At 42.1% G+C, this 507,228-nt stretch overlaps 12 protein-coding genes across 41 annotated transcripts; 6 read left to right on the plus strand and 6 right to left on the minus strand.

The window, feature by feature from the left end:
* Positions 1–4,525: 4,525 nt before the first annotated feature.
* On the minus strand, positions 4,526–34,061 carry LOC308073853 (activin receptor type-1-like). The gene is made up of 12 exons (XM_080413039.1): positions 33,740–34,061; positions 17,850–17,927; positions 16,850–17,107; positions 16,190–16,465; positions 14,810–15,076; positions 12,551–12,756; positions 10,305–10,404; positions 9,024–9,170; positions 8,630–8,905; positions 7,407–7,604; positions 6,350–6,480; positions 4,526–5,690 (listed from the first exon to the last, which is right to left on the minus strand). Exons 2-12 carry the CDS (start codon positions 17,902–17,904, stop codon positions 5,556–5,558), a joined length of 2,049 nt encoding a protein of 682 aa, XP_080269165.1. The 5' UTR covers positions 17,905–17,927; positions 33,740–34,061; the 3' UTR covers positions 4,526–5,555.
* A 5,906-nt stretch (positions 34,062–39,967) lies between these two features.
* LOC308073858 (uncharacterized protein C7orf57-like) lies at positions 39,968–44,331 on the plus strand. 5 transcript variants are annotated; one of them, XM_080413048.1, is made up of 9 exons: positions 39,968–40,068; positions 40,274–40,329; positions 40,663–40,812; positions 40,914–41,001; positions 41,430–41,550; positions 42,027–42,041; positions 42,072–42,130; positions 42,911–43,020; positions 43,322–44,331. In XM_080413048.1, exons 2-9 carry the CDS (start codon positions 40,287–40,289, stop codon positions 43,345–43,347), a joined length of 612 nt encoding a protein of 203 aa, XP_080269174.1. In that variant the 5' UTR covers positions 39,968–40,068; positions 40,274–40,286; the 3' UTR covers positions 43,348–44,331. The 5 variants fall into 5 exon arrangements, with proteins under 5 accessions (XP_080269174.1, XP_080269171.1, XP_080269172.1 ...); XM_080413045.1 differs by having other exon boundaries at positions 42,027–42,130; XM_080413046.1 differs by having other exon boundaries at positions 42,027–42,130; positions 43,325–44,331.
* Positions 44,332–44,701: 370 nt separating this feature from the next.
* upp2 (uridine phosphorylase 2) lies at positions 44,702–48,137 on the plus strand. The gene is made up of 7 exons (XM_080413044.1): positions 44,702–44,827; positions 45,254–45,368; positions 45,453–45,611; positions 45,819–45,933; positions 46,679–46,888; positions 47,100–47,246; positions 47,671–48,137. Exons 1-7 carry the CDS (start codon positions 44,772–44,774, stop codon positions 47,811–47,813), a joined length of 945 nt encoding a protein of 314 aa, XP_080269170.1. The 5' UTR covers positions 44,702–44,771; the 3' UTR covers positions 47,814–48,137.
* Positions 48,138–50,781: 2,644 nt separating this feature from the next.
* Positions 50,782–82,689, minus strand: LOC308073337 (coiled-coil domain-containing protein 148-like; the record flags this gene model as incomplete). The annotated part of the gene is made up of 14 exons (XM_080412212.1): positions 82,629–82,689; positions 82,141–82,261; positions 79,440–79,543; positions 78,528–78,619; positions 78,253–78,404; positions 71,779–71,874; positions 71,495–71,676; positions 68,284–68,422; positions 64,575–64,781; positions 55,066–55,206; positions 53,249–53,367; positions 52,620–52,737; positions 52,306–52,443; positions 50,782–50,928 (listed from the first exon to the last, which is right to left on the minus strand). The coding sequence occupies exons 2-14, from the start codon at positions 82,240–82,242 to the stop codon at positions 50,782–50,784; spliced, it is 1,737 nt and encodes a 578-aa protein (XP_080268338.1). The 5' UTR covers positions 82,243–82,261; positions 82,629–82,689.
* A 3,570-nt stretch (positions 82,690–86,259) lies between these two features.
* On the plus strand, positions 86,260–184,588 carry LOC308073850 (plakophilin-4-like). 2 transcript variants are annotated; one of them, XM_080413034.1, is made up of 22 exons: positions 86,260–86,413; positions 107,879–108,012; positions 129,125–129,246; positions 134,783–134,817; positions 137,632–137,763; positions 138,193–138,386; positions 139,853–140,435; positions 150,717–150,887; positions 154,107–154,317; positions 156,071–156,203; positions 163,002–163,215; positions 169,400–169,583; positions 170,887–171,004; positions 172,080–172,271; positions 173,336–173,509; positions 174,021–174,171; positions 177,875–178,067; positions 178,586–178,670; positions 181,083–181,200; positions 181,510–181,641; positions 182,471–182,544; positions 183,460–184,588. In XM_080413034.1, the coding sequence occupies exons 2-22, from the start codon at positions 107,884–107,886 to the stop codon at positions 183,700–183,702; spliced, it is 3,588 nt and encodes a 1,195-aa protein (XP_080269160.1). In that variant the 5' UTR covers positions 86,260–86,413; positions 107,879–107,883; the 3' UTR covers positions 183,703–184,588. The 2 variants fall into 2 exon arrangements, with proteins under 2 accessions (XP_080269160.1, XP_080269161.1); XM_080413035.1 differs by having other exon boundaries at positions 137,632–137,757.
* Positions 184,589–186,821: 2,233 nt separating this feature from the next.
* dap1b (death associated protein 1b) lies at positions 186,822–192,403 on the plus strand. The gene is made up of 4 exons (XM_080457006.1): positions 186,822–186,971; positions 187,926–188,022; positions 190,958–191,021; positions 191,833–192,403. Exons 1-4 carry the CDS (start codon positions 186,905–186,907, stop codon positions 191,950–191,952), a joined length of 348 nt encoding a protein of 115 aa, XP_080313132.1. The 5' UTR covers positions 186,822–186,904; the 3' UTR covers positions 191,953–192,403.
* A 5,866-nt stretch (positions 192,404–198,269) lies between these two features.
* tanc1b (tetratricopeptide repeat, ankyrin repeat and coiled-coil containing 1b) lies at positions 198,270–331,612 on the plus strand (the record flags this gene model as incomplete). Of its 8 annotated transcripts, none has more annotated exons than XM_080456950.1 (26): positions 198,270–198,377; positions 213,309–213,402; positions 235,084–235,293; positions 248,556–248,660; positions 265,809–266,098; positions 267,928–268,117; positions 270,488–270,823; positions 282,673–282,795; positions 286,119–286,400; positions 287,284–287,441; positions 298,723–298,954; positions 301,241–301,407; positions 303,558–304,165; positions 308,706–308,814; positions 309,283–309,405; positions 310,619–310,855; positions 311,849–312,034; positions 313,670–313,748; positions 320,133–320,266; positions 320,465–320,588; positions 320,710–320,885; positions 323,526–323,658; positions 324,676–324,767; positions 325,995–326,141; positions 327,833–327,933; positions 329,157–331,612. In XM_080456950.1, the coding sequence occupies exons 2-26, from the start codon at positions 213,342–213,344 to the stop codon at positions 330,700–330,702; spliced, it is 5,949 nt and encodes a 1,982-aa protein (XP_080313076.1). In that variant the 5' UTR covers positions 198,270–198,377; positions 213,309–213,341. The 8 variants fall into 8 exon arrangements, 5 of the variants coding, with proteins under 5 accessions (XP_080313076.1, XP_080313078.1, XP_080313077.1 ...); XM_080456952.1 differs by having other exon boundaries at positions 265,965–266,098; XM_080456951.1 differs by having other exon boundaries at positions 235,087–235,293.
* LOC308105975 (WD repeat, SAM and U-box domain-containing protein 1) lies at positions 330,877–350,445 on the minus strand (the record flags this gene model as incomplete). The annotated part of the gene is made up of 12 exons (XM_080456955.1): positions 330,877–332,537; positions 334,022–334,156; positions 340,292–340,471; positions 343,824–343,856; positions 344,313–344,419; positions 345,078–345,118; positions 345,215–345,248; positions 345,627–345,720; positions 347,677–347,763; positions 348,259–348,446; positions 349,326–349,467; positions 350,187–350,445. The coding sequence occupies 12 exons, from the start codon at positions 350,443–350,445 to the stop codon at positions 332,386–332,388; spliced, it is 1,452 nt and encodes a 483-aa protein (XP_080313081.1). The 3' UTR covers positions 330,877–332,385.
* A 1,225-nt stretch (positions 350,446–351,670) lies between these two features.
* On the minus strand, positions 351,671–415,449 carry baz2bb (bromodomain adjacent to zinc finger domain, 2Bb). Of its 9 annotated transcripts, none has more exons than XM_080412908.1 (38): positions 415,223–415,449; positions 407,085–407,127; positions 382,143–382,316; positions 377,837–378,004; positions 376,793–376,951; positions 376,266–376,438; positions 375,097–375,294; positions 373,654–374,382; positions 372,185–372,806; positions 371,684–371,956; positions 370,715–370,775; positions 369,541–369,649; positions 369,236–369,337; positions 368,661–368,871; positions 368,471–368,563; positions 368,318–368,379; positions 367,946–368,011; positions 366,919–366,984; positions 366,334–366,378; positions 365,994–366,020; positions 364,931–364,996; positions 363,453–363,593; positions 362,487–362,741; positions 361,680–361,903; positions 360,941–361,015; positions 360,491–360,719; positions 360,336–360,398; positions 360,063–360,207; positions 358,620–359,308; positions 358,077–358,374; positions 357,780–357,935; positions 357,238–357,398; positions 356,295–356,605; positions 355,602–355,737; positions 355,291–355,437; positions 354,771–355,090; positions 353,293–353,436; positions 351,671–353,092 (listed from the first exon to the last, which is right to left on the minus strand). In XM_080412908.1, the coding sequence occupies exons 3-38, from the start codon at positions 382,312–382,314 to the stop codon at positions 352,936–352,938; spliced, it is 7,053 nt and encodes a 2,350-aa protein (XP_080269034.1). In that variant the 5' UTR covers positions 382,315–382,316; positions 407,085–407,127; positions 415,223–415,449; the 3' UTR covers positions 351,671–352,935. The 9 variants fall into 9 exon arrangements, with proteins under 9 accessions (XP_080269034.1, XP_080269035.1, XP_080269039.1 ...); XM_080412909.1 differs by having other exon boundaries at positions 368,679–368,871; positions 377,825–378,004; XM_080412913.1 differs by having other exon boundaries at positions 356,400–356,605; positions 377,825–378,004.
* Positions 415,450–419,105: 3,656 nt separating this feature from the next.
* Positions 419,106–425,640, minus strand: cd302 (CD302 molecule). Its single transcript, XM_080456796.1, has 6 exons — positions 425,497–425,640; positions 424,022–424,147; positions 423,618–423,728; positions 422,864–423,046; positions 422,669–422,692; positions 419,106–422,562 (listed from the first exon to the last, which is right to left on the minus strand). The coding sequence occupies exons 1-6, from the start codon at positions 425,582–425,584 to the stop codon at positions 422,363–422,365; spliced, it is 732 nt and encodes a 243-aa protein (XP_080312922.1). The 5' UTR covers positions 425,585–425,640; the 3' UTR covers positions 419,106–422,362.
* Positions 425,641–430,122: 4,482 nt separating this feature from the next.
* rbms1b (RNA binding motif, single stranded interacting protein 1b) lies at positions 430,123–470,844 on the minus strand. Of its 9 annotated transcripts, none has more exons than XM_080456607.1 (13): positions 470,712–470,844; positions 457,614–457,795; positions 448,115–448,173; positions 444,853–444,944; positions 438,786–438,943; positions 437,047–437,126; positions 436,237–436,352; positions 435,759–435,808; positions 435,571–435,679; positions 435,085–435,135; positions 433,085–433,150; positions 432,875–432,955; positions 430,123–432,760 (listed from the first exon to the last, which is right to left on the minus strand). In XM_080456607.1, exons 1-13 carry the CDS (start codon positions 470,781–470,783, stop codon positions 432,689–432,691), a joined length of 1,188 nt encoding a protein of 395 aa, XP_080312733.1. In that variant the 5' UTR covers positions 470,784–470,844; the 3' UTR covers positions 430,123–432,688. The 9 variants fall into 9 exon arrangements, with proteins under 9 accessions (XP_080312733.1, XP_080312731.1, XP_080312727.1 ...); XM_080456605.1 differs by having other exon boundaries at positions 433,067–433,150; XM_080456601.1 differs by having other exon boundaries at positions 433,085–433,195.
* Positions 470,845–480,150: 9,306 nt separating this feature from the next.
* On the plus strand, positions 480,151–489,973 carry tank (TRAF family member-associated NFKB activator). 2 transcript variants are annotated; one of them, XM_080456987.1, is made up of 9 exons: positions 480,151–480,314; positions 482,823–482,964; positions 483,408–483,519; positions 484,261–484,367; positions 485,960–486,024; positions 486,120–486,238; positions 487,066–487,110; positions 488,349–488,752; positions 489,476–489,973. In XM_080456987.1, exons 2-9 carry the CDS (start codon positions 482,866–482,868, stop codon positions 489,656–489,658), a joined length of 1,134 nt encoding a protein of 377 aa, XP_080313113.1. In that variant the 5' UTR covers positions 480,151–480,314; positions 482,823–482,865; the 3' UTR covers positions 489,659–489,973. The 2 variants fall into 2 exon arrangements, with proteins under 2 accessions (XP_080313113.1, XP_080313114.1); XM_080456988.1 differs by lacking the exon at positions 487,066–487,110.
* The last annotated feature ends 17,255 nt before the right edge of the window (positions 489,974–507,228 follow it).

The following is a 507,228-nucleotide window of genomic DNA, read 5'->3' on the forward strand; positions in this document are numbered from 1 at the left end:
CCCTGCTTAGCACAAGGGATGGTGATGAGCTGCAGGTGTAGCTACTTAAACTAATTGCTGAATCTGAGAGTCATTATTGTGGGATTTTCTCTGTCATCTGAGGCAGAATAATAGCTACTTGTACAATTTGTAACAAAGGACTGTAGCAATTTAGCCATCTCTTAGAAATTTTCAAAGCAGAATAGATTTTTGTTATGTTATAGAAAAGACGTTTTTCCCCTTTGCTCCAAGATCCAATGTAAATGTTAAAAGTAGGCTAATTGAGCCAAAATAAATATTTCATATTCATTTATATCAGTATATTCTGACAGCTGTTGTAATTATGTCAAACCAGTAGCATATGCAACGCCAATATCATTCGAAATTGTGCACTAAGGAATAATGAACTAGGCAGTGACTCATTAGCTCTCTGTCTCTAGTTACTCACTCCGTAATAAATTCAATACTACAAATCAGTAGCACACTTGATAATTCAAGTACACAAACAAAATTAGGGAATGATGAGAGTCTGAAATCGGTGACAAATCACATCTTTGGTCATGGAGGGCATAAAAAGCTAGCTGTTCATTCATGATGGGGGTGGGGGGGGCAGTCCTGTCAACCAGATAAGACAGTGGTTCTCAACCTTTTCAGGTCGTGACCCCCAAAAGAATCATATAAAATAAAAAAATATATAAAACTAGAAAAAGTGCTCCTCGGAGCACAGGTCTCCGCCAGGTCAGGTAGGTTATTGTGGCCTCCTGGTGGCGCTATAATAGGCCAATGTGAAAAGGGTGGCATTTCTTCCTCGGCCTAGTGGGAATGTGCATGCATTCATGATTTGAGGCATTTTGTTCCAAAAATGTGTTTTGCTAAAGTAGACCTGCTGGTGGCGCTATAACAGGGCAATGTGAAAAGGGTGGCATTTTTTCCACGGCCTAGTGAGAATGTGCGTGCACATTTTCAGGGAAATCGCACGCCGCGTTCATGATTTGAGACATTTTGTTCAAAACGGACCAATCCTGCAAACTTTGGAAGCCAACCTTAGCCAATCAGGATGGAATATGAAATATCGGACAGATGCGTCTTGATCACATGACTATAGAGATACTGTGTACCGATTTGCGTGATGTTTGGATAAAATCTGAAGGATTATTATCCAAAAATGTATTTGACATAAGTCGGCCTCCTGGTGGCGCTGTAAAAAGCAGATGTGAAAAATGCAGTGCAGATGTTTTTCCTTGGCTTCTAGGGAGTGTGCGTGCAAAGTTTCACGCAGATCGGTGCTCACGCAGATTATAGTAAAAAATGCAAATCGGCCTGTTATAGCGCCACCATGAGGCTGATTTGAAAAGTTTTAAGTGGCATTTCTTCCTCTGCCTAGTGGGAATGTGCGTGTGCAATTTTATGGAAATGGCAAGCTGCGTTCATGATTTGAGGCAGTTTGTTCAAAACTCACCAATCCTGCAAACTTTGGAAGCCAACCTTAGCCAATGAGGATGGAATATGGGAAATTGAACAGATCCGGGTTGATCACATGACTATAGAGATACTGTGTACCGATTTGCAAGACGTTTAGTTAAAAGCTGTAGGAGTAATAGGAAAAAATGGGTTTTGCACACATCGGCCTCCAGGTGGCGCTATAACAGGCCCATGTGAAAAATGTGGGGCAGAGGTTCTGAATTGGCATCCAGGGAGTGGGTGTGCACAGTTTCGCAGCGACCGGGCCAACTGTGCCGGAGATTAGCTGCTAACACACAGACAGGACGGACGGACACACACACACGGACGGACGGACAGGGGGCAAAACATACTCTCTCGCCATGCCTTTCGGCCTGGCGGAGACAATAAATAATACAAATAAAATCATGTGGGGACTCCCCTGGGGGTCCCAACCCACAGGTTGAGAACCACTGAGATAAGAGACATACTGTACATAGCTGTTGTTTTGTCACATGGTCACAGGTCTATGTCATCTCTTGCATATTATTAATCAGCCTGGGAAGACTCATGACACGCAAAACATTTAGTTTCACACCTGCCAAGAGCTCCATTATTCAATTCAATTCATGTGGTGCCTTAAGCCTAATTTATTTAGTGACTTTTTTGACTTAGTGACTTTGAAAAATGTGAGTGAGCAACAAAATATATTACGATTATTTGTGTGATGTGCAAAATCCCCCCCCAAAAGATTAAAAGTGTTTTTTTTTGTTCTGCAAGGCTGCAGCAGTCAAAGCTACTGTATGGCTATGCCCAGTTGGGTTAGGCAGGTAGCCTACACACTGCAGGACCTTAAAGTGGTCGGGGGGTCATCTGATCGTTAAGCATTACACACTGCAGGAGTTTATTTCTTGAAATCGGCTGTCATATATCCTTGTGGTTTTCACACTATAGATTGATCCCCGACCAGGGATTACACACTGTAGGATAGTTCACTAGGATGCTATCTCCAGAGTCAGACCTAGCTCCATAAAGAACCTCTCACTCCGCTATACAGCTCCGAGATGAGGTTCTATGTCGTTGTCATCCAGAATCGGTGGAACGTCCACCAAGGCTCCGCTGTTTACCCTTTTGTATACATCGTATCCCAAAACTAATGGTAGATTCCAAACCGCACGGATGTTTAAGGTTTGGTTCGGAGCAAAATATTTTAGGTCCGGAGCTAAACTACCCGTTTAAATCGCTTATTTAGTCAGCCTGAGGCCATGTTTCCCATTGTAGCCAAACCGGGAGCAGTACTGGCAACGGACGTAGGGGGTTTTTCCGGGTTGAATGGGAAACATGGCCACAGGCTGACTAAATAAGCGATTTAAACGGGTAGTTTAGCTCCGGACCTAAAATATTTTGCTTATTTCTCTCGCAAAATCTGGCAACACTCACAGACAACTTCTCTCTCTCGCTCTCGCGCTCTCCAATAGTCTCAAATAAACAGCCCCCCTTCGAGCACGCTCGCTCACTCTCATTCTGTTTTATAATAACTAGATGTGAGGGCCGAGGCCCGATCCGTCCAGACAGCACTGGCCTAGTCACTCTGCACACACGTCATGCGAAGTCCGGCCCCTCTAGCCTCGCCTCGCCTCGCCTCTCCTCTCCTCTCCTCTCCTCCCTCCCCGCTTTGCTTTGCGGCCCTAACCTCTAGTCCCAACCTCCCAACCTCGGTCATGTGATAGAGGTCAGACTTCCTGTATCTGGTTGCTATGGCAACCTGCCAGATCAGGCTGAGGGTCTGAAAGGCAAATCAGAGAATCAATCAAGCCGAGAGTCTGATCACTGATCGAGGTGGGGTAAGATGCCTAAAACATAGCCATAGCTCTTATCAACAGTCTGTGGCGGGTCTTGGAGGCATGTGGAGTGATCCTGTGCTTGCGAATCCCGCACGAACTTTCGGAGCTTTTGTCAATTATATAGTAGTAAGATAAGATAGTAAGATAGTAAGATAAGATGTTTAACTTAATACAGGACTGGACGGTAACTATGCGGGGGATCTGTTTGTTGTGGTCAGGTCCACCGACCTTCCATAGCCGCGGTGGCTGTAATGTGCTCTCATTGGCTGTAGCGTTCATCTCCTCGCAAGGTGGTCGCAGCTCCTTTCATACTGTATGATATTGTCTGCCGTCCTGTCTGGGACAGAGCTGACTATCTAACAGGGTAGTTATCTGAAAACGGTCGGAAAGCCATCACAGAGCGGATGATCGTGGCCAGGTCGTCTCGCGGAGCCTTTCACACACGGCGAGCATTAGCTCGCCGATCAAAGGCCGATCTGCATCAGATCGGGAGGCAGGGCCGGACTGGGGGGGGGGTTTCACTGTTTCAGCCCAGCCCTGCACATGAACTCTAATAATTGGGCCTAAAACGGGAGCGAAAATGGCCCACTGGCCTAGCGGCTCACCGGGCATTTGCCCGGTACGCCAAATGGCCAGTCCGCCGCATTTCGGGAGGTTTTGTCGGCGAGCGCCCAAAAAAGTCGGCGACAGCAATATCGGACCTAATATCCTGCAGTGTGTACCTGCCCTAGGATTGCATCTAAACCATGGAGAGCCATGGCTCTGCTTTAGTGCTTTTTGGTATCCCACCTCCAGTCATTCATATTCATAGCCAGTATCAGACTGGCTATATACATTAAGTACCATGTCTGATATTTTTTATATTCATGTTTGATATTATCCCAAAAAAAAAAAATAAAAAATTGTTAACCACATAAACCTGACGTCCATAATTCATCAAATATTCTAACTTTTGCTAAATATTTCAAAAAGTTTAATATTTAAATAAAAAATGTTTTAATTAAGTATTGAAAATGGCAGATGTTTTCACCATTTGTTGTACAATGAAGTATATAGGATTTAAGTGATTAAGAAAAAAACACATTCAACTCAAGTTGAATTTAAACCTGGACTGTAACACTGTGTTACTTGCCCAGAAATATGATCAAATACACCATTACTCACATCCAACATAAATGGATCAACATAAATGTCCACTGAGCAGAAAGTCAAAATACAGCAGTAGAAGAAAGTGGATATAGCAACAACAAAAATGAGACGGATAGAAAGGTTTTTTTTCTATTTAATTAATAGAAATCACTAATTGATATAAAATATTAAAGAAATAAAAAAAGGCTGAAGTTTGACTTCAATTACTTTGACAATGCACGCATTAAGACAACAATGCACGCGTTTCGCGTTAAGACAGTATAGCTTTACAGGCTTACTTTGTGGACGAATAGAGTTCAATGTCATCTAGCAGATAGTTTATTTGATCTTTTAGCATTTTGTCTCTGTAAAGCTGAAGAAAGAAAACGGAACAGATACATAATGCTGTGTAAAAATGCACTGTGATATACAAAATGTTTGCAACAAGTTACGTTTAGTTAGACAACATCTCTGGAAAAGAAGACCAGTAATAACTGCAGTTGTACGACTAACTAAGGTATACAGCATAAATGGAATCCAAAGGTTGTTCTGACAATATTGTAAACAGTGGTGCGTGAGATGCAGTCAAAGTAAAACATAACACTTGTTTCCTTGCTCTGATCATGGTTTAAGAATTGTAAGACATGGAAGAAGTTGGTGAGTTGGATTGGCGAGTTTAACTCTTTCCCAAATGCATCCACCACAACGCAAACAACAAATGCAGCAACTACTAGTGCAATGAAAGAGATAGTGATGTCGCTAAATGAAATATGTTCAGACATTTTTCAAACTAAAAACAAGTCAAAAGAAATTTGCATCTCTAAACAAAAGCAAGGCAAGCATACTCAAAATGCCCGGGTAACAGTTTTTTTTCTTTTCTTCCTTGAGGAACATTGCTAGTAGTACTTCCGTTCCTATGTCTCAAGATGAATCGATAGAATCTCCTAATATCCAAGACTACTGGCAGTCTCAGAAATGCCCTGTAAGCCATCTTTGGATGCCAAAACATGTCCCACCAAGTGTTTTAAAATAAATACAATGTGCCACTATAAGGGCACTGAGCGCATCCAGTCTCTCATCTTCCATGATTTCTCCAGATGGTCCCCCCCCCCCCACCGAAAGGACGTCTTTAAAATGTCTGCCTCATTTCTCTGTGAGGAAGACTCAAATGTCTGTTTTAATTTTGTCCCGAGAGTTGTCAATCTTTGTCAGAGTCTTTTTGATGCGTAGAGCTGTTAACCTGGCTGATGGATTCTGATACCAGCACTCCTTCATAAGTTTAGCCATGGAGGTTAAAGTCTGGAGAAAGATGATGAGAAAAAGAAAAATAATCACTTTGATTATATTTGTTATAAATGTATATAGTCTAGAAAAATATGAGAAGTAAAAAAATAAAGAAAAGAAAAGAAAAACAAAAAATAAACATTATTAACCACTTAACTCATTCACTGCCTAGAACGACTAAAACGACTTTTGTCCCATAAGCCCTGTCTGCCTAGAACGACTAAATCGAATCGAAGGAGATATGATTTTTCGAAGATCTAGCCTCCCATCCACTTCCTTGTTAACTTAAAACTTAAAAATGTTGTATCTCGGCTCCGGAGTACTTTTTTTTTTCAATTAAAAATCTCTGGCAGTGGGCAAACGCGGCCAGAAATAATTCAGGCAGTGAATGAGTTAAACCAATATATCCTTCATTGACCAGGGTCCCTTGGCGGTCTATCCTTTCCCCTATTCCCACCAAATGTCTTCAGTAAATTTAGCTGATCTACAAGTTCACAACGTGTAGATCCGCTATTTTCCCAAATATTCTCCCGTTACGATATGCCCAGAATAGAGACGCTAGGTGTTAAAGTGGTTAATATTATGTGATTTTGAAAGACCGTTACAATTGTTGCAATGCAATCAAGTATGAAAACATTCTAGCATTTAGGCCCTACATTTTAGGGGGTACTCACTGGGTCTGAGAACCATCTGTTTGGGATGTTGGGCCTTTGCTGGTCCACGCATACAGTCTTCTTCATATCCTCAAAGCTGGGGTCACTGGGGACAACATCATGGAAAGGAGGCTTGTAGTCTTCCACAATGCCTACATGAAGAGAATGCAAGAAATTATTATACTTCTGCTGGACACATCACCAATGTGTGGATTATGGGCATGTTATCATAGGTTAACATTCTACAAAAATAGGCTATCATTTGGCAAAAATAGCATCTTTGCAACATGTTGTGAGATTGTAGATCAGCTAGTTTCGCGATTTGAAATACAACAAAGTATAAAGGGTTTAAGTGGTTGAGCAAATCGCTTTACAGCTTATACTGAATAATCAGTAACTGAGAATAGATAAATAAAATTTGTATTGTGGCAAGGCCATTTTTGTCATAACTTGCTCCAAGACGCCATGTGGAAGAGAGAAGGGAATGTGAGGTTTCTGTGTCCAGCGTTAGCCAATATCTTAAGTGTCGCCGCCAGCCCAGTTTCCACTATAAATAGCGATAAAGCCATTTAACTGTGAGAGCAGAAAGCAGGATCCATTTCAGATAAGACGCCAGTGGGCTTCCCCGCAGACCACAGATGCTGGGTGTGGGATGCGTCACTCACAACCAAGTCATTTCATCAATGGCAGACAGGCTTTCACTAAGTTTAAGTCCAGTTAAGTGATTAGTTGGGCAAATATAATGCTTTATAGCCATAATAACAAGGTTGTATTATTTTAACAGGATAGGTAGGTCATAAATCCACTGCATACATATCTGATGTTTGCAGGGGGGTTCTAAGTGAATTTCACCAGGGCTGAAAGGTTTCTAGGAGAATTCTATTTGCCAGCCTCTAGAGTAGTTCAGTCTGGAATGGTGGTCTTCTGTGCTGAGTCTTCCAACATTCCCATAATCACATAAAACCAGAACAAAAACGTTTACTATGATATGTGTTTAGTAGATCAAGCTAAATGCAGACAAGATAGAGAGCGATCCGACTCAGTGGAGACTAACAAAACAATGTGAACATGTACTGACCATTGCTTACAGTCCTTCTGGCTATCTCCCATAGGACCAGGCCCAGGGCCCAGATGTCCACTCTCTTGTAGGACTCAAAGCAGTCCATCTGGATGGAGTCATCCAGTACCTCAGGGGCCATGTAGCGTTTTGTCCCCACTTTAGGGTTGTTGCCCACATCTAACTCGTTGGTGTCTTGGAAATGCATCACAGCCAAACCTAGAATGGAAACACGTTACTTTTATTTGAACATATTAACCACATGAACCTTGCATCCATATTTTTGGCATGACATGATAGGCAAACGTATGCCAACATTTGGCAAAAATGTGAATATTCAACAGAAATGGCAGATCTAGAATCTCTAGAATCTCTAGAATCTCTAGAATGTGTTGTGTTGCAACACTTGAGTTTGTAGATCGCCTATTTTTGCCAAAAAGATTTGGACAGTTTGTGTTATTTTCTAGGAAAACATTGGATTCCATCATTGGATTCCATTCATTTCAGTACAGTATGAAAATCAACATGCAGAGACTTGAAAACTGCGAGATTCCATGTTGCTATCATTGTGTTTAAATGCATTTTAAAGTGGAGATTGATTTGAAAAGTCTATTCAAAGATAGTCCCTGGAGAAAATATTGATTTAAACCACACAATGTATTCTAGCCAGTATTTAACAGTGTGAAAGTAAAAAATACAAACTTTGTGTCAAAAAAAGCAGAATAGGTTTATGTTATACCCTCTATTTCCCAAAGCAGATGTAGTGCTTTATTATCACTCTGCGGACACATGGAACTATGCCTGTGGTTTTCAGGACATCAGCACAAGGAGAAGCACCAAACATCCACTAATAAACACATACCCAGGTTAGAACCAGTATCTGAAATGTTTTTTCTTTTTCATTAGTGCAAAGAACATTGCCAGTTTGAGACGGAGAGGTCTGAGTGCTTCTTAATGTGTTTTTGTTTAAAAGGTTGAGAGCCCGCTAGACTGCTAGCTATTCACGCTCTAATGTTCAACAAATAGATGAGAGGGACAGGGCTAGAGCGGTAGAATGTATTGCAGATGCATTTTTCATGCAACAAACAAACTAATATCATAATGTGCATAACAGTACGTATGAAAACCCTGAAGGGAGAACAGGACGCTGAACCCCATTACATTAGAAAGACAACGGAAATGTGCAATAACAGATAAAGGCTTCCAACTGAATTGGCTTTGTCCTGATTTATCAGCATCCTCACCCAGGTCAGCGATGCAGCACTGTCCGTTCTTGTTAACAAGTATATTTTTGCTCTTGAGGTCTCGATGGGCAATGGCTGGCTTGCCCTGGGTGCCGAAGATCTCCACGTGGAGGTGTGCCAAGCCACTGGAAATGGAGAGCGCCATACGCAGGCAGCTGGGAGCGTCTACGGTGCTGAGCTGAAGGTAGTCATACAGTGACCCCATCTCATGGTAGTGGGTGATCAGCCATAACTGGGTGCTCGAGTTCCGGGAGGTCATGTCGGAAGCTATGAAGCCTGAGGTGAGAGAGCGTACAGAAGCTTGAATGAGTGCTTCTTTAGAAAAAAGTGCTACAAGTCCATCCACAGTGCCCGGCATAATGTATTCATACAGCACGTTACACAGGCTACATACCAAGAATGTTCTCGTGCCTTAGCAGTACTGTGTTGTAGATCTCAGTCTCTCTGAACCAGGACTTTTCATCTCTGGAGGAGAAGATCTTCACAGCAACACTTTCTCCCTGCCACTGGCCCCTCCACACCTCTCCGTAACGGCCCTTACCTGGCAGAGGAGAAAGCAGTACGGTTAACTCAATTTACACATTGGTCAACATTTTCCCAGATTAAAAAAAATTATAATCATATTATTGAACCTTTTTTTTCATTGGTATGGTAAAGTTTGGCCTTTCGTTTACAATGCAGACATAGTTCACAATGCTTATTCACTTCTTTTTACAAAAGATGTTTGGCCGATGGCTTGGCCTTTCACATTAATGACTCAAAGCCAATAAGACATTGCAGCTGAATATTTGTTATTGAGAAAACACGTTTGCTGATATTTTTTCTGGCTCTGAAGATTACAAATCAAATGTGTGCAATGTTGGATTTAGGGACTTGATTGCGCAAGCATCCTGGCAGGCCTTCCGAGCACTCCCACAGCACACTGGCTCGTTTTGTAACCCAAATACCTATTCTAAATGTACTGCACTTATGGTTGAGTGCTTGACCAGTGCTTGCAATGGGAAGCGCTCAAAATAGAGCTGGACTATGACTCAATTAGTGTCACAAATAAAAACGCCATGACATAGAACAGTGATGCTCTCTTAGTGAAATCCGTTAACAATGTTTCATCTTCCTGGCTTTGAGAATCCATCAAGGAAGCATATATCGACTGTGTTTTGTTTCGTTTTCTCTCATGTATCAAGCAAGTGGGCCTCGAGTTTGAGGGCAGTAGATTGGTATACTCTACCCCTAGCTACCCAGCAGTATTTTCTCTGAGTTACATGCAGAGTGCTGATGGAAGATTGTCTTAGCTCCCTGCATGGAACCCTGAGAAAACACAGTGATGGGAATTATTACAAACAAAATCGTCTGTGCATGTGGCAGCAATATTCCACTAACAATGTACCGGTAATGTAAGTTTTACAGAAGACAGCCATATCTAAGATATACAGATATTTATATCCCACTTCCCCTTTATTTATTTGTAGAACAGACTGGATAGGGATAGGGAACAAATGCAATAGCAATGAGTGTTCTTGTGGTGGGTTGTCCCGTTTCATTATCTTTTTAATACATCAGCGGCAGCTGTACTGGTTCAGTCGGACTAGCATCAATTGCACTGCCGATAGACATGAACGTTAACTGCCCACAATTTGTGTTGTGTGTGCAATGCATGCCATCTCCTTGTACTTACCCACACACTCGTTGAGTGTGATCTGTCGAGCCACTGTTCTTTGAACAAGAAACGGGAGTCCTGAACCACTTCCTGAAGTACAGGAATGATCCAGCAGGTCCTGTTTAAGAGACAATTGGAAATACAAAGTTGTCAACAATAGAAGGCCATGCAAAAGGAATCAAATGCCACATCCTTTAGATCAGTGGTTCTCAAAGTGGGGCCTGGGGACCCCCAGGGGCCTTTGAGGGCGTTCCAGGGGGTCCCCAGCAAAATGAGGAAACATTAAACATTTAAATACTTTAAAGCCCTATTTTATATTTTGGCTATTTGAAAATAGTGAGCTTGTAGATCGGCTACTTTAAAAAATCCCAGATTTAGATGACAAAGCATCTGGGACTCAGATGGAGCTTAATGTAAGCAGGATGCCTTTGATGTGGCACCCACCGGTGGTGGAAGGGTGCAAGCTGCATGAGATGTTCAGACAGCAAGGGTGTGCATGTGTGTGTGTATATGTATATGTATATGTATATGTATGTATGTGTGTGTGTGTGTGTGTGTGTGTGTGTGTACTCTCGTTTAGCTGAGTGCCCCCTGCTGAGTAAACAACAGCAGCGGCACCCACTCCCTGCTTGTTTGTTTGGGGGCTGGAGATACTATCTAATCCCATTGCCAGACTCCAAACAGGCTGGATGGCGCTACGCCATTTATTTTTATCTCCACTTGGACACCGCACTGCCCCCTTGTTGACACAAGGGGGCAGTGTACAGCAGCCCTCTGTCAGATGGTCTTACTGCTTACAAAAACAAACTGCCAAACTGGGAGGGCAGGAGGAAGATGGAACATCAGAAAAAAAAGAAAAGAAGTCTCAGATAAACAAATGCATAATAAAACAGCCGAGAGACTCTTTGGAACAGCAACACAGGAATGTGAGTAGAGGCCATAAAATAAATGGATTTTGCCAGGTGGTTAAATAGCCCGGTTTGGTGAGAGGGTACATCTGGGCCAGGCCATTCTGCACCAGAATCCAAGCAGACATTAGAATGTAATTATAATCAGAGGTGAATTCTGGACCCTGGGCTACACATGGACAACAAGCACGTGTTTCAGTCCAATTTGCTTTTTACAGCATCACCACTGTTTCTAATAACCTTTCTCATGGTGCTGCCAGTGCCAAGCACTTTTTAATTATTCTGCAACAAACATTCCGTGGCTGCGTATTTGGACTATTGGTTGCCAACTAAGTGCCCTAATGGATTTTGAAAATAGCTTGAAATAGATCCAAGCAACCCCTCACACTATGGCTGGGCAATTAACCAAAAATATATCGATCGGTATTTAGAACCGATAACCGATACAAAGAAATGTAATAAATGTTTTATAATCAACTAAATGTATTAGTCTGATTAACCACTTAACATTGGGTTGACAAGACCCAGTGGCCGGCCTAAGAAGACCTGGCAGACAACCGTGTTGGCTGACATGAAAGCACTCTGCATCGACCATGAGGTGACCATGGACTTTTCCCGGTGGAAGAAAACCATAGCGAGAATCCAGTCCAACCCAGTGGTGCCTGGAAACAAGCGGACTTTAAACCGATGATGATGATGAACCACTTAACCTTATATTATATGTGCCACCACAATAAACATTGTCCTCCATGCCTTTATGTTTAATCATTAAAGATGAATGGGATTGTCTGGGATTTCAGTTGCTAAGCCTGGAACAAGGTGTAGAGAAATTGATACTTCAGTACAAGAGTACAGTATGTCCTCAAAGACTCTTTGTAGCCGTAGCACAAAGCAACATGGGAATCACAAATGTTTATACGCTGCAGAAGTACAAACAATGGCTCTCAAATTCAAGTGGAATCTTTTCTACATGTATATTATTCCATGATTTAAAGGCTCATGAAACAGACTGTGAAGTGACGCAAGCATACATTTTTGAGGGCACGCACCAGATTGCACGTTGTTTTTGCTCAACTTGATTACATAGTGCGTCAGCCAATGACTGTGCTTGGTTGTCGTTCAGGCTCAACGCTAACCACAGGACTCCACCCAACCACTGGACCAGTAAGAAGACCTCAAAACATAAACCACTCTGGATGAAACCCACATGTTGGGGGTTGAACTGCAGAACAAGACTTATACTGACACATAATGATATTTCTTTAGTTTGCTAGAAAAATCACTCATACAAAACACATTTATTTATTTGCAAGGATGATCTGCAGAGCAAGAACTGTCGACCAAACCCCTACTCACTGCCAGGGTGCTCTCTCCCACGTTGGAGGCTATGAGACCATCAATCGTTCCGTATTCAGCGTCTCGCGCCGTTAACCTCTCCATCTGGTTGTGGTGAATGCGTCTGAAGACCAGGATAGCGATGGCGGACAGCACAATGAGGACGATGATAGGAGCCACGATGACAATGGCCAGGGTTGTCACACTGTAGTTGGGCAGTTCATCAGCTGTGGAGAGGGAAACCTTTGTTGAGTAAAGTGTTCACACTTTTATCAAGTTCGCTATCTCAAGTGTTCACACTTTTATCAAGTTCGCTATCTCAAGAGTTACATTATCACCAACAGATCAAAATCATGGATTTTACACTCATACTATGTAAATAAAGATGTGTTTTAAGACAGGATTTTAAAACAGGCAAACAGAGTTTGAGCAAAGGTGTCATCTATTTTGGGCATGTCATTATAGTCCAATGTTTAAAATGTTTTAAAAGAATAGCTGATCTTATCTACAGACTCACATTGCTACTGCTTGTAGATTGGCTAGTTTTTACATTTTATTTAATAGGGCTTTAGTGGTTAAATAAAATAAAGTTCAAGACTATCCCATGGCCAAACACACACAAACAAACACAAAAAGCAGTAGCAGTGTCTTCAATGTGCTGGTCGATGACACAGACCACGTCACACTAGTCAGGTGAGTCAGTGCCTGAGGTCAACCACAGCCTCCAGAGGCCTGGGCTGAGTCATAAAGACAGGTGATGATAATTACGGATGCTGAAGCAAACACTCCCTCACTGTAGCTCATACAGTGCTACTCCCCCCCAATAGGACCACACACACTCACAGTCTGAGACCAGCACACAGCCCTGCAGCAATATGGCCATCACAGGTCTACAGCAGACGGACAAAACCACGGAAGGGTGGAGGTCCATAGAACACACAGGCAAACACGCACATGCATGCACAAAATTGCACGCACACACACACAAGTTCTGAGGAGAACATTACTCTCACTCACACACACCCACAGATGGAGCTCATCCAGGCAGCGGAGCCCAGCCTCGGGAAGTGACCACCGCGCACACACACTCCAAACATTCCAGGGGAAAGACTGTACAGCGTCCAGCACAGACAATGCTCCCCTTTTCTCCCACCATATACTGAACTCTTTCTCCCTCATACAGAGACGTAGCAACACATTCAAGTCTGGAGCTACGCTACCCAGACTTGAACCAAACGCATATAAGCCAGAGGGGATGTATTTGAGTCACACATCCCATAGCAGATCTGGGTCAAATCGCATTTACAGATAACTTCTGTTGTTGCTGCTTGGAATGTCTGATGGGTGTGCTTAGCCAAATAATACAACACAGTTGAGTGATGGACACTTTTGTATAGAGTTTTAAGTAGAATTTTCTATGACTAACAATTTATGGGATACTTATCTGAATTGTCCACATGTCATAAACCGCACACATAATGGTGTTCCGTACCGGTTTATTTTGTGTGTATGTTTTGGAAATAGGGAACATGTATATCTTTATCCTGTGCTTCACAATAAAAATATTTGAAACATAATGGTGTTCCAAGAACCTTAAAACAAGATACTGTTTCCTAATACTGATGCAGGTCTGCTCCAAAAATGTACACAAAAAGATTGCATTCAGCTATTAAATATATTCCAATGCGATATCCTGGCTTTTTGAGCCAGGCCATCTGTTTGTTTGTTAACTGGTGGTAGAGGTGAGGGAGGGCGACAAAGACTTTACATATGGTGGCCCATCTCTTGTCTCTCCCCTCCCCAAGGACTTCACCCTCTGGTCTTATGTCAGCCAGCCATGACAGCCACAGAGGGGACAGGATGAGTGGACCATGACTAAACAATATATTCACAGGCTCCCTTTTCATTGCCATTTCCCCTACTGTCCCTTCCATTTTTTCTGTTTCCTCTGTGGTTCCCATGGGATTGCGACCGTACATACCCAAAAGACCGTCTAATGCGAGCTGGCGAGGATGAACGTGGAAAAGACAATTTCACGGCCGAGGGCTTGTTGGCTTGTTGGCTCCTTTAGTGGAGAGGATGGAATGTGCATCCCTTTGACTTAAACATGGGCAGAACTAACCCTCATTGGCATTCCTAATTGGAATGGAGGCGAAATCTAAAAAAGCCCCTTGGATGCACTAGGCTGATAAACACCAGGCATAATGGAGCAGTGTTGCACAAATGGCATGGAAAAAAAAGACAGATGGTGCATGTAATGCATTCTGGGTAGTGCAGTACCTTGGACTGGCAGCTCCACCGTGCTGTTCAAATTACACAGGTGCCCGTGGCAGCACTCGACTATCTGGTCCCTGGAGGGCGGGGTCTTGCAGGTCATCCTGCTCTGCTCGTAGACCTTGAAGCAGCCTTTCTGGTACACCAGGGAGCCTGCGTTCATCGTCAGTGATGAGAAACATTGATGGCCCATGCAGCGTCCCCCCGTCACACACGAGCTGCCCTCACACACGCATTCATGCTCCTCCTTGGCTAGGGGCCTGGCTTCCTCCTCTGAAACATGAAAGAGGACAGAGTTAAGACCATGAGTCGAACCTTGAGTCAGTGCTGATAAAGCCAGTCCTGTACTCTTATCAATGTAAACATTCACTTTCTGTGGGGGTTTTGAAAAGTAAAAAGTAAACGTAAAAAGCAATAACTCATCGATTGAAGCGTTACGCTTGAAACCCACCAGGCGTGCAAGCATAAGCGCACGGACGCTGCTTTTCTTTTGCTCCATGTTAATGAATGCAGCCGTTCTTACTGGCCGCGCACGGACACTCTCGAGAAAAAAAAATTCGGCTCTGGGCGGGGAAATACGTTTGTCCGCACGCATTCTCATAGAAATGCATTGAGCACCAGACATCCCACTGTAGCCAGGTTTGGCGAGAACAGTCGCGCACAAGCCTGTGCTGGGGCTTATTTGGTGGGTTTGAAGCGTTAAAGGAGGAGTTCACCCAAAAAATGACTTATTTTCTATCAATTGCACACCCTATGAATTCTTTTTTGTTTTTGTCACATTCCTAAGCTAATAATTTGATTCCCGTCTCCTACCGGCTAATGTATCCGGTAGGAGACACAAAGTAGATTATTTGTGTCTCCTACCGGAAATACACACAGTCATCAAATTATTGTCTTAGGAATGCCAGAAAAACAAAAATCAATCCATGAAATCAAGGCTTCATGGGGTGTGTAATTGATAGAAAATAAGTAATTTTTTGGGTGAACTCCTCCTTTAAGCAAAAAATATTTTATGTGTTTTAATTTATATACCTATAATTGAATAACTAATGTAATGATAAGTAATACATAATAAGAATAACAAATGTACTATTCTATCTCAAGCTTGAAAAGATTGGATTTTCACTCAAAAGCAAACATGGATGCCTTTTGTGGACTATGTAAAGACCTTGACAGTTGCTCCAGAGGAGAGTGATATTTGAATTAGGGAATGGTGAATACATGTGCTTATACATTGTATGTATATTGTCGGTGGGGATAAAGTTTGACGAAGAGTTGAGCCTTTCTCTGTTGTGTTTACAAACAGACAGACTGCTACTCAAATTAAAGTGACACTGGAAAAGGTCTCTATGAAATGACATCCAAGATGACTGAAGGATAAATCACCTTTCCCTGTGCCTGTTTGCACAGTGACGTTCATGTTACATAGGTGGCCCTGGCAACACTTGACAACATGGGCTGATGAGGGTGGAGTGGCACATGTGCCTCTGCCTTCCTCGTCATCCCTGAGGCAGCCCTTCTGGTGGACGGCAGCCCCATCAGTCATCGTCACCGAGGAGAAACACTGCTGACCGAGGCAGCGGTCGCCTTGCTCACATGCACGCCCCTCGCACACACACTCCTGGTCTCTGAGGACCGGTCTACCGGAAGACACTTCCACATCTGATAAAAGGAATCGGACAGATATGAGGAAATCCATTAGAGCAACATAATTATCGTCCCAATAAATTGAATGGCGTTTAGTGAGATGGAAAAAACACAGAAGATGAAAGTGTATTATTGTAGTGAAGAGGTCCATTCCTCGATGGGATTTGCAATAGTGGAAACAACATGATTGAAAGCTCACTCAACAAACGCTAGTTTTCAAAGGATTTAAAAGGGCATCGGAAAGTATCACTTCCCCCAGCTTGTTGTCGATATATTTAACTAAGAATGATATGACAAACTTCATATAGAATTTTCTTTTCCCCTACATGGATACGTCATTTTGAAAATTATTTTTTCATATGCTAGCATGTGGTATTGACTGTCCAATTAACAGCTCACCTCTTCCTAGTGGCTGCACAGTGATGTTTATGTTACACAGGTCGCCATGGCAGCACTCAACCACCAGCTCAGGGGCTGGGGTGCCTCCGCAGCTCACAGAGTCCTCTCCTCCGTTACCCACAATGCAGCCCTTCTGCTGAACCTGTGTGCCGTTCAGGATGGCGAGGGCAGAGAAGCACTGCTGGCCGGAACATCGTTCCCCGTTGCCGCAAGTTGCCTTGTCACATATGCAGTCGTAGCTCCCTGCACCTCCCTTATCTAAAAGAAAACAAACAAAGATAAACACAATTGGAGGAAGCAGTCAGAATATACACTTCACAGAAGGATCATCATTGAAACACTTTATTCTCACACATGGCCCATCATAATATATGGAACGAATATGATTATACAGTACACCTCAAAGTTATCTAAATGTTTAGTGCTGCCCTGTCAGGGAAAAAACAACAAGACCATATGCAGAATATGGTATGCACACAGCTGGGTTAAAGTGTGTCCAGTCAGCTCCATTAAACAATGTGAAAACTTAACTTCTTGACATTTTCTGAATGTGCGTGCCACTGCAGTTATAAAAAAAACTAGAGACACTGTGAGACAGCAGAAGAGATGGAGTTAGACTGAAGAGGGAGGGGGTGAGAGGAGAGAAAGTGTTTATGTCAGAGATATGGGGTGGGCAGAGACAGTCAAAGAGCGAGAGAGCGAAAGAGAGAGAATGCAACACTGACAAGAAACTGACATCTATGATGATGCACATTTTTTTCAGCCATGTACTTGATGCCCCTTCCTGGTGACAGGTGACCCACAGTGATTTCATTCATATACACATACAGTAGCTGGGCTGATGGCTCTGCAGTGCATGTGTATGTGTATGCACATGCAGTGCATGTGTATTGCACATGCTAGAATCTGCCAAACAGTCAAAATGTCCACATCTCGAGGGACACGAAAATCACCATTGTGGCCAAGCTGGAATAAATAAAACCTGTGAAGAGCAGCTTACCATCTGCGCTGGTGTAAGGCAGGAAGACCAGGGTGATGAAGACCAGAAGAAACATGTCCCTGTCTCTTTATTGCAGACCTGGAAGAGAGGCACATCATTGACATTACTACTGTGATGAAAACTGTTGCACACAAAATAATGGTAAACGAGGGGAAGAGAATGTTCTCTCTACCGTACATGAGCTAGCATAAGTAGTACCCTAATGGTTACATCTGAACCAACATTTAGCAGCAACTTCTACAGTAAACACAAGATGCATGCCTTTACTACAACTGCAGCATTCTTTGGGACGGAGTAAAGTATAGAGACAGACAGATTCATCACGGGAGATAGAGAGGACATCAGCTGGGTTTACTGTCGATCTATGAGCATTAGACAGAGCAATTTTACAGAGATAGACCGTTCCTTGTTTCCCGAAAAAAAGAGTCGACACTAAGTTTAAAATGCTCAAGCAAAGTGGGTCTCATGCCTTCCTGTTGTCCTGGCAACAAGGCATTGAGTGGCAAGCAATGGGGCGACTGCCGCTCTCCTATTGGCTGCCTGCATTCCTCTGTGTCTCTGTGTGTGTGTGTGTGTGTGTGTGTGTGTGTGTGTGTGTGTGTGTGTGTGTGTGTGTGTGTGTGTGTGTGTGTGTGTGTGTGTGTGTGTGTGTGTGTGTGTTAGAGAAAGAGGGACAGGCTGCTTGGCAGTGAGGGGAGTGGAGCAGACAGACACGAGAGATGAGAAGGAGGCGGAGGCAGAGACGAAAGAAGAAGGGGAGCGCAGCAGGGTGGGCGCCCAAATGCTATCGTTTAGAGACCAGGAGTCTGATCTGTCAATATTTAATGCTTCTGCAGGCATGTCCTCCTGAAACCTCTTTGTTTGTTGTTTGTCAACGTGACTGATTTTGGGCAGACCGCTAGGTTCAATGAACACACAAGAACTCACATTGGACAAAAAAAAGAAAAAGATAATCCAACCAAAATTAAGACGGCGTGTGATTTCTGTGGAGGCTTAATCACCCCCAACATGCCCCTGTTTATGCCATACTAAGCACTGGCTGTTATCTTAGCTGTGTGTGTGTGTGTGTGTGTGTGGGGGTGTGTGTGGGGGGGGGTGTGTGTGTGTGTGTGTGTGTACAGGCGCGCCACAGATAAATATCCCAATGCTGTTTTTTTTCTTCCCCTGAGCCTTTGTGCCCGTCTCCCAGACATAAATGATTAAGCACGTAATGGTAGCATTAGCCCGACGGCGGCGTCTGTACGGGTCGCTCACACACAGACCACATGCTGCTCCTTTAATCAGAGCACAAAACAGAGGCTGCCACACAGAGATAATCAGGAGGGGGGGGGGGGGGTGTCTTTGGGGGGGGGGGGCTGGAGTGAGGACACGGGTAGCACTGAAGGGACAGTCGAAGGTAGAGCCAGGGGGCAAACGGAGGGCAGCGGGGCAGAGATAATGGGACCAGTGTGGAGGGAATGTGGGCACAGACATGGGTGGTGAGCTAAAGTAGGAACAGAGTAGTGGGACATGAGGGTGTCCGCTATCACTCTGTGTGCCCATTGAGTGAGGGGGGTGGGGGGGGTTGGCACTGCTGTGCATTGACAGGACCGCCTGGCTGGGTCAGGGTAGGGTGCAGCCAGAGGGCAGATGAAATTGGGACAGAGGGAAGGCGGACAATGGGATTGTGTCGGACTTGGCGTCGTCTTCATCAACCTTGATTTGAACCTCGCGGATGTGATGCACACAGTGGATGAACTAGTGGAGGAATTACAAGGTGTGTAATAATCCTCCATCTCTGTTTGTTGAGCGACCCATAACTCACCTTAGTTAACAAACCACAGCACATCACAAGGCTCCACTTAAAAAGGGATATTTCGGTTTTTCAGGGATTTTTACTATTTTTTCCTGACTTATCCTAAGTTGGGACAAACGCTTACTTTTGAAAGGAGATCCAATTGATCATATAGACTTGCAATTAAACTATATTAAGCTCACCATTCAACAGACTGCAGAAAAAAAGGGGGGGAAACTTTTTTTCTATAATTTATGAGTTGAATGTAAGGACTATTTGTGTTTGTAAAACAGTTACGGTGAATGAAGAATCAAATAATGAAGAAAATAGTAGATGAATGACCAAGACTGATTAACAGCAGCAAAAGTATATCAAAAATCAGGTTATGAACTCAGTGTGATCCCAAATGTCTTCTATTCACTATATTGTATGTATTCACATCCGGTTCAAACCGTGACATGGACGAGTGAAAAACGCCAAGGCGAGCCCGTGGGGTTCAACAGGAGCTCACACACACCCAGACTTGTGCGTCGTTCGCACATGAGACGATTAAGCCCGGGAAGTAGTTTAAAAGGTAAAACATTTTTTATATATTTTGGAAAGGTAAACATTGCGAGACGAAACGAGAGACTTTGGATTACGCCGTGAGCGTTGTTTTGGAGTTCACGATTAGATTTCTGATATAGGATTGCTGCTGTTAATCTTGGCCTCAATTTACTTAATACTTAATTAATCAAGTATTGGATTCTTCATTCACCGTAAAGGAGACTTATACAAATGAAAATTCTACTTATTTACTCATCACGGGGTGAGTAATAATAGGAATAATACTTTGGGGTGAACTACTCCTTTAAACATCAACGGGGCACTCTATCCCCCCTCCGTCTCATTTCCACTCTCCCTCGCCTTCATTAAATTGCAAGTTATCAGATGCACTTATCCACCTATTAAGAGACCAATTTGAGGCCGCTTAGACGCATGACCTAGGATTTTGCATTGAAGCCTGAACTACTAAAAGATTATTTGGCTCTTTTTGACTACAAAAGGGTGATTGTTTACATTTTCATGATAGCCAAAACCAACCATGAATGGGGAAGTATGTCATAAGTATGTTCTGCAATGTTGAAGTAAATATTTCACCAGAAACATATCCACGCAATCGGTACATTTGTTCTGTTCGATTTAGCGGTGTATTGTTTTCGCAGGTGTTTGTACTTTTAAAATGGCAGTGTTGTGTTGCTTGAAATTCCAGAGCAACAGCACTGCTTGCTCCTCCCATGGATTGCCAGAACTTACGTTCTGAGGACCTTATCTGAAACCAAGCTATGGCAATTCCAGAAGCTGTGAAATACAGCATGTTACATGGAATGGCACGAGTTGCTTAGAATTCTAAAAAAAAGCATCTATTGAGAAGGTGCCAGACTGCCAGCCAGGTGCGGGTCTGACACGTTTGCTTGGGGGGGATACATAGTCAGCTAGTCCTAATGTAAGAAACTTCTAATAGAATCCTGGTGAAAGAGGGAGCGACTAAGACCGAGAGAGAGAGAGAGGCGGGGGGGGGAAATGATTGGGCCAGCATCTGCAGAACCGATTGAGATCTGAGCAGACAACTTTTTGGTGCTCTCCGTCTGCACGCCTGTTTGCGCACGCGTGTGCGTGTGTGTGTGTGTATGCTGCAGCCCTCTATCCCAGCAGATTGAATTCTCTGGCAGGGTTCACAGAACTGACATCCAGCCACGGGTGTGGTCTCAAGACCCTCATCCCCCTCAAACCCCAGAGTCCCTCCTCTTGCCTCATGCTATCCAGATATGCAACGTTAGGTAAACTATGAACTCCACATCACTACACAGCTAAAGTATCATTCATAGTCGGACGTAAGGATACGTAACTAGCGCCAGCGCTCCTTGCGTCGTCGTTTTTGTCTCCCCCTCCGTCACTTACAGCTCCAGGATTTCCGTCCGTGCAGTCAACATTCACCGTCAGGCCGACGTACGTTCGTTTGTACGTTGGCTGTAGTACCAGTGGAACCCGTTGGCAGTATAAGGAAAAAAAGTTTTCCTCGGGCCCTCTTTCTCCAAAAAAAAGACCCACGTTGGTTGGTGGAAGTACTTGAGTAAATGTACTTAAGTATAGACCCGTCGATCCACGGTCTGTGACAATATATAGCATATATAGCACAGTGCAGTAGGGGTCGAAACTCACGTTTTGTAGACAACCATTGTTTTTGTCTAGTTTGTGGACTAGTTTGTGTCTTTTATTGCGTTGTTTTGGCTAGATGCTACAATGGTAGCTTCATGTTGTTAGCTGCGCTGATGCCAGCAGCTGGCTGTGTTGCCAGGTTTTGTGAGAGAAATAAGCAACCAGGTCTATGAAAACAAGCCCAAAAGAATCGACTAGGATTTAGCAGATCTACAATATATGTTTGAGATAAATGAGATAAATGTTTTAAATAATAATTGGCCCAAATAAGCAACTACACTTTAGAAACAAGCCCAAATAAAACCGCAACCACCAATACAAAATTGCTTGTTTGTTTACAAGCAACTTTACAGAAAAATAAGCCCAAAGTCGCTTATAATAAGTAGACATGGCAACATTATGGGTACGGCGGTACATACTAGTGGCCATCTAGTGGATGATAGGTGTATTACGCCTGTACACTTTAAAATAAATAAAATAACCCCTAAATAACGTGAGCGACTATGCATGCATCCGTAAAGAACGGACGGAATCCCTCACCCCCTGACGCACGTTTTAGACCCATCTAGGGACTATGAACAGGCCTTAACCTAACGCAAAACTATGTTTTCTGCATGGCTTTGGAGTTGACATCCCTTTCTTCACAATATCCTATTTTCGTGTAACTTGCATTGTATACGTTTTTAATAAAATGCAGACTATGACTAAGATCTGTGCTAACTTCGACCGCCATCACAACCCTAGATATGATGGAGGGCAGCACTGGCTCAGGAGGTACAGCAGCCGCTTGGGAAATCAGAAGGTTCCCGGTTCAATCCCCAGCTCAGCTCCTCCTGGCTTAATGTCGAAGTGTCCTTGAGTAAGACACTTAACCCCTTGCGTCCTCTGCCATCGGTGAAAATGTGTGTCAATTGGTGAATGCAAACTGTGAAGTGTTTTGGATAGAAGGTCCTATAAATGCACCATTTACAATTTACTTACATTTGTATCCATGTCCTCCCTTGTTTCCTCCCCCATTCCCATTCACCCATTTCCGGTTGCCATCCTCCATCTCTCTCTACCTCAAGGAGGTCAGGCGGTTCATGTTGATTGCCATTTTCTGAGCATGTAGAGCCAATATTTTGTATCATGGCAACATTGTAGGAGGGGATGAAGCAGAGAAAAGAGCAAAAAAAATACAGATCGCACTCCTCAGTGCATAAGAAGAGAACTGAGAGAGGTGGAGTTTGGCAGAGACAAGGCTCTGCTGAGACTTTGGTCTTGGAAATGAGATGATAACCACATTGAGCCAAACTAAGAACTAGCCAAACACATGAAGACTCAAGAGAAAGAGTGGAAATAAACCTGGCCACATGTACAGTATATCATGGTGCAAGTCTCTTGAGCCAGAAATCAGTATCGCTTTGAAAGTTAAAGGGATATTTCACTTTCAAATAAAATAAACAAAAGAAATATGAAAATAAATGAAAAAAGTAATGGAAAGATCTCGGCCCCCTCACGCATTAGAATGTCCTAATGCGTGAGGGGCCGTGATTTTTCCATTACTTTTTGCATTCATTTTTAAAAATGTTTTAATGTTTATTTTATTTGAAAATTAAATATCCCATTAACCTATATCCCTATATACTTTGTCGTCCAACAAATAGCGAATATATCTACCAGCTGTGTTGTAGATCGATCGGCTATGCAGCTATGTGACTTTATATGAGATGTGATCCCACATCAGTGCCCTTTGTGAAGCTATAGCCTATTTCTACTGACCCTGCTCAGTAAAGTCCTTACTGAGTGTTAACGGACTTTCATAGTCAATTAAAGTAGTAAGTTGTAAGTAAATTAACACTCAGAATTCTGCTGCGCGTTTCCAGTGATCCCATTCCAGAGGGCGATCTTGATACGGACCTCTTTAAGAAGTTGAAAAGTGCTGCTTAGATGGGAATGACTACTCCACTCAATACCCTGATTACAATGTTTGCACCTGAAGTCACTATTTAGTCTCCGATTAGATGAAATGACTCAAAACGCGTGTCTACTGTCGATCAGCATTTCCACCAGCAATACTGAGCTACATCTTCAGACGCCACATTACGTTTTATATTCACGGAGACCACAAGTGGAGGTAAATGCAATTTCCCATAGAAAGGAGGTGTCATTCACTGCCGACATTTTTCCCTTTTCTCCTTCGTACATAATAGTGTTTTGTATTTGTTGATGACATGTATTATTGTGTTGTTTTTTAATGCTATGTTGATGAATTGAATTCATAGGACCACAATGAAAACAAGTCCCCAGGACGTTTTTGCGTTATTCTTTTAGCCTTAATGTCTGACTGTACCTTGTGCCGTTTACATTTCTCACTAATAAAGTATTCAATCAATCAAAAAACGGTCGAGGTGGATTGCTTTAAAGGTCAATTGACGCTCTATCATTTTGGGTTGTTTCTGTATTCAGGTCAGGAAGGAAGAGAGTGACAAACCACTATTTTGTCTGGTGGGAGGGAGGGAGGAGGAGGCTGGAAGCCCTGCAGGAGCTGCTGAGTCATCATCATGCTGGCAAGGAGGCAGACGAGAGGTGGAATCTGTGTCTGAGCTGGCAGGCTGGCACAGTTACCATGGCACAAATAGCCTGTGTGCATCAAGGAGAACTGCGACGACTCTGCGGGAGGGCAGGGTAAGAAACGGGGCAGAGACCGGGGGCGATGCCAAGCCGAGCACTCGTGTCCCCGTCTCAGACCCAGACAGCCAAAGTGCTAGTGCGCCATCAGGGACACGCAGATGGTTCGCTCCTACGTGGATGTGGGTGTTAATACAGAGCTGAGGGCAAAAACTTGTCCTCACTGCAGCAAGGCAACCCACACTGTTCACACTGACTGCATCTCAGCAGATGAACACGTGTTCCCCTACATGTAAAAAAAAAAAAAAAAAGGCTTCTCTGCCCACAGTCAAACACAAAACACAAGAGGGTGAGAAAAATAAATCCATGTTTTTGTAAGTAGGGTTATAATAGAACAATGTGAGTCCCTGTGATCTTATTGAAGACAAAGGTTTCTGCGATTCAAACACAGAGTTGGGAGTTTAATGGCAGGACACAGCCTTTATGGAGAAAAAAAATCATCTGCATTCTGAAAAGGAAAAGTTTTTTTTTGTATGAGAGAGAGAGAGAGACAGAGAGAGAGAGAGTGAGAGAGACGTGGATCTGGAATGACTTGTGAATTATGTTTTGTAATAATGATTGATAATAAGCATATCTGAAACCCTAAAAGGGAAAGGGGTCGTCTTCACATCAAGTACAAGTTCACCCAGTGCTGTTGCACTCAATTCTGTGCTTGATCTGTGCTTTGGCTCTTTTTTTTTACTGCGGTTAATTTGCATATTCATACAGATGTACTGCTATTTAGGGACATTACACTTTACATGTGTCATCGTGCAAACACATAAGTGGGGAAAGAAACCTTTAGGGAGGATCTATGGGGAGAGGGTCAGCTCAGTGATGCTTAAAGAGTTGAAAGAATCCAGGCTTGAGACCTCTGCTATTAATCAAGGCATGCCAGGCAGCTAGCTAACTAACAGCTGGGAGAGCTGCCATAATTGCACCAACCGACTCTATGCGTTTGGAAGAAACGCTCATTTAACTGATGGAAACCCTCCTCCCTGGCCAAGGGCCTCATCAAACAGGAGATTAAGGAGATGGAGTGAAAAGCCCCCCCGCACAGTCCTGTGGCCCCCCTAGCAGACCCTGTGGAATCTACAGCCCCATCAGGTCTAGCCAAGTCCCCATCTCACAGCCCTTTCATTCAGCAGCCGCCTCCCCTCACAATGTGAGGAATGTAATCAGATGCAAATGCCTCCATCTTCATGTAAACGCTCACTCATACGTGTTTGTGCACGTGCCCCCCCCCCCCTCTCTCTCTCTCACACAGACACACTTTCTACAAGGATCCAGCATGGAAGGTTTTGTTCCAGATACAGTGCAACTCAGGGTCATTTATTTTACAGTACACACATATGCATGCACATACAAACACTGATCAAATGTAATGAGACAATATATGGCTTATTATCAGCCGAGATCCCATCCCCACCTCCTCTCCTCCGACCCCTACACCAGTACCACCCTGGTATACACTGGATCGCTGCCAGGTCCCTTTGCAAAATGGACATGCATTCTTGAGCAAACTTTTAGTTTTTCTTCATTTTTCTTCATATCCCATAAAGCTGTGTAAAGTTTGATTTCCTTTTAGGACAACATACAACACCCTCTGGCAATATTGCATGACAATATAGGCAGGCACTATTTGAAGAGAGACACAAGCATGGACTCTGAGAGCCCAGCACACATTGCAGAAAATTAGCTAGACTGGGTGATGAAGTTTGATTACATTTAGGGGTGTAACAGTTAATCAAAGTGATCGATTTGGTAGATTTTAAAAAATCACTGATTTTAATAAATATAGATTTATTCTGCGTTGAAAGATCGATTATTCAATTAATCAATAGAATAATTGCTAAGAAAATAATTTGCAGCATTTCCAAATTTCCATTTTAGGGCTCAGAGAAAAGATGCAAGTATGACTTCATTCGTGTGTATATGCGTACCTCAAATATCTCATAAGACAACCCAGCAACAGAAGCTACAGCAAGGGAAAGTGAGAGAAGTTGAGGGTTTTACACTTACAGCATTCATTGTGAAGACGGCTGGTGGGTGTTGTAAACAACTGGTTTGGGGTCCTTTGAGGGGGTTCCAGGGGGTCCCCAGCAAATTGAACAGTTTAAACACTTAAGCTAATTAACCTATTATTATATTTTTCGGACATTCGAAAATAGCTGATTTACAAGCTCACAATGTGCCGTGATGCGTTGTGTGAGCTTATATATCTGCCATTTTGGAAAAGTTTGACAAATCTTCAGGGAGTCCCTGTCCCTAGGCACTATTATTTTCAAATGGGGGTCTAAATACTTATCAATTTGGGCATCCTGACTTGATAAAAATGTTTAAGAACCACCGTTATAAACTACATCCCCATTGGTCACCATGGGGACTCAGACATTCATTGTCGGACTGCTCTCAAAATACTTGAAACCACCAATTCAAACACCGTCTTTGTGACCTTAAGCCATGTTTGCAGACAGAGGAATGCACAAACACTGCTCCTCCAAAACGACCCTCTCGCAAAGTTCACCGTGCTGGAACGACACAGTTCTCTAAAGAGCACCTTGATTTGTATCACAGTAGATCCCTTTTACCACATTTTTTACCCCCTCCTGTGTGGATTAGTCAAGCAGACAGGTTGGTCCAAGAGACGGGGGATTTTGGGTTTTAGGCATTTGCCTAATTGAGAGTTACGGGGACTGTAGACAGCTGCAATTTGCAAGCAAGGAATCAAACCAATAACCCTCACAGCTGTGTTAATGTCCAATTGGTTTTGTACTTTGTCTGACAGAAAGGTGAACAGGGTCACTCTCCCTGGTAGGACTGGCTTGGTTGACATTTGGGGGCCCCCAAATGTCAACCAAGCCAGTCCTACCACCAATGTCTTAACCACATGAACCTGTGCGTACCAATTCTGGACAATGGACATGTTATAATAGGTGAACATTCTGCTTTTTCGTGTTTTCGCTCAGATCATGCGTCGCCTAATCTGAAATAAATAAAATACCATGCATTGCCAAAATATGGTCCTTACACACAGGAAATATTTATTTTGCGCGATTCATTCGCATTAATTTAAACTGCTATTTGTGCCATGGGTACATACACACAGAATGCAAATATATGGCGCAATGTAGTAATGTTTGGAAACAAGGTTGATTTTTCACCACAAATAAATGAATCCAACTGTATGAATAATGCATGATAAAATTAATAGTTTGACACATTTTCAGATTGTTTATTCATCACGTTACCGGTGTGTAAGGACCTTAAAGTCAGAGCATTTTCTTCGTCTTCCTGACAGAAAATTCCTCTGTGGTTCTGAATATAGGATATAGGTGGACATAATCATAAAAATACAGATAAAATAATGCCTATCAAATTATAGATATTTAGTGAGGTAATAAACCTTATTCCGGCTGAAATATGTCTGTTTCTGTGAGTTTTGTTTTACATTTAAACCTATACAGTACATACTAGTGTAAGTGGATAAGATATCATATGATTGATTATCAGGATTATCAAATTGAGTATTCTTAAACAAGGTCAAAATGTGTAATATTAAAGAACATTTAAGGCTCATTTTTTGCGAACGCGGAAGGAGGCGCGCCTCCGCCCAAGTGGAGCTTACTATGAAACCGTGCTCGGGTTGTGTGTGTGTGTGTGTGTGTGTGTGGCTCTGTGGCTCTGTGTGCACTGCCTGTGTGCAGCCGCGCCCCCATGTGACTCACGCTCTCATTGGCTGCTGACAGATCTCAGAGTGGAGCTTACTATGAAACCAACCCAATCGCCCCCCCAAACACGGTGAAATAGCACGGATTGACAAACGGCAATTCCGTGCATAGATGACTAGGAACTCCGAAACTCCGTGCATAGGAGAACCATATCCCCTCAATTAACTTCAATACGAGGCAGAGTCAGTCACGTGACTTTCTCTCTACGCTCTCCCCATCACGGTGAAATAACACGGATTACAAGTCCGTAAATACACAACATAACAATTTTAAAAAGACACAAAAAAATAGGGCTGCGTTCGCTTCCCGCGTTCGCGCGTCTTACTTGTTATGTACTACCCAATAGCCCCAATAGGACATTTTGTTGCTCTGTCATCATAAGTTAAGTGTAAGCATGGCCATGGGACAAAAACACAAGGCAATCTAGGACTACCTTAAACATCACATACATGCGACTCCTCAGAAGTGGTCAACATCTCAAACGTATCTCAATTTACAACCCACAACACACAGGAGATAAAAGAGTGGTCATTGTTTACTTTGTAGACAAAGTGGTCACAGCGAAACGAGAGCCCAGCCCCGGGAAGGAAGGCAGCGACTGAAACAAAGCCATAACTTTCCCCTTAACAGCTGAGCGATAAGGCAAGGCCACTGAACCGAGTGAAGTGCTCATAAAATGTGTATTGCAGACTGTCTCCAGTGTAGTCTGGGGTTAGCAGGGGGAGAGAGGAGACGAGCCTGGAGCGGTGCAGATCTGATTTTTACTTGGTTGCATGCTGTGTTGTACACCAAAGATAGCAGGTCTACAAGATCACAATGTGTCACAGCGAGATGCCTTGCGAGCTTGTAGATCGTCTATTTTCAGTGTGCGACACCCACGCGCAACTAAGTATGACTCAGGCTTATAAGTGTGTACGCGTGTCTGTGCAGACACCAGACTCTAGACTCCTCTCTCGCATTCCTCACTTGCTTTACCTCCAGATTTGAACCCAGAACAGCAGAAATCAATAACCCCAAAGAGATGAAGTGGGGGAGCTGAAGGACTATAGCAGTTGCTGAAATAGGACCAAAGTGTAGCACACACACAAAACTCAGCCTTTTCTCCTTTCCCTCCCTCCAAGTTCCTGTCTCCTGCTGAGAATACAGTGCCCGCCAGTCCCAGACGGCTCCTCTCATCGTGATATGTTTGGGCTACATACGGCTTATGATTATTAAAGGCTCAAGGAAGACCCCCTCCCCCTCTAAAAATAACATTGCCAACAGTTCTGGAATGGAACAATGAGCAGAAACAGGCAAATTCATCCCACATGGCATGCGTTCCTCCCCAGCCTGCTCCCTCGTCTGATGCCAGCTTCATGGCTAATACTGCGTTGCACGACCGCATCGACACCCACGTAAAAAAGGGATGATCAACAGAATAAGAGTAAAAGCCCTGCTAGTGGGCCCTAGTACTGCGCCTCCTTACACCCAAACAAACCAAAGTGGTTTTACATTCATCTTGCAATCTGCCTAACAGCTATCTATCTGAGGCCAAAATGGCAAAATGGACATTTTGGCCTCAGGGTGGCACGTTAAGGTTCATCCTCCAGGGAGCACGAATGGTGCTCACTGCTCAACGAGTTTCATGGCAATCCACCCATCAGATTTTGAGATATCTTGTTTGGGACCATAGTGTTTGGGTGGACGGACAAGGATGGCAATGTAGATGGCTCGCGTTTTTTTGTTGTTGTAGAAAATCGGTTATTTCATTGAGCTATGAGGCAGTGGGATGAAGTATAAATTAAGCTTCACTGCTAATCCAAACAGAACTAAACCTGTCAGCATGCCATGCACGCACGCACACACATTCAGACACATATACACATAGATAGCCCAGACCACTACGCACTAGGCTCACAGCTGACAGATCTTTAGAGACTGCTACTCTGTCGCTCAAGTCTCAGTCAAGCATTGACCCCCTTTTCTAAATGCCCCTCTATCTCCCTCCCTCCTTCCGTCTCTCTCTCTCTCACTCACACACACACACACACACACACACACACACACGTCATATACAGTGACATACAGTATCTCTTCCCTCTGCCCCCTCCCCCAACCCAAGAGCCACCTACACGGTAGTGCAGTGCACTGCTCCTCAGACTCTTGCTCAGACTTGAAGCCGTCGATCTCCGTCTCAGTCTGGGAGCAAGGCGCAGTCTGTTGTTAATGACAGAGTGTGTAACCTGATCCCCCCCCCCCTTGGAGCTAACGCTTCCCTCTCTCTCTTAGCTCTCACATTGTTCCAAACCATACAGCCAGCTGCTACTGACAGCCAAATTACTGTGCAGAGAAATGATTGCTGTCGGAGGACTATTCAGAATCGGAAGACTATTCCCCCCTTCCCTCTCGCTCGCCCCCTGCGTTCTGAAATGTGCGGGGCTCTGTGGGCAAATTATACACTTTGTGGCTCTTACAAAGAGCAGCTGCGGAAGAGATCTGATGAGCAGAGGCCAACTTATATCTGCTCCAAAAGTACTAATGACTTGGATGAGGCCTCTGGTATGGAGGTTAATTAACAGCCCCTCAGATTCATCTCAAAGGACTGTTCTGCAGTTTGCTGAGCATATTATATAATCATATATTATTCAAATGTTTTGCTTTACGACTCACTTGAACAATGTTAAGTGTTTTAATAACACATTCACAAGTTACCTAACTTTACATTTCTATTCAGAAAGGGAAAAATCAAACCACATCAAAACATTTGTAAAGCATTTTTTGCTAACAAATGATGACCTAGACATAGTCTTGGCCAAATCCGGCTTTTTAAAAAAAGGGCACAGACAGCCAGCCACTATCCCACAGTAGGGAATGTATTAAGAGGCCAGATAAACTCTTAGCTCTGAGGGACTAGGTTACCACAGATAGCCCAGATTGAAACAGAGCCACTGACCCAAGGAAAAACATTGACAAGGCCAGCCATAAGAGACAGGTTGAAGGAGAGAGGGCTAATCAGAGAAGGTTCTGGGTGACTGGCTATCATCAAGCTAGTGGCCTTCACCTCAGAACGGGAGACCAGAGAAGAACCCCTGGTGTCTGACCCACGTCCCAGCACAGACTGACTGACGTCCCACTATCTGACCACTATCAGCCAGCCTCTGGGAAGCAAGCCACGGAGCACACCAGGCGCCCACAAAAAGCAATCTGGACTCAAAAGGCAGGGGACGGAATCAGATACAGGGCGCCGCAGAGCACTTCCAGATCACCAGCCAACCACACAAACACAGCACCACAAAAGACCACATTGTTCGTGGACCAAAATGCCCCGTAACCAAGCTGTGATTTTTTAAATTTAAACTAGCAATATTTTCTCCATTTCCCTATTCTGTTTGTTTGGTAAATCGTTTCATCCATGGCAATTAAATCATAATTGAAATAATCGATATTCCCAAGTGTGTGTATTCCTACTATAGTCTAGTTCACGGCGGCAGACTCAATCTCACCACCACAATTCAACAACGGTGTGTCAACATTGAGGTAATCGGCATTAACCCCCACCCCAATTTATAAATGAAAGGTGTGAGACTTGCCATGGCATCTCAACATCATAGACATAATTAGTCAAGCCACACAACTAAACCTTAAATAAAATAAAAAAGGATTTGTGTAAGACTTGGTTGGCACTGCGATAAACATTCAAAAGGCTTAAAGAGCAGAGGTTCAAATTGACCCAATGATGCCATGAGGCTGCTCCTTCAGGTGCCTAGATGGCATAGTGCCAGTTAACTAGTATGTCCTCTGGTGTCCCTACTCCCTATGCGTGAAGCACTTTTAAAGGCACTCGCTGTAAGTCAGTGGTTCTCAAACCTTTTCATGTCAAGGACCCCCAAATTGACACTTACTTAGCCCAAATAACCCTCATTTGAAAAGATATGCCAGGAACCCCCAAGAGAAGATTTTTACGTCTCTAGCAGTGATTCTCAACCATTTTAATCTCAAGGACCTCCAGTTTGACATGCATTAGGCTACGGACCCCAATTTAATGGCATTTCTATCTCTGGGACCCAAATTTCGATTGTAAAATCTATGTTAATTTAACTCTGAAAGTGTCCAAATTGGACCCGTTAGGGTCCATTTGTAGACTCTCTGAGTTACAGACCCATAAGGGCCCATTTGGTTCCTATTCCTAACCATTTATCATTTAGCTGGGGACCCCCTGGAACCCCCTCAAGGACCCCACTTTGAGAACCACTGGTGTAAGTACCTAGGTCTGGGTCAGGGAACAGCATTACTGAGGTGTTGACCAACCCATGGAAGAACTGTTCTTGTTAACACACTGACAAGTCAGCCTCCAATTGAACTCATGATTTAAACCTAATAATTGAATTTTATTTGTATTGTGTGACTCATGTCTCTTACTACATGGACCCTGGAGAGTCTCAAATAATGATTGAATTGAAAGTGGTATGTTTTATTATTTTTTACTGTATGTGCTTAGTTAAACTTGATCTACTACCCCCCTGCTTAGTATACACTAGATCTACCCCCCCCCCCACACACACACACAATCAGGACAATCACCTCTGAATGCCTTCAGTTTAGCATTACCACCTTTCCTAATGAAGTTTGCACCCCCTCACCAGGCAGTGGTAGCGTCACCTTTAGGTTTGCCCTGCAATCTTAACACATTACTAGACCCATTTCCTGTCTGCTGCACTGTTCTAGGGGCCCACGAATCCCTCAGTTTGAGTCCTGTCCCCAAATAATTTTAGATAATGGCACTATGCTGAGTTTATGGTGTACTCTGGGCAGAGCTCAGCCTACATAATATATATTCATGGCACCAGCTTTCCCTTTAAACCAAGGCGAGATTTAACTGATTACTCCACATGCAGACTAATCAATGTGTTCACCAATGTCGTTAAATATTCATAGGGTTCTCCCCCTCCATGGTGCAGGAGCCATTGTGATGCTTAGTTCCCTGCGTGGGATGGAGACACGATCAACGACCCTCCCAATAGTGTTGGCATGACAAAGAACTACAAAAGTGACAACTAGCTGCAATGTTGTGTCCCCCCCCCCCATCCCATTAAACGTGAAAACCACATAAGACAAAAAAAAGTAACCATGAAAATAAGACAATCCCACGCCGGGGTCAGTTTATTCGACGCATACATTTTTCTATCACCCAGAACTCTTATTATAGGCTATTAATTTGAGCATGAGCTACACCCCACGTTTAGTCTCAATAGACGATCCTTTCTCTTGTTTTTTTTAGCCTAGGTTCTAATGTATTAGAAGGGATCATCAAAAACTAGAAACCAAAGTATGTAAGTAAAATATAGGCTACCTACCATACGATTGGAAAAGGATTTGAAGGGAGAGGTTGAATTCCTTGAAGGCTACTTTAAGGCAATGACACTTCAAAGACTATAAAACAAAACTTCACAAAATGCTGATTTAATGTTCCGAGAACCCAAATCAGAGAACCCGGTGTGGCACAAACACTTGTGCTTTGGAATTCCCACTTTAAGCAGAACAAAATGCCCCAAACTTACCTCGCATTCAATACTTCAGTTCGTAGAAGTCGAACTACTCTGCCATCTCCCGAGAATTCACCGACAATAATAATACCCGATTTGTTTTGATGTGTAAAAAGCACCGCCGGCGTACAGAAAACATTGTCCTTCGTTCAATTACTCGACACGACGGGGAGATAGTTACGCTACGTTCATAATCCAAAGTTGATCCAAAGTTGCAATAATATAATGTTACTTCTTCGCCCGTGTTCCATTGGAGATCGCAAAAGTTCTTCTTGGAATAATAGCACACGGAGCGGTGGCGAACTGCCTGCGTCTGCTGCTGCCTGCCCTGGCTGCGCTGCGCTGCGACGGCCGAGCGGCTGGATTGGAGGCAGCGTTGCCAGATTCTGTGAGAGAAATAAGCAACCGGTGTCTAGGAAAACATTAACAAGCCCAAAATAAGCGACTGGGCCAGTGGTCTTCAACAGGGGGTCCGGGGCCCCTAGAGGGTCCTCAGAGTTACTACAGGGGGGCCGCCAAATCTTTGTGTGATAGGATCTTTTTTTTCCTTCACATTAACCACTTCAACCCTAGCATGATGTAGTAGGCTAACATGCATTTTCTGAGGAGAACTTTAGCCAAAAAATAGCATATCTACATAAGCGAGGCAAAGAGGTTTGGTATAGGAAAAAAAGAGTACAGAGTGAAAGGTCAAGTTTACTGAGTACTGAGGGTAAAGTGGTTAAATGTTAAATGTCACATTAACATGAATTCAACATGATAGTGCTACCCAACAAGTCTATATGAAGCTATCTATGAACAAGTCTAATTTGCAACACAATTTTATACAATATATAGTGGGGGTCCCTGCTTCATCTCTCTCTCAGCTAAGGGGTCATTCAACAAAGAAAAATGGTGGAAAATCTTGGGGAGGAAAAAGGATTTTTTTTTGCCATTAAAATGTTTGAGAACCAACATTAGGAAATAAGGAGCCCAAATACCGGCAAAGCAACTACACTTTAGAAACAAGCCGCAACTATATGATCTTTTATATTATGTTTTTCATAGTAGTTTATATTTGTCTGTCATTAAATGTTTCGATGAATTGAATACAAAGGACCTCAATGGAAACATGGGTTTAAAATCCTCTTAGCAGACCTTATATTTAACTGTACTTAACTGTACTTTCCTGTGTATTTTTTTTGCAAACTGCTAATAAAGTATTTAGTATTCAATCAATCAATCAATCAACTACCAATATTTACAAGCAACTTTACAGAAAAACAAGCATAGTCGCTTGTAATAAGCGGACATGGCAACACTGATTGGAGGAGGAAGTTGCCTTGCAACTCACTGTAATTAGAGGACCATTACCACATCATTTCCTCTGCGCATGATCCACACTCAGCCGCTAGGGGCAGCGGTTTTCAAAGTGTGGTCCGAGGGGACCACCACTGGGTCCTTGAGGGAGTTCCATGGGGTCCACCACCGCAAAATGAGGAGTGGTTTCATTTAAAGTCATAATGTGTACATTTTTCACAATAACTATTCCACGTGTGTTTTTTTGACAACTTCTCTAACACTATTTTTAGTGTTTTCGAGCTGCTGTCCAACCAAAATGATGCAGGCATCGGAATATACCAAACAATTATTTATTTATGTACTTTGAAGTTAAAACTTGGTTTACCCTGGTTTAAAACAATCATTTTGGAGGCATGTTTTTAGCTGAATCCTAGGAATTGCAGTTACAACACGGTGTCACCAAAAAGACTACTAAAATAGATTACACATTAGGTCTTTTATGGTCTTTACTGAATAATTAAATTCATTTGAAAGTATTAAAATGCAAAAAGAATGTAAACTTATTGCATTTAGATCATTTCATTTAACCAATATCTTCTATCAAGCATATGTGTATCTCATGTAGGCCTATCTCATATCTCATCTCATTAAGCCCATGGCTCAGTGAATGAAAGGGGGTCTGTGTCATAAAAAGGTTTTTATTGCACATGTAAATAATGGGCGTTTAATAATGAAGCAGTGTTTTTGAAATGTTATGGTATGAACTTGGAAAGTATATAAAAAGAAAAAAGAAAGAAATGGACACAAGTCACAAGATTAAACTAGCATGGGGAGAATGTGACTTGTTCGTCATTAAATAAAATATCCAAACATGATCATATAATAACAATGACATGTCTTGTAATGGTAACCGGAACACTCGCCCCAAAACACACTCACCCCCATTTCATTCGCTGAACGCTCTCATCCCCAGAGGCAGAATACTCGCCCCACTTGGCGTGGAACGCTCGCCCCCAGCGAGAACAGACTACAGCCCCTAATATTAAGTTAGTAACTTAATACAACGAATGAGGTACGCCATCTGAAGCGGACTTGAGCCACGAGAGACACCACCAAGCGAGCCGGTAGGCGAGCGTTGTGAAGTCCGCTTCAGCCGACTCAGCGCGGTTCGAGTTACATCCCAACAGGGACAGAATCACCCCCCCCCCCCCGCCCCCATAGTCTTGGTACCCCTATGACATCAAATGTGGCTGAGTAGGTTCTGGTGGCCAGAAATACCTGGTGGGTCCGACCGTCCGACCATTCCGAGGTTGCCGGATTGGACTGGGCCGAGTGGACTTTGGTGGCCAGAAATAAGTGGGTCCGACCGTTCCGAGGTCGTCGGATTTGACCCGGGGCAAGTGTGTTTTGGGGTGAGTGTTCTTGCATTCCTTGTAATTTTTTATTTTTTTACTTGCAGGTTTTCAAATGTCACACCTGCACATTGATAATTTAATATATTTTGGTCAAATACTCTTTATTTATGATGTTGGTCATACCTTGAATTTGAACTATTAAAAAGTTAAAGCTCTAGAGTTCGAGAGTTTGTTCAGTAACAGTCTCTCCAGCTCTTTAATAAACAGAAAATACATTTTCAGATGCGTTATAGGGCCATTTAGCTTCAAATATATATTTTTTCAAAACAAATTGTGTCTGGTCTATTTTTAATCACTTCCAATTTCACTCTTATATCCTGATACTCATGTACCAGTACCAGACTAGGCCTACTTCAATAACACAGGCACAACACCAGAGGGAGCCCCCTGATATCACTCAACCCTGATTCGGCACAAACATGGGGTCAAATTCGTTCTACTGCTATGCCACCAAAATGTGGAATGCCCTTCCAACAAACATCAAAAAGTGTAACTCCTTACCCTCCTTCAAAACCACCATAAAAGAGCACCTGTCTGCAATTTGTAAATGGTCCCAGAAAAGCCCTCTATAAGCTTACCAGAAATACCCCCCCTATTTACTGTACTATAGCCTAGTGTTGATCATGTCTAGTTTATTTTTGTATATTGTATGTGTTTAAATGTCTTAATGAATTGAATACACAGGACCACAATGGAAACATGCCCATAGGGCTTTTGTGTTATCATTTTAACAATCATTATAAATCGTACCTCTGTACTAATTGCAAACTGTAAAAGTATTAAATCAATCTGTATGAGTTTGTTCTCCTGATTGGATGAAATTGGTATATCCGCCCTGAAAATGTATTTTATGTTTAGCCTGGAGCTGGAGAGATTAGTGTCAGATTTCAGAATATAGCTTTTTAATACTTACTTACACTTACTTACGTACTTACTTACGTACTTACTGCCTTTTACTGCCTTTACACGCACGCACGCACGCACGCACGCACGCACGCACGCACGCACGCACGCACGCACGCACGCACGCACGCACGCACGCACGCACGCACACACACACACACACACACACACACACACACACACACACACACACACACACACACTATGACTATGCATGCACCTCATGGTACCATAGCACCACAAAGGCCTTAAAAACAAACTGGTAAGACCTGCTCACTTTGCTAGGGTGGGATGGCTCAGGGTAGAGGACAGAGTACAGCAACTTGCAATGGGCCTGGTCTACAAGCTACACTACACCACAAAGTCACCCATGTATGTTCACAAACGTCAATGAAGTCCACAATCACAACACCAGAGGGAGCTCCACTAATCACGTTCAACCCAGATTTGGTTCTATTATGCCACAAAAATGTGGAACATCAACAGTCGTAAAGGAGTGTAAATCCCTACCCTCCTTCACAACCACTCTAAAGGAGCACTTACTGTTTACTGTACATATTTTTGTTTTTGTTTTTTTCAAACTGTTTATTTGATGTTTTGCATAGTAGTGTATATTTGTCTGTCATGTTTCGATGAATTGAGTACAAAGGACCTCAATGGAAACTAGAAAAAGTGCTCCTCGGAGCACAGGTCTCCGCCAGGTCAGGTAGTTTATTGTGGGCCAGCAATGTTCGGAATTCACCAATCTGGATGGAATATGAAAAAATGATCAATTGATCACTTGACTATAGAGATCATGTGTACCGATTTGCGTGAAATTTGGATAACATCTTTAGGCTTAATATTGAAAAATGTGTTTTACATAAGTCTGCCTCCTGGTGGCGCTATAAAAGGCAAATGTGAAAAATGATTTTCCTGCCTCTAGAGAGTGTGCATACAGAGTTGCACACAGATCGGTGCAGTTATAGGTAAAAACATGAATCGGCCTGTTATAGCGCCACCATGAGGCTATTTTGAAAAAAATAATTTCAAGTGGCATTTCTTCCTCGGCCTAATGGGAATGTGTGTGCACAATTCCACGGAAATTGCATGCTGTGTTCATGATTTGAGGCATTTTGTTCAAAACGGAGCACTCCTGCAAACTTTGGAAGCCAATTTTAGCCAATCAGGATGGAATGTGAAAAATTTGAAAGACCTGTTTCGTTTAATGACTATAGAGTCACTGTGTACCGTTTTGTGGGATTTTGGGACAAAATCTGTAGAAGTACTGTAAAAAAATGTGTTTCGCACAAATCTGCCTCCTGGTGGTGCTATAAAAGGCCCATGTGAAAACTTTGGGGCAGAGGTTCTGAAATGGCATCCAGGGAGTGTGTGTGCACAGTTTCGCTGCGATCAAGCCAACGGTGCCGGAGATTAGCTGTACACAGACAGAATGACGGACGGACACACGGACACACACACGGACGGACGGACGGACAGGGGGCAAAACATACTCTCTCGCCATGCCTTTCGGCCTGGCGGAGACAACAAGCCATAGGCTTTCTTGGGTTTAAAATCCTCTTAGCTGACCTTGTATGTTCAATACACACACACACACACACACACACACACACACACACACACACACACACACACACACACACACACACACACACACACACACACACACACACACACACACACACTTTTATTTTTATATTGTAGGCCTACTTGTTGACAACAAGTACAGTTAACAAGTTGTTGTAGCCTACTATTAAAAGTTACACACCTTTAACTGAGCCATCTGCACCCATGGGCTGCATGGCTGGCCGTGTTTGAATAATGTATGAACCATTCATAGTAGCCAGGCTACTAGCCTAAAATAGGCCTACAGGCATAAGTGTAGGCTGTCATCGAAATAGATAGGCTACAATTGTTTTTGGTTGATTGTTGAAGTCTCCACTATCATGTCTGCACAATATTCTAATGAAGCTGGTTCTATCTGTGGTGGAAAAAGTACTCACATTTTGTACTCAGGTAAACGTACCAATACCACAATGTAGAAATACTCTGTTACAAATAAAAGTCCTGTATTAAAATTGTATGTATTTGAGTAAAAGTACAAAAGTATTCCCATTAAAATGAAAGTACCAAAAGTAAAAGTACTCAATGTGCAGAATGTCCCATTTCACAAGTTTCCAAATGTGTAAAAATGCTTCGAAAATAGCAGATCTACAAGCTCACAACGCAACACGTTGTGAGCTTGTATAGATAGGCTATTTTCAAATTGCCTAAGTATACATATACAGGGCTGTTGTGACTAATGTTTTGTAATAATAATCTAAATCTTCAAAGTAACTAGTAACTAAAGTCTTCAAATAATTGTAGTGGAGTAAAAGTACAATATAGCCTACCTCTGAGATGTAGAGTAGAAAAAGTACTGAAAATTGGAAACACTCCAGTAAAGTCAAAATTCCTTCAAAAGTGCACTTAAGTACAGTACTTGAGTAAATGTACTCAGTTACTTTACACCACTGATTATTTTGAGTTCTACCCATTCCAGTTCTATGTCCAACAAGTCACAGACCATGCCGTTCTACCCATTCTAGTTCTATTATGCAAGTTCCCACACATACCGTTTCTACGGCAACACACACAACCTAGCAGTAAACTCAAACTGAACTCAAGTCAAACAGAGCTCTCTAGTCTCAACGATTGGGTTAGTTAGTTAGCATCTTCCCGGTCGTAGATCAAACTTAACTCCGGGTATGTAAAAGACGAACGAAGTAGCTATAAAGTAATTGTGTGTATACTTTGTAACGTAGACTAGAAACTAACCCCAGGGGGCTGTATACTTTCATGTGAAGGCATAACGCTTTTACTATCGATAAATGCTTGGTAGCTCAATGCTAGCAAATGAAAGTTAGCAAGATTAACAATCTGGTGGGTTTCTTTTTCCATTTTCCAACAGAAAACAAACATCAATGGACATGAATTCGGATTCGGAACTTCCACCGGCAACATATGGCAAGTACAACTAATAAAGCGTCATTCATTCAGCTTTGGGTCATGTTGCTGCTGCAGGGGGGGGAGGGACCTATAAAGTTACCGTGGGCTATGGGGTGAAATGTAGATTGACATAAAGATTAAACAAAACAAAAAAATAGCAGATCTACAAGCTCATAGCGCGGGGCACCGAGAGTGATCTGTAAATAGATCTGCTATTTTTGAATAGCCAAACTATGAAATAATGGTTAAAGTGGTTCAAATCTAAAATGACACAGATGCTTTCCCGGGTTTAATGGGTTATGGGTAAAAAGTACGAAGAAAGTAACTATTTTTATCTCTTGAAAACAACAGGGTCTCATGGCACCGTGGGCCAGACATCTCACATCCCTGGATTATCACAAGGTGACAGTGGTCCTGATGAGAAGGGCCGTGGCCGCAGGGTCGGAGTCCTTGAGACAGACTCTCCATATGTCAAACTTGCAAAACAAGGGGGCCTGAGAGGTAGCTATGATCCTCTGCTTTTGCAATGTTTTTAGTTGTTCCTTTTTAAGCTACTGTCTGTATATGGTTTAAAGTTATTATTTCTCCCCACGATATAACAGATCTTTTATGGCAGGAAGAGGAGGAAATGGTTGATTCAAAATCCAACTCCTACAGACCTCCAACATGGTTCTCAGATCATAAGCCAAGGTATAGCTGTGACTTTTATCATGTTATTCTCCACATTGTCCAGTTGCATGATGAAGGTGAAATAATACTAAATAATAATAACAATAATAAAATACAATCTAAAATATAATGGATGTATGTGTTTTGTTTCAGCTTGTTTCAAACAGCTGAACAAGCAAGAGTTAACAAGCAAATTAAGCAATCACAAAATATGTAATTGCTTGTTCACTACAAACTTCAGTGTGATCAGTCTAATAAAATGATATCTTCTATACTAGGCACCCTCCTGTTTCTGCTAAATACTACTACTATTTACACAGAAAATAGCCGATCTAAAAGCTCACAATGCACCGTGAGTTTGTAGATGGGCTATTTTCACTGAAGATTTGCACCAGAATAGGGATGATAGGCTTGAAGTGGCTAAAGTGAAGGCTTTATTGGTTTTCCAGCCTAATTAACAATGAAGAGAAGAGAGACCCTGGAGCCGTTCAACAGCTACATGCCCCCTTTGCCCCCTTTGGGGGAGACAACAAGTCAGTTTGGGAGCGGAACAGTGATGGCAAGGAGAAGGTAAACAGAAACATGTGTTTGAATGTCATAGTCCCATGAGCTGTCATTACAGCTATCTCATTTCTTAAAGCCTTAGTTTGCCAAACCTCATTGCTTACGGAAATGCCTATAGAAATAACAGTTAATGGTTGATCACTTGGTGCTATACTGTTAAGCTACCCATATTCACTTCATTTAATAGTTCAGTCATGGGCCTTGTTTGTCTCAAATTATTACATTATGGCCAGTTTTCTTGTTCACAAATTGATTGCCAGAATGAAAGTCTTAGGTATAATAAATATTCTTCAGGACAAAATTTACCGGATTATGCAATAAATAAAGGAATATCCAAATTATGAACGGTTGCATACCATGGAGTCTTGAAGAAACTTAAAACTTAGCCAAAGATTTACAAGCATTTGGCTGATCGATAGTGTTATGTTTATATTATGTAAACACCAGATAATGGTTTTGTTGTTGCTGGCTTTCTCCAACAGCAGGACAATGATCCTAACAGCCAGACGGAGAAGCTATCCACTCACAACAGCCAGACGGAGAAGCTATCCACTCACAGTCATGAGACCAGCAAATTCAGGAAGACGTAAGTTTCTGTCACAAGATGGCGCTGTTGGCTTTGTTTGACAAGGTATCTAAATAATTCTTCTCAACTTGCTTATCCATGAATCAGACATTTTTTTTCTTTTAAGATAGATTTAAATGTACTGGCCCATGCTCAATTAATGTTGTATCCATCATTTATTTGAAGAGATGTTTGTAAGGACAAAAGGCCTATATCATAATTATAATAATAGTAATTTCTGACCCACTCATTGGGGTGTTTGTCAACTGTATGTTTGCACATACGAGAAATTTGTCCTCTGCATTTTACCCATCCTATATATCATACACATAGATTGACTGCAGATCTGGGTCAACATGATTCTGATTCTGGCATAATTATTTTTACCTTTATTTTACCAGGAATAGTCCCATTGAGATTCAGTATCACTTTTATGAAAATGAAACCACACAAAGCACTCTGGCTTCTAAACATCGGCAGAAGAAGATTATGTGCAGCAGGAGTGTTTGAGTTGGCTCTTCATTGCTCTGTGCAAACGTCATTATAATTTCGTAAAATGTCAATGACCTGTTCAAATTCAGCATAATCTATCTAATTCAACTAGAATTTGATGGTATCAGGGGATGGAGGTACATGTGACACGGTCAATTGTAAATGTGTAATCAGAATAGATCAATGTTAAATAATGTGGCTAGAGGTTGTCAAAACAAGGTTGTCCTCAAATGTTGTACTAAATATCCTTAATTTTTGCTTGTCCTGTTTATTTGATTCTGTCAAACTGCCTTTAAAATGTTCTCCTAGATCCTACAACAAGAAACCAGTCCCTTACAACATGGCAAAGCTCTTGAGCTTTGGTTATGTAGAGGAGGATGAACCCACCAGAACAAACAGTAATATTACTGTTATGCCTAGTAAGTATAGCTTCATGATGGTGATTTGAGGTCTAATTTTAGATAAATACAATTAAAGTAATGTAGCTTATATGTACGGTTCTACATACTTGAAACTAAGATCATGAAAATAAAAGCATGAAATTATAATGCAACTACCGTTAAGATGAACTAATGGTGATATGTACCTGGACAATTCATTTTTAGAGAAGATAGAATTCCTGACTTGCATTGTCAGAGATTTTGAGCAGCCAGCTATTTGAGTGGTTGAGTCACTCTGTGTCTGTGTGTGTGTCTGTGTGTCTCTACGTGTCTCTGCCAGCAGAAGATTTGAAGACTGGTGTATGAAGATGATAGCCACCCCGTCCACCCGAGTACAATTGTCATCATAACATGCTTTGCTGTCAGTATTCAACAAATATATCCATCTTCCAGTAACAATCATTCACATGAAATATTTTATCTCGGATATGATCCACCTCTTTCTGTGCACTTACTTAGATCAACAGATATAGGACATTGGCCTGACCAGTGCTCCAAGTGACCTAGATTCTCTCTCCTGGCTAGGTAAAAGTTAAAGGGTAACTGTTTGATTTCATTTTATCCGAGTCAGCGTCCTATCATTAAGCAACAGACCCATGTTTTCTCTTGCCTTCCATTGTATCTGATGCTGTTTTGTGTTTTTTTTTGTATTGTGTGTTTTTAGGGCTTTTAGTTTCTTTCCCTATATTAAAATGTGTTTTCATGCATTGTGTTTGATTGGGTGCATGTTTTACTATTTGTCTTACTGCTGTAGGCATCATTATCCTTTTGTTATTAAGCTCTTTTGAAACGTACAGTAGTTAAAAAAGGTGCTTTATAAATACATTTTGCTTACACTGCGTGCAGTTGCATTTCCAAGTATTTTATTTGTGGTTAATTCATCTATCAATGACCTAACATAGTGTCTCCAAACAGAAAATAGTTAATCAGGAAGAAATGAAATACAGATGTTTAAAGAAAATAGGGAATTTTAGTTTTAGTTTTCGTTGTAAAGGGATGATCCACATCGCTTAATAGCTATGAGTTACTGTTTTATTATTTTATTGTCCCTGGTTGTGATGTTATTTCTTGTTGCATATCTTTGCCACATGGCAGTGTGTTGCATTACCAATGCTAATGTTATGTAATGTTATTCCTCAATGATGCAAACTCAAACGTTCTTTGAAACAGTTGTTATGAAAGGTGACATGCAGCACTGTATACTGTATAACAATTTCTGCAATGTTGCTATCTGCTGTATTATGTATGGTATGTGTATGTGTATGTGATGATAAACACTTTGAACCTTGAACATAACATCCCTGACTGGCATCGAAGTACTGTACATAAATATGTTGGCTGATATGTTATCAAGACATTACACAATGGAAATCCCAGCATTGGGTTGTTTTGAAGCCTGCAGACATGGTTTGCTGTTTAAACAAACATACACCACCAAGGCTTATCTTTGAAACTGGGCCGATTGTTTACCTTACCGGTTGTTTATCTTGTTTAGACCTCATGCTGCCATTTGTTTGTTTGTTTGAGACATGAATGATTTTAACTGGCTAAGGACAGGCAGTACTCCTCCCTCTGCAGCCAATCAGTCCAAAGAGAGGACTGGCGGTCATAGTTATATCAGCTCTACAGCAAGCCACAACTTTTTTACAATCACCAGCTACAGACAGAGTGTCAGCGGGCAGCTTACTTTTGAAGACATTTTAATACATTGCTATCTTTCTGAACATCCTATGATGGCACCAATTCTATTAAACTGCATGGGGACGGATCCCAAGGAATATATCAAGTGAGTATCCATACTCCGAATTAGATTTTTCTTAGCCTATTATTTGTCACTTCCCTTCAAAAAGTAGTCTATTTTTTTTTTGGTTTTCTTTTTACCATTTGAACCTCAGCATCCATATTTTAGAGGGAACTTTAGCCAAAAATCTACACCCTCACAATGTGTAGCATTGCGACACGTGAGTTTGTAGATATGTTGTTTTGGGAAAATAGATTTGGCGTAGATGGAAAAAAGTATAGAGCCAACTCAGATCCGCTTTACTGCAAGAGCCTGTCTGGATTCCCAATGCCAAGTTTCCAATGTGACATTCTCTTTAGATGTACACACTACAGAAACATCTGGAGAGTTCATATAACTTTAGTGTAAAATGGACTTGTATTTTGCTGTGCTTTGACATATTCTGACATATTCTACTATGCTGTGTCAAAGACAACAGGTCCAGGTACAAAATCCCCATTTGATTACAATGGAAGAGGATATTCTCTACCACTTCAGCCTGAGCACCAAGACCCACAATTTTCCTGAGATGTTTGGAGATATCAAGGTTTGTGAGAGAGAGTGCGAAAACATGAAATATGTTTCAAAGTATCTCCAGCAGAAATCCTAGAAATCTCTCTGTCTCTCATAGTTTGTGTGTGTTGGTGGAAGTGCAAATCGGATGAAAGCCTTTGCCCAGTTCATGCACCAAGAGTTGGGTCTGCCGGGCAACAGGGACGAAATTAGTGATATCTGTGAGGGAACAGATCGCTACTCGATGTACAAAGTAGGACCAGTGCTCTCTATCAGCGTAAGTATTGCAATGCAGTTTTTCCACATAATAGTGACATCCATTGCTCGGACATACTTGCATGCTCATGTTCAAATCAGTGGTCATTTCAACAGGATTATGTTGTGAAATGATCAATCGTGTGACTCCTGTTATAAACAGTCAATGTAAAGTTGTGTGATTTGCTATGTGTTGGATTTTAACATAATTGCTGTTTCTTCTTTCCAGCATGGCATGGGTGTCCCATCCATTTCCATCATGCTCCATGAGATGCTCAAACTGCTGCACCATGCCCGTTGTTATGATGTGGTCCTCTTTCGCCTCGGAACATCTGGCGGAGTTGGTAAGAACATTGCTTCATCTGTTTCAGTCTTGGGGGTAACTAACTGGGGGGTGGGATACACATTATATACAATATTTCTAATTATACAAATTAGAAATAACCAATTACTTTCAGAAACCTAAACTGCAGTTTGTCTACCATTCACTATTTATTTGATTAAAATAATAAAATAAAAAATATATATACCCTAGTATATACCCTGCACAAACAGAGTAGCTGAGTGGTTAGTGAACCCGCCTAGGGAGCCAGAGGCCCTGGTTGCCCCAGGTACGATTCCAGGTCAGGCCAGCAAATGTGTCGATGATATGAAATTTGTCCCTGAGCAAGACTCTTAACCCCTAATTGCTCACAGGCCCTCATTGGAAACAAGACCGCAAGGACTTTCATGAACGGACCTGTTAAAGGAAGACTGCCAAAAAGCATTTTATATCAATAGTTGTGACCTTATTCTCCATTACTCTCTTCTATTTAGTAAACTATCTTGTCATTATGTGGAGTGAAAGTAATGTTAAATATGCTAGTATAATGCATTAGTTTGCAATGGAAGTCACTGAAAGTAATATAGCTCATTGTTACTTTTTAATTAAAGCAATACCTAATATATTAGTAGTTTGCATGCCTTTTTCCAAGTAAACTTGAGTAGAAAAAGGTATTCTGAATCCCACTGGGTCTGGATACCGTACAGATACAAGCACTGTGGACACAACACCATGTCAATTATCTTCTTGATGTTCTCCCCTCTTAGGTCTGGCTCCAGGGACAGTAGTGATCACAGACAAAGCGGTGGACTACGCCTTCAGGGCTCAGTTTGAGCAGGTGGTTCTGGGTAAGGTGATCACCCGGAACACTCAGCTGGACGATGGTGTTGCCAAAGAGCTTATACAGTGCTCCTCAGAGCTCCAAGACATTCCAACAGTGATAGGGAACACCTTGTGCACCCATGACTTCTATGAAGGTAAACAGCACCTCCTCTCTCTCTCACACACTCACACGCACGCACGCACGCGCACACACACACACAATCCATTTGTAAAATTACACAACATGGAGAGCTAATTTAACACTCAGAGTTCAATAATTAACACTCCAGACTTTACCATGCATAGAGTGATCCACTTGCCTCTCTGGTGGATAACATATTGACCTAACCTCTGCTGTGTCTCCAGGACAAGGCCGACTTGACGGGGCACTCTGTTCCTTCTCACTTGAAGAGAAACTAGAGTACCTGAGGAAAGCCCACGAGGCCGGAGTGAGGAACATTGAAATGGAGTCCACAGTGTTCGCTTCAATGTGTGCAGTCTGTGACCTCAAAGGTATTTTCTTCACATTGCTACTTAATCACTTGAACCCTAAGCGTCTCTATTCTTGGCATGACATAATAGGTGAACATTTGGCAAGAAATGCAGATCTACAAGCTCACAACGTGTCGCTACGCAACATATTGTGAGCTTGTAGAAATTTGGTGTAGATGGAAAAAAAGAGGGTACCTAGTGTAGACCCCTGGGGGAAGTATATAGGGTTTAAGTAGTTAACCACGCAGAGGCATCACCACTACTGACAGGACAACCTGTTTACAAATAGAATCAAATGGATAAGGATCCAAGGTTCCAATTGTACATTCTATGATTTGAATAAACACTGAGGATTTCACTGTGTAAGACAACAACATCTGGCCTGTTTAACAGTATCATGTTATTGGTTCAAGTTACTGACATCTTGTTTTTCTTGATTCCTCAGCGGCCGTCATCTGCGTGACGTTGTTAAACCGCTTAGATGGAGACCAGATCACCACACCTCATGATGTTCTGGTCGAGTACCAGAAGAGACCTCAGGTCCTGGTGTCCCACTTCATCAAGAAACGCCTAGGACACATTATCTAAGTTCCCCACCCTTAACTCTAACCACCTCCCCCAGCCTTAACTCGACATGTATCTCCCCAGCAATGGGGTGAATTCAAGAGACGTTGTCATTATAGTGCTGTAAGAAACAACAACAGAATGTATATAGCAATGACTGACGAATATGTAGATAATATGTAGATATATGTAGATAGTTAATATGTTCATATGTGCATTACTTAGTTCTGTACATGGTTACTGTAAGAAGAATGTTTGTGACTTATTTGAAGCTCAAATAATGTATGCTACTGTACTTACCTGTTATATATTGTATGTATATACATATATATTGTAATATATTTAATATTTTGCCTCTTATGTATGGAGCTATGAATGTCATATCATTAAAAGTAAATAAAATGTGTTCTATACATACAATATTAACTCCTGGTCTCTGATTTGATCAGAAATACTTGGGAATTACCTAGATGCATGCAGATGTTGCAGATAAAGTGGATCTTCCCACACTGTATTGAGCTGAAATTGCTTGAAGTACAAACGCATCAGCTGATAAATTACAGAATTAGCATTAACTTTCCAAATTTTACATCAGGTGATCAAGTGTACTTATGATTGAGTTTGTTAGATATAGCTTCTACTTGCGTTTGCTACATTAGGTTAATTGTATGGAATAATTGTAGTAAATCAGACATGGCTCCGGTGCACCCTAGCATTTAACATCAAAATAGTTCTGCCATCCACTACAGCTGACATGTACATATATGCTGTAGAAAATAAAATAATAATTCTGATTAATTCTAAATTGTAAGATTTATTTCCTCCTTCAAATATGTAGAAAAATTACAAGATACCCTAAAAAAGTGTAGAACATTCAATGGCAAATACAAAGATGAAGGTACATAATAGCACGGCCGGTTATTACATTTAGTTTAGGGGGGGCTAGTGAAAGTGAAAGCGAACTTTCGGAGCTGGCTATATATTTTGTTGTTAATAACGAGGCTACACTTGGTTGGTAAAGTCCAGATGACAAGAATATGACTAGGTTAGTGGAATTTATATTTAAGCAGTATTCCCTTTTTTTAAATGTTTCTTTTAATAAATAAAGCACTTTTAAACTGAAGATGATGGCCAATGTTGATGATAATTGAAAAAAATCAATTTATAATAATATCGTATCGATATCGTGAGTCCAATATCGTGTATCATATCGTGAAATTCGTGTATCATGACACCCCTATAACAAACCCTCACAGACAAAATTATCCCTAACAATTCATGACAGATAATCTGGCATCACATCTGTCAAAAGTATCCTTTGTTTTAATGTGTTTAAAAACCTTTCACCTTAAAAAAAATAAATCCTAATATTACGGCATTTTTATAAATTAATTTTGTTTATTCATATTTAGACTACTAGCCTTTGTGTGGATGTATGCAAATGGATTGAGCCTCCAGGTCCAATATTCCTACAATTGCTCCAAATTGCTACAAAACCTGTATTTCCAGTCATTTTGTGGCATAAACAAGAAGTTAAAGGATACAATGAAGTCTGATAATGATGTACCGTGCATGTTCACATCATGTATACTTTACATTACTTAAGACCATTTTTCAAATATTTAATTTTTTAACATTGTGGACAAAATAGCCAATTTTACATCAGGGTGCCCAGATGTCCCTCGTGCCAAACTATTCTGTATCCAATTTGAACATGCTTGTAGAACATATTTAAGGCCTAATTTCAACAATTGCTATTAAACCTGTGGATGTCATTATGGCAAAAAACAATAAGTTGAAGGGTACATTTTAGAGTTTCCAATCATGTATAGCCTACTTAACATTATTTCATACCATTTTCCAAAGCATACTTTCCTTATTAACTTTTTCACATTTTGCAAACAACTGTCAATCTGCAAAACATACACACAATACATATCTGGTGTATGGCTGAAGCGTTGCATTTCATTTCTTTGTGATTATGGTATGAATAGAACTTGTTACAACCATGTTACAGTAAGTGTGATGCAGTAGCCTAATGCAGGTGTAAGAACTGTTGTGTTTGTATAGACCGCCGAAGTCTGACGTCATTTACACATCCTTTGTTTGTCTACCTGGTTCGCAGTTTTCCACCCCCGTTCTGAATCCCATAGACGTATTTAATATCGCGTCAAATAAGAACTGTGTTCCAAAAATAAACAAATGACCACGGCGGGTTGACTCTTATGGATATGAAGCATCAACTGACGGTGAGAAAACGCTAATGTTACTTCCGCCAAATTAGTTACATTTTCGCCAGAAACAGACTGTATCAAATATAAGTGACTGACTATCATAAACTATACAGAACCTCCTCCCTGACAATAACGCCGACACGCGGTGTTTATTTTTGGACCACAATTCTTATATGAGACGATTCTAAGATGACCCAATGTTATTCTCCATAGAGAAATTACTTCCGCAAACCTGGGGATGAACGAGTGACGTCAGGACTTCGGTGCTCTATTGTGTTATAGGTATAACTGTGCCAAAATGCATAGCTTTCTATGCATTTCTGGGGTTTTGGGGGATTTGACCCCCCAACATTTTTTCCCTAGCTGTCCCTTATTTCAATTTCTGGGAGTTGACAACCCTAAGATAGATATAGATAATATATATATAGATATATAAACTGATATGATACTAGACAGACAGACAGACAGACAGACAGACAGACAGACAGACAGACAGACAGACAGACAGACAGACAGATCTATATCCAATATATACATTGTTCTCAATGATGACAGAGATTGTAGGGTTTTATCATGATACAAAAACAATATAATTTAACATTGCTACTAAGCAGCAGTAGAAAACAATTACATTATACTGTGCTGTCCAGTGAATACATCCAAACTGACACATTGCATTTTCACACACCTGTGAAGGTAAAATGTTACCAAATGCCATGTGCTACAAAAGATGAAGAAGCTTCTTAGCAAGAGTTGGATTAAGAATTCATGAATTCTGACTTAGTGTCCCGTCGCGGCGGTTTCGTGGGTTTGATACCAGACAAAACCTCTTTGGCATACTGGGTGTGGTGGAGGCCTGCTTCCCGAAGAGCCTGTTCCACCCGCACTCTTGGGTCAGACACAATCTAGAAAACAGATCAAGACATCATATAAGCCAATTCCTATATGCACAGACACAGTATGCAGTAAAAATGTAAAAAACTGACTCAGGCAATTTACCTTCATTCTGTCCATACTGCATTATTTCGCCTCTTATTACTATGGCCTATTTTTGTGTTTTTCTACAAATTCTACAGTAGAAGTTCATGGTCAAGGTAAACTTTATTGTCGACCACAAGAGAAATTTGGCTTTGGCTTCCACCCCTGCTGCAGCCCCACAAACGTACAAAAAACAGCAGCAGGAGCAGCAAGGGTTGCAACAGTGCAGCGCCACCGGAAGTGACCGTTTAGTGAGTTAGTGTTTGTTAGTGATTAATCTTTGGGGTTAGGTATTGGTTTGAGAGAAAGGTTTACCAAAGTCAAACATTGTTGTGATCAGCCTTACATAAGTGACTTGCATAATTTCACCCCAGTGTGTGATATGTCAGTCTCGCAGAAGAAGCCAAACGATATCCAGCGCTGCACACATCACTCCGTGTTCTTGTTGTTTGCACTTATGCACCTACAGGTATAGTACCAATGTCTATGTGCACATCTGTATCATAACCAATGAGCAATGCCACACAACATTTCAATGTACCTGTATGAGTGAGTGACAAATAAATCCTCTTGATTCTTGATTCAATACTATTGCTATGTATAACTGTCTGTGCAATAGATCAGTGGTTCTCAAACGTTTTCATGTCAAGGACCCCCAAAATTATATGTATTTGTGCCTGGACCACTGGCGTAGCGGTCCAGGCACCTAGGCTCAGTGTAGCCTGACAGCGTGTCGCGGGTTCGAGTCCCAATCCCGACAGCCTAAACTACATGTCACTCCCCATCTCTCTCTCCCCATTTCCTGTCAGCCTACTGGCATAAAAGCCCCCAAAAAAATATATATAAAAAAAAATAGCAGGTGTACAAGTGTCTGTGCAATAGATCAGTGGTTCTCAAACTTTTTCATGTCAAGGACCCCCAAAATTATATGTATTTGGCTGCGGACCACCATCTCAAAAAATATTTTGTGCCAGGGATTTTTCAAAAATAGCAGATCTACAAGCTCATAGCAGATATGTTCACAGTGCTCATACTGCTCACACCTGGTCCTACATTATTTATGTTTATACTTCCATTAACATTTATATTATAGTTTATACTTTTCCCCCTCCCATCTGCTGTATATGTTCTTTTTTAAATTCTATATAAAAGTAATGCATCAAGTCAAATTCCTACTTAGCTAGGTAGCTTGCAGACATACTGTGGGGGAAACGGCCACCAGATTGCAGATTGCGGCATGATTGGTGATGTGAAGTCATGAGAACACAAGGTAAAGGTTGATTCTAGGCCTCGCAATAGCTCACTTGGGTGTCTGTGTACGTGTTGATGCTATACAGAGGTTTGTGCAGCACAAACTCCTCCTGCTCGAGACGCTGTCGGCACCTCCAGGCCTCAGTGTGTCCCATCATCCTCCCTGGGTCTGCCTCTGCCACCACCGCCACCTGAAATGAATAAGAAAGCGTTCAATATTGTGACATTATCGTTGATACCACACTGTCTTCTCACTTTCCGCCAAAAGGTGGCAGTGGCACCCCAATTCAGCCTGGAAGAGTCTCTCAGTGTGGCAAGTGAACTGAATCAGTGCAGGTGAAAAGGTTAAGGGTTTATAATGGCCCACCTGATTCCTGAGAGCCTCCAGACGATGCTGCCTCTGCTCCTCTTCTTTGAGGCAGTCCAGCTGTCGAGCCTCCCTCTCCTCCTTGCGACGCTGCAGCATCCCCTCCCGAAACTGCACCCTAAGGGGCCGCAGAGAAGAAGAGGACATGAGACCTACATCGGCCCTTCTGCGTCCTTCCACCACTCGCCATCACCAACTATCTCTCCTGACACATCATGCCCCCCAGGCTGTGGAGGCATTTATGAATTTGCCAGACTACAGCTCCTCTCCCATTGACCATCCTCATCTCGCTCTTGGCCCATTTTCACCGGCCTGAGCTGCCGGTCTCATCGTCATAATCTATCATGTTGGTGGAGAAAATGGATTTGACTCTACGGAAGGGATGAACTGTACAGAGTCAGAAACACCTTTCTTATTTCCACAAGCAAGGTCCATCTAAGGCAGCTAACCATCCTGGCTAGAGATTTCTTTATTTTAAATCAATACACCCACAAGTCAAAGGCTAAATAAATTAATGTTTCATGCGCTATGAAGGAGGTTGCCGTAGTACTGCCTGGGTTCTCCTTTAGCAACCTTGACGCAGTATAAGCTGCAACTGAAGCGGCAGGTCCCGGTGGTGCAACGCTCACCTCTCCTTATCTTGCAGAGCCTGCTCTTCCATGACGGCCCTCAGCTGGGCGAGTCTCTCCTGGTCCCTCTTCTCCAGTTCCTCCCTCCTCCTCTGCTGCTTTAAATAAAAGTGCCTAACCTGAGGAGAAGACAAACATTCGCAAAGATTGACAACGAAAGGTTAACGACAACAATAACAGCGGCGGCGCTCCCTGTGTGGAGTCGGCTCTGGAGGAACTTAAAGATCTTCACGTCCTATTGATTCTGACAGCACCGAAATCAGATAGGAGTAAATAGAGAGAATGAGATGATATTTCATTGTCTGCCAGGCCCATTGTGCCAAATTATATGGAATCCAATGCCGCCTAAATGCTCTCATTAATCAGAGAGCATCTCAGGTTGCACATGCTCTCCTGCCAGAACCCCTGAGGACGGAGTTAATTAAATGGACACAGAAGCACTCCAGTTGCCTACACACTCCAGCACAAAGAAACATTAACAGATTAACACATTTAAATTTTTAAAATAGGATACCAAAGATACCATAAAACTTTAAAAAGTTTATTACAATCTGTGGGGTTGTTTAAAATGTTTAAAAGAGACCACCAAGTCCTCTAAAGTCTAAACATTGTAAATAAACCACACATAAGTTATGTAAGCAAGTTTACATGGTAGCTCACTAATTAAATATTTGAATACTTCAAATGACAGCTGTTAGTCTTGCAAGCCACACGCTGAGAACTAAGGCTAAAAGGTGGAATTTCATTTTAGAAACAGCTTTGGATTAGTGGCTATTGCTGTGTTTTTGATGTACTTTGTAAATGTATCCATGCCCGGCTGGATGGTTTGTGAATGGAGGTTGAGAGATGTTACATGAAACAGCATAACATTCCAGGGAAGAAAACCCCCATCCCATAACGCTGATGACAACCCCCAAATGCACATCCTTACACACCATCAATCAATACAATAATAGTCATTGACATGACATGTGTTCACACATTCACTTGGCAGGTAATCCATTTGTCTCTGACAACACAGAGCAGCATAGGAATCCAGTGAATCATCACATTAAAACGAGTTTACGATTTACAATTATACCACAAAGAAGTGGATTGTTCCGCCAGGAACAACAAAGAATATGGTTGCTATTTTGAACACACATCATCCAAGGGTGTATGTAACAAAAGCAGTAAGGGGGATTAAATAAACTAGAGAGGCAATGCAAGTCGGGAACGATGCAAGTTGGAAATGCATGCCCCACCCAGTTATGCAACACCCACTGCCACAACTTACAGAGTACCCGTTGTACCTGTCGGTCTGTCTGTGCCCCTTTTATGCCCATATGGAGATTTCTGTATCTGTCTGTCTGTGGCCCTTTTATGCCCATATATGGAGTTCAAATATGGAGTCCAGGCCAGTCTATGATGTCATGTTGATGACATCAGAGTACTCCATATATGGGTATTTGAGGATCTATCTATGTTGTTTTTGGCCGATCCGATCGACTTCCCACTTTGAGCATCACTCCCTCGGGTCCTCGGCGATACACACACAAAGTTCAGTCGGGTGGTTCTCGAGATACGCTGGTGTGACACTCACACGCAGAGATATCGTGAATTTAAAGTAGTATGTGGGTGTGTATTGTGAGAATTGTTCATTCTGAACCCTAATTTGTGGGCTTCATGGTAATAATAATAATACATAGTCAGATTTATATAGTTATTTTCTATCTACTCAAAGTCTTTTTACATGGGAAATATGTCTTAAAGTAAAAACAGTAGAAACAGGGTGGGGGTCTTAAGAGGTGGGTTTTGAGGGCAGTTAATGGGTTTACTTTGTCCTTCTGCTGTGACCTGAAGGCTGCTTCTCTCTCCTGTTCCCTCATCATCCTCTCCTCCTCTTCCTCCCGTCGTCTTTCCGCCACCGCCGCCTCCAGCCTTGCCACTTCCTCCTGCTGGGCACGCCACTGCTGCAGCTACACATGTGAACACACAGGGTTTCACAGATGTAAATGGTAACAGATGACTAATTACGTGCAAGTTAATTGTAATCAGTAACCTAAGAAGTAATGCAATCTAATTACCGTGGGTACTTTGAATTACCCCAAAATCAATAGAATACGCTGTAGATTCAAGTAGTCCAAAGGTTACTGAAAGTAATCACACACACACACAGACACACACACACACAAACAAAACAGGTTATTGTCCATCAGTGGCACAGGAAGGCATCCAGCTGAGTTTCAGTGCCATTGTGCCATTGTGCCGTTGTGCCACTGTGCCACAGTGCGGTGTGAGCGTTTGATGGAGCCGTTAAAACAGCCTCTCAAACACCTTGCTTGAACGGCAGCAGAGGCTGTTCCCCGTGGTCCACCAACCCTTCAACAAACAACACTTCCTTGTCAAGAAACACTGTCACACATGGGAGTATTAGTCTATGCACAAATACACTTACACACAGTACAGACTTATATAATAGGTTGGTCAGTTCAGTAAAGATTCTTATTTAATAGGATGACGAAATCCAATCTAGAAATGTTTCAATGGGTACCTGAGGCCGATTCTACAAATGCCTTCGAAATCAGTAGCTCTCAAACCTTCAATATCAATTTTTTTTCCAAGAATAGCAAGTGTGCCTGGACCACTGGCGTGGCGGTCCAGGCACCTAGGCTCAGTGTAGCCTGACAGCGTGTCGCGGGTTCGAGTCCCAATCCCGACGGCCTTTGCTACATGTCACTCCCCATCTCTCTCTCCCCATTTCCTGTCAGCCTACTGTCCTGTCAATAAAGGCATAAAAGCCCCAAAAATATATATATAAAAAAATAAAAGAATAGCAGGTGTACAAGCTCGCAGCGCGGCACAAATCTGAGCTTGTATATCTGCTATTTTTGAATAGCCAATGCAAAGATCGAAAATGACAGACGCTTTCCCGGTTTTAATGGTGAACATTTTTTTAAATGTTCAAACATTTTCATTAAAAAAAAATATATATATATATAAAAATAGCAGTTCTACATTCTTTTGGGAATGCAATGCAATTTATTGTTGTAACACACACACACACACACACACACACACACACACACACACACACACACACACACACACACACACACACACACACGCACACACACGTATGAACAATCAACCAGTTGTTTGGAGGCGTGAGTGACAGTTATGCAGCGGGGTCCCTGCGGCATGGTGTGTATTGAAGTGTTGCATTTCAACCAGCCAGGCACATTCACAGATCTATCAGCGGAAAGCTTTAGCAGCCCCACAGGACAGAGCTGCGCATTAACATGGCCTAGCACACATTAGCACCGTCCAGCAGCGTCATCAAATCAATCATGCATGGTGCCTAGCTGACAACTAGCTTCCCTGTTGTTTAACCACTTAAACTCTATATACTTAGTTGTATTGTCAAATAGCAAAAATAGCTGATCTACATGTTGACAACACGTAGCTTGTACATCGGCTATTTTGCTGATTGTCGGCCTTTCCATGCCCAGAATAGGAACACTAGTGTCCTGTGTTATGTGATTAAAAGGGGTCAATCCTTCAATGAGTGCTGGCGATGGGTAATGTTTACTTCAGATAGTTGAATAGTTTACCCATGTCAGGGTACAGTTGTGAATATAGAGATAGTTAATTTGTGTATACATAGCAGTTTGCATAGATTACAGTCTTTCAGAGCTTTGTCTTCCTCTGTGTCCCTGTGCTACAGAGTACATGTAAGGTCATCAATGTTGGCTCTTGCACGGCATACAAGACTGAAATTAGGGTTGAGTGAAATCTCCGAAACAAGTCTCTTGAGTCATCCGGCTTAAATCATTGCATTGACATGCAAGTCTATGTCTATGTCTAGACTATAGTCCAAAGTCACTAAAAAAAGTTCTAAAATAAGTCTAAAATCCACAACTGTGTTGTGTGAGTAGAATGGTGCATCTGTGTTTGTTGTGATTTAGTCCCTGCGCCAACATTAAAATGTAAAAGTTTTCAATAAAGGATTTCTTATGTTTTTGCATGATTTAACATCATTAAACTATGAGCTGCAGGATCAAAACATAGCCATAACACTATGAGACATGATTTCCATCGACTATGGTGACGCTCCGAATACAGTACAGTATGTTAATATAATGAATTAATGTTGCATGGTTAGCCCGCAGTGCATCATGCTGATTTCAGCATGTGAATTCTATGACTCATTTATTCTGCCATGGTCACAAGAGCCATATGCATACTGTACATCTGAATGGGATATTATAGGATATGTATTTGGGGGAGGGGGAAAAAACACGTCTTAGAAAAATCCATTATGGTAAGTTCTGCTTCTCCAACTTAAAAATAAAATAAAAAAACTTAATTGAGTGTGATATAGTATCAGGTTCGTAAATTCAATTGTCTTTATGCTATGATGCACTGCAGTGTGGTAATGTGTTTTCATTAAACAACAGATTGTGTTAAATGACAAAAGAATAAGGATTTAAGAAACATTACCATATGAGCCACACAGTGCAATGTGGTTTCCCTAACTTGAGTTTGAAATTAAGCATTTGCAATATATAAGCAAGTAAAAACAGCAAGCATAGGATTGTATTCATGGTACAGTATGTCATGTTCAGTATACAAAATATAAAAGATTATTGATACTTAAACAATTATCAAGAGAAAACAGTGTGTATAAAATCAATACCAAATGTATTTGACACCACTTCTTAAATGGTTTTCATGGATGGATTCTTTGTTGCTCAATCAGAAGAAGGTTAGAAATCATAGCAGAGAATGTCTGTTGATTTTTCTCCCACCAATAAACCCTGGATAACTAGCCCTAAAATTACACCATCAATCAAGTTCTGCCTTGGCCCAGATAAGATAGCTTCATGTTTCATGCTGGAAACCTAAAGAGATGGGGTATATAAACAACCTATGTGTGTGCGTGTGCGTGTGTGTGCGTGTGTGCGTGCGTGTGTTTGTATTGCACACACAATACTTTAGCTTTGCATTTGAGGCTGGAAATGTAAGAGGTGGTATATGGCCTATATGGTCACGTGCACAGTTTGTGCCCCTCACTTTGAGCACAGAGCACATTAAATGATATTTTCTTAAGTTTTCCTTAATTTTTATGCAGTGAGCGAGTCTTTTTCAGCCAGTTTTCCTCCAGTTTGTGCATGCAAACACACGGTGGGGAGGCGCACAAAATATTTTTTGGGGGATATAGAAATTGGTGTGAGAGAGGTAGCATGTGAAGTTTTATACTTTATACATTATACAAACTTCACATCTGTCTCTTTCTTTTTAATTCCCATGTACACAATAAGCCATTTTGTGAACACGTTTTTGGGCCGCCTCAGGGCATGTAGTAATCTGAAACTGAATTTAAAACTGAAGTATTGAAGAAGAAACTGAAGTATCGTCAGATGGCAAGCTCAGTGTCGTGTAGCCATGCCCTCGTCTCTGGTCCCACATGGAAGAGGCCGGCTTCTGAAGGTGGTCTGTATAGGGGGAAAGTGAAATTATATGTTTGTCAGTCTGCTGAGACTTGCCGCACTCGCATGCTGTGCTGTCTTCCAAGCCACACTTCTTCATAGATGATTTGAAGCGGCCGACCCCTGTACGTAGGCAATTCAGCAGGGTCCATTGCCGGCATCTCCCAGGTCCCAGATGTAGTGTTGACCCGGCCATCTCCCACTCTTGTTTCCAAGATGCCATGCGTTTATAGACAGATCCTCAGGGATAGAATGGATCTCTTGTGCCTCCTTATTGTGGGGATGGTGGGACTTGAGTCTGCTTGGAGCTGCTGCTATCGTTGTGGTGTCATGCAGGATGTGCCAGTCATGTTTTTGGGACGCGATGGTGTCACCGGGCACCTGGAGTTGGTTGCCGGTCTGCCACGCCTTGTGACTATACTGGAGTGGGTGTAGTCGATGAACTCAACGACCCAAGTCCACCTGGCCCTGCAGGTGACGTCCAGCCTCTGGAGTAGTGCTGCTGCAGTCGTGTCCACTTTGTCTCTGGAGCCAGCCCGCTGGTGGTCACGCAGGGGCGGCTGCACTCCTGTTCCCAGCCCGGGATGTAGCTCTTGTTATAGCCATGCGGCATAGTTTTCTTTGCTGCACCTTGGAGGGTCTTACAGTAGGCTACGTACGCAGCTTCCACATCAGCAGCTGCTGCATCTGGGAGAGGCTGTTCTTTCTGTCCCTGACTGCCAGTCGTTTGCTGTGAATGTGAAGTCATCTATACAAGAAGTCTGATGGATTAATTTTATGTCAGAGATGAGAGAGCACAAAGAGAATAAAACACTCATTATGTAGCCTACAGTCTACAGCATTTTGTCATCATAATCTCATTTTCTGTGAAATCTTTGACAACAGAAAATGGGCGCCTATTCTTTTTCATGGCAGCACAGAAAAAAAACACCCACTGTGTAAATGTCACAATGACGAAAGAATCGTATCCTTTTCTTTCTCAAAGGCTTTGTTAATGTATTTGTAAAGTAACTGTGATGTCTTCTGTCACTGAGGGTTGGACATTTTCCATTCCTGGTCATTTAGTGACAAATGAGTGACCACATCATACATAATCTCACTCAAAAATATTTCGCTTTAACAATTCTTGAGTGTTGCACTGTTACAGCTTGTGAAGTTAGTACTGTAAACACTAACACTAACAAGGGGGAGAGGACCTATTTCACCCACGCAATAACCTGGCCAATGCTGGGTACCGGAACTTGAACATGTTGCAGGCAAGCCAGGCAATGCTGAGCTTCGTATCAGGTTTTCTGCTTGTATCAGATCAAATTCAGTAAGGTAAGGGGCATAACTCAGGATTTTACAGTGTGCAGGTGGCATCAGGGGCGCTTCGGCAACTTCAGCAGCTGCCTCGGGCGCCACCTGCAGGGTGGGCACCGACCTCCCAAATAGTCCCTCCCAAGTGAGCATACTGCCGGTCTGTACCAATGAAAAAGGTCAAAGTCATCGGGGGCAGTTTTTAAAGAAGAGGCCATAGAGGAAGCAATGAGACAAAAGTACAGAGGTGGCCTCAGTGATATCAATACTAATAATACAACTTTATTGTGAAAGCAATTTTATCTCCCTCTTTAAAAACACAGCATGTGTTCTCCATTGTGCCTATACAGGGTGCCAGAACGTCCAGAAACGCCACATAGCATCCCACACAGCACCACTCAGCACCTGGGGAGGTGTTGCTTTCACCTAGTAGAGACTGTGATTACGTCAGGGAGAACATGTGGATCAGATACTGCATTGTACCTTAGCACACGTTAATATGTAACAGAGCTGTTGATACCACAAAGTCCTCCGGGGGAAACAGGCACGGAGAAAACAAACTTTTGTAATGGATGACAGATCATTTTCTTGTACGGAGGCTTTTTCTTTTTTAACTATATCTCACTTCATTTCTCGTTGCCGTCACTGTACTGGCCAACTCAGCCTCTTCCCACCTGAGTGCATCGCTACAAAGTGTCATAAACAAAATGCTTCATTCGGCGATGTGAAATGTACAATAGCTCATCAAACATGTCTGAGAGAGTGAGACATCTGTGGGAGGCTAAATAAATACCACTGCGGAGGATTTGGGTTTTTTCAGAGTAACCATGGTAATTTCTTCACAATGGCTAGAATTAAAAGCCTAGAACAAAGATAGCCAATTACAATACCTACGATTTACCACCAATAATTACGGTTTCTTTCGCAGATATGATCCTGACAGTGGAGGAAGAGACTGTATGATTTTAGAAATTCAGTAATCTTCTCCTCCATTTTACTTCTTTACGATTACACACAGTCATTTGAATCTATCTTCTCTTTGTATAACCTTTCACTAAAAGCCCCCATAAAGTTCAATAGCAACAGCTGTGTGAGGATACATCTGTGTCCATATTATAGATGGATCCATGCACAGCAGCTACAGCCATCTGTGCAGGTCCCAAAGGTTATCGGTCAGAGCTCAAGTCTTGGCCTGTGGGACAGACTTGCCCTTCAAAGCAGAGAGGTTCAAACTGGCTCTGGCACACCATTTAAACTGGGGTTCCTAACACGGCATATAATGTGCCCTAGAAGGGGAACAGTTAGCATCGCACAGTCCTGTTCCTGATGAGGTCAGTCTGAGGTCAGCTTGCACAAAAACGAATTTCACCCACTGTTTTACACCTGTAAACCTGTGATGTGACAATAAAGATGATTCTGATTCTGATTCTGTCCAAACTAGGCCCTCACCTCCACGATAACCTCCTCTCTGGCCCCAGCTTGGCAGACAGGAGGTGAGATGAGGAGGGAGGCTGGACATCAGCATGTATCTCTGGAACAGAAACTTTCATGTGTGTTGGCACATTGTGGCAACATTTCAAGAACATTGTAACCTGGCGCGCACAATAATCACAGCGTCACACTTCTGCCCTCCATGTCCTCCTGGATCTCCACTATCTCCTCCATTTAAAGCAAACATTTGAAAGGATAGTGCAAGGGAAAAAACTAAAAACATAAACACTATGAGGCACATTTGACTGCTGTCACTGGTCAGGTGAACCTATTCATAGTTAACTGTTACTGTACTTACTGATGTTGTATGAATCATATCATGGTCAAGTCTATCTGGCAATGCTGCACCATGGTAAAACCAATGTTTGCTATAGTCACAGTTATATTAATTTGTCATTTCACACTAAAATTGTATTTATCTGTCAAGCTGCACTGTGCATATAGAGTTATGACAGCATTTTGACAGAGTTCTAAATGAAATGAAAGGACTTTTCTTCTTCTGGAGGACAGTGACTTGCCAACAGCAGCACCATCCACTGCCAAAATCATACAGTTCACATAATGCAATCAGAATGCAATAAAAGCATGGTTGATGTGAGAGGTGGTCAATAAATCATGATCAACTCTGGGATGCTACAGGAGACAGAGGCAGCAGCTGCAAAAACAAAACATTAGCAGAGAGGCAGATTGAATGGAAGGAGAATCCATCTTATCCTCTGGACGCGTCACTGTGCTGCCATGATAAAGGCACTGAAACGAAAGATTGGCTGGAAACAGACTTCCATCTGGGACCCTATATACACACACACACACACACACACACCCCCCCACACACACACCCCCCACACACACACACACACACACACACACACACACACACACACACACACACACACACACACACACACACACACACACACACACACACACACACACACACACACACAAATATGCATGCATGTGTGCACTTCCTTTATCTATATATACCTATATCTCTCTCACACACGTGTGTGAAGGTTGAAAGTTTGGTGTCTTGGGGCTGAAACATGGTTCACTTCAGACAATTAAAGAAGTGAATTTATATTTTACAGATCAGGTGTTCTCCAAATGACACAAATTCAGCTCTGATTGACTACAGTGCATGGATACACATTGAGGCCAAGTGGTTGTCAATTCAGCTGAATGCCGTCTCATGTTCCAAGCATTCCTGTTTGCATTGCATAAAGTGTATAAAACTGTACATCCGTATACTTTTATATTTATATTGACAGTGTCTCTTGCGCTGCACTAGGCAAGATGATTGTATAGGGTGTATGCGTCTGTATACTTTATTTATATTTGTTGAAGGTGTATTTATTGTGATGATGTGATGTTATTCTTCTGTACCTATTGTACTTCTTGTCCTTATCTGTAACTCGTATTGCTGTGTTGGCTCTGGCGCCTGAATTTCCCCCGCGGGATCAATAAAGGTATCTATCTATCTATTGGGGAGGGCTAACAAAATGTCCTGGCAACAACCCTGCTATTGCATTTCCTAACATTGTCGCTGTTGAACAGAAACCTTGTCCCTCCATTTTTTACCTGTTTATACTTATTTTTCTCATAAATTAATGGCCTATTTTATACTTCATCGTATGACAGTGTTGTGCAGAAGTAGCGAAAATAGCTGACCTCTAAGCTCACAGCGTGTAGCAATGCAACACGTGAGATGGTAGATCTGCCTATTTCTTTTACATTTTAGAAAAACTGAAAATGTTCGCCTGTAACGACATGCCCAAAGGTTCAACAAAGTTGAAAATGCTTATGTCTGTCTGAGGGTTTTATAAATATTTAACCAATGATAAGTATTAACAAGAGCTTTTGAGTAAATAATAAATATTTTGGATCCATTGGTACGCAGGGTTCTTTTTCTCATTTCCTGGACAGTAACGGTTTTGGACTGTACAAGGTTTCTGCCTGACAGCTACGATGTGTGATGATGTGTCCGTACAGTAACTGCCTTCCAAACGCTATAGGTGTGATCAATACTCTAAATACATACACATTTACCAAACTATGACCTGGTTTCTCAAACTATAAAATAGGATAAGATAAGCCATTTTTGATCCATGTGTGGGAATTCAATGTAAGGACATAACTTAGTTGATAGGCTGGTGATCACCTGATGACAAGAGTCGTAATTAAATATTTTTCAAGCGGATTGTTTGGTTCAAAAAGTTCTTAAACTATACCTAAACCATTTGACTTCCTGTCTCTGTTGGTGGACGTGACCCATGGCCCCAGGTCAGAATGTCTTCTTATCGGCTATAGTGGCACTGAAAGGCCATTCAACAAGCCTGGTCCAAACTACAGATTGCAAACATGACTTATGTAAACAGATGAGCTGATTTCTTACAGCAAATAATAAAAAATGGGATGTTCTGTCCATGAGTTACTTGTTTGTTGTGCAAAACCAAACACAGAACACCCTGGAGACAGCTACAGCATGCTAGCAAGACAAGGCCTTCCTTATTAGCTTGTTTGCATTCACAGCCCATCCCAAGTGGCATCTAAAGTGTGAGCCACTGGCAGGCTGGCTGGTGTAATAAGCAGCCTAGTCAGTGTGTCTATACTACATGTCTGTCTGTATGCCCAACCAAGTAATTCTCAGAACAAGTAACACCTCCGCACTCGAGGCAACATGAACTTTTGAGGTAAGTATAGGGCAAAATGAATGTCACAGAAACCAGCGCAATGTCCCCTAATCTAGCAAATGTGAATGATTCTACCATACAAAGAAATAGGGCAGAAAGGCAGACTGCAGAGACTCTGTATTGGCTGCAGAACACTGAGCAGGCATATTGCAGTTATAGATTCTACTCATGAAGGAATTGATGCTCTGTAGGCATTGTACTGTGGCGTAACTGCCAGCAATAATGCATGATACATGGTACATAAGTACTTCTCTGAGCCATAATGTCGCTGGGCACAAACCCAGAAGCCGTTGGAGGGGATTTTCAGCTACTGCATATATTCTAAGAGACACCGCTTGGTGAAATAGTCTCTACAATATAATATCCACTAACTTTGCCCCTGAGGCGGGAGCAGATGTGCTGCTGGTGTCGGCGATCTCTATGGAGCTCCAGCTCCTCCTGGTGGGCGAGCCTGGCCTCCTCCAGTGTCAACAGGGCCCTGGTCAGGAGGGCATCTCGGTCCCGTTGCCAGCTCTGGCCTATCACACTCAGCTGGGCCTGGCTGAAGCGCTGCCAATCCCAGGTTCGCTCGTGCTCCGTCTGGAACGTAACAAGATTGATGGGGGAGGTCAGTCATTGATGGGGAGGTCCGGCAAGTGGCGTGACACTCACGTTATTACTGAGTCTGTTTCATTCATTTCATTGTTGAACAGAACATGTCATTTCGTCCTATAGGTTCATTCATATTCTGTAGAACAATTCATACTTTGCTCGTCAGACATTCCATGTCATGTAACGTATTATCACATAACCCCACAGCATTGTTTTATACATTTATATATGTTTATATATAGCCTACAGATAAGGGCAGCGTGATCAATGCAGAAACTCTGTTGTTTTCACAGCTCTGGCTGTGTTGGGGTCTAAGCATGCACCTTCTCCCCTCTCTCTGTGTGAAATGTCCGGAAGGGAAATGGTTCTGTTGTGTGAGTGTGAGAGCTGCCTGTAGGTATTCATCATTGTGTCAGCACTCATACAGAGGCAGCACCACATGGCTGCTTCATTGGAACAGAGGGAATGATATTCATCTATGGGCTAATGGCGGCTAACTGACAGTGGGAAGGCATTAGACGGCTGACTGGTTTTATTGAAAACGAGTAAGCTGACAAGTGCCAGGAACAGAAGCGCCAGGGGCAGTCAAGCAAAAACCTGTTTATTTATGCACATCTTCAGAACTTAAAGGAAGATCCGTCCCCTCTTCGTCTCTCAGTTTTCAACCTTTCCTTAGCCGCCGTCCTCACTTTTGTTCTGCAATTATTTGGTGAGCCCGGAGCCCTGGACAAAGGTACATACCACATCAGTAAATATGTGATCTGATGGGCCTCATCACAATGTGTACAGTATGTATGTAATTTTGCCTTGCAGTATGCAAGCGCTGATGTGTGCTTTTGTGTAAAATCTCTGTGCATAACATAATGTGTATATTGTACCTATGCGCCAATGTGAACCGCAGTGCATGTGCTGTGTAAGGACGGTGCTCTTAAAGTGGCATTGCACTAGTTTAACTCCTGCTCTGACAGTCCCCTGCAGGGTGATACCTAGATTACCTACATATGGAGTGATCCTTCCTGGAATGAAGAAATAAAGACTCCTCCCTGGAGCATCTACAAACATTCCAGGGAACGTTATGAGGACATGTCCTGTCAAATCTTTGTGGCATGCGTTTGGCATCCCACTTACTTGTAATGATGAGCTCATCATCAAAACTGTAGCAGGCAGTAGCAAGCTACTTCCACCAGGGGGCATAATATACTCTGATAGATTAGACTTGGGACAACAGAGAACACAACACTTTCTGTCAGGAACACAGATCAAAATCTAAATGATCAGCTGGGAAAAAGAAACTCTGAAGCAATCACACCCACACATTGGGAACAACTATCTACTTTTTTCTTTTTTTCTTTTTACATTCTGCATGATTTGAATAGCTAGAGTCGGAAACAATCACAAGATCTCATTCTCAATGTTTGCAGATCAAGGAAGAAACAAAAACTGTCTTCATAATCCAATCAAAGCCAAATCCCTTTGCTATTTTAAAAGAACAGAGAGGAGAAGAACGACAATACATCACAAAAGTGGCTCATGGACAACGTTAAACCGCTGCAATGGCACTTTGAGTCTCCACGATCAAAGCACAAAGGCAGCATTTTCAACACTCCTGTGTCTTTATTCTCCAGTTGAAGTAGATACAGGGACACAGAGGGTTTGAGCTGTACCAATCTCATTAACCATCCTGCAATAGTGTTGTTATGTCTCTTTCCTGCATGGTAATCTGAGAGGAAGACTGACAACATCAGCAGAAAACTACATCATCTCTCAGAAAGTATTGAATGCAGATGAAATTGGACTGTAGAGTTGTAAAGAAAACTAAATCTAATGATTTAAAAGTGAGCAAAATGTTTAAGAGTTAAGCCTAATTGACTCCATAGAAAGCATTATTGGTCACATGACTTCTATAATCCCCTTACTAACTATATAAGGATTGACACTGGACCTGCTTATCTGTCTGACAGAGCCCAGGGAAGTTCTTTTTTTTTAAAGATATTTTTTAGGGCTTTTCTGCCTTTATTTATAGGTATAGTGGAGATGGACAGAAACAGGGAGAGAGAGATGGGGAGAGACATGCAGTAAAGATCGACAGGAACGGGACCCGCAATGCACTGTCAGGCTATATTGGAGCCTAGGTACCCGGACCGCTGGCCCGGAAGTTTGTTTTAAACAGAACACATACGAGGGAAAGCCCATGGCTGCCAAATAGACAGAATTGACAGGATTCATTTTGTGTCTAATGGAGCAGATGGGAATTTTCACACAGAAACAGAGCTCACCCTTAATGTGCACTATGGTTTTAAGAAAGTATTGCAATAATCTATATCTCATTTAGATAATTCTGGAAGAAAATTGCCATGGGCAAAGACCTCATATTAAAAGACACACATAATGTACCTACCTATTAGTGATGTGCGGGTCGGGTTTTTTCATGACCCGCCCCGCCCCGCCCCGCGACGGAACCCAACCCGCCTCAACCCGCCCCGCGAACCCATATATAAATCTATGGCTCAACCCGCCCCGCGACCCGCGATCATCATAATAGCTCAGATTTATATAGCGCTCTTTTAAGTACCCAAAGTCTCTTTAAATGTCTACAGTAGCACAACATTGTCATGGGCTAAATAAACAAGCATGTTGTTCAAATGTTTTTTTTTTTTTTTTTTTTTTTTTTGCCATAGCGGCTGACCCGCTCACCCGCAGCCCGCATAATTGCCTCTGAAATCCTGACTTGACCACCCGCGCCGCGGGTTGACCCGCGGGACCCGCGGGTTACGGGTCGGCCCGCTCATCACTACTACCTATGCCCCCAAAAATGTAAGATGAATACTTCTTAGTTCTTCCACATACAATCTTTGGAGTCATGTTTGTGCACATTATAAACAAGGCTTCAGCTATTTCCGTTTACAATTTGGGCTGATTACCTGTGGTAACTGGTAAGTGAGCAGGCCTAATTGTGACTAATAGCTGAATTAGTTGGGAGTCAGCACTCCATTGACTCTGTATCTATTTGTGGAAAAGTAAGAAAAGTGTCGTGGGACGAGAGCCGGGAAACACAGCTCTCCGCCTCACCAGCCTGCAGAGGCTGAACGATCAGGTCTCTAAATGTAGCACCCAGCCGGAACGGATAGGAGGACAGGTCTAAGGGTGTCAAGGCAGGGGGGGACTGGCGGTTGTCATGGTGATATGTGGAGCAGCAGTAGTGGCGTGAGGGAGTTGTCCACGGAGGGTGACATGGCACATCCTGCAGCCTGCTGAGCAGATCATTGTGTGGTTGTATCTGTCCGTGTGTGTGTGTGTGTGCGCGCGCGTGTGTGTGTGTGCGTGTGTGAGAGAGAGTGGACAGACTGCACACCTGCAGTTGTACATGCCTGTTTTGCATCCATCTGCATGCAAGAACATTTAAGAGTCTATGTTTTATGCATGGAAACCAAATTCTTTTCTTCAGAGTACTCTTACACACACTGCATCTAACTTTGGCAAAAGGACTCACCAGCTGCTCTCTGGTTCTCTGGGGGAAGAGCCTTTGTAGCATGTCTATGTACAGTGCTCTGTGGTTCGGCATGTCATGAGGGTAATGGCTCACTGTCAGTTGGAATCGTTGATGGTCCTCTGCAGGCCAGCCACAGAACCTGAAGCAAATTAGATAGAGGTCCATTTTTAGAGACTGTCTGAACATCACTATATTACATCATTTTGTGTGACTCATTTCTAGGATGTACAGATAGATAGATACTTTATTAATCCCCGAAGGGAAATTCTGGTATCCCATAGCTCATACGGGCATACAGTAAGGTTAGTTAAAATCACAGCACAACAAGAGGGGTCACAGGTTAAAACTGAGAGAAGACAAACGTAAAATTATTATTATTATCTATATTACAATTGGCAAACTTGCTGTACCTGGGAAAAAAACGGGGAAAAAAAAAAAAACTGCGCACTGCGCATGCGTATTCACCGCTGTTGCCAGATCGTGCGCGAGCAACAAGCAACCAGCTTCATGAAAAAACACAAAGCTGCGCACTGCGCATGCGTCGACGCACTTTCTCTAACCAATTTACACCCACTACAACACCTGGACATGGCAACCCAACCTCACTCTCCGAGCCTATCAGCATCGTCGCTCATCGTTCTGTGATTGACAGCAAAAGTTGGCCAATCAGGTGGCGAGTTCGAGTGAGCCCGAATGGCTCCGAGTGCAGCCGACAAAAGACGAACGGCAGCCATTGTTGTTTGTGCGAGTGCCTTCCTATGGTGCCTTCACTTCTTACTTTCGGCTATAAAACGCTCTCAAACTTCTTCTTTGAGGCACGGAATTTACTTATAAGATATCGTTTGGATAGAATTTAGTTGTTTCACTTCATATGTGTGGTCAATTAATCATGACAGAGCCTATTTAAAAATAAAAATTCAGAGAACCGGCAGGGGCGGGCAGTCACACGCATGTATCCGAATAAGGCAACCTATTTTGGGCATGGCCATCTCAAAAGTCCCGTTGCGTCACATTAGTCGCGGAAACGCGCCAGAGACGGGGAGAGAGTGACACCACGCACGTCTCTGTGTGTGTGTGGTGGGGGTGGGGCGGGGGGGACAGCCATGCGTGCACACAGGGAGAGAGGGGGAGAGAGAGGGAGGGTGGGAGAGAGAGAATAGTGAGCCAAACACAGCGAGAGAATTTTCGCTGACGGACAGAGAGAGACAGAGAGACAGAGAGGGAGAGAGAGAGAGAGGAAGAGAGGGAGGGAGGGAAAGAGAGAGAGAGGGAGGGAGGGAGGGAGAGAGAGGAAGACAGGGAGAGAGAGAGGGCCAGAGGGGAGAGAGAGACAAGGAGATGGAGAGAGAGGGAGGACGGCAGGACGCGATGCGTTGTTAAAAATTTAAAAACTTTTTTGGGGGAAATTTTTATCCCACGATTTTTGAACCCCAAAATAAGCGAGCCCTCGCTTATTTTTGCGCGGACGTAATTTGTTTGTCATTGTGGTGAATGTTGTGTGTGCTGCTGATGTTTGTTGTGTGAAGCTTAATGTCAGAGTGTTTGTGTTGGAGCGCCTCAGTGCGGCTGCAGAGTTCATGTGCAACATCTTGCATGCGTGGCTGTGTGTTACGGCCCTAGCCGTATGGTTATGTTATGTGTGGTTATATTTTGGGTATATTTTTGTGCTATGTGTGGCTTGTATTATATTGTTGTGTTTCTGTGTTCCATATAAGGTCATGAGTGGTGGTGGAAGCTGTGAGTCTGGGTGTGGTGCTGGTATGAGTGAGTGAGTGATTGACTTCCAGCTGTCCAGCTTGACAGGTCCAGCCTCTGGCCCTGTTCCCCTGCTCCCATTCGTCGTCCCTTTGTCTCCGCCCAAGCCAGGGTTGGCTGTTCTCTGAAGCTCACCTACAAAAGCTCATTCTGCCCTGATTGTCATGGGGACTGGTTGCTCTCATTTGAAAGAGCTAGCAGAGATTCAATCCCTCTGTCTCCCCGAACCCATGTAGCCTGTTTTGTTCTGTTTTTGCTTTGGTCTGTTTGTTCACTTGTCCTTCAGTGACTTTTGATACGATCAGTTATTTTTTGCCCTTCAGTTGACTTATTTCAGTTTATTATTTTGAGTTAAGAGTTTCTGTATATATTTGTCATTTCTATTAAGTATTGTATTTATCTGTTCACTCGCCTTGTAGGGGTGTTTGGTCTTTTTGTTTGGTTCAACCACTTCTCTACTTGTTTTTGTATATTCTTTAGTTAGGTGAGTTTAGTAAATGTATATTTTTCTTTGGTTAGGTTTAGCTAGCCTTTTTACAAATGTAAACCGGCACCCTGAAGTTTCTGGCACTGGTGAAAAAAAGACAAAAAGAGTTTGAGATCTCTGCATAAAAAAAGGAAAATAAAATCAATTCATTTTTGAAAGCGACTTTGTCCTCCATTATTATGTCACCTCCCCTACCCTAGACAGGGGGTCGTAACACTGTGGCTTTACAGTTTTCCTTCGCCGTGTCTGTAGGTCACGGCCTGGAGACCCCAGGGTCCCCCCCGGGGGGGCCGACCCTCTGGGTATTTTTTTTATTTATTTTTTATCCCATGATTTTGTACCCCCAAACGATATTTTCTTTGGGGGGGGTACTAGACGTTTTGTACCCCCAAACGATATTTTCTTTGGGGGGGTACTAGACGTTCTGCCCGCTACGCGGGCAGAACTTCTAGTATTACCACAACTCCAAAGCACTAAATGTGTGAAAGGGTGCCATGGTGGCTCAGCCAGTTAGTGCACAGACCAATGTTCTCCTAGTGAGCAAAGACCTGGGTTCAAATCCGGCCCCCTGTCTTGTCTCACATGTCTCTCCTCTCTCTTTTCATTTGTTTCCTGTCTCTCTACCCTGGCTTATATAAAATAAAGCATACAATTCCCCCCATGACACTTTTATAAAATAAGCCTGACCTATTCAACAGCTTGCTTGCTTCAAAGGGGAGAAATTATTCTGCAGCAATGCTGATAGTCTGCTGCGTTTTTTGTCTTTAGTTCTTTCTTTAACAAGATGCGCGCATGACTACAACTCTGTTTTGATTGAGAATGATCTAACTGAGAGAGTGCAGTGATTGTCATTATATTGTTTCATAACAGCTGGGGAAATCGGTGCATCTGTTCCATGTGAGGAGTAATCAGGAGGGTAAGAGAGAGACTGTGATCTGCGAAGGAAGTGCAATAGTCGTCCAATCTAACCTGCCCATTTGTTGGAGGCTGTCATGGAGACCCTGGAGTCTGCTCTGATACTTTTCGGTCAGGGAGCAGAAGGCCTGGAGCAGTGACTCTTTCAATTCAGGGTAGGGGCAGTCTGCTTCCAACACCTCCTCTGGAACTTGGTCCATGTCCAGCAGATTCTCTTCGGTACTACTAACATGGTCCTAGACAGGATAGAGTGGTTTGTACTTGTAATACCAAAAAGACTGGATAGGTTTAAACCCAAAGCATGTCTATGCATGGAATCAAGCCAAAGGATCTCTCACCTCCAGACCTAGAGCAGCAATTTCTTCCTCCAAGGCCAGACTCTCTGCAATAAGTTTCACACTGATGCCCGCTTGCTGGTCTTTCACAAAGTTTACCTAGCAGTCAATGAAGAGATGGAACCATAGTTAAAATTGGGCCACACCCTAATAAACCTCCTACAATGGCATGTGTATGGTTTGAACCCCAGTAAACCTCCCAGCATGGTATGGTTATGGTATGACCTAGTGGAGGAGGGAAAGAAATATGCCATAAACAAATATCCTTCATATTGTCCAGTCAATCATCACATGGACCAAAACATTCTCTACAAACCCAACTTCACACCAGCTTTCATGTCATTATATTTCCCCCACTGACTCTGTATCACTGAGAATTTACAAACATACAGTTTCCCTGAATTTCCCTCAAGGGATCAATAAAGGTATATCTATTTATCTATCTATTTATCTATCTATTTATCTATCTATTTATCTATCTATCTATCTATCTAAGTATCTACCCTAACAACATTTTGTGTCCTCCTGCAATGCTCTATAAATTAACTTATTGGTTCAAGTCAGATCTCTCTATTTGTGTTGTGTTTGTTTTTTGACAAGCAACAAGAAACATTCATAAATCAGATGTATTTGCCAATAGTGAGTTATCAGTAATTGTATCCACATTATTTTCTCTGTCATTCAGGAGAAAAATCTGCTTGTTATGAAGGAAGAGACTGATACTGAGACAACCCACATACATCTCCTTGCGGACGTAATATAGATAGAAGTAAGCATTGATGTCAGATGCTGTTCTTATCAAAATATAGAACTCAAAACCGTTCCAAACAGATGCTAAGATTTGATAACAATAGTGTACAGGTGCTACTGGGTCTTTGTGGTTGTCACATACAGGTGATATTTGGATACTTCAGGTGTTTACTGCGAGGGTTTGATTTGCTTGGGGGGTCAGACTGAATTTAGAAATTCCCCCTCTGGTCATACATTTTTATTGCTGGTGTGAATATGTTTTATCCCTGAGGCTGCTTCTGGTCAGACCAAATTAAATAATTCATTTTGGGGAAATATACTGTAGACTGTCTGATATGTTTGATCATTTCACTATTGAACAATTTAATAAAAAATATATCATTCACATGAAATTGAAATTAATCAAATTAAAAGCATTGCCCACAGAGGTATTCTCCAGGATCATTGTTAACAGTAGCTTACAAACATTGTTATTTTTCAGAATTTAATGGTGGATCATAATCCAACGTGTATAGGTAGATAGCAACCACCACCTACAGAAAAGAAAAACAAGATCTAATGATCTAATCCTTAAGGAAAATAAAGAGGGCCTTGTAGCATTCCATTCATCTGAAATGTGCCATTAAATAAAGAGTTGAATTTAATCCAGCATGTCCAAATCTTAATCTTGAAAAAACACAAGTTCCTTACTGCCCTTCTTATTAATGATTTGGCCATTCATTATTTCAAAGCTCTCTTTGCAATCCCCTCTGCTTTCTCATTAGCCTTCACACCAACTAAATTGTACATGAATTCTTTGTATTCTCAACATTATCGCAAATATTTCCATCAATAATCTCTTATTGTTTGTTTTGAATTCAAACTATTAAGAGCATTCAAGTTTCAAGATGAATTTACCGTATTTATTTGTCATATTTCTTGTGTACTTGTATACATTAAGAAAACAAAATGCTGTTCTCCATTAACTACTTGCAGTGCAACATGAAAAGACATCAACAAACATCTAGAAAATCCATAAAAATCCAGGTCTAAAGAAAAGTAAATTAAAACAAAGTAGGATGCAGCATGTAGTGCTTTTTAAAAAGTTAGCAGTGCAGTATGTTAAAGTGCTGTAGTGCTTTTTTAATATATATTATTAAAGTATAGGAGCACATGTGAAAGTGCTGTTGAGCATTTTAGAAAGTGCAGTCCAGTTCACTTCAGTTTGAGGGGGGCATTGGCAGGGGGCACACTCCATTTGTGATCCTCATTCCTCACTGCCTTCGGGAATAATCTGTTCGGCATCCTGCAGCATCTGGCTCCGATGCTGCTGTAGCTCTTTCCCGACAGCAGGAGGGAAAACAGGCCATTGGAAGGGTAGTGGTGGTGCCTTAAAGTCGCAGTTCACATGTCCTATGTGTGGTTTAAATGCTCAGAATAATCCATCTCCGATCAATATATGTTCATATCAATTATCTTTCTCACCCAAAAGACGGCCATGAAGGACGTTTTATAGTAACTCAAACTTGGGCCTCATTTTCCATTCCAGCACCTATTCATAATGCCACGCCTGTAGAATCAAGCCAATATGACCCCTAGAATCAACATGCCAAAATCTCGATGCCCTTGCGAGAATGTCTCCAGAGGAGGATCCTCTAGTCTACACTGATTTCCAATCACATCTTCAACTGTGGGGCTGCCGATGGCCTAGTGGTTAAAGCGCATACCACATATAGGCTCTAATGCAGCCTGACAACGAGTCGCGGGTTCGATGAGCCTGACGGGCTTTGCTGTGTGTCACTCCCTGTCTCCTGTCATTCTTCACTATACTATAAAGGCAGAAAAGCCCCCCAAAAAAAACATCTACAACTGTGGTTTTATTTGTTATCGCGTCAGGCCGGAACAGCCGAAGGCGAGTCATTATGTTTTCGCTCCTGTGAGTCCGTCTGTCTGTCTGTGAACAGCTAATCTCAGGCAGCGCTGGACCGATCGGCGTGAAACTTTGCACACACACTCCCGGGGGGCCAAGAAGAACCTCCAACAAACAAATTGTTCACATAGGCCTGTTATAGTGCCACCATGAGGCCGATTTTCCCATAAACCCCAACCACCATACGCCCCAAATGCCACCCCACCCCCCATACCCCCAAACCTGACCCAACCCCATACCTTCATACCCCCCCCCACCCACACTTCATCGTGGCCCATGAGTTACAGAGTTACAGTTAAGGTCACATGAGTTGTCATGTGACCTTAAAATCAGGACACACCCACTTTATTTAATTGGTTTTATATTGTTTAAATACCATTAAGAAAATAAATAAGACTATTTGCAAAAGGGAAATGTGTTATTAAATTATTTTTGATACGTGAATACATTATTTGTTCAAGTTTAAACTTGAAAATGTAAAATATCATAATGGGTAAATTTACCCCTTGACTAGGATCAACTTACCCCTTACCTGGGGCAAGTTGAACCATGTGACCACTTTTTTTTGGGCTTTTTTTAGAACCCATATTTTTACAACCCTTTGTCATAGATGCACACTCATTATTTCAATTGATAGAAGACATCTTGAAGTTTTCGTAGATGTTTAGATTTGACTTCCATCTCATTTTTCCTTGCCTAGAGGTCAACATAAGTAAAAAGTGGTTCATCTTACCCCGTTCTCCCCTACCCCATCTTCCAAGCAGTTCCTCCTACATAAAAGCCCCCCCCATCCGACCGACTCGATGCCGTGCACGGAACTCCCTCGGGTCGGCGGCAACGCGCATGCCGAGTTTGAGGCCGGTCGGTAGGACGGTTCTCGAGATACGTGGATTACAGACGTACGTATATACAGAGACTCCTTACTTTTCAAGCCGTGTCTCTCTCTTTGTTATGGTCAATAAAGCGCCAAAAATAATAACTTCCTTTAGATGCTACAGAGAACAAATATTCTTGAAGGAAAGGTAATTAGGTAGAATTGTATTTGTCCCCACGGGGCAAATAAAACTATTGACACAAATCAAAGTCAAAATTAAAGTTATACTTTAAAAAAATATATATAATCCAAGGTTAAGCCTTCCCTCCCAGACATGGTTGGGTGGTTGAGCTAATGCTGTCTTTTCCCGTTAGCACTCAGTAGTACAATGGCTGAGGGTATTAAAAAGTATTTCATGTAATTTGAAGAACATGCAGTACTTGAATTTCAAATATATTTGAATAAAACTAATAAAAGCCTGAAAATATCTTTGGAATACAAAAAGGATGTGAAAAATCACAAAAACAGATGGAGGGAATTTACATGCTACTATCCATGGAAAAGCCACTGATGAAATACAATCTTATAATTTCCTTTCACAGAGGCTTTACGGACATTCCATCAGCCAGTTCCAACGATTAGTATGTGGCACATACTGTACATAGGAAGAGTTTGACGACAAGACTACAGGCATGGCGAACTGAGGACTGAACGAGGACACAAAATACATACAGTGGATAAATCACTTCAAAGTGCCATGGTCACTAAATAAGAAACATTATTAAACACAATTGGAGCATTCTTCAGAGCAATATATTTTTTCAACCACTTTTCAGAGAACTATCTGTATTCTCATTCAGACGTGCACTGACCTGGAGAGACAACGTGCTATGTAGTTATCTTCCTCTTCCCACATGAACAAGCTGGCTACAAAAGCCAGGTTGTACTTCAGAGTACTCGTAACCGTTATCAAAGTACCCAGTGCTGTACTCATTACCATGGTACGTAGAGGCTAGTCTATGACAGTAGTACTATGATGTCATAATGATGACATCAGAGATCACCATATACTGTATATGCTATATTATATCCTATATTAGAATTGGCTAAATGGGTGAGCAGGCAGGCGGACTAGCTGGCGGACCACGGCCCGTCACTTTGACTCAGACAATCATAAACAAACCTGATACGCCCATATATAGAACGTGCACACCATTCAAAGTAATAGGGCGACAGAAAATAACATGGCGTCTATTGAGTTCAAGTGGTCTACTCTAAATGTATTGAATTGCATGGTTCAATACATCAGCGGTGCGAAGTAGGTGTGAGGGCCGCACAGCACACCTCTAGTAAAGGTAAATGTACCCCAGTCATGAAACTCACCAGGCCATTCCTGTTTTTTTTTAAGAAAGGAAGTGCCCGACAAATTTAACAAAGTATGGAGCTGTGAATAACCACTTAGACCCTATGCGCGATGCGAGAGTGCGGTCTAGCCAACACTAGACTGCCCTAGCGTGTCTGATATCTGGCATAGAGGGGCGGGTTTAACATCTCCGGAGAGAGAATGCGTGTGATCCCATTGGTTCACCGATCTGTCCGTCAGCCCCCGCCCCGTCAACGCAACATTTGGAGCGACGCCCACTGCACTCTGGTTGGTTGGGGAAATGAAACACTTCCTATGCCCGGAACACCGACTCGCCGGTCCAGGCTTTTATTTTTGAGCAAAACTAAAAAATAAAAGCTTGGAGATCGAGGCTAAGCCAACACCAACTCGGGACTCCTGGATCGCTGCCCTTCACACTCTCCTATCTAGCATCAGGGTCTTGAGCTCTAAAGTGTTGTTAGCTAAGCAGTCACGCCGCAGTGTGTCTACGTAGGTGGTGCGCTTCTTTCCTGGCTTTGCCCCCACAGTGTCAGTTTGCCTGCCACTAGTTCCGGCAGGCAAATAAACAGACAACTTGAAGAGAACATGGGAAGAAGAGGCAGTGTGGAGCGGGGTGGGGTGTGGAGTGGGGTGGGGGGCTACTCTATTGTGGCTATGCACTCAGGTGGGCATGGGCTCAGTGGGCCAGCAAGGCTGGGATATAAAAGAGAAGTGGGGGCACCATGGGATTAAAAGCAAGCCAAGTGACACACATAGCAGATAAAATGTCTGGTAGACAACACATCCCCCCTATAAGGTCTGCTTTTCAAAGACACCCCTCCTGCCTTCTCCTTAATCTCACCATTCATTTTCACATCATGAAAAGAAAAGCAAAAGCCTTTACGGGAATCAATGGCAGAGATTTAACTTAAAAGTGGAGAGAGACTTAAGGACTGGGGACACTAACAAACAACAGATTCATGAGGAGTGAATATGGCACTGTGACTGTGTGCAAGCTGAGACCTTCTGTGTGAGCAAGCAGGAGTTTGATTTATTTCAACTCTCTGCAGAGTAGACACCATTATTTTGGAACCTGTAGAGAGGTAAAAAGATTCATTGTGGAAAGTTTTATGTACATTGAAAGGATAAAACACTGCCAAACTGTTAACAAACAGCCAAGGACATAAGCTGTTGAGCACGTTGCGAGCTGTGTATTCCTGATAAATTCAGACTCAAATGCTATCAAGAGTTGTAGTGTGTCACTTTTCAATCCAGAAGCTATAGAGCTATATTTCTGTCTATATTATTGCTAACACTGTGTGTTGAAGTGGTCTCGTGATTCTAATTGAAATCCTGACACCAACAGTTAAAGCCGTCGGGCCGTCTTTAAGACAATGGGCGATATCTTGCACCCGGCACAAATTGAGGCAAAATGCAGCGCAATTTTGCTAGTTTAGCAAACCTTTACACCTTGTGCCTCACTTTGTGCATAGGTACTCGTTTAACTACCACATTTGGATCTGAACACACCCGCATTTGCACCCTGTGCTTTAGACCATGCCCCACCTTGCACCATGTGTCTACAAGCAGTGGTATAGAGATACGTTCTCCTGGTTTTACTTCAGGTCTGCAGATAGATACCTGTTGCAGTACTTGCTCCCAATCTGATGAACGGGGAATGAGCTGCTGATGTTGTACATCGCTGAGTCTGAACTGCAGGTCGTCCCTAAGCTGAGAAACAGGCTCCACGGTGGCAATCCTGAATGCTTCTCTCTCCCTCTCCAGGAACGGCCCTAATGGCAAGCATAGAAGAACACAAACGCATACAGTGACACATACTATTGTGCATATTAACTATGTACTGAAGTGGTATATTGCATAGTTACTATCTGAAAACAGAGTGTACTGCTGCCTACCATAATCTTGAAGGGTGAAGATAGCTGTATCTGTCCTACTGCATGGCTTGATGTGTTGCAGGAATTCATGTAGGTCACTTTCAGCCTTCTCCCTGTTGTAGGAAGGACAGAAAATGGCATAATATTATGTACACATCTTGGTGTGGCTTGGTTTTCTTTTTTTACAATTAAAACTAGAAAAGGTAAATAAACAGTTATTATAGAAACTTGCTTCTCTCACCACACTGCACAGTGGCTAATGAATCGTAAGGTGTGTTTATTTGGCTATATGTTTAAAGTATTGGCAGCAGTAGCGCATCTTTATGACTCGGCTCATTACTGAAACCCAAGCTTGTGTACACCATTAACCTTGTGTGGCTCAGACACAGTCATTAGTCCGCAAACACGCTGCACCCCAGAGCTAGCACTGCCCTTCTCACTTCACCATGCATGACACCGTTGGGGCCCGAAGTCCCATGCTTGTGTCTCTCTGCATCGGCGTGCAGGGGAAAAAGTGTTACACTTCCTTCACTCGGTGAAGCGAACACTCCCATTTCAACCCAAGTGTGCCCCTTTACAGCTTAAGAGTTGTTTCCCTATCCTCTCCCTCTTCTGCTGTTTCGAGTTATCAGATCCATGCTAAATCACCCATCGAAACATTTTACAGGGGGCCTATTTCCTCCTGGATTCATCTCTCTCCCCCTGGTTTAATTCTGCCTATTTTCTCTGCACTCTTTTTTCATTCAGATACACAATCAAATTCTCAGTGTTGATTTAACTCTGAAGAGGATATCTGTCCGACTGCAGGACCCATTGGGAGATACAGTTTCTTGCCTTGGATGAATGGAACATAAAAAAGGTGGCTGTGTGTGGCATAATATGGATTCAGAAAACTGCTGAGGATAATAGGTGGAAATAATAGGGGTCTCTTACTCAGCCTTAGCAAGCCTGCAGTACTCCCCGGCCCACACCTGTCTGTGCTGCCGCAGAGCCGAGCTCTCCTTGGTCGCCTTGGCTGCAGACAGAGTCCTCTGAACCTACGAGAGAAGGATTAGATTAGAACATGACAAATAAGAGTTCCCTGGAAGTGGAATTTGCCATGAAAACCAGAGAAAAACTATTTCCATGTCATTTGGTACTTCATGTGTTTGCTCCCCTTTTGCTATGTATTATTGTTGTTTGATGTTAGCTGTGAGAAAATATTCCCCTTGGGTACGCAGAGTTTATCTCTCGACTAATCTAAATCTGAGATAGGGTAATAAGCCCATTAACATGGCCATTATCATTGCCATTGTTGGGTCTTGAAATCATAAGGATCCTGTGTGGAAGGAAGTGTTCCTGTGCAAGACATTTAACCCCTAAATTGCTCTCAGGTTGGTGCCTTACATGGTTGTCTCTCTCTGCCATCGGTGTGTGAATGTGTGTGTGATTGGGTGAATGTACTGTAATGCACATTGTAAAGCGCTTTGGAGAAAAAGCATCATTTTACTATTTCACTTTGTGAATATGACAAATAGAAGTCATAGCAGGGGTTAAATATATTGAGGCAATAAGCAGGTCATATCCTTATCTTATAGTCAAGGGTGAAATGCTCTCTCACTGTCTGCATGCCAAGGGAGAAGTTTATTCAGGCATTTGGTTATTCCGACAGTATGTATGGCTCTGTCATTGAAATACTGACTTTGTGAGGCTCACGTCCCACAGGAATGAAAGTATAACAATATCAATGTTAAGAGACATGAAATTAGAATAGGACAGTTGCAAATTGAAATGATCAAGTGGAACACGCAAAGCATGCATGAGCCATCTTTCTAAAGGCGCAGGGGTGGGGGTCTTAATCTACAATCATTTTACGTGCATTTTCTTGTCATGGGGAGACAGGAGGGGAGGGGTGCATTCTGCACAATGCAGCGCTTCATTGTCCTCTATCAGTGTTTTTTGCACAGGTCACTGGCTCAGATAATTGTACAATGGAAATCTCACCTAAGCAGCAATTATACATCGATGAATCACCCAGGATGATACAGACTTCAAACAAATGTCAGCTTTAGAATAGGCTATGGAGGTTTACGTGTATGACATGGAGTGGTTTACTGACTCTCATCCATAGGTGAGAGTCATTGAACAACATGCACACACGTCTTCTCTTTACAGTGCTCTTGACCCAGGTATTTTATCAGGTGTCCTGCAAAGGCTTAAGGCTCTAGTATTTACAGTAGGAAACATTGCCACATTTCTTCCTGGTGTGCAAATCTGATACAATCCCCTGCAGCGACTCAGTCGTTTATTTACCCTCTATCACCATAGGGAGATGCTCAAAAAGCCTGCCTTTCAGCATGGCAGCTGAATGTGAACATAGCCAATCTTATCTAGTCTATGCAGAGAGACGGATTGGAACGAGCCACGGGCAACTGTAATGAGATACAAAAAATCTCCTGCCACAGTTTACCAATTAAAACACTGCAGGTCTGAGAGCCTAATCTCCAATGCCCCACGGGTTAAGTTCTCTGCTCTGCTCATATGCTGAGAGGCAGGAGACTATGAACTTCAAACAGTTTTATGGTTGAAATCTCAGGCAGCCTTGTGAATATTCAAAGGACCATTTTTTATGATGATATTCCAATTCTGCTTGATATTTTTAGGCAACTTATGAGTGCGCAATTAACGCTGTTTATGTGAAATAGACGTGTGTGTGTGTGTGTGAGAGCGAGTGTGAGTGAGTGAGAGTGTGTGAGAGAGAGAGAGAGAGAGAGAGAGAGAGAGAGAGAGAGAGAGAGAGAGAGAGAGAGAGAGAGAGAGAGAGAGAGAGAGAGGCATTTTGGTGTTATGTAATTAGTATGGCGTACAGTAAGAGCAACATGGCAGCTGTGTGAACCTATCTACCGGTATCTATGTAATAAATTCAAGGTATCTCTTTAGTGTCCGCCCTGAGACTGGGAGGTTGGGATTCGATCCCCGGCTGGGTCATACCAAAGACTCTAAAAATGGGACCCAATGCCTCCGCTTGACACTCAGCATCAAGGGTTGGATTTGGTGTAAATCCCTGCGACATACTAGCGTCATGTCACTCACTCTCAGGGGGTGTACTTGCACATCAAGCTGCCTCACGCTACAGAAACAGGAGATAGGCTCCTGTCCTATGGGCCTCATGGCTCGGCAAGGCCTACTTACTTATCTCTGCGTGTCTGTCTCTGCTTTTTGCCCAAATATGGAGATGCTGGACACCACAGTACTGATGCCATAGACTGGCCTCGAAGTACTTTGACAATGGTTACTGCACTAGAGTGACCAACATCATAGACTGGCCTCCAAGTACTCTGATAACACGTAAAACACTGGTATGGTGAAGAGAGAGACACTGCTCAGAGACACTGCTCAACCATAAGAGGTGTTCACACCTTCCATATCAGGTGTCATTATCAGTTCAAGTATTTCCCAATGAGAAAAGTGTGTAATAGTGTGTAATGAAGACTGTTTGCTCCCTGTAAAAACAATACTAATACAATATAATGGCATTGCTGATGAGTAAGTTTTGTGTCCTGCTTTCATCCGATGCTGAATTATCTTGAATACAATAGCTAATATACTATACTGTAATAATGATACACAATAACTGTATTATGACTGAATCTACCTTTTGTCCAATGAGTTCAGATTCTTGACGCTTGGCTGCAACGATGGCTTGTAGTCTTGCATAGTCAGCAGGTTTGTATTTTGAGCTCAGACTGTGTTGCATTGCATCCACGTCTGTTTTTCTATAAGAATGAAAACAAAGATATGCCTGAATTGGGACACTCATGGAAAATCCTGTGACTGTTTATGTTGTAGACATACAACAATAATAATAGCCCACATTCAACTCTAATGAAAAGCATGGGCCAGTCAGTAGGCGAATTTCAGCATAGGGGAGTTCAGAAAGGCGCAAGATGCTGACTAGCCAGACAGCAATTCAGCTGTATATCATTGAAACAATAAACACAACCAATTCTGTCTCTGACAACAGCCTCAAAGCCTTGTCAGTTGTTTGTAAAAATTCAGTGTGTAATAACAAAGGGGTTTCAGGTCAAATCTTCTCAAAAGAGCAGCAGGCCACGGGGCCAGATCCAATCACAACTGACTTACTCGCGTCCTCGGCTCTGTAGTTTGTGATGAGGGCGTTCAGGTCCATTCCACTCCTCACAGCACAGCTATAGACATAATGAATGTGATTAAATAATGTCTGAGTTTTGTACTGCACAAGCTAAAATATATGAAGGCTATTCAGTGCATAATCTGCATATGCAAAAGAGAAATACCCTAGAAAGTTTGGAAAGGTCATAATTTCAGTTGTTTTACTTTTACATATTAATTTAAACATTCTAAACTACTAGAAACAGCATATTCTTCATGCATATACAATATTCTTTCAATGAACCATAACAACCAAATTGCTGTTGCCATCAGTCCATGCACATGTGGTAACTTCAGTGGAATTATTTATTTATTTACCTGTTCACTACAATACATCACCATCACCATCTACAGTGTACTTATTGTACAAAAATTGGCAAAAATAATGAATGCAGCATCCAATCTACCCCAAAATATTTCCCCCACTAAATTAGGTACAAATTATCTTGTGAGTCATGTGACAATGACTTGTCAAGAGGGTTTTGATATTCCTCCATACTGTTTGCCTGTAATTGGTTTCATAAGTTAGTGGAAGGTGATTTCTTTCTGGCGTGTGCAGATGTTTTTTTAACTAGGGTGGCCCAAGTGAGCCACTTATGCAGGTGTGGAATACAGTATGAATGCACGCACACGCACACACAGGCGCATGTATTCACATGCGTGTGCGGACTGTGCCCCTCCCACATGTCGGAATAGCATTAATTACCATTTTTGTCTACACTACTCTTATATCTAGTTTAATAACTAACATTACAGTGTCTTACTGTGTTTAACGTTACATTTAAAAGATGAATACACCTACTAATGGCAACAAAATAGAGTGGCACCATACAAATGTAATATTTGGGTGCATTCGTAAATAATTATGCTTTGAGAACCTGCTCTAATTTCAATGCGCTCTGGTGTTGACATCAAAGATAAAGCATAATTTATTTACGAACAGTCATTTTACATTTTTGTATTTTGAAATGCATTAAAATTAAAGTTATGATTAACCTGTTTTGTTACACGTAGATGTGTGTTTAATACTTTAATATAATATAGAGTAGGCTACCAAAGAAGCCACAACTATCACATTTAGCAATGAAACTTCATCCAAGTTAAAACTCTGAATTTCTTAAAGGCCAGAGAGAGCATTCCCGGGTGCACTCCAGTGCTCTCAGAGCGTATTTCCGAATGGCCACAGTATTTGCCCGAGTCCACCTCACTTTTGATGTAGTCGGTCAAATAGAGTAGGCAGGTGTCAGTGGAATGAGATGTTCTGAAGCCAGATTGGAATTCGTAAGTTAGTTTTCTTTCTGCAAGATATTTACCTCTCTATAAGCTTCGAGATGGAACATAGAATAGAAACAGGGCGGTGGTTGCCGGGGTCTAATTTACTTCCTTTTTTATACAGAGGGGTTACTCTCGCTAGTTTGAAATCCTATAGGACGTGACCCTGGCTGATGGAGAGGTTTGTTATGTGGGCAATGATTGGAGCAATAGAGGTGGCTGCGTCTCTGAGAAATCTGGAGGGGATATTGTTGTGGCCGGTGGCCTTGTTTGGTTGTAGGGCAATCATCAGTTGTCACCATGGTGAATTTAAAATCATCTTTACGTACGCCTAGATTTTCGTAGAATACTTGGATGTATTCTACACCATATAGGGCATAGCATTGGTGGCCATTTTGTGGTGCCACAGATAGAAACCCCATTCATTTTTCCCATAGAGATTTAAAAAAAAATGTATATACATTATTTTAAGCATGGAACCAAGCCATCCAGGCTACTGGTGAATCATGACCACAAAACATTTGAAAACTGCAAAAAAATGGTATTGGTGGGAAGGTGGGGGCCACATGAGGCCCCCACCTTCACTTAATGCGGCCCACAGCCCCATGTTGCACAACATGCAAACATGACCCGCTTTAATTAATTCAGCCTATATTGTTAGTTTAATGACTTTTTTGATGTCCAATGTATTTGTATTTAAGTTCATAAAGTTCATAAGTAGGCCTACAACTAAATGCATTTGAAATTAAATAAACATTTAGCTTTTCAGGATTCCAATTCAAAAATTGCAAAAAAGAATTCCGAATTCCAATTCCAAAGTAATAAAAATAGATGATTTTTGTTACTATTGTGTGACTCATCAGCTATTTTTGCTACTTTTGTGTGACATATTAGAATGACAAAGTACGGAATTAATTTACAAAAAAAGTTTAAATATGGAGATAAGAGGTTTCTGCAACAAACCAATATGCAATGTGGCCCCCTGGAGTGAGTGTGGAAATATAGTGGCCCTCTCCATCATCAAAGTTGCCCACCCCTGCCCTATAGCCCAGAATGGGAGGGCAGTATGTTAACCAGTGTGGTGGCTATAGTTGTTGTAAAGAAGTTGTTAAAGCGATTAGCCACATCCAGCTTTTCTGTAATGAGCGTGCCATCCGAATTAATGTTGATGTAGAAACCTATTTCCCCCCACATCTTCCTCGAGACAACACAGGTTGATATAATTTAGTATAAACTAAAGCTTAGTTTAGCTTCATAGACTTGTTAGACAGCACTGTCATCAGTGTATGTTGGATTCATGTTAATGTGTATTTTCAGACATTTAACCAAACCGTCAGTAAACTTGACTTTTCACTCTGTATTTAGCCTGCTCTTTTCCCCCTCCACAACACCAAACCTCGCGCTGCGAGGCGTTGTGAGCTTGTAAGTTCTCCTCAGAATAGGGATGCTAGGGTTCAAGTGGTTTAATGGCAAACATTTGGTGGCCCCCCTGTAGTAACTCTGAGGACCCCCTAGGGGTCCCAGACCCCCTGTTGAAGACCCCTGGGCTACAAAATTTAAATAAAGTGCGTGTTGTCAGGGAAGTGGATATTTTATTTGCTCAGTATATTATTCCTTCCTACCTTGTTGTATCCAGATCCACCCCGAGTCTCCGACTGCATGGGTTGACAAAACTTGTAACCAAGGAAACTGTCACCCCCCGCTGCCATTGGCCGATTCAACAATGCAAGACTCCGCGAAACGCCCCCTTCTCTAAACCCGAGCCAATCAGGAGTGCGCACTGCAAAGCCACGGTGTGGTGACGTCATGCACGCAAGGTTGCCATGTCCGCTTATTATAAGCGGCATTGGGCTTGTTTTTCTGTACAGTTGCTTGAAAATATCGTTAGTTCTGGGTTGCGGTTTTGTGGGCTTGTTTCCAAAGTGTACTTATTTTGGGCTTTCTGTGTAATGTTGTTTAAACCAGTGGTTCTCAAATATTTTCAAGCCAACGACCTCCCAAATTAATATGTACCGGTATTTGTCTGCAGAACCCCCCCCATCTGAAAATATTTTATGCCAGGGACCCCCATACAAGATTTGAGTTGTTAAAATGTTACAAAAATATTTTTTCTTCTAGTTTATTTTTTTTTAAATAGCAGATCTGCAAGAGCTTGTAGATCGGCTATTTTCAAATAGGTTTAAAGGGCTCATGTAGCATAGTCGCTTACTCTGGGCTTGTTTTCATAGACCTGGTTGCTTATTTCTCTCACAAGATCTGGCAACACTGCATGCACGCTCGTATTCCTTCGAAGTGGAAGCAGGGAGCGACGAAGAGGGTCTCTTCTTCTTGTTCCCGAGATCATGGAGGCGAGTTGCGCTATTATTCCACACGCATGGGACTAAAAAGACGGGACTTTATAGCAGAGACGGTGAAGTTACATGTCCTACCAACGCTGGCCAGCGCAATAGCAGTCCTCCTTTAAGGTACTGAACATTTTATTTTTTATTGCTATCCAAAATGACTGTAAAGAAGAAGAAGAAGAAAAACTGGGGTAAAATGAAAGCATCTGTGCGCCGGAGGAGGGTCTCTGGACAACCAAATATATGCACACAAAAAAAGTCCCGAATACTATGTTTTTAAAAGAGCTGCTCGTCATTTTTAGTGCTGTGTAGCTTTCGTCATAGGACAGGAGGACAGTTTGTAGACGAGAAGAATTTAACGCGTACTAATCTTTCTCTTGTGACTGATTAATCGCCACGCACACCTTTGTGAGGAGGGACCTTCAAATGTAGTCTTTTAGTGTCGAGTGTTCGGTTCCCTCCAGTGAAAACTTATAAAGGGTGTGTGTGTGTGTGTGTGGGGTGGTTTGTGTTCAGCGCCGTTCAGTGCTCCAGTCCAAGGTGCAGTTTTCCCAAAACAAAAAGAAATGTTACTACTAGTACTTTGTGTGTGTCACTGATGTCGTCCTTGAAAGCACACAGAGCCCTTGTTGTGGAGAGAGAGAGAGAAGGCAGGTAGAGTGTGTGGGGGAATCTTTGGAATGCGAGGAGGGCGGAGATTCAAGCGGTCTACTACTTCAGGGAGATTTGCTCACTTTTTTAAAATTGCGTTCACTTCATAGTTTCATTAAACAGTCACAAAATAATTGTGATCAAACGACAGTAGTTTATATTTTTTATTTTTTAAGTTTTATTGTGAAAGTATCAATACTGCAATGTAGAAAAACTGAATTCCGGACTGTAGAAAGTCCGGAATTCAAAATGTACTTGAGTAAAAGTACAAAAGGGTCCGGGTTCTCAAAAGTATTGGTATCAAAATGTACTTAAAGTACAAAGAGTAGAAAGTACTCATTTTGCAGAATTTCCAATTTCACTAGTTTTCAAATGTAAAAAACATCTTTTGAAAATAGCAGATCTACAAGCTCACAATGGGTCGGGATGTGAGCTTGTAAATCGGCTATTTTCAAATGGCTGAAATTAAGTGGTTACTGTGTTTTGTAATGATAATCAAAATCTACAAAGTAATTAGAAACTAAAGTTTTCATATAATTGCAGTGGAGTACAATATTTTCCTCTGAGATGTAGTGGAGTAGAAGTAAAAGTAAAGTATTGAAATTTGTAAATACCGAAGAAAGTAAAAGTACGGTACTTGCGTAAATGTAGGCTACTTAGTTACTTTACACCACTGCACTTCATACATTAAACAGTCACAAAATAAAACAAACAAACGACGCCAATAAAGATAAAGACACGTTTTTTTTTGTAATCTGTTACCTTCTCTGCTATGTGAAAATGTAACCATAACCCTTCTGGTCCCTGGGGGTTATTGATCTGATCTGCATAGGTTAAATACATGACGTGTAAGTTGGTCTGTCACTGTTGTATTATTGATCCATGCATTATGTGCTAATGTATTTATTTTTTATTTAGGGGAATTTGACCACATTGCTGCGCCAAAGTGCATTATGATAGGCATTATAATAAACCTCTTATGCTTATAGTCTTATCTCATATAAAACCATAACTTTGTTTTGTTTTACTTTGCACTCCACCTTTCCATTAACCAGTGGAAAGGTGGCAGTGCCACATATTAATCCTAGTGTAAATATGTTGACACAGGTATTTAGACTTTGTGGTCACATTTTATATTTTGTTGATTTGAGGCTTAAAAATCAGCCAGAATGAAATGTAAACATTGAATGTTATGGAAAGGTGATTAGTAAATTATACGATAACAATGTATATGATCAAAATAGCTAATTAATACTGTGACTAAGGCTATGTACTAACAAGTGTTGTGCACTGCAGATGTGGCATAGTTATCTGTCTGTATTTATATACTGGTTAATTTGATTTTAAGACAGTCAACTATAATTGGGTGTAGTGCATAACGATTTGGGTCTGGACATGAATTGTCTCTCTCTCTCAAACACAGTTAACACACACACACACACACACACACACACACACACACACACACACACACACACACACACACACACACACTCTTGATTAACCTTTTAGGTTGCTCAGGACACTCCTCGTGATTCGCATTACTACACAAGACACACACTCCCACCCAGCTGACATCTTATTGAAGGGGTTCACTGTTAAAAATCCAGAGGAATAGGAATAATGGATAAACAGTCTCCAGGCTCAACTTCTCGCTCTGTTTTAATGTTTCTTGGATATTGATCATAGCAACATGCATAAAAGAATAAAGGTTTTTAGTAATTAGGAATGCTGCAGAAAAATCACGTGTTTCATCCTGAAGGCTTGTTCGTGTTTTTCATTTGTGTTTGAGTTAGATGAGATCAAGTGGTACACTGTACATTAGCCAACCAGATCAAGGAAGCATTGTTTGTCTGTAGACCAGCTTGCTTCTTTCACATTTCAGAAGGAGAAAAAAACGAATAAAAAAACTAAATCCGTGGTTACAAAAGACCTTGTGACCAGTATGTTGGTTTGATTGTTCAAGTCTGTGTTCTTGGCAGATTGTTCTTAACAGGAACTGACTGATCAGTTGAATAGTTCAGCGGGTCTTTGAGGGCCCCTAATTCTTTTAAATTGTATTTCCTTTTCTGCAATTCTGTCGCAGCAGTGGCACATCAAGGCTTAAGACTCGACCCTGTGTTTTACGGCTCCCCCCACATCCCCTTGGTATAAATCTGCTTGATAAAGACTCTGCATTTTCACTCTCTTCTTTGGTGCATAACAATTGTCTTCGTCTTTCCTTAGCCTCTGCCTCTGGAAAGAAAGTCGGCATCCCCTGTGTCCCACTTCATATAGTTAACTATCAGTCAACTCAACTGTCATTACATTTGGCACTTTTACTGGTGGCTATTTTTGTGTTTTATTTACTTTAAGTTTGCTGCCTCCCACTTATCTTGTAATTTATCATATTTTTGTCTTCCCAGTTTTTCATTTTTCTACCAATTTAGTTATGCCAATTCCTCCTGTCAATGCTGTCACCATCATCTTTGTATATATAGTATATTCAATCACAAGTTAGCCTGAATTCAGAATTAATATAGCACAACTAAATAAAGTTTATCCACAATAACAACTCTATGGAGGTGATATATTGTGAATTAAGTTTGGTGATAAACAGTTTTAATGAGTGGAAATCTTGTAGGCAGGGACTATCCCTAAATTAAATGACACAAATTGTCTCAATTTTACAATAAATGTTAATGGTGATTTGAATAATTTTCCATGATGTAACAAGCCTGTGAGAGTCACTGATTTATGTGGGGTCTTGTTTCTGGACTCTGCGCCACTGTGGTGTGGCCTCCTTGGGGAATAATAACTCATAGCAATACGCATCAGAGAGTAAGGAGTTTTATTTATACTTTCCTTTAGCTTGAATATGCTTCTCTTTCCATTCACTGCACTTAGGTTCTTTCCATGCATGTTGTGGCCCCAAAGAGAGTTGTTGGGCTTCTTAAGGACAAACCACTAGTGGCGCAGGGAAATTCCGCTCTGAATTAGTAATTCAGTAATATCTATCTTTGTGTCTCCACTTTAGAGGCTTTTGTAAGATGAAAGTATATAAGTACTCCATTTGCTGTACTATTCATTGATAGCATTCATAACTGAAGAGATCAACAAATGTTAAACATTCAATAGGATTCACAGTTTATCATTAATAATTTGCACTGAGTCAGCTCAATGTAGGCTAGTTCCATACTAGATATAATATAATTTCCGTCCTTATCGTATGTAAAAGTCAATCTAATTACAGAATCGTACTCTGTGTGTAGAGTGCAGTCAGCCCTGCAATGGCTCTGGTCGTTACTACTTGGCTTGTGTGCCTGCTGTTCACTGCTGATCTAACTGGATATGTAGATAAATTCCTGAAAGAGGTCCAGATTTCATGCTTGGGTTGTATCCTGGACTGCTGAAGATAATAAAGAACACAAAGCATGTCAGCGCTTTCAGAGATTAGGCACACAATAGATTTTTGTCTGGTGAAATAGCCCTCCATAGTCCTGACATGCTGAGTCTGAAAGACAGCCCCTCTCCAGTGTCTGCTGTGTGGATTGTGTCAGTGAATAGGGATGGGCTTCTGTACAGTGAGATGGCCCAGATGTGGGCTTACTACTACTGCCTTCTTCCCTGCTCGTTACCCACCTAATCTTTCTATCCAAACTTAGCCACCTTCAGTCTCATCTCAACGGGGTACATGGTGGTACTACTACCTTGTTGAATATTTCAAAGTGCTTGTTAGTTGTTACCTTATCAGCCCAGGCAAAATGTTCTCCAGTTACTCGTGGTCAAAAAAGAAGAAAAAGAAGAGTGGTAGGCAACTATATTTTGGTGGATTATATTATATATATGGACTATCAACTAAATAGTCTTACCGTTGGATGACGTGACCTCAAATAACACTTTGTGACAGTTGTTGTCTCCGCCGAAGGTGGAGAATATGTTTTCGCTTTGTTGTCTCCGCCGAAGGTGGAGAATATGTTTTCGCTTTGTGTGAGCAAACATTGTTAGCCAAGCTAACATTGGGCAAGCTCCACGTGACACGTGTCAATTTGTTGACACCAATGCCTCTGATTGGCTAGAGGGACGCGTGACGAAATAAAATTCTATAAATAGGTGTGTCACTTCAAAAAGCCTCTACTTTTTGAAGTGAGGTAAAACAGGATCAATCAGACTTGATTGGAACAGTACCTTCAGTAAGTCCAAGTCACCCGTCTGTGCGTGTGTGTTTCCCTCTGAGAACACCTAACATTGGTCAAGCAAAGGCGCAGAAGGCCAAAGCTAAGAAAGCATACTCATCTACAATTGTAACGTAGAAGAGGACTAGAGTTGAAATGATCCCACAACAAAGCCGAACTCTTAATACGTGTCAATATGTTGACATCAATGTCTCTGATTGGCTAGAGGGACGCATGACGAAATACAATCCTATAATAAAAAGGTGTGTCACTTCAAAAAGCCGTTTACGTTTTTGAAGCGAGGTAAGACAGGATCAATCAGTCTTGATTGGAACAGTATCTTCTAGTCCAAATCACCCGTCCGTGCGTGTGTGTGTCCCTTTGAGAACACCTGACATTGGTCAAGCAAAGGCGCAGAAGGCCAAAGCTAAGAAAGCATACTCATCTACAACAGTAACACAGAAGAGGACTAGAGTTGAATTGATCCCACAACAAGACCGAAATCTTAATACGTATTAATATGTTGACACCAATGCCTTTGATTGGCTAGAGGAATGCATGACGAAATACAATTCTATAAATAGGTGTGTCACTTCAAAAAACCGTTTACGTTTTTGAAGCGAGGTAAGACAGGATCAATCAGTCTTGATTGGAACAGTATCTTCTAGTCCAAATCACCCGTCCGTGCGTGTGTGTGTCCCTCTGAGAACACCTAACATTGGTCAAACAAAGGCCTTTGATTGGCTAGAGGAATGCATGACGAAATACAATTCTATAAATAGGTGTGTCACTTCAAAAAACCGTTTACGTTTTTGAAGCGAGGTAAGACAGGATCAATCAGTCTTGATTGGAACAGTATCTTCTAGTCCAAATCACCCGTCCGTGCGTGTGTGTGTCCCTCTGAGAACACCTAACATTGGTCAAACAAAGGCGCAGAAGGCCAAAGCTGATCAAACACACCAATCAACTGCTGAAACTGTTCAAGACAATGAAGATGAAGAAGACAGACAAGTATTTGAACAAACCAGTCAATTATGACGACTCCCATATGATAGATTGCTTCAATGTAAACAGAGCATTGCTTCAATTAAACAGAGCTAAGAATCATACGATCATACGACGCGGATTCTATGATACAAAGAAGAGACAAAGATCTGTCTGCATTCAAAGACATATTTCAGAAGTTAACGTCTACAACACACATTTTTTATAATAAAGTCGGACCGAACAATTACAATAATGAAACAACATTACAGACGACTGTTATTAAGATATTACCAGAAAACCATTCAGAAGATGCGTCATAGTATATATATATTTTTGTAATATAGTAATACATTTCTGACAATTAATATTATTGTCTGTTCTATTTTAAGGAATACGTAAATATTACGTAAATATATTAATCTTTTTTTAATCTCTTTTTTCATCTTATTTTATTTTTAACATTGGAAGACAAGTATTAGAACTTTTTGTTTAACTAAAAGATATATATTTTACCCTACTGTATCTCATTAGTTATTGCTATTATAATATAATTGATATATATCAGATGCGTCATAGTATATACATTTTTGTAAGAAATACATAAATAAAAAAAATTTTGGATCTCTTTTTTTCATCCTATCTTTTTTTAAACATTTTTTTAAACATATTTTTAAACATATTTTTAAACATTAGAAGACAAAATATGATTTTTAAATCATTTTTTTTTAAATAAATATTTCTTTAACATACACCTTTTTATTTAACTACAGTATATATCTTTTACTCTACTGTATCTCATTAGTTATTGCTATGATAATATAATTGCTATAGTCTGCTGGCGGAGACTTGTGCTCCGAGGAGCACATTTTCTAGTTAAATCTGATGTTGTGCTGCTGCAAGAAAATGGCTACTGTGGTGAAGTACTTAGAATGTTAACACCACATTTTTCATATGTGCCTTTTTAAGATGCCGAGTCCTTCACAGGAAGCTGTCCTTCAAAATGAGTGCTCTACAACTGATGGAGTCATATAAATCACAGGCACATTCTCATGCTGTGGGCTCTTGGTTTAGATTCTGTCAGGCTCTAATATCATACTTGTGGGATCGTGTGTCATCCCAAAAGTGGTGTTTGAGTGTACGCTTGGCTGCTGGATTTAGTCAAAGGTGAAGGCATCTCCCCTATGTCAACCCCCTTTCTTCTACTGACTATGCAGGCTGATGTCAGGGGGTTACGCCTGTTCCCAGACTACATATGAAACTTGAGGCGACCTGCAGAATTTCTGCACCTCACCGGCTTCCATAAAAGTCTGCAGAGGAGCAGCAGATTCACTCCTTAAATGTCAAGATAATTTAAAAGTCTGTTATGATGTAAAATTCCCTTTGGTACATGGCATTTTAAAGAAGCATTTTCTATGACCTCCTGTTTGGATTGGGTATTTTAATGCATTTCAAAAGCGCTGACTAATTTGAAAAGTCAAGACCAAAGCAGTCCGTGGAGAAAAAATTGTTGATAACTTTACAATCTTTGACTTTGCCCACTGAGCCATAGTCGTCTATTAGACCTCCGTCTAAAACTGGGTTATAATTGGTCTAACAGTGAAAGTTTTTTAGCGGTCTAGGCTTAGCCTAGACGTTGATTAGCTGTTTTTTAAGCGTCTATATATAGACGTCTATATTATAGACGTCATTTCAACGTCTATAATATAGACGGTCTATAAATAGACGCTTAAAAAACAGCTAATCAACGTCTAGGCTAAGCCTAGACCGCTAAAAAACTTTCACTGTTAGACCAATTATAACCCCGTTTTAGCCTAGCCCTTAGACGTATTTTAGACGTCTAATAGCCCGAAAAATGCTCAGTGGGTGCATAAATAGGCTACGTTTGGCCAACATTGAATTGTTCAGGTAATCTAGTGATGGAGCACTGACGTCACTGCCGCTAGAGGGCGCTGTTCCGCTGGTTCGTGGCTTTATTTTTTGTGTTAAAATCCCCATTGGGGAATCTTAAATCGCCTCATATAAGAACTGTGTTAAAAAATTAAACGCACCACACCGGCGATTTTACTCATATGGATATGAAGCATCGACTGAAGGTGGAAATGTACACATTTACCAAAAGAGTAACACAATAAACACTAGAAACTAGTCAAAAGACCCAGAGACTACATTTCCCATGAACGCGGCTGCTGTAGGGACAGTGATTTTCAGACCCGGAAGTGTAGACTTTTTAGGCAGAATTTATTAAATTTTTGCCAGAAACGGGCTGTATCAAATTGAATGAATATCATAAACGATGCAGAGCCACCCCCCTGACAAAAACGCTGGGGTGGTGTGTTTATGTTTGGAACACAGTTCTGATGTGATCTAAGATTCTCCAATGGGGATTTCAACACAAAAAATAAAGCCACGAACCAGCGGAACAGCGCCCTCTAGTGGCAGTGACGTCAGACTTCGGTGCTCTATTTAACACATTGAATGCCAAAAACGGTCCGGACCGTTTTTGAGGGTCCAAACGAGAAGTGCCGAAAACGGTCCGGACCGTTTTTGACCCAATTCTATTTTTATACATGTGGGCCACGTGGGGCGCTAAAACGAAACTTTGACATCACCCAAGGAGTTTCTGAGAAGAAGAGGCTGGATCTGGCTCCATGTAAAAAATCCTTCCGGTCGGCGTTTTCAATGTTATCTCCTTGATTAAAAGCTTAATATCTCCATTTCTTTTTAATGTGGTGGAAACGAGCCGTTTTCGATCGGCGATCACGCTGCAATGGAGGGTCGCGTTGGAAATATTATTGTTCCAGGCGTTAGTCGGGACCCTCCGCCGTCTCGCACGCACGCTTTGTTTACATGCACTTCCTCGTCGGGGCTTCTCACAGCACGAAATGTATAACGCAAGTGGATGGAAGAAATGCTGGCACTCAACGTATAATATTTTAATAAACCTCTGGCACCCAATGTGTTAATAGCTTTGGGTAACAAAAGTTAAATTTAAAAGTTAAAGTTAAACGAGAAAATGGTATATGTACGATATATGGCCGAATACTAGACAATGACAAGTTTGACAATGAAATGACAAGTTTTTTTTCCCCACTGCAATCCCAGTCAAAGTTTAGTTGGTTAGCATGGAACCCATGGAGCAGAAAAAATATCCCAGAATAACCAGCAATTACTCCCTCTCTGTGTTAAGTCTGAAGTCTGTGGACTTGACATTTGGCAAGTCTGTAACTCAGCTATGACCGCTCTGCTAACAGCTAATATAATATCAAGCCCAGCCAGACCGTTAAAGGGTCCATTTTCTCCCACCTTTCTGAAATGGACTGCGTTTTCTGGCAGCAGAAGTTCCTCTCTTGCATGTAGCCTTGCATGGTCGGTGCCAGACACTTTTCTATTGGATGGAGATTCACTCCCAGCCAGGTGTTGTTCACATGTCTTTAAGAGTTACCGATGTACCGTAGCTGAAATCAACTCGTGAGATTCTGCAAAAATATTGCTTGCACTTGACACATGAACAATACAAGTCCACTCAGTTTCTCTCAAGTGGTTTATTGAATAAGAAGTCCCATTTTTGTCAGGACATGACTGGAATATAAGAAAAGACACCTGAAAGCATCTGGATCTAGTGTGATGAACGCGATGGCACCCTACACTTTGTGGTCTGTAGCGCCTTAAGGCCATAAATCTCTAGCGAGTGCCTCAAATGAAACCCATTCATAGCACTGCAGCTCGGTAAAGCCATGCATGCCCTCCATGAATCATATTACAGACTACCACTAAGGGGAAATTTATTTTACTAACCTGTTGGCTGTGATTTATTTTTTCAATTAAAGCTCCTTTTGATAGATCTCCCATAGCTTCCAACAACAGCCCAACATTGGCTTTGCTGTGGAAAGGAAATGGTCTTTTCATAAGTCTGTCAACCTGAGATCCTGAGCCAGCGGTTTCCTGCAGTGCAGGTTTTCTCTTAAACTATGCTAATTAATGAATGAACCTTTGGATATCCAGTACAATCTATTCTGACCTCACCTAAAGCATTGTTTCAAAAGGCCAGCCGGAGCTGCTTGAATAGTTTGACATTTTGTTCAGGAACTAATTTCCCTCTGCCTTTCTGCATCATGGCTTTTGTATGTTAATGCCCTGTTTGTCGAAGCACAGCAATTTTCATTTAAATGTTTCATTTACTAGGCCTATAATCCCCCAATTATGGTCAAATGAGGTCTCATATTTTGCGTTGTTATCCACTTAAACCCTATATATTCCGCTTGCCCGGAGTTCCCCAGGGCTTTATCCATGGCCCTCTCCTTTTTTAACTCTACACCATCTCTTTGCCGAAAATAGATCTACAAGCTCACAACGTGTCACAACTTGAAGATGTGCTATTTTCGCCGAAGGTTCACCCCAGAATAGAGACGTTATAAGTGATTATAGTTATTTTGATCTGAAGGTGTTAGCTTAAGGCCCATACATAGTGTCCGTAAGACCTGTGGGCAGACAACAGGAGCGTAGGGGGAGAATTCTTTTTTCGCGTTTGCTGCCTAATCGACCCGCATTTACAACAGTAACATAGTAAATGCATAGTTGGTTCAGGGTCTCTCCCCTTAAAGAGAGTGGCGTAGTCACTTTGATTTATCCAAAAGTATTAATAGTGTCCATTTGTGTATATGTTTGATTTAAACATTAGAAAACGTATCTGACTATACTAGGAGGAAAAAAGAACGTACAGTGTTCCTCACCCCCTACATATATGTGAAAACCTGTCTACTGACACCTTGTATGGGCCTTTAGTTCCCTCTCTGTTATATGGGCTACTAGTACTAAATATGCATCAGTTTTAGAATTAATTTAGTTGTCATTGTCAACAGTCCAATGGTAAAATGGTCTCTCCCATATGACAAACCCAGACCCTGGCAAGGGAGAGCTTGGACTGAGAGATTGTATTGATTGTATATTGGTAACCACTTTCAAAATAAAATGCCTAATTTCTGTGCAGTGATAGAGTAGGTGAAACATTGGAAAATTATTAAATTACTGTTTCACTGTGATTTGTTTACAAGATCCATATATATCAGATATATCAATATCAACAGCTGTTGTTTTGCTGCTCACTTTGTTGAGAGTACAGAAGTCAGCTTTGTTGAGCTAATAAGCCAACTGTGTGGATGTTTACTTCAACATAACCAGGCCTTGATGATGGTCTGGCTTGGACCACCATTTAATTCCAGAAGGAATTTGCTTCATGCACAGCACCGTGGCTCTTGTTAAAAGGCTTTTAATGCAGTTATCAGCAGCAGTCCCCATCACATCATCATCACATCAGACATATCAGTAGGCGGAGGTATAGGATTGTCTGGCTATGTGAGCCTAGTACAAGCAAGTCTCAGCCAGGTGTGACTTTGTAGCAATGGCAATGGTTTACATGGCTCACGGGTTAGATAGGAGAATGTTGCGTCGGGTCCCATGGAGGTCAGGACTTTGCAAATGAGCCGCCTGGAAAGATGTGGCCCGGCATGTGTTTATCCATCTCCCTCTTATGCCAGCTAATCCACAATTCTTCACTGCAGCAGTTTTCTTCATCTCGTTTGAGTAATGCTCTTTTATTTACCCAAGGTCACTTCAGCTCAAAGGTAAATAACTGGATTTAAGAGCTCTCAAACAAGTTATTCTCATGGTCAGGGAACAGTCCATTGTTCTTTATGAATAACTGTCCCCCAGAGCTAGAAACTAGACATCCAAAACTAACTTGCAATGCTATACCAATGTGTGGTTGGGAGCTTCTCAGTGAGTCTCAAAGCATAATGCATCATCAAAGAATCCTAGTCACTGTCACACCATTTTAAATTCATTTTCTGTTTCACTGTGCATTTCACAAATTAGGAGAGGGGACAACCTCTGCATGTTTCTGGCTATGCAAGACAATAGTAATTAACAATCACAGTTGATATTTACACTCAAAGGAAAAGTCAATCTGGTCCCTATTTTCCTAGTTTCATTATACCTATTGTTTAAGATAAAAAATTGGTGTTCATACTAGCATTCACTGAAAACAGGTTTGATGCAGGGCACGCAACTTTGACTATAGAGCTATATATTATCTGGAGTGTGCACTGAAAATCCCTGCTCATTCATTTCAATGAAAGTTGCTCACCCAGCATATTCCCCTCCTACTCCCCTTCTTTCGGGTTTGGGCCAATGGGTTAGAGGTTACATCATTGGCCACTTGGACACTCTTCAAAAAGCCCTCCCAGTCCTTCTAGTGCAGTGGATAAGCTCTCATCATATTATAGCAATTTGTGCACCCTATGAAAGAAAAAAAAAGCATGAAACTTCTAGCATAGTTAATAGATACCATAATGTTTATTTTCAGATGTGGAGGAAGGTCAGAGGTGAAATCTGACTTGGAGAAAAATAATTGACATGTACATTTATTGAACAGATTATTTTTCGAGGATTTAAATGTGGAGATTGTGGACAGAGACTATTGGGTTGTCAGTGACTTTACTTTCTAAGGATCTTCTACGTTGATGGACCCTTGCTAAAGGAAAATGATTATGATAATAATATAACCACATGAGAACATTTATTATGAGAGTATCCTGACAGGAACATTATAGAAAGCGCTCCTGAGGCTCCCACTGTCAGTACTGCGATAACACTACATGAATTTCTCATGGTTTGGAGCGGAGGAACCATAACTGATGGGCACAACCGGTTGCCTACCCAATACCCATGTCTCTTGGCCAGCCTGTCAATATGAATGACAGAATGCAATTAGACATGAACAAGATTGATGGAGCAGTGAGGTGATCATATTAATAATCTCTCACAACCACACATGACATTGTAAACCTCTGCACATTCACTCAAACTTGAGGCACATGAATATCTACAAGAGAGAGGTGTACATACATAAATGCTCAGTTGAAACTGTCACCCCCTTCCAGTTCACCTCAATGAACCTACAATAATGCCCTATTGATGAGTCAGTTGTCAGCTAAACTAAGCTAATTCCGTTCTTGGCTACATGATAGATCATTCATTGGGGGGCAGTTAATCTGCAGCTTTAATCAGTCCCAAGACGAGGAAGCAGACGCTGAGTGCGCTCAGTTATTCACTCCTCAAGACACCTCACATTGTAGGAGCAAGAGCACTATGCCGATAGCAGGCCAATTGTTATGCAAATCGGCCTCTTAACATCATTTGATTTCCCCCATTCCGATCATCACAGTGCTTCTTCTTTGCAGGTTTGGAGTGCAGTGCTTCCTACAATTTGTGTACTGTAATGCAATAACCACTAGATATGGAGAGAAATGAAAGCCGGCTCTTGCAGCGCATATGACAGAATAGAGGTCAGCATTTATTAAATTGAATTCATAACGCCTCAGGTTTGAAAAAAGAACTTTCCAAAGCGATGATGACATTTATTTTCTAACCATACTTTTATTCAGTCAACTCAATACGCAGGGGTGGTGTGTGGACTCTAAAGTGTGGTGTATCTCTGTTGAGTTTTATGAGTTGTGCTGCAAAGAGTGAGCTAGTTGGATTCACTTTCCCGGAGATAATTGGAGTTGAATTGTATGTAGAGTCGAGTTGTATGTAGAGAGGCATTATCCTGTGATTCCAAAGTTCCGATTCCATCTGACATGATGAAGCACGTTTCCCTACCACCAGCTCTGACTAGATTGGGAGGGAGTTAGGATTTAACACTCAGGCCTTTTGACCATATTCACAGACGCCGGTCATTTTTGCTCTTGCGTCATTCCCCACCCTACCCTGTAGTCTTGTGGTGAATGATGATGATGAGGGTGTGTGATTACCACCACAGGAAGTTGTTCACGGAATCTGTCAGTCATCTTCTTTGTGTCCTTGGAGAATAAATATCTCCACTAAGGCAAAGTACAATAATTTGAGCGTGCTTAAGGTGTGTGTGTGTGTGTATTGCACAGGCTGTTCCATAGTGTTATAAATGCGTTTCCTGCCTTTCCTTAGGGCCAAGCCCTTCCCTGTGTGTGCACACATGCTCAGATCAGCCCTGACGTTTTGCAACAGTTTTCTGGGATACTGTTCAAGGTGTGCAGTAGGCATGGGGGCAACGCTGGGGAATTCCTTCACATGCCCTGTTCCGTTTCTATAAATTCTTGTTGAATTAGGAGTGGACTCTTAGAGTATTGTCTCCAGATCTATACCAAACTATCTTTCACACACTGTGATCCACTGTCATCAAAACAAGAGGTATTTTGTCCTTTTTGTTTATTTTGTGTGTGTTTATGTGTGCACGTGCATGCCATTCCAAATCTGTCTAGGAGACATTCCTTAGCTGTTGTGTTGGTCAGTCTTGAGTGAGGGATTTTCAGCTGTCTGGAGTAGCAGAAAGTCAAACATTTACGGATCTAATAATAGCCTGTTGTGTTTCTGTTAGCAAATCCATCATGTTAGAGACAACCACACACACACATGTAGTAGTACAGGATTGTGTTGGGGGCAGAGTCTTGAAGAAATAAATATTATGCGGCTGTCATGAATACTTCGAGTTCAGTTGATGCACAGCTAGGCCTAATTCTCTCTCTATCTTTTTCAATGGTTTGTTAACTTTGTTTATTGGGCTGCAATATGGTATTGATTATGCCTTGTGAAGTCTGAAAAAGCACACCAGACCACAAATATCACTTTTATTCGACAAAGTCAATATGCTCTTTGAAAGAGGCAATTAAGCATTGTGGGTCTTGTGGCACTTTGCTGCAGTGGCTAGAAGCTCGGTAATGGAACACTGCTCCCCCTCACAACGCCTTCATATAGTATATGAACTTTCCCAGGTCATTGTAGATAGATATCCATTGGACATTGATCAGTTGGCTTAAGCGGGACTCACACTACAGGATTTTTAACATCGTAAAGTAACGATTTGGAAATCTGCTAGCATCACACAATACAGGAGAATCCTGTAGTGTCCATGTTTAAGATTATCTTAAACATGCACACAGACTACAAGATTTTAAAACAATGAGGCATCACACTACAGGATTCTATTACGATTATCGGCCAGATATCTGTTTATGTGACTTGGAGTAACATTATATATGTATTTATGTTAATTTAACTTTTGATGATGACAATGGTGGGGGAGGGTTTGTTCATGGGGGAAAATGTCTTTGACTGTGACTAGTATATTACTAATAATTAAAAACTGAAAAAAGATATTTAACAAAACAAAAATAAATAGATTACACTACACAGCATCATCTCACGTCATCTCATGTCACGTGATCACATGCAAAATGATTAGACCTTCTGTACAGTATAGCTCACATGCTGTACCTTCACCTTATGGAAGGTGTGTGACATGCTGTCGTATGATGTTATACTCCAAATGTGGAGCTTCAAAACTACCTTTTGAATTTACGTGAATAATTAGCAACACCTCCCTAATATAGTCACCAGAGTGAGGGGAAGCTGATGACACATTTTACTAGTATGTGTGGTATTGGTTATTTCTCAAGGCATAGAGGGAGTGCTTGCTGAAAGCAGCTCTTGATTTTGCTTGTGCTGTAGATTTCATAGTCATTGAGGAGTCTGTGCAGCTGTGAGACTCCCCTGCCTCTTAAATTCAGGGAACTGTAATTATTTCCCTGCTCATGTTTTTTTTTCCTTTTCTTCTATGCCCCCATTTGTCTGTGTTGAATGTCAATGACCTGGTTCATTTAGGTGACATGAAGGGTTTTCCCCTCATGATCCTCCCTGCTGCTGACGGACAGACAGTGGCCCTCATTTATCATGGGAGTGTAGAATCAGCGTAGAAACATTTCACGACGGTGCTGATTTATCAAGCAGTCATATCCTGTCAATCACAACGTAAGAATGGATGTGGCGGCACTGCTGATTGAATAACACGCCCTTGTTTCAGAGGCCTTGCCCCGCGAATTTGGTCGAGAAAGTATGGGAAGCCAATGAGAAAGAACAAATTCTCCAATGGAAAGTTACTCCTCCAATCATCAGTGGCCTCACAGCTCGCACACACAGGTCTATTTGTATATAGAGCCCATACTGGGCACATAGCACAGACATACACCTGTGACCTGACACAAATATAATGATGATCTCAGTCGTAACAGCACAAGTCCAATCGAACACACCAAAAAGTGTCAGTCAGACTCGGAACAATGCGGCGTGGAAGAAAATCACTGATGCGGATATACAGTAGTAATTATACATCATTCACTTCCATCAGCCATCATTGGCATTAAATATATATATCCTAAAAAATATATATCCTGAAACATAACATACATTGTATATCCTGAAACATGCATTACATCGTGTGTTGCCAAACTTAACTTCAGAAACGTTGAATCTCAGTCGTACAGTAACAAGTCTGGGTGGGGACTGTCATAGTTCCCAGTTGGGGCTGTTGTGATGTCTATGGCTGTCTCTGGGTTGCATCGGAATATCCGATGACACCCCGTTAATTCAATAATATTATCGCGATATTGTGCATAACCGTACCCGGATTGGCATGTACAGTAGAGTTGACTGCCGCGTTTCGCTGTGGCCCGGACCACGGTGCTTATGGCACAGTGGAATCTGCACTCTTGTTTGTGAGTGGAATTATCAGGTAGCCTATTCCGTGAGGTAATAATCTTCAGTAGCCTATCACACTAGTGTATGTAATGACTGAAATAAGTTTTGAATATTAATGTCACCCAGCACTGATATGACATGAGTTTATAAAAGAAAATCCACTCGCACAAGTGCTTATAGGCCAACTGTAGGTATTAATGATAATAATATGATGTATTTTATTTGTATTCAGGAATCCCAGAGTGCTACATAGTCAAAAACATAAAATCAATCAATCACTGAAAGTTTAATATAGTCAGATGTCGAGATATCTGACTGTTAAAGCTCCCGTTTAAATGGGTGACTGATTAAGCATCTAACCTGATATGATGGATTGTTAATACCCTGATTGTCACCTGTCAACCCTGTGTGCAACTACCTATTTATGTTAGGGATTATTAGGGTTATATAATGTTAGATATTAGATGTTCGGTTACATAATTTTAAGTGAATAAGTTGCTGCTACACGTTAAGATGCCTGTCAGATTGTCATTAAATGCTGTACTGCATGTCTACTATGAAAATTATTTGCGTACACCACCGAGACCTGGCGTCAGATTTGAGCGTTGGGTATGCTCACGTCAAAGTGACAATAAAATGATGAATGCCGAAAATTGCCGTGAGATCTGTGTACGGCCATTTTTTGGTCTGTGCAAGCTTGATGAATGAGGGCCAATGGCTCTTGAGTCTTTTGACCTGCTTTTATACAGGATGTAGTCGAATGACTGTGGTTTTCAGTATCATTTGTAGTATGGGATAAGAAATGAATGAGTATGTGAATTGTGAACCTATTTACCATTAAATTATACGCGTCCATGAGATTGCCGGTGCTTGAGGTCCTTCTCCCTCTTCCTGGGGATGGTGACATGATGCCCGAGTGATTGTCGGAGCGATTGGATGAATTAATGTGTCTGTAAAGGAGATTCAAGCAGCTATCCGGGACAGTAAAGGTGTCTAGGCCCTGATGTCTCAACTGACATGCTGCAGGAAAACACCACCAGTCCTCCTCAGACTTAATAGTATGTCAGCAAACGGGCTGATCAAATATTTTAAAAGATTACCACATTCGATTATTTTGCTTCTAACTGAATTCTGTTGGAAGGGAGGAGAGAATAAAGGAATATCCTTGTAGGAGTCATCCCTGTGGAGTTGCGCAAGAGGCTTTAAGGTGCGGCCATCTTCCAGGTTAGTAGACCAGATCATGTGACCCACTAAAGTCAGGATGGGGCAGACTGAGCTGTTTCTTGGCAGACCTTGAGGATTTGAATGATTTAAAAGGGGGATTTTGCTTTGACTTTCGGCAAATTGGTTTGGGCTGAGATTAAGATATAGTAGTTGACTGATAAGATGCTCATTGTTTTTTTAATGTGTTTTTTTGTCTGTTACCTCAAGGTTAAGGAATTAGATAACCCTGCTGTCATGAGCAGGTCATTGAATTATCAAAGCACAGAGGGAGGTATGTTTTGTACTAGGTTTTGACTTGGATAAATGCATGCTGACAATATTAAGCTATATACTCGGGAGACCAATGTCATATGGATTTGTATGTAAATGTTTTCTGCTTAGTCTGGGAAAAGATGGCCATAATTGCCATAATGACAAGTGTCTATCTCTTTGTTTAGACTAGAGTGATCTCATTGTGGGTCGTCCTGTGAACCACCTAGCATTGGCCTGAGGCATTATCCTTAATGATACCCTTTAAAGCAGTGCTGATTGCACTTGCCTGTTTTGCATCTCACGTGGCTGTCAGCCCTCAAATGGTTTTGAACATATACTTCAGTTCAACTTCAAACCAGCATGAGGCTTGATACTTTTAACTGTCGGAGAGGTGAATGAATGGATATTTTCTTCTCAAGGTTTGGAAGGAAAACGGGAGGAGCAATCTTGAAGAACCAGATAGGTTGGTGGTGTGTGCCTGTAGGCCAGTCACTGGATTGTGGTAGTTGGCTAGTAGCAATATTCCCTTGACTCCTATCTTAGAGCTGCTTCGAACCCCAAGCCTGTCAGAGTTAAGTCATTCCTGCCCAGATAGGATGGGAAATTTCAGAGGTAAGCTTGGATACAAATCACAATTTTCCTTTCCTTAAGGGATGGTGGGGGTATGGGGCTCAGACGATGGTGGGGGTATGGGGCTTTCTTTCCATATATTGGTTTTTCAGTGGTTGTACTTCATATGGTCTGAACAACGTGCAGTTTCCTATAGGCTGCAGCAGAACGTTTCATGACCCGGAAAGATTATATCTCTTACATAGTTGCTGGTCGCAGTGTGGAAGGCATTCTAAATAACTTTTTGATGTAGTCATTATTTGCGTGATGAGCAGAGACGAGAGGAAGCAGTATTTGTGAATGCTGTGTTCCATCCTATCACGTAAATGGTAACATTTAAGCAGGGATTAAAAGAACATTCATGCATGAACAAAGGCCATTTCATTCTTCATTTATGGTGATTAGGAGCAGAATTAGGGTGACAGCGTTAAGCTTATTGAACATTTCCTTCTGTTCTAGTAGAATATGAGTAGAAGGGATGTGTCTGTCCACCCTGACTGGGCTGGCAACTTGTCAATCTGGTCTGTGTTGTTTTCTTTTGTGTTTGTATTGTCTTAAGATTTAGCACATGGGGAGGAGGTGCAGCTCAGTCAATGCTCTGATCTGTTGGAAAATAATGTGCTGTTTCCATCGAAGCAAACTGCACTTGAAAAAAACGTTATCCTCATTGATTGAGACATGGAATTGTGTAGATCACGATGTGACGCTGTGAAGGAGGTAAAAGATGCCTCAAGTATGAGCCCTGTGACCAGCCCACTTGTAATAAAGCCTATGTCTCTCTGCCACAACGACACCCCTGGCTCTCACATGATCGGCTCAGACAACTTGAAATGCTCATGCTGCCGCGGTGACAGCGTCCCAGAATACTTTAGGGTCACATTTCGGGCCCGCGTCTGGGGGACCTCCCACAATCTCCATGGCTTGGCTCATCTTCCCCTCAGACTACATTGGCCTGGGCCTTTTATGTCTATCCTCACTGTAAACAAACAAGCTAGCTCCCAAACTTACTGTCAGCCAGAGCTAAATGGCTTATCGTGTGTGTGTGTGTGTGTGTGTGTGTGTGTGTGTGTGTGTGTGTGTGTGTGTGTGTGTGTGTGTGTGTGTGTGTGTGTGTGTGTGTGTGTGTGTGTGTGTGTGTGTGTGTGTGTGTGTGTGTGTGTGTGTGTGTGTGTTTGATGGCTGTCTTTTAGAGCGTGTATCTTCGTGTGTCAATATGTGTGAGTATGTGCATGGCGACATGCCATTCTATATGTTTTCTCCACTCCTCTGCCAAGATTGCTCCGCCGCAATCAGCGCAGTTATGTAGACTCCTCCAGTCAGCTGCAAGCTGCCATAATGAATTGGAGATGTTAAAATGGACAGAGTCATGAAAGCAATGTTGAGTTATAATGCCAGCAGCAGGCAAGGCTATTTTGTTAAATTAGCGTATGGTTATTTAATGGCACTTTTAGCGGCTCATATTCCAGCCCATTTCCACGGAACGCTGAGGCTACCCTTTCACCCCATTCCCCCAGATAGCAACACGCTGGCCCTCTATACTCTAGGTCTTTACAAGATATACAGTATGTGCAGAAATTGAGCTGTGGCATGTATCTCTGTGTGCTTGGCTTTTAAATGACAGCAGCAGTGGATTCTGAAGGCAGTAAAAGTTGTGGCGTTTCCCTTAAGTCAAATGGCTGTTGTGTCTTGAGCTGCAGCCCTGCGCACCGCAAGGCACCCATAGGAGCTTTCAGCTGCCCTATCTGCCTGAGCACGCTCCTTCTAGTAAATATGGATCCGCCTTCAGCCGCTTCCCCTCTACGCTCTTCCTGACAACAGATATAATGAGGCTGTAACTATTTGTCCTCTCCCTTTTTCATTTCAATCCTGTCGTCCAGGAACCAGAGAGAGAGAGAGCGAGGGAGCACCTTATCTCCTCCGTCGGCCTGCTGACATGTGTTTTCCTCTGAGGCCTGCTCTGTCTCGCTTGCTGAACCCCTCTCTCCCTTCTCTCTCTCTTCCTCACTGTCTCATTTTCTCTCTCTTTCTCTGTGTCTTATAATTTCTTTCGCTCCCAGCTCTCTCATACCTAAAGCATTTGTGCGTGTATTGATTCTCATTCTCTCTCTCTCACTCACTCACTCACTCACTCACTCACACACACACACACACACACACACACACACACACACACACACACACACACACACACACACACACACACACACACACACACACACACACACACAAATTATGCACACATATGCCTGGCACGGGGGCACAGATTCAGCATTCCTGGAATTGGGATTTCTAAGCATTTTGGACGTCAGACAGAGGAAGTTCAAATGGGGTCCTGGTTGTGTGTGTTGTGTTCCTTGTGAAATTTCCATCAATACACAAATTAATCACTCATTTGTCACTTGGAGGCCATATGGAATTAACCTACGGCATCGCAGACATAAAATATTCATGCAAGACAACTTGAATTGGCCATATGGCATGTGTGGGTGTGTTTATGTGCTGTTGGTGGCATGCAACCACAACTCCATTCTCAGTATCGCTTGGCTGTGTATGTATTATGGAGGGGAGGGGGGGACTCGAGTGCATGTTTATTTGTAGAGTGTGTTTGCACATGCATGCGCACACACTACGCACTGTGCGTGTGTGGTCGTGGGTGTGTTGTTTTTTGTGTGTTTCTAGGCCTGTCACAATTATTACTATAATCGCCTAATCGCAATTATTTGAGATTATGCATAATCGTCATAATAGTTTCCACGTTGAAAAATGTATTTGAAAAAAATAAAGCAGATCTACAAGCTCACAACTCATTGCGATGCGACGCGTTGCGAGCTTGTAGTTATAAAATATGTCACTAATTTCTTTAAATATTTAGGTTATTTGTCATATCTACCCTGTGCAACTTCAAAGCCTTAAAAGCCCAACAGCAATGTAATTTTTATTCATATGTCCCAGTGTCTGGCTGACGACAAAAACACAATTAACTCGTTAAATGCAATAATTTGTGTGACAATTAATCGTCATGTAAAATTTCATAATCGTGACAGCCCTATTTCACAGCAGAGTGCCTGTACCGACCAGATTGTGCTTTGTTGGTGTGTGTGTGTGTGTGTGTGTGTGTGTGTGTGTGTGTATGGCCGTGCAGGAGGAATGCCAGCTCCTGAGCCAAGCCCAGTGACGGAGGAGGGGCTTCTGCTGACCATCCGAGAGGGATCCACAGGCCGCAGTATGGAGGCAGACAACACCGCCAACAACATCCTGGCCTCCGTCAAAGAACAGGTGGGCAGCGCTCCTGCTCGGTCACACCACCTAGTCTGTGCACGGCGGCATTGATCGGTGCATTACGTCCCTCCATATTACGACTCTGATTTATTAAAACCACCAAGCGTGCGATGAATCATGCATGTGTTCTATTGTTATTGACAAGTGGGAATTATTGACAAGTGGGAATTTCTCATTCTCTTGTCAAATGTCTTTTTCGCTGAACAAATGTAGAAGGCATACTGCAATTTATGACTGCTGCCGTGGGTGTGTGTGTTTGCCTGTGTGCAACTGTGCATGCATGCGTGTGTGCCTGTCATAAGCGTCTTTCCCTCAGGGAATCCATAACTTTGCTGGATAAAAAATAGCCGGCATTACGCACGCACGCACACGCACGCACGCACGCACACAGGCACACACACAGAATCAAAAGTTTCAACATACCATTTACATTTGCTGACCCACAGCCAACAGGAAACAGGAAGTTCTATTAAGGCTATGCATGGGTTGATAAGCTTGTGTGTCCATATACCAAGTCGTCTCTGCTTTGTTTTCACTATTCAATGTGGTAAAAAGGGTTGGATTGTGCTTAAGCTGCTGATTGCTGCGGCTCGCTGTCATGGCCAGTCTCACATTGATTCACAATCAGAGGGGGCATCTAGAGTAAACAGAGTATTGAGCCTGTATAGGGACATGCTCTCTGACTCATTCCTTCTCTCTCTCTCTCTCTTTCTATCTCTCTCTCTCTCTGTTTTCTCACTCTCTGTCTCTCTCTTTGCGTTTCACCCCCCCCCCCCCCCCCCCACCCCCCCCCCCCCCCCCACATATACACGCACGCACGCACGCACGCACGCACGCACGCACGCACGCACGCACGCACGCACGCACGCACGCACGCACGCACGCACGCACGCACGCACGCACGCACGCACGCACGCACGCACGCACGCACGCACGCACGCACGCACGCACGCACGCACGCACGCACACACACACACACACACACACACACACACACACACACACACACACACACACACACACACACACACACACACACACACACACACACACACACACACACACACACACACACACACACACACACACACACACACACACACACTACGGTTGCCTTTCTTGCTGGCTCCAGTGTTCATATAGCCTGGTTTGGTTTCCACTTCAGGGCCAAATGCGGCCAGTCAGGCCTTACTCAAATATTACAGATTTTGCCCCAAAGCAAAATGTCTGTCTCTTTATTGTTGTACATAATGAACAAGGAGAGGATTTGACAGTTGAAAAAAGACTTCAGGAATTTTGGTTAGCCCTACATATTCCTTCTACGGGTGTGTTCCCATTGTTTAGACAATTCAATAGGAAGGAAGGAGCACCTGTCGATGTCACTTCCTTCCCTGGCGTGCTGCTCAGCCATTCGTCCAAGACTCGCTGATAGGAAGGCAGTGCCGATATCCTGAGCTTTGCACTTAGAACGACTGGCTGGAGATGTATGCCTCGGGGGCGAATTCCTGTTGGAGAACCGAGAGATGACTGTAAGTTAATCGTTCTCGGTCTTTAAGGGAGTTGGGAGAGACCAGAGGGAGCGCGAGTGAGAGGGAAGGAGGTTTATGGAGGTCATAGACTAGGCACGCGCGTGTGTGTGTGAGTGAGAGAGAGAGTGAGCGTGGGCTTCGTTCCCTCTGGTCTTTTTGCGAGAGGCTTTCCTGTGATTGTGGAGAGGCCGACCTTCGAGGGATCCTGCTGCTGGCATAAACATGCTAGCCCACCGTGCTGGAGCTGTGGTTTGGGGCTACTAGGGCTGCAGCTCAGGATGAGTGGCTGTGTGGTGGTGAGTAGTACTCTATGCTCCCTCACAGTCTCCCACATTTTTGGTACTTTATCTGCCCATCCATCTGCAAATTCCTCTCGCTTTCAGTTGTCTATCCGCCGGTATTTATTTTATTTTTTCCAAACTTGTCTCTACTGTGACTTTTACTGTGGTCGGTCAGGCTTTGCCTAGATGCCCAAACAAGGACGTACTTGCCAGCAGCACTGCTTTTTGATTGCGTTCTCCCTGTGTGTTCATTTGGACCGAAGCCCCCCCCCCCATCCTCTCCCGCCTACTAACAGGGCTCTGTGTTGTCTGCTGCTAATGTGAGAATTTGGCTCTGTCACTCTGCAGTTCCTGGTTATTAGAGTCCTGTCTTTGCGCCGCCGCTTTTTAGTGCATTGACCCACCATCTGTGTAACACATCCATAATGGCTTATGATAGACCCAATTTCTGCATACTAATGCCAATGTTTTTTCTCTCTGCACTTTCCTGCTCCTTTTGGGCTGTTGGACAGCAGTTTTCATGTTGGTTCAGAATCAACATGACACTCTCCCTCTCCAATATTCATAATCTTCTTGTTACAAATTACAGCCAAAGGGGGCGATTCATGGATTATCTACCCTTATCTATTTTTTCTTTTTCAATCTGTTTCATCAGAAGTCTAATTGTAGAAGTAGAAAGCTGCAGGAATGGCACTCTGCCAGTCGGTATGCCTGCAGTCCTGTGGATTCAGCGATAATGAAGTGTGCAATTACTATTACTTCTAAGTTGATCCTCAGAATACATGTTGAGAACTATTTCGCTGAAACGTGTCCATGAGATAAGAGAGCCTTGGCATAAACTGTTTGTAAGGTATATGTTACTCTTTATCAGCATATCATTTTTATATTATTCATTCCTCCTCCTGAACGCAAAAGAAATCTGATGGATAACAGTGCAAAGAGAAAGAAGTCATGTTTTTGACTTCCTTTCCTCAGACCTTGTTTTCCATCTCCTGCTCTTTCAGCTGGAAAGAGGGGGGGGGGGGCAGAAGGAGGGGAGGGGAGGCAGCCGGCTGTGTCAGTGAAGCAGAAACGTCAGACGTTCTGTGAACCTCCACCGGGAAAATATCGAACACGGCTGAGAAAGAGAATATGCTCCAGAATAATGTAAAGGAGGAAGTGACAGAGTGTGTGTGTGTGTGTGTGTGTGTGTGTGAGTGTGAGTGTGAGACTGCCCTGCCTTGGAGGGTTGGCCACTTTACGGTTTTATAACTCTTGCCTTGCCGTGGCCTCGTCTGGCCTTGGCCTGGTTAAGGAGGAACAGGGTGGATCCAATAGAGTCAACAACAGCTGAGGAATTGTTCAAGCTGTGTAACATAGTATTTTTCTACTGGCTGGAATGATTGTTTGGGTGTCCAGACTCTGGACCAACCAAACACTGATTGGGGCAGTCTCTGGAGGCTTCTGGAGTATTTTCAAATCAATACTCTATTCAGTCCAGATAGTTACTGGCCTACAAGGGAGATTTGATTGGCAGACAGGTTTGATCGTATCTGGTAAATAACAACACATGGAGTACATAACATTTCTAGGGCTGCACATTGTATTGAAAGAAACTGAAAATCGTGACTTGTGTTTCACAATTATGAAATCATGAAACTTTAGGTAGCAGTTAAATTAGACATCTTTATTTGGCCAATTGTTGCACCATGTCCTCGTCTCCACCATTAGACATAATGTAAATACCCAGAACATTGTACAGCCCATCTCCTCCTCCACCAGGCTCACAATAACATTGCATTACAATACATAGCGTTTGGCCAAATATATGGCACCTCTAAGCACCTTGAGCAACAATTAAGTAATTAAGAAAATTATTAAAACATCCACCTATTTTTCCACCTAAATTCATTATTATGAATAATTGTGATGAATGATCATGATAACAAAAATAAGCAACATAATCAGGATGATATTTTTTGCCATAATCAGCCATAATGAGTTTAATTATACAATATCAATGGGGTGGATCGAAAAATGAGTGATGATGAGAAGAGATTGCATGTTAATAAACTACGGTAGAAAAGTGCTGAAACGTTTTGTCGGAAGTGCGTTAGCCCACGTTGTCTCATATTAATCTTGCAAACTGATCTCCAAGTTATTTGTTTAGCCAGGGTCTGAGAGTTTTGTCGCTCAGTTGCATTGAGATTTGTAACTTCACCAGACTGTATGTCTGCTTGGTTACATCATCATAATAACGTGGTGTTTAAGGGCCCCAGGCAGAATTTATTCAGTGCTGTTGTATTATTCCAGACAGGGAGCCGGAGAAGCTGACTGAGCAAGCATCAATGAATACGAGGTCAGGTCTTCTATAAAGTCCCATTGATCAGCCTGCTCTCCTGTTTGCTTCCTGCCTCTAATCCCAAAAGAAGAAGAAGGTGTTGCGACGCCTCTCGTCTCATTTCATCTTCCCTGAGCACGGCCTAAAGTATAGACACATCTTCAGTGGTCCCTCTGCATGGCTATTTTTAGTTATGTTTGTAGAACGCCATCAGTGGTTCTAGGAGGTTCCAAGAGCAAACTGTTCTGTATTATTATGGCCTCCCCAGGGTCCTACAGGAAAACTAACCTATGGTCCATATTCACATGGAGGCCATTTTGCTCTTATGTCATACCTGGAGGAAGGAAGGTGTTTAGTATCTTAGAGAAAAAAAACTCCAGTTTTCTATTGAAGCTGTAGTGCTAAATGTTGATTCCAGAGGCACCATAGAGCAATTTTTGATAAATAAGTGCATTTTAGGTGCAAAGTTCAACATTGTAAGCTCATCATGAAGTGCCTAAATATGGTATACGATTATCCCAAAATTGAGGCTCCACTGTTTTGAAGGGGTGGAGAGTAAACTGTCATCTCAGAAGTATACTGTTAGATGTTGCTGTGCTCATTTTCAATTTCACCTTACATGAAGCTTTAAAATAATTCTCGAGTGCAATCAATTATATATTTATTTTAATAAAACAAAATTTGAGCTAACACCAATCTAGAAATATTATGTTACCGTGCAGGAAGATCATGTTCCCTAGTTCCATAAGGTCAGTGAGTGTGTAAACTACTAACCAATCCCCTGCCCTGTTCTCAGCCAATTTGGAACTGGGCTTATGCTGTATGTATGCTACTAGAAGTTCTGCCCGCTACGCGGGCAGAATTCTAGTACCCCCCCCCCCTACCCCCCCCAAAGAAAATGTCGTTTGGGGGTACAAAATCATGGGATAAAAATAAATTTAAAAAAAACCCAGAGGGTCACACCCCCCCCCCCCACCCCCCCCCCCCCCCCTTAGGGGTCCCTGGAGACCCTGGGGTCTCCAGGCCGTGACCTACAGACACTGCGAAGGAAAACTGTGAAGCCACAGCCACGCATGCAAGATGTTGCACATGAATTCTGCAGCCGCACTGAGGCGCTCCAACACAAACACTCTGACATTAAGCTTCACACAACAAACATCAGCAGCACACACAAACATTCACCACAATGACAAACAAATTACGTCCGCGCAAAAATAAGCAAGGGCTCGCTTATTTTGGGGTTCAAAAATCGTGGGATAAAAATTTCCCCCAAAAAAGTTTTTAAATTTTTAACAGCGCATCGCCTCCTGCCGTCCTTCCTCTCTCTCCATCTCCGTGTCTCTCTCTCTCTCTCCCCTCTGGCCCTCTCTCTCTCCCTGTCTCTCTCTCTCTCTCTCTCTCTCTCTCTCCCTCCCTCCCCTCTGGCCCTCTCTCTCTCTCTCTCTCCCTCCCCTCTGGCCCTCTCTCTCTCTCTCTCTCTCTCCCTCCCTCCCCTCTGGCCCTCTCTCTCTCCCTCCCTCCCCTCTGGCCCTCTCTCTCTCCCTCCCTCCCCTCTGGCCCTCTCTCTCTCTCTCTCTCTCTCTCTCTCTCTCTCTCTCTCTCTCTCTCTCTCTCTCTCTCTCTCTCTCTCTCTCTCTCTCTCTCTCTCTCTCTCTCTCTCTCTCTGTCAGCGAAAATTCTGTCGCCGGTTCTCTGAATTTTTATTTTTAAATAGGCTCTGTCATGAATAATTGAGCACACATATGAAGTGAAACAACTAAATTCTATCCAAACGATATGTTATAAGTAAATTCCGTGCCTCAGAGAAGAAGTTTGAGAGCGTTTTATAAGCTAAAGTAAGAAATGAAGGCACTCGCACCCTGACTCGCACAAAACAATGGCTGGCGTTCGTCTTTTGTCGGCTGCACTCGGAGCCATTCGGGCTCACTCGAACTCGCCACCTGATTGGCCAGCTTTTGCTGTCAATCACAGAACGATGAGCGACGTTGCCATGTCCAGGTTTTGTAAGCGTGAAGTGGGTGTAAATTGGTTAGAGAAAGTGCGTCGACGCATGCGCAGTGGGCAGCTTTGTGTGTTAGGTTGCTTGTTGCTCACTTAGGTTGCTTGTTGCTCGCGCACGATCTGGCAACAGCGGGTTTTTTGGTCGGGTTTTTTGGTGGGTTTTTTGGTCGTTGCTTTCTTCAGCCACAATCGGGATTGTAGGTTAGATTAAGGAATGCAGGCAAGACCCCCCTCACTCCAGGTTCAGTGGCACTGTTCTCCAGGGAAACTGGATGTGTTTATAGCGGACGAATAAGTGTTTATTCTCCCTTCAAATTGTGTGGTTCACTTCTTCCCTGTGATATAAAAGTCCTGAGCAGATAATTTCTCGAAGTCCCGCAGCCAGCCACTTTACGTGAGTGTGTTCTCAGACCGTGAAAATGGTGCTGGTGTGGCCGGGGCTGATTTTGTGTGTTCTCATCTCTCCTTAGTCCTTAGTCATGAGGCTGTGCCCCCTTAGAGAATAGTGCTGTAAAATAGTGCTGTAATTAACTGTGCCTAGGCATGCCTATCTACACCACAGAGTATGGCAAAAAGGGCCTCTCAGGCATGCCACACCATGCGGTTTCAAAAGTCATCGACTCCTAGAAAACTCTACAGTGGAAATTCCCCCACTTTTTTGGAGTCCATTACACAAGAAGAACCCTTGTGCCTCTTGCTTTTTCTTCTGATCAATTGAAGTACACCCTCTGTGACCCTGCTTTTGTCTGGATCAACCACCACGTGCGTACACACTGTACACAAACCAATTTTAAGGTTCCTTTACGAGCTCATGGGTTGACCTTGCTTTGAGTACTACAACTTCAGCACCCTCTTCAAGCACTGATGAGCTTGCTGAAATATTACCCACTCCAGACTCCGCCGTGCAGTCCTTTCCCCTGTCTGATTTTTAATGAGGCCAAAGTGATCTTTTTTGTATAAGTGACCCAGCTCGAGGTGATGATAGCAGCGGACACGGTTACGTTTTTAGGCAGTGATAGTTTTGCTGTTCTGGATTTAGTTTTTTTGCGCTATAAGTCGACACGCACTGACATTTTGCACCTTAATCCCATGTACAATGCACTGACTTTTGTCTTTTTTATTGTTTTTTTTCTAGGACCTTAACTGACATCCATAAGTATATCATGCACAGTATACATCTGCTGCAATGCTCAAGCACCTTTATATCTTATCTCAGGTGCCATGTGTAAATATGTAGATAACTTGTTTGTTTTTTTGTTCTGGAAATAACGATACGATGGAACTATGCACGATAACGAATTTCACCCACTTTTTTACTTCTGTAAACCAGTGATGTGACAATAAAGCTGATTCTGATTCTGAAGTGCAGGAGAAAGGTTGAGTTTGCTCCGCCGGGCGATAGTGTCCGTTCTGTCTCCATAGGCAAAATAAGGCCTCTAATTACAATCGACTGGTGAATTTCTCCATTTCCTCAGGGTCTTATCTGCTTTCCTCTACCCCCACTGCCACGGCTGTGACACAGACAAGGAGAAATCTGGAGGCATAAGCATTCTGGCCTCGATTATAGTAATAAAAATGGAATCCTGGCTCTGAGCAGTTACCCTATGGGGGGAGGGGGATATAAAAGGAGGAGAGAGATACAGGTGAAGGAGGGATGGAGCTTTTTCAGAACTGCACAGGAAAGAGAGAGAGACATGCGGGGAGGGATAAAAGGACAAAATTGAAAGATTGATGGAATGAGAGGCAGAGCCTGAGATGCTGTCAACTGTGAGATCTCTGACGTTCTGTATCACTGTGGCAGAGGCAAACATTTTGTGCGTGTGTGTGTGTGTGTGTGTGTGGGGGGGGGTAATAATCTGCTCCCAAAGAGACGTGATGTCAAAGGACCAGTGCATTGGAGCCCAGGCACAGCGCTGTCGGTTTGAACCTAGCCCTGGGATGCCTCGCTCCACCTGTCCTGTTAATCCTCATCACCATCAATGTCATTATCATCATCATCAGTATGGTTGTCATCAGGCCACACAGCAGCCTCACTCATCAAGGGAGTTGCATGCCCAGGACGGTGGAGGCATGGTGAGCCGCTTTTGGGCCGTCCTTGGAACGGCACATCCAAGGAGGAAGTTGGGGGTAGTGCACTCGGGTTGCCTGGAGGGTTTGAAAATTAGGTTTTGAGACTCTTTAGGAATGCCTCCCCCCTTCCCTCTCCCTTTTCTCTCTCTCAGATCAAGGGCACTGGCTCTCCATGGGGGCCAGGCCTAAGGTATCCTTTCCAGCATCATTGCCCGTATATCGTTGTTCACTACAATAACTCCCAGATTGACAGTCGCTTGATTGCTGCTTCTCGTCTTCGAGACCCTAGAGCGGATTTTCTTTTTGTGTTGACACAAAGCTATTGGTCTCCCAGTGGAAGTGTCCCTTCACAGGTCTATGAATTGTACTGGGTATGTGATTGCACCAATGTGGCTCTCTGGCTTTTTTGTTCCAATCCAGGTGACACTGATTGCCTTTGTGTTACTTTCATTTACTAGTAATAAGCCTCAGCGTTGACATCAACAACAGCAGCCTCATATGGTAACTTTTTGGGCGTGAAACTGCCTGTAACCAACCAGGCAAAACAATAGTACTGCTGTGAGACTCCAGTGGATCAAGATACCCAGTGGAGGATGGAGTGTTCAAATCTTCTTGATTCTCTAAAAGGTGAACCGATAAGATCCTGCTGTGAGTAGAGCTATGGTAGACTGGGATCAATTTGCTTTGCAGGTTGCTGTCTGGGTTTAGAGCAGATCCGGAAATTGTGCATGCATATGTGTGTGTGTGTGTGTGTGTGCAAATTACCGGATACAGTAGGCAGGCTCTAGACCGGATCAGAACACTTAGCAGTAAATAGAAACCAGGCTTTCAGGTATGGTGGAAAGCCTGGTGACACGAGGTTAGAGCTATGGTCCTGAGAGAGACTTGTCCAAAATGACAAACCAAACTCTTCATAATGACACACAACATGCATTTGAAGCCAAGTTGAACTTAGACGTCTTCTTATGTGTCTTAACTTATATTTCTCTGCAATGCCATTTAATTCTACATGTTCACAGTTGTCACAGTCAGCTGTTTGCAGTTGTAAAACAGGAAACCATGTTGGCAAATTCACAGTGTACAAACTAATGCGAAACTGTGTCAGGGTAGCTACTAGCTAGCATAATGTAAACAAGCACTCAATAAAGGCAACATAACTCTGGTTGCAGCATTAACATGGACAACTAGGTTATCCCCGTTCTGTTGCTCTTCCAAAACAATTGTTTCATTGTCTTGCTTTTCAGTCTGGGGCAATATGTTGCGCGCCACTTTGTCTCCCTCCATTATGTGCTACCATTATGTGACTGAAATTCCCCTGCGGGATCAATAAAGGTATCAATCTATGTATCATACATACTGTAGAAAATAACAGTAACCCTTTGATGAGAATACACGGTTCTTATTGTTCCAATCCCCCATACTCTGTCCCCTGCGCCTCCACAAGCTGATCCTCCGACCTCCTCCATGTGTTGTTTACATTCTTGTAGAGGCACTCGTGTCGGTTAGTCAGAGGCATCAGCTAAAATGAGAATCCAGGGAACTCTGTGGTGACCTCTGATTCTACATAGCTGTGGTTTTTCATATATGTACACATGGCACATGACAACAGGCTCAAGTCACACAAAACGGAAGGGAAAATCATCCCTGAAGAAGAAAGAAGAAAACACATTCTAGAAAATGGGAATCATTGGGCTGAAATTGTAGGGCCTTTTGACAGAATTCTATCGCCCCTCTCCACTCCATTCTATACAGTGTTTCCCTTCACTTATTTCTTGTTGCCTACCTTTTGGCTGCCATAGCCCCTAACACAGTTCACAGCTCCTTTAATTACATTTTAATGATGGGTGGGGGATAGGGGTGGCAAAGGCTCATGGGGTTCATATGTGCCAAAGGAATGTTTATCTGTAATGTAGCATCTCAGATTTGTCAGACCACATGAGACTATCCTACAAGGAAAAGAACATTTAAACTAGTGTAAACACAAGTCTATATTCATTATCTCATACTAAAATTAGAAAAGGGTCCATTTTTTTTGTCCGCCGTGCCACTCCTCTGACCACAACAGTTGTCCAATTGCCTCCAAACTTGGCACAAATATTGGTCATAGGGTCTGCCCTAATACTTTTTCATATTCAGTTTTCTCAGAAAGTATACATTTATATTCATATTTCATTTGTGGCCCATATTTTGGCCACTAAGACACCGGCCACTAGGGCACCTGGAGCCATTCAGATGAAAGAGTTGTGCCATCGCTGTTCACTCCATTGACCCACAAATGTAGCGTTTCTCATTGGGGTCAACCCTTCTATCGCAATGGCTCTGGAATTGTAAATATGGCTGCTGTTTATTTTCATCAATAATCTCTGATGTGCTGTCACATAATGTTCTCAGACATTTTGTCATATATTTTTGGGGGCTTTTTCTGCCTTTATTGATAGGAAAGTAGGCTGACAGGAAATGGGGAGAGAGATGGGGGGGGGGGTGACACACAGCAAAGGTCGTCGGGATCGGGAGTCGAACCCGCGACACGCTGTCAAGCTGGATTACCAACGTATGTGATATGTGCCTGGACCCCAGACATTTTGTCATTTCTGGTGACAGACAGTGAACAAAGTGTGTGCAATTTGTCTCCATTAATCGGTTGTGTTTGTTGTAGCCTAATTGACTAATAATGACCAGAAATCACAATTTGGTGTCTCTGTATAATGCATTCAAATGGCCCACCAGGATCCTATGCTGTAACTAGGTAACTGACAGTAGCACTACAGTGCTGCAGTACCATTAAGGGAAAAATCTATTTTGTATTTATGTAGGCATTTTAATTTTATTTAGAATAAACACAACCTAACATGAGACTGTTAGAACATTGTCCTCCCTGTAAAGAAAATGATTGGACATAGTTGCCAATACATCACAGCTTTTTCTAAACAGCCAATGCAATATTTTAGACTCCCTATCTCTCCTAAAGGATTACCTGTCTTTGACCTTCTTTTCCATTTGTGTCTTCGACTACAGTATGTCACTTTGCCTTCTAATCCTTTTTTTCTGACATAAGGGAAGAATTTTAAAGTCATTTTCACAAGTCTGTAAGCTTCATCCTGTAAATGCCTGTAAATCCACATTAGAAATCTGCAGAAGCCCAGGCAGAAATGATGCCGCATTGTAAACTTGCTATTCCATTATCTGTGTGTGAATGATTTTTCATATTTCTGTTTATGGCTGGTTGTCACTTATCAGCTTGAATAAAGCTGTATTGCAGCTCTGGGTGCCGAAGCAATTCTTTTCTTTCCCATTCTCTAATAGCCCTGACTGCTGCAGAATGTGCTCCATCACTTTATTTCACCCTACAATTTGAAACAGCCTTCTCTGTCTCCATCATCTTTATTAGCATTATGTTGCACTAGCATGACGTTGCAGTCGCTTTCCTAAAGCCTGGGTATTTTAGCAAGGTGACATTGTTGCTGTTCCAGTGAGTAATTACGCTGTGTGGTTCCTCCAGGTCTGGTCACGCAGCTCGTCCAAGAGGCCCCCGTCCCTCAGCCTATGTCCCAGCACGCAGTTTGCTGCTCGGACCCTGTTCCTCTTCCCCTGTCCCTGCTGCTGTAGTCACTCACCTCCTCTTAACCTTTGCTGTCACTCTCCCACAGTGTGCCAGGGCTCAAACTGCTCACCAGAATACGTCTGCCACACACTGCAGCGAGAGTCCACAACGGTCAAGCATCATTGCCACTTAATGAACAAACATATTTCCAGTCGATTTTTGTCCTCGGCAAAGGGGAAACTCCATCTGCCCCAGTTACGCAAAATGTTCCTGAGCATCGCTGTTATCGCTAATGAACATTGCAGTACTTTGCTTCCAAGCCAGGAGCCAAACCAGACTGCTACAAAAAAGGGCTTCTTGCCCTGTGCACTTTACAACAGACTCACATGGGCAGCACCGGAGGTAATGAGAAATGATGTAATGCCAGATAAGATCTGTAGCCTTAATTAATGTTGGGATTTGGACATGGACTGGCCAGGATGAGCCAGAGATTACGGTGATGTATACCTCTGTTACTGTCTGCTCATGTGGAAGAGGAGAGGTGCTGAGTCGACAAGAGAAAAGTGAGGATCACAGTGTCCACCAGCACTACATCATGCCTACATCAAGCCATTGTATTGGCTGATGCTGTGGTGTTCATGTTCAAGTTCCATGTTGTTTCAGGCCTCCTTAGGTTAGGTAGAAAATGAAACTATTTAGGTTAAAAATATAGTATTGTTAGCAGTGTAAAGTTATTCTCAGTAACTTTTCTTATTGATTTCCTAGTTTTGTAAAGTTGAAATGTTTGAGCTAAGCTGTTTTTCTAACCTAATGTGTTATGCACAAGATTCTCTTGTTTCATTTGAGCTACAGCATATCAATGATGTGATGGAGTCCATTGCAATGTAATTTTATTATGGCTGTGCCGTTACATCAATGTTTCAAGCCCCATATTATTATCCATACAGTATTTCCCCATTAGATAGAATAGATTAGCCATTATACCATCAATCTCTGTGTTTGTGTCAGATTGACTAGGTGTCGGGTATGGCATTACTCCACGATGCCCGTACAGGATTGGATTGAGGAGTAAGTCTATCCTGTTGACAGTTTAATGTTTTGTGTTGGCTACAACAACCCTTTTTAATTTCATTAGAAAGAAAAGGGCTCTGTGCTGTGGCAGATAGTTTTAGTTTACTGCTGCCAACAGGATGATGAATGCACATGGCTGTTTGCTTAACCATCTGTTTGTCTGCATCTCCCAAACCGCTCTTCCATGAAGATAATGAGCCAAATTACATGGTTTAACATCGTAGGTTTTTGTTTTCACCATCATCTTCTTAATTGTGCAGTAGCGTTACATCTTGAATTGGACAGGAAAGAGTACATTCACCATCACAAGATTCACATTTTGCCAAAAGAGTGGCAGGGAGGGAGAGACTTTTTCTTTTCTCAGTCTTCACTATCATACAGCCAGACTGGACTAACCAAGCATTACATATTTAATGTGAGTAATGTTTTTAAGCGCCTTCCTAAAATTAGAGGGAACACATGCCAGACCAAGGTGCCGAGACGTGGCATCACTACCTCTGGTTGTCTGTGAAGGGTGTGTCCTGGCTTTGACTATTTATATCCGTTTAAACCCTGAGTCATGAATAGCAAAATGAAAGTCTCAGTCACTTTCATTTTGAAGGTTTGCTGCCTTTGATCATACTTATTTTGTCTAACATCACTTTTATTAGATTTTTTACATATTATGGAACAAATCTAATCTAATTCTTAAAGGCCCTTTGCCCTCTTTGTTTTCGATGTGTTACTTTAACACTGTTTTTTCATCCGATGTGGTCTTGTGGGCATGAAATCACATGCCTGCCTCTGGCTCAGGTGTGTCGTTTGACCAATTATTTTTTAGAAAGATGCCTGTGTGTCATGTACCAAATGCAAGGTTTTCATCACATAAACAGTCTGAAGATACGCTTTGTTTGATGGATGCCTGATGCTTTTTGAAGAGCCAGCATCCTCTCTATGGCAGATCATATCTACATATGAAGAATTTAGTTCCTGCTCTTACAAAAGGGACTGAGAGCAGAAAATGTACTTAAAATTCTACATAATTACATTTCCTGGTTAATGGATCCTGTTTTTACAGATAATGAATGATGAACTGCAGACAATTGTTCTCTAAATTGAATATATGACATTCTGGAAATAAATGTAATATTTTAACACCTCTTGTCTTGGTGTGCTCAAAGAAGCACACTTTTCCAGTTTAATGTGTCACTTGCTTACAAATTATCTAGCAGTCTTTACGCAATAGGCCCTGTGGATAACTGTTGTCCCAGGTTTCCAGAAAGTACCTGTTGCGGTTCAGTTTACTCTAGCTTCATTTGACTGGTTCAGCAGCAGATTTGAACTGGAAACGCATGTGAAGGCCTCGTATGTGTTTCTGGGTCAAACCTGATGCAGAGCCAAACCTGATGCGTAGCCAATCAAACGAAGAACAGGAAGGTTATGCCACCTTCCGGAAACCCGGGGCTACAGTTACTGTATGCACAGAGTCTATTGTGATCTCTGGTCCCAGGCAGTCCAGCTAGTAGTTAGAAGAATGTTTTAGTCACAGTACACCGTACCTTCCATCTGAGTGGAGGTGATGAATGGCTGGTACATCATACCAATGAACACTGTTTAGCAGGCATACAGTATTGATGTACACTGTACACTACCCCAGGGCAAAACACTGCCCACACTCGTGTCACTGAAATAATGTAACGGCTGTTAAATGGCTTGTTGTAGCATTAAATAAAAATCATAGCATTTTTACCTACCGGTAAGTTGGATTTGAAATAGGTTGTGTATTATTCATTCTTTGGGTCATAGTGGTTGTGGTATTTATTTACTGTGTAAATGCAATATGTTAAAATACAAACTTGTTATCTTTTTCCTCCGGGTCTAATTTCTTTACCTGGTAGGGTGGACATGGTTGAGCGACACGGGTATCTGTTGTCTGAGCGTTGCAACTTCTAAGCCTGCACGGATTACCTTTTAAGCCTGATTTATACTTGATTGTGTGCCGGTGTCGTGGACTGAAAACATCAGATCTACAAGCTCAAAACGTGGCGCATTGCGATGCGTTGTGAGCTTATAGATGCGCGACCAAATATAAGTCAGGCATTATCTGTCACCGGCAATTTTGACAATCTAGAAACTGCAGCTCCTGTTGCACAACATTGACTTCAATCTGGATGAGAGAATCAGTATAATACCTACAGTAAAATGTAAATGTCCCAAATGAACGCCCATGCCGGATCTGTTTGAGCCTGCGCAATGAAGTGCAGGTTTAGGCCATTTTGGTCCATGCTGCTGAAGCAGCACAGCCGGCGACAGCGAGGCCAAGGGGCCTTTCAGGCGAGTCTTGTATTGTCAGCATCCATTAGGATGGGGTGGGGTGTGGGTTTTCAGTGCCGCGTGTCATCTGTTTGTTCTGGACCCGGCTAGGGAAGCGAGGCGACAGGATGTGATTCAGCTCTGCGACTCTGGGCTTGTTGGTTCTGACAGGCGCACACAAACTGATGCTCATTGTGCCGGTGAACAATGAAGCTAGTGGCCTTGTTGGTATAGGACAGTCGGCCACTCATTGTCCCCTGCCTCCTTCCACGCTAAGCCTGGCACTGCTGGGCCCGCATGGGCTAAATAAGCATAGGCCTTGTTTAATGGTCATTACTGCTGCGCTCGGCCTGACGCAACAGATCATTAAGCTGAATAGATGTGTCCTATTCTTTGTCAGGGCCAAGGGCTGAGAACACAATGAATTATGCGGAGCAGTGGGTACAGAACAAATCTCTCTCCAGGGCGATATATAAATCCCACTTAACCACTTAAGTTCTATATACTTTGTTGTACAACACATAGAGAAAGTAGCCAATCTTGTAGATTTTTTTTTTTGACAATTTTTTAAATGTATTCGCCTATAATGACCTTCCCAAAATAAGGCTGAAAGTTGTTAAGGGGTGTGTACCTTGCCCATGTTTCACCAGAGTAGATCCCTTTTTTGTTCCACGAGTATGAAGCTGTAGCATCTTTATGTCGCGCGGCCCAACATTTTTTTTGCCCTCAAAATTAAATTGTCTGAGATTGAATGCCTCCAGGTAAAACACTCTGCGTAGGGGCAATACGGAGGCTTCTATCTTTTTAATGCAAGATCATTATGGATCTTTCAAAGGTTAATATCACAGATGTTTCCTTTGCACTTTCCAATCAAATGATTATGTTTGATGTAACGATAAGCTTAATTTATACTCTGCCCGGACCGCTGGCCTTGCGGTCTGGGCACCTTGGCTCTGATAGCCTGACAGCATGTCGCGGGTTCAATCAGCGGGATGGCTCGTGGCTGTTATATTGAAACCTGTGACCCATACAAAAGTGTTACTCCTTGGACGAGCCGTCTCACAGGAGACCATTCAGAATAAAGCCCAGTTCATACTTTGTCGCACGACAGTATCACGCGCCGAAAATATCAGACCTACAAGCTCACGACGCGCCGCATACAATGATAATTTATATAAAATTCAGCTGCGGCGCTGATAAATCCTGCAGCGGGTGGCGTGCTGCTGTTAAATGCATATACAGTAGGGGAAACGCTGCTGTGCGTGTTATACAAGCTAATTACAGATGTATATCGTATCCATATTCATAGTGGGCTTTGTTGCAGTTGTAATGTGTCATGCAGGGAGAGCGAATGTTTGTTGGTGTACAAGGGAGAGGCGATCATAAAAAGTGCGTTTGTTACTGGTCCTGGCTGTTAACTCATTCAGTCAATTAAATAAAAAAAATATTGCGTACTGTGCCAGCGATTTTCTTACCTTTTTCAAGTAGTCACATATGCATCTCCAAAATGATCGATCGCCTGATGGTTGCTTATCACTGAGGGTTGCACTATGTAGTTTCACAAATGTCAACGAGGTCATCGCGACCTCGTTGACATTAATTGTCTGCCTTTGAAAATAGCATGTCTTGACCAAAAATACATTGTAAAAAAAAGAAGTACACATGAGCAGAGATACAGCCTTTTTAAATGATAAGTTAACCAAGAAGTGAATGGAGCAGCAAATCTTCAAATCACGATATCTTTGGTTCTGAACGTTTTTTTTTTTTACGTTTTAGACGTCCATGGCGCTCTGGGCTTATGATAATTTGGACGTCTTTGGCATCAATGGCACTGAATGAGTTAAAAGTCTGGGGACACTGGTGTGAAAGAGGCATGGCAATAGTCCTGGCTGTACACTCAGGGGGGGGGGGGGAGATGAGCTATCATAATGTACAATATCTGGCTGTAGTGGCAGAGGTGAGGTTACCTGATTATCTCTCCCTGTTCCTCTAATTATCTCTCCATCTCTACAACTGCTACGCAACCTTGTGGACAGCAATGGTGATTCCAATCAATCAGCTTTCATTCATATTTATAAAAAAAAGGGAAAAAAACATAACCACTGTTGTTTTTACACTCCCAATTGGAGCAACCCTAATCAGCAGAGCCAATATACTGCTTAATTCCTTGCTGCCAATGTCGTGATTTTCGTTGTCATTTCACTGTGGTGATTATTGAACATCGTAGTTGAGAATGGCATTATCAACAGGAAAGCCTGACTCAGAGACCTCCATATGGGAAACTATTTTGTACCCTCCTCCATACTGGCCCATGGCAAGCATGAGGTTCCTCCATCTCAGGAAGGATGATGCTCTCTGGTGCCGTGCACGCAGTCATGGTGCTTCCCTGGCGTCAGGTTGGAGGGGCTCCAACCGTTGGTAGTGGCGGAGACCTCTATGCCTTATGGCTGCAGCAGATGTCTCTTCCCACTCCGTTTCATCAAGATCACAGTCTTATCTAGCTGATCAGTGGGATGGAAATTGTGTGTGTGTGTGTGTGTGTGTGTGTGTGTGTGTAGGCTCTTTAGCAAAGGCATGGCTGTTTACACAGGGCCGCAGCGCAAATTTGCTAGCAGAGCTGTCATAGCTCACGGTTCTGCCCCTTCAGACGTCCATGCGAAGACAAACAAGACAATTGGATTAGGAGCTTAAAAGGAAGGAAGGCAGAGAGACACCGTGGGCTGAGAATAGCGCCAGCTCCAAAAATAGGCCATCTCCGTTGTCAATGAGATAGAAAACAAAAGGGGATGTGATATAAATATCTCACCTTACATGTTGTGTTTCTGATGTGCATGCATACGTGCTGTGTATTCATGCGTGACTTGCACAACTCAAAGTCCTTAAACATGTTGTTAGTGCTGCGACTCGTGCTTGTTTGTGTGTAAGCAAGCAGGCATGCATGTGCGTACGTTTGTGTTTGGGGAAACCCTTGTCGTGCTCTTGGATCGAGCTCCTCCCTCATATCAGTTTCAAATCAGATAGTAATGCTTCCTGGTCCTCCTGGCTATTGGTAATGACACACACACACACACACACACACACACACACACACACACACACACACACACACACACACACACACACACACACACACACACACACACACACACACACCCACCCACCCCCGCTTTTGTCTACTCCTGTCACCATCACCTAATGTTCTCTTTGTCAGAGGCACAGCATTAACTCTAGATCCCTCTGTCCTAGTTTTCTCTATAGTGTCAACTGATTACCACAGCTCTGTGTACCTTCACTGTAGTCCTGTAGGGCTGTGTATCTCTGTATCGGTGTGGATGAATGTGTAGTAAATGGTGTCATAACGTTTGTCTGTCTCTAGTCAGCACTGTTTCTCCCACTCACAACAATGATCTGTGATCAATATCCCAGTATTTTTTTTACCAAATACCTGTATGTACTGTATATTGTGACAATAATATTATGGGGATGACTCAAAATATTACTTTGATGACTAATAATCAGTAATGCCTATTGTAAGGTTGGCCGATGGCTAAGGCTCCAAAGAAATAGAAAATGTCCACGAATGCCATCTTTGGTGTTTTATTTACCTCTAAAAATCATTAATTTCTAGTAAGTAACAAAAATAAGACTGGCAAAAACAAGTAAATACTTTAAAGGCAAAAAAATAAAAAACCCAGGGCCCAGGGCACTTCCACGAAGGGCCCTGGCAGCTCTCCCCCTCGCTGTTCTCTGTAGCCTGCCCAAAGCAAACTAAAACTCCCACTCAACACCTCCAGCCTCCTCTTTATAGCAGGTAGTACGATGATACTACTCGTTTGTCCGGGTAGCCCAGTCGGTAGAGCACTCGCCTTTGCACGGTCATGGGTTTGATCCTGGGCACCGACAACTCAGCGTATGAGTAGTGTGGCCAGGGTGCAGCAAGTACTGGGATCTGATGGTAGGTGTTGCGCTCCACCTCAGCAATCCATCTCCCAGGGGTCTTGCGCGTTCAAACGGGTATAGACTCCTGCATCTGATACTGACAATAAGCTTCTCTACTGCAATGATGGAGCTTGTGCGACAGGTTTTACACCTGTAAACCTGTGATGTGCCAATAAAGTTGAGTCAAGTCAGAAAGTTCACTTTTATCTCATATTACGTTATTGATATAATATCTATCTATTGCCCAGCCCTATCTGATTTTGTTTTAGTTTTTAATGCTGGGACACACAGAGACCACAGTTAATATCAGTTCTGATCTAGAACCTTTGCTCAGTCTCCTACGGGGGATGGGGCTCAATCTGTGCAATGCTCAGAGGTGTGTGTGTGCTGTGTGCGTAATTGTGTCTAATTAGAGCTTTGTGGAGTTTCATTCACGTTAGTAACTTGTTGATGAATATGTACATATCCTCTGGACATGTTCTCTGCTCCATAAAGCACATTTAATCTTGAGATCTTGCAAGCTCAGCTGGCAATTTGATACAGGAAAGTAATGTGAATAGCAGAACAACACTGGAATCCCCCGAATCCACACACCCTCACAGTACATTCAGAGTTGTATTTTACATTATGAGCTTTGAGCATCTGTACAGTGACAAATCTGTCTCTTAAAAAGGGAATTGGAATGGACGATTTTGTCGGAAACAGACAAAGGATGATAGCTAATTTCCTGTGAGTATATCAATATTGTGTCGTGGTCACTTTATCTCTGTCATGTTTGCAGCGCTACATCCGGTGTGTCTGTCTGTGTGTGTGCGTGCATGCGCACATGCACTTGTCTGTGTGTGCCTGCATATGCACTGGTATCAGAGTGGAGCGCTTGTCGGGATGTTCCCTGTCACTTCCTGAGGAAGCTGCAGCGCAGCACTGGCTGATCTCGAGGAAACGAGGACTGGGCAGTTTTTCCCTCCTCTGCAAGCTCGCTCTCTCTCTCTCTTACACACACTGCAGTCAAAGTCCACATGACTACTACTGAATCAAGCCAGAGGAGAGGAGTGGGTCTACTCAGGGGGAGGGGTGAGAAAAGCGATGGGGGAGAGGAGGGGTGCCACCATTCTGCCAAGCCTTCAGTGTGGAGAGAGAGAGCACCTTCAGAGGTTAAAAAGAGGAGTGTTGGAGGGTAGGCGTGAAAAGTAGGCTGTCCCAGACTTCGGAGCTCGGCCGAACTTCCAGAGCGGGCACAGAACGGAACAGATTGAAGGAGCCTGAACTTGCGCTTGGGTATGTGTGTGCTCATTGTGTGTTTGCATGCATCTGTGCCTCTGTCAAATGACGGTGTTAATGTAAATGCCACGGGACGGACAACAAGGCTAGGATATCGCCTCGATACAGTTGCTCGGTGAGTGTGTGTGGGGTGGAGGTGGGCAGGTTGGGGTACAAGAAAGTAGGGGAGAGACAGAGTTTGTATGGGGAGGGGGGGAGTGAGCACAGAGTGCGTGCGTGAGGCATGTGCATGCAAAATTAATGTTGGAGTGTGTGTGTGTGTGTTCTGCTGTCCCTATGTGTAAGAGACTGTGACACGCTGCAGTGTGTGCAGCTAGAGAGCTGTGCGACTCACAGCAGCAGCAGTCCTGCTCAGGCTAGATAATTAGAGTAGTCAGATGCTGATTTCTGCACGGCTCCCATAGGAACGCTGCCGCCAGGGCTGAATATCACAGTTTCTGCACCCACTGAAGTGGTGCTTATCGCTCTGTGTGGGCTGGCTGAAATGTCAATACCATGAACTACTGTGCGTTTCTGAACGTGTGTGTTAGTGCGTGTGCATCAACGTGTACTTGTAAGCTATATAAGCTTGTCGGAGCATCCTCTGTGAACCCTTGGCTTATTGTCCGATACCCCAAGGGTGTGTTTTGAGGGGTCATTAACCCGCGAGGCAGTGACGAGGTGTAATGGCGTCCAACCGAGCTGTCAAGCTGTCATGCTCTCCCCTTCATATTGAGTTCACGTTTGTCGCATCTGTCAATGGAAATAACTTAAGTTCTTCTCTTGTGTGTGTTTGCCCGTGTAGGAGCTCCAGTTTGAACGGCTAACCAGGGAACTGGAAGTGGAGAGACAGATTGTGGCCAATCAGCTGGAACGATGCAGACTCGGGGCCGAGTCGCCAGGCTCGCCAGGCGCTGCTAGCAGCAGGTAATGAGAAGACACACATGCCCACGCAGTATCTCTCTCTCTCACATGCACACACACTGTGCTCATGGTCACCGCACTGCCACAGTTCAACACATGGCTTTTTCATCCTTCTCAGCGGTAGTCATATTCCATAGTGTAACCGTATGTCATAGTAGCTCAATTATGATTGGACTGGAAAGCAGGAAGTATGTTTTTTTCCCCCCACCGACCTGCCGTAATTTGTAAAGGACAGATCAGTTTGTATCCTCTGAAGAATCCCCTGTGCATTTGTTTGATTACTCCAATCAGTTCACCTCACGGCTGAGCTGCAGTTACTCTGAAGTATAATCATGTATGTAGGTGAAATTCTGGGAACATTGTATGTGTGTGTGTGTGTGAAGGCAAGTGGTGGATTGTAGCAGTGAAGTACTGGCAGTAGTAGGAAGTGGCTTCCACGTTCTAGTCCTTCTCATCAGCTAGAGGTTGAGATTTTTCCAATGTGCTTATTCAAGGCGTTTCAATGTCACATGCACAACAATACAGCAGGTAACAAAATATTATTATTGTACCTGTTAGCTCAGTCATGATTTGATCACCTTAGTTTAGTCACGTGACTGGCTGCACTCATAAGTTGGAAACGAGTAAGTCAGACATGGGGAAGCATTTAGGTCTTGGTAAAATGTCCTTAATTCCTTATAGCGACATGGGAAATTAGAGTGGAGGTTAATGGACTGTGACATCTTAAGAAATTGCTTAATGGGCACATGCTAATGGTGGCTATTAATATGAAGGGCCTCTGTTGATTTTTCAGGTTTCTGCTTTGTCTGAGGCTACCAGTTATGAGATCTGGGGTGGAGGGATTTGCTGTCTCACTCATCTGTATTTTACTATTTATCATGTACAGAACCTTTTTTTTCTCCATTACACTAGGGTGACATTTTTGCCTAATGTGTTCTGGGCCGGTTTTATACTCTGTATATTTTATTTAAGAGGAAGGGTTATGATTACACAATCACATAACTGTATATTCTGAAGTGAAGTGAGGCCAGATAAACACTTTGTGGTGCCCGCCTGCCCGGGGCTACGACCCGGTTCGTGCCACCTGGGACCATTTTGTCAGCGGGTGGGGGGGTTGGTTCTGCTCACCCCGCTGGTTAGGGGAACCAACCCTGTGCTGTCGACGCTTTTCAGCAACGTTTCAGCGCTACTTCAGCAGCCCCCGGACACAATTTCAGCGTTGTTACTTGCAATAATGCACTGTTTGTTTTTTGTTTTTCTTTTGTTTTTGGCCAAGCATTTGGTGTCTGGCCCTAGAGCATTAAAGGAGAATTCCGGACAAATTAAGTGTTATCTTTGATGTCTCGTTACTCACCTACCGATGTGAAAAGTAGCGTTCTTTTTTTTCATATATTCCCCTGTCGTCATTTTTTAAACCCCCTCCGTTGTCATAATGGGAGCGCGTGGCTAAGGGAAATTCGTCTATTATAACCGACGCAAAGTTGTTTTTTTCACTACTAGTATTCATAGTAGAGTCTCATGATAGTCAAACATGCGTTGAAACTATCTGCGAGGCTGCCGTCAATGGCGAACGATTTAACACTGGTTGCTTGTTTCCAGATTCTGGCAACACGAGTTGCCAGGTTCTGGAAGAAACAAGCAACCAGTGTTACACACATAATTCTGAGGTTATAATAGACGAATTTCCCTTAGCCACGCGCTCCCATTATGACAACGGAGGGGGTTTAAAAAATGACGACAGGGGAATATATGAAAAAAAAGAACGCTACTTTTCACATCGGTAGGTGAGTAACGAGACATCAAAGATAACACTTAATTTGTCCGGAATTCTCCTTTAAGCCGGGTCTGATAATGGCCCTTTTGTGTGTGTGTGTGTGTGTGTGTGTGTGTGTGTGTGTGTGTGTGTGTGTGTGCGCGCGCGCATGTGTGTGTGTGTGTGTTTCCTGGCTGTATGAAAATAAACCCCAGGCTCTCATATGAAGCACCTCTGCACCTCCAGCTCGCTTACCCGTAAATAACACCCTCCTACTGGTAGCAGCACACCCAGCCAGTACGCAGCAGTGGGAGTGTCCATTAGCCCAGAGAGGTGCGGGCAAAGTGCAGCCCCACAGCTGCCAGGCCACAATGGAGTCCAAGCACAAAATATACACCACAACCACACTGCAATTTTCTGCTATTTCCTCCCCAAGAGGCCATTCAGACCTCGGTGTAAGTGGATCAGGCCACGATATTGATCACATTTGGAGATGTGAGATCACAGCGTTAACTACAATTTGTGCCTCCATTGGTCGCACCATACTCACCGCTCATGAAAGAAATGCATCAAAACGGTGAGCATCCTGCCTGGAGTCCTCTCTGGACTCGACTTCCACTGTGACTGCTAATTTTGGTCATTTATAGCACATAGACTTTGTGACAAATAAAAGTGATTTGGTGGCCATTGGCCTCTATCTGCTTTTGGAAGGTCAGTTTTAACACATGGGATGCTGAGATTCGTGTTTTGTCTCTCCACAAGCAGGTACTGGACTGTTGTGTAGACTGGAGTGCTATCTGTCGACAGTTTTACTCAACGTGAAGCACTGGGACCGCAGGCAGACTTATTGACCAGTAGGGAATCAATAACACCACCCTGTATCACCCCAACAACACTAAAGAAAACATGCAGCCCCTTTTTCACACCTTTTATAAGGGTTTAAGGGCCAAAGAATAGAAAAACAAGCTAGGTATCCCCCCGGGCATTTGTGTGTGAATGGAGACGATTATCCCTGGGAGTCATCATGCTGCTTTTTGCTCAATAGCACATAGGGACAACAATAGAGGTGACGGCACACCGGTGGGCTCTGATGGGGGGGGGGTTATTCATTACATTTCATGGCACCTCAGAATGGACCGGCCCCTTTTTATGCCTACAAGACAGGGGTGGTCGTCAAACTTGACCTCGGGCAAAACTCCAAGAAAAGATCAGACCTCCCACTTTGCCAGTGAAAAGATCGCCCTCCACCACCGCCAAAGGGAATGCTGTGAAATAAAATATGTCCTGTCAGGGTTGGGCTTCTTGATTGTGAGCAATAGCTGTTTTAACAGCTTCTTTTTACGGCACGGCTCTGTACAAGGCTAACCGTCTATCAGTCTGTGTGTATGTTTGTCCAGAGCTAATCTTGCAAACCACCGGAGAGATGAGCTGAAGATTTCTTGTGTTTACTGCCAGTAGGTTAACTTGGTACCCCTGTGCATTTTTTTCACATATTTTCTGAAATATTTAACTTTAGATATTATAATAGAAGTCAATGGGGCTCGGATCAGGCTGAAACCGTGCCCAAAAATGGAAACAGCAGAAATAAATTCTAAAAGCTAGCAGATACAGAAAGAAGACATGCATGATAGAAGCACCAGAAGCTGCAGACCTCCGCAGACCACCTTCATCAACAGTATGATGATGGGAGCCGTGCCGTTATTGGACCCTGTCCAGATGTTTTTTCACTCTCTCCACCCACACTAGCCAGCCAGACAGCCAGCCGGCCAGACACTTACATTGCAGAGGGATGGCACAGTGTATCATAGTGATAGGAGCCATTCCTCTGTTCAACCATTGCCATGGTTCAATGGAGCACACGGCGCCAAACTTCCCTGCCTGTTTTTTTGTTTGGTTTTTAATTGCCTGCACGCTCATTAAAATTCAGAGGATCCTGCCCAGCTTAAGCTCATTGAGCATCATTTTAAGTGGAAAGATAGGAAACGGGTGGCAATGACAGGTGCTTGGCAATAAACACAGGCTTTTTTTTAAGAGGGAGGAGGAAGGGGGAGATGTTCCAAGGTTCACTGCATGGGCAATCTCCTTCAAAATGATAATCCTTTGAAATTTAACTCTAAATTGCATTCACTTTGTTGGAAAAAGGGGGTGTTTAGACCTTACATAAGTTGAATTTGTTCAGGTGGCTTTTAAAAACGACTGTGTGCTCAGGCTAATATGCCTTAGAGCTGCACTTACCTTTCTGTGCAACCCCTATAATCAGTGTGGAGTGCTGTATGCTCTGAGACAGCTTACTCAGCCCGCTACTATGACCTCCCTCTCTCTCTCTCTCTCTCTCTCTCTCTCTTTCTTTCTTTCTTTCTTTCTCTCTCTCGCTCACTTTCACTCTTTCAATCTCTCGTGCATTGTATTTTGCTCCCTCATTTTCAATCTCATCGTTTGCTCCTCTGTTGCTGCTGCTGCCTCACTTCATTTCCTCTCTCTCTCTCTCTCTCTCTCTCTCTCTCTCTCTCTCTCTCTCTCTCTCATATATTTCTCTCTCTCTCTCTCATATTTCTCTCTCTCATATTTCTCTCTCTCTGTTTGCGTGTGAAAGAATGGGACAGAATCCCTATTCCCCCTGCAGTGTGCTTTCTGGTTAGAGTGGGCTTAGTTTCAGTGGGAATGGGCCTCATCAGTAAAACTGTAGCTACCTCTCTCCACCTCATCCCAGAACATTCCCTCTGCTAGGAACGGATACCTTGCAGCCTGCTGGCCCTGGGTCTGCCCATCAGTTTGAGCTATCTTCCTGTCTATTACTAGCCCGCGCTCCTCCACCACTGATCCAGGACCAGCCACTCTTGACCCCACCATCAATCACGGAGGCTCTATACATATAGATCCTCTCTGTCAGAACATCACTAGGTAATGCTCCGTGTTTGGCTGCACTGGTCATGTTGAAATTTAAACACTCCTTGTCCGGCCTGGATTTATGCCTCATTATTCCCTCAGAGGACAGAGGACCTGCTGTCCCGTTGACACCTGCAGGGATATGTACAGTATGTGCATTTTTGGTTTATAAGCACAAGCTTGCACGTCGTCTCACGTTGCACATTTCTTGGAGTGTTTTATGACCTTTGTGGAGCTGTGGCATTTCTCTCACGAAGATCAATTGGTTTTATATTCATTCTCACCAGCAGGCCTTGCTTGGTTGTGCTCAGTTTGAACTCTCATCACGAAGTATTGCATTGCATCCCGTGGTCCTTTTTTTTCTTTCATTGTTTTTCATTTATTGGCCAAGTGTGGTCATCAAGGAGCTCTGCAGATGAGTAAAAACAGACTCAGGTCTGTCTCTCTGCTCTGTGGTTTATCCTGCAGGATACCTTCAAACATCATCTGTCACCAAGGGCATCTTTAGATCTTAACAAGTGTACAAACACTAACTTGCAATGGAGTTTAATTATTGTCATCAGATCTGAGTGCAGGCATACAGCATGTCACATTGCTGACTGTTTTTATTTCAGTCACTGTGATTGCCACTGTTTCCGTGCAAAAGGCCCATGTCACAGAAATATGTAGTGTCTCCCAGTTTTTTCCCACTGATTATAGAATAGAATTGACATTTTTTTATTGATTGGCATCAATAAAAAACAACAGCAATAAACACACCAATGTGGATCAAATTGCAAAAAAGCTGAAGCCTATTTGCAATGTGGTCTATGTGGATATTCACTGATCGTGATTGCTATGATTTCTCTGTGTTTGTGGTTTACTGTACATTAATATTTTTGCACTTTTTGCCTATTTCAGTTCATCTGAGAAGTCCCTCCCTTGGAGATCTGCAGGTATGTCTATTGTCTATCTCCTATATGTTACCCTTTGTAGTCTCGAGATCAGTTCAGTTGAGCAAACAGCTGTTCATCAATATACAGAAACAGCTTTCCATCTCAACCTCCTTACAAAAAATCCACTTCCTGCAATGACATTAACTCAAATCCTGTATGAAAGACATTGTTCTGTCATTTCACGTCAGTCATTCATTAATGTACAGCCTTTAAGAGTACATTCTGAGTTCAGTGTCATCTGTTCTCAGTTTGTTTTAGTTTAGTTTTTTGCATAGGAGGTAGAGACTGCAATTACTGCATCATAGCAGGATTACCATTTTAGTATCACAACAACAAAACACTCCTGACACATACAACATGACATCAATAGCACATAAATGTCAAGCAGTTTTGTTTTGAATCATTGAGGACCAGCCGGGTGAACTCAGCATGTGGCCGCTGGCTCTGTGTCAGCGTGCATGCATGCATGTATGATGTGCACTTCTAGCATGTTTTACATATCCCCAGTAATCATAACTAACAGGAACCTTTAAAACTGAGTCTTCCAATGACGGATTGCCTCAGGCATATTCTTTGTTATATTCATACAATACTGTCTCCACACTCAGACTCAAGCCTGTCAATGATGAAGGGGACCCCCTCCCAAATCCCTCCCTGGGTCTCTGTTTTTCTTTTGTCCACATCCTTGAAGCATCTTCAGAAGGGAACAGATAATGAACTGCATTTACCAGTGTATTTCATGCCTTATTACTTGTATAATGGAACTTTGTGTATTTATGCAATGGCCATTAATCTTTTATTGTCGATCCTGTCAGAGTAGCCTATGGGGGGTTATGATTGTACATATGCCATGGGAATATTAATATGTTTTTTTCTCATTTGATCGCGGCATTTCCTTGCAGAATGCATTTGATTAGCTCTCGAACAGAGTCGGGAAATAATCAGAAGTACTAGTTTGATTCCCATCGATTTCTCATTGTACTGTAGATGATGGATGGAGGACAGGTACTTTAATGTACTTTTCTCTCAACTAAATTAATTCCAATCTAGATCTGTTTATTGACAATGCCTCGTTTCTTTTTTTTTTCTTTTTCGGAAGTGCTGTCAGTGTTGAGATATAGGATGCTGTTGAGTTGTAATGCCTCACGGTAATAGACTATCATTATTGGAGTATATTATTGAGTTATCCATCCTCAAAGCCTCTCCGGTCCTCGTTATGTTGTAGTCCTGAGTAACATTGTATAATCAACAAGGAACAGGATTGTTGCCTGGAAGAAAGAATTGAACTCTTATGCACTGTACCCGTACACAAGATGTAACAATAAAGAAACCCTGAACTTTGAGGAACCGGTGTTGGAAGGGGAATGCCTTTTTTCTTTTTTAAAGGGTAATGGGCCAGGTCTGACTTAAAAGAGTCTTATTGGCTACAAGGGCCACCATATCCCTCGCCCGCCTGAGAGTTTAGGGAGGAAGTGTTACTGTGGAAACAGGCTTTTTTAACTTGGGGGAGGACGACAATGCAGTCACACACACCTCAGACACATTCTGTCTGTCTGTCTGTCTGTCTCTTTCTAACCCACTCTTACCCTCTCTCTCTGGCTATTTGGCATCTAATTTATCAAACACAGGATCAAGGGTCAGTTCATGAGCTCCGTGGTCTGAAATGACATGCTGTGGGGCAGAAATGCTCACTGTCTGTAATGGAAAGTTACCAATAGAGACAAAACACTCCATTGCTGTCCATGCCTACAGAAGGGCACATGAATGCTGTTTGGTTACAAGTGTCGCCATCGTGGAGATGTGTTACTGCCGTAATATAAATATTGTTTCTTAACGAGGCCTGAGAACCCTATGAATTTTACATAATGTATTCAAACACAGACACCAACTCATTCTCAGTGAACACAGCAGTCCTATCCTCTAGGTTTAACTGTCCTCGGCTCGCTGCAGTCATGCCCATAATTCCACATTAGGCTATAATAATTGCAAGAAGAGAATATATTCTGATGGGGATGCAGACCCCCCCCCCCCCCCCATAAGCCCGCACACACATTTTGTAAAGCTAGAGGAGTGGGCCTGGGCAGGCAAATACTGTAGATGAAGCTTTCTTGGCAGGAAGGCAGGTTGTGCTGAAACGGTCAGGAGTGGGCGTGCCAGCCACCGGAGCTGTCAAACACACTCGGCCTCAGTGTCAACAGATCAACACAAACGGCCAAGGCAGGGGAACAAGGGGCACTTCTCCACGCAATTAAACCCTCAGCGATACACCGGCCAACCCGCTATCCAGCACCCCCTCCTGTGAGATGCAGACTGCCAATGCTTTCAACCCCCCCCCCCCCACCCCCCCAAACCCCCATCCATTCCCCATCGCCCATTGTTATAGTGATTGTAAAAGGACCCATTGACAGAGGTCACGCTTAACGAGATTGTGATTGCCGGGCAACGCTCTGCAGCAGTTAACCGGCGACATTACGGGGCTAATTCTAACTGCCATTCACCACATTGGTGACTGTCGTGCATGAAGAGACAGGGTGGGCATCAGAGAAGAGAGCGGTGTGTATCAGGGGACAGTCCCTGGCATGGTGTTGTGCCACCCTGCCTAATTCCTCTTGCTTAATTTAGTGGGACAATAAAACGTAATGACTTCAAATGTACATGAGCATGAAATTAATGTTGCAGATATGCAATTTCTTTGTCCTCTGACCCCAAAAAGGTGAAGTCATGTATCTGCAAGTTTTCTTGAACATTAGAATTATTCTTTTTTTCTTTCTTGTGGTCTGACTCTCCACTCTGCTCCGGTTCTGCTCTATCCAGATGCCTCCACCTCAGGCGATGGCAAGTCTCGGGTGACGGACAGCTCCCAGTCGCCCGGTTACCGCATCAGGACCGAGTCGGAGCAGGTGTCCCTGTACTCTCCTGAGCAGACATCTCTCCATGAAAGTGAGGGTCTGTTACTATTACTCGCTCTATCTACCTTTCTCTTTTTCAACACACCTGTCTTGTCTGTCACTTCTTTTCCTCGTTTATAGGAATCAGATTTTCTTTTTTGTGGCTTTTCTCCTTTCCACTTACATTAAATGTTTCTCGATCATATTGTGGATCATAAAACTCACCCTCTCGTCACAGCTTATGCATTGCTGGCTGACACTTAAGCCGTACGGAAGTAGAACTTGCCCGCCCCAACCCCCACCCGCACTGGTCCTCTTGTCGTTACCGATGTGGTCTGGGTAAAGGTCACGTCTATGATGAAAACCACTTATGATTTTCTCTCTCCCTCTCTCCTTCTCCTCTCCCTCTACCACCCACCCTGCCCTCATCTCCATCTTCCCTCTCTCTCCCCCTTGCACTAATCCTCCCCTCTGTCCCACCCTCAAGGGTCCGCAGGGAATTCGCGTAGCTCAACTCAGATGAACTCGTACTCGGACAGTGGCTACCAGGATGCCGGCTACTATAGCAGCCAGAACCTGGGCAAGAACGAGCTGAGGATGCAGCACTCCTTCCCCGGCACAGGCCCTGGCGTAAGCACTCTGATGAGGAACGCTAGGGCTGAGGGCCAGGCTTCAGCCCAGGTACTGCCAGGAATATACTGTATAGGCCACATATAGAATAATTGTCCTCTTTTTAGTTATTGGGGTATGTGCCAAGTACTTTTGCACATGTACGTGGAAGGAATACTCAGTAGTCCTATTAGTAGTACTAATAGGAGCAGTGGGTAACATTTTTGTAACTGCACCCAGGGAGCAGTTGGGGTTCACTGTCTTACTCAAGGACACTTCAACACTAATCCAGGAAGAGCTGGGGTTTGAACCAGGAACCATCTGGTTCCCAAGCGGGCTACCTCCTTAGCCGCTGCTGCCCTATTACAGTTTCCATTGTTGTTTGGTAAAACCTGACCAAAATCTGTTTCCGGTGCCCCAGGTCATGACATCCAGTTGATAGTTGATAAATCTTACAAACCCTCTTTTACTTAAGTTGGATGCCTGAAAAAACATTTTGAGATGTGCACAGTGAGAGAAGCTCATAGAGTCTCTAATGGTGCAAGATTTTTTTTTTGCGCTCATAGATGAAGAGTCTCTGAACTCTTTTTAAATGACTTGTGGGATGCGAGTTGGATCAATTGCATATTCAAAGCGGCTTGCAGGGTTTTTGTTAAACATGCACTCTATCACCTCCTCATGGGAACCGAGATTCAAGGTGCTTTATTTTCAGATGCACATTCTGAATATTACAACTATTGCTTGGATGGAATGGATTTTTTCTCACCATGGTGAAAAAGCAATGTGTCCCAGTGATTAACTGCACCACACGGGAATCATCATGGTGGATCTGAGATTATGAACTCACAAAATGTGAAAAAACACACAAAAAGAACCAAGAATGGCTCTAATAACTGCGTGGATTCCAAATGGATCTTGGACGTCATGTGGCCTGTCTATGATGTCAGTCATCTCCATGGCTTTGGACTTTGGGTGATGTTATGGGTGCATATCAGCACCCAAAGCCTGTGCTGTTGACAAACTCCTTAACTTGTTAGCTTCTATTTGGCACCCTACATTTACAAGCTAGGTCACAATATTTAGAGAATATGAAAACCAAGACTTTGTTTTATTGCCATCTGCTGAAACCCTAAAATCAAAGGTTATGACATGAAATCTTGTTTTTCTATTAAATTACTTTGTGACATCCAACTGATTTTGGTAAAGCATCTCAAACTGAAGTTGTGATTTGAAGCGTGAAGGCACAGAGAGGGCACACAGCAGAGCAGAGCATTGCATTAGAATGCTGTCTGCACACAGTGACCACCAAGAGACCATATGGCACTCCTGCCCACCATAGAGGAAAATGTAACAGACCCTAGAGCGCGTCTCATTCTACATTTAATATACTTATGTAATGATCTACTATAAACCATTTCACTTTCATTGCCTATGATTCATTCTCTTGCAAAGTGTATAACATCTGCATAGAGTTTTTTATGGCATCCATTAGTGTTGCAGTTTGCAGTCTCATGAAGCCGACTCTTTCCTCTTCGCAGGCTCCGGCGGTGACCAGTGCTGTGCCGGGCCGTGCCATGCGCAGGGTGAGCTCGGTGCCCTCCCGCACCCAGTCGCCGGCCTACGCGAGCAGCGTGTCACCCTCCCGTTGCTCCCTGCGCACCTCCACGGGAAGCGCCTACGGCTCGCCCATCGTCACGGAACCCAAGCCCCTCTCCAGCATCTTCTCCACCACTCTGCCAGCTGCCCAGCGCGCCACTGCTGCAGTTGCCGGTGGTGGCTCACCGTACGCCACCCAGAAGAACTCCCCGGCCACCCTGCGCCGCGTGGGCTCCGCCAACTCGCGCTCGGGCAACGCCAGCCGCACCACCTCGCCGTATCACACGTCCGCAGGTTCGGCATCGGGGCACATGGGCTCACCTCTCATCATGGCAGATGGCGCGAACCTGCCGCTCACCAAGCAGCCCTCGCAGTCATCGTCATCGCCAGTCAGAGCCAGTATGACGGCGGTGCCCCAGCACTACAGCTCCACTCTGCCACGCTCCCTCCTCCACGACCCTGACCCCTACGGAGCACAGAGTTATGACATTTACGAGAGGATGACGCGTCCGGACTGCCTCACAGGTACACAAAAGCACACACACACACACATAGCTATGTATTCAGGGTGTGCGCTCGATGGCTGCTTCCCTCTGGAGACCTATCAGACCCTCTCAGATCAGAACGAGTTGTACTGTTTGCTGTCAGTGGAGTTCCACTACAGTGTGTTAAGCCAGCCAATCGTAAAACTGCACATTTTAAGTCAACGCTGGCTGACAGTACCAAAAAAAAGAAAGAAAGGAAATCCCCTTTGGAGTCTGAGAGGAGATGTGTGCACTGTGCAGCATGGTGCTTTCTTCTTTCTTTAGCCCTGCCGCCCTGTCTTTTCCACTGGCGTGCATTTGTGTGAGTCACTGTGTGGGTTCAAGGCCAGCCCATTTCAAACAGGCTCACATTCTGGCAGCACATCCGTATGATTAGGCTGTATCAGGGGTTCCCAAACCTTTTGCGCTCCAGACCCAAAAGAAATTTGGTGTGTCCCCCGGACCCAAACTTACAAAATACATTATGAATTAATCACTTAAGCCCTATTAAAACAATTGTGAAAATAGACGATCTACAAGCTCACAACCCGTCATGTCACATCGACGCATTGTGAACTTGTAAAAAAAAGGAAAAAAAACATTTTTACAGTGATATTGTTATTAATATATATATTTTTTTTTTTGTAGGAAAGGTAAAACTTTTTTTTTTACTCATGATCCATAAAACCAGGTCTGTGACCCAGATCTTATGTTTGGTAGACACTGGGCTACTGTTTGTCATAAGCACACCCCTCCTCACAATTTGATACACCCTCTTCTCCTCTAAGGATTTTTCTCAATGGGGAGTGCCTTTACATTAGAGTTGTAGGAAAACTGTCAAGGTTATATTGGGTTAACATTATTTATTTGAAGTGTGTAGGTAAATTTATGAGTCTATGACAGCCCTTTAGAAGTATGCCCATAAGACAGTGGAGCAGTTATACGTTTTTGTTCCCCTGCAAGTCATTTTCTTGTCTAGGTCTGCACAGAAAAATCCTCAGTGAGGCATTGGGCCCATTTGTAAACTCTTGGAGTTAAATGAACACTGAGGATTTTACTGTGTAATGTACAATAGAGCCCATTCTGTGCGTTAGTAGCTGACAGGTCCTCTCGAGTAATTCACATGTCCTGCAGTTGATTGATGGATCTGTTGTGGTTTCTCTGCGTAGCGCTTGACATTTTCAAACTCGTAAATACGAGGCGGTTGTCCTCTTTGCTCTTTGTCTTCCCACTCACTGCCTCCGAAATTAAGTCTCCATCTTAATGCTTCTCCAGTTATCTTTCATTTTCTGCTGGATTTTGTTACAATAGTGCCTGTGGCTCTAAGCAGTTATGAAATTAAGGTCTTCAAATATCTCCTAATGCCTAAATCCCATCTTAACACAAGTAGGATATGAGTGAATTTCTGGCTTTGAGCACAGAGTGTTTTCACTCACAATTATATGGTGGTGAGTGTCAACAAGCCCAACATCCAAGCTTTCGATGTGTCCCAGTAGGTGGAAATGTATATTGATTGCTATAGTAAGTGGCTGATTAAGACGTGCGTGATACAGATAATCCCTCATTAGTCGGCATACACTGGGCCTGGCAACACATAAAATAAAAGTCTTTCTGTGGTGGCAGGCAATGAAATAATGCAACAAACCTGGTGTACATTGAAGTGTGTTTGACCACCAAAAAGTGTTATGGGGGGGTGTCCACAGAAAGCGTTGTTGTTATGGTTGAGTGCGTCGGATTGGATATCAAACATTGCGTATCCAAAAAGGATGGAGCGCTTATAAAAAAAAAAAAAAGATAACCTACCTAGCCTGAATAGCCAACTTGTCGTCACGCGACCGGGATGGTTTACCAGGCTAGGTAGGAGTGGGTTGGTTCACAGTTGCAATCAGCATCTGTTTGTTGATCTGCCCTGCTTCTTCCTCGATTTTGATTGGCCAGTCAAAAAAAATGGCATTGATGCGTGGTATTCTTCTCTAAATGTTTAACTATTTTCTACGTCCGATGAGAGTGAGGCGAGATGACGCGAGGCGCTGCACTGGAGAGAGGGGCACTCCTAGCACATCTTTATCATAGAAATACATGGCAGAAAGGTGCTGGCAGCTCAAAAAATGCTTTTTATGGACACAGCCCCTTATGCTGCTAGGCATAAATAATCTTTATGTCTCTCACTCCAGACTTAAATGGAACACTAAAAACCAGCAGCAGTCTTCATTTTGTGCCATTGCTGCTGGTACAGTACCATTGGGACATATGCCAATAACAAACATATACTACTGTTATTATCAGCATACTGACATCCAGTATGCACTGTCGGGCCCTAATTTAAAGGCAGGCATTTATCACCATGGTGTAACAGGGTGGGATCAGGCTGCGCTCTTTGCTTCTCAGCCTGTCTGCCACGAAGCTAATTACCGGCTCTTTAAAAAAACTTTTAAGTATCTACCATAGATAAGAATATAGCTCAGGTAGAGGAAGAAAATCATTGCTATTGCACACCAAGCAGATTACAAAAATGACACAATTGTTCCCATTTCTATAATAGGCAGGTTTTGTAGTGGGAACAGTTAAGCTGGAGTAGTTATTTTAAAGTTTGCGTGCATTAAGGGCTCCACCCTTAAACAAGCGGAATCTAATTTCTTTCTCCCCTCCACACGTTGTGAGCCATCAGCACTTATTCATCAGGTTACCATAAGGTTAATTGAGTGCTTGTGCTTAACTTAAATGCTGCCTTGGGATGCCTTCAGATGCCCTGGTAGACGACGACCCTCAAGGTGAACCTTTTATTCTATTAACACCATCATTCTCTCCATATCGTCGCTGTTGGGTGGAAACCTTGTATGTCCAAAACCGTTACTATTCAGAAAATGGAAAGAATAACCTGTGTTCCAATGGATCCAATGTAGTTATTATTTAGTCACAATCTCTTGTTAATACTTTACATTGGTTCAATATTTATAAAACCAGATAGACAGACTTAACCCCTTTCACTTAGCAGATCTACAAGCTTATAGATTGGGTATTCTTACCACCTTTGCTTGACACTGTCATACAACGTACTGTAGTAGGGCATTATAAAGAAGAAAAAAACGTAAAAAGTTGAAATATGGAGATACAAGTTTCTGCCTGCCAGCGACGTTATGCTGTGTTTTGTCTGTGTTTTGTCTGTGTTATTGCATCAGTGCATGTACTTTGATGTGGCATTTTGTTGGTAGCTAGATCAATTTGAGCTGATTTTTTCCTTCTATTTTGTGACTCACATTAAACCCATCCAATTCACTCTTAAAGGGCCACAGGGAAATGCCTTGTACTAAATGTGCATCAGCGTGTCGTTATGTAGTATTACCCCGGAGACAAAATGCAACTGCTGCCTGCGTTTTAACTATTTCTCTGCTGTCTCCATCGTTTGCTGAAGTCAGTTAGGAATAATCATCTCATGAATCCCATTACTCCACTGTCTGGTGTCGGCTCATCATGACATGCACTCAAATGCACGCATGCGTGCGCACACACACTCTCACACACACACACACACACACACACACACACACACAGCGAAAATATGACTGATGATATCATCTGCAGTCACAAATGGGCTTTCAGTCGTCTTTCATGCAGCAGGCAGAGATGCTGAGCAGTTCTAACCCAGCCAAGCCAGATGTGCACTGCTCAGCCTCTCTGCATAGTCACCTGTCTGTACGCCTGGCTGCTGTGTTACGCCTCATTTATACCCCGCCGATATACAAGCTTGCGATGCGTTGCGGATGCGACACATTGTGAGCTTGTATATCGGTTATTATCGACACGCAGTACCGTGCGAGAAAGTATAAATCAGACTTTACTCTCCCTATGTCCCTCCCACTGTTCTCTCTCTGACACACACACACACACACACACACACACACACACACACACACACACACACACACACACACACACACACACACACACACACTTTCTTCCTTGCTTTATCCTTGCCTCTGACATAGAAGCAGTTTTCGGCCCTGGTGCTTGACGAGGCATGCTGGAAGTATCCGGAAGGGTCACATGGCCAGCCTCATTAGCATCATAGCATGCTGTTTACGAATGCCACCCAAAATGGCCAAGCCCATTTCTCCTTCTCTCTCCCTTAAAAATATAAAAACTCCTCTCCCCTCTTCCCTGATCTCCCTCCAGTCTTTCCTTACCCGTTCCCTCATCACCTCCATCCTACCTCTCTCTGCAGTCTGCACAGTCACCGGCAGGGAAAAGCCTACCTTCCCCTCTGTCACTTAACACAAGAAGATGAAGACAAATTGTCCCTGTGATTTGGTCATTATGCCTCGTGTCCATTTCAGTGCACAGCAGAGTAGAAAAAGAGTGGGTCTGAATGGCGTAGCACTTAAAAGTTCATTTTGACACTCTCTTGAGTTAAATTATCACTCCAGATTTTCCTGTAATGGCCACAAAGCCTGTGTGTAAAAACGTACAACACCGGCCTTTGTTTTTGCAGGTTCAAAACCTTTTCTTCACTATATTTTGATAATCATTTTCCACAGCACGTAGCCAACCCCCACACTCAGACTGTTTGTTCTTAGAGAGCTCTTTTTTTTTCTTTTCAACATTATTTTCGTTGAGGAATGCAGTCAGCTGCATCCATTTAAATGTTTGTTTCTTCAGAGCAGGAGTGGGCGCGCGCACGCCAAGCCGCCACCGCCCTTCCCTTTCGCCTAGCCTCTGCCAAGTGCAATCTGTTAAAGTCACAGCGAGAGGGAGAGAGAGCCGAGGGCAAGAATTAAACGACTATAACGCACGAGGAATGCAGGGCCATTCACCCGCTGTAAGACGGTCTTATATTATTTCCCCGTGACAATTTGCAGATTTTCCTCTTAGAAGTGACTGCCGCATTTTCTACTAAAGGGAGGAGAATAAAGGAGGAGGGGATGTGTGTGGGGGATTTGTCTCTTTTGAGGTTGTTTTTAATGTGCCGCTTGAAGGGAGGCTGGGGCTCCTGCTGAGAGGGGAGAGCCGCATGGAGGTCTCCCTGCAGCTGGGGCACGACGGCGTTGAGAGGCCTGATGGTGTCACCAGGGTTTACACGGGAAGAGGTGCCTCTGATGTGGCCTCAGTCTGTTCATTCTCTCTCTCTCTCTCCCTCTCTCTCTCTCTCCACTTGCTCTATTAGCCCCTCCACCCCCTAAAAAGAAGAAAAAGCTTTGAACAAGAGAAGCTGATTTCCTGCCAAGCTGCTGCTATTGGTTATTGTGTGCTCTGTCTTTAGATTGAAAGGCTGCCACAGACATTGAATGAGCCACCACACAGCACACGGCAGCAGACCCTGTCTAGTGGCGAGAATTGCTTCCCCTCAATTTCTGCTCCATGTTCCTGTCAGGATGCATGCCCACCTCTTTCTCAATGTCAGCTTTGGTGAATATTTCACTGAAACGAGAAATATTCTTCTTTTAAATTCTTGTATAATATATTTTATTCCATTTAGATCCAGTCCATAAAGCATCCTGTCACTTGATATTTGAACCCATTATATCACAGCTGAGCTGACATCATGATTCCTTAACCTGTTGAGTTGTTTAATACTGTATTCTGTCTCAGCTAGCTCACCGTTAGCATGCATGTCACAGATGGCGGTTTACAGGGCTTGCCCTGGCCTCACCTGTCCACTGTGCATGGATGGGTATGGGGCACAGGTCTCTTGTGGTCAGTATCCCAGGCTGTGCCTTAACCCATTAAGACCTGAGGAGGCCGACTCTGAAAATGCCTTCTGAGTCAGTTCTCACACTTTTAAAAAAAATTCAAAAATGTTCAAAAAGCTTGCAACATCTGCTATTTTTGAATAGCCAGCACAAAAATCTAAAATGAAAAAATCTCACTCATCCCACTGCCCAAGAGGCTCTCAGATCTCTCTCTCAGGGCAAACATGTTCATTTATTCCTTTCCTCTGTGTTGAAGTGTGATAAGAATCCCTCATTTAGTTGCTGATGGGGTATTTGCCATGGTACTATGTTTGCACATACCTGAAATTCTTCCTCTGCAGCCATTTACCCATCCTAACTATTAGGAGCAGTGGTCACTATTAATACGGCGCCCGGGGAGCAGTTAGGGGGTTAAGTGTCTTGCTTGGGGACGCTGGGGGGGGGGGGGACCCAGATTCCCAGACGGCCTCTCTAACCACTAGCCTGTTAAGCCTCGGTGTTGAGCAGCTGTCTGTGCCTGGATCCGTGTAGCTGGACAGGAGCCTAGGGCTTTGTTCAGACTGCAGCGAATCCGATTTGTTTCTCGAATAGGATCTTTAGAACTGACTGTTCACACTGTTATTTGCAAGTGATCAGATCAGATTTGTGTATTGAAATGGTCAACCATTGGTTGCTGTGGTAATGACATACTTACATAGGCGTGAGCTTAACCTTTACTCTGTTGTATGATGGTGTCGCTCGCCAAAAATAGCAGATCTACAACCTGTGAGTTTGTAGATCGGCTGTTGTCGGTGAGCGACACTGTTGTATGATTAAGTATAATTTAAAGCGTCAGTGTCTTGAGTGTCCAGATTGAGACACGCCTATGGAAATCAGATTTGAATCGTGTTCCAAACCGTCCTTACAAGTAAAACTCTATAGTTTTCTGGTTTACTTCAGCTTTGATGTGATCACTGTCCACGTTCCATTTACACTTCCATCTGTCCTCAGAAATGTGTCAATTTACAGTGAGTATGGTTGCCACTATTTGTGGTTCATGTAAAAAGAGCTTATTAAAGCAAGATATGCACATTGGAATTGTCCTTGAGCTTGCTATAATCACAAGCTATGTCTAGATTAGTGTAATCAGAGGCTGTTTTTAAACACTAGCCTATAAATTAATTTGAGAGAAAACATTTCAGCCCATCATCCATCCATCCTACAAATACGGAAAACGAATGTGATGGTAAAAAAAAAAATGTCTTGAAAGAGGGCACTATGTATTTCATGTTCTTGTATCTGTAAATACTATCGCCTAGTGGACTCTGCAAATAGACAGTATGGTTACCGAAGAGCAAAGAATCTGAAGTAAACCAAATTCAACATTCACAACATCGCAAAATAAAATTGTTCACAAGCACAGAATTAACATGAACCATAGCGTCCTTATTCTGGGATGATCATTCTGTGAAAATAGATCGATGATCTTGTAGATTGGCTATTTTCAGTGAAGATACAGTATTTGGTGTAGAGGGAAAAAAGGAGGGAGCCAGTATAGACTCCTGGGGGACACTGTTATTGTACAGTATGTGCAAAAAATACTATCCAACTTCTCTAAATGGCTAAAACAGACCTTAACAACTTAGAATATACACACACACACACACACACACACACACACACACACACACACACACACACACACACACACACACACACACACACACACACACACACACACACACACACACACACACACACACACACACACATATACACACACACACACACACACACACACAAAAGCAATATGCATGTCTGGCAGAATCATATTTCCAGGGTGAGGTTATATCAGGGGGTTTATCATGGTCTTGAGAGCTCTAGCCTCTGAGCTCTGGGGCCGTGTGCATGGTAATAACCTCCTAACAGATTTATGTTGCCATACACACAGCAGCAGATGTTGCCGTCGACTCGGGTCGCAGGCCTGTTATTGTTTCACATCTGGACCGCCGGGTCCTGAGTCAGACAGACTCGCCACCACGGCATGTCGTCATAGTGTGACCCGTTTGGCAGCGAGGTTTAATTGAAGGAGTCACCTCTCTTGGGTTTCCCACCCCTGGCAGGTGGACATGTGGTTCACAACAGAAGCCCAGGCTGTTCACCGTACTGCACTTTGCCTTGACATCTGCTCTTCCTCATCCCATTTGTCCCTGCCCTTGTCTATCTTATGGTGTAATGGGGATATAAACCTATCAGAGCTGAGAGGTGTGAGCTTTTTCCTCAACCCAGTAAGACCTGAGGAGGCCGATTCTACAAATGCCTTCCAAATCAGTAGTTCTCAAACATTTTCATGTTTGACCCCCCCAAAATGTTTTTGGGGGCTGCCGACCCCCATCTGAAAATCAAAAATCAAAAACACTTTCAATATTGTTTTAAATGTTGAAACAAAACATTGCAGTGCTGTGAGCTTGTAGATCTGCTTGAATAGCCAACGTATAAGATATGGAGAACCTCTGTTCTAAATCCTAACAGTTTTCTGAAAAACTTAAGTTGCTATAGCTAAAATCTAAAATGACACGGATGCTTTCTCGGTTTTAATGGGTTAAAGATGCAGTGCCATGATTTGTGTACTGCATTTTATTTTCAGTAAAGAGTAGGGATGTTCGATATTGGGTTAGGGTTAGGGTATCTGATATTCCGATGTTGTCGAACTCCTAATTTCCGATACCGATATCAACGGATACTGTATATGCGTGCTTTTTCACCAAAAGTCAACTAATTGTCAGGTAACAACATCACATATCTAATAAAATAAAATAGCTATAATATCTGATATCAATATAATATCTAATAAAATACAATGATGTTGTTAGGTTTTCAATGAAGTGTGACTCACTGGTGAGAAGCATAATTCCCTTGATGCCTATAACATTAACAAGTTTCACCGAGCGTCAGCTGGACACAGACACACACACACCTGCCTTCAGCAGTGCTCCAATTTGAAAGTGACTGGAGTCTGTCTCATTTCTCTGCAAAAGCCCTTGAATATGATGGAACTGAATATGATTAAGGATTACTGTGATTGTGGTAAACTCACATTTTATATCACATACACCATACAGTAAAAGAAAAGTTCCAATCACACAAAGATTTGGAGGTCCCCCTGTAGAAGACCTGTGCTCTAGACCACCTGATGTGGTTAAAGTGTGTGAGGATGTATTGTCTGTGTACTTTCGCTCCCCCATGATAAGCTGCAAGCTTCTCTGGCAAACAGGAGAATAGGAACAGACTGGACATATCAGTACCATCAACTTCCCATCACATTAACTTGATATCGAGTTGAGTCGCTCAAAAAAGAATTGTTGTGCTCGATGTGAATGCACCTCAACAACCGGCAAATGTATAATCAGGAGAATGTGGAACTTCTTGATAATCTATGTAATCCACCATCTGGGTGGGTAGGGGATGGGTAGGGAGAGCAGTGCTTTGGTGAGACTAAAATTGGTCAGTGACAAAGTCAAATCCAGTATGTTAAATGAGCTATTGGATGTGTCCACAGAAATATAGTCTTTGGAGAAAAAAAAGAGAATAATGCTGATATCTAAACAGTAAAGGTCCTTACACACCGGGGTGATTTTTTTCATGCGAATAATACGTTTTTTTAAAAAACCTTATAAAGTCAATGCAAGCTTCCACACCAGTTTCGCGGAGCGAAAAAAGCGTCATTTAATTATTCGAAACGAGTCCAAATTTTGCGTATATTCGCCGGTGTGTAACCGCCTTAATACCTAATGATCTTTATTTAGGGTGAAATAGGCCGGTGGCATTCCTACTTTAAACAGTTGAATAAAGCTGCTTTGTCACCCTAAAGTCAAAACTGTGCAGCATTCCTTTTCTGTATGCAAGAGATGCAAATGAGCAATTTGCCTGAGTTATATTTCCTGGGGAAAGCTGAAATATAACCGTCTGCTTATTGGAAGAGGATCATTAAGGTAGGGAAAGAAGGAGTGAGAGAAGATAAGGAGAGCTTTGGGGAGTGGGTAACTATAAACTGCCTCTTTAGCTTGGCGTAGAATTACAAATTACCTCTAAATATATTTCAATTAAGTCTTTAGTTGCAGTTGATCCGTCAAGTTAAAACAGTGATATCGCAAGCTGTGCTGTGTTGTTGTCATTACACTTCACATTCCACTGCGTTCTTGTGTATGTGATGACTCACGGCTGTGTGTCTTTGGCACGAGTGTCGCAACCCTAGTCTCCATTGCAAATGTCCCACTGAGAAATCCTTCTGTGGATAGCTGTTGCAATTTTCTAACCACCATATGTCTTACGATTCTTTCCTTTCTCTCCCGTTTTCATTGTCATTGATCTCACCCCACCTACTTGTTCAGACTATACAGTACATGCATCTATATTTTGGGTTATTCAGTTGGCACTCCTAACCAGAGTGATTTACTGTCAAGTGAGTGAGTGTATATTGCCTGTATAAAGAAAATGTAACAGTCGAAAAACTCAATGAAAACCTTCATTACAAACAAGAGACACTCACCAGTTGTTCGGTTGGGGCTTGCATTTCGCTAACTCTGCCCGCCGTCTTATCGTCTTCCCATCTCCAGGACTGCGGAGCTCCTATGCCAGTCAACACAGCCCGCTGGGTCAGGACCTGAGGTCGGCCATGTCACCTGAACGCCACATCACGCCCATCTATGAGGACCGCACGTACCACGGCCCACTGTATCGCAGCCCCAACCATGGCCAACAGGGCACCCTCTATCGGAGTGCTTCAGGTTGGTCTTGCTTTTACTATGTTATACACCTGCAGTGCTGAGGCATTTTTCTGTACGTAATCATGAACCTATAGCTCCATACAGGCTTAATCAGTACTGCTTTAATTGAAGTGTTGAGTCTGGAGAGAGCTTCGAACGGCAGAAAGGTCCGCTAATGAACAGAAACAACTCGCCCAATTGACCCTCACACAGCGTCCCCCACCTCTAGTATGACTCACAGCAAAATGGCTCACAGTCAATGGAACACACCGTTGGGACTTGTAAGTGTGGTTCCTTTGTTTTTGTGGAATATACCACCCACTTAAGGCTTATATACTTCATCATACAAGGAATTGCAAATAGCTGATCAATGCAAATAGCTGATCAATGCAAGAGCTCATAGCGCATGTAGATCTTATTTGTTTCTCTTGCTATTTAAAATAATAATTATAATCGGTACATCTTGGAACCTATATTTGTGCCCAAAATGGTGACCCCAGGTTGAAAGGGGTTAAGCTATTGAATCAAGCATATAGCTGACGTGTGACTCAACACATTCTTGGCTTCCTAACTGTTTATTAGTTCACAATCCATACAAACAAAATTTAAGATGCATTTCTTTTTTTTTTACTAGGGCCCATCAAAAACCAACAAAAACAGACAAGTATCATTCTTTGAATAAAACAATATTTATTAGCCTATGAAATGAATGCCTTTAAGAGCCGACTGCACTATGCCTTATGCCCAGACAGTGCAACCTTACGCTCTCTCCCTCTCTGCCGATGGAAGAGGCAGTCCGAGTTGTCTGACATTGATTGCCATGGAATAAAATATTTTTTATCACTCACACATTTCTGGTTATAGAGAACTTAAAATTACAGCAATCCTTGTGTTCTGGATTAATTCATCTGAATCTGGTGTGGCTATAGCAAACGCAGATCAACATTTTATTTGTCTTTGATACGCTGGCAAAAACTTTTTTTTTTCAAGGAATTAACAGTCACACTTTTGTGGATTACAGTAAAATTGTAATGACAATCGCATTCATAATCACTTAATTCAGACGTGCCGCTGTTTAGCTCTGCCTCTGCAGCCGCACTGAGGCGCTCCAATGTGTAATGTCGGACATTACCCGACGCTTGCATCATGCGCTCTAACCTGCCTTTCAACAAAACCATATTTGATAGACACAATGGATAAAGAAAAAATATTTTTTTTTAAATAAAATTGGCCAATCCTACAAGTGGCGTGGCTACGGTCTCACTTTCTGTTTCACAGCAGAGCACATGGAAAGATATTGGAAAGACGTGGAGAGGTAGACGATGGCTGACACGGGACAGCCATGAGGTCTTAAGTGGCCTCTCTTTTAGAGGAGCACTTCATGGTTAATACAAGACTTCATGTATCTTGAGAGTGTTGTACCGCTTGGGTGTTTGCTTTCTGTCGGGATCCAAGGCTGCTGGTGTCATCGCCACTGACATGCATACATAATATATACAGTAATGCGGGCACGGACATTGCACACACACACACACACACACACACACACACACACACACACACACATACACACACACACACACACTCTTTTCATTTAGCCTCTCCTTTGGGACACTAGTAGTGCCTCACATGATAAGTCCAGTAATAAGTGCTATTGATGTGGTGATGAAGCCCCACCGACCCCACGGTGTGTTTACTCTGTATTGATGGGGTGGGCTGCATGGATGCAGTGTGGGGTCTTTGTAAAAAACACCTCATAAAAAAAAGAAAATCCAATTTGATCCCAGAACATTCTTTGTTATGGTTTAAAATGAAAGAGCTATTTTCCCTCGCTTGGGATCCATACATTCTTTATCTTCCTCTGGAAGCTTGAGCTGTACTTTTTTCCTCTCCTAATGTGAGTGGGAGTGCAATTTTTATGTTAAATGGAAATATTGATCCTCGGCCCACAACGATGAGTGTCTGGAATGCAAAGAGCACAATGTACTATATATCTTGTGACTCTGCCGACCACCTCTCCCCACCATGGGTGAAGGAGTTGAAAATGTTTGATCAAATCAAATTTTATATCTTTAGGAATTGGCCTGGTGTTGCTTGGGAAATTGCAAGCACTGTTATTAAACTGCAGACGTAAGCACATAACGTTGGCAAAAATGAACGACACATAATATTTTATTTAGTATCACTCTGCGTAGGATTACTGCCATTTACGAGATCATTAAAATTCCACACCACATTTTGAGACACAAAATTACCCTACCCTCCTATCACAGGGCAGTGCCATTCAGTGCCAAGCACAGAAGGGCACTGATGACTGCTCTTTTTGGAGCAGGGCCGCTTGTTGACGTCTTGGTTTCTAATAGGGGGTGAGCCTTCATACGCACATGCCCAGTCTCTGCTTGATGGTAGATAGCGATCTGACCAGAGCAGCAGTCACACTGCCTCACAATCACGTGGCTTCTAGGGAGCAGGGGAGTTACGCCAGCTTGTGTGTGTGTGTATGTGTGTATGTATGTGTGCACGAAAGCGATGCTAGGTCACATTATCTCTTGGAGGAGAGGAATAAGAAAATAGAAGACATTGGAGGATGGCAGACGGGAGATGCTCTCAGATAGGATGTTTGACCGTGTGCGGAAAGATATCCTGCGTGTTTGTTTTGGGGATGGCTTCCTTCCACCTGTGGGGAGTCACTGTGTCTCTGTCTGCATTTTAGACCGGTTTCTGTTTACTGTTGCTGCACTGCCGTACAGGACAAAGTTGGCCTGAGCCTACAACAGTGAGTGGAAAGCACTTAGAGAGGCGTGAGTTTGAGGGATAAGGAAGGGATTTTGTGCATCATCTTGCTGGTTGAGGCCACCAGCCCCCTTCTGTATACCTGCAGGATCCCACTGGCAAAGCTGTACCTTGTAAAACAAACAACAATGCAAATGGGCCTTTGAAGACGGGAGACTAGTGCACCGTGGCATCATGGGAGCTGCGTTTTATCCTCATCATTAATTGGTTCCAGACGGGGAGAATTTGCTTCGCCTCTCAGAACAGGCGTGAGTGTGTGCATTTTCCAAGCAGGCGCACTACTTGTGTTGCTCGGTGTTGAGTTTAGCTGAAAAGGTCTGAGTGGCAACACAAAACCTCCCTGGTTGGTCAGTGTCGTTTGCGTGTGTCCTTACTTCTGCCTTAAGTTTCACAGTGGAGGTTTTATTTGGGTGTTTTTTCCTGTCTTTTCTTCTCTTCCGGGACTAGGTGTGGGCAGCCTCCAGAGGACCTCCAGCCAGCGCAGTGCCATGACCTACCAAAGAAGCAACTATGCTCTCAACGCCGCGGCCACTTACGCCGATCCCTACCGCTCGGCGCAGTACCGGCCGTCCGACCCCGGCTACACCCGCCAGGCCATCGTCATGGACGACGGCGCCACCCGCTCGCCCTCCATAGACAGCATACAGAAAGACCCGAGGTAAGGAAAACAATTAAAATGTTGGTGTGTCTAAGCAGGCAGGGGATTTTAGTCAATGATCAGCAGCCAGTGCGGTGTGGTGTAGCGTGAATCAGCCATCCACGAGCGCTACTTATGCTTACAAGGCGTCTCTATTCTGCTGGGTCAACACTGGTGTCCTCTTACTATTCAAACAGTGAGCCATCCACAGCCTTAGCCATTAAGCTGCCCACACTACGTCTGGACACTTTACAATGGATTCTCACATGCACTGAAGTGCTGCGTCTGTTCCTGTCACATAGCCATGTGTGAGTGTAGAGAGAGAAGGCAGCGTTGACTTAAGCGGTAAACTCCTGACCTTGCACATCAGGAGCTCTGTTCACAGTCTTGTATGTTAGTGTAGAGTGGTAACACCAGTCCAGGGGAGGACAGTGCGGGGGGGTACTGGTGTCCTATACACAGTAAAATCCTGAGTGTTCATTTAACTCAGAGAGTGTACAAATGAATCCAAATGGACCAATGAGGTCTAAACATTCAGGATTTTATAGTGTAATGCTGTGTCTGAAAACATTGACTCATTCACTACTCCCTACTCACTATCTAGGGAGTTCTCTGTTGATGACCGTACTGTAGTAAACTCTGTGTACTGTAGTAAACTCTGTGTACTGTAGTAAACTCTGTGTACTGTAGTAAACTCATCTGAAAAATGAAAAACATTCAGACACTACTTGGGTTGCCGTTAATTTTGTCACTGCTGCCACACAGTTAAAACATACCAAATCAATGTCAGGTTACGATAAGCTCTCTCTCCTCTGCCATTTTTCTTTCAGCGCAATACATAATGGTAGATAGTGCTTGGTTAGTTGGTTGTACACTGCTTTTCACAGTGAGTTGTGCAATAAGATGATTCCACTACATAGGGTATAATAATTCTCACTATACATTTGGACAGCCCTACAAACTGTTGAACTCACTACATAGTGGACTACAGTACAGTAGTGAGTGATTTCTGACACAGCCCCAATGCTGGCATTTGAGGAAGCATGTCAGACTAAAAGGTCCCTAAAAACATGTTGTTTCATGTTGTTTCAACAAGATTCCTATGAGGAGAAATACAGCAGTGTAAAACTGGGTGTTTGTGCCCAAAGGTGGTTTGGATTTAGTTTTTGTTGAAGGAGCTGATCTGATTGGACTAGGCTCATGCTCCAGACATTACACGCTGACAAAGGGCAATAGAATATCTGCCCACGCGTTAAACGTCAATACATCCATTTCTGTTGGTTTTCCTGGGATATGTTGATGCTACTCTCTCTCTCGCTCCCTCTTCAGACATCAGCATTTCCCCCATTATCAAACCATGGGACCAAATACAGAAACTTACACAGTTCACATTCCAGTAGATATGCAGCACTCCTTCCATGTGGACAGCTTTTGTCGGTAAGACAGCGTTCTCCTACAGTTCATGACAAATAACTGTCCAGCCTGAGCATTCCTCTGAAGTAAAATTCCCTCCCCTTTTTTCCAATAACCTGTGTGGAGGAACAGCAATAATTCAACTGTAACGCATGTGGGATGTAATATATATCAGGATACAAATTTAATTTCCTGGGATATACATGCATGGGTCGGCCCCGCAGAGCTGAACTTTTAAGGTGGTGGTCGGTAGAGGTTGGGACGGGTGCACGGCTTGCCAACGCGGGGGTCGGTGCGGGGAGGGAATTTGTTGTTTTGTCTCTGCTGTCTTGCTGATAACCTCTGGCTTTTTGTCTCGCAGGGAGTTTGCATGGCGAGACCCAGAGCTGCCTGAGGTGATCCACATGTTACAGCACCAGTTTCCCTCGGTGCAGGCCAATGCAGCCGCCTACCTGCAGCACCTGTGCTTCGGCGATAACCGAGTCAAGGTTGAGGTGGGTACCCGCGCCACCGCTCACCATGTTCTCTGACTGTGCACCTCTCTCATCAGTGCACGCATCAGTAACCACCTAACCTTTCCCCAACACCTCAACCCCTCCCCTGCACTCCCCGCTATGCTCTACTTATACTGAGCGCACTGATCAATACCCATTATTTTGTGCTTGAGGGTCCTTTCCACAACCACCTCCCCTCCTCCCCTTAAAACTCTATTCATCAGTAGCCAGCATGTGGAGGTCCATTTGTATGACCTATCCTTGGGGGCTGCGTGCACATGCACGAGTGTGTCCAAATGTGCACTGAAGACTGTAAACCTTACCATGGCCACTCAGTCCCCTCCGCAGGCTCCCTCTGGAATTTTATAGTTCAGCAGGGAACTGGTACTGCCTCCGGAGTGGTCTGCTAGAATGAAGAAGACGAAGCGGGGTTTGATCTCGAGTAGAGTCACCGGGGTCCTCACAGCATTCGTAGAATACTGAGAATATGGCTGCAAACGCAAACAAACTGACACACAGATAATGATATGCACATACAGACAACACACAAAATAGGCTGCTCAGTAAATGCAACAGCCCCCCCCCCACAAAAAAAACCTGCAACAAAAGACACAACTAAGGCACAAATGCACAAATGCACAGATGCACGTACACACAAATGCACACACACACGCTCAAACTCACATCGTTACAGTGTTGTTCTTAAATGTAGACAAGTACCTTTATGCACCATACAGTTATGTAGACAGTTTTAATGCCTTTCCAAGAAAAGAATATTGGATTTTGATAAGGTCAGTTCAAATGTCTGTTTTGTAGATATAAGGAATGTGGTTCTCATTCTCGAGTTGGCAAATGTCAACATACTGAAATCTATTCATATCACACATTTTGATAGAAATTTGTTTTGATTCATTTTTTTTTTTGTTCAAGGTTTTTTTATTTTATATTTTCACATACAGGTCTATAATAATGAGTATACAAAAAACAGTGAATGTATGTTAACCCTCCCACCCCCCCAAAGTTCCCGCTCCGAAAGAGCCACAACCCTGGTTTCTCCTTGTACCATTAAAACAAAAGACAATACAGAAAAATAAGACACAATTGCAATGAAAAATGAAAACAAGTCAGAAAATAAATAAAATAAAAATAAAGTGTACACAGTAGAATATATATATTATTAAAGAAGGATTTTAAATGAAGTAAAAAAAGAAATATATATATATACACAAAAAATATAATACAAAAACAAATTCAGTGGGGTCAATTTATGGGTCATTAATGTCAGCAGCTTTCAGTCTCTCTATATATGTTAAAAAAGGTTGCCAGATGGTGTAAAATTTCAGAGCACACCCCCTTGTGGAGTAGCGAATTTTCTCCAAAGTCAAATGATGCATAACATCATTAACCCATGATTTGAAAGTTGGTGGGAGTTTTTCTTTCCATTTAAGCAGTATCAGACGCCTAGCCAAAAGGGATGCAAAGGCTATCATATTTCTTTCTTGGTGACTAAGTTGTACATCATCTCTTTCTTGTGGAACAACTCCAAACACTGCAATAGAAGCAGAAGGTTCTATGGGCACTTCTAACACTTCTGAGAAGGTTTTAAATATTAATTGCCAGAATGTGAATAACTTTGGACAAAACCAGAATGCATGTGCAAGGGTGGCTTGATCATGTCTGCAACGATCACATATTGGATCCATGTCAGGCACAAATTTAGCTAGTTTTACTTTGGACCAGTGGAGGCGATGCAGAACCTTAAACTGGATGATAGTATGTCTTAAACAAATTGAAGAGGAGTGTATTCTATCCAAGGCCTCCCTCCAAACATCATTAGAGATCTCTGTCCCCAAGTCTCCCTCCCATTGATTTTTTAATAAGGTTAGTGGTTCCAAATTAAATGAGTTTAATAAAGAGTAAACTGACCCAATCACCCCTTTGGAACACGGGTCAAGTTTTAAAATAGAGTCTAAAAGGGAATCTGGTGGTTGTGATGGGAAATTTGGAACAGATGACGTTACAAAATTACGAAGCTGCAGAAATCTAAAAAAGTGAGAGCGGGGTATATCAAATTTCAGCCGTAATTGATCAAAAGACATAAAAACGCCTTCAGAGAAAAGATCACTGATTGAGGTGATCCCATTTCTAGTCCAAATGTTAAATGCTCCATCTATAATTGAAGGTTTGAAACTATGATTTCTTGCTATAGGGGCAGAAATTGAAAAGTCAGTAAGCGAGAAGGAGCGTCTGAACTGTGTCCAGATCTTAACGGAGTGCTTAATAATTAGATTTGAGGTGTATTTGGACACAGGTTCAACTAACGGAAGCTTGGAGCAAAGCAGGGCATGTAGGGAGGTGGGGCCACATGACAGGTCTTCTAATTGCAACCATTTGGGGAGAGTGTCTTGGGACGACAGCTCCTTCCAACACAACATTACCTTTATGTTGGCAGCCCAATAATAATATAGAAAATTAGGGAGAGATAGGCCGCCGTCTTGGCGGTGCCGCTGTAGCATACTCTTACGTATTCTAGGATTCTTCTTATTCCATATAAACTCCGAAATCAACTTATCAATAGAAGAAAAGAAGGATTTGGATAAGAAAACAGGGATACATTGAAACAAATATAGAAATTTGGGCATAACGTTCATTTTGATCGTGTTTATTCTACCTCCCAATGACAATGGCAATAAGTTCCAACGCTCCAGATCTTGTTTCAAACGAAGAATCAGTGGGGGGAAATTTTCTTTGAAAAGGTTTTTAAAATCATGCGTAACCCAAATTCCTAAGTGTTTAAATTTACGTGTAGTTACCTTAAGGGAGAATGAGTCAAGCGCAATTGATTTAGCAGCATCATTCACTGGCATTATCTCACTCTTCTGTATATTAACTTTATATCCTGATATTTTACCGAAGTCTTTTAGCAAATCAAGGGTTTTAGGCAAGCTAACTAAAGGGTCAGATATATATAGGAGCATGTCGTCAGCATAAAGGGATACCTTATGCACCGAACCATGTCTTCGGATCCCTTTAATACCATTTTCACCGCGTAACGCAATTGCTAGCGGCTCGACAGCGACGGCAAATAAAAGGGGCGATAAAGGGCAACCTTGGCGATTTCCTCGATTAAGAGGGAAGTAGGAGGAAAGGTTGTTATTCGTTCTAACTGCCGCCACCGGGGAGGAGTAAAGTACCTTGACCCATGAAACAAACCTCGGACCGAAGCCAAATTTTTTTAGAGCGTGAAAAAGGTAGTCCCACTCCACCCGATCGAATGCTTTCTCCGCGTCGAGCGATATCAATACTTCGGGAATGTCGGGTGGAGTTGGGTCATAAAGGATATTGAATAAACGCCTGATATTAAAAAAGGAATGACGTTTTCTTATAAAGCCTGTTTGATCGTCTGATATAATTGAAGGTAAAACAGTTTCCAGCCGGCTAGCTAGAATCTTAGATAGAATTTTACTGTCTACGTTTAAGAGCGAAATAGGACGAAATGAGCCACATTCCAGCAAGTTCTTATCTTTCTTAGGAATCAGAGATATAACCGCTTGTCTCATGGTTGGAGGGAGGGAGCCAGCATTGAAGGACTCTTTATAGACAGAAAGCAAAATGGGAGCTACCTGGCCAGTAAATTTCTTAAAAAATTCACTTGGGAACCCATCGGGGCCAGGGGATTTCCCACTTTGCATGGAGTTGATTGCTATTATAAGCTCCCCGATCGTAAATGTTTCCTCAAGGCCTGCTGCAACCCTTTCATTAATTGTGGGAATGTTTAATTTTCCAAAAAACGAGTCAAACAAGGAGTCGTTTCGAAGAGACTCTGAAGTATACAATTTCGAGTAGAAATTCTTGAAACACAAATTAATCTCTGAATGATCAAGGTGCTTGTCGCCCAATTCATCCTTTATTTCAACTATAGTTCGATTAGCCGTTTTTTGATGGAGCTGATGCGCCAAGATCTTTCCAGTCTTTTCCCCAAATTCGTATGTCCTGCTCTGTGTTTTATTAATTAAGTTTTCGGTTTGTCTAGTCGATAAAAGGTTGAACTCAGTTTGAAGAACCATTCGTTTTTTAAATAAATCATCAGATGGGGCAAGTGCGAGTCTTGCGTCTAGATTTAGAATGTCGTTCGTCAATTTTTCAATTCTTTCATTAAGCAATTTTCGGATTCGAGCACTATATGATATGATTTGTCCTCTAAGATATGCTTTCATCGATTCCCACACTATTGAGGAGGACATACCTGGGGTCTGGTTCCGTTCAAGAAAGGAAGTTATTTCAGTTGAAATAAGTTCAACGAAGGTTTTATCGGAGAGCAATAAAGAATTGAAACGCCAGGGACGATAGTTGGTGTGAGAAGTTGGTATGCGTAGAGTCATTGATAATGGGGCATGGTCGGAAATAACTATTGCTTGATATTCACACTTACTGACTAGCGGAAGAAGCTTCTTATCTAAGAAAAAGTAATCAATGCGTGAATATGTTCCATGAACGGGTGAAAAAAAGGAGTAGCATTTCGTTGTAGGATTCCGGAAGCGCCAGGCATCAGATATTCCATTTGTGTTAAGAAATAATCTGATTGCATGAGCTGTTTTAGACATGGTTGTGGTCCTGGGAGAACTACGGTCCATAGAGGGCGATAGAGCACAATTCATATCGCCACCAAGGATAAGATGATGTGTGTTCATATTAGGGAGCAAGGGGAAGAAATTTGAAAAGAAGGAGCTGTCGTCCCAGTGTGGCGCGTAGACATTGGCCAATATAACTGGAGTGTTATATAGTCTACCGATTACAATTATATATCGACCTGAAGAATCTGTTTCGACCTTTGACATGACAAATGGTATGTTCTTGTTTATAAGAATCGCAGCCCCCCTGGATTTAGAATGAAAATTTGAGTGATAGGATTGGCCTATCCATCTGCCCCTAATTCTAAAATGATCTAAAGTCCGCAAATGTGTCTCCTGTAGGTAGGCTATACCAACATTAAGCTTTTCTAGGTGAGATAATACTTTTTTCCTTTTAACAAAATGGTTTAAAGATTTGACATTCCAGCTTATAAAGGTCACATCGCAGCCAGCTGGCCCGCCTAAAACATTCAAATTGGCCATGGTATCATGTATTGGAAGAGAGAGTGAACAGCATACTGACAATCAACAGGCTTGAATTTTCTGAAATGGTTAAGGGACCCCACAAAAACACATGAAAAACAAACAAACATGAAAAAAGAAATTAAATCTGGTACAAGTTCCCAACCCGTGTCACCACTCAAAGGGTGATCACAAAACCCCTCGTAAAGAAATCCACACATTTAAGTGTTTGTGGCGGAGTGCACTAAACCCAGCATACAGGGCTCCGCCAAAATCACAATTCGAAATAAGGCACATTAGTTAACACATTATAGCTAAACTCAAGTATTTTCAACCCAAAACATATCCCCTATAGTAAAAAAAAAATTGTGGGAAAACCACAAGTGAAAGTAAAGATGTAAGACATTCAGAAAAGTTAACAAAGAAAATAATTTGTAAGGTAATGTAGTTATAATTAGGTTAAATGTTTCTTGTTAACTCCCAAATGTTCCTAAGTACAATATGAAAAAGATGAAATAATAATCAATGTAATACCATCCATACTGTATCATTAATAGATCCTTCGGTTGAATATATACATGCATGTATACCAGCTAAAAAGCGTATGTATTTGTGAGTTAGTATTTTCCATGATCTAATAATGGTGCGCGCGCACACACACACACACACACACACACACACACACACACACACACACACACACACACACACACACACACACACACACACACACACACACACACACACACACACACACACACACACACACACACACTTAACGTGTAGTCAGACCAAGTCCTCACTAGTATAGAAAAAACACCTGCACACTCCACATGGCTGGTGTGTGCAGTCGGCTCAAGTCCTCACCAGAATAGGAAAACAAGTTCAAACACACACAAATTCACACAAGGTTGGTGTGCAGTCATATCAAAGTCCCCACTAGTATAGTAAAACATGTGATTGTGCACCCCCACTCACTCTGACTCTCTCTCTTACACACACATACGCACACGCACACACACACACACAGCCACCCACACTCATATATAGCATACATATATATACAGGCCAACCTTAAACCAAGATTTCCTTTTGAAAAAATAATAAAACAATTGGGGATACATTCAAGGTCAAGACTAGATCTCCATAAAAAAAACCATAAACCATACTATCACAATTTCAATACAGCCAATAGAAAGAACATGAAAAGAAAAGAGGGAAACAAAATATATTCACGCAAAGTCCGGAGGGAGAGACAGCGAGAGGCGGCCGCCCGTGCCCCCCCCACCCAGGTCTAAAGACCAGAGTAGTAGACACACGGGACCGCCGCCCTGTTTTGATTCATTTTTAATGGCAGCATCTGCTTCACTGCTTGCTTGCATTACATTTTCCAAATAACTTGAATGCTGTCTGAATAGATTCCTCTGTGTGTGTGAGTGTGTTTGTGAATTCTCACAAGAATAAAGGCTTTTCTCGTTATTGGGGGAACCATACATTATTTTTTTATATTCCCACTTAATATATGCCAAATTTTGTATGTGAGATTACAGTATTGATTCTGAATTACCGTCCAAACCTTTATCTCCTGGCTTTCAACTCACTGCGGTGTCTGGACGGCCAAACCGCTGTGTTGGCAGTCTGGGTTCTGTTCCCTGCATCGATACCAGTATGTGAACTCATGGCTCTCATTTAACCCCATCCCCAGGTGTGTCGTTTGGGGGGCATCAAACACCTTGTGGACTTGCTGGACCATAAGGTCCTGGAGGTCCAGAGGAACTCGTGCGGAGCGCTGAGGAACCTGGTCTACGGCAAGGCTATGGACGAAAACAAGATCGCCGTAAAGAACGCAGGCGGCATCCCTGCCCTGCTCCGCCTGCTGAGGAAGACTGTGGATGCAGAAGTGCGGGAACTTGTCACAGGTAAGAATGCCTGCATGTGACATGTGTAAGAGCCGATTGTACGTGTACACCAGTGTGTGCGAGTGCGCGCCCATGTCCCCGTGTGTGCACGAAACATGCATGTGTGTCTTTTATTTTTATTTTTTTACTTAAAAAGAAAAAAAGATGTATTTTGGGCTTTTTATGCCATTATTGAAAGTACAGTAGGTAGACAGGAAATGGGGAGAGAGAGATGGGGAGTGACACGCAGCAAAGGCCGTCGGGATCGGGACTCGAACCCGCGACACGCTGTCAAGCTACATTAAGCCTAGGCCAGCGGTCCGGACCATGCATGTGTATCTGTTAAGCATGCACACTGAACTCTCTCCGAGTGTCACTGTGCCCTCTCCTCCTCTTTGAATATGAATAAGTGCGTACAGTGTTCACATTGTTTCACAAACCCATGTGGAACCTCTGTACTGTGTCACCACTCTGTATAGTATCATCCCTTTCCATCTGGCGCTGGGAAGTGAAGTGAGGTCGCATTCCAGCGCACAGCTATCCAGCACCATCTCACTGTTGCATTATTCAGAGGCCTGTGCCCACATCCTACTCGAGAGTTCCGCCCGCGGGGCGCTTCAGGAGGACGGGTGCGTTATGCAACCTGGGCAGGGGATGACTGAATTATTAACCTTGAAGAAGTGAAAGTATTAGGGGGGCTGCCAGCAGGTTAGGGGGAGGACGGAGCCATCACGCTTTAGCGAGAGGGTCATGAATCCTGATTCTCATATCCATCTCATATCTCGGTGCGGTTCTCTGAGTTTGTCATGGTTAGCTGTAATGTATATTGTCTGGACTAAATCTTATGCGGTACCTGGGTGTTAATGTGGTATTATTGGAGTGCATTTAAGAATAAGAGCTCCATGGTTAAGTAATAATAACCAATGGCTCATATTTTATTTTCTATGCTATACGTTTTTATATACTACTGTCTTTCTTATTGCTCATATATTATTTAAAGTAATTGACTTATGGAGCTTGCTGCAAACAAATGAAACTGGTTCTCCAAAGCAGATGTATTGTTCTCATTTTGTGAAATGCACCGAGAATCCGCGGTCACTCTGCCTGAAGAAAAAACTAACAACACTGTCCTTGACGGCCCATTCCTCTTTCCCGCTCCCTCCCAACGCGCCGTGCATTGCAGTTCTGTTGTGTTTGTGTGTTGTCTGAGCTCTGCAAACAGCGTGTAAATCCGAGTTGTTTAGGATTGGGGTGGAGCGTTACAGAAAATAAGCCAAGCCAAGACGCTTGGCTCCCAGGTGCCTGAGTCAGCACTTCACATTTGGCTCCAGCCTCCCTCGCTCTAACATGGTCTCAGATTACAGCCCAACAATCCCCGCAGGCACACACAATACAGCGGGAGTACGAGCACAGGGCAAAAGGCACAACGCTGTTGTTTGTTGTGCTAGTGTAGCATCGCAATCCCCCCCCCCCATGTCTCCTGTTTCAATTAAGTTTCTGTTTGCTTCAGCTTAATGCATGCCAGAGGAAAAAATTATCGACTGCCATTTCCAGTGAACACATGCTCGCCGAAGTTTATGCAATGTTTTGAAAGAGGAATGTCATCGCCTTATTAATGAGAGTTCAGCACAGTCGATTGATTATCGCTCATCTTTTCCCCCAAAATCAGCCATATAGTCTTTTAAGGCAGCGATTTAAAGACGGAAACGCTTCACGTTGTAAGCCGATGACGGCAGATTCTTCTCTCCTTCAAAGGCCACTTGAACAGAGGGATGTGTTTAGTAGACAGAGTCAACAGCCCCCCGACCCCCCCCCCAGTCAGTAGCCAAACTGTGGCTAATTGGTAGTTTGAGACCCCGCGATTGTGAACAATTAGGAAAAAGGTCAGTGCCGCCACATCACCTCTGGATAATCGCAGGCGATGAGAACAATTCACATGAAGAGCTTTCAGCTGGCTGATGAGGGGTGTCCACTATTAGAGTGCCAATTAAAACGGACAGAAATCACTCCCCAATGCCCCGCCATTGTCTCTCCCGTTGTAAAATGCTTGTTTGGGCCGTTGTTGTCTTTGAAAATGAGACATGCCTTCAGGCAGCAATCGGTGTTGTGCAAGCCTGACTGAGACACTGTCTGTCGTTCCTGCATCAATAGCCCTTTTCTCAACTGCCCCGGGTTCCCGAGTTCCACAGAGCATTCGCTACAGGGGCAGTCTGTGCCTGTCATTGCTCCAGGTCAGGGGTTCATGTTGTGGGGACTTGTGACACACTCTCAGGCCCTGCCCCTTTCAGCTGCTGCTGCTGTTGTTGTTGTTATTGCGCTGTCCTTACAAGCACCCCCACCCACTCCCCCACCCGAGATCAAAAGTTCACATCACCCTGCGCTGTCATCAGCTGTTATGCACGGTACACCTGGCCAGTACAGAGGGCCATATTTGTCACCGGAGGGCCTGTGTGTGAGACCCTCCAGCCAAGCATGTATTCTTACACACACACACACACACACACACACACACACACACACACACCCACACACACACACACACACACACGCGATATCTCTTTCAACATGTAGTGGAAGCCGTTGTCCAAATTAACTCAGCTCTTATCATGGCTTCACTCTCAACAAACATAACCACCCACCTAATCAAGGCGAGATTACATTTAGCTTATTATGAGAACCTGTTTGACTGTGTGACATTTCTGCAGTGTGAGTAGTTTTCTGCTCTTACTTTGCTTTATAGTCCTTGGCCGCAGTTAGAAGTGGCATGTTTTGGCAATTAGCCAAAGGACAAACCTTGTTTTGTGTGTATTTGTGGATGGCCTGTAGGGAAATAAACCCCACCGAGCTAGGCTCGCTGTTTGGAACAGAGTGCAGGTCCTGAAGCGAGACGCGCTACAGCCTCTGCAAAGCCTCATTTCATTCTTTGCCATACAGAACAGCTTGCTGATTGTCATCTAGCCTCTCTCTGCAGTCACCATCCAAATACACCAATGGACACACAGTAGAGCCAGACCGATCTATTGGCCAATAATTGACTTTTTTGATCTGCAATTATGCAGCCGATGTGTCCCCATTTTGAACCCCTTTCAACCTAGCATCCATATTTTGGGCAATACATTTGTTGAATAGGGCCTTTACCTATCAGAAAGGTATTTGTGTTTATTTTTATTTACTAGTTTGCTTATAAATTAAATGTTCTCATGTAGAAACTTTAATCAAATGTATGTTTTTCAAATTGTTTGTAAAATGTAAAAATGTTTGTGCGCTAAAGTAGGAAAGAAACTGTTAAGTCTGCACATGCTCCATTGGCACTACTGCTGAACTAATTAATCATGACCCATGACTTCTAGCCTTTCACATGCCTGGAGACACTTCCTTTAGCCAATCAATGCCCTTGAAGTGGCCTGACTTCAGCCACCTCAAGCTGAAAAGTAATAGAAATCTTGGCTTTTCCACTTCATTCCATCAGACAGTGGCTGCATAACAAGCTGTCTGAAATTTTCATTATGTACCTAGAATAGAGTTATTTTTCCGGATGAGTGCCTCTGTGGCACCAAATATATTTCTAACTTTCTAACTCTCTCCTGGACCCCTCTGCCTAAAGGTTAGATTGGGGCAGGCTATTGCTTCTAGTGTCACAGCAATGTTTACCTTGGGCCCTAAGTACCATTGTACAACATACAGCTGCACAGAGATCAAGGCTCAAAGCACATGAGAGCATGTGCACACACACGCACGCACGCACGCACGCACGCACGCACGCACGCACGCACGCACGCACGCACGCACGCACGCACGCACGCACGCACGCACGCACACGCACACAAACACAAACACAAACACACAAACACTTGTACACACCTTAATCCATCTGAATGTCAAATGTGACCTCTGGCTACTGCTGGTGTACCCCTTTTTCTCCCCTACTGCTGGTGTAGCACTGCAGACAAGTTGTCAGTCACACACTTCAACGAGTTTGCCTGCCGATTTGTCTCCCGCATACGACAGCCTCCGCCAGCTGCAGGAGGACAGTTTGTTTGTCCCAAGTTGAGTTTTTTTTTCTTTTTCTAAATTTAGAGTAGCCAATAATTTTTTTACCCTATTTTTCTCCCCAATTTAGTCATTATGCCGATTGATTCCTCCCCAACACACATTTGTGTGTTGTCACTGCTGTCGTATCCTACTGACGCCAGTGAGGAGCCCCTACCAGGAGGACGTAGAGCCTTCGTCCTACTCCTCCCGCCCCACACTCCCCGCCGACAGGTGCCGCCACAGCCCCTAGTAGTACGTGCAATGACCATTATCACCCTCCCCACACGGCTTCCCTCCCCCGAACAGGGGTCAATTGTGTTCGTGTAGACGCCCGACAAAGCCGGATGCACCACGGTGGATTCGAACCCACAACCTCCGTGGTGGTGGGCAATGACTTTACCACTGCGCCACCCGAGCGCCCCCCAAGTTGAGTTTTGAAAAGGTGGTATGGACTGGAAGATCTTTTAAAGGAGTAATAGATAACAGCTGGGAAAATAGGCCAGTTTGCCTGAGCATTTTTGCACGGAGGCTTTTGTGTTGTTATCACTGCATTAGCAGCTCTGTTTTAGGGCAGCCTTCCTAAAGCCCCCCCGTGTGTGAGAAAAGTAAACACAGGGGACCGTACACAGTCGACGGCCAGAGTCATGGCCAAGGCTCCATCACATCTGAAAGGTTTGATTGAAATGAATCCCACAGCCTGAGTAGAGACGTTAGGCTGTGCTGATGTTAGTGTCTCGGCATGCAGCCCTATACACACACTTACACACACACACACACACACACACACACACACACACACACACACACACACACACACACACACACCACTGTTAGGCAGAGATAAGAGGCACGTGCTGCATGTTAACTGAAGAGAGCCAAGTGGCATTCCTTTTTGTTTTGATATTCTCGTCAAAATGAAGACTAGGAATCGGAAGCTTTTTGCCCTCATTTAAGGGATTTTATTTCTCTTGGTTTTTAAAGCACTTTGATGAAGTGCAAATAGGCATAATGGCGACTGAAATTACCGTCGATAGATTAAATGTCTGGAAGAGGCACTGCCTGGCCCACAGATATCCGTCTGTCTCTGGCATCTTGTTGGCACTGGTTCTGAATGGGGCCCCTGAGCCACATTAGGGACTCTTATCATCTCTATTGGTTTAATTAGAGAGAGTGGAGAGGAAATAAACGCTGAGGTTGAAAGAGGACAGTTCAGGGAGGCTACCCTTCCTTTAGGATCTCTCTAACGGACACGTACACAACCACACACAAAGTGAAATACAATCATTTGCCTCCACCCATGGGTCATGCTATACTTTCTGTATTCACAAGACCAGGTCGGCAATTGCAATGGAACGAAAAATCCGAGATCTGTTTCTCTCTCCCATCTTCCAAAACCACACGCGGGTGTGTGGAGAGAACATTGTGTCATTCTTTCATTTTGCTGTGGCAGCACTCTTGATTAGCTCTGTAGCCATGCCTGTGTACCACACATCTGAGCTCCAGCAGCATTAGCACCTTCCAAGGTTACTGGTGCCCGGCAGGAAGCTGCCTGCCTGAGCCTCGCTATCAGCCGAGAAGCCAGTGCCATCTAATTAGAAGAACATGCTACATGCCGGCTAATCCTCCACAGATGCAGCATCAAAGGCTTCCGGGATTGTATGCAACTGTCAGGCAGCGGTTAAATGCATTGGACAATGAATGAAATTATGACATGTTATTGGGGAGACCTTGCATTTTTCATATTTCATTTAAAATGTCTGAGCCAACACCATATGGAACGATTCCCCCCTTTTCTCTTTTTTTTTCATTTCAAGCGAATAATATTTGCCTGGGGGATATTCTGCTAAGATGCTATTTGATGCAGATGCCTGGACGCATGCATGCTGCAAGACTGGTTTCATTTGGAGGAGTATTATTTTCCCCAGAGAGTTTGTGTGTGTGCAGTATGTGCTTGTACACGCGCGCACACACGCACACAGCTGTAAAAGGACCCACTCGTTGGCATCTCTATTGAGCTATCCTAAATGCTGATGGGTTTGTGATCCCAACTCTCAATGTGTTTATGTGTGCGCTTATGGTGTGAATGTGATGGTGTGCCCCCACGTGCCTACCTGCATCTTAATGTGTCTGTCTGTCTATCTGTCTCTGTCTGTCTGTCTGTCTGTCTTTCCAGGGGTGCTGTGGAACCTGTCGTCATGTGACTCTGTCAAGATGACAATCATTCGTGACGCCTTAACGACCATGACCAACACTGTGATTATCCCTCATTCTGGGTGGAGTAGCTCAACCTTCGATGATGACCACAAGCTCAAGTTCCACTCCTCCCTGGTGCTCAGGAACACCTCCGGCTGTCTGAGGTACAGCCACCTGTACACTGGCTACTAGCACCCCACTGTGGACAGTTGTAGTAGTTGCATCTTTTGCAACCATGTATGTGTATCTTTGAGACGTCTTTGAGACACACATACAGGTTTTTCGCGGCGTGGCCACAGCTATCTATCGCCATTGGGATTGCTTACTTCGCCGGGTCAAACAGCACAGCTATCAATCACCATTGGGATTGCATGACGGAACGTATTCATTGTTAAATTTCAGGTTTTCTTTTTTTGTCCTAGCACAAAACTATGATTAAGTATTGTTGTCTAGGAACTGAACCATGAAAACCATGAGAAATGGAAGACGGGACCCCCAAATATTCGAAAATGTCCGCCTATAATATAACCCACCTGGAGCCCGCAAATGTAGTTAGCTGACATAAAAAAAGGCATGTAAATCAAGTAACACGTAACGTCACTGTAGTCAGAAGAATATTTAAGAATGTTTTTAAAAAAAATTGTGACATTTTCCTTTGAATTAAACAAAAAAAAACATTACCTATGAATGTCCAAAATAGGGACACCGGATTGAAAGTGGTTAATGCTCTCTGTAAAGGAAGAACTAAATGGTGTTATAATCTTTGAAAAGAAAGACATACCTTTTAAAACCACATTAAATGTGACCATTCCTGGACAGCATCCAACCTCACCTGCTTGTCTAGTCAAGGTAGTTTGTAGTATACTGGACATCATACATTATGACATCAAATTACATTGGACCTATATTGCGAAAAGATGACGCATACACCAGATCTTGTTAATCAGATGACTAGTATTGATGACTGGTGTCCTATTTTAAAGCCATCATTTCTCAGAGAGTAACAATCTAGTCATAGTGCAGGAGCCATGCTAAGGACATTGCATTATGCCAGCCAGCCAGTCAGTCTCCTGGGGCTTGTTCCTTTGAAGACATTGTGCTCAATATGGAGCTCAGCCTCTAATTGATAACAGTCAATTGAGCTTTGTGTGTGCGTGCGTGTGTGTGTGTGTGTGTGTGTGAGGGAGAGGGAGAGGATATGAGCACGCTCAGTTAGTTTCTCATTTACTCAGCAAAGCGCTTATAATGACTTCAGTTCGACCACACACACCTCATGTATTATGGATGGAGCATTTGGATAGTAAAACCCACAGCACACACTCCAGCGCTGGGTTAGGGGAAACACACACACACTCACATGCACACAAGGTCTGTTCTCAATTTGTGTATTTGTTTATGTACATCTATTGACTAACACTGAATTGTGTGTGTATGTGCGTGTGTGTGTGTGTGTGTGTGGTTTTAAAGGAACCTAAGCTCGGCTGGTGAGGAGGCCAGGAAACAGATGCGTACTTGCGAGGGTCTCGTGGACTCACTACTCTACGTCATCAAAGCCTGTGTCAACACCTCCGATTTCGACAGCAAGGTACGCACGCAACACACACACACAGCAAGGTACACATACAACACATGCACAGCAAGGTACACACACAATGCATGCCCAGCAAGGTCCAAATAGCGCACGCTCTCAGCAAGGTACAATAACATAAGGCACGCTCACAAGGTACACACAGCGCATGCACACTAAGCTAACAGGAAAACATGTTTCCACATGATGAAAGGCTTTGGGGAAACATCCTGCCCAGCCAGTTTGAATCATTGTTACCGCTGGCTAATGTGCCCTCCTAGCAGCCAGCAGCACCAGCTATTTGATGTCTTTTGTCACCAAACTCACAACCCATAGACACAGTGGTAAACATTCAGATTCCAGGTAGCTCATTGCCTTCGTAGTATGTGTCCCTGGGCTGGAGGTTGAAATTGAAATCTCCCAGACATGCACCCGTGCACAGTAAAATGACAAAGGAAAGAAGAAAAAAAAACGTATCTGTAATATAGAGGAAAGCGACCATATGGGAATTGGCCCTCATAAGTTTGTCATGCCTCTATGCTCCTAGACGTCTTGTGAGGCATACAAAATTCAAACAGCGTGGAATTAAATCCATTTGTCAGGGTCCAGATCCCTTTTCTAAGTGGAGACCCTTCGGTTCCCTGCCTGCTTCATTTATACCACAGCAAAATCTTGGCCCTGCGTGCCCGCCAATTGGCTGTACATGCTGCTGTGTATTGGGCTGCATTCATAGCTTTAACCCCCTTAAACCCTCTATACTAATTAAAACTAGTTGAATGGAGTCGGCTCTGCACTTGTAGCTTGGAGATCTGCCATTTTTGGCTAATGCCAAAATAGGGATGCTAGGGTGGGTTCAAGTGGTTAAACCTGTTTTTATCTTAATGTGTCTTTTATTGTTTTGTCTCTGTCTTGTGTTATCTTATTCTGTGTTATTGCCACCTGGCTGCAAACCCTCCCATTCTATGTTCTTCTATTCTAAGGACCACAATGGAAACAAGCTTCCAGGCTTTATTGTATTGTGTGTATTGAATTGTATGTATATTCAATACAATTTTCAATCAATCAATCGATTAATCCACATCCCTGCCCTCAGATTGTGGAGAACTGTATATGCACTCTGAGGAACCTGTCGTACCGTCTGGAGCTGGAGATGCCCCCGTCTCGACTGACAGGGGGCCAAGAGCTGGACGGTCTGCTGGGCAACGAGTTACCCAGCAAGGAGTTGGACTCCAGCTGCTGGGGTAGGAAAAAGAAGAAGAAGAAAAAGAGTGTCACAGAAGACACGGTGAGTGAGCCTACCGTGGTATAGTTTAGGGGTGAGCGAGCCTACCGTGGTGTAGTTTAGAGATGAGTGAGCCTACCATGGTGTAGTTTAGAGATGAGCAAGCCTAACCGTGGTGTAGTTTAGAGATGAGTGGGTGTAGTTTAGAGATGAGCGAGCCTAACCGTGGTGTAGTTTAGAGATGAGCGAGCCTAACCGTGGTGTAGTTTAGAGATGAGCGAGCCTAACCGTGGTGTAGTTTAGAGATGAGCGAGCCTAACCGCGGTGTAGTTTAGAGATGAGTGGGTGTAGTTTAGAGATGAGCGAGCCTAACCGTGGTGTAGTTTAGAGATGAGCGAGCCTAACCGTAGTGTAGTTTAGAGATGAGCGGGCCTAACCGTGGTGTAGTTTAGAGATGAGCGAGCCTAACCGTGGTGTAGTTTAGAGATGAGCGAGCCTAACCGTGGTGTAGTTTAGAGATGAGCGAGCCTAACCGTGGTGTAGTTTAGAGATGAGCGAGCTTAATCGTGGTGTAGTTTAGAGATGAGCGGATGAAGTTTAGAGATGACCGAGCCTAACCGTAGTGTAGTTTAGAGATGAGCGAGCCTAACCGTGGTGTAGTTTAGAGAGAGCGAGCCTAACCGTGGTGTAGTTTAGAGATGAACCGTGGTGTAGTTTAGAGATGAGCGAGCCTAACCGTGGTTTAGTTTAGAGATGAGCGAGCCTAACTGTGGTGTAGTTTAGAGATGAGCGAGCCTAACCATGTAGTTTAGAGATGAGCGTTCTAATTGTGGTGTAGTTTAGAGATGAGTGGGTGTAGTTTAGAGATGAGCGGGCCTAACCGTGGTGTAGTTTAGAGATGAGCGAGCGTAACCGTGGTGTAGTTTAGGGGTGAGCGAGTGGATGGTGGCTTTTGTTTATGATCTGTGCTATGCAAGTAAATTTGTCTTGCCGGTATGAGGCTGCTTAGTCCATTTAAAATGTCAGCTTTAACTTGTGTAAAATACACAAATGCAATGAACCCACAGTCCTGAAAAGCTCTACAGCAACCACCAGATTAAAGAAATAAAATGTTTTGTGTCATCCAGTGGGATGGCGTAGGACCAATTCCTGGCTTCTCCAAGTCTCCCAAGGGGGCAGAGATGCTGTGGCACCCGGCGGTGGTCAAACCCTATCTGACTCTGCTGGCTGAGAGTTCCAACCCAGCCACTCTGGAAGGCTCTGCTGGGTCACTGCAAAACCTGTCAGCTGGCCACTGGAAGGTAAGCATGCCCGTTATGGATGGGCGTTTGGCCATTTCTTTTGGTAAACGTGTACATATGGAGTGCTCCGCAATGACTTTTTTTTTCTTCGTTGAGCAGAGGCTTTCATTAAGCTATTACACTTTTCAAAGTTATATTTGACGTCTAGAGTCAAAGCAAATGGTTTGAAAGACTTTGTAAAGGACCATAAATGACTCCAGAACCTCATTTCATGACAAGCACCAAGTATTTTGTTCTACAGTATGTTTAGAATCTCTGTTGTCTGATGTTCACACTGACTTAATTGTCTCGTTAACCTGGGCACTGCCATAGCATTGAGGCTATAATGACATGCCCAAAATAGCGACGCCAGGTTGAAAGTGGTTAAACATGCACTCCTAATATCCATTCTCAGCAACGTGTGTGTCCCACATGGCCAGTGGAAGTTTTAATGCCCTCTGTGCGTGTTCTTGTGTGGATAAATATGTGCGGCAATGTGCATTTATTTTCCGGTTTGTGTGTGCGAATGCAGTTTGCAGCATATATCCGAGCAGCGGTGCGTAAGGAGAAGGGACTGCCAATCCTGGTGGAGCTGCTTAGGATGGATAACGACCGCGTGGTGTGTTCTGTCGCCACTGCCTTGAGGAACATGGCGCTGGATGTCAGGAACAAGGAGCTCATAGGTTAGTGCTGCTGTAGGCCTACTGGTTCAGTTAATTTGAGCTGAGTCACATGATTTGCCAACACACTGATACATATTACATTACTGACATGAGCTGTACTTGCCTGACAATGATAATTGCCGCTTTCATTACATTATTTTACCTTGTAGGTACTTTTGTTTCTCTTTTGTTTCCTCCCAATTTTGTCATTCTGTCAATTCCCCCTGTACTGTAGTTGCTTGTCACTGCTGACCCCTACTGGTTGGTTCGTTAGTGAGGGTGTAGACGAACGCGTCACTTCTGATACATGTGAAGTCGCCAGCCATTTCTTTTCACATAACCGTGAGTAGTTTCACTGCGAGTATGTAACACGTGAAAGAACTTGCTATTCTTCTCAGTTCAGCTCCCCTAGTGCAGTGGATAAGCATTCATGTTATGACAAGTGCATTTTATTGATCAGACAGTGACACAAACACATCAAACCCAATAAACAAAGCCATAAAGTAATCAAATTCACTAGACAACCCATCAAACACATAAGGACAACAATCTAAACACACTGGAAGTGTTGAAGTATCTGCTGTCAAATAGTTTCCTCTGGTTTCAGGTCAGTGCTGCTGACCTGCAATATTCATTTGAAGACCAGGCATCAAGCACACTAGGCTATACAACTATAAATGAACACTGTAGGCTAGTCATATAGCATATTTTATTATAAGTACTTGCGCGTGCTTTTCTTGAAGGCGACCTTTATAGTCGGTAAAACTGATGCAACAAGTAATATTAAATTCAACGTTAACTTTGATGTCCATCGTAAATTACTTGTGTAACAACAGAGTATGAGGCTAGGACTAGTTCACCCACAAAATAACTCATTTTCTATCAATTACACACCCCATGAAGCCTTGAATTCATGGAGATTTTTTTGCTTTTGTCGCATTTCTAAGTCAATAATTTGATGACCTTAGACTCAAAAAGCCTCCATTGGGTCTCCTATTGAACGATGATCCGGTCGTCAAATTATAGGCTCAGGAATGTCTCAAAAACAAGAAAATCTCCATGAATTCAAGGCATATGTTTGTTGTACGATGGTGCCGTTGCTTGCCAGAAAGAACGTATCTACAAGCTATCAACGGCAGCTATTTTTGGCAAGCGACACCCTCGTACACTGCGGTGAATTAAACTTCAGATGGTTCAGTCTGTTCTCATGCATTGATGTCTTGGACATCTTTTTCTGACAATTCCCAGCTTGGAAAATGATCTCTTCACACCGGCGTTTGAAATGGGGGAGAGAGATATTTTCTGAGTTCGCAGAATCCGACGAGACGTCTCGTCGGTGGCAGGCAAAGAGTTAACACCAAACAGGATGTAAAGTACCAGTAGTATGATATTGTGAAGGAATTGAAATCAATGTATGGCAAGTACAAAAATGCATTGGAATTTATTTTTCCTCTCGATTAAATTCCTGCCGCAGCCCATTGGGTTAATGTGGCTCTTGGTGACATGGATGCATAGATACGCTGATAAAGAGTTTAACATTTACCTACTGATGAACAGTACAACAGGGACACTGACATATTGCATGATAATATACATACTCTATAAAGTACATTGTGTATTCAATTAATACATCTCCATACAGCACTTGTTAAAAGGGACAAGGTGAAACAAAAAGACTTGTGTTTTTAAATGTGTGGAAACAGTCTTACTTGAAACAGTCTTATCAGTTGTTTTCAGCTGCAGTTCTTTTTCATGAAATGAGCTAATTTCAGGGAAAAGACAAACAGGTTTTTATGTGCTCGCCTTGTGGAAGTAATGAGGAGTTAACGCTCCAGCAAGGCAGGGGTACCGCCTGTAGGCAGAGAGAACAGAGGTTATAATTGTGTGTGTGTGTGTGTGTGTGTGTGTGTGTGTGTGTTCGTGCGTGTGTAACGGGGTCCTTCAGAGGTACAGCTCTGCTGGAGGAGAGATAGGGCAGACGTTTCGTTTTTTTTCCTTTTTTTTACAGGGATATGTGGATTTTTTTTTACCCTTGAGACAATAACGCAATGTCACTTTTAAAAGCAGCTGCTTCACTGCAGCCCCAAGCCGAATAAATATATAATTCACAGTATAGAACCGATCCCTACAGTATGTATTCTCGGTTGCCCTAGCAGACATCCACTAATCCATTATGTTACATGTATAACGAAATGCATTGAAGATCTCTCACACTGTACATCGTGCATGTCCAAATAGTCTGCTTCCCCTCTACTTTGCATGTGCAAGCCTCCACTCGTTTAACGTGGTTAAAACTGTATGCCAATATGGGCCGCAACAGTGGATGAATGGATAGTGTGCCGACCATGTGGTTGCAACTTCTCCGGTACGATACCAGCGGGAGCAATGAGTTTCACTTCTTTCCCTCTCTATACCCTCAGCTTCCTGTCTGTCTATGCTATGCTCTCATTCTAAGAATGAATAAAGTGAGCGGTGCTATTTATGAGTTATTAATTTCATCATGCATCTCGGTAGCCAATCACAGCACGTCCTGCGAAGTGACGTGCTTAAATTTTTTACATTATTATTAATTTCATCATGCGTCTCGCTAGCCAATCACAGCGTGTCTGCGAAGTTTGAAGTTAATTTCATCATGTGTCTCGCTAGCCAATCACAGCACGTCCTGCAGAGCTTAGCCTATGGGCGTGTTTTCCACAGCATGGCGTCACAGCGAAAGACAATTCTTCGTGACGGAAAGAAAAACTTTCACCACGGATGGGTCCTAAACCCACTTATAGGAGCGGTTGCACCGCTCAAAAATAATAATAGTGCACATTTTGGAAGTCAGTCATAGCCAATGGGAATGGAATATGAATAACCGATATGGGCATATACTGATGACGTCAGGGAACTCCATACATGAGCATGAGCATGGCAGACAGAGAGACACATACAGAGATCTCCATATACGGGCATAAAATGGACACAGACAGACGGGTACAAAACAATATTGATAGACCCGCAACTCTCCATGTATGGAGTACCCTAATCTCTCAAGACAGATTCTGATAACAGCAGAAGCTGTCAGCACCACTGCCCTAAACATGCAGTGTTGCTGTTAGTAGGAAAAACACAAAATCATCCAGGAGGAAGTGGACTAGGAAACAAAAAGTATTTTTTTCCTTTTTCTTTTTTTACTGAATGGGTTCCCAGATTGGGAGTACCCTGATGTCATCAATATGAGATATTGGGGAGAAAAGGGGCTAAAAAGAACAAAAAAAGAAGATACTATGACATCATAGTACAGCCGTCAAAGACTGGCCTGGACTCCATATGTGGGCATGCCTGACTTAAAATCCCATATATGGGCATAAAAGGGACACCGACAGACAGACTGGTACAACAGGTACTCTGACAACGGGTACAACAGGTATTGCATAACTGGGTGGAGCATGCATTTCCATCATTCTCAAGTTGACCGGTGACCGGTCTAGTTATTCAAATTAAAGTTATAATTTCAAAAAATGTGAAAGAAAATGTATTTAGTGCTGATTTGTCATCAGGTTGCGGGATTAGCCCTGGACTTAAAGACACACAAGTCGAAAACATAATCCTTTGCCTTCCGCCTGGCGGAGATAATAAAGCAATAATTACAAAAACTAAACTGTATGCCATTATAATTAACGTTCGACTGGCTTTCTATATTTGTATCACTCAACTCTCTCTCTCACTGTCCCTCCCTCAGGGAAGTATGCAATGAGGGACCTGGTCAACCGCCTCCCGGGAGGAAACACCACGCTCTTGTCCGACGAGACGGTGGCGGCCATCTGCTGCACGCTGCACGAGGTCACAAGCAAGAATATGGAGAACGCCAAGGCACTGGCCGACACAGGCGGCATCGAGAAGCTGGTCAACATCACCAAGGGCAGGGGGGACAGGTGTGTTACAGCAGCACATGCTAGTTTGAGCGGAACCCGGTCCAGAGGAGCACTTAATGAATATACAGCAGACGTTGATAGTGCTCCAGTGACATTGCACACTCTCACACACACACACACAGGAGCATATGCATTCACAGGCGCACGCACACACACACACACACACACACACACACACACACACACACACACACACACACACACACACACACACACACACACACACACACACCCCCACACACACACACACACACACAGACACACACACACACACACACAGAAGCCATAGCCAGAGGGAAGGTGGTTTTATGTATGCTGAGGTTACACCTCCTAGTGGAATGGTGGCATGGTAGCTATTTCTAGCCTCCTGTGTGTCCAACAGGGCTCTGAGTACAAGCACCCCAAAGGCAAATTCTTCCTTCCACCGCTAACATGCAATGTTTGCTTTATGACTGTAAATGGGGCTCATGTGATTCAGGAATACCTAAAGACAACTTGTTTTGTATCTGTCTGCTCAGGTACTCCATGAAGGTGCTTAAAGCAGCTGCTCAGGTGCTGAATACACTGTGGCAGTACAGGGACCTGCGTACCATCTATAAGAAAGTAAGAACCTTACCAGAGAGTCACACTGCAATCATGAAATCTGTCTCCCTTCAAGAACATATAGACACACACACACACACACACCACGGTTTCCGTTAGCCGGTATATGCCAGCCATTGGCTGGCATATTATTGTTAGGCTAATTAATAGCCTAAAGTACCATACCTGAACCTGTGCATCCATCAAAAGCATATTCAAAGTTTTATGCCCATACATTGACTGGCGAATTGTCGGTGTGGTATCCGTGTGGTTATAAAAACAAAAATAATAATAATAATGTGTTGTTGCTTTGCGTTTTGTAATGAACCTCCGTACCTGCCAATGCTGCCATATTGTTCCTCATTCATTGCTCCGCACCCGGCACAGCAGTCAAGAACATTATGAGACGAGACGAGTGCTATCTACTCTCGCACTCGTCTCGTCCGTGTGTTTTTGCATATCCTTATATTACAGTGGTATCCTGTGGATATTGTACAAGCAGTGACTGTCAATAACATGGACAGAGCCATGGGGCAAGATTGGCACATTTCAGGTTACTTACAGTACTTTGCATTATGAAACCTTCACTGCTGGTATAGAGTGAAATGATGGGTACAAAAATCTTTATTGTTTTGTTATGTAAACACAGGACAAAGTTGCATACTAGATTTCTTTTAGATTTAGATATTCCGACAAAAATATTCCACATTTACATTCAAGACTTAATACTTATACACACAATCACACACAAACCCAGATTTTATATACCCATATACACACATTCAAATATACATACTGTATATATACGAACACTCATTTATACAGCCATTTCCATTAGTTCCCTTCTCAATTCATAGCTCCCCTCCCTATCCTTGGACAATTTCTGTATATTTCCAAGTAGTAATTTATTCCTTACCTTATAAATAATTTGTGCAGTTTTAAATTCAACTAGATCTAGAAACGTCATTGTGTTAGACCTTAAGAACAATGCGTTTGTATGTTCATGATATCCTACCTTGTGAATTCTTATTGCTCTTTTTGGATTGTGCATAATGGTTGAAGGTTGTTTCGGTAAGTGTTTCCCCACACCTCCACACAGTAGGTCAGATATGGCAATATTAGAGTGTTGTACAAAGTATACAGTGACTTGTAGTTTAAAATATGCTTTGTTGTCTCCGCCAGGCCGAAAGGCATGGCGAGAGAGTATGTTTTACCCCCTGTCCGTCCGTGTGTCCGTCCTGTCTGTGTGTTACCAGCTAATCTCCGGCAACGTTGGCCCGATCGCTCCGAAACTGTGCACACACACTCCCTGGATGCCAATTCAGAACTTCTGCCCCAAATTTGTCACATGGGCCTGTTATAGCGCCACCAGGAGGCCGATTTGTGCAAAACCCATCTCTTTATATTACTCCTACAGATTTTATCCAAATGTCATGCAAATCGGTACACAGTATCTCTATAGTCATGTGATCAACACGGATCTGTCCGATTTCCCATATTCCATCCTCATTGCCTAAGGTTGGCTTCCAAAGTTTGCAGGATTGGTCCATTTTGAACAAAAAGCCTCAAACTATGCACGCAGCTTGCGATTTCCGTGAAATTTCACACGCATATTCCCACTATGCCGACAAAGAAATGCCTCCCTTTTCACATTGGCCTGTTATAGCGCCACCAGCAGGTCTAATTTAGCAAAACAAATTTTTGGAACAAAATGCCTCAAATCATGAATGCCTGATCTGATTGCCGTGAAAGACCTAACAATAAATGGCACCCTTTTCACATTGGCCTATTATAGCGCCACCAGGAGGCACTTTTTCTAGTTTTATATATTTTTAAAAGAAACAGACGGGGCTTTTTCAGTTGCAGCCCCCTCCCTTTGGAACCCACTCCCACCTCACATCTAAGCCGCCCCCACTCTTGCCGTGTTCAAAGCCTCCCTCAAAACCCACCTTTTCAGACTTGCTTTCCCCGCCTAACTCTAACCAAATCTCCCTTTCTGCTTCTTAGTCTTAGCTTAATGTTTTTAGCCTTTTAACTTTTTCGCTCCTAATAAAGTTGTTTATTTTGATTTGTTTTGTAAAGCAACTTTGGGTACTACATAATTTATATGGGCTTTCCAACTGAACTCAATTATAACTCTCAAAAAGATATTCTTCATAAACTTTACTTTAAGATATTCTTCATAAACTTTACTTTATCAATCATTAACTCGTGCTGTGTATTTAAGTCAAATTTTTTATTACCAAAAATCATAAATTTAGTTTTCTATGTTTGAAATCAGGGGGCACAACAACATGGTGCAACAACATGGTGCACACCTGTGCATCATAGCGATGTTCCAAACAATGCTGCTTCGTACCAAAAACATAGCAAAACAGCTGCAACACTAACTAAGACTAACATATAACACTGTTCTTCTCTTACTCTTAATAGGACGGGTGGAACCAAAACCACTTCCTCACTCCAGTGTCGACATTAGAGCGAGACAGGTTCAAGTCCCAGCCCACTCTACCTACTGGCTCCATACAGATGTCCCCTGTCAACCACCCTGGTAGGTAGAAGAACAGGTGAAAAGGTGAAAGTTTTAATTAAAACTAGCTATATGACATACAGTACAAGAATGGAAATGAGACTTATAGGGCACAGATGAAGATCATTTACAGCAGCTTAGTCAGAGCAATAGGAACCAAAAAGCAGTTTTAAATATTGTGTACAACACTCAACCCATGTAGGAATGAAGCAAATCCAACAGGTTGGTACGGTTCTCGTATTACAATGCAGGTCCACTGTTTCCAACATTCCCCAATCATGCTGTAAATGCTGTAAAGGTATACATTGTGCTTTTTGTTTCCGTCCACAGCTGGTAGTGCCACCTCGTCTCCTGCCATATTGGGCATCAAAGAGAACCGCTCAGATTACCAGAGGGCACAGTCAACTATGCAATTTTATAATTACCAAGGGGACAACAGTGTGCATAAAAACCAATATACAGGTACAGTAATCGTACTGCGCACATGAGCTGAACATTGAACTGCGTATAGCTTGCATATCAGTAAAGTCTTTGAAATATAATTTGAACCATATCGGCCATGTGCACCAGACTGTAATGAAAGGATGCCCTCAGGGTCTGTGCCTGTGAAGGCTGTAATCCATTTTATCCCCCCGCTACATTCCAAACAGACCCCATGCCCTCTCAATCTCCCCCTGTACCAACTCCGCCGTCGCCAACATATTTTACTCCCCTACTAGAGCCTGCTAGCTCTTACGGAGTCAGCTACTTTGAAAAGGAGCATTTAAGTTCCATCTGATGTGAGTCACTTGCAGCAGAGTCGACAAGTGTTTAGGAGTGTCTTTGCAGGCCCGAAGTGGACTATGCAGGCAGGGGCAGGAAGGGTACCTAGACATGCTACAGCCAGATGGAGAGCCCTTTCCAAGCTAGCCAGGCTGCCTGGCTGTTGGCTGGTTAGCTGGTTGGCTGGGTCAGACACTGGCAGGGCAGAGTAAACAAACTGAGCTGCACCCTCAACATTCCCAGCCCCACACAGAGAAGTGGAGAGTTGAGTGTCAGGATTCCACTGCTTGGAAAATGTGCCAAAATAAATCCCATGGCGTGTGTTTTGTCGATGACAATGCATTGGTAGCTGGCTAGCTGGTGTTATTCTTCTCCCCCGGCACTGCATAGCACTGCTTTATCAAAATACAGACACCAGTCCTAAAGAGATTCATGGATCTTGCTTCTTTTTTTCATGTTATGTTGGTTATTAGGTATTTGCAGCAAGCAAGAGTATTTGCTGTGCATTAATACCCTTTTTCTCTTCTAGGGTCTCTAAAACCTTCTCCGTATTACATAGGGTCCTATTCCTCACCCACAAGAGAGGAGCCAAGAAGAACACAGGTAAAATATAAGCTCAATTTATACCCGCATCACACAGCTGTGTCGTTTGCTGACACGATCCGTTTCTTTTGGCATGCGACAGCTAATTAGGCAATAGCCATGGGGACCCATTTTTGGCAATTAAAAAATATATATTATTTTAAAAGATCCCCTCTACCTAATTTAAATAATAAAATCTAATATTTGTCAAAAGATTTTCACCTAGGCTCCAATGTAGCCTGACAGTGCATTGCAGGTTCGAGTCATTGTTCTTTACTGCATGTCTCTCCCCATCTCTCTCTCCCTGTTTCCTGTCCATCTCCACTATACCTATAAATAAAGGCAGAAAAGCCCTAAAAAATATCTTTAATTATTATTTTTTTCCTTCCTTTTATTTACAAGCTCACAATGCTTTGCGATATGACCTTGTAGATCTGCTATTTTGTTAAACAGCATTTTGAGTTCTGTGCCACACATGTTTCTAGATATATAGTCATAATCTGTATGCATATACAGTAAAGAATGCATCTTTGGATTGCCCGTGGAGCTGACAACGGGTACAAGTACATCAGATAACAGGACTTATCTGGTGTTCGTAAAAATGGCTTGCTCAGGGTGGGACAATGCCGGGTCTCTGCTCTATTATGTAAAGTGACTTGAGACAACTTTTGTAATTTATATAGCAATATGTAATTTTGCACTATAATACAATTTAATTGAATTGAGCAGTATTGCACAATGGATTGGGGCGAGTATTCCTGACTTACTTGCCCCCTGAGTAGGGGGCCCAAAGTACACCAGTCTGGTGTTAATGAAAAACTAATAAACAACGCATCACTACTACCACAAGGTTTGTTTTCCCTACATTCTGCGTGCCTCATGACATTCCTTTTGGAAACGCACGTCTTCCTAAAATCCTTGCTTGTCTTCCTGCAGCCAATGTACTATGCTGAGGAGCCAGGCAGGAGGAACTACGACACCTACAGAATGTACCTTCAGCACCCCCAAGGCTATGATGACCCCTACATGGATGAGGTCATCACCTACCCTCCCACGGCAGACTACAGCTCCCAGCCTCATGGACTCAAACCCACCAACTACGTAGACTTTTACTCTAGCACACAAAGGCCTTCATACAGGGCAGAGCAGTACCCTGGCTCCCCTGACTCCTGGGTATAGACCTAGGAGAAACCCTGGGGGGGGACAAAGTGCTTTTAGGTTCAGATGAGAAGACCCCTGCTGCCTGCATTGTCAGGACAGGAGGCGGGGAGTCGAGATCTGTATCTAGAGGGAAATCTTCAACTTGTAGTAGAGGTGTGGGGGTCACAACCCACTCTCCCAACAGATGAACTCTTTCATGAACTTTTTTTTGTGCGTGAGTTTATTCTAAAGTGAGTGTGTGCGTGCGTGCGTGTGTGTGTGTGTGGGGGGGGAGGAGTTCAAACAAGCGAAAGACAGATGGAAAGAGGATGTGAGCCAAAGAAGGAATTTAGGAATGTTTTTATTTTTTATTTTTTTTAAGATGGAATAATGCAGTGGATCTGTTGATGGACGTTACTGGACACTATCATGAGACAAGTGCGCCCTGCTCTGTCTAGATGTTAGTTGTTGTTTTTTTCGTGGTTTTTTTCTGAAACCCGTAGCTGTGATAGCATGGTGAAAGATGTCAGTCATGTGAGGAAAGGTACGCGGCAAAGAGTCTAGATGGGGAAAGTGTATGTGTATGTGCAGAAGCCAAAATGGATTGTGAACTCATACAGTATCTGTAAAAAAAAGAAAAGTAAAATTATAATAGTAAACTAAAGATGTTAGTTTGTACAGAGGGATCAAACTGTATTCATACGTAATGTCAAAATTGTGTATGCCATAGAGTCGTGTACATTTCCTTCATTTTATTGTAAATACAGAACAAAAGAAAACGTGTTACCTGGTTTACGCTCATCAGCACTGGTAAAAAAAAAACTAAACAAATTGTGCCATGTTAAATCTCTATAGATATATAAATATATAAAGAAATGAAGAGATGTGGAGAAATATGGCATCGAAACTCAAACATGCAAAGATAATAAAGGTTCACTTTTGTTTTTTAAATTAACTGTGTAATCGCACACATTTTTTGTGACTTCACATGTACAGTTAAGTAATAGGCCTTTAGATTTTCTGTCCCGTTCTTCAACTTACATGGGATGGTTCACTGCCATTTTCTATGTGCAACAATCAAAATAAAATGTGAATATTTGGTCCATGAAGAGCTCTAACTCCTCATCCTCTTATTCACATATTTTATTTATGTGTTCCTGTAATGCAACACATTTCATTTCATTTCATCATCAGATGGTACGTGGGATGTATGGTGCAGACACACATTCTTAAAATTACATTACAAATACAAGAACATACAAGAAAAACTATTGGGCATACGGGCACTATTGGTATGGTTAAGTTTAGACATGGATTTGTTTTGGTTTAATTTGAGGTTAGGCACTGTTAGTATGGTTACGTTTAAGCATGGATTTGTTGTTGTTTAATTGGTTTTAGTTAAGGTCAGGCACTAAGTTGTTTTTATGGTTTATGTTTTGGTGCGGTTAGATAAAGGAATTCTGGGTAGGGCCTTTATGCATGCCCAGCAGGTGCATTTAGTATCTCACATTCTTTTACTAAATACTATACTATAAGAAAACAAAATGACATTTTTCATTATCACAGGGCCAGTGTCATCTGAAATAACTATACTGTACCTTTTCTGCCTAAAAAAATATCAAATTAGAAAGGACCATATCTTAGTATGTGAATTCATTCCCGTGCAGATGCCCCAGTGAATGCTCAATGCTTGAATACTGGAGGGGGGAAATGAAAAAGGATGGTGTCACTGTCTAATGCATCAAATATTCTGTAACATGACATGTTATTAGTCTACTGTCATTTAAGTAACGCTACGCTAAGGATACATGAAATGGCATTCATTCATGCATGAACTCATATATTAATGTATTTCTTCATGCATTAATACATCATGAATAATCAGGAATTGATATGCATGTCCTTGTGCATGAACAAAACATTAATTAAAGGATTAACTATGGTAAGTACATCATCAGGATTACTTGAAAGCATGATCATGATTTATTTTAGTAGTTTACAACTAAATGTTCTACTGAACCAAATCCAACCCACCACATTAATACAGAGCACATACTGTATATTAATAAGAATTATCACATCAGTGGTGAATTATTATTCCCAAATGTATCATTTTATTTTACTGATTAAACAATATAATTAAGCATTAGCTTATGATCATGTTTGTGGGCCTGGCTTCAAGTAAAGTGCTTAACACTCCCCTTTATTGTCAACTATATTATCAGGTGTTCATAACAATTACAAAACACATCTGACATACTTAGAGGAACTAAACCAGTTTATTTCAAGTGCCACAGACATGATGAAGTCACGAGTAGCTTAGTTAATTATACTATGTTTAATCAGTAACGTATCATACATTATTCTTAAAGGAAGAACAAACAGTCTAACTTCTTTTCAAGGGACACAAACATGATGAAATCATGATGTGCTGTTCATGCATGAGGGCGGTACCCAAAAAGGAGAGAAAGATAGGCTACAAGTACAGGCAGGCATGAAATGTTGTTGTGGTGCTCTGCAGATAGACTGCTAACATTAACAGTAAGATAGTAATGCTGGATATTAAAAACATACTGTATTTACAGGGTTAAATGGGTAGTGTAGCCTATTATGAAAAATTACATTGCGCAAGTACAAAATGGGACTTTTGTCAAAAACAGCAGGAGAAAAGACTATGCTCTGTTTAGAACAAAAAGTACTGTTTTAGATTGAGGGCAGATCATTTTCTGTCAAAATTAAAGCCCTCCATGACTGTCCAAGAAGTGCAAGTTTTTGTCAGTTTTTCAAATGTAAAATTGTTAACATTAACAAACTCAAGTGCACCAAGTTGCACACAATTTTCGAGGTCGTAGCATAATTTAACGAATGTCTTTTTTTCCTCAGTAGTCCGATAACTTTTGGACATTTTAGGGATGTTGTCTTGCACTCAAGTCAACGGTCGCCTAACAACCAGCTCGGCGAGCTCGCCAATCACAGCACGATCGCTCCTCCGGGCTATGGGATGTATGCCCTACCTTCCTGCCGCCTGAAGCGTGCGAAAAAGAACTCTGATCTACAAGCTAACAACGGGTCGCATCACAACGGGCTTGTAGCTTGTAGATCAGGTTTCGTTTTTGTTTTTTTTTGCAAGCAACGCCCTCTCTGAATTATGCATGACGTCATGTCTGTATTCAGGATAAAAACTAGCGAGTGGGCGTTTGGTGCTCGATGTTGATGAGCTGTTGTTGAGAGAAAGTTCAAAATGGTGCAATTGTCAAAGTCTGGTTTCAAGGAGAATCCTTTGCTGAAAGCTGGCCACCCCCCTGCAGGTAATTTTATTATGGTACATTTATACACAATTGTACGTAGGCTATATATATATATATATATATATGTTATTTTTTTTAAATCAAACTCGAACGACTGCTGCGTGTTTTGTTCTCTCCAGGAGGATGACAAACAATGGATTGTCGTTGACCTGTTTGATCAAACCAACGGAATTATGTTCAGTGCAATTGAATGCATGAGTTACACCTTTGCCCGTGTATTTTTTTTATTAATTTATTTGCTTTTGTGCGTTAATTCTTCTTTTAAAAACTGACGCCTTGTTGTTGTTGCACGACGCGAACGAAGTAAACGCATCGACTTGATGGTTGTGATTTTTAAGTTAATTATAATAATAGTGGGTTTTATTTAACGTTCTACTGATGTGATGTCAGTAGTATACTAAGTCGTTGTGTTTTTGGGAGAGCATCATTGTGAGGATAGGACTGGCTGTCTGGCACAGATCCTAGTAGGTGCAGAAATAGTACACTGTGTGCTCGCATCACTGTCGTGAGGGAACAGCTCTCTGTTCGGTTCTCAACCATTCATGATAATTCGTGAATCGTGATTCTGTGCAATAAATTGCTTTACCACAAACGGTGTGATCATCGTTTGGGGAAACTCAATATTCTATTGGCAACGTTTTTCCTTATTTACTTATGAGCCCCTTATGTAAGCGACAGAGCAGGGAAACATTTCTATCCTAAGTGACACAATATGGGCCCCACCTTTTGTTAAGTTATTTGCTTTTGCATCTTACATCTTTATCAGCACTGATTGGAAAAAAATATATGATTTATATTAGAACAGTTGGTAATGTTTTGATAGCTGCATTGGGTTGGTTTTCAGATTTATTTCTAAAGCAAAATCTAGGCTAGTATTGTTCTTTCTGTCTTACTGTGGATTTGTTTTTTCATAAACCTTTTCTCTACTCTACAAAATCTCCTCTTGATTGATAGTGAAGGCTGGAGGCAAACGAGTGGTCAAGAGAAACCTGGAAGATAACTCTTCCCATGGAACATCAGACAAAGTGACCAAGAGCCCTGATAAGCCCAGGTAAAGTATAAAACAGTGAGTGTTGTAGTCATGTCACTCAACAAGTCCCAAGTAAAGCCTCTGGTTCACAAGTCCAAGTATCCTCACCTCAAGTTGAAATTGAGTCCCAACAAGTCTCCAGCAAAATTACGCCCGAGTTGCCCAATCACCATTCCAAACTATTGGTTGGACTTAGTTGGTAGATGAAAAAACAAATCATGCATCTTTCCAAACTACAAATTTCCTCCTCCACTGGTTCTCAGATTATACCACTTATAATAGTAGCCTACACAATACATCTAGTACACAATAGCTGGATTTTACAATGTATTTTCTTGCAATTTATTTTATTTTTTCATTTATATGAATACGTCCAAGTAAAAAAAAAAAAAAACGCAGTCTCAGATGATTGAGTCAAAGGCAAGTGATGGGTTAGTAACTCTAGTCAAACTCAGTCTTGGATTCGAATAAGATAACATACTGTATAGGTCAGGATAAACCTTTATTGATGCCCGGAGGGAAATGCAGGTGTCATAACAGCAATGGCAGAAAGACTGTAACATTACTCTTACAGTTAGAGTAATAAAAAAGGTCATCCGGTAAGCGACCGCTTCCATCATGATGGAACTGTTTTGTCATAGGGTAAAGGTGATCACTCAGCTTTGTATTGATTTGCAGTGATCCTTTCCTCTAAAGTGATAAGTGTACCCAAACTATACTATACTATTGTATAGTATACTATACTCGGTATGCAGTTATTGATAGGACTGTTCTTGTTGACACAGTCTGATCACATTGCATCACATCCTGCTTTGGCATTCTTAGTCACCTGGGGAAGAGTTGCACTTCCTGCTTTTCCTTGTATTTTGCACTAATGCACAACCATTAAATGTGCGCTTTTGACCACAATTTCTATTTACTGACCTCTTTCCTATAGATTTAAAAGGCGGAGTTCACTTTAGTCACGGTTCTATTGAAACTGTAGCAAGTTGAACAATCTTAGTGACTGAGGCTTTTGCCATCCGTGCTCCATTAACAAACCCTCTTTTATAGTCGCTTAGATCTTTTCCTTTTGCCATCTTTAAAAAGAAAAAGGCATTTTATGCTTTATTACAAATTGGTGAGTGTAGAGAAACGGGAAACAAGGGTCAGAGAGGCAGTGCAAGACAAGACAGGGGTCTGATCCAAACCCAGGTCCTTGTGCTCATTAGGAGTATATAGCCTGAGCCACCAGGCAGGCTCCCCTTTCTCTTACCATCTTGATCCAAAATCAGGGAACAGAGATTGCTCAGAATTTGTATACATGCCACAGAGCATCAGGATGTTAATTGTGGAGGGAGACTACTGTACAAGGCAAAAGAATAGTTTCAAACGGCTATTTTTTACAACTTCTTGTTAGGCAAAGGAACAAACAATTCGCTTAAAGTAATACTAGGTAACGTTTTCAACAAAACTAAAGTTAAATTGTATATCTTTTGCGAGTGGCAAAAGTTTCACAACACCCACTCCGTGAATTTCACCCCCGGAAGCCTTTTATTTATATATTTTCTATTGAACGTGTACGGGGGGGACTTTCCCGGGAAAATGACGTTCCTGGCCAACGTCATGACGTCGTGGCCGACGTCCTCAGGAACTACCGCAACGGTTTCCTGTTTGGCCAGGAACTACCGCGCTATTAACAAAAAGGAACCTCACGCTGATTTTAAGAATGTAGGATTGGAAGATCGAAAAAGAACAGAAAAAGAAAGCACAGCTCATGGTAACTAATGCTCCACTGGCTAAGAGAAACGATCCGTAGATAGTATAAAACAATTAAAAGATCGCTTTTTGAAACGCTTCCGGCTTCCGGTGAAAACGAATGGAATTCTGGGTAATCGAGGACTAGGGAAATTGTATGCAGTGACGGTAGTGACCAGCAGAGGTTGCTAAAAATCGTTATATGTGATTCTGCATTGTACAACTTTAAAATCTACTCAGGAACGCATTACAAGTACAAGAACTCTTCCTCAGGCAGTAATGATAAGTGTGTGGAATCATGTCACATTATAATTACTTGAGTACAGTGTGGTCTCCCTCATCAATTGTTTTTGCATTGGATTTATCCACTTTTTGTTTGGCAATTGCTTAATTGTGCCATGCATTACTCCTAGATGGAAACGGATGCATTTGTTTGCATTTGGGTGGAGGTTTCTCCACTCAGTTATTCAAGGTTTTTAATTTGTCTCCTGTCTGTATGTACTACTAGCGAGTAGCGTTAGAACCGCTCGCCCTGCGTCTTTTCCCAGACTGATAGACGGAGCGGCGTCACATTCAAGTAACTCCCACAACTATGCTTTACCAGCTGCCTCAATGGTGTGCCGCGTTAATCATTATAATCCCAGTCCATATTCCCTGGGTTCGAATCTCACAGCGAACAATTGATTTTCCACGATCAAACGCTACTTTTTGCAGACAATTGATTTTCTCTGATAAAACACAAATGTTACTGAGGTTAGGAATAAGTTTAGGGTTAGGCATAATTTAACTGCGGTTAAGGTTAGGTTTAGGCATAATTTTACTGAGGTTAGGAATAAGGTTAGCTTTAGGCATGATTTTTCCTGAGGTTAGGAATAAGGTTAGCTTTAGGCATAATTTTACTGAGTTTAGGAATCAGGTTAGCTTTAAGCATAACTTTACTGAGGTTAGGAATAGTTGCAAAAACACTATGAAGAAGTTCAACAAGGCAGAACTGTCAATCTCAGCGAGTCATTACCAGGTCTTGCTCAAACTAGCGGTACTAATGCCACTCGCGTACTACTACAGTATACGAAGACTGTATCTTCCACAGGACAATAGAAGGAATATTGGCTTATGTGGGTTCCATAAAATTTACATTAAAATACCTTTACCGTCAAACAGTGATTGGATGAGTGGGAAACTTATTGTGTCATAATTTAAACCTGTGATTTTGTTGTAGGTCTCTTGCCACTGCCAACAGAATGCAACAAGTTGGCGTCCTTCTAGCAGGAAGCTTGGAGAAGGTAAAGAGAAACGTATTCAATACAATCTTTATTTTAAATGAAAACTAGGGATGCACGATTAATCAGTCATCATATCGGTATCGACAATAACAGCCTTAAATATATCTGTATTGGCCTGGACCGCTGGTGTAGCGGTCCAGGCACCTAGGCTCAGTGTAGCCTGACAGTGTATCGCGGGTTCGAGTCCGTATCCCGACGGCCTTTGCTGCATGTCACTCCCCGTCTCTCTCCCCATTTCCTGTCAGCCTACTGTCCTGTCAATAAAGGCTTAAAAGCCCCAACAAAAAGTTATTTAAAAAGAAATAATAAATAAATATCTGTATCGAACCAATATCAAAATAATATATCAGTTTTTAACTGATATTTTATTTTATAATTATGTTTCAATGAAGCTGAAAATGCCTTTTGAAGGCTGCAGATTCAATTAGTGTTTTCTTGGAAAGCTTTCAAAAGGGTCAACAATTTGGAAAAATGTAGAGTAAAAATACTGCATTTAAGTTGTTTGAACTAATATGTGCATCAGTAGGCTTAATAAATCAGATAATAAGAATCCACTGTTTGTAGAAGTCTCCATCTGCACCCAGAATCACACTTACGAACAGGTGTAAAGTAAACCCTGCTGGAAACTCTGTATCGGTCTATTTGACCATGCAAATAATTGGTTATCAGATATCGGCCAAAATGTCTATATTGTGCATCCCTAATGAAAACGCCCACTTCATAATGGTTCTCTATGGCGTGTTGTGTGACACTTAACTTCCTTTTTGTGTCCTAATCTCTGTTAAATGAGTTTTGTTTGTCATCTTTGCAGTTTGGCCATGACTTTCCAGAGACGCCATGTAGTGTGAGGCACAGCAGAGTCCGCCCTGCCATGGAGAAGACTCACTCTGCCAGGGCTTTCCCCATCCAGCAACCTAGGAAGACGTGTTGAACAAGCGTACTGTATGTTAAGATGCCCTGAGGGGGACCAATGTGAAGTAAAGTGTGAAAGACAAACAGGAAGTGTTACACATGAGGGGACTGACATGTTGTCTGTGAAGAGTTAATGTTAATTCAGAATAAAAGACCTAAAGCTTTTGTCAAGCAAGCTATCCATTTGCTGTATTTGTAGACCTTGCTAATTTTACACTATTAGATGAGCTTTTACAGGGTTGCTTAACTTGTTTTTCTATAAACGAGCATTTAATGTGCCTTCAGTCTTACTAAGAGAAACCCTGTTTTTGTAAGCACCAGTGGACTAAAACTATATGGGCATTTTGGTATTACAAGTATGTTGCTTGAGAAAAGTAAAGCTTATGACTCTGTGCTGTTTCAGTAAAGTCTTTTGTAACGAATTGCTTGGCACTTGTCAATAGTTTGAATAAAGGAATGCATGCCTGTAACAGATTGCTTGTATTTTTGTTTTTTCACAGGGAAACCACTCATGTTTCCAATTTAGCCTTTCTCAGTAACTCATCATATCCACTGGGTGGTGCCAAATGTTAATGTTTTAAGTTTGGAGGTCCATGGCCTCAGAAATGACTGCACCTCTAGCTTTTGTTTATATCACCTTTAGTACTTGTGTTCCATAGTATCAATACAATCTTTTTAGTACTTTCAGTTAAGTATTAAAGGTCAAATGTAGGTGCTTATATATACGGTAGATGGTCATTATTATAAGTTCCTGTTCAATTTATTGCCCTTTGTCAAATGTCTGTACTGTATTGCAATGCTTACAGAAGTATGATATTTACCAATTCCACCATGTCACCAGGGTAACTATGCTTTTTGTACACATCTTTGAACTGAATGTGTCTTTGTAGGAAGTCTGCATGTTTAGGCTATTATTCAGACTTGCCACAAAAGACTCCCTTTTGAGATGACGAATTCAGCCAAGCACTATGAATGGAGCAACTCTTTGAGAACTGCCATCAATCAAATGTGGGTAAAAAAATGTATATTCTGAAGCATACAGAACCATGATTTATACTTCGTCTGGTTCTTCCAGCAAATACAACTTCGTTGTACGACGGTGTCGTGCTGAAAGTAACCGATCTACAAGCTCAGAATGTGTTATGGATGCAATGCCTTGTGAACTTGTAGCTAGTCTCTGTGTGCGGCACCCAGACACAGTGTGACTAGTCTAAATTAGGCATAAGGGGGAACAAGCATTTTAATAAAGGTGACTGAGCACTATGCTCTGCTTGTGGAATGTAAACAGACGATGAAGGCTATCTGTTGGTATATTACGAGAGAAAATAAGCTGTGACCATTTTTATACATAAAAAAAACCTAGTGCTGAATTGCAGTCATATGGGGTTTTCTCTTCACATGATTGCTGTTCCGTAACACCATACCAACACCCTTTGGTTTTCTATTAAAACACTGAACAAATAGTTCTATTTGTGTGTGGTTGAGCAACACGAACAGACAAGCATGTCATCTTCCCAGGACTTTAGTTAAAGTGGGCCAGTACCAACGTGGCTTACCAGCATGCTTCTATAATACCCATATAAAACTGAACAGTGGGGTGCACAAGACATGATGGAAAAATCACAGTTTGTGCCAGTATTGGTGCAGCATTGTACACTTAAGCACTGAAAAAAGCACAGTTGTTCAGCTCAACAATATAGGCCCATAGGGCTTACAGCAGGTAAACTAGTCCAATGTCTGTAATCATCTTCGGAGGTGCTTTATGAATACCGTACTGGAATGCATTGTAAAGGATGTGGGAACAACCCAGACAGAGGACTGAAGGAGCCAGACCAGATTATAAACAATTTCATCTGCTCTCCACTTTCCATGCATGGGTCTACTTATATTTCACCTTTTGTTCTGCTGCCTGTGCTGTGCCATGTTGTCTGTGCTATACAGAATGAGCTTAATGGGTAGCAAGAAACACAAAGATGGACTATAGTACTACCCTGGGGCATTTTGCAAGATGGGGAGGTAGAGTGGAATACTGAAACAAACGTTTTTCAACAGCTGCCAGACTCCAAGCCAACATCCGCTCAACCATATGGTGGGGTTGGACTAAACTAGAGATGCTGTTGCCTTTGTTCTTTTTGTCCAGTCTTTTTGATCTAAAAAGGTTTGAGCTCCCTGGACAGGTATAATGAATTCAAGCAATGCTGCGAGTAGGGCCTAGGCAGACTGCATAATCACAAAATCCTCAGTGTTAATATAACTACTTAAAGGAGCACTTCACCCCTGGAAGAAGTTTTCGGTCTTTTAATGAAGTTTAGGAGTCAAGAAACAAGATCCTGGGTTTTTTTTGTGAATAATCTGTGTTTTTAGATATCTAGTAATCTTCGCAATATTCGTGACGTTATTTGCATCATGAGAGATTGGTCTCATTCCTTTCCGCACTACATGTCTCGGCGTGTCTCAGTCAGACCATCTCAAAAGACAGCCCCAATGGGGTGTCCGTAACACTTTGTTCAACCTTCTTTCGCCACTCGGCCACTCCCATTAGCTGCGGCCAGCGGCCCTTGAAGAGTGAGGCATTACTTTACCTGAGTTATCTTCTGATAGTTGTACTTGAATGTTGACATGAAATAATAATCCTGTGTAGTGTTTCATAAGCGCAAGCTTGAAAAAAAAAATACAGCGTGGAGTAGCAGCGCTGGTAAACAAACACCGTCACGAAAGGCTAGGATCATAATACCAAGGATGTGACAGTGATGTCAATACTATGCGACACGGAAGTGAAACTGCATGAAGATACTTATATGTCCCAGTGATATGACATCACTAACGAATCCTTGGACATAATATGTAACTAGATGAACGTTTGCGAGGACAGCCAGTGTTGCCAGATATTGTGAGAGAAATAAGCAGCCAGGTCTATGAAAACAAGCCCAAAAGAAAAATAACTATGCCAAGAGCACTTTACCTAGACATGGGATATTATATATTTGAAAATTGCTGATCTACAAGCTCACAACGCTTCGCAACCCATTGTGAGCTTGTAGATCTGCTATTTACAAAAAAACTTGAGGGGGAAAAAGTCCAAAATGTGGATTTTTTGCAAAATATTTTTATTTGCTTTTCAAAATGTGGAATATTTTTGACACATATTTGTTAGGGGCTCCCTGCCACAAATTATAATTTCAGATGGGGGTCTGTGGAAAAATACATGAACATGTTTGAGAACCACTGGTTTAAACAGCAATCAAAACATTTGGAAACAAGCCCAAATATCAACTACATTTTAGAAAGAAGCCGCTTATAATAAGCAGACATGGCGACACTGGCATGCTGTTTGGATGTTATTGTTGGAGATCACACCCACATGGAACCTCCCCTGCCACAAGGCACCAAAGCATTCTGGGAGTTGAAGTTATAGGCAGTGATACGCTGTGGTCCCCCTGTGGTCCCCCCTGTGGTCACCCCTGGAACTTCTTCCAGGGGTGAAGTGCTCCTTTAACCCCTATATACTGTACATAGTTGACCGGAGGCCCCCAGGGGTCTATACTAGGCCCCCTCCTTTTTCCCTCTACACTAAATATCTTCACCAAAAATAGCCGATCTACAAGCTCACAATGGGCCACGTGTCGCAGTGCGTCACATGTCGCAATGCGAAACATTCTGAGCTTGTAGATCTGCTATTTTTGCTGCATGCTCGCCCCAAAATAGAAATGCTTGGGTTCATGTGGTTAACTCTGACAGTGTAAAAATGGAACCAAATGGACGGGCCATTTGGTTACATTTGTATACTGGAGTTAAAATAGATAAATTAACCAGAGGATTTTACTGTGCAGGTATTGACTTGGCTGAAAAAAGATTGTTGTGTGTGTATACATGTGTGTGCGTGCGTGCGTGTGTGTGTGTGTGTGCGTGCGTGCGTGCGTGCGTGCGTGCGTGCGTGCGTGCGTGTGTGTGTGCGGATGTAAATAGCTTCTAGTTAAATGTTTACATGATAACATGTTTAATTGATTGAATTCTTGTACATGTATAATAATAAGTAAAATAAAGTCTGAGGGCGTGTCTTGTGTGTGCCTGTTTGATAATACTTGATAACATTGTAAACAAAACATGCTGACCCCAAAGTTGCTGTGAAGCCTGTTCTGTTCACACATGCCTTTGAGACCATCTGTGTGTGCAGCACAGAGGCCTTAGTTTGCAGCTCTATTTCAGAAACAGAGCAGTTGGTGGTCTTCAGAGTTGCAGACATGGTGGATTTGGCTGCCAATGACTGCCCATCCAAGCCGTCTGAGGAGCTTCACTGACCCCATGACGTCTAGCAGTAGACTGCTGAGAAAACACTGAAAACCCACTGCATAACCTTGCCTCACACAGAGAAGAGGTGGGGAGACAGAAGTGGTGTCTATTAATTGCCACACTGTACTATAATCAGAATAATTGAGATTGTGTAGGCTGTGTGAAGCCATCTTATTAAATGTTATCAATAAGGTTATGTAAGTCTTTACATGTTTAATACGACTGGTTGTTTAAAAAAGCAGGTTGCCAATGTCTTTGCTGCTTTAAAACATGTGTTTTATGAATAAAAAGTTGAAAAACTAGGTAAAATTGAATTAAAGCCAACTAAAAAAGCTGCAATTACCAGAAAACACTTTGGCCTCGTGAGGGCGCTATAGACCTTTGAGTCCAGTTTATAGCCACAGTGCACTGTGTGGTCAGACCCCGGGGGATTCGAGGCGAATATAATTAATCCAGTTTATGTGTCGTACAGTTTAATCTAGTGTAAATGCGCCGGCCTTGGATAATTTTGTACTTATTTCAGAGAGGTTAAAATATTTTATAAATTTGACCTTAGAGATTATTGTTATAAAAATAAAAAGAACATATAAGGAATGTAAAATTGGTATCGTAATTGTTTGTGGTTAATTAATGTGACCACAAAGAGACAAAGCAGTAACACAAAAGGCCTACATGTATTGTACATCCTTGGAGTCCTGTCCTTTCACACATAGGCGCGCAGGACGTATGGGAAAAAGGAGGGGGGGTAGTTTAGTGTTGCCATGTCCGCTTATTATAAGCCATATTGGGCTTCTTTTTCTGTAAAGTTGCTTGTAAATATTGTTAGTTGCGGCCGCGGTTTTTTGGGCTTGTTTCTAAAGTGTAGTTGCTTATTTGGACTTGTTTCTGACTGTTGTTTAAACTAGTGGTTCTTAACATTTTCATGGCAAGGACCCCCAAATTAATATATATTTGTCTGCGGACACCCACCCCCCCATCTGAAAATATGTTGTGCCAGCAGTGCCAGGGATTTGTGTTAATGTTTCTAAAATGTTCCAAAATTACTATTTGTTTCCTTTTTCCCATTTATTTTTATTTTTTTTATTTATTTTTTTTTTGGGGGGGGGGGGGGATGGCATATCAACAAACTCACGGTCACGACTATTCTCAAATAGCCGTAGCCTAGTCGCTTCTTTTGGGCTTGTTTTCATAGACCACCTGGATGCTTATTTATCTCCCAAAATCTGGCAACACTGGTGTAGTTCCCAGCCTTGTGTGTGAGTTGATGGGCGTGCACGGCGCATGCATGGAGGGCAGTGGTGTAAAGTAACTAAGTACATTTACTCAAGTTAAGTACTGTACTTAAGTATAATTTTGAGGTATTTTTTACTTAACTGAAATATTTCCAATTTTCAGTACTTTTACTTCTACTCCACTACATCTCAGAGGCAAATATTATACATACTCCACTACAACTATTTGAAAACTTTAGTTACTAGTTACTATGTAGATTTTAATGGCCCTCAAAATTGATGGCCCATTTGAAATTAGCCGAGCTCACAAATGGGTCGCGATGCAACTCGTGAGCTTGTAGATCTGCTATTTTCAATATATTTTTATACGTTTGAAAACTTATGAAATGTGACATTCTGCATAATGAGTACTTTCTACTTTTGGTACTTTAAGTACATTTTGACACCAATACTTGTGTACTTTTTCTCAAGATTTTTTTTAAATTCCGGACTCAGAGTATTTCTACATTGCAGTATTGATACTTATACTTAAGTGAGTACTTTTTCCACCACTGGTGGTTCCCAAGCCTGTGTGTGTGTGTGTGTGTGTGTGTGTGTGTGTGTGTGTGTGTGTGTGTGTGTGTGTGTGTGTGTGTGTGTGTGTGTGTGTGTGTGTGTGTGTGTGTGTGTGTGTGTGTGTGTGTGTGTGTGTGTGTGTGTGTGTGTGTGTGTGTGTGTGTGTGTGTGCGTGTGCGTGTGCGTGCGTGTTTTGGGCCGGCGCTCCCCTCGCTTCCAATCCAGATGACCTCATGAAGTTTAGTCAGGAGAAGGAGAAGGAGGAGGAGCCCCGCATCGTCCAGCACCTTGGCTTCATCAAGGGATTCATGTGGAGATAAGCGTCGGGGAAAGTTTTAGTAACTTGGATATCCATGACATTTATCAGGTAAGAAGACGTTTACTTATATTCATTATTCACAATTGTATCGACATACACTTCGCCTCTGTCGTCTCTTATCTTCTTTTTGGTCTCGTCCGCCGGTTCACGGTGTGTAAAAGTAGAGGAAACTCGTTAAAGAATCTCGCCTACATGCAGCGGTTCCCAAACTTTTTAGCCCAAGAGCCAAAGGAGTAATTAGAAGTTTGCCAGGGTACCCAAACTAGTGAAAATAGCAGATCTACAAGCTTTTGATCTTGTAGATGGACTATTTTCACTACTTTATAAATATTTGTTTTCTTAGATGTTTTATTTATTTATTCTTGAAATTCATTGGAAAAATCATTGATTTATTTTTGAATTCATGAATATATATATATATTTTTTATATTTACTCGTGACCCATAAAAATGTGTCCGCGACCCACAAATGGTTCCTGACCCACTGTTTGGGAAACGGTGGTCTACAGAGAAGGGAGGAATGTTGAGACATGTCTATCGAGGAAGCGAAAATGACTGTCTGACAGCAGCATGACTGTTACTATTATGAACGTATGTCTGTATTGTAACGTGTGTAACGTACATTTATAGCGAGTCGCGTCATCATTAGTTCTACAAACTTGTCAACTTCCAGAAACTTTGCCCCAGTTGCTGTTAATTTAGCTCTGAGAGTGTACATTACAACTGTAACCAAAATGGGATTTACATTTTAAACATTTTAGCAGGGGTCTTAAACGTTTTTCAGGCCAAGGACCCCCTAGTTGAGAGAGCGATGAAGCAGGGAGCCCCTCTATATTGTATAAAACTTGGTCTGCTCCTTTTCCCTCTACACCAAACCTCTTTGCCAAAAATAGCTGATCTTGTGAGCTTGTAGATCTGCTATTTTTGCCTAAAGTTCTCCTCAGAAAAGGGATGCTAGTGGTTTATGTAAAAAAGGAAAAAATCATATCACACAATGATTTGGCGCCCCCCCTGTAGTGACCCCCTGTGTGTAAGTTACACAGTAACATCATTAAGTGGCAATGTATCCATTTTTAACTCTCAGGAGTCTTGAGAGTTAAAAATGGATACATTGCCACTTAATGATGTTACTGTGTAGCTTATACAACAAGGAATGTGTTTCTTTTGTGATAAGCCACCATGCAGCCAAATAGTTGTAATAAAAGTTGTGGGAAGACTAGAGTAGACTGCATTGGTCTTCAAAATGTCCTTCTTCATTGGCCTCATAATAAATGTCTGCTTCCAGACTGCCAATCATCTGGGAGGCAGGGTGCTACCCTGTATTGGGGGAGTCATGGTAGTGAAATGTTATCTCTGTATAAACATCCCATTATTGAATAGTCTACATGTGTTTGCTGCTTCCTTTTGTAACATTCAAAACAATGAATAGGCTTCACTCAAGAACTTTGATGACTAATTCTGCTCCCACTGACCGTGGGGTAACATCCTGCTCCAGGAAGAAAAGTTTATTACACTTATAAACGATAGTCTTTTTGAAGCCTAAACTAGGCTGTATTTTCAGATTAGATGTGGTGGTTTTGAAATCAGGCTGGGCCCTGGGTCCAGCCTAACCTACTATAATCATGTGCGCCCACAGGATTTAGTCATTGAAGTTTGACCAATGTTTACATAAGATGCTTTAATGCTACTTTCTGTTTTTGGTGTGTTTTTGCTGAAGTTATAAGGGGAGAAAAAGGGTTATATGGGGAGAAAGGGGTAGGCCTACGTCATTATTTTTCTTTTGAGAAATGCTCATGATGCTGAAATGTGAATGCTGAAGATTTATGTCTGATCATCACAGGCAATTGAAATTATTGACCCAGTCAGTGGCATTCCTTGGCAGTGTTGTGACGGCTACATTAAAAGCCTCCCTACCCCTGGAGGTCTTACCTTCAAAGAAACTGTCACAAAGCGATGCAAAGCTCCCCCAATAGCTTGTCTGAGTCAGGAGGATACTGGCTGTCTTCATATGTTCACCTATGCTGTGTTTATATATTTGCAACCCGCTCTCAGCTTCAGATGGAACCTATTTTGCTGTGCAGACAAACATGAGTTTTTGGATGCTAGCAACATTCCTAACAAGTCTATGCTGCTTATGGTACCATTATCCCGGATTAATGTGCTTATATGCCAAAGCATACGCCTACTTATTCTTGTATATCAGCTGCAATGATGTAAGTTGACATTGCTGAGCACTCATCCATTGAAGTGACATTGCAGGCATTCGGCCGCAATGGTTCCCAGCCTTTTTTGTTGTTGCCAGTTGGCCAGTAACAGGTGCTGCTGACTTGAGAGTCATATTGTTATGGCTGAAGAGAGAGTCTCATCGGAGCCAATGACGTGACAGACAGCCCTCACACAGTGTTGGTGATAGGTATGCCCTACATCTGATAGGGGCTACGACTACTACTGTCACTCAAGGAAGACAGTAGCATGGAAGAGAGGTTAAGAAGATAAGTGTGTAGTTGAGTTTAGGATTGTCATCATCAGCATACATTGATGTTCAGGCTTTCATTTTGAAGGTAGTATTGTTTTCAAAGTACTGTGGTTGTGTGAAGACATCATGCCCTGATGGTGGTAACATAAGCTGACCATTTTGCAGAGGATCTTTTGGCTACCTGAAGCTTACCAACCTCTGTTACTTGGAAGTAGAGAATTGGTGATGTCCAGCATAATACTCAACAATGCTGTTGGAAAAGGAGACCAAAATGTATAATAAGTGGTTTTCCTGCATCATTGCTGAGCCATTTTTATGTCATCGTTGTCAGAGTGGTTTTAGGGCACTGTTGTGAAACGGTTTAATAACAGAAGCAGAAGTAATTGGCCCCCAGCTCTTGGAAGTGGAACAAAGCAATGACTTGTTATGCACTGTTATGTGTCATACACACACACACACACACACACACACACACACACACACACACACACACACACACACACACACACACACACACACACACACACACACACACACACACACACACACACACACACACACACGACTGCTGAAATAATAATCACAATAACCTGACATGGCTTCAGATGAAATAAAGGGAATATTTTAACCTTATCTGCTCTAGATTGTTACACTAACACGAGAGTGCTTGTATCAGGAGAGAGGACATATTTGGAGCTCCCAAAACTCTGAAATGACTAGATGCTGCTCACCATGCCATACAATCATGTACTTTGCTTCTTAGCAGTGGGTGTTTTTGTTGCCAGATCATACACATTAACCAGTGTCTAGCCTGTTGGCTATGTGGCATTGTGTAATTGCATTAGCTCCGTTTTCTCAAGGGATCAAGACAGTCTCTGTATCAAAATACTTGCCTTACCATTTAATTGCCCTGGTTCCCCCCCAGGCCATCTATTAAAATGTAACAGAATGACAGCCATGCATATTGAGTTGCGTTTGTATTTGGGTGTGGATTTGAGCTACGTTTCGCACATGTGAGGAGCTTGAGCACAGACTGCAAAGTACAAACAAAGCTGCTATACCTGCTATACCCTGTGAAATGTAGAGCGGACCTTATTAGCTCCAATGAGAAAATAGAGTTTAGCAGCACTGCAGTTATTTTGACCTGCCAAAGATGTTTTATGATTACACAGTTTAATTAACCTATTCTCTGCCCAATGAGGCATTCCGCTGAACTGACACAGCAATAATTCATTCGTGAAAGCCACTCCATTTAAAAACTGCAGTTTTTGCAACAATGTGCATATGTGTGTGAAGTGTGTGTGCTATGTTGTTTTCCCTTGTTTATGCATTTGACACACATGTGTTTTAGAAATACCTTTTTCATAGCAGCTGCCATTGATTAACATTTTGTGTTGGGCCTTTTGAGAGCCCCAGAGAGCTGCAGAGCTCTCGCTGGGTTATGACTATGCAATAGAAGGACTTTTCAACTCCCAGGGCCTCTGGTCTGGTCCATGAGAGAATGTCACTTTTTGGAACTGTCCCGAGGTGATGACTAAAACTTGCACATGTGGAGGCTGGGCTCAAATGAAAAAAATAAATAGAAATGCTAGCAGGATACACTTTAAAATTCTGAACGTTCATTTAACTCTGATGTACTCTTATGGGTCCATTTTTAGTTAAAGTGACACTCAGGATTTTGCAGTGTGTGCACTCATCCTCATTAGTTCTCATTGCAGCCACATTTTCTTCTTAGGTTGTCGATTAGACATATCTAAACATCTAGGTTGTTTGTACTTTTTGTTAGCCTAGCCTTACTGTCGCTGCTATCTCATTCACTCTGTGAATGAATCCCATGTCTATAATGCAGTGGTTCTTAAACGTTTTGGGCTCAGGGCACTCCTATACATTATTATCTTCATCCTCAGCACCCCAAAATTGCATTGTTACTTTTCAGTCCAGCACCTTTATATTTATGGAATATTTGACAGCTTTGACATTTAGCGTCACAGTCTTATAGGCTCTACTATACCTTTTTGTCTAATTATGATGACTATTATTGTTATTATTATTATTATTAATATAAGATGATGATGGTGACCACAACATTGACAAGCGTCACACTCTGAATGACAGGATCAAAGTTTCTTTAATTTTTCCGATATGCCTTAACTTAAGTTACAAACGTTTCGTCACTGAGGAAGGCTGGAAAGCCGAAATGTTTGTTAACAGACTGGGTAATTACACTAACTGGTATCCTTTTTGCAGGTTAGCTGATCACTTAGCTGTCTTGTGCATGTGCCTGTCCTATGAGTTTTCCATTGGCTGAAACTAAGCCAAACTAAGCACTGATCAAGTCTCCAGTGTTTGACAATGAGAGCTAGGCTAATAATAAACCTGTACCCTGGTGTTGAGTGGTGGTGAGGCCTTATCTGTAAACTGTCTGGACTGAACACCTGTGGAATGTTTACCGGCTAGAACGCTGGAGTGATTTACTGGTTATGCACATCTGCTTTGAAAAAAGTCAACGGGTTCAAGACCCCATGTTGCCGGAGTCCTATGATTTTATGACTTCACTTTTTTCTGTCTGTCTGTTTTCTCTTGTTAAGATACTCATTCAAAGACCCTGCCTTCTGACCTACAAATCCCAGTGTAAGAAAAACTGTTAGCAAGAACTTCCTGTAGACTTTGAACCATGCCTGTTAATGTTTTACCCCTAGTCAAATAGTAGGCTACTGGGCTGCAAAACATTGACTATTTTGTGTCCAAAATATGTGCAACAACATATTCAAAGATTCTATTACTTTATTTGTCACATACTCATATGTGGATGAGCAGTATGCTATTATTATGCTATAGTATGTCCATGTTAATTATTCAAATATAGATTATAATTAACAGAATACTTGGCATAAGACATCAAAAACATTCAGTAAGCAGTAGGAGCAAATAATTGGACTACTCCCAATGAGTTGTTGTAGCTAACCTGTTGTCAAGGAGTCGTAAATGAGAGGATGTAATTGTTGTCTCCAGTCTGGTAAAGGAGGATTATAAGACTCCTTAATTATCAAGGAAAGAAAATAATGTATTAATAGACTCAGACAAGTTGAGATGGAAAGAGGCTGGGGCTCCAGAGAATTTATAAGGCAGACCTACTGTGTATTTAAACTCATAACCTCACTTGATAATGGTGTTTTTCTCTTGGAGCTAAATATATCAACACATGAGCTTGTGTCGCATGTTGATTTAATAGGCGTGAAATAGGCATGTGAGGTGTTTAATGGGTGAAGGATGAGCAATGTCTTGTCTGATTCCGACTTTCTCAGGGATAGACACTCATGTCAGTCACTTTCCACAGCCTCAGGTACAACTGTAAATTCAGAGTAATGGTTGTCTCTCTCAAACATGCCTCAACATTGAAAAGCTCTCGGATAACCCTGGTGGAGTAAAAGACAATGTTGCTCACATCAGAACTGCTGAGCCAGCAACACTGTTTAGCCTTATTTACATTTAATTTTCACTTGAAAATCAGTTATTTAAGTGGTATATCACACATTGCCCTTTTGGTGGCTAAAATAAAATCACGGCTAAGCTCCAGATGAAGTATGACATATTTTTAAGAAATTGGGCCTCTGTAATAGGTTATTTAAATTTTCTGATACGAGAATGTGTATTTTTTTCCCGTCTTCTTTTCGCCTTGCTTTTGATTATAATGAGGGTGGTGTTAGGTTACTTATGAGTACAAAGATATTTGCCAGTTAGTTCTTTCAGTTTGGTTATATTTGTGTATTTGCTGATCAAGCTGGCATTGTATATTTTATTGATACAGAAAGGCAAAGTAATTGTAATTTAATTTAGAAATTAGGCTAAAGTCTGGAGTGATGTATCACTGTCAATATCGGTATGTTCTACGTATGTTGTCTTCATCATGGTTTGAGAAGGTAGACCTGTCTTTTGAATAGCAGTCATTCTCCCATGGTCACTCACTGTACTCACTATTAGCAGCTCAGACTTATTATCCATTTAATTTCAAGCTGAGCCATGTGAATATTCAGCCTCAATCAGAAACTAGGTTACTTTGCCCCAAGTTAAGACTTCGAATCTACCTGGGATTGAATGACCTCATTTTGCCTCCAGGGTAAAGGTGAATAAGCACACAGGTCTAATATGTGAGAATGGCAACCTGTTTACCTAATCTTGGGCTGATCTGAGCTGATGTGAATACTGCTCAACGTTTTTTGTGTTATCTTAAGATGCGCCCAAACTATGTGGATGAGCAATTAGTGGTGTTTATAATAGAGTTTATGATGAACCAATGCCACATCAGTCACCTGATTTTAATGAATACAGAATGGCATTAACACTCTCCCAGGATTAGGTGCCTGCGTCCACCCACATTAAGAATTAATTATGCAATCATGGCACTTTTAATGTAGTTTGGGAAAAGAATGTCAGCCAAATGGAATATTCTAATTAAAGAAACTGGCCTGACGGGTAAAGCGGAATTTTGGCACGAAGAGGTGAATGCCATTGAACTGTAGAAATCCAGAGATATGTGTAATCTAACAGACTACTCACTTTCAATGGTCTGATGCGCACAGTTAGCTATAGTATTATAACAGAAAAGTAAAACATTGGCCTTACTACTGGAGGCTGGGAGAAAATCATTAAACACAAGAATTCAGCCTTTTTTGCACCGTTAAACATTAGGGTCTGTGTCTAATATGGACAGTGGCTCAGAGTATAAAGATTGACTGGTCATGAAACAGTCTATTCATTGCCACTTCCTTTACATTTGTGAGCAACATGCATGTTTACAATGGCTGAGACAGAGACTGTGCTGCCTGTAACTCCATACCTGCTCCTCCACTTCCTTCAAGGCTACGGCCGTGTTGTTCGCTAAATTCCCATTGTTTCATTGAGCTCTTAAATTTATAGTCATGGGCAGGCCTCTCTTATGAATGGACCACAAAAGAATGGATGTTATTAACCTGTCAAAAGTTCATGGGAGAAATCTTTTTCATCTTTGCCATCTCTTCAAATTAGAACTCATCAGGCATTCTTTGTGTGATTCTGGCTATGCTTATTAAACCAACTTGAAGGTCGGGCCCTGGCGTGAATCTCGATGTCGCTATGACAACAGTGTAGAAATTTGAGAGCAATCATTCATGCAGAATCGGTTGGTCGCCAGGGCTGTTACTAGGCAAGAGAGACAAGAAAGTAAGCGGGGGGGGTGTGTGTAAGCGCTTCCCAGCTATTGCGGACAAGTGGTGAAGTCAGACGACGCTGAAGGTTGCTGTCCCTATTGTCTGCCATTCGGCGGAGGACAAAGCAGCTTCTAAGTCTCCCAACCGCCAATGTGTGTATGTTTGTGTGTGAAACTCTTCACCGCCAGAGGCAATCAGGAAAAACAATCCCATTTCCGTTCTATATATAGTCAGGGTTCTCAGATGACGGCTGTATAGCTACATGGCCCCATTAACCACATGTCACATCCTGCATTGTGCAGGTGAGGCTCTTTTTTCTCTTCTTCTCAATCTCAACCTGTATGGATTTGAACTCCATCAACTCATGGAAGACCCGTTGATAACCTGAGCAGCACCCTCCCCACCCCGTGTGATATCCAATTTCTCTCAGCTGAAAGAGCACTTTCACTTCTGGGTCACAGGTCATACTATCATAGACTGGGATAATCTCCTTTTTATTGTTACTGCAGATGTAACGGTCATCATGGTTCTAAAGGTGAACACAGGTGACACAGGCCAAGTTGAACAACAAGGGGATGTGTCTGTCTTTGCCTATTGTGACCCATTTGTTCTATTGTGGTCTTTGGAACGCATCCCATTTCTTGAGTTCTTTTCTCTATTTTGAAGCATGAAGAGAGTGTGACCTGTTGCTCTTCTCCTCTGTGGAGGGAACACAATACTCTGCTGTTTCTCTGGGACTTATGCCTGCTTTGGGGCATCTCGCGCAGAGCAAACGTGAATATTGAGTGTCTGCTCTCTCAGTCTATTCAACCAGTGTGTCCACAAAGCACTGTCAGCTTCACTGGGATTTTGGCTGCTCTGTTCCAATATGGAGAGGCCCCTCCTAAGGGGGACCTTGCATTTAAGCGAATACCCAAACTCAACTTAAATGCCATGGAATGGACATGATCTGGATCTTGATGCCTCTCCTGCCACATGCAATGCAGGCCATAACTTATCTCTGAAGAGATTTTCTTGCAAAGGTCACTATTATAAGCCCCTCCACGGCTTATCGCTGTTTGATGTTGATTTTGCTCCTTTCTTCTGGTAAGAGCCACACGTTGATTTCATTAGCCTAACTTCTTAGGATCAGATGTCCAGGGGGAGCTCGGAGGGTAAGGAATAGCCCCTGCTGCATGCCTCTCTCATCCACCTCCAACAGAAGTAGCCTGAACTTAAGCTCAGCCAGGATGCATCCAAATAGTTTGCCCATATGTGTTCTTCAAATATTTCAACCCTGCGTAAATAAAAGGCTTGATTGGGGAAACTCCAACTAAAATGTTAAGCCTGCACGGCAGGTGTGTGTGTGTGCATGTCTCTCTTTGACACGGGACTCAGGGTCTTTGATGAATGCCAATGTGGTACGTTTTGCTCTTAAGTGTGCCGGCACAATACCATACAAAGGAATGTGTGGGCCACTGATTGTAAACACGTGCTGTTCGCTTTCCTTACAGAATAAGGCTGTTTGGTAGGACAAATAATATGAACATAATATTGAGCCATTATAAGACATTATTTAAACATATTTTTTAACTAACTACAGTAGACTATTTCAATTCTCAACTACATTAGATTGTTGGCATCAATACTTCTAACAGCATCACTCATTTCCCCCATGAACACTCTTTTCTATGTGGTGCTTTAGGAAGATTGGATACAAGAGGAAATAAGAGATATCGGTGTCTAGACTCAAGGTCCCAAATTACATGAAAGTTGAAACTTTAAAATGATCTTTAGAGTCAAGCTTGGCTGTCATCAATCATGACACCAATGCCTTCTTCCACTGTGAAGTCGTATTATTGAAAATGGATAGGGATAAAAAAAACTGAATTTCATTCAGATATAGACCCTGGGCCTACTCTAGAGATTGCGCATATGCATATCTCAGAATGAATATGGCTGAAGTGTGTGTGTGTGTGTGTGTGTGTGTGTGTGTGTGTGTGTGTGAAGGAGGGAGTGAGGAGGGCAGGAATTTGTCATGTTGGCTTTTGGAATAATGGGTAAGGCGTTTCTCATTTCCTATGGGTTAACGCGGGCTGTGTTTATTGTTGCTGTGGTGATGAGCAGCCAGCTCCCACACAGCAGGCGAACTGGCCACACCATTACGTCTGACCAGGCCAATGCGCTACACTGGGTGGTTTTAGAAGACACTGTAGGATCCTCCTGTATGGCTAATAAGTTCATCCATTAAGATCGGGAACGCATCTGTGTCATTTTAAGATTTCTTTGTCTATTAAAAAATAGCAGATATACAAGCTCATACTCATAGCGTGGCACCGAGTTGAGCTGGTAGATCTGCTATTTTTTGATAAATAGTGGAAAATGTGTGCAAATCTTTTTAAAACGAACATTTTTAACTCCGATCTGTTCTTCTGGGGAGTCCCTGGAAAAACATATTTTGAGATTGGGGTCCACGGTCAAATACATATCATTTCCTTGACATGGAAAAGTTGGAGCACCACTGACTTGGCAACATACTGTTGATTTAGAAAACATTTTTAGATTATGTATTTGGCTGCGGACTCCCATCTCAAAATGTTACTTCGACGGACCCCCAGAAACAAATGTTCGCTTAAAAAATATTTACATTCAAAGATTTGCACAAATTTTCAAGATGTTTTAAAAATAGCAGATCTACAAGCTCATAGCGTGGCACACTGCTATTTTTGCCAAAGAAGCCAAAGAAATCCAAAAATGATTCAATGTGTTCCTGCCTGGATTGAATGGGTTAATAGGCTACTTTGTTGAATGACCATGTCGTACCACAAAAACAATATATTTTCAACTGTAACTAGAAAGTATTGATGAGAATCACATTTTAAATGAGCCTAAATGATAAATTAGTCTTAAAGACTGATGATGATTCCTGAGGAGGATTTACTCATGGCACATGACTGTTTGTCCTCATATGGTGTTTAGAACTAGTGTTTGCCCGATGATAACAAGCGCTACGCATCCTTCTTGTTATCTCTGAGCAGACCTAAACAAAAAAGAATCAAGTGAAAGTTGATTTTGGAAATGCATTATTGAATATTATATGGATAATCTTCATTTACAGTGTATAAGAATGTTGTAACTCTCTCAATAGCTCTGGTTTCTACATGGCTTTATAGACTAATTGTTATCGCAGATTTACTTGTGATAGTTACACACACACACAGACACACACCCACCCCCCCCCCCCCCCACACACCCACACCCCCCCCCACACACACACACACACACACACACACACACACACACACACACACACACACACACACACACACACACACACACACACACACACACACACACACCATTGTTTTACAATGTGGTCATAAGCAAGCTTAAAAGCTCTGAAACCAATTTTACAAACATACATTAAAAATACTCGACCCAAAGGCCGATAGTTCGCATCATTGCCATATAGTACAAAAAGTCAAATGTATTTAAATTTGATCGTTAAAACATTTTACAGATGCTTGCCTCATTTTTAGAATATAAATACTTAATTAATCCCAGAGGGGAAATACAAAAAAACTACAGTTGCTCTCATCAGCAAAGCATAACACATAGGACAGTAAGTAAAGTATAAGGTCTTGCACCGCCCCCACTGAGGCAGTTCATAATGCAGACTGATAGCTCTGGCAGGGCATCAAGGACTGCTATCAGAGAGGGATAGTAGCAGTTTTGGGCAAACAGTCTTCTCACTGGAATAGCCTTCCTATTGAATTAAGAGACGGCACTAATTACCTAGTTTCTGTTACCACCGCACTCAGACTCTTCTGGTGCGTTGTCCTCTTAAAACATATCAACAAACATGGCAAGCAAAGGGTCGCACTCAAAATGACATGGTAAATGTTTTCTTTAATTTTTCCATATGCCTTAAGTAACATGACAAATGTTTCGGCTATCCAGCCTTCGTCACCGCACTGACGAAGTGCGAGCCTTTGCTTGCCATTGTTCACTAATTACGTAACCATTAAAGTAAACATAAGCTTAAGAGATGCCTTTTAAAGCAAACTAAACTTGCAATCATGAGTATTAATCAAACCACCTCATCTCTGACACTGCCTTTACATACTCTCATTGTTTGTTTCATACACTGTAACTGTTACTTTTACAATGTACTAAAGGTAAGTAAATAAATCTTGCATAAAAAAGGCCTAATAATCGTGACTCTGCTAATTTTTTCAACATGTGGAGCTGATTCAAGGAGTGCTGTCGTCCATTGTTTGATTCTGAAGGAGCGATGTATGAATGTGTTCATAAGACAAGAGAGTTGAAAGTGGATCCGTCAGCTAGAAATGTGATCCGTGGCTGGTATAATGGCCAGAGCTGTGCAGAGGAAGTGGTTTCTGTGCACCACTGCAGAGACGCATGGAAAGAGGGATGGGCCTGAGTTTGAAACAGTGCGACTGTACAAAGTGCTGAGCCGCATCAGGATGACTGTAGTCTATTGTGTTGAATACGCTCTGACCGTAGCTCTAATCTGCTCTTTTGTGCTGTCATTAGCAGTCGTCTTCCTGTCTTGTGAAAGGGGGATTGAAATGCCACAGTGTTTACAATTCATGTTGTACATTGCAGAGGAGAGGACATGCCACGGGACAGAGTGGAATGCACTGTAAAGGAATGAGCGTGCCGTCTCTTTCCATTTGTCCGTCGATAGTCTTGGCTAGATTTAGTCTAAGTGTAATTCATTCTCTTAACCACTTTCAACCTGGTGTCCTCATTTTGGCCATGTAGGCGCAGACTTGCAAAAAGAAAAATGGCGCATTACATGTTGTGAGCTTGTAGATCAGGCCCTATCACCTATGTGACTATTTAGAGAACCCTTTTAAATGAAATGAATTGAGCAGATGGTTGAGTTATCCTCGTGGCATGACACGGGAGAACTTTTTGTTGAGAAACTGCTTTGAGTACAGTAGTCTTGGTTATATTTACTCAAGCAAGCTCGCGATCTTTTAATTTTAAACTTTGTTTTATTGGGGTTTTTTTTTTTTTTCAGCACATTGGTAATACATTCAGTGTTATTCGGTTCATGGTTTGTGCTGTAGGGGGAAAGGGAAAGGAAAACGTACAGGCCTTCACATTGAAGGAACCTCAACAGAGGGAAAGAAAACAAAACAAAACGACCTGATAACATTAAAGCAACCGGGGAAACAATAGAACAATCCATCACAAAACAAAAAAAAAAAAAAAAAACCCAAAAACAACTACTCGCACGCATACACACACACATACACACAGTGTCATTTTGGTCTCACCCCAGCTCCATCCCTTTAGATAACGAATTCAATCAGGAATAACCGGAAAAGTAATTCCAACTGCGTAAGCCAAGAAGGGATCCCATATGTCGTGGAACTTTCTAACAGAGCCTCTCAATGTATATCTAATTTTTTCAAGTTGTAAGTTATTAAAAATGTCTCTTATCCATTGAGTATGGGAGGGTGGAATAGTCGATTTCCATCTCATGAGTATTAGGCGTCTTGCCAACAATGTTACAAAGGCTATCAAGTCTGCTTGAGTTCTAGACAGAGGCAGTTGGGAGGTACCAAACAGTGCGGTAATGGCGTTAGGCTCAATGAGTGTCCCCGTTAGTTCTGTAAGAGTGTTAAAAATCTCAGTCCAATATGTGCTCAGAGATCCGGTAGACTCAAGCTCGTGATCTTGAGTCTACCTTCTCTTCCTCACCATCACAGGCTGGGTATCTGAGCTATAGATTCAATTGAATTAATTCAGGTCATGATTTATCATAGCCTTACATTTTAATCATCGCCTGAGTTCAGCTAGGTAGAAGTGAGGTACTCTAAACTACTGGACTATTTTACCTTGGAATGGAGTCTGTGCCGCCGCGAGTCTCCTCACGCATATATACATCATACATCATTCTTCTTCTGATTTCTGTGTTCAAGGCTATGTCGAAGGTGCACATATTCATCAGGGACATTCTTCACGTTTTCTCCAGACCTACACCTGTAGTCTTTCAGTTGCTGCTTCACCGTGTTTCATCTAAGAACACCAAGGACGTATCGATAGCCTCCCCCCCAGCCCCAGCAGTGAAGTCTAAATATTATACTCGACTGTTGGTGCCAGAGGACTGTGTGGTTTTACGAGTGTTGTTAATGGGCACTGGCCTTGCTAACCGGAAGCCTGGTTTCTGGGGCCCAGGCCCCAGTGCATTGCTGTGTTTTGTTTGTGTGATGGGACTCCCTTATTTGGTCTTATCCATTCCCTCAGTTTCTATTATTGCGGTGCATTGCAACAACCTTTTAGTGAGTTGAGGTGGTCTGAAATGGAAAAGTTCCAGGCAGGGTGCCTGGTGGCCCAGTCAGTTAGTGCACGAACCACAATGCTCCTTGTGAGTTGAGACAACCTGAGTTTGAATTGAACTCGCATCATGTCTTGCATGTTAACCTGTCTCTGACCTCAGTTTGTCTTTATACTGTACTATGAAGCAAAGATTTACAAAACATATATTGTTTTCTATTACATTTTTATAGATTTTTCACATGGAATCAAGTATGCATTTCAAGCAGTAAAAAATCAACGCCAGACAAAACATATAAAAAAAAAACTGCTTCCACAATTCATTGTCTAGTACTATTTCTCTCTTACTTGAGGTGATGGCTCCGTTAGCCGAGTGGCTTTCATACTTAGTGTGACATAACATTACTAAGTAAACAAACGCAGGCAGGCAAAATTTGGCTAGGCTTGCCTTTTAGAGTTTCACTTCACTGTTTAAGGTGTGTTGACCCTGAGGGTTCTGCCAGTGTAATGCCAGCTTTATAAGAAACCGAAAGAAGTGGTCAAAAATGTCCCAAGTTCAGCCTGTGGCATTAATTAGATGTGGAATTCAGGGAATCCGACAGAGTGTTTTCCTGCATAACAAGATAGCAGAACTTGTCGTTCTGTTTAAATATTGGCGCATTCTTTCCACGCCGCCCCTCCGCTGATGACCTGCAGGATTGGGAGCGCTGTGGGAAAACTCCCAGCCGGGTGCCAGGAGGGAAGAATGAAATGCAGGGGACATGTTGTCATCGACATGCAACCTTTCTGGGTCTCTGTCGTGTCCCTTTGAGGAGAAAATGACTGCTGTCTACTTATTTCTTTTCTTTTCTTTTCCTTTCTTTTTTTTTCGCAGAGGAAGTTAGGGAGACTGTTATATTTTGTATGAGCAGAAAAGCTGTGTCTGACATTGAGTAACCTCCATGGTTGAACCCTGAGTGATGGTTTGATGGTTTCTCACTGTCTCTGCCTGGCTGTGAGTGATTGAAAATGTCTGTGTTTCTTGCAGGGGGGCTGGCGAGAGGATTCCAGGAATCTCACCATGTTCAAGGCTGTGCTGAAGAAGAACAGAGACGGAGGGAAGGGGAGCAAGAAGGAAGCAGGTATGTGAGAGAGGAGGAGAAAAACAAGTTCACTTTGGGGGCGCTGGGAAACAAAAAAAACACACATCACTCGTGGCCTAGACGCACAATACCTCACAGTGACACACAATGTTCTCAAATCCTTTCCTTTGTGTTTGTGTACATGAAGGCAAATAATGGGCTGCATGTTTATAATTTCTTCCTGACCTTTTTATATGTTCCACTTAGAACCTCTTGTGGACCCAGTCTTTTGTCAAGATAATGTGATGCACGAAGTGAGTTGAAGTAAGCTAACGCTAGCTATAGAGAGACCTGGGATGAAAACGTACAAACTCTGCAGCATCTGTCACGTTCACTTGGTAAACATGCCATCACCTAAGCCAACATTTGCGGCAAGAGGCCTGAACATATATGGTCAATAAACCTGTGTCAATGTCACTGTGCTTGACAAGTTTTCTCTTGGTGAGCAGTTTGTTTAGAGCCCAGAGTATTAAACTACACTAAATACACATGCACACAAAGTATAATGGGGTAATGCTGGTAACCACACCCTGGGGATAAAGTAAATATGACGTTTAGTTTTTCACCCAGTAAACAAGAAGAAGATGATGACAAACTAGATGGAATGGCACGCGCTAAGGAGAATAAATAGAAAAGAAAGGACACTAAATGATTTTTTTATAGGTCAGTACCATCTTATCCCTTCATCTTTTTTCCTGAATGCATTCAGAAGCCATATAGTATCTAGCAGTGCAGAACCATCAACCTGACATCACAGAAGTTTGTTTTGGCCGTTTTTCGCTGGCCCTCGTAGGATTTTCCACCGTGACTTGATGTGAGTCATCCCCACCAGAAGATTGCTGACTTCTCTCCTTTACATACAATGGCTTCCTCTGATAATCCGCCCTCCCATAACAGACGGGATCATCTGTGCTAATTCTACGTCCACCAGCCTAAACTTGCCTTCCCACCTCAGGACTACTGGTAGCAGCAGGTAATCTGCTCTCAATCGGTGATCAGTACAGTTGTTGAACGTCTCACAGATCTGCTCTTGCCAGCTTTGTCCAGGGGCTGTTTCACAGAAAACTCCCTATTTTTTTTTCGTTCTTTTTTTAAAGATACCATTTCAATCAGGCCATGACTTGTTTCACTCAGCAGTAGACAGGGTAGGTGCAAATAAAATTCAGAGGGAAAGAGGTCTGGCTTGCCTAGACATTGGGGAATCTGCAGTGCTAGCTTATCTGCGTACACACACACACACACACACACACACCCCCCCACACACCCCCCCCCACACACACACACACACACACACACACACACACACACACACACACACACACACACACACACACACACTACTGCCCTGCCTCTGGCTTTATGACAAGCCTCTGCTGACAGACCAGTAGCTCTGATCTCTATGAGGAATTTAACATCTTCTTTGACTTGTGATGTAATATAGAAATGAATCATAGATCAGCGGTCCCCTCACCCCTGACCACACACAACCACACACACAATAATATAACTCCAGCATATCTGTGTTGCGTTTGCAAAGCTGCCAGTGGGTATTGCAAGTTGACTCTGCGTATTGTTCTCCATTTAGCTGTTGAAACCTGTCTAGCATGAATCACTTTGAGATCACACAGCATCACCGTGTAGTACGTTAGTCACCAGCACATACTGTATGCTAGACAAACATACACATGCAGGGTTTGCTGTGGGGGATGGCGGGGGGAATCCATACCCCTGCTTTTTATATCCCCCCGGTCATTCATTTTTATCACCGGTGAGGATATGTTTTATCCAGTCTGTCTGATATGTTTGATAATATCACAATTTATCAATTTAATTACAAATATATGTTAACCACATTAACCCTGGCATCGCTATTTATGGAAAAATCTATATATTTTCCCCAAATCCCCCCCCCCCCCCCCCAAGCTTACAATGCATAGCGTTACGACATATTGCGGCTATTTTAGCTATTTGTTGTACGACAAATTATAGGATACTTGGTTAAGAAAATGTGTCCCCCTGTTTCTTTTTACAAATCCAACCCTGTACACATGACATGAGTCTCTCAGGAGGTCCGGCAAGCATGAGGGCTGTACATCAGGGAGTTTATGGTGGGCCACAACTCCTTGTTCCCAGCCCCTCACCCAGTTGGATCCCATCCATCAAGCCCCCAAGCAGGTCTTTCTCCCTTTCTCATGCTGGGACAATAAAACCCGGCCACTCCTCTCCGTCATTCAGGGAACTTTTGACAGATAAAATGCTCTAGAGATGGGACGGCCATCGTCGGTGGTTGGTGACAATTGTTCCTAGAGATTTGACAGGGGATTTGTATCTTTTATTCTCAGATGTGTAGATTTATTTGAGGGGGCAGAATTAACACATTTATTAGCCTACATTACATGTAGGCTAATAAATGAGTAACCTTACCTCTGTCAACTGGTCAGCGATGAATCTTAAAAGGTATGAGTTCCATATCAAGGTCCAGGATTGTGTTAGATTGAGGTTGTTGTTTAAAGTATTTGCCAAGTTAATTTGCACATACTCTGTAACTGGAATGTGTCCTCTGCCGTGAACCTATCCTAAGTATTAATTAACCACTTAAGCCTTGTTAAAACAAAATAGAGTAAATAGCTGATCTACAACCTCGCATCATAATGCGTGATGAGCCACTTCCACACACCCGCAGCTGCAGAGGAAGTGCTAAGTAGCCTATCATACCACCATGAAATTTGTTGGCTGCTGTTTAATATTTCCTGGTTGTCCATTAAGAGGATTACTTGTTTGTAAACCCTGGTCTCTCCCAGGACCCAAAACGAGGTTAGTAACAGCAGAGACCTGCTGGGGAAAGGCCATGTTAATGAAACTGGGTACATCATAGTTAATGCTCCCTGAGAAAAGATGTGACCATATTGCACATAAAATATTCACTGCACCTTCTGTTGGTCCTGAGTAAAGATTTCATTACACTTCCAAATGGTTTTGGATCGAAATGGGTGTTTAAATCAGCAATCTAGTTTGGCGTATTCTAGCAGTCCACTTCGTTTGATGCTATTCTCCTGACATGCTCAAATTGAGGCAATGCGTTAAGATAAAGGTTTTATTTAGTCGATAACGCATCACTGTTATGCGTTTGAAATTATAAACAGCAGGGCCATAAGGCAATAATCTCCAGAATGTCAGTGGTGGGTATTACTCTTTTCAACAAGGGCAGCTTGATTTAATCTTAGCATCGATTTATTAGATTTTTTAAAATTTCATTTAATTCATCATTGGCAGATCCATATATGCTTGCATTTATTTGCTAATTTAACTGTTTGTCAGTTATGCTTGTGTTCATGTGGATCAGGGAGTACCAAACTCTTCAGGCATTCCCTGCTTCAAGAGAGAGAGAGAGAGAGAAAGAGCGCATAAAAAGTCTAATTTATACAGATTTCCAAGCTAACAGCCCGATGCGACATCGGTTATTTTAGTCGAGCAACACCGCCGTGCAATGAAGTATAAATTACGCTTAAGGGATCAAGTCCTCATAAAATCTACTCGGCAATATGTAATGGAAATTGGTTAGAGGAAAGACCTTGATAATGGTATAATTGCATGATAGCTCAGCATATGTTGCTCATAACATGGTGGCTATGAGCTGGAGGCAACTTTAAAGGAGACGGGGAAACTTGGCCCTCATGCCAGATACCACCACAGTCATTAGCTTGCCCCTGAGATCCCCACATCACCAAGACCCACAAACACACACCATTTGCTAATTTAGTCTTTCTCCATTCTCTGCCCCTAATTCCTCCTCCTCCACTCTGACTGTCTCCTCCTAGTCCAAATCTGTAAGGAATCTGTTTGGAAATGGCCCTTTTAATCCTTTTTAAGTACACTTTTTCTTTTTTAATAGCCCAGCATTCCGGAAGTGGGATACTAGTTTGCTTGAGACCTGCTGGCTTTGATGTGAACACTCTTAGAAAGGTCACATTGCCAGCAGGCTTCACTGATATTAATGGATTTGAGGCTCAAGGCACAGGGAGCTCAGAGGATTATATATAGTAAAAAAAAGAAAAGAAAAATAATAAACTAGTGTGGTGTAATTGGTATTCTCTTTGAGGATACGGCTTCCTCTGGTTTTATTGAGCGTTTCACCTATTAGCTCTTGTTAATTCTCAGCAATGTCTTGCTTGGAGCTCGCTTGCAAACATTTGAGACAGCAGACTGCTTTCATTACGTAGCAGGTCTGTCTTTGTATACTGTAGTTTATTTAGACTTGAGCTCCTTCTGAGGACACAACAAAGATCTGAGACAAAGTGCCCTTAGAAAAATGTGAAGCACGTAAGAGTTCAGGGTAAGGTTTTACAGCCAGTATTATTATATTGCATTTTAAAACATGTTGATATTTCACCTTTGCTACTGCTGCCAAATAGATTCTTCTCAATCATGGCATCCTTATCCTTTTGACAGCATGTGAAATACTGGCCCTCCCCTGCCTTTGTCATCAGTCACAGAAAATAGGCCTTAGCTGCGTCTTGGGATATATGTTAATCCATATATTTCCAAGGCCTGGCTCTGATGTATTGGAGATTTTTATGCATTTTATGAGTTGGAAATGGAGGGAGGCTAAACTATAGGCTTTATCTTGTCTCTCTGGTAGACTTGAAACAGATGACATGTGTCTAATGTTTTTTCTCGAAATTTAGCACTCCGTCTTTGGGGAGAGCTTCCCTTTGCCTTCCTTCCTCTTACTGCTATAGTTTTCTTCCCTTGCTGAATGGCCCTGGCAGCCTTCCTGTGATGTCTCTGTATCTAGCTGCGGCACCTACTTTTTCTGAGAAAAGTTTTTTACCTTTCACTCGGTGCAGCAGATGTCCTGGGAGCATCGCCAGCTTCTTAAAGCAGCAATGTCCTTGTGAAAACATCACACACAGGGCACAGACGACTTGTGTGGCTGAGTGAGCTGTGTGGGCTGGCCGACACCTCCCGAAGCATTCTGACTCTTGCTAGCTACTCTGTTGGCCAGGCAGTCTGAGGCAGCTGCCAGACAAAGTTGTCCGTCTTTGTGGGCGACCCAGTGTTAATCACACTGACGTGGATTGCTTCTTATGCGCTTAAGAGGCCAACAACAGCTTCAGCTGTTCACCCACCCTCCCGATCCCAAACAACCTCCACACACGCACAGTTGCACGTGTACACACACACACACACCCCCACACACACACACACACACCCACACCCACACCCACACGCACACGCGCACACACGCACACACACGCACACACCACTGCTGCCAGTTGGCAGGGCTTCTCAGAACTTGTTTGGAGGTATGGAGACAGAAGCCATGCACCTGGTCAGACGGGAAGCATCAGTACTGTCGCTAGCCTGTCAACACTACAGGGGATCAGCCACACCATCCTGCTTTAAATACACAACGCATAACAATGAAGCCATTATGATAATACTTGGCCCAACGTGCAGTGACGACATTCATATTTCACATTGGCCACGAGTGTCTGTGACAAAGGAAGGAGGCGTAATCATTCCAGTATGAGAGGGACAAAAAGGAAGATGTCATCTTCCCACTGACAGGTTTAAATTATGTGGATGACTGGAGCTCATCTGATAACACTCGGGCCTGTGCACATGCAACCGCCCAGCCAGTGGCTTCCTCTGAAGTTACTGTGATCTCATCAAATACAGCAGAGCATCCAAATGAAGAGTGAACACACAGCCACATTGCCCTTTCCATCAAAGATCTTCCACAGCGGGGAATGGCTTTGCTCTTTGGACCAAAATCCCATCAATATAAACCACATTTAATTGAGAAACGGCTGAAGATAAGTTAACTCAGACAAGAATGCAGTGCTTTATTGTGTGTACTGCCCTATAGAATTTTAATTCTCTAATCTTGAGTTTGATAAAGGATGCCCTCATTTTGTTTCAGAAAGTGCAAGACGAAAATAAATTTAACAACTTAGTGTGCATGTGTGTGTCAGAGAGAGAGAGAGTGAGAGAGAGAAGGAGAGAGTGTAAGACTGTTAAGGCCTACACTGTTGTCTCAGCTGTCCCAGGACGGCTGGTACATGCTGTCTCAACAATTTCTAAGTTTCTGGGTGTTGTGATATGAAACCTTTATTTGGTTCCAAGGATCAGACAACAGGTCATCGATGCAAAGTTTCTTTTTGTACTGAAGATTGTCAAGTCACCGCCCGTCGTCAGGCTGGCCTGGGACTTTTGCTCTTCCTCTTGGACCTACCTGTGGATTATATCAGGGACAGTGACTTAGGACTTTTTGCTCTTCCTCATGGACCTACCTGTGGATTATACCAGTGTCAGTTACCTTATGTGGACCATGTGGTCGACACACGCTGACACTCTGCACCTCCCATGTACAACGCGCTGTTTTTGTATATTTCTCACACCTTAACTAACGGCCAATCGTCCATAGCATATCATGTACAGTATATATCTGCTGCTATGCTCGCGCACCTTTATGTCTTACCTCAGGTACTTACCGCACCTTACAGTATGTCTTACCTCAGGTACTTACCGCATCGGATAGATATACAATGTGTAAATATGTAGATAAATAGTTTGTATTGATCTCTCTCTCTCCCTCTTCCCCTTGCCCCCTTCTTCCCTTTCTCTTTTATGGAAATAACAAAAACGATGGAGCTTGCAGCTTGCACAAAAAACTAATTTCACCCACTGTTTTACACCTGTAGTAAACCTGTGATGTCACAATAAAGTTGATTCTGATTCTGAAAAGCAGCAATAATTGAAACCAAGGATTGCAAAAAGCTCCCGGCAGCCATCAGGGACGCCATCTTGAAAATGATGCCTTTCCAGAAGTTAGATTTTTCAAAAGTTTAGTATGCTTTTTAGCATGCCCAATAGTAACAGAATCCATTGAAAAATATTTTCGATCAATTATTTAGGGTTTCAACCATACCGATTTAATATTGGAGTTATTGTAAACGGACCACTAGGGGGCCAGCCCAACTCGTTTGCGATGGTTTTTGTAAACCTTATGCGCATTCCTAACTCCATACCAAAAATCTGAAACTTGTCACCAAGAGCCAAATCTTTACGAGTTCCGTCCCAGCTTATATCTGCAGGGGTTTAACATGAGGAATTTTTACTGTTAGAGAAGACTTTCCTCAATAAACAGAAACAGCAGATGGTTTCACTATTGTTTGTCCAAACAAACCCCCAAAAATACTAATAAATACACAGTTGATACGGTTTTTTATCCAAGCAAAAAAAATAAAAGAAGAAGAAGAAAAAAGGTGAAGATAGAGGAGCATTTGTTCCTTTAAGAAATATTGTTCTAATTAAAGTCTTATCTCAAACATGCCAGCAACTTTATGGGGTTTATTGCAGCGGAAACACAAACGTGTCATCTTGGTCGCCCAGTGGGATTAATTCAACCACTTCTCATGGGCATAAATGAAAATCTTTGATCTTTGCTGAGCATTAGTTCAATATGTATATCCCATGCTGATTTTGAGGAAAGCGCCATAATTGAAATACCAAACCACCCAGCAGGTTTCCTTTCCCCTGAAAGTAAAGCGCTCCTCCCAGCTCCTCAAACCCACAAGTCTTCTTCATGTGTGTTGACACTCTGGAGATTCAGCAGGACGGCATTCCCTCCTGATTAGTTAATGAAGTGCCTGACGTTACTGATGTATGACATGAGTTTCTCTGAGGCATTTCATTTCAAGGATGAAGCATCAAGGTAGAGTGGCGGTGCCGATTGCATGAGTTTGATTTTGAGGTATAACCTGATTTTCAGACACAGGGATGGATCTCGGATGGTGGTCTGTCTGAAGCTGTTTCTAGGCATTGGGTTGGGTGATATGCGCAAAATCAAATATCACAATATCTTTGTCCAGATACCTCAACATCATATTGTGATGGTATTGTGTTGATTATGTAATTGGTTTTCTTCATAACATTTTGAAAAAAGCAGATTGCAAGCTCAAAACGCCCCACATCGTGACACGTTTTTTTCACTATTGTTAAACAATTTTGGAAGTATAAAAAAGAACATAAGTGATTAAAACCAGAAAATACCAAAATTAGCCCTAATTGACCCATTGTCAGCCTTCTGATTTGTCCTGATTGGTCTGACTGCACCTGATGTTCCTTTTTACTGACACCAAGTTTAAAATAAGAATTGAATACACAGAATATCAAGAAGCAACTGAAAAACATGTTATTTCAATGGTAGTGGATGGAGCGAAAGGATTTGTGTCCAACCAAGAAACGGCAACCAATGGGTGCGAAGAGGGGCACAACCCCGGGTGGGACTTGACAAAGGGTCAATTGAGAGGCTGTTGGACATCTTTCACAGTCTGCCCACAGGTACCATTCTAATGCTGTCAATGTCAGCCCAGTTTCTTTTCTGCGAACAGCTGTGTACCAGCCTACTCTCTAACCACCTCCACCACAGCCATTTTAAGAAGCATTCCCTCCTTCTCCGCGGCTTGTGAGGAAAGTTTGGGGAAAGCTCCTCCACAGTGCCCTCCCATGTTAGGAGGAGGTTACAGGGAACATTTTCATGTGTTAGTCAAATGTGTTTTTGGCTTGAGATTAGTCTGTAGCCCAGGTTGAAACGGGAATGTATGGTTTGGTTTCGTGATATATTACAGACTAGACTTTTTTTGTATTTCTGATATTTGGGATTTTTGGTATTTATAGAAGTTAATTTTCACCACTGAATAACACCTGAATTGTGATTCTGACATAATATCAGAATTCAGAGTTATTTTCGCACAATTTTACACTGGAGCGGCCATTAGCTGAATTAGTGAGCCCGCCTGGGCAGCCAGAGGCCCTGGTTGTCGCAGGTTTGATTCCAGGCCAGGCCAGCAATGTGTCGATGTGTGTCCCTGAGCAAGACTCTTCACCCCTAATTGCTCACTGCTCCTAGTGATTATAGGATGGGTAAATGCAGAGGACGAATTTCACGTACGTGCATATATATACACATATATATTTATATACAGTGACAAAAAAACACCCCAAGGAGTGGGAACAAAATTATTATTATTATTAATTATAATTCAGAAGGGAGAAAAAAAACTTTCATATCAATAATCTTACATTTTATTCAGTGGCAAAAATGGGCTTCCATAGTTATTAATGCCTGCTGTCTTGACGAATACCTGCACCATAGTAGCTGGATGTCTGGTAACAGTAGGGGAGGAGAACGAGGCCAGGTATGTTGGTGAAAGAGCATGCTTAGGTTCCCATAAAACCCTCATTCCTGGGATGGAAGAGGAGGAATTTGTAAACAAACCCAAGGTAAACTGTTCATTAATGCGGAAGTCACATAACTCAGAGAGCCACAGGATGTCTAGACCACAGACAACATACATGAACCACACAGAACACACACACACACACACACACACACACACACACACACACACACACACACACACACACACACACACACACACACACACGTGCACGCACCTTGTGTACTGCACATGCACACATGTAGCCATGCATTTTCCTTTTGCACAATCTGTATATTTTGAAATTTGTTAACCATAATAAGTAGTTCTCAAGCCGTAACGACAGGCTTCTTTGACATTAGTTGAAGTATTTAAAAAAAAAGAAAACGAAGATAAAAATGAAATGAACTAATCAAACTCAGATTAGCCTTTTGGTTGGTCAATTTGAGCTCATAATTCAAATTATGTTGCTAGGATTAGAAAGATTTTCAAACTCAATTCCTCTTAAACCCAAGCAGATTTAGGTCTATGTCATTGTTATTGCTACCCCCCATTATGTCATTTTAAATGAAAAGAGGAAAATATTTTGCTGATGTTTTCGAAAATATCCATGGGTGGGTAGTTTGCTTGGTTGTTTATGTAGATTTTCAAGTCCAGACAGTGTCAGGGTTTAAAATGGTGGAAATAAAGAATGCACCTGATTCACAAAGGAGACCATTGAGTGCAGCTCAAGTCCTACACCAGTATCAAAGCACTTTGCAGCCAGAAGGCAACGATTAGCGGGGCGTAGCTCAAACCACATCTCTTGCAAACACCCGTACATAGACACCCACGCATATACACACAGCGCACACACGCTTACACAAACACATGAGCGCGCGCCCTCAAACCTCAGGTGCGTCCATATGAGACGCACCCTGTCTCTCCCCTCTCATCTGTTGAAAAGCAAAATATGGGCTCTTTTGGAAAGCAGTGAACCTGGTCAGCCAGTCTTGCTGTTTGTTAAAGCTCTAAAAACAACAACCCTTAGGCCAGAGCTCCGTTTCCCTTCACATCACATGGCCAAGGTTTCTGTAAGGAAAGACCTCGAAGCTAACATAGTTTTGTTAATATATTTTAGCACTATTGAATTGACCTTTAGTTGGCACACTGACTGCCACCATGTGATTTTAAAAGTGTTATTGCTGCACGACTCATCTAGAGAGCTGGTTTTATATCACATAAGGTGATGTTGAGGTCATGCATGCTAGCAAATTCCTTGGATTCCGATTAAGAAGTTATGAGTATGTAAAATACAGTTTACAGTTCACCCGTTCCATATGGTTGTAATAGTACAGTACATTTATTTTCTGTGGCTGATTGAGAAATATTTTCATATTTTAAAAACCTTTTTAAATTATTTATTAAATTACCATTGCCTGTAGGGATTTTGTTGTTGTTTCAATATCCATCATCATGAGATTGCCAAAACCAAAGATCTGTTATACAATGAAATTTGTAAAAAAAAAAAAAGAAAAAGAAGAATCATTTGATTCTCTAAATGTCCTTTTTAATGGTAAGTAAACGGAAACCTTATAATTTCTTCAACTGACTGGGAGAAATGGGTCAAATGAGAGTAGAAGGACTGTCATTATTACCATTTCCGACTCCATAGGGGAGCTAAGCGAACTGTTGCCGGGTCAGATCCGACACTGTGCTTCCTGAACAGTGGCTCCTGGCAGGGAAGAATCTGGAGCAGTACCTCAGATGGTTCCCAAAGGCCTGCGATCTGCCAGAGAACCGGCTGGTGAACCATTCTTCACACTCTACCCCCCCCCTCCAAAGCTGTTCATGACCTTGGAAGTGCTAGTGAAGGCATGGAAAATAAAAGCCAAACAAATACATCACTACTGGCTGGGAACGCACAGAGTGATGTCATCTGAAACACAACTGGCAGCGCAGTCGGAGCGTTATCTCCCCCCCCCCCCCCCCCCCCCCACACCCCCCACCTCCGCAATCCCTCAGCCAGCCATGGGGCTGATGAATTCTTTTGATACTTCAAAGAGAAGTGAAAAGGACAGTCTATCAGTTAACAACCCTGGGTGTTTTTGGATGGCTTTTAAAAAAGCGATAGTGGCTGTTATGGCAGTTCATTGGTGGAAGAGGTCAGCGGGCCACAGCCTTTTCTAATTACACCATGACCTTCCTGGGCAGGATGCATTCCGTCTGTCTGATTTCCATTTGGTTTTATACCTGTAATGTACTCCATGCACCTCTGCAGTGTCTGCAACTAATAGTTCCGTGCTCTGCCTGTGATCAGATTCACTGTTTCAAGGTTGACTTACGATTCTGTACATGTTTCTGTGACCCACGAGCCGCCTGGGTCCCAATGAACTTTTCTGGGTAGGCATTTTTTAGCGGCTGTGGTTGGTGGATTTCTTACTTAATCATCCAGGCACCCGCCCTAGATGTCACAGTGTTTGACTATTTAAAAAGCATGTGTGTGGGTGTTTATGGGGGAACCTCTGCTCACAGGCTTTGGCCTTGGGGCCCCTGCTCTCTCCACTTCCCTGGTTTGCTCATCCCTGCTCTGCTCCACGGCTCTGAAAGGCACACAGCATCTACAGATGAATGCCCTGCCATCCCTGGCTCAGTACGGCTTGAGACTGGGTGAACTAATGACCTCGGCTCCTTTGTGCCTGGCCTCAAAGGAAGAGGGGATAATGCTTTCTGCAAGGAGGAGCAACCCGCCTGCATGATCCCTCTTCAAATTCACTTCTTCCTCACCCAAATGATGGCATTTCATACTATGTTTTATTTGATGGCCCTACTGATAGTTGTACACGTCCCAGCTCAGCTGACATGAAGTTTAAGGAAGCCAAGAGTGGTTGGGGCAGCATGGATGAATCATCCATTAATCTCTTAAAAAGTAAATCGATCAACATTGGTACACACACTGACCAATAACAATAAATCCCTTAGTGCCATTTAAGCCTAAAGTAACAACTGGAGCGACTTGGATTCATGCTGAAAGTCACAAGGGGTTTAATCATAACACAGATTTTCAAACATGACACAAAAGAACAAGATTTGCCCTGGCCGTTATTGTTTGCTTATGGGATTAGGCTCTGTAGAAAGAATCGGATGGACGGCCTTTTTGCCACAACCTCTACCATTTAACATCACTGAAAAGGCTGTCGGCCAAGACTTCCAGTTGTCCAGCGGCTAGTGATGTTCTCATGACCTCACCTGGCCCCAGAAGAAGCTCTGCCTAATGGTCTGTACTAATGGCTAATCTAAATCTGTTGTTAAACCTATCTCCATGGCAACCCACGACCACAGACCGCACTGCGCTGGGAGGTTTCACGCATGGAAAGCAACTCTCTCTTTTGGCTTGGAGCTTTCTATATGCATATGGTGAGCCGCAGGAAGTTGCCAGTTTGGAAGCATGGGCGCCTTCTGAAGATGTTCCAAGGTTGACGGGGCAAGACCAGAACATGGGCGGTTGGAGAAGTCACGCCCGGTGCGACTCTCTTGTCCGCTCGTCAGGGGAGCTGAGTTGTGAACCCTGCCACCTCCAAGGCACACTGGCCTCAGGAGCACTGCTCACAGTCATGATTGATCACAGTATGGAAAACTGCTCAGGGTCATCCATCATCTATGTGTCCTCGGCTTGAACTGTACCAGCAGTGTCCATGGCAGGGAAGGTTGTACGAAAAAAAAAAAACGATACTGTCTGGGATGGCAGTAGAGGACATTCATGCAGTGTGCCACAAGTAAACCCCATGCGAGCGATTTCATTGTTTTTCAAGCAATTTCTCCATGGAAACTGCGTAATTGCACTTTTGATTCTAAACCATGATCGGGTGTAGTTCAGTTTTAAGAATGCTAATGAAGCTCCCACCCTGGCACTCACACACACATGCTAACTGGGTTAAAGATGTGTGCCCTCCCTTCTGGCCAATCAGTGTGTTGAGATACTCTTCTTTTAAGAGGGACCCTGTTTTTAATACAGACCTTTGCCATAATAGCCCTTCTTTAACTGGCCTCTCTGGCCTTCCTTGTGTCTAGTAGCCTACACATTAGTGTTTAGAGCATGGGCTGTTTTGGTCAGGTTGTACAGTACTTCAGTTGAGGAGCTTCAAGCACACACCATCTGACTCCACTGTCACCAATCAGTGGGCTCCGATTAGGATTAACTGTGTGAATGGTAATGAATGGGAGGTGAGAGGGTTATGTTCCCCCTAGCGTGGGAGCGAATTGGTGTACCTCAGTACCTCACTTGACCTGTCTGATTCTGAAGAGGCCTGTGGAGAGGCATTCAGACTGGGAACATTAAACACAATAGTGCCTGTATGAATATCAATAACATATTTTTGTTCCAGAAGTGGATCCACTGTAACACCAAAGCTTTAATTAAAGTATATTCTAGGCCTCATGGTATGACATTTAATTAAATTAAACTCAGTTTTATCATAGTGGCAAATCACAGTTATCTCAACATATTTTGGCAGACCCAACGTTTTACCCCCTGAGAGCAAGCATTTGGCGACAGTGACACCTGGTGATGGACAGGTACTTTACCCTTGTGCCACTACGTACATTTGTAACCATATAACCTCATGCCGTAACTAGGAAATCGCATATCTTTTGTCTTACAATCTGATTTAGCCTGTTATGGTTGAGATGTGGTAATCCTGTATCCTTCTGCCATTTCCTTTACTTCTGGTCCAGTGGATGATCATCATGATCATACATCTCATCAGCCATATCTTTGCATTGTCCTGCTGTCAATGTTTCTTCCTAAAGCCCAGGTGTTTTTTGAGTGATTCACTGAATACCTTTGTCTGTTTGTTTAAACAGTACAGCAGTACTGTCAAAAAGCTCTGCTAAAAGGATCACACAAAAATACCTCGGGGGGATTGTACTCAATTCATCAATAAGATATACAATGCATAATAATACATTACATATCAGTAACGACATCAATAGGAAGGATATTTTTACAGAAAAAAGAGGGATGGGGGCGGAGGGCAGAGGATACCACTCCTGTTAGGCTCTTTCCGTGGAGCTCGCTGAGGGAGTGTGTTGGTAAGGGGATAGAATTCCAATTGCACTTTGAGGACAGCCATGTTTAGGTCATTTTTTAAGAGTGGATAAGGAATTGAGATCTTGAATGGTTGATGGTAGGGCATTCCACATTTTGGTGGCAGCATAGTACAATGCATTTTCCCCCATGTTTGAGCCGAATCTAGGGGGAACAACTGGTCAGGCGAGCTCCCTCTGGTGTTATGCCCATGGGCATCTCTCACTAAAGAGAAGTAGTCAGACGTGAGATATACATGCGGACTTGCTGAGTTTATTTTTTGACCTTAAAAGAATGGATTCAGTTTTCTCAGGTATAATGACAGTTTGTTATCGGAAAGCCAAGTGCAGAATATTGCTGCAGCTCAATGCTCAGTGGGACTGCGGTGTCTTGAACACGCACAATTATACAGTACTGCAGCACTCCATTTTCATGATCGGTGGTGTTTCAGAGCACACCTGTGCTCCTTTGTGTAGGCTCTCCTTAGGTAGGGCAGATGCCTCATCAGTATTCACACATCTCCTCACATGGAAATGATGGTTTAATTAACTTGCGTGGTATCAGGTGGCATATCACACCGTTCCCCATATCTGTATCCCCAATGCCCTTTTGTAATGCCTCCCTGTTAGGAAGCAGCCTGAAATAAAACATGTGGTAGAGCTATTGCTTTGCTCAGATATTTTTCCCATACCCACTTAAATTGGCCATTTATGAAGAGGAATGGGAAATGTCAGCTTCCCTGCCCAGTGCTACCCTCCTCCCTGAGCCCTTCTCCCAGAGACACACACACAAACCCCTCCCAATCTGTCTCCCTTCCCCTGGGGCCAGTGGTAAAGACATTCCAGGGCTCGGACCGCTGCGAAGCATTGCATTCGAGAGAAAAAATGAAAAAAAGAACTGAGGCAGAGACAGAAGAAGGGAAGCCAGAGAGACGGAGAGAAATGGAAAGGAGAAGAAGAGAGAGAATATGGGAGCCAGTGTGAGATCAGACAGCTAGACAAGAGACTGAGAGAAAGAAACGTTAGTATGGGAATGCATGAGTTTTGGACACAGATGATTCTGCAGTCTTGCCATGCATGCAGCTTAACTTTACGTTAAGCAGCTAATTTGCTCTCATTAGCCAGCGTGTATAGATTTAAGCTGAGGCTTTCAGAGCTTCAGGAACCATCCTTGTTCTTCCTGACAAGTAAAAACTAAATGCCTGCCAGACTAGTGGTGGTTTTCTCTCCACAGGGACTACCAGCAGAGATAAGGGGGGGGGGCTGTTGTTCCAGCAAGGAATTTCTTCTACAATGTGATGTGTGATGAGCTTGTAACATTTCAGCTTGGAAAGTCTGTCCATCCTTTTTTTGGTAATTTTTTATATACAGGAGAATGTAATAAAATAATGTAAGAAATATGAGGCCTTGTGTCAAAGAGGACAAAATATTGAACTGTGATCAAGGTTCAAGGTTGTACTTTAATATTACATCTTGTGTACAGGTACATAAGAGTAAAACCTATTTTGGTTTGGCTTCCTTCAGACAATGCAGCATAGATAATATGCTACATTGATAATAACAGAATAATGATAGAAATCGTAAAAAGATTTAAAAGAAAAGAGTGCAAAAAAGAGAAAAAAATAGAGCATCATCAAATGTACATGTGCATATAATCTTGGTATATTGTATACACCAACAAAATGTTTTCCCAGTAGCTGCCACCTAACTTTGTGCAAACACACAGTATATTCTATATACAGCAGTGATACAGTGATTGCATCTTTTTTTGGTCTGTCTTGACTCTTCAGTCGTGGCAAGAAATGAAGCCAGGTGGAAATTGATCTCACTGCACTGGCTCTTGATGTTATCACATTTATCTTTCATGAAGAAGACTCACACTGCAGCTGGCATGTTCTGCGGATTGAAACGCATGGAATTTCCCTCATATTATTTTAGTTACTGACATCAGTCTGTCTTTTTATGTCTTAAGTCTGACGGTATTTTATTTTGACTGTTCCTATGGCTACTGCTGATGAACCAAAGTGACCTCCCTGGGCAAAACACTGATGACCCTCGCAGGAACCTTGGATTGGCTATTAGTCAGCGCTGAAGACGCGTCTTTGAACAATAATAATCAGCCTCATCTTAATTATTTCAAAGTCTAAATAGTATTAGTATTTTATTGATAATGAAGACCCTCCCCCACTCTGTACTTGCTGTCTTGGCTCTCTCTCTGCTCTCTCTGTGGGCTGCCTGTGTGTTAACCATGACAGCTTTTGTCAGGCTGTCACCCAAGTCTCGGAAGTACACAGGGAATTCACACTGGCACTCAGTCTAGCAGGAGAATTCCCCCTTTGGTGGATTGCTCTGTGGTCATGCAGCTTTGTGTGTTGACTAAAATAATCTGCATTAATTATAGCCTTTCTTCACTCTCTCTGTGGTTCATCAAATTAACTAGAGAGAGAAGCTAATAGAGGGTGGGTGGTTGCTTACACACACACACACACACACACACACACACACACACACACACACACACACACACACACACACACACACACACACCTTGTCAGAAACTGAAAGGTGCACTCAAATATAAACATATGTATGTGCACTGTTCATACTGTACATACATAAGTTTATATTTGAGTGCATCTTTCAGTGTGTGTATATATATAGATATATGTATGTATGTATGTATGTATGTATGTATGTGTGTGTGTGTGTGTGTGTGTGTGTGTGTGTGTGTGTGTGTGTGTGTGTGTGTGTGTGTGTGTGTGTGTGTGTGTGTGTGTGTGTGTGTGTGTGTGTGTGTGTGTGTGTGTGTGTGTGTGTGTGTGTGTGTATATATATATATATATATATATATATATATATATATTGAAGTCACAGAAAATCTCCTCTAAGCTCAGCTGATGCCCACATGGCTGGGTTCTATAGTTTTCAACTTTTGTGGCAAGTGAAGTAGCACAGTTTGAATACTAAGTGCCCCTTTGTTTGGCATAAGCTCATCCTACGTAGCACAAGGACACGGTTACATCCACTGGTGGAACGCTCGTGCTTCTTGTGGACCATAGAGGAAACTCTGCTTTCGCTGGCAGTGGGGGTGGAGGGTTCTTTTTTTTTTTTTACATTCTCTCACACAGAGTGACAGATCATATTCCACTGCTCAGATTTACTTGAGAGGCAGGCGACACAATCCAGAATTACACCCCGAAAAGCCATTTCGAAGCATTCAGCTGTGCTACCATCTCCTCACATACTAGCAGGGGCAAAATGGGACTCATAAACCATGCACGAAAAAATAAATGTGCTTAAATTCACTGTGGTTGACTTTTATTTGGAGAGGCTGGTCACTTTGCCAAATAGACCGAATAAAGGCCTTGAACAACCAAAGACGCTAGCTGGACTACTGTTTACTACATGTTACTATATTCAGCAAGCAAGGAATTATGTATTTCATCATAACACTATTCATTTATTTATTTATTTATTCATGTAAAGTCTCATGCATTGAGATCCCCCTCCTCAAATATTCTTCTATTGTCCCTTGAAATACTTAAAGTAATACTTTGAATAAGTCGAGTATTTAACTTAACGCTCAAAGTCAAATGTTCCATCTGCATACTGTTACTGGCAGGGCTTGGAAAACGGGACATGGTGTTTGACTTAAGGATTTCAGTATGACTCAAACTGGCCTAGTCAGATAATCAATTTCCAATTTAATATTTATTTAGCTTAATCAATGTCTCAAAATAATATTCAGAATTTTTATGGGCAGGGCATGTACTCGTGGGCTCTGGCCATTCTCTTTGATGAGGAAGAAAGAGCATGCAAGAGACTGTAATCATTTTTACATCATCTTGGGGCAGTGCTGTATAATTAGAAAGGGTTGATTTCCTTGACCACAGCAGGGGCTGAAATTGCAGGCCTTGCCCCAATCGGGAGTTTAGGAAAGCAACTGAAATAGCGCTGGCGAGTTTCCATCCTTGTGTCTCTCTGTGTTATATAGCATGGGTCAGATGGTAGTGCAGTTACTGTAAAGGCTAACTTGTACTTCACAGAACAGCCTTTTCAGTAGAATATGCATCGTTTTTGGCAGTTGATACTTGATACAACAAAGTATAAATTTGCCCATAGTAACACACTGCATCCTGTTCAGCTGTGCTTGGATGGCCAGCTTTTATGTGGTGCATCTTGTTTTCAGAAGCATCACCCCTAATTACAACTTTGTCATAATCTCTTTAGCATGTATTATGGTCAAAAGCTGTATCGCCCACGAGCTGGCATGGACACAGCACAAGAGCACTCCAAAGGCAGCTTTTATGATCTGATACTGGGTGTAGCCAATGGTATTTTGTTTTATGGGTTTAAAGATATGGTGACAATGAGGATATATTGACACAGACAAAAAGTGTTTCTGTCTAATACCTGATTGCTCTATAATGGGAATGGTTGTCCATTTTGATGATGACTTCACCTAGAGCTGTGATGCATAAATGGATAGGTTATTTCCTCTTTGCAACACAGAGAAAGCCTAGCTGTGCAACACACAGCTGCTGCAAAGCTAAAGCAAGGATTCCTATTGAAACTGCTCAATATTGATTAAGTTAAGAGCCTCTGTTAACTCCAGAATACTATTTCTAACTACTAAAACGACTACACTTGCTGTACTTCATCTGTTGTCAAAACAAAATCAAAGAAAGGTGACAGCAATTATGTTACCTCAGTTCACTGTTTACTTGTGGTTCACTTCACATACATTACTTTGACTTAATGGAGAGTAAGTCCTTTACCACATTTAGTGGATGGCAAATATGCCTCTTTGGCAGGAGTAATTTAAACATCTTTGGCTAAGTAACTTGAAAGTCCAATAAGCACTATAACTCAATACCCTCCAAAGGAAGTAAGACTGTAGTATAAGATTTCTGACCGGAAGATGATCCGATTATGTCATTCTTTTGGAAGCATAGAGAATTCCCATACATCTTTCTCATTAACTGCCTTTAGACTACATCTGTTTTTGTCTTTATCTTTCGTAAAATATGAAGTTTGTGTTGTCAATTGATATTCCCTCATGAGTTGTTGAATTCTTAGTTTGTGAATTCCATCCAATATAACACAATATTCTGTTGTGCTGGACCTGCTGAATGTGGATACATCTCTTGCCAAAAGGTTACAGGTTCCACAGGTCATGGCCTTGGCTGAGTGACTGGCGGACCACTTCACAAGGTAGAAACCAATTGGGGGTATGCAGAGAGGTGCCGTTGTGACCTTGCCGCTTCCTGCCTCTGGCGTTCTCCTTTGTTTTGGAGCTCCTTTTAAAACACAGGACCGCTTTGTGTCCCCTGTGGCGAAGCAGAGACTGGACGAAAACATCTCTCTCTGTTTCTGATTAGCCCCGTGGCCAGCAGCACTCGGTTCCCCTGAGGAGAGGAGCAGAGCAGTAATCGTAGCCTACCACTTGCACTCCTGTCTTTTTTGCGATTGGTTCAAATCTCCAGCTGCAGACAGGCGTCGTTGCTAATCTGAACAAGTCTCCCCAACGAGAGACCCGTACAAGCATGGTCCTGAAAGCAGAACCAAAGCTAATTGTCATTACTGTGGTTTGCCACAGCTGCGATTATGATCTCGCTGGGCCTGGTGACGCAGAGGCTGTATTATTAGAGGTTGATAATTCATACATTTTAATTTGTGGCCATGATGAGTGGACAACTTTAATGCCACAGAATAGATTACCTCGCTCTGCGCTGGCTCCATGACTGGAATAGTCTTTCCATGCAGGATTGGCTCTCGGTGATGCAGGACCTGTGTTTTTTCCATCTAGAGCAAGGGTTCTGCGGAGCGACCTAGCAGCCAGGTGAAATCATTTGCAGGTCTCTAGGGGAAAAAAGGCCTGGAATGTGCAGACCATCAAACAAAGGAAGAGTGGACTTGATAGGACACAGAGAAGGAATGTAGGCATTATCCAGACCGAGGCTTGAACCTGATAGCCGAAGCAAAGAAATAATAGTCTTTCTGTAAAGACTGATAATTTGAGAGTACAGTGTGCATAGGAGAAACATTGCACAAATCTATCGGCTTGAATGTCAGACTGGATTAGATTCCACACCAGCACAACCAGCTCAGCAGGTTCCTGTGTTTTGAAATTCTTTGACACTGCTGTACAGTTGCACACTAAGGCAGACTTTTCCATGGGAAATAAGAAACATTGTTTACCCTTATTTTGCTATAGATTGGAAGCGGTGTGAAAATGGACTCTCCTGAACGTATCGTCAGGTTTCATGTTTTATAGGTTACTGCTGTGGGCTTTTCTGATGGCTTATCGGGCCACTGCGCTCGTAGGAGATGTGAGAGTGCACATTCCCATAGGTTAGGTTATCCGTTTTAAGCCGTAGCCTTGTGAGCACGTTGCTAGCAGGTTGTTAGAGAGATAAAGTTGGGTCTTTTGCCCTTGGCATCTCTAGTTTCACCACTTAGAACTCCAACCTAGAATATTTTATGACAAATTATTTTAACCACTAACACAATAATGTGCTGCTCAGACTTTTTGCTCTTATATTTTATTATTTATTGTCTAAACGGTATTAGGAAAAAACACTTGGGTCATGTTTGGTGAATCAGTATTTATAGTTTGGATGAGGGCCGCATGCCAGGGTGCAGAATGAGTCACACAAATGTTATCTAAGCTCAAGTGGTCAATGATAGAGCTTTTATTTACTGTGCCAACTGAGTGTCCTTCCCCATGTGCCCCTGTGGCATGAGAGAAACTCACTGGCCCATGACCTTAGGTTTAAATACACACCATTTGACTGTACATTCTCATGAGTCTGTCTGACCCCCCCCCCCCACCACCACACACACACTTCTATGACTAGTCTGGCTTTTGTGGGCACCACAGACAGTTTTTAAATGGCTTGATTTGATATATAGATATTTGATATTAATTTGATCAGACACGCCCCCCGTTATATAAGCCCATTCAACTTCAAACTCCATGTTAACCACGTTCGACTCATTGAAAACAGGTATGTGTGTTTTCAATGTGTCATGGTTAACATGGAATTTGAAATTGAATGGGCTTATATGTGGAAGAGGATGTGTCTGATCCAAATGAATTTCAAATATCTAAATATTGTATCAAGCGACTTGCACACAAAAGCCAGAGTAGAAGTTAAAATTACCCCAGAAGTCTTTGAAAGTGAAATACCCCTTTTAAGGAAAGCATAGTGAATTCCCATACCCACATAACATTTTCTCTTAGCTGGGTTTATCTCAGTGAAGCACAAAGAAGTGATATATTTTTGAACAGTCTTCCTTTTCACAAGCCCTACAATGTCAGTGCAAAGTTGATTTGATATGATTGTAAGTGATATCACATCCTAAAAGTTCTCCTATTTCTCTTTAGCAGGTGAAGTCCACAGCCACTGTACCCAGAGGAAAGGCCCACCTGAAGGAATCCCTCAGCTCCATGAGCCTGGCAGTGCTCACCCTTACGCCCAAGATGATGTGTTCAGGCTGAGTCTGGCGAAGGGGGTGTCCATGTCCCTGCCCTCCTCACCTCTCCTGCCACGACAGTCCTACATGATGCCCTTACGTGCTAGCAAAAGATCACCAGGTACCAGTCTAACGACATCTCCCGCCTTTCAATAACAAACCATACAATAGGTCATTCTCCTAACCTGGACACAGGGTTTCTCAAGCGCCATCTCAAAAACTGGGAGTGAATGTGGCAACAGATGAGGCAGAGCAAGTGAAAAAAGATTTGATATCCTTCATGACTTTTTAAATGATGACACCCACGTTCACTTTCTGATTGGGTTTAATCAGTCACAACGTGGCCTTCCCTGATTTGTTACGTCCCTATCATATGACAGAGAGAAAACCAAGTTTGTATTTCCAGTGGTTAATTCAGCATGGATATTAAATTACAGGCGTTACTGACCTTGTTGTCTATGCTAGCAGTTGTTCTTCAGTAAAATGTATAATGCTACTACTGCCTATATGTGCAGGAGGCAAACGCATTATGATGTCCACATGTGGAAGGAGCAACAACAAAAATGAGGCTAGTCTATCACCAGAAAGGGGAAACATTCTTTGAATGTACAAGCGTTTGACTACAAGTACTGTTTCACGGATGTTGTGTTGTCAAATGGTATCATGTCTGCCATGTGTATTATGGACATTTTCATTTTAGAATTTGTTTTAAAAGAAAACACATTAGTGTGGATGTAGCCTCAGACTCCCTATCAACGGTTTTATATTTAACAAAACCCTCAAGTGAGAGATCCCAAGGTGCATCCACTACATCATAATTCAACAAACTCCTCACTTTATGCTCTCAGAATGCAGAATGGATTTTCTATTCCGCACCATAGACCCTGGATCTGCCATCAAGCTTAGAGTGCTGTTAGCACTTTGAGAACTACCGCTTTTTCAACACTAATCCCATAGTTACCGGGACTGTATCAGTCTCTGTGGACTTCCTGTTAAAGTGAAGTTTCCTGTCTACCTTCGGGTGCTATTGTGTCAGCGTTGAACATCTGACAGCATTCCACGATTGACAATCCCCTCTTAGCCCTAAAACACTGCTGCTTTCAGCCTAGCGTTCTCAGACACATGTCAAACTGCTCTGGTTAGTTATCAACCTTGGAAAATACAAAAGATACAGAGCTAGACAAAATAGAGTGAGAGACAAAATATAGAGTGATAATAAAGGACAGCGAGACCATCCTGTTTCCCTACAGATGGAATACTACATGTAAACACCATGTTCCAGGGGTTTTGTTTGTCTTATTTGATCAGCTTCTGTGAGGATGGTGGTCCGTACGACGGGTCCACTTTATTGGCTCCTAATGGGCATGTGTTTAAGCTGTATCTAATTATCAGTCCTCCCTGGCTGCTTCTCTTCGCCATGTTCAGAACGTCGCTCATCAGCAGCTGTGGGGTGCTCCATCTTCAAAGCAAGAGGGCACGGTTGTATCTAGACTTGTTTCAACCTGAGTCTTTTGTATTCTGAATCTGAAGACTTAGCAAAGAGGGTAGAAATCTTTTAAGTGGTCACTCAGCTCCCTCTCACATCTGGGAGTCATCTGGGGGCTATCTTGCCTTTGTTTAGAGTGGCAGAGGCTTTGATCTGTCCTTTAGTGTAAGATGTGTTGAAGTGTAGGTTTAGGTCTTACACAGTGAAGCATCTGGTATGGTTTGGGATGTAGGCCTACTTACACTGTCCAAGTTCATGTTCATGTTATTTTGAGGTCCAACTTGAATTTGAGTTTATTTTGAATGAGGTTTCTAATGGAGAAGAAACCCGTTTCAATATTCAGCTACAGATTGGCATAAGGACATTTCCCCTATGTTTTCATTGGGGAAGTCTTAATTTTAATGCACTCCAAATCACTTTTAAAATCTAATGGACCTTGCAGGGTGGGTGAAATTGCAAAAGCAGCGCTGTGCAATATTTAGTTTGAAAGGTACAGTCTGTAATCGTAAATATGCTTACTCTGTACTTTATAGGGCTTAAAAGAAAATCAAAGGAAAAAGCTACACTATTTATAAAGTATAAAAGAAAACTGTCAAGTAGACGAATGTCGGATCCATATCTCAATGCCATTTGAGTTCACCTGCACAGTCAAGTTAAAAATATATTCACATACACATTCATCATTATTATTTGCAATGAATGTTTAGAACTCATCAAAGTGAACATTGATGAAATGCACATTTACATTGATTGATTGATTGATTGAATATGTTATTAACAGTTTGCAAAAAAAAGCACCGAAAGTACAGTTCTATACAAGGTCTGCTAAAAGGATTAAACCCAAGAAAGCACTATGGCTTGTTTCCATTGGGGTCCATGTGTATTCAATTCATCGAAAACAGTGACAGTGACGGGGAGGGAAGGAGAATGGTGTATAGAGAGCGGGACTAAGTGAGGAGGAAAGAGTGTGTGTGAAGGTGAAAAGGCCCCTGGAGAGAAAAGAAGGAACACTCATTAAAGGCACATTCCCATGAGGGTGCACTCAGGCAGAGAAGAGGGGGAAAAATAGACTTGACAAGATAGGATGTCGGGACGTACAGGGCAGGAAGGGGAGTCAAGGCTGGGGGGGTCGACTGTAGGCACTGTTCCACTGTCCTCACAGGTGAGTGTGAAAACCCGCAGGGAGAGAGATCACACCTCCGGTTAATAAACACATACTCCAGGAAATGTCTCAGCTCTCTGACGAAAACAACCTGGGGCTGCAGTGCTGTATTTTGTCTCGCTCAGCCTTGCTGAAACCATAGAAGCAAGCAGACGTCACACTCCCTTTTACTGTAAAACGCATCACGCCATGTGTGTTTGTGTGTTTATGCGCACGCACATGTGCTTTTATCTTTCACCCTGGAATAAATGGTGTGACACAGCATCTTGTCATTGTTATCATTACTGTTTGGTTTGAAAGTTTATGCTTGATCCAAGCAGCTTAAATGCATCTAGACTGCAGTCTCCTAGAGAAAGGTCCCAGGGGATGACCACCACTATGGACAGCTAATACTACCAAACACCTTCTGGTGATTGGTTCATTTCTGCTCACCAACCTATCTATCCTTATTACCCTCCTCCCCAGCCACCCCTGCACGGTCACACTGACAGGATGTGGTTTCCGCGACTGTGAGCGCATTTTGTGGCCCGGCCTTGTTTCCTGACAGATTGGATAATGTACGGCGTTGTGGAAGGCCCCCCCGACTTAATGGGTGTTCTTTTCATGAAAACTTCACAGGGGACAACAGAGAAACATTGAGTTAATTAGGAGCGTGACGGATGCCCAAGCCACACAGGCTTCGACGCTGTTGGCTGCCACAACTTTGATCAGCTAAGCCCAGAGCTTAACCATCAAACACAGCCCCCTGACATGTGTTGAACAGGACCCAGCCTTTACTGTGTTGAACACTTTAGGGGTCCACAAAAGGCCCAAAAAAGGAGGGGAGGATACTAGAGGAATGCTGTCTATAATTGTCCAAGATAACTCGCTCCATAGCATAGGTCAGGGGTCAGTGTAGCTTGTCCAGGTTTGGAACCTCAATTATTGGTGGGGGGAAACATCAGACTGGTCCTTGAGCTTTAAGGAGCACCCTCCTCTGTGTCATTGGGATACAATGCTTCTGCTCCCCACATCTGTACTTCCAGCGTTGGTCTCTTGGGCAACTCCACAGTGACCCCCTCTGGTCATGATAGGTCACTGTGCTACCCAGTGGGATTAATAGCATCTGTCCTCCTCAAGGTCGCCCTGCTATAAGCTCTGTGGTGTGCTTTTGTAATGACGGCTCCCCCGAGGCTGTTTGGTGATTGAACCGCATTCAGAAAAGCCTATTTCCCCTTTACCATATTCATATTTACAATCACCCTGCCTGTCTATGAGATGAGACCCGTAACAGTGCTGCCTTCAGTTCTGTGCTCCATAAGTGTCTATGAATTTCCACTAAGTGAATGGACATGGGTGGATGCAGTGTTAACCACTTAAACCCTATATACTTCGTTGTATCTTAAATAGCTACATTAGCTGCTTTTCAAGGCTTGAAAAGCTTGTAGATATGCTATTTTGGGCAAATATTTGCCTATTTTTGGCTAATGTTATATTTAAACAATTTTGTTTTTTGCTGAATGTTCTATTTTTGCCGAATGTTCACCTGTTATGACATTCCCAGAATAGGGACACTATAGTTATACTGTATGTGGTTAATACATCCACCACTTGTGTGACCATTCTCAAGTCACGTGGGCAACCATTAGCCCCATATCCCTCCCTGTCTGCCTTCAAGGGAGCATAAAACGGCAGTTCATATAATATTTATTGCTACCATGGGCTGCTTGTCATTTTAATTGGTGTATATATGCCATGAGGCTTGGGGAAGATCAGGTCTCTGGTAGACCATTTCACGTGGAAATAATTTCAACTTTCATACTCTGATGGGGGGGGTTGGATAGAGGCTTCAGCTTCCTTTGGTTCAAAGACTGTTATATTTATCTATCACTCGAGCAGATGTGCACATCAGTGAAAGAGAACACAGTTCAGTGCTTTGGAATGATATCTCTGTCAGAGGATTTGAAAATGCCCCCCAAACTTCCTGTTGGCCATCCAGGCATGGAGGTGACCCTGCTGTTAATGCTATTAGACTGGATGCAATCCTGCTGTGGTGAAACACAGTGCGGATGCTTCCACTTAGTAAGTCATTCTCAACCTCAAGGAAATTCAGTGAACCTCCCCCGCCACCCCCCGCCAACTACACAGTCCTTGCCTAGCCGGAGCCAGCTGTGTTTGGAAGTTGGATCGGGTGGAATTATTTTTTGCTCACAATGGGTTGACACATAGATCTCCTTGTTGCTTATCTCTTCCTTATCTGTACTTTGTGGCTGGTGTTGCTGAGGAGCTCCACGGTTCAGTCAAAAGTTCCTTGGCTGGCATCCATGAGTGATGATGAACTACGTCCATTATCGGCCAGGATGAAGGGCTACCACATAGATGTCAGCTTGGCCTCCCCCAGAAACACCTCACATAGAAGGACTCTTAAGAGAGGTCACGAGGAAGATAGAAATGAGAAAATCCATTTCTCTCTTGTATAACAAATAGCCCTATGGTCATTTGACACGTCCTTTTAAATGCATCGAGAAAAAAACATCTTGAGCCTTTCATGTTGATCACTGACCTTTTCCCATTTTGATATGTCAGAGAGACACTTTTTCTAGAGCAAAATATCACAATAGGCAATAATTGGATTTTTAATACAATAGCAGTGCCTGACGGGTTATTGATTTGGCGGAGCTAAGGGAATGCATAAATACCAAATATTGGCAATGTTTCTCTGAGCAAAGCTTGAAGACAGATATTAACACAATAGGCAGTGCGACAAAGATCCATATTCACATCAATGTAGAATCGTAGGAAAGTCATGTCATGGTTGATAGATCTTGATGAAGAACTAATGGTTTCACAACAGCTGTGTATGTTTTTCAGCACACCTAATAATTAAAGTGCAGTCATTCATTAATGTAAATGTGATTTCCAAGGACAGTTTATACTTGAACTGAAGCAACTTCTTATATTAGACAGAGACTTATATCACAGGAGTGATTGTGATAGGAATCTTTTCATCACCCTGGCTGTGACTCATTTCCAGGCTTGTTTCTCTCAGTAATAATATCACCTTTAATATGTCCCCGCTGAATAGTTTTTAATCTCCCTTTCAAATCACAGGTTTAGTCATTCAAAAGACAATGACAATCAGAGATTCATTAATTATGTTCCCATACATGCAAAGATGTAATTGTCACGAAACTGCCAGACAGATCTACGAAACACCTCACTATTTAAACAAGAGAGAGTTGAGTCTCTCTTCAACCCCAGTGGCGTCACATTTTGATGTGCGTTCTGCCGCTCTCCCAAAGTCCCCTCTGGGGTATTTGCAGCAGAACCGCAACTCCCTGGTGGATATTGATGCCTCTCTGCGGCGCTGAGCTTTAAAAGGCCTTGTGATGCTGCAGAGGACCCATTTTTAAAGGAGCCCTGATGGAGGTGCAGTGAAAAGTTCTATTCAATTCTTCACTTCAGTACACTCTGTGCATTGGCTTCTTAACACGTGCAATCCCCTTTCTCATCGTCTGTGAATCCCCATCTGGCCCACCGCCTCAGTGACCATAGCTAACCGAAACGTTTGTTTTATTCTTAACCCAGTGCTCCCAGTAGAATCGGGACGCTATCGAGGTGGATTGTTAATTCTCTGGTGTTGTAGGAAGTGGAGCATCTACTGTAGCGTTAATGTTAAGATGTTTGAGCTTGGGCTCATCTTTAGAAAATGCATGACCATGCTCTTATTAGAGATCAGTGAATAATTTATATAGCTGCACATACAGAAGAACAGCATGTGTGAAACTACACACGGCTATCAAGCATGTAGTGTTGAAAGGATAATGAATCTCTCACAGTGGTACATTTCGGAAATTGCATGAGAAAACGGGATAATAAAGCGCAGTCTATGAATAGGCAATGAAATATAAATTTGCATTCATATGGTTAAGTTTACTCTCTGTCATGCCATACTCTCTGTCGTGCCAATGTATGAGGCAATGATTAAGTATAATTAATACCATGTCTCAACTATTTTAGACATGTAATTAATAAAAGACGCATTTGTTTAAAAAAGATGAGGTTTAGCTCATAATGAGAAGACGGGGTACTTTCATATGTTCCCCTAGAGACAGCCAGTGAATTACGTCTAACTGAAATTCTTACGTTGCACTCGATTCCGTTTCAGCATTCTTTTATGCCTGAATATATTACATTTCACTTTTTAGATGTGGAATGACATTTGGGTGCATAAAGGAGGGTATTGTCAAAGCTCTTTCACTGTTGTTGCTGCACAGAGGACACTCTGTCCCATTGACGAGTTGAAATGTGAAGAAGTCAAGAGTCCACGTGGAAGAATGTTGGAAGAACTCCTTGATCATCTCCCCGTACACGAACAATCCTCCTTTTTTCCCCCACATCTGTGTGATTGACATCAGCTGGACGTCATTAGCGGTTGTCCACAGGTATACTGCGTTTTGGTATTTGTGCACATGCGTGTGTGTGTGTGTGTCTGCTGGTTGACAGCTCAGTGGTCATGGCCTCCTGAGTATTGAACTGGCCAATATGCAGGGTGTCCTCAGCAGTCCCATCTCGTCGACCTGCTTCTCCCCAGAGACCCTCCTCTCTCTCTCTCTCTCTCTCTCTCTGTCTCTCTGACTCTCTCTCTCTCTGTTCCCCATCACTCATGTCACTGTCTCACCTTTACCCGAGCCTTCTGAGCCTGGTGTACTTTCTTTTCTTTTCTTTTCTAGCTAAATAAAAACCCTTTACTTGGACTTGTTTACTTTATAAGAACCCATGCTGAAATAATGCAGACAGATTAGTGGAACAGTAGAAACATTTCAGTTGGTATATCACAAGAATGGAGTGTGTCCTGCTGCCCATTGGATGAATAGAAACCTGGCTTATTTGTCCTATGTTGTCAGTGACATAGTTTTTTCTTTTTTTTCCAGCCCTCTTGTCTCGGTCTGTGCGTATTTCTCTCTCTCTTTCTCTTTTTCACTCTTTCTCTTTCTTTTCAGTTAATGATAATTTTCAATCATTATGCTGGCTTTTCATAGCTTTGAGGAGCTCATAGTTGCTTTTGGGAAGACGTCATGTTGTGATAATCCTTATTTGTCCTCTCTGTGTGGGGTATGTATGAAGAAAATACAATAAAAAAAGCTTGTTGTGATTGGCTCAATGTTGGAGTCAATGTGATCTCTCTCCTGGCAATGTGACTACTAAACTGATAGTTGGGGGAACATTTTTCATGAGGCTGTCTGAAAGAGAGAACGGGGGGGATGGGGTCCATGATGTATTGATGTGAGATTGTTGTTCATTCCAGAACAACATTTTTTTCCTCCTTCCCTCACCGTTCTTCAAGAGTCTTGGCTGAACTCAGGGAACCAATAAGGTGGAATGAGCGACTACTGATCCCACTGCGCACACCAGCCAAGGTCTTTAATTGTAGGCAGAAGACATGAAACGCACACAGAATGGATTTTATGTTCTTGATTATGCAGCCCGAAGTCTGAGAAAATGACGTGAGCATGTGCAACCTCTGCTCCTCTCCCTTTATCCTTCAGGTTTGTGACACCCCTCGCTGCGCTGCAGGCTTTTTCATGCCTATTAAAGATTGTAATTTGGTGCTGGGGTGGTGCAGTGGTGCCTGCCCACCACCGCAGAGGTTGTGGGTCCAAATCCACCGTGGTGCATCCGGCTTTGTCGAGCGTCTATCTATACAACACAATTGGCCCGTGTTCGGGGGAGGGAAGCCGGGCAGGGAGGGGGATATTACTGCAAATCCTACGGGCTGCGGCAGCACCTGTCATCAGGGAGTGTTGGGTGGGAGGAGTAGGGCCAGTATTCAACTGGTGGCCCGCGTGGTGGGAATTTTCTTGTGGCCCTGGAACACATTCCATATTCAATTTTTTATAATCTTGGATTGTTGGTTGTACGGGATGACCATTTAAAAAAAAAAAAAATCATAACCGTTAACCAAAACGTGTTAATGGTTGATAATAAAGGGGTCATTGTGTGCTATAGTACAACATGATGTTCATTGTTATGTGCTATAGGTCCTATAGGACGATAATGGACATTATGTCAATTTTAGTAACATACTGTACTGCTTCATACTGCATTTATGCATTTTGATGTTTCAGAGGATAATATCTTTGCCAGACCTTTATACACAGGCTTTGATTTTGGATTTGAGAAAATAGGAAGTAGGTATTTAGATGTGTCCTGTGCACTGGACCCTGGCATGGAAGGGTCTTTTTGAGAAGAGTAGGGGAGCCAAGCTGTCATGGTGAAAGTGTTTCCGTGTTTGTATGGAAAGGTTTTCGCTGTTGTTTAGATTTGAGTACATGGTTGATAAGGGCACAAGCTCTTATGACGTGTTTCATGAACCATTAGTTGAGAGTTAGAGCATCATGACATTCAGCCGGGGACGCTATTGGGTGATTGGAGTCCACTCAAAACTCAAAAATAGGTAGCTACATATTGAGGGAGATGGCATGTAATGGACGAACTGCACTCAAAACTCATGTTGTGCTCTTCCACTGAAAATGTAGGGATGTAGCTTTTGTCAAGCTTCCCAGCTACATGGTGAAAAAAGTAGCTGAACTACTTGAAATATTTAATTCTGAAAGTGGTGAATCTAGTCACAAGCTACTTGGAAATGTAAGATGGACACACTAGTGAGATCACTCACCTGAAAGAATGGTACTGGGACAAATTAGTCTCTTTATTGCTTTAACATTTTCAAAAATTTACAATTAGTTAATTATAAAGCAAGGAGAGAAACAAAAAAAAACATTTATTTTAGTTTTATTACTTTGTACTATGAAAAACCTGATATTTACACTTTAGATAATTGTACTTTTTCTTTTGATAACTACATTTTAACACCAGATACTTCTCTTAAGTACATTTAGTGTAAGCTAAAGTAAAATATATATTTACTCTTACTCAAGTATGACTTTCAAGTACTTTATAAACCACATTTTATTTATCTATGTATAACTTGCAAGGCAGAATTGGGCAGCAGTAATGGAGCAGTTGCAGCTTTGTTACATGGCAGCTGGACGGCTACCTCCAGGCATCACTTTAGGGGGCAAGTACCTTTGCACCACAAAATAAATAGAATAATAACATAATCAATTAACCGTTTAACCAACCAGTTACACATTTCTTAACGGTTTCCGGTTAAACCATGAACTTTGTTATTGTTTGTCTGGTGGTAATTTTACAATTGTGGCCCCCTGCCTAATCTATTTGAATACCCATGCTCTACATCCTCCCGGTGGGGGCTCCTCACAGGCAGGTGAGCCAGAAGGATACAACAGCCAAGTCACAAATGTGTGTGGGGAGGAATCAGTTGGCATAACGACTAAATTGGGGAGAAAACGGGGTAAAAAGCTGTCGTGTAGTACCGGTATGTCCATAACCGTTTCAGGAAATGGAAAAAATAACCTCTTGTTTCAATAGATCCAATGTACTGTAGTATTATTTAGTTGTTGTTAATACTTTTCGTTGGTAACATTTTTATATAATCCACAGACAGACTTTCAGCCTAGTGTCCCTATTTTGGGCATGTCATTATAGGTGAAAATTCTAAAATATTCCAAAAAGAAATACCGAAGTTTTTTTTTTAAATAGCAGATCTACATTAGCCTGGTATCCAGCCTGCTTCGCTACGTTCGGCGGACTTTTTTTTCTCTCTTCGCTTCTCAGTCTGGAGAGCACCCTATTGACTCGTTTTGCAGAACTACACTGGAACTACATATGTTACGTTGGGCAACGTCGTTGCTGATTGGATGTTGTTCAAACGAATGACGAATCACAACGATCACACTGTTTTTTTTTGTCCCGCCCCGCACCACAGACCAATCAGAAGCCACGGTAGGTTTCGAAGCTTTTGGCATGTCCCGCCTCCCTTGGAGATAGGAGGCTTTCCAGACTGAGAAGCGAAGAGAGAAAAAAAAGTCCGCCGAACGTAGCGAAGCAGGCTGGATACCAGGCTAGATCTACATGCCCACAATGTGTCACATGGTGATGTGTCTTGAGCTTGTAGCTAGGCTATTTTGGTACTTTTGTGTGGCACTCTCATACAACAAAGTATAAAATAGGGTTTTAATTCATTAAAACAAAAAACATAGAAAGATGAAATATGGAGATACAAGGCTCCTGCCCGACAGCGATGAATTTCTCACTCTGCAGGTCCGTACAGTAACCTGATACAGGGATTGGAGTAAACATCATGAAAGCCTGTTAAATTTACCAATCAAGGCTCAGACTTCAGTGCCACTTGAAAGACCTACAGTATTGATTCCCAACACTATCAGCCCTTAGAAACTCACGTTATTCCTAAGATAAACCTTTATTGATCCCCAGAGGGAAATTCAGGAAAATCTCTCCCTGATGACCAGCCATGTGTTTGTTATTGTATGTGTGTGTCCTGTGTGAATTCCTTTTTAGTGCCTTGTGTAAACCGAATCTGAACTTGAGCATATGGCTTAGATTACTCACACCACACGCCCTCTTGTTTTCAGATGAAATACTTGCAGTCAAGTGAACATATTTGTCACTGTGCAATTGTTATGAGATGTTTACCTGGACTTAAGTGTGTCTTGCACACAGCCCCCTCTGTTCTCTGTAGTTGCACTATAATGGGGTCTGTATGACTCCTGGCTAATAGGTTGTGCCTGACTATCCGCAGATGAATGGAGGTTTTCAGCGCAAACTTATCTGTCCGTGTCTGCCAGACTACAGGCTGATTCGTCCGACTGGCTGGAGGCTGGGCTGGGTCCTCTACTGCACGGACACCCATTCCTCCGCAGACAGACCGGGTTTAGAGTGGTCTTAAGATTCACTTGATAGGGATTCAGCTCTTGGACAAGGGTGTCGTTTTGTGTGTGTGTGTGTGTGTGTCTGTATAATTTTTTACACTTAATCACTTTCTAGTCTGGTACCGTATCCCCTTTCAGTCCCTCTGATGGACTGCTTTGCTCTTTGAAGCCATTTTTTGATCGTTGCATCTCACAGGTTTGCTCCAGGCTAGATAAGACGAATTAGCTTTTAGAAGCACATATAGAAAGGTGGCATACTGTACGTGTGCAGGGGGACTTATCTCAGGCTCATAAGAGAAACCAGCTTATGTGTGATCATCACATGTTTGTCATGGCGTCATCAGGTCATGGAGAGCCACACCCATCACTATGCATTTCAACACCAATATCCATAGATGGCAGTGTGCATCAAGCTGAGCTTGACTCTCATGCCTGGCCTGTTGTGATGACACTTCCAGATCACTGGCTTTAACATGGCTGCTTTAACAACACAGCTAACACCCGCCAAAACACCGCCACTCCACCCCCACTCCACCCCCAACCCCGTTCACTCTTCTACCCCTGTATCCTAATGGTATCTCGTGCCAAGATCACAGCTGTTGGGCTGAGGGATTGCTCCATCTCTGATTCGCTCCTCATGTGTGAGTGTGTGTGTGGAGCGGGGCTAGGGGCGGTTTGGTGCTGTGCAGTTATAGGATGTGGTAATGGGAAATGGCTATCTGTCCTCTCCCATCTAATCTTTATGTTATGGCTGGGGTTACACATTCAGCCATCTGATTACAGGAGACTGGAGGAGGAGACTTGGATTGGGTTACAGTAGGTCAGGGCCAGAGCAGAGCAGAACAGAACAGAGGGGGGAGAGGCTCTGCTATCTGGACTTATGGAACTCAAGTCTTTATTCAACCTCCTATTTTTAGATTATTTTCAACTGTTTTGTATCGTTTCTTTGCCTTTTCAGAATGTTTTTTTATTCATATTTTATGCCCGGAAACCATTAGGCTATCCCTCTGCTTTTGGGATAGGTTTGTAGAAGTTTTCCATCATTCTAAGAAAATGCTGTATTTACTATTTATCTATATACTGTATTATCTAACTAATTTGGAATGCAGTTAAAAGTGCTTGCTTAAAAAATGTTATTGTGTCAGAGAGAGAATAGAGTATATTTTTGGAGCGGCGTGAATTAAGGTTTTGCTTTCAACACACTCCCAAAGAAAAGAAAGAAAGTGCAGTGAGCTATAGCATTATATGTAAAGCTTCAGGATCATTCTAATCCTGCAGTGCACTAGCCTTCGCTAACTGGCTGAAGAGAAATTCAGCCTCCAGAGGAGTCATCTCCTGTCCCAGATACATCACCTGACTCACTCTTGGACCTCAATTCATCCACAGCTCCTCTTCTCCTGGCAGCAGGAGGAGGATACACTTACAAGGCACCGCAATGCAAAGATTACAAAAGCTCTCTCTGTATTCACACACACACACACACAGACACAGACGAACCCATGCACGCATGCATGCACACAGACATTTAAAGTTCGCTAAGAGGCTAATTGCTGTGGTTTCCTGCTGCAGTTTACATTCCCCAAGCTGGTTAGCAGTATTTTTTACTATGAGCCTCCATGCAGGCAGATGATTCTCTGGGCTATCAGACAAAGCAGAGCTGCTATCGGCACAGGGAGCTGCCTGGGAGTGTGTGTGTGTGTGTATGTGTGCACGCGTGCGCCACGGAGTGCCGCCAAAGCCTGTCCCACTAGGACGCTGCCGCTTCTCATCTCCAATCCCATCTGGAACACGTTAATCCAGCGAGAACTCTCTCTCTTTCTTTTTCTCTGCTCTCTCTCTCTCTTTCCCTCTCTCTCTCTCTCTCTCATTCTCGCTCACTTGTTCACACACTCTCTTGCTGTCTCTGTCTCTCTCATTCCCTCTGTGGCTGGCACTGGCAGGACCCATAAGGAAGCCCAAGTATGTGGAGAGTCCTCGAGTTCCTTCCGATGCCATCGTCTCAGCGTTGAGGAAGGTCGCTGATAACAAGGATTCTTCCCATAATGGTGAGTTGGTTTACAGTACTTAAGTGTGTGTGTGTGTGTGTGTGTGTGTGTGTGTGTGTGTGTGTGTGTGTGTGTGTGTGTGTGTGTGTGTGTGTGTGTGTGTGTGTGTGTGTGTGTGTGTGTGCGTGTGCGCAAACTATGTCTTGTACACTGGAATGCAACACTTCACCTTCCTCCTGTGATCTGCTTCCACATCTGCGTGCATATTTGTATGCGTTATAGAATGTGAGCTTTTATATTTATGGGGTCAGGTGTATTAGTTTGTTGTTACACAGAGTGTGCAGCCACAGTGTGAGTGGTCTATGCAAGTATCTATGCATATTGGAGTCGTGTTCAAGCATGCAGTCTTGTCACGCAAACACTATTCTCCCTGTTTATGCTTAAGTGCATGTTTTGATTGAAGAGGAAACACTTTTCCACAGCGTGAGATTGTATTGTCAGAACTGAGTGCTAGCTTGGTTTGCTCGGGAAATAGGATATGAGATGGAGAGAGGTTGAGCAGATTCCTTTAAAACAACACTTTCTTTATTCATTCTCTGTGTGTGTGTGTGTGTGTGTGTGTGTGTGTGTGTGTGTGTGTATGAGCCAGTTGTCTTCATTGTTATTGTAGCCTATTCGCTCCCGTGTCGAGTCCCATGTGTTTGTGTGTGTAGGGGTAATGTTCCACTAAGTGCTCTGTTTTGATTTTCAGCAGAACAGGGCGGGGTTGAATTCCTCCCATAGGCTTAACTGAAGTTGTGGGTTGCGTTATCTTTAGCAAAACGGCAACTCGGCGAGAGGTGCCCCCTCATTGTATACACGGCTCATATAGCAGCCAGAGGTATCTCAGTGGTTTCAATCACGGCTGACTGTTACATACCAGAGCAGGAGGGCGCGTCCGACACTGAGCTGGCACAGAGCGGCGTCAAGGCTTAGAAGGGGGCTACCGGCGGAGAGCGGGCGCCAGCAAAACACTGCCCTGTGCCAGCCGGCGTCCTGACACTGCCACTGATAGCGAGCTGCGGCTATTATGAGCTAGCTCTCAGACTGGCAAGCAAGGGGGCTAAATTCAGACAGGCTAACACTGGGTCGGCTCTGGCTTGTCAGGTTGCTCTGCATACACTGGGTTTCTGGACAGGATTATATCAACCCCCACACACCCCCGGTTGGAATTTGTCAAGAAGAGCTAAAGATGGTTTCAGAAGAGCGCATTACAAATCAAAATCTTTTGGAACGTGGGGAGAATGTGGGGACTGGGGTCAGTTCTGGGTGCAATGACATCAAGCAAGTCCTAAAATAAACCTGCCACAGTTTCAGCCCAAACCCTCTCTGACCCTCCTCTCTGTCTACATTTTCATCATACCTCACTACTCCATCCACCACTTCCACCCCCCCCCAGTTAGCCTCTCTCAGCAGGTCCCATGACCCCTGTGAAACATGTTTACACACACGCACAAGCCCACACGCACATTCACTTCATACACTGCGCCTTCATATGCATATCTGCCCGCATTATCCCCAGACACACATCGTATATCTGACGTGTGTTTACAGAAGAGCCCTCTCTCCACCACGGTTATTTTAACCCTGCCTGTTCCACGGAGTCTCCTCTAGGATTTCATCCTAGTCTAAAATTATGTCCCAGCTGATAGAGCAGACATACACATCTCATAAGCATTTGACAGAGCTAGTTGGGGGTAGCCTACACACATCCCTTTGGAACAGCCCGCCCCAGACCCAGGGTAGCAAAGCCATCCGTATGCCTCGGTGCCAAGCGCGCAGAGTACTGGAAATACAATTTACATTATGTTATTTTTATGATCTTGGAAATAGAGTCCTATAGCCAAGAACCTTTTGATGATGCCATCAAGAGAACATCTCTGGATCCGCCGACTGTGGGTGCGAGCTTGACTGGGGGGATTCAGGGCCAGAAGCCATGGGTAATTTTAGGGCAGGTTTCCCAGTTCCAAATTGTTAGTGCTGAAATGAACGTCGGTCTCTAATTACAATTGCAACAATTTACAATTTAGGCATTTAGCAGATGCTCTTATCCAGAGAGACTTAGAGCTAGCAGCTAGTAATTGAGCAGCTAGGTGACGTCACAGATTAAAGCCTTGTTTTTCCGATTTCTTACGTGAGATTTGTGCATTAATATACTTTAGGTCATGCTCTAACAGAGTGATCACACATAGTATATGCCCGAAATAACCGTAACGATTATTACGATAATACAACTTTATGAATATAGAATATTTCAGTTGGCCAAAAACATCCGGGGCACACTTTTACGTGGCCTCATCAACATTTAATTTGCTTTAACAGTACTAAATCAGTACTCTGAATGCTATCTTGCCTCCTCTGGCCAGCTTTCTCCGCCACCACCCCTCGGTAAGAGCCGTTACGCTGGTGAAGTGTGCACTGCTGAGAAATAACGCTGGCGTGAGGCATTAGCACACTTATTTCACTAATGGCATCAAATCACGTTTAATTAGGCGCTGTGTGAAAGAAAAAAAATGCCTAAATGAAAGCTAATTGTTACAGCACAGCTGTCAGTAGTGTAAGACCCATGCATTTGGCTGGGTGTGGACCTTTTTAAACATTAACACATACTTTAAATGCGCTCTCTCTCTCTCTCTCAGAATCAGAATGAACTTTATTGTCACATCACAGTCTACTGGTGCAAAAAGTGGGTGGAATCAGTTTTTGTGCAAGCTTTTTGTTACTTTCAGAGAAATCAAAGAAGAGGGGAGCAGGGGGGCAAGGAAAAAATAAAATAAATCTAAAATATCTACATATACCGTACACATTCTACACATACTGTAGCATAGACTCTCTCTCTCTCTCTCTCTATATATATCTATATCTATATCTATATCTATATCTATATCTACATACATACATACATACATACATACATACATACATACATACATACATACATACATACATACATACATACATACATACATACATACATACATACATACATACATATACTAGTACATTTATTACATACTGGAGCTGCATGCTAGCTACTTAAGATTTGTATGTAGGTGTAATGGGTATAAGACCCTTACATCAACAGGGCTCGTCAGTATGAATGAGGTGTCATGGGTCTCATGGTGACAACAAGGGTGTGTGTCCATTCCAGCATTCTTTTAGCAACAATGAGTGCCTTGGTGTTGCCCTCCCACTTGACCAAAAGAAAAATCCCCAGCACGGACGGGAGAGACGATTGTGACATTGGAGTGTGTACAACAAGGTCAGTGTCAGCATGGAATGTCGACACAACACCGGAATGCCACCAGGAATCTGAGTCCGAATACCGTATCCATTTAAAGCTCGCTGCATGAGAACCGGGTGACATTTAGGCCCCTGGCCACGTCAATTCTGAGGAGGGGTCCTGAAGAAGCGTCTTGTTCCATGCCTCTCCAAGGCCCTGCAAGGCAGGTTTCACGTCATTCACCACGCGATAGATAGATAGATAGATAGAGCGAGAGATTGAGAGTGTTAACAATCTTGAGTGCAGCCAACAAGGCTTTTTGTTTGAGTGATGTCTGTCTGTACAGTTTACACACCTCAAAGTGTCTAAATCCCTCATTGTCAGTCCAAACATGGTCTCATGCTGTGTACTGCTTTTTTGCTTCATTTGACGGTCCCCAGACACATGGTTAGGGGCCCATTGTGGATGTCTAAATGTATTCAGTTGTTTCCCGTTAGGATTTTGGCTTGGGCCGTCAGCTTTCTAATGCTCTCTATTACTGAACACTCACGATGGGCTTGAGACTAAGAAAAGAAATGTGTTGGTGTGTTGGGGCCCAGAGCATCTCACTTTGCTCTGTCTTTGAAGAAGGATACAGTTTCCTGCATGCCAGCGGTTTGCATGTGTGTGCTTGCGTTTGTGTATGTATGCAGTGCATACTGTACATATATGTGTGTTAGTGCGGGAGCGTGTTTACGACAGACAGACAGCAGTGGTCCAAGTTGTCTCAGCTGTGGTCGGTCTCTAAACTCTGTTTCTGTCAATCAGAGGGGAACCGTGGGTCTCTGTTCTCTTGCCGTCATATTGTTCTGTTCCTCCCATGACACAGATCCAGTGTGCACTTCTTATAATGGTTTTCACATTGAAGCACTGGCTATTGTCGATTCAAATAGCTACAATCATGAAATTGATATTGGGTAATGTTTAGATACATAGCTAAAATACAAGCTGTCTAAACATTTTGCTATGAGCTAGTGTACTAGAAAGCATATACGGTACAATTCATTCTTCTCTATATGTGACAATTGTCAACAAATTTTTGGAGATACCTTGTCATTTCTAGAGACGTGTGGCATTCTGTAATGCTGAGAATGAAATTGTTTCCTTCATTGTGGAAGGTGAGTGTGAGAAAACTATTTTATTTGTGATCGCACTGGTGAGCTACCTAACAAAGTTACTAATTTAAGGCTAGCTGATGTCTGCAGCTGTGAGAGGTGTGACATTTTTGTTTACATCTCTTAACATGACAGTTGTACTGTATTCCTATGAGGCCAAAATGTAACCCAGCTATTATTAGTGCACTCTCAGAATGGCTGATGAAGGTCTATGTGACTGAAACATTGTGTGAATAAGTGAATTAAAGTTAATTTAGTTAATTTTCAGGATATTGTTCCTTTTTGTAGATACTACTTCATTGTGTACTGTACCTAAACATAGTTGGGTTAGATGCACACCACATTCTTTCAAAGACCCAGCCTTATATTATCAAAGTGTGTGTGGACATCTGTATGTGATTTGGAGTGTTTTGTGTTAATTTAACCTCATCCATGACCCAGTTCTCATTTCCTGAGAGGCACATCTTCTCATTAGAGAGAAGTAAGTGATCAGAATCAGGATTTCAGGGCCACAGATGGGGCTCTGGAAAAAACATGGCCTTGACTGGAGCACTTTGCAACTGTTAAAGGGAGAATATATGACATTACTGGCTAAAATATGACATTACTGAGATCTGAAACGTTTAATTGGCCACAGCTACACCAAGACTAAGCAGTCATGAGTGAGATAAATGCAGGCTATCTCCATTAGCTTGTTTCAGTTGGAACACAGTAAAATACCACAAGACACTGTCAAGCAGATTATGCAAAGGAAACATTCGCACATCCACTTTCTTCAGATGCAGGTGCGTTGCACAGCGACAACTGAAGCAATCATGAAAAAAGTATTTCATGAACAAAAATCCTGCACGCTGCTCTTGCTCAGCAGCATCAGTTTTTATTCAAATTGACAGATGTTTTGGTCCCTCTGGACCTTCATCAATAGTGTCTTACTGTTTAGCAGATTGAAATATCCATTCTGTTCTCAGAAACTTTATTAACATATTCAATAAGCAGAGCATATTTGTCACCCAACAAACACTGCACCCACTGGGGTTGAAAGGCACAAAGCAGCTTTAAAAAGAAGCAGCATTTTACTCTGATAATCAGGACTCGACACAATTGTGTAATCAAGCCCCACTGTAGAAAAAACGTGACTGCATGCAGGCAGCCTTCATTCACTGTCTGCTTTCCAAAAAGACAGAGATAGACAGGCTTTAATTATTGTTAGCTGTGGCAGTGTGATAGTTGAATCCCCAATGCATGGGATCTTGAGCCCCTTTGTTGCTGTCCTCTTTTAATCAACAGCAACAAGGCTGCCTCTTTGTGCGCTTGTTTGTCTATCCTCTTGTTAAAAGGATGAGGCTTCATCAATCTATGTTGCTCATCTGCTAGGATCTTTACAACACGACTGCTGTGTCCCTGTCACAGGGCTGAACGACTCCATGAAGCATCTTTAGCTCTGCCAATTGCTCTAGCCATTCAGGAATTGCCATCTGTGGCAGCCGTAACAGCAACAATAATCATTACGTAGCAATTCCAGACATCAATCAAATGATGGCCGTCCTTTATTTTGCTCACGGGCTGTTGTTTCTATGACATGTGAATGTACTGCGTTCGGCCCACTACCTCTGCCTCCTTTTAGGTCTCCCTCCTGACAGTATTTAACTACCCAGCCTCTCGGCCGGTCTCACCCTCTCAATCTGTAAGACAACTCTTGTCTAGGTCTGTCCAGTAAAATAGTCTCTAGATGTTCCAGCTGTGGAATGTGTAATAAAAGCGCTCTGCATGTTTCAGGGAGGCACGTCACCCCCGCACTCCTGAACTATTTCTTGATGGGATGGCTCTTCAAGCATTCATTAGACGCGCTCCAGCGTTGGGGTAATGGAAGTCCAGCTGCTAATGAGCGCTGGCTGCATCATTTTCTCGGCATGGAAAGAGAGCAGACTGCTCCACTGTTCGCAACGCTGCTCTTGTCCTCCTCTCCCTACCTTCTTTCTTCTCCTCCTGTTTCTCCTCTTCCTGTTCCCCGCTTCCATTCCTCCGTCCGTTTCGCACCTGCTCGTAAACTTCCTGACGTTGTAGCTAATGATGTTTTTGTTTTGTTTATTAACTCCATTGCCTTCCACTATTATTAGAATAGCAAAGTGGTTCCAGCGCCAGTTACGTTCTATGTTTCCATATCTCCAGGCTAGTGTGAGATGTAGAGAACTAATCGGGTATGTAACTGCAGTGGGAACTAATTCTCCGTCTGGGATGGTCTACTTGAGATGTCCTGTAGCAAATTCTGGTTACCGTAATATTGTCTCCCAACCAGATACATACAGCAGTCAACTCCTGTATACCACATAATACATTTTTCTTTCAAGTGTTAATTTTTTTTGCTTGTAGATCTGCCATTTTCACTATTTAAGTCCATTTTTTTAAATAATATATATTTTCATCACAATTATGATCTCAATATCAAGGTATTTGGTTAAAATATTGTGATATTTTGTCCATATCGCCCTGTCCTAATTGATGAGTGGCTACTTGGTCTCTCTCTCCATGACAGTAAACTATTCTGCTGATTGATAGGCTCATTTGTACAAGATATGAGTGTTTTCAACAAATGCAAATCGGTTAGGCAAAAGCCTACCGAATATGAGCTGAATTGTATAGACCCTTGCCTTACCAACACAACAAAATGGACAGGGCACCTTTTTAGACTGTGGGGGAGAATCTGTTATTGTGATTGATCCATAGATCACGAACGGCCAGGGAGTAACAATCTTGAAAAGGTTCACAGAGGTAGCCCTGTCCTTTGGTAGCTAGCGGTAGAATCTCACCTATCAGGTATGTTGTTTACAGGCTTTGCACTCTGCTTTGTAAGAACACCCAGGTACGAATCAACACCTATTTTACAGTATAGTTTAGTGTCACACAATTCGGATTCATTCAGAATTCATTGGGGGGTCCAGTAAGGTCAGCCATACCTCCACTTCTGTTAGTAATTTTATAGGACAGTTAAAGCACTTGTCTGGGGCCCGGCTTTTGGAGCTCATAACAGATTTCCACCCGGTGTCTTTATTTGCCAACTCCATCAGGCCTTTATCCCTGGGTAACTCTGTCTGCACCCAGCTGCCTGTACGAGAAACGTGAGAAACATTCCACCTAATACTGAGATTGTCAGCAGAGGCATAAACCTGACATTTAAAAAGGCATGGAGCAAGCATCTTTTTAAGTCTTTAAGGTGTTGAACCCCCAGGAAAATGATGAGGTGGACTGAACAAACAAAGAATGGGCCATTCCTTTTAAAGAAATTCTCTCTCTATTGCAAGTCATGTTGATCTTATGGGTAGGGTGTTTTTCAACCTGATTAGTATGAAAGAGTATGCATACAGATGATTTCTGGATATGGTTCATTATTGTTATGGAATGTGGATGGGACTGCACACAGAAATTCATGACATTGAATAACAATTACACAATGAGCCAAAACTAAAATGTTCTCTGTTGGTTTTATTTGTGGCTCAGTAATGAGGGGGAGTGTCACTCTCTCCCGACTCCTGTGTCGCTCTGATTAACTTTGATTAGTTGTCATAGAATTGGATATAAGGACAGCGCACTTCATACTTAATGTGCATATTTGTTGTCATTACAGGTGCTTTACGGCTAATAAATGCTACCAGCTGTCAGGCTGGCCTGGCAGCTGCATCATTATAACAGCCAGTGCTCGACACAGTGCGCCGACCCCAATTTCTTTCGGCACACAGAATATGTCATCCGCCCCAACTAACTGGACTCGCACTTGTTTGCGAATGATAACAAGTTCCCATTTCCATTAGCAAAGGTCAATTAGCAGTTTGCATATGAACACAGTCCATGTCAAAATGTAATCTAAGCGTATTTCCTATTTGTGTCAAGAATGCTAAATTGACTTTACTGCTCAATTTATCAAAGTGGTTTATCAAATTATCTGAAATTAGCAGAGCAAGTGATGTTTTGTTTTTGTCGATATTGTCAAGATTTCAAGAGGATTGTGTCTGTGAGTTGGCCATTGTTGTTATTACTGCAACATGCACCTGTACGGTAAAATCTAGAGTGTTATTTAATCTCTGCTGAATTAACACTGGATTACCTGGATGTACCTACCTAGTGTCTCTGCTCTGCTATCTTTGGCGTATGCGCCTACAGTACCTACTGATAGTGTCAGGCTCTAATGTCTCCTCTTCCTGTTTACCAGTGATATACCTGTAAATCACATTAGAAAACGATATAGGCCTATTTGTACTTCTGGACACTAAACAGTAGTAATAGTTATTGCCAGACCCAAGGGGTCGGCCTACATGAGGCTTTGTCGGTCGGTCTGTCCCTCTTTTCCTGTCCTGTCCCTCTTTTCCTCTGCACACACGTCATGCGAAGTCCGGCCATTCAGATTTCAACCACCAGGGGTCTGGCAGTACCAGGTCTCCTGGTTCCCTTGTTGCCAGACCCAAGGGGTCGGCCTACATGAGGCTTTGACCCATTTCGTCCATACGTGGGCATAAAAGTATGTCCATCTTGTCCCTTTTTTGACCATATATGGACACATTCTGGGTCTGGCAGAACCAGGTCTCCTGGTCTTGTTTTTCATATTACTCACTCAATGTCTCGGTCTCTCAGTCTGAGCAACAGTCGAGTAGTTTAACAGTGTGCGGGGTGTACGCGTGTAGTTCACGTATCTCAAGCACCGCCCGACCGACCAACTTCAAACTTAGTGCATGCGTTGCTTACAACCCAAGGGAGTGCAGTGATATGCCCATATGTGGGCATATGCTGATGACATCAGGGATCTCAATAGGGCATAAAGGGGATACAGGCAGATAGACAGACGGATACAGAAATGTCTATTTATGGGCATAAAAGGGACACAGACAGACAGACAGATGGGTGCAACAGGTATTGCATGACCGTGTGGTTCATGCATTCCCAACTTGCATTGTTCCAGACTTGCATCGTTCCATATTACACCTAGTTTATTGTAATCTTCTTTCTATATTTTCGTCAAATATGTATACCCATTTTAAACCCCACCTCCAAATGCATAATTTTATGTATGCATACTGTTCATTTTCCACACTGACATATGAATGAATAACACCGTTCACTAATATTGTGTATTTGGAATTTTTATGTGACAGCTGTGACTGTTCCACCTCTGGCCTGTGGACAGCCCAGAGGCTTGGCTGGCTTTAATCACACACACACACACACACACACACACACACACACACACACACACACACACACACACACACACACACACACACACACACACACACACACAGTAGAGATAGAGAGACAGACCAGTGTCCTCACGCCCATTATTGTCCCCAATGAGGGCAGTGGTGGAGACGAACAATGAGTGGACTTGTCAGTTCAGCATTCCTCTGTGTGTGCGTGTGTGTGTGCGTATATACATCTATGTGTGTTTGCTGTGCGTGCGTATGTACATCTGCTTGTTTGTGTGTATGAGTAACCTGCAGCGCCCCGGGTAAAAGAGCCAGTGAGCATTAGCACGGAGTGAGAGCAGACCCAATCTCTCCAGACCGTGGGGTAAGCCAGCAGGACCTGGCCGGCACTCAGTCCACCGTCACCTTATCTCAGGAGACAGGCAGACCAGTCCCAGTCAGGAGGAGCCCCACTGCTGATAACATTGTGAATCACCATACTGTAGCAACCCTCTTTCATGACCATCGTATTCACGACTACAGAAAGGACCCGCATAAGACCACTGATAAAACCACTCATTGAATCCTATCTCAGGGATTCATGTGTCAGCGAGGCTAGGCTGAACCTCCCGGCCGGACTCGGAATACCTTTTGCCCTGCGGATGATGAGGTCATCGATGAGGGATGAGATACGGCAATGTGACTGTGTGACCGAGCACAGTGTCCCTGTCCCTGCCTAATGTGTTTGTGTGGCTGAAATTGAACAAACATCTGTGACAGAGGAGAGGCCTTTTACTGTAACCCAGGAATACAGTTTTTCCTCCATCGACTGTCTCTAGGATGGTTGTTTAATAGGCTTCTTACTGAATTCTACCAGTGATTTATACCAGCCAGAGGGCTCCATTCCCTTAAGTGTACCATGCAGCTGTTTTAAAAGTGGAGGTCATCTAATAAAAGGTCCTTGGTGACATTCATCTCCCTACTTTATTAGAAGAGAGACACAACACGCAATAGGAGACGTGCTCTGTTCAAAATCTGTAAGGACAGTGTTCGATTTGTAAAAACAAAAACAGGGACAAGCCCTATACTTATATAGACAAATAGCAAAAATAAAAAATCTACAAGCTACAAGCTTGTAGAGCTTCTATTTTCGATAGCATAACTGCACCAGTTATTCTTATTCTTTATTAAAAAAAAATATATATATATATATATGATATTGTCAAACATCAGTAAACATTTCCCAAAAGGAAATGTTTTTGAAGGTATGTTTTAATGTTTTTAATTCAGTCTGACCAGAAGAAGGGATAAAACGTATCCCCACTGAATGAGAGGGGAATATCAAACACAGAGGCATGGACCCACCCCATCCTCCTCAGTAAATCGAACCCTGTGTAAGGAAGGACAGGTGTAAAGCTAACAAGTTCCATGAATGTTTATTTTTGTTTTCAATGAGAATGACAATAATATAAATAAGAAAGATCCAGTGTCTTGTTTTCTGGGACATGGTAATGCTACCATTGTACATGCCATACCATTATGTGCAATTGGGGTTAAAGGGATGATCTTTTTGTTCTGACTGTAGGACAAGATGACCTTGTAAAGCTAAGTAATTGTCTGCGAGACTATGTTTTTCACCCTGTCCGTCCGTCCTTCCGTCCGTCCGTCCGTCCGTCCGTCCGTCCGTGTGTCCATCCCTCCGTGTGTCCGTTCGTTAGTTAAGTAGTTATTTTTATTTTGGTCATGATTTTTTAAAACAAAACAGTTGAACATACAGTACAACTTTTTAAACAAAACAGTTGAACATACAGTACAACTTAGTCAACAAGATGACTATTTGACAGGAAACTGTGCACACACACAGGGAGTGTGTGTGCACAGTTTCCTGTCAAATAGCAGAACCTCTGCCCCAAAGATTTCCCATCGGCCTGTTATAGCGCCACCAGGAGGCCGATCTTTGCAAAACACATTTTTCTATATTACTCCTACAGATTTTGACGCTTTTCACGCATATGACCTTTAATCACATTGTTGTTTTTTGAAACACATACTGTATACTGGTCAGTTAAAATAGAATTTCCACCGGCCATGCTGGGTAGGAAGCCCTTCAACAATGTGCAATTGTGCATTAGCAACTGACTGTGTGTGTGGGTTTGTGGGTGTGTCTGTGGACAGTACAGCTAATCTTGAACACTGCTGAACCTCCACCCCAAATCATGGTGGCGCTATAACAGTCTGCTTATCGATCGGCTATTTAAGAGATTTGGTGTAGAGGGAAAAAGGAGTATAGACCCCTGGGGAACTCCGGTCAACTTAGTATAGGGTTTAACTGGTTAAGGTGGTTGTTTATAAATATTATTCAATAATAATAATGATAATAATAATAATTATATATATTTTTTATTACACACTTAACATTTGAAACAAATCTCAAAGTGCTTGGATGTATTCAATTCATAACTATACTGCCATAGCAAACCAGAGACACAATTATCTGGTGTTGATTCACACATTCAGATGTTGTTTCCATCGAAGGCGGTTTAAATTGTCAATCACCATCTCTTGGAAAAACAAACAAATAATTATATCTTTCTTTGGCAGATGTACCGTAGGCTTAGACAATTGTCCAATCAACACCGATTGATTCAGCCTTGCCTTAATGAATACAGATAAAAGCATAATGAAAATGTATGAAGGCCCCCCCCCCCAAAAAATCCCTCCTCGTTTATGGACACATGCTTATTATTTTCCCCTTTTTCATATCCGAAGTATTTTAATAAGGCTTCTAGTATTTTGCACCTGCACATATTTTGCAGGCAGGTAAGGTCAGCAATTATGCCTAAACCCTTCCCCCTGAAAGTTCTATAGGATGGGTTAAGTAACTCCCTGAGTAACTGCTCATACATGTGTGTGCGTGCGCGTGCGTGTGGATACATTCTTGTTTGTATGTGTGCTTGAGTGCACCGTATGTGTATTTGTATCCACACACGGAGCTTATCTCAAGCCTTTTATTTATCTATAGTTGTGTATTTATCTTGGAGATCCTTGGCTGTCTTGCTGGAGAGATGGCTCCATCCCCAGCACACAGCTACTGATTGCCCCTCAGAGCCAGGTGGGTTTAAGTGGTTTAGAGAGGACCCAGTGATGGAGGGACCCTGTCAGGACCTAGTAATAAAGACCGGTTTGATGGATGTAATCAGCTGTCCCTCCAAACCATCTCTCTGTTGGGCAGGTGACCGTGGGGCGGAGGGGGGGGGTTCTGTACATCATTTTACAGAACACACCAGGTAGGCCAATGGGAGTTTCAATCTTTGATGACTATAATACTTCCTTTTAACACCAGGAATTAATTGCTCAGTCAACCTTCCTTGGATGTAGGAATGTTGTAAAAAAAGGTTCCATGATTCTAGACATAGACGAAATATACTTCAACATTTGCGAAATTCACGAGTATAATTGAGGTCCCCATCAGTTATCAAATCCTGTTTTCCCCCTATTTGATAATCTACTTCAGTAAAAATGTTAACGCTTGGGGTCATTTCATATGTGAGGATATAGTGATTCATTATGTTTTGAGCCCATGTCTTTTATCACTGGCATGGATTATCTTTCCATCCTAAACAGCAGTTTCCTTCTTTTCTTTTTTATTTACCATCACCAGTTTTGAGAAGCCTGTAGAACTTTCCAGTGTTTACTATAGCTCATCTAAATGACTTTTTGCCACACTTTTATTTGTAATCAGATAGACTAAGCCAGCTTCTAACTTAAACAGCTTATTCTTAAAAGCTCTCGAAAATAAACAAAGCTGTTGGAATTCTGATGTTGCTGATGTTGGTGGACACACTCATTGGGTCTACATATTTCTACATATGAAAATAAATGATTGCTTTATCTATGCGGTGCATAGCCCAGAATGGTGATTGTTAAATGTTGGCGGGGGCGATGAAAAGGCACCTGTTTAACGGCTCATGTGGAGTTTAACAGCTCATTTGAATGTTAACAGCTCATGTGGATGTTAACACATTCACTGCAAGGTATTATTTAATTAATTATTTTGCTGCTGCCAGCGTTTTTTCACCTTATTTTGACGATCTGTGGAGCGCTGCAGAAGCCACTACGTGCACGCTGATGTAAATAAAAAGTGTCCGGAGGGTGGGGGAGGGTCTGATCTATCCACTGGAAAAACTTTTTTTCCTGCGATTGTTCATTTTGTCCCGGTCGGCAGTTGAATAACAGCCGTTTTCAAAAAAAAAAGAGAAAAACGTTTTTCTAAAACTCATGAAGACGGAGCGGATGACGTCACATCTGTCCATTTCTTCTTTCAGGGTCCTAGGATCATTCCTAAATTGGGTTAGAGCGCCCTCTTGTGGAATTTTCAAAAAAAGAGTGAGATCTACGTCAATGGCGGTCAACGGTTGGATTTGAAATGACGGAGATCTCCGTCAATGGCAGGGAATGTGTTAATAGCTCATGTGGATGTTAAAGACAGAACTGGTCTCTGTTGATACGCTGGCTATTGGCAGCTTGTGTCAGAGGATGAACCTCAACTACTGTAAGAAGAGCCTCAAGGCCATTTTATGCATAGTTCTCCAAGGCTAATAACTACAGCCAGGATGGCAAGGACTAGGATTTCTGACTTGAGCGCAGAGTTATTATAGTTAAAGTTGCAGTTCACACGTCCAAACTTGGTCAGAAATATAATGTTTGATCAATATGTCAAGTATTGTTCTCACCCCAAAAAAAAATCATAATGCAGTTTTATAGCATCTCAAACTTGGCTCTGTCTTTGCCCTCATTTAGAATTCCAGGATCCATTAATTATGCCAGTATGCCACTAGGGGTGTGCCAAAATATCGATATTAATTTGCGATATATCGCGATACTCCCTCTCGCGATAAATAATCGATACACTGCCAGTAAATATCGTAGTACAAGTATTTGTAACTTGAGGGGTGCATACATTTGGATCCTCCAGTCCTTTTAGAGGTCTTCACAGGTCCAAAATGATGGACCCGAACCCTAATGGACCCAGGAAATTCGTTCTGTGATCCAGTTGGATCCGACATATTTTTTAAATGATGGATCCAAACTCTAATGGATCAGTAAAATCGTTCTGAGCTCTAATTGGTTCAAAGATAATACAGAACCAACTTGGTGCATGTATGAGAGGAGAGTGATCAGAGAGACCTGGGATCCAAGACAGGTTTGTTACTACAGGGACCCGACAAACCCAATTATTATAACTCAGCATGCAGATCAACGTTTTCCCCCTTTATTTCGTATATGGTATAATCTGATCCTAGGTCAGCCTAATCATCACGCAAGTTACACTACACAGCACTTTGTGTGTTTCTCTCCAGTGCTGATCTTCTCTGACCACTCGGGTGTTACACATAATGATAAACAGAGTAGATCCGGGGCTTTTGATAACAGAATGGGACCCGACCCAGACCCAATACCATAATGAAACATCTGAACCGGTCTCAGGTATTGTCTCGGGTCTTAAGTTTGGATGGACACATGAAGACCCCTACCTCCTAGGGTCTATTGGTACCTTCATAAATTTCATGTCTGGAGGGGCGGGGGAGCTGAAGATTGGTTCTTCTGTCAGCCACCAAACAGCATGACACTCTGATCATGACAATACATCAAGTATGCATATAATTATAAGGGTTGGAAGATGAATGCAAGTTGTGCACACCCAGCTGTCTTATGAGTTGAATGACTAAACGTGGCCTGAGGCTCATAATTCCTGTGGATTCTATACTTCATTCATCCTCTTTAACCAGGCAGCGTGGTCTTGTGAATGGAGGTGGGGACAGGCGGCATACAGTAGATCACTATTTAATGTGCAAATTGGACAGTAGGTCTTCAGAGAGGAGTGATGCCAGGCATACAACGGCATGGTGAAAGAACTGAAGAGAATATTTGTTGGCAAAAATGTAGTTGTAAGTGGTCTCTTGGTTAATTCTTTGAGGGAGTGGTGATTGAGAGTAATGATGTATATAATCATCACCACCATACCTCCATCAACTCTGCTCCCGATCTGGCCCTATGGCCAGATATATCCTTCCTTTCCTATAAGTGTCATAGCCTATTGTGTGCCTGGTTGGAGAACCCCTTCCGGGAACAGCTAGCATTCCTTTGAAATTCACAGAAAATAACTATAGAGTAAGTGTTAAGGCTCCCAAAGGCGAACATACTGTAAGCCAACCGCAACGTAATGTTGATGTCAGAGAGGTACATGCTGCAATCCGTCTTAAATACACACCTTAGCATAGCCTTCGGCATCCAATCAAATCCAACACAGATTCAGACTGCACCCATACATAGGTTGCTGGTACTCAATTTAAATGTGCTTTTTGCATACAGCTGCACGCTGCCATCCCGAGTGTGTGTGTGTGTGTGTGTGTGTGTGTGTGTGTGTGTGTGTGTGTGTGTGTGTGTGTGTGTGTGTGTGTGTGTGTGTGTGTGTGTGCGTGTGCGTGCGTGCGTGCGCAAATGCAGGCCTGTACGTTTGCGAGGTGGCTTAGTTTGGACCTCATTAGGGCTTGGCAGTACATTATGCCCCTGGACTGGTTTGTATTTAATCAGATGGACTGCCAGCATTATTAATAACTGTGGAATAGAGAGAGTAAAGGATAGATGAGGGAGGGAGGAGTGCTGACAGAGAGCTACAGTATATAATAACTTATTGTATCCCAGACCTCTGCCCCTCTCTCTCTCTCTCTCTCTCTCTCTCTCTCTCTCTCTCTCTCTCGCATATCCCCCTCACTCTCTCATCCCTCGTTCTGTCTTCCTCTCTACACCCCTCCCCTTTGAATCTCTATATCCTGAGGGGATGTTGCCTCCCCCCAACTACACACACACTCCTAGTACCTACACAATTGGGGTACACACTAACCCTCCTCAATTCCACCACTGTTGCAGACGCATCACTGCACAATAGTCCGAATGTAAGCTTGTCAAATGGGTAGCGTGGAGAAATAAACTGTATGCGGATTCTTCGAAACTCTGCTGGCAGACGATGCATTACAAATGTTATAAAAATACATAACAAAGTGGGTTTTGCCTTGTGGGTGACTCTCCAACCTTGAAATCTGGGTCTAAACAAGCATCCAGGCTTCAGAGAGGATACAGCAGATCGTCTGGGCTGTAACGTCAGAAGTCCTCTCCATCTCATTGATATTCAGAGGCTCTGTGAGTGAGAGATGTAAACAACCTCTAAGATCACCACACTAGACGTGTTGCACAAGACACTCTCTCTGTCTCTCTCTCTGACTCTCTCTCTCTCTCACACACACTAACACAGACTTTTTGGGTTCTTAATGAGGTTGGCTGCTGGACATAATACTATACACTTGCACTCACACATTTGCACACGAATGTGCACACACACACACACACACGTACACGCGCACACAGACACAAGCTTTAGCCCATGGCCCCCTTATCTTGTTTTCTCCCTCTAGTCTCTCCGTCTCTGCCCCCCTCTAGAACACACACACACACACACACACACACACACACACACACACACACACACACACACACACTCTCTCTCTCTCTCTCTCCGTCTTGTTCTCAATCTCTCTCACTCTCTCTCTCTCACCCTCTCAAGGTCTGCACAGCACCAGCAGTTGGCGAGTGCAGCATATTGGAGCAGAGAAGGGAAGGAAAGGGAAGGGCATGCAGAGTGGCCCCTGCGCAGGGCGTACGGTACGGTGGAATACAGGGGGGAATCGGTCTGCTCACGTTGAGTCGTTTCTCTCTACAGAGCTGCAAGCGGACAAACAGCCAAGCCCCTCCTCTCCCGCCACTCAGGAACTGATGACAAGGCTGGGCTTCTTACTGGGAGAAGGGATCCCGAGTACGGCTCGCATACCTATGGACGACAAGAATGAAAAGAAGGTATTTGATTTTTTTCTCTCCCCCTCCCTCCCTCCCTCAATCCCCCATCCTCTCTTCGCACCACCAAACCCACAGCAGCTGCTGTCGCTACTGCAGCACACGGATAGATAGATAGATAGATAGATAGATGGACAGATAGATGGACAAGGACAGAGAAGGGAGGGCATGAGGGGAGGGAGTTGAGAGAGTGTGGGAGAAAAAGAAGTAGTGATGCGTTTTTGTTGCTTTTTTTAAATCATCCATAGCTTGACTCCAAACAAGGGGTAACTCTATCTCACACTGCTGTTCCTGTCTAGATAAAGTGAACGAGGGGATGTTTGAAAACCATCTTGACTGTTGCATGGTTTGTATTCAGCGCCAGGTTTCCAGTATGACATGTAGCAACCCCCCCCCCCCACCTCAGTAACTTGAGTGCTGTTCCTGGAGCTCTTGAATGTAACAAGAGTGTCGGAGCCCCCAGGTCCAGAAATAGTTATGTCAGAACTGAGCCTTCGTTTGTTTGGCTGTGCTAATTAATCTGGGGCTGTGTTGAGAGCAGAGCACGGCCAAGCTCACTTCGATTCCCTCATTCATCGTGTGTACTTTGGACACATTTTGACACACAGCTGGTAATTTGAGGAACTCTTAAGAGGCTTACACAGTATTCTGTGAGTCGCGGTCATTAGGTGGGATGTCAAATGAGACCATGAATGGGAGCACGGTGGGATACATTATGTTAGTTAACTCTTATAGGTCTGTTTTTTACACTCTTACAGTTAAATTGCCACCCAAGATTTTGCAGTGTAGCCTTCATGTTGGGTCTTCAGTACTCGCACGACGAAGAGTCATCTGCCAACGAATTCACTCATTCCTCCTCCATACTGCTGTTTTACAACACAGACGTAGTCTATTGCTGTTATTTAAATGCTAGAGTAAATTATTAAATGTCATTAAGATGTAATGCTATCAGCCTGGTATGTTGGGCTGCAGGCTTCCATCTCCTGTAGTTTCTGAAACTGTTAGCGTCGCAGCCTAACACACTTTTCCTCCAAAGTGTAGCAACACGTGGGGGAGATGAAGAGTAAGAGTTGATTGGAAATGTTAGGCATAATTAGACTTTGATGTCCGCTAGCGTGGAGCTGTTTGCAAGTGTTGGTTCTCTTTAGGGGCCGGGACAAGTTCTCTAGCTATAATAGGATAGATAACCGCATACGTCCAGGAAGCACTCAACCTATTTACTGTCTGGCAGTGGCAGTGGTACTGCAGTAGGACGGGGGCAGGGGGGTAAACTCACTTTAGTTTGGGAGTTTTATGGTTGTCATCTAGCTTAAAGGAAGATGCTGCCATTGTATGGCCGTCAGGAAAGCATGGTAATGCAACAAAGGTACGGAGAATATCTATTGTGCTTGGTACGGAGTTGAGAGTTTTCCTTGCCTGTCTATAGTCTTGTTGTGGCCCTTCCTGATGTGAGTTTACAGTTTCGAAAGTACCCAGCGTATGCCTTTCAACTTGTGTGTCATGCTCACATGTGAAAGGCTAGTTTTATTTGTGAAGGAATTTGCATTGCTTTCACATGGTATGAGTCAGTTGTTTTGGGATAAAACAAGGCAAGTGGAATCAAATCATATTTTACGGCTTTCCTCCCAAATAAGGTGAAAAAATGCTGTTTGGACCGCATAGTGAAAGAATGTGCACACGAATGCCAGTTGTTGCTGAATGGGAGGCGATTTCTGATTTGGTTGAATTTGCACAACACGTTTCTAGGTGATAGTGGATGTAATTGATTATGGATGTCGTTGATTATCACTGAAAACTCTTCCTGTGACCCCAAACCCCACCGTCCCATCCAGTGCTCTGTGACCAGCCAGGGTATCAGTCCCTGCTCCACCCTAACCAGCAGCACGGCATCCCCCTGCACCGACAGCCCATGTTCCACACTGAACAGCACCACCAGCCGCCCCCCTCTCAGCCGTTCCAGTCCCTGTGGGACCATTACGAGCCCCAGCTCCACGCTTGAGAGCAAGGACAGTGGGATCATAGGTGAGTGAGTGAACCCCCCATTCCCCCTTCTGTAACCATCACATGTTTCTCAATTCACATAGGAACAGGCCTTCGTCCACATTTCTAATTTCTCGTGTTTCTAAGTGTCTCGTCACCAAGTTTACGTCACGATTTTGCCAAAACAATCATGCCAGCGTCACATCGGCAGGTTCACAGTTCACAGTTGGACTTCTTTGTGGATGTTGAAAAGCATTCTGTGTCAGATGGTATTCGTCCACAACAGCATGTCAGTGATGGTTTGCATTGAGCTGTTTCCGCTATCAGAGAGCACTGGGGTGACAGTTACAGTGGTACAAGGTTGTACTGTATCTCGAGTAATGGGCCAGTGAGATGGCTGGGGATTTACACAAGCTGACAGGAAGATGACTTAGCCTATTACTGCATTAATCCCTAGGCGATTCCTCCTCACAAAGCTTCCGATGGCTGTGAAAATGTTTTGAAATGCATTGTGACAATGGATTTTGAATGTTTTCTGTTGGGGATTCAATAAAGATTTGTAGCATGTTGTCGCTACCCAGGGTACCCAATTAGTCTCTTTTTGTCGGTTTCAGCTGCGTTACTTCTCTGGACATTGGTTGATTTAAAAAATAAAAAGTAGGGCAGGAAGAAGTAGCTATTAACCTTTTCGTTTTCCCTTGGCAGTGTAACTAGGCCATCACAGTTTGTCCATGCTCATTCAGGTTAAATTGTTTGATGGCAAAAGAGAAATTGGGAGAAAGTTTGTGAAAATTATTTCACATACATATTGACACGTTTTGGTTTTAAGCGAAGAGTAAACCTTAGGCTTCAGGCCGTGTTTGTGTGCAAAAGCCAGACCTGGCTCAACAATTTGCATTTCCCATAACGTGAATGCCATGCACTTGACATAGTTGATAACCATGACTCATATTCAGAGCCCCCAGAGCAGTATCATAGCTAGCTGCTCAATAATTTATGTAAGCCTTGATAAAGTACCTGCCTGAGTAATTCATTGATGTCGCGCCATGCCCAGTGCCACCCTGGTTGAGACGTACAGTCGTGTCGCTCTTGTTCCAGTCCAACAGCCCCACCCCCCCATGGGAAACAAGGGGCTATATAGCACACCAGGGTGAGAGATGGGACAGAGAATCTTCAATAGTGCATAAAATTGGCCTGCATACACTTGGAACCACTCCTGGGTGGGAAGGCAGAGCCTAGTTGCTAAGAGCTGAAAACTTACAGTACATTTGCTCTCCAGGTGTGTTACCTCATAACCTGCCTGGAGGATGACCCTAATAGGCCTATAAAGAAGGTCACATCCAGATAGTCATACTTGTGTTCAGGCGCATCATAAGGGAGGTCAAATGAAACGTAGCCTATACCCTGACCAGTGACACCAAGACGGTGTCCATCAAAGTGGTGGTTCAGTTTATGCTCCCAGCATCGGACAGAGTCTGAGTGTCATGAATGACTAAATATTTGCACTGGCAAACATCATGGGGTAGGTTGCTCGGCCTTGGACGTTTTTTTTTTTAAATGTTCGTATTAATGATGATGCAATGCACTGCAGCATTGTGAAATCCAGATCAGCATTGGTATACAATACGTGATGCAAACCCAGACAGCCAGTCGGTCTCAGTCCTCTCTCTGGCTGTACTGATCTGCATCCAGCACCCTGCCAGTGTGTGCCTTTGGACCTCTGCTCAGCTTTTAGCGTTGGCATGGCCAGGGTGGCCCGAGGACAGTATTAAGGGATTTGCTTTCATGTTAGCCAAAAAAACAATTGGAGGTCAGTTTTTCTCACTAGTCCTTCCCCTACGACTCTACTCTTGGTTTTCTGGGATACATAGAACTTTTTATTTCGCAATACAGCATCCAAACACAAAGTGGTTGCAATGAGCATATATGCTTTATTCTATACTATACTGTATCCTCCAGTTGAAAAGACCAGAAAAGAATGGGGTAATAAAAGATCGGACGAGGTTAGACTATGGAAATGAATGCCATAAATCTATAGTTAACACACGTAACCCCGGTTATTTGAGTATTACGAGCGAGATGTCTCGCTTATGGGAGTAATATGAAAAATAACTACCCCATCATAGCTGCCTAGTTCTCATTAGTGCGAGTTAAATGTAGCTGTAAATATGAGATCAGTTGGCAGAAAGTGTTGATAAGGTCAGTGAGGGAAGAAAGGCAGTTTTGCGGCATTGGAACTTAAAGGCTCTCTGTTCATTATCTGTTCAGAAGCACTGCTTCTCATTCTAGAGATGAAGACAGAGAAATGGTCATAACAGAAATGACTCATCTTTGTCCGTCTCCCTTCATTCATTATTTTCTCTTTTGTTCAATCTGCCCTCCCTCCTTCTTGGTTTCCGCTTACATTTGCAGCCACCATCACCAGTTCCTCTGAGAATGACGACCGCAGCGGCTCCAGCCTGGAATGGAGTAAGGATGGCAGTCTGAGGGGCAGTGGGCACCATGGCCTGGCACCCAGTGCGCGGGCCGACACCTGCTCTCCTGTGGCAGAGGAAGACTCCAGCGGTGCCGGTGTCCCAGCGGCTGATACCCCGTCCAGGACAGAGCAGCAGCCGAGCACATCAGCTGCAGCATCAGCAGGCGCAGCTGCATCACCGCAACCTCAGAGCCACCCGCCCGAGGGCCCCGTTCAATACCCCCCGCACACCACCTCGTCCCTTATGATGCCTCGGCCCAACTCCGTTGCAGGTAAGAGCTCTTTATGCTTGTCGATTCTGCAAAACAAATGGAGATGGAGAAGGTTAGCTTGGTAGAAGGCCTCTCTCCTGAGGACCTTCTCCCTCATGTAATATTGTCTTCCCGTTTTTTTCATAGACCAGCAAAACTTTTTTGCACTCTCTGCAAATTTGACTGTGATCCATTTTGAGCCCACCTGGCTTGGGGTTGGGCCTCAAAAAAGAATCGCTGCTCTGTTACGATTATGGCCCGTGACGGAGTCTGACAAGAAGTGTGTCCTCTCATTTCCCGGCTGAGCAAGTGAGAGAGGAAGATGGAGTGGTAGAGATCACGGGCAGACACATCCGTGACGTGCCAATTCAGCGGACTCGTTGAAGCTCACAGCACAGGCGGGAGAGTGGATGGGGGGGGGGGGGGTTAAATGAGAAAAGAGTTTTGTTATCGAGGGGCGAGGCTGCCGCGTTTTCCAAGGAGGAGTAGGGCGATGGTGGAGGAGGAGGGATTAGGCAGCTGTTGTGTGTTGTGGCTTGGCACTGTCACGTTAGACAAGAGGACAAGCCGCTGTCTGGCCAATCCGTTATGCATTCCTCTCCAGGAGCAGGGCCTGTTATGGCTCAGCTCGCTGTATCCACACAGCTGTCACAGTGTTTGGTAGCCATCCTGAATGGGCTATATGCTTTTAGCGCGAAGCTCCTGTTATATTTTTTTTCATCCTGTGTTACCTGAAATCTGGCTGGATAGCAACAAATGTCATTTAGTTGGTCCCTATGAATCTCATTTTCTTGGCTTTGTTCTTGGTGAAATAAGTATTCATTTGCAGGTCTGTTGCCTCTAGATATTGTTTGCCAAAACAATATTGGCAAACAAAATCTCACGGAACGTTTCTGTGAATGAGCCTGTAGCCCAGTTATAACCACTGACATTTTCTTTTAGCCTGCTTTCAGCCTAATACTTGAAAATGGCAAGTAAATATGCCATTGTTTGCAGTGCACAAACCTGTCCACAGTGCATTTCACACACTGTTTACCTCTGGTGCACAAAACATTAATCTTTACAACCTGCTGATGAATCTACAGCTGTATTGTAAACCCTAAAGAAGTGCACACACTGCATTATGCTGAAGACTCCTGCTGGATTATTGAAAGTTAACTACCTGATTATTCCAATAGTCCATACCCTTTTTACATTCCCTCATTATTTTTTGCACTGACATGCGGCTCTGGCAGTATGGAGCGAGACTGCCTCGTAAAGCTAACAGCCCAGGAAGTCTTTGACCGTGTTTAGTCGTGCATGTATGTGCGTTTATGTGTGCCTCTGTCTGAACCCAGTGTGTGCGGTATTCCAATCCATGTGTATACGGTCCAGGAGTTTATGGGCTGATGTCATAGCTCCACAGCGATGCCCTCTGGGGTCTGCAGGATTCACACCTCAGATTTTATGCTGGACAAAGTCGCCCCAGGAGAGGACAACAAGGACATGGAAAGACAACTTCATTTATGGCTCAGGCCAATATATGATCCTGTCACACCATGGGGCCCGGGACAGTGACTTCATAGCAGGGTGGGTGGTGTTGCATACAGCCGTGTGCATCCCAGCTCTCTGACCTTGGAATTTTATTCAATTCAATTCAGTTAAAAGCAAACAATTTAACCTTGAAGCAATTACTAGCATTACATTGCATTAAATTTACATAAATAAATGAGACAGATAAAGACGGCATGGGACAAAGTCAGGTACGAAATACCTCAATAAGTAATTACTGCAGTCAATAAATGCAGGGTGTCCATTATTGGAATTTCCTTAATGGAAGTATTCATGCCATCTCATTCGCGTTTAACTTTTCGTGCAATGCGGCATATTCTAGTACCAGATGAATGGGTTTTATTCCATCTGTAGAGGTAGGCAATTTTAAGCCACTTATAAGTTTTTCCAAAGTCATGAGGATCAGGGTGATTGATGCACAAATGTGTTGCCATGGACATACCTCCGTCTCCAGCCACACGCTGTCCCCTTTGCCCCAGCAAGTGCCTAATTACAGCCAGCCAAAGTCACACTGAGCCCTGAACTAGCTTCCATAGGAGGGACCGTGGCTTCTGTCATCATGTGATTGGCCCTCTCTCCTGTCCCTGTCACACGCTAATCTGTCAGAGCACAGCACAGGATCTCAGGCCCTCTGAATGTGCTAGACAGACAGAGGGAGATGGAGACAAAGTGTGATAGATTTAAGGAGGGAGAGAGAGAGAGAGACTATGTCAGAACGAAAGACAGGCAACTAGTATGGTAGAGTGTGTTACAGAGTAGTCTTGCGTAGCCAGGCGATCGGAGATCTCCGCCGGCCAATATGTCTGGGGAAATCTAAATTCATTGTAGGGGCTAGAACAGCGGAGAAAACGGGTGCAACAAACCTATGCCCACTGCTTTAACCAATCCTGATACGGTCCCAATGTGAAGGACAACCTTAAAGTCTTAACATTGGTTCTACAATGCAGTTATTTTTTTATTGTTTCCACCCAGTTTTAAACCCCTACATTGAATTTAGATGTCCCCAGATGTATCGGTAGGCGGAAGTATCTGATCGCTATGCAAGACTATGTACAGAGAGTCGGAGGGCCGGTGGTGAAGTTGGAGAGAGAGGGGACGTAATGAATATCTGCGGATGTCTAAACATTCTACACCCTTATTGTCCAACATGGTAAACCACATCTACCACTAAGTAGAATACGCTATTATGACTATGTTTGCTAACATCTAACTACAATTAACTGTAATAGATTTGGTGATAGTGGTATAAGGGGAATGTCACATAAAGCTGCAGGGAGCGGAGGCACGGAAAAGGCCCCATGTGGATTTTGTGCATCTGTCTATTGCCAATCAGCGGCCGTATCTACGGTCCTATAGTATGTCTGCTATGCATTAGGAATGTCCACACATTGCTCAGAAGTGTCCTTTGCACTGCCATAGCGATCACACACAGTGACTAGCTTGTCATCAGGCTGCTATGAGAACTCAAGCAGCGCTCCTTGGAGCCTGCATCTGCTGTGGCTGCTTGCACAAATGTTAACATACACCACCTGTCTCACAGGACCGATCTGAATTCAAAGTCAGTCTCTCTCTCTCACTGTCTCTCTCTCTCTCTCTCTCTCTCTCTCTCCCTCTCTCTCTCTCTCTCTCTCTCTCTCTCTCTCTCTCTCTCTCTCTCGACTGTGTGTAATTATTTTATTACTTGATAGGAGATGTCTGAAGGAGCTGGTTTCTGACTATCTGTTATGCATAATAAATGTTTCAGCCACAGCTGAAATGCAGCATTGCAGTTATAAAGACGGCAATGTTGGAATGGTGCCATGCTAACTGCCATGGCACATTTGTTCCTTTTTAAAACCAGACAATACCGCCATGAGGTGGGAACTCCATTGACAATGAGATTGTTGAGTAAAAATGTGTTAAACACAGCATGTCTCCTCTTAACATGGATTCTTGCCCCAATCTGATAGCTATCACACTCCGGCCACACATTGTTATGGCTAGAGAAGTTTAGTACTTTTATAGTATTGGAATCATCCATCTTTGCCAGGTTTGGCAACTTACAGTAGCATTACAATCACTGTGTTGAAAGTTAAAACAAGCCAGTTGGCCACCTCGACAAGAAAAAATATGTCACCTAGCATGTTCTTTCAACAAGCAATCCGGTTGAGTTTAGCCTCCCTTGCTCTCCTCCCACCCAGAACCCTTTGCTTCTCCTTGTAGCCCCAGTCAAAGGGCTTTTTACTGATGGTGTCAAACTTTTGGTGTCTCATGATTTGATTTCAATGTCTCATGATTTGATTCAAAATAGATTCATGAAAAAGATTCCCAATTCAAAATCAGTTTTCAATTCAGTATGTAGGGGGATTTCCGGATCTATTCCAGTCCACCGTGAACTAACAAAGGCAGATAAAGTGTGCTTAAGATTATGTCGTTTTTATATTTGAAAGGGTTTTATGAACTACTTGCTATAATGTAAACATACAAAGGCAAACAAAAGAAAAGGTACTGTAACATTTATTAATGTTACACTTGCACAAATATTATTTTAGTATTGCTTAATTCTCAGTGACTGAGAGAATAACAGGTTAAAGTCATCTCAAAATAAATATAATAAAGCCTGTACATAAATAAAATTGGCTTAGGCTAGTTGCCAAGCTACGGGGTAAATTGAAGTAATTTAAAAAAAATATATATATTTTTTTTTAATGGATTTTTGGAATTTGTGAATCAATTCAGAATCTTAGAAGATAAGAATTGCAATTCTTATATTAATCGATTCCACCCCTACATTTTCGTTTATATTGTGCAACCTGTCTCCATGCAGTTGAGGCTGTGGTTGGGATCCATGAAAGGTGGACAGGTTTTTCCCAGTGCAAACATCATCACAGGTGTCTTGACATATCAAACAGAAATTGCCTCTGACATGGGCCCAGTAACGATATATGCAAATGTTATTACTGTATGTAAAGTGGTGTCTGCCCAGAGGTGAATGAATACCAAATGAGATGACAGAAGAGCGAGAGACAGACACTGATGTTGACAGACGGCTAGCACCTTCCGTTTTGCTATCTGTAGTCAGTAACTGAGAAGATGTATGCGTTTCACACACTGTTTATCTTGGCTCTGATCTTAGTCATTCTGATTTCACTGAAATCTGACTATTCGACACCTTCATAGGTGGATTTCCTTCCACATCTGTTATAGATATAAGCCAACCATGACAATCTGTCTCCCAAGTGTCTAGGTTCCTTTTGCCACTCTTTGCTAGGCTTAGATAATAAGAATTCTATATTTAATTCATCTCAGTTAAGCTAAAGACTTATGGAGTCAAAGGGCCACATTAAGTCTGGCCACTGGAATTCCATGGTTTTGAAATCTTAGCTTGAGCGGCTTGTGGTCGGGCTCCTCAGACAGTGAGATTGAGTTAGGGTCACTCTGGCCGCTGAATGGTGCCACAGTGCACTGCTACTATTTGCTAGTCGACAGTGTTCAGGGTTAGACTTATGGTGTGTTTCAGCCCAATTCCAGCACTCGCTTTCTGTTCCTTCTCCACATCACCCATGCAGCTCCATGAGAGGATCACTGAGGTGGTGTCCACGGTTATACTGGCTCTACATGTAAGTCTGTACCCTGTTGATGGACAGCTTCAAGGTTATAGTGCTTATTTGCCCTGGTCCCTGGTAGAATTATTACTGTACAAGTTAAGTTGGAGTAGAGGTTCAATCTGTGTCCCATTACAAAGGGTGATGTTATCTCCACCTGGTTCACATGTAGACATTTCTCTGTGGGCCCCCTAGATGTTTCACAGGTTCACTTGGGTTACCCAGTAACTGTCTGAAATGATTACATCCTTCACACTGCAAGAGAGCATAACACGCCTGGCTTTCATCATTTACACTGTACTGTAAATTCATATTTTATTTGGTACATCATTTGATGATTTGGTCTGCTGAAATGACTGGCTCTCATCAAGTCGGCATTTGGAGGGATGTCTGTAGATTTGTTCAGTGTTGTGAGATGTCACTAGGACGTCTTCCACAGGAGAGTCAACCTCCGCCTCTGGCCATGTGTAGACATTGACCGCCTCGGTTTGTAGACTGAATAGAACCAGTGATTGACAGCGATACACCTTCATGTCCTCGGGGCTCTCTGAAAAGGTCACAGTGACACCAGACAAAAAAAATGTCCATTCTCAGAATTGTCAATGCCTGAAGGTCACAGCAGGAGCGAGATAGAGATCCTTCTGAGGAATCGATCCGCTCCGATACTGAAGGGCCACTTAACATTCAGCTCAGTGGAGCTCATTGACGGATCAGGAGCTGCCAAGATGCGGCTGAGTGCCAAGTCTGTAAAGCACAGTGTGCTAGCTATCTACTATCTGCAACCGCCAAGCCATCTGTCTTAGATTGATTGACAGTTCCCCCACCAATGAGAATTGTGTAATAGCTCTTCAGGAGCTATAATGGCATGAACAGACCAACGCCAAACTGGGCATGTTGAATACATCAATAGAAATCTACAACGCTAATGACTTCTGGCTATCGTACACTGCCCTTGCCTGATTCTAGTGGTCCCCAATCCGAGTCTCTGCAGGTTTACGCTCCAATCCAACGCTAGGTCATTTCTCTAATTAGGACACCTCTAAGTACGGTATGGAACTACTTGGAGAAGTCACCTGCACCTGAAAACCTGCACCCACTTGGCCCACTTGGGCATGAATGGGAAGGTCTGCCCTAATCTGACCCTTATTTTCTGGCACTCATCCGCTGTTTTTGCATGTCAGTCTTACTGTTTTCTTATTCATAGCTATAGTCATTGTCACGGGTTGTCTGCAACGAGACATACTTTTGCTTGTGTTTGAAGCTGTGTGTTGTACACAGCTCTTCTCTATATAAGTCTGTTGTGAAGCTGAATGCATTCTGCCACGCCCGTTAGTGTCTGTCTGCAGCAGTCTGTGCGATAGTAGTGGGTTAGATGAGGACTATTGAATAACTAAAGGTGAGGGCCATGGACCTCCTGGTTCCATTAGCACCACCAAATATTGTTTTCTTTATTTCATTTTGTGGTTTCTTGTCCATGCATGCCTCAGACTCACAATCACAGTTATTTTACTTAAATCGCCATTTTGTTTATTTAAGTATTTACATATTCTATTTTCCTTCTTTCTGTAGTACAGTATGAACACACAGGTGGGCTGCATTTATAAGGATTGATTGATGAAATTACACTTTTTGATCAAACCACTACTATATATTTGTTCTCATCATAATCACAGTAATCCTTAATCATATTCCATCATATTCAAACAAAATCACTGTATTTTATTAGATATTGTATTGATATTATAGCTATTTTCTCTAGCTCCCTGTGGTGCATGAACCCCCCACCACTATTGTGTGGGGTGGGTCTATGATGGACCCCACAATAGTGGTGGTCCCCAGGTTGCTCTTAGTCAGGATGGTGGTCCCTGGGTCAAAATCAGTTGAAAACCCCTGAAGTTAGTTACTTCCTGGTGTAAATTGTGCTTTTTACCCCAGGTTTTAGCCCATTAACTCATTCAGTGCACGTTTTTATAAGCCCAGGGTGCCAATGACGTCACCGACGTCATGAAAAAATAATAATCGGAAAACCCAAGATATCATGATTTGAAGATTTGCTGCTCCATTTACTTCTTGTTTAACATCTTACTGAAAAAGGCTGTATCTCGCTTCCTAAGCACTTTTTTTTACAATGTATTTTTGGCTCTGGCACTCGGAGCCAAACTGCCAGAAATAAGTCAGGCACTGAATGAGTTAAGACCGGGAAAGCCTATACGTTGTTATACCTTTTAAAACCGGGAAAGCATCTGTGTCATTTTAGATGTTGCTATGTATATACTGTAGCAACAGGATTTTGTATATTTTTTTTTTAATGAAAAATAGAAGATTTTCTGAAAACTTAGATTAGGATTTAGAAGGCGTTTTTAAAATCGGCCTCGGGTCTAAATGGATTAATGAATGCTCTGAAAGGTAGACACTATGCATAGTTAATCAATCTGTCAGACGGTAGCTTGCCAGGTACTTTTGAAAACTAGACTGTGCCTCCATTGTGGCTGGAGATGCTGAAGTTCCAACACTGGATTTTTGTTAACTAATGGCCTTTTCACACACAGTACATTGTGTATTCACACGCGCATGGTTTTCATATCGTCGTAAATCGCCAAAATCGTTGTTTTGTTTACTTTTGACAAGTGTCAAGATGGCTTCAATATTAATAATACTATTAAATTAATATTAATAATTCCTCTTAACAGTTGGGTGGATGTCAAACACTTTTATTTACACTATTGGAATCTATGTGTGTAATATTATTAATCCCTTAATTAATCTCAGTCTTAATTATCTCTGTCGACTGAGGGGTAGCCCCAGGGTCCCTATTGGCTCCAGGGCCCTGGGCAGGTGCCCACTTTGCCCGTGCGTTAATCCGTCATTGCATGGCTCCCTAATATCCCTAGTGAAAAGGGAGTTGATGGAGCTGGCAAAGCAAGCAAAGCACTTTTGAAGGGATGCCATTACCGGTAAGAAGTGGAGGGGAGAAGAGTGTATAGACAAGAAACATATGTTGACAAGGACGGCATGGCTTGGAGCTTAGCCCCCCTCCTGTTCTGTCCCGACAGACAGAGAACAGAGGGATTCAAAGGGCAGACCTGCCAGCGAGGGGATCAAAATAACCAGATTTTCATCAGAATACACCCTCACACATCTGTAGAGCTTCAAAGTTGCCGCTAGCTGTAGCAGACATGAGATAGCATATTCATGCACTATCAAGGAGGAGGGTACCGTAACTGCGAGAATAAGAACAGGTAGCGAGCGTGAGGGGTGAAAGGGAAACCGAAGCCGTAAGGAGAATAGTGGAGGAGACAATGATTGAACCCAGAGGGAAATTTAGGCCTTGAAAGAAAAGTGAAAAACACGAAATCTGACTTTAAAAAAAAATTGTGTTTTGGGGGGGGGGGGTCAAGAAGCAAAACAAACAAAAAGAAAACAATTGGTTTCCAGCAAGTCCAACGGACTAACACTTTTCATCTTTTGCTTATTTGTAGATCTGCTACAAAATAAGTCACTTTGTCTTTTTATTAAGACCAGAGGCAGAGATTTGTGATTTTTTTTATTTTTATTATTCAACATTTTTCAAACACTTTCAAGATTTGTCAAAAATGGCAGATGTACAGGCACAAAGTGATGCGATGCGAGCTTGTACATCTGCTATTTTTGAATAGCCAACGCTAAAATCGATTATGACACAGATGCTTTCCCGGTTTTAATTGGTTAAAATGTACTCATTTCATACAAGAAAGTCCAGGCAGGTGAGAGGGAGACAAAAAACAACAACAATGGAGCAGTCCACCAATGCAGATAGGTGGTTGAGTGATGCGCTATAGCCAGATTGCTGCATGGACTTTCAACTTGATTTCTCTCCCTCTCTCTTTCTTTCTCTCTCTCTCTCCCCTCTTTCTGTGGTGCCCTCCTCTTGCATGTCCTCTCTCACCAATCTCTCTCACTCTTACATCATGCCCCACTCTCTCTCCCTGATTTGCACTGTCCCTTATGCCGCTCTTGCTCTCTCTCTCTCTCTCTCTCTCTCTCTCCCTCTTTCTCTCTCTCTCTCACTGTGTATGTGTATCTGTCAGAGAGGATCTTTGATTAATTCCTCTCCGGCTGCCCAGTGCAAACTATAATCAGCGCCGTTGGAGTCAAGATCGCTCTGCATTCATTTATTTTTCTCCTCTTTTACTTCCCCTTTTTTCTCTGTCTCACTTACTCTCTTGCTCGCTTGCCAAAATGTGCATGTGCGTGTCCTTGCGCGTGTGTATGTAGAGGGAAAGGCATGGGCAAGGGAGCGCGGCGGTGGAGACTGGAGAGCGGCGCTCTCCCGGAAAGCACTGCATTCATTTAGCGAGCGCCTAATGCTGTGGATGCTGTGACTGTGTGAGCCTCTAGTTAGCGGGCTGCCAAGCCCCTCTGGTTCACCAGTTGAATGCTGCCAGTGTGTCTGGATGGGAGCACTGGGGCGGAAGGATCACTTGGGTGCCCCCGGTGAGTTTGTCCACGGGGGGAGAATTCTTCCGAGCTTTTAGCTTTGGGCCTCCGCTGTGCCTGCTTCCACTGTACACCTGCCTAGCTTGCTCCATGCTGTGCACCTGGCGAGGGCTTTTGGAACACCCTCTGTCCTGCCCCAACACCCTGGTCCCACTGCTGGATTCACTGTAAGTAGCCGGTAAGCTCAGCTGGCATTTTCAGAAATGGATATATACTCGGGTGTTGGTTGCAGTTGTGGCTTTGTCATGTGTTGTTTTATATTTTTGCTTTTTTTTTTTTTTTTCACATCAAACCTAGCGCCCCTATTCTCATTCCGACCCATTGTGAACTTGTAGATCTGCTATTTTCGGCAAAGGGATTTGTTACAGAGTAGGAAAAAAGGAGAGGGCCTAGTATAGGCCCCCGGGCGCCTCTGGTCAATGAAGTATATAGGGTTTAAGTGGTTAAATGAACTAGGCAGTGTACATTTTAGTTCAAAGCACCGTTTATTACAGTGAAAGTGTCCAAGAGCGCTTCCGAGAGGTTTCTTTTATCCCTGTAAAAGTTGCATTGATGCTTGGGTCATTCAGTTGTCAACAGATGGGTTCTAATTAGTGGGACATTCCATGGAGGAAGTTAGTGAGCGAATGAGGGAGGGAGCGAGGGGGAAGAATGGAAGAAGAGAGAATATATCTGTGACTGTCCCTTCCAGCTGAGTCTCTGATGGGCGAGAAAGCATTGGCTTTGATTCTCCTCTTCAACAGGACTAAGAGAGCATAGGTCTCCATGGTGATGCTATTGTTGTACGGGGAGCAGCAGTCCGGAGGAGAGCTTTTTGCACTAATGTACATCTCCCGTATGTTGACAGACGATGTATATGGAAGCCAGATTGCTTTGTGATCACTGGATCATTGTGTTGTAGTCTATTTGAGGAGTTTTACTGCAAAATGAGAGAGCTGCAATTTGAGGAACTTTGAAAAAACCCATTGGAAGCGCACATAACTGAAAAAGACATACAGTAAGGTGTACATTTACAGGTACACTGTTATTCACTAATGCACTTTTGGGTTGTAATGGGTTAAATGGGGGGTTCACTCCGGAAATGGACATTCGAAAACAATCACTTGCAGCATATATTTTTTGTTGATCTGCATTGACATCCAGATCTGATGTCCAGCTTGCAAAAAAAGGTTGTGGCACTGAGTAATGAGGCTGTGGCTGCCGTCCTGTAGTAATGAAATTGCAGTGTGTGTTTTTTTGTATAGTATGCAATTTCCTGAGACCTCCAGGTTGTTGGGTGTATTATGCGTGCGTCTAGGTGTGTCTAAAATGTGAACTTTCTGAAACCTCAACAGTCCAAGAGCCTTTCTGTAGTTTTATCAGTTGTTTTGGTTGTTCACCCATAGTAGTGTCCACGGGGACAGACCTCTCACTGCCATACTCTGCCTAGCTGTCAGCTTGGATCAGTAGAATTAGTGTTTTTTGGGGGGGAGAGATGCTGTTCTCCTATCTGCCCTACTCATACCTGCACAGAGACCACCTCCAGGGAACTACAAATGCCAGGTCATCCTGCTCCACCTCTCCTCCACTCTCCTCTGTTCAGTGATGGCAAATGCCACATCCAATCTGGTTCTGTCTGGCTTCCATCTTTCCCTTAACCCATTAAGACCAGGAACACATCTGTGTGTCATTTTAAGATTTCTTTGGGCTATTCAAAAATACCAGATCTACAAGCTCATAGCGCGGCACCGCGCTATGAGCTTGTAGATCTGCTATTTTTGAAAAATCGTGAAAATGTGTGCATTTTTTTAATGTATATATTTTTAAAGCATTTGTAACTCAAATCTTTGCTTCTGGGGGATTCTACAAATGTCTTTCAAATCCTAACAGTTTTTTGAAAAACCTTTTCATGTCAAGGACCCCCAAAATTATATGTATTTGGCCTCGGACCCCCATCTCAAAATATGTTGTTCCAGGGAACCCCAGAAGCAAAGATTTGAGTAAAAAAAATTGCCTTAAAAAATATATATATTCAAAGATTTGCAAAAAAACACGATTTTACAAAAATGGCAGATCTACAAGCTCATAGCACGGCACTCGGTGCCGCACTATGAGCTTGTATATCTGCTATTTTTGAATAGCCCAATAGAAATCTTAAAATGACACAGACGCGTTCCCGGTCTGAATGGGTTAACAGAAGTTTGTTCTAGACAAAAATGCATCTAATACTTCCCTGTCTGACTTTATCACTCTCTGGTCTCTCTCCCTTTCTGTGTGCAGCCACCAGTTCCACCAAGCTAGAAGACTTGAGCTTTCTTGATGAACAGCGCAACACACCCTTGCGGACGTCCATTCGCCTACCCTGGCATAACACAGGAGGAAGGCCACCTCAGGACTCCAAAGGTAACAAGGCTATGTCTTCTATCTTTACAGATGAAATACTGGTTAAACACCCTGGAGAATAGGCTACTGCTGCACTTCTCCCCAGTTATAGAGACACTTACAAATAACATATTCTTTGATCAGCGATGAATCAAATGTAAAACCTGTTTGTATTTGAGTTAGCTTGTCACAATAGACTGTCAGCGCTCCGTAATGCATACAAAAGCAAAACGAGTCTGGAATCACAGGTTAGCTGTAAACCTCATCCCAACTGCTTGTTAGACCGTTTTCAATTTACAAGGCATTTAGAAAACGCTCTTATGCAGAGCAACAGTTAAGTTATGTGTCTATTCGCCAATGTACAACCCATTAGACTTTGCATTAAAGGCATCTGGGATGGTTAAGATTGTATAAAGACTTAAAACCCAGTCCAATTTGACCTTACTAGTAATAAAGTGCAAGTGCACTGCAGGTCATCTCCAGTGCACATACAACTTTTTGAAAGGAAACAATTGTGCACAAACCACAAAGTGCACCTGCAGTAAAAAGGTGACTGGTAATACAAATATTTAACATTTTAACATATTAAAGATTACTTGGATGAGAGTTCAAATATAAATATGAGATTTTAATGGAATTGTAGGGAATGTTTTGGTTGTCCTTGTTTACCCTTTTGTTCACAGCAAAGAAATCCCACAGTTAATATTTGATTAGAACATGAATAATTTAACATCACACCATTAGATACTCTAACAATTTGACCCTCTTCTTAAGCCTCCATCAGCACAGCGCTGTTAGCAGTACATCAATGGTTCAGTTTTCACATCCCTGAGGATGGATCAAGCACTGCTGTTGTTCATAAGTTCACAATTTATGCATGGCCTCCCAGACTGTGGTTTTTGTACTGTATGTATGCATAGGTCTTTCCACTCACCTCTCTTAATGCCTTTGGATAGACAAGCTGGATGCTGCATAATGTACTGGTCAGAAAGTCAACTCCAGGCTGGAGACCGTCTCTATAGTCTGCAGTGTTGATTTGAAGTGTGGTGCCTTTTTCTACTTTGCTACAGAAGAGGGAGTGTGGGCGAGAGCCCCCCTCTGCTAGCCTCTACTGCCTAACAATGTAGGCAGTTTTTACAGGCAACATTTGATAAACTTTGCATGAAATCTTTAAATGTATGGGGGGGAAAAAATATATATCTGATTATCTGCACTGAAAAGGTGTTTTATATTTGCCTGGCCTTCTTCAACAACAATACTTTACTGTACAAACCAAGGGTTGGTCTGTTCTCAGAGTTGAGATACTGTCACACATATTGTAGTTGAACAGCTGCAAAGAGGTGCCTAACCCACTCTTTTTTGTGTTATTGGTAGACAGTAAAATCCTGAGCATAACTCTTACTCTCTAAGTCGAATTAGTGCTCAGAATGTTAATGTTCTATTTAACCTTATTTTAACGGGTTGTGGGTGTTTTAATGGCACAAATGGCATTAATATAATTTAACATCAGTTGATTAACTTGGGATTATTATATCATTGCTGTCGGGGGGAAACCTCATATTTCCAAAACTGTGATTATTATTATTTTATAAACTTTGATATCATACTGTTTAGACTGATGATAGGTTCTTGGTTTACCTATGATGCTAGATTGCTATTTCTACGCTTTTGAGGTTTTACCTCGTGTTTACCTTGCTTAGTGTAAATCGCTCTGAATTAAGAGCGTCTGCTAAATGCCTAAATTGAAAATTGTCACATTTCAGGATTCAAATTCAAGGAAGGCCAAAAACAGCAGATCTAGCTCAAAACGTTTGGAGCTGGTAGATTGGCTATTTTTGCTACTTTTGTGTGACACTGTTGTATGAAATAGGGAAATTACGGAGGGAAAAAAGGTTAAAATATGGACATAAGAGGTTTCTGCCCGACAGCAGCGATATTCATTCAGCAGTGGACCGTCTTTCGGTCTTACAGACTTGTCTATCTAACATGATAGTGCAGCTAGACAGAAAAAGACAATTACAAGTCTTTTGAATCCACAGGAGTGCTGAATCAGTGTTAGAACAAAATTGCTGATCTAGCGGATAGTGTCACTTCATAGCACTCTTGGTGTCGTCTGTTTTGTCATTCTCAAGAAATATATTTTCTACCTTTTGAGAAAATGATATTTATAGATGTGACTAACTTGGAATGGAATCCTCTCAGCATACAGTAAATCTCAAGTAAACCAGTATAATATTGAACAACTGAATCAGAATAATGCTGGAGATTCATTATGTGGTAATTAACATTCTATGTCAAGGTGTAAAGCCTTTAAAACAGGTAAATCTATGAGCAAGATGTCAAAACATAAAAAAAAAAGATTGGGTTTATAAAGAATGAGGTTATGCCTTCAGTATTCTCTGTGTGTCATGATTCATGACAGTTTTGTTGGAATAAATCTTTTAACCATTGCCACGTGTGCCTTAGAACACATGAGATATACTAAAAAAATATGTTTTCCAGCTTGAGGCATCCATATCAAAGTGAAACAGACAAGCATGTGAAACAGACAAACATGTACAGTGAAGCACATCTGTGTGATTTTGGAGAGGTCTATTTGGGTGTACCTCCGACAACTAAAAGTGACAAAAATAGCACAAAGACGAGGGCGTCGCCATACACTGTTTGACCTGGTCTAAACAGGTGGGCGGCAGACAGCGCAAATCATGTTTCATGTTGACACCAAATTAAGTGCATGCAGGCAAGGACAACAAAACACCACTGTGCTTCAGAAAATTGATTAATTATTTCAACAACAAAGCATAATAGAAGAAAATGTCCCCAGCACAAAGTGACGCCCCTGCATGCGCCTTCCTTAAATACTTGGGCATAGCAAGTGGGCAGTGGTACACAGTAAAATCCTCCGTGTTCATTCTGAAAGTAATACAAATTTGTAATTCTCGTAAAAATAGATAAATTAACAGGATTTTACTGTGTAAAATATATGAATGATGAAATTATTCCAGAGAGAAATGAATTTCTGGCTGGCGAGAGCCAGCCTGGCTATCAGTAGTCAACGCTCAGCCTCAGGTTTTCCACCCTGAGAAATGTCGAATGTCAGATTTATTGCATCATTCATTTTGTTGAAGCCCCCTCCGACCGAGGAGGCAGAGGTGCAAACACATGAAAGGTGGGCATCGATTAATTCCAAACAGCGCGCTGAAGTGTCTTTATAAATAATGATTTGCCTGTGTGAATATTAAACTGTCCAGGTTCTGTAATCCAACATTGGAAAGTAATGATGCAACATGCAGTACATGCCTTCTATAAATGACTTGTTTCCTTTCCTTTCTCTCCTCCTCCAGCCCGCTTTGCACCCTACAAGCCCGTGGACATCATGCTCAAGCCTCTGTTGTTCGAGGTGCCCAGCATCACCACAGACTCCGTGTTCGTGGGCCGCGATTGGCTCTTTCAGCAACTGGAAGACGTCTTGAGGGCCAGCGAGTCTGCAGACAACCGCGGTGCCATTGTGGTGGGCAGTGTGGGCTACGGCAAAACAGCCATCATCTCCCGGCTAGTAGCGCTCAGTTGCCACGGTGGCCGCATGCGTCAGATCGCCTCCAACAGTCCTAGTGCCTCCCCCAAAAGTAATACTTTGATATGTCAGTGCTATTAATGACTCAGTGACTCTTTGTTTTTAGACTATAGCATTGTGATGCAATACCGTAATACTGTAATATTTTATTGTTGCAGTTTGACATACTTGCCAGATGTCTTTGTCAAATGCCTGTCAAAGCTCTGCAGGAACTGTTAATCTGTCCTCGACCTATGTGGGCTAATCTGCGTTATCCTCAATTCACTGATTCATGAGCAACATACGTATACAGTAAAATGAGTAAAAAATATAAGCTGTCAGGGAGTTATATAAATCAGATTTGATAGTTGCATCATTTAAAATGAGGTCAAATCCATCTGAAATATTCACTTGAGTTGAGCTGGAGCAACAATACTCCATGTAAGCAAATTTTAGCAGTCAAATGTCATATATTTGCGTTTATAAATATTATATCAGTCTGTATAGGAATAACTTTGGGATTGATTGAATTATTGCATGAGATGAAGTCATCACTACAAGTTGGTAAAATGGAATTGCACATTTATTCCTTTAAAAGTACAATTGCATGTCACACTGATAATTAATATTAAGCGGTGAAATGTGTAAAAATGTTGTTCATATTTATTCAGTTTTATAATTGAGAAAGTCAGCAAACAAACACTGTGTTGTCTTGGTAATCACTTTCTTGGCCAACAAACAGCAGCTGCAGTTTATTACTATAGTTATGGTTACACACACTTTCTTTTTTGTAGTTTTAGGTATCACGATATGTGATTATTAAAGGACACCTAGCAGCTAATCAGACAAGACATTTCTGTCGCCATGGTATAATCCTGTTGTCATTATGGCCTCCTTATATTACAAGTTTTGATGTTTTGTGCACATGACTCATAGTTTTTCTGTATGTTTGCAAGGTGGAGGAGAACCAAACGCAGAGCTCCCTCTAAGCCAGCCTCCACAGCCCACTCCACCACCCAGTGCCACTAATACCCTGAGGAACAGCAACAGCTGTCCTGGGACCCCTGAGATCCAGAGGCGAAGGGAGGAGGCCGTCAAGCGCCTGGCTGCCAAGGTAGAACATTATTAACCATTATTCAACCCTATATAGCATATAGGTTCTCAAAACTATTTCATGTCAAGGACCCCCAAATTAATATGCATTTAGCCGTGGACCCCCATCTGAAAATATTTTGTGCCAGGGACCCCCATACAAGATTTGTGTAGTTAAAATGTTTGAAAAATATTCCGATCTACAAGCTGAGCTCGGAGATCGTCTATTTTCAAATAGCTGAAGTATAAAATGGGGTTGAAGTGGTTAAACATGATTTTGATGCTATATTACTCATTTAGCTGGGGACCCCCTGGAACCCCCTCAAGGACCCCTGGGGGTCCCTGGACCCCACTTTGACAACCACTGCCCTATGTACTTTGTTGACTGCGGTCCCCCAGGGCTCTATCCTTGGCCCACTGCATTCTTCCTTCTCACCAAATGTCTTTAAAAAAATTGCAGGTCTACAAGCTTGTAGATCGGCTATTTTCCCCCAAAAGTTTGACTCTCAATAGAGGCGCTAGGGTTCTTGTGATTAAGGACCCCACCCCCCCACACACACACACACACTTCCAAAAGCATACTCAGAGGCACTGCTGAACATCTGACATTTTAATAGCCTTTAGTAGATCCTTGGGTTGTCCCTGTGTGTGATAAAAGTCCAAATATTGGCAGAATCTGCTTTGTTCGCGTTCGTTTATGTGATTTTAACACCTGTTTTGCCATACAAAGAAAGTGAATGGAATCACTACCTCTGGTTGCTTGCTCCCAGAGCACAAAAACAACAGATAGAAATGATCGACTATGAACCTCATTCTCTTTAACATTTTAGTCCAATTTGGGGCAATTACAATTTCAATCAATGAAAAAATTCTGTGTTTACAATACAAAGAGTACTGATTGATGAATTATAATATAGAATATAGATTGTTTGGGATGTTACAGACTCCTTGAGGGAAATCAAACAACCTTTTCAGGTTCTTACAAATTAAAAGTTTCATTGGACTAGATATAGCAACACATTCATTATTGGAGGAGGCCAGGCTATCAAAAGGATTGTACAGGAAAAATCATAATCTCTGTATTTTATGACTTACTCTATATCTGGGTACGTACTCTGAGCCCTCCAATGTAAACAGACCAAATATTGGTAATGGTTAAAAGAGCTGTCTATGTTTGTCTTTGGAAAAGATCACTTACTCTATTAAGGGAAAACTTAATAGAGTTATTCCCTTGATGAGAGGGTCCCTTTATTAGCTATTTAGAAAGCACTGATTTGGAAAGGACACTGGGTCAGTAGAGTAACTTGAGAACTTACAAGCCTGTCTACTATGTACAGGAGGGACTGATATGCCTTGTGATATGTGGACTGTATGGTAGGACGAAGTAATTTGGAATTACTGACAGAAACATTTTTGATTTGATTGTTTGCTGTCTTAATTCATGTTGTTGATTTTTGTCCTTTATATTGTGGTTTCATCTTGTGTCATCATAATGCGTTTATTGTGATTGTCTATTTTTTATTATAATTGAAAATGCCCATACAATACAAGGTGCAACGTCACTTTAAAAACACACATTAAAGCCTTTGTTTGTGCACCAACTGATTTTATAACAAATCTGTCTTATGTCTGATGAAATACAATATATTTTGTGTTGTTTTTGTGGGAGTCAATCGGATATAGATTTGGGTGGTCTGGTGTCCACTTTACACTCAACATTTCCTGGGGAGATGAGGTCCTTTTCTTCTCCCACAATATATCTCCTTCATCTCCTCCCCGCTGACTTGTTGAGTGATATTGTCCCCGGTGTTGCAGGCGTTCATGTTGTACAATGTTGCTTTTAGTATGTATGAGATGCATTGCAGAGAGACGTGACATGAGCCACACTCTGTTGATTTATGTTTGTTTATATTCATTTTCGTTTCGATACGAAGCCTGTGAATTATAGACATTCCGCTGGGATCTGCTGAGTTTATGAAAGACAATCTCCCCATCGGTCTTTGTTTAAGAGACTTTCATATCATGGGGTTGCTTGATTTGTGCAGCGGTGTGCTTAGTTAAACGGCAAATATCAAATGCTGCTGCATCAGCCGCAGAGTATAACATGAGGGAGTGGTAATGATGAAATCCGCACCTAGCTCTTTAGCATGTCTTGTTCATTCACAGAGAGAGGCGAATCACATTGTGTAGACCAGACTCCCATAGTCTGCTTGTCAGTGTTGCCAAGGGAACACTAACAGTATGGTCATAACGGCCTCATCTGGAGTCACACACCGTTCCTTTCAGTTTTTAGAACATCCCTGGTCTGGCTGTTTGCTCTCATTTTAGGCTTAAATCTTATCATCTTTTACACCTGAGCAAGCACTTTTTGTCTGTTCTTTATTATTAGTCATCAGCAACTTTAACCCTGGCATTCCTATTTTGGACATGTAATTAATAAGCGAAATGTTTCAAAACATTCAAAAAATGTTTTGTTGAAGAATTGAAGATTTTCAAAAATAGCAGATCTACATCTGCAGCTATTTCAGCTATTTGTCATGCGATTTAGTATATACAGTAGGATTTAAACGGCACCACAGGTTGCAACATTCAGAACACAGATGTACAGTAAAGAATACAATACTTGTAATCAAACACAGTGTGATTAAATGTCAGTACATATCCAGCAGCTACATGAACACATTTCACACCCAATTGGATTAGCAATACCTGTTTGTACACTGTACAGCAGTGCTCCATCTTGGGTGCGTTTGCGGTTGAAATTGCCATCGAGGTACCCTGCAGTCTTATTTTCACATCGGTACAACTTCACTGGCATCATATTTAGCGTTTCATTGTTTGTATACCATGAAGTTCCCTTGCTGTGGCATTTTTGAATAATCATCTGCCATTCACTGCAGCACCTTGTTTATATCTATTCTCTTGTGCTGCTCAGCTCGCTGTGTTAGCTTGCTATTGGGTTGCTAATGGGTTAACATACAATAGCCGTATACCTTTTAGCAATAGCTGAAGCTCTTGGGGCCATTTAATAACTTCAGGAATACCTCCTGATAACTGAATAGAGATGAAGTGAAATGCTGTAATTATAGAACTTCAGCAACACTGGGCTTTCACCGCTGGCGTTCAAAATTGCATTCATGTGATAGCCTCGTGTGGCTTTGGCATGGTGCTTCTAAATGGCAAACAATTGACTGCATTTATAGGCCTATGGTGTTTTTTTTAATAGTCTATACTCTATCCGAGCAGCACTCTTAATGTGCTTTACAATGTAATTCACATTAATCCATTAAGACCGGGAACGCATCTGTGTCATTTTAAGATTTCTTTGGATTTTCTAAAATAGCAGATCTACAAGTTCATAGCGCGGCACCAAGTGCCACGCTATGAGCTTGTATATCTGCTATTTTTTTGAAAAATCTCTTTGTAACTCAAATCTTTGCTTCAGGGGGTCCCTGGAACTTAATATTTTGAGATGGGGGTCCGTGGCCAAATACAATTTTGACAGTAAAAAGTTTGAGCACCACTGATATAGCAACATAAGTTTTTCAGAAACTTGTTAGGATTTCGAAGACATTTGTAGACGCGTTCCCGCATTGAATGGGTTAAGTGTCTTGCTCAAGGACAATTGGACAAGCAGCCAGGAGGAGTCGGAGAACCTTCCGTCTCCCAGACATTGGCCCCTTGAGCCACTGTAGCCTGAAGACGTGACTCTAGAGATGACTAGATAATAAACCTTCCGTATTATAGTAAGATCATATGAAATACTTGATGGATTTGTGCTCTTCATTACGTTTGAAGTTGAATGTTTCTGGGCATCCTATTAATTTTGAATGAAATATTGCTGGTTCCTACCATTTGCAGACTTTTTTATGCTCCTGTTTCATTCAGACTATGTACCCATCTTCAGCTATTTATTTTTATTTTTCTTACAATTAGTCATTATAAGTCCATACCCGCAATGCCGTCCATCCCAGGCTATGGGACTGTGACCGCAACTACAGATCCCATTGCCTGTGACAAAAATAAACAGCTCGAAATTGGGAAAAGTTAAAGATCTACTCTTAATGCCAGTGTCAATGCCAATGTAAGGACGGACTGATAGAAAGAGTTTTGATCATTTTATTGTAGGACGCCAATTCCCCCAATGCATATACTGTAGTCCCTGTCACTGCAAACCTATTCTGTTTGGTCTTGCGGAGGGTGTAGACAACCATATGTCTCCTCCGATACACATGGAGTCACCAGATGCTTCTTTTCAGCTGACAATGAGGAGTTTCACCGGGAGGAGGTAAAGTGTGCAGGGGAACATGCTGTCCCTCCCAGTTCTGCTCCCTGCTGAACAGGCACCTGAGCCTGACCAAACTGTGGGAGTCACTAGCGCAGCGACAGAGATCGCCCTCCCCTGCCAGGCTTCCCACCTGCAAACACAGCAAATGTTGTTCGTTGGAGCGCCCCGGCCAAGCCAGAGACATGAGGAATCGAACCCTAGTCTCCAACCGTGGTGGGCGGGTACTTCACCCCTATACCACCGGGATGCCCCAGCCACCCATCTTCATAATGTTTATGGTCTTCTTGGCCCTGCTACGGATCTGCCCTTAAACAGTGAAATGGTGCATGAGATGACTACGGCCAGACTCTGCCATTGGGGCTGCTATACAGTAGTTTATGTGCCACTGCCAGACAGCTCGCTTTATGCCACTGAAGCACATCCAAACATTTCTGAAACCCAAGCAGCATCCCTGAAGCCAATTATTCTGTAAACTGCTTCCAACAAGCCCTCTCTTAGGAGCTCTGTTTCCTGTGATGTGTGAATACTGATGCACAGAGCAGCTTCTGTCAAATGAAAAAGGAGGTGCTTCATTTTTTTTATACAAATGGATGATTTGAAATTGCCCTCATAACTGGGGCAGTGAAGCGCTTAAATGTTATGGTTTATTGCAAAGTTCAATATCTCATTGATATTGCGGAGCCAGATTTCGAAGGCATTGTTTTCTCAATGGCAACTTCATTGCAAGCACAGCAGGCGAGGAAGTGCTGTACTGCGGTTGCACTGCAGAATTTATTCCGTAAGGTGTCTTTCACCGAGTACTTACAGCATGGCTCATTGATGAGGTAGTGGTCTGTATATAGGTCGGATCTGGAAGTAGCCTTTCACTGCAGTGCCTCTCTGATATCTCTCTCCTGAGAGACTACGTACTGTAAATACAAATGCCAAAACTTAATTTAATCCATCACTCTGCATGATGTCACAGCCCCACATCTGTTACCATTTTGCAGTTAGACATTTTGCATCCTACCATCTGCATTGTGAAAGTATTCAATTCAAGGCCAATTCCGTTAGTGACGGTGACCCTCATTTATAAAGGGAGCGTAGAAACCACCGTAGGTCCGAGCCCAGGTATCATCTCACGACGGGCGCACGTGTGATTTATCAATCGATCGTATCCTGTCAATCACTTAGTAAGCATGGGCGGGTGCTGATCCCCGGGTTTTTTGATCTGAAGAAGCGGAAAACCCTTCTGAAGAAGAGAACCCCCCACCAATCATCTCCGTGGATTCACACAGCTATTTACATAGACAGCACAGAAGCCAAGCATATGCGAGGAATGGCACAGGCTATTAGCATACCCTGGGCACAGACAGCAAAGCTTTAAGATACTTGATGCAGACATGGACTGGGACATGGATAGATACAGAGATCTCCATATATGGGCATAAAAAAACAGGTAGACAGAAACAGACATCTCCATACAGTATATGGGCACAAAAGGGACACAGACAGACAACAGGTACAACGGGTACTCTGACAAAGCCCCTGACACTTTGACTCAGTGGCACACTATGGCAGTGGTTCTCAACCTGTAGGTCGATTTTGTGGGGGTCCCCAGATGACAGGGAAGTGACAATTTTAAGACCTTTTAAGCACCCCTCGGCGGGCGTTAAGTTGAGTGGCAGGCCGCGGCCAAAGCACCGCGTGGACCTGGTGGTACAAACGGCGACGAGCGCCCATGGGACTATTATGGACTTAGCGCCTTGGACCCGGCTCACCGGCCGGTCCCGCGGACCCACTCTTAATACCTAAAAAAGAAAAGGACCATCACTGCATCAAAAGTAATCAACAAGCTATTCTATAAAACACGTCAAACAATGGCCAAATTGTCAAATAATATTAGAAAAGGGCAAAAATGTATCAGTGGAACCGAGTCAAACAAAATTGAATGTCCGAGTGCTGGGTGGTGTCAGGGTGGTGTCAGGGTGGGGGTCCCCAGTTCAAATATGATTATTTTGGGGGGTCACGGCCTGAAAAGGTTGAGAACCACTGCACTATGGAACATGCCCTCCTTGTTTGTGAGTGGGATTATCCTTTATATCGCGAGGGAATAATCTTTGTCAAACTTCACAAATCACACCATAATGTATTTTGTGATTGGAATACATTTTGAGTATTAATTTCACCCAGCACCTACTGTATGACATGACCTCATCAGTTGTATAATGAAAATCCTCTCGTAAGCACGCTTATAGCCTACTATACAGTAGGTCTTAATAGAACCAGATGTCGAAATATATGAATGCTTTAAGCTCCCGTTTACTGTAAATGGGTGACTGATTAAGCATCTAACCTAATATGATTGTTTTTAATACTTAGTTTTTAATGCTTGTAATAATGTCAACTATAAATCCCGTAATTGTAACTACCCATTTATGTTGGGGATACACAGGATTATGTTAGTGTTAGTCAGATGTTAGGTTACATCTTTTTAGGTGAATAGTAGCTGCTGCATTTGTTCAGATTCCTGTCAGATTGTCAAACTATGCTGCACTGCAAGTCTACGATTTGAAAAACAGTTGCTTACACGAGCTGATGACCTGCCGTGAGATTTGAACATTGGCTGCGCTCACGTCAAATTGACTACAGGTTGATAAATGCCAACATTTGTGTTGAGATCAGCGTATGCCCATTCTTTGGTCTACCCGAGTTTGATAAATGAGGGCCAGTGTATCTTTTGTTTTTGTTGACAAATGTTTGACACAATTGGATGCAAAGCTCATTACGCCAGTAGGGCGATCACAAAGGAGAAGCATCTTGGGGGGGGGGGGGTAGCCGGTGGTCCGGCTATCCAGTGTTATGCTGAATTCTGCATGCCTGCTGGGAAATGCATGCACCTCCTCGCAGTTGTTTCGGTGCCTAAATCACCACCGTGCCCCACATGGAAGTTTTAAACCACCACAAACAAGCACTGACTGTCTGCACTTCTATCCGCCTGTGAGCTCTCATTTTCTATCCGCCTGCGAAGCGTTGTGAGCTTGTGGATCAACAATTTTTTATCTGTGTAGCCGAGTCAAACTAAATGTAATGCCTCAACTCCTACAATTCCAAGTGCTTGTCACGGTGGGGGGGTCCCCAGTTCAAATATGATAATTCGGGGGGGCCTGAACAGATTCAGAACCACTGCTCTACGTCATGGTGTTTGGGGACCAGGCTGCAGTGTCCTAGCCAATTAGAAACGGTCGGCTGAGGCAACGGCTGGAGCCAGACAGTAGAGGATGCTGGTCACCCGCTCCATCTCCTCCCGCTGCCCCCGGGAAGTGTGTCGGCTCCTCCAGGTTGGACTGCAATTAGAACAAAGTCTCCTGTCCCCAGGGGGCACCTCCTATTCCCCTCCTCTGTCCTCCCCATCTCCCTCCCTGCCCCCCTCAAAATCCTATGTCCGTGAAACTGCGCAGAGACCTGTTCAGCTGCTGTAGTTGCCGCTTTTGGAGCTCCATCTGGGACTCACGGCCTGTGTTGAGGCTATCTGAGGTGGCTAGGCATTGCTCGGCTAGTTCATCATCCCGTTCTGTGATGTGGGTGGAGGGTGGATCAAAGCCGGCTCAACCGGGCCAGAGGGAGACTGTGAGTTTATGGAGGTTGTGAATTATCAATGGTCACCACCAGACGAGGTCAAGCTGCAGTGCAGCAGTCTCAGATCTACAGTATCCCTTTGCTGAACTGAGTTGCCATACAGTACATATATATATATAGATTGCCATAGTAATGCTGCAATGGAATGAGGTTAGGCATGGCTTATTCCGTATACGAGGCTGCTGCTGTATTGCATGAAACGCCCGTCCGACAACAAGCCTATATTTACAAAATCTTTGATGCCGCAGCACCACAGACAGCTGTGCAGATTCTTTGTTGCTAAAGCCAATAATGAAGCAAACTCCACAGTCATCTTCACTACTACAGTTGTGTGTGTGTGTGTGTGTGTGTGTGTGTGTGTGTGTGTGTGTGTGTGTGTGTGTGTGTGTGTGTGTGTGTGTGTGTGTGTGTGTGTGTGTGTGTGTGTGTGTGTGTGTGTGTGTGTGTGTGTGTGTGTGTGTGTGTGTGTGTGTGTGTGTGTGTGTGTGTGTGTGTGTGTGTTTGTGTGTGTGTTTTACCATTCTCCCAGCAGACAGTTATCCATTTGTCTCCAACCTTGACACAAGAATTGGTCATGGGTCTGGCCTTTGAACTGCCTACTTTTGACTCTTTCTATTTTTGTACACTAATAATCATTCAAAAAATGGCCCCATATTTTGGCCACTGGGGCGCCCAGAGCCAATGAGATAGAGAAGAGTTGTGCCATCTCCATTCACTGCATCGACCCACAAACATAGCGCTTCTGACCCCTCCTTGACGCAATTCTTTTATCTCAATGTCCCTGGAATTGTATACATCGCTGCTGTTTATTTTCAATGATCTCCAACGTGCTTTGACATAATTTGTCTCTGTCATTTCTGGCAACAGACAGTGGACAAAGTGTGTGCTATTTCTCTCCATAAATTAATTGCCATGACACAGATGAGACGCTACAGTCTACAGTCTTGTTCATTTTCTGATCGGGACAATACAGACCGACGGCATGTGCGGAGGGGGATTATCCACAGCCAACCTCTCTTCAAAATAGTACATGGTGCATTACTGACAGATTGGGGAAATAAAACTATATCATGACAGAGATGGGGACTCGAGTTAGGGACTCGGACTCGAGTCGCACTCGAGTGGCCAAAAACGAGACTCTCGACTCGACTCTGACTCGCCCCTCAAAGACTTGAGACTTGACTCGACTCGAGCCTCAAAGGCTTGAGACTTGACTCGACTCGAGCCTCAAAGACTCGTGGACAATCTTTATTTTATGTTTATTTTTTGGACAAATAAATGAATGAAATGCCCAAAAAACTTCCACTCCCCTGTCCCCCCCCGCAAAGAAACCTCCGCTCCAGTGCGCGCTGAGCGGAGCCGGCTTCAGTCAAGCTGTTTCATGCTGCTCATTAACGTAAACATGGAGAGGCGAGCGCAACAGCTGCTATGTGTGTGGCCGCCGCGGCCTTTCATCATAAAGTTTAAATATAAAAACTTCGAAATTAAACAAATATGTTCAGCTCAGAATCAGCTATATAACCTCAGTTATCTTGGCATATGCTTACATTTTTTATAAGATGGTCGGATCATCTGTGACAGCACGTTTAGGAAACATCGGATTTTCATTTCGTTAAACCCAGCTGGGTGAATATTCAACACTTCACCACGGTAAACGCTACGCTCATGTAATGTTCACTGCATAAAAGCTGTGGTTCTCAAACCTTTTCAGGCCGTGACCCCCCAAAAGAATCATATTTGAACTGGGGATCCATATTTAGACAGTTTTTTGGTGCGCAACACAGCCCTCGTTTAAGTGAATTGCTTTCACCTGCTCTGCTGTTGGACTGCTGTGCGGAGTCGAGTGTGCGCAACAGGGCATATCTCCGCCAAGCCAGGGTGACCTACCCAGGCCCATGAAATTCATATGCAGGCATAGTAGCCAATTAGAATGAAATCTGCAAAAACTGACTCATATACTGATACAGAACCATATTGGCTATATATTATCGCTGTCGGGTGGAAATCTTGTATGTTCCTTTTTTATTATTATTTAAAAACAATTAAAAATCATGAAAATAGCCAATCTACAAGCTGTAATTATTAATAATTAAGAAATACTATATTTTAAAGAGTGAAAAATCAACTAAAGTCATTATTAGTGCAAGTTCAATCACATTTCATTTGAATGAAAATAAATTGTGGGGAAAATACATAAAATCTCTAATCTGTGAATCTAATGTGATTTATTATGACCTGTCTATACCCCCATTTTTTTTTTTTTTTTTTAAAGACTTTAAAAAGACTCGAGACTTGACTCGGACTCGACCCTCAAAGACTTGACTCGGACTCGACTCGACTCAACCCTCAAAGACTTGAGACTCGACTCGACTCGAGCCTCAAAGACTTGAGACTCGACTCGACTCGAGCCTCAAAGACCCGAGACTTGACTCGGACTCGACTCGACTCAACCCTCAAAGACTTGAGACTTGACTCGACTCGAGCCTCAAAGACTTGAGACTTGACTCGGACTCGAGCTCAGAGACTCGTGGACATCTCTGTATCATGAGCGCATTGAGTATCCAGTTACACTGTACTGTCTATAAGTCATTCATTCAAACAAATGTTTTTAACAACTTTGTTTATTGACTTGTCTATACAATTATACAGTACACTCAAAAATGATGTGGACAGTTGGGAGGCATTTAAACACTTAACCTGGCGTCCCTATTTTGGGCATGTCATTATAGGTGAAAATGTAAAAAAGAAAGGGAGAAAACAACAACACAAAAATATAATAAATAAAACGCGTCACATCATGAAGCTTTGTGTGCTTGTAAATCGGCTACTTTTGCTATTATAGCAACAAAGTATATCAGGCTTAAAGGTATCATGACATTCATTTTCACTTTTTTTATTTTCAATGTTTTATTTGGGGTTTTATGACCTCAATTACACCCAAAAAACCTGAACTTAGAACATTCAGTGGATTTTCTGTGGTCTGGGGTTTTCTGAATAATTAGGCTGAAAAGTAATCTGAGCTTGGCCCTTCGACAGTGAGGTCACAGTCGATTAATCCCGCCCACTCTCCTCCTCGCCCCTCCCCTCCCCTATCCTTTCCTTTGGGGGGGCGGAGCAGAGGCGATGATTGACAGGCAAAATCCCTCACCAGCGACACCCGCAGGCAAAGATTTCTTTTTTCATTGCAGTTGAAAAGGCTTTAGAAATGTGAGAGAAAAACACCTGCCATGGATCACTGGAATGGAATTTTCACTTTAAACTTTTTGTACACTTTTGAAGGACCAGGACAAAGACTTTGAATGTGGTGTAAAAGTGAATGTCATTAAACCTTTAAGTGGTTAAGGCTACACGTTCAACAAAAATTATCTTCATTTTCTCCCTGCCCTTTGTCTCCCAGGTGGTGGCATATCACTATTGCCAGGCTGATAACACCTACACATGCCTGGTACCGGAGTTTGTGCACAGTATTGCTGCCCTGCTGTGCAGAGCACACCAGCTCGGCGCATACCGAGAGCTGCTACTGAAAGAGCCCCACCTGCAGAGCATGCTCAGCCTTCGCTCCTGCGTCCAGGACCCAATGGCTGCCTTCCGGAGGGGCGTGCTCGAGCCACTGGCCAACCTCCGCAAAGGTACAACGGTGCTTTACAGCTTCCCAGGATTTTACCACTGTAGTTGTCTTTATTACACTTAAAGGTGCTGTACGTGATATGTTTTGGTTAAAAAAACAAAAGATGTTTTGTTAATGTTAACGCTCCATATTCGATTGTAATAATTACTGTGCTTGTTCAGTAACAGGGGTCCCCCTGTCTCTCCAGCTCTTTGGTAAACGGAAAATACATCTTTTTATTTTCCCCATCTCTTCCAATTTCACTGTATCTTTTCTGAGGTCTCTCTCCTGATTGGATGAAATTGGTATCTCGACCTGAAATTTTATTTTCTGTTTACTAAAGAGCTAGAGAGACCTGTTACACCGTTTACCGAATATAGAGCTATTTAACACTTATTTAACAAAACAAAAAAAGAAGCATTTCTTTGAGCAGTGACATGCTACAGTACAGGAAAACACAGAATGTATACAGTGTTCTTAGTGTAGCTGAGTTTTATTTCTTTTTGATTTCTTGATTTCCTCAGAGGCCTTTTGTAGAACTGTAGAAGTTGCACAATCTAAGTGGAATCAGTCCTTGTTGAAGTGACGATACTAACAAGAAGCGCGGAGACGTTGTTTACCGTTGAAGGCTACATACAGTTACGGTCACCCTACAAGTAATTTAGTGAGGCATTATTAGAGTTCCAATCCCACACAAAGAAAGTGGAATACAAAACCTCGGCTTGGCTGCGGTCACAGTTCCAAGGTAATTGCTTTGTGTTGAGGCGAGCAGTGTGGATTCCTTTTTTCTTTTTTTTTTACTGATTTTAATTGACAGTGCACATGAAAATGGAATGTGTTTGCTGTGGAGTTAGTTTTTCTCAAAGCTGAGCAAGGAGGGAACATGCAATTCAGGCAACTTGGGTGAACATCTCTCTTGAAAAGACGCATACAAGACGGGGCAACTACACAGTAAAATCCTGTTAATTTCTCCATTCGCAATTCTAATTGTGTAGAAATAGAACCAACCCTTATGGTTCCATTTTTACACTCAGTGTTAAAGCAAAATACTGTACAGTATACTGTATATCTTGAGTTCACTGGGGGGTTTTGCAGAATCATTTACCTCATCCACAAGAGTGACTATACATGTAGATACAGACAAATCAGGCCGTCTGTTTATATGACAGAGGTATCAATGCGGTATAGGTTAGCCGTGCATGGGGACATGGGGCCTTGTTGTCATGGCCCACTAGGATGAAACATGATGGGTCCACATCCTCACCTCGCTCCCTCCACTGGGTGTGGCCCTCCCACCGTGCCAGCCCTGTTGCCTAATGTGATATGAATGGCCCCATGCATTTGTTTTAACCCATTAAGACCTGACCTGAGGCCGATTCTACAAATATAATGTGTATCTGCTATTTTTGAATAGCCAAATAGCATATTCCCTATTTCCCTATATATAGGCATCCCTATTTTGGGCATGTCGTAGATGAAAATCTAAATAAAAAAAATAGAAACATTTGGAAAATAGCAGATCAATTATGCTCACAACATGTTGCAAGCTTGTAGATACCGGTAGGCTGTTTTCTCTGTGTGACGCCATTTGTACGACGAATGATAAGATGGAGCTTAAGTGGTTAACATTTTCTTCTCTGCAGAGCAAACCTTTAATGTGACATTCCAGCAGGCAGTTGAGTTGTGTGTTGAAGCTGTGAGTGCTAGATCAGCCATAGGAAAGTCCCCCTGCTGTAGTGTGCACGCTGCTAAACCTACGCACTGTACTTCTATGAGAGCAGAGCTTAGTTACTGCAGGGAAGCGGAGCAGAGCCGTGCTGTCTCGCTCCCCACGTAACAGTTCAGCACAGCTAGGCTTGTGCAGCGCAGATTTAAAATCACTCCAGTCCAGACATTTACTTAAAAGCAGAAAATGAACCTGAAAACCTGAGTGACGCTGTTAACATTAAGCAGTGCTGTGAGCAAAATCTAGCCCACCTACAGTTATTAGTCAGTTTTGCATTGTGGGTAGAAGTCTAGGTTTAAAAGTCTAGTGGTGGGGTGCCTGCGGTGGCTCAGCCACTTAGTGCACTGCTCATTGTGATTCGAAAGGACCCGAGATCAAATCCAACTCCCACAATGTCTTGCATGTGTCCCCTCTCTCTGCCCTTGGTGTCTCTACACTATACCGTATGTAAATATAAAATGGAAATAAAAAATAAAACAATTCCTCTGTGGACATTTAACTAGTCTCTGTGCTTGGTAGTCTGTCATTAGATGTCCACTTATTTGTGTGTGTGTGTGTGTGTGTGTGTGTGTGTGTCTCCAGAGAGGAAAATCCCAGAAGATGACCATATCATCTTGATAGATGGGTTGAACGAAGCCGAGTTCCACAAGCCAGACTACGGAGACACCATCGCCTCCTTCATCACCAAGATCATTGCCAAGTTCCCCTCCTGGCTCAAACTGGTGGTCACTGTCCGAGTCAACTTGCTGGTAAGGAACCAAAGAAACAAACGTTTTGGCTCCATTCTTGCTAGAAATGTACGTTTTGGAATATGCCTAAATTGATATTTATATCATCATTTAGATAAGTTAAACATTTCACTGGCCACCGTTAAAGGAGTGTCAGGGGTCTGCTCATGAGATTAGCTTGAATTGATGTTTCTCTCAATAAAGATGGAACACTGCAGTTCCCAGACAGTGCCATGTGGATAAAGCTCAGTAACAAACCTCCAGTGGAATCTGGCATGAATCTTTCCCCTCATTGATTGACACCAGGCTGGGAAGATTCTGACACGTGTAAAAGTTGAAAGGGCTTCATGTGGCATGTGTGTTCTTGTCACAATTCGGCCCTCTGCAAAGTGTATTCCCTCAACAAAATGTCATTTCTGAAAAGGATTGGAAATAAACAGGATAGTAGTAGCGTCAACCCGGTAAAACAAGACAGCTGACGATTTAGAGTAGAAGAGAAAAGTAACACCAGATCTAACCAGTCAAGGAGACGGAGGATGGGACCACATGCAGGACATGAGGACTGAGAATGTGGCAGCTTGGCTGACACAGACAGCCAGAGTTCTAGTTATTAACGCCCATTCAGAAGCCAGGCCTTGGGCACTGCCCATCAGTATGCGCAAGACAAACGAGCCGACTCGCCGCCATAGATGGAGCAACAGCTAATTTGTTTATCCCACGACCGCAAGAGATAATTGAAATTCTTTGTGGCAAGGTTCCGTGGATATGCTAAGCCGTGTCGTCGCGGTGGTTATCCCTATTTTACATTCAGGTTTTTTATATCCAGTTTCATTAATCCTCTCATAGTTGGGCCATGTCTGTCCTTATCCTTTTCCCCTGTCTGTAGAGTGCAACACCTTGCAATGGAAAAGCGATGTCATAGGGCTAAATTGGAGAGCAACTACCCTCAAAACTAGTTAACCACATGAACCCTAGGGGATTCTGGGAATGTCATAATAGGCGAACATTTGCCAAAGATAGGTTCATCGAAAATACTGTAGCAGATCTTCAAGCTCATAAAGTATGTTGTGAGCTTTTACTGTATAACTGTAGATTAGCTATTTTTGACAAAGAGATTTGGTGTAGCGGAAAAAAAGTATGGGGCCAAGTACTGACCCCTGGAGGACCCCGTTCAACCAAATACAGTATATTGTTTAAGTGGTTAAATTAGTTTTATATATCACAATGTCAGAATATCTGGAGGCTCACATGAAAAGTAAGAAGTCTGAATCAGTCATGTAGTGGTGGTGGAAGCAGGGGCAACTTTGCTATACAGCAGTTGGTTATTTTTGAACATTACTCAATTCATAACCATACTGCCCCAGCAAACCAGGGAGGCGAGGTGATCTGGTGTTGATTCACACATCCAGCAGATATATATGCTCCCCAAGAGGTGGAAGGCTGATGGATGTTGCACATGGCCTAGACTAGAGACTAATACCTGTATCCTCTCTGAGGTGTTACTGACACCTTGGCCATCTTGTGGATTATGTGCCTGCATGTGCACATGTCTTCGCACGTGTGTCTCACCCTGGCCTGGCTGGCCATCCCTTTTCATGATGATGACGAGGAGAAGGTGTTATCTCACTGTGGCAATGTTTCTCTAGCCTCCGACAGGCCAGGGATTGGAGGATTAAGGTGCATTGATTTTCCTGAACCCCAGGATGGAGATTGAAGTGTGGGGCTCAGGGCTCATGCTGCAGCCTGCCCACTCGTAGAGTCCCCATTGCCCCCACACACGCACGCTTCCAACATGGCAGCGGGTGTCTGCAGTGGTTCGATAGCTCTCTGACTCAGTAGATGTTGGTGACCCTGCTGCTGACTGCCCTTCACCAGATAAGAATGGAAAACACACACAGGGTTCTTATTGAACAGAGTGCTGACTGACTTTGAGAATCCAATTTTGTGCTGTGGTCTGAAGGGATACAATTTTAGATGGTTGCACAGGGGTTTAAAACATGCTCGTTGATATTCAGACATGAAGACATTAGCCGTTGATGAGCCTTGTGTATATTTTGCTTTGAGGAGAAGATTAAGCACAGCGTTGCTCCTCAAATGTGATTTCTGTTTATTAATAATTTCCTAATCTCATGACCTTGTTCTTTTTTTTCTTTTCTTTTCTTCTCCCACAGGAGATCACCAGCCTCTTGCCTTTCTGTAAGGTTTCCCTGGATGACTTCCCGGACAACAAAGAGATCAACAACGACCTCAACGCGTACATACAGTACAGGATCAACGGCGGCAAGGAAATATTGAACAACATCAGCCTCAATGGCAAGGCAGACCCCATCGTCGTGGGCAAGCTGAGCAGCCACCTGATCTCCCGCAGCCAGGGCTCATACCTGTACCTCAAGCTCACCTTAGACCTGTTCGAGAGAGGCCACCTGGTCATCAAGAGCGCGGGCTACAAGGTGGTGCCCGTCTCGCTGGCCGAGCTCTACCAGCTGCAGTGCAACATGAAGTTCATGAGCAACTCGGCCTTTGAGCGCTCACTGCCCATCCTCAACGTGGCGCTGGCCTCGCTGCACCCCATGACGGACGAGCAGCTCTTCCAGGCCGTCAACGCTGGCAGCATCTGTGGTGAGCTGCCGTGGGAGGACTTCCAGCAGCGGATGGAGCTCCTCTCCTGCTTCCTCATCAGGCGACGGGACAAGACGCGCATGTTCTGCCATCCCTCCTTCAGAGAGTGGCTGGTGTGGCGGGCCGACGGAGAGAGCACTGACTTCCTCTGTGACCCCAGGTCAGATCTCCCATTTTCACCTTGCAGCACTGCAGGCGATAACATTGTGTGATTTCTTTTTTCTCATTCAAGTTTTCTTTTATTATTTTTTTCACATACAAGACCCTTCAGCAGTGTACAAATGTCACAGGACTGATTAACATTATGGTTAATCCATAAAACAAAAGCACTGACAAAACATAATATTGTACGATTGATCGGTTGCAGGTCTAGCAATAATTCCAAGGGTATCCAGTTCATCACAGGCACAAATAATCCCTCTGTGGAAAAATGTATTGCAAATGTTGGCTTAAAGGAAAACGTTGATGAGTTTCAACCTAAATCCCATTGTACTGATGAGAGCAGATCAATAAAATTGTGTGGCAAAAAATACCCTTTAGGATGAAAATTAGCAAAGCTTTCCTTAAACAATAAGATATACAGTTTACCTAAAGAATCCTAAAAAGTCTATAATCATGTGGGATTGGTTTCTTTCTAAACTTGATGGAAGTGGAACTGAATTCAAAGTTGTCCATCTGTTGGAGAGTTGGTTGAGTGGATGGATGTTCTTACTGTAATCACGAAAATTGGGGGCTCGGAACTCACTTTTGAATGCTCCAAAATTGTATTTGTGACAAACAGCAGATACAGAAAATAATAAAATGTTGGAGCATTCAAAAGCGAGTCCCCGCTTAGTTTTTCATAATTCTGTTTTCGCAGTTTGGCTCAGCACCAAGAAACGGAGGATGTGCGTTGTTATTATTATTATTTTTTTTATTTGAATCTTACTGTAATCACAACATTGTTATAGCAAATGGAGGCTGTGACGTGTAGTGCTGTTCGAAACTGAGTGGAAAAGAAGCGTTGCCAGGGGATGCTTAGAAAAAAGAAAAAGGCATCGCAGATAGCACTCAGATGTTGATGAACAATATTCGCCTTGTTGGGCTGAAGATCTTGTTTTCGAGTAGTCCGGAATCTCTCTGATCTCTAGGATGACTCACTTCTGCCACATTTTCAATTCAATTTTATTATAGTGCCAAATCACAAGAAGTTGTCTCAAGACACCCTGAGCAAGCGACAGTGGCAACGAAAAGCTCCCCCTTAACTGAAAAAAACGTCAGGCAGACCCCGGCTCTATCTCTCTCCTTGAGAGACAGAGAGATAGAAGTAAAAAGCAACAAATGGCAGCAACACACAGATGATCCTGAGCCTCACGAGGAAGCTGAGCATCCATTCTTGTGTGCTGGGTATTTGTTTGAAATATCAACTGCCATTTTTTTACTCAATCACTTATTCTAATCTTCTGGTTTGTTACCAGCGCTGAACTTATAGCCTACAGGGACATTTGCTGCAAGCTGCATAACTGAATTTATGTTCCTGTCCAGGTGACATAATTCTTCCTTTGGTCCTAAGCTCTGGGTATTTGTCACCAGCACAAGGAGTGTCATTGTACATCCTGGTACCTAAGTCTTGTCAGGTTAGCACCTTCTGGCTGGGTAACTATGATCTGGAGAGGCTGAACCCTGAAAATGAAAAAAAATCATATGATTAGTTTTATGTTAAATATAGTAATGGAAGTATGAATTGACAATTAGCAATTGGGTTACACTATAGGTTCTCCTTAGTCGTAGCAGTGGAGTTTTTTTTTCAAGTAAGGAGAAAACTGACTCCACTGTTTTGAATAATTCAAGCACTGTACCCACGTGAAATATATTTTTTTTTACAGATTTATTTTTGGGCTTTTATGCCTTTATTGACAGGACAGTAGGCTGACAGGAAATGGGGAGAGAGAGATGGGGAGTGACACAGCAAAGGCCGTTGGACTCGGGACTCGAACCCGCGACACGCTGTCAGGCTACACTGGGCCTAGGTGCCTGGACCGCCACGCCAGCGGTCCAGGTCCCCGCGTGAAATATTAACAAGTACTGTAATTGTCTCCGCCAGGCCGAAAGGCATGGCGAGAGAGTATGTTTTGCACCCTGTCCGTCCGTCCGTGTGTGTGTGTGTCCGTCCGTCTGTGAACAGCTAATCTCCGACACCGTTGGCTTGATCGCAGCGAAACTGTGCACACACTCCCTGGATGCCAATTCAGAACCTTTGCCCCAAATGTTTCACATTGGGCCTGTTATAGCGCCACCAGGAGGCCACTTTTTCCAAAACACATTTTTTGACAGCACTCCTTCAGATTTTGTCCAAACATCACGCAAATCGGTACACAGTATTTCTATAGTCATTAAACAAAACCGGTATTTCAGATTTTTCATATTCCATCCTGATTGGCCAAAAATGGCTTCCAAAGTTTGCAGGAGTGCTCCGTTTTGAACAAAATGCCTCAAATCATGATCACAGCATGCAATTTCCCTGAAATTCTGCATGCACATTTCCACTATGCCGAGGAAGAAATGCCACTTAACATTTTTCAAATCAGCCTCATGGTGGCGCTATAACAGGCCGATTCGTGTTTTTACCTATAACTGCACCGATCTGTATAAAACTTTGTATGCACACTCCCTAGAGGCCAAGGAAAAACCTTTTGCCCTGCATTTTTCACATCTGCCTTTTATAGCGCCACCAACAGGCCGACTTATGTAAAACACTTTTTTTTTATATTACCGTACATTTCGGACTATAAGCCGAGACTTTTTTCCCATTTTTCGACCCTGCGGCTTATATAACGGTGCGCTTATCTATGGATTTTTACAGCTAACGGCCACTAGGGGACTTCCTAAATCTATGGATTTTACACCCGCGGCTTATAGTCCAGTGCGGCTTATATATGTACAAATCATTCAATTTAGCTGCTGCGGCTTGGTGCGGCTTGGTGCGGCTTATAGTGCGAAAATTACGGTAGTCCTTCCCATTTTATCCAAATTTCACGCAGATCGGTACACATGATCTCTATAGTCGTCACACGATCAATCTGTTTGATTTTTCATATTCCATCCTGATTGGCTAAGAATAACATCTAAAGTTTGCAGTAGTGGCTTGTTTTGAACAAAATGCCTCAAATCATGAACGCAGCGTCCTTTTCACATTGGCCTATTATAGCTCCACCAGGAGGCCAAAATAACCTACCTGACCTGGCGGAGACCTGTGCTCCGAGGAGCACTTTTTCTAGTTTGCTTTGCTTTCCACATGAGCTTTCATGAGTTTGCTAACTCTGAGCTGCAGTGCCTGGTTGTTGTCCTCCGCACCCTGCTGGACAGGTTACATAATGTGCTTTAGCAGCCTAATTGTGATTCTGGAGCCCTGTTACCCTCGTTAGCGACTGTCGTCATGCACACTCTGGATGATCTCACTACGGAATACGGATTGCATTTGTCCTCCCTGCTGTGTTGTAGTCTCACCTGAGTCACCACTCATGACTCATCTCTCATCTCACGGCCATTCACATCATTAGGGAACAAAGGCTAAGAGTATGGAATCGGGTATGCTGAGGCGGAAAGAATAGCTGCCACATTGCCTTGTGATGTACCCGTTTTTTTTGTTTGTTTTTAGGCCAAGCGCTGCCGCATGCATGCATGCACACACACACACACACACACACACACACACACACACACACACACACACACACACACACACACACACACACACACACACACACACACACACACACACGTTATGTTTAGGCACTAATAGAGAGGACTTTAACCAAAGTGCAATCATGCGTGGCCTTTTAATGACGTTTTGTGTTAATTAACCACTTAAACACTGTACTTTGTTGACCGGGGTCCCCCAGGGGTCTATACTTACTTAGTCTACTGCTTTTTTCACTCAACATCAAAACTCTTTCTCTCAACATCAAGCTCACAACTTGTCGCAACATGATGCGTTGCCGTTCTGAGCTTGTCATTTTGCTATTTTTGCCGGATGTTAGCATATTTTGGTTGAATGTTCGCCTATTACTATGCCCAGAATAGGGATGCTAGGTTTAACAGCAGAATGAGTCTCAGTAATGGAAAAGAAAACAATTGTATTCTCTGTCCAGGCGGGGCCCTTGATGTCTAGACGACAGTTGCAGACTAATCAGAACAGCATTCGGTGGAATAATGGCCCATAATTATGCCAAATTCCTCTTCACGCTCAAGAGTGGAACAAACATTTCAGTGAAAAGACTTTAATTTTGAGCGAGGCAGAAGAATACAGTCAGCCCAGGAGCATGAGTGTAGGTCATGTGATATCACCAGTGTTGAGTTACTTCAACACTAACATTTAATATATGACATAATATGAATTAAAAGTAGTGTGACGTTAAGTTACTTAATCTATGTACAGTTGTGTTATTATATGTATTATTATTATTATTATATTTGATACACTAAAACATTTTGAACAAGTGGGTTAGACAAAATAATGTCTGTTAACTGTCTGGAAGTAGAGTTGCTGGCAAGATTAACATTTGTAGTCTTTGAAAGACTAGGCCAGTGCCTGGCCTACTCGAGAACGAGAAGTCAGAAAGTGATTAATTAAAAGAACTATGGCATAAATTGTGGGAAGGAATAGTCTCTAGATTTCAGAATAATAACGTGAGTAACCTTTTGTGTTGTTTCCTGAGCAGAAGTGGCCATGCCCTCATGGCTTTCATGCTGTCCCGCCAAGAGGGGAAGCTAAACCGCCAACAAACCATGGAGCTGGGCCACCACATCCTCAAAGCACACATCTTCAAGGTACTGTACAACTAGCAGGCCCACAAACACACCTCATATCCATCTGGCCTTGAATTCAACTCCCTTCTAGGAATTTCACAGTGTGCGCTCTATGCGCATTTATAAATTATGGATACAGTGTTACCACAGGATAAGCCTTAGGATGGCGGGAGAAGCACTGAGAGCTTACACAGCTGTGGTTCTTGACACATAATACGTATGTGTTTTATTTTTTGTTTGTGCACTGAGAAATATTTCCTTTTTTTTTTACAGTTAAATTGACATTCAGGATTGATTGATTGATTGAATATTTTATTAGACAGAAATGTAAAGCAGCACGAGTACAGTCAAACACTTAGGATAACACCAAACAGTCCTTGCGGTCTTGTTTCCATTGGGGTCCTATGTATTCTGCAGTTTATGTATGTGCATGAATGTGCTTGGGTGCATTGCGTTAACTTGCACGTGTGTGTGTGTGGTCATTTGCAGGGCCTGAGTAAGAGAACAGGTGTGTCCTCTAGCGTGCTCCAGGCTCTGTGGATCAGCTGCAGTGCTGACGGCCTCTCGGCAGCCCTGGCCTCGCTGAGGAACCTGTACACGCCAAACGTCAAGGTGAAGCCCAATTTTTACTCTCTAGTACAACAGCGTCGCTTGCCAAAAACAACTGACCTACAAGCTTAACAACAAGTTAGCTTCTAGGTCAGTTCTTTTTGGCAAGCAACACCCTGTAGTGAGATTATCCTACCTGTGAATCAAATGTGCATCCTCAAAATAAGGCTTCTGATAAGGTATGTACTGGATATTAATTTGTAAAGGTAATGGTATTATTATTGCCTTCTCCTTTCATCTTGCCTGTCCCTTGCCGAGGGCTTTTTAATCCCGCTGATGGTTGTGGGCTGTGTGTTACGATAAGTATTATTATGTGTTGCTGGAAGCACTCACGGTAAAGCATGCGATCCTGGGATTGATGAACACCACCACTGAGAGCCACATAGAGATACTCACTGGTTTCAAATGGATGCATCTTGCTCTGTTGCCATTAGCTTGATCCATGGCTCATCTCTGGTGCTCTCTACAGGGAGGATGAGGCTATTTTAGACTAGCAGTAATTTAATAAACAAATGCCACGTTAATGGTAGAGCTGGCAATTTGTTATTTCTTTTTTATGTTTAATTTTGCTGGCCTCATCATGTGTACCTTCCCACTTTGTTGCAGAGGGGAGAAAATCATTGGCCTTTCCAGGAAAAGCCATTATGTCGTAATGATGTATTCTGGCTTTAAGCGAAACGATGATATATTTTTCTTTGTCATTAACATTAGTATTACAGTGGGGCTCCATCAGCTGATGCCAACCCCACTCTCTCTGTGAGTTATGTTGGGTGCATGGAGCATTACTCACCGAACGGCCTTGTTTTGTCCTCGGGGAACACAAGGGAACAATTGTTAATTGTGCCACTGTAGTTCCACTAAATACAGCCAGTAAAATTTCCTGCTTCTAATGCTTAATTGACTCCACAGCTCTGCTTGATCAAGCAATTATTATTAATTTCCCAGTCAATAATACCCCACAGTTTACTCTGTATTCGATAGAATGTCACGCCTGTGTCACTGTGTGTGTATTAGCTTTGAACAGATTTCAAGATGCGTCACATTTTTCAAAGCTAGTAGAGAATTCTTCTTCTTTTTTACTATTAGTGATACAGTTGGCGTATCAGTAATGGTCAGTTTTTCTTTCAACATCTGCATTTTGGCATCAAAAAGATGAAAAGAAACAAACAACATCTGTGTGTGTCTGTGTTGTCGTCGCTGTCGTTCTGTCAATCAGGTGAGCCGTCTGCTGATGTTGGGCGGCGCAAATGTGAATTATCGTACGGAGGTGCTGAACAACGCCCCGGTGCTTTGCGTCCAGTCCCACCTGGGCCACCAGGAGATGTCTGCCCTGCTGCTGGAGTTTGGAGCCAGTGTGGACGTGGTGTCTGAGAACGGCATGAGCCCTCTGTGCTTCTCGGCTGCCGCGGGACACCTGGGCCTGGTCAACCTGCTGTGCAAGAGGGGAGCCACGGTGAGACCTCAACGTGATGATTGGCTTTTATTGTTGCTGTCTGGTGGACATATATTTTAGTTTTTTTTGTAAATGAATGCCCTATTAGTACTTTTGAAACATGTCTAAAGTGAAAGTGGTTAGTCTGCGGGTTTTATAAATATTTAACCAATGAAAAGTATTAACAAGAGCTTGTAAGTAAATAATAACGGCATTGGAGCCATTGGAACACAGGCAAAATGTCCTGAAAAGTAATTGGTTTTGGACATATGGGTTTCCACACCGACAGCAACGAGCCTCATACAATATGTATACGAGAATTGCATACACTAAAAAGAAAGGGAGTATTTACTGGTCCGGGGAAATTACTTTTACTGCTTCACCCTGCAGATACAGTAGCTGCTCAGATGGCTTAGATGAGGGCACAGGGGAGGGTTAAAGGTTAAGCGTTTTGCTCAGAGACACTTTGACATGTAGATGGGCAAGCTGAGGGTCAAACCATCCAATTAACATACAAAATAATGTCTGCACTCAGCTTAGATGCTCCATTTGCGTTTAAAATCCAGTATAATGCAATAAGCAAGTGGAGCATCTAACCAGTGTGTGTACCATTAATGTTCATCTTTAGTATGTCCTGCACCTGGACACTGAAGCGTCCAGTGCACTTCCTTACCAAACCTTCCGATTCCCAGATGGCCTTTCTACCACTCAGTTATGGATGCTCCAAATCATCATGATTTAATTTAACTCTGAGAGTGTACAAATGTAACCAAAGCAATCCGTACTGGTCCCTTTGGTTACATTTGTATACTGTACTCTCAGAGTTACAAATGGATAGATTAACACAGAGGTTTTTACTGGGTAGGTAATTAAGCTAATTACAACGTTATTAAGACGCAAACACTGTCCCTCAATTCACTATTGTACCAACCTATTTAACCTGATTTGGATGACAGCTGTTGTGGGGTGGGAGTTACTGTGAAGTAAAGCCAATGGTATCATATATTTGGCCAGGTTGACCATGTGGACAAGAGTGGCCAGTGTGCGCTGGTCCACGCTGCTCTCCGAGGCCACCCAGAGATCATCGAGTACTTGTTGGAGCTAGAATGGAGCTCTGAGGGCCAGCAGCAGGACTGCAGTCTGAAGAACAAGGCCCTCCAGCAGGCTTTGATAGCAGCCTCCAGCATGGGACACACACAGGTCAGAGTGACGCATAATCACGCACGCACACACACACACACACACACACACACACACACACACACACACACACACACACACACACACAAACACGCACACACACACACTGTAAAAGTACTAAAATGTTTGAAAACAAGCTCACGATGCGACGCGTTGTGAGCATGTAGATTGGCTATTTTCAAATAGCCTATGTATAAAATATGGCTAGTGGTTAATGTATGTTTCATAATATCATAATTTATATCTGAAAAGTAACTAGTAACTAAAGTTTTCAAATAATTGTAGTGGAGTAAAAGTACAATATTGCCTCTGAGATGTAGTGGAGTAGAAGTAAAAGTATTGGAAATTGTAAATACTCAATTAAAGTACAAATACCTCAAAATTGTACTTAAGTACAGTGCTTAAGTAAATGTACTTACAGTAGTTACTTTCCACCACTGATGCTATGTTAAAGACTCAAGTTTCCGTCCCATGTGCCTTGTGTCTTGCATGGTGATACACGCTTGTTTTTGTACATAATATTTGTTGGATAAAAACAAGCTTTCTGTCGGCCCATGCAGGCGTACTCTGCACTGACTGAGGCTACCAATTATATGGCATGTGCCTTTCTTCCCAGCAGCGTCTCTCCTCTGTGCTTTCATAACAAATGTGTTGCACAAAGAATTTCAAAGAAGAGGTTGTTTTCACTGTGATGTGTCACATACCATGCCATGCCTGGGGAATGGGGAAGAAAATTTTAAGTGAAAAAAAAAAGAAAAGAATGGGGAAGAGATTGATTTTAGCGTTACACCCTCCAAGCACCCAGGCAGGTACACTACAGGACTCATTAGCTGGGATTTGCGATCCCCAAGCCCTGGTCCTGTTCACCTCAGAATAACAGAACCGAGCTGAGCCATCGACCTACATACTGTACACGCCCACTGTGGCCAGAGTAAACGAGAGACCCTCCAAACGCTGAAGTATTAATCAGATTGGCCTTGGCTCACATGATGCAACAGAGTCTAGGAATCAGCAGTTCTGCAGTCTTTTGTGATTAATTTATCATCTGCTAGAGAAGCATAATTTGCCTGGGCAGCTCCGTATTGATCAGCTGAAGTTTTGTTTTCGGCTGCCCCCACATAATATTCGTTTTCTGTTAACCCATTGAGACCTGCATCTGTGTCATTTTTTAATTTAAGCTAAAAAAGCATTATTTTACACTTTGGGCTATTCAAAAATAGCAGATCTACAAGCTCAAAGCGCAGCACCGAGTGCCGCGCTATGAGCTTGCATATCTGCTATTTTTGAAAAATCGTGAAAATGTTTGCAAATCTTTGAACATATATATTTCTAAAGCGAACATTTTTAACTCAAATCTTTGCTTCTGGGGGGGGGGTCCCTGGAACAAGATATTTTGATGGGTGTCCGCGGCCAAATACATTTAATTTTGGGGGTCCTTGACATGAAAAAGATGGAGCACCACTGATAAAGAAACATATGTTTTTTCAGAAAACTGTTGAGATTTAGGAGACATGTAGAATCGGCTTCAGGTCTCAATGGGTTAAATAATCAGCTCAGCCGTACAACTTCTTCAAGGTTTATTTTATATCTCATGCTGAAATCCTGCGCCATTAATCAAAGTTTCTCGTTTGGCAGGTTGTGAGTGGCTTGCTGACGTTGAATAATGAACACACCGTGCAAATTGATGGCCACGATACTCTGTGGGGAGAGACAGGTAAGGTTTTCATCCATCTTTTGTATTATCACCTGCTGGTTCATCTTGCTGGACCGTGGCACTGTAATTTTGTGCTGCCAGAGAGCAGCGTTTATCTTTGTCCTTCACCATAATGTGCTCTGTGTGATGTACAGTAGTAGTGCACATTTGTTCTGAATATGTGGACACTTTTATTGGTACTCACAATTTTGCCCTGCACTCTTCTTTCCTGCTAAAAGCATCCCATTATTATGTGGGATCAATTGTGTTTTTTTGCTATCATCTATGGTGCTACTGTGTCATTTGGTTGACCACTTTAGTCATTTGAATTATTTGAAGTCACTCTTCCTTCCCTTGTATGCATAGCCAGCTCCATTTCATGGACGAAGAACATAATTGTAATGACACTATCACTAATGACTCAGAATCTTAGACCGGTGTCACTGTTAGAGGTTCCTACTCTATATGTAGAGGCAAAAAGCCAACAGAATTGATTTTTCCGAAAGGACTTTGGATGCAGAGTAAGTTTGGGGAGCCGTCTTGATAAAAGTAGAGTGATGACAGAAAAGTGAGAGACGGGGAGAGCTTGCCAATTGGGAGCAGTTGGAGGAGACTTTGCTGTTTTAGATTGATTGTGGAAATGGTGCAGAAAGCCAAGTGGAGCAGCAGCAGGCAATATAAAGTGTAAAAGCACGAGCGAGCTGTCATTCCTTCCTTTGACTCACAAGGCTGGTTACATGAACGCTGAAAGAGAGACCAAGGTCTGTGGCCAGTATTGAGTTTGACAGAGAACGCACAGCAGGCGTCAAGTTGAGGCAGTGCAACCTTCACAGACACACACAACCGGAGAGCTTTTTTAATTATTTCACTGTTGCACATTAGGCCTGTGGTAATATATTGTACATTATCACCATCATCTTTGTCTACCAAGGGAAATTATACAACTCATAAATACCACTTTACGAACAGAACACAGCCTGCTACATTTCATCTCAAATTGTTTTCTGACATCGCTAGGAAACCCCAGGAACTAGCAGAAAATCAAACTCCACCACTGTGCTTTGTTGTTCAGGGTGGTATAGTAGCATCTGGGTTATTTTAACAACTATCCAGTAATGTATATGAGACAGAATACCAGCTGCAGAGATGCAGATTGTGAGACATACATTACGGGTAAACACTGGAGCGCTGTCGTAAAATCTTCATAATGTTTTGAAACTGGCAGACTACTGTCACAGATGTTTATGGCAAACATTGAGAGCCTTTGCTGTAAGGCCTTCATGATTTAGAGCTTATGCACATACTGTATGTAAATCACTAGTTCAGTTGCTATTATGGAAATGTTTGATGCATTGTTGTTAGAGCAAATGTGCCACAATGGGTACAAGACTTTAATAATGGTCTCTTTGTGTGTTCCTCAGTTCGGAGCAAGCTTGGATTTAAAGCACAACAAATTGTCCAGGGATGTAGGTCAGCCTATTAATAAAGAAGTTGTTTACAAAGCAGCCAACTGGTACTTATGCAAAATGAATGTATTGCTGGGCTAAATTCATTACAACCCAGGCACCAGGAGCCCCTCTGTAATGTCCTCTCATCGGTGGGACACTCTACCTGCACTGTGAAAGTACAATTTTGGTGAATAGGAATAATTTGTTCCCCAATCCAAAACGTTTGCACTTCAAACCCATGTCACTGAAATTGATTTGCCATGGTCATTTGTCCAAAGTCACGTGCCATAGCGGTAAACGTGATTTGCGCGATAGCTCTCAGCGCACGGCCCTTCAGACATAACCATTATTATGAATAATAGTATCAGTGCTCTCGTAAGTCCTCAAAGTCAAATGAGCCACCTGTAGTCCAGTATTTACCTCCCAGCTCAATTTACCTAGTGGATGTGAAATGACAGCCATGTCCCCCCTGGCATCCATTATAAACTAATGAAATGGCAGGTCACAGGTGGCAATAGGGAGGCACTGGGCTGCGACACCGCTGACCTGAAACAAACACCCTCTCCACATGAGTACATATTCAAATCTGATTCCACTCACCTGGCACTAATTCAGAACAAGCTCAGCAGAGGCCATCTCTATTGGAGGAAGCGGCCATAATGATGATAGATGATGTTGTGCATTGAATCAACTTTGAAGCTTCTGTACTTCTCTGATGTGAAGAACAAAACTGATAGACACAAATTCTTGTTGAGGTGTCCCCTTGAAAACTGGCGTTGAGCATCTACTCCAAAATAATTCCCTCAGTTAACAACCTGTCTCTGAGAAATATCACTTTGTATTTAAAATTCTGTGGAAAACAACATCCCTATGCAAATTGGCCCCTTGTGTTGTGTGTTTGAACAGTGGCAGATTGGACTGCACATCTGTGCGGTCTCCAGCTTTTAAAATCCCTATTAGAATGCAAGCAACACGCCTCTTGGGTGAAGAAAGGCAATTTGACTCTGTATGATACAATAGGCTATGTTTTCCTAGGCATCTGTGAAGGAATACGACAGCACTACAAAGGATTTAGGGGAAAGATTAATAGATTCTTCCAGAGGTGCATAGGCCTAATCCTTTTGATATAGAAATACATCTCACAAGGTGCAGGACAGAATGAGGTGGCTTTTTTTTGTCATTAGAAAAGGAGAAGCTTTGTACATAATGCAAAATATTATCATACTCATCAGAAATGTAAAATATAGTGATCAACTGAAGTTGTCAAGACATTTTATATAGCATAAGCATACACTTCTTATCACCATGACAAATGAAGTAGCCAGAGGGTAGTTAAGTGTATATTGTTTTTGTCTACTGTAATTATGGTAAGAATCAATTTAAGTGTATATTGTTTTTGTCTTCTGTAATTATGGTAAGAATCAATTTAAATGATAACATCTCCTTCCCTTTGGTAGGCTTAAGGTTTAATGAATGCGGTGTTTAGTGTTCTGTTTGGTTCTCTTCCATTATTCACAGTGTGGTGGTTGCTTGCAGTGCTCTGGCATCAATCATTCATACCAGTGTGGCTATTCTGTGGCAGGGAGGGTTTTGCACAGTAACTGCACCGTGTTGCTGAACACACCTACTGTAGTATGACACTGAAGCCAGCAGCATTCTGCCCGAGAGACGGGATTCATTGCTCCTGAGTGAAGCAGAGGGGTGAAACATTCATTCATGTGTGTCCCCTTCATGTTTTTAGGATGGTGATGTCCTTCAGGCAGTGATCAGTTCAGTCACCACTTTGGTCCCAAACATCATCTTGAAAACGGCAGGCTAGATTGCAATGGGATTTGCTGTGCACCTTTTATGCTCCCTGGAGGGTGGACTGGTTTGATTTTGGTGACCTAACGGCCTTTCCGTGCCACCATTAGGTCAAAATCTCTGTGTGCACATAAATATCTCAAAATCTAATGGGTGGATTGTCAGTGACACTTGTTGAGTGCATTCATGCTCCCTGGAAACCATTTGACCTTTCCTCTAGCACCACCCTCAGGTCAAAATGTCAACTTTCCTCATGAAATTATGATTATGAAATATATGTGCGAGTTCAAACCATTTTTGTGTGGTTGGGTGTAAAGAGCGTCATGGCCTCAAGCTAGCAGGGCTTTTAGATTCTTGTGGCTTGTTGACTAACAAACCATTCTTGTCTTGAATTTCACATTTCCAAATGACAAATTCCTAACCACTTGCCCTATATTTTCATTTAAACCAATCAACTCATTTCCAATACAGAGGCAAATTATATACCCGATTTATTTTATTTTATTTGGAATTTGTAAATAAAAATAAACATTCACAGAGTGATAACACATGTTAAAGAGGCTATTTTGCACCGATATGAATACAGGTGTGCTTTGAGATTGTGAGTTTGAAAATCACTGGACTAAATGATGAACTCTTCCAAGTTATTATATATGTTACAGGGAGATTGGAGAACCAGGGAGATTGAAGAAGGAGCGCTTGTTTTCAGGCAATTCTGTAAAACCAACGCTAGAGGGCAATGCAAGCCAGGCTAGAGGGAGGGTGTGTGTGTGTGCGTATTTGTGCGCACACGCACACGCATGCACACACATGCGCGCGCATGCCCGCGCACACACGCATTGTTTTAGTTTCTCCCTGACACACACACACACACACACACACACACAGTGATCCATGAAAAGAACTATTCTGTCCCTATCGGTTCACAACTCGGACGGCGCTAATTCGACTAGCAGAGCATCGGCCGGTCAGCGCGGGCACTCGCGCCGCGAGGGCGCGCCTCCTCGGCCTCAAGCTCTGCTGAGTCGGCGCGCCTCCGTCATGGACAATAAATTATCACGTGTGCGTGTGAACGCGTGTTCAGCGTTCCCCTAGCGTAGCTTCCTGGTTGCTACGTGGGGGGGAACAACAAAAGACAGGTCCGCGTCGCATCAAAGCCCCGCCTCGCCCCGAAGCCCTGTGCCTAAAAACGAGCGCTCTGTCTTCAATCTCCCTGGTTCTCCATTCTCCCTGTGACATATATACAGTACCAAGAGATCAGGCACTGTGACCTCTCTGTCGTGTTTGAATGACTGGTAGTTCAGTGACAGGACATTCTTAAATGTTTAGCTGGTGAATCTTGGTTATCACAGTGCTTCACAGAGTCTCCTCTTCAAGACGGTTTCAGTAAAGCTGTGTTGGTGGGCTTGAGATGTTGACAAGAGCTGACATATCGCTTACAAAAGAAACCAAGAAGATATCAATCTGTCCTTCCTGTGAAGGGAGCCGACGGGAGGGAGAGAGCGATGGCAAGACACTGTAGTGTAAAGATAAATATTTAATAGATTAGGCTGACAAATCAAATTATAGCTCTGAGCAGCTAGGCCAAGTACTGGTAAAATGTGAACGGCAATGGGCCTGTAGAGCTTTCAAGTATGAAGGGGGATTTTGACCTCAACGCACAAATCACTTCTCAATCACAGGACCTGTCGATTAGTTTGTCCAGCGTAGTCCCAGCTGCTACTGTTCCCCAGAGCATACTGTAGATACAGGCTTAATTTATGGCCTGCTGTTAATTATTGGTCCGCTATTCTTATGTGTGGGGATAGTCACATTTTGGCAGAGCAGATGGAGGGAGGGGCTGTTTGGCTATGATGGCTCTGTTCCATCCAGATGGATGATGTCAGTCAGCCACAGAGGCTTGATGCCTTAAATCTCTGGGATTAGAGAGAGGAGTGAAGCTCGTTTTCACCGTGTGGATATCTCACTCTTCTTGGACACCGGGCATTCATCTTGAGACGGCTCCATCTGCTGCCATTGCTGATTAATTGTGAGCATTGAACGTTGGAACAGCAATTTTTGGGGGAATGGCTCACATAAGCATTATTTAGGAGATTTGGAAAATGAGAGCCAATTCATTATTGTAATTCAGAATTTTGTTAAACAGTTTTGAATCCGGTTAATGGTTGCTGAAACAAAAACATGTAGGCAGGGATTGGTGTTCAGCATGAAAAAGTGGTCTGGCTTTGTTTTCTATTATCTCTGGTTATCATATCCAGCTGAATGCATAAAATGACTCCCACATTCAAGTCTTTGAGCACAATGCACTGCTGAAGCTGTCTGACTTGAGGCAGGATGTTAATGAGCGTTACATAATCGTCTAGTTTTAAACTAATTTAGCACAAAACATTAAACTGCATTTCTCCACTTTAAAATTTAAACAGCATTTGCTTTGTAAAGACGAGGGTTGGAACTGTAAGCAGATCACCAGGTCACCAGGGTGTCGGTGGTCTGACGTCTTGTGCACTTCCAGACTATTGTGTTAACAATGATGGCCTATTCTTAGATCCCTCACCCCTGTATTGTATCCAGTGTTCCTTTCTAATCTTTTTACCATACACACGTTCGCCTCAGCTATACTTAGCATACACTGTAAAATCCTCAGTGTGGATTTTACAGTGTACAAGTGATATTTCGTGAGACTGGGTTACTGTAAGTTCCAACCCTAGTTCACAACTAACTAAAGTCCTTGCATTCTTCTCTTCCTTTCTTGTACCATCTAATAAAAGTTGTAGGCACTCCACTCCGCGTGATGCCTAACAACACCCTTAGCTGTTCTAAAGTCACTGTAAACTCTCTTGGGGCGTATTGCTTTTATAAAATGGTTGCCAAATATGACAAACATGAAAATAAGACATACCGTATCCCAATTAAAACAGTCTTTAATAACAATATCACCACAAGAATAATTTCTACAAGAAAGTAGTCCCTGACTACCTGCACAAACAAGGACGTTGCTACAGTATGAAAACTCGGTACCTGCTTTCCAGGTGTGTGCTTGTAGAATATTTTTTACGACCAGACTCAGCCAATCAGTATTAAGCGCCGGGCTATCCATTTTATAAAAATGTATAAACCACTGACGACTGTGTTATGGTCCTTTTCCCTTCCTCAGCCTTGACAGCGGCAGCAGGCCGGGGAAAGATGGAGGTGTGTGGCTTCTTGCTGGAGCAGGGGGGTGTGGTACAGCAGGTCAACCGACGAGGGGTGTCCCCTCTGTTCTGTGCTGTGAGACAGGGACACTGGCAGGTGAGACATGCTGAATGACTGTTCTGGCTTACACATTATTTCTCTATCGACACTAGCCCAAACTACTTGTACACAATTATACTTTACCAAGAGGCATGTACAGTATTATTGACGGGAGTATCTGTGTACTGTTTGTACAGTGTTGTATATTATATTATCTGGGTGTGTCTTCTAATGTTTGTCTGTGTCTTACGGCAGATTGCAGAGTTGCTGTTGCAGCATGGTGCTGACGTGAACATAAGTGACAAGCAGGGCAGGACCCTACTCATGGTGGCTTCCTGCGAGGGCCACCTGAGCACTGTCGACTTCCTGCTCTCTAAAGGTAAGCTGACAGCTCGCCCACACTAATTTGTCTACACGGTGGTTACAAACCAGAGAACATTCATTAACTACACTATATTTGTTGTGGATTAGTTTTTTCATGTCTATACTTCTGCCCACAGGTGCTTCGTTAACTTCGATGGACAAGGAAGGACTGACGCCCCTGAGCTGGGCATGTTTGAAAGGACATAAGAATGTGGTGCATTTTCTGGTTGAGAAAGGTGCGGTCATCGACCACACAGACAAGAATGGACGGACTCCCCTGGACCTAGCTGCGTTCTACGGGGATGCAGAGATTGTATGTGATCATTAATTGAAATCTCATTTGACTGAAAGATGCTCATATAACCCAGATGAGAAGCATGGGCACACACAAACTGCTTACCAAACACCTAATCTACATGTGCAAATGCAGAGTCTTTGTCTCACACACACACACACACACACACACACACACACACACACACACACACACAGGTAATTTTTTCCCCCGATGTTCCGATGTTTTTGTCATTAATATTTTCACTGATTGTGCAATTGCTGCGCAGCTGCAGTAAAGGTGTTTATTTATTTATGAGAAATCCACAAAGATTGCTTGTTTTTCTCAACAATCTCTCAATAATACTGAGTGAAATTAAAGTTATCTACCACTACAATGCCTTCCAGAGAGACCTATGAGCTCAATTAATTAATAAATGATATGAATGACTCGAGGCGAGGCTCGTTGTTAATTTATGGATCATGATGCAACGGTTAGGTATATAGCTGATTTTTATGGGCAATTGGGCATAGGCTACTACAATCTTCTAAGCTACTTGTATATCGCTAAAGAAATATATATTAACGTCTGTCTGAGTGAGACGTTAATTTGACATCTCCACGCTGTTTCTGAGCGGAGAAGTGCTGCTTGGCAGTCGCACGGAGAATACCAAAACTCTCGCCCCAAAACACAGTCGCCCCGGAGCAAATCCGGCGGTATTCACAAACGTAACTTCAGTAAACTATGCCTAAACCTACCTAACCTTATTTCTAAACGTAACCCCATTAAAACTGTGGTAAATGTTCTAACCTTATCATCAAACAAATGCAAGAACCGTGGGTCCGCGAAAAATAATGGGGGTGAGCGTGATTTGGGGCGAGTTTCATTTACTTTCACTTTTCATCAGACGCGGACAAGATGGTCAGTCAGATGAAGGGATTCCTCTTACAACTTTGTAAAGCATTACCCTTACCTTGGGCCGTTCATTTTGCTCTCAGCAAGACTTTGTTCATAACTAAAATACAAGGACACAGTTTTGTTGTGCTCAAAGCCTCAAGGCTGAGTGACTCGACGCTCAAGTTTTAGAATCCCATAGTTTAGAATAGATCCTATAGTCCGAAGGGACAGTTGTGGGTTTTATTGTTTGTTGTTGGTTGTCAGGGCGATTTCACAACCAATCGATGGACGGGCTCTGCATGGGCACGTCTGTTGCAGGATGCGGTGACAGCGTCGTGTCAATGTAATATGAAAACAAACAAAATCAATTGACCAAAACCCAAATCCTAAATTTAGAAGTGCACTACACCCCTTATCATTATGTATGAAAATGTTTTGAAAATGGCAGATCTACAAGCTCACAACGCACTGCATAGCAACATGTTGTGAGCTTGTAGATCTGCTATTTTCAAATAGCCAGTGGTGGAAAAAGTACTAAAATGTTTTACTTAAGTAAAAGTATCAATACTGCAATATAGAAATACTCTGTTACGAGTAAAAGTCTGGAATTCAAAATGTACTTGAGTAAAAGTACAAAAGTATTGGCATCAAATTTCAATCAATTTCAAGTTCTCAAATGTATAAAAATCTTTTGAAAATAGCAGATCTACAAGCTTAAAAATATTCAAAGTAACTAGTAACTAAAGTTTTCAAATAATTGTAGTGGAGTAAAAGTATAATATTTGCCTCCACCATTTGATGTAGTGGAGTAGAAGTAAAAGTATTGGAAATACTCAAGTGAAGTACAAATACCTCAAAATTACAGTAATTTAGTAAATGTAATATAGTTACTTTCCACCACTGCAAATAGCCAAAGTTTAAAAAGGGCTGAAGACTTGTGGTTAATGTATGTTTAGTAATAATATTAATAATTCAAATCTACAAAGTGACTAGTAACTAAAGTTTTCAAATAATTGTATTCATGTTTATTTGTAATAATGTGATTGCATTTTATTTAAATGTTCTCAATCTTGTATTCTTAACTTTAACTGATTCACTGCCAATCACGTAGATCTACGCGAACGAAAAATAAATAAATATATATATATTTATTTATTTTTCAATTTCACCCAAAGACTAAGGAGATATGATTTTTCGAAGATCTATATCCACTTCCTTGTTAACTTAAAACTTAAAAATTCTGTATCTCGGCTCCGGAGTACTTTTTCTTTTTCAATATAAAATCTCTGGCACTGGCTAAAAAAATATGAAAATACCTCTGGCAGTTAATGGGTTAATGAAAAAAATAGGTTTATATGTTTTTGAATTTTATTTTTTATTATTTTATTTCATTACAAAATATCGGCAATCTGTGGTCCAGGACTCTCAAAATCGGCATCGGACCCAAAAATCTGGCATCGGTCGGGCTCTCACTCTCTCTCTCACACACACACACACACACACACACACACACACACACACACACACACACACACACACACACACACACACACACACACACACACACACACACACACACACACACACACACACACACACACACACACACACACACACACACACACACACACACACACACACACATCCCTACTTAGCCTTAACTGAAAGCATCACTCAGTAATTATTGAATGCATACTGCTTTGGATTAGCCCAGCTCTCCACCACAGGAATGACACTTTATTTGAATGAGTTCTTGTCTCAACTGGCACTGCTCTGTTGTAGGTCCATTACTTGGTGGAGAAAGGAGCTGTGATAGAGCATGTGGACTACAGTGGGATGAGGCCTCTGGACCGGGCTATAGGCTGTCGGAACACCTCCGTGGTGGTGACTCTGCTGAAGAAGGGTGCTAAGCTAGGTAAGAACTCCGCACATCATTGCTAACACCGTGCGCTTGTATAGCCTACTGTAGATGCATGCATTACCTTTCTATAGAGCCTGCAGTACGCAGCAAAATCCTTAGTGTTGATTTAAGTCTTAGTTAAATTAACACTTGTGTATGCATGAATAGCCTACTGTATTCTATGCACCCATGCTACTGTATACAGATAGGACATGTTTAGTCAACAAGTTTGTTGCTTAGTTCTGAATGCCCACAAAGACAGCTGTTAGTCCCTTGAGGGTCACTGTTCCCCCAAGTTCTCTTGGTCTTGGAAGGATGGGATTGTTGCCTACATGAGTTACTAATGTAAGTGTAGTTCAAACTAAGATGAGAGTAATGTCAAGGAATGAGGTCATCAATCTTTGTTCCTTTCTACTCTTTCTTCTGTTAAATGTCAATAGTACAGAGCGGAGTATGTGTCCCTCCGCTCCTCCCTGAGGTTTGCTGCTAGGCTAATTTAAGAATGTGACTTATCACCTAAATGACATGCGCTGGCCTATCTGGGCCTGCAGCTTATCTGTAGTGCAGTCTGCCGTGTCACCAAATTGCTAATGGTACTGTATACATCTCTAATTTCTTTCAGAGCTCTGTTAACAGCGTATGCTGTGTGTGTAGTGCTAAGAATATGTGGGGATTCTTTCATAAATCCTTAAGTACACATACAGTAACTGCAAAATGGCCTCATTGTGTATGACACTTGAATATAATATCAATTCATTCATACAGTATATACATGTATGCATGGTCCTTGTGACACGTTCCCTTTTCTTTTACTGTGACTGAATACTCTTTGCATGCATTCCTTTTCAATCTCTTATCGCTTTCTTTCTCTTAACTGCTTTCAATAACACTAAGGCTACAGAACGTCACCTTATGATCGATCAGGTACAATCTTTAGGTAACTCTACTTCGTACCAATTTCCACTGAATATAGTCACGGTCATGGGAAGAGACACCCAATATAACACGGCCTCCCTGTGTCTCGTTGGACAGGGAATGCTGCGTGGGCCATGGCAACATCCAAACCTGACATCCTCATCATCCTCCTTCAGAAGCTCATGGAGGAAGGCAACCTGCTTTATAAGGTACTGTATGCCACTGAGTTCAAAGCTACTTTCAAACTGTTGTCATGTCATTATAGGTGAAATATTTCCAAACAATTTAATGTATTTTTAAAGATTTGCAGAAATAGCCAACCTAGATATATTCCAAATTTTCAAAGGTGACTCCTGACATACAATGATGCAAGCAAGCAAGATAAATTACTGTAAGCGACAGCACACAGTGCAGCGATGACGTCCACCCCTCAAATATTGTTCGCTCTGTCCCTATTTGAGCAAGTTTTCACGGCCCTGTCCCACCACCAGCCTATTTTTATTGGTCGAGATGTGTACCTTGTTTAACGCCCATTTCTGAAATACAGCTATTTTGATTGTCAGAAGCTTTAGAGTGAAGGAAATTGGATGTTCAAATGGCAGTGGTGGACGGACAACACAGTAGCTTCTCTAGCTCACTTCATATTTATATTTCAGGATTGTTCAAACAGTTTAGTGAGACCTTCACTAAAGGTCTCACTAAACTAAAAACTACAGTGGTTGTTTTTACAAAAAGGGCAAGCTCACTACGCGTCCAAAGGAGGCTGTGTGCACGCGCACGTTCTGTTGATGAAACTGAGACATTCCTCTCCTCATTAGTTAGTCATAATAAGTTGTTTACAATTATGCCCCTAGTTATTTTGATTTGTTCAGACTAGTCTCATTATGACAGGCAACGCTACATATCAGGACAGTTTCGCGCACAATTCTGTCGTCTTCGCTTGCTGGCAGGCTGTCAGGAACCGGTGTATCCTGTTCCTGTGTACCATCACAAAGACTCAGTCAAACATTGTTAGGTGATGTAACAAACATCAGTGTGGGCTGCTTATTCAAAACCAAAATGAAAAAGCACTGTAGTTTAATTCGGCACCAAAAAGAGAAAAAGTCTATCTATATCTTTTTTAGCGGCTCAATGGACGATGAATGTCCTGCTCGGCTCGCACAAGGAGCCATGATTGATGGCTGACATTTAGCTGATGGAGTTTTGTGGCAGAAAGGGCGATCCAGTCAGGTGTATGTGTGTGTGTGTGTGTGTGTGTGAGATGTTTTATTTAGGTGGTGTATATTTGTGTGATGGATGGGGAGGGAGGATTTGAGCTGAGGAGTAGCTCATCAAAGTATCTGGCAAGCGTCTTCGCCTCCATCCCCACCTTTGCCACCCTCCTATTGGTTGTAGCCTTTCCTCACTAGTTGCTTTGTCCTCCATGTGTCCTCCAGAAAGGGAAGATGAAAGAGGCGGCCCAGAGGTACCAGTACGCCCTGAGGAAGTTTCCTAGGGAAGGCTTTGGTGATGATCTGAAGGCATTTAAAGAGCTGAGGGTCTCCCTGTACCTCAACCTGTCTCGCTGTCGCAGGAAAACCAATGTAAGCCTCTCCGGATCCACTCCACTACCATCTGTCCGGACTCATTTAGAGCTGTACTTCTTCTCCTACATGGTTTATCACTTGAACCCTAACGTCCCTATTCTCGGCATGTCATAATAGGCAAGCATTGTGAAAATAGGTGATCTAAAAGCTCAACACGTTGCGAGCTTGTCGATCAGCTTTTTTCGGTTAAGAGATTTGGTGTAGAGGGACAAAAGGAGGGGACCAATTAGGTCAACAAAGTACTGTATATAGGGTTTAAGTGGTTAGTCACTTCAAAAGTAAAAAGACATTCCACTGTCAAGAGTATTTGATTTGTCTCACCAGTGTCATATGAATATCACGGGACAACAGTAAATAAGGAAAGCCTAGAATAGGCTATTTCACTGGTTGTTTTGAAGTGTTGCACATAACATAGACCTCAGATGTAAAATGGTTGAGCTGTGAGGGATTAAATGGGCTGGACAGTGGATTCTAAAGGTTAGGCAGTTGCACAGCCCTTTTGACAAGTGCCACTTGAAAATAATGATGTAGTTTCAACCGTCTCAAGGACTGAGTAGAATAATTAAGCAACTCTGAGATGTGGTGCTGAATAAAAAATAAATTGTTTAGAGAGTAGATGCAAAACACCACTCTGTGGTATTTGAAATATTTACTTTATTACGGAAAAAAAGAATATGCTACAGTCTGGTCAGATCATCAGAAAAAAGTATTGCAATTTCTCATTTATTTTTTCAGTTCAAACTCCATCATTATGTCAAGCGGTATGCAGCAGCTCTGGCCTACAAACTAAACAGATATACAGTAACACTTTACAATGCACTGGAAACCACCCCACGTATAAATGATTGATCAACTTACGTACTGTAGGCTCTGTTATGTCAGAAAAAAACAGTTTTTCACGTCCCCACAATACAATTATAGGTTCATGTTAAAGATCTTTAAATCCCTTCCTATGAAATTCAAAGGAAGTTTTCACTTCACACCATTTTGAAAACTGCACTTTTAGGGAGTTATTCGCGAACCCTAACTCAAAATATAGCTATTGAGCCAATTGTTTGCTACTGTATTACTAACTGAAGCCTTGTAGAACGCCATGCTTTGAGCCAAAGGGGTAATTCATGCTTCATTCATTATTACAATAGACTTGCTTGAGAATTGGAAGGGTAACTTTATGTAAGGGATAATTGTACACTACCGTTCAGGATCATTAAACACCTCTGCTTTGCCTGTGTTTAAATCAACCTGTCGGGTGTTATTTCTCAACAACTATCGGCGCGGCAACAATTATCCCACTTATTACATTGCTACTTAATAAATAAATTAATAAATTGACCCAAAAGTAAGTCCAGCACACACGGTCGCCTCGGAAAACAAGGAAGTGTTGATCAAATGGAATTAATTTTCGGTCTGTTTCTCGCTTCAAATGTTTTCAAAAACATTATTGAGAGCAAGTTTAGTTGTAAATGACATTGTGTGTTTGTTTACATGGCTGTCATGTTGGATATAGCATAAAATTCAAGCAGCGCAGCAGGTGGTCTGAGTTTTTGATTAGACAGCGGTCTGTTATAGAGCTCATCGATCATTATTCAGAAATAACACACCGCTGAATTCAGCAATTGACCAATCAGAATCAAGCATTCAACCAAGCCGTGTAATAATGTCATGTATTGATTGTCTTCTCCCTGCAGGATTTTGGCATGGCTGAGGAGTTTGCAACCAAGGCACTGGAGCTGAAACCCAAATCCTACGAGGCCTACTACGCCCGCGCCAGGGCCAAGAGGAGCAGCAGGTAAAGCCATCTAGCACAACCCCAGGGGGGCACACTATAGAAAGTAGGGCTAGGCGATATGACTTATTTTTTGGATTCTCTTCATTCACTGTAAAGGAATGTTATGCAAACAAATATTCTGCTTGTATTCAAGCCATCACGGGATAAGTACATGATAAAAGAAATATTTTTTGGGGGGTGAAGTACCACTTTAACACATTTGAGAAGCCATGCGTTGTGTGCCAAAAACGGTTATGACCGTTTTTGGGAAAACTAAATCTTATTTTTCGAAGATTTAGACTCCAATCCACTTATGACTTCAAAAGCCTGTATCTCGGCTCCTGTGTACTTTTTTTCTAAAATATGTATTTTTGACTATTTTCGACTATTTTCAACTGGCTGCAACTATGGAACGGATTACCTAATGTTTTACATTTTTTCCCCCCGATTGTACGAGACCTCTATGTGTGTAATGAGGGGATCACCTTGAGGACGGTGATCACTGAAAATATTTTGTGACTACTTGAAAAAGGTTCAAAAATTGTTAAAAATCCAGGCACCGACTGTACCCTGTTTTAAAAAGACCCTGGCACTCAATGTGTTAATACTTAAAGGGATATTTCACTTTCAAAAAAACTTTGGGTCATTTTATCGTCTACTCAGGCTTTTGTGAACCCCCCAGACCGTTTTTAAGTTGTTTGATTCAGTATTTAGATATTTGATATTCATTTTATCAGACACGCCCCCTTCCTATACAAACCCATTGTAACTTCAAACTCCATTTTTAACATGTTAGATTCAATAAAAACACCCGTTCTGGTAACTCACCCTGCCCTTCTAATACGCGAGGGGGCTGTGTTTTTTCCATAACGTTTTTCATTTATTTTTAATACAATAAATAAATAAAATAAATGAAAAAAGTAATCGATTTAAAAAAAATATATATATATATTTTTTGACCCAAAGACCAAGGAGATATGATTTTTCGAAGATCTAGACTCCTATCCACTTCCTTGTTAACTTAAACATTCTGTATCTCGGCTCCTGAGTACTTTTTTCTTTTCAATGAAAAATCTCTGGCAGTGGGCAAACGCGGCCAGAAATAATTCAGGCAGTGAATGAGTTAATGTCGGTTTCAATACATTTTCAGGTGATTGCCCCAGCCCTAATAGAATGGATCGAACAGTGAATGTTATCGGTTTGAATTATATCCACAATGTTTGTTAACTCTTCTCCTCTTGCAGGCAGTTTACGGCGGCCCTGGCTGATCTGCATGAAGCGGCCAAGCTTTGCCCAAATAACCGGGAGATCCGTCGTCTGCTGGCACGAGTGGAAGAGGAATGCAAGCAGATGCAGCGCAGCCAGAGCAAACCTTTGCAACTAGGGGCTGCAGCTACCTCACACCAGGCCACAGGAGACCATGACTCTGACCAGGAGCAGGAGGACGAGCAGGAGGAGTGCTCAGAGCACAGCCTGGCCAGGAGCCTGGATGGCCAAAGAGACATCTTGGAGGAGAGAGAGGAGGAGACCTCGCAGGCCTGTTGGTCACAGAATATCTACTCCCTCAACAGGGATCTGCCCTCTGACCCTCCTAGCGCCAGCAGCCAGGGTAGTCAGAATCCAAGTCCCAGACCTGGCTCGCCGCCGGGCCCGAGCAGGCTGCCACTTCACCGTTACCCTCGGGAGCACAGAGAGGCGCTGGCCCAGCAAGGTCTTGTTCTACAACCCACCAAGCAAGCCCAGATAGTCAAGACGAACCAACATATGAGCTCCATGCAGGTCGGGGGAGGTGCGGGCCGCTCAGCAGGTGGGAAGTCTCAGTATGGTCCCTCGAGCCCGCTGCCCAGCAGACACATGTCCAGCATGCTTAAGGCTGGCCCGGGCATCGACATCAGCCCTTTACCACCCCCGACTGAAGAGCCTGTGTATGGGGACCGTATGTCACTGGCAGCTGCGTCCACTTCCATGGGTCACAACTGCGATGAGAGCTTACGCTTGTCCCAGGCCTCCTACCCCTCCTTCAGCAGCTCCAAAGGTCAGGGGCAAGAAAGACTGTCTGCTCATTCTGCATCCTCCCTGGACGGGTTGGTCTGCACCGGCCCCGGGCCTCAAGGTAACCACGTCGACCCGGGAAAGGAAGGTGGGTGTGGTGCGGCAGCAGGCAGCATCAGAGTGTCCAGCTCCACCAGCAGTCTGGCGTCCAGCAGCAGCTTGTCGGACAGTGGCAAGCTGGGCCCTGACGTCCGTACCAAGACTTCAGACAAGACCAAGCACAGCCAGCAGGCCAACTCTACTGCAGCAGAGTTATACAAACCCAGACCCTTTATGGGCCTCAAGGACAAAACGGCACGTTTTCTGCCGCCAGTCCAGCAGCCAGTCCAGCAGCACCAAGGGTTGCAGAGCCATCCGAGCCTGCAGGCCTCCGGCCGCAACTGGCAAAACCACTCCACAGAGGGACTGGTGTGTCATAACATGTCAAGCATGGGCCTGCAGCCGGTCAACTGTGAGCTGCCCTATGGCAAAATGGTGAGCGCTTACCAGGAGCAGCACAAACCTCCACCACCTCAGGGTGCTTTGGCCATGGGCAGCTTACAGAATGGAATGCATGTCAAGGAATTCACAGAGAAGTTCTGCCAAGCGGCCACATGTTACAAAGAATCCAAGCCAGCCATGGCAATGGCGCACACATTTATGGACAAGCCCAAGCAGCCTGGCCTGACCCGAGATAATCCCAACATCCACGTAACGTCAATGAAACCAAAGCGATCGTTTATAGAGTCCAATGTGTAGAGATGTTTATCCCATCTCACACACACTGCACACAATAGCAAAAACACATAACTGGAGGAAGTTTTTACCAGCCCTAGAAAGAATAATGTTTTAATTTGAAGCCTTTCAAAGAGAATGCAAACAACGTATGGTTTTCTTCTGGGACAAAGGCAGTGTGGTGATTGCTTTTCTCTCCTCCTCCAACTATCGCTTGTTGCTGTCTGCTTCTGTCACAAGACAGCATTCTCCCTCTCATTCAGCCAAGCTGGAGACATTGCACTGACGAGTGAAGACAGTCATACTCATAGACAAAACAGTGACAGCAAGCACTTTATACGCATTTAGGCCTTTCAAGTGCTTAAAACGTATTCGATTACAGCGTATTGTTATTATGAATCTATTAAGTGAGTTTAAGTGGGGTTTGAAAATGTTCCTTGTGCCCATGGTGCTGAGAGATGAGGAATAGAAGGTTTTCTGTTCACATGGGAGATGAATGGATGGGCATTCCTGTGTTCTTAGAAGGATGAAGATCCTCGTTATGTACATTATATAAATATGTATTTTTTTCCCTTCTTTTGAGTGAAGGTTTATGTCAAGTGTATTGACCAGTTCAAAATTCTGTGTATTTTGAGTTTTATTTTATGCACAAATTTGTTTTTGCGGATGTTGTTAAAGGTTAAAAAAATGTATTTGTTAAATATGTTTGTACATTCTATAAATCGGCCATATTAACAATGAAAACTAAATCCTCTCCGTACCTGCTTGTTGTTGCTGTCTAGTTTAATTTATTTACAGCGCCTATGGCTTGGTTAATTGTAAAAGCAATATATTTTATATAGTTATTTTTGCACAGCTACTAAGACATTTTAAGATCCTCTCAAAATATTGGTTTAAGTGCATGCTACAATTGCAGTTTTTAATAAAGAAGAAAATTCTATTATATAAAAATGTTTTTTGGCCGCTGTGCCATCAGCTCTATTTTAATAATGTATAACTTGCAATTGTTGCCCTGTTTTCGGTATTGTGAGCTGTATTAGCTGTGATCACATACTGTTATAGAACATTACTGCCACAGCCATCATTGGGGAAATAAAGACCCACAGAGGAAATAAACGGGACTGCTGGCTTTCATTCTAGCGTACTTGCACATAATTCAAATTAAGATCATTTTAATGTTCGTTGAAGAATTTGTATTTATCATTATTCACAAAGGTAAAATGATATACTGTAGCTGTTTGGCTTTAATGAGTTACTGTACAGCCCACTGATCTTAACCCATTTAGACCTGCAGCCGATTCTAAAAACGCCTTCTAAATCCTGACCTAAGTTTTCTGAAAAACTTCTAATATTTATTCAAAAATTACAACAAGCTCTATACTGTACATAGCAACAGGAACCCCAAAAGGGGTTCCCGTCCAAAATGGGTTAAATTGTATTCATAGGAATGCTGTCAACTCATATCGACAATTTTTCTCTATGTAACCTTTTCATTATACATAGTCTAAACACAGTAGCTGTGAAAATAACTTTCTACACACAGACTACTAGGTTAGTATCCATTGCATTGCCAACTTATAATTGCAATTTGTTTTCTTGTAGATTAAGTGCACTTGTTACAAATAAGAGGTGCCATGAATGCCAACAATGATTAATTAATATTTTCATATTTGTTAATAATGAAGGTGAATCATGAAGCTTTTACATTTACTGACTGGATTTCCATCGTCTTATGGCTATCTTCAGGGACCTGTTAGGAGTGACCAGTGTGGTCTGCAGAGGTAAGTTGGTCATGGGACTCGATCGGTTCTTGGCCTTGATCCAACTCTCGATGGCTTCTCTCTCATAGGAATAGCCATCTGTTGGAAAAAGTAGATACATTAGATACAGTGGTGGACAAAGTAGTAGTTGAGTAAAATATGACTCAACTACAAGTGAAAGTTGCTCTGTCAAATTTTAACTTGAGTTAAAGGGGTGGTGCCATGGTTTTGCACTTTTTCTGTTTTTCATGTGTCTATGGGGTTGATAGAACTTCATTAAGCCCCCTGGTGGTGTTTTTATGGTGTTTTATGTCTTCTCTGACTATTTTGAGTTTCTACCTGGAGGCTGAAACCTTGAGGGTCAAACGTGCCAATAGAAAAACAGCGCTTTAGTGACATAGTAAAAACATACCCTCCCCCTCATTATCATAACACAACAGGTGTGGGCATGAGGAGGCGGAGGGACTAGGACAGGTGGGTGGTGCTAAGGTGGTGGAGGAGGTGCTAAGGTAAGCTAACCAGGTATACTTAATGAACTGGAGGCGTGTCCACATAAAAACATATTTTTTACAATTTCTGTACACTTTTTTGAAAGAAATCTTCCTCCTAGTATAACCATAATACCTGATGATCATGTTTTAGGGGGGGGGGGGATCACTGAAAATCACGACACCCCGTCTTTAAAGGTAGGGTAAGTGTTAAATAGCTCTATATTCTGATAGTTCAGTAACAGGAGTCTCCATGTCTCTCCAGCTCTTTATTAAACAGAAAATGCATTTTCAGGCCGGGATACCAATTTTATCCAGTCAGGATACAGATTAAACAAGTGAAATTGGAAGTGATGACAAAAAGAAATGAGCATACAAAATTGGAACTGGAACACAATAAGAAGGAAGCTAATAGGTACTCTCTCCTGATTGGCTGAACGTTTGTCACCTACCTGAAATTTCATTTTCTGTTCAGAGCTGGAGAGACCGGGGACCCCTGTGACTGAACAAACACTCTATAGCAATGATTACCATCAGAATATAGAGCTTTAACCTTTTAACAAAAAAACTTACCCTACCTTTAAAGGACAACTTTGTTTTTTACAACAAGGGTTCTTTTATTATTTTTTAATAATTAGAAGTTGAGTGTTTAAAAAAAAAAGAAAAAACACTCTATAGCAATGATTACCATCAGAATATAGAGCTTTAACCTTTTAACAAAAAAACTTACCCTACCTTTAAAGGACAACTTTGTTTTTTACAACAAGGGTTCTTTTATTATTTTTTAATAATTAGAAGTTGAGTGTTTAAAAAAAAAACATTTATTGCTTTCTATCGTTATAGCAATTTTTAACGGTGGCATTCGGGTAATTGGTAAACATAAAAAATAATTAATAAGCCAGCTATTTTTGTCTCCGCAAGGCCAAAGGCACAGAGGTCAGGGCAGAACCTCTGCCCCGACATTTTCACAGGTGTTGTTGAGGTGTGTTATGGGGAAAGACTGCAGGTACACACCCAGGTCCACAGAGGGCGTTATAATGAACGATGGGTACTATCATACACTCAAAGTGCACTTAGACATGAAGAGAACAGTACCTGCGGCAATGACAGGGTCTTTCATCAGCTCTCTGGTGATGGGACACACAAACTCATCTGGAGCTTCTGAACCATTCTGTTCTGCCTTCAGGGCCTCAATCTTCCTCATGAGCCGACCACGCAAACCCACAGACTCTGCAAAGTAACACTCCAGTTAGTATTCATGGCTGGTGAAAAGCGCAGCAAGTGCTCCATTTAGCATGAATTGAAGACAACGTGAATTAAAAGCTACGTGCATACCACCCTCAACCAATATCATTAGTGTCAAAATGTTTTCAATTCTTTTCATAAATGTGATACTGCCAGATAATAATAAATATTGGATTTTATTTATAATGCACTTTACATTTGTGAAAATCTCAAAGTGTACAATAGGCAATTGCATAAAAAAGAATCACACCATTAAAAATATCTAAGAAACTGAAAGAAAACATTTAAAACATGAGGGCATAAAGCCTAGAGGTAAAACCAGTGTAGCAAAAAAAATGCTTTGTTGAAAAGGTAGAAGGGGGCTCGGTGGCGCAGTCGGTAAACAGTCCTGGGGACGCTGTAGGCGCTGGGGGTATGGCCTCAGTGCCCATACCCTAGGTGGGGTTGTTCTCCCTGTACCCTCACAAAGAACATGCAGTAATCCTGGTCTCTATACTGCCCCCCCCCTTGGTCAGCCAGAGCGTCTGATGGAGGGGAAAGGAACTGTTTGGAATAACGTGTCCTTTCCACGCCCTACGTAGAACCGGGGAAACACCCCCTGTCAGGTGATAAGAAGCGGCTTGCTAGCTCCTCATGCATTGAAGGAGGCATGGCAGAGGGAGAGTAACGCACAGTATTACATAGGCAATTGGCATTGAGTGAAAAAATGGGTTACAAAATCGTGTGATAAAAATGTAAAAATAAAAGTAGGTCTTTAGTCCTCTCTTAAAAGAGTCAACCGACTGTGGTGCTCTCAGGTGGGCAGGGAGGGCATTCCACAGTTTGGGGGCGGCCGAGCAGAAAGCCCGGTCACCCATGGTACGTAGGTTGGTCTTGGGGGTTTTGTGGAGGTTAGTGTTTGAAGTGCGGAGGTTGTGGAGGTTGTGGGTCGTAATTCTTTGAGGTAGGAAGGAGCGTTGCCGTGGATGCACTGATGAGTCAACAGGGATACCTTGTATTCGGTCCGGAAAGAGACGGGAAGCCAGTGGAGTGAACGGAGGATGGGTGTGATGTGTTTGTGGACTCTCATGGAAGATGTTTGTGACAATTAAATACCATAGGATGGATGGATGAGAGAGAGAAAATGGAACACAACAATCCTTGTATCTCCATATTTCAGCTTTTTGCCAGACCCAAGGGGTCGGGCTTACATGAGGCTTTGTACCTGTTTCGTCCATACATGGGCATGGTCACTTTGTCCTCCGACCCCAGCCAAAAAAAAGTCTGTCACCCAATAAAGTCTGTCCATACATGGGCATAGAAGGGACACATGTCGTGCAAAGCCCGGCCATTCAGATTTCAACCACTAGGGCATGGTCACTTTGTCCCCCGGCCCCAGCCAAAAAAGTCTGGCCCCCTTTCGTCCCCTTCGTCACGAACTATTCATGACATCATTATTATGTCACAAGTATGTAATTAAGTGTATAAAGTGTTTTTTAGGATTCTTAGGTGTGTTACATACTAGGACTTCATTCTGGGTCTGGCAGAACCAGGTCTCCGGGTCTTGTTTGTAAATGAATACCCGACACGATTTACATTAGGACAAATGTACGCAACTGTAAAGACGAAATGGAAGCAGGGAGGCGGCGTCACATCCGCTTTATCCCCGGATCATTTTCAGAGCTCCCGTGCGCCAGACTGTATGACGGAAGCATTTGAAAATTGACAACAGTCTGGCTCGCGAGACTAGGTGGAGACTGACCACCACGATGGTGCCACCTTCCTGACTGGCTGCTGTGATGGCTGTGTAATTCAGGGAGTCACTGCAGTGGCATTCTTAGTGCCTGCATTCTGAGGTGATCAGAATATGAGGCATGGTACAAAATCACTGGTGAACTGAAGGGATCTTTAGCAATGACCTCGACCTATTTGGAATACTGCTGGGATTAGTATGCATCGTCGTCAGGGGGCTTCGGCTCTCTCTCTCTCGTGTTTTTGCGCACAGGCTGGCACAGCCTGGGAGCCTAGAACCAGACATCCTGAGATTGACGTCACTGGGCACTTTCCCGCGACCATCACCATAGGAAGCACCATAGATGACAGGGAAGCATCATAGGAAGTACCATAGTAGACAGGGAAGCACCATAGAAGATAGAGAAGCACCATAGGAAGCCAGCTACGCACGCAAAATAGACCCTATCCTCAATGAGACCTGCAGGATAGTGACTGGGTGCATTAAAACAACCCCCGTACCCTGCCTTAACACCCTCTCTGGCATCGCCCTGACATCCGCAGAGCAGTCATCGCCAAAGCCAGGCGCACAAAGCAGGCCAATGACAACCGGCACTCACTCCATGAACACTGCCCCCCAGAAACGGCTCAGCTCCAGGAGTAGCTTCTTGGACGCCACTGCAGAACTGGAGACCACACCACCTGCTGCCAGGATTACAAAGTGGCACAACCAGTGGAACAGCCTGGGCAGCCAGACAACCTGATGGACAGAGAGAGGCATCACCCCAGATGAATGTCTCGCTACTGGCCATGACCAAACTTGAGCTGTCTGGAAAACACTGAACCGTCTGCGGGTCGGCGAAGGACGCTGCAAGGCATCCATGAAGAAATGGACAGTAACATCTCCTGATGCATGTGTGTGCGGTGAACCACAAACCATGGTACACATCATGAGATGTAGCTACGCTCCACAATGTACTGGAGATGACCTGGCCGAGCCAAATGCTTTTGCACTCGCCTGTGCCAACCACTGGAAAGACATGATTTAGACGATGGCCGGACACGAGGAAGAAGACCATGGGAAGCACCATAGATGAGAGAGAAGCACCATAAGAAGCAGCATTGATGACAGGGAAGTATCATAGGAAGCATCATAGTCTGTCTTTCTAGAAATGTTCAAACTTACCTGGAGTTTATATGCAGAATAAAAAGCGATAATTTCCCCCTTATTTTGATGTTAAAATGTGTGGCAGCCAGCAACAAAAGTATTTGATATTTAGTAGCCTACAGCCTATATCTTGGATGAATTCAACAGGATAAAGTTAATATTGCAGCTCAGTAAAGACAGTTCAGCTGTCACTAGCCTATAGCGCACATTAAAACAGTGATTCCCATACCTATTAGAATGAAATGAAGAATGAACTGCCGATGGTCAGTTTTGAGGAAAAAAAGAAAAATATACGAGCCTCTAACACTGCAAGAGTTTCGTATGAGTATGAGCCTACAATATTTAATTATTGATACATTTACACAAGTAGTGGTTTATTTTGTAATTCAATGAACACACGATGCACTGTATTTTGGTTTACTCCCCATTTTAGGTCCTCTATAAAGTCTGATGGCGTTCACACCTGTAACAAACTGGACCATTGTTCGATTGGAAGCGGGCCGAGTCCAGGCTTTCACTTGTTTGATCAGCACCAGGGTTCGAAATTTGAATGCGCGTTCACCTCTCCAAAACTAACCGGACCAAAGAAGAATATGCGTTAGCATGTAGATCTGTTCTTTTTGTACAACAGAGTATACAATAGGTATACGGTGCATTCTATAATACAACAAAATATTATGTAGCCTTAAACAGTCTCTTTGTGTTTTAACTTTTATTTACTCTTATGTCCCATATTTTTTTTAAATTAATTTAATTAACACATACATGTGTATAATAAATGAGCCAGGTGATTGCCACGGCAGAACAGCAATAGTTTGCCCAGCGTTTTAATCCATTTTGGGGAATTTTGACATTTCTTCAACTTACAGTTACCGGGGTCCGTATAAGCCATATTGCTGTTCTGTTTTTCAAGCACCGGTGGAGTTGCATTCTGAGAAATTTGCTGTGAGAAGTCCGCACAAGTTAGCTCTGATGCATCGGTAAAGTGGGCGGATCGAGTTCACATCCGGGTATTTGGACTGTACTTGGCCAGATGCGAATTTAGGATTGGAACCGTACCTGGGTAGTGACTGACGTTTCATAAGTTCGCGAGGACACAAGTACAGACAAGTACGCATATTGAGAAACGGCCCTAGGTTTTTCGCTTTTTATATAACTATGCTGTTTCCTTGGTGAGAAAGAAAAGGCAGAAAAGCCTCTGTGCATCTGATTTATTCAAAATCATTCTTGACAAAATTCCAAGTTACAAAACACACGCAAGACCAAGCAATTGATGAATGGCGGGTTAACTGCATGCCGGTACACAACACGACGACAATGGCACCAGGTTCTGATGACTTCAGCATCTTGATAAAATTACATGATCAATTAACCTGCACCTACATTCATGTGAAGAAGCCCTGTGAGCCTGCGTTGAGAGGATGTGAGAGATGTGATTAGATTAAAAATGCTGTGCAGATACAGCATTAAGGAAACAAATTGTTGAACTCCCAAAGGGAGATGAGGGAGTTTGGAGCTTAGCCAGAATGTCTTCTCAAAATCAAACTCATTAAAACTCATCAAGTCATTCAATTAACTAAACCTGTGTTGTGCTCCAATGCACTTTTTCCGTCTTTAGCTGCCGCTTACCATATGTTCTTTTTTTTTTACAGGAACAGTGGAGAGAAGCACAATCCTAAATACTACATTTGCATTTAGACTGATGCTTTAACGTGACATGAAAATAAAATTGCAGTAAAGGCAGGCTGAGGAGCCACAATCTGTTCTATTTCATGGCGAGAGGGAAAAAAAACATGTCCAGAAAGGTAGCATTCAGAGTCAGACTAGGCATGGGGGTGTGATAGAGTACATAATGATTCTGCCTAAGTCTCTACAGAGATGCATTGAATTATGTCGCTGAAGAACTTTTTTTTCCCCCTCACTTGAAGATTCATGAATATTTCATAAAGTAAAGCGGAATGGAATCTAATTTCCACTCTGCGTGCGTGCGTGCGCGCGTGTGTGTGTGACTGTGTGTGCGTGCAATGCATGCGTCTACACAAACAGCACGCCTAGAATATGATAGTTTGTTAAGTGCAGAGAACAAAGGACAGTGGTCTCCTCAGCCCTGATTCACTGCTAATGATGAGAGCTGTCCTCCATACAAAAAGACACATGCTTTACCTTGGTCTGCATATCCGAGTCACATTCTGGTCACTACCAGCAGCGGTATGGTACTTTAGGAGATGGGGACACTGTGATATCTCGCCATCCATTTTAAGCTAATTTTAATTGGATCGATGGCTGGATGCACTCCAACACAAAGGGAAAATGGTGCAGAAAAGCGTGTATACAGAACCTGTGTATACCCTTCAGTAAATGGCTGGTGTAGTGTGTCAGTCCACAACAGATAACAGAACAGAAATGTCTCTATTTTGAGGTCATATCGTTGCTGTCGGGCAGAAACCTTGTATCTCCATATTTCAACTTTTCATGTTTTTTCGTCAATTAATGCTCTTCTACTCCCTCATACTAGTGTTACACAAAAGTAGCTAAAATAGCCAATCTACAAGCTCACGTGTCGCAATGCTACACGTTGTGAGCTTGTACTGCAGATCGGCTAGTCTTGCTATTTTCAAACTTTTTTTAAGTGAAAGTAATTAAGTGTGTCTGTGGGTTTTATAAATATTGAATTAATGAAAAGTATTAAGAGCTTGTGATGCGAGTATTAACAAGAGCCTGTGACTAAATAATAATTGGAACACAGATTATTTTTTTCCCCAATTCCTGAAAAGTAACACTTTTGGACATACAAGGTTTCCACCGGACAGCGGCGATATATGAGGATGAAAGGCGGGACCTTCGCCCAGCCCAAAGCCACTAATCTCATTTTCAGAAGGATTATGATTGTTGGTGACTTAAAGGTCATCTGGCAAGGTACTGTCCCTACAGTATGACTTTATAGGCAGGCAGTAAAGCTGTATCTCGGCAACCGGAAAAAATAAATATCACATTTAGGGAAGAGTTACGGCAAAATAAAAGAACAGATAAATGCCTGCAGCATACAGTACTTTCCATTAGAAACTCACGATAACACTGGGAGAAACAACCGAACCCCCAGGAAGAAAGCAATAAATCCTAATGTTTCTGTGTGTGTGTATGTGTGTGTGTGCGCGTGTGCGCGTGCGTGCGTGCGTGCGTGCGTGCGTGCGTGCGTGCGTGCGCACTCTATTGTAAGTGTTTGTATGTGTACTCATCCTTACCAATTCCCAGCTCAGAGGCCAGTATATCTTTGTTTAGCTGGCTCAGCTCTGGCCCATCTATGTTGTTCACTTTAAAGATGCTGACAAGCTCCTCCAGTCCTTCCTCATGCAGCCAAGTCCCCACGTCCTCCTCTGTCCAATCATCAAGCAGCAGCCTGCTGTGACCCGGTGGCTTCCTTCCTGCGGAACACATAACAGGAAGGGAGGAAGTGTTTTGCCGTAATACCCCCCCTCCCCCCCAACATCCTGAATTTGGGCTTATCTGATGCAAACAAACACTTCCCACACATTCCACACAAAAGGGCCACCCATAGAAAACGTATAAACGATAATATTGTGCCCTTCCTTTCTTGTTTTATCTTTCTTCCTCAGTCTCTCTTTCGGTCATAACAAACACACATGAACACAGTCTATCAGTCCCAGTATTAAGAATCTGTGCTCATAGCACCATGGTCAGTACCATAGTCAGCACCATAGTCAGTACCATAGTCATTAACCATAGTCAGTACCATAGTCAGTACCATAGTCATGAACCATAGTCAGTAGTACCATAGTCATGAACCATAGTCATGAACCATAGTCAGTACCATAGTCGGTACCAGTCATTAACCATAGTCAGTAACATAGTCAGTAACATAGTCAGTAGGCTGCACTAGCCCTCCTGCTTTTGTGCCTAGAGGGGCGGGTTTAACATCTCTGGCGAGAGAATGCGTGTGATTCCATTCGTTCACCGATCTGTCCGTCAACCCCCGCCCCGTCAACACGACATTACAAGCGATGCCCACTGCACTCTGGTTGGTTGGGGAAATGAAACACTTCCTATACCCGGAACACCGACGCGCTGATCCAGGCTTTTATTTTTTAGCAAAACTAAAAGCCTGGAGATCGAGACTACATAGTCAGTAACCATAGTCATTAACCATAGTCAGTAACATAGTCAGTAACCATAGTCATTAACCATAGTCAGTAACATAGTCAGTAACCATAGTCATTAACCATAGTCAGTAACATAGTCAGTAACATAGTCATTAACCATAGTCAGTAACCATAGTCAGTAACCATAGTCAGTAACCATAGTCATTAACCATAGTCAGTAACATAGTCAGTAACATAGTCAGTAACCATAGTCAGTAACATAGTCAGTAACCATAGTCATTAACCATAGTCAGTAACATAGTTAGTAACCATAGTCATTAACCATAGTCAGTAACATAGTCAGTAACATAGTCAGTAACCATAGTCAGTAACCATAGTCAGTAACATAGTCATTAACCATAGTCATTAACCATAGTCATTAACCATAGTCAGTAACATAGTCAGTAACCATAGTCAGTAACATAGTCAGTAACCATAGTCAGTAACCATAGTCAGTAACATAGTCAGTAACCATAGTCATTAACCATAGTCAGTAACATAGTCAGTAACATAGTCAGTAACCATAGTCATTAACCATAGTCAGTAACATAGTCATTAACCATAGTCAGTAACATAGTCAGTAACCATAGTCATTAACCATAGTCAGTAACATAGTCAGTAACATAGTCAGTAACCATAGTCATCAACCATAGTCAGTAACCATAGTCAGTAACCATAGTCAGCATTAGGGCTGGGTACGTTGATTTCGAAACCGGTTATCAAACAATACTTTTTCCGGTACCATTTTTTAAACTCATTTTTCTTAAAAGGAAAACTACATTACACATTGAAATTTCTATACAAATCATTATAGAAAATGAACCTAGTGTATTTAACACAACTTTAACTCTTCTGTAACTTAACTAACTAAAAATATTTGAGAACAAACACAGGAAATAAATGTGTGTGTGTGTGTGTTATATATATATATATATATATATATATATATATACATATACATATACATATACATATATATATATCAATGCAAATGGTTTCGATATACCCCTTTCGATATCCCCTTAGGTTTCGATACCTAGTAGTATTGATGCTTTCATTTCAATGCCAAGAAAGAAAAAAAATGTAAGAGAAGAAAATAAAAAATTCAACGCATGGTTGTTTTTTTCAAATGCTGCCAGTAAGCAACTCATCAACCTTGGCATCATGACACATGTGGCTAAAGTGGGCAGCTATAATTTATCATACGGGGCTGAGATAAACTGTCCCGTGGTGTGCTGGGCCCGCTAATGACACCTCCTCTGCACCCTCATGGCTTCCATCTCCCATCATTAGCCATGTGAATGATAACCCTGCGGATGGGGGGGTGGATCTCATTACCACGCCGACTGCATGTTTGGATTCCCCTCACCTTTACCCTTCCCTCTCCTTGCCTTTTTTTTCCTCCTTCGCCTGCCTGCAAAATAATCTTTCAATTTCCTCCAGAGATATATAGTTATCCCAAAGAATGATTACACCCTTAATGTACTAGTGAAACAATAGATGAATCAATCCGTGAATACATTTCAGAATGTACACTAGACGAATTGTAAAGCCTAATTTATACTCGGTCACATGCCGAAAATAACTTATTTTCAAGCTAACAACACGCCATGAATATCAATTATTTTGGACACTGTTGTGCGACAGAGTATGTATGAGGTTTAACACTAAGCTCATTTCCAGCACTGCTGCAGTCAGTGGAGGTGTTCCAGAACACGGTGCAAAGCGATATCATGCCTACATGGATACCGCGCAGAGTTGACGCCTCCTCTCTGTGACCCTGGATATCCCAGTCTAGCAAGCTGAGTCATGGAAAGGTTATGTTAACAGTGGTCAGTAGGGCCTTAATAGAACACTCTTGCATATCCTAGTAACCAGGGTGGGGGTAGTGGAGGGGGTTCCTGCATCTGCTTTTGAAATCCCTCCTCTGGTCATTCATTTTGATCACCGGTACGGGATATGTTTTATCCTCGTTTCCGGTCAGACCGAATTAAATACATGCAAATTTGTAAAGAATTATCAAAACGTTCCTTTATTTCCCCAAAATAGCTAAGCTAGCAGATCTACAAGCTCACAACACGTCACATCGCATTGTAAACTTGGCAATTTTTACGATTTGTCATACAAATTAAGTATACTGTAGGGCTCCGTCTGTTTTCTTTTATAACAAATCGAACCCTGACAGTAACTGACCTATTTTTTCCTTTTCGTTTCATCGCCCCTCTGTAATGTACCCATGTTTTGTGTATATGCAGTATTCATGTATGTGCCTGCATGTTCTCAAAGTGCATGTGTTGCATGATATATAGTCGTTATAGTTTTTATACAATTATTTTGATATAGTTACTATGACTGTATTTAATACAGCCCCCTATAAAGCACTTGGTGCAAACTTGTTTTGTTCTTTATAAATAAACGTGAAATGAAATCTCAGACCAATAAAGCAATGTTGCATAGTTGTCCCATATCTATCTAGGCCTCGCTATCTTCTTCTCTTGCTCTACCAAGTGACTGCTAGTGAGCAGCACTGTAGATGGGTAAATAAAGGCTTCCAAAGACTTTAGAATATATACGTAGATCAGAGGAACACACAATTTATTATAACAGAATTATTTACCTTTACATGTAGGCTGCTGCCGTGGTTCAGCAACTATACAATAAAGAAGAAAGAGGGTGTTAATTTTCTTAAAGTAAATGACAGACAGAGAGGAAGACAGAAAGCAACAGAGACAAATTTATGGAGAGATGGAATTTGCTTTGTTAACATGAGTCTGAGTTCTGGCAGAAGCCTGATGAGGCCTCCTGACGTCTGAACACTCAGCTGCATTATGGTCAAAAAACATTTGTTTAATTTTTTAAGTATTGTCTTTCATGTTTGTATTAACTTTTTATTTTATTTTATAAAAAGGCAGAAGGTCTAGTTCCTCAACCCAGCTGGCCCAATAAACATCATTCACATATCGTTTCCAGGCAGCTTCTGTTTCTACTATTTTTTCCCTGGGGAATGGAGGGACTCAAACGTTTTCTAGTCCTGGGGAAGAGAATAAAGTGTCTAGTAAATAATGACACCTAGCCAAGTTCCAATTTCCTTGTTATGCTCACTAACCGGTCGTGCTGTCTCCGTCCCCTGTCCTCCACACTTTAACAGTTTTGTCCATGGAACCGGTGGCAACCCAGGGCATGCTGGGGGACAGGGCTACAGCGGTCACATACCTGAGGGAGGGAGGGAGAAGGGGGGTGAAAGGTGCAATGGGTAGATTAAGGCCTGTTAATACACAGTCTGACAGGCTGCGCTTTAACCTGGTGTCCCTATTTTGGGCAAGTCATTCACATTAAGCACTATAAATATAACAATAACTATATTGTTCACCATTGTATTTGTTATAGTTGTGCTGTGGACATCCACTTGACTTGAGAGCAATGTTTAAAACTATATTTTTATAGTTTATAGTTGTTGGTGTGACTATGAACGACCCTTTATAACCGAAAATAGCTGATCTACAAGTTCAAAACGCATAGCATCGCAACATGTTGTGAGCTTGTAGATCAGCTATTTTTGTGTGACAATGTCATGCCATGAAGAATAAAATAAAATAGGGCTTGAGTGGTTAAAAGCCAAATTAATGTTTGTGGTGAAAAACATGGAAATAAAAAATAAACACCCACACATCCAACAAACCAAAAATCTAAAATTTTCAAAGCACTCTGCTGACGCTTGCCCATGGTGCCGTGCAGACAAGTCCATAACACTGCATCCACACAGCACAGGGTAAAACTAATGGAGAATAAATCAGGTCATTTGATCTCAGACAGTGTGGTTGTACACCGGCTGGGGGGGGGGGAGGTTAGATAATGATCAGGTTGTGTGTACCTGTCATGCTCGTTCAAAGTGTGGAGCAGAGCTCCCAGGTTCTGTGAAGGAAATCATAAACAAAACATTAGCATTAGAAATGTTCACTGTTAACAGAGACTGTGATGTAAGGATGAAAAGCATCGTATTTTACGCACCGCATCATACACTGCGATGGTTTTGTCCACTGAGCTGTTGGATGACAAGAGAAAAAATATTGTTATTATTTGCAGACATTAACGTGTATTAACAATGTAGAGCTCTCAATGTATCATGCAATTAATGAAAGACAAAATTGCATGCAACTGAAGTGCAAGACAATCCAGAGGCAAACATTTCTAAACTCAAGCATAAGAAAGAAGACTGTGACTGCTATCGAAGCCAAAGCCAGCAGGAGCCTGAAAATGGCAAGACACACTCCCCTAGTGACCAAATAGAGAAACAGCAGGATCAGCATGTGCTGTTTAAGGTAAAAGCGGTAATATTGATTTGGGGGAAATATTAGTCAGCGCTGATTAGATGCTGCGGCGATAACAGAAAGGCTTTGTATGTCAAGAGACAGCCTGTTACCCTGAGACAACCATCTCTCCATCCCAGGAGAATGCACAGGAGAGGACCGGGGCTGATTGTCCAGTGAGAGTGTGTAGCAGCGTCATCTCACAGGCTGAGAATCAATAAGGCACACACACACACACATGCGCACAGGACACACACATACGTGCGCAAACACACATGCGCAAAGTTAGTCAGACCTCAGATGGCACCATTGTCTGTCCACATTTGATCAGCTAGTACCTAGTACCCCCTGCAATTTCTTCACAGCAAACTTCACACATGAATTCAGGTGCATGCACACCTCAGCACCCCACCTCCCCACCCACACAAACTCTGGCAGACTTCAGACCAAATCACTGTCAACCCCCTGCAATCCATTTACAGCAAACTTTTCTGTCAATAACTGCTGCTGAGTAGCTATCAACTGGGCTCCCCCACTGACTACTGCATCTGCAAAAGGTTAGAAGACTTCTTCTTTTTTTTAAACACAAATATTGGCCAGAAATAGCAATGTATACAAACGTGTCCAGAATGCCTAGGATGAAGCAGTTCAGCATGAATGCCAAATACTGTAGAAGGTAGACGAGCACTGTTTTAAACAACACAATTCCTACCAAAGATTGGTGGATGAAAAACTTTAAGGCAAAGGAATAGGTTAGCAAACTAAGAGTTTACAGGGTTATTTGCATGCGTGATTGAGAAACAGCCATGGTGAACAATCCTGAGATGTAACATCGAACCAGATAAGAGATTTTTTTAAATGTACATTTATCGGTCAATGTTATATCAAATACAGTCAATACACTATTATGTACAACTAGCAACTTCCTCCACTTGTGATGATGTGTAACTTTATTTATTAACTTAATAATTATAAAAGAAAAACAGCTAATACTGTTGTCTAGATATACAGTAGACAACTTATGTAAATATCTTAAGTTGTCCCTTATCCATTGCCCTACCTTTAATTTTTCACCTATAATGACATGCCCAAAATTGGGACTCCAGGGTTAAAGTGGTTCAGGTAATCTCTTACACCCCCCCCCCCCCCCCCGCTGTCTAATATCCTCACCTGCTGACTTCCCATTGCAGTGGGTTCAACGGGGCAATGAAAGAGAGCAGCAAGGGAAAAAGACTACAGTGAGTGGGTAAGGCTGTAAAATTTGTTTTTTTGTCTGTGTCCTATGTAGAGGTTGTGCAGACAGAAAGGCTCCCTGTGGACTTCCCAGTGGGTCACTGCGTGGCCCGCACATCACACATACTCCCCAGAAACAGATGTTACCACGGCAACACATACAGCTCAGCCACTGGCAGCATTCTGAACCGTAACGGTATCATCGAGGTAAGGAGAGTATTGATTGTAAAGAGAACTGTTAAGGCTGCTGATTGGTCGTAAAACTTCACATAAACCGTAAAATACGTTGAAGCACATTATGTTCATTAACTGTTTCAGATGATTCATGAGGCATAAATGTCACAGCGGATGCGTGTTAATATTTCCATGTGTGCAGGTGCGCAAACAGTCACACAAACACAGCAGGGGGTAGTAAGGCTGAGCGATATGGTATAAATATCACAATATTTTTGACAATATCACAATATTTGACCAAAAACCTCAATATGGATTGTTCCGATAATATCGGTATTGTGATAACAATAATAAATTATTTAAAAATATATATATATATATATTGTTTTAAGTTGACAGTTTTTCGTATTTATTAAGCCTACGTGACTAAAACCAGGAAAAATCACTATTGTCATATCATAATGATATTATGTATTATAATAAACATACTATTATGATATCCGAAATCCCAAACAATATCTAGTCTCATACAAAGATATCGATAACGTGGCCAGGCCTGACACACACACCTTCCTCTGCTGCATTCAAGCAGAATGTCTTAAAAGTGATGATCCATTATTAATGGGTCTCTTTCCCACTGATTTATTACACACACTAGACCTAATGAAATGATTCTATTCTGTGGGGGGATTTCAAGGTTGACCCTCTCTCATAGGTGGTGGAGACTGGAGAAGGGAATGCAGGGGCCTACTGTACCTGTTCCTCCACGCTGGGAAACAATCCATATCTTCAGAAGGCTGTCTTGTCCACAGGAGGCCAATCGAAACTCCATGCAGCAACCATCTAGAGAACAAAAGCAGCACATTTCTCTCTCCATCAGTGTTATCATGTTGGCTGGGACACAATATCATACAAAGTGGGAAATCTTATCATCAACAAATAGCATACAGTATGTAAACTAGGAAGTTATGTGGATCTCAGACTTCATGTGACTAGCCTGTGATAACAGTCATCTACATGATGTCAGTCGTCTATGAATCCAAATTAGGGCGGGCGGGCAGGCAGGCAGGCAGGCAGGCAGGCAGGCAGGCAGACAGACAGACAGACAGACAGACAGACAGACAGACAGACAGACAGACAGACAGACAGACAGACAGACACACACACACACACACACACCCTGTCATAGATGGCTAGCATCTTGCAGAGCCAATAACACAGGATTGCACTGTTCTTATGCATTAGTTGTCACTGTGTCTTTGGATGACACATGGATAAAATCTAACAAAAACTTAATTCATCAAAGCTAATTTAAATGAAGTACAGTATGAGTCTCACCACTTTCATACTGGTGAGCAAAGTTGCAGCAGGTGACTCCCAGGTCATGGGCATCCCTCTCAGAGTGGAGCAGGTCGGCGTGGACATCCCACAGTTTGATGGTACCATAGGTGCAGCCAGTCACAAACATCTGGCCACATGGCGTGAAGCAGCATGCAACCACACTGGCCTCACTTACAGCTAAACACCTATCAGACAAAATTAAAGCCTCTTTTTTTAAATAGGATATAACCTGCACACCGAGTTATGGTTGAGACTTCTTTAATTATTGTTCACAGAGGAGATTGTGTGCCTGTATTTAGGCCAGGTGCTGGACATCAAGGCATCGAGGCAAGAATCAAGGAGAAGAAAAAACATCCGCACTCTGTTTGAAGCTCCAAAAACGTACTTTATTAAAAAATAAAGTACGTTTTTGGAGCTTCAAACAGTGTGGAATGTTTTATCTTCTCTTTGACTTCTTTAATTAAACATCTTCGTAGGGTCACTTAAAAACACCTGTTCAGTCCGTTATATGTGTCACTCCAAGAGTGGACGCACCTGTGTAACTCATCAGTCATTATTGTGGGCATGTGTAGTATAGGCCTACTTGGGTTTAAAAACAGAAAACCTAATTATATATAGGCTACAAAACTGCTAAAAAAATGAGATATAGCCTACATGCATATCAGATATCATATGCACATATCCACTTTAAAAAATATATATATATCCAGGGTCATAGATTGCATTTTTTTGCTGTGTTTTTTTGTATCAAAAGGGCCAATGATATGGATGTACCGATTTCACTGGTTTAAACATTTACAGTATGTAACCGACTAAGATCTAGTCTAAAATGAAGGAAACACTCAGAAAACAGCCACCACAATTATCCATGCCACTGTCGCAAAATTGCTTACTCAGGGTGAGACAATGTAGGACAACTTGTTGTGATATGACACTTTAATAAAATTGAATTGAAAATAGGTAAAGTGTGATTATTCCATTTAAATTGTGCAATATTCGAGTAAAGCTATTAAAAAAAACACGCATTATTTGACACGTTATTTTCGACAGTATATATTCTATACCTGCTCAGTGTTTTAGAGTTAAAGTCCCACAGCGCCACGGTTCCATCACAGGCCGCGGACAGGAGCAGGGTGCTGTCTGGCGCCAGTGCGCATGCTCTCACCGGGCTGCGGCCTGGGTGCTCCAGCGTCCCCAGCAGCTCACCTGTCGCAGTGGTGGAAAAAGTACTCCCATTATTTACTTTAGTAAAAGTATAAATACTGCAATAATGTAGAAATACTCTGCTACAAGTAAAGGTCCGGAATTCAACATTTACTTGAGTAAAAAAGTACAAAAATATTGGTATAAAAATGTACTTTAGGTACCAAAAATATAAAGTACTCATTATCAAGACCACCATTATTAAGTTTTAAAATGTATACAAATCTTTATAGCAGATCTACAAGGTCACAATGCCTGAATCAAGACGCATTGTGATCTTGTAGATCGGCTATTTTCAAATGGCTGAAATATAGTGCTGAAGTGGTTAATGTATGTTTTGTAATAATCAAAATCAACAAAGTAACTAGTAACTAAAGTTTTCAAATAGTTGTATTGCAGTAAAAAGTACAACATTTGCCTCTGAGATGTAGTGGAGTAGAAGTATAAAGTATAGAAAATTGGAAATACTCCAGTAAAGTACCTCAAATTGTACTTAACCCATTTAGTCCTGGAACGCATCTGTGTCATTTTTAGATTTCTTTGGCTATTCAAAAATAGCAGATATACAAGTTCATCGCGCTAAGCGTGGCACTAGCTTGTAGATCTGCTATTTATGTTTTTATCTTGAAAATGTGTGCAAATCTTTAAATATATATTTAAAAAACTGGCCTCAGGTTTTAATTACTTGAGTAAATGTACTTGGTTACTTTACACTGGCTCACCTGTAGCTGAGCTCCAGATCATAATGGACGCGTCCGTGGAGCACGTGACCAGGTAGTCGCCACAGGAGCTGAAGCGGCAGCAGTGGACGCCGTATCCATGGCCCGAGAGAGGCGAGAACGGCAGCTCAGAGAAGCCATCGTTCGCGTCGTACAGGCGGATGGTTTTGTCGCCAGAACACGTGGCCAACAGTGTGGGGGAAAAGTCACAATCATTCACCTCGTCTCTGTGATGTTGCAGAGTGCACATTAGTGACACCATTTTGTGATTGTTGTTTGTTGAGGCGGGTCCCTGGTGCTGGATCTGCAAGTGAAACGGTTTACTCACAAGGTGGCGCAAAATACCCAAGCATTCATTCAGCAGTGGTGTAAACTGTAAAGTAACTAAGTACATTTACTCTAGTACTGCAATTTTGAGTTACTTTTTACTTTACTGAGTATTTCCAATTTGCAATACTTTTACTTCTATTCCACAACATCTCAGAAGCAAATATTGTACTTTTACTCTACTAAATTATATTATAAAACATACATTAACCACTTCTGCCCTATTTTAGGCTATTTGAAAATAGCCGATCTACAAGATCTGCTATTTTCAAAAATTGTATTACTTTAAGTATATTTTGATGCCAATACTTTTGTACCTTTACTCAAGTAACATTTTGAACACAGGCCTTTTACTTGTAACAGTGTATTTTTATATTGTGGTATTGCTACTTTTTTATTTAGTAAAATATCTGAGTACTTCTTCATTCATTCAGTAACAGTACTGGTTTGGGCTGGCACTGTCTGCCACTGTACAACAAACAATGAGACACTTACCTCTCACAGCCAGCGTAGCGTGTATGTCGTTGCCCTTTATGTAGAACAGTTCAACACTACTTCGTTTTATTGTTCTGCCAACACAACACTCACCGTTTATCTGTCATGTGACGCTGACAGTGTGTACAAGGTCATTCCTTCTTTGTTAATAACTGCATTACTAACTAGCAGGCAAACATTTGACTAGAAATGCTTGCAAAACACTGGGTGGGTAATCCAGTGTAAATGGTTTATTCCAATTTACAGAGAGTACTGTAGACTCTACAGTGATTAGAAGTTAAATGGCATTTGTCTTCGGTAAACCAAACTTTAAACACAATGATATTGTAATTTCAAGTTCTGCTTTCATTAAAGGGCTTTAATGCATATTGAGCATGTTGCCATCCAATATCACAACAACCTAACCTTAGGACAACTTAGTACATGAATGAAAAGAGGAACAAAATAAGAAAGGTAACCTAGCCTCAAAGCAAGGCAAAGATATTTAAACTCCAGACTTTCAAATGGAGAAGTGTTGACAAATGGCATGTCATACCAAGTCTCTTGGCATAGCCCACAAGCCAATGTAAAATGACATTTCATTTCAGAAAGGATAACTTCGACATAATAGTGGGAGACGCGACTGGATGCATTCAAACTAATCCAATTAAAACAGGTACGACTGCTATGTTTAAAAACATGTTTTATTAGATCCGTGCCACACACCCACTAATTAAAAATAACAATCCTACAAAACTTGCTACCTTTTTTCCACAATATTTATAAATAAAATAACTTCAAGTACTCTGACCTGGTAAAAAAAAAGAAGAAAAAAACTGCTCTAGATGCCACCAGTGGAACATGACGGGCTACACGTTTGAACAGAGTGCTCTAAAATGTCCCGTGTTTTTCTGGCAAGGCATGCTGCAGGAAATACAAGGAGATGAAGCCAACTGCATCATATCAGTTATGCTCATGATATGAAGCTCAAAGGACTTACATTTTGTATGAGGGTCTCCTACACTCTACTGTGTAGTACAGACACAGGCTACAGTACACACTGTAAAACAAGTAGTTGCATTAATGTCCACCACACATTTCTTTTTCTTTTTTTTTCAAGGGCAGGCACTACCAATACTGAGAATACCACAGTGTTCTTGGGTGGATATACAGTACAGGCAATGTGTATTACTTTAAGACAAATATGAAATGCTACAATCATTCTAAGGCATAAACAATATTTGTAACAAGACTGTACTGTATGTACATATTATACATATTACAAATAAGACTTGCAAATATTGACATACTGTAAATGAACACTATATACATATGTGTCAATGATGCTTCCCTGTGTTTTACAAGTAAGCAGTTGCAAACATTTATTCACAAATGCAGCTTAACAGTATTACCGTACAAGTCTACTGGCTCCCTAGAGGCACAGAGCTGTAAACATATTTTTTATCAACATGTTTCTTTTTTATTGGCTTGTTGAATGGTTGATAAAAAACATCTTTTGTATTTATTTATTTTTAAACAGTTTTGCTACTTGGTACTTTTCTTCCTTTTCTTAGAAAACAAAGATTGGACCATTACAACATAAATATTGGACAGAAATTAAATACATTCACTATAGTAATGATGGTAAAATAAAAAGTAAAAAGCCTATTACAGTGGGAATCGTCTCTTCCAAGTCACAACATTGATAATTATGGAGTCAGTGCATTTCAATACAAGAAACGGTATTGCACTTTGAGATGCTCGTCCACTGTTTGTTCATTCTTTCTAGTTACAGAAGGTGCATTTCTCTGCTCACACTGATCAGTGTCAGAAATGTGTAGGATTACAATTGCGTATTCATTTAGTGTTGCCAAAGAAGAGAGGGTCTTCAACTGGAATTGGAGTTTAATGTGTAGACATCTGGTCTCTGTAAAAATGAGTCAAAGCTACTTCAAAATGTTTGCTTCAACAGTTCGGTCCATCGTTTTTCAAAGAATCTCCTCATGCTGTGGCCAGCCCGTCCGATATCAGAATTATCCTCATTAAACTTTTCGCAGTTGTCAAAAACCAGGTTGACATCGATGATGAACGTCTCCAAATTTAGATATCTGAAATCAATAGAAATTGCATTAAGTTCTGACATCAATGTATACTACAATGTGTATGTAATGACTAAATGAGTAACCTTAAAAGACATTCAAAATGAAAAACATGTATGGTACACAGCAACCTCAGTGTTCATTTATCTCTGAGGGGGTAAAAATTGACCTGTAAGGGTGTTTACACTGACTGACTACAATGAACATACTGGCTGTTGACAAGCTTTTCTCTGATGGTGGAGAAGTCCATGGGCTTCTTGATGATTTTCTTGTAACCGGGGACAGCTCTGGGGTTGACGCGCGTGAGGAAGGGCCAGGCATCTTGATGGTCTTCAAGTTCAGCCAGCAGAACTCTGGGGAGAATAAACCTCAAATTAATAGGTCTACTATACGGAATGCTTCTGATCTAAGGACAGGAGTTAATACAGACTGTCTTTTTACATAATAATAGCAAAAAATTATTCATTACTAATTTAAAAAGTTGTATTATTACTCCCTGGGAGCAATAATTTGTAACATTACTCAAATTACTTTCACACTAAAATTGGCAATTCCCCCTTCTCTTTGCTTAAAAAAGTAAAATCACATTGCCTCACCTGTATGGTTAGTATACTGTAAATGTTCAGGGTAACGCAACAATATTGACGTCCAATCAAAGTAGAAGGAATACAACCACCTCTCAAATATTCTGCCAGTTCTCATTTAGGTTAGCTAGCTTGACATGTGAATACAAGAACTTATGAGCTCATTATGATCTCAGGGGAAAGTGAGGTTGGGCATAATCTTTTGATGATTCAACTTGAATCCGATATTTAAAAAGTGTTTATAAAAATACTAAATGTTTGCTTTACAGGAAAGAGTCAAAAAAGCAAAGGCAGAGAGGAACCTACAGAACACAGATCTCAGCTTGATTTGAACAGATCAGATCAGCTGTGAACCCCAACAAAGTAAAGTACCTTTGTATTGGCGACTGCACAAATTCTTTAATAGTGATTGATTACATTATGCATTGATGAGAACAGTGATATAATTTCTGTAACACCTGATGATGTTATGATGATAATAGGATACAAAGTTTATTGTCCACGTGAAGTGGGAATTTGTATCTTGCTATGACAACACTTAAAGCTAAACTATGTAACTTTTTTCATTTCCTCCCAGGGATTCGAACCCGGGTCTCTCGTGCAAGTGCTGAAATGTTTTGCACTGAGCCACACACCTATTTTCTCAGCTATTGTGGTCAAACCGGACCACAGGATCTACATTTTTCATTGAAAGAGAAGGGAGACCAAATACAACCACGCACTCTACCATACAGATTGGTCAAGATAAATTTGTATTCACTAAAAAAAAGTCCCAAAACAAAAAGATAACATGATAGATAGCAAGAGCTATGTGTAGTTATTTTGATTAAATGATTATTTTGACATATGAGCTAAGCATCTTTTACCAGTATGCCATTTGATCAACCCATTTCAAAGTATGCTACCTTACATTACCATTAATTTGTACATTTTTATTTGTGACTCAACATGAGCCCCGTCAGTATGATTACCAGGCAGCCATTCTGCTCTAACTGTTACATCACACTCGAGGAATGGGAAACCCCACCCTGGGTTAGGTTTCCTATCCCCATGTGGATATTATGGTCAATGCAAGTGTCACGTCCGTGGACATTCAAACATACCTGCACATTGCCAGGTCTTTGGCATTGTTGTCTTTTGCCGTTTTAGCTTTTTTTGCACAAGGGACAGGGCTGGTCTGCTTGGGCGGGCTTGTAGATGGACTCTCCTCTGTGTCCATCTTTTTGGACTCCTTGCTGCCTTTCTTTGGCGTGCTGCCGCCGTCGCTGCTGCTGCTACAGCTGCTGCTGGGACTGGCGGCCTCATCCTCGCAGAGCTCTCCAACCACAGGCGGCTTCCTGTTCCGTTTTACATCGCTGCCCTTCTTAGCCCCTCCAGCTGCTCGACTCGGCTGTTTCTTGCTGTGGGGGGATTGGTCACTCGCCTGAAAGACAGGAGATCTGCTAAGAGGCACTGTCTGCACCATCACAAACGGACCATACTTGTCATTGTCAATTTAATTAACGCTATGCTTAATAGAACATTAGATTTTTCGACAAGTAAATTGAACAGAATAGACAGTTCTGAGACTGTGTCAAATACATTTACTTAAAAGGAACCCTTACAAACCAAATAAAAGTATACCTTTGCTATGCAAGCAGGACAGAACCAGTCCCCCTCAGGTATTGTAGTGATCTTAGGTTTATGGCAGTATGTATGACAACCTCTATCACAGCCGTCACAAAGTAACAGCAGCTCCTCATTATCCCCCTTCTGACATAGCTGGCAGTACTGGAAACACACAAAAATAATGTGTCCTCTGAATATATATTGTTAATGGTATGCTTTTTTAAATTTACTATGCTGTTATTAGGCATTTCTGCTGTTTGGTATAACATATAAATGTGTGAACTGTAAAGAAGGAATCAACAGGAGAGGCTCTGCCAGTTACGGACCACTTTCATGATGGATCGCTCCCAGGCGATAGACTTCTGCAGCTGGTGAACACAGAGGGACAGTTGAGCAGCACTGCGGACCTCGGCGAGCGCTTTCCGCCAATGTCTCATTCCTGGAGCCAGCTCCTCGTCGACTCTTAGAGGGCACAGAGAACAACAACACAGTCAACCATAACCACAAAGCAGATCACGTCATCACAGAGAAACAACAGTGCCATCCACAGCGGTGCGGCGAGAGCAAAAGGCAGAGCAAGTGTGTGAGCAGCCGGATAAAAATAAAATCCATTATTGTACTGTAGCTTCCAGAGAGCGAATGATATCCCATGCCTCAAAGTGTAATATTCAATCTGGGAGCGTGTCAACAAGTTGCTGCACTTTTCTAATGACATACACCAATAGATTACACAGATTATAGTATAAATTCATATATATTACAATATAATAGCACATTTTTAAATAGATTATAGTATAGATTATAGTACAAGAGTGTTTGCCATGTGACACATCATGCAGTTACACACCACTTTTGATCAAGACACAAGCACGGTCACCTCAGGTGATGATTGAGGGGAAAAGGCACCTCGATCACAATGCACATATAGTGAAAGGGGTGCAGAACACTGTAGAGGCCCGTGGTGAAGCAGAGGAAGCGCTGAGAAAAGTTGTCTTAGGAATGAGCGTGAGATGACCTACCCTTCACCATCAACACTACAGGCTGGTGCAGGTGCGGGCACAGTGACCGTACCCACATGGTCCAGTCTGATCTGAATGGTGGTACTTAATGGACTCTTCAGGTACCTTCGCTCAATGTTCCTCTCCAGCTCTGACAGCCGAGTGACGGCGATATCTAGGGGGTTGTTTGGGCGGCGAGCAACGCCACCAGGACGCTCCTCCTGGCTGGCGCCTCGATCCCCCTCACTCAATGCATCCAGGGAGGAGAAGGGTTTGTGTTCGTGATAGACGAGGTCCTCCCTCTCCGACTGGGGCTCGGGGTGCATCCATCCCTTGGAGGCAAGCAGAGACCGACACATCAGTACTATGCAGTCATACTGATGACATCAGGGATCTTCATATGCCCATATACAAGTATGGGCATATCAGTCTGACTGGCGGTTCTGGACAACCACCATTCTGACTGACTTTACACCGGGCACTGCACTGTCTCGGGTCCTTGGCGATACGCACGACGAGTTTGAAGTTATCAGTCGAACGGTTTTCGAGACATGCGGGCACCACACGGACGGACAGATAGATATGGGCATATATGGAGATCTCTGTATCTGTCCGTCGGTGTTCGTTTTTATGCCCATATGGGAGTACAAGTCCGTGTCAGCTATGGCCAAATATGGACATCATATTGAAGACATCAGGGTACTCCATATATGGGGATTTGCGTATTTATCGATATTTGGGGGAGTGCTGTTGATCGGACCAACTTCCCAGATACGCGGACGCACATACGCATATAGGGATGAATTTATAGATGGATGACAATACTATTACCCATCAGTCTTTTATTTAAGAATTCACATTTTGGAGAAATTGGAAATGAGAAATATTTACACAATACATGATATATGATTAGTCGACTCACAAATTGTTTCATTTGTGGTAGCAGAGCAGGACACCAGCGTACCTTGACTTGCAGGCTGGCAGAGGTGACTCTCCTCTCCAGCTCCTCCACCTGCTGCAGAAGGCCGATGTCCACCTCCATGGCCTGCTCCTCCACACACCAGCTCTCCACAGTCTCCTCACTCACCTGCTGTTCCTCCAGCCGCGTCACGTCAATCACGGCCACTGTGCAAAACATCATCAGACAGTATATTACAGTATATGATGACACAATTAGGAGGATTTATGTTTTATTTCCTGTCAAAGTTTTAGGACTTGTTCAAGTCAGCATGCTTGGTATATGGGGTTTGTGTCAATCTGTCAATATTTGGTCTCATTTGAAAGGTTTGCTTAAATCATGTCAACATTGATGTAATATATCAAAACCATTGAAGGACGTCACTTTTAATATTTCACTCACTACCATTTCTATGACACTGAGATTGTGTGCACATCATAAAAGGTTAGATTTAACTAATTGTGTTCCCCTGTCCACGGTGCCATGCCTTGTCAAAGTTGCCTGAATCCCCATCCCCAGCGGGGAGAGCAGAGTGGAAGAGTGCTTACCATCTTTGTTTTTGGCAAAGGCCTGGGCCATGTACTCCATATGCTTCTGAATCTGTTTCTGCAGAGCTTTCTCTCTGATGCCTCGACTGTGAAGGGCCTTGACTAGAGTCTGAAGTTCCTCCATTTCTGACAATTTCCACCAGCCGCACAGCATCTCTGGACAGCACACACACACACACACGCACGCGAACATGTAATTCACCATCTCTAACCATCAGTCTTTACAATATGTACACACCATCTGAGCATTGAATGTATTCAGCGTGTGTGTGTGAGCTGGCACTGTGCCATGCTTACCCTCAGGGATGGGCTGAGGACTTGTGTAGTCCTGGTTCTTGGCCGCCTCCACAGCAGCAGGAGACGGGGCAGAAGAGGGCTTGTCGCTGGGGGGTTCTGGGGTCTCACTCTTGCTGGTGGAGACGCTGGGTGCCAGGAACTGGTTGCCACTTGCACTCCCATTCCCCTCGGCATGCTGGTAGGCCAGAGCCAGCATGGGGGAGAGAGGGCTGCCAGGGAAGGTCAGGTTGGCGCTCGTCACCCCGCTGGGCCAGCCACAAAACGGCAGTCCTGTCTGATGAGCGCCACACTTCACTTGCTGAAAATTGAGAATACACAGTATGGTGAACTACATGCATACGTCAACATTGATCCACTGACAAACACATGATGCCATAGATGTGACATAACTAAAGCACTAACATTTATCAGTTTGTTTTTGTAATATGGTGAAGGAATTGGTCATGTAAGCCTGTCTGATGGATGATATACATCTCAGAGCTCCTTCAACAGCAGAACATAATCCTGAGCGATCGAGAATAAAATTGAGACTCTGTTACCAACCTGAACTGCGGACAATGGCAGGTTATTGATCCCGGCAGGGTTCCCGGAGCTGGCTGTGACTAAGGGATTAGGGGAGACAGAAGAGGGGGACTTGGGCCTGGAAGAATAGGTGGCCTGGGGGGGTGGGGAGGAGGGGGCCGGAGGCGTGGAGCTGGAGGTGACCGAGGACTCGTCGCAGGGAGAGCGAGGCAGCAGGCTGAACCAGTGGCCAGACTTCTCCGTCAGCACCCTGAAGAGCTGGTCGTTGGGGAGTGGCAGTTGGGAGCTGCAGGTCATCTCCGGACTGGTGTTGAGGTAGGAGGAGCTGAGGAGAGATGGACCCAGCTGGGAGGAGGAAGACGAAGCAGCGGTGGGCGGCGGGGGGCTGCAGGGGCGCATCGCCTCAGAGGCAGGGACGGCGGGAGGAAGCGCGGAGGCGTGGATCTTTGCAGGGTAACCACTATGATTGGTGTGACAGATGCTGTCCAACTCTGGGGTCATCTTGGCCACCTCGAGAAGTTTGCTGAGCTTGGAGAAAGAGCCAGGCTTCTGGAGGAAGAGGTTGAGGCAGTCTCTCTGCCCCATTGTGGATGCGCTTTGCACTGTGAGGGGAAGCACTGGCTTCTCCTCTTCCTCCAGTTGCTCCTCTTTGATTTTTATCCCCTGAGTCCTCATCTGTTTCTCATGCTCCTTCTCCATCTCATAAGACCCTGCGAGACACAAACAGACAAAAATCAGTTATTTTAACCAAACAAATTACGCACATTTTTGTTTAGATGTGTACAGTTTTGTACAAAAGAAAGTATAAATGTTCTGGTTTAAGGGTTACAATGCAGATGCATATAAGCGGAGCGAATCTCCATCAACGCTAACTGTTTACCGCTGGTGGGCGTGTCACTAAAATGCAAGCCATGTTTAATCCCACTCCCTCCCTCCAACGACGTTCCGAGTCAACACCTGTCACCGTGCTTTATTTAGTTTTTCTCTGTACCAATTCAGAGAGATTTGAGTGCTCCTGGTGGGTTTAAAACAAACAGCTTGTCATACAAAACGGAACAATGGAACTTTCTGACAGATGGGTAACCGGCGGCAGCTGAAGGTAATATTAATTGTGGGTATATTTCATACCAGCATGGCTGTTCATCTAACTTGATGCTGGCACACCGAAATACCTAAATGAAACATACCCCCATTATGCTGTTTATCCATCTGTGAATAATATTCATGATAATCTTCGCTGGTAAGCTGGTGTCGTATGTCAATCTGATTGGATGCCGGCCAGCAAAATGTACTTCTCATTCGCATAAAGTTTAGACAATCTCAACTTTTTCTCCTCGCCTGCATCCGGCTGCCGTCGATACCACAATCCTTTGCACGCGGGATTGATGCCTGCTTCCATACAATATCAATGATACGTGACAACAAATCACCTCGATCTGCCTATTTGCACCGCCAGGGTCTCACCTTCACCGCTTTCCATGCCTTCGATGAAGACACCGCCGCACTGTGGCAGGACCCAGTAGCGCCTCTTGTAGCGGTCCTGACCATACACCATGGAGCGCAGAAGCTGAGAGGACTCAAACAGCTTGCGTCTGATCTGACTTTGTTGCTATGGAGACATAGGGCATGTCAACACAATAAGGGGGTGCCTCATTTAGCAGTGAGATGACACTGGAAAAGAAAATAATAATAATTAGTATTATTATTATTTCTCTCAACCTTATTAGGTGTAATTACCTTGGATGATTTCTCTATCTGCTTCTCCAGCTCCTCAACGCTGGCTGTCTGGTCACTGTCGTCCTGGATGAAAAGATCTCATTAGTGTGAGGCCGGCGGTCAGGCTGACATTTACTACTAGAAAACAAACAACGCAGGGGTCACTCCTCACTAACCTCTTCTTCACAGGCGTCTGCTTTCTTCCCTTTCTTTCCCCCGGCCTCTTCCTCATCTTCATCATCGTCCTCGTCGTCGCTGTCCTCGTCTTCGTCCTCATCCTCCTCGCTGTCCACATCTTTCCTCTTGCGCTTGCGTCCTGCGGTGGGTGTGCCGAGGGCCAGACTGTCCTCTCCACCTCCGCTGCTGTCCCTCTTCCCCGTCTTTTTGGCATAGACACTCCTCATTCTCAGAGACAAAAGCAAGATCAAAAATGAGAGTTGGACAATACCGTATAGAGGCACATTTTATTGAGTCTATTAAATAAAAGACTGGTTGTACAATTTCTTCCTACGTCGCCAACTAAAACAGATTATTTGAGAGATAGACTAGTTTTGGCTGTCTTCAACTTAAATAAGATGAGAGCAGCTGACTGGTTAAGGCAAAAATAGTTATAAAGATATACTCACTTGCGAAGCTTGCCCTCGATGAACCATTTGTCTTTCCGTAAGTTGGTCATATGATCTATGTTTTTGTCAATCTCACTGAAAGAAAGGTCACATCCAATATGAATAATATGTAAATAAAAAGAGGCAAGAATGCTGAAACAGATGTCTCTATGACCTATGAGTGCATTATGTACATTATGGTTATTATTACGTCTTATGCAAGAAGATGCACCGCAGGTATCAGGAAGTTCATTTTAAGACTTTGAAAGACAATTTTAATGCCATCTAGAATTTGATTTTACCATACTTGCAAAGAAAAAATATATATACAGCATCAGGCTTATGCGATGCTACTTTAAACATGTTATTATTTGCTTTTCTCAAGCCATTTATCAATGAACTTGCATAGTTTGCTAGCTTGGCTATATATATTATGTCACTTGGCAGAACTCAGTATAGTCAGATTGGGAATACATCATAGACCTAATGGAAAATGAATGACATAGTTTAATGCAATACAGTGAAATTGTCCATACAGTGAAATTGTCCATAAGAATATGACATACAGTATACTATTCCTTTTGATGTTTGTAGCACGTTATTAAAAATTCAAATCCCGATGAATAAAACACACCAGTACTGTCCACTCAATCAGAAGACAAAGGTGCCCTTTGCTTGCATCAGGCATAATGAACGGCACTGGATAATATGCACAGGTCAGCAATCGTCAGGAAGCTTAAACATCACATAGGCCCCTCACCTAACTACAGCTTTACTGCAGCAGAGCTCATTGACCAGGAAGGCCAACATGGAGGCCTTCTGTGTGGGGGTGTGAGCCTGGAATGCCTTAGTCTTCAGGCTGAGGGCCAACTCAGCCAACTCTGTGTGCACACAATGTGCCTCCATGTAGATATGCAGGATCTCAGACACATTCTCTCGGGTGATCCCCACGTTAGTCAGGTGGTCTCCTAAGGCCGTCTTGGTCTGAGACAGAGAAAAAACCTTCAAAATATTTTTTTCAAACGGCTTCATGGTGTTTCAGTAGATTGGTTATTAAGCAAAACGATGTGTATAGGCCAACTGTAAGCCCTCAGATTAGAGGAGAGAATAACATTTAGAGGGGACGGGAGGAGCACCCTGTCTTTTCCGAGGAGAATCCCTTTCTAAGTGCTGTACAGTACAAGGCTGCGTAATAAGAGGCAGTCAGTTGGGTTCCTTGAAGAAAATAATGGAAAGTCACATAATGGCGTGACTAAGCCCTACAGAAAAGCATGGAGAAATGGCTTTGGGGATGAATTAAAAATTCTGGTTTAAACTGTAGAGGCGTATTAAGAGCTCTAAACACTGATACCCTCCAATACAGATAAGCCTCTTCATTTAACTAGAGAGATATTGATAACACCCTACTGCACACTGCAGTTCAGAGCACCCTAGAACCACTTTATATTGTGCCGGCACTTAACACAAAAAATTGCTATCATGCATAAGATGTGATAGAATATGGTGGTGGGTGCATGACTGAGTTGTATTGAACAATATCACGATCAGTGGAAGGGTTGAACCTTACCCTGAGTCCCGGGGGCAAACCTGGATCGCACACAGCCTCGGACAGCATGCGCACCAGCAGGTCCTGCACCTGGCCCATGCAGTCCCCGATGTTGAGCAGACCCTCCTGCAGCACGCTCAGGTTGGGCACGTGGGCACTCACATCGAACCGGAGTACCTTGCCAAAGCTGCGTAGGAACTGCATCACCATCAGGCAGTCGGAGAAGGCAGCTCCCGGTAACACCAGGCCAGGAATACGGGACAACTCTGGCAGAGGCTAGAGAGGGACAAAGATTTAAGCACATCACAATAACTGCGGTGTCCCTTCAATTGTCTCTGCATCTATTGCCAGAAGGCTAAGACTCACAAAGAAATAAACTATGTGGATCAATAGTAGAAGAGCCTAATATTTTGTGATGGACTAGACAGCCATTGAGGTTTATGGGTATGATATGTGAGAAAAAGTGGCAATCTCCAGGGATCCACTCTTAGTCTTAGAGAGCCTCCAGACAGGTTCACCTAATTCATTCGTACCCTCATGTCAGCCATGTGACCTGTACAGTGTACTGTATGTAATGTAGAGTACAATTACTTACAATACTTTGGTTGGTGTCATGACATTATCAGCCACTTGATGGCACTCTTTTGACCTGTATTGACTTACCATTTCATTCTAAGTAAAGATGCATTTAATGTTAAGCACCAATTTTAGTCACAAAGCCATAAATTGTGCTGTTCACACACTTTCTTCAATATACCACGACATGTAAGATGAAAAGTAAAAGATGCGCATGCACACACACACACACACACACACACACACACACACACACACACAGAATTCAATTCTCATTTTAGTTCCAGGTGATGATAGTTGGAGAAAGCCATACTGTACATGGTGCACACATTTTACATTACAGATGTCAGATGGTACTGTATATCCTTCTCATTTCCATTTCCCTACAAATCTCCATAACAATGTGAATACCTTATGATCTGCTAAGCACATGTCTTCATTTGGCTTCTTCAGCTCCTTTGCAATTTCCAGTTCCAGCCTCCTAAGCTCCAATTTCCTCTCCTTATTTAACCGTTTCTCATCCTTCTTCTCCTGCTTCAGCCGCTCTCTCTCCTAGGGCCGAGTAACAGACCAGTTAACAGAGTGCACTATCGGCACCGTTGCAGACTATTGTGTTAAGGATTATGTCTTTACAATTCAGCCGAGCACTACGCCTTGCTTATGAATTGCTTCACTTTTACAGAAAATTGCTCGGGGGGCAATTCTTAGTTGTATTCACACTTCATATAGTTTAACCTCTCAAACCCTATATACTTTGGTTGTACGTCAAATAGTGAAAACAGCAGATTTACGTTGTGAGCTTGTAGATGCGCCATTTTCACTGAATGTTTGCCTATTATGACATGCCCAGAATAGGGACGCAAGGGTTCATGTGGTAAAAAAAAGGGGGGAAAGGGTAACAGTGGATAGGCAGAGGTAATGACCAGAGGCACATATGTATGTCTATTTTCAATTACAAAGGGTAACCTTCCATAACCAGAAACTTTCCAGAACCCATGAAGTTAGAACCGCAAAACTCACTCCCAATTTCCCGCCGTAATCTGAAGACTCACCTCTTCAGTCTCCACCTTAGCCCGTAGAACTTGACCTAACCTTGACGACCATGTAGTCTTACGCAAAGGTTAAATTGTAATTTAGATAGCATGTTATTGACAGATGCCAGGTTCATTTGTTGACCTGGCATCCTATAGTTTGTATAGTTTAGTTTCTTTTTTTTTTTTAAAGATATTTTTGGGGGCTTTTTGGGCTTTATTAATAGATTACAGTAAAGACAGACAGAAAACAGGGAGAGAGTTGGGGAGAGACATGCAGCAAAGATCGACAGGAACGGGACTCGAACTCGCAATGCGCCGTCAGGTTACATTAGAGCCGGACCGCTACGCCAACGGTCCGGGCCTGTGTAGTTTTAGTTTAAATGTACAGATTAGTTATTTTTTTTATATTATACTGTTTAGACTGATGCTAGGTTCTTAGTTTGATCCTAGATTACTGAGGCACAATACAGTCTCTATGCAGTTGATGTATGTGTTTACCTTCCTTAGAGTAAGTTGCTTTGGATAAAGAGCGTCTGCTAAATGCCTAAATTGTACGTTTTTTTTTGGGGGGGGGGGGCTTCTGTGCCTTTATTGATAGGATAGTAGTCGGACAGGAAATGGGGAGAGAGATGGGGAGTGACATGCAGCAAAGGCCGTCAGGATCGTTCTGCGTAAGTTTACGTTTCCATTATAACCAGAACCACCCTTGAAGGGAGAGGGACGTCATAAAAGCAAAACTAATACAAAAAAGAAAATAGTCGATCTTCAACGTATTATGACTTATTATTAAGTATTCTTATAGTGGAAAAGAGCCAATAGTTTCAAGGTGATATGGGCGAGTTGGAAAGTACATACCTCTGCTTTCTTACGGGCCTCCATGGCCTTCATCAGCATCATGTGTTGCCGGCGTCTCTCCCTCTCCTGACGGAGTCACACACACACAAACATATTCACACACTGGCTAACAGGAAGAGGACCATAGCTGTTAATGTGGAGACGACTCACAATGGCGTGCACAGGAGAAACAAAACGGACAGGAAGCCACAGTCACAAAGTTACAAAATCAAAGCTGTAAACATTACAGTGTGGTTAATGTTCAGAGGGTGGTACGATGGCAACCGAAAAGCAAGTGGCAAAGCATCATGTAGTAACAAGGGAAATGTCAAAACACACTAAGCACAATGTTAGAGTAATCTGAGCATGTTGGTAATAAGCACAATGAAAGCTGGTACAGGCCAGAGAGTCTATAGCTGCTCCTAGAACTATTAGTTTTATACTGTAGATCATCAAGGTGTTACTGACATAAGCAAATAGGGCAATCAATTGAATTGCCTCATATGAGCATCAATATTACTTAAGAAAATATAAACGTTTATTTTCAAATTAGCGTACTTCATTTAGTATGGAAATGTAATTATTTAAAGCCATCACTGTCCGTTTTTTGTTTTTCTATTAAGTACTGTTAACTACCTCAAAACCTCAAAATCTTAGGAAGTAAAATTTGAATGATGAGAGTCCCTTAAATCAGTGTTGGCATGAACAAAACTGTATATTGATTATTGTCTGCATGTGTCTGCAGGGAAATCGGCTAACATATGGTATGTCTAATTGATTTGAACACTTAATATAATCAATCCAACACAAACAAAAAACAATGCATGGATGGTAGGTGTTTTGGGCTATGAGAGTCTCTAGGCCTTTTTTTTAAATCATTTCAGGCAGATAAAGGATGTGTTTTCTCTGAAAGACAAATGGAGCAGATGTATGCATTGCACTGTGCTGGAGAAAAGCCATGCAGAAGGATGTAGTGTGACTGCAGCCAACGCTACACTGGATGCGCTGCTATGATGACACAACCATTTATCACAACCAAGTTCACGATGCGGTGTTAGATGTACAGAAACAAACATACCCATACCATATCTAGTCTATGCCTCTCCAACTCCTGGTAAAGAGAGTTGTCAAAGTATTATGAAACAGAAAAAACAGAAGAAAGAAAATAAAAAAATCACACAAGAAAGCCAAGATTGTAAGAATTTGCCCACCCACACCTACAAGCTAGAGAGCCATCAGAATCACAATACCCCCCAAAGAATCATTTGACAGTTCATTTGACAGGGAATAATGAAGTTGTTATTCAATTAGGCTACAACAGATTGTGGTCATTAGAACCCTTCTCCAAGAGATTAAAGAAGAATAGCATGTGAAAGTGGCTTCAGCATCATATACTGTACAGTTCTGGGAAGCAAAATGCCTACCTGGTGCTTGAATATAACAGCCTGCTGTCTGCGCATCTCCTTCTCCTTAAGGGAAGAGATTAACTCAATTAAAAACCCAAACATATTCACATCTCCATTATATAAAAAGCTGACACAAACGAATGGGCTCTTCTCTACGTCTTCTACAACAGACAGCCAAAAATCCCACTAATCTGATTGACAGGCGCACAGCCTGGGAAGGTATTGAGCTAATGTGAAAATGGAAATGCCCTCATCGTTTTCCAGAGACACGTAGAAGGCACGCGGAGGATGCAACCTCCTTTTTTTATGACACTGATTAACATGGAAAAGGTCTGCTCTAGGTGCCAGTGGAAATTCTCCTTAGCATTGAGAAGCAGTCCCCTGCAGCGATGAGCATTACTTTACATTCACCTAAATGAGGCAATGAGGGGCAGAGAAGGTGGGTGTGGGGGTTGGGGGGGGGTACAGACAGGTGCACAAGGGAGATTCATGGGAGTTGACTGGAAATGAGGAGTGGGCTTTGTTATGTTAGGTAGTGTATGCCTTGAGGCAACAGCGGGCCACAACACTCACGGTTAATTCTTAAAGCACATCTAAACTAACCTTGCTTCGTTTCTCAGCCTCCAATATTTTGGCATTGGCTGCTTCTTCCTTCTTTTGCCTTTTCGCCTGTGCATGCAAAACAGGTCTTCAGGTCATGCACCACAACCACATGACACATTTGACATGTCTCATTCAAAAACACAACACACCTGGGCATTCAAAAACCAGGCAACCCTTACAAAGAAATCCATCGGAATACAGTACACGGTACCATAGTGAATGCTGTTATAGCTTCTTCAAAGTAATGTAGCCCATCTTCATACAAAAGGATTGCAATTAATTAATATTGAATTAGTAATCATTTAAGCAATAATGATTTAAGTATTTGAGGTCATTAATTTGATTAAAATCCACACATGGAAAGAAATACGCCTTTCTTTTTTAAATAAAAAAGTTATATACCAGAAGTTATATCTGCCTCTTAGATAACTCTGATAGACTGCTGCTGTCCATAAGACAATACCAATACTCCATAGACGCTAAAACGAGCCAGTGGCTTATGCTTGTAATGTCAAACATAACATACTGCTATCTTGTTCAATGAGATAATTATTTCCTCCCATTAAATGCTAAAAAGACAAAATGGCTATGGTGCTTAGGAAATACCAGCAGGCAGTCAGAATAAATTAAACAATTTCTATCAGTAATTATAACCCCAATGAAATCCTGTTAAGAGGCACTTGCCAAGCGTGTCAACTGAAATTTGATTTATAAAAGCTAAAATACTTCAGAGCCTCTATTAGTGGGGGGAGAGAAAATAGCAATTTCACCTATCCATGGTAAATTCTCTGGCACCTTTGACTTAATGGTAATATTCTATGTTCGACACCATGGACTGAGGAGCTTTTAATATTCAATGGCAGTTTCGTGGAAACCCAATTAAGCATTAGTCACATACAGTCGTCAGACATGACAAAAGTGCAACCACATAATTTAGGAATAGCCTTTGGTTGGTCTTTTTAAAAATCCTATCAACAGCAGAAAGGAAGTGTTTCAAAATGTTTCTGCAATAACTTTCAGGACCAACCTCAAGAATTTGCTGCGCACGGAGTTCTTTCTCCATACGAATTTGCTGAATGCGCTTGATCTTCTCCTGGTAAAAAGGATGAGAGCAAGATCAAATGAATTAACTTTTAAGTCATGCATGTTATAGAGAGGGGAGTGGTGGGGGGAGGGGGGGGGGTGAAGAAGCACAGTGGGTTCTATGCAGATCAGGAAGGTGCAGCATCTTGAAGGTTAGCATCTTCCCTTTAGAATTTCAAAGCAACTCGACCGTGCTTTAAATATTTTCACATCGGAGGGCACAAACCCTGAATACCATTTGTTTGTCGATGCCACCAGATTAAAAGAAAATCTGTCAAAAAAGTTATGCAGGCAGTTTGGTCAGCAAAAACCTTACTTGCTGTTTGAAAACCTTCATCTGTTCCTTCCTTTTTCGCCTCTCTTCAGCAGCCATGATTGCTAGAAGACACAAATCAATTAAGCTTCTGTTATACAGAATGTGGTCAGGATTAGAGATAAGTGAAGGTCTGATTAGAAGCCAGAGGCTAACCTTGTTGCCTTCTTGCCTCCTTTGCTGCTCGTGCCATGGCCTGCTTCTCTAGCTTCCTCAGCATTTTGATCTGAGCTGCTTGCCGGGCGATTTCTGCAAGACGAGGAGGAGGACATGTTAGAAATGACTGGCTTAATGGAGGTAAAGACAACCCAGATGCCCCAGTGACCTTGCTAAAAGGTGATATGACCTTGAGCTTCCAGCTTACGAAGAAGCTTGGCCTCATTGGCATCATGGAGGTGAATTTCAGCGACATTAGGAGGATGTCCTTTCCCTCTCCTGGCTCCGGTGCCATCAACTGCCTGTTGGTTCTCCGACTTGTTGTGACGGCTACGTCTCCCATCCATCCCTATGATACTGGGAACAATCTCCTCCTCAGTAAGCAAGCACCACTGTAAACCCTTAGTAAATGGAAAGAGAAGAGACAGGTGGTTACAGCTCCAAGATGCTAAGCATGGATTATACATGATTTCTAATTTTGGATAAAATGTGTAGATTGTCGTGTTCCAGTCTTTGAGGGTGGTGTGAATTCCCAGTACTACTATAGCCACTGATTGTGGCTAGAATGATCACAATAAGATTGTTTCTTAAAAGTCCACAATTCATTCTGTGCAGACTCTCAATTCAACATTAAAATGTTTTACAGATTACGACAGTGTCACCACCGGATCAAAGACTACAAAATTACCCCCCAAAAAGATTTTAAAATAATAATAATACAAAAATGCTGAAAACAGAAATAAATTAGTTAAGCAATTACTGTACCTGGGGCCCTTCTCTGGCTTCATAGAAGTCACCGACTTTAATCTTTGTACTAAAGCTGAAGTTGTCCCTGGAGATTTCAGTTATTCCGTTCCTGGATAAGTACTGCAGAGAAAACAAAGAAGACTATCTAAATTCAGGCACACTTTTTCCAGGTACAGCAATTACTATCAAATTGGGCACTTCTGCTGTCATTTACTCATCTGAAGGTAATTAACTTTCACAAAACACTCTTCAGAACGTACACTCATTCAAAGAATACTGAAAAATAGTCCATACAGTTTACCTGTAACCCGCTATGGCCTTACCTTCATTACATCGGGATACTGGCGTAACTTCTTCGCACACGGGGCGTAGTAAGCTACCTCTCCTTGCAGACGGCCTCCCACGGTCCTGATACGGGTCTCTCTCTGCCACCTGAGATAAAGGAAGTTCGAGAGTCTGTATTCAGCCATAAATATCTCCCACTTATTCATAGCTCCCCGCAGACACGGAGGTGAACTACTCTAAATGAGCCATTTGCAGCTGCTCGCTGTGCGCTCAGTGGCCTGGGTACCCTCTGACTCTTTTTAGTAATCAGGCTTTCCTAGATGGCCATAAGCCAAGAAGCACACCACAGTTCCCATGAGCTCCGCTGGAGTGCAGCCACAGCGCACAGAAAAAAGGCCTGTGGGGTCTTTGCACCGGGACAGCACGGCGGATAATATACTGTATGGGCTTGTCGCCTCTCCTTCCCCTGTGAACCTGCTGATGAAAAACATCCTCGGCAGATGAAAGACAACCCTGATTCTGAGGCTGTGGCATTTGTTGGGGAGGGAGCCGCTAATGTTGCATGTCTGTGTTGAGGCTGGATGTGATTAACCCCTTGTATCGGAGCTGCAGCGGCTCATTTCCTGCCCGCTGTGGCCCACGCTGGTCAAGTCTGGATTTGTGTAGGGCCCCTTTTAGAGGAAGCCAGGGTTGTTTACTGTGGTCTACTTGTAACATCTTTACACGGAGAAAGTACTGTACTGGAAATTAAAGTTAAAGTGTCGTGGTTGGGTAATTCGGGATCTTTTGAAAGACACTCTACCATGTACATGGAGAGAGGGCGGCCACACTGCGAGCAAATCTAACAATAGCTGTCTGTGTCAATTAATTGTCATGACAATTGCGTACACACATAATGCTTTAATTATGCAAGTAGCTCGCTAACAGATTGGTGCTATGTTTGTAGTAGAACACAGTAAAATCCTCAGTGTTCATTTATCCATTTGTAACTCAGAGAATGTACGAATGGAACCAAATTGACGCGTTCCATTTGTACACTCTCAGAGTTAAATTAACACTTAAGATTTTACAGTGTAGTGTGTGTGTGTGTGTGTGTGTGTGTGTGTGTGTGTGTGTGTGTGTGTGTGTGTGTGTGTGTGTGTGTGTGTGTGTGTGTGTGTGTGTGTGTGTGTGTACGGTATGCATGTGTGTATTTAGAGTGAGGTCTCTCACCCAAAATCAAGAGGTAATCGCAGCACTCGCTCATCCGTTACCCTCCTCCTCTTCCCTGATCCTAGGAAACAGGAGAAATGACTCATTGCTTCTGGCAGCTCCTCTGTGACCTGAGCAAATGCACACAACCTGCCATGTTTTGCAGAGGTGCCCTTTCCCCAAAATAAAAAAAGGTCTGAGTCATCTCATTTATCACAGGGGGGACTGTAAAAAAATAAATCCCCAGAAAGGAAGAGGCCATCGTAGACAGTATCAGTCTGTTCTGGACAGTTGTTTTACATTGAAAAATGCAACGCTACACAGTTAAAAAAATCTTTCTTGGAAACCCAAGTGTCAAGCCAAAAACAATCACGTTTTAAACCGATCTAAAAATCTATCTTAAACATTGCAAATAACGATTCAAAGGACAGGGGTTGGGAAATCAGTGTTACTCCACAGCTGAACTAAAGGAACAAGAATTGAATGCTTTTCCCACAGGCAAGTGACAATCCAGCTTCACAAGTAATGTAATCTGCTCTATGAGTCAGCATAGCATGGATCAGGTTTATTAAACATCTGCCTGGCTGTTTTGTATAAAGCCAAATGCCTGTTGGATATCATCAAAACAATGACCAAACTATTTCTGCCATTACGTTCACTTGGAACTGAAACTAAATGTACAACAATCTTTTCCTGCTGGAAAAGAATACTGGCTCTTTCTTCCAAACTGGATAATGTGACGAAGCAGAGAGGGGGAGAGGCGATAACAGTCTGGGCTGCCAACAATACAGAAATTGCAGCGCTGACTTTGGCCGTTATGCTGTTTTGATATCTGAATGACCAAGACTTTCTTGACGTCGTGAACCACACGCTAATGATCTTTTGTGACCTGAAGGAATCTCATACTATTGTTGTGTTGTAACTCTAGCATTCGGCTTGTGTCATTCTATTGTGTGTTTAGGTGACTGAGACGCAGGGTGTCTTTGTTACCGGGTGATGTGGCGAGTAAGGAGGGGGACGAGGAGGGGCCGGTGTCATAGAAGGTCACAGCGCCAGGGACAGACAGGCCACAGGGCAGGCTGGGGGGCTTGATGACCTGAAGGTTGAGCGGGGAGCAGCTGGTTGAGAGGTTGGAGGACGAGCTGTGGAGGGAGGTCTGGCAAAGTTTCTGGGGGGTCCGCTCTGCATCCGTGTCTGTCTCATCGCGTTCCTTCACGTCTTCCTCAGAGCCGTCAGAATCGCTCTCCGGATTACTCTCAGACTCTGCGGGGGGGGGGAATGCCAGCGTGAGACAAAGAGGGAAAAAGACAGGGAGATATGATGATGAATAAACATATTCCAATTAACAGTCCTCTCACATCCGAACCACAGGTGAGGTTGATAATCTTTTAGTTTTTTCAAAGAAACCTCTTTAGAACAGCTTCTATGTTTAATAATGCGCAGTATATCGGCGGCACTAAATCAAATTAAAGACCAAGCCATCTGACTGACCTGACAGGCTACCGTCAGAATCTACATCATCGTCATCGTCTTCATCATCATCATCATCGCCGTCGTCATCATCATCGTCATCATCCCCCAGTGAGTCATCAGAGTCCTTGCTGCTGGGAATGTCAGACTCTGTGCCTTTGAACAGTTCTACGAGGGGCTGGGACATGGTTTTGGAGAGGCTCTTTCCCACATGTAGAGGCTTGGGAGCCTTGTTCTTCCTGGGTCTGTGGGTCAGGCCGGATGAGGTAGAGGCTTTGGATGGACCCACAATGGTAGCTGAGGGCTCCTTGGTGTCAGAGCTCAGGTTGACAGGCATGGGAAAAGCAGGGATGGTGGCTGCCAGTAGGGGCTTGCTGCTCTGGCTACGGGGCTTGGAGAGGAGGGCCAGCGGGGCGTCTTGAACAGGACTGTGGATGACCCCGTTAGGATGGTGGTTGAGGAACAGGTTGGTGTGGTTGCTGTATGGGGGTGGGAGTATGCGGCAGCCGAGCATCTCTGGAGACAATTTAGGAGGCGGCAGCGTCGAGGTGGAGGAAGCCAACTTTTTGTGACTTTTGTACATGTCCTGGTTTTTCAGTGGCAGAGGGAACGTCTGTTTGAAGGAATCTTGGGGGAGGAAGGGCTATATGAAAGAGCAAAGCAATTTAATTATTTGCACAGCGTGCGACTCATTTCCATTACCATGGATGTGTGAATGGAGGTGAAGTATATAATGCAGTGTTATTGTTTTGGGAGAGAAAAGACAATGAACAGAAGACTCTCTCCTGCCAGCAGCGATAAAGCAAAGAAAGGCTGCTGAGCAAAAATATATTAAAAACCTTCCGCTTAGTGCAATCATGTGGGTTTAGCTGTCAACTTATGTTTGCTGGTTTTGTCATACCACAACGATCGACAGCTCACATGCATTATTATGGGATTGTCATATGAATAAAATAAAAAAACTCGTCACAGATTGCCCCACTATCGCCGTTTCCCAGAGTAGTGACAATAATTGAATCCTTTAAAAGAGGCAGATTTATTTTTCTTGATAACAATGAGCATCCCAAAGCATTACAGAGTTAATTGCTTGTCAGCTTTAGTGAAGTATTTCCAATAAAACTAAATGCATTGTCACTTTCACACATGTGGAGGGCCAAGCCAGCATACAGTACAATCAAAGTGCTGATAACAGTGCTTAGACGTTTAATTTTCTGTTGAGAGGGAACCCAATGACCTTCTAAAAATCTGCATGTCAGAAACAATGATAGCCAAACGGATATTAAAACATCCATGAGCAAAATCCTATAAAAGAGCTATTACAAAAGAGGATGTAGAATGGAACGCATCTGCTTTATAATAATTAACTTCAGCTGAGAGTTTTAGTTTTATTCAGTAACTGAGTAACAAACATATGAGATGAATAAAATTTGAAAAATAAACAAAAATCAGCCAAGATGTGATAAGTGTAAATAATCCACAAGATAACTCACCTGCTTCAACTTTAAACTGTTTGTGTGCAATGAGGCTTCATCTAGGAAGTTCCTGCTGCCCGCCTTTATGCTATCCATGATCCTTGTGTGCTTCGGAGACACTGTCAAAGACTTGGGTTTATGTGAGGGCGAGAGAGTTGGGGGTTTGGGCGAGGAGGACAGAGAGGGGGGTTTCGGGGACGAGGAGAGAGACAGGGGCTTGGGAGAGGAGCATCGAGAGAGGGGTTTGGGTGAGGCGCAGAGGGAGAGAGGCTTAGGAGAGGAAGAGAAAGAGTTGTGCTTCGGCGAGGGAGAATGAGGGAAGTGCTTTGGCGACGCTGCGAGGGGGAAGTGTTTGGGCGAGGAGGAGGAGAAGTGCATCGGCGAGGAGGATGAGGAGGAGAGAGAGGAGAAGGGCTTGGGCGAGGACCTGGGGGGCAGAGGGGAGACCTCCCGATGGTGGGACTGGGTGACCATCACCAGGGGCTTGCTGCCAGCCACCAATCCTGTGGCCTGGATGACGCTGGTATGCTTCTGGCCTTCCTCCTCCCTGGGCTTGGAGCTCTGGAAGAGTGCAGCTGTGGACCGGAGCAGGGCGGCGTGGTGCGGCGGGAGAAGGAGGTATGAGGAAGATGGAGGAACATCATCGCAATGCTTCTGAGAGGTAATGCTCAGACTTTCCCGTGCCTCACTTCCCTCGGCTATGGAAGGTCTCTTCCTTTTGCTCTCAGCAGGGTTCTGTGTCAGTTCCTGGGTTTACCCAGAAGGGTGATGAGGGGGATGAGGAAGAGGGAAGCAGGGGACAGGACAGTGTCACGTCAGTACGTAGGGGCAGCTAGCATACACGCCAAGTGTGTCACATTGCATTTGCTCTTGACATTTTAAATCACACTAGCATTCAGCGCATTTGCACTCAGAAATACTTTGTGTAAAAGAAAAATAATACTGTAAAACCACTATTACAGAATTATTTTGTAATATATATATTTTACCCTTTATCAAGATAATATATTGCTACAGAATTCACTATCTGAAATTAAATCTTCAGCTCATCACATGTTTGTTCATTTGCTTATGCTATGTTGATTGAATACATAGGACCACAATGGAAACAAGTCCCCAGGACTTGTTTGTTTTATCCTTTTAGCCTTAATATCTTACTGTACCACGTGCCGTTTACATTTCTGACTAATAAAGTATTCAATCAAACAAAAAACCTTCCTGACGTCCCATGTACAGTATTTGTTCAGATTTTTTTTTTGCCCGTTTCATCCAATGACAAATATTTCATTGTCTTCATGTGTCCCGTTGTTCAGCACAATCAAGGCACACACAGAACTGCAAATAGATGTTCAAATAAAGATCTTTGATCGAACACATGCCTTTTTTGAATTGTTATCGACTCTTCTCGAGTTTTAGCATAAAACTGTACACATGAAATAGCAGTTCAAGTCAGCTGCACACCTTTAACTTCCTTTTCACACGACTCTCCTTCTCAGAGTCAGAGTCCTCGCTGTCATTGCTCGGATCTTCATCGTCGTCGTCATCCTCGTCCAGGTCATCTAAATCACTGCTGCTCTCCCCGCCACTGGAGCTGTCTGACGAGGAACCCGATTGGCTGCCGCTCATGCTGGACGTCTCCAGTGCCTTCTTGTTGAGCTTCTAGAACAAGACAATGGAGTCCGCATTTCTCAGTCAACACAGTAAAATCCTTCTCTGGAGAGTGTACACATATAACCAAATGGACTCGTGGATCCATTTGGTTACATGTTAAAGCTCTAATATTTTGTCCAATCTGTATGGTAGAAGTATTGTTAACTCATTCAGTGCCTGACTTATTTCTGGCAGTTTGGCTCTGAGTGCCAGAGCCAAAATTCATTGTAAAAAAAGAAGTGCTTAGGAGCCGAGATACAGCCTTTTTCAGTAAGAAGTTAAACAAGAAGTGAATGGAGCAGAACATTTTCAAATCATGATATCTTGGGTTATGAATTTTTTTTTCTCCAAAATAATAATAATAATAATAATAATAATAATATGCACACATGATTTGGCAACCCGGGAGCCAGCGAACACAAAAAAGCTAATTAACAGCTGACATTTGGGGAAAGCGAAAAACGGGCTTCGGTGTTCCGTGCACATGGTAATGGTCAATGGCTGTGTGCAAATTCAGATCAATTGCTCCCGCCACTGAGGAGAACCGGGCAGAAGAGATTTTGGGCTCACCGCACAGACAGATATAACTTATGCAATTGGGGTGGTTGTATTTTGTCTCCCTTCTCTTCTATTGAGACATTTAGATCCTGTGTCTAGGTTGGACACAACCTTTGACACAATCCTATTTCTGGTTTGACACAAATTTTGACCTGAAGGTCTAAATTCAATTTCTCCCCAGAGCAAGCAGGTAGGCTCCATCATCTCAGTGGTAAAAGAAAATTCTGCACTTGCGCAGGAGACCCAGGTTCAACAGGAAACAGGAAAGTTACATAGATCAGCTTTAAATGAACACTGAGATTTTACTGTGAAGTCAAATGCAAGGAACACAGTAATGTTATGTCCGTAAAGTCAGCAATCAACGACAGTGTATCAAGTGTGCACTTTAGTAAAGATTATATAATATGTTAGTAAATATTGACCTTTTCTTTAGTACTCTTCTGTTGCACTTGGACCACATCCTGGCTGCCCTTGCGACTCCTTCCACTGCCATTGGCGGTCTTGGTTTTCTCCATGGTTCCCTTTGCTAGAAATGGAAGGGGGTTCCCAGCAGATATAGAGGAAGTGCTGCCACCATTCATGCTTCCGTTTACCCCTATAGAAACAAGCACATTGTGTGTCATAGTAGGTAACCACGCAAGAAGACCCGCTTTAGTAGTGGAATGGACTGAAAATAAGGGAAGAGACAGAGATACCAACTTTTAAAAATATCAACTGCACTTCATAAGGAAAAGCTCATTATGTTAGCAGAAGTATTTTACTATTGTAATATATGCATAGAGGGGCACCTTGCACCTGCTTACAAGCCGATGTATGAATTTGCATGTCTTGCTTTTGCCTCAGGGGTCAATTACTCGTATAGATATTGTACCTCAGCCCATAATTCTCTTATATAGAGTAATTCTGTGAATTACTGAATGGCTTCAAACTGCCTGGCTGTGTACTGCACCTTTGGCAGCGGCTCGTCCATTCTTGCTGGGGGTCCTTGACTGAAAGTTAGCAGGATCATGGCTCTGGAAGGGGGTTGCAAAAATGGGAGGTAGACCCAGGAGAGGAGGGAAGAAGGCAGCTGCTCCTCTGCTGTGTGCCTCAGAAGCCCTCCACCAGTCTGAAATAAGAGAGAAAAACACTGTCAGTCTTTAATGGCCAATCCTAAACCGTATATGAACTGAATGATATCTATGAGACCTGCGCTTACTGTAGGCGTTATCAAGGTGATGAGTGAGTTATCACTCCTATCACACAGCCTGTATTAAGTCGTATTTTTACCTTTGTACTGAGCTTCATACAGATGACCCATGCATTCCATGGGCTGTGATTACATTCCTTTATTCTTAACATGTTGAGGGTAGTAAATTCAAAACAGACTCCCATGAGTTCATCCTTGCAGGATAGAACTCCAGATTTGCAACCCTTCTGCTGGACGTTTCACAGCTGCAACAACACAGCCTCCCAGGAGCAGCATTCCCTCTAAAATGGCATCTGCTTTCTAAAATGGAGTCCTTTGTGTTGTAATCATCACTCAGTTATCTCATTCAGAATGCATTGTGTCACAAAGAGTTGTAAGAGAGAATCTAGGCAGTCATTATTTAAAAGATATAAGATGCAAATGCAACGGAATCCTAAAATCAACACCAGAAATGTAAATAAGTGTGCCCGAATCATTTCTATTTTAGGCCATGGTATTGCTGTGAACGGTCGAGCTGTCTTGGGAACAGATAGGCCATATCATAAAAGTGATTCATGCCGTCATAGCAGGGACCTTTGTGGGCGTTGGGTAGGAACAGGAAGACACACACACACACACACACACACACACACACACACACACACACACACACACACACACACACAGAGAAGTCTTTCTTCCTACACTTTGTTCATTTAAACAATTTCATAAAAAGGAATTATCATGACGACTTCAGGAAAACAACACTGCCACAGAAGTAGACTCTGGTACATAAAACGACAGCTTCCTTACCTGGAAACGTACCAAGCTGAGAGTGAGCAGCCAAGGCAGCGGACACGCCCAGCGTCCCCAGGCCTCCAAACTCAGAGCGTCCCGAGCTTGTCGTGTACAGCCCAAACGCTGGATAAGGAAACGCACCGGAGATGCCAGACATGTTGAAATGTGAATCACCCGCCGTCCGGAACAAATGGCCTGGAGAACAAAGAAGACTACTTGAAGCATGTTGATGATTCAAATGAGAGAAAAAAGGTACCGTACTCGTCCATGGATTTGAAATACCATGTCTGAATTATTCATTTGTACAATCATTAATTCTTAATACTGTGACAAAGTCTCATTTAGGGATCTCTTTCAACACCAGTTAGTTGATGTTTTTATGCATTAACAATAAGAGACATTAGAGGATGTAAAGAAGCAGACTGGTTATGCTTGATCTGCTCAAACATGCTTAAGCAAATAGGAAACACAGCAGCCATGGGAGCCTGGGAATCTGTTCAGAGCGATGATCATGAATGTTTTAGGGTCTGGGGCACCCGCTCATGTTTGAATAATTAGAGAAGTTCAGGAAACTATTACAATGTAAACACTGCGTGATGTACAGTACCATTAGGAGACTGTGTATTCTATGCTGTCAGTCTTTCTGTGACGGACATATCTGAATAGTGTAATTCAGCTTCAGTTTCCACCAGGACTTGAGAGTACAGAGCAGTGCTGACCAGAAAGACACTTGAGCTCAATAGAATCCATGTTCGCAACATATCACCAACTTTGTCCACTCACCTGGTGATATAGTGAAGCAATAGCAAACATATTTCATGGAAATGTCAACACCGCACACAAACTGGGTGGAAAAAAACGAAAAGAAAAAAAAAGCTTGTGTCGGCTTTTCTTATCTGATGCCTGCGTCAGGTGATAGTAGGCATCAAAACCCATGTCTGGACGAATCCATCACAGCACTGTTTAGACCAAAGTATGAAAGAGCAAAGTCCTAAAATTGAATGCCTTCTTAAGTTACTTCAATGATGTGCAATATGCGAGGTAAAATGCTCCCTAGGTTACAGTAGCTAGCTAGTGCATAAGTAATTTTCTAGCCACTGCATGACAACATCTATGACGTCACTAAGTTTAACACAAAATAGATGAAACTCTCATCAAAACAAATGGAATGCATTTTGCATGACATTACAGTAAACAGGTTTCAGGATACAGGACCGGGTGTGGGAACAGAGTAATGTGATCCATTACTGAGCAATCCCTCTCACGTTATATATTCTCGTTTAATCTATGTTATGGGTGTTTATTGTCTGGCATCTGGTTTGTGACTGGTCTATAAACCTATTCGGGGCAGCAGTAGGTCCTCAACAATGCTGGGTGACAATTTTATTTACAGCATAAAATCTCATCCCTAAAATCTTAGTCATTCGTCAAATAATGGTACAAAGTAAAATCCTCAGCATTAATCTATCCATAGGACTCTGAGAGTGTACAACTGTAACCAAATAGACACGGGTTCATTTGTCTATATTTGTACACTCCGAGTTAAATTAAATTTTTTACACATAATGTAAAAATTATGAGATTATTATCCTTCTATAAATGCGCAAAATCTCTGTCCACTCGTGTGTGTGTGTTTGTAGTTCATGCATCTCGAGAACCGTCCGTCCGACCGACCGACTCTGAGGGAGCACCGTGCCCAGTGTCGAGTCAGGGGATAGGCGGTTGTCCAGAACTGTCGATCCGCCCATATACATATATACGCATATAGATACGCAGACAGACAGACAGACAGACAGCCAGGCATGGGTCTATTTCTTTAAATGTGTACAAAATGTGAAACAACTCTGATTAACAACAAGTGGCCATGATTACCATCTTATGCTTGGACTTCCTTTACATCAAGCTTGCAGGCTTTCCTGCGGTCGGTCATGTCACTCAACCAATCAAATGACAAATGGGTGTACACGAGCAGCAAAAGGATAAGTTTCCCTTTTTATTTACCAGGAGAAACATTCGGAGTATGATGATACCAAATATGATACCACTGCTATCTCCAGAGGGTTACTGGGGGGAGAAAAACAACAACTTTGAAGTGTTGTTTGCGCAGCTCGTTCTTGAGAGACTTTTGCTGCTCTTAACCTTGCAGCAGATCCTTCTCCACTAATACATTCTGGAGGGATTTGCAAACAACCCATATCGCCGTCAATTAAAATCCATTAACATAATACTTTTTAATTGCTTCCGTGACCTCATAACAAGATCAAGGTCATTGGTATTCCGAATGAGTCTCCCTTTGTCATTCAGATGTGGTCCAAGTCGAGAATCTATCAAGACACTAGCAATTCAAGTTTTTTGTGTTTTGTCGTGTTTTTCCTTTTCCCCCAAAATAGAGAAAAGTGCCGATCTTCGCAACACGTCACGATGCAACACCTTGTAGATTGGCTATTATTGCAGTGTATAAAATAGGGCTGGTTAAATGTGTAAAAAAAACAATTCTTTCACAGGTTTCAAAACAAGGGACGAGTGGTTAGGGAGCGTACCACATGGGCTCAATTGCCCATGTGACAGCAAGTCCCCGGTTCAATTCCCAGCCGGCCGGACCATTTGCTGCATGTCACTCTCCTACTCTCTCCGTATTTCCTGTCTCTCTCCACTGTATCCATCAAATAAAGGCTCAGAAAGCTAATAGGGGAAAAAAAGATTTAAAAAGTCATCTCACCTAGGCCAAGATGGAATTAGTTTTCAAGCCATGACTACTGAATACACTAAGAGGTACTGTAGAGCAGTGTATATCAACCCTGGCAAACGTCCCAATTTTGGGCCGGGGCTACTGCTGAGGTGTGCCGCGCCGTTTGAAGAAGGTTTGAAAAAATATAATTTTTTATTTAAAATAAATTATTTTTTAAACAATAATAATAAATCAGGCATGCAAACAGCCCCGAGGTGAAAAGGGTGACAACATGCTGTTTTTTTCGGGTCAGGTGTCACACTATTGCCCTATTTGGATTAAAAACGGCTAGTGGAAGCTGAAAAGCTACAAGTTTGCATGTCTGAATAATGCAAAAACAGAAATATTTGTTTGCATTTGCTTTTTTTCTATATATATATATATACCGTATATCTAGGTGTGCCCTGGGATTTTTTGGCTATGCCAGGTGTGCCTTGGCACAAAAAAGGTTGATAGACACTGCTGTAGAGGACATTCCTTACTTAGATAAATTAATCTAGCGAGTGTAGAGTAGTTAGTGATCTTACAAGTGTACGAAAGCTCCAGCGTAATTCAATCACTTAAGACTGGCTGTTGCCAAAACTGGGCATGTGATATCTTTTCTCTGCTTTCCATGGGGGGATAAGAAATCGCTTAAAAAGAACTCAATTTACTTCCTCCTCATAACAGCAATGTGACTTCAGAGATGCCACTGTGCTTTAGGCATTTAATGCGGTGTTCAGTCCCAAATAAATTATCTGGAAAATCTCAGTGCATGTTTAGTGTTGGGTGTGTGTGTGTGTGTGTGCACGCACGGGGTGGGGGGTGTAATGAATAATTTATGAGAATGTCTCTAATGTGGTCTTCATTGTAACAGCATGACAAAAAACACAATTTTTTAGGGCATTTCTTATCATGAAAGAAAGGGGGGTGCAAATAATTTAAAAAAAGAAAATCACAAATCACAGTGTGAAAATTTGCATGTTATTTTCTGGTGAGGGGTAATCTGACAGCCTTATGCATCACCAATGCTCACTGCATAATGGCTTTGACCACAATTAGTATTCAGAGAAAACAAGAGGATGTTCGCGGCAGCACACGCACCCCATGTGAGGCTGACAGACACGTCAAAATCACATGGGCTAAACTGGAGCTAAAGGTTGTCAACAGACATCCGCAAGGGTGCGCACAGCTTTTTAATTGTTGGCATTCATTAATTCAATGGCTTTTCAGTTCCTACCCAAAACTGTCAGAAAAGTGAGACTGGCTGGCAGAAGATGCTTTCAGGTGGCTTAATGATGCACAATCATAATTACTTGTGTATGTAAAAGCGCTCCCAAAAATGTGTGCCGAATATTAAAATATAATGAGCTAGGAGTGAATAAGGCATCAAAACAAAAAGGTTAGATTTTGTGTGCAGCCTACAGTACATTCAATCTCCTGCATGGACAATGTGCAAATGTGGTGTCAAACAAAAAAAATATGGAGGTAGCTTTGATGTGAAATTCCTAAATAATTTAACTCTGCCTCTGTGTGTGTGTGTGTGTGTGTGTGTGTGTGTGTGTGTGTGTGTGTGTGTGTGCACGACTGCATATAGAAGATAGGCGGGAGAGTGGGTGCACATACCACAGGTGGTGAGAGGGGAGGCGGCTGCCGGGCTGGGGGCCGGGCTGCACTTGGCAGAGGGTGACTGGGGCTGGGCTGGGGCAGGGCCCGGGGAGGAGCTGGTTGAAGAGGAGGCCATGTGCAGGGAGGACGGAGCCGACGATGGGGAGGCCAGCCGCTCTCCAGACTCCATATCTGTCAAACGCAATCCAATCAACACTTTTACAATAGCATGGGAGGAAGAAAAAAAAAAGAAGGAAAAAAAAGAAAACCAACAACACTCATGCCACATACCCCACTGAGACTTTCTCTGACACACATCTGAATTGCCCTCACAACAATACTGGAGCCTCGGAGAAGCAAAAGACCTCTGTGGCTCCAAGTCTATGAGCTGGCCTTTGTGAGGGCCTCATTGAAGCCTGCTGTTTCACTCACATTATCACAAAGGCAAGAGGAAGTGCAGCGAGGCAATCGTGAACACACTTTCAAAATAAGCACACACGAACAGATAAAGGCCACATACACCAACATAGCACACATGCACACACCCCTGCTGACAGATGTTCTATGTACTGGGCTTTTCCTCAGCTCTTTTATAAGCCATGCAAAAACTGCTGCTGTGCAAATGCGGTATCAATCTTTGGAGAATATTAGACGGCTAATGAAGCCCTCTGATAAAGCCGTGATACTGCACATTAAACAAGAGGAAAGTGCAACCCTTGATTTATTGGAAACGCGTTGCGTTAGAGTCTGCTCCACGAATTCAAATATTGGCTACTAGATTTACTAAGGCCTGTCATGGTCGTCACTGCCTCTCTTCTGTTGACCCTGGCCCCGGTTGCTCTGCCCATCATCCAAATGAAGCCAGCGTGAGATTCTTTCCTACTAGTCCTTTCATCAGCACCACATCTCCTGGCTTTTCCATTATTTATGCCACTTCACATCCTGGCGATCCTGGTGAAAAGCCCACATCTGAAATCCTCTTTAACACAGCCTACCAGATTGTGTTCTACAGCCCGCCTTTGTTATTGTATTGTACATTACACAAACAATTTCTAGATCTCCCTGGTGACTCTCCTCTGCGGAGAGAGCAGGAGCGGGGTGATTAAATCGCGGAGACAAAGCTATCCTCTGAATATCAAGTATCATCCCTCGCCAGGAACAACACTGATGAGACGCAAATTACATGAAAGCAAGCGCCACGGTGCACGGGAAAGGCCATCGCTTCCTGTGGCTGTGTGTGTGTGCGTGTTTGCCGCTTTAATTTACAAAAAGGACAGAGGAGAAGTCGTCATTATAATCCCCCTCTCGAAAAGAAAAGCATCTGCAGTTTGACGTCGACTTCATCACATGCTTCTGCACTCATGCTTCATGTGTGTGGATGCTGTGTGCTCGTTCTAAGATCTAGTCTCAACTCTGCACACTAAACTGTTACACTAATGAAATTAAACGACCCAAAAAGTGTGGCAGTGATTTTCACCAGGGCGGAAGGAAAGACGGTGCCAAGATCCAAGCACTAGTGTTTGCGTGACTAATATGTGTGGTACACATTTAATTTCCTAATTATTTACCCACTTCTTCATTTTACTGTGAAATGTTGCAGAAATGATTTCCTCTTGGGCAATCATTTCTTTCTACAGCAAACGCAAACTGACATTTTCTGTCAATAGCAGACCTGAGGAATAATTTTAGAACAAAAACAGGTGTTTCCTCAACAAATGCTTCAAACTGGTTACAAGCTGACAACACATTTGAAACAGAACTGACACAACAAAAAACAAGAAGTATGACAAATCTACTGCACACAGGCACAAAGTATTGCGGCTGCAAAATAATAGAGCATTTGTAGAATTTAAAAAGCCAATCCTGCCTTCATTAGGAGAAATTAAAATGGGCTTACTGGGAGATAGCAGTCAGTATTCAGGATGCTATATAACCTACGAAAGTAGCTAAATTAATATGACTAGTGGCGTGTGTATCTGGTCTCTGGCTCCTGACAGTGTATGAGACTCAGAACACACAATGCAGACGTTCCAAACAGCAGGGCTGCAGGTCCCATGAAAGCGCCATCTATGCTAATGTACCGCAGATGATTTATTGGAGAAATGGCTGTGGCTGGATCAAAGTCACGTCCACAGATATGACACCACACACACACACACACACACACACACACACACACACACACACACACACACACACACACACACACACACACACACACACACACACACACACACACACACACACACACACACACACACACACACACACACACACACACACACACACACACACACACACACACACACACACACACACTATAACTTAAACCCAGGATGACACATTAAAGCGTAATGAAACACTTTTCCAATGCGGTCCCGTCCTGATGAAACAGTGCACAAATCATGCATACAAGTAAGATGCCATTGATCACTTACACATAGATGGATTGTATATAAAATGATTCATTATTTAATAGATAATTCCATTAAAACAGGGCAAAACTACTTTTCGTTGGACTCAATCGTGAGACTCAAAACTAGCACAATGTAAACAACTAAAACTGTTTATGGAATTGATTTTTTTTATCAGTGTATAGAATTCAGTTTGTCTAATAGAGATACATACCCCTACTTCATGTTCAAGTTGAAAATGTATGCATAATCTGGCCATATCTATCCTCCATCCAACCCGTTGTGCACGTGTCTGAATTATGTGTGTCTTATAGAGCCCAACCAATATATCGGCCATTATTTGACTGTTTGATGACATCGGTATCAGCAATTATGCAGCCACTGTGTCCCGATGTTGCAACGCATTGAGCTTGTAGATAGGCTTTATTTTGTATTTTTTATAGGGCTGAAGTGGTTATTGCTTATGTGTTTATTTTTTATCTATCAAAAAGGTCAAGATTCTGCATTAAAAAAATATATAATTCGGTCAAAACAACGGTACTCTGTGGTCTAGGACTCTCCAAAATCGGGACCGGACCAAAAACTCTGGCATCGGTCGGGCTCTAGTTTCTTGTCCATCTTATTTCCTTCCGCGGTAACAGATGGCTGATGCTAGCAGTGATAATCCCACAACACAGTCATCAGCATGGATCAGCAATATTCAGACTGCGGACACAATGTCTTCACAGCTAATGGAAGGTGCCGGGGCAGGAAAAGGAGAAAAGAGAGAAGGGGGACACAGACACTATGATATACAGTAGACTACAGTTTCTCAACCCGTGGTCCAGGACATAATTACAACTGGTCCATGAGGAAATGTTTTTAAATGCTTTAAAAAAATATATATATATATATACACACAATATATATATATATATATATATATATATATATATATATATATAAAAAAGCTTGAAATCAAATATTGCCTGTTAAAGGCTTAATATACTTCATTGCACGCGGTGCGCACCAAAAATAGTGGATCTACAAGCCAACAAATGAGCTTGTAGATCGGCTATTTTCGGTGCACAACACCAGCAACTAAAAATAAAAATCAATAAGATAAAATCAATGTTTAATATTAATACAAATAAATACATTTGAAATGACTACTATGCCTTCTTATACACTAAATGTTGATATTGCTGTGGGGAAGTGCGGTGGGGTGGTTTCTTGAGTATTGTTCGAAACTATGCTAGTGGTCCAGGTCCAGAGCTCAAAATGCTTTAGCCACCATTCAACAACTCTGTTATGTCTGAGGGCTGCAACACTCGCTGGCCCCCCCATTCCTGGCCGGATCCTTTGTGTCCATTTAGCTCAGCCCACTCCCATCACAGCCTCACACGGACACATCACAGCATACAGTACACAGCTAAATCCTCGGTGCTATTCAACTCTGACAGTGTACAAATGTAACCAGTTGGACTTTTTTTTCCCTCAGCTCTCAAGAGTTAAATTAGCCTAACACTCAGGATTTTACAATGTACACAGCAAAATCCTCAGTGTTAAATGGCCCCATAAAAGTGTACATTTTTACTCTCTCATAGTTAAATTAACAGAGGATTTTACTGTGGAGATGCTCACGCAGTATATACACACATTGTGTGTACATGCACGCACACACAAATGAGTAAAATAAACAGCGAGTGACTGGATAACAAACTCATCCATAAATATGGTAAATAACTACCGTGAACGCTATTTATCGTCTGCGGCCTTAAACGTCTAATGATTAGCTGTAGACCACAGTGCCCCCCCACCCCCCCACCACCCCTCCCTCCCTCCCAAGTCCATCTGCTGAAGCATGAGCATATTTTTCTCCCTGGTTGGCTCCTCCAACGCGGTTGCCTGGTGACACCAGCCTCCCCTATATACCTTCACAAATCACTGCTGGTGTCCGCCATCCCGCTAAAACGCAATTAAGGGAGACTTCTGCTACAGTGGACAAATAGCGGCGGCCCGCTCGCTGTTTAGCCGGAATGATTTGCTGGACGCGGAGAGGGGGAAAAGAAAAGGGATGTCACGAGCAGGAAGAGGCTGCCACCACCTCCCCCAGTGGGCGACAACACCGAGAGGGATGTTAACGCATTGAGACCGGGAACGCCTCCGTGTCGTTTTAAGATTTCTTTGGGCTATTCAAAAATGGCAGATATACAAGCTCATAGCGCGGCACCGAGTGCCGCGCTATGAGCTTGTATATCTACCATTTTTGAAAAATCTTGAAAATGTGTGCAAATATTTGAATATATGTATTTTTTTTAAAGGGATTTTTTTTTACTTCTGGGGGTCCCTGGAACAACATTTTTTGAGATGGGGGTCCACGGCCAAGTACATATAATTTTGGGGGTCCTTGACATGAAAAAGGTTTGAGAACCACCGACAGAGCAACAATAGTTTTTCAGAAAACCGTTCTAGATCTAGAAGACATTTGCCTCAGGTCTTAATGGGTTAAGATTAAAAAAGCCTCTTACCGCCCACCCTGCCGTCATCGTGCGTGTGTGTGTGTGTGCACGTGTGTCACGCAGGAGAAGGGCTCCCAGTGGGGCCCCGCCGACTGCTACGGGGTGGAGGATTGGCGGAAAATGGCAGGTGTTTGAGGCTCTGTGTGGCCCAGGTGCGTCACCACTCGAGTTCAGCGGTACACCCACAGTTCAGCTGCAATGCCACGCTCCTCCGAGCTTCAAACAGCGGTGGGTGCGTTCTATCCATGTCCACCCACCACTGAGTGACGAGCTGCCACTGCCCCGGGGCACTGGACGCCCACGTCACCTTAGACAGTGATGAAGTGTCCCTGTCTGGGCGGCGGGGGCCCCACCACCAACCCTCTAATGGAAGAAACTTCAGACTGACCCGCGTTCCGGGGGCACGTCTGATGTAGAGCGCCACTCTCTGGTGTGGTCAAAGCAGCAGGGTGACTTAACCCCATTGAGACCGGGGAAAAGCATCCGTGTCATTTTAAGGGCTATTCAAAAATAGCGGATCTACAAGCTCATAACGCGGCATCGAGTGCCCGCGCTATGAGCTTGTAGATCTGCTATTTTTAGAAAAATCTTGAAAATCTGTGCAAATCTTTGAATATATAATTCTTATATATTCATTTGGGTACATTTGTAACTCAAATCTTTGCTTCTGGGGATTCTACAAATGTCTTCTAAATCCTAACAGTTTTTTGAAAAAAAACAGTGGTGCTCCAACTTTTCCATGTCAAGGACCCCCAAAATGATATGTATTTGGCCGCGGACCCCCATCTCAAAATATGTTGTTCCAGGGACCCCCCCCCAGAAGCACAGGTCAGAGTTAAAAATGTTCGCTTTAAAGACATATATTCAAAGATTTGCACACATTGTCCACGATAAAAAAAATAAATGGAGATCTACAAGCTTGTATATCTGCTATTTATCACTTTAGAAATCTAAAATGACACAAGATGCTTAATGGGTTAAAGGGGCCACCCACACAGACTTTGTTGTGGTGTGAATGGCACGGTAGCTACACTGTTCAATCATGAGTGTTGATTTAGGGGTCCATTTGGTTACATTTGCACACCTTCAGAGTTAACCACATGAACCCTAGCGTACCTATTCAGTGCATGTCATAATAGGCAAACCTTCCACTGAAAATAGCAGATCGACAAGCTCACAGCCCACTGCGTTGCCATGCGTTGTGAGCCTGTAGATCCGTTTTTTTCAATGAAGAGATTTGGTGTACAGCGGGAAAAAAAGGAGGGAACCAAGTATAGACCCTGCCCTGGGGTCCCCCCGCTCAACAAAATGGTCAAGTGGTTAAAATAACACTGACTTTATACTGTGTAAAAACGTTTGTCGGTTAAGAGCTTTGGTGTAAAGGGGGGAAAAAGCGGTTCGAGTGAAGAGCCATCTGAGGTCCAATTTACTAAGCCTAGAGGGTTTAAGTTGTTAAAAACATTTCCCAAAACCTATGCTATGCCAGGAGCCCAATCAGATGTTAGTTATTAGTTTACATCTCATAGAATGTTTGATGATGAGGTAGTCGGGGGAGCATTTATGAGCATTCATTTAATACATTTTTGATGACATGGGAACATTTTCCATTATGGAAACTAATACACTGGGTGTGTATTAGGGCAATAAAAATGATAATGCAATCATCCGACAGAGCATAGCAGGCAAATTTGCTGGGTTTACAGCAAGCAGCATACCGTTTTTGGAGTAGATGTCTAAATAAAGTTACTGTACATCCAAACTCAGCTTTGCATACAACAAGCCAATGCCTCAGCACAATCGACGAGGCTGTAATTACTTGTTCTGTCACCCTACATTAGTTAGCTCGCATAGGAGGCGCGCCTGCGGTCCTTCATTCAAGTTAGCAAAGCATCAGAATTTAAAAGAAGGTGTTAAACCAAAGTAACGTTTTACTTTGCAATCAACTAACAGTGACGATGCAATTGCAACAACAACTGTAGCCCAAAACAAGCAACTAAGATGTTTGTTTGGCTTTGGCTAAAACTGGCTTCTGAAGGCATTACATGAAGTCTCTACTCAAGAAAGGGAGGGGGTGTGAGCAGTATTTAAGTCTGTCGTTGTGAGAGCAGAGCTGTGCACACATGGATGCAACCAAAACATGTGGCATGTTGCTATACAATCAATGCTTTGCACATAAGGGGGCCGGTAAAACCATTCATCCCAGACAGGCTTCTAGTGAGGGCCTCTTGTTTATGTCCCATACTGGGAAACAAATGGAACCATGTGCTTCTTTTAGAGGTTGTATTCATGAATGTGTGGCAACACTGGCTGCAATCAGGAGGAGGTTGCGTTGCACTGAGCACACAGCAACATCCTCATTAATACCGTGGAGTCACTCTGTACTGTACATTGGCAGCCGACAAGATAAACATGGCCATGTCCTAAGAGCTGGAAAAGGACAAGGATTATACTCATGTATATATTGAGACAAAAAAATACTAATGGATCGTTTAACTTATGGACTTGCCCCCATAGAGGCCTCGTGTTTAAACAAAAGCCAAAATGCAGTAAAAAAAGGGGCCAGCCAAAACAACAACACCGTTTATTAAGAGTGTTGAGTGGCAGATGGCAGAGCAGTGTTGGTTACAATGGAAATGCCCCCCACCCCCCCCAGTCAGTCAGACAGTGTGTGGCACTGCCATTGTGGGGGGGGTCGGGGCTTTGGGGGGTGTGCCACCACCACATTCAAAATATGATTTACCCAAATCCATGCAATGCTCTCGTCTTACACAAAAAAAAAAAAACTCCTGTCCTCTATTCAGCACAGTGCTATAGCCATATAGTCCTGGTTATAATCACATCTTTGACCTAGTATGCTAGGGTGCGCTCAGCACAGACCTCTCCACCTGTGTTCATAAGACCAGGGTAATAATCTTTTTTCTTTTTTTTTGCGGTTAAGAATTACCCACAACACACAAAAGGGCAGACGCTCTGTCATCATCCCTCCACAGGGAACATACATCTTTTAGGGGGACCTTCACGCCAAAAAAGTAATTTCTGCTCGCATCGACTGCTTGTAACACATATCGAATGCTACTGTGAATAAAAAAGGGAGGGGTGGGGGTGGTGGTGGTTTGGGAGGCAAATGTGAACTGATGAATGATGTGAGCTTTCAGTATGACAAATGTTTGAAGAAACACATTTGTCCTTCACAGCGGCATTAGCGGCGGGTTTTTGAGAGTGTGCGACGCGCGGATCATTTCCATGAGGAGTGATCCGGGGGCGGAACGCCGGGGCCTGGAAAACAGGAATCCCACATGTTCCACGCGGACTGACATCCATCACGGACACATTCCTGGGGCTGCTGCCTTGCCTGGCCCGTCAACAGTGGGCATTAGCCATAAAATATGTAGTCCTGGGCCCCGCACATTTTAATTAGACACGTACAGAGAGAAAAGGAGGAGGCAGGGAGGAGGAGGTAGGAAGAACCAGGAGGGGGACAAGCCACTTCATTCATCCCCCAATCAACTGCAATTAATCTACTACTTCGGCTTTATAAAAAGCAGTGACCTCTTTTCTTCTTTATGTTAATGTGACTGCTTGCTGCATACAGCCAACATTTTTGAAACAAAAATTAAGAGAGAGAGAGAGAGAGAGAGAGAGAGAGAGAGAGAGAGAGAGAGAGAGAGAGAGAGAGAGAGAGAGAGAGAGAGAGAGAGAGAGAGAGAGAGAGAGAGAGAGAGAGAGAGAGAGAGAGAGAGAGAGAGAGAGAGAGAGACACACAGAGACAGAGAGAGACACAGACAGACAGACAGACAGACAGACAGACACACACAGGGGTAGTTTTGGATGAGATGTTCATCAGTCAATCCTTTTCAAGTCGTTTCTCCCTCATCATACAGTACTATATCTATTCCATATAAATCTGTAACTGTGTAAAACGAGAACCGTTTAGAGTACAATTGTTTTTGCAAGGCTTCCAAAGGCAGACCAAGGCTGGCGTGGCAAGCCAATGCTTGTTAGAGATAATCATGCTTTTACACCGTGTTATTACTACACATTACACAAATTCCCATCTCACCCTACTTGTTTACTCCTAGCCTACATCATTTTCTACTCCCTAATTTCCTGAAGGCATCATTACTGTGATTATTTGTTGCCGATAATGAAAATTGAGGAAATAATTTAGCTCATTGGGGCTTTAGTGTAATTAAGTATGTATGTTCAATACTTTTCTTGAAAGGAGACGAATACAAAAATAAAAATGTGATGTCAACTACACCGTGTCAAATCATCCTGTGAAACTCAGGGATGAATCTGATGAATGGACAAATACATTAGTGTGGGCCCTACTACTGCATTCTGATTGGTTCCTTAAAGGGGAAATCCACCCATTTTCAATATTTAACTATGTCATTAATATAGCATAAAGGAGTTGTGTGGAAATAAGAAAAAATTAAAAAAAAATTAACATTGCAAAAAAATGTAACATTGCAAAAAAATTAACATTGCAAATTACACTGTGATGACTCATCATGGTGTAATTTGCAATGTTAATTTTTTAATTAATGACATAGTTAAATATTGAAAATGGGTGGATTTCCCCTTTAACCACTTAAGCCCTACAGTATATACGTCCTTGTATGACAAATAATGAAAATTGCCGATCGAAAATAGCCAATCCATTTAAAGTTGTTTTTTTTGCCTATATTGACATGCCCAAAATAGAGGATGCCAGGGTTAATGTGGTTGAGTTCTAACGACAGATAGATTCCATACATTTGCAACCTATAATTAGTAATAAGCTAGCTAACCCATCAACAGATTGCTTGTAATCTAAGCAACGAGACAGATATTGCATGAGAGCCAACAGGGAAAGACTTGAATATAGGAGAGAAATGGGGGAATGGAGGGAATGTGAGAGAAAAACACGAAAAATTTAATCTTTGGTCTGATTGGAGCCCTTCTTGCTTATTATGCACAACGCATGTGACACATATGTGAGGAGCAAGACAAAAACTAAATTGTTATTGCCTTCTGCAAAGAACAATGAAGGACTGTAAAAGCATCTACAAGCTTAACAAGATATTTAATTGTCATACAAGACACAGTGAAGAAATAATGGAGATAACAAGGTAGAATTCAGAGTCAAGATTCAATTTCCTTTTGTTGATTATTCAACAAAGGCTGTGACACCATCAACAGAGAGTCTATTTAATTAGATGACAAAAGACTTAAGCTAGTTCTTTAAAAATGTGGCACACTATTAAAAGCCTGACTGTAGCTGGAAAAATGTTGACTCAAACAGGCCTAACAAAAATGTTAACACGCTAGTCACAATAACGGAACAAACAACAAAAAAAAAGGGTCTGTTATGTTTACCAAGTCCAGACTTCACACTTTCTCTTTGCAAACATAATATATTTTCAAGCTCCCACCAGACTTCACACTTCTCTTTGCTAAAATAACATATTTTGAAGCTCCCACCAAGTGTTAATGTGTGTGATAAATAAAAACGGCTCTTCTTAAGAAAACATAATTTGCATAGCTTTACCTTGCAATTTCAATTATCCACACAAAGCAAGGTGGTAACACAGCTGGACTGTGTGACTCAAAATGTGATATCAATTCAGCAATTGAAATACCCTGTTTAATACTAAGGGGGAGGGGGGAGGGTGTATTTGCATGTAAACATGAGAAACAGCTTGAATATAAATAGAATGCAATCACCTGACAGGAGACAGAGCAACAAAATGAGACTAGGCTGCTGGTGCAAAGGTTATCTGTCATTCCGCACTGCTTAATAAAAGACATCACACCAAAGGGCACTTTCTACTATTTTGAATCCAACCGCAAAATGACATGAGAGACATCTTCCAAAATCATAGATAGGACTTCTTTCCTCATGAGACAAACAAATAAACAGAGGTAATTTACCTAGCTAGGTTTCCGTTTAACGACTGCCTAAATTAAGCATGGCTGAGTTTGTGCGTGGCTGGAGTCGTCCAGACTACACTCATACAAAACGCATGCAGAGACAACGTTGTCCCGTGCGGTGAGGGGCGAGGTCAGCGTGTGACGGAGTGCCGATTCCTCCGGCTAATTATATCACACCAAAAACAATGGGGGTGCAAAGTCCAAGGGTGCTGCCAGTCATGACACTGTAATGTCAATGACCTTCACATGCTCCACAAGACCAAATAAACAATGTCTCCCTGCTATTTATGTAGAGGGAACGCTCTGGCCAAACAGGGCTTTTATCCCATTTCTCTCCCACTGTCAGCGTGAGGAATGAAATAAAAGGCAGCCAGGATCAAGGTAAACATCACTATGATGGCTTTCTCATTCCTGTAGAGGGCTCCTCTCTCTCTCTCTCTCTCTCTCTCTCTCCCCCCCCCCCTCTCTCTCTCTCTCTCTGAAGAGCACAACATAAATCACATATCAGCAGCATTGGGAGTGGGACTGCAGTGAGCCGAATGAAGCAATAAAATAGATCCAGTCCCTGACAGAGCATTCGTTACACGCCGTCCATATGTCCACATCTACAGCGAAGGGGAGGATGGTGGTTACAACACATACACACACACACACACACACACACACACACACGAAGACTTGACTACACCACACATAGACATACACACAATCAGTGTGGTTCACCACTCCAGAAAAAGGCTATTTAACCAAAAGGCTATGACAAGGATAATTAATAGATTATAATCATAATAGTAATAAACTTGGGTAAGAGATTTACTTTTGTTAAAATAAGTGTTAAATAGCTCTATATTCTGATAGTACTCATTGCTATAGAGTGTTTGTTCAGTAAAAGGAGTCTCCCATGTCTCTTCAGCTCTTTAATAAACAGAAAATGCATTTTCAGTGCTCTCTCCTGATTGGCTTGTTGTCACCTACCTGAAAATGTACTATATTCTGTTTACTAAAGAGCTGGAGAGACCCCTGTGGCCGAACAAACGCTCTGTAGCAATGATTACTATCAGAATATAGTACTTTTTAACAAACAAACAAAAACAAAACAAATATATATATATATATATATATATATATATATATATATATATATATATATATATATATATGTCACAGTACGTTTGGAGAACCAGTACGATTGAAGACAGAGCGCTCGTTTTTAGGCACGGGGCTCCTTCGGGGCGAGGCGGGGCTTTTCGAGACAGGGTTTATTAGCGAGGCTCGCGAGGAGGAGGAGGAGGACGGCGCTGCGAGGCGGGGGGTTATTACGCGAGGCTCGCGAGGAGGAGGAGCCTCCTCCTCCTCCTCCTCCTCCTCGCGTTTTAAACCGTCCCGTCCTCTCCTTCTCTCCTTCTCCTCCTCCTCCGAGGAGGAGAAGGAGAGCGCGGAGAGGCGGGGCTTTGATGCGCCGACGGAGACCTGTCTTTTGTTGTTCCCCCCCACATAGCAACCAGGAAGCTACGCTAGGGGAACCATAATATCTATGAGGGGAACGCTGAACACGCGTTCACACGCACGGCGCGCCGACTTAGTGGAGCTTGAGGCCGAGGAAGCGCGCCCTCGCGCCTCCAGGCGCGAGTGCCCGCGGTGACCGGCCGACGCTCCACTAGTCGACTCAGCGCCGTTTGATTTGTAAACCGATAGGGACAGAATAGTTCTTTTCATGGATCACTGTGTGTGTGTGTGTGTGTGTGTGTGTGTGTGTGTGTGTGTGTCAGGGAGAAAGTAAAACAAAAGCCAGTAAAACACACAATAAAAGTATCTAAACAGTCCTGCTTTCAATAAACCAAAAAAAGCATGAGCGCGTGCGCGTGTGTGTGCGCGTGTGTGTTTGTGTGTGTGTGACTGTGTGTGTGTGTGTGTGTGTGTGTGGCCATATATGTTTGTGCACAAGCCTGGCTTGTGGCTCCCTCTAGTGCTGGGTGGGTGGTAAAAACGAGCGCGCATTCTTCAATCGTACTGGTTCTCCAATCATACTGTAACATATATATATATATATATATATATATATATATATATATATATATATATATATATATATATATATATATATATATATATATATATATATATATATATATATATATATATATATATATATATATTACTTACCCTACCTTTAATTTAAAATAGAATTCTCCTGACTTCAACCTATTTAAAATATATCTCTTTGGCTATGGATAGGAAAGCATTTGTTCTTTGCAAAAATGACATTATCTAGCAGATACAGGCAAATGCCATGCATTTGACTGCCCATGGGAAGCACAGTTTTCATCACCTCAAGATTTACATACTGTACGCTCGCTAATGGAGATGCCCGCTTCCCATCTCTTCAACAGTCACTTTGGTGTGTGGAGAAAAGCATGGCATTATGATCCCAGAACCTGGACACACATTTTTGTCCCACAAAGACTCTAGTGGGGCCCTTGACATTCCAGACAGGCCAGAACTGTTATGATTGAGATAACAACAGGGCAATGCTTTACTGGGGCAGAGGCATGAGACCATCCGGTTCCCTTGGCACATTCTTCAGAATGCCCAGGGACTGACTAGTGGACCACTCAAAATGCAGGAATAAAAACACAACATTATCAGTGCACAGAGCAGCTGCTACTGTTGTCCGTAGTCTGTGGAAGTTTGCTGAACTTTCGTTGCCCTATTCTCATGTGCCTCCCAAATTTGCTGCAGTCCAGCTGTGTCCAATTCTGTCGGAGACCATCACGGCTGGACAGTGATGGCTCCTGTGATGTTTAAGCGTGCTGTGAGTGGTTGAACTTAGCTGAAAAAGGTCCACACTGGTAACGTGAGAGAGAGAGAAAGAGAGAGAGAGACGGAAGCTCAAACAGACAGACAGACATGGTGTGTGCATCTGCACAAAGGGAAGAAGAGGAGCTCTCCCTGGTCACAGCACATGACATCTCCCCCGGTTCATCTGCTACAGCACACCGCCTACGAGCCAGCTATTCACCTTAATATGTCAATCAAACTCTCCTAGTTTTGCTGCTAGTATTGTGTGGAAATGTGAACACACAGATAAAAGAAAAAAAAAAGAAAATTTACGTTTAGCCTGAAGAAAAAAAAGAGAGAAAATGTAAAATGAAATAATGAGGCAAACTTAAAGTACACTGCTTTCTTTGTTGTGCTTGTGGACTTTCTGTCACTAGTTGACAGTTTTCTCCTCAACACAGTCATTTGGAAACCAGTCATTGTGGAAACAAACAAAAAAGTCAAGGTGCATTCCAAGACAAAACAGTCTCCGGCGACAGCTGCGTTTCAATTCACAGTTTGTAATATATTACTACTATCATTAGCATATTCTAATACATTTTCCGAAATGACCTTTAAATACTAGTAACGCCGCCAATACAAATCAACCTCAATGACACATGTAGCCCACAATCTTACCAGATGTCAAAGTTTGGAGCTAGTAGATGGCTAAAAAGTAGCTTACTGAAAGTCTCCTTGAAGGTTGGCAAGGTTCATTCTATTTTGAGTGGAACATATTGTCTAAATCTGAATCTCCTCGTTAGCTGTACATCACACAGGAATGCATGTCAACCTTGACAAAGGCATCCCTTCAACCGGTACACTGAACAAATTATACAGTACTACAGTACTGCTGTTACATCTCATTCAAGAATCATTGTTGTATTTATTGTGGTTAGTGTGCTGAAACAGACCAATTATCTTAGAGCATATAACCTGGCGTAACCTTATACTACAAAAGCACATTTCTTTAATGTGAGGAATTTGCATTTATAATCAGCGGAGGAGGAAAACACTAGAGAAATGTCTGCATCACCAGCAAAAACTGAAAACTACCTAGTACAGGATTTTTTTTTATTCCTGCCTGGATGGAACAGCCTTAAAGAATACACACATCTGATGTGAAGAGCTTGATTAAAAACTGCAAGCACGTGCAAAACAAGTCACAAGGTCATTGCACCTTTGCTAGAAAACAGTTCTTTAGAAGATGAGAACATAGATCCAATTGGATCACAAAGGACTGTGTTCAGTATTTCTAATCCTGTGTGAACACATCTGGAATGGATGCCTTGAAAGTAGCAACATGCTCATAATAACCAGAGGTACACAGGCAAACATGTCAACGCTACAAGGTCTTTTGCAAAAGGTTTTAAATGTGTCGATATACGCAGAAATAATTACCTATAATCAATGGAATATTTGACCCAGCATCGTCTTAGGCAGTGAATTTGGAGATCTGAAGGTCTGTTAAATACAATTGTGGTGTTCATTGGACAAGAACTGTACACAACAATACGTCATTTCTCATTTGGTATTCATTCAGTTTTGTTGGACATACAAACTGATATTTCCGTACGGGTTTAAATGATCAGGTAACACAATATGCCCTTAAGATATACTGTATGCAGGCAAATGTCACATAAAAGTAATTATCTTCGTATTTTGTTAAGAATAAAGTAGAGAGACTCGCAATTGGCCTAATTTCCTCTGAGAGATACTTACCCAGATCTCTGGTTTGCCATGAGCTGGCCAAGGGCAGGAAGCAAATGTCAATTTAGAAGCCATAAACACAATTTGAAAAGATATCATAGCTTCACGCTGAAAGCAAGCGGGGAGGGCCTGGCTGGGGTTAGGTGAGGTTGAGTTATGATAATAATAGTGGCCTTTGTCTGGTGACTATGACAGTGGAGAATCAAATAGCTTTAGTAGTCAGGTACTCCAAACGGTTAGAATAAGCAGGATCAACAGTGATCAATACTACTGAATAACACTCTGGTACAGTTTATTCAGGAAAGATTGGCAGCAATTGAAACAAATGTCATCAGTTCAATTAAATCATTTTGCTCATATAAAAAAAGTAACTTGTCATTTCCTGATCTCTGCCATCACTTCACACAGCACAAAACAAAGGGGAAGGACGCTCAAAATAAAAACCACTCCATTATCCAAGCTCAGACTCACACTGAACAAGAGCCACAGACTGAGTCATTTGGCACACAAGCAACCTCTGTCGACACTATGCCTGTTAGCCATTAAATCAAAGGTTATCACGGACAGAGGTGACAGAGGCAAATGTCTAACAGTGTTGTCATCTCAAGTCGTCCCCCATACTTAAACTGTGTTGTACACCAAGAGTTTTGCTCAAGTAACATTTTGAAGGTTACAAAACTGAAGAGGCCGTGTCGTGAATCGATTGTTAGTTCTTGCGTGATGGAAATGAGGGACAGCAGCTTTGACATGAGAGGAGGAGAACCTTTACAGTCTATGAGGAGAACAGAGTAATGGCTTTAATCACATGAACCCCATCATCCCTATTATGGGCATGTCATAATAGGCAAACACTCTGCAAAAATAGCAGATCTACAACACGTTGCAGATCGGCTATTTGATGTAGAATATTTGTATTTGATGAAGAATAAATATACTGGGTTTAAGTGGTTAACATTATTCAAAAAGGAAGCACAAAAAAAAGACACCTGAAATTTATCGGAGAGTTCACACTAAGCGCATGGTGCATGCAGCTGTGGCTTCAATAGTGTGTGTGTTCGGGGCTGCGAGTCACTTGGGATACTCATCAGACTATTTTTATTTTGATGAATGTGCGGAGAAAATAACTAATTTCCTGTCTGCCTCTGAGCCCTCTTCACAAAAACAGAGCTCCATCTCCTATAGAAAATGAATATTTCCATCATGTCTGCTTGCTCTGTTCCAGAGTCCATGTACGTTGCCATCATGGAGAACTAACACAGAGTATGTGGTGCAGAACACCACTGACCACTCACACACATTAGACAGCTATAAATGTCCACGTTAATAGGAAGTCATTTCATAGCAGTAAGATATTATTGCACCAGAGGCTATTGTGGTCACAGCCATAGCACATCAAGGCCTATTTGAAAAACACATCATTATCTCAAAGCAGTAGCTTTCAACTGTGCAGGGATGGGCTCGTTGTCACCGTGATTCTTTAAAGTGTGACAGCTTTGTATTAATTAGCCTGCGAATTTAAATTTAAACCCAACCCTTAACCCACCATCAAACAGTCTTTTTGAGTGCATGTATGCTGCCTTTACATGACGAGCCCATACGGTGCCAGTCTGGAAGGTAAACACCTAAAAGTGTATTATAAACTTAGTGCTTATACTGTTAAGGGGTGCTCAGCTGCATGCTAAACCACTGTAGCGCTCCTCCACCACTTGTGGCCACATATGACCACATTGTTGGAATGGCACTCACACCAGGCGCTGCTTCACACCCCAACACAGTGTAAGCCTCATTCTGACCACAGACTGTCAGTACTCTCAATTTAGCTGCATACTACATCATGCTGGAGCCATTTCAGTGTCAGGCCTGCATCAACAGGTTACAGTCACGTCTGACAACCGAAAAGTCAGGAAAATAACATATAGCCTAGGTAAAATTATATAAATATAGCCATAAAAAAAACTTTAGACCACCTTCCTTTCAAGTAACCCATTTAGATTTAGTTCTAGGATGGGATATGCTTGGCTTCGAACAAGCCAATATGAACACATTTCCGACAAACTAGGCTACCACCTGTAAGCCCAATAAAGAGCAGGGTCTGTCCTTGTTATTGTTGTCATAGCAGGGGACGCTGTATGAAGATTGTGTGAAACAGAGCACCTCGCACACACAGAGTGCCTCGCTAATGGAAAATGCTCCACACAGCTCCTGTTACCGCACCTCGATGAGCACTACCCTCTGAAAGCTGTGTGCAGTCGGGCCTGAAACAGGGGAGGACAGGTGCCTGGCATGGCAGGGTAATATCACCCTCCACACAGAGAGGGGGGAAAGAACTGCTGTAACGCAGGTTTGGTTTCCTATATCACAACAGTCTCATATGTTTAGGAAGTAGGCCTACTCTTTGCGTTCAAAATGGTACTTGATGTACCACACAGGCGTAAGTATAAAAGCTAATAACTGTCTGAATAGAAAGGACAACACAAACATAGTTAGTTGATTGAGGGAGTTCGCAAAAAAAAAAGAAAAGTTGAAATTGTATAAAATGACTACCAGGTAATTAGTACACTCATGCAGAGGACTCCTTTAGATTTAGCATTGAAGAAAGACCAGTGCTGTGTCATGGCTAAAGATGTCAATTGCATCTGAATACGACACGTATATGCACTTAAGACACAATTATTATTATGAGGCTTAAATTGATAGATTTGGAGGGCAAGACTTTTCTGCACTTTAGAGCCATTATTGATTCCAATCCAATGATGGTAAAGGTTCCCTATAATATCAATTTCATGAGACTGTTTTCGTGTTTCCTTACCTGACTAAAGTGATGCATTTATAAATGGCACCGTAAACATGATGAGACACTATGGCACGGTGGCAGGTTAATCACTCTGTAAAGTAGAGAGCTAGTACAACAGCATACTTAACAGCTTCATAAAATGTACCTCCATTGTCAGTGACCTAATGTTTTAGAGCTGGTGGTGACAATGTACACTTTGCTTTAACAAATATTTTGCCAATTCTTTTCTGTACATCATCACACAAACACACAAATATCTATATAGTATATAGGAAGGGAAATTAAAAGACACCTCATACTATAACTGCCTGTATACTATTATATGCAAACCTAGTAGAATAGTGTAACCTGTACGAGAGATCAAAATTCTACCAACTTGCCACAGGTATGACAGCAGTCTTTCAGCCATGCTGTAAAATACAATGTAGGGTTGATACAATGTTATGGTTATAAGAAAGTCTCCCTAGCTTCACCTGGAAACCCAAACCAACAAGGGAAATTAAACACTCTTCTTCAAATCATCCAACATCTGGAGCGCATGACAATCGATACAATGGTATTAATTGTTCGTGGCATTGGGGGCAGGGAAGCAATACAGGCTTCTTCTTTTTTTATTTATGGAAAATGCCATCTAAATCCAAACATTTCCTCCTGAATATTCAGGCCATGTGAATACAATATTCATTTTGCTGCAGGAGAACAGTCGATGCATAACAATGAGATCCGCTAATGAAATCAACCATCAAGCTGAAGTACATACATATTAAACTGAGGTCCCGGTGTCATTTGCTTTTTGCATCGTTTGTTCTTTTTCCTCATTTCTTTCCCCTGACCTTTCAATATTTTCTCCTACCTTGAATTTGCTTCAAACAAGAGTGATGATTGCATATCACAGCTTGATTCAGGGCATGCAGGCCTGAATAGCCCACATTTCTTACAGAATTTGGATTGTTTCTATAAACACATTTATCATACATTTTAAGCTGAGAACCTCATTCACATTACCAATCAAGTGGTGCAAATGGAAAGAGACTAAACTAAACATCAATGTGATACCATGCTATATAGCCAAGTCTGGAGAAGCCATTAGGAGTAATCCATTAAAAATGTTAATGATGTTAATGATCAGGTATAGGTTAGACAGGTAGAGCTTCAGTCAAATCAATTATAATAATTGTTTGACAAGGCAAAATGGATGGATGAAAGCTGTTTCCATGCAGTGGTTTTCCCATACATAAGTGAATACATTATATACTGAAGTTTAGTGTATATTTTATTCTCATGAACACCATAATGGTCACACGGGATTCAACTACTAGGCTTATCTATCTAGAGTCTAGCATTATTAAAGTATGTTGGTTTAAAAAATGGGAACATTGGTACAGAAAATGATGTGTCATGTAATCGTCTGTGATACTGATTAACTTCACATTAAATGCACAGTAAATGAGAACATACAAATGCTAGGCCACTGACCAATTTAATCAAAAGTGCACGGACACAGATCTTCCCTCAGTTGATGATAAAGTTCAGTTTAACCACCCACACTTGATCTCATCTTTCTGCACCAACAAAGGCTGCCTCATGACTGCGCAAACAACGTCTCCCCTAAAAATTGACATTTTAATCCTTTTCCACTTGCCTAGTAAACAATGGCAGTGGAGATAATTGATCAAAGTGCGCAGGGATCCCTGTGAGCGGCGGAAGGTCACCGCTCGCCAGCAGAGCTGATATGGGGAAAACAGCACTGATGTTCCCGAGATGCCATTTTTCTTTTCCTGACAAAGACTCCATCTGCCACCGAGACATTTGCAGCCTCCGAGTCAGAATATCAATGATTTCCAACCATTTGACATCTCTGCGTTCACCTTGGCGTCACCTCTACGTGCATCTGAGCGCTGACGGCACAGATCCTCTCTCAGTAGACACAGCAAGCTGCTGCCAGCATGATCCCTCATCCGGCTAAGTGGCATTTATGCAGCCCGAGGATGGAAAGCATTTTATTAGCATCGATATTATTTGAGCCCTTTCAGATCTGCGTTATGGGTAGGGGGGACGAGGCATTTCTTCTTCACTCTCACACAGTGGACAAGGAAGAGCTAAAATGAGGGGTGAGAAGAACATTGAGCAAATGGACATGACAAGCCTATCGGGGATAGATCTGTTCTTGGGCGAAATTCTTTAGGATATTTATTTTGTAGAACACAATATTCGTATTGACTGATTTAGTCAGAGAGAGGAAAACAAAACCCTGGCCTCTGCTGGACTCTCGATGCCAGCAGTAAAAGGGAGTGAATGGCAGGCAGCTGGCCATAACTACGAAAAGATACTAAAGAAAATTCAATTTTCTTCCACGCCATCTGCACACCACACCACAGAGAAGCCCTTATGCCTTATGGGTCTGCAATCCTCCAACAATATCCTTCCACGTAGAATGTGCCACAACAACTATCCCGGGGCCCAAGCCCACCGTGACCTTTCACCCCTGTAAGGCGGAGGGGGGGTGCACATGATTAATTCTACTTTATTGACAACAAATTAGCCTCTGTGGCTGCAGCTGGCTGGAGCTCATCCCTCAGCTTTAAATACCAACTGTGTAATTAGTCGCCTATAAGATCACAGTCGGCCTAATTTGAGTTTGACAATGCAGTTGAAAAAGAAAGGGCCAAATCAAATCATCAGCTCAGGCTAAAAAAGCAATAGAAATTCCACAACATGCCATTTTCTATTTATTTTATGAATTTCTTTTTACCATAATATTTATTCTCAAAGGGTCTCACGCGTGGGAATATACAGAATTGACTATATAGATACAGAACGTTCAGTACATTTCCATTTGTAGCAATGCTGTGCCTCCACGTCAGACGGGGTAGAAGAAGTAATCAATCCACGGGGGCCTCCGTGACGCATTTGTTCGATATGAAGATGTGTTGGTTATGGTATCCATAACAAGCATCATCAGTTCCCCAGCAAAGTAAAGTGGCTGTGAACATGAAAGAAGGGCGCTTATGACCTATCTACACACGCGGCCGGGGCGGATGGAGGGCCAAATGCAACCGGCAACACATCAGATCTAAATGCTGCAGATGGCCATGTATCAAGTCAGTGTTAGCCGATCGCTCCAACCAGCAGCACTGAAATGGCACTCAGGAGAATAAGCGAGGGAGGAGGGGTGTGAGACGACAGCATCTCCTCCGAAAAGACATGTCTCTCTTCTTGACAAGGAGGTTTAACAGTGGGGTCAGTGAGGATCTATTCTATCTGGCTGGTGAGACAGCACTTAAGAGCGGAGGCCATGTGTGACCCTGGTGGTCCCCCTCAACCCCCAACCCTCCCCCAGGCTGATCCCCGTTAACCCATTCAATCCCGGAACGCATCTGTGTCATTTCAGATTGTAGCTATAACCATTATTTTATACTTTGGCTAAAAAAAAATTGCTTGATCTTGAACATTTGTGCAAATCTTTGAATACATGTATTTTTGGAAACAACATTTTTAACTAAAATCTTTGCGTCTGGGGGGTCCCTGGAACAAAATATTTAAGATATGGGGGTGTTCGCGGCCAAATACATATAATTTTGGGAGGTCCTCGACATGAAAAAGTTTTAGAGCCACTGATATCAAATATTTTGTTCCAGGGACCCCCAGAAGCAAAGATTTGAGTTACAAATGTTCGCTTATACAAATTGTCACAATAAAAAAAAATAGAAGATCCACAAGCTCATTTGGTGCCGTGCTATGAGCTTGTATATCTGCTATTTTTGAATAGCCAAAGTATAAAATAATGGGTTATAGCTCAAATGTAAAATGACACAGATGCGTTGAATGGGTTAAGAGTAAGAGCCACCCTGACATAAGCTGCCCCACACAAAATAATCTTCATAGATACCTCTGTGCTGTTCTTAAAGCAGTTCTATCGCCCCATACTTTTTTTTAAAGGAGGTGGACACGGATGTTTTCAAATGTCCCTTGTTCAATTGGCTGGCTGCAGATGACCCACAATCATTTGGTGAATTCCAAGTGCGACAGTGAAGCAGTGTTAATTTCGTAGGCTAAAACTAGACTAATGTTCGTCGACTACATTTTTTCACAGACAACTAAATAAAAACTAAATAAAAACTAACCTAGACTAAAAACTATGATTAAATACAATGACAATTTCGTCAACAAATAAAAACTAGATGAAAATGTTGGGGAGGGACTAGTGGAGGAGACATCCAGTAGAACTAAGACAAGTCATTTTATGCTTCGTTGTGCGTGGATGGATGTCACGCTCAGAAAATGTTTTCAGCACACAACCAAGTATAAATCAGGCTTTACGACAACAGCAAGGCCCGCCAAAATAAATGTTTAAATCAACTGTAGATTTAGTCAACTAAAACTAGACTAAAAGTAAAATATTTTAGATGACTAAAATATGACAAAAAATAAATGGGCTATAACTAAAACTAAATAAAAAAAATGCTGTCAAAATTTACACTGCAGTGAAGCCAGAGACTCATGGCACATGTTTCATTGAGCTGCATTATGTCTCTATATATTTGCCCTTCAGAAGAGAGGGGAATTACCCTTCATGTCAGTGCACAAATAAGCACAAGGCCTGACATGTGTGAGCCACAAGCATGGGGAAGAGGTTTAAGTCCTGAAAGTTTAAGCATTACACCGTTATATCAACATAATTTATTATTCTTATCCCTTTTCTTCAGGTTCTCTTTCCATTGTTTTATAATCATTACTTTTGCCATTTTACATTCATATTACTGCCACATTCCCTGCCACATAGCGTTTGTGCTTATACTGTCAGATCCCTGAGCCTTTTAAATCCAACCAAAGTAACTTTTTAGTTTTTTTTACCCATTCATGTAATAAAGCTATATCACTTGCATTAGTTAATGATTGATCTCTGACAGAGTTCTTTTCATCACTTCAGGATCACTTTCTATTCCGCCCTCCCATTTCTTTCAGCCCCCTCTACACACCGCTTTGCTCAGAGCACTGAGCAGCAGGAAGAGTGGACTCCAGTATTTACTACCACCATCATATTGCACAGCCACAGCAATCTGTTAGCCATTCAGGGCCAGTCACAGAAAATAGCCTGCTCTTTGAAGCCACCACCGTTAACTGTAGGAGGTCATCAAATGTTTTTCTTTTTTCTTTTGGGGGGGGGGGGGGGGGGGGGGTGTACTAGTCACACACAAATCTCAGTAGAACACAGCGGTCATAGAGCTTCTGCTTCTCTCTTTTTCCTCCGTTCCTTGGCTCACCAAGCTCAGCGTGTTTTATTCTTGCATCTCCACTACACTTCATGCCTTCACCACCCCAACAGTCATCTCCGTCAGTCCTTTCTTTTTTTTATCACGCCTCAACTTTGTCACTTTTCAACACCCTTTTCACCTCTCCTAATTTCATCTCTTCTTCACCACGCCTTTTCCCCTTTTCTCATCTTCTCTTGTTTTTCCACCCCCAGCTGCCTCTTTGGTGGAAGTGTTGTGGGGTGGGGCCCATAGGTAAACTGGAGGTTACTGATAACAGCCGTAGTAAATCCTGGGAGGTTTCTATTACACCCACAGGACGCCCAGCTTCAGAGATGATAGGATTCCTCCAGCCCGGCTCATTTTCCCCATTGCCGTTCCAGCACAGTTAGTCTGCATTGGGTTGACCTCTCTCCTGCCAGGGTCAGCCGCATAAACATTCTAATAGGCTTTTCCTGTGGATCAGGTGGTAGTTGTCTTCATGCCTCTACGGCGGAAGTTCAACATTGAGCAAGGCACGCGAACAATGTAATTATTTCACTTCGGAGTTTTTTCGCTCTCGACTCCGCCTGTGATTCTTCGGAGGTAAAGAGCGTGTCTGGTTTGCACCGTGTTGACTTTGTGCGCCAAGATTGTTCACATTTCTCAGAAGCACAATAAGCAGCCAAGTGGAAAGGGGAAGTCCAATAATAACACTGTCCTGCTACCCGTGAAATGTACTAGAGCCTACCTGACACCTGTGTCTGATGCCGGATTAAAAATCCACTTGGAGAGGAATAACTCCCTTGTTTTATTTAGATTTAACTGTACAGTCAACCACATGCATTGTTTCAACACAGTGGATGTCTGGAGGACTGTACCTTCTCAAAGTGTACATTTTTTAAAAGACATGCATGGTACTAACAAATAACTCACACTATGTTGTAGTAATTGCAACAGTCAGGGGAGAGCTGTACAGTACTGTAAATCACACTTTCTGATAGGAGTGGAACTGAGGCTTAAAGATCCCTACTGACACTGTCAAGGGGGAAACAATACAATTTACAAAGGCAGCCAAGCAACAACTGTTCAAAGCTAGTGTATGCAGAGTGGCTCTTCAAATATAAAACAAAAAAAGGCAAAGAACTGTTCAAATCCCACCAATTATCCCATGTACGGACGACAGTAATTTATTTCAAAATAACCAAAAAGTCAAATCAAAAAACAAAAAAAGTTACTCAAATTAAATAGACAGACAGTAATTCTATGCAAGATGGGAACTAATTAGAAATTCACAAACTAAGAGCAATGTGTAATGTAGTGCAAACCAATTCCATTAAAGAGGGCCTTGTTAAATCTCAGCCTAATTGGAAAGTTCTAATCCTGTACCTAAATAATACTTTAAATTGAAGAGTTCCGCTAAGTCTGGCCATTCCACTTCTTCCCTACAATATGTAATTTAACAAAGCAAGCTGATTTTTGTAATGCAAAATGAGCAGAGCATCTTCAGAGAACAGAGTTAAACTGTTTATACTGGAGTAAATGTATGGCAGGTAGTTGAAGACCAGACAACTTACTGTGGGATACTGTAGTCAGTTCTGTGACATCACTGCTCTGCACCTGAAACACAAGACAACACTGTCAGCTTAATTGCTTGATTTTATTGATTTATTCATTCGGCATCATTCGGTTCTGAAAGCTCCATGAAAATAAAATAAAAATGCAAATTTGGAGGAGCCCAAGGCCCCAAGGGAAGATGACTTATCCATTCAGACATCAACGGCAACTCAAAGTACTGCAACACCAGGCCTTGTGAAACACCAAAAAGAGTAATTTGCATTGGACATGGTCAAAAACACTCCAGAGAAAATGTATACAGACTGTTGAATGACAACTACAGCAGCATCTTGGCAGCTATGCAGACAAAAAAATTAACCGAGGAGTCCAGTAAGTGGCATGATAAAACAAAAGGTGTTCTCTACAGAACAGCTTATGTAGACATACTGGTAGTACTTAATCTGTTTGGGTTTTTTTTTCTTCTAGAAAATGCATCTCGAGCAATGCATTGCATCTTCAGCTGAAGCTTCTGTCTTGAAATTAGTCCAAGTACAGCTATACCACACTATAAGCCCTTTCTAACACACACCCTCTGCCAAAGCAACTATCATGCTCAGGAGATTTTATCACAAGAACGACAACACTTGTGTAAGCACAGCAAACATTTCTGACCAGCCAGCAAATTTCGACTATTTACGCATTTCCATCTGGGTTCATTTTGTTTGGAATGTGAAGGAAATGAAGTGCTGGGCCAGTTTTACACCAGTGTCAGCAACAGACGCTGTACACTGTGCGATTTCCAGCCTCAACGCATCACTCAAATATCCTTAGTCCGATCGGTCTTAAACATTGCAGACCTACAATGAGATGTTCCATATTGTAATGGATTGCCAAATCTAGTTGGACTACGGATAATGCCGAAGATTATAATAAATTAATCATGATGACGAGGGCTATCAATAATTCTTAGCCACTGGACATAAAGAAGTTTTGCAATTTATTTAACCTACCTTTTCTCCTTGATAAAGCTCTATGAATAATGCCTCTCTAGGAAATGCCTGCATATTACTACTGAGGAAGTCAAACAAGGTACCCCTCATGTTTTTCATGCGAGTTCAGGCTATTTGCCTTCATTTGTAGCAATCTGGCTTTGATTGCTGTAGGCATTTCCCTATATTCTCCTTTCAAAATGGCTTCAAGCCAATTAATGGAGTCTAAGGAATTAGTCCTCTTGTCTCACTGAAAGAAGGGGGTTTTATTCAGTGAAACACTCTGCCTGCTTTGCTTTTTTAATAAACCTATCCTGGATATCCGTAATCCTCTATTGATGTGGGACTCTTTCTTTCTGTGATCCAATCTCCCCCATCCCCACCCTGCAATTACACTACTGGCACAAACTCTCAGGTTACGTACAACACAGTAAAGTTTTACACAAGACAACCATGAGAGCAGGGATAGTTACTATCACATATTCCCTTGTGTTTTCCGCTGTGAAGTGAGACGTGTGGAAATGAAAACCATCTGAGGAAAACATGAGAGAACATATGTTAGGAAACACATAGATGCTAATGGAAATAATGTTTTAAAGTTGGATAAAGGACTGTTTACCACCCATCTTTACCAATAAGTCAGAAAATAAACTATTTCAACTCAAATAAACGAGCCTCATCTATGAATATAATATAGGACTAGTGGCAACATTATTTATTTTTGATTTATTTTTTAAGTCTTTAAGGGTCCATAAAACTGCATATCATCACCAGCATGGATATATTATTTTCTTAAATTTCTATTTAAATTTGACTGTTTTGATACTGACAGCAACCATTTGCATTTTTCGCACTTGGAACAACAGTATTATATTTTTGAATTGCTGTCCCTATGGTACAGTAGTCCAGGCCTATAGGCGAAAAAGAAAACTAATGTTGTTTGAAGACAGGCCTTGTTGAGTTTCCATAATCCGAACTTTGATCAGCCACAATAGTCCAGCGCCTATTCAAAATGACTGGACGTCTGTCCTGAAAGGAGATCTGAATGTAGTGTGAAATCCCTGCAGTACATCTGGCCCGCTTCATGTGCCATGTTTTAGGCTCAGTCCCGTTCAACTGATGAGGATGTTGTGTAAAGCCCAACTGATGCCAGATCCTAAACTGATCCTAAACCATGGACCGATTATCTAATCTACTTGAATTTTTGTAATTTTTCTAAAAGTTTCTATTTGAAAAAGAAATAACCAACAACAATGCAATACATCGCATAATATTGCATTGAGCTTGTAGATCTGCTTTAGTTTAATAGAAATTTGAAACTAACACCTGTAATGACATGCCCAAATTAGGGACAGGGATTTTAAGTGGTTACAAATCAGGACAAAAGTTAAGGACCGCTGGCGTAGCGGTCCAGGCACCTCGGCCCTAATGTAGCCTGACAGCGCGTCGCGGGTTCGAGTCCCGTTCCCGATGGCCTTTGCTGCATGTCACTCCCCATCTCTCTCCCAATTTCCTGTCAGACTACTATCCCATCAATGAAGGCATAAAAGCCACAAAAAAAAATCTACGGCCAATACACTGGTGGTCGGGCTCTAATGTTGTGTGAAAAGCGGGAGGATGCTGTGCCCCCCTCTTGCTAGATCCTTTGTAAATCAGTTCCAAAATATTTGGATTACACATGGGAGCTTCTGCACATGCAGGATTTGTTGGAGCTGGGAAGAGTGGTTTCCATCCTTGTTTGACTCAACATCAATGGCAACACTGTTGTGCACCTCACCTATTACAGGCTCTTCCTGCAACTCCCATCTGTGCCATTTTGTAGTGTGGAACATCAGTGGAAAGGAGAGATTAGTTTCTTTTATATTAGGATGTTTCATCCAGTGCTGAGAGCAAAAAAGGTCACTCCCCAGCCTCAAATAAAGGTCTTTCCTGGTAACTCTTTGAACTGCAGCACAGCTGAGCCTCCTCATGTTACTGAGCTGTCTTTTCTGTGCCATCATTAAAAGAATAGACAATGACATGAGGCTGCCTAGAGAGAAAGCTGTGTGCAAAGTAATGAGTAATAAATAACAGTGTCCAGGTAGCAGGTTTCTTTCTCTGTCCTCTACTTCACAGCTGTGTTGGATTACAGACGTTACCGCTGGAAAGTCAGGACGGGGTGAACATTTTGCACGTAAAATTTTGTGTCTTCTTTGCATTCAGACACATACCTAAGCCACTCACCTTTAACTGATAGCCAGCCTTCTTTGCTTACACACACGTTATATTATTGGCTTTGAATGCAGCTTATACTACTCATTTCATTCATACACTTCGATGATGAATAGGCTAAACATAATGTATGATTAATATACAGTATGTATGTCTATATGTACAGTGTACACACACACACACACACACACACACACACACACACACACACACACGGCTATCTATCTCACAACACTGCTGCGATAACAGGCCTTAGAATGAACAATAATACAACTTATACAACAGCAAAATAAACTCCGACTAATAATTGATGAGGTGAAAGCTGTGACATAATTCTTCAAACTTACACACAATGTCATTTGGTTATGTTCTACAAAATCTATCACTAAAATTGAAAAGTATTAGCAATAATCCTACAACAGGAAAAGCCTACACGTTGTCATGAGGCGCCTCTCTGCCCATACAGATTATTCCTGATAATCCACTCCATCCACGCTGTGGATCCTTTTAAACCACTCAGCTAAAACAGAGGGCTAGCACTTGGGAGCATTAATCCAATAAAAAAGAAGTTTGTTTACAGTGGCTGGCACAGCCTTTCAATCTTGCCTTACATCAGCGAGTAATTAACTTTGCACTGTTAGCAAGAAGTTTCTTTAAAACTAGAACATGTGAGAACGTTTATTTGTCCGGTGTGTGTGTGTGTGGGGGGGGGGGGTAGAATTATGTGATGGCAAGGCCATCTCCTATGTGGAGAGAACGAGTAAGGAGCCTAGTCAATTAACTCAGTTGGATGCTAGCATTTTGGCCTCTGTGCTGACCCAAACATTTTTAAGGAATGAGTCCTCTACTTTCCCCAATTCCCTTATCATGCCACACAATGTTGAGCAAGAATTAAATATTCAAAAATGGGGCTGCAGTAAGCATGCCTAGCGCAGCTAAAATGGCCAGCATTTGTGGCAGCAGTGACCAGATTTTAAATGCAGAAAGATCAATAAATAAAAGGAGGCTGCTGAGGCACAATCTTGGTGTGTGAGTGGAATGGTTTATAATAGCCACTGAATGTCTCTGCTGCTCCTGCAACCAGCTGGCCCTGAATTATGAATATGGAGTCTATTCAACAAATCCCTGTCTCCTCACTGTCGCCAGCATCCCTGCAGTTTAAACTTGCGACAAGGCAGCAGTTCCAGCTCAGGGTGCACATAAATACAAAACAGACGAACAAATAAGCCCAAGCATTGACATTGCAAACATCAGCCCCATTAACACAGAGGGGAAGACTTCAATCACCGAAACATCCCTCGTTCAGCTAAAGCTTTATGACAAGCTTCACCAGGAGGAGAGGAAAATAGACTGAGTGGAAGATGAGTGAAAAAGAGTAATCTCCCTGACATATTCCTAATAATCCACCTCCCCTAATACCTCTCCCCCAAGCTCACCCAATCACAAAGTGTCAACCCTGACCTACAAAGGGACTCCCATCCAGCTTTAAATGTTTAAAAACATCAATCATATAAGACAAAGAGGGGACACTGAATTATACAGTATTAACCTCCAGGGTTTGCATACAAAGACCTTAGATTTATTTATGCTCATGTGTCAAGAGCCTCTGCACTGTTCTTTACAGCGAACTGGCTGCCACTCTGATGGACCTGCTCAGCCCTCAGCAGGAGTTCAGCGTCTTTGATTAATGAGTGCAAGCTTGTGGAAAAGGGTAAGAATTGGAGGGATGAACGGAGAAATGGGCAAAAATACCCACTTATTATCAGTCCGTCAAAATGGTTGCCGCAATTAGTGATGGGTTTAGTTCATCCTTGTCCACGACACAGGGCCTGCTTAACCCACTAAGAAACAGGCCTACGTAGCGTCTGGTTTCTGTAACCTTGGAAGTCACTATAGATGAAAAAGGCCAGAGCACGCAATATGAATCTTCAATAGACAAAGCCAAATGATTAGGGCCCCCATCACATCCCTACTAAGATATGGAAAGGTAAGGAACCCACCTTTTAATGACATCCCACTCAAAATTCAGATATAGTAGACAAAACAAAACAAAAACAAATTAAAAACACTAGTAGAGCTATTCCTCACACAGTCGTTCTTTACAAAAGTAACCTGAGAAAAGGGAATTGGAGCTATTGACAGTAGAGGCTATTGGCCTCTGTGGTTTCTATATCCTAAACACAATCATATAAAGTAATGCGTATTGCATAATATACCACATCTTGTCCTGCTTATCACAAGTCACTGTCAATCGTATCTCATGGACAGGTGAAATTATATTTAAGAATGTAAATGTATGCGTCCAATACTAGTACTAATTAGCAAATACTATGTAATTAAAGATGGCTTATTAGGCTTCTTGTAAGAAAAGGTCTATAACAAAGTGGATGAATCTCTGAAATTAATGATTGAGCTGAAAGTGTATTTATCACACCGCTGGGGCTGCTAACATTTAAAAGTGCTGTTTCAAGCAATTTAGCAACCTTGAGCTATAGCTGAGACTTTCCATCCTTGAAGAACAATCCCTGCAATATTATAAACATTCAAATGCCATGTTGCTGAGGGATGTTTTCTATGCGTTTAAAACTCACATTAGAAGCCTGTGATTTGTCGCTCTGCAATATTGTTCACTGGGCCTGCAGCAGTTTCCAAGGACATGGGCTCTGAATAAATATGAGACAAATTTAGTGACCTTCTAGCTGTGTATCTGGTTATTGGTTGATTCATTGGCAGTAACTGGGTGCATGCATATCACATCAAGGCTGTAATCTGATTTATCTTGCTTCCTTGGCTACTGAAGCCATTTAAATGATGGACCTTAACAGGAATAATGTTTACTGCCATTTCACAGACTGTGTGTACAAAAGGGCCTGCACTAGTATCTCGTTATTATCAATTAATTGATAATTAAAATCTAAGGCTAGTCAAAGACAAAGAATATACTATGTGTAATCTGTACCAGGAACGAATAAATAGGCTTTCTTGTTCAGAAATTACTGTGTACACAACAAAATACTGTATGAGGATCAAAACTGAGGTGCACTGCATGGGGACTAATAGTTGTGGCCAAACCTGGAGTAACATTTCTTGAGAAAAAGACTACTCAAATGATTATTAGATTACCTACAGTAGAATATACGTTGTTTTAAGTAATTCAACATGTGTGGCATTATTCTTGCTCACAATGTTGCAAAAAGTAGCTTATCTTTCCTTTTGACTACAATTAAACGAACTATGAAATCCACATGCTATAAAGTGCATGTATGCATGTGTGTATGTCTGTCTCATCTGTGTGTGAACACTGATGATTTCTTTGCATCTTAAAACAGCAAATGAAACGGGTGCCAGACAAGTCTCGTCTAGTCTAAGAAGCCGTTTCCACACAGCCTACTGTATGAACTCCAGACAATGAATGTCCACAGAATCAGGAAGAGGGAGAAATGACAGCCAGGGATAAGTCAGTGTCACAACTTTGCCACAAAACAGCCATATCATTTGTTTTCCTAATCACTCTGTCAGTGTGCTCCAATACTGGACCTGCTTACTGACTGGGAAGTTAACCATGCTTGTCCCCCAGATTGACAAACAAAAAGTCTCTACGGTTAAAATTAATAAATGAATAAATACAATTTGAGCCAGCCCTGAGAAAAACAAAACTAACACAAAAAAACACGAGCTATTTGAGAATAGCCAACTACATGCCAAACTAGATTACATATTTTAACACGCCCAGACAAATTTCCTTTGGAATATTATATCAAATCAACTGTCAAGACACATCAACCTGTCACATGACTGCAGTGACAACTTCAACAATATGACAGAAAGTAAGACATTGCACACAATTTCAACACCGTAACGCAAGGTCATCTCTCTTCCAGTTCTTCCTCCCCAAAGTTTCATAAACTTGATTATATAAAAGCACCATATACATAGATATTATAATATTGACATAAATACCCCAAGATGGCGAGTGGCTTGTTGTTTAGCTATAGAAGGGCAGAAAAATGGAGGATATTGTCATAAACACAAAGGGTAAATTTCAACCAAGACCGCAGCTGCAGCATTAGCTGCGCTCTCCTATAAGTAAAGCAACAAAAAGATAAGACTTGGAGGAGAACCTCGACCCGGGGGCGGATCGTCCGTCTGCTCTGATATGCGAAACTAATCTTCTAAATGATAGCCAGGTTAAATCATCCAGAATGACACCATCATCCAAACACAGTTAAGATGTATTTATTGCATTATATTTCACGCCATAATAAACAAAACGTCCGCAAACTCCTCGGCAGCCAGTCTCAGTCACCACTTCTGACTTTTTTTTACAAAAGGAAGCACAGCTGTAGTGAACTTGATATTAATATATAATAACCACGCCAACTTAAATTATTTTTTGATTAAAGGGCTGACAAGTCTCGCTACCCGTTGTTTAAGTGAACAGTGGATCCTCACAAACACAATGACAGGAACGGCGCTACAATGTAACGAAAAGAATGAACGGACACACTAGCGCTGCTTGCGTTCACAAGTATACCGGCGGGGTCGGTTGCGTCTAGTTGCTCAACTCAAAGTGACAGAGAGCACAGTTATCTCTCGTCACCTTTTAAGCCTTTTAAAACTGCGACGGGACGTTTTTTCCCTTCACAAAGTATAACACAGCAAGTTTAAGTACCACGACGACGTTCACCAGCCGTGCTACGTTGATTTAAAGGCAACTTTTGTCACAGTAGCGCCATCAACCTGCTGAGCTCACACTGGATAGACTAGACAGGCTGAGCGTAGCAAGTGTCGAAGAAGAGGATGATGCTATTACAAGCAGCTAGCAGACCTCACGTTAGCTTTAGCTGTTAGCCAATCCACAGCGTACTATAGTGGAATCAGTGAAATGACCAAAAAAAAAACTGCACGTTCTGAAAAAAACCACACAGCCAAGCAAACTTAAACAAGGATAAACTCACCGTTGCTGTCGACGACAAAACCGTATTCCTGTGTCAGGTGTGAATTGGAAAATGTTCGGTGTTCATTTACTTCCCAGAAATGTGCTTTGTTTGAGGAGTGCGGTGGTGGCAGCAGATGAACAGAGAGAATTGGTCAGTAATTGAGTCGGGGTGAGAGAGTGGGACTGAATGTGGAACAAGCGGATTGAGACTCCTCTCTCGCTCTATCTCTCTCTCTCTCTCTCTCTCAAGGACTGCTCAGCTTCACTTCAAGGAACTCAAGTGACGTCAGTCACAGCTTCTACCACAAGGCAAACTTTTGTCCACGAGCAGTGAATGAATGGGACATTGAACATGTCAGCAAGTGCACAAAGTTTAGTCATGACAGCTGAGGTAGAACCAGTGGTGGGAAAAGTACTCGTTTTTTTTTTTTTACTTAAGTAAAAGTATCAATACTGCGATGTAGACATAATACTCAGTTACAGTCCGGAATTAAACATTTACTTGAGTAAAAGTACAAAAGTATTGGTATCAAAATATACTTAAAGTGCAAAAGTAAAAGTACTCGTTATGCAGAATGTCCCATTTCACACAAGTGTTCAAATGTATACAAATCTTTTGAAAATAGCAGATCTACAAGCTCACAATGCGTCGCAAGTGAGAGTAAAAGTACAATATTTGCCTCTGAGATGTAGTGGAGTAAAAGTACTGAAAATTGGAAATACTCCAGTAAAGAAAAGATACTTGTACTTGAGTAAGTACAGTATTTGAGTAAATGTACTTAGTTTCTTTACACCACTGGCTAGAACAGAAACCATTTGATCTAGCAGAACTGATTCTGGTCAATTATTTTTAGGCTTTTTCTTATTGTTGTGTAATATTTATTATATCATATTGTATAATGTATAGTAGGCTATTTATTATATAACAATACATTATGTTATTGGTTTTTGGACAGTTGACTGTTTGGTTGTTGCACCTTGTACAAATGTGTGTGTGCTACAGGGTTTCTCAAAGTGGCCCCCAGGGGTCCTTGAGGGGATTCCAGGGGGTCCCCAGCAAAATATGGAAGTGTAACACAAAAGGTTCACAAAACTTGTCAAATCTTCTATTATGGGGTCCCTGGCACAAAAGCTTTTCAAATGGGGGTCCGCAGCCAAATACATATCAATTTGGGGGTCCTTGACATGAAAATGTTTGAAAACCAATGTGTGTGTGTGTGTGTGTGTGTGTGTGTGTGTGTGTGTGTGTGTGTGTGTGTGTGTGTGTGTGTGTGTGTGTGTGTGTGTGTGTGTGCACGCGCAGAGAGAGACAAACTTTCAATTAACTACCAGTGAATTTGGCTGTATATGGGTGGGCTGTTAAAGAACTGTTTTATTCGTTCAAGACAGCTGTCTGTGCCTAATTTTATTTTATTTTAAATGTTATTTGAACTAACAGGCAGACAATCAGGAACTGGCTAAGCCAAGACCTTGTGTCCCATTCTGGGTTCAAATTATTACACCCAGAAACACACATCCACAGAACTGCACAGAGATGCACAAGATGTGGGTAGCTTTTTTTATTATACTGTAGTAGCTATAGATACATAGTCAAATAATAGTACTACCGGTACTTTTATTTCTACGTACTGTAGCTGTAGCAACATGTCAGTTGTAATCATAGATATAACATGCTTTAGTATAGTTCCTAATAAAGACATAGGCAGCTGCAGTTTGAATGTTCAGGCCGGGGTTTAGACTGTATCTTGACAATGGCACCTTTTACCTAAGCAATTTGTACATGAACCCAAAGTAATTGGATACAGTAATTAAGACACAAAGACACTCCTGAATTAAAGATGCCAGGGAAAATCCTTATTCAGCATTTGTAATTTAAAACAGTCTTATTTGCTTGTTCGCCATCCCCTTGTGTTCATTGATCCCTCCCCCTCTCCCTCTCCTTATAGTGGGTCAATTCAGACACTGCAGTCAGGGAGCTGCTGACTGGACTGGGTGAAGCACATGCATACTTGAATCGACAGACACGGTGGGAGAGGAACAAATGATTTGATGATTTTGTCACCCCAGCCAGGAGATGCCTGGATTTTTAATTGTATTGGAGAACCTTCATTAGGGAGAGAGAGAGAGAATGATGAAACAGATCAGAGTTGCATCATCATAAAAGCTTTTCCTGGCCCAGCCTTTTCACATGCAATCAAAATGTCAGCCTTACCTTGGTCATTTGTAACATAATAAGTGGCAGTCGAATGCAATGCAAGCAGCAATGTGGGGGGAGGGGCACGCACACAGTCTGTCCTCTTTAAGGGGATTTTTTAAAGAGTCTTGATTAGAAAGTATAATGAGGTACCAAAGACACAGCAAAGATGATCTCTCAGGAGACTGATGGAAAACAAATTAAGGTGGTGATTTTGCCTTAATTATTATTTTTCTATCAATCCACAGCAAGCCCAGGATACCCATAAGGCACAAGAGTTGGGCTTGCCATCATTGATTTTGCCTGACATATTTAAAGAATACAGATTTTAATCATCTCGGTACACAATGCTCTGATCCCATTAAAACCAGAGCCTTCCAGCATCACACTTGCTTATGATTTAGAAAATGACACTTTTTCTCTCCAAGCTAGATACTGCATAAACACATCGCTAAAGTTTTATCTTGGGATATAGGCTACATTACCCATCCAGCCGTAGGCTCCAACACTGACAACAGCAAAATCCTGAGTTTCGATTTAACTTGTAAAAGTTGACTTTTACATGTCAATTTTCATATTTTGAGTTAAATGAACACTCAAGATTTTACTGTGTACTGACAATCATTTTAGTTGAGACGAATTACATCTCATTATGGGACAAAAAGAGTGAGATGTCATTTACAGAGACACAGTTAAGATTGTGTTCACGATCACAAAAACGCATGAGTATCTTCTTCAACACGTGATCAGCTTATTAAAATCCTCTCTGATTTATTATAAAAAATATGATAAAATTTTACACTTAAAAGTTTTTGCCATGAATGAACAAGTATATGTTGATATAAAAAGTAAGAGCTTTGTTTGAGTGCAAATCCACTCATGAAACATTACTTGATGTAATAGAATCCTACAAATCTATTACTCTGTTAATTGGAGCATGTTCCAGGACAGTGAATGGGGGGTATGACTTCTAGAACATGAGAAACAGATGCCACACACTTCTGTCTACATGCATTCCTGAAAAAGCTGGAAGGATAAAGAGCCAATGAACTAAAAGAGCTGATGATCTAATCTTGTTAAAAAAAAAACAGATGACCAAGAGAATATTGGTTTAGATGACACTGCTTTACAGTTATGGAAATGATGCAAAGTATACAGTACATTAAAATATATATTACAGTAGCAAATATGACAGACTAGGCCCACCAACTTTTTCTGGTGTTGTAAAAACTACTAACTAAAATGATACAGGTGCGAGCTAAACCAAGTTCATTACTTCACGACATTGGTCTATATGAGCAATTTACCATGCTCAGGGGCTGTTGAGGTAAGTTTGTTAACATATTTGTTATGAGCTACAGCTTTTGTCCCTACATAACACAATAATTCACAGGCTTGGTAAACTGATGTCTTGTGAGCAGTAGCTCTCATTTTCATGCCCACTGTCATTCTGTGTCATATCTTATTCATGCATAGCACTGTCCATTTTAATTAGTTGTTTCAGGTCAGTGCAAACCCCCTCTGCCTCCAGGCAATAGCATGGCAGAAGTGTGAACAAAATGCATTCACTATTATTTGTGCGAAAATAGGCCATTATAGACTAATGATAAGACAGCAGCTCCTCTGTGGTGCATACTTTTAATAAACAATTCACTTGCCAGCCAGGAAACAGTACAATTTTGCAGATGCAACAGAAATATATGATGAACAACTAAAGCCAAGATCTTATTGGGGGTGGGGGGGAGGGGGAGCACTGTGCCACAAAAGGTCATTATATTCTAAGTAGAACTCATTATTTCCAAAATCCTCAAGCGAGGGGTTTCACGTGCATTAATGACACAATTAATTATTATAATCACCTATGTGCGGGAAAATACACTGCACTGTACACATACATTTAAGGAAACTTGTTTTGTATTACCATATTTCTTTCTTTTAGTTTTTTTTTTTGTATCACTGAACCAAACACAATACAATGCTATATAGTAATTCATGTCCATTACTGTGACAAACATTTGTTTATAGTATTACAGCCATGACAAATCTTTGTTAATATTGAGCATGTGTTCATGCTGCTATTGTGTCTCTAACCAATAAATTAGGCTTGGTTGCATTTTAATCATGCCTAATTGGAGGGACACTCTCTATGCATGTCATAATAGGCCAACATTCAGTGAAAATAGTCAAAAATAGCAGATCTACAACCTCACATCAAAACGAATCTTGATAAATTGAATACATAGGACCACAATGGAAACAAGCCCTTAGGGCCTTTTAGCATCATTGTATAACCGTACCACTGTACTATTTGCAAACTGTTAATAAAGTATGTAATCAATCCAAAAAGTTGAGAGCTTGTAGATCGTCTATTTTCGCCGAAAGAGATTTAGTGTAAAGAGAAAAAAGGAGGGGACCATGGATAGACCCCTGGGGACGCAGGTCAACGAAGTATAGGGTTTAGGTGGTTAACAGATGCATTGTCCAAAGTAAAGAAGGTGAATCAGAGTGCTGTCTTGGGAAAACTAGTGAAGTTGAGTTGAACAAGTACAGTAGATAATGTCACATAGCATTCCTCTGTGATTGCACATCTGCTAAACGGAACAGAACAATTTCCAAGTTCTGTTTAAGTAAGCCTCTTTTTAATGTGGTAATGTTACATTCTACTGCACTATAGTCATTATTTGAAGATTGATAACATGAGTCTGATTCAGAGGGTCAAGATAAAATACAAATAAAAAACTCAAAGTTTATGGATATTTATGGTATCTGGTTGTTCACCGCTTGCTGCTGTCTCTTCGTCCATTGAAATACGGTCAACCACCCCGACCACAACCCACTTTGCATCAACTGGCCTTCTCAAGTATATTTTCACCTCTGTGGACATTGTCACCTCTATTAATTATAGGCTACCATAATAGGGTGACATGGTCTCCTTTTAGCATGGAAGAGGACATTTACCAGGTAAGTCAGATTCATTCTCCAAAAGGTTAAGTGGGTCTTGTATTTCATCGGACATCCGTATTTGTCTTGCCGTTTCCTCACTGAATGGAATAACTTTAGACAATATTTGCACGTTATAAAATACTCAAAAACCTTTTCTATGCCATTGTGCTGCCCCTGTGCAATGACACAAAACATATTGACTTTGTTGCAATTATCAAATTAATCCAGTAACTTCAGCAGTTAAATGATAAAGTACTTTATTAAAGAAAACACCATTGTATACTTGTTCATATACAAAGCTACATCAACTGGATTACCACCCAGATTTCTGGGCATAACCTATTATTTGTGCAACACGGTTCTATACTCATAGTATTTAGGACCACCTAGTGGCTAAACACCTAAATTACAAGAGATAGATACTTCATTTGAAACCTGCCCCTTCGTAAATTATTCTTGGGTGAAATAAATGTTTGACAGATCAGATCCGTCTTTACAAAGGTTTTCTTTTTTTTGCATTCGATACATAACATCCCACTTTCAAAAACAACTCAAAAATTTGATTAACACCCTGGGATGTTATACGATGCTCAGCTGAAACAGGCTTCAGTTCCGATTCTGGCCCAAGATTTCATAGGGGTTTATCAATCAATACATTCGTAGCGACTGAAAAAAATGTGTTTGTGAGTGTGTGTGAATAAATAAATAAATGACCTCATGGCTCACGGCTCACCTGTCCTTTGAAAACAGGGGTTAATTCAGGTGGGCATTAGGAAGGAATGTCTCATTCCTTTAGATGACAATGATTTAGATATCGTTTGAGAACTAATTAGATTGTCTCAATTTGGTGTCCTAATTCATATTTTTTCTATTAAATTATACATTGACAGATGTATATTTAGCTGTAATGTACAGTAAGGGCCACAAAGAATGGAATGAAGTGCGTTGGCAGAGTAGTTATTTTCCTTTTACGTCATGTCGCTCATGAACAACATTAAAAGGAGAAGTTTTTTATTTTATTTCCTGGCCTCATATCATTAGGGTATATACACCCTTGAGATTCATAGCTGTTCAGTACAGTCAAAGACAGATCCTTGACTCAACAAACCTTAATTGTGGTAAAGGGGCTCAGCGCAAGCAAAGAGAACATCAGATATTGCACAGTGAACGTCAAATGTGTTTTCATGCTGTTGCAAACATGTGTAAAAATAATATTTTACACAACTGAACATAATAGCTAATAGCTTATTATCGTCCCGTTATTTCCAGCTATAAAGGATTTGTGGCAAGGCGACACAGAACTTGAATGATAAGCAAACACACACCCCCAAATAAAAGACCAGCATATAAAAGAGGTGATATTAAACATGACCACCAACTACGATTAACATGTAGAAATAGCAGGACATTTTCATCAGTTTTACTATTTTAAGAATCTGTGGATTTAATGTAATGTAATTGCAGAAAGCATATTTTTGTTAAAATCACAGTCATCAGTCATCATTTTCATCATGATTGTTAGAATTAATGCCATTAAAAAGCACATTGACCTACAGTAACCTCGGAAGACTATTCAGACCCAGTGCAAGGGCACAGGACAAGACCTCTGACTGTATATAAACACGGCTGGACATATCTCTGTTAGTCAGGGCAACAATATTTTACCTGTTAAATCTGCCCTCCATGACAGTGTAACTCCACCTAGAGCTTTGCAATATATCAATAGTATATCGTAATATTGTGAAATAGCAAAAGTGTCGTCTTTTCCTGGTTTTAATCACTTAAGACATATTATATGCTATAAAAATGTCAAATGTAGCTCACAATGAATTGCAATGTGACAGCTATTTTTGTCACAATATCGATATTGAGATATTTGGTAAAATAATATTGTGTTATTTGACCTTGTCCATATCGCCCAGTCGTATTTACCTGTCAGATCTGCCCTTCATGACAGTGTAACTCCACCCTAATGAGAAGTTCCTGACACTCACACTGGCAGGACCGAGAGGAGCACCTCTTCTATGGCAAATCAGTTTCCTCAGATTCCACCAAACAGGACTGGTCAGTGCCAGGGGCCCGGAATGGTGGGTGGTACTCAAATGCGGTGAAGACAAAGGAGCCAAGATTGTGCTTCTGGTGCAGAAACCAAATGACAGCTGAGATCCCCATTATGCCTACCACACTCAGTATGACCAGGGCGGAAAGCAGCGGACTAGCTTCTGAAAAGGACAAAAAAAAAACAATGCATGGAAGGTTACTACAATAAACACGAACTCACTGAGGAATAAGTCACGATGAAACGGCAAACAAACCGAGTTCACTCACTTGGCTTGCCTTCCTCCACTGCCTCTGAAAAACAAACATAACAATTCAAGCAATGCATTTAAAAGAAAGAAAAAACATTCATGATTGTATTGTGTGAACTGCATTCAACATCCTTTAAAATGCTTGTAAAGTTAATATACTGTATTATCATCCAAATACTGAGGGTTATTCTTTACAGAAAATAATGGAACTTACTCTCTGGAGCCTCACAGACGACTCCATTCTCCAAATCATCCTCACAGCTGACCTTCTCCCACTTCCTGGTTTTGGTGTGTAGTGTCGCACACGTATCCATGGGCGCCAGGTCGGACAGGCTGGAGCCGTCCTCCCAGTTACCGTAGGTCACGACTTGCTCACCAAGCCACCTCACGTCTTCACCTGATAGGACACACAATCAATACTACAGAGACCCCACAGGCAAAACCCTTCCTGAGGGAGGAATTGTTGTGGCTCTTTTGCCTTGTCCTTTTTTTTCTCCTGTCTTTTGTGATACCAAAGACTGTTCAGAATTCTGGTGTGAGACAGTTTGTAAACAACATAACCCTGTTTAAAAAAGATTTACACAATGCGTGATTCCATTTCTTTTGAGCTTTTCACAGATGTATGTGTGCTATAATAAGCTCCATAAACGCAGGATTTCCTGAACTCCAAAGAGGAACTGAGAACAAGTCTACCCTAAGGCACAAACAGTCATTGTATTGTAATAACTTAATGGTCACTGTAACTGTCATCACATGAACAATGTGGAACAAGCTCAGGAAATGTTGGAACTTGATAGATGAGAAATGTCCTCGTGTTTAGAAACGACCTCTAAACCAACTTCAATGGCAACGTTATTAACCAAGTAACTACACGTCCAACAAAATATCTGTATCATATACTGTAACAAGTGGTAATTTGACTTTCATCCCAGAACATTTCCGTAATCCTCCAGTCACACAGCACTTACTATTTGTGTCATAATACATGCCAAGCCATATACTGATGTTGCCTTTCCACACCTCTGGACTATAGTTTACGATGAAGTCATTCTCTTCAGCACTTTGGATCGTCACAAGTTCTACAAAGAACAAAGGAAAAATTGTCCCCAGAAATTAAAACATACATATTAACCACTTAAACCAGAGTCCCCCCCTAGGCCCCCTCCTGTTTTCGCTCTACACAAAATATCTTTGTCAAAAACAGCCAATCTACAAGCTCAAAACGTTGTGAGCTAGTATTATCATTATTATAATTTTTTGCTCAACGGCCCAGAATAGGGACACTAAGGTTCAAAGTGTTAGAGAACATATAGCTAAATATAAAAACTTCGCTTTGAGGTAGCCTAATACTTCAAAACAATAATTCACATACCAAAGCCTTGGCAGAGAGACTTTGCTCTCTCAAATGTATAGCTTTTGATTTTGTCTTCTTCTCCATGGACAAAATGGTAGCATCTTTGTCCAAAGGGCACCCAGGTGCGTCCATCTGCAGGGCAATCTGAAGATAATAGGGATATAATATACTTTATTATTCATCCTCTTGGGGAAATGTGTCATCGGCAGTTGACCCATTTCTAACTACTTAGGACAGGGTTCTTCAACAGGGGGTCCGGTACCCCTAGGTATTCCTCAGAGATACTACAGGGGGTCCGCCAAATCTTTGTGTGATAGGAACTTATTTTTGAGGAGAACTTTAGCCAAATATAGAAGATCTACAAGCACAGTAGCACACGATGCCTTGCGCTGTGAGCTTGTAGATCTTCTATTTTTCGCTTTGGTGCAGAGGGAAGAAAAGAGCAGACCAAGCATAGAGTGAAAGGTCAAGTTTACCAAGTATATAAGGTTTAAGTTATCAACCGTCTAAAAACACACATTAACATGATGAATCCAATACAAATACAAAAATCACACCCTGTGTGAAGTGGGCGGTGTCTTGCTAGCTAATCACAATACTGAATGGAGTCAACCAATCATGTACAAAAGATAAATACATTTATTGAAACACTCTTTATGATGGACGAAACCATAACTTTAAAAAAACAAATTTATGTTTTTTTTAAAGTTATGGTTTCTTATATAGGGCTATGCACATGTGTCATGTGACACTGGCCAATCACAGTCCTGAATAGATTGTGATTGGCCAATCACAGCGCAGGATAATTGTACAAATTTCCAAACCTCACTTATAGGGGCGGTTTCACTGCCCAAGATAATTGTACAAATTTCCAAACCTCACTTATAGGGGCGGTTTCACCGCCCATAAATAAACATTAATTTACACAACACTGATTACAATGCTGTCAACACAATTTTAACAGTATGTAGTGGGGGGGTCCCTGCTTCATCTATCTCTCAGTTAAGGGGTCCTTGGCCTGAAAAAAGTTGAAGACCCCTGACTTGCATTGGCAACAGTGCAGGACGAGGGACCAACTCCACTTGCCAGTAGCTTGCCAAGGGCAAAGGCAGGAGAATGAGACCCATGCATGTCTGTTGGTGTACTACTACCAATGATTGTATAAAAAAGTTACACATCTCCAATCTATGTCAGATGAGCAAAGCAGGGATTGTTTACTTTGATTGAAGCATTGCTTATTTACGCAATACAGGCAACAGGCAATCACTCATTAACAGGCTTACAAGACTTCAGCAACGCTTTGATGTGTGACTTCCACAAAACAATGTCAGTGTAAACATCAAATGGGTACAAATGAAATCAATGTGAAGATGACCTTATTGATACAGGCCCACAAAATGCATATTTACTAACCAGCGTGACCGACATTAGTACCCGTAAACAAGGCTCAAATCTGCGATAGCCTATACGATTTAGTGTCAAACTATACTTACCACCAGCTAAAGATGAATGCAGATTAACATAAAACATAACTATACACCATAGGGATGAAAAACAGTGATATTTCCGAAGCGACTCCATGGTCTTACGACCTAAAAAATATAGTCGCACTAAAGTTTTCTGAGGAACTCTGCCACCTGCGTTGCCAGGTTTTGAGAGAGAAACAAGCAACGAGGTCTATGAAAACAAGGCAAGGGAGCCCTTCGCCCTTTTTTAAACATCTACATTCATATTTAAAAAAAATATTCCAATATATACATTTTTAAAATAGTGTTGTGAGCTTTCAGATCTGGCATTTAAAAAATATATATTGGATGAATTTTTTTTTTTAAATATTTAATATTTAATATTTTTTTTAAAGGTAGGGTAAGTGATTTGCAATTATTCAAATAATTGCAAAATGGGTCTATGTTCTGATAGTGCTCGTTACTATAGAGTGTCCTGTCCATATAAGGAGTCTCCATGTCTCTCCAGCTCTTTATAAAACAGAAAATGCATTTTCGTTTCAGTTTCAGTTTCATTTCCAATTTTATCCAATCAGGATAGACAACTCAATCAGGATATAGATTAAACAAGTGAAATTGGAAGTGATGACACTAAGAAATGAGCAGGCAAAATTGGAACTGGAACACTATAAAAATTAAGCTTAAAAAGTGGTACTTTCTCCTGATTGGCTGAGGTTTTGACACCTACCGGAAAATGTATTTTCTGTTTATTATAGAGCTGGAGAGACGGGGAGACTCCTGTTACTGAACAAACACTCTATAGCAATGATTACTATCAGAATATAGTGCTTTAACCTTTAAAAAAAATACTTTTTGTTTTAACCCAAAAATATCACTTACCCTACCTTTAAACAACACAAATCTTGTATGGGGGTCCGCTCCCTGGCATAACATGTTTTCAGATGGGGGGGGTCTGCACTCTGGGGGTCCTTGATTTGAAAATGTTTGAGAACCACTGGTTTAAACAACATTAGGAAACAAACCCCAAATAAGCAACAACTACACTTTAGAAACAAGCCAAGAACCCCCCCCCCCCCCAAACTACCAACATTTACAAGCAACTTTACAGAAAAACAATCCCAAAGTCGCTTATAATAAGCGGACATGGCAACGCTAACTCTGCTACGTCAGCGTCACAGCGTGAGCGAATGACGAAGCCCCTCCCACAGGTCAATAGTAACACTAAGCAGAGCCATGGTAAATATTAGGCCTTCTACCCTGGAGGCCAGAGGAGTGATTGCAAATATTGCTTCAAAGTCTGCAAAAACTCTGCATTGATTTGATCAGTGGTGGAAGTACTCAGATATTTTACTTAAGTAAAAGTAGCAATACAATACCACAATGTAGAAATACTCTGTTGCAAGCAAAAGGCCTGTGTTCAAAATGTTACTTGAGTAAAAGTACAGAAGTATTGGCATCAAAATATACTTAAAGTTTAAGTACCAAAAGTAAAAGTACTAAAATGTTTGAAATAGCAGATCTACAAGCTCTTTGTGACGTGTTGTGAGCTTGTAGATCTGCTATTTTCAAATAGCCGATGTATAAAACAGGGCTAAAGTGGTTAATGTATGTTTTATAATGTAATAATGTATCTGCAAAGTAACCAGCAACTAGAGTTTTCAAATAATTGTAGTGGAGTAAAAGTACAATATTTGCCTCTGAGATGTAGTGGAGTAGAAGTAAAAGTATTGAAAATTGGAAGTACTCCAGTAAAGTATAAGTACCTCAAAATTGTACTTAAGTAGGCCTGTACAGTGCTACTTTCCACCACTGGATTTGATCTTGCTTAGTTTTTTTTTAGCATTACTGCAGCAAACTCAGCACATTTGTGTGCTGGCTCGTTATGTTACAAACAAACAAACAAAACAAGGACGTATTTAATTAACCTCAACACAACCATGGAAACTTGCACCTGCTACAGAAAACCACAAAAGTAAAATAAATAAAACCTTTCACAACAACAACAAAATGTCTTCATGGCCTCCTGGAATAAGCTATGTAACCTCTAGATGGTGCCATAGGCGCACTATTTGTTGTTAAACCACACCATGCCATGTGCGTTTCATCCATAGCCTATTGCAGGGGTCTTCAACAGGGGGTCCGGGACCCCTAGGGGGTCCTCAGAGTTACTACAGGGGGCCCGACAAATCTTTGTGTGATATGGTATTTTTTTTACATTAACCACTAGCGTCCCTTTTCTGAGGAGAACTTTAGCCAATAATAGCAGATCTATAAGCTCACTAGGCCTCGCCCAGCAAGGTGTTGTGAGCTTGTAGATCGGCTATTTTTGGCAAAGAGGTTTGGTGTAGAGGGAAAAAAGAGCAGACCAAGTGAAAAAAAGTTTAATCTGCAACACAATTGTATACAATATAGAGGGGGTCCCTGCTTCATCTCTCTCTCAGCTAGGGGGTCCTTGGTCTGAAAAACTTTGAAGACCCCTGGCCTATAGCGATCTGGCGATGGTCAGGGGTGCCCTATCGGTTGGCATGGCAAAGACCACCACTCCAGACATCTACGTCTACCAATGACATCATCGATGGGGATGCCAAAACTAACAGAAACAAACTACAGCCTTGCTCTTGCCAGAAAGATAGCACACTGAAATAGAAGCCATTGTTCTTGCATTCCGAAAAAAAAAGAAAAGAAGAAGGAAAAAAAGAAGGTTGAAATCTTATTTGAAATGACCAAACCTGCCTACTGATTGTGTCACTGGTAGGCGGGGTTTCTGAACTGTCCACAGGCTGCCCTGAAAAACACAGAGCCAGCCAGACAGAAATGGTGCCATTTAATGAACATATAGTGAGGACCAACTATATGATGACAATGTTGAAAATGGGTCAAGTAGTCCTTTAAGTTTAGGTTGTTACAGTAGATGGGAGAGTTGAAAGTGACAGGGACAGTCGGGTGGTTTGCATTAGGGCGGGGGCTGGGGGTAGAGGAAGCCTAGTACAGGCGCAGGTGGTGCAGCCATACTGCCACAGACAGCTGGAGCACGAGTCTTGCTCCTCGTCTGGAACTGGTGGTGTCCCGTAGAGTGGCACAACACCCTGCAGGAGACCGGGGAGATCTCCATCTGCCATTGCAAAGCCTAGTTATAGACCCGCTAGTCCCCCCTATGCTTCCAGATACCCTTACTGAAGCGCTGTGTAACCTGGTTACAAAGTTCGACGACACGGCCTTCAGTTGGTCCACACTCTCTGGGTTCGGACCTTACTGTGATAACAGTAGGCCTACATGTGAGTCCAACTCAACCTTATGTCTTAGCCGGGGCAAGAGTAGCTCAGGGGCTGCCAGCCCAGAACATGACCAGAGGGGCTTGGTTGCAGAATAGAGGATTCATGCTCTATTTGGTTTGCTAGTAGTGTATGGGAAAATGTAATTAAACAATTAAAGCTATACATGCATTTGTTCTCAGGCAATCAAACAGAATGTTTCCTGTTTGGTGGAAGTGGAAAATCCTTTTAACCACCTAAGTCATGGTACATACTTCGCTGTATGATGGTGTCACGTGATGTTTCCATGCATTTGCCAGGAAACATGTTATTAGACTACACAGACCTCTATTAGATCTAATTATTATTCTCAATTGGCTCAAAACAAACTGGCAGGAATATTACCTTTTGACCTTTGCCATCTGCTGGAGATATGCTTTTTGGAAGAGATATAGCCTATGCTTTTCTCGCTCTTCTACATTTCCATTGTGTGAGACCAAAGCTTGTAGATTTGTAGAAGATAGCAGTCAGTGGCATCTTCTGATAAGGTAAAATATCACTATTTGGAAATTTGTCATATAATTCTAAGCTTAAATATAGCCTAATAATAGATAGAAAATACTTTGGATAAGCAGTTGAAGATGGAAGGATGAAATATTAGACCTATTAGTTTGTATAAAAAATGTATAAAAGAAAAGGGGGGAAAGTTTGGTCAGATGCATCTCATCTTGCGTATGTACACCTTTGGGTTTAGCTATCTGGCAAGCTAAATGAAAAGCAACTTGATTGACTGAATGTTCACAGGTATTTCCCCCAGATCTGATTAGCCTGATCCTGTCAAAGATATGCCAAAATCCTAGAGACGTCTCCCCTCTCTGGAGACAAAAATAGCCTGGGATGGTTATCTGTCAGTTCCTGCTTTCCTGTCTTCTTTTGCAGCATCCTATTCTGTCTTCCTGCTGTCCAAGGGTAATGGATTACTTTTGGAAAAAGTACATAAGATATGCCATAGGCATATTATCTTAATTTTTACCTACTAGGCCGATGCCCATTTGGAACGTTGCCAGTTAGGAACACATGCATGCCCCTCCCGTTGCAATACTATTATCATAGTTTGAGGTGGATACAGGTCCAATGGGCATCTAAACCTTGTGGGCACCAAAAAACTACACAGAGATTTCGTGCATTTATAGAAGGATGTAACTGGTTTGGAAACACTTACCAGTGCCTGTTTAGCGTAATGCATAATTTGAAAGACTTTTAGAAGTAGCTTCCCAAATGGAGGATCAAACATATTCCAATCAGGAATATATCAAATCACTTGGTGTTTGCTGAGGTCCAACACACTCAACAAAGAAGGTAAAAAAAAAAATGTTCGTACAAATAAAGACCCCAAAACAGGTTTACGGTGGAGTTTTTTTGGAAGTTTTTATTCAAAAAATGTCAAAGAAATTAACAGAAGGAAAACTTAGGTAACAATCTACCGAAAAAAGTTTTTGGCTTTTAACAAACACTACAAAACAAAAGTACAGAGGAAGGATTCCTTAAACTGGACATACAAGTTACCACTGGCAAATGTGTGGCACATGTAAAACAAAATAAAAAAATTAACTCTCATATAGATATCTCTATGAAAATCTTTTTATTTCCTCAAACGGTCTGTACAAAACTCTTCATAAATTATTACTTTTTCATATAACTTAATGACTGTTCAACATGATGGTTACTTAAAATGAGCTTTTTTTTGTCTTTTCTTTTCTTTGATGCACCTTTCCAACTCTTGACCCAGATAGTATGGCACTTGGTTCAGACACCACTAGCAGCATAATCCTCACAAGACAACAGTATTACGTCTCCGTCTCAGGCATTACAAAATCTCAAGTATAGTCACAATGGCCCTTTACTTTGGTAACACAACGTCAGCCAACTACAGAGGAAATGCTGCTGCTGCTGCAAGTCTGTCTGGACTCTGGACAAAGCAACAAAGATGTTTGTTTTAGGAGCATAGATCCAGTGAATACCACAACTCCGCTTTATTGTCCATCTTCAAAAACTACACACAATCAGCCTCTGGAATCTTTTACCATGAAAGCAGCAGTTCTTCTTTTGAAACTATGAAAACTGAATCTCTGAACAACTAAATACATGCTCGTCTACGCACAATTGCCCTCATAATGATTACGATAATACAAAAAAGAAAAAGATTTGAGAAAAAGAAAAGAAATAAGTATTAAAAACAACCTGAAAGGAAACAGCTGTATGTGGCCAGCTCCTGAGCATGGCATTTGGTCTGGAAGGGCGGGCTGGACCTGCTAACCCGGCCTAATACAGAGGAGAAAGGAAACTCTGAGGTAGATAACTCGTCAGTCCGACCACCAGGTCTTAACACGGGCTTATTGGAAGACGCCTTAATCAAAAAGCCTGTTTCAATCTGCTGTGATAAAAAAAATAAAAAAACTTTAGCGATATCTCTGTTGCACCGCACCATGTCAGAACAGACTGCTATTGTATAGCTGTGATTTCATAGTTTCAAACTTCTTTCCTACTTTATCAGATTTACATTGCATTTTCCATTATTTATGTAGTGATGAAAAAACATGTGGCACTTGTTGGATCCAAGCCTTCCTTCATGCTTGTTTGTGTCCATACTTTACTAATACCTATGATAACTGAATGTAAATGTACAAAAAAGGCACATTCTCCAAACTGCAAACTAGTCTGCAGAAAAAGTCAATTACATCCTGGTTAAAGAGACAAATGAACCAGCTCACAGTCTTTGGTGAAGTAAACTACAATTGAAAGTGCCAAGCTTGTTTGTTTCCTATCAAAGAGTGAGGTGCACTAAAATCCACATTATTCACCCCCCCAACTGACTGAACTTTTGCCTAAGTTGTAATAGAAGGCTTTGATTAGATTTTCACAATCACAAGTCCAAGTTTTCCTGTTTCAAATAAGTGAAAAAGACACACCCTGTCAACCTGACAGAGAATATCACCCAAGAAGACAAAACATAAAATAAACAACCAACTAACAAAAAACAAGTTGTCCCCTGTCCCATGACCCCCCGCCCCACCCTAGTAAGTTTATTTTCAGGTAATCTACAACACCAAATAATCAAAAAAAGGCAATATTCAAAATGTGATCATTCAGCAGAAGTTCTACTTCTTCTGCTTACTGTATATCAACATTACATCCTATTAAAATCATAGGATTCAGAGTTCATTTAATTCAAAACATTTTTTCCCCTAAACTTTCTATTTAGATTTGTTTTTGGAGGGGAAATGCAAAAGAAACACCTAACACAGCAGATTTAATTAGCTATATCCAAAGGAAAGCCCTATATAGCTGATTTACAAGGCAATAGCTCTCACATATTTTTTTGCTCATTGCCAGCCTCCAGAGTGGCCTGTACAGCTATTGTATGGAAACTATTAAGGCAAATTGTATCAGACAGCAAGATCAATCTAGACCACTAAGAGAAATCACTTTACAAGAAAAAACACTGAACACTTCACCATAGCAACACTCACACAGCAAGCACAAAACATCATTTTCAAGATGTTTGGCTAATAAATCTTCAGAAAATAACTATTTCAAAACAAAATGAGAAAAGAAAAAGAAATCATGAAAATATTAACAAAAGACATTTTTACTGTCATGCACTTTAAACATCTAGTCACACAATTCTTGTATCCTGTGGCAACCCTTGGTAAAAAATAAACGTTTAGTATTTCCTTATCAAAATAAAACTTTTTTCTTCTTTTTTTGATATAATTAGCATCATTTGATGAAATCAATCATTTATTTGCACCTTCTGGAACTTATACCAAAAATAGTTTCACTTATTCTTATTACAAACATAAGGAAATAATTGCAGAACCTGTGCAAAATGGTGGAAAACCCTTAGCGTCCTTTGCATCTGAGGAAGCCATGATTGTTTTAGCTGTTGTCCCAATGTTACCTCAGTCTTACTTGGTTTGTTGGTAAGTGTATGGGGAATGATCACCAGATGACTCCACTTGTGACTGCCCACCATTTTCCTGGAAGAGAAGGAAGGTCAGATAACTAATACTTTGAAAATAAGATTTTGCCAAAATTGAGCTTTTTACATGAAGACGCGTTTATAAAAGAACCAATCAGATCCATCTACTCACCTCTACAGGAACACTTGTTGTCTGCATATGTGTATACTGGGGGATATAGGCTCCTTGCATAGCTGTGTTTGCGGCCAGGTACTATACAAGGAAGGAGAGTATGAGTATCCATTCTAGAAGCTATAACATAATGGAAATGTAAAAGTATGTTGTGCATTATTGCGCTCAAATTTAAAGAAGTTGTTTTCTGACCCTGTGCAGTTCTCTCACCGTTCCTGCGCTGCCCAGGGAGAGGTGACTCATCTGCTGTTGAAGGGGGCTCATCATGGAAGTAGGCTGCAGTGACATAGAATGGTCCATAGAGGGTGATATCACCGCTCCCTGGGACAAGAGTGTGAGAGGATGAGAGATATGCTTTGGGTGGAGACTGGTGGAGACTGAAAAGCATTCAAGCACTATTATATTGTAAGACCAAAATGTAACTCAGACATCAGCATAGGACATTGAGCAGAACGAACAAAGTTGATGTTAAGACACAAGAGTTATGTTGAATAAATGGTTAAAATAATCCACTGGATAAGCCTTTCTGACACTTGTTGAAATGTCAGTCACTCTGTAATAAACATGTACGGTAGACTTTTTATGAGTGCTCCAGTGTTTTACTTCGAGTAGTCTAATTGAAATGCCCAGGTAAAAAGCTTTGCCTGGCTCATTTACATAATATGAAAGGAGACACCTCACTTTGAATTAAAAATTATCAGTTCGAAAATATTAATAAGATCTGCCATTAAAAGAAGAGCTTTTGTGTGTGTCTCCGATGCAGGCCTCCTAGCATTCTTTGGCAAAATATTTGCACCAAAAATCCTTGATGACCCGGTTGCACCTTACTCTGTGACTGCTCCTTTCATTTCAATTCCTTTTAATGGAGTTGGTACAACTGAAGTTCGGGAGGTTGGACCAAGCAGAAGACAACCAGGCACAACTCTAACCAGCCACTTGCCAACTCCGCCCACGTGCCTTCTCCTGATCACCATGCCTACCACCTCCATACCCAGCGAGGACTTCTCCCTACAGGACACCACAGTCGACCACGCCACCACCCTCATCCGTCTCGCCGGCTGTGGTGCCTGGTTATCAAAAGCAGACGTCACCTCCGCCTCCAAGATCTTGCCTCTGCATCCAGACTCTTGGCACCTTTTTGGGGTCTCCTGGCAAAACTCCTACTACTGTCCGCCTCACCTTTGTTTGTAAGAGCAGTCCCAAGCTCTTCGACAACTTCTCAGAAATCTTCTACTGGATCCTCACCAATAACGACATGGATCCTCGGCAATAACGACATCTTCCCCTATCTGGTCTACCCCCTTGAAAACCTTCTCACAGTCTATTCCCCACCAGCAACACCGGCAAGAAGCCTCACACGTCTCAAGTCTGTTTTCGAACATGTCAGAATCTCATTTCACTGCAGACCAAAACGAAGAAATCCGGACGCTTGGCTCCACCCACAGACCCGTCTCCAAACGCAGATCCACCCTATTTAGCGACGATCTTCCCCTGACCCACCCGTTCTACCACCTCATCACCCTCTCCAGCACTCCATCCTGCGAGGATGATCACGCCGGCACCCCAAATGTCATTTTCGTGGCTTTGGCCATCTAAGCCGCACACCAGCACCCCATACTGCTCGTGCCCGTGGCCATCTAAGCCGCACACTCCACGTTTGTGTGTAGTGATGACCTTAGATGACCATTTCGCACTTTGTATCTTTGGCCGTTTATGCCACACGTCCCATGCCACGCATGCGACCATACTCCAATTTAAAACTAAAGAAAATAAAAGGAAGCGCTGCCTGGATTCAATCACAGTGGCTCAAAATATTTGCTCTTCAGTGGAGCAAGGCAACAGCTGACTGCATTGCATTTTTTCACCTGAAGACGGAGTGCCTAAGTATTTTTCCCCTACAGTTTGCCTCACCACAAGCAGAACTTTTGGTTCCTTTGCTTCTAGACCATACTCCAATGTTTCTTTCAATAAATAACCTTAAACCTATTTTGTCGAAAGGCTTGGTCTTTCCTAGTGAACTGCCATTGCAGGTTGCGATGAAACCTTTCACATTGCCATTAATATACTGTATCCTGCCTGCCGGGTTCACGGAACAATGCCACATTTCAGACACTGAAACGGGACATTTGTAATACAAAGAAGTGAATCAAAGGAATGAAGAGAAAAGGGGCATGTGGATGAACAGATAGAAGAGGAGAGTATGCTCTTACTGGGTGCTGCATGATGTAGGGCTGGTGAGCCACCCAGGAGGGATTCTGGACCTGGAACATTCACACATAGACACAGTAAATACACTGGCACAGCGAGGGCACACATGCTATTTCAGGAGCTCACATGAGGGTGTGACTGGCCCGGCAACAAGCATGAAAGGCCACGGTGTCCTTTACCAGGCAGATACACACCCAACACCTATGAAACCCCACAGGACACCCCTCTGATAGGTGATGGCACAAGATTAACAAACACGTAGGGGCTGCCTGAGCGCTGTACATATAAATGATAAATGGGTGTTTCTACTGAGCACTGAAGCGATGAAGAACTGAAATTGATGTATAGGTATTTCAACTGGACCACTGCATATAAAAACTGGTGAATCAGCAAGCAGCACCTATTTATCCATCATACTGAACATGCAGCATTGCTCTCCTCTTTTAAGAAAAGGGTATAAATCAGGACTAAAAAGCAATAAATCAAACCTGGTACGTTGAAACCGGCGAGATGTAAGGAGACATGGACTGTTGAGCTATCATCCTGTTGGCAATACTGTATGGAGATGGGTAGAATCTGAAGAGAGGGAAGCAATCACTTGATTAAAAAAAACTAAGTGTGAATATATAAAAGTAAATGAGATCAAGGAACACCAACTAACCCCTACACAGCTTACCCATTTTGCATAGCAGCTGTAGTGGGATCGTACGTGAGTGTCATTCCAGCCTGACAGGAAAACAGGGGAAAACAGATTAAGCAATCAGCAGAATGAGGCAACTTGCAACACATGCTGCATCATTCACGTTTGACACAAACCAACGCAAACCATCGCATATCAACACGAGTCTGTCTCTCATTACCACCTCTCACCTGGAGAGCCATTTGAGCTTTTAAGGGGCCATCGGGCAGGAAAAAACACCCAGACCTTCTGCGCAACTAGTTTGTGCTAATTACAGGTCTGTGAATTACTCACCTTTAATGTGTTTTCCATGTCTATGCATTGATTAGTTGCATCTTTACATGGTAACTTATTGCCAATGAGACATATTATGAACGCATTTTAACATCCTCTACTACAGACCTCTATTGCACATAATTGCTTATGGATTAGCTCTCTTCACCCGGTTACAGCGGAGCAGGAAGGCAGCACTCACCAGTCTAGCATCTCCTTCTCGTGGCCAGCCGCGGCCGTTCTGCACGAATTTACTCTGGCTTTGCCTCTTTTTCTGCCCGCCGTCAGCAAACTTGCACAGCAAAGGCTCAGGGGGCACTGAGGACCGAGCAGGGAAACGAAACAAAAGAAGGAGAGAGACAAAGACAAAGAGAAAGAGAGATAATATGAAAGGTCTTAATGCATGATACTGTCTGCCTTGGTTACTGGTGCTGCAAATCTGTACTTGAGCTGAGATGAGGGTGGGGAGTGGGCATTTACTAGCCAGCCCGGGAACACAGACATCTAATTTGGCAGCTGTGGAGCGGTAATCCCCTCCCTTTCCTAAAGGCGGCAAGGGCAGCAGAGACTATTTCAGTCTAATAATCCAATTAAAAAGCTTAGAGTGGGAGAGGAGGCCACACAAGGCAGCTCTAGCACTCTCTTCCTCCCACTCTAACTCGCTCTTTCTCTGTGCTCTGCCACTTTAGCGCTGAGTGCATAGGAGCCCTTCACCAGCAAGACTCCTGCTGGGATATCAGCTGGCTGGCCACATTATTCTGCCCGTACAACTGCACCCAATTACAATGTATGCCCTATAATGACTAATACCAACCAGAGAATGGCTGCATTTGCAAGCCAAATGATGTCATTTCCTCTTCTCTAAATGGCTTTTGCAGCTGCCTGATTTGCTAAATTTGATAAACATAGACATGTCACTGACCCACATGATTTCAGCTCTGGTATAAGAATGACAATTTTCATACCGCAGCATACAGTGAGCTAAGAATTGATAAATGTTGGTGTCTGTTACCTGGAACGCCTGGAGGCGTCTTGATAAACTTTCCGTTGAACTGAGAGATCACTGCATCACATTTCTCTGTTGATTCCATCCTGCAATGATGACACAAGCAGTGTAATTAAATCAATGTATCGTTTCGTAGTACTGTACGGAGGATGAAAGAAAGATTAGATGTTTGTCTTTCTATTCGGATGGATTAGTATCTTTTTATCTGGGTTTGCTGGCAGGCCCCACAGCACAGCTGAGGTCAATATGGTTTCACTCTTGTGGAACCAACATGCAAGAGCTCACCCACACAGCCAAAACAGATAAGGATACAGGCTATGGGTCAAAAGAATCCAGTCAGTTAACAGCCGACTAGATGAATATTGTTTATTTTCTTTTTTTTCCAAATAATATTTTGGTCTGATTTTTTTTAACTTAACCCTTTAGATTAAGGTAACTACATAGATCAACAGTATTATGCAAAAAAATATATATTATGTCCACATGTGGAGTTTGAGATATGTACATTTCTTATGAGAGGAAACTGCTATTTGTCACTACATGCACGCTTAACTGACTCATATCCATATCCATACAGTCTAATTACATAGAGATTCCTTGAAATGGCTAATCGTTCCGACAACCCACGACTATTCCAATTTGAGAACTTTTGCACATCCCTATTGGGTAATAAAGTAAACCTATTCTCAGAATTGAATCGAATTGCAAATATGCTTTAAGTTAGCTACTAATCCAAATTTAAATGAAAGTTCATGCAGAGGTAGTGGTGCTTTTCCATGAATCAAGGGCCTTTGTCCTTTTGAGTTTTTGCAGTCAAATGTCAGGTTATGCAAACATGATGTTAGCACTATAATTTCAAAACACCAGTCATTGTGTAACTAAATTCCTCAAAAGAGTTTCAAATTATGTACACATGAATCCTTCTTGTTATCATCAAGACAAAAGCTTCATGGCCTACATGGAGGATTACTTTTAGAAGGTCCTATACATGTCATGACACGTCGAAACACGATGACAGACCAAGGCTTTTTAATTGATTTTACTTCCTTTAATCTTAATCAGAGTGCCTTAGACCTGATCTTATTTCACCATGTTTCTCCACCTTTTGACTTATTTATTAGAGTGGACACCACAGTGTTTTTCTGAGTAGTGAATAGGCAGGGGTCCGCCCACCACCGTGGAGACTGGGGTTAGATTCCTCCACGGTGCCTCCAGCTTGGCTGGGCACTCCAACAAACACAATTGGCTGTGTTCGTGGGTGGGAAGCTGGCAGGGGAGGGTGATCTCTGATACGGCACTAAATAATGACTCCTACATCTTGGTCGGGGGGCCTGTTGAGCAGGGAGCAGAACTGGGAGGGATAGTGTGTTCATCTGCATGTGTTACACCCTTCCAAGTGAAACTCCTCACTGTCAGGTGAAAAGAAGCCCATAAGTATAGGTGGTGGTTGTCGACACCCTCCCCAGACAAACAAGTTGGTGCTAGCAGTGACAAGGACTACGTACATGAGGGGAATTGGCAGTGACTAAATTGGGGAGGAAAAATAAATAAATAAATACATCTATAACTAAAGGCCTCAAAAAAAAAATCTGAATGTCACTGTATACTGAAATGTGGGTGATTTGTTTTTTCATTCTATGAATGAATATATTAAAAAAAACCTGTCATTTGTTTTGTTGTTTATTTTTCTGTCCATTGTTTCCAAACAACAATTCATTGTAAATCAACAATGCAAAACAACTGACCTGGCGAAACCCACTCCTCTGCTGGCTCCGTTGGAGTCCCTCAGGACACGGGTGGAGATGACCTGGCCGAAGGGTTTCAGCATGTTCTCTAGCTCCTGCTCGTCCATGGACAGGGGCAGGTTGGAGATGTACAGGTTTGTTGGGTCCTGCTCTTGTTGCTACAGAGGAGTGACAGAGAGGAAGATAGAGGTGTTGACAGTAATGCCACTTTAATAGGAAGTGCTCAGAACACACATGGAAACATACCAACATTCCAATGCAGTGTCACGTTCACGTCAGCCTCTCGGTATAACGCAGAGTGAACATAGGAGGAACAGGGTGGGGTTTTCACGGTGTTTCAACAACACTATTGGGCCCTTTCCAATGCATAGTCCCGGCTCGCCACGCCACATCTACACCCTCATTTGTTGCCTTTCTATTAGTACCTGGTATCAGGTACGGTACTTGTGGTGTCTTTCCATATGTAGTATCAGCTCATCCCCCCCTTACTCGTCCCAACTCAACACTCTACTCATTTTACCTTTGTGTTTCCATTTGCAACTCGGACCCCCCAAGCAGTACCTCCTACCCACAGGGGTGCTATGGGCGGCCATAGCTGAATGGGGTAGAGAGCCTGCCTGAGAAGCAATAGGTCCCTGGTTCGATTCCCGGCTCCAGCAGCCCCCGTGCTCATCTGTTGGCTGGGTGAAACTGAAAACTGAAGTTCCCCCGTGGGATGAAATAGGTCCTGTTATTATTGCTCATCCTTTAGAAACAGCCATGGCTAAGCTAACGATAACGCCAGTGCTACCTGGAAAGTAACAATCACGATTTTAACCAGTAACGCCCATCAAAATCATTAAGGCAAGAAATAGGCCATGCAATTGCTCAACATTGATTTCTCATTTACAACATCTAGCATAACACAAAGAGACAAAAAGAGAAATAAATACAAGAAAATGTTCGATTTATTGCTACACACAGTGACATTATTGGCAGAAATGTGTTCAGTAGAGACGAGTAAAGGTGAGGCAAGCTGACACTACATATGGAATAAGAAATTATTGGAATAAATCATATGCCACAGGCTTCTCTGCCTTTTCTATACAGTTTGTGAACAGGAAAATCCACAGAATGGAACAAATCAGCCTGTAGCCTATTCCAGGCTCTGCATGTATTGTTTTCCCCATTCTTTACACAGCGAATTGAAGACAACCAGTTGATGCCACATTATTTGATCTTCAAACTAGAGTAAAATATTGTATCTAAGACCAGTAAACATCTAATGTCTTTTACTAAGTCTAGTGTATTCTGGTTCAAATAAATATCCGTTGTGTAGTGTTCCTCCATGGAGTGCTCTGAGGCTGGAGTAGAGTGTTTACAAGACGCCATTGTACAACTGAGGAAGGGGAAAGAAGGCTGAACGAACTGTTCGAGAGACAGAAAATAGTGGCAAAAGATTTGCATTCCCCCCACTTCCTCCAGTGACTAAGGCAATGAAGTGATTTTCCCTAGAAATGCTCTCTGACCGGCCTGTTCGAGCGCGTGTCAGGTTCTTGATCCGACCAGAGCTTTTTAGAGGACTGTAGGTGGGAAAGGCACCTGAGTGTTGCGCAGAATGTGGTGACCTATCGATTTCTGTTCTGCCCGCTGGCTGCAGCCTTGTTCCAGCGGACGAGGTTTCCGGCAGATAAGGTCACGTGCTGTCAATCGGCCAATCATCAAAAGGTCGCGCACACGTCACTTTTATTTCCCGTCTATTTATTAGCAGAGGTCACGTGCTGTCAATCGGCCAATCATCAAAAGGTCGCGCACAAGGCACTTCCCGTCTATTTATTGGCAAAGACACCATAAGAAACAATTCCACCCTAGCAGGGGCTACGCTTTCATCAAGGACATCAATGAAGGGGCCTAAAGCATAAAGTATACTTTGTTGTACGAAGTATACATTTTCCTCGCTTGCAGTAAAAAACTGATTTTCATGCGATAAGCTCTATATGATGTCTCCGTTTCCCTTTTTCTTCCCCACCGTCTCTGCTATGTGGGGGTCACTAATACAGGGTCAGCATGAATAGAGATGAGGGGAGATTTGCATGCAGCCCACGGCTGCGTGAGGCCCCACATCAGCTGATTTCTTCCTGTATTTCAATAGCATCAGCAGAAACATAAGACACGGCTACGGGTCCCCGGGGAGCGGCCGCTCGCCATTAATATTCATCAGCGTCCTGCCGCATTCAGTGCCGGCTACAGGGATGGATTGGATTACTAAAGTAATACGCTGACAGAAAAATCAACATCTCACTATTAGGGGAGAGAGGAGGGTGTCGGGGGTCGGGGACAAGGAACGGGCTCCCCAGCCCCTCGGCACGGCACCAACAGTAAGGTGTTCAATCAGAGGGATTGGTGCCGAGGTGACAGAGACGGAAGGAGGGATAAGGTAAGGAAGGAGAGAGGGAGGGAGAGACGTATTTGCGCTCGGTGGTCCTGTGCTGCTCTAATAACTCTGAAGAGCTCTGAGAGGAGGGAGGCGGAATATCACAAGCATCACTCACTGCTTGCCACCTATTATACATATGTGTAGACACGCTTTTGCGTGCGCACACACACACACACACACACACACACACACACACACACACACACACACACACACACACACACACACACTACACACACTACACACACACACACACACACACACACACACACACACACACACACACACACACACACACACACACACACACACACACACACACACTCACTCAGGACACACAAACCAATGTACACACAAAGGCACAATTTATATTCCAAGGGCAAAAACGCTGCCTCCCCACTTTGGCCTTTATAGTTTTCCTCTTAGACGCTCAGGGTAACGCATTCATCCTGTTAACTGCCACTAAAATGGCACCCCAAAGAGGCCACTGATAAATTGTTAATGACAAGGGGCTTTCCTTTTTGAGAATATTGTTCTACCTTCCATAGAAAAGGTAATTGTCACATGGACACTATTCCATGTCATCTCAATTGTCTTTCATTTAAAGTGGGTGAATGATCACATGTTTTACTGATGAGTCAACCAGAATAGACTTTCTCCTGCTGCACAACTGACTTCTTCATCATCTGAGAGGAATTAAGACAGAGAAAAGAAATCCATTCCTGTGTGTGTGTGTGTGTGTGTGTGTGTGTGTGTGTGTGGAGCAACGTAGGGACAGAAATTTGGCAGCAAGATAAGACATCTGTTTGTGCTGCTGAATGGGGTCACCAGCCAACCAGTCAGTCATTAACTGTCATGTGACTAAGGCGTGCTTCTCAGATGGAGGGGGAGGTAACGCGTGTCTAACCTCAGAGAGGGAGGGTGGATGAGATGGGCTTGTACGCTCTAAAAACCCTGGCATGTAGTGGAAAAGATGCCTTCCACATGCTATATGCCAGTGGTTCTCAACCAGTGGTCCGGGGACCACCAGTGGTCCTTGAGGGGGTTCCAGGTGGTCCCCAGCTAAATGATGGAGAGTTGGTAACGAAATGGACCCTTATTAGATCTTTAACTCTTGAGAGCGTAAAATGAAACCAAATGGACCCTTACAAGTCCATTTGGTTTCATTTTACGCTCTCAAGAGTTAAATTATTGTTAAACATCTGCATGGCTTAATTTACAAGTCTACATAATTAGAGAATGTAGAAGAATTGTTATTTTGATCAACGTTTGCCTGTTATCTCTCCTATTGGTACCAACATCAATACAGCATGGAATTGTGGACAAAATCTCATCCAACGATAACAAAATATTCAAAGTTTTGGATCTGAGATCTCATCAAATAGTGGTCCGTGGCTCAAATGCTGAATAAATAATGGACCTTGATATGAAAAAGGTTGAAAAGCACTACTACTGTGTATGCTATTGGTTACACACGTACGCACGCGTGCACGTGCACACACACACACACACACACACACACACACACACACACACACACACACACACACACACACACACACACACACACACACACACACACACACACACACACAATGTTACTGGTAGTACGTGACTATCATTCCTGCGAATAACACAATGTCGGTTACTATCATTCTTAAAGCTGCTTGGGAAGACATTTTTATTGTTTAAATAAGAAAGGAGCGGCAGTCGTTCAGGCGGTAGAGAGGCCATCTTTGGAATCGGAAGGTTCCAACGTCAAACTGTTCTTCTTGAGCAAGACATTTAACCCCTAATTGCTCCCGATTAGCAGGCTGGTGCCTTGCATGGTTTCCATGGTGAATGTTGAAATGCACATTCAAAAGCACTTTGCGAAAAACTGCGCTATGCAAACGCACCATAAAAAAATAATCTCTCTATTCTTTAATTATCCTTATAAGAGTTTGCCTACAGAATATAAATGTGAATTCACTCGTGGGTGTATTCAGGGAAGGAAAAGACATCAAGTACCAAGAGGCCTTTTTTTTTTATCCATCAAAATAACAGAAGGTGAAAAGACAGGAAACTCTTATCTGCTTCTTTCCCGCCCACCTGGCTTTGAAATAATAATGAGTGAATGCCTATTGAATGGTGCCAAGGCACAGAGAAAACACTTTAAGGAAAAGGGACCTTTGTCAGTGAAGTCCATCAAGACCAAACAAGTCACTGCAATAATGAGAAGAAAGCAGGACTGCAAGACTCCGACCGCATAAAGGCATTTACCTCACACAATGCAAAGCTTAACCTAACCTTAGGCCTTCTCCTCAAAGCAGCCCCGTTTTAATTAAAAAAGGTACACACTGCACAGAGGCATGTTAAGAAGTTCCAGGGATTCCCAGACGAGGAGCTGAAGCCAGAGTGTTCTTGTTTATTGCAGTGTGGGAACCAATATCACTAATGTTACTGCTACAATTTCAGTTAGCCAAATACCCTTAGTTAAGTTCTATTTGAGATTTTTAGCCCTTAGTTTCTGGTGCATTATAAATATGAAAATGTGAAATTCACAAACTTTCACTTCACGTTATATCTGTATTGTGCATTGTAAAAGTAATAACAACTGTCAGCTGTGTTGGACAGTTGCACATACAAGACAAACTACCATCTGGTCATCTTTAGAATAAAAGGTACTCACTGTACTCCGAAAACTGTTCTAAACCAACAAAAGATAGTTGCACTTTGTTACTATGTTGTAATCTTAGTAGACAGAGTCCTCCACTTTGTTTTTGACAGGTCTGCATCTCGTGGCATTGTCTGGACTAGATCCAGATACCAAATACCAAAGTGAAAAGAAACAAAAGTCCTCTAACGAGAGGTCCTAAATGTGTTAAAGGTGCTTTGGATGGGACAGATAGACTGGTTTCTGTTCCTGGAGAGGCTTAGACACACATCCCCAGGGTGGATTCCTTCTCTAGCACGTCACCCTGTTGTCAGCACAGTGCATCACCGGCCTCTCCACCCCATAGTCTGCTTGTCGGCGCCACTCACTCCTGGAGCCCGTCCAAAGCCCGCCTGGGAGCTCTCAGCTGACAGTGTGCGTTTAGGGACCATGACATATGCATATGCACGCACACATTACACAGACACACTTGTAGCAATGCACACTGCACACTATGCATAAGAAAAACAAGTGACTAGCTGCAAATAGATCCACACTTAATGAATATAGGCTACAAGTCTCCCACCCACCCTCTGCGCCCATGGAAACACACACACACACACACCCCCACACACCCCCCCCCCCCACACACACACACACACACACACACACACACACACACACACACACACACACACACACACACACACACACACACCCACACCCACACCCACACCCACACACACACACACACACACACACACACACTCACACACACACACAGATTGCTTCAGCACATGCCTCAGACTTGTTTCAAGCGGTGACCTCAGAGTAACTGGGGGTGCAGTGCCAGTGGCACATGTGCACCACACTCAGGCAGATTCCTGTCCTGCTATGTATTACCATGAGTATCAGGTTTTAGTTGCCTGGCCGACCAGATTAGAGGAAGAAACAGTGCAACGGGGCCAGGTATGTGTGGGTGTTATATCAGGATTAGGCTGAAAGTGTATCCTCACCTTCGCCATCTGAGCTTGGACACCACTGGTCTTCAGGGCAGCAACAGCTTTCTGAGCTGCGGAAGGGCTGTCGAAGTCCACAAAGCCATAACCTGTAGCACAGAGAAGCACAAATGTTACAGCACACTGCGAGGCATTACTATTGAATGTGTTGACTACAGCTACAAATACTTTCAGGTTCAAGGTGCAAGGTGGTGTGGTCTTTATTGTTACATCTTGTGTACAGGAATATTAGAGTAAAAACGTATTTTTGTTCAGCACCTCAGACACTGTAGCAGCATACCTAATAACATTTAAAGCAACAGTTATTTTGTTTTAATAAAGTTGTTTTGTTTTGTCTTTGACTTTGGGTATCTTGAAAAGCGCTCTATAAATCCCAAATATTATAAATATTAATAAGAAAACATATAAATATACATACACAAAACATAATACACCACAATTTGACTAGACAAAACATTACATTGAACGCGTTGCAAAAAAGCTTACATTGAGTTTTGTCTTGTTTTTGTGTGTCTGCTAGGAAAAGATTAGCTGCTGGAATTTTTCTTTCTCAGCTTGACTATGGTGATACTGTTTATAAGTTTGTTGTTCCTATACTTTAGCTACATTCGACCCCCTGTATCATTCAGCTTTATGATTCATTACAATTTCTTAACATAGCACCATCACTGCTTTCTGTAGAGTTGACTGGCAATCCTTTGCCAAGATGGAATATTGGTAGATTTGTATTTATAAAGCTATCCTTGGTAAGTTGCCTGGCCCTATGTACATAAATGCTATGTTTTTATTTTTGTCCCTTTTATTTTTGTATTAACGTAGGCTCTCAAAAGTGGTTGCATTGAACGGTACCTGCTGTTGGAACTGAGGCAGGCAAGATGAGCTTGTAGCCTACTATCAAGGTCCAGGGTCATAGAACTGGAACACTTTATTTCATTACCAGATTTAAAAAGGCAGATAAGTAGGCCTACAGATACTAAGTACCTGTAGTTCTAATGCTCTGCTGTACTGTTAGATGTTTCATTGCATTTCATCATTAGTTTGTGTAATTGTTGAACACTTGTTGTTGTTGTTTTTGCTTGCTGTTGTCTTTTTTATACTGTGTAGCCAGGTCTCGCTTGTAAAAGATTTTTAACCTCAGTGTGACTTCCTGGTTAATTGAAGGTTAGATGCGGTTTCACCGTGTTGCTACGAGACGAGCCAAAACCCTTGGACACATCCGGTCGGTTGCTGGTTGGTTAATATTATCTTTATACGTATATATTATTTATATGTGTGTGTGTATATATATATATATATATATATATATATACACGTGTGTGTGTGTGTGTGTGTGTGTGTGTGTGTGTGTGTGTGTGTGTGTGTGTGTGCACGCACGCACATGTATGTATGTATGTCGTTTTTTGAATATATATACGTACTGTATATATACGTACTGTATATGATGGTCTGCATGCTTATTTGTGAATTATTGTGTGTTTGGATGTCTTCATGCATATATGCACAAATCTGAGTCTAAACTGTGTGCATGTACATGCCATGATATAATATGTGTATCTGTGCATGTGTGTGTGTGCGTGCGTGTGTGTGTGTGTGTGTGTGTGCGAGCGTGCATGTACTGTAGAGGCAGGAAAGTGCTGAGACTGCAGATAGCAACAGTGACGTTCAGGGCTCAGGTCAGCTCTTTGTCCTCAGGGGGGTACAAACAGGGAGGACCAGTGGTCCCAGGCCTCTACTATGGCTGCTATATTTAACCTCCCTGAGCTCATTGACGGTGAATGCACCAGTACTCCTACACAGCACATCAAACTGTGAAAAGGGCCACAAAATTGAATCTTACCTCTTATAAAACGTAATTCTTAAACTAGTACTAGTATCTATCAAATCTGAGATTTAGAAGTAAAACTCTAGCTTTACAAGTCTTAACAGTGTGTCCTTTCACTGAGAGCCTTCACTTAACCCATTAAAGACCTGGAACGCAAAGATTTCTTTGGCTATTCAAAAATAGCAGATATACAAGCTCATAGCGCGGCACCGAGTGCCGCGCTATGAGCTTGTAGATCTGCTATTTTTGAAAAATCGTGATTATTATTTTTTTTTTTTTTAAAGAATCGCCTCAGGTCTTAATGGGTTAACTGGAATCTGCAAATATACAGAGGGGAGAGTCAAAGTGCTCACCTAATGTCATCATGCACTGGACAGAATCAGTAAGGCCCTCTTTACTAAAAGATGGACCAGTTGAAAGGGACTGGATCGGAGCCAGGGACCTATCACTCAACAGAGGGGGGAGGAGCTGGGAATGTTGTCTCTTTGTGTGGGACCTACCCACAGCAGTGACAGGCCAAGAGTCAAGGGTTGAGGCTTAAAATAACATGAGCTGGGTGGCAGCGTTTTACCAGCACGTCTGTCTGTTTCCTGATTTGCCCGTCCCTTCTGAGACAACCACATTGCTGGTGAATGACTTAAGCAAGGCAGAGTTCCTTTCTTTTACAGTGCTGCCAAACCCACTGAATGAATAAGGGGCCTACAGCAAAGCTTTATTAGTCATTTCGCAACATTGTCCATTGTCTGTAATATAAAATAATGGCATTAGGGGGATTATGTGTCATATCACACGGTGACGGTCTAGAGATTTCAGCCATACAGTGTAACACTCTTGATGTTCCAGTTCAGTCAGATGTCGGCAGAATCTCTTTCATGGCTGTTCATGAGAAGGCTTTTTATTACATAGAAAAGGGATAGTTATGTATTGAGGGGACATTTTACTATGCCTATCCAGAGTCAGACCAACTCACATCTTTTTGGTGTGTCTGTGAAGGTTTATTGTACCGTTAACGTAGCCTAGTTTAACCCTGCTCAATTCCAGGATGTCCATGGGATCAAGTAGCAGCTCCTCTCAAACGTAGGGAAACCTGAGGTTTAATACTTTGTACTCCTTGGCCTAGCATTAACCTTTTAACAAACATGTTCAAAACAAGAACAAAATATGATATATATATTATAGTTTGGAACTAACATACATTTCCCAAAATAAGCATAACCGTTATTTTGTAAATATCCATTGTGGCTGTTTCATATAAGATGTGAAAGTAGTGTCTTTATAAATCTGAACATTACAATGTTCGGTTATACCAGCTTAAGTGCTTAGGCCTGGAGGTCCTGAAATGGCTATGACTTGATTTGCGAGCATATAGAGAACATACAGAAAATACAATGGTTGAAATGTAACTCATGTTGGAAAATGAAAGACACGCTCACACACCTTTGCATTTGTTCGTAGCCTTGTCCAGAATAGCCTTTGTTGACACAATTTTGCCATACCTAGAGAAGGAACAGAAAGGAAGCTATTGTTAGCTGGATTATGCACTAGAAGGACGAAGCCAGCTAGAAACGACAAAGAGCAGGGCTTGTGCAAGAATTTATGACATCATTGAAAAAGTATGAGAAACAGGAAGTGGTTTCCATGTGGAGTTGAAATTCTCCACCACGTCAGTGCACTGCAAAGTTAGACAGACCTAGCCCTTTAGCCAAACAAAACCTATGACAGGCCTATAGAATGTGAAAGTACAAAAACAAGCAAGTACAACAACTAAATATTGACATTTAAACCAGTTGAAGTACACAAGGATCCAGAGCTGTATTGTATGGTCGTAAAAACTAAATGAAACCCGCATTCCCCAGCTACATCCTGTGTTCTCACAGCTCTGTGGTATCCTGTCTGACAAATGAATCCCATACTGACCTCCAAACACACTCCACTTTTGTTCAGTACAAAGCTCCCTATACGGAACGCAAAACACTAGCTGAACACAACACAACATGTTTATGGAGTGCAAAGCAAGGCAGCCACATATGCCAATGTCTCTTCCCAATACCCACACTGACACATTTAGAAACAGGCAGTCAGGCCTCGATAACAGCAAATGAGGACCCTATGTAGAGAGATATGCCATGGGGACCGATGATTAACGAGTGAATTGACTGAGGGTGGACAGCAGAGTTGTGACCTGGCAGGGAAGTTAGCTAGTGGCCACTGGATGACAATGAGACCTCCATCTTGAGACACAGAGGGGCAGATAGGTTACACCAGGATCCTGCCACGTTTGATGTGCGTCTGATTGTCCCAGGGACGGGCTCACATGTTTGTCTGTGCAACAAATTATATGGCTGTGGCTTGATATTTAATTAAATTGCATGTCTATGTGAGCCATCATACAAATTGTGAGAAAGGCCTCTGGGTTTTTCTCCCTTATACTGTGTGTGTGTGTGTGTGTGTGTGTGTGTGTGTGTGTGTGTGTGTGTGTGTGTGTGTGTGTGTGTGTGTGTGTGTGTGTGTGTGTGTGTGTGTTTGACTCTCTAGGCTGGCGTGACCTTACACTGTGCTCCACTGCGTTAAGAGCCGGGTGGATGAAGGGTTTCCACTAATTGACTCCAAATTAATCAATCACTGAAATCACCTCTAGCCGACCAGGCAACCCCCAGCACCACAAGTAGACCAGCACTGCCCCCTCCCAACACCAATCAGTGCATTATCTGGGGTGTGAAACGGGAACGTTGAGAGCAGGGGGCAGGGGAATTGAAGGCAGGGGATTACAACACCCCATCTTTAATCTGGGATAGGGAGAGTGCAAGGACACAGCTCAACTCCCAGTGCTTTGTGATTCTTTTAGCATTTCAATTCTCATACTGTCTGCAACTACTGCCCTGTTATGCACAGTCAGAGAGCAGCTGCAAAAACACACTTCACACTCGCTGCTTTCATCCCTTGAAAAAAATATAGCTATAAGGGCCATTCACACCAAGCACGACAACGATGACGATAACTATAAATATATTGTTTTAAAAATCGTTCTAACTCATATGGATGGCAGCGTCCACAACTACAATTACAACTATATTCATGGACAAAATCATTTGGATCACTTTCAGCGCGATTTTATGAACGATAGAAGCATTGACAGCCATTCAAAATCCATCGGACATCTAGGACGCAATCTGTCACTCACCCTCTGAAAGTTTTGCTAGTAATGTAGAGGAGGCTATTATGAAGCTAATGCTAGCTGGTAGGCTAACTGTCATTACCTCTGGTAGGGTACAACTATCTCACCTCCTTATAGTTAATAATCAGAGTCAGATTATCCATATATCATATTGCATGTGTCTTTCGGCACTCAGAGATCCCCCTGTGTGGGCTCTGATAGAGCTGGACTGTGCAGCGCGTTTGGTGCCAATGGTTACAGAATGTATCATACATTAGTGTGGATGCTCACATAACTATTGTAATAATATAATAATAATAGCTTGAATTTATATCGCGCCTTTCATGAACCCCAAAGACGCTTTACATAAAAAAACAACCAACAACCAACAAAAAAAACAAACAAGTTAACCAAACAAAACAAACAAACAAACAACTAGTTAGTTGCCAGATGCCTGAGAGAATAGGTGTTATAGTAATAGTTATTGTGCTCAGTGTGAATGGCGCTATACAATGGTCTTTAATTGTAGATTAATTTAGATTTATATGATATTTAAAACATGTTGCTATTATGTCCTGATCCATCCTCTCGAGGGTTTTCACATGGAACTCTGGTGCTCTATGAACTTCCCCTCACAGTCTGTCACCTTGCAACTGAGCTCCTTGGTGCTGTCAGCCTAACATCAGCAACTTGAATCGGCTAGAATGTCGTCCCTGACAGCGAGAACAATACACTCCCATTTCACCTGCTGTCTCCTCTCAGCCTTTATCCTGTTACAGTTCCTCTGAGGGATCCTGTTACTATTCCCTTCATGTTTATTGATTCCCGGTGAAACCACTGATGATCAGTGTTTGGCTCAGTCAGTCTAGCAAGTCAGCCTTTGTGTCGTTGTCTTCTTCATAGGCAAACACCTGAGGCAAAGACATTTTCATCCCAAGGCCTTAACAATGGATACAGCTTCTTAGAAAGCAAATGTTGTTGGGGAGTGGATAGTGCCATGTGTCCTTTCACAAAATTGGACATAATTCAAAAACCAATTGGTCCAATTGTCACGACTTGGTAGATGGGCTCACATTGCCGTCCGTCTGTCTGTTTGTGTGCAACGGCTTCCATTATAGCATGCTAACTTTCCAGGAATAGAAAGCCTGCAGTTTCTATTAGCTTGGATTTCTGGTTTCTGAACTGTTCACAGCCCTCCTCTGAGACACAGAACGAGTAGAGAAAAATGGTACCATATTATAATGAGCATTAGTGACGACCAATTGTATGAAGATAGGTTGGAAATGGGTGAAGTCGTCCTTTAAAGCAATTGTGAACCAGGCACAAAAAACATATATCATTAACGCAACATGCAATCACCCCCAAATTGATATCACATGTTGAGGGGCCTCTATAGAGCGCAACTCCAAAAGCGCCTCTTCTGCTCATAGGGGGGCCACAAATGAACACAAGTTGAACCATATGCAGGCCTTGAAATTGCGACCATTTTATTCCCATATGCACCTGAAATGTAATCTGTGCAAACTGAAAATATGATTGGGAGCATTTGTGTGAATGCAAACAATTGTTGTGGTACGACCAAAACAGTGAACCAAAATTAGCAAACCCTGCCATCTGTAAAAACAAACCTGACTACTCTTGTGAGCTGATTGTAGCTCTGGTGCTATAGCAGCATTCATAGGAGAACGCACGTGTGTTTCAGCAAATTAGTTTTGAAACTACACAATGGCCAAAATAATTCCAATTATATTAACCAAATGAAACTATGAAAGAGAACAAATAAAGCACACAGTTGAAGATTTGACTGGAATCAGTGTAGAGGGTCCTCCTCTGGAAATGATGCCACAGTCTCAGTGAAGAGATGGATGGAAGAGGAGACTACATTTTAATGTTATGTTTAGCTGGTATAAATAACTGGATGTCACAGAACTTCCTTCAGCTAAATCCAGAAAAATGTTGATCCTTATCATAGGTCCTGAGAGCATCTCTGACACAATTTGGCTGTTCATTGCTCATTTAGCCTCAAATGTGACAGACATAAACAAAAACCTGGGTGTCTTTTTTCACCACCGCATGAACTTTGAGGCCCCCTTTGTGAAAAAGGTCACTCAATCCTGTTTCTTTCAGGCCGCCAGACTTCTCACAAATGCCGTAGAGCACGATATGTATAACTCTATATTTTGCTGGCTAACTTTTGTTTACAGAATTGATTTTTGATTGATTGATTGATCATTTACCTACAAAGGAATACATGGACTGTCCCCTCTTTACATCGCAGTAATATTGAAGCCATTAGCCACTTCAAAATGTGAGATCTTTCAGATCTTCTGGTTGTTCCTAAAACCAGACTCAAAACGGAAGGGTGACTTCCGCAGTAGTTGCTCCAACGCTATGCAACGCTCTTCCCTCAGTTGACTGTTTTAAGAATCTTTTAAAAACACTTGTTCCACAAGCACTTTGTTTTATAATGTTTTACCTTGTTTATTTAATCTATGTAATCCTCAGTTAAGACAAAAGCCAGATGTGGGTGTTTTTGTAGGTTTTTTTGTCCAATGGGAAAGGGGCTTTATTAAATTGTGTTCCAATCCGTTCCAGTTCAATTAAATACTTTGTTTGAAAAGAAAAAGAAATGCACATATATGTCTTGAAGAACACAAAACTAAATTGTACTAACATGAAAGCTTTCAAAATATATACAATTACGTTTAACATTTTATGGGAAATTTACAACAATGCTTTGAAGTGTAAAAAATGGCATTTGGACCAGCCTTATAATAAAATCACAGCCCATGAAGGTTGATACTTTATTGATCCCTCAGGGGAGAATTAGGTTGCTTTAGTTTGAAACCACAGAAAAAGTGTCATTAGATCTTTATCTCAATATCTGCTATATCTTCAAACAAGTTTTTTAATCCCACTAGGGGCAATTAATTTTGAGCAGCTTGTAACAGAGAAACACAGTAACATACAACAAACTTCATACAAACAAATACTCCAAGGAGCTAAATGTGGAATAAAACTATCTTAACCACTTTATCCCTGGCGTCCCTCCCTATTTTGACCATGTCATTATAGGCAAAAAATACTCCTATCCAACAGGTCGCAAGGTGACCTGTTATGAGCTTGTAGATCAGCTATTTTTGCTATTCTATGGACAACAAAGTATAAAAGTGATCAAACATCCCCAAAAGTAACACGGTAGAAATATGATAAGAAATAGACATAAAAAAAAATAATAAGAAAAAAAACTACAGGGCATTTAGAAGTCATACTGCCAAGGGGATGAACGAATGGCGGTTAGTTTTACAAGTGGGTAAAACAAAACAACAGAGATTTTATGTTCACTTGCTAAAACATGTCCAGGAGAAAAATGCTTGCAGCTTTCCGGAGGATTTGTTTAATTAAAGAACTTGCATGTCTTTGTTACACTCCGATAATCTTAGACAGATTTTGACAATACTGATCCATCTGCTTCTATCTTTTACTGTGAGGATGTGAAACTAGCAGATAAAAGAAAAGCTCAGAAGACTCTGAATTTAGCTTCCATAGAAGGTCCATTATTGACTCATATATGCTCTAATGAATGTCTGATAGACAGAAAGTAGTATCAGTTTCCGTAGAAGGTGAATTTTATGTTGCCCCTGCTTCACAATAACAGTGTTCACATTGAATAATTTAAGATTGACGCAAAAAATAGTACCCAATTTGTAAAAAGGGACAATTTCCAGTACACACTTTCATTGTGTATGATGCACTCTTTGGCTGCATCTCTGTTACGTCTAATATTAATGAACAGTTCCTTGGTTTTACACAAATTGAAGTCCAAGAGGTTGTTATCACCCCAGGAAATAAAGTCAGCGAGAGCAATATGATGCAAAGGTCAAGTAGGCCAAGGACCGGAGGTCATCTCAAGCCCCCCAGGATCTTTTGCTGGTTGAAGCAAAAGTTGACAAGTGACCAACGCTGGTACTGCAAGCTTGGACCCACAACCTGGAAGAAAATTCATGGCTCGACCAGTGGGCTTGACTCACAGGCTCAATCATTGGAGGTATTTTGTGATGCGCATTCTCTATTGTCATCAAGTTGATGACCAAACCCAGTATGCGCTGGTTGAGCGAGTTTCATTCAAATGAGTGAGTGGTGACTTTTCCCTCTCCAGTTATAATATAGCTCAATGGGTCATCTGAAAATGAATGACACAGCTCAACTATGCACACCTTGTTTTAAATTTGAAGCATTTTCAAGTCACCTTGTGAAAATGGTGACAATGACAGAACCTTAGGTGTACACCAGCCTTTTTTTTGTAAGGGTGAAATCAAGTTGCGTGGTGCAATCCATCAGAGCAGGGCTAAGTTACAGCACTACTGCTTCACCATTCCCAGTGAAGCTATTTTATATCTATATCTATATTCTAATAGAATAATCCCATTTAAACCCATATGGAAAGCTATGAACTGGTTATAACACTGTTGAAATGGAATACCCATTACTAGTAACACAATGAAGATCTTTGTTGTATAACCACAATAACCCACTGATAAGGTATGCATGGTAGGGTTTAGTTAGTAACAGTAACGTTTTTTGTGGTGAATCTTGGTACTAAACACTGGCAATCATGTTATAATAAAAGCAATAATACACTTGAGGGTGCAATCTAAGATTATACCACAGCTAAAGTAGTTTGCTTCTTGTTGTGCCAACAACACTCATAGTTGTGGTATAAGACGGTGGTTCTCAAGGTGGGGTCCGGGGACCCCCAGGGGTGCTTTTATGGGTTCCAGGGGGTCCTCAGCATGTAAGAACCAAATGGACCCTTACAGGTCTGTAACTCAAGATTGGGGTCCCAGAGATAGAAAAAGCGTATCATATGGGGGTCCGTGGTCTATTGCATATAAAACTGGGGGTCTTTGAAATAAAAAAGGTTGAGAATCACTGGTATAAACAACAATATACTATGGCCTCTCATGCATTATTGACTACTTAAGGGCTAACAAGCATAGACAAAAATCCCAATAAACTCCTAAACAGTGAGGGCTATTTAACAGGATGTACTTGAACCACCAGCTAAACGAATGTACATCAATCCTTTGGACGGAACAGATTCTTAAGAAAACAAAACGGACACCTCAAGGGGAGCTCCAGTAACAGATACACAAAAAGGACATCTGTGAACAAACAAATATAACCACCAAGCAAGACCATGCAGCGGATTTTGTGATATTTTTGTCAGTCAGCCTCTCAGTCCCCATCCTCGGTATGGAAAATATTGTCCACCTTCATCACCTCAAATGATTTGTCATACACCTTATAGCAGGCCATCTTCTTATCCAATTCAGACCAGATGCAGTATTTGCGTGTAGGATACAAGTGTGTGTGTGTGTGTGTGTGTGTGTGGGGGGGGGGGGGGGGGGTATTTCAAGGAGGGATTATGCTAAATGCAACACAGGGTAAAAAAGCATGACCTTATGACCTGCTCGTCATCTTAGCCCTAATCCCAAATCTTATATGGCATCAACGGATTTGCTCGGCCTACAGCACTAACCCTTCACGATACAACTCCCTTGCAAACAGTGTAGACCAAATATTACTATGCAACAAATCTCTGTGTGTCTCTGAGCAAAACGTTTACATCCTCATCCGCTTTAAGAAAATTCCTGTATGGAAGACAACCCCTTCACACACGCGCGCGCATCTATATCGCGTCTATATCCTTATTATAATATAATGTCACGGCTGACACTCAAGCAAAACTGCTATAGATCTCTCGATGTGTCGTTCTGCTTTCTTTTTATCCCACGATTGTTGTAACCCATTTTTTCACCCAGCGCCAATTGCCTAAGCTGTAATCCTGGGCGCTACTCTCCCTCTGCCAGCCTGGGGAGAGCCCCGAACTGAGCTCATGCTTCCCTCAATGCATGAGGAGTGAGCAGGCCGCTTCTTATCACCTGACAGGGGGGAGTTTCCCCAGTTGGACGTAGCGCGTGGAAGTAACACGTTATTCCAACCAGTTCCTTTCCCCTCCATCAGGCGCCCAGGGGGAGGCAGTATAGAGACCAGGATTACTGCATGTTTTTGTGAGGGTACCTACCCTAAGGGACACGGGCGAACATGCAAACTTCACACAGAAAGGCCCTTTCACCAACCCCACCTAGACTTGTGTGTTAGATCTCAGAGATCTCAAATATACACAAACTACATGAAAAATACCGGGCGTGCGTTCACATGTGCACGGTCGAAATTTTATACAGCACACCCAGTCATCTCAGACGGCACACTAAAGTGCCGGGGAACCCCGATTGAAAAACACTGTAATAAAGCTCCACTGCTGTGCCTCATGTACTGTATACAGTCTGCTACGACAGCCTAGCGTTTGCTCTGTCCTTGGCCAGTCTTGAAGGTCACCTTTTCATTTTACATCCAGATCTAATTTCATTTTATATTCCTCCTCTTGCCAAATTTGCCGTGGCTGGTTCACTTCTGTCATAACCTCAAATGTGTAATTCCTCCCCCAGGACCAAAAACTCCCCCTACCATTTACAGCGTATTATTTCTAAGCAACCATCTTGGTTTACAGAAAGAGAGGGCTTTAAGACTCGACTCTTCATTCAATCTCAGAGTATTAGAAACGGAGCCAATTTTCAATAGTAATAAACTGTTACTCGCATCGTGTCCACAGAGCTTTTCCTCTCATAAAAACATGAATTTCTGTATTACAGTGGTAGCCAATCCTAGCCATCCTGGAAACCACCCATTCTACATATTTTGCATTACTACAGGACTATCAGCTACTGATAACTATTCGTTTTGAGTTGTACAGGCTTACAAGAGACAAGGGATGAATTGTATTGCTAAACCTTTTCAATACCTGGTTCAAATTCAAAATTCACAAATTCAACAAAAATGTAAACAATTCGCTGCTACAACAGTGCTACATCAAAAAGTGGGTCTGTTATGATGCCTAGCCCAAAGGCCTTTACAAACACCTGACGAATCAACGATATTCACACCAATACGTGGCCAACTGCTGGTTTTAGTTTTTTTCAGCTTATTCGTTCATTTGTAAGGGACACATACAGAGAAACATTATTATAGAAGCAATGTACAATGTTCTGCACACCACGTGTAGCCGAAGATATTCCAACACCAGTCCCTTGATGGGCATTGGTAGTTCAAGTAACCCTTAAAATTATGTTACAGTTTAAAATCTTAAAGGTGGTGTAACTGATATTGTTTTGTTAAAATAAGTGTTAAACAGCTCTATATTCCCCCATAGCAACCATTGTTATATCCAATCAGGAGAGAGAAGGATACAGTGTAAACAAGTGAAATTGAAAGTAATGAAACAAAAACAATTAGCAGACATAATTGGAAGACGAACAGTATAAAATTGAAGCTGATACATGGTTTTTTGTGGGGTTCTCCCTCATGAAATGAATACAATCGATCACCTGACCAGAAAATATATTTTCTGTTTACTAAAGAGCTGGAGAGATAGTGAGATCCCTGTTACTGAGCAAACACTCTTAAGTCTATAGAGTCTATAGCAATTATTACTATCAGCACATATAGCTTTAACTTAACAACAAAAAATCACTGAAATATCACCAAATTAGTGCATTATAGTAGTCAAAAACAAGAACAACCACAACAACAACAATAACCCTACATAACACTGAAACAGTACAAACAAACTACACATGCAACTAAACTCTGCAACCAAGGGCCCCACAGATCAATAGCTGATCAATGGCTGATGATGACAAGAGGAAGTGTGGTACTCACGGCTGACAGAGCTTGACCAGGTCATGGTCTGTGGTCGCCGGGGGCAGGCCTCGGATGTAGAGGTTGGTTTTGCTGAGCTGCTCCCAGCCTGCAGTGCTACTGCTGCTGCTGCTGTTGTTGGTACTACTGTTGGGACTGGGACTGGGCGGAGCCATGGGGTGTGAGGAGGGGGCAACAGGTGGCTGGAGAAGGGAGGGAAACGTACAAAATGGTGTTACCGTAGTTCAAAGTCAAAACAACAGCTCACCGTGAACTGTCCATAATGGCGCAAACGGGCAGAGACGAAACAGTGCCAGATGAATGAATCCCACTCACACATATTTTTCCACGTATAGGCTATATGCACTGCTGTTGTTAGACATGACCTTTATTTTATTTTATTAACCAAATATCGTCAAATTAGACAGCTAACTTTTCTGCTCTTGAATTTCTCCTAAACATTTAAATCCAACGGAGCACAAACCATCAGTCTTCAGCCCAAGCAGATTGCTGTGTGGCTACTGGCTAGGCCTGTATATCTCCCACAGTCACTCTCATTGGACTCGTGTCCGATTTAAAAAAAAAAAGGACTGTCCAGATACTCAATCATTTGTGTCAAGTTGGTGTCTGTTCAGCACGAGGATTAATGTTTCACAGTGTAGTGACACATATCTGCAGAGCAATCTCCTTCACACCTTAGCAGTCAGCACAATCACGGTCCACAGGGGCCTGTAGCTCTGACACCACTGTGACACCGAAAGCCAGCGTGTGTGAAAGGAACCATTCCCAGCAGCCCCTGGGTGACTCCAAGCCAGATAGGTCAACATAAACAATCACATCCCCTAGCATAACGTTACACTGCTTGAGCAGTAAGCACCCTATTTCCGAATGTAGCTTTGCAGATGCAAAGCAAAAAGCATATTATGTTGCCAAAACAGGTATATCACAATCACATGCAACTTGGTTTCAGTTCATCATCTTCATATGGACATTGCTGACAATAACTGTTCTTCTGATCCTGTCCCTCTAAGAAAAGACCCTGTCAGAGGTTGAGCAACGTTGCGACGTCCTGGTCAGCTTTCCCCTTGCAGAGCTCTTCCTCTTCTCCAATGTCAGACACTGATTAACACCCCCTCCCACACACACACACGCACACGCGCGCACGCGCACACACACACACACACACACACACACACACACACACACACACACACACACACACACACACACACCACCCACACACACACCCACACACACACACACACACACACACACACACACACACACACACACACACACACACACACACACACATACACACACACACACACACACACACACACACACACACACACACACACACACACACACACACACACACACACACACACACACACTGTGGAATCTCAAGTAAGGAAGCTGATGGAATCCCAAGCATGAGGTGGTGACAGGATTGAGCAATCCCAGTCTGGACTCGAGCCGAAGCAGATCTTCTTTTGACCGACCAACATGCCTTCACCAAGGAAACAGACATGACCTGCTGTATCCCGGGGATCAGCGGACATAGCCTCTCTTCCTTCCGCCTCTTGTGTAAATTTGCAATGCAAAACTACCACTGTGTTTTCAGTGTGATTATGGTTGTCAACAATAAAACAACTTGCCTCAAACATAGACGTTTGATTGCAGTTTATGTGTAGAACTCTTGGACTTCCAGGTTAGCGCTGGATAAATTACTATAAAACAGCATTTATTTTTGTTTTTATTTAACTTTGTATCATAGTCTAAGGACCAGGTCAAACAATCATATTTTTGGTAGTCCCCATACTCAGTATGTAACAATGTGTTGTTTCTAATTAGCTATTTCAAATATACTACAACTAATAGGATTCGGTTCACACTCCAGTATGCAGTTTTCTGTATTATTTCAAAATTGAGTGTCCTATATAGCAAAGTAAAAGTAGTAGATAGTAGATACATGATTTATAGTTTCCAGTTCAGGCTTGATGTCATGTGTGGTTTGTTAATGTATTAAAACCTACAAGTAAGTAAGTACTAGTAACTTACTTACTTAACATCCTCTAAGTTTCTCTTCCAGATAGTTTTTTTTTTTTAAGGAAACGGAAGGAACAGATCCTGAAGATAACACAGAACCCAGCACCAAGTAGCCTACAATCCCTATTTAGCCTACCCTTCTTGAATGTTGGGTTTCAGTTTCTATGTGAAGCATAATAACTGTTCCAAACTAGTTAGCATTTTCCAATCCTAACACCATTTACAACAAAGCTTGTATCCAAGTTCTGCCTCTTTTTACTTGAACAGTTAAATGAACAAATAACAAATATAACAATACAATAAAATGCTGAACCTGACAGTTGGAGATAAGAGCTCAATACAAGACACAACCATAAGCAACCTTTATGAATGGGTGAAATACAAAGTGAGATGCAGAAATTCCAGTCCTGTAATCAAGAAGGCTGCCTGCCCTCTTATCTTGATTACAGGACAGGAATTTCTGAACTGTCTGTCTTTCTAGGAATTGTGAAAGGCTTAAAGAGCCAGCTACTGTGTTTTCTGTCAGCTTTGAAAAGCCATGTATATATGAAGTTCAGCAATGTGACACATTTGGATGTAATTGAGGTCCTCATCAAAATCTAAGCAGTAAGCCGTAAATGACCAAATGAGCTGACATTAAAATGATTATCATTCAGCACTCAAATGCATTTAGCCAGGTATGAGTTATTATTGTACGTTTTTGTTCAGTAACCAAGAGAGGTATGCCATAGCATAGGCCCCATGGTATATAGTTTACTAATTACAAAGGATGCATGCACACACACACACACACACACACACACACACACACACACACACACACACACACACACACACACACACACACACACACACACACCCACACACACACACACAGCGATCATCCCATTGGAGGGCAACAGGATGTGTGCCACTACGACCTCCAGCTATATGTTGACAAAGACAATCTTTAGAGAAGAATGCCAACAGCATGCCAGAGTCTGAGCTAAATGTCAGTGTAAACTCCCCTTTCTGATGGTCTCTGCAGTGCATCTGTTTTCATACATCTGCCTGACTACGTGAGACACTGTGATGGGGACAAGAAGACATCTTATCAGCTAGGCCCAGACCAGCAGAGTCTGTCATATCCGAGCTGGAAATACACAAGGCTTCCAGTAACTGGCCTCGCCCATGGAGAGCTTACCACGAGCTAAAAGTGCGTGCTGTTAGTATGACAGCACAAGCATGACTCCAACATGGTCATTTAACACTTTAGGCTGAAGGGAATAAAAAAAATCGATATGTAACTGGGGCAAAATTAATGCATGAATGAACCATTTTACACTGTTTAATTTTGCACAGGCAAACAGAATACAGTATGGATTCATACCACCAGGCAATGGCATATATCTTTCTCCTAGCTATGTTCTTTCTCCCAAGAACATGGCTAAATCAATGGTTTATGAAATCACTATCTTACATCTCAATCCCACAGACATTACACTTTTATATAGTTTTATAGATGTTGAATAGAAGTTTATATAAATCTACAGTGGTCCAACCACGCAAGAGTAGCTTATGAAAAAATATATTGGCATTAATTAATACAGTTATCTGAAGCTGCTGTTTGAAATGATATTATTGATCTGTAACCCATAATAGTTAAGGAAAATACAATATTTAGTAGATTCCGTTTTTCTAACATCAATCAACATTTGGTCTGGGCTTGCATCAGCAATACACCAAAAACACCAAAGTGAATCTTACTCATAAAACTCTGTCTATATCATACATCCAAAACACCATTAGAGGTTATTATCTCTAACCTAGCTATACAAAATGTCTTACACCTGATGAAGTCAACAGGCCTACGACATTGTCTTTTTAAAAGGTGTAATAACACGTAAAGAAAGGGTATATAACCTGTTCGTGGATAGGTTTATATTCATGGTTACATTTTAAAGATGAAGGTGACAGAAGGCTCTCTCAGACCTGTTTTGCGACTTCCCTGAAGTCAGCTTTGAGGGTATAATATGTTGGACTTAGTACTTAGTGGTTCTCAACCTGTGGGTCGGGACCCCCCACATGATTTGGGGGGGGGGGTCCCCACATGAAAGTGAGTTAAGTGGCAATTTAAGGACTTTTAAGACCCTTTTAATACCGTCACTGCATAAAAAGTAAACAACAAAATGAACTACTATAAAAACTGGAAACTGGTCAAACATTGGCCAAATTGTCAAATAATAGAAGAAAAAAAAAAGGGAAAAAAAGCCTATCTACAAGCACACAAGCCTCGCAAGCTTGTAGATCTGCTTTTTTCCACAATATTTATCTGTGGAACCGAGTCAAACTAAATGTATTGCCTCAACTCCTACAATTCAAAGTGCTTGTCAGGGTGGTCCCCAGTTCAAATATGATTATTTTGGGCATTTGGGGGGTCCTCAGTTCAAATATGATACATTTGGGAGGTCTCCAGTTCAAATATGATTATTTTGGGGGATCCCCAGTTCAAATATGATTATTTTGGGGGTCGCGGCCTGAAAAGGTTGAGAACCAATGCAAAGCTTATTTACCTGTTTGCGATACGGAGTCCTCAGCGGGTTGCCAGTATTAGCAAAAATCATCCTCGGTCCGATAGTAAAAAGAGCGTTTTCTTCTTGTTTTGGTTTTTCCCCTAGTTATTTAATTTCTAACTATTAACGCATACAATTGACCACATAAATATCCACCGTATTATTCGACTAAAACACACGCAAGCAGAATTATATGCATAACTGTATACATATCCGACTGGTAACTTAACTACACGGTCATGTAAATCTCCGTGAATAGAGTCCCAACTTCAACAGCCCAACCCCGTTTTGTTTGACTAGGTTCATTGATTTGCAGTCAGTCCTACGCAGAACAGACCCAGTGTTGCCAGATGTTGTGAAGGAAACAAGCAACTAGGTCTATGAAAACAAGCCTAAAAGAAGCGAGCCCGACCTTCGCCCTTTAAACATTAATAATACATCGGCATTGGCTATTTGAAAATAGCCGATCTACAAGCTCACACTGCTATTTTCAACAACAAAAAATTAAGAACATTTGAAAACAAATTTCAATATTTTTTTTGAAACATTTTAATCTTGTATGGGGGTCCCTGGCATAAAATATTTTCAGATGGGGGGTCCGCAGACAAATACATACTAATCTTGGGGTCCTTCCTTGACATGAAAATGTTTATGAACAACATTGGAAACAAGTCCAAATGAGCAACTACACGTTTAGAAACAAGCCCAAAAGCAACCCTACCCGGCACGCGCAGCTGCCAATATTTACAAGCAACTTACCAGAAAAACAAGCCCAAAGTCGCTTATAATAAGCGGACATGGCAACACTGGAACAGACCCTGCTACGGTGGGAGAAACCATTTTGCCATCCGGTACAGGGATACTCTTTTTTGTCTGTCGGAATAAACACATTCAATTGCTTATCTTTCATCTATTTAACAATATGCAATGTGGTCAACGTCATTTTATAGGTAAGTACCAAGACTTACGACTGCTTGCATCAAGCAACGCTATCTAAATGATACGATATTGTTCCAATGTTTCACCTTTTCTTAGTGTTCGTACGGTCGAGAATGCATACTTAACATTCCACAGTGCGGCCGGCCATCAGTGTGATATTTTGACCAGTTTTAGTGTCAGTGTACTTTCCTGTTCTAAGTTCTGTACCAACTACCAAATGTAAGATAACTACACACATAACTCCATAAAGATGCAGCGCATAGCTGTTCATATTGTACACACAGTACACAACAAGAGTAGCACCTCTATGATTCCGTTAAATCCCATTTATATACAGGATTTGTTTATTACACAGTCACAGGCTCACAGCTTTAACCACTTAAACCCCATATGGGTAACTGGAGTCCCTCAGGGCTCAATACTAGTGTATTTTCTGTTTTCTGTTATTGTGGGGAAAGCTTTTGCTGAAAATAGCAGATCGACAAGCTCACAACGAGTCGATCTGCTATTTTCAGCTAAAGCTTTGCCCACAATACCGATGCTGGGGTTTAAGTTAAACTTATTGTCCAGTAGCCCATTGCCACCTGCCCTTTGATCAAGCAAATTGGTTGTGTAACATAAATGTTGCTGTTTGTTCAAAATTATTCAAAACAACTCAAACAAATTCAAAATATAGCCTACATTAATTTAACATAATTATTTACAATATACAAATGTAAAACTAAATAAAATGTCAGATATCTTTGTATCAACAGCCATATCAACCAATTCATTAAAATTGGGGGTTTTAAGCCTATTGGAAACAGGCACTACAGCTTCATTGAAAGAGGCGGCTTCCATGATACCAAGAACACCATAATAACCAGTACAGGGTCTACTACAGTATCTCTAAATGTGAGTGATATGGGGGAGCTCTTTATTGAAGCTGGTATAGCGACTAGAGAATATACAGGGGTCAGGCTGAGCTATAAATCAAAAGCAATTCACCCACTGCTGTCAACTGCTGATTGGAAAACCAACACTGGTGGTGGAGAATGTGAATTAATGGTGACCTTCAGAAAGGCACGAACACCATACAACCTCTCTTTCATTCTGCCTTTATAGTCTTTCGAACCAGATCAACCCACACAGAACTCCACCTTCTCCTGATTTAAGTTTGGACAGAGGTTATCTTTGTCTTGTATTAAATGCCAGCTGATGTATGACAAATGAATGACCACTTGCTGCCAGGGTAAATAGGTTTGTTTCTTCAATGATCAATCCGTCACAACCTAAATCAAACATTGCCTTGTGTAAGACCAGTGTGCTCTGTCGGACGGGAATCATTCAAGCCATGCCTGAAAGTGTACCATGGCAATATTAGGCTATATTCAGATTGGCAGCTCAATAGAGTGCGGAAGTCTTGACGTCAAACCCACGCCCCCTGGGTCACAGAAGTGTTTTTCCCATTCCAAATCCCATAGATACTGTCTGTGTTGAGAACATTGAATTAATTCTGAAGTAGCATCGAAAATTACAGTAGGAAATCACGTGCTTCACTGTCCCCACTGAAGCACATCACGCTCCGTCAAAATCATTCCTGAGATTCCTTAGATTTCATGACATCAGTTTGTGTTATTAGTTTGTTTGAACTGAGAACTGACAAGGCTACTCTCCTACAGAAAGAACATCCAATGCAACACAACTCGATGCTGTAGTAATTTTTTAGGCAGCCCTTTATTTTCGTACTCTTTGGATAAATTTGTGCCTTTTCACAGTTAGTTGATGCTTCATGAGTAAAATTGCCAGACTATTTTTTTTCTTTTCTTTTTTAAGTATGTGGGATTTTTAAAAACACTAGTGTGGCCCAAGGGGCATGTTTTTTGACGTCAGACCTCAAATAGAAAAAAAGACCTGATGAAGACCTATAACTATGAGGTCGAAACGCTGCGCCATTAAATAAAATACGTTTTGGGAACCAGTGTGCGGATGTTTTACCCTCTTCTCCATGATTCTTGCCTTGATGTTCAGCACCTGGCCTAAATACATGTACAAAATGTGCACACACTCTTCTCTGTGAACTTTGTCCTTGAGGTATAATGCAACAGCTAAAAAGTATGGGTCTCTAGTACCTGCCCACGGTGCCATAGCTTCTCAACATGCTGAACAGTCTGTGAAAAAGAACATCTATCCTTTCCACAATTGCAAACAGGGAAACGTTGACATCAGCCAGAAACCAACACTTACCACAAAAATGCTGAGTAATCATAGTGAAATTCCTATTGTGTGCCCACTACAAAATCAACAACCTAGTGTCCTTATTTTGAACTTCCCCTACACTGCTGTTTTGCAGCATTTTAAAGATGGGCACAATGAAAATCCATAGGGGTGATATGTGATATGCTAATTGGTGTCACCCTAAATGACACCAAAGGTCACCACTAGAGCATGTAGAGAGGTTCAACAGGCCACCATGAGAAGTCAATAGGTCACCATAGAGGGAAGAGAGGTCTGATTCAGCACTCTACTCAGGTCACTGTGTGTTAAAAGGGACCAGTGCAGACAGAAGGGCAATAGAACCAAACCCTTTTAAACAATAGTACCAAACCCTTTTAAAGGAAAGGCTATCTGTCATCCCTGCAGTCCTAATATTAATAAGCCATAATCTTTGATGCTCTTCTTTATCGGAACTTTGGTAAACCATTCATAAACACCATGTAATCAATGTACATTCTGTGTATTCTCCGAATACAATCATTGTTGTTTATTCACACAACCACTAAAGTATGCCCCAGTGTTTTGAACTGATCCTGTGTTTTGAACATACACTGTATCATGCACATGATGCATAATGTATCGCTCACCTGCAAGTGAACTTCACAGGTACTGTATGTATTTGCACTGATAAAGCATTATATCTATTGCAACTAAGCTATATAGGCTGTTTTGACATCACAGAGTCTCTGCTGAGCTAACAAAAAGGCTACCTATACACACCCATCCCCTGCAGGGAATCTCTTTCGATTTCATTTTCGATTTAGATTACAAACACAATCATAAACACAAGTATAGAGGTAAATGTGCATAGGCTATACTATGAGAGCCACACACACAACACATGCGCCGTGCAGTCTGTGCACACACCCAGACATAGGGTATTTCCAAAGGAAATCAATCTGGTTTCTGACCAAGATCATTTTACTGCGCTGTCGGTTCCAAAACTCTTTCTCTTACTAATGAAATCAGTCCTATATACCATAACAGCAAATAAAATCTCAAAATGACTTCAGAATCTTTGAAGTAATTATAAACCAAGAATTCTGTAATGCACAGAGAGACAGATATTCCCTCTCGCTCTGCAAGAAGCAGCAACACAACCATCCTCTCCAGCAACACAGCAATCCTCTCCCGCGTGGGACAGAGAGTCTTCAGGCAGCAGCTCCAGGAAGCTTTTAGAAGCAGCTCAGTGTTTACCTTCCTGCCTTGATGGGAGGTGTGTGTCGGGTGAGGGGGTGGGAGCAAAATCCCTCTGTGACACACTGGTAGAGCATTTCCGTCAACTCTCGAGCATTATAGAACCCTAGCCACAAAAGAAGAGCCGCGGGTGCCTATGTGCATGTGTCACACAGGAAGAAAGGCCTCAAATTTACCGTTCTGCCTTTAATCGAGGTGTGTACAGTACAACCGCTCAGCTCAGCTATGCGTGACTAGTGGCCCAAAAATGACTGTAGCATGAGTCATATAGCTTCCTCTGATCAACAGTGTTTTCCTTAAATGATTACAAGATAAAACTTGGCTTACATCTTTGAAGCGAATGGGGCAGAGTGGGAGGTGGGAGGCTTAAGTGTAACAGGAGACATTTATGTGATAGAAGAGGGCATTCTGCCCATCTGTCCCATGCCCTCACTTCTATCATGAGATACATGAGGCTACAAGCAAGCCATAGGGAGTTTCTGGTCTTGTGGTAGGTAATCTATAACTTCACTAGTATAGGAGATTTTTTATATAAAACCAACACTGTTGATTTGCTGTCAGCTGCATGTTGGTCAGTCAGGATCCACAAGCCTGGCCCGGACGGCTGGCACCTAGGCTCAGTGTAGCCTGACAGCGCGTCGCGGGTTCGAGTACCGATCCTGACAGCCTTTGCTACGTGTCACTCCCCATCTCTCTCCCCATTTTCTGTCAAACTACTGTCCTATCAATAAAGGCATAAAAGCCTCCCAAAAAAATAAGAAAAAATACAGGCATTGTTTTTATTTAGGTTGTGTTGTTGATTAATTCCATGATGCCTGATTTCATATTTATCATATAAAAAACATTAATTGTTAATTGTTAATAACGTGCATATAGACTCAACTGCCCTGAAATTCTGTTTCATTCATATTTCAGATCTACATCCCTGCAAAAGAAGCTGAAAATACGTTATTTTACAGTCAATCATGGCAAATTCTCTCAAGGTAACAAAAATAAGTGGTGAGGGCTTTCATGAAACATTCACGAAGGAGGAAATCGATCATCATTGGAGCCGCCTGATGTTAGAGATGTTTATCTGTAGATCTCATCAATAAGTTATTGCCTCATGACAAAATGAGCCAAGAGCGTTGGTGAGAACTGAAAATGTAATTTCATTCAACCCCAACAACATTCATATCCCCCAATAAAAGTAATTTAAGAAATAATATAGCCTACTTTAAGAAATAATTAAAAAGCATCATAGATCATCCTGACACATTTTAATTTATTTATATGTATATTTTTGGGAACTGATTTCACATACAGAAGGCAGGGTACCATGAATGCATTCACATTGCTCAGACACCTTCACACAAATTAAGGCTGTTTGATCGCTTCCTCTATTGTGAAAGGAAACACTTGACACTGACTATTAGTGGGCATTGAAGGTATTATTGGGAAGCTGGACCCTCATTTTGCCCACATCAAAAGTCCTAAGAATGAGAATCATATGAGCACAAAGGGAGTTATTTTAAGCCTGCCGTGGACATAAAGAGCAGCACCACGGTGCTGTTTCATTGTGTACATTCCGCTGCCAGGCAACTCTCCAAACTTTATTGTAAACATTGTATAGGGCTTTTCAGCCTCAGCATAATGCCATTGTCCACAAGCTCGCTCGCCATGTAAGTCCCATGGCAGTTAATACGTTCACCTTGTCAATGATTAAAGGCTAATGTTGACAGGGAATCAAGCCAAGCAAATATAATCATCACACATATCACAAAATTGCACCGTTAAGAGCTCAACAATCACTTCTGTTTCTGATATGGAATTGTGACGAAATAAATCCTTAAAATGTGTCCTCTGTCTGCAGTCTTTATACGCAGTCTTTAAAGTTACTTTAATTCCCTAAAATCCAAAATACTTCTAGCCATATAATGGTTTCCTGTAAGTTATTTTACATTCATATGTCTATCATACAGTAGCAAGTTAAAAATAAGAACCACACTGTGTTCCTGAAAAAGCATAAGCAGTGGGTGTTATCACTAACATTCTAGATGTCAAAAAACAATATTTACACTCAAAATAGGATTGATTTGTATGAGAGAACCACTTTGTCGAGATTGACCACTATAGGCTACTATGGGGATAATCATAGCATTGAGTGATCCCAGTATGAGATGAGCGCCACACAATGTGCCATCACATCACTTTTCCAGTCTCTTTAAGAAGTGTTCTCTTCAGGTTTGAAAGCTACTTTTGTGTCAAAGCTACGCCACACACATCTAAGTCAAATGAATGACCTTGTCCCCGTATATCAACCTTACATCCTCTTTAGTGGTCCATGAATGAATAGGTCCATTCTGCACATTCATTGGCTACTGTTCAACTATAGGCTATTTTTTGTGGATGCTCTATGCTCTAGTAGAGTATATATTTTTTATCATTTGATAAAATATATCAAGTATCTATAAATTACTAAGAATATGATCTGCATTCACTGCTGTTGGTTGTTAATACCAACCTAGGAACTTAATAGGCCAGCCATGTTGATAAAACTTTCATGAGCTTTAGTGATGCAGAGCATTAGGATCCGCTTTATGTTAGCTGAGATGCCTGTAGCTCAGTTAAAGGGACTTTCCTCTAAACCTCATATTCCCATGTCTGTGTTTCATTTTCTCACACTGGTGCTTTGTATTATAATATAGTGTAGATATAAAAGCCTTTGGTAAACCCCAAACTGATGTGCAGCAGCAGCCTAAAATAGCACACCATTAATTTGAAAAAGTGCACATGACTACTACAATGGAGCATATACTTTAATTTATGATGTGAAATTCTGCAAGAAATCATCAAAAGGTAAATCACATTTGCTCTTGACTAATAGTAGCCTACTATCAGCTCTCACAAACGCTGATCGCATGATGAGAGAATGAAAACATTGAGTTTAGTTTAGCTTGAGTTTGAAATAGGAGACGAGACCAGTGGTGAAAGAAGTACTCACATTTTTACTTAAGTAAAAGTATCAATACTGCAATGAAGAAATACTAGCTGTTACAAGTAAAAGTCTGCAATTCAGAATTTACTTGAGTAAAAATACAAAAGTATTTATCAAAATGTACAAAAAGTACCAAAAGTATAGAAAGAAATAGTAAATAGTAATAGTAAGAAAATACTCATTATGCAGAATGTCCCGTTTCACAAGTTTTCAAATGTATACAAATCTTTTGAAAATATCAGATCTACAAGCTCACAATGACACATTGTGAGCTTGTAGATCAGCTATTTTCAAATGGCCAAAATGTATACAAAGCTGAAGTGGTTAATGTAGCTTGTTTTGTAATAATAATCTAAATCTATAAAAGTAACCCTAAAATTGTCAAATAATTGTAAAGGCACAATATTTGTCTCTGAGATTAATAGTGGAGTAAATGTACGAGGATTGAAAATTGGAAATACTCCAGTACCTCAAAATTGTAAAGTACAGTAGCCTACTTGAGTAAATGTACTCAGTTACTTTACACCACTGGACGAGACGAGACAAGGCAGAGCATTGTATGCTCCTACAGACAACACGATTGTTACACATTATCTGGCATTTGCTGTCCTATAAGTTCCAAACTCGACTAGACGAATGCACAGTCAGGAATACATTAATAAGTACCGTAGCCCATTGGTTCTCAAAGTGGGGTCCGGGGACCCCCAGGGGTCCTTGAGGGAGTTCCAGGGGGTCCCCAGCTAAATGATAAGGAACCAAATGGACCCTTATGGGTCTGTAACTCTGAGAGTGTACAAATGGAACCAAATGGACCATAACGGGTCCATTAGGTTCCATTTGTACACTCTCTGAGTTAAATTATCACTGATTTTAGGATATAAATTGGGGTCCCAGAGATAGAAATGTCATTAAATGGGGGTCCGGAGCCTATTGCATGTCAAACTGGGGGTCCTTGAAATAAAAAATGGTTGAGAATCACTGCTAGAGCTGTAAAAAATCTTCTCTTATGGGGTCCCTGCGGCATATTTTTTCAAATGGGGGTCCGCGGGCTAATAAGTGTCAATTTAGGGGTCCTTGACATGAAAAACTTTGAGAACCACTGCCGTAGCCTACATATTTGACATGCAGATATCTATGCGAGCCTACCTTCGTCTGCAGGTATTGAGGATAGTAGTAAGAGCACTGGGGGTACATCTGTTGATTCCACACTTTTCCCATGAAGATAGAAATGTGTTAATCTCTGGGTGTAATAAAGTACTTCAATATTTCCAACGATTACGTTTTTTCACCAGTGTTGATTTGTGTGTCTCTTGGTGGAGTGTGTGGACCTCACCCTCTTTTACTGCGGAGCAGCTGCCTCTTTTCCACTGGTGTAAAGTAACGTAGGCTGCATGTACTCAAGTACTAGACTTAAGTACAATTTTTAGGTATTTTTTTTTATTTTCTTCAGTATTTACAAATTTCAATACGTTTCTACCCTACTATACATCTCGGAAAATATGTTACTTTTACTCCACTACAATTATATGAAAACTTTAGTTACTTTGTAGATTTTTATTATTATTTACAAAACACACAAACCACTTCAGCCCCTTTATAGTCGGCCATTTAAAAATATCGCGATACAACATTGTGAGCTTGTAGATCGGCTATACTTTGAATACGGGACTTGTAAGTTACTAGTTGTAACAGAGTACATTGCAGTATTGATACTTTTACTTAAGTAAAACATGTGAGTAGAGTACTTCTTCCATCGCTGCTCTTTTCCAAGGGGATTCATTCTGCGTGGACACAGCCAGGACTTGTTTTGGTTTCATGCTTTATACAAGTTTGAAATCATCTGCGTTTTAGAGGGCGAATTGGAATCATATTTTTCGACACGACCGTTTAGTCTATACAATATCCAATTAGTAGGCGAGCCTATACATGTTTTGCATATCATCATGACATCATCTATTGCTTTGTTTGTCCGAACTAACAGTTCAATATAGTTTAAATCATGTTTCAACATGTAACCCAAGACTGCTAGGCATGAGTTTGAAAATAGCCGATTAAAAGATGTATACAAGATTTGTGTACATTTGAAAACTTGTGAAATGGCCATTATACATATAATGAGTACTTTTACTTTTGTACTTTAAGTATATTTTGATACCAATACTTTAGTACTTTTACTCAAGTAAATTTTGAATTCCGGACTTTTACTTGTACCAGAGAAATGTCTACATTGCAGTATTGATACTTTTACTTAATTAAACAATTTGAGTAATTTTCCACCACTGGCTGTCCTTTATAGTTCCAAACTCGAGACAGAATAGATAACTACTAATTATCGATTCTACAAACAATGATTTCTCATTAATAGCACCCCCTCCCTTTTCCCCCTAGGAAATAAAGCTCATCCATTTTCTTGTGACATGAATTAAAGGAACATGGAGAACTTCCTTTCTCAGAAACAGGAAACTCTCTACACCCGGCCAGGAAGGTCGTTTTTGTTATTTTCTGCATCTTATTTCAAAAACATATACCATCTGTAGTTAGTTATGCCCTCAGGAGATAGACAGTTCCCCATAGGCCTAGTTGCAATTTGCAAATATGCTGTTACTATGTAAGCATAACTTATTTAATAATAAATAACATAGCATTTTCCTTTTAAAGTTTCTAAAATACATTATAAATGAGGACTTTGATATCATTCATCTACCCTATTTTATATTTTTTGTCCCTATTCTTATTTAGGCAGAATTAAAATGTGGAGAGTAGACATGACTATGTTTTCAGACACTACAATACACTCAGCAGTCAGGGCACACAGGCGGAAATATCGATGAATTGAATACACAGGACCACAATGGAAACAAGCCCCTTAGGCTTTTTGTGTAATCCTTTTAGCACCATTGTATAATCCTACCACTGTACTATTTGTAAACTGTTTATAAAGTATTCAATCAATCAAAAAACAAAACTACAATACCCCATAGCAATGGTCACATACCATACATTGAATTCTATGAGTGGAGAAATATTCTGGACTGCAGATTCCCTGCACATATTCCTCTCTTGACCACATCTTCCTCAAAGCCTGCCTCTAAATGTCTGGAACCCCCCCTGAGGCCAGAGCCCCAACTAAAACAACAGTATTAAGTGCAGCTCTCCCCTCCATTACTGATTGAAACCAAACCACTAGCTTAGTGCACTGTGGTGGTGGAGGTTGATTTCCTGATGGCAGCCATATTTCATGCCTTGTTTATAAACAATGAAATCCAAGTGTTTCATTTAACTCAGAAAGTGTAAAAATGTACCCATTAAATTACACCTCTGACTTGTACTGTGTTTCTCCTCAATTGACAGAAAATGCACCCATCTAGAACAACAAGGATCGAGAGAGCGATTAAGAACACACCCTATACGTTATACATGACGCAACATTGCAGAACGATGATCTTCTCGTGCGCACAAGAGAAGGATGTATAAGAGGCCAGGAAATTGCATAATTCTTTCATTATCAAACATATAACTCATTTTAAACTTGTGGGTTTCATTCTACCCCAGGAGTTCCTTTCTCTCATTCTCCTCAGCCACTCTTTCTTTGGGTTACTGGAATCTGATCTGTGAGTCCCCCCTCCCTGCATTCCTCTTCTTCTCCTCCTCCTCCTCCCAGGGCATGCCAGAATCCTTAGCTCTGCCTTCTGTCTGATCTCACATTTCTGCAGACCTACAGCAGATTGTTTATTTTGCTGGACATGAGAGAAACATGGGAGGTGGGGGGGCATTCAATGGACCAAGATTTACTGCTGAGCTCAAGCCAGGCTCCACCATGATATGATTCCAGGACAGGGCCCCCCCTCTATGACAGGAAGTTGACTGGCCTGTCACCACAAGCCATAAGGAAGCACAGCGATATAGCTGGTGTGCAGTAAATGCTAAATTAGTTGATCAAGCCATTGCAATAGTTCAGCTGATGTTGGAAAATAAAATATAAATAAATAAATAATATCATGTTATGTGCAAAATTACCTTGGGCGCCAGGCCTTGGAAAGGAGCGAGATTGGAGCGCTGGCCACATGCAAAATAACTGTTTGCTAAAGGGGTTTGATCACCCCACATTCAAGAGGAATGCCATCCTGGGCCTGGCAATAGGTATACCTGATATATGTCCTGATATACAAAGGGCAAAAATCAACCCCATCTGACCTCCTGACCTCAGATGTCCTCTCCAGGCTGAGCTGACAGATGCTGGTGAAGAGTTGAACTGCTCCCCAGAGAACCTTTCCTGCTGAAATTTATGGGGTCTCCCTGCATCACTGCTATCCCTTTGTAAGTGTTGAGATCAAGAAAGAAAGAAAAAGATCGCTTTTTGTGACCTTTCTATACATGAAAGCATATATGGTCTGATTACTTTTATGATCCATATCAAGTGGCAACATATAACAAAATGACTGATAATAGATAACATTCATTGTAATGACCATTTAATTATTTAACATGTTTGTCATCAAAATAACAAATTAAATACCATTTTAAGGTAGTGGTCTTGTATGTTTAAGAACTGATATTTTCACAGTGCAAGAGACGGAAATATGATGTTAACAGCAATGTCGAAACATTAAATGTAGTTGTTGCACCTTCTGTCATTTAGCTTCTATTGCAGGTATTTCTCTAGTTGTGGATGCAATTATGTGTTATTGTGAGTCACACAAGTGAGTATACTTACATTGCCATGTTGCACACATTCTGAAAGAGACAGAGACAGAGACAGATACAGAGACAGAGACAGGGAGAGAGAGAGAGAGAGAGAGAGAGAGGTAAAAAAAAATAAGTGCCATATGAAAGGGAACAGGGTGATCTTGGCAAGGCCTGGCTCTCTCTTTATCAGTCTATGGATCTATCTGTCCCTCTTAAAATTCTCATCAACTCATACTCAATGCTATTTCACACCCAGCCATGCCAGGTGGAGGTAATCAGACAAAAAAGTAAAGTAGAGAGTAATAATAATAATAATACAGATTTATATAGCGCTTTACTAGATACTAAAAAAACAGAAACAAAATAAGAAAAACTTTATTAGGAAACAGATTTTTTTTTAAAGAAAATAGATGGTAGAAAAGGGTTTTTTGAATTAGGTAGTGAAAGCAACTCTGAAATGTGGCGAGGGTGGTGGCAGCTTTGATGTGAGCTGGGAGTGAGTTCCATAGGGTGGAGGTGGCAACTGAGAAAGCCCTGTCACCCCAGGTTCGTTTCTTTGTCTTGGGAGGTTGGCGTCACCAGACCTAAGGGAGCGTGAGGGGGCGTGGCGTTTGAGGACAATCAATTTCCTGTAGTATTACATTTGAAGACACAACAACTTCATCAGTATATACCATCATACCGAACAAGCTGGTCAACAAATTCCATACACTGGGACTCCCTCCATATGCAACTAGATACTGGATTTCCTCATCAACCGCCCCCAAAACTGGGCAAGCACACATCCTTCACCCTCACCCTGAGCACTGTTGTCCTTAAAACACCAAAAAGTTGGTCTTAAAACACCAAAAAGACTAAGGAGATTATCATGGCTTTTAGGACTACCAAGAAGATCACACACAGCCCTGTCCAGATCAACACAGAGGCTTTGGAGAGAGTCTCCAGCATCAGGGTCCTGAGCATAGAGGTCCTGAGTTACCATCACAGAGACACTCTCCTGGGCTGACAACACCTCGGTAGTGGGCACTATATAATATATTCTGAGGAGGTTAAGGAAAGCCGACCTCCCAAAAGATACTTGTCTTCGGGTGTTTCGGGTCTCGCAACATACAACATACACCCTCGCCCAGGTGACCCAGCTTGATCAACCCTGGCTGGGTCACCTGGGCGAGGGTGTATGTTGTATGTTGCGATACCCGAAACACCCGATGACCCCAGGCTACAACACTGATGATACGTCCCAGTTGCATCCATGTGATGTTTTTCTTCATTATATATGAGGAGGTTAAGGAAAGCCAACCTCCCAAAAGATACTTGTCAACTTTTTCAAATGCACCACTGAGAGCATCCTAAGAATCTGCATGACTGTCTCTGGTAGGCTACAGCAGCTGCACCAAACCTGACAAATAAGCCCTGTGAAAACAGCACAGGTCATTGTTGGCATTGATCTGCCACTAGAACATCTTCACAGAACTCGCTGCGTGAGGAGGGCCAAGAACATCATAAAATACATTACACACCCTGACCCTGGACACGATTTGTTTAAGCTCCTCCCATCCGGCACGCACTTCAGATCAATCTGCACACGCACAAACAGACTGAAAAACAGCTTTGTCCCACAAGCTGTGGCATTATTGAACTTACAAGACTGATTTGTATTTGTATTATTATCTTGTTATTTTGTATTGTTGTGTTAGCACAGTACAGTCTCTGCAGAACATTTCACTGCTTGTACCTCTATGAGTCGGTGACAAATAAACCCTTCTTGATTCTTGAGACAACTCCTCAGACATGAAAAAACTGATGTGCTGTTATCATTGGAGCACGGGAAATATTTACATTATGTCACTTCAAGCCACTGATTATGTGCAGTATTTCTACACGTCATCCAACACCCCAATACACCATCACCCCCTCCTTATTTTGCACATTCCCTGCCTATTGCATTCTAAAGTGTGTGTTTTTTAATCACACCTGACTTTAAAAAAGAATCTTGTCTATAATTGTATTACTTTTTACTTCATTATATCATTATTATTATTACTAGTCTGACAACAGCCCTGGCGCCACGCAAAGTCAGGCATACCTGTCTGTCTGTCTGTGTACCTGGGTTAACATCTTGGTTAACATCTTGGTTAACATCTTGGTTAACATTTTGGTTTCGAAACCCAGGTGTCACACTTCCTCCGCAAAATCTGTGCATCCTCTGCAGTCCGAACCGTTGGTCCGATGGAATTATGCCCGGGACAGACAGACAGACAGACAGACAGACAGACAGACAGACAGACAGACAGACAGACAGACAGACAGACAGACAGACAGACAGACAGACAGACAGAAAGAGTTTCTGTAAATTGATAGATAGATAGATAGATAGATAGATAGATAGATAGATAGATAGATAGATAGATAGATAGATAGATAGATAGATAGATAGATAGATAGATAGATAGATAGATAGATAGATAGATAGATAGATAGATAGATAGATAGATAGATAGATAGATAGAAGATTATTATTATTAGTAGTAGCAGTAGTATTACTAGTAGTAGTACTAGACTACTCTGGGACCATGCAAGTCGGGAACGATGCAGATTGGGAATGCATGCCAAACTTGCTCAAGCTAAATATGCTGTGGACTTGGTCCTGTAATAATATACTTTTCAGATCATTGTTGCCTATCAGTATTCTATATTTTCTTTAATGGGGAGAACTACAAGACAAAGTTGACCTCAGCCTGTCATAAATCATAAGGTCAAATTGAACCAGACGACCATAGAACTTAAGATCTTAAGGCCTCTTGTTCCCTTCCTTTGAGAAACTTCCACAGCTTTTATCTGAATTGGGGATGTTTGGGGCAATCTGGATGTTTAGGTCATCCTCAGCAGGGGAAGAGGTGGAAGCTGGAATGTCTGGGAGGGTCATGGATGACAACCTCTGTGGGCAGCACTCCCAGAAGAAGATTCCCTAGGGTCTGAGGAGCCAGGCCTCGGGAGCCCCACTGTTCCAGACCAGCAACACAATGACCTGCAGCCCACTAACAAATACTCAGACTGAGACTGGAGACAGCAATGGCTTATCCAGTTATCTTGCTCTCTCTTTGTTTTGTGTGCTAGAGACAACTACAGATTTAGGTTTGAGACAGCAGCTTCCTGGTCTTGTAGGAGTTAAAATATAAACCTCATCCCAGTGCAATTTATTTTATCTTATCTTATCTTAACTCAGCTCAGCTTAAGAAAAAAACATGGAAAAAAGAGAAAAGAAAGTAAAGGCAGTTACATGAAATAAATACATAGAGTATGGGCCTTGCATATGATAGATAGGTGCTAAGCCTTGCCACCCACTTTTGTGGAAATGAATGTGTCAGTCAAGAGTTCCACCATCTCCCCCTTCTGGCCATGCAAAGGCAGCAAGAATAATTCTAAGGTTCAGAACAGGGTAGGCAGACAAGAATGCAAGGTATTTAGGGAGATATTGTCTCATGTACAGGAGGACGGTGTAGAGATGTAGGGCAAGAACTGTTACATTTAATTCATAACTACTTAAAGTTAATCAGTTCATCACTGAAGGTTAATAAGTTGAAACATAGAATATAGGTCAATCAACACAAAGCAATCCACATTAGACAAACCTATCACCTTATATTACATAGATTCACAGTAATAAAAAAAAGTGAAAAAAAGGATTGACGTGACTTGTAACAAATAAAGCCCCATTTTTGGTTTAACCAATATATCACTTTTGCTAAAATGTCATGCATTATACAGAATAATGCAGATAACTTTGTATTAATATGCCCCTGATTTCAAGTTTCGTTCAGAATATCCTCCAAAAAATTATATAATTCAATTCAGTGAATTGACTTGCAGGACAATGAAAACAGGATACTCACTGAGGAAGTCGCTTAGCTGCCATCTATTGGTCATCCATGTAAGTAATGCATTTAAAATGGATTTTTGTTAGAAGAATTATTCTTCAGCAATGCGTTCATAAAATGACACAATTCTACTCTCTGTAGTTGAACACCATGATGTCATGCATTCATACATATTCATTCAACATAAGTACCTATATTTCTGTAAAGGAGGTTGTACAATTTGGCACAAATCATCACATGTACTTTCCCTGCCCTGTTATTGTTCCCTGACAGATTGAGGAACAAGAGAGCAAAAAATATGACTGCATTGTGCAATGGCATACCTTACATACTACTACCTAAAGCTGCAATGCAGTGCATTAGAGGAATGCTGATGCAATATGCATGTTTAACAGGCATAGGCTACTACAGTATATGTCCTTTTGAAAGAATAGTAAATAGCAAAACATACAGTAATTAATAAAGTAGGCTATAATAACAAATGATTGCATACATATTAGGCTATAATATTATATAAACAATATATAATTTGCCTTATAATTTCTTTTGCATGGGTATCTAAGTTGGTTTTGATGACAGCAATAACAATAGCCTACAAAATAAATATCAACATGTGACATTTCTTAAAAGGTCATTTGTTGATCATGATTGCCCTTCACATTCTTTCTTCAATTCTTCTTTAGATTGTCATTATGTGAGATTGCAAGAGGAAGTAGCATTTTTTTATGAAAGAATCTAAACTTTAAAACAAGATGTTTTGCAGATCAAACATAGTAATAGGCCTATTAATCTGTAACACTATGGACCATGAGAGCTACTGCAAACATCTAATCACTTTACTTGAGTATTTCCAATTTTTTATGCTTTTACTTTTAGTCCACTACATTTCAGAGTCAAATATTGTACTTTTACTCCACTACAACACCATTATTAGAAAACTTTAGTTAGTTACTAGACTAAGATAGATTTGGATTGTTATTACAAAACATACATGAACATAAGCCACTTAATTTAAACTTTGGCTATTTGAAAATAGCCGATCTACAAGCTCACAATGCGTTGCGATGCGACACATTGGGAGCTTGTAGATCTGCTATTTTCAAAATATTTGTATACATTTGAAAACTTGTAAAACAGTACATTCTGCCTAATGAGTACTTTCTACTTTTTGTACTGAAGTACATTTTGATACCAATACTTGTGTACTTTTACTTCAGTAAATTTTGAAAAATGTGAGTAGCCTACTTCTTCCACCACTGCTATGCACATTGATCAAAACCCAGGCCTGCTTGATCTCCCAGGGCCAGTCCTGAAGAAGAGAAAAATATCAATAATTTTGAATATTCAATATCGCACAATCTGAGAGACTATATTAGAACTTGCACGACAGTGAGTGTCCTACAGACATAGAGTTATAATATATCCTACAGACAGTTAGTGTCCTACAGACATAGGGTTATAATATAGACAGTTAGTGTCCTACAGACATAGAGTTATAATATATCCTACAGACATAGAGTTATAATATATCCTACAGACATAGAGTTATAATATATCCTACAGACATAGAGTTATAATATATCCTACAGACATAGAGTTATAATATATCCTACAGACATAGAGTTATAATATATCCTACAGACATAGAGTTATAATATATCCTACAGACATAGAGTTATAATATATCCTACAGACATAGAGTTATAATATATCCTACAGACATAGAGTTATAACATATCCTACAGACATAGAGTTATAATTAATAATATATCCTACAGACATAGAGTTATAATATATCCTACAGACAGTTAGTGTCCTACAGACATATAGAGTTATAATATATCCTACAGACATAGAGTTATAATATATCCTACAGACATAGAGTTATAATATATCCTACAGACATAGAGTTATAATATATCCTACAGACAGTGTAGGCAGAGAGAAAGAAGAACCCTCGCTCTCCATCTAGACGCTGATTGGTCAGATCCCGTAAAGGCGGAAGTCTACAGAACGGGGGGATTCCCCGAGGGAAGTTCCCAACTTCAGCAGGACTGTAAAAATGTACATTTGTACATTGAAACGCACCATATCCTCTCCCTGTGTTTCACAACTTTAGTTGGCAGTTTGAAGAATGAGGAGATGTCGTGCTATCAAACGATATTTTGACGTTATTCGAATGAAGGTAAGGAGATATACTCGCTTTGTTGTATAGAAGTATTCCGATATGCTTTGGGTTGAATGGGGCTGCCCATAACCTGTGTTGCCATGTCTGCTTATTATAAGCGACTTTGGGCTTGTTTTTCCTGTAAAGTTGCTTGTAAATGGTAGTTGGTAGTTGCTGGTTGCGGCTTGTTTCTAAAGTGTAGTTGCTTTGGGCTTCTTTCCTAAATGTTGTTTAAATCAGTGGTTCTCAGCCCTTTTCATGTCAAGGACCCCCCCCCCCCAATTAACATGTACTTGGCCACAGATCCGAAAATAGTTTGTGCCAGGGGGTCCCCCCAAATACAAGATTTGTGTATTTAAAATGCTTCCCAAGAAAAAAGCAAATAGCAGATATTTTTAAGCTGGATAGCTCGGATATTTTCAAACAGCGGATGTATAAAGTGCTCTTGGCACTTTTGGGCTTGTTTTCCTAGACCAGGTTGCATATTTCTCTCGCAAAACCTGGCAACGCTGGCCATAACCCTTTTGTGATATTCACACTTAAAAAGATCACGGAACTGTATCGAGTGGGTTTGGGTCATTATAACTCTGTGGTTTGGCTTAGTATTAGAAAAGGGGTTATAAGTGGTTCGGTACAATGTTGAAAATGAACTTTTGCAGCCCATGTTGTAGACTATAGTCTACCTATGGGTCGCTGCAACATGGTGGCACTGGCATTGGGGTCATACCTGTGACAGCAATTCCAGTGGTGGAAAGTAACTAAGTACATATACTCAAGTGCTGTACGTAAGTACACATTTATTTGAATTACTAGTTACTGTGTAGACTGTAGATTGTTATTATTATTATTACAAAACATGCATTGACCACTTTATCCCTATATACTTTGGCTATTTGAAAATAGCAGATCTACAAGCTCACAATGTGTGCATAGATCTGCTATTTTCAAAAACATTTTTGAACACTTGTGAAATAGGACATTCTGCATAATGAGTACTTTTACTTTTGGTCCTTTTAAGTACATTTTGATATGATTTGAAGGCTGCCATAATGCAATGTGTTTTATCAGTGACCTATGGAGTGGTGCATATCAGAAACGAAGATAAGACACTGTCTAAATTTATAGGCTCATTTAAAAGTTGATACGTCATTGACGTGGATTGTTTTATGCAAGTCATCTTTTTATTGTAAGGCCAGAGTACACCAGAGTGATACAGTACAGTACAGCTGTAAAAAAAATAAATTAAAACAATGTTTTAACTGAACAATTTTCACTTACAACATTTTGTAACTGAAAATTGTTGTTGTGAAAGCAAGTACCTTAATGTAAAGTAGTCTGGCATGTCCAGACCAAATTCATGCAGTTTTAACATAATTCAGCACTATGTGTTTCAAGTTTCAATTCAATTGTACAATGTATGGCCCCTCACACACTTTATCAAAGTCAGTATGGCCCATTGGAAATAAATATTGCCCACCCCTGGTATAGACTGATGGACTGTATGTATGTTTGTTATATTCTGCCAACGTAGCATCTGAATATTCACATCAGTGTCCATACCCCCCCCCCCTTGTCACTGTATTTCTTTGAGAACACAGTGACATTTTGATAAGTTTCACGCATTCTCTCTTGAGTTTCACGGCTACTTCTAGACCAGTGGTTCTCAACCAGTGGTCCGGGGACCACCAGTGGTCCTTGAGGGGTTCCAGGTGGTCCCCAGCTAAATGGAGAGTTGGTAACCAAATGGACCCCTTACTAGGTAGATCTTTAACTCTTGAGAGTGTAAAATGAAACCAAATGGACCTTTACGGGTCCATTTGGTTTCATTTTATGCTCTCAAGAGTTAAATTATTGTTAAACAATAAACATCTGCATTACGTAATTTACAAGAAGTCTACACAATTAGAGAATGTAGAAGAATTGTTATTTTGATCAACGTTTGCCTGTTATTATCTCTCCTATGGTACCACATCAATACAGCATGGAATTGTGGACAAAATCGTATCCAACAACAACAAAATATTCTAAGTATTGGGTCAGAGAGGCTAAATCTCATCAAAAGGTGGTCCGTGGCTCAAATGCCGAATAAATAATGGACCTTGATATGAAAAGGGTTGAAAACCACTGGGCTATAGACCCATAAATAACAGTTCTTCAGCAGGCAGTAGAGAAGGTTTATTGAAGCCCAGTTTCACTATTATATCATTAATGTAGCTACTTAATTAACCCTTACCACCTACTAATAGTATTCAGTAACAACTAAATATTTTATTGTCTGTATCAGATTATAAACGGTAGGCCTATATAAACTAAACAAAACAAACAAAAAAAGCTTTTTGAAGTATAAAAAAAACAACACATATCATCACAATATTACAATATCCAAAATCCCAGATGTTATCTATTCTCATATATCACGATAGTGATATAATATCAATATATTGTTTATTGCCAGGTAGTAACACTGGAATGTCATTTTTGCATTGTTTTCAAATAATTGACGGTGTCATCATGTCACACGTACAGGGCTCATGTCTGCTGCGTCCGTAATGATTGTGGAACACACGGCATGGAGAGGAACATGGGAGACCAGCTCAATAAAGCTTTTGAAGCTTATCGCCAGGCCTCCATTGAGAAAGACAATGCCAAAAAGGAACTACAGCAAGTGGTAAAACAATAAATCCATATTTGAAATATATTATTAATCACATTAACGCTGGTGTCCCTCTTTTGGGCTTGTCATTATAGGTGAAAAATCCAAAATGTTTCACAACTCTAAAAAAATAGTATTGCCTATCTACAAGCTTTCAAAGTATTGTATCACAAAAGGTGTGTGAGCTTGTAGATCGGCTATTTTCAATCCAACCAGACTCCAACCAGTAGAAATAGAGCCCCATTGCTTATTTCCAAAACAATTGCTTTTGTCATCAGTCATATTTTCAGGAAACATGCTTTTATAAACAGCAACAAGCATAATCATTACCTGCCAGGAAATTATTATGTAATAAAATATGACATTTGTACTTCCTGTTCCTAGACCTGGTAGCTATGGCCATGCCTAGATCCTGTACATACTGTGCATGAAATGTAACAGAAGCCTAATCTTTACAGACTTTACATTATGAGCAATACACTCAAATGCTTCAGAAGCAGATAGAGGACCAGCAGGAGATGATTTCAAGTCTCGAAGCTCGTTTGATGTCGGCAACAAAGCAGCATTCAGGTTAGTGATACAGACATTTATTATGCCAGATGAACTGCCTCACAAAGTAAAATTCTGAATATAAATTTAGCTCTGAGGGTGTAAACTGGGTGTAAGAAATTCCTCATAATAGTGAGTGCATCCTGTACTGACATAATATCGTTGCTGTCGGGCAGAAATCTACATTTTTCTACTTTTTTAGTTTTTTTAATAAATCAGTGCTATTGAACAACCTTTATGTCTGTGTGTGGGTTTTACAAATATTAAACCAATGAAAAGTTAAAAAAGCGCTTCTGACTATAAACTGCATTGGATCCTCAAACTGTCGGTCAAACCACCTAACTCCAACTTTGGGGATAGCTGATTTTTCCATCATTGATTAGAATGTCAGACGGAAAAAAACTCTCTCTCCACATTAATGGTCAAAAACCTCCTAACTCCACTTGAGCTGTATTTGGGTAAAGTGATGACAATATAAGGACACATTCAAGTATCTGACAATGTATAAAGTCACCATACCAACTTTGATGAGGCAGTGTTGTGTTGTTCTAAAACATGTTTATTTTTTCATTTCCTGAAAAGTTAATATTTTGGACATTCTGCCCAACAGCAGAGATATACTTATGCAGTGCATTGTGGGTTCTGGGTGATGAATTTGTATAGCATGTGTTGTTGTCTCTGGACAGTAAAAATACCGTTCCCTACTGCTACACCTTTCATTTAGTGATTGTTGGTTAATTTACACTCTCCTTGAATTCAAAGGAGAAATGAAATGTGAACCAGCTTCAAGAAAACAGGAAGAGGAGACTTTGTTTCCTTCCAACCATCTGCTTGATTGCCCTGGCCCTTTTAGGAAAATACTGTATCTGGTACGTTTAACATTGTAGTGTAATCTCATGTGCAATCTCAAAATCTCAAAATTCTGATACATGCTGCGACTGCTTGCATAGTGCATACATGCTTGTTCACGTACTGTACACACATGCACACTACCAAATATGATGTCCCACAAATGATATTTATCCTTTCCGTGCAGCTATTCCTATGTTTAACAAAAACAGTACATTATTGAACACAGTACTTTTTTGGCTGTCAGACATCATTCCTGCTTTCTTTTTCATTAATCACTGTTTAAGGTTGCATTATTAAAGGACCATACCAGTCTAATTAAGACTTTTAGGCATTAGCAGAGATTTGTGTAGTGTATATTTTTGTAGATCTCTGCCAACATCGTTTACTGTCACTATCGAGACTTTAAAGTTGGTAGGTATAGGTAATTCACCCATTTAAAGGTCACTACCCTGTTTATTTGATCAAAAATTACTATATTACTATAATGCCATTGATGTTTGCAAATCGCTATATCAATCCGCCTGGAACAATAGTTCCTTTACAAGTGCTGCTTTTTGTTCTCGAAATGTAGCATGCAGAAGGAATTTAATGATACATTGAGTTACAGATTACATTGACAAACATTTTCTGGTGCATTCTGTAACATTTATTGAATACGGCCAAAATGCAAACAAACAATATTAAAATAAAAGGGAAAAAAGTTGGTTTGGTTTATGTAAACTATATGTGGCTGATGTTGACAATGACACGTAGTGACACTGGTATGGTTCTTAAACTTAAAAATCTCTCAGATGCTTCAAAACGTGCTCCTCCTCATGTCTCTGTGACCTTAAACCTTACTCACACTTGTCAAAGATTCAGTGCTGTATGTCACAAGGGTTAATGTGGGTTTTTCTTTTTTACACGATTATTTTCTCACATTTGGCAGGCAAACTCAACCACTATTAGATGATCATTTGATTCTAATACATTATTATAATTTAATACAACTATGGCAATTATAATACCATCTGATCCTTGCAAAGATGTGGGTGTCCAGCATTTATTAATTATGAAATATTATAATACTTGACCTTATAAGTAATTAAAATATGCTTTATAATGTGTTATGATTATTGTTATAAAGCATTATGATTATTTATGAGTTCTTATAACTACAATTATACTGTGTTATAGGCAGATTATAATGCCTTATAAGTATGTTTATAATGCATTATAGACATGGGATGCATTGGAAGTGTTACCAACATGTTCCCTGTACTCCTGCAAGTTTGTCTAATGATTGAAATGAACAAATGATAACAGAAGGAAGATGCTTCTATATATAATAGAACCTTCTATAGAACTAGATTTATTCAGTGGCCAAGAGTAAGTTCTGTGTTACATCAACAGATGGTGCTAGAGGATAATGTCACCGTAGGCCTCTTGTTTCAACAGCATCAGTTGTATTGTTGATTTTTTTTAAAAATTATTATTATTTTGTGGGAATCAGTCGTTTTGAATGAGTGTGCAGCCAACACTTTTTTGCACTTGTGAGTAAACTGAATTTGAATGTAGTTTTAAGTCAGTCCTCTCTGAGTCTCTGAATGTAATATGTCTGTTTTTTCAGACGGAGAATACAGAAACGGCTGTGGTTGCTCCACATAAATTACCAGTAAACAGCAGTATTGACAAGTATGTCACCTTTTAGTGCGGCCTTCAGTCATGCTTTTATATATTACAGCTAAAAGGCTTCTTTTTCCCCTCACTCTTCTTTCTTTGTTTCTCAGTAAAGATATGCTTGAGGTATTTGAAGCAATTCAAGGGAAATTCCAGCAGATACGGTCTTTAACAAGAAGACAAAAAGATCACCTGAAAAGATTTCATGGGGGAAACGATCCGTCAAATGGTAATGTTAAAGTTTATTTTTCTGACAGTTGCAGAAGACCTGAGTCCAGTTCTTTTTCAAATTTAATTATTGAAGAGAAAATATGTTGAGTTAAGCTTTGGATATGTCATAAGGGTTTGAATAATTATATATACATACACTACGGGTCTAAAGAACACCTCCATTTTCCCAGTTTTTGTTGAAATGTACACAGTTTAATGTCTCACTATTACTGATAGAACAAATACACAGTTGGAGATAAACAATACATCCTGAAATTGTTTTCTTTAAACAAAATGTAATCTAAATGTTTTGACTCATCAAAGTAGCCACATTTTGCACGTACAATATAACAGTATGTGCAGATATATTTCTGAATGTTCCTCCCAGCACTGTAGCAGAAGTTCCCACATATATGTTACACTTCTAGGTTGCTTTACTTTCACCAAACCATTTTCATGGGGTTTAGCCTGGAGACTGCTAGCCATTTCATGATTTGAGGCCTACTGAGGACGTTCTGACATAGCCTGGAGGAATTTTTGGGGTCATTGTGTTGCTGTAGGATTACCCACTGACCAACTAGACGTAGAACAGGGGGTATGGCATGGTGCTACAAAACGCTGTCGCTAATAGCCCTTTTGATTCAGGATGCCAGTGAGTCACTCTGTGCAAGTCGCCAACTATGGAACCCAGACCATCATGCTTCCTCCTCCAAGTTTGACTGTTTGTGTTACACACTGAGAAACCATATTTTCACCTACGCAATTGTATACAAAAGCCCTCCCCCACCCTCACCCACCCTGATGAACTGAAGATGTCTAATACATTTTGTTTAATGGGTTCCTAAGACCTTCTAGTCTTCAGAAGTCCACTGGCGGGGCTTCCTAGACCAGGCAAGGCTCTTTTTTATTATTTTGCCATCTTAGCAATGGCGTTCTTACTGCCAATTGACCTGTCAAACGTGCAAGTCGTATGAAGTATTTTCTTTCACAGCTGAGATTTACTTACTTTAACCAGTGTTACGCTGTGCTTGAATTTATCATACAAGCTGTGGACTCCAGAATCTTGTCTTCTGAATCTGTCGTGGCTTTGGGTCTGCCAAACCTCTTCTTGTCACAGTTTCCAAGTGCCTTTTGATGTTCTAGGAAACTCAGTGACACCTTGGTTTTCTTTGCAATTTCTCTAAAAGGAAATACCTACACCTTTTTAAAGGAGTAGTTCACCCAAAAAGGTATTTATTTTCTATCAATTAACCACCCCATGACGCCTTGAATTCATGGAGATTTCTTCGTTTTTGTCACATTCCTAAGCCAATAATTTGATGACCGGCAGAGTCTCGCAAGTCTCCTACCGGAGACATTATATAGCATCATTCTGCTGGAGTAAGTATTGTTTTGGGTGAACTACTCCTTTAAGGTTTATGCTGGTCTGTCCGTCTTCTTTTGTTAATTGCCTTTTTTCTTGCCATTATGGTAGCAATATGCTATGTCCCTGCAGTGCAATATTGTCCATATATTGTTTCAGAGGTTGTAATAACACACTCTGCAACACACTATACAGGAATGTTTGCATCAACTTTCAAGGCTTAATTTACTTCCATTGCTGCTAAATAAAAAGTTGCTATCCCATTACTTGTTACCTGAAACATTTTCAGTTTTTAGTAACCAAAGTTCACTGCTTAGTGCTTATATTACCTTATATTACCTATATTACTCACTGGACTTGAACTGCTTACATTTAAATCAAAACTCGAAAAATGTATGTGTGGTGACAGCAACAGCTTATCCAGAACCAGACATTAATGACTGATTGCCCTTTTGAACCATGGCAAGCAACCTGTGTGAAAATAGAATGAGCAGATGTTTATTAAATACCATTTAATTATTCCACTAATAAATGCATTCACATGTATTCGCTCTGGTTGCCAGTTGTATTGAATATATATTCAAGTATAATGAGACTAGTAGACTACTAATACTTTTAACATGAAAAGTCCTCAATAAGTTGTGAAAAATACATTTAAGTGTAAATGCCCTAAATTTTCCAAAGCTCATAACTTTTCACTGGAATATGTCAGTGTTTTTATCGAATCACAACACACCTTGATTTTTTTCTGCCTGCCATCTGACAGATCAGCGGTTTTCCATGCCTATCCAGTGCACGGACGGTACTGCGGAGCAAGCGGAGAGGCCCTTTCCTTCTGCCCTGAGGTCAGCAGTGGACATCCCGCACCCGCCCACATCCCTGGCGTCCCGGGGCGCCAGTCCCGAGGACAGAGACTTGGTTGACTCTCTTACAAAACTCAGTGTCAGGTTTCCCCCCTCCGCGGATAGTGAGTACGAGTTTCTGAACAGTGCTCCAGAGAGACACGTTGGTCTTTCCGTGCCCATGAAACGGCCTCTTGACGGGGCGCCTGCCGCCACAGTGACCGAGGAGGTGCCTGCAGACCTGGCTGTGCCTTTCGCATACCCTGCGTCGCCCTCCACTTCATCCCCTACCTCGCTTTCCCAAGAGAGTGTACGGGGACCCCAACAGGTGAGAATCGCAGGAGATGGTCTGAGAAATCTTGTTGCAAATTATCCGTTTCTGATTGGTCTTCGCTAATGGATGAGAATGAGGGTGTGATTAAAAAAATCCCTTGGCTTCATTCAAAATGCTACTATGAAATTATCCTGATGTTTTGCTAATGCATTATGGAATGGTAATATTATGGTGTGTCTGCTGCAGAGTAAGAACCAGATGGAAGTTCAGTACAGTGTTGAAAAGATGAAATAATTATGATGGTTAAGCGTGCTTTTTAAGGGCTAATATGTTTTTTTTTTTTATTCTTACAAATGTGATATTGAAATGAAAGCCTTTGTTTTTTCTACTTTTGTGAGTAAAAAGAATATTTTCTTATAATAATAGAATTGGTATTTTATAAGTCCAAAGTACTTTTCTTGGGTTATATCAACGTGCAATTATACAAGTTATGCGTGTTAGAAGTTTCATAGGTTGGATGAACTCATTAGCCAGTCTCTAGAAAGTAATAAATGGTGAGATAATTAATCACTTGAGAATGACTCTATGCCTTCACTGTTGTTGAATATTTTTGTGCATGAAGTGGGTTCACAGAGGACACGTCTTGTATTCCTTAAAGCAACAGATACTTCAATTTAAAGGCCAAGTGGCCCGGCATACTCTTAAGTGGGTGAGTGTAAGTATTGTTAAATGTATAAATAATAAAAGCACATTTTGTGTTTGCGTCCCATTCTACAGCCTCTCTGGAGCCCAGAGCTATGTGAGGCTGGGGTGCAGCCAGCTGACATGGGGACGGAGTTGGAGATAGCGCAGAGCAGCAGCCGTGACAAATGTGCTTTCTGCCACGCAGTGGTTCCTCAAGACGCCATGAACAGCCATCTCTATTCCCATTTTTCTCAAAAGAGTGAAGCCAGCAATTGACACTGAAGGAGACACTTACTGGCTGGCCGATGCAACGGTGCCTCCTAATATTTACTGTATTCATGGTTTATTCATGCCTTTGTTGTCCGCCATGAAGTACATGCGCTGTACTGGTTTTCAAATGACACTGCCTTTTTACAATAAGACTTGAAACCACTGTCAATCAATTTATTTAATTTCTTAACTGTTGAATGGTACACTTTCCTGACCTTTATTTTTATTTTGTTTTTACATAATTTCTCTGAGATTGTACTCTAAAGTGATTATCCACAGTATGGTAAATATGAGTGTAATAAAGCAATCATTTATTCTTGTCATGAATGTATTTTTTAAATATATATCAGCCATATCTTGTAAGTCATATAGTAGACATTTTTAACAAAAGAAAAACAATTTGTATGATATTTTGTAAAGATTTTAGAACTCCAATTTTTAAGGACTCAAAATATATCAATGCATATGTTCCAGGGAAATCTTCAATCTGAGTTCTGCAGGAGAATGAGCTCACTTTGGAAATGTAAGTTTTATGATTTATATAATTTATATTTTATTGTTGATGTGATGTAATACAGTATATTATATTACCTTCTTTTGTTGATCTCAACGGAATTAAGTAGATATACTTAACACACAGTGAAGTGGTAAAAAATAGTAGGTAAAAAAATTGTTTAGTTTTTTTCACATATAAAAGTAAACAATTTGAAGTTAGAATTTTGGCGGCATTCTAACATGTTTTTTACACATGCTGATTAGTAACAAATCAGAGGAATTTGCATCGGTAGAATACCAAGCTGTGGACTATTTTTCATTCTAATTTGGATCGCCTGTATGGCATTCTTAGCACAGAGATGAAAATAATTCCACTTAATTAAATCAATTTAAAAGTTATAATGCCATATGGTCACATATGTTCTCTAAATTCATGTTTGTGCAGAAATTATTTAAAAGCTGACTACAGTATAAGCACTCAGTGTGTGATACTCTGTAGCATCCATCTCTTATTTGTCCAAGCCTTAGAGTTTTTTGAATATTAGCAACAGCTTTTGACTTCTGCAATATTTATTCACAGCTTTGCAAACAATTGCAATGATTTTCACTATCTTGTGTGATGATGTGTTAAGGACATAGGGACAATATGTGTATCGAAACACATCGCTGTGCAGAGAGGACCTTGCAGCCCCTTAGCTATGGGCTGGTAACACTTGTGCTGAGTAGATGAGCTGGTGTGAAGACTGCAAACAGGCTATGTTTTTTTCTTTCTCTTCTGTTTTGCACGCGTTGGGCATTATTGGATATTTCCAATATTCCTATTGTGAATAAATATTCACAACTGAGCAGTTAAATTGCATCGGTTGCTGTATTCCAAAAATAACTTCAAATCAGAAATGTATCCACATAAAGTTCATTACAGTCATGTTTCAGTTCAAAAGAAGAAGGAATAGCAAGTGTCTTTATTATTGCACCGAATCGTATCGCAACATATGAGGAGAGAAAAAGATTGGAAAAATAAAAAGAAACGTCTTGTTTCTGTGCCGACAAAGCTGAATATTAGTCTGTCAATTTCAATGTGTTAAGCATAATGCATGTTTATTTTGGATAAAAATTAATCCCAGAATTCCATATCTCACGTGACATTGTGTACATTAAGGGGGAGAATTTATTCTGAATCTAGAAAGCACAAATAACAAATATCCCTAATGATTCTCTCTGGTTAATATGTGAAGTTGAACATTGTGCAGCCTGCATCCTTTTCTCTCTGGGATCATGAACAGCTGCTTGCACATAATTATGTTGTCATTCCTTGTTATTTGGAAAAGGAAAGTCGCACTGACAGCTAGGCCTGTGTTTTTTTCTCTTCCATTTTTAAGATAATTTTTTTGCTCACTTGTTAGTAAAGAAATGCAAGCAGGCCAGGTAAAGGCCACATTAACAACTTATGAGACCTATTTTATAGTTCACCATATGATGGTGTCGCATGAAAATAGTCAATCTACAAGCTTGCATTATGAACTTGTAGATCTTAACATTTCTGAACATTTTTGAAAAACTTTGAAAAATAGTGATGCCATGTTGAAAGTGGTTAGAGCTGAGGAGTTGTTGCCATCTTTTAGCTTGAAGCTGGAGATATCTTATTTCAGAGTTTTGCTGGAAGTGATGTTATGAATGTTGAATGAAATGGCTTGAGCAAAATAAAAAAATGAAAGACGGGGGGGAAGAAGGATATGGATTGAAACGGAGCAGCAGCAGGCTGATTACAAGGTGTCAAAATTGCCAGGAGCAAAAAGGTGAAAGCAATCAGGGGTGAGAAGAGTGCAGTATTCGTGAGGGGCAACTAATTATCCATCTCATTTGTGGAGAGCAGCATTTGAGGCAGCTCTAGCCCACTGAATGGTGACAGATTGCTGTGGAGGAGAGGGGAGGTGTTGGAACAATGGAGCCCGGCTCACCATCATTATTGCATGCTAATCAGCAGTACTACTGCTCCACCAGTCGGTGCTGCAGAGAGTTCAGGGGCAGTATGGGAAGTCATTGGTTTCTGGGGACCACAGTCTTCTCCAACACGGGGAGGAAACTGACATATTTGTGCTCTTATGCCTAATTTATGCTCCGTCGTACGACGGAGTCTAAATCAGCCTTTTACGGTGCTTGTTTGTCCCTCCTAGGCAGAGGCTGATCTATGTGGCCTACATGATCACATCCCTATGCTGATTATGTCTTGTAAACAAAAGATAGATAAATATAGATGGGAGCGTGGTGATTGAGGTTTTTATTTTCCTTTTATTTATTTATTAAACTTTTTTGATCGCTATTGCAATAATGAAATGACAATACGCTATAAGACAGAACAACTCAATTTGACTAATGGATGTGGTTGCTAACAAATCTGCCAAAAAGTTGAATATGATAATTGGAATTGCCAAAAAAGAAGAATAAAAAGAGCACACATTAGTGTCAGCATGCAAAGACAACAGCATGCAAAGACAAATGATATTTGCTTGGGAGAAATTGTGCCTTGGTCTGAGTATCCTATGTGTACTTTCTCCTTTGTCATGCTGGTCTCTAATCCGTCGTAAACTATATTACTTGACACCGATTGGTATCCATCAGGCTGTTGCCTTCATTATGACTTCTACTGGAAGAGCATTCAATTGAAAGTGACAAACACGTGTGGTCATAATAGTCAACCAGTTTATTTCAATGTTCTGTATCATATGGTCTGTCAGACAATAATAATGTCTGAGGGAAGAAAATGCAGATGCATGTTTATTTTTCTGATCTATACGTAATATGCAATTTTTATCACTAGCAGAATTGATAAACATTTGTTCAATAGGACTAGGAGATTGTATTTTCACTGATCCCAATTAATATGTAGTGTTGATTAACAGGATGCATCATTGCATCTTTTAATTATACGCCAACATTTGAGAAGTTTACTGAATGACTCCTCAAGGAACAGAAGATCGTTCTGGCTTTGTTCTTTATGATTTAACTTTGGGAGCAGTTAGACTCAATCCCCTGTGTCGGCATTCTCAGTCAAATGCAATGGTTAAATCAATGCTCCTAATACTTAGGATGGCTTAAATGCAGAGGACACATTTCACGTATCTACAAATGTACAGTGACAGATACCCCAAAAACAAGAAACAATTCCATTGCTTGTGATGATTACATTATAGTTTATACATTGTCTTAAAACAAGATAGTGGCTTTTATTATTATTGGATTATAATGCTACTTTAGACAATAGAAATAGAATAGAGGGAGACACCACATAATTTAAAAACGCTACAGATTCTTTTTCTTGAATCACGCTGTTGCCACGGAAAAGTAATCCCAACAAAAAATGTGTGTCAAAGCATTTAATTGAAGTGAGAATGATTGATATCTAACTACATGCTACTAGTGTATTAAGGTCACCTGGCTATAATGTCCTCTTAACATCAATGTCATTTACATAATTAACAACTTAGGGGCGAAACATATTCATGCATCTCTGTTGGTCACCGTGGCATAAGGGACTGCCAGCTCTCGCAGCATAGTGAGCTGAGAGTATCACCTCACAGTTGTCATGCCATGCGTTGGGCTCCGCGTGCTCTCTCTGCAGAAGTGGTAGGACAGACTTTGTGTTCGATTAAATGTGTTGAAACCGTTGCTGCCTGTGCAAAGTCTCAGAACAACCTCTTTCCATAGCATGTGTGTGTGTTTCAGTGCTGGTTTGAGAGCCCTGATTTCTGGAGCAGAGATTTGGCAGTCACAGCAAGTGATGACAGAGGCAGTAGTGAGATCGCACCCAGAACCCCAGAGGAGGCTCACATTTCAGGCAGACGAGAGATGCTCGGTCGATAGCCTACGCAGAACACAAGAGCTCTGGCGATCACTGTCATTTAAATAATGCTTTGGAAATCACTCACATTGTTCAGTTGCAACAATGTGATTGATTGCTATATTTATATTGGGAGATGAGTGGTGGGCAATCAGAAACTCCAGAACTTTTGGAAGACATTTAAGTACCAATGGCAAACAAATTCATGGCTGAAAGTCCTGGCTGATAAGATGCCCTCCGTATGAAGTCAGTGTCTCTCTGATGGATCCGTGTAGGTTGTTTTTTTCCATCATGATACATGGGGGTGGGGCAGAGCTTGGGGATGTTCGTGGAATAAAAAACGATAACTTGTGCTTCAAGGGTTAAGGCGGCATGAAAGAATCCATTCTCGGTTTAATGACCTAGCCTCGCTAGGCGAGGACGACAGGGAACATGCTCTTGACTTGTACTGAATTTGCCAATTAACACCTCCAATAACAGGCTGCCTCTGAACATCACCGATGCAGGGAGAGGAGGAGCAACTTTCATGCACTTTGTTTTTCAGCCTCTAATCCTATAATGATGAGGTCTAGGAATGCAGTATGTTTTTAAATTTGTTTTTGTTATATATACACTGCTCAGTTAATTCTGTTTCATATAGAGATTGTAGTTGTCGTGTTTTGTCCTGATCAGATTGGCAGTGATGTTAGAAATTGCTGGATTTTTTTCATGTGCTACAAGAATCCTTATGTACTTCTTGGATATTCTATTTTTGCACTTGCCCATATGGCCATGCGCAGCCTCAATTAGACACAAGACTGGTATCTATCTGTAAGATGCACACAGTGCTAGATTATGTGTGTGTCCCCCGCACCGTTTATTCGTATTGTTTTACACACACAAAATAACAACACTGTCCTTTCCTTGATGCTTATGTCAAGATCTACTCCTTCCAATAAGGCTCTCACTCCGGTCTACCCCTCCTAGTTTCACACATGATTATCAGACTTCCAAACAACACCTTGTATGGGTGTGAATATCTTTGTCCCCGGTGAAAATCACAGTGGGTCCAATGTTCTTGTCCTCGGAGTCCTCAAGTAGTGCTGGTTTTGCGTCTGGGCTGGGATGCTGGTGGCCAAACGGCAAATGCATGAACACCTTTGTCCATGTGCAAGGTGGACATCCTCACACCAGTCATGCTTAATGAATGAACGAGAAAAGAAACCTCTCCTCGATCTAATTGAAAAGGATGCCTGCACGCTGCCATAAATGTACAGTAGCTGGTTATAGCCAGTCACAATCACACCATAACACATTGGTTTCACAATTCATTAGCAGGTGCTTTAACAATATATAATAATTGAAAGACGGCTAAATAATTGATAGCAGTTCACACCATCGGAAAGGTGGAGTGATCTGTCTAATGATGTTAATAAATTGTACTGGAGGAGGACATGGGAGATAACACTTTAGGTGTGAGCTATGTACAGTTATAACGACAAAGGCCTCATCCTAACACTTTGTCAACATAACAGCTATAGGAAATGTGAGCATGTTAGTCAACTTCATGTTAGCAACAAATCTCATTTGAGATTGAGGAAACACATGTCATGGTCGCTCAAGGTTACCCACTCTTATCCTTCTGCTGACCACCCTGTTTGTCCTGCATAGATGAACATGAACCATGCTAGAGGTGCCATGTGCAAGTCCATTCATTTATTCAGTGTTAAGAAACCATCTGGCTCGGGTGGAACTGAAAGTCATCCTGGCAGGCCAGTTCCCTGACTGACACCTCATAGAATTAGTGGGAGGATGGCTTCATTACCACTCAGTCTTTTTGCTCAGCTTCAAGCTTAATTTATACTTTGTTGCACAGATTGTCAAGCTAATAATGCCACACATCACTAGCAATGTGATTCAAAATTATTTACTTTCGGGAAGCGACACCTTTTAACAAATCTTAAATTCGTTTTTTGATGGCAAGGCTCATCAATTATGTTCAGATGTGAATTGAAAAGACTCTGTCTTCCATGATCCTGGCTTACCTGGAGTCTTTGTCGCAACATAAATCTCCAACACATTTGGCTCATTGTTTATTAGTCTTAGATGGTGAGATATAACACTTTTTTGCGTTCTCTTTGTGGAAGCTGTGAAAATGGCACACCATATGTAATGCTCTTGCTTGCTGTTAGCCTCGCCAATTCCCCAAAGATCAGTCATTCCTGTGCCAATGTTCACACTCTCTCTTTGTCCTTGTGATTTGATTGAGCTTGTTGGATTGGATAGATTTCTTTTTGATGCCTCGTCTAGTGTTCAGTTGTTGTTGATGTCAGTGGTGGTCCAGTGAAGATTAAAGATTTGCATTTGTTACATATCATATACGAGTATGAGAGCTAAAATTATTTGTTTTTGTTTCCTCAACATCGTAGCAGTAGTAACAATAACAATAAAACAACTAGAATTAGTAAAAAGAGAAATCTGTCTCATTTTTATTTTTTGATCTATTTTTATATAACACCAAGAGCAAAAAACTAAATGTCAAACCTGAATCCACCGTGTAAGTAAATTAACTTAAAAAACAGATATGACACAAATACTGGTATGTAGATTAATTAAAAGAATATTCAGGTTGTTTTGTTCTCGTCATCTCATTGTACATGAGACATATTTTGTTCACACCTCATTCAACCTGGGGGATAGCAAACGCAATTCTCCCTCGTCATACCTGTGACAACAACCTGCAAAGTGCTCCCAGTGCCCTAATCTACAAGCTGGAGACCTGCTGCCACTGCATAAAGATGCTGTTGTTTTCTTTTCCCTGTGGTTTTTACATGTACGCACCCCCAGCACAATCACTGCAAGATAAAGGAAGACCACACAAGTTAAGTCACAAGTTAGCTTTTCAGTATGAATCTACAGTATGCAGTAAGCTACAAATCGGTGGCATTTTCATTTAGAAATGGCAGTCGGACTGTGATTTTTATTTATTTATTATCAACAGATGGCCAATAGATTGGTCTAAATATGAGTAACATAACTGCCTGGTTTAGAGTTGGCTCAAATAGTGTTGTAGTGTACTACTGTCTCATCATATCTTCTGGTGTGAATGATGTCATCCTGATAGATGCTACTCAAGTGGGATCAAAGCTACTCAGTGATGTCTGTAGAGACTCGCGCTGGGAGATCCCTGTCTGGCTGTATTATTCAACAATACTCCTTACCTCTCCCAGGAAAAAGGGACTGTTGAATATTTGAGAGAGAGATTTTATTTTTTATTCAAGGGGCTTATATTTTCAGCGGCAGAGGGGGGGAAACGGACACGGTGCACAGTGACAGTATGTCAGTGACACACAGGATTGTTTTCACTGCTTTGAGCTGTCTAGTGTTGTCCAGGGATGATGCTGTATCCTTGAAACTCCAGGCACACACACTTGATCATGCAATTAAATTGTAGTCCAACATTAACATTATGGAATGAGGCATTAAGATGCTCAGATGCTCTCTGTTGTAATTTTGATGAATTGTGCAAATATTTCAGGTGAAACATGTACACACACATCTGACCACTTGGTTAGTTATCTAAACGTCTAACTTGTTGACTGAGCAACATAGCCTTGCCATTAAGTTTAGCTTTAGTCAAAAAGTGCTGCCAGCTCTGTACCAAGAGACACAAGCTACACAAAGACTCGAACAAGCAGAGTGCATCTCATTAATCATGTGAACCATAGCATCTCTATTCTGAGCATGTAATAGTAAGTAAACATTTAATCATTTAGGCCTACTTATTTTAAATATATTATTGTATTGTGAGTTTTTGGAATTGTTACATCTCTATTTAACAATAAACTCTATTGTCCAAAATGACATCAGTGAGTAAACTTCACTGGCAATTAAGTAATTATAAATAATTATTCAACAAGATTCAAGATTCAATACATTTTTATTTGTCACTGACAGGTACAAGCAGCGAAATGTTGTTGGGACTTGCAGATTGTGCTACATGCATATAAAGAAAATATATTAAAGCAAGAACAAAAAAGAAAGAATAGAATGACAATAATACAGTGATAGGGCTAATACTTAGGGACTTGTCTTGGACAGGCACAGTAACTTGGCAGCGTTTCCGTTGCAGTCAATTTCTGCTAAAAACAGCAATGTTCAACCAAGTGTGCAAAGTGACCATGTGCAGTCAATTTCACATCAAAAACAGCAATGTTCAACCAAAAGTGACCATGTGCAGACGTACAAAGCAACAGGATCAATCAATGTGCAAGTGTCATGTATATTCCTGTATACATAGCATGAGCAGCATTTCTCAAACAATTGATCAAGCATAGTCAGTGGCATAACACTTATTGTCTCCGAAAGGCATGGCGAGAGAGTATGTTTTCGCCCCTGTCCGTCCGTCCGTGTGTGTGTCCGTCCGTGTGTCCGTCCGTCCTGTCTGTGTGTTAGCAGCTAATCTCAGGCACCGTTGGCCCGGTCGCTGCCAAACTGTGCACACCCACTCCCTGGATGCCAATTCAGAACCTCTGCCCCACATTTTTCACATAGGCCTGTCATAGCGCCACCAGGAGGCCGATGTGTGCAAAACCCATTTTCCCCCATTACTCCTACAGCTTTTAACTAAACGTCATGCAAATCGGTACACAGTATCTCTATAGTCATGTGATCAACCTGGATCTGTTCAATTTCCCATATTCCATCAAAAAATCTGAAATTTAAAAACAAGCATTGTAGAATCACTGCAAACACTATAGGGTGGTCCTTTATATTGGGACGTATCAGGATTGGTTTTAAAAGCAGTGGGCGTAGCTTTATCAGTGGCCATTCTCACCGCTGTTCTAATAGGGGTGGGACAAAAAGATCGCAATATATCGCCGTGCTCCCTCTTATTGTATCGTATTGATACACTGATGGCAAATATTTATATTTTTTTACCTTTTTGTATTATTAAGAAAGCACTGTTCAGGTTTACATAAAGATTTCGGAATAATGCATAATTCCTGACTAATTGCCTTTTTTATGGGTATTTTTTCCTCTTCAGTTACAGATATTGTGATGTGTCGTAGATGAAATGTCTTGCAATACATCGATTATTGCAGATGGTGTATCGTGTTATTATCGTTATTGAGGGACAAATATAGTCACAGTATCTTATTGTGAGTTACTCATATCGTCCTATGTTCTATCCCATATATAGAATTTAGATTTCCCTAGATGCATCAGTAGGCGGAGATCTCGGATCATCTGGCTAGTACGCAAATAGCCAACATAGACGCCAATATAGTACAAATGGTGCATGTATATTGCGCTTTTAGGCACTTTACAATGTTCATTACATTCATCCATCCATTCACACACACCAACGGTGGAGGAAACCATGCAAGGCGCCAAACTGGTCGTCGGGAACAGTTGGGGGTCTTGCTCGAGGACACTTCGACGCTAACCCAGGGGGAACTGGGGATCGAACCGGGAACCTTCTGATTCCCAAGCAGCTGCTCTACCTCCTGAGCCATTGCGGCCCCAAAACTGGCATCTCCCAATGGCCAAAAACACGGGTGCAGTTGTACCACTCAGATCCTGATGATCCGAGCGGAATATTGATCCACCTGCCTCTCAAGACACTGTCATGCCACCTCTGCATTTAAGTGTTATCTTGTCAGGCTCAAATGATCTAGCTGTCAGATCTGGAAAAAAACATGTCTCTGTGATGTTCCATTGTGCCTCCACAGCTCTTAGAATGTCACATCTTAAGTACTTTCAACCTCTGGTGTCCCTATTTTGGGCATGTCATTATAGGCAAAACATCTCTCAGAATTTCCTACAAATTCTAAGAATCTCCAAACATTTAAAAAAATATTTCAAATATATTATAACTTTTTTCATAGCAAAAGTAGCAGATCAACAAGCTCACAACGTGTCATCATACAGCGCGTATTGAGCTTTTTGACTGGTTATTTACTAAATGTATTTATTTACATCAAAGAAGAGCTTAAGCCTGTGTCTTTCTTGTATGTTGTATCTCCATATTTCAGATTTTTCTGAATTCTGCCCTACTTCATCATACAAGAGTGTCGCACAAAAGTAGTGAGAATACCCGAGCTACAAGTTCACAACGCATCGCAGTTGTGAGCTTGTAGATCGGCTATTTTCACTATTTAATGCAAAAATAATACTACTAAAAAAAGGAATGGTTTTGGACGTTTCCATCCGACAGCGACAATATCAGTTTGACACCATTTCCATGCATTGTGCATGTGAGAGTACATATAAGAGACATATAAGATATGGATGCATAGATATGTTCACATCTGTATGTATGCATGTTGGCGTCCACAAACAGGGCTTTAAGTGAATCCACATCATGTATTATGGTAGATTATGCATGAGAAATTATGCATGACCAGAGATTCTACATAGCACAATTTCAGTCACTGGCCATGACTTCATTTCTACAGTTATCCACTTCTTAAGATTTCTTTTTATTCTACGACTTCTTTTTTTTGAATGGAAGTGAATAAAAACCAAGCAGCAGAGTAAGCCCAGCATAAATTGCTTCATGATTGATTCTTTAGTCTCACCACAGATTTAATTGATACTTACAGGATGGGAATCCAGCTTCATGTGCTGAAAGGGTACAAACTATCTCAGCCAAGGTGTGGTAACAGGGTGAAGATTTTAAAGCAAGTTCTCTCACTGCTAATGTACATCGCACCTGATGTAACACACCTACCACATTACACTTACAGCACTAATTTTCATATTTTCACTTTTATATGTTGTAGATGAAACTTTTTTTTCATTCATGAGTAGTAGTTCTGCCTCTCCCTCTCTCTTTGTAAGTCATTTAACAACATAAACCCTATATTACTTGGGGTAATATTACAGGGGTCTATACTTGGTCCCCTCTCACCTCAGTTTTGCGTTGTCGCTTATACAGTAGATCGGCTATTTTGGTTGCGCAACACTGACAATATTTCAATATTTAATTTCAAGATTTTCTTCCCCACACCACACTGCAACTATTAGTTCAAAATGTTTCTTTAATTTTATGGACTTATGAAATATTATTTTGATACATAAGATTATTTTCACAGCAATTCTTTTTCCACAGACCACCTGTAATTATGCTATGGACCACTATTGGTTATGGACCACTAGTTGAGATAAGAGAACAAATAAAACCTTTATTGATCCCACTTGGGAAATTCAGGCACCAAAGAAGAGAAACAGTGACCTGTTTCCCAAGCACTGGGTCAGGACCCATGTTTGGGTCGCGGACCAATTTGTATGGGTACATTTCTTTAGTTTTCTGTTTTACTAAATGTAAAACAATATATATATATTATTAAAAAGTCACAGAAATGTGTACATTTCTGTGCTCATTGTTGGGGAAGTTACTTATTTTTGTAATATATATGACCTTTTACTTTCAATTGAAATTAATATATTATGTTACTTTTGAGTTTAATATTGGTATTAATATGCTATTTTAGCAGTCTAAATTTCAATGAGATGATGAAGCACACAAGTCAGAAGCTGCAGCACCCTCCATCTGTGCAGGGTATATTTAGAAAAATCTAACAAGTCTAAACAGTGCATGGTAGACAAACTGCATTGTCATTAGTGTGCATGAATTTGTTAGAAGCTTAAAAAAAAACTATAATGAACTGAATTTCTGAAAGTAATGCATTACTTGACATAGTACAAGTAATGCATTGTCAGTCTGTCAAAGTAATGCATTATAATACTTTACATGACTCATGTGATGTAAGTTGTATTATCCCGAACTCTGTAACACAGTATTCTGCAGAATTTGTATGCCCATAATATGTGTCTTACTACATATTCATGTTGTCAATAGAATTTTCCTTTGGGGCACGTCTCTCAATGACATATAGGATCAGTTTCTCTTCATCAGCCATTCATATTTACATAGTTTGTCAGGAAGTCTTAAGAAGACCCTGTCTGTTTCCATCTGTGTTTGTTTGCGACAGAGCGAGATGTACGTTTTGGAGACATAAATCATGTCACATTTATTTTTCCTCTCAACTTGGAACACAGTCTCCTTTCCCAGTAGAGTTCTGAACTGATCATTAACCTTTCCTTTGGTTCCTTCCCTTGCCTGGTCGCATCTCCTCTCTATTTGGTTCCTGGCCCCATATGCCACTTTCCTATTTCCTGCCTGCAGACAGCAGGGAGTAGCTCTATTATCACCTTCCTAGAGCTGTCTTTGAATGTGAGAGGCAATTCCATTTCACTCTGCCATGGGGAGGAGGAAAGAGGCACACAGAAATTGGTTCAGGGCTACCTCTCAAACCTGAAATCATGGCACGCTTCATTTTTCTTATGCCTTAGAATGTGTCTTTTTCTGGTGCATTATCTATTGAGCGGTTGGAGATATTCATGAAGTTCCAAATATGGACAAAGGTTAAGTACTGAGTATTGTGTGGTTTTTGCACTTGATTGTTAAGTTCACTTAGAGATGGCCCCCTTAAATATTGATGAATCCAAAGCAGTGATATTATGCTACTGTGAAGCTGTGCTAAACATATTTGAAGATGTCTGTAGTGCTTTCACTCTCACGTGTTCAGTCAGCCATTTTGTGCAGTGACTTTACTCTTAAGGTTGTGTTATTTCTGGGCTTGCCTGTCTGAGTCTTATTTCAGCTTTTTATCAGCCACTGGTGTTTTGGAACAGTAGGACTCTTGACAGTATTGCTCCAGGATAAATTAAACATGAGTTACGCAGAGTGATAATCTGTGGGCCTCTCTTTTCACACTGCATTCCCAATGAGCTGCGTGTTGGCCTGGTGTTGTTGCCTGCGATTTTAACCCATTAAGACCGGGAATTTTTATTTTATTTCTTTGGCTATTCAAAAATAGCAGACGTACAAGCTCATAGTGCGGCACTCTGTGCCGTACTATGAGCTTGTAGATCTGCTATTTTTGAAAATCATGAAAATCTGCCCAAATCTTTGAATATATATATATTTTTAAGCGAACATTTTTAACTCCTGTTACAACTTCTGGGGGTCCCTGGAACAAAATATTTTGAGATGGGGGTCCACGGCCAAATACATATCATTTTGGGGGTCCTTGAAGTTTGAGAACCACTGATATTACAGCAACATAAGTTTAAAAAAACAACTGTTAGGATTTAGAAGACATTTGTAGAATCCCCCAGAAGCAAAGATTTGAGTTACAAATGTTCGCTTTAAAAAAATATATGTATTCAAAGATTTGCACACAATTTCCACGATTCTTCCAAAAGAATAGCAGAACTACAAGCTCATAGCGCGGCACTCGGTGACGCGCTATGAGCTTGTAGATCTGCTATTTTTGAATAGCCCAAAGAAATCTAAAAATGACACACAGATGTGTTCCCGGTCTTAATGGATTAATGAAGATTATTCTTGTAACACGGCAATAGCCTGTTTGCTCCCATTCTCTTCCAATAGCTTTTCTCTTTCAAATGGAGAAAACATTTGTTTTGGGGTTTTTGTGCGGAGGAAATTCGTCATGATATTTGTCATGGTAACATATTTCAAGAGGATTTCTCACACAGTTCCATCACTTATTTCTCATAGATTCATAAAAATGTTGAGTGCATTAATGAGTCAGACATTTCTGAAGTGAAGAAGGTCAACATTCATCCTCATTCCAAAGGTCAATTAAACAATATAATGCAACTTAGATAGCCTACATATGCTAATTAGTACTGCAAGGCTTAAGGCAATATCGAATCGATGTTGGGATATGAGAATAGATATCGTCTGGGATTTTGGATATCGTAATACTGTGATATGATACAATTGTTTGTCTTTTCCTGATTTTAAAAGCTGCATTGAGGTTTAGAGAGATTACAGTAAAGTGATGTCATTCTAACTGTTCTAGTTGTTCGATTATTAGCCAGTTATTATATACATAAGTAGGTATTACTGTGCACACAAAAAAAAAATCAAATATTTTGTGAAAGCACCAACAGTCATCCCCACAAATTTCATCACAATATTGAGGTATTTAGTCAGAAATATTGTGATTTATGATTTTTTCCATATCATCCAGCTCTACCTGGAGGTTAGCCTTTACTTTTGCCTGATTTATACGTAGTTGCTCGCCAGTGTCTTGCACTGAAAATCAGGCTTTATTTATCACTGTGCTTTAGGCCTATAGTGCATGGGAAATGCCAGAGGAATCTCAAAGGAGTATCATATGCACACGTTATGGTATGGCTACTCTTAAGATGGAATTGATGTTCTATAAATTATTTCATAGTCACAATCAGAGCAATTCAAAGATATTCAGTTGGCATAAGTCAGTTTCATTTTTGTGTGCTTTTTCATCAGAAATGGCTCAAAAAGTAGAGTTAGCCTGAATTTTTCATGCCCTGGGCTTACTGGGGACAGTGGCCAATGTTCTTCACTTGCAGACATCTGACAGTTGCATTGCAGCAGAAATAACAAAATGGTCATGAACCCCAACTGCACTCCCCGGGTCACACAGCTCTTTTAATATTTAAAGAGACCAGCAGCAACAAACAGTTGATAAGAGGTCAGTAGCAGGTGATAAAAGAAGTTTTAGTTGGGACATTAGCCCTTCTGTACACTTTGTGATTTCGGACATTATATCATGATGATTTGTGAAACCAAATGATGCACATCACTGACTTAGCTTAGCAAAGCAGTAGCGTACTCTCTGGGGTTTTTGCTAGTCTAGGGGATTGCAATTCTGCACGTGTTACTTCCCTATAAAACTGGGGAATGTGAAAAAAATCACACATTACGCGTTTCACATTTTAATCCATGTAATCATCTGTTCACATTTTGTTGTTTTGTTAGTGGTAGAGCTCAAATTACAATGTGTCTGACAGTTCATTTAACCTGGTTCTTTCTAAAATTGTTCTTTCTATTATAGAATGATGTCACAAGAGTCACTTAATTACCATGCTGTCATGGTCTTGTGAAGGTAACAAATACAATTTGTGTCCATTTTAATCTTCATCTAACTTCTGGGCTACATAAACATGTTACAATACAATGTTGAATATTTAATGGTCTGATTGCATATAATTGCGATATCCTTGAACCATAGCACGTACAGTGATGCATGGGACCTTTCCCTTTTTTGTGCCTTGTTTCTTCTGTAGGCCTACAAGTTAATTGTGTTTGAATTTGGGCAGTGTGCGATAACCAAAATCCAAATGTTTTAAAAGTGTGTTTAACCACAAAACAAAAGTGCAGCCATGTTAATAAACACCACCCCAAAAAATAATGACATGATGAGTGAAGGTACAATTAACAGGAACACAATGTGCAAATTACAGATCAACAACTACCTTTGTGCAGCACAATGTGCAGTTTGCAAATGGACATGGGCAAAAAACAATCATCCAATCCTCATTTTAAATTTTCTCAGCTGTTTCCTGTGAGGTGCCATAGAGCATGAAAAAATTAATATGTTTGTTTATATAATTAAGAGGGTAGATGGTCATTAGCGGCTTCATTCAATTGTTAATAGGTGGAAAGTGGTGGAATGAACCCGGGGTCAGTGGTGGTTGGTGATGCTGCAAGCCTGGACAGATTTACCGCTTTTTTCCCCTTTTTGCATTTATGCTATTTTCAAAGTACATGAGGATGTACATGTTGAGGGTCAACTCCTACCACCCCTGTGATCTATAGTGGTTATTATTAGGTATTGAGATGTGAAAGCCCTCTGACCTGTCTGTCTGGTACCGTACATCATGATCACCTGTCCTGAGGTTAATTTGCTGTGAGCTTTGTGGCCAGGAATCGCAGTGAGCTCTGGCTAGGCGACCTAAAAGGACATCAATAATGAGCGGGTGTAGGAGTGCACTTCTGGGTAGACACGGAACGCGTCTCGATGTGTCCAGGGAGGATGGCTAATAAGGGTTTAAAAGCCACAACTGTCCACGTGGCCCCTTAGCAGACCTCCAGCTGTCTTCTCTTTCAGAGAACACCCTGATTCCTTCTGACAGAGCAGAAGAGACCACAGGGGGTAATAGTTATGTTAGCATCTCACAAACAAAGCAGCACCACACGATAACAAATTAGCCCTGCTGGCTAATTAAAGTCTTATGATAAATATTGGCTTCATCTTTCTTCTATACCAAAAAAGCCACGATTAAAATGAAAGGCCAGAAATGTTTCAACTTGATTTATTGATGGAAATTGCAATGTGACGTCTAGCAAACAACATATAAATAACTTAAGGGCCATCTTAAATGCATTCCCATGAAATTTTTATTGCCACTGTAATATAAGCCACTACCTGTCATGAATCCCAAATAACCTTGGCTCTCTCCTCTTAGTTCGGCCCAGTGTGCCTCATCCCTTATTACTGGCCTGACAGGGAAATGTTTACCCATCCGACAAGAGACACGCCATTTCATAGTCAGAAAAAGCAATTTCATCTGACTGGGGCAGCACATCCTTGCTGGCTATAATTTTGTTGTCATTTTGTGTGCTGTGATCACATCATTGAAGTGACAGTGCTGGGCATTAGGTAAAGTCCCTAAGCTGGTGCTCACTTTCAGGCTTCCTCTCTCCCTGTCATTCACATTGATTAGATTAGACCCAGGTGGCAAACAGATTTCTTTGGCACAACAATGAAAGTGGTGATACCTCTTCTAAAATTAATAATAATAATAAAGGGACTTTGATTTATGCTTGACTGAACATAAACTATAACTGGTATATAACTATAACATATAGGCCTATATAGTATAATCCTCAGTGTGTAAAATATTCCCCAAAATGTATTTTTTTTAACACTTTCAGAGTTAACAACACTGGCGTTTTTTATGTGTATGATTTAAAGTAACATTTCTCTACTGGATCCACCCCCTGGCATTTGTTTGTTGAACTGTTTTTTCCCCCATATGCCTACAACAATTCCATGCTTAACATACTGTATAGTGGATGTACTGGCCAATGCAGATTTAGGATCAAGTAGCAATATCAGGTTTATATGCATAGCAAGATAATGTTGTAATCATCATAAATGGGGAGCTGGTTACATTAAGCTCAGCTGGTCAGTGAAGGTTTGGTGCCAGGCAGAAGGCAGAGTTCTTAACCTGCACAAGATCTCCCAAGGGACAGGCTGGCCGCAGGCATGTCCCCTCCTCCTTGGTTATGGCTAATCGCTGGGCCAATAAGAGCAAAGTACTTAGGCTAATAAACAAAATGCACTAGGGGGAAACAAACTAGGATAGTGCACGGTTGATTCAACAATTGGTTTGT

This window comes from Gymnoscopelus braueri (genome assembly GCF_963280865.1).
Source record: "Gymnoscopelus braueri genome assembly, chromosome: 18".
Taxonomy (NCBI): Eukaryota; Metazoa; Chordata; class Actinopteri; order Myctophiformes; family Myctophidae; genus Gymnoscopelus; species Gymnoscopelus braueri.

Excerpts from the sequence above, each read along its gene's own strand:
- LOC308073853 (XM_080413039.1), bottom strand. The coding sequence starts at position 17,904 with ATGTTTCTTCTGGTCTTCATCACCCTGGTCTTCCTGCCTTACACCAGC. Across the intron at positions 16,466-16,849 it reads TGTGCAGCCACTAGGAAGAG|ATGTGGAAGTGTCTTCCGGT; the intron begins GTGAGCTGTTAA and ends TCCTTTTATCAG. Across the intron at positions 5,691-6,349 it reads ACAGATGGTTCTCAGACCCA|ACTTTAACCTCCATGGCTAA; the intron begins GTGAGTACCCCC and ends ATCTTTCTCCAG.
- LOC308073858 (XM_080413045.1), top strand. The coding sequence starts at position 40,287 with ATGGACATGAATTCGGATTCGGAACTTCCACCGGCAACATATG. Across the intron at positions 40,330-40,662 it reads ACTTCCACCGGCAACATATG|GGTCTCATGGCACCGTGGGC; the intron begins GCAAGTACAACT and ends TGAAAACAACAG. Across the intron at positions 42,131-42,910 it reads ACCAGCAAATTCAGGAAGAC|ATCCTACAACAAGAAACCAG; the intron begins GTAAGTTTCTGT and ends ATGTTCTCCTAG.
- upp2 (XM_080413044.1), top strand. The coding sequence starts at position 44,772 with ATGATGGCACCAATTCTATTAAACTGCATGGGGACGGATCCCAAGGAA. Across the intron at positions 46,889-47,099 it reads CACCCATGACTTCTATGAAG|GACAAGGCCGACTTGACGGG; the intron begins GTAAACAGCACC and ends CTGTGTCTCCAG. Across the intron at positions 47,247-47,670 it reads TGCAGTCTGTGACCTCAAAG|CGGCCGTCATCTGCGTGACG; the intron begins GTATTTTCTTCA and ends TTGATTCCTCAG.
- LOC308073850 (XM_080413034.1), top strand. The coding sequence starts at position 107,884 with ATGCCAGCTCCTGAGCCAAGCCCAGTGACGGAGGAGGGGCTTCTGCTG. Across the intron at positions 163,216-169,399 it reads AGTGCGGGAACTTGTCACAG|GGGTGCTGTGGAACCTGTCG; the intron begins GTAAGAATGCCT and ends CTGTCTTTCCAG. Across the intron at positions 181,642-182,470 it reads GCATAAAAACCAATATACAG|GGTCTCTAAAACCTTCTCCG; the intron begins GTACAGTAATCG and ends TTTCTCTTCTAG.
- dap1b (XM_080457006.1), top strand. The coding sequence starts at position 186,905 with ATGGTGCAATTGTCAAAGTCTGGTTTCAAGGAGAATCCTTTGCTGAAA. Across the intron at positions 186,972-187,925 it reads AGCTGGCCACCCCCCTGCAG|TGAAGGCTGGAGGCAAACGA; the intron begins GTAATTTTATTA and ends CTTGATTGATAG. Across the intron at positions 188,023-190,957 it reads AAGAGCCCTGATAAGCCCAG|GTCTCTTGCCACTGCCAACA; the intron begins GTAAAGTATAAA and ends ATTTTGTTGTAG.
- baz2bb (XM_080412907.1), bottom strand. The coding sequence starts at position 382,314 with ATGGAGTCTGGAGAGCGGCTGGCCTCCCCATCGTCGGCTCCGTCCTCC. Across the intron at positions 378,005-382,142 it reads CTCCCCTCTCACCACCTGTG|GCCATTTGTTCCGGACGGCG; the intron begins GTATGTGCACCC and ends TTTGTTCTCCAG. Across the intron at positions 369,338-369,540 it reads AGTATCCCGATGTAATGAAG|TACTTATCCAGGAACGGAAT; the intron begins GTAAGGCCATAG and ends TTTTCTCTGCAG.
- cd302 (XM_080456796.1), bottom strand. The coding sequence starts at position 425,584 with ATGGAGTCGCTTCGGAAATATCACTGTTTTTCATCCCTATGGTGTATA. Across the intron at positions 424,148-425,496 it reads GCATTCATCTTTAGCTGGTG|ATTGCCCTGCAGATGGACGC; the intron begins GTAAGTATAGTT and ends TATTATCTTCAG. Across the intron at positions 423,047-423,617 it reads CATGTATTATGACACAAATA|GTGAAGACGTGAGGTGGCTT; the intron begins GTAAGTGCTGTG and ends GTGTCCTATCAG.
- rbms1b (XM_080456600.1), bottom strand. The coding sequence starts at position 470,783 with ATGGGAAAAGTGTGGAATCAACAGATGTACCCCCAGTGCTCTTACTAC. Across the intron at positions 448,174-457,613 it reads CTGGTCAAGCTCTGTCAGCC|GTATGGCAAAATTGTGTCAA; the intron begins GTGAGTACCACA and ends TTCCTTCTCTAG. Across the intron at positions 435,680-435,758 it reads ACAGCTGCTATGCAAAATGG|TGATTGCTTCCCTCTCTTCA; the intron begins GTAAGCTGTGTA and ends TTTTTAATCAAG.
- tank (XM_080456987.1), top strand. The coding sequence starts at position 482,866 with ATGGAGAGGAACATGGGAGACCAGCTCAATAAAGCTTTTGAAGCTTAT. Across the intron at positions 483,520-484,260 it reads GGCAACAAAGCAGCATTCAG|GAGAAATGAAATGTGAACCA; the intron begins GTTAGTGATACA and ends TTGAATTCAAAG. Across the intron at positions 486,239-487,065 it reads GGGAAACGATCCGTCAAATG|ACCTTCTAGTCTTCAGAAGT; the intron begins GTAATGTTAAAG and ends TGGGTTCCTAAG.